At 44.1% G+C, this 534017-nt stretch overlaps 14 protein-coding genes and 2 pseudogenes across 16 annotated transcripts in view; 7 read left to right on the top strand and 9 right to left on the bottom strand.

Annotated features, from left to right (window-relative positions):
• Positions 1 to 8181: 8181 nt before the first annotated feature.
• On the bottom strand, positions 8182 to 31900 carry LOC120033178 (parathyroid hormone 2 receptor-like). The gene is made up of 10 exons (XM_038979460.1): positions 31880 to 31900; positions 31466 to 31565; positions 22459 to 22569; positions 21014 to 21135; positions 20696 to 20793; positions 18058 to 18241; positions 10493 to 10646; positions 10162 to 10222; positions 9686 to 9752; positions 8182 to 8229 (listed from the first exon to the last, which is right to left on the bottom strand). The coding sequence occupies exons 1-10, from the start codon at positions 31898 to 31900 to the stop codon at positions 8182 to 8184; spliced, it is 966 nt and encodes a 321-aa protein (XP_038835388.1).
• A 21887-nt stretch (positions 31901 to 53787) lies between these two features.
• Positions 53788 to 171055, top strand: LOC120033306 (alpha-1,6-mannosylglycoprotein 6-beta-N-acetylglucosaminyltransferase A-like). The gene is made up of 17 exons (XM_038979587.1): positions 53788 to 53933; positions 75577 to 76062; positions 87346 to 87510; positions 114171 to 114247; positions 116159 to 116248; positions 117973 to 118044; positions 119560 to 119721; positions 121241 to 121410; positions 122180 to 122314; positions 128497 to 128630; positions 142080 to 142213; positions 156030 to 156179; positions 164818 to 164964; positions 165488 to 165604; positions 166748 to 166822; positions 168046 to 168203; positions 169038 to 171055. Exons 2-17 carry the CDS (start codon positions 75822 to 75824, stop codon positions 169234 to 169236), a joined length of 2226 nt encoding a protein of 741 aa, XP_038835515.1. The 5' UTR covers positions 53788 to 53933; positions 75577 to 75821; the 3' UTR covers positions 169237 to 171055.
• Positions 171056 to 177275: 6220 nt separating this feature from the next.
• On the bottom strand, positions 177276 to 235634 carry LOC120033587 (transmembrane protein 163). Of its 2 annotated transcripts, none has more exons than XM_038979999.1 (8): positions 235481 to 235634; positions 219364 to 219483; positions 202798 to 202841; positions 202251 to 202342; positions 199957 to 200053; positions 189385 to 189496; positions 183341 to 183482; positions 177276 to 178813 (listed from the first exon to the last, which is right to left on the bottom strand). In XM_038979999.1, the coding sequence occupies exons 2-8, from the start codon at positions 219464 to 219466 to the stop codon at positions 178753 to 178755; spliced, it is 651 nt and encodes a 216-aa protein (XP_038835927.1). In that variant the 5' UTR covers positions 219467 to 219483; positions 235481 to 235634; the 3' UTR covers positions 177276 to 178752. The 2 variants fall into 2 exon arrangements, with proteins under 2 accessions (XP_038835927.1, XP_038835928.1); XM_038980000.1 differs by lacking the exon at positions 235481 to 235634 and adding an exon at positions 220780 to 221049.
• Positions 235635 to 237886: 2252 nt separating this feature from the next.
• Positions 237887 to 240533, top strand: LOC120033177 (annotated as a pseudogene).
• Positions 240534 to 242226: 1693 nt separating this feature from the next.
• LOC120033698 lies at positions 242227 to 250975 on the top strand (annotated as a pseudogene). Its single transcript, XR_005473985.1, has 6 exons — positions 242227 to 242343; positions 242751 to 242878; positions 244904 to 245026; positions 245899 to 246006; positions 250363 to 250414; positions 250596 to 250975. The product of XR_005473985.1 is annotated as a secreted phosphoprotein 24-like (transcript).
• Positions 250976 to 252547: 1572 nt separating this feature from the next.
• On the bottom strand, positions 252548 to 336422 carry LOC120033176 (ras-associated and pleckstrin homology domains-containing protein 1-like). Its single transcript, XM_038979459.1, has 18 exons — positions 336102 to 336422; positions 317039 to 317121; positions 287367 to 287489; positions 286497 to 286602; positions 285625 to 286244; positions 282155 to 282244; positions 281736 to 281810; positions 277713 to 277910; positions 277342 to 277419; positions 274726 to 274885; positions 271161 to 271282; positions 270739 to 270804; positions 270489 to 270632; positions 264297 to 264407; positions 262752 to 262850; positions 262362 to 262488; positions 261578 to 261714; positions 252548 to 258178 (listed from the first exon to the last, which is right to left on the bottom strand). The coding sequence occupies exons 3-18, from the start codon at positions 287487 to 287489 to the stop codon at positions 254564 to 254566; spliced, it is 5871 nt and encodes a 1956-aa protein (XP_038835387.1). The 5' UTR covers positions 317039 to 317121; positions 336102 to 336422; the 3' UTR covers positions 252548 to 254563.
• A 15951-nt stretch (positions 336423 to 352373) lies between these two features.
• Positions 352374 to 364342, top strand: LOC120033756 (T-cell-specific surface glycoprotein CD28-like). The gene is made up of 4 exons (XM_038980212.1): positions 352374 to 352655; positions 357657 to 358013; positions 358837 to 358976; positions 364116 to 364342. The coding sequence occupies exons 1-4, from the start codon at positions 352571 to 352573 to the stop codon at positions 364236 to 364238; spliced, it is 705 nt and encodes a 234-aa protein (XP_038836140.1). The 5' UTR covers positions 352374 to 352570; the 3' UTR covers positions 364239 to 364342.
• Positions 364343 to 366787: 2445 nt separating this feature from the next.
• Positions 366788 to 373736, top strand: LOC120033504 (T-cell-specific surface glycoprotein CD28-like). Its single transcript, XM_038979870.1, has 4 exons — positions 366788 to 367105; positions 370604 to 370960; positions 371721 to 371860; positions 372430 to 373736. The coding sequence occupies exons 1-4, from the start codon at positions 367027 to 367029 to the stop codon at positions 372550 to 372552; spliced, it is 699 nt and encodes a 232-aa protein (XP_038835798.1). The 5' UTR covers positions 366788 to 367026; the 3' UTR covers positions 372553 to 373736.
• Positions 373737 to 381947: 8211 nt separating this feature from the next.
• On the bottom strand, positions 381948 to 394517 carry fastkd2 (FAST kinase domains 2). The gene is made up of 12 exons (XM_038980136.1): positions 394444 to 394517; positions 393207 to 393909; positions 392800 to 392903; positions 392550 to 392658; positions 388794 to 388917; positions 388460 to 388599; positions 387015 to 387187; positions 386321 to 386484; positions 385825 to 386052; positions 383655 to 383748; positions 383350 to 383464; positions 381948 to 382977 (listed from the first exon to the last, which is right to left on the bottom strand). Exons 2-12 carry the CDS (start codon positions 393840 to 393842, stop codon positions 382864 to 382866), a joined length of 2001 nt encoding a protein of 666 aa, XP_038836064.1. The 5' UTR covers positions 393843 to 393909; positions 394444 to 394517; the 3' UTR covers positions 381948 to 382863.
• A 241-nt stretch (positions 394518 to 394758) lies between these two features.
• On the top strand, positions 394759 to 398469 carry mdh1b (malate dehydrogenase 1B, NAD (soluble)). Its single transcript, XM_038979458.1, has 10 exons — positions 394759 to 394780; positions 394907 to 395019; positions 395146 to 395280; positions 395430 to 395572; positions 395859 to 396156; positions 396311 to 396539; positions 396797 to 396938; positions 397260 to 397435; positions 398026 to 398165; positions 398428 to 398469. The coding sequence occupies exons 1-10, from the start codon at positions 394759 to 394761 to the stop codon at positions 398467 to 398469; spliced, it is 1440 nt and encodes a 479-aa protein (XP_038835386.1).
• A 2226-nt stretch (positions 398470 to 400695) lies between these two features.
• On the top strand, positions 400696 to 404093 carry LOC120033136 (tubulin beta-4B chain-like). Its single transcript, XM_038979413.1, has 4 exons — positions 400696 to 400847; positions 401149 to 401257; positions 402709 to 402819; positions 402921 to 404093. Exons 1-4 carry the CDS (start codon positions 400791 to 400793, stop codon positions 403979 to 403981), a joined length of 1338 nt encoding a protein of 445 aa, XP_038835341.1. The 5' UTR covers positions 400696 to 400790; the 3' UTR covers positions 403982 to 404093.
• retreg2 (reticulophagy regulator family member 2) lies at positions 404023 to 417900 on the bottom strand. Its single transcript, XM_038979412.1, has 9 exons — positions 417577 to 417900; positions 416833 to 416936; positions 416537 to 416567; positions 415647 to 415776; positions 415381 to 415465; positions 412659 to 412796; positions 410246 to 410334; positions 409186 to 409321; positions 404023 to 407149 (listed from the first exon to the last, which is right to left on the bottom strand). Exons 1-9 carry the CDS (start codon positions 417822 to 417824, stop codon positions 406380 to 406382), a joined length of 1731 nt encoding a protein of 576 aa, XP_038835340.1. The 5' UTR covers positions 417825 to 417900; the 3' UTR covers positions 404023 to 406379.
• A 1626-nt stretch (positions 417901 to 419526) lies between these two features.
• LOC120033174 (5'-AMP-activated protein kinase subunit gamma-3-like) lies at positions 419527 to 423054 on the bottom strand. The gene is made up of 10 exons (XM_038979456.1): positions 422968 to 423054; positions 422457 to 422538; positions 422225 to 422283; positions 421743 to 421788; positions 421571 to 421625; positions 421130 to 421297; positions 420862 to 421031; positions 420680 to 420717; positions 420395 to 420541; positions 419527 to 419646 (listed from the first exon to the last, which is right to left on the bottom strand). Exons 1-10 carry the CDS (start codon positions 423052 to 423054, stop codon positions 419527 to 419529), a joined length of 972 nt encoding a protein of 323 aa, XP_038835384.1.
• Positions 423055 to 425856: 2802 nt separating this feature from the next.
• Positions 425857 to 436335, bottom strand: cnppd1 (cyclin Pas1/PHO80 domain containing 1). Its single transcript, XM_038979582.1, has 8 exons — positions 436141 to 436335; positions 435510 to 435612; positions 435321 to 435402; positions 435113 to 435233; positions 434291 to 434419; positions 430133 to 430194; positions 429355 to 429472; positions 425857 to 428515 (listed from the first exon to the last, which is right to left on the bottom strand). Exons 1-8 carry the CDS (start codon positions 436201 to 436203, stop codon positions 427868 to 427870), a joined length of 1326 nt encoding a protein of 441 aa, XP_038835510.1. The 5' UTR covers positions 436204 to 436335; the 3' UTR covers positions 425857 to 427867.
• A 146-nt stretch (positions 436336 to 436481) lies between these two features.
• On the bottom strand, positions 436482 to 465485 carry LOC120033690 (ATP-binding cassette sub-family B member 6, mitochondrial-like). The gene is made up of 20 exons (XM_038980126.1): positions 465300 to 465485; positions 463528 to 464055; positions 461474 to 461617; positions 459778 to 459967; positions 459443 to 459535; positions 455253 to 455445; positions 453160 to 453281; positions 452795 to 452904; positions 452474 to 452539; positions 449566 to 449691; positions 448713 to 448789; positions 448385 to 448448; positions 447678 to 447763; positions 444462 to 444519; positions 444195 to 444299; positions 443742 to 443916; positions 443243 to 443355; positions 439386 to 439480; positions 439024 to 439092; positions 436482 to 438742 (listed from the first exon to the last, which is right to left on the bottom strand). Exons 2-20 carry the CDS (start codon positions 464041 to 464043, stop codon positions 438583 to 438585), a joined length of 2562 nt encoding a protein of 853 aa, XP_038836054.1. The 5' UTR covers positions 464044 to 464055; positions 465300 to 465485; the 3' UTR covers positions 436482 to 438582.
• Positions 465486 to 498459: 32974 nt separating this feature from the next.
• Positions 498460 to 534017, bottom strand: part of LOC120033173 (neuropilin-2-like) — a 72123-nt gene continuing 36565 nt past the window's right edge. The window contains exons 7-16 of the mRNA XM_038979455.1: positions 523353 to 523497; positions 521679 to 522028; positions 521396 to 521540; positions 515257 to 515337; positions 513150 to 513311; positions 508279 to 508544; positions 507698 to 507794; positions 506202 to 506234; positions 501056 to 501115; positions 498460 to 500853 (exon numbers count right to left, since the gene is read on the bottom strand). Of these exons, the coding sequence (XP_038835383.1) occupies positions 500537 to 500853; positions 501056 to 501115; positions 506202 to 506234; positions 507698 to 507794; positions 508279 to 508544; positions 513150 to 513311; positions 515257 to 515337; positions 521396 to 521540; positions 521679 to 522028; positions 523353 to 523497 (1656 nt within the window). The 3' untranslated portion in view covers positions 498460 to 500536. The remainder of the gene's footprint in view (positions 500854 to 501055; positions 501116 to 506201; positions 506235 to 507697; positions 507795 to 508278; positions 508545 to 513149; positions 513312 to 515256; positions 515338 to 521395; positions 521541 to 521678; positions 522029 to 523352; positions 523498 to 534017) is intronic.

Here is a 534017-nt window from a genome sequence, read left to right as displayed (position 1 = left end):
GTCATCAAACACACAGAGCTTGACAGAAGCCACAGGAGCCTATAATGGCTGCCATGCTTGCTGACTGAGTCATGATAGGGCGGACCTAAGGAAAGCGTCATCAAACACACAGAGCTTGACAGAAGCCACAGGAGCCTATAAGGCTTCCAGGCTTGCTCACTGTGAGGGCTTGGGCTTGGGTAGCATGTTATAGTTTATAATGCTGTTGAATGCAAGTAAAAAAAAAGTATGCTCAGACAAGCAACTGTCAAGTGTTACCCCATGTACTTTATTGATAAAGAGGTCCACATCACCATAGTACCAAATGAATACAATATAACATTTCAACTGTTAGGATAATTACATCTCCCCCATACTTTCTCGGAGCAGTGTCAGATTCAGTGACACCGATGACAAGTCCATCATCCTCACACCTTCAGTCTTCAGTACACTGAGCCCCGGAATGTAGTCTGGCACCAGTGTTCACGTTGTATCCGGTACAGTCCACAGGACAGGCTGCGTAGTAAGGCCGATCTACCACGGCTGTTCCGGGACCATCCATGTCTCTTCCAGATGCACAGTTCACCAAGATCTGTGCACCTGCCTTGTATTGTGATCCACTGGGTATATAGAGACTGAGTAGACGTGTCTTCCAGTTAAACACCACAGAGAACACTGAGACGTCGGCTTTCCTTTTCGTAGTAGCTCACTAGAGTGATAGGCAGACATTTACCATCAAGTTTATACACTTGGTATGGTTTCATCAATGTCACCCGGTAAGTAACGTTCCAGGTGTCAAATTGCCTACAAATGTTCCTGTAGCAATAACCTTTCTCTACCCCAATGAGGTCAGGCATAGAGTTGTCATCCGAACCACCTTGGATAGAGCGGGCCACTCTAGATTCCCCTTGTAATCGGGTCTGTCAAACTCAGGGACTCCGTTCACAACCCCATTTTCTCCGTCAAACTCAGGTCCCCCATCCATACCACGATATTCTCCGTCAAGGTCAAGTCCCCATCCACACCCAGGTAGTCTTCTTCAAGACACATGTCCATCACTGATTACACTGTGCTTTTCGTACAGATGCATACATAGAGACAAGTGGATTGTTGCAACGAAGATGAACAGGTTACCCATAATAGTCCTACTTGTTATAGCTGATACCTCTTCCCCAGTGTGATAAATGTAAACTCTTGTAACAACCCAAACTGACTTATAAGTACTTCCCTGTATTAGTACGTTGGCTAGAACATAAGTGTTGGATAACTGATACGTGGTTTGCTACACTACTGAAAGCTGGATCTATTGTCACAGCCTCACCATTCCACAGACAGGATACAACATAAAGTTTTTGGATAACTGAGAGGTTGTGGTCCACTAGGGAGCAGGGACAGGTATGCTGTACACCAGGGAGTCACTAGGCCACTAGGGAGCAGGGACATGTATGCTGTACACCAGGGAGTCACTAGGCCACTAGGGAGCAGGGACAAGTATGCTGTACACCAGGGAGTCACTAGGGAGCAGGGACAGGTATGCTGTACACCAGGGAGTCACTAGGCCACTAGGGAGCAGGGACAGGTATACTGTGCACCTGGGAGTCACTAGGGAGCAGAGACAGGTATGCTGTACACCTGGGAGTCACTAGGCCACTAGGGAGCAGGGACAGGTATACTGTACACCAGGGAGTCACTAGGGAGCAGGGACAGGTATACTGTACACCAGGGAGTCACTAGGGAGCAGGGACAGGTATACTATACACCAGGGAGTCAATAGGGAGCAGGGACAGGTATGCTGTACATCAGGGAGTCACTAGGCCACTAGGGAGCAGGGACAGGTATGCTGTACACCAGGGAGTCACTAGGCAACTAGGGAGCAGGGACAGGTATACTGTACACCAGGGAGTCACTAGGCCACTAGGGAGCAGGGACAGGTATGCTGTACACCTGGGAGTCACTAGGCCACTAGGGAGCAGGGACAGGTATGCTGTACACCAGGGAGTCACTAGGCCACTAGGTAGCAGGGACAGGTATGCTCTACACCAGGGAGTCACTAGGCCACTAGGGAGGAGGGACATGTATGCTGTACACCAGGGAGTCACTAGGCCACTAGGTAGCAGGGACAGGTATACTGTGCACCAGGGAGCCACTAGGGAGCAGGGACAGGTATGCTGTACACCTGGGAGTCACTAGGCCACTAGGGAGCAGGGACAGGTATACTGTACACCAGGGAGTCACTAGGGAGTAGGGACAGGTATACTGTACACCAGGGAGTCACTAGGGAGCAGAGACAGGTATACTGTACACCAGGGAGTCACTAGGGAGCAGGGACAGGTATACTGTACACCAGGGAGTCACTAGGGAGCAGGGACAGGTATACTATACACCAGGGAGTCAATAGGCCACTAGGGAGCAGGGACAGGTATACTGTACACCAGGGAGTCACTAGGGAGTAGGGACAGGTATACTGTACACCAGGGAGTCACTAGGGAGCAGAGACAGGTATACTGTACACCAGGGAGTCACTAGGGAGCAGGGACAGGTATACGGTACCCCAGGGAGTCACTAGGGAGCAGGGACAGGTATACGGTACACCAGGGAGTCACTAGGCCACTAGGGAGCAGGGACATGTATGCTGTACACCAGGGAGTCACTAGGCCACTAGGGAGCAGGGACAAGTATGCTGTACACCAGGGAGTCACTAGGGAGCAGGGACAGGTATGCTGTACACCAGGGAGTCACTAGGCCACTAGGGAGCAGGGACAGGTATACTGTACACCTGGGAGTCACTAGGGAGCAGGGACAGGTATGCTGTACACCTGGGAGTCACTAGGCCACTAGGGAGCAGGGACAGGTATACTGTACACCTGGGAGTCACTAGGCCACTAGGGAGCAGGGACAGGTATACTGTACACCAGGGTGTCACTAGGGAGCAGGGACAGGTATACTGTACACCAGGGAGTCACTAGGGAGCAGGGACAGGTATACTATACACCAGGGAGTCAATAGGGAGCAGGGACAGGTATGCTGTACATCAGGGAGTCACTAGGCCACTAGGGAGCAGGGACAGGTATGCTGTACACCAGGGAGTCACTAGGCCACTAGGGAGCAGGGACAGGTATACTGTACACCAGGGAGTCACTAGGCCACTAGGGAGCAGGGACAGGTATGCTGTACACCTGGGAGTCACTAGGCCACTAGGGAGCAGGGACAGGTATGCTGTACACCAGGGAGTCACTAGGCCACTAGGGAGCAGGGACAGGTATACTGTACACCAGGGAGTCACTAGGCCACTAGGGAGCAGGGACAGGTATGCTGTACACCTGGGAGTCACTAGGCCACTAGGGAGCAGGGACAGGTATGCTGTACACCAGGGAGTCACTAGGCCACTAGGGAGCAGGGACAGGTATGCTGTACACCAGGGAGTCACTAGGCCACTAGGGAGCAGGGACAGGTATGCTGTACACCAGGGAGTCACTAGGCCACTAGGGAGCAGGGACAAGTATGCTGTACACCAGGGAGTCACTAGGGAGCAGGGACAGGTATGCTGTGCAACAGGGAGTCACTAGGGAGCAGGGACAGGTATGCTGTACACCAGGGTGTCACTAGGCCACTAGGGAGCAGGGACAGGTATACTGTACACCAGGGAGTCACTAGGCCACTAGGGAGCAGGGACAGGTATGCTGTACACCAGGGAGTCACTAGGCCACTAGGGAGCAGGGACAGGTATGCTGTACACCTGGGAGTCACTAGGCCACTAGGGAGCAGGGACAGGTATGCTGTACACCAGGGAGTCACTAGGCCACTAGGGAGCAGGGACAGGTATACTGTACACCAGGGAGTCACTAGGGAGCAGGGACAGGTATACTGTACACCTGGGAGTAACTAGGCCACTAGGGAGCAGTGACAGGTATGCTGTACACCTGGGAGTCACTAGGCCACTAGGGAGCATGGACAGGTATACTGTACACCAGGGAGTCACTAGGGAGTAGGGACAGGTATACTGTACACCAGGGAGTCACTAGGGAGCAGGGACATGTATACTGTACACCAGGGAGTCACTAGGGAGCAGGGACAGGTATACGGTACACCAGGGAGTCACGAGACCACTAGGGAGCAGGGACATGTATACTGTACACCTGGGAGTCACTAGGCCACTAGGGAGCAGGGACAGGTATGCTGTACACCAGGGAGTCACTAGGCCACTAGGGAGCAGGGACATGTATGCTGTACACCAGGGAGTCACTAGGCCACTAGGGAGCAGGGACAAGTATGCTGTACACCAGGGAGTCACTAGGGAGCAGGGACAGGTATGCTGTGCACCAGGGAGTCACTAGGGAGCAGGGACAGGTATGCTGTACACCAGGGTGTCACTAGGCCACTAGGGAGCAGGGACAGGTATACTGTACACCAGGGAGTCACTAGGCCACTAGGGAGCAGGGACAGGTATGCTGTACACCAGGGAGTCACTAGGGAGCAGGGACAGGTATACTGTACACCTGGGAGTCACTAGGCCACTAGGGAGGAGGGAGAGTTATACTGTACACCAGGGAGTCACTAGGCCACTAAGGAGCAGGGACAGGTATACTGTACACCAGGGAGTCCCTAGGCCAGTAGGGAGCAGGGACAGGTATACTGTACACCTGGGAGTCACTAGGCCACTAGGGAGCAGGGATAGGTATACTGTACACCAGGGAGTCCCTAGGTCACTAGGGAGCAGGGACAGGTATGCTGTACACCAGGGAGTCACTAGGGAGCAGGGACATGTATGCTGTACACCAGGGAGTCACTAGGGAGCAGGGACAGGTATACTGTACACCTGGGAGTCCCTAGGCCACTAGGGAGCAGGGACAGGTATACTGTACACCAGGGAGTCACTAGGCCACTAGGGAGCAGGGACAGGTATGCTGTACACCTGGGAGTCACTAGGCCACTAGGGAGCAGGGACAGGTATGCTGTACACCAGGGAGTCACTAGGCCACTAGGGAGCAGGGACAAGTATGCTGTACACCAGGGAGTCACTAGGCCACTAGGGAGCAGGGACAGGTATGCTGTACACCAGGGAGTCACTAGGCCACTAGGGAGCAGGGACAGGTATGCTGTACACCAGGGAGTCACTAGGCCACTAGGGAACAGGGACAGGTATGCTGTACACCAGGGAGTCACTAGGCCACTAGGGAGCAGGGACAAGTATGCTGTACACCAGGGAGTCACTAGGGAGCAGGGACAGGTATGCTGTGCACCAGGGAGTCACTAGGGAGCAGGGACAGGTATGCTGTACACCAGGGTGTCACTAGGCCACTAGGGAGCAGGGACAGGTATACTGTACACCAGGGAGTCACTAGGCCACTAGGGAGCAGGGACAGGTATGCTGTACACCAGGGAGTCACTAGGCCACTAGGGAGCAGGGACAGGTATGCTGTACACCTGGGAGTCACTAGGCCACTAGGGAGCAGGGACAGGTATGCTGTACACCAGGGAGTCACTAGGCCACTAGGGAGCAGGGACAGGTATACTGTACACCAGGGAGTCACTAGGGAGCAGGGACAGGTATACTGTACACCTGGGAGTAACTAGGCCACTAGGGAGCAGTGACAGGTATGCTGTACACCTGGGAGTCACTAGGCCACTAGGGAGCATGGACAGGTATACTGTACACCAGGGAGTCACTAGGGAGTAGGGACAGGTATACTGTACACCAGGGAGTCACTAGGGAGCAGGGACATGTATACTGTACACCAGGGAGTCACTAGGGAGCAGGGACAGGTATACGGTACACCAGGGAGTCACGAGACCACTAGGGAGCAGGGACATGTATACTGTACACCTGGGAGTCACTAGGCCACTAGGGAGCAGGGACAGGTATGCTGTACACCAGGGAGTCACTAGGCCACTAGGGAGCAGGGACATGTATGCTGTACACCAGGGAGTCACTAGGCCACTAGGGAGCAGGGACAAGTATGCTGTACACCAGGGAGTCACTAGGGAGCAGGGACAGGTATGCTGTGCACCAGGGAGTCACTAGGGAGCAGGGACAGGTATGCTGTACACCAGGGTGTCACTAGGCCACTAGGGAGCAGGGACAGGTATGCTGTACACCAGGGAGTCACTAGGCCACTGGGGAGCAGGGACAGGTATGCTGTACACCAGGGAGTCACTAGGGAGCAGGGACAGGTATACTGTACACCTGGGAGTCACTAGGCCACTAGGGAGGAGGGAGAGTTATACTGTACACCAGGGAGTCACTAGGCCACTAAGGAGCAGGGACAGGTATACTGTACACCAGGGAGTCCCTAGGCCAGTAGGGAGCAGGGACAAGTATACTGTACACCTGGGAGTCACTAGGCCACTAGGGAGCAGGGATAGGTATACTGTACACCTGGGAGTCACTAGGCCACTAGGGAGCAGGGACAGGTATACCGTACACCAGGGAGTCACTAGGGAGCAGGGACATGTATGCTGTACACCAGGGAGTCACTAGGGAGCAGGGACAGGTATACTGTACACCTGGGAGTCCCTAGGCCACTAGGGAGCAGGGACAGGTATACTGTACACCAGGGAGTCACTAGGCCACTAGGGAGCAGGGACAGGTATGCTGTACACCAGTGAGTCACTAGGCCACTAGGGAGCAGGGACAGGTACACTGTACACCAGGGAGTCCCTAGGCCACTAGGGAGCAGGGACAGGTATACTGTACACCTGGGAGTCACTAGGCCACTAGGGAGCAGGGACAGGTATACCGTACACCAGGGAGTCACTAGGGAGCAGGGACATGTATGCTGTACACCAGGGAGTCACTAGGGAGCAGGGACAGGTATACTGTACACCTGGGAGTCCCTAGGCCACTAGGGAGCAGGGACAGGTATGCTCTACACCAGGGAGTCACTAGGCCACTAGGGAGGAGGGACAGGTATGCTCTACACCAGGGAGTCACTAGGCCACTAGGGAGGAGGGACAGGTATGCTGTACACCAGGGAGTCACTAGGCCACTAGGTAGCAGGGACAGGTATGCTCTACACCAGGGAGTCACTAGGCCACTAGGGAGGAGGGACAGGTATGCTGTACACCAGGGAGTCACTAGGCCACTAGGCAGCAGGGACAGGTATACTGTGCACCTGGGAGTCACTAGGGAGCAGGGACAAGTATGCTGTACACCAGGGAGCCACTAGGGAGCATGGACAGGTATGCTGTACACCTGGGAGTCACTAGGCCACTAGGGAGCAGGGACAGGTATACTGTACACCAGGGAGTCACTAGGGAGTAGGGACAGGTATACTGTACACCAGGGAGTCACTAGGGAGCAGGGACAGGTATACGGTACACCAGGGAGTCACTAGGGAGCAGGGACAGGTATACGGTACACCAGGGAGTCACGAGGCCACTAGGGAGCAGGGACATGTATACTGTACACCTGGGAGTCACTAGGGAGCAGGAACAGGTATGCTGTACACCAGGGAGTCACTAGGCCACTAGGGAGCAGGGACAAGTATGCTGTACACCAGGGAGTCACTAGGGAGCAGGGACAGGTATACTATACACCAGGGAGTCACTAGGCCACTAGGGAGAAGGGACAGGTATACTGTACACCTGGGAGTCACTAGGGAGCAGGGACAGGTATGCTGTACACCAGGGAGTCACTAGGCCACTAGGGAGCAGGGACAGGTATACTGTACACCAGGGTGTCACTAGAACACTAGGGAGCAGGGACAGGTATACTGTACACCAGGGTGTCACTAGGACACTAGGGCGCAGGGACAGGTATACTGTACACCAGGAAGTCACTAGGCCACTGGGGAGCAGGGACAGGTATACTGTACACCAGGGAGTCACTAGGGAGCAGGGACAGGTATACTGTACACCAGGGAGTCACTAGGGAGCAGGGACAGGTATGCTGTACACCAGTGAGTCACTAGGCCACTAGGGAGCAGGGACAGGTATACTGTACACCAGGGAGTCACTACGCCACTAGGGAGCAGGGACAGGTATGCTGTACACCTGGGAGTCACTAGGCCACTAGGGAGCAGGGACAGGTATGCTGTACACCAGGGAGTCACTAGGCCACTAGGGAGCAGGGACAGGTATACTGTACACCTGGGAGTCACTAGGCCACTAGGGAGCAGGGACAGGTATACTGTACACCAGGGTGTCACTAGAACACTAGGGAGCAGGGACAGGTATACTGTACACCAGGGTGTCACTAGGACACTAGGGCGCAGGGACAGGTATACTGTACACCAGGAAGTCACTAGGCCACTGGGGAGCAGGGACAGGTATACTGTACACCAGGGAGTCACTAGGGAGCAGGGACAGGTATACTGTACACCAGGGAGTCACTAGGGAGCAGGGACAGGTATGCTGTACACCAGTGAGTCACTAGGCCACTAGGGAGCAGGGACAGGTATACTGTACACCAGGGAGTCACTAGGCCACTAGGGAGCAGGGACAGGTATGCTGTACACCTGGGAGTCACTAGGCCACTAGGGAGCAGGGACAGGTATGCTGTACACCTGGGAGTCACTAGGCCACTAGGGAGCAGGGACAGGTATGCTGTACACCAGGGAGTCACTAGGCCACTAGGGAGCAGAGACAGGTATACTGTACACCAGGGAGTCACTAGGCCACTAGGGAGCAGGGACAGGTATGCTGTACACCTGGGAGTCACTAGGCCACTAGGGAGCAGGGACAGGTATACTGTACACCAGGGAGTCACTAGGGAGCAGGGACAGGTATGCTGTACACCAGGGAGTCACTAGGGAGCAGGGACAGGTATACTGTACACCTGGGAGTAACTAGGCCACTAGGGAGCAGGGACAGGTATGCTGTACACCTGGGAGTCACTAGGCCACTAGGGAGCAGGGACAGGTATACTCTACACCAGGGAGTCACTAGGCCACTAGGGAGGAGGGACAGGTATGCTGTACACCAGGGAGTCACTAGGCCACTAGGGAGCAGGGACAGGTATGCTGTACACCAGGGAGTCACTAGGTCACTAGGTAGCAGGGACAGGTATACTGTGCACCTGGGAGTCACTAGGGAGCAGGGACAAGTATGCTGTACACCAGGGAGTCACTAGGGAGCAGGGACAGGTATACTGTACACCAGGGAGTCAATAGGTCACTAGGGAGCAGGGACAGGTATGCTGTACACCAGTGAGTCACTAGGTCACTAGGGAGCAGGGACAGGTATACACCAGGGAGCAAGGTGTCACTCCACTCTTCCAAGGGGCAGATTGAAAGCTTCTGGCCAAGAGAAAAGCTCTCTTCGGATTTGAGTTCTTCAAGAGTATTATACATAACAAGAGTTACAGTCTGGGAGCTACAGCAAGTAGTTTATGCATGATAAAAAGCCACCAGATCTTTGTGAGGACCAGCACTTATTTTTTGTATGTCAACATTTCTTGGCACCTGGCTTTCAACTTCTCTCTTATTTGTCTTTATTTTATCTTCCGAAATAAGAACTTCACCCAGAGACTCCAGTTGTGGAGATGTGCAGAGCAAGCTAAGCTATAAGCTTGACCACAAGTTGCTAAAACCTGAACATGAATTCAGCTGTACTAAGAATAAAACGCTTTTTTTTAAAACAAGAGAGGAGTCAGCAATGTAACTTTCTAGTAATGGATGCAAATGACCGGATTCTCGCCTCATTGGCAATGACTGATGAATTGGGGAGAGGCATTATCATGTATTATACTGCAATTGAAGTCACTTACACCAATGGCTGTAAGGATGGGAACTTGATAGATCCATTTAATGTTACCCGCACTTAACTCCCAGCATCTGTTGAGAGAGAGAGAGAGAAAGAGAGAGAGAGATTAGAGTACATTTGTACTGCAGGAGCTCCTCACTGCTCTCAAAACAGTGCATGTCGAGGTGCAACAAAAGTGTAGTGACTCGGGGCGCTCCGCACGCACAGCGGCTGTGAGAAGAGGCAAAGGTGTGCAGCTGCAACAATAAGGCAAGTAGGCCGCTGACTGAATGAGAACAAGAGTTCTGCAACACCTCGGGGAGATCCTGTTTCCAAACCAGATGATTGCGGGGAGCCTAGACAGCTGATGCACAGAGTTCATCTCAGCAGGCTCCTGCATGCTGCCATGGGCTCCTCCACTTAAAAAGTGTGTTGCTGGAGGTGCATGTGGAACACGGATATGGTAGGTGAAGGAGGGGGCGGCGTGTCACTCTCACCCACCGTGCGTCTGCCAGCGTTGCCCGGACAACAGCCCAGGCGGCGACGAAGAGAGCAGGGACACCTGTAATTAGAGAGGACAATGATTGCTTATTGCGATCTTAAGATCTTCAATACGCTGAATACATTCAATTGATACTGGCAAGAGCAGTGAGATTTTTGTTTCTTCTTTTAAGATATAAAATGATCCCCACACACCTGCAACAAGCAAACTCATATGTCGGAGTGCTTTTCCTATTTTGAATGACAGCTATAGTAACAGGTGGCTGTCAACAACACGAGCGCTGTTGTGATTGGGTGACTGCATGCGTTTCTAAGAGGCAGAGCAGCTCACCCCATCCAATCAGGGTAAAGCCCCACAGGTATTTGGTGTCCGAGTAGAAGGCCATGAAGATGAGGCTGTGGAGGTACAGCCCCTCTACCAGGATCCAGTAGTAGTTGGTTGCCAGGAAGTAAATGAAGAGCAACACAGTGATCTTGCATCCAACCTGGTAAAATCAACAGCTTGTTAAAAACAACCTGTAGTGCAAAGATCTGTGGTCCAGTGGTAACACTTTCGGCTCCATACACATATGCAGCTCCCTGCCGGCGACCAGGGTTCAATCCCTGCATGCTCCCTTCTCACTATCTCCCACTCTAATTTATTATAAAGCGCAAATGAAAAAAAGTGATTGTTAGTTCCACGAGCTGAACCACACAGAATGCTTTGTGACCACAAAACAGATCCTGACTGATTGAAGTATTAGTCATAGTAGGGATATCAGATGTGTTGTTCCAAACAGATTTATTTTTTTATCTATGCACAAATCGTCCCGTTTGTCATGATTTACCTGCTGAGGGAATAGTCTTTTTTTCCCCAGAAATGCCAACTAGATAGTTAACTAAATAGTATGTTTTTCTTGTAATAAAAATTAAGTTCTGGGAAAATAAAAACCTTTGAATGTTATTCTCTTTCCCTGATGTTTGTCTGTCGTGATGGAAGATATTTGTATAGAGGAAATTGCCACCTGCCTGGGGATATCCTGACAGAGGAAAAACTGGAACAACAAGATGGCGCCGACAGAGATGGTCGCCTCGCTTCAAGTTCTATTTTGTTTTTTTAATGTATTATTTCTTACATTGTTACCCCAGGAAATCTTAAGTCTTATTACATACAGCCGGGAAGAACTATTGGATATAAGAACGACGTCAACTTAACAACATTGCGACCAGGAATACAACTTTCCCAAAGCGGATCCTCTGGACCAACACTCAGGACAATGGATCTAATCTCAGAAGCCGAGCCAAAACAACGGCACCACAGAAGGGGCAGACGGAGCGGCCTGCTTGTCAGGCTCCGTAGACCTGCACATCGCCCACTGCTCCAAAGTATACTACTCACCAATGTCCAGTCTCCAGACAACAAGGTAGATGAAATTCGAGCAAGGGTTGTCTTCCAGAGAGACATCAGAGATTGTAACATCCTCTGTTTCATGGAAACATGGTTCTCTCAGGCTATGTTGTCGGAATCGGTTCAGCCACCGGGCTTCTCCATGCATCGCGCCGATAGAGATAAACTGCTCTCTGGGAAGAGGATGGGCGGAGGTGTATGTTTCATGATTAATGACTTGTGTAATCATAACATACAGGAACTCAAGTCCTTCTGCTCACCCGACCTAGAATTCCTTACAACCAAGTGCCGGCCATATTATCTCCCAAGAGAATTCTGGTCAGTTATCGTCACAGTGGTGTACATTCCCCCTCAAGCAGACACCAAGACTGCCCTCAAGGAACTTCACTGGACTCTATGTAAACTGGAAACTATATATCCTGAGGCTGCATTTACTGTAGCTGGGGATTTTAACAAAGCAAATTTGAGAACAAGGCTACCTAAATTCTATCAGCATATTGACTGCACTACACGCGGGTGTAATACACTCGGTCACTGCTACTCTAACTTCCGAGATGCATACAAAGCCCTCCCCCACCCTTCCTTCGGCAAATCCGACCACGATGCCATCTAGCTCCTAACGTCTTATAGGCAGAAACTCAAACAGGATGTACCAGTGACTAGAACCATTCAACGCTGGTCTGACCAATCGGAATCCACGCTTCAAGATTGTTTTGATCACGCGGACTGGGATATGTTCCGGTCAGTCTCAGATAACATCGATCTATACGCTGACTCGGTGAGTGAGTTTATAAAGAAGTGCATTGGAGAGGTTGTACCCACTGTGACTATTAAAACCTACCCTAACCAGAAACCGTGGATGGGTGGCAGCATTCGCGCAAAACTGAAAGCACGAACCACTGCATTTAACCATGGAAAGAGGTCTGAGAATATGGCTGAATATAAACAGTGTACTTATTCCCTCCGCAAGGCAATCAAAATGCCGGTTCAGGGACAAAGTGGGGCCGCAATTCAACGGCTCAGACACGAGACGTATGTGGCAGGGTCAACAGGGAATAACGGACTACAAAAAGAAAACTAGCCACGTCACGGACGTCACGCTTCCAGACAAACTAAACACCTTCTTTGCCCGCTTTGAGGATAACAGTGCCAGTCGCGGCCCACTAACAAGGACTGCACCCCCCCCCCCCCTCTCCTTCTCCGTGGCCGACATGAGTAAGACATTTAAACATGTTAACCTAACCCTCACAAGGCTGCTGGCCCAGACGGCATCCTAACCGCGTCCTCAGAGCATGCGCAGACCAGCTGGCTGGTGTGTCTACGGACATTATCAAACAATCCCTATCCCAGTCTGCTGTCCCCACATGCTTCAAGATGGCCACCATTGTTCCTGTACTCAAGATGGCAAAGATAACTGAACTAAATTACAACCACCCCGTAGCAGTCACCTCTGTCATCATGAAGTGCTTTGAGAGACTAGTCAAAGATCATATCACCTCCACCTTACCGGCCACCCTAGACCCACTTCAGTTTGCATACCGCCACAACAGGTCCACAGACGATGCAATCGCCATCACACTGCCCTATCCCATCTGGACAAGAAGAATACCTACAGTATGTAAGAATGCTGTTCATTGACTACAGCTCAGCTTTCAACACCACAGTACCCTCCAAGCTCATCATCAAGCTGGGGGCCCTGGGTCTGAACCCCGCCCTGTGTAATTGGGTCCTGGACTTTCTGACGGGCCGTCCCCAGGTGGTGAAGGTAGGAAACAACATCTCCACTTTACTGACCCTCAACACTGGGACCCCACAAGGGTGCAAGCTCAGCCCCCTCCTGTACAGTCGTGTTCACCCACGACTGTGTGGCCATGCATGCTTCCAACTCAATCATCAAGTTTGCAGACAACACAACAGTAGTGGGCTTGATTACCAATAACAACGAGACAGCCTATAGGGAGGAGGTGAAGGCACTCGGAGTGTGGTGCCAGGAAAATAACCTCTCACTCAACGTCAACATAACAAAGGAGATGATCGTGGACTTCAGGAAATAGCAGAGGGAGCACCCCCCATGCACATCGAAGGGACATCAGTGGAGAAGGTGTAAAGTTAAGTTCACACAAAACCTTTACAGATACACAATCGAGAGCATCCTGTCGGGCTGTATCACAGTCTGGTATGGCAACTGCACAGCCCTCAACCGCAAGGCTCTCCAAAGGGTGGTGTACCTGCCCTCAATGACATCTTACATTACTCATATCATATGTATATACTGTATTTTATACCATCTATTGCACCTTGCCTATGCCACTCGGCCATCGCTCATCCATATATTTATATGTACATATTCTCATTCACCCCTTTAGATTTGTATGCATTAGGTAGTTGTTAGATTACTTGTTAGATATTACTGCACTGTCGGAACTAGAAGCACGAGCATTTCGCTACACTGTGTATGTGACCAATCAAATTTGATTCGAGGTCTTCAGGTTACATGACATTCTCAACTGTTGATCCTCTTTTCCCAGTAATTTCCCACTGCGGCTGAGCTTAGACTCACAGTATGACAAACAGTACGAAGAGACTGTTGATAAAGTTCAGTTCAAGTTGAGGATGATGAGGAGGACACAGAAAATGACTGACGCAGTGTTGTTTTCCATTGAAGTCATATGGCGTTGCCACCACAAGGTCATCAACATTATCAAAGACGTTGGTTACGTGTGGCAGCGGTAGTGCTGCAATCGACCATGCACGCACAGGAGTGACATGGGTTTGTATCCCCACCCCAGCCACTTTCTCCCCTCCACAAACTATACATCCACAGTAGATCTACATTCTGAACTGTCTAAATAAAGAGAAAAATACGGGAAAGCTCTCTAGGCCTGTCTGAATACCCCTACCTGCGTTCTAAATAGTACTCTGACTGGGTATGCAAAAAACAGAAAGATTTACAGTATGTGACACTTCTAAAAATGTATGCTGTAAACACCAGGATTTCATACATCCAGTATACATTCGGCTAGGATGAATTCACTGCACACTGAAGAGAATGGTCTTTCCAGACAATGTTTGACTACAGCTGATAATCAGAGTACCAAAATGAACAAATGGTGGGAAATAACACAATTGACTATCGCCCTGTAGCACTCACTCCTGCCATTATGAAGTGCAGTCTAGTTAAGGAACACATATCACCTACACATTTCCTGACACCCTAGACCCACTGCAATTTGTATACTGTGGTAGTTAATGTTACATATAGGGACAGATGTAATACTATAGAGCATACATGTGTTCATCAGACCACAGGAGGAGAAGATGACACTTAAGTGCATTTGCTATTCTGGAAAGGGCAGCATACCAAAGGTTAGATGGAGCGGAACAAACATAAGTATAATGGCCAAGGCCATAAGTGCTTAGGATAAGCTGGACATACCAATGTCAGAGGGACACACAAAGGAGGGTGCCAGCCAACTGACCAACAGATGGAGTATAGGCATAATAAATATATTATTTTAGCACATGAAAGGGTCCCGCACCATTATAACCTAAACGAAAGCAGATGTGGGCGTTAACAAGCAAGCTCTGAGATGAAAAGATAATAATGGAGAAAAGTCAAGGGAAGCTATTTTCATATAGAGGGAGGGGACTCTATACGTTATGCAAAGACAGAATCCTATAAAGGCAGGACTCTGTAATATGAGAATTTAGTATTTTTCCATGGAGGGGCTCGGCCCTGTTACGTTTGTGATAGGGTCCTTCCATGGAAGGGCTCATTTTTGCTACTTTGTATTAAAGTCTATATTGAATTCACAAGTTCTTGTAAGAGTGTTATATTTCTGAGACGATTCTCCACGACAATACCACCCCAATAAATCCATGGATGACGCAATCGCCTGCACACTGCCCTATGCCATCTGGACAAGAGGAATACCTATGTAAGAATACTGTTCATTGACTACAGCTCAGCATTCAACACCATAGTACCCTCCACGCTAATCATTAACACTGGGTCTGAACCCTGTGCAATTGGGTCCTGGACGTCCTGACGTTAGGCAACAACACCTCCACTACGTTGATCCTCAACACAGGGGCTCCACAAGGGTGCGTGCTCAACCCCTTCCTGTACTCCCTGTTCACCCATGACTGCGTGGCGTGTCCAACTTAATCATCAAGTTTGCTGACGACAACAATGGTAGGCCTGATTACCAACAACGACGAGACAGTGTACAGGGAGGTGAGGACCCTGAGTGGTGCCTGGAAAATAACCTCTCCAACGTCAACAAAACGAAGGAGATGATCGTGGACTTCAGGAGACAGCAATGGGAGCACACCGCCATCCACTGGGCCGCAGTGGAGAAGGTGAAAAGCTTCAGGTTCCTCGCCGTACACATCACTAACAATCTGAAATGGTCCACCCACACAGACAGACAGTTCTTCAGGAGGCTAAAGAACCCTTAGAGGTTTATGCCCTATGTACAGTACATAGAAATTGAACACTGGTCACTTGAATAATGTTTACATACTGTTTTACCCACTTCGTATGTCATTTTTTTGTGGGCTCCCGAGTGGCGCAGCAGCCTAAGGCACTGCATCTCAGTGCAAGAGGTGTCACTATAGTACCTGGTTCAAATCCAGGCTGTATCACATTCAGCCCGTGATTGGGAGTCCCATAGGGTGGCGCAAAAATTGGCCCAGCGTCGCCCAGGGTAGGCTGTCATTGTAAGTAAGAATTTGTTCTTAACTGACTTGCCTAGTTAAATAAAGGTTAAGTAAAAACAAATTGATCTGCTCTAAATGTACAGTTTTATAAAGCATGACTCTAGTCTACCCTTTTCCACTGGCGGTACCAACTTTTTCAGTTGATGGCACAAGATTTGGTCGCATCAATTCTTTCACCAGTGAGCGCCGATTAATGACTTGACCAGTGGTTTTGACTATTGCTGTACAATGTATCTATTTCTGTACAAATACTATTCTATCCATAATGTCTATACATGCCATAATATACATATATACACACACACACACACACACACTGAACAAAAATATAAACACAACATGCAATAATTTTACTGAGTTACAGTTCATATAAGGAAATCAGTCAATTTAAATAAATTCATTAGGCCCTAATCTATGGATTTCATGACAAAAAATGTTTAAAAGTAGGGGTTGTGGATCAGAAAACCAGTCAGTATCTGGTGACCACCATTTGCCTCATGCAGTGCGACATCTCCTTCGCATAGTTGATCAGGCTGTTTATTGTGGCCTGTGGAATGTTCTCCCACTCCTCTTCAATGGCTGTGTGAAGTTGCTGGATACTGGCGGGAACTAGAAGACGCTGTCGTACACATCGATAGTGCGCATCCCAAACATGCTCAATAGGTGACATGTCTGGTGAGTATGCAGGCCATGGAAGAACTGGGGCATTTTCAGCTTTCAGGAATTATGTACAGATCCTTGCGACATGGGGCCGTGTATTACAATGCTGAAACATGAGATGGCGGCAGATGAATGGCACGACAATGGGCCTTAGTATCTCGTCACGATATCTCTGTGCATTGAAATTTCTATCTATAAAATACAATCGTGTTCGTTATCTGTAGCTTGTTCGTGCCCATACCATAACCCCACTGCCATCAGGGAGCACTCTGTTCACAACGTTGACATGAGCAAACCGCTCGCCCACACGAAGCCATCTGCTCGGTACAGTTGAAACAGGTGTGCCAGTGTCCATCGAAGGTGAGCATTTGCCCACTGAAGTTGGTTACGACGCCGAACTGCAGTCAGGTCAAGACCTTGGTGAGGACGACGAGCACACAGATGAGCTTCTCTGAGGTGGTTTGTGCAGAAATTCTTTGGTTGTACAAACACACAGTTACATCAGCTGTCTGGGTGGCTGGTCTCAGATGATCCCGCATGATGTGGAGGTCCTGGGCTGGCGTGGTTACACGTGGTCTGCGGTTGAAAAACCATTCCAAGTGAAGCTGGTTGAGAGAGAATGCCAAGAGTGTGCAAAGCTGTCATCGAGGCAAAGGGTGGCTACTTTGAAGAATCTAAAAATGATTTGTTTAACACTTTTTTGGTTACTACATGATTCCATATCTGTGGGACTCCCAAGGTCAAGGGGTCTGAATACTTTCCGAAGGCACTGTATATTTATACTCCGGACTCCAATATTGACCACCCTAATATTTCTATATTCCTTAATTCCGTTCTTTTACTTTTAAATGTGTGTGTATTGTTGCGTATTGTCAGATACTACTACACTGTTGGAGCTAGGAACACAAGCTTTTCGCTACACCCACAATAACATCTGCTAAATACGTGTATGCGACCAATATCATTTTGTTTGATATAGATCCGATTGTATTCAACGTATATTTATCAACCCCCGTATGTTGTGCTGCTATTTATGCCATGACACTTGAGCGCAAGAATTTAAGTGCACTTCATACGACAAAACAAACGGACCTTGAAGTTGAAGGGAAGAACATTACTGTACTCACAAACTGGGAGTTGTCAAGGGGCATAGCAGAGATGGTCTTGTAGTTGTCCATGAGCGCTGTGTCAAACTCCTGCAGACCTCCGTTGGTGTGGACCACCTTGTCCTTGACAAAGATGCTGACGGCACGCAGCATGAAGGACACAAACAGGTGCATGTGGATGTAGTTCCTAGTGCAGTGGAGGCGTCTGCATGGCAGGCAGACAGGTGCAAAACACTCAAGGCTCAACAATCACTATATTCAATCAATGACATGTATTTTATAAAACCCTTTTTACATCAAGCAGTTGTCACAAAGTGCTTTACCCAGCATGAACCCCTAAAGAGCTAGCAACGCAGTAGCAAAAGGACAGTGGCTAAAGAAAACTAGGTAGAAACCTAGAGAGAAATTCTAAACATCTACATGTTCGTTTTGGCATTCAAACCTAGTTTATTGTGTTGAGCAATTTGGAAATGTACAGTTAATACACATACATTATAAAACCGAACTGCATTGAAAACAATAACCTGAATTGAGTAAAATACACTAAATTCCAAGTTCTCAAAATCAAATTGCTTCACCGCAAATCAGCTTCCTCAGATCATTTGAGTTTGTTTTACGGTGTACGGTGATTTTTTTCAACAGCATCTGTGTTGAAATACTGAGGGAAGATGCTTGAGAGTAATACGTCCTTCTCTAACTGCATTCATGATATTGACAACTCATAACGAAAAGCATTGATATGTTAGATTCAAGTCTCCAACTCAACCAACTAAATCTAGTCTAATTAAACTTTAAATGCACATGAAATAAAAGTTGAATTTGATTTAGGCCCTATTCTTTAACTTGTACAAAGGGTGTTTTACTCTGTTATTAGGGAATCATGGCAGTCCTATTCTTTACCTTAGATTCTAGGTTGAGTTGGAGACATGAATCCATGTCATGTCAATGATTCATTTGTAGACAAACTAGAATTAAGGCCAGACTAAGTCAGTGGCACAAAAGATACATCTCATTAAATGTTGATATTTGGTTGTGTTGACAACCAAACACAATTCAGTTTTGCAAGTTTTTCGAAAAGTTAACAAGTCATAAGTTGGATTCAGGACTCCAACTAAACCAAAATTAAAAGTTAAAGAATAGGATTAAGCCAGTGGCTCCGTCACGACTTCTTCCGAAGTCGATGCCTCTCCTTGTTCGGGCGGTGCTCGGCGATCGACGTCACCGGTCTTCTAGCCATCATTGATCTATGTTTCATTTTCCATTGGTTTTGTCTGGTCTTCTTACACACCAGGTTCCAATCCCATTCATTAATTGTTGTGTATTTAACCCTCTGTTTCCCCTCATGTCCTTGTCAGAGATTGTTTATTTTGTTATGTTCATGTTCTATGGATTGGTGTGCGTCGGGCTCTTGTACCCTCATTTATTTTATTATGGACTTTGGTTTTGGAGTTTGTTTTTAAGCTATTAAAATACTCCATTTATACCAAGTTTAATTCTCCTGCGCTTGACTTCCCTGCCACCTACATACACGGCGTGACAGGCTCAGATGAAACTATCCAAACATTAGATATCCTTTTAAAACGTTGATATTTAGCTGTGTTGTCAAACACAATTCAATAATATTTTTTTGTAATATAGTAAATAGCCTAGAGTTAAGGCTATCTTACAAACTAATGTAGCAGTGTTTATTCAAACTTAAAATGAGTAACACATCCATGGCCAAATTTTGAGGTTAGCCTAAGAAAGCGTGCATGTTCAAGATAGCATGCAAAGGCTGAAGGTCTGTGGAGATCTTTACAATCGCTATTAAAATCTGTGCAGAATCTTGAACAGCATTGACCACTTGCTTGCACATGTACTTTTATTATGATCTGAACTGTAATCGAGGTCATTTGGTTGTGCTATTAGATGAAACACAGTGACAACACATTAAGTTGTTGTATAAATACAAAATATCTGACATTGTGTTCCCATTTGAACTTTGTTGTGCTTTAAATGGTTGAAAGTGCAGTGATAACACATTCGGATGACAACTAAACATCTAACGTTGTTTTGCCATTGGAATTTAGTTGTGGTTTTAGATGGTTGAAAGCATAGTGAATTCAACAAATCTCTGGCAGTTTTTTTGAGCTGGGGAATAAAGATTGAAATCTCATTGATCAACGTCTCAACCAAATATTACCCACATTTCCACGTTGAAATGACATGGTGTGCCCAGTGGGTCATCATGCATTTTTTATTTTCATCTTGGGGGGGGGGGGGGGGGGGGGGGCATTTCCCAGAGAATTTGGAGATGAGTCTAGAGGATTGGCCAGGATATGTATTTTTACTTCTCATTTAAATGTGAGACTGTTTTTGGAAAATGGTGATGAACAGATGAGGCCTAGTACTGTATGACCTCAGTGGCATTTACACATGTGGATAGAGCAGCAAAGACTTTTCTTTGAAGTGAACATAGAAGTATATGGATGAGCAAAGACCAAGCGGCATACATCTGCGTCCCAATAATGTCCTTTCTCCCAAAGTCTGCACTTGTTCATTTCCTTTCATAGACCGAAAGGAAATGACTGGTATAAGAATGACTATATTTGTGAGAAGGAGCGCACAACTGCACACTTCTGGAAAAAGGACCAATTGTTGGGACACAAGGCTGTCTTACCTGAAGTAGCCTATGATGACAAAGGCCCCTAGAAGAGAGATGAAGGACAGTGCATATCCAACGGTGTACATGACGTACAGCCGGTCAAAGAAGTCCTGCTAGAGAGAAATGGATATGTTATAGACCTGCTACACTGTTTACGCCGGGAAAAAGTTCGTTTTTTAGCTTCTACGCTAGCTGCCTGTGCTCCCGACGCCCCAGTGTAGCTCCGCTGTTAGCATGAGTCAGAGCAACTCAAGTATTGTCATGAGTCAAGTCTGTAACCACAACAACGTTAACTGGAATCTTAGGTGTGACTGAAGTGGTGATTGGGATTACCTTTTCCTCCTCTTGACCAGGTAAAAGGAATTTTAAGCAGTCGGAATAATTGGACCATGTTCGGTTCAACCCCTCCACAGAAACCCAGGAACCGTTGACATCACACTTCCTGTATGCATGACCTGGACATACACACAGACACAGACACCACACACACACGGTCTGGTCATTAACATTGCAACATACAGTTAACTTCCAAAACAAAGGAAACACCAACATAAAGTATCTTAATAGGGTGTTGGGCCACCACGAGCCAGAACAGCTCCAATGCACCTTGGAATGGATTCTACAAGTGTCTGGAACTATATTGTAGGGATGCGACACCATTCTTCAATGAGAAATTCTATAATTTAGTGTTTTGTTTATGGTGGTGGACAACGCTGTCTCAGGCACCGGTCCAGAATCTCGCATAAGTGTTCAATTGGGTTGAAGTCTGGTGACTGAGACGGCCATGGGATATGGTTTACATCGTTTTCATGCTCATCAAACCATTCAATACGTCAAATCCATTACATGTACATTGCTTTTCTCCATATAATGACCACATGATGCAAACAAATGATTTTAACACAATGGTACTACAGTTAAAAAGGTATTCAATATATTCAATTGATACCATGAGCCAGATTTACTAAGGGTTTGCACCAGCTCAGAAATAAAACATTGAAGCTAGAATCCTGATTTGAAACAAGAACAAAGTGGGTCACCCCGCCTCTCTTTTGGCGAAAAGCTTTTGGATATCAAAATTATAGTTTTTTAAAAACCCCCCCGTTTCCCTCAGAAAAGCCTCAATTCGTTGGAGCATGGACTCTATAAGGGGTCGAAAGCGTTCCACAGGGAAGCTGGTCCATGTTGACTCCAATGCTTCCCAAAGTTGTGTCAAGTTGGCTGGATGTCCTTTGAGTGGTGGACCATTCTTGATACACATGGGAAACTGTTGAGCTTGAAAAACCCAGCAGCATTGCCGTTCTTGACACAAACTGGCACCTACTACCATACCCCGTTCAAAGGCAATTACATTTTTTGTCTTGCCCATTCACCCTCTCAATGGCACACATACACAATCCAGGTCTCAATTGTCCCACGGCTTAAATCTTTATTTAACCTGTCTCCTCCCCTTCATCTCCTCTGATTGAAGTGGATTTAACAAGTTACATAAATAAGGGATCAAAGCTTTCACCTGGATTCACCTGGTAATGTCATGGAAAGAGGGGGTGTTCTTCATGTTCTGTATACTCAGTGTATACTCTTCAAGAATCATTGGGTATATATCATAAATGTATAAGTCCAAAAATGGATATAGCAACTAAATATTATAGTGTAAACAAAGATTTGTTTTGGGGTTTTATACCTTTCCCCAATTTTTTTTTTTTACAAACTTTGCACCCAGTACAAACACTTAATAAATATGGCCTCATGAGTATAGCCTATCTATACCCCAATACCTTGATGGTTGAAGTCGTAGATGTAGCTGGGGCAGGGGACCTTGGTTAGTGCTCCGGTGGATCCCTGAGGCCAACAGATCAGACCATCCCAGCCAGGGGCACAAAGGTCATCTGGATACATAGTGGGAAAGGGGAGTTAGGTAATATTAGTGGTGGGCACCAATACTGATAATTACATATGATATAGATTTCACTTGATACCGATATGAGCAATTCATATCGTGATATTGGTTTATTTGTGTTTGATATCGGTATATGGAAGGCATATTATGATATTGGTTTATCCTTCCTGTTATTTTACACTATTATGTAAAAACCCCATACTGTACATGACTGTTCCTGCATGCACAAACCCCTCTCACAGACCTTCTCACTGGCTCTCAACTTAGTGACTTAATTGCCTGTGGTGAATGGACTTATTTAAATATCGAAAAAATTCAAGTGATATATTAGTATGGATTTTCCATATTAGTGCCCTTCACTAGATAATATACTATGGTAATATGCCAAATATGTAACATTTACTGACATATTGCCATTATACGTCAAATCGTCACAATTACAAACGTCAATATGTCTGATGTAGATATTTTAGGCTTTTACGTTCATAAGTGACATTATTTGGACATTGTGTTGGAGGCTATCGTCATCAAAGGAACGCAGGCTCCCAGGCCAAATACCATGGCCACTCCTTCGGATAAATCTGAACTTAAAAGAAATCATTGCTATTGAACTCAAGGCGTTATCATTGAAAGGTTTCATTGACTTGTTGCTTTTGTGCTGGTAAGTGCTGGTGATCTTGCAGACATTGGACATCGATTCACTCAATTTAAGAAAGGGCAAATATCCAGCAGTGTGCACTCAGTCCACATCATTAATGAAACAAGCTGAAGAAGAATCAATTTACTACATATCGGCTCCATGGACAAAAACTCTTTCTCCCACTATTAAACCTCCGCTCCCTTGATTAAACACATTTTTAATATGAATCTATATTCCATGATGAGAGTGTGAGGTGGAAAGACAAAGCTTATGAGTCACTCATTAGCGACAAGTGCAAAAACATTGCTCATAGTCATTACAGCTATATATACACACACCATCTGTCCACCAGATGAGTAGGCTAGTGGGAGAGCACTAGGAGTAATATGTTGTCGTCTTTTGTCAGCTAGCCCTCCTGATGGTTCAGTGAAACAAGTGACTAGGGTGGGTGTGTGTCACAAATTGCACCCTATTCCCTTTATAGTACACGACCTTTAGTGCCATTTGGGACGCAAGCTGAGACTGAGTAATAAAGACCTAAGACGGAGAAAAAATAAGAAGTAAATAGATTTAAATCAATTAATCTATTAATCTATTTTATGATTGCAATTAGGGTTGCACATTTTGGGGAATATTCAGAGGTGGAAACTTTCCGTGGGAATATATGGGAATTAATATCAATACCATTTAAATGTAGATGTTTTTTGCATTGGATATATTTACCATACGGAGACAGAAACAGAAACCTTTTACCTTATCATAAGTAGACATAATTGCAAATTATTAAATCCTTCCAATAGAAATAAAAACAATTTAGTTACGAATTGAACTTTAATTAAATGAGTTGACTCGTCACATGGGATGATTTCACTGAACAACAAAAGAAAAGGGAATATTGAATGATCCCCAATGATCCATCGCATCTCCCAAAAACATTTTCAACATACATCTGTAAAATGATTGTCTACAAACAAAAGCTTTGGTTGTCTTCCTCTCAGGCTTCCATGTCTTCTCCCTGGACCTCAATGTCCACCTCATCTTCACTGTCACTTTCCAACCTTGTTGAGGATGGCTCGTCGTCAGGCTCAAAAAGCCTCAAATTTGCCAGGATGGACACCAATTTTTCAACCCCTGTATTGGTCAGCTTGTTGCGTGCTTTGGTGGGTGTGTTCCCAAACAAGGACCAGTTGCGCTCTGAGGCGGCTGATGATGGTGGGATTTGGAGGATGATGGAGGCAACAGGGCAAAGAGCCTCAGATCCACAAAGTCCCTTCTACCAGGTGGCTGATGAGATATGTTAGCACAACTGCCATATTGCATCTTCATCCCAAAGCCCTTGCTTGGAAGTGTACTTTGCCAGACTGCCAAGAACCTTGCCCTCATCCAGGCCAAGGTGGCGAGACACAGTAGTGATGACACCATAGGCCTTGTTGATCTCTGCACCAGACAGGATGCTCTTGCCAGCATACTTTGGGTCCAACATGTACGCCCCGGCGTGTATGGGATTCAGGCAGAAGTCTTCATGCTTTTTGATGCATTTCAGAACTGCAGTTTCCTCTGCTTGGAGCAACAGTGAAGTGGGCAGGGCAGTACGAATTTCTCCTCTTACATCTGCAAGCAGAGTCTGAACATCAGACAGGATGGCATTGTCTCCCTCAATCCGTGCAATGGCTACTGCTATAGGTTTCAGGAGTTTCAGGCTGCTTACCACTCTCTCCCGAAATACATAATCTAGGAGGATCCTCTTGATGGGGCTGTCCATATCGGCAGACTGTGCTATGGCCATTTCTTGGAGAGACTCCTTCCCCTCCAGGAGACTGTCAAACATGATGACAACACCACCCCAACGGGTGTTGCTGGGCAGCTTCAATGTGGTGCTCTTATTCTTCTCACTTTGCTTGGTGAGGTAAATTGCTGCTATAACTTGATGACCCTTCACATACCTAACCATTTCCTTGGCTCTCTTGTAGAGTGTATACAATGTTTTCAGTGCCATGATGTCCTTGAGGAGCAGATTCAATGCATGAGCAGCACAGCCAATGGGTGTTATGTGAGGTTAGGACTCCACTTTAGACCAAGCAGCCTTCATGTTCGCAGCATTGTCTGTCACTAGTGCAAATACCTTCTGTGGTCCAAGGTCATTGATGACTGCCTTCAGCTCATCTGCAATGTAGAGATGGGTGTGTCTGTTGTCCCTGTTGTCTGTGCTCTTGTAGAATACTGGTTGAGGGGAGGAGATGATGTAGTTAATTATTCCTTGCCCACGAACATTCGACCACCCATCAGAAAAGTTTGCAATACAGTCTGCTTTCTCTATAATTTGCTTGACCTTCACTTGAACTCTGTATCCAGCAAATGAGTAGATAAAGCATGTCTGGTTGGAGGGGTGTATGCTGGGCGAAGAACATTCAGAAATATCTTCCAATACACATTGCCTGTGAGCATCAGAGGTGAATCACTTCCATACACAGCTCGAGCAAGACATTCATCAGAATTTCTCTGACTACGTTCCTCCATTGAGTCAAAAACCATTCTGATTCCAGGAGGACCATGAGCTGTTGCTATCGATAAGGTGTCTGATTCATCATTTTCAACTCGAATAGAAGTAGAGGGACTTTTGTCAGAGGTTGCTTGTTGTGAGCGCTGAGGGAACTTTATGCACTTGCCCAGATGATTCTGCATCTTTGTTGTATTCTTCACATATGATTTGGCACAGTATTTTCAAATGTACACAGCTTTCCTTCTACATTAGCTGCAGTGAAATGTCTCCACACATCAGATAGTGCCCGTGGCATTTTCCTGTAAAGATTAGGAAAAAAACGAGTAAAAAACCCCAAATACAATTCCATGTACAGATAAATAGTTAAGCAGTTAGATTAAACAACTCCTGTGTAAGATAAATGTTTTAAAATGAAACATGTATGGAAACAGGTGAATTAACACTCCTCAGTTAATAGGCTCAAGCAAGCTAAAACCCATATGGCAGCAAAAACTAACTTGCAGAAATTGTTAACAAGTTAGAAATGATTTTAAAAACACACCTTGCTCTAGGCTACAATTTAATAGTTAACAAAAAAAAATCATGCATGTCATATAAAATATATTCACCCCACCCAGTATTGTAATGAAAACTTACCAGAAAGCATGTAGTCCTTGGCTCAGACAGTGTAGTAGTGTGGGCTCAATAGCATCTCATTAGTGTGCAAGATCTTGAGAATCAGCTGTACATGTGATGGAAGAGTGCACTGTGCATGCAAAGGGTAGTAATTCCAATGAATTGAGAATAGTTTAACCAACATATGCCACACGACCTAGAATTGCCTTATGTTTTTCCCACAAAAAAAGGTTCACTGTTATAAGCTAACTTTTTTGATGAATTTAAGCAAAATTCCCCAAATTCCAGGGCTTAACTTCCCATGGAAAATTTCCTGAAAAATCCTGGAAATTTACCAGAAAGTTGCCAACCCTTTACAACCCTAATTGCAATCCAGGTCTAAAGAGAAGTAGATATTTGTATATTTCAGTGTCTCAGCTGCAGTAGCCGTCCTATGCGTATGATGTCATACTTCATTATGTCAGAGACAAATTGGATCTGATTATAGCTGGGTTGAGTCACATTATCATTTGAAACATCAAAGCATGTTGTATTGATTTAAACTGACAGACAGGAAATGTGCCATATTGGGGTTTGGGACCACTTGCCAGGTGGGTCCCATGTGCAGACAGTGTGAAATACCTTAAAAGTGGAACTGACATTGTTTTAACTACTTTGAAGACATGAAACAGACAATGATAATATCAGTAAAAAATATCAAATTCCCAGTTTATGCTTCAAAACCAATTTGATGAGGTTTTAAAAATAGGTTATTTTTGACTAGAAATTCCATGCCGTTACACTAAGGCATTGTTGGAAGAATAGATGGATGCAGTTCAATGCATGATTAAGATAATTCACCAATACATTTTTTGGTAGTCCAAAAAATATTGTTATCAGGTTGTAAATCACAGCTGGCCTGGTACATTGTTGGCTGCCTCCATTCAGGATGCACTGTTTCAGTTTCAATGACTCAATATTCTGGACAAAAACAGATGACTAACTAAGGCTGGGAATGTCAATACAATCAAACTAGCAAGGGCAATGATCACAAGTCAGTCATAATGTGGCTAATAGGCTAGCACACGTGTCAAACAAGGCCCGCAGACCGAATAGGACACACAAGCGAGTATAAATGAGTCAACAGTTGAGACATCTACTTTATGAAATTATGCCATGATGCGCTCAAATCGGTGAATTCAACTTCAATATCTGATTTTCCTCTTGAAAATGTCCATAGGCCTAATGTATTAAACCAAGTTATAATTAATGGATTACATAAATTAGAAACAAAAAAAATGTTTTTACTCATGTACACCAACATGAGTTTTCAGTCCATAAAATGTGTCGGGAAAATTGCCACTGTATAATACTGTATTTCAGATGTACAGAATGATTCTCAAATACTGTGGATACATCCGTCCTTAGTCTGCTCAATTAGCAGGCTTGAAGTGAACACCGACCTTGTTAACACCGAGCGAGTGTTAATAGGATGGCTAATAATGGTTGCAACTGAGATCAGGTGTGTGAGTGATCTTAGCCCGTATTGATGGTTGAACGAGAGATCACCGGGCAGTAATACGGTGGACAATAATGGTTAGAATTGGGCCGTTGCCTTTAAAGGAACAATCTCGGGAATCAATACAACAAAGCTAAATAATTGCTATACTGTATATCCTACATTTAAAGACTCAAATGGATGAACCAATCCCAGATTGCCCCGTCATTTAAAATTGAAAAGGGAACACAATCTTATAGGGGAACAGGATGATCTGTTATCATTTAGATCTGGTTTAAGTTATCTGGAAAAAACAAATACAACCGACAAACACACCACTGATTGAGGGGAAGTGAGGTTATATAATTTTTGTACTTTTTTATTTATTTTACTTTACTCTTATGAAAGGCAGAATATCATTTAGCCAATAAGTGGTTTCATTGATGTCATTTCGGTAACATTTTAAGGGTCCATAATAAACCATTTATAAAAATTGTGTGTTCACTATTTATTAATAATTACTCACATTTGTAAACTGTAATGGGAATTTTTATGTTTGTGCTTTTTTTTTTATAACAAATGTCTGTCTTTTATTCATGTGCTGTTCTAATAACCTATTTCTGTGTTCATGCAAGTGGCTGACTGTACAAATCCTCACTATCAGTAGCTGCAATTTGGCAGTATGCCCAAACCATGTTTTGAGAACAAACTAAAAAGATAGCTGAGACCTTGAAACTGAGATAAGAGAGAAAGAAGCCTCGTGGGGTGTTGGTCTGTCACACATTTAGAACCGGTATTGGTCGGTCACATGAATGAAACAAAACGGTAATGATTAATTATTTATGCTAAATCATGCAAATATAACTTGTCTGTGTATAGCCGTATATAAGACAACTGCTGGGACTGCCCCAGCAGAGCTCCTGATTGATGTGTACTATGGTGCATTGAGTCGTTCGGAACCTCTCCAGCGCACTGACAATAAACAATGATTCATTTAAGATTGACTTTGAGTGTCCCTTTGTAAGAATTTCCACAACAAAACCATTTACTAATGATTAGTAAAGTCCTTTTGCAGTCCCTAATCTAAAGTGAGCACTATTTATACTTTATAAATGTTGAGAGACCAGTGTAATTTCCCACAAATAGATGCATGCCATTGGTAAACATTCCAGCAGTACCTGGTAAAAGAATAAGCACGCAACACAGGATGTTTAAGGAAATACACATATATTTATATAGTGTATATACACACACAAAAGTATGTGGACACCCCTTCAAATTAGTGGATTCGGCTATTTCAGCAACACCCATTGCTGACAGGTGTATAAAATCGAGCACACTGCCATGCAATCTCCATAGACAAACATTTGCAGTAGAATGGCCTTACTACAGGATGCCACCTTTCCAACAAGTCAGTTAGTCAAATGTCTGCCCTGCTAGAGCTGCCAGGGTCGACTGTGAGTGCTGATATTGTGAAGTGGAAACGTCTAAGAGCAACAACGGCTCAGCAGCAAAGTGGTAGGCCACACAAGCTCACAGAACGGGACCGCCAAGTGCTGAAGCGCGTAAAAATCATCTGTCCTCGGTTGCAACACTCACTACCGAGATCCAAACTGCCTCTGGAAGCAACGTCAGCACAAGAACTGTTCGTGCAGCCGCACACAAGCCTAAGATCCCCATGCGCAATGCCAAGTGTCAGCTGGAGTGGTGTAAAGCTCACCCGCCATTGGACTCTGAAGCAGTTGAAACGCGTTCTCTGGAGTGATGAATCACGCTTCACCATCTAGCAGTCCGGCGGACACGCTACCTGCCCGAATGCATAGTGACAACTGTAAAGTTTGGTGAAGGAGGAATAATGGTCTGGGGCTGTTTTTCATGGTTCGGGCTAGGCCCTTTAGTTCCAGTGAAGGGAAATCTTAACGCTACAACATACAATGACATTCTAACTTTGAGGCGAACAGTTTGGGGAAGGCCTTTTCCTTTTCCAGGATGACAAGTGAGGTCCATACGGAAATGGTTTGTCGAGATCGGTGTGGAAGAACTTGACTGGCCTGCACAGAGCCCTGACCTCAACCCCATCGAACACCTTTGGGATGAATTGGAACTCAGACTGCAAGCCAGGCCTAATCGCCCAACATCAGTGCCCGACATCACTAAAGCTCTTGTGGCTGAATGGAAGCAAGTCCACATACTTTTGGTCATGTTGTGTATATATATATATATATATATACATACATACATACATACATACATACATACATACACACACACACACGCGTGTGAATAACTAGCTAACTAACATTTACAAATGTGGGAATAATGATTACTAAATGGTGGGCAAACTGTTTGTAAATGCCTTATAAATGTTTTATAACGGACCCTTAAAATAACGTGTTACAGTCATTTCTGCATCTCAGAGTATATAGCAAACTGTATTTTCATAACGCCTCCCAGTGAAACCGTAAGACTTCCGTCATGACTAAATTTGGATGGGTATCAGACGCTGGTCTGTTTTTTAAGTAGACAGGATTTACTATAGACGGTCACCAAACAATAAACACATGAATTATCCATTATGCTCCAATATCTGTTTACGTTCTGATATTTCCATTCTCCCACCTGGTTTTAACGACTGGTTAGATTCTGGATCAAAACACACAAAGCGGTTTGTTTTTATCCAGCTCTCACACTGCTACAGAATGTGGGCGGACACACGGAGGATAATAATACGGAGAGTAGCAGCCAGAAAGAGAAACGACCGCAAGGGTTGGGGCTGGTAAATTGGCACAGATTCAAATGAATGGAATAAATTCTCCTTTCAGCACCCACAGATTCCGTGGCTAGGGAGAGACACAGCATAATATCGGTGATCTTAAGTCATCTTTGTCTAATCAAACTGCAGTGGTAGTCCAAGTAAATAAAGGCTTTTCAAGAAGTTCCTCCCTCCGCTCTTCAAGAGTGCCTATATGAGAAAACTAAGGTGGAATTTTTCTAAATGTTTTTAGTGGTTGCCATCAGCCCAGTTATTTTTCCCCCTCCCCAAGACCACTTATGTCAATTGTAGTTTTCATCCATGCTGTATTGAAAGTTGTCTCAAGTTACCGCAATTAAAAAATATAGAATAATAATTATAATAATTCGGGGGTGATAAATCATTTGGATAAATATCAGAATACACATTTTTTGCATGAAGCATTACTCAATTCAGTAAATCTGATGTTGACTGACAATGTGAGAAATGCAACGGAGTTCAGTGTTGTCAGTGTTCATGCAACAGCACCACATCCAGTCTCTTTTACCAACTCCAACCTCTGACTGAGTGAACCCTGGGAGAATGTGGGCAGACGTGGGAGCAGGCTAGTGTTTGCCCGGCCCGCAAAACCCAACCCGTTTTCCAATACGCGGGAGACGAAAACACGCATAAAGTTATGGGATTTAGTCTCTCCAGACAGGATGAAGTATGGTGGGCTGCTACGGTTACCATAAAGGTCTGTCTGGATCCACCCGGAAACACGCTGGCCAATGGGGCTCTGCTAAAGCTAGGTAGACCAATCATCTGCTTAGTGGGTACCGATTACAGAAACACAAACAAAAAAAAGTTTGGAAATGACCTATGCTGCCCAAAGAGTAAAATGATGTACGTGTTTGCCCACCTGCAGGGTTGTGTGTGGAGATGTTCTGATGACACTCAACTTTGACATCATACAGCAGGTACATCTGCTCCTGTGCTGTGAGGCCGACCTCTGGATGAACCTACAGAGTAGATTGCAGCATTGGTTCAAAAAGTTGCCCCTTAGATGCTGATCTTTGGTCAGTTTAGCATTTCCCCCACTAATAGTTAAGGTTAGGATTGGGGAGGGCAAGCTGATCCTAGATCTGCACCTAGGGGAATCTTCCCCCCGGAGATCATTTTGAGCTCAAACATAACGAACAGAAATGGTAAAGTGGCTTTGATAAAATCTAAGGTCATATTTACAATGACATATACTGTAGCATAACACACTTCATAAATAAAACATAGGTCATATACATTTAGCACACGGTAAGCAATCGCCACACACACACACTTGCTGACGCACTGTGCTCATACTTCTGCCTCATTTAAATGCATTCAAGGAGAAAGTGGATGTTGAGTACTAGTCAATAATGAATATGCAAACATTGACTGATGAGTACAGAAATGGGCATGTCAGAATAGCATACATAACAGAATACATTTCCACATGAAATAGCACCAATATAAGAAACATAATATGGGGGCGACAGGGATCCATCCATCTTAGCTTTACCATTATTTACAGAAGAAGTATTTTAAAAGATAGACAGAGAGGAAAGGGTATAGGAGTAGAGGAATAGGGAACTGTAGATGCAAGACAAAAGCAACCAAATTCTGGGTTTCTGTACAACACTTTGAGATATCAGCTGATGTAAGAAGGGCTATATAAATACATTTGATTTGATTTGAATTCATTATGCCAAGAACTTTGTCAACTAGACTTGCAATAGCCTGCCGAAACATAGGCTAATAAATGTTTTACTAGTTGAATGGTACATTTCTAACATCCCTTCTCATTTCACCTTGCCCTCACCCCATACCTACACCCTAATATACACTGAGTGTACAAAACATTAGGAACATTTACTGTAATTCGGCAGACGCTCTTATCCGGAGTGATTTACAGGAGCAATTAGGGTTAACACCTTCCTAATATTGATTTGCACCCCCTTTTTGCCGCCAGAACAGCCTCATATCGTCAGAGGGCATGGACTCTACTAGGTGTCAAAAGCGTTCCACAGGGATGCTGGCCAATGTTGACTCCAATGCTTCCCCCCGTTTTGTCAACTTGGCTGGGTGTCCTTTTGGCGTTGCGCCATTTTTGATACACACGGGAAACTGTTGAGCGTGAAAAATCCAACAGCGTTGCAGTTCTTGACACACACAAACGGGCACCTACTACCATACCCCGTTCAAAGGAACTTAAAAATGTTGTCTTGCCCATTCACCCTCTGAATGTCTCATTTGTTTAACGGCCAGTTAATTCACCTGTCTCCTCCCCTTCATCTACACTGATTGACATCAGTAAGAGATCATAGCTTTCACCTGGATTCACCTGGTCAGTCTGTGGAAAGAGCAGGTGTTCCTAATGTTTTGTACACTCAGTGTATATAATCTAGCATCATGTTGCTGGTAGCCTATGTAAAATGGTCATGCAAATTCCGTATGTGTGTGGTTTATTATATACACAGTGTAGGCTCCTGTAACAAAACAGGGGAAAACCCTATGGATGAATTACTCCACAAAAAAATACAAACAATATTGCTCTATCGTCTAGCCTACTTACCTGTGCGTAAACGTGTAGGTAAATTACATTCCAGCATAAAAAAAACTTCGCAAAGTTACGCAGAAGTATTGTATTCATTCTGCAGATCATTGGTGGACAGCGTTGCATATAGAGGGTTCGATAAACTCCAAAATCAGCTGTGTTTCTGAAGCACGCAGTAGTTCAGGTGTTGTGTCAAACTCGTGTTACAGTCCGACTGTACGTGGTTCTCCTTCCTGTAGCCTACTCTGTGTGTATTTCCATCCGACGCTCTTGAAGTCTGTTGAAAGAGGATGTCAGGAGAAGGGGCGCAGGAATAGTGCAGGCTTGGTCAGAGTTTTGATGTCATCTGTCTGAAATAAGAATGTACCATAAACTTGTTCAAAACGTTTACTGATCACGTGTGGACCTTAAAATAGATAGGCTATATGACTGGACTTTCGGGCTACTTGTGTCCTGTATTTTTTCTCTGAAACACACAATTTTAGTAGGCAAAATTTGCTTTACAGAGACAATTTGGGCATGGTGTCTCTTCTGTGGGCCATGAGCGTTAAATGCAATTAAAATATATATTTTAAAAACACGAATAGTCATTACGGTCAAAAAGCCGCAAGAAAATTTCAACCAGAATTATCCATAGACTAGACGTGTAAAATCGATTTTGCACCTGACAACCAAAATAACTATTAATCTCTACTGTAGCCTAACTAACCTACCTATAACTGCATTTCCCGTCTGCACGTGCGTAATGTTGCTATCTATCCGTAGTCCTGAATTGTTGCCATGTGGGAAGGGTGTCTGCAGCGGTCTGCACGATTCAGTGTGTGTGTTCAGTTCGCTCATGAGTGTCTTAAAAACGAATTTTCTAATTAAAGATGAATGCATTTTGAGAAATTTTGGGTGTCTTAACGAAATTACACAAATAAAAAATGTATGCATTTAGAGAAAAATATTGTTTGCAATATTGTTCATGTTGAATCTTGGTCACACTGAGTTTGTGTGAACAGGTTACAGCGTTCAGAAATCTTAAAGCTACAGTCTGTAATTGGCAGTACATCAATTGTTTTAATTTGAAATGAATGATAAAGCCATTGATTCTTCACGAATATAACTTATAAATGCCTCATGATCTTAGAGCAACTGTTTTACCCCATCAGAACCCAAATAATACTGTAATGACCTGACTAGATCATAAAGGAACAATTGTCCAGACAGAGGATTGAGTTTACGAATGTACAGTTTATTAACCCAACTTCACACAGGCTACTGTTTGGCCGTAGCCCACGCCAAATAAATGAAGGATACCCTATAAAACAACCTCGACCTTCTCTTGTGAAGCCCAGACGTAAGAGAGAGAACAATGGCTAAACCTGGTCTTAACTTCCAATGCTCCATCCCCCTGCCCAACCCCCCTCCACGCCACTCCGCCAACCACCAGGATGCCCGGCGTCAGAACATTCCAGGCATTCCCGTGATTGGCAGATAGCAGGTTGATTGACATGTCGGACCCCGCGAACACTTGGCACTGGTAAGTACAACACAACCAACTAATAGCCTAACACATAACACAGCTGTCTGTGCAGGTCGCTCCAATAAGCTTGTTTTACTTCATTTTTAAAAAATGTATTAAACACTGTATAGCTTCAAAACATGGTTTAATCTATCATTTTGATCTCATGGATGGTCAGTCCTTGCATTCCTATCTCTGTCACAGTCATTTCCATGCAAAATGACCCATGAGCACCCTAGACCCGCTACAATTGAATGATCGCTCCAACAGATCCACGGACGACACAATCGTCATTGCACTAAACACTGCCCTATCCCAGCTGGACAAGAGAAATACCTATGTAAGAATGCTTTTCATTGACTACAACTCAGTCTTAAACACCATAGTGCTCATCACTAAGCTCAGGGCTCTGGGTCTGAACCCCTCCCTGTGCAACTAGGTCCCGGACTTCCTAACGGGCCAATTTATTCTAGATACTCCTCGCTCTTTTGTTTGGGTTTCAACCCTGTGTTTTGTATACGTGTTTGTTTGGTCGTTCATCCCCATGCCTTTACATGGCACGCTGTAATTTTGGTGGTTTCAGTAGCCTGACTGCCATTAGGTACCGAGATGAGATCCTCAGACCCCTTGTGAGACCATATGCTGACACATGCACATTTGTGGCCTGCTGGAGGTCATTTTGCAGGGCTCTGGCAGTGCTCCTCCTTGCACAAAGGCGGAGGTAGCGGTCCTGCTGCTGGGTTGTTGCCCTCCTACGGCCTCCTCCACGTCTCCTGATGTACTGGCCTGTCTCCTGGTAGCGCCTCCATGCTCTGGACACTACGCTGACAGACACAGCAAACCTTCTTGCCACAGCTCGCATTGATGTGCCATCCTGGATGAGCTGCACTACCTGAGCCACTTGTGTGGGTTGTAGACTCCGTCTCATGCTACCACTAGAGTGAAAGCACCGCCAGGATTCAAAAGTGACCAAAACATCAGCCAGGAAGCATAGGAACTGAGAAGTGGTCTGTGGTCACCACCTGCAGAACCACTCCTTTATTGGGGGTGTGTTGCTAATTGCCTATAATTTCCACCTTTTGTCTATTCCATTTGCACAACAGCATGTGAAATTTATTGTCAATCAGTGTTGCTTCCTAAGTGGACAGTTTGATTTCACAGAAGTGTGATTGACTTGGAGTTACATTGTGTTGTTTAAGTGTTCCCTTTATTTTTTTGAGCAGTGTATATAGTACTTACTGTAAGCACTAGCCATCTATCATCTAAGCCTGGGCGCAAACCCTCATACTGGTTCTCCTTGATGGTCTGATTTCCCAAATAATTGCTTGGGACAATTTGTGCAAGTACAGTTGAAGTCGGAAGTTTACATACACCTTAGCCAAATACATTTAAACTCAGTTTTTCACAATTCCTGACATTCAATCCAAGTAAAAATTCCCTGTCTTAGGTCAGTTAGGATCACCACTTTAATTTAAGAATGTGAAATGTCAGAATAATAGTAGAGAGAATGATTTATTTCAGCTTTTATTTCTTTCATCACATTCCCAGTGGGTTAGAAGTTTATATACACTCAATTAATATTTGAATTGCCTTTAAATTGTTTAACTTGTGTCAAACGTTTCGGGTACCCTTCCACAAGCTTCCCACAATAAGTTGGGTGGCCCATTCCTCCTGACAGAGCTGGTGTAACTGAGTCAGGTTTGTAGGCCTCCTTGCTCGCACACAATGTTTCAGTTCTGCCCACAAATTTTTTATAGGATTGAGGTCAGGGCTTTGTGATGGCCACTCCAATACCTTGACTTTGTTGTCCTTAAGCCATTTTGCCACAACTTTGAAAATATGCTTGGGGTCATTGTCCATTTGGAAGACCCATTTGCGACCAAGCTTTAACTTCCTGACTGATGTCTTGAGATGTTGCTTCAATATATCCACATCATTTTCCTTCCTCATGAGCCATCTATTTTGTGAAGTGCACCAGTCCCTCCTGCAGCAAAGCACACCCACAACATGATGCTGCCACCCCCGTGCTTCACGGTTGGGATGGTTGGGATGGTTCCTCTCTAGGTTTCTTCTTCCTAGGTTCTGGCCTTTCCAGGGAGTTTTTCCTAGCCAACGTGCTTCTTCACCTGCATTGCTTGCTGTTTGGGGTTTTAGGCTGGGTTTCTGTACTGCACTTTGTGACATCAGCTGATGTAAGAAGGGCTATATAAATACATTTGATTGATTGTTCTTCGGCTTGCGAGCCTCCCCCTTTTTCCTCCAAACATAACGATGGTCATTATGGCCAAACAGTTCTATTTTGTTTCATCAGACAAGAGGACATTTCCCCAAAAAGTACAATCTTTGTCCCCATGCGCAGTTGCAAACCGTAGTCTGGCTTTTTTATGGCTGTTTTGGAGCAGTGGCTTCTTCCTTGCGGAGCGGCCTTTCAAGTTATGTTGTTATAGGACTTGTTTTACTGTGGATATAGATACTTTTGTACCTGTTTCCTCCAGCATCTTCACAAGGTCCTTTGCTGTTGTTCTGGGATTGATTTGCACTTTTTGCACCAAAGTACGTTCATCTCTAGGAGACAGAATGCGTCTCCTTCCTGAGCGGTATGACGGCAGCGTGGTCCCATCGCATTAATACTTGCATACTATTGTTTGTACAGATGAACATGGTACCTTCAGGCGTTTGGAAATTGCTCCCAAGGATGAACCAGATTTGTGGAGGTCTACAATGTTTTTTCTGAGGTCTTGGCTGATTTCTTTTGACTTTCCCATAATGTCAAGCAAAGAGGCACTGAGTTTGAAGGTAGGTCTTAAAATACATCCACAGGTACACCTCCAATTGACTCAAATTATGTCAATTAGCCTATCAGAAGCTTCTAAAGCCATGACATCATTTTCTGGAATTTTCCAAGCTGTTTAAAGGCACAGTCAACTTAGTGTATGTAAACTTCTGACCCACTGGAATTGTGATACAGTGAATTATATGTGAAATAATCTGTCTGTAAACAATTGTTGGAAAAATGACTTGTGTCATGCACAAAGTAGATGTCCTAACCGACTTGCCAAAACTATAGTTTGTTAATAAGAAATTTGTGGAGTGGTTGCAAAACGAGTTTAATGACTCCAACCTACGTGTATGTAATCTTCCGAATTCAACTGTAGATGCCATGGACTGTCTAGTATCAATGTTTGTTAACACAGTATACAAAAATGTATGCTTAAAATACTAATTTCATGCAAGAGTCATGTAAAATTAAATCAAGAACAAGTTGGAAAGAATGCTCAGGAAAAGTAGAGCAGTAACAGTACATTCTGAGGACACCACAGAAAAGTCTCATGACGGAATGCTCAGTAGAGCAGTAACAGTACATTCTGAGGACACCACAGAAAAGTCTCATGACGGAATGCTCAGTAGAGCAGTAACATTACATTCTGAGGACACCACAGAAAAGTCTCATAACGGAATGCTCAGTAGAGCAGTAACATTACATTCTGAGGACACCACAGAAAAGTTTCATGACGGAATGCTCAGTAGAACAGTAACATTACATTCTGAGGACACCACAGAAAAGGCTCATGACGGAATGCTCAGTAGAACAGTAACATTACATTCTGAGGACACCACAGAAAAGGCTCATGACGGAATGCTCAGTAGAACAGTAACATTACATTCTGAGGACACCACAGAAAAGGCTCATGACGGAATGCTCAGTAGAACAGTAACATTACATTCTGAGGACACCACAGAAAAGTCTCATGACGGAATGCTCAGTAGAGCAGTAACATTACATTCTGAGGACACCACAGAAAAGGCTCATGTGACTCCCAGTGCTGTTGGAGTCAGACAAGCCTCCCACTCCTCCACTTTATGTAACCATCCTCTCATCACTCTGCATCGAACCACGGGCACAACTGCTTGACATTACAGTTGCCCTGTAATGTGCTGTGAGCTTTTAGAGGTGCTCATTTCCCCCAAAATGGATAATGTAGCAATCATCCTGTGTGGCTCATTTGGTTGCGTTTTCAATTCCAATTCCTGCATGGATCACATATACTGTAACTACAAAGTCTCTTTGGATAAAAGCATATGCTAAATGGCATAAATTACTATTACTACTATCAGATTGCCAAATAGTCTGTGTGTTGTTCTAAAAGAGACGTGTCCATCATTGTGATTCAAAGTGAATGTATAAAATCCCCCAGTTGATATATAGAGTTAGTGAACTCATTACGTCATTCTGTGAGAGTAATAACGTGCCTTTGTACGTCGATGCAGCGAGCAAGTCTTTCATCTGACTGATCTTTCATTTCAAAGAGCCCTAATCCCACCTCTGCCATCTGTTAGCCCCTATAGCTGACAAGGAGAGGGCTTCTTGGGTCTCCTTCCTGTTTTGCTCCTCTGATGGGGCGCTTGGTTGCTCTGTTCTCACATCGGAATATGCTAGTGTATGTTTGACAGCTTTTTTTGCCAGGGGAGAAATAAAAGGTGTCAGGTGTGACCTCCAGATGTTAGTTTTACACTTTTATATATATATATATATATATCACATTATGCCTGAAGCTGTGTAAAAAAAAATATTTGACATGGTCATAAGCATGTTATAACAGTTCTCAAATATGATTAAAGTTAACTTCCAACTGTATATTTGACACACTAAAATACTTAAATAAAAATAAATAAAAAACACTATTATTTAGTCATGAGAATGTTATAAAGTTAATTTCCAACTGTTTATTTGACCCACTATGTTCAAAACACTGAAAAAGCCATCTCTTAGTCCTAATAAGCATGTTACAACTGACCGCTTTGCAAAGTATGATCACAGTTTCGGGGCAAAGTAGTTAAGATGTGAGCCAGTTGTGGGATGCCATATGAAAGAAAGCAACCCCGGCTCTCCGTGTTTGTTGATCTGTTACCTGCTAGCACCGTCCCCGGTTAGAAGGGAATAAGGCAACTTTAGAGTTACACAAAAAAAACTTTGACACAGATGAAATGGACATGGAAAGATAGTGGAATGGTGGTTGTTCTGTAGAAGGAAATTACTATACATACAATATCACGAGAGCTGTAATAACGGTAGTAATGGACTGTATAAATGGCATATAATCCCTGAACATGTTTAAAAGTTAAGAAAAAAAAATCCAAGGTGTAAGCGAGTCCGTCGAGCAGTTTGTTACAGATGCTAAAATTGCTAGTTAAAGACTAACTATCCAAACAGTGACGAGATGGTTAGAAATTGGATTGTTAAATGACAAACTCACCTAGCGCGTGAAAAGCTATTGAGTAATGGCTCATCAGATTTGACTTTGGAAGAATCCATAGACATTGGGCGCTCACACGAGCTAGCACAGGAACAGTGGAGGACCATGACTAGCGATAACAGAGCTAGTGCTGCTACAGCTGGTAAGGCAGTGCATGCTATTAGCCAAAGAGAACACGGAGGACACATACAAGACGCAATGCGTCAGAGCTACGGGGACATTGCAAAGAGGACCAAAATATGTGGAACTTGCGGGAGAGAACGCAGTGACAATGAGGAATGTCCAGCAAAAAGGCAGTGCTTCAATTGTAAGAGATTCAATCACTTCTCCAAGTTATGTAGAGCACATACTCAAAACACAGCAGCCACAGCGCAGGATGAGAACTGTGCATGCTGTAGGACATGGCCACAGAGCAGATGGACGAACTGTACATCGACTGTCACAAGAGAACACATTAGAACAAACAGTGCGCAAGCGTTTGCTGAGGTTGAACTTGGACAAGAAAGGCACAAAGTTAGATTTAAACTGGGTACAGGTGCCCAGGTGAACCTAATACCAGCAAACAGGTTCAGGGATATGTTTGGTAGTGCAGTTCTCTAACCAGCAACACGTCAACTCACAGGGTATGGTGGTGAACCACTGGATGTTAAAGGGACATGCAACTTCAAATGTAGACATAAGGACACTGCAGTCATGTTAGGGTTCTACTTTTTCAGCACACAAGCACCACCCATCTTAGGGCTGAAAGCTTGCCTGGACATGGATTTAAGCAAACTGGTGTTGTCTGTCAATACAAATGCAACACGGGATGTAACTAACATTGAGGAGTTGTCTGACGTGTTCCAAGGTATCAGAAAGTTCCCAGGAGATGGCAACAACCACATCGACCAAGGCAACACCAGTTGTGTATCCACCACGGAGGATCCCATTCACGCACCAAGCTCGCCTGAACGTCATGGAGAAGGGCAAAATCATTTTTGACCCATCAGAGACAGGGTCAATGCACTGGTCGAAGTGGAAAAGCCACGGACTGGAGAACTGAGGGTATGCCTAGACCCACAAGACCTGAACAAGGCAATCCAGAGACCACACTACCCGCTCCCGACATTGGATGATGTCACACCAAAGCTGACTGGAGCACAGTACTTCAGCGTCCTCGATGCAAGGTCCGGTTACTGGGCGATTAAGCTAACAGAAGAATCTTCCAAGTTAACCACATTCAACACTGTAGGTAGCCGATACAGGTTCCTGAGGCTCCCCTTTGGCCATATTTCAGTGCAAGATTAGTTTCAGAGAATGAACGATGAGACATACGAAGGCCTCAATGGAGTTTCAGTAATCGTCAACGACATCCTGGTGCATGGCCATACCAAGGCTGAATACGACACCAACCTAAGAGCCATGCTGGAGAAAACCAGAGAGAGCGGGGTGAAGCTCAACCCAGAGAAAAGCATAATCTGTGTACCAGAGGTGAGGTATTTTGGACACAAAATGATCAGGAGAAGGTGAAAGTGATCAAGGAGATGGAGTCAGAGGAACACGGCTGAGCTGGAGACCATTCTGGGGATGATCAACTACCTCGCCAGGTTTGCTCCCAGACTGAGGTAAACGCACCACTACGTCAGCTCCTGAAACAGAGCAGTGAGTTTGTGTGAGACACAACTCATTACGCTGCGTAACAGCAGATGAAAGAGCTCGTCACAAGGCCCTGTACTCACCTACTTTGATCCCCACAAGGAGTTCCAAGAGTGGATTAAGAGCAGTCCTCCTACAAGAAGAAACGCCAATCGCGTATGCTTTATAATTATCAAACCAGACAGAGGAAAACTATGCCCAAATCGAGAAATAACTCTATCCACCCTGTCCAGAAAGTCAATCACATACAACAACACACTGAGTGAGGGCATGGATACACAAGTACACACAGTTATCAACAATGTGCCGGGGAGTGACAGCAAACTAACTGAAATCAGAAAAGCAACTTTCCACACTGAAACACACTATTCAGGCAGGTTGGCTTGAATCAAGAAAAAAAAAGAAGCCCAACCACTGTTGTTGAGTCCTGAAACCACAGAGACGAGATCTGAGCTGGATGGTACTGTGTTCAAAGGTGAGAAAATCATCGTGACGCACACACTCAGATAAGACATGCTCAAACGCATAGACACAGAGCACATGGGCATGGAGAAATGTAACCATCGGGCTAGAGATGTTGTATTTTGGCCAGGCATGGGAAACGAGAGAGTCAATGATAGAGGCTTGTAGTACATGCATAGAGCACTGCAACTCTAACCCAAAAGAGCCAATGAAATCACACACTCCATCCCTGAGAGGCCATTGCCACAGATCTAGTCATGGAATGGAGAGGACTATGTAGTCGCTGTAGATTACTACAGTAGGTACTTTGATCTTGAGAGACTATACAGCACCACTTCATCAGAAACAAACTGAAAACCCCATGTTTTCCAGGCTAGGAATTGCATAGACTCTTAGCGATAATGGGATTTACAGCTCAGCTGAATTAAAAGAAATGTTGCACAGGCATGGGACTTCAAACACATCACAACCAGCACCCATTACCCACTAAGCAATGGGCTTGTGGAAAAAACTGTGAAGTCCAAGAGCAGAGAGGAAGGACCCATACCTCTCCATGCTGGAGTACAGAAACACTCCAGTGGATAATCTGAAGTCACTTGTACAGCTGTTGATGAGCAGAAGGCAATGCTCCATCCTCCCTACCACATGTAAACAGCTGCAGCCACAGGTGGTGTGTCAGACATCCGTGCGTGCCAGGAGAGAACAGTGCTAACGTAGACAAAAACCAGATGAAACGCCAGACTGTCTGTCTGTTTTGCAGTCAGGAGACATTGTTCGCTACCAACACCACGACACAGGAAACCTGCCACTGTCATCCAAATGGCAGGTACTGAAAGGTCATATCACATCCAAACCAATGAGGGACAATCTTACCGCAGAAACCGCCGCCACCTCCTGCAAACAAAAGAAAATGCACCACACATAAACATCCAACATGTGGAGCCAGAAACCGTTCAAACAACCACTGGAACAGACTGAAACACAAGTCACTCAGGTGAGCCAACACAAGGTCTCACTTCCAGGTCAGGCTGCAGGGTCAAACCAAAGACTATGATTAACCTGTAAATTGTAAAGGGTGAAGGGCAGATCGCTGCCCTAACGGACATTGTTCTACACACACACACACAAAAAGAGAGGAAAAGAAAGTGTTATGAAAATGTTTTGTTCAATATGTTAAATGTAGTACATGTTGAGGTGTATATGTTTATCACAGGTTTTACATACCTGAATGTTTGATTCAGCAAATACAAATGTTTACTAGTTATCCGGTATCCGGGAAAGTACTTAGTGGTAAAAGTAGTCATAAGAATATTATCAAGGCACAAGGCGAGACCCAGATGCAGACACAAGAGGCATATGGTTGGAGTCTTACAATGTTTAATATTCCAAAGGGGTAAGCAAGAGAATGGTCGTGGACAGGCAAAAAGGTCAAAACCAGATCAGAGTCCAGGAGGTACAGAGTGGCAGACAGGCTCGTGGTCAAGGCAGGCAGAATGGTCAGGCAGACGGGTACAGAGTCCAGAAACAGGCAAGGGTCAAAACCGGGAGGACTAGAAAAAGGAGAATATCAAAAGGAGTATGGGGAAAAACACACTGGTTGACTTAACTAAACATTCAAGATGAACTGGCACAGAGAGACAGGAAACACAGGGATAAATACACTGGGGAAAATAAGCGACACATGGAGGGGGTGGAGACAATCACAGGAACAGGTGAAACAGATCAGGGCGTGACAAATATGGTTGAAATCAATGCATACTTACTTGTTATCTTCAAAAGAATGGAGATGTAAAATTCCTGCTAGGATATATTATGTTCAGTGTGATTATGTCTAGCATATCACATCATTGGCATAAAGGTCACGTAAGTTTATGTCAAGCGCACGCAGGGTTGGGTATGTTACTTTCTAAATGTAATCCGTTACAGTTACTAGTTACCTGTCCAAAATTGTAATCTGTAACGTAACTTTTGGATTACCCAGACGCAGTAAAGTAATCTGATTACATTCAGATACTTTTATTACTTTCCCTTTAAAAGGCATTAGAAGAAGACAAAAATGTATGTTACCAATTGAACAACATCTATTGCAGGATAAATCAATGTTAAAGTTTACATAGCTGGCCATATGTGGATGTTAAATTGTACTTTATGGGTTGGTTATGTAGGCTTCTTCTAACCCATTGCTTTCTACTACATATAATAATACGATTCAATTATATCTTTACATTAAAAACCAAAGTCTATCAGAATTCCAGTCATTCCAATAAATGTTATACCCCTTGATCTTCAAGAATAGAACTTGAAAATATGGAAGTATAGATTAGCCAAATTGTTTTACCTGAGCATAACTCCAAAACTAAGGACTTATTAGCCAGCCCTACTCTGTTGTTTATGATTTTGTTGTCATGTAGGTCTGATTGGGCTTATTGATTCGAGTTGAAAAATAAATGCTGCGCTCATGGAATGCGCTCATGGAATGCGCTCATGGAATGCGCTCATGGAATGGCATGCTTTGAGCACTACTAAAAAGTGCTATTTACATGTGAAAAATGATTGCCATATGCTGCATTTGCTATAGGCCTATTGTTTACCTTTTTGCTGGTGCCAATTTGATATCTTGATAATTAAAAATTAAAATCCAGCAGGATCTGTGGTGCTGGGTGTGGTGGAAGAGGTTCCTGCTCTGCTATATAGAGCCTGGGAGGCAGCAGAACCTCCCTGCGGGCTGCAAGTGGCGTCCCCAACTTTGGGGCCGCCCTGTATTGTCCTAGGCACTGGGAAGCCAGGTGTAACAGCTCAGGAGAGCACCGCTCCCACATGTCCGCTTGTTGCAGTTCACCACGTGGCAATGGGGAGGAGACGGGGTGATGGTAGGCGATATATCTGACCGGAGACGTCCCGTGCTGGCTATGTTGCGGCGATGCTGCAGGACCACGGTGGGATGGCACTTCCGTAGGTGTGGGCCCAGTTCTCGTTGCAGACATCCCTAGCAAAGTGGCAAAGGAGGGACGTCCATGCTCAGTCCCTCAACCGGATGCACTCAGCAACGTTGCTGGGCCGAGGAGGTGATATATCCCGCAATAGGTCCACTGATCATCAAATCAAATCAAATTTATTTATATAGCCCTTCGTACATCAGCTAATATCTCGAAGTGCTGTACAGAAACCCAGCCTAAAACCCCAAACAGCAAGCAATGCAGGTGTAGAAGCACGGTGGCTAGGAAAAACTCCCTAGAAAGGCCAAAACCTAGGAAGAAACCTAGAGAGGAACCAGGCTATGAGGGGTGGCCAGTCCTCTTCTGGCTGTGCCGGGTGGAGATTATAACAGAACATGGCCAAGATGTTCAAATGTTCATAAATGACCAGCATGGTCAAATAATAATAATCACAGTAGTTATCGAGGGTGTAGCAAGTCAGCACCTAAGGAGTAAATGTCAGTTGGCTTCCATAGCCGATCATTAAGAGTATCTCTACCGCTCCTGCGGTCTCTAGAGAATTGAAAACAGCAGGTCTGGGACAGGTAGCACGTCCGGTGGACAGGTCAGGGTTCCATAGCCGCAGGCAGAACAGTTGAAACTGGAACAGCAGCAAGGCCAGGTGGACTGGGGACAGCAAGGAGTCATCATGCCCGGTAGTCCTGACGCATGGTCCTAGGGCTCAGGTCCTCCGAGAGAGAGGACAAGCTGATCACTTGTCCGGTCCTTTCCTGGACTGCAGGTGGGCTGTACAGTATGTCAGGTACACTGTGTGTCTCCCCAAGAGGCTGCCATAGTGGTGCTATCAAGTCACAAATCCGGTGACAGGAGGACCATGAAAGAGAGCAACCCGGCTCTCCGTGTTTGCTGATCTGTGACCTGCTAGCACCGCCCCCGGTTAGAAGGGAATAAGGCAACTTCAGAGTTACACACAAAGATACTTTACTGACACACACACATGGATGAAATGGACACGGGAAGGTAGTGGAATGGTGGTGGTTCTGTAGAAGGAAAATACTATACATACAATATCACGAGAGCTGTAATAACGGTAGTAACGGATTGTATAAATGAAATATAATCCCTGAACATGTTTACAGGTTACAAGTTGTACAGAAACAGCATACATAATGCAACAATAACAACTAACTATTAAGAACAATTTATACATGTCACAGAAGTCACTTTGTGCATGCAAACCATCCCACAAGTCTAAAGAGATGCTATTGAGTCCAGTTGTTTATGGGCAGCGACAGAGATGCTGCTCTCTGTCACTGCTTGAGGGAGACTAAGAGGAGGAGGCAGGAGTTGGGGATCTGGGACCCAAGCTGACTGCCTGTGATTGGCTGACCCCACGATGTGATAAGGCCTCTGGTAACCATGACCGTTAGCAAACAATCGGTGACCAGGCCTTAGGTGCGAAGGGCCAGTTTACGACCCCCTTGGCCAACTTGGCTCCAGTGGCGGAGGGGAGCCTTCTGCCAAAGTTATTAAGTTACAGAGTTTGTCTCTGAGAGGGCTGTGCGAATGAGATGGTGCGCTTAGAGTCACCAGCAGGGAATTTTTAACATTGTACATTGCCCTTCCCCTGGAAGGCATGTACATTATCCACTGCACTCTTTTCCAAGGCTGCCAATGCCTATTGCCTCTTTATCTCTTCACAGCAGACCTTCTCTCATCCTTTCCTCCTCTCTCCTCTACTCACTTCCATTGATGTTTAAAGGATTTGTGGGATATAGGACGCCTCTTCCGCCTCCTCCTATATTGGTGCCCGTTTACTCACACCACAGACAGTAAATTCCTGAAATATTTTTAAAAACAGACAGAAAGTCCACAGGTGAGTCATGGCGGGTTTACAAGGCTGTTATTTAGCTTTAACTGCTCAACCACTCAGGTGACAGCAATTCCAAGAAAATCGAGCTACCGCTTCGAATGTGGCCGTGACGTTCTATATAGTTTAGCCTCACTTATGCATTGTTTCACAGCATGGATGTAATGCCTGAGGATGAGGGTTCGAAAGCAGTAAACTAAACCCATGCGTGACTGGCTTATACTGGCTTTGTGTGATTCTCTTTCACTGTGACCTGCCATTGTTTAGTCCTGTGTGTGGGTTTGGAATGTTTTGCGTGGGTTTCTAAGTTCTGTTCTTAGGCTGAATTGCTTTTGCTAGACACAGTAACTTATCAGTTGTGTGTACTGTCTGTTTTATTCAAAGAGCACCTTGTTTGAATCCCCTAGCATCCCTCCTAATAAAAAACCCGAAATGTCTTAGTGTTGCACTTGTCATTCTTGCACTAACACTTGCACCTGTCTTTTCTTACTAGCAATAATTTCAATGATAGATGCTTTTTCAAGGAATGGTTTTTACTTGCAATGACTGTGATTATGTGGTTGTCTTACCTACCTTTGTTGAATGCACTGGCTGTAAGTCGCTCTGAATAGGAGCATCTGCTACTGCAAATGACCAAAATGACAAATGTACTGTCTGGTTCAGGAGAATATCACTCATGTGTCAATATCACTCTTATGTCTGACTTTAAAATCATTACTTTGATGTTTTTTTAATAAAATGTCTATTCAAATTATACTGTTGATATATTCACATTGAGTCTCCTCACAGTAGTCAAGATAACCCCCGTCATATTACAGTGAGATATCTCCCATTGTATTAGGCAATACTATCATCTATTTCATGTGCACTTCAAAGGAGCTGGCTTTCCTAACTGCTGATGGATAAGGAAAAGAAGTTCAAAAGAAACAGTCTCTTCTCTATTTTCCTTAGTGTAGGCAGGAAAGCTGTCCGACTGAGAATAAGAACAGCCATACATTTGTCCTCCTCGTTCGCTCTCTATAGGTCCATATAAAGGTCATTCATTTGAGTATGATACATGGAGTGTAGGTTAAGATTTGATGCAGTATTCACCACATTGTGTGCACTACTCACAGACTGGACTGGCCACGACTTATTTTCGACATGTAACTTCATATGTTATTTGATGAAATGTTCTAAATTGGTCTCTGTTGCGCTTTGCCACACCCAAAGCAAGTAATCTGTTTGTGAGCAGTGAAAGATGTGTCAATAATGTATACTGTAATAAGTGGCGATTTTAGCAGGTAAATCTAGGTGGGCCAAAAAAAAAAAAGGGGTTTGATGCATGCCAGCAAAGCCACTACGCAACACAACACACCACACCACTAAACAATACATTAATTGTACTATAACGGTGACAAACAGTGCCCAAAAACTGTTAGGGCCTACGTAAAGCTGTCCCAAAAGCAGAGCTTTCTTTTCAGCACCATGGAGGGAATCCGCTGAGCCTTTTCTGGCAGGGAAACAGTTCATTCAGCCTCATTTACTGCCTTGTAAAAAAACATAGCTGATATGACTGACTTGCTTAAACAACATTTTATGTGGTGTCTACTGACAATTGATATGTACAAACTATGGCATAAGGGGGCGACGAGCGGATAAGAGGCAATCCGTAATTTCGATTAAGACATTAATGAGCGAGCTAGGACAGATGTAGTCAATATAACTATTTGTTCAGCACTTTTAAAATGTACAGCGAAATAATTCAGAACATGGGCTGTTCTTACAGTTTTCTCCCTGTACACCAAGTCAGAGCCGTAGGATAAATAAAGGGGCCATAGAAGCAGACAATGAAAGTGCCTACAATATTTGATGACATTTCTCTAAACAGGCTATAGGCTACAGGTGCATCACCAAGTCAGAACAGTAGGCTAAGTTATAAAGGGGAAAGGGACCAAATTATTAGGGTGAGGCACATGGGCTATTAACAGCTTACTACACAACTTAGTATTACTTTCTTACAGCAGCTACAGTATACATATCTCCCTATCTCCCTGATGTAAAAAGGGCTTTATAAATATATTTGATTGATTGATATTACATAATTTATGCAGCAGCATACAATACATTCTTGGACTCGCCTTTCTGTACTGTGCTCACTTGAACAGGAAGGTGGTGCGGTGATCCTTCGTAGGCACATTTTTTCATCACACTTTGTCATCATAGTCTGGGATTCTCTGGATTTATGGTGCTTAAAGAAAACTGGAAACTCGAGGAGAAAAAAAACAAGGTTGAATCATGACGTCAGTGATCTTCAGGCCGGAGCTCTAGAAAGAAGGCAGAGTTCCCAACTTGGAATTCCGAGTTGGATGACCGTTCAAAACGTATTTTCCCAGTCGGGGCTTGTTTTTCCCCCCAAGTTGTCTTGAACTCAGTGAAGTCTGAGATTTCCCAGTTCTGAGTTTCCAGTTATTTTGAACGCGGCAGAAGTCATGCTGGATTGACAGCATGGCTAATGTTGAATGTTTATAATTTTAAGCTTGGAAAAGAGACCCTTAAACCCAGACTTAGACCACACACCCACTCCACTGAATACCAGGCTAGTGATTGCTTTGCAATGCTTGCAGTTAGCCACTGATTCCTTCCAAACTACTCATTGTTGAATTTGTGATTTCCAACTTGTTGTGTAATGTTTATGTCCAATGGCCGATGAGTACCGATATGTTTTATCTATAATTTATCTTTATAATTTCTCTTCATATGACAAGTATTGAAAAGGATTTGCCTGTAAATTGTCAACTTGATTCATGATGATTACTGCTAGCTTGCTGTCGACGTGATCAGTCTAATCAAAGCTACGGTAGATATAACGGGATTTGACGTGATTTTATCTGTGACCAATGACCTTGAGCCTTCTTGGATGGGCACTTCTAATGTAACTCTATGATATGGTACGGTATGGTATGGCTCTCCCCGTAGATTTTGCAGTGACGTAGTGTCCCCATGAGTGACAGAACACTGAGACAATCACAGCGCAACTAGAGAACATTACCAACCCCTACGCTCCGTATTTTCTGCTGTCTGCCCCACCACCACAGAAAGCACTGAGCTAGGCTGAAACACCTGCATCTTGGAGCTGCCTTACTAAAGAAAGCAAAAAAGAGACCATGTTTGTATGCGCCGTTATTAACTCAATATATATATTTTTTTACATTGTTTGCAAACTGATATGTGGAACGTATTAACGCCAAAATAACATGCAAAACAGGTAACACCTGACCTAAATGACGAGTCGCCACTGACTGTAACCTCTGTCTGATTATGTGTCAGTTACAGTGCCTTGCAAAAGTATTCATCCCCCTTGGCATTTTTCCTATTTTGTTGCATTACAACCTGTAATTTAAATGGATTTTTATTTGGATTTCATATAATGGGCATACACAAAATAGTCCAAATTGGTGAAGTGAAATGAAAAAAATGACTTGTTTCAAAAAATTCTAAAAAATGTAAAACGGAAAAGTGGTGCGTGCATATGTATTCACTCACTTTGCTATGAAACCCCTAAATAAGATCTGGTGCAACCAATTACCTTCAGAAGTCACATAATTAGTTAAATAGATTGCACACAGGTGGACTTTAAGTGTCACATGATCTGTCACATGATCTCAGTATATATACACCTGTTCTGAAAAGCCCTGCAACACCGCTAAGCAAGAGGCACCACCAAGCAAGCGGCACCACGAAGACCAAGGAGCTCTCCAAACAGGTCAGGTACAAAGTTGTGGAGAAGTACAGATCAGGGTTGGGTTATAAAAAAATATCAGAAACTTTGAACATCCCACGGAGCACCATTAAATCTATTATTCAGATTGTGGCACCACAACAAACCTGCCAAGAGAGGGCTGCCCACCAAAACTCACGGACCAGGCAAGGAGGGCATTAATCAGAGAGGCAACAAAGAGACCAAAGATAACCCTGAAGGAGCTGCAAAGCTCCACAGCGGAGATTGGAGTATCTGTCCATAGTACAACTTTAAGCCGTACACTCCAAAGAGCTGGGCTTTATGGAAGAGTGTCCAGTAAAAAAGCCATTGCTTAAAGAAACAAATAAGCAAACACGTTTGGTGTTCGCCAAAAGGCATGTGGGAGACTCCCCAAATATATGGAAGAAGGTACTCTGATCAGATGAGACTAAAATTTAGCTTTTTAGCCATCAAGGAAAACGATATGTCTGGCGCAAACCCAACACCTCTCATCACCCCAAGAACACCATCCCCACAGTGAAGCATGGTGGTGGCAGCATCATGCTGTGGGGATGTTTTTCATCGGCAGGGACTGGGAAACTGGTCAAAATTGAAGGAATGATGGATGGCGCTAAATACAGGGAAATTCTTTGAGGGAAACCTGTTTTAGTCTTCCAGCGATTTGAGACTGGGACGGAGTTTCACCTTCCAGCAAGACAATGACCCTAAGCATACTGCTAAAGCAACCCTCGAGTGGTTTAAGGGGAAACATTTAAATGTCTCTGAATGACCTAGTCAAAGCGCAGACCTCAATCCAATTGAGAATCTGTGGTATGACTTAAAGATTGCTGTACACCAGGAGAACCCATCCAACTTGAAGGAGCTGGAGCAGTTTTGCCTTGAAGAATGGGCAGAAATACCAGTGGCTAGATGTGCCAAGCCAATAGAGACATACTCCAAGAGACTTGCAGCTGTAATTGCTGCAAAAGGTGGCTCTACAAAGTATTGACTTTGGAGGGGTGAATAGTTATGCACGCTCAAGTTTTCTGTTTTTTTGTCTTATTTCTTTGTTTGCTTCACAATAAAAATTATTTTGCATCTTCAAAGTGGTAGGCATGTTGTGTAAATTAAATGATACAAACCCCCCAAAAAATCAATTTTAATTCCAGGTTGTAAGGCAACAAAATAGGAAACATGCCAAGGGGGGTGAATACTGTCGCAAGCCACCCTACAATATGTGTTACAGGATGATTAGGGTTATCCAAAGTTGTAAATGACAATAATTCCCTGGATGTAATACAGTATATTTAGGCAATCTCGTGATGGAAAGTACAATGGTCACAGTCATGGTTGCGTCCCAAATGGCACCCAATTCCCTACATAGTGCACTACTTTTGATCAGGGCTCATAGGGCTCTGGTGAAAAATAATGCACATTATAGGGACCATGTCCACCGCACAAAAGGAAGATGATCATAGTAGGCCTATCATTTGCTTTTCTGAATTGACCCAATTCCGTTAAATTTACAATCACCTCTGATACAGTCAATCAACCTCCCGACTGGCATAGAATGAGTAGATAATAAGAACATGAATAGAAGATTAATAGATGATATTTCTATGCTGAGGAGCATGATTTACTCAGATTTCACAGAGGGCGGGTACAAACCATGTCAAATTATTATGAGCCTTCTGCATGAGTTGTTCACTGAATGTGTCTGAGGCTCTGAGCCATGAATCATGATTGGATTGAGGGGGAATATGCAGCAGAGATGGTCAGTTGCCATAGTAGCATTAACATTCTAATGGGACCCAGTTTACTACAGGTTAACCTGCTGGTAGCTACCAGTGGATAGGTGCTCTCCTATACACTTAGTTTAGATTAGATTGAATTTTGGTAACACTTTACTTAAAGCCTTTAATGCATTGTTATGCAGTTATAATGCAATGTAAGACTTGTCATAAAGAGCATGTATGACTCCCTAATAATGTCTTATCATAATCATCTTATAATGATCCTGACTAAATGCTGTCCATTTTGAGTAAGGTGCATTAGGCCTACACCTGCAGGCTTTATTTGCTGCCTCTTCGGATTTCAATGGCAAGTACAAGACATTCTCCTCTCAGAGTTGAGAGGGGCCTCTTCATAGAAGTATGTCTTTAAATCAAGAGGGGCAAATAAATGAATAAATCTGAGCTTTGGGAGGGGGCTTATCTGTAATTTATACTTCCTTTGAAGATGGAGCGCTTTCATAATGCGGTCCACAGCCTAACAATTACAATATCAATGTGATATGGACGGGTTGAGTTGCTTATGTCTAGGCCTGGGGGACTGGTGTATTAGGGGAACTTTGGGAATGCCCCCCGAAATGTTTTTAACTAACCACCATCAAAATCAAAAATATAAAGCAAATCTAAAATACTTTTGTAATGAAAAGTTTGAATATCAATGTGTCACTTGCTATGGATTAGATAAGCCTGGAATGTTGCTGTATTTTGGCAGGAAAATATCAAAGTAGGATTGGTGTGCCATTTCACATCCTGTAATGTTCTAATTCATGTCCATAATATTGGCATATAAACCTGTGCTGTGGATGCCCTCTAGTGGGCCTCTCAGACCAACAGTTTGGATTTCTTTCAACTCTATCAGCCAAAATAGATGATCATTTCTGAATCAAGCGACGCACCCAATGTAGTACACAATGTGTGTGACACACTGTGTGTGACATAAGTGAATGACGGTGACTGACGCTTACTTTCAGTATACAAAAGGCCAGCAGATGGCAGCAATCACTAAGCTTGTCTTTTTTATTTTGTTCACCTTTTTAAGGGAGAATGGTGATTTTGTTGTCATATGACACTACGCAGCCTTGGGATTGGGCTGCTGTGTAGATTCGGTTACTTATAATGAACATATATATGAAAGTAAGAAAACTGAAAATAATATATATTTTCAGTTAACATGGAATTATTGACCACATAAATAGTTTATGCATATCGTTTTCCCCTATTTATGATCTCTTAAGGCCCACAATTCCTTGTATGACACATGCAATTGGTACATATGCGAAATATAAAATAAACATGCTTCTAAATATGAATAAAACAGCACCAATGCAACATGTAATACAATTTATGCTTATCCTTTTCTCATAAAGGTAAATATTGCTCTCTTTTTTTTCGTTATTTCAAGGGGATACCAACATTCAGAGGATCCCTAAATAGCCTTTGCGTTAGGACAAGGTGCTGGAAGTGACAGAGCGAAAGAAAAGGCTCGAGCGCTAGAGCGGAAAACTGTAGCAAGCTACAGTAACTGGCCATCCATACGGAATCCTGTAGCATCTGTTATCATATCAGCATAAAACAAAACCTGAGCCCTGAAGTCAATTTGGAGCACTCTACCAATCGAAAGGTAAGCTGTAATAGGATTTCACAACATAGCATTTTCATTGCAGACGCAGTATTCTCCCAATCGTACTACGAGAGACTTGTCACTGCGGTTAGAAGTGCTGCTCAATGACGGAAAGGATGACCAGAAAGCCAGACTCATAGCTAGCTAGCTAGCTAGGTATTTCAGTTTGTTCTCGTTTCTTGTCAGATATCTCTCGTTAACAGCTATTACAGTAATGTTATTGTTAGCTCCATGTGTAACAAGCTAGCTAGCTAGCTAACGTTAGTTGGCTTGCTGAGAAACTACTGCATGTGACAGCTAGCGCGAACTAGTAAAGAATCGCATACCGCAGCGCCCAAATGTTGCTAATAATCCATCTGACCTATTCAATATAATGGTTAGCTTGTCTGGTAGTTTAAAACCGTTGAAATGCAAACATACTGGCTTCCTTGTTATCCCTAAAAACATAGTGGCTAGTTATGAACGGGGCTACTTTCTTGCTTGCTAAAATTGTCTGTTGTCGATTATATGAGTGCGCGGTCAGACGAGAGTAACTAGCTAGCCATGTTATAGCCTACCTACATATCATTGACAGTTTTGCAGTGACATTAGCAAACCAGCCAGTGTAGGTTTAGTTGTCAATAGATGTCTATTGTTTCACGATAACACAGAATCATAGCTCTGGTTGCATTGATTTAATACTACTACAAGTAATAACAGCTAACATTCTTTTGAATTCGATCCTTGGCATGATATGATAGAAGTGACACTACTGGCTATGTCGCTTGAATTGCTGTTTGAATGGTATCTAGCTAGCTAGAGGTGTTAACAATCCCCCAATCAAATCGAATGAGTATGGTTAATCTGTACGAATCTAAAATACATGGCACCGTTTGACACTGCATGGTATTGCCTAGTTTCAGGAGTGTAGCTCCCACCTGTCATTAAAAAAACAATCTATATCACAATTTGTTATGTACAATCTTTTGATTGTCTTTTCACTAGATATATTTTGATAATTTGCAGACTTTTTAAAATTTTTACGTAAAGCAATGTTACTACAGTATAACTACACATGTGAAAAAGTATCAATTAAAAGGTTTTGTGACCATGGTAATGTAATATATGTGAAGTGTCCTTTTGTGGATAAGTATGAAAAACACTTTTCCCATACTTTCCACTGTGAGAGCTAGCTCACTATATGTTCCTAACTTCCTATAGCTCAGTGATTGGGTTGCTCAATACTGCCTGCCTAGATCCATGGCCATCTTGTAGGTTGGCCCCTGGGCGCTCCACAGGGCCCGTGGATACTGCCTTGGCTGCAATCCTCTGAGTAGATCTGAAAGAGTGCTTCTCTTACAACCCAGGAGATTTATTCAAACACCCAGAAATCCCCTTGGAAACAGTCCAGTGTACTCTGTAATTACAACTGTAGTCCACATTCTCTACAGTATACTTACTCTAAGGAATTTGGCTCAGGTACAGGTAACGTTATGGTTGGTGCCATGAAAACATAAAACATTCAGCTTTTGATGTTTAGTATCTTCTCTTGGAGGTTGGCTCTTTCTTATCCCCTTGGTAATGAAGAAGTGTGATTAAGATGGAGGACACACTGGCAGTTGTAATTGAGGTGATATTGGGTTTCTGTTCACCTCACTGCTTAGCTTATTATCCTGACTATCAAACGGCCATTGGGACTGCAGTTAGCAGAGGTGAGCTGCTGGGTTCCTTGCCTTTATAAAGAGCTCTTTCAAGCGCCTTTGCTGCAGCTCTTGGGGAGTATAAATCTGCTTGAAAGGAGCTTTGCTCCAGTGGCATGCCTTGCTGCTGGCAAGATAAATTGTTGGGACCGCATCATTGGGCAGGGCTGGAAGTGATGGAGGGATGGGACGGAGGTGGGCTTGTTGATGGTTTCGCCCAGAGCCGCGGAAGAGTCTCTCTCTGATTAAAGGGGTCCTACTCCTCACGACCTGTACACACACTCCACTGCCTCCCTCTCTTTGTGCCACCCACTCACTGTGCTTGGTCACTGTGTTCGGCTCGAACTGACTTAGGCTAAAACCGCAGGATAGCCTAATACAATCACCTTCTGTTTAAATGGTTGGGCAAGTCCAAAGCTTCAGATTTTTTGGGTTTTCCTTAAAATGTCATATCACTCTTGAATTCTGTATTGAGATGTAGGCTAATGTTCGCTTCGAGCATGTTTAAAGTTTTTTTGGAGGGATTGAAGATTGCCTCACCTAGGTGCTTGTTTTTGTATCAAAGAGATGAGCTGTTTATGAATCCTTTTGAAGGGAAAGGTAGAGCTTGTAATTAAGCCTTTCATCACTTGATTAGGCTGTAGATTGAATCATATGATATCATCTCACTTTGTCAAGGCAGATGGAAAGGCTTGGGCTAAATGTACAGCAGTACAGCTGCGCCACCAGAGTCTCTGGGTTCACGCCCAGGCTCTGTCGCAGCCGGCCGCAACCGGGAGGTCCGTGGAGCGACGCACAATTGGCATAGCGTCGTCCGGGTTAGGGAGGGTTTGGCCGGTAGGGATATCCTTGTCTCAGTATGTAAAATGTAATAAAATGTATGCACTCTACTGTAAGTCGCTCTGGATAAGAGCGTCTGCTAAATGACAAAAAAAAAAAAAAAAAAAAAGAAGTATTTTAACACTGGCTTGTATACCACACAAATTTCTATTAAAAGCAAATAGTTGCGTTTTTCAGCTTAGGCATGGAGGAACGCAAATAGGAGCTTTTAGTTCGGAACCGGATTCAATGCCTGTAATAGCACTGTTTATACCATATACATAACCTAGTCATTCTATTTTCAGTCATTCTACCTGGTCTTTGTTTATACAACATTGCAGATATCGCTCTGTCATTTCCTGGTTGCAATTTTTTTTTTATTTCCCCTATTTTCAGTTTCTGTAACAAAACAAGCAACTATAGTGTAGAGCCCTCAAACTGAACTCTGGCCCTCGAAGCCAGTTCCACTGCTTTCTTCCATTGTTCGCCTCTAATCAGGGACTGATTTAGACCTGGCACACCAGGTGGGTGCAATTAATTATCAGTTAGAACAGAACCAGCAGTTCTGTAGATCCAGTAGATCTACCACTTCTTAGACTTGCTTTCAATGACAAGTACAGATCTATAACTCACATTTCTATGTGAATTTGGTCAGGTCGCACAAAAAGTTTTATATATTGCAGTTTTAAGGAAGTCTACCTACTGTGTTACAGGATGTGCTGCAGTACGGTTCAGTACTCAATAGGTTTTCATGACAATCTGCTCCAGTCAAATGATTAATGTCCTAGCACCCATACTGAGATCTAATGACACCTGGGATAAAGTGCTCTTCTGTTTCTGCTCTGGTGGATCTCGAACACAATCAGCAGACCAGGATATTAGCTGCTTTCTGAATCTCTGGGGATGAAGGGGGATGTATTGCTATGATTTAGTTAAATGGTCACTTGTTGCTACGCTCGTCCTGCTTGGGTTATTCCTTACATACAGACAAACAGTCCTGTGGCTATTACAGATAATCTTTATATTGAATTAACCTATCTTTCCAACGGCTGTGTGTTGGTTAAACCGATAGGCCTAACTTTATGTAATCTGTAAACCATAAGTCCACAAACTAAGGTTCCTTTGGGAAACATAAACTCAGTCTCTATTGTAACTATCATCTTATTAATACATAATGAATTCATGTTTCTGAGTTTTGTTTTCTTCATCACTGTTGTTTTTGAGATGAGACACTTGATCGGGAAAGCTTGACTGTGAAAATGAGCACTTTACTGTACCTACTAGTCCTGACAGTTTTACTGCCGCTTGACCTGAACGGGTACTTGCGGGTTTGGGGTTAAGAGGATCACTGTCTAATACAGCATCCCAATCAGTTTAACCGCTCGGCTCTCCATAGGCTTACAGGAGTGAGCAGCAGGGTCGGTCAAGAAACCAGAGCCCAAGCGGGCCTCTGAAATGTGCCTGCCCTAGGAGAGCGGCCGAGAGGAAACCATGTTTGATTTACTGTGCGCTGCAGTGCAGTCAACTGCCTCTTTATTTAGAGGAGGTGGAGAGAACAGAAACGCTCTGTTGGTACGCAACACACAGTAAGGGGTAAACAACCCACACAACTCTTTAACTCTGTGATGGTGTGTAGTGTTGGGGCGTGGTTAACATTTGTCCTATTGTGATTATTTACCAATAAAACATTGTTATATATACGATGCTAAAGCCTGGTAAGTGCAGGCAATGGCAAATCTGTTCTAACCCTTTCTGGTGGAGGTGCAGAACATGTTTTGTGTGTGTTTCTGTCTGTGTGGCGCGCACATGATGGTGCAGTGACTGTCTGATGAGGAATGGGCTGCCTTAACCTAGTGAACTAAGCTATAGGCCTACATCATGGGCTGGATAAGAAGCAGTCTACCTGCTTCAGAACTGGATAATAATTGCTTTATTTGCCTCATAAAATAGTCTAGTCTATATACTTTCATTCTTGTTATTTTTGAAAGCCACAACTTTAGGACAACACCTTCGTAGACTAGAATATTTGGGAAATAAAATGCTGTTCCTAACTTTAAATTCTCTTTAAGCTTTTAGGTCTAGTAGGAGGATAGGTTATTGGCCATTTTAGTTTTCAACAGCCCGCATGGATCATTTTATTTCTTAATAAGCTTAAACTTGTCATTGGATTTTCCTTTAGGCTATTGATATTGTTTGTTCTCTCTCATTATTAGACCTCTGGCTAACTTACGTTTTTAGGCTATTCAAATAACCTTTTGTGATGGAACCCATTGTTTGATTGGAGGGAAAGCCATGCATAAAACAATGAAGCGTAGCCTTCAGTCATATTCAATCATAGCCTATCGACTGAAGAGTTTTTTTTATTTTAAGCTTTTTAATTTTTTATAAATGGCTAGACACAAGATCGTTAAGGAGTGTCTGTTATTTAAAAAAAAAATTGGTATAGGCAAAATGCCCATGCATCCGACAGAGAGAGAGAATCTGTAACGGTTCTCCTCTTCCTCTTCATCCGAAGAGGAGGAGCATGGATTGAACCAAGACGCAGCGTGATACTTAGACATGATGTTTAATATACAAAACAGAAAACACGAACGAACACTTGAAGTTACAAAACAAATAAACGATGTAGACAGACCTGAACGACGAACTCACATGAAACACGAAGAACGCATGAACACGAAAACTGCCTACATAAAACGAACGAACAAACAAAACCGAAACAGTCCCATGTGGCGCAACGACATACACAGACACAGGAGACAACCACCCACAACAAACAGTGTGAAAACACCTACCTTAATATGACTCTCAATTAGAGGAAACGCCAAACACCTGCCTCTAATTGAGAGCCATACCAGGCAACCCTTAAACAAACATAGAAACAGAAAACATAGACTGCCCACCCAAACTCACGTCCTGACCAACTAACACATACAAAACTAACAGAAAACAGGTCAGGAACGTGACAGAATCAATATTTTCCGAATGGACATTCTTGCGCTGCTTTGGTGGAAATATCTGCTCTGTCAAGCCTACATTCCTTTCTTGCGTTGTATAGACTATATAATATATGTATTTAAATAGGCTATACCAAATAGGAATGGTAATATTTCTCAGAATTTAACTTCTGTGCTACACTGCTGAGCGCCCCAGTGACCCCAAACTTTTGATACACATACACGTACATACACTACCGTTCAAAAGTTTGGGGTCACTTAGAAATGTCTAGAAGGTCAGCATCCCGGAGTTGCCTCTTCACTGTTGACGTTGAGACTGGTGTTTTGTGGGTACTATTTAATGAAGCTGCCAGTTGAGGACTTGAGATGTCTGTTTCTCAAAGTAGACACTCTAATGTACTTGTCCTCTTGCTCAGTTGTGCACTGGGGCCTTCCACTCCTCTTTCTATTCTGGTTAGAGACAGTTTGCGCTGTTCTGTGAAGGGAGTAGTACACAGCGTTGTACGAGATCTTCAGTTTCTTGGCAATTTCTCGCATGGAATAGCCTTAATTTCTCAGAACAAGAATAGACTGACGAGTTTCAGAAGAAAGTTATTTGTTTCTGGTTATTTTGAGCCTGTAATCGAACCCACAAATGCTGATGCTCCAGATACTCAACTAGTCTAAAGAAGGACAGATTTATTGCTTCTTTAATTAGAACAACAGTTTTCAGCTGTGCTAACATAATTGCAAAAGGGTTTTCTAATGATCAATTAGCCTTTTAAAATGATAAAGTTGGATTAGCTAACACAACGTGCCATTGGAACACAGGAGTGATGGTTGCTGATAATGAGCCTCTGTACGCCTATGTAGATATTTCATAAAAAAATCTGCCGTTTTCAGCTACAGTAGTCATTTATAACATTTAACAATGTCTACACAGTATTTCTGATCAAGTTGATGTTATTTTAATGGACAAAATGTGCTTTTCTTTCAAAACAAGGACATTTCTAAGTGACTCCAAACTTTTGAAGTGTGCGTGTGTGCGTGCGCGCGTATATCCCGGACTGTGGTGCTGTGTTGAACCAGGCTTGGGCAAGAGGCCAGTGGCAGTATGGTGGTGCCCACCCTGCTGGCAGGCTGTGGCCAGCGGCCCTGCCTGGCTGGTGGGGTGACCGTCACAGATTGGTCACGGTGCTGCGCCCGCCCGCGTCACGTGTGTGTGTGGTGCCAACCGTTTGAGAGCAGAGACTGCAGGGAAATGGTAGCTCAGCCGATGAAGGGGAGGGCAGGTGGGAACTGGAGCTTATTCAGTTTGGTACAATGGTAAGCCTAGCACTTTGCAGGTAGAAATGCAGGCCTAATGACTAGAGCTTGACGAATAGGCCTGTGCCTTATTCTACATGACAGATACATGACAGATGTCTGGTCTACACCGGTGCATTTGTATCTGTTCTACACCAGTGCATTTGTATCTGAATGATCTGTAACTGCACTCTCCTTCTGAGGAAGTGGTGATCTCTGTCTCTCACTTGCTCTCTCACTCAGCACCACCACTGTCATGTTAAGCTCAGTGTGGGTGTTGGGAACAGCCTGTTTTGATCTTCTCACTCATCACGCTTAGTATTAAGTTACCCATCCCGTGCCATAGTGTTGCTGTTTTGTCTACAAAGGACACAATGCAGTTGCCTGGTAAACCAGACGCAGTGGTTTTTGTGGTCGCATAGTCGTTTGCTACAACAGCTTGCTGAAACAAGAAGCAGCAACGTTTCATCACTTTGTCAAAAGTTAATGTTACTACTGAAATGGACTCAACAGCATGTGTCATCTTTTTGAATGCCCGACCGTCCCGTCTTCAGTCAGCTGTTCGTTCCACAACACAAACATCTAAACTGGATAGTTTACCTCCTCTCGTCTCTCCTTATATTGTCAGTTAAATGTAAACCAGGCCTTCTTTTACTTTGCTGCTTTTGGGTAAAGTTTGTCGACTTGAATATGAAGTGTATATATAAAAAATATTTTAAAAAAAATACGGCTTGGACTGTTATTTTCATGAATGTCTTCATCCATAATCGTCAATTACACTGTCACATCCCTAGGCCTACATGATAACATCTTTTGTCCAAAGAATAAACCGATTCATTTGATATAGACTAGAGCCTGACTGATGAATCAGTTCCACAGATAAATTGGCACATAGAATAAACAAATATGTCTGCTCACTTGCAGTCATACATTATTTTATTTTTTATTCAATGAGTTGCCTGAAGAGGACTGCTCATTGAACATCGTTAAGGCCTAGGTCACAACGTGCGAGATAGTAGGCATGGTGGTTTGACAGTGCGTTGCTTGCCACAGCCAACATATTTGAATAAGTAAATAATCAAAAGTACACTTCTCCAAGCAAGCAGCCCTGTCCTCATCACATTCTTAACGTTAGCTTGCCAGCAATAGCTAGCCAGCAAGGTAGCTAGCTAGCTATCTGTGCTACTTATGTGCTAACACTGGACTGGCGACAAAGTGAACACTTGTCCTTGATACAAAGATAACTCTGTTACTGTCTGGGTCTATTATGTTAGCTAGTGGGTTATTTAGTTAGTTTTCCGCAATCTGCAAAAAGCAAGGCAGTTAGATATGTGCCGTCATTAAGGCCATGTGCTTGTATTCATGATGAGATAAGTAGCTAACGTCAGCTAGCTAGCTAAATTGGAACTTGTGACTAAAACCTGTGTGGTTAGCATTTTCCTGCATAAATGTTTTTAGTCATTAGCACATGCCATTTGCAGTTGAAATGTATAGCCAATACATTTTGTATTGAGAAACAGTGTAATGTACATGTGGTTTCTGTAAGCAAATATTGTTGTAAGGAACAGCTAGCTTGTGGTCAGTGGATATCCTGTAAACCAGTGGTTCCCAACCTATTTTGGTTATTGTACCACCAATTGCATTTTACTCTGAAGTACCCCACCGTGCATTTTACCAGTAGGACTATGGTCTCATGAGGCTTCTCAAGTACCCCCTGTGGATAGGCCAAGTACCCCTGGTTGGGAACTACTGCTGTAAACCACAGATAAAATGTAAACTTTTATATTTAGTTGAGAAATCATCATTTAGAATATCTTTTAATCTTTTGGAGCACAATTTGTGTAAAAAAAGGTATGTTTTTCATTCCATTTCTAAAAAACAATATATTGGCAGATATATCGGTAATCGGTGACTTTTGCCACCCTAAAATCGGTATCTGACCCAAAAATTCCATATCGGTAGATCTCTAATAAAGACCAGCAGAATTGCATTCTTGTGTAAAGAAATCTTCATAATGACAACGCAAAATACATTGTGTTAAAAGCCAATCAGAGGTGTTTTTGGGCAGAGTATTGGCCTATTATGCTGTGTGCTGTTCACACCAGTAAGGTATGGCCGTTTGTCTGGACTAGAGCTGGGAATTAATAACTGAATGGAGGCTCTGCCGAGTGTGAAGAAGTAGCCTATTTGGATGCGCAGTCACACTCGTCTCCATGACAGCATGGCCATCGTCAGTTTCACGTCTCCATTACCTTAGACTGCTGCCTGGATGCTTCAAGGGCTGTGTAGAGGGACATACCGGTACCAACTTGAGGCTTTAGTCCTACAGTTTTAAAGTGTTAGGGAATGTCATTCCTATGCCTTAGTTTTGGCTCAATCAACACCTGCACATGTTGGATTGGACATTTTTTTAAGTCACCTGATTCTGACTTATTTTTAGGTGGGAAATGCAGCCTAGGTTATTATTATTATTTTTTCATTCTGGTCCATTGTTGATGTAGCCTATCTATTCACATATCTCAATGCTTTTGTTCAGCTTTTGCAACATGTGAGGTGAAAAGGCTTTTAAAGAACATTATTCCATTTCAGTAGGAGGCTGTCTCTTTCAGACTCGGAGCAATGCAGTGGAATTAATCTAGAGATCCTCGGCCTGGTTTCCCCTATGGATTATTCCCCCCCAGTCTGATGTGGGCTATTTTGAGCTCCCATCACAAATCCTAAGGAAATGGACAAAGCTTTAGCAGCCTGCAATGCATGGCCATCTGTCTCAGTCTTTAGGAGGCACGGTGAGGGGCAAGGGTGTCAATATATTTATCAGTGGAAGGTAGCCTATGATGTTGATGATTATCATGGCTTTTTGGGAGTTATGATGTTAAAAGTATGTTTGATTATTATGTTCTTTCAGACCTTTGTGTTGTATGATGATTGGGAGCACACTGACTATGAGCCTAGCTCCTCCTGATAAAACTAGGGTATTGATGTAGCCCATAGGCTTCAGGCAGCCTATTGTTTATACGCCTAGCTATGTGAGCACACAGTATTTTGTGATCTGACAACTGTATAAGCCTAAAAATAATCACAGCTGTTAGCAGCAGTTGGGATTCTCAGCCCTTCTAGAGATAAATTGAGTGTGTGTGGGTTCCAGCCATTAAAACAACAATTCAGTAATTTGTATGTCACCCACTCCAACGGTGGTGGTTGTATTGTATATTGTGAAACCGAAGCTGGCTGTCAGCACGCAGGGTTTCATAGGCGCTGTTGAGTGCCAGAAGGCACCCTGCCAGCCAAATAAAGGTCCTGAGTTAGAAACCTGAGAAATCAGTCTGTATTCTGTAACGCCTCCCTTCTAAAGAACAAGGAGGGGCGTTGTGACAGTCAACGAGCACATTGGGGGTTTCTGTTAGAGTTTCAGGGTCTTGTGCATTTAGGGCACAAGCACATCATAGAAAAACGTTTTGCAACAGATCACAAAAATGTGCGTTTCTTATTGGACAAGTTCAGAAAGTAGCGACCTCCCCGTTTCACTCCGCTTTGGGTCATCATGCCTATTGAACAAGAACCCGATCTATGTTGACACAGGGTCATGTCTATAGTGACCCCCAACCCTTCTCCTTTTCGGCGGATAATGGCAACTCATAACTCAGTGTCATAGAACCCAGACCTGTGAGAGACAGTTGATGTTATCAATGCAGCAGATTGCAGAGTGCTGAAGTAGGTTTAAGAATTTAAAGCGCAGTGCAGAGATTTTGTTTTTCAAGCCCGAATGCGTCATTTCTTTTGCACTGTATCACGCTCGAGATGATCAGCAGAAGAAAAAGATCGACTTGACTGCATTTTGAATTTAATTGAATCATTTTACTTTTTCCTTATCCCATCCTTCATGACTTGTGAAATGATCTTGATAGTCTCAAAACTGGTGACAATGGCAACACGGACGTAGAAGTTTTCAATAGAAAAAGCCCATATATTTGTTAGGGGTGGTACGCTTAAATATCCAAGGAACATTGGCATGTAACGGTGTTGAGATTCTGTCAGAAGTATTGCGCTGCCTGTATTGCAGCGCTGACCCATTTCCCAGGGATCATTTGGAAGGGGAAGAGGGCCTTTTATTATCCTGCCTTTGAGTTGCATGCAAAGGTGCCGTCAGTCAGTTCTCCACTGCCTCATCCCTGGGCCTGTATTCATAAAGCATCTCAGAAGTGCTGATTTAGTATAGTTTTGCCTTTTTAATCACAATTAGTAAGAGGGGGGACCTGATCCTAGATCAGCGCTCCTACTCTGAGATGCGCTGTGAATACCGGCCCAAAAGTTTTCATTTTCCTTTTATAATATGTCTCGAGGCATTTTATATCTTCAAGTGGGCTTGCTAACGGAGAAAGCCCTTTGGCTATTCAGAAAATGATTTATTTAACTGCTTCTGAAATGCTTGAGGCCTGTAACTATCTAATCCTCATCAAAGTGTTAAAATCTGATGCTTGATAATTGACAAAGCTTTGTGGCAACTGATCTGAATAAAAAAATATAGCAATGCAAGGTTTCCCTCATTCTAGAATATCATGAAGCTGATTGGGTCTCTAAATAACAAGTTGAAGCTGTTTCACACATAATGAAGTCCAGACTTATCGAAGTGAGTGTGTTTGTCCCAACATTGAGGTTCAGAAACACATCATATATGTAGCTAGGTTAATCTGTTGTTTTTGGAACATGGCGTGTCTGTCTCAGCTGGCAGCATCACAGGGTGCAAGTAGTCATTACCATGAGGTAATGTATCTCTGTGGCTACTCTGTGTTCACTTCCTATAGCTAGCAGGGGGGCTTCATAGCGCAGGTCCTTGGGGATCACAGCCCTGCTGGTTGTTGGTTAAACGGTAAAGACTCATTTCAGGAACGACGCGTTCGGTAGGGTATAATGTTCTGATACAGAGTGAGGGATCATGTCAGCTCTTCATGATATTTGTAGATCTGCAATGTTTAGCTTGTTACACCCTGTTTAGCAGAGTGCATGTTTTGTGCTCTCCAGCAAATCAGTAACATCAATAGATCAAGTGCCCCCAAAAAATTATATCAAAATCATTGCCCTTGTTCTGAAATCCACACTAGCATATCACTTAGAATACAATGCTTTATTCTAAGTGGTAGGAAGCCAATGCTGCTAGTATGGACATTGGACAAAATACTTTGTGAGTTGGGCCACCCTACAGCCTGCCCTGGATCTTCCCGGCGTCCTCTCTGTTGCCACTTGTTCTGTCATCCCGAGCCACACTGCACTGGCGCCGTTAGCGTCTGCGCACCCCAGACCATCGGCCAACCTGATGGGATTAGAGCTCTGATGAAAGGAGACAGTAGGGGAGCACTGTGTGCCTCCTATGAATAATTATATTTTATTTCAGCGCCTGGCCTTTCAACAGAGCCAAAGTTACCTGGGAGCTGCTGTCTCCCTCTATCTAGCTGCTTCTGCTGCAGTAAATGGCTAACTAGCCTCGTAAGCCCAGGGTTTGGGAGGATGGCCACACAACACTAATGGCTAGCCATTGTCTCAAATATCTTTTGCTCGGTGAGGCCACAGAGATGTACGCCTATAGTTTCAGGCAGCACTGCCGTTAGAATTTTTGCTCAATTGGCAGCGTTTTACAATCTGGCATGAAAAAAAGTAAACGTGAGAAGCGCGTCGGGCAATCGAATGCATAAACAGGCCTATGTTTTTCTAAAAACAATTTTTTGTAAAGGAACTCAGTCCAGCTTTAAGAATGCACAAGGTGCAATTTGGAATTGGGTAGTGCATCATCAGTTCCTCTTGTCATGTCAGTCATTGTATACCTTAGAGCTATTTATAACTTGTCAGAAATCTCCAGATCAACTAGCCCATGTCAGCTAACGATTTTTTATTTCGTTTTTTTTAGCCCATAGTTATTGTTGTAATTTTCTAGTCACGCATATCACATGAATACACATTAGACATGGCAAAATGTATAGAATTGCAAGAAAATGTGCTTTAAAACTGCAAAAGGTTTTTTGTACCCCATGACAAAATGTGCTTAATTGCAGGACATAAGCTTTAAACCTGCAAAATTCTGTCCACCAACAAGAGTGGTGTGAACAGTTTGTGTCATGAACAGTGCCTGTGCCCACAGAAATAGATGTAGCACGTGCACACGGGGGGCGCGGGATGTTCCCCAATGCTGGAAGGGGGGCCCCGAGTGAAAAGGTTTGGGAACTCCTCATCTAGCTAATGATTACCCTATTGGGGTAACCAATGCAGATGAGCAACATCATACTTCAGCCATGTAGCCACGATACTGCGTCAGGCTACAGGGGATAATGCTTATTGCTAAAATAGCACACCTGCCTGATAATATGGACGATGTACAGGCCCTAAAGCTATTGCTTTTCATCTATGTTATTGGGCTAATTTCTGGAGGGGAATATTACATTTTAAACGGTTTAATATGTTAAGGTTATACACTACCGGTCAATTTTTAGAACACCTACTCATTCAAGGGTTTTTCTTTATTTGTACTATTTTCTACATTGTAGAATAATAGTGAAGACATCACGACTATGAAATAAGACATATGGTAGTAAACAAATCAAATTATATTTTATATTTGAGATTCTTCAAATAGCCACCCTTTGCCTTGATGACAGCTGCACACTCTTGGTATTATCTCAACCACCTTCACCTGGAATGCTTTTCCAACATTCTTGAAGGAGTTCCCACATATGTTGAGCACTTGTTGGCTGCTTTTCCACTTGTTGGCTGGTCCGACTCATCCCAAACCATCTCAATTTGGTTGAGGTCGGGGGGATTGTGGAGGCCAGCTCTCTTTTTAATGGGAGGCATTATAACATTCTCCTTGTATGACTGGTGGAGAAGAGTCAGGTGTGTTTTTTTCTCTACTGATGCTGAAAGACAAATTCCAGATACAAATAGCTAGCTAGCTAAACAATGAACCATAATCCCAATCCATAGAGTACTAGCAATACAAACTTATTGTCATAGCTTGCTAAAGTTAACCAAATAGGTTCAATGTTAGCTAGCTAACATTAGGCTATAACTAGCAAAACAAATGGCTTTCTGAGATAATATGAATACACAGATCATACACGTAATGTTAGCTAGCGAGCCAGCCACCAAATGTCAGCTAGCTAGCTAACAGTAAGCTTTAACTTGCAATGAAAACAACTTTCTGACTAAATTAGAAACGTATAATGTCTGAATCAACTGTAGTTAGACTCTTACCCGTATACATGGATGAACGCTTTAAGGCAGACTGCAACCCCTTTCATTAAATATGACGACCTGTGTCGTTTTGTTTGTACAGCTTGCTTGGCCTATTGTGTCAAGTCACTCTGGTTCACACTGACCGTGTGCAATGCCATAAGAATCATCAGATGTTTCTCCCTCTCTGTCACGGATACCATAGTTGCCCTTAGTTTGAAGATGTGATCCGCAGACAGGTGTTTTATACAACCGCCTTCTGTGTTCTCTTTTCGACTCCCTCTGCATTTGCAATCAAACACCAGAATTGTATTAATCTCCTTATCATACTCTGCTTCTACCAGACATTCCACTGATTTCAATATTTAACAACTTTATTTGTATTTACAGATGGCATACAAGTTTGTTAAGGCAAATGAAAGCTCAAATGTTCGAGAAGGCATTTCTTCCAAAAAACACATTTTGATTAAAAAAATACAAATAAATGTTAAAATGCCTCTCCTGTAAAGTCGTGACCTGCAACATAAACCCAAATTATTTTTTTTTATCAACTTTCTTTCATTGTCCAGTAGCCAAAGGTACAATCTTAGTCATATTAGCAACCCATGCTAGTTATTGCATAGTAGATCTCCCCGCTTTCTAAAGTTCTAATGGATATTTTCATCTGTCACATGAAACCGCACAAATGCGAGCGGCGCCCTTTTGCCAAGTGTTTTCCCGCTAATTGCATAATGGAATGAACATTTGCGCGTAACCTACTGCCTTGTGCACATTGCTGCACTTATAATGTGAAGAAATAATAGTTTATCAACATTTTAAGCTAAACTTTCTGATCTGTTGTATCACTCATTGCTTTTGAATGTTTAAAAAATTAATACAATTATTTAGTCTAGGCTTATTAATATGGATCTATCGTCTCACAACTGTCCCAGAGTCTCTTTGGAATAGGCTATTTCTTTCGCAACCATCTGACCAATAGAATAGGTAACCTTCTACTATGTGGGATAGTAAATTGACATAGGATAGTGATTTTGCTGTTTGTCACTCGTCTTGTTGGCTGAGGGAAAGTGCACATCAGAATTCGGTAAGAAGGACTGCATATCGTTGTATCCTCGACTTGCATGTTCTGTTTATATGAATTACCATAATCTAAATGTGATTTCTATCATTTGACCGCTGTGGGTGGATGCCTTAATCAGGTTACGCACCCAATACATATGGGTCCGGTAAATGTCTCCAATGTCCAGTAAATTAAAATGCTGCCGGTCAAATGTCCGGTGCCACATTTTCCGAACAGAAACCCTGGCGCACAGGCGTGCGTTATGTAGACTAAACACCTATCCTCTAAGGATATTTTAATGGTAGTTCCCAGTGCCTAAAATCTACCCACCATCTGCTAAATGCGGGTAGATTTTGGCATTGGCGGGTAAGAAGTCTATTTCACCAGTCACGTTGGCGGGTGCATTTCACTCGCATTTGTGAGTAGAAATAGTAAAGTATGATCACATTTATAGTAAAATAAATGCTGTATTAGCTGTTTTCAAAGTATTTGGTTCATAGCTGGTAAATTAATCGCTCAGTCAAAGAACTACAAATCCTATATAGCCTATTCCACCTCACACTGCAACAATGCCTGTCTGGGGGCTGTGCGCATGTGAATAGCTGAGTGAAAGATTCATTTTTGGAAGCGCTGTGCACAGTCATAAAAATTGGTCTAAGTTACTTGAAATGAAAGTCTACTGAAGTGAGACTTTGTCCTTGTGTTTCTTGGCTATTTACATTGTTTTATTCACATTAGAGGTCGACCGATTTAATCGGAATGGCCGATTTTAATTAGGGCCAATTTCAAGTTTTCATAACAATCGGTAATAAGAATTTTTGGACACCGATTGTGGCCGATTTTTCATTTTATTTATATATATACACTGCTCAAAAAAATAAAGGGAACACTTAAACAACACAATGTAACTCCAAGTCAATCACACTTCTGTGAAATCAAACTGTCCACTTAGGAAGCAACACTGATTGACAATAAATTTCACATGCTGTTGTGCAAATGGAATAGACAAAAGGTGGAAATTATAGGCAATTAGCAAGACAACCCCAATAAAGGAGTGATTCTGCAGGTGGTGACCACAGACCACTTCTCAGTTCCTATGCTTCCTGGCTGATGTTTTGGTCACTTTTGAATGCTGGCGGTGCTCTCACTCTAGTGGTAACATGAGACGGAGTCTACAACCCACACAAGTGGCTCAGGTAGTGCAGCTCATCCAGGATGGCACATCAATGCGAGCTGTGGCAAGAAGGTTTGCTGTGTCTGTCAGCGTAGTGCCCAGAGCATGGAGGCGCTACCAGGAGACAGGCCAGTACATCAGGAGACGTGGAGGAGGCCGTAGGAGGGCAACAACCCAGCAGCAGGACCGCTACCTCCGCCTTTGAGCAGGAGGAGCACTGCCAGAGCCCTGCAAAATGACCTCCAGCAGGCCACAAATGTGCATGTGTCTGCTCAAACGGTCAGAAACAGACTCCATGAGGGTGGTATGAGGGCCCGACGTCCACAGGTGCGGGTTGTGCTTACAGCCCAACACCGTGCAGGACGTTTGGCATTTGCCAGAGAACACCAAGATTGGCAAATTCGCCACTGGCGCCCTGTGCTCTTCACAGATGAAAGCAGGTTCACACTGAGCACATGAGCACATGTGACAGACGTGACAGAGTCTGGAGACGCCGTGGAGAATGTTCTGCTGCCTGCAACATCCTCCAGCATGACCGGTTTGGCGGTGGGTCAGTCATGGTGTGGGGTGGCATTTCTTTGTGGGGCCGCACAGCCCTCCATGTACTCGCCAGAGGTAGCCTGACTGCCATTAGGTACCGAGATGAGATCCTCAGAGCCCTTGTGAGACCATATGCTGACACATGCACATTTGTGGCCTGCTGGAGGTCATTTTGCAGGGCTCTGGTAGTGCTCCTTCTTGCACAAAGGCGGAGGTAGCGGTCCTGCTGCTGGGTTGTTGCCCTCCTACGGCCTCTTCCACGTCTCCTGATGTACTGGCCTGTCTCCTGGTAGCGCCTCCATTCTCTGGACACTACGCTGACAGACACAGCAAACCTTCTTGCCACAGCTCGCATTGATGTGCCATCCTGGATGAGCTGCACTACCTGAGCCACTTGTGTGGGTTGTAGACTCCGTCTCATGCTACCACTAGAGTGAGAGCACCGCCAGCATTCAAAAGTGACCAAAACATCAGCCAGGAAGCATAGGAACTGAGAAGTGGTCTGTGGTCACCACCTGCAGAATCACTCCTTTATTGGGGGTGTCTTGCTAATGGCCTATAATTTCCACCTTTTGTCTATTCCATTTGCACAACAGCATGTGAAATGTATTGTCAATCAGTGTTGCTTCCTAAGTGGACAGTTTGATTTCACAGAAGTGTGATTGACTTGGAGTTACATTGTGTTGTTTAAGTGTTCCCTTTATTTTTTTGAGCAGTGTATATATATATATATATATAAGGCCTAGGAACAGTGGGTTAACTGCCTTGTTCAGGGGCAGAACGACAGATTTTTACCTTGTCAGCTCGGGGATTCGATCTGGCAACCTTCCGGTTACTAGTCCAACGCTCTAACCACCTGCCTTACATTGCACTCCACGAGGAGCCTCCGTGGCAGGCTGACTACCTGTTACGCGAGTGCAGCAAGAAACCAAGGTAAGGTGCAAGCTAGCATTAAACTTATAAAAAACAATCAATCTTAACAATCAATAGTTAACTACACATGGTTGATGATATTACTAGTTTATCTAGCGTGTCCTGCGTTGCATATAATCGATGCGGTGCCTGTTCATTTCATTTCTCATCGAATCACAGCCTACTTTGTCAAACGGGTGATGATTTAACAAGCGCATTCACGAAAAAAGCACTGTCATTGCACCAATGTGTACCTAACCGTAAACATCAATGCCTTTCTTTAAAATCAATACACAGGTATACATTTTTAAACCTGCATATTTAGTTAATATTGCCTGCTAACATGAATTTCTTTTAACTAGGGAAATTGTCTCACTTCTCTTGCGTTTCGTGCAAGCAGTCAGGGTATATGCAGCTGTTTGGGCTGCCTGGCTCGTTGCGAACTGTGTGAAGACCATTTATTCCTAACAAAGACCGTAATTAATTTGCCAGAATTGTACATAATTATGACATAACATTGAAGGTTGTACAATGTAACAGCAATATTTAGACTTAGGGATGCCACCTGTTAGATAAAATACGGAACGGTTCCGTATTTCACTGAAAGAATAAACGTTTTGTTTTCTAAATTATTGTTTCCAGATTTGACCATTAATGACCTAAGGCTCGTATTTCTGTGTGTTATTATGTTATAATTAAGTCTATGATTTGATATTTGTTAGAGCAGTCTGACAGCGGTGGTAGACAGCAGCAGGCTCGTAAGCATTCATTCAAACAGCACCTTCGTGCGTTTGCCAGCAGCTCTTCGCTGTGCTTCAAGCATTGAGCTGTTTATGACTTCAAGCCAATCAACTTCCGAGATTAGGCTGGTGTAACCGATGTGAAATGGCTAGCTAGTTAGCGGGGTGCGCGCTAATAGCTTTTCAAACGGTGACGTCACTCGCTCTGAGACCTTGAAGTAGTTGTTCCCCGCTTTTGTGGAGCGATGGGTAACGATGCTTCGAGGGTGACTGTTGTCGATGTGTTCCTGGTTCGAGCCCAGGTAGGGGCGGAAGCTATCTGTTACACTGGCAATACTAAAGTGCCTATAAAAACATCCAATAGACAAAGGTATATGAAATACAAATGGTATAGAGAGAAATAGTCCTATAATTCCTATAATAACTACAACCTAAAACTTCTTACCTGGGAATATTGAAGACTCATGTTAAAAGGAACCACCAGCTTTCATATGTTCTCTTGTTCTGAGCAAGGAACTTAAACTTGAGCTTTTTTACATGGCACATATTGCACTTTTACTTTCTTCTCCAACACTTTGTTTTTGCATTATTTAAACCAAATTGAACATGTTTCATTATTTATTTGAGACTAAATGGATTTTATTGATGTATTATATTAAGTTAAAATAAGTGTTCATTCAATTATTGTTGTAATTGTCATTATTACAAATAAATAAATAAAATCGTCCGATTTAATCGGTACCGGCTTTTTTTGGTCCTCCAATAATCGGTATCGGCGTTGAAAAATCATAATCGGTCGACCTCTAATTCACATGCTAGGTTGTTTTTCTATGTTTTGAGTCAACTGCTACGGAAGACAATGCTTCTACGAGTCAATCTCACAGGCACAAACATGACTGGTGTTGCATTACCACGGTAAGGAAAGAAAAGTGACAATGCTTGCTAATAAGACAAGCAAACTAGATGATCACATCGAATAAGCCTGACTGGGTTTGCCTACTTCCGAACTAAACAGAAATAGTATAGTTATAACTAACCATAGTTATACCACAGGTATGCTACTTACTTACTATCCAAAGTTACCAAGCCACAGTTGCCGATCAATGAACGACTTGAAGACATCTTGATGTGGTGTTGAATGTAACCTTCTCCGGAGAGTCAAAGGTGTAGTCTTTTCCATCATGAGAAAGCCACAGGTGGGCTGGGAATTGCAGCCCATCCTTCCCACCTGGATGGTCCCTTAAAATAAGTCCCCCTGAGTTTGTTTCTGACCCAAGATGTTAGGCTTGGCCTAAGAAGTCTTTTAAATAGAAGCTAAATATAATTGTTTTTTCCCCCTCCCCACTCGCTCACAAAGAAGTGCTTTTTTGGATTGGCCTCGGTTTCCTCCCCAACGCAAGTTTCGTTTACCATGGTAATGTGTTATGTTAGCCCCCTGACCTTGGCCTAGCTGTGACTACAGTATGTCAATGCTACCCCCACAATAATGACCAGCAAAATATACATATATACACACTATTTTTTTTGTAATGCATAAACATTACCTTTTGAGCTAGTGTGGTGGGAAAAGAAACAATAGTCAGTGCATACTGCATAATGCCCTTCATATCCAATTACTAGCAACCTTGGTTTGAGGGTATGGTGTGTATCCCCTAGGAGTGCAGAAACCTGAGGAGCCTGACTGAACAGACCATGGATGTAACTAGCTTCCTTAGCTGGCCTGAGGAGGAGGAGGATGAAACAACACGTACATGTATCCCCACAGTGTGAAGGATACCTAGGCTTAGGCTGCCTGTCTATGTCCTAAATTAAGCCCTATTCCCCCCATGTAGTGTACTACTTCTGACTAGCCCTGTGAATACATATGCTGCAATAGAGCGGAGCGATATGGACAAAAATCCATATCACGAACAATTGACTGAATTATCATGATAATGATAAGTTGAACGATAAATCTATAACATTAATGTGGATCAGTTACTTTACATTACCCTTACAAATGCTACTACTACTTTGCATGTTGTAGCCATCAAATGTCCCATTATAAAGTACCCTTATTTCATTTCAAACTTTCCGTTTCTCTAGTGTAGATTACATGTCGTAACTCTCCATATTAGCAGCCTTATTTCAAATTTTCCATTTCTCTAGTGTAGGCTTACTTATCATTGCTCTCTTCTCTCCCCTCCATTTCTCTCTCCCTCAACACATTGCTTTCACTAAGAGGCTTATGAAGGTCTTATGGTTAGCGAGGGTTTTTGGGTACCTTACGAAATAGCCTCACCTGTTGGCTGAAGATGATGGGCAAGAAGGATTGCCATTTCACGCGAGAGCGAAACGTCCTGTTTTTCTCCATCCTTGACAGGATACTGTTTTTTCCCCTAAACTGTATCACTGAAATATTTACAAGTCCAACTCCTCGTACCTCCACTAAAGTTGACTTGCAGTATGTTTTTGTGTCATGGAAAGGTTTTTTGGCCAGGAGTCCTAAGGGTAACCTGCCCACTCATTCAGTGTCTTGTAGCCAAGCTATCGGCATAATATTATTCTTGTGAAAATCATTACACAGTAGACCTTACAGGTTTGAACATAGACAGAGACAACATAAAATACAATTTAGCTTTCTTTAGGATGTTTAACAGAAATTGAAGTAGGCTTAACTCTGAAGAGAGACTGGGTTGGGTTATATTTCCCTGTGGAGACAATGTGATTGTTCACTTCACGCTGACTGCATCTTTTTTTTGCATGAGAATCTTCTTAGCAGCAGGGATTTGTCAGCTTTGATACATTTTGTTTGTCTCTCTCCGCATAGATCTTGGCACACGTTTCAGGGCGCAGTTCTATCTCCTGCTGTTTAATCGAAACAAACTTGAATCAAAGTGGTCACATTATAGCAGGTTATTTGTAACGCACTGCAGCAAGGAAAGAAGGTTGTCTACGGTGTGTGTTTGTGTGGTGTGCACATGTTTTTGGATGCAGATGGCAGAGACATAAGGGTTATCCATGAGTTCATCTGACTTTACGTAAGTAGAAAAAGGGCTTAGTTGACAAGATCTCGGACTATCCCTTTAAAAGCTCATCTTGGCAAAGTGTGGCGCGGTGCAAAATTAATATAGGGGAAACATTGGATGGCTATAGCTACAGTAGCTAACACCCGCCTTGGGAATGCCCATGTAAATACTCCTCCTTTTGCTTCTGGAACTGTGGTGTTTTCTGACTCTTGAGTGCCTCTTAACAGCCTTCTGTCTCCTCCTCTCTTACAGAATGCAGCTTGGCCAGTCAACCCGGTGGGAGTGACTGATAAAGATGGGCCAAAGAAGTAGAGCCCACTGGTGAGGAGTGGTGAAGAGTCCAAACAGAACCATAGCGGCTAAACTACCCCGAGCGCCAGCATGCCCCGCCTCCCCTTCTGAACTCTCCTCCCACTCCGACTCAGTCCCTTCCACCCCCTGTCCCTCACGCACAGACACAGTCACTCTTGCCAGTCGAGCTACGGGCCGCGCTCGCCATGGCCTCGGCCTACCTGTGGAAGCTGTCGTCCCAGAAGCTGGGGTTCTTCCTGGTGAGCTTTGGCTTCATCTGGGGCATGATGCTGCTCCACTTCACCATCCAGCAGCGGGCCACGCACGAGAGCAGCACCATGCTGCGACAGCAGATCCTGGAGCTCAGCAAGCGCTACATCAAGGCCCTGGCCGAGGAGAACCAGAGCGTCATGGACGGGCCCTACGTGGGAACCATGACAGCCTATGGTGAGTACCGAGCACTGCACAAGTAGTGTTCTCCGCTTTGCAAAGCGGTGGTTGTGAGAACTCTGAATTTGCTCAATGGTACACTGGGAATGTTCCATTCATACCCTTGGAATGTTTTATTGAATGGAATTCTGATTTGCCAGTTGTTGGTAGTGCTGCAATATTTGATCAACCTCAGTTAGAGAACACACTGTTAATAAATAAGAACAGGCTGAATTGATTTAATATGTAGGCTAAGTAGAAGTGCCTTCAAAGTCAAAATAGCCAGCCCTATACATCCTCTGACATACAGGTCATACAAAATGCATAATGTCGGCTATTTATAAGCGTTTATATTTTAATTGTATTGCGGTTGTAATGCAACCATAGACAACGGGGAAGACAAGAAAGAGGACAAGAGAGAAAATGTACATTTTGTCTACAGCAGGGTGCTGCCTCATTGGATAGGAAAGTAAATTATTAGGGGGCTAGCCAGCCAGTAACTTGACTTGCGCAAACAAAGGTGAGTGATTACGCTGATGCAGCTGCTTTCCGCCATAACCTATTAACGCCTCGCGAACAGCCATCAATAAGTTATTCATGCCGTTAATAGACCCGTTTGGGTCAATGAGAGGCTTCATTAGAAACATGAGATTGGAATTGATTACGCTGAATACATTCTAATGGGCGGCGAAAAACAAGAAGATGCTGTGAAATGACCAGGCAACCAACCAACCGTCACTGGTCCTGGAAAGTAGCGCTCTGAAAAGGCCATGCCTAATATGATTTGTCTTAAAAACTCTCTTAGCCTGTAAAATTCAATTTATCGGAGTTTGTTAGGCAGGAAGCCTTGTTAGGCAGGTTTGTTAGGCAGGAAGTTTGTTAGGCAGGAAGCCTCCCGCCTATCTCAGACACACCGAGTAGGCCTATCAACCTCAGTTCTTCTGCCACAGTCTGCTAATCGCCAGACCTCAAGAGTACTGACTGGCGAACACGGAGCATTTAGCTGCTCTTGTTCCCCTTAGGGTCTGTGTTAAAACATTGATGCAGAGTGTTGAAGCATCTGCCTTGGTGAAACCCTTGGTCGTACAAATCCGGGGTGCATCCCAAATGGCATCCTATTCCCTATTTACTATGGGTCCTATCAAAAGTAGTGCACTAAATTAGGAATAAGATGCCATTTGTGATGCAACCGAGAAGTCTGTTGTTCTAGCAGCCTAGTGCTCTCCGACCCGTTTTAAATGACCTGGAGGAGGGTGTTGAAAGAAATCCTAAGCTTTATCCCAGACCTGTATAATGATATCAGCTCAATGTAATAGGCTAATTGCTTAATCGTGTCATTAATTATCTCCAGAAAAGCATGAAATGAGTTGCTGCTGCAAACACTATTATTCGGGAGGCAATGAGACAAAAGATCTGTGATATGGTCTCATCAGAACAGATTCATAATATTCTGTCAATTGCCTGAACTTTAATTTAAATGAATAAACTTTATTAATGCATCAAGTGGAGTAAATATTTATATGATGTAATAATGTTAGTATATAACAGATTTTTTTTAAATCCAGCTGTAATGAACTAAAACATTACATTGGACAAGGCAGTCTTTCCCTAGTTAGATTTTCCAGGCGGGCGCAAAAGCTTCCACGCCCCCTGGCATCGAAAATGCAAATGGCAACCTGTAGAAGCCAAACCCTTATTTGGCAACAAAGCTAGCCGTTGAAACCCGTGTCAGATATGCATTGGTAGGGAAAACACTAATATTGAGTCAGAAGATGTTGTTGGGGCATTGTGTCCTGTCTTGACCTAGGTCTAAAGAACCGGTCTGGAACCAGTTTATAATGTACTGGATGAAACCAGTTTCCCTGTTTTTGTTGTCTCTCATTTGAACATGTCTCAATCTTAATGTACTTCTTGAGACTGGAACACTGTTTACTCTCTGCCATAGAAATATAATGATATGGTCAAGGAAGCCTCTTTTTATGCTTTTGATTAAATAAAAGTAGGAAGGGGAAAAATTGCCTCATGCTGCAGTATTTGTACACCCTCTGCAGATCTAGGATTCATCTCGATATGACATTAATGCATTTAAGGGGAATTATGACTTCCTCTCTGCTCTCAGTAAATTACCCATAAAATCTGAGTGCACATTAATTAAATATTGTGTCAAGATTGAATCGGTCTGGTGGTTTATGTGGTGCATTGAACATTGTTTATTCGTTTGAGTAGATGGGAATTTGGACTGAAGAGAGAGAAGCACTGAACTAAACAATTCCAGCCAACCTGTTTCCACGCTTTCCTTTTGTGAGAAGAGAGTTATAAAGTTTATAACTATCTGGATTGACGAAAACCCATCTTTCATAAAGCACGTTGATGAGGAAGTTAAGAAATTAAGAATTAAAAGGAGCTTATTTTATAGGAAAAATTCATTAAATAGCATAAAACAAATGATTTAGTCAACGTTCATACCGGTTATAGACTACGGCGTTATTGTATATCTGAATGCAGCTGCCACTGTATTGAAGCTATTAGACACAGTTTATCATAGCAAACTACACTTTATTACAGGCGATAGGTTCAGTACACATCACTGTATTCTGTATCAGAAAGTACAGTAGGCTGGTCCTCTTTGAAGTCTCGTAGATCGATGGATTTTACTCGTGTTGTTTGTAAAGCCCTCCTGCATAAACTTCCACCATACCTTACTTCATTGTTAACTTAGACGTACAAGATATCAGATCACACCCGGTCTCAGGGATGGCTAACTCTAGAGTTCCCTTCCATCTCCACTGAGTTAGGTCAATCTGCTTCAACTTTTTTTGCACCTTACTTGTGGAATGATTTCCAAGGCTCTCTAAAATTGGATGAATTGGTGCCTCTTGTGCAATTCAAAAGGCTGATTGAGGACCTTTTTACTGAAGAATGTGTTTTCAATGATTATGTTTTGCTTTTTGTGTATATCGATGTGTATACAGGGCTTATCTGTGAAAGAGACCTTGATCTCAGCATGACTTCCTGTTTAAAAATAAAGGTTAAATAAATAATAAAGTGCGAGAGACGCCTTCTGTAATAGACTGGCATGATGGTTGAATTATGAGGAAGCTGCACTAACTGCATAACTGAACATAGCTTTGGGACACAACATCGGGAGTGTGTGTATTGGTTGGACTCCCTGAGTTGTGCATCGTTCTGGTGGGTGGCTACAAAAAATAGGCATTTTATTTATTTTTTATTTCACCTTTTATTTAACCAGGTAGGCCAGTTGAGAACAAGTTCTCATTTACAACTGTGACCTGCCAAGATAAAGCAAAGCAGTGTGACAACAACACAGAGTTACACATAAACAAACGTACAGACAATAGAAAAATCTATAAACAGTGTGTGCAAATGTAGAAGAGTAGGGAGGTAAGGCAATAAATAGGCCATGAAGGCGAAATAATTACAATTTAGCATTAACACTGGAGTAATAGATGTGCAGATGATGATGTGCAGGTAGAGATATTGGGTGCAAAAGAGCAAGAGGGTATGTAATAATATGGGGATGAGGTAGTTGGGTGTGCTATTTACAGATTGGCTGTGTACAGATACAGTGATTGGTAAGCTGCTCTGACAGCTGATGCTTAAAGTTAGAGAGGGATATATATAAGACTCCAGCTTCAGTGATTTTTCCAATTCCAGTCATTGGCAGCAGAGAACTGGAAGGGAAGGCGGCCAAAGGAAGTGTTGGCTTTGGGGATGACCAGTTAAATATACCTGCTGGAGCGCGTGCTACGGGTGGGTGTTGCTATGTTGACTAGTGAGCTGAGATAAGGCGGGGCTTTACCTAGCAAGGACTTATAGATGACCTGGAGCCAGTGGGTTTGGCAATGAATATGTAGCGAGGGCCAGCCAACGAGAGCATACAGGTCGCAGTGGTGGGTAGTATATGGGGCTTTGGTGACAAAACGGATGGCACTGTGATAGACTACATCCAATTTGCTGAGTAGAGTGTTGGAGGCTATTTTGTAAATGACATCGCCGAAGTCAAGGATCGGCAGGATAGTCAGTTTTACGAGGGTATGTTTGGCAGCATGAGTGAAGGAGGCTTTGTTCAGAAATAGGAAGCTGATTCTAGATGTCATTTTGGATTGGAGATGCTTAATGTGAGTCTGGAAGTAGAGTTTACAGTCTAACCAGGCACCTAGAATATGTGGACAAATACAAATACCTTAGTCAGAACCGTCCAGAGTAGTGATGCTAGTCGGACAGGAGTGTGCGGGCAGCGATCGGTTGAAGACCATGCACTTAGTTTTACTAGTGTTTAAAAGCAGTTGGAGGCCACAGAAGAAGTGTTGTATGGCACCAAAGATCGTTTGGAGGTTTGTTAGCACAGTGTCCAAAGAAGGGCCAGATGTGTACAGAATGGTGTCGTCTGCGTAGAGGTGGATTAGAGAATCACCAGCAGCAAGAGCGACATCATTGATATATACAGAGAAAAGAGTCGGCCCGAGAAGTGAACCCTGTGGCACCCCCATAGAGACTGCCAGAGGTCCGGACAACAGGCCCTCCGATTTGACACACTGAACTCTATCTGAGAAGTAGTAGTCGAGAACCATAACACAGTATAGCTGGCTTAAGCCCAAAAAAACATTCCTGTCAACAAAAGAATATTTATAATCTCTAGGAACTCTACTACACCAGACATAAAGTGATAGCGAGGGACACATTTCACTTTGTGTATGGTAAGTATAGTTCCTCGAGATTATAAAAGCATTACATCACATCATGTGGTTACTTGGCAATGGTAATATAGTATATGTAAGGTCACTATAATTACAACATGCATGCATTTCTTACATCTGTCATCAGCTCACATCAGTGTTGTGGGATTTGTGCATGTGGACTGTGATGTGATAATGTGTAATGTCACTAGGCCAAGAGCGAGCACACAGCTGCATAGAAATATGGATTAGTCTGCCCATCTGTCAGTCCGACTCTAAGCAAATGAAAATCTCTGTGGATTTGTACACCACATATCAGAAAATGATGGGAAAGTCATTTTAGTGCGTTGTCTCCAATATAATGTATTTTCTTTGGAAGTATTGCTTTCATTCGACTCTTTTGTAATATCATTTTTTTTGCGTAGTTTCAAAATACTGTACAGTATGTTTAAAACTCTCATGTTGATTTTATGGAGCTCCCATCTATGCATTTTGAGTGGTTACATTTCCCAAGCCCCATCTCAGTTTACCAAACAAAGTGACAGGGTCAGGCTGTTGAAATGACAGATTGTGTCTTTAAAAAAAAAAAATAACTTCAGTTGATGTTGACCCACTTTGCTCACTGAACCATGTTTATTAAACATCTGGGCTGGTTCCTCATTTTACAATCGTGCAAATTTGTCTGAATTTGAATTGTATTTATTAACTGATAATGGCTCTCTTAGTTTGCTTGGTCTGCTGTTGTCTGTTTTGTCTACTCACTCAGTATGTTTAGGCTGCAATTATTGAAACGGGGAAGTTGTTTGTAGGTCGGTCTCTTGAAAGACGAAGCTTGGCTGACGATGAGGGTCACCGAAATAATGAGCACACAGGTTGGCACCTTATATCCTTTTATGGTGCACTTCATTTAACCAGAATCCTATCGGCCCTGGACAAAAGTGGTGCACTATATAGGAAATAGGGGGCCATTTTAGGACACAGTCACAGTTTGTCTCCATGCTCATCATGTACCACGCATCGGCTCATGTAGACATTTGCGGACATGAGTGAGGACATGACTCGGCTAACACAGTTGGTATCTGTAAAGCGCTGTGACTGCTATCTACGCTTTGCTCACTCCCTATGGGTGCCTCTGTGGAAAATGAACGTGTCAGGCTTTCACATGCATATTTCAACTCTCATGTTTCATTTTGAAACGTTTTGCTTAGGGAATGAAGACCGAGTCAAGTTATCTTCTTTTTTTTTAGCAGACAGGTGGTAACGATGACTGGGGAGTTGGGGACTATAAAACAGTAAAATCACAACCGTACGTCAATTCTGTTCTGTAACAGTAGCTTTTAATAAAGGTGGGTGTCTAGAAAAGGATCTGAACCAAAGAACTTGGATAAGTAATAGAGGTCGACCGATTATGATTTTTCACCGCCGATACCGATTATTGGAGGACCAAAAAGGCCGATACCGATTAATCGGCCAATTATTATTATTTTTTTTGTAATAATGACAATTACAACAATACTGAATGAACACTTATTTTTATATTTTTTTTATTTTTTATTTTATAAATTTTACCCCCTTTTCTCCCCAATTTTCGTGGTATCCAATCGCTAGTAATTACTATCTTGTCTCATCGCTACAACTCCCGTACGGGCTCGGGAGAGACGAAGGTCGAAAGTCATGCGTCCTCCGAAGCACAACCCAACCAAGCCGCACTGCTTCTTAACACAGCGCGCCTCCAACCCGGAAGCCAGCCGCACCAATGTGTCGGAGGAAACACCGTGCACCCGCCCCCCTTGGTTAGCGCGCACTGCGCCCGGCCCGCCACAGGAGTCGCTGGAGCGCGATGAGACAAGGATATCCCTACCGGCCAAACCCTCCCTAACCCGGACGACGCTAGGCCAATTGTGCGTCGCCCCACGGACCCCCCGGTCGCGGCCGGCTGCGACAGAGCCTGGGCGCGAACCCAGAGACTCTGGTGGCACAGCTAGCGCTGCGATGCAGTGCCCTAGACCACTGCGCCACCCGAGAGGCCCTTGAACACTTATTTTAACTTAATATAATACATCAATAAAATCAATTTAGCCTCAAATAAATAATGAAACATGTTCAATTTGGTTTAAATAATGCAAAAACAAAGTGTTGGAGAAGAAGGTAAAAGTGCAATATGTGCCATGCAAGAAGGCTAACGTTTAAGTTCCTTGCTCAGAACATGAGAACATATGAAAGCTGGTGGTTCCTTTTTAACATGAGTCTTCAATATTCCCAGGTAAGAAGTTTTAGGTTGTAGTTATTATAGGACTATTTCTCTCTATACGATTTGTATTTCATATACCATATACTTTGACTATTGGATGTTCTTATAGGCACTTTAGTATTGCCAGTGTAACATTATAGCTTCCATCCCTCTTATAGCTTCCATCCCTCTTCGCAATGCTTGAAGCACTGCTGGCAAAACGCACAAAAGTGCTGTTTGAATGAATGCTTACGAGCCTGCTGGTGCCTACCATCGCTCAGTCAGACTGCTCTATCAAATCATAGACTTAATTATAACATAATAACACACAGAAATACGAGCCTTAGGTCATTAATATGGTCGAATCTGGAAACTATCATCTCGAAAACAAAACGTTTATTCTTTCAGTGAAATACGCAACCGTTCCGTATTTTATCTAAATGGTGGCATCCATAAGTCTAAATATTACTGTTACATTGCACAACCTTCAATGTTATGTCATAATTACGTAAAATTCTGGCAAATTAGTTCGCAATGAGCCAGGCGGCCCAAACTGTTGCATATACTCTGACTCTGCGTGCAATGAACGCAAGAAAAGTGACACAATTTCACTTGGTTAATATTGCCTGCTAACCTGGATTTCTTTTAGCTAAATATGCAGGTTTAAAAATATATACTTCTGTCTATTGATTTTAAGAAATGCATTGATGTTTATGGTTAGGTACACGTTGGAGCAACGACAGTCCTTTTTCGCGAATGCGCACCGCATCGATTATATGCAACGCAGGACACGCTAGATAAACTAGTAATATCATCAACCATGTGTAGTTATAACTAGTAATTATTAATGATTGATTGTTTTTTATAAGATAAGTTTAATGCTAGCTAGCAACTTACCTTGGCTTCTTACTGCATTCGCGTAACAGGCGGGCTCCTCGTGAGGCAGGTGGTTAGAGCTAGTTAACTAGTTAACCGTAAGGTTGCAAGATTGAATCCCTGAGCTGACAAGGTAAAAATCTGTCGTTCTGCCCCTGAACAAGGCAGTTAACCCACCGTTCCTAGACCGTCATTGAAAATAAGAATGTGTTCTTAACTGAATTTAAAAAATATATATATCGGCAAATTGGCGTCCAAAGTTACTCATTTCCGATTGTTATGAAAACTTGAAATCGGCCCTAATTAATTGTCCATTCCGATTTAATCGGTCGACCTCTAATAAGTAACTAAGGTATCACCCATACTACCACCACTGTCTTTAAATCAACGTATCTATGTAATAGTAGTATTTTTATCACAGTTTGGCCCAAAACCGAATTCTGATTTGTTCTGATGCTGTGAATTGTACTTTGCTTTTCTGACAGTAAGTTTATCTATCGCATGGATTTAGCCCACCTATGTTTTCACACCTATTACACTACTTGAATGCAGGCTGTCCACACTCTGCCCTGAGCCATGCATTTTAATTTCCCCGTTTTAAGCTGGCTTAATTAATTGCAATGTTCCGTGCCTGTTGGAAAGACAGAATATTTCATTTGTTAACACAAACCTCGTTGTGCTTTGGGCACTCATTGCAAACATGCAGAGGAATGTTTATTGGCTGCGACCTGTAAAACATTAATTAGCTACACACACACACAGATCAGCCATGTGGGGAGATGGCCTACTCTACCGTGGCCAGGTTTGGGAGAGATAGATGGAGTGTGTTTGGTGTTTGGACCGGGGGCAGTGTGTTTGGACCTGGGGCAGTGTGTTTGGACCTGGGGCAGTGTGTTTGGACCTGGGGCAATGTGTTTGGTGTTTGGACCTGGGGCAGTGTGTTTGGACCGGGGGCAGTGTGTTTGGACCGGGGGCAGTGTGTTTGGACCGGGGGCAGTGTGTTTGAACCTGGGGCAGTGTGTTTGGATCGGGGGCAGTGTGTTTGGACCGGGGGCACTGTGTTTGGACCGGGGGCAGTGTGTTTGGTGTTTGGACCCTGGGTAGTGTGTTTGGTGTTTGGACCTGGGGCAGTGTGTTTGGACCTGGGGCAGTGTGTTTGGACCTGGGGCAGTGTGTTTGGATCGGGGGCAGTGTGTTTGGACCGGGGGCACTGTGTTTGGACCTGGGGCAATGTGTTTGGACCTGGGGCAGTGTGTTTGGATCGGGGGCAGTGTGTTTGGACCGGGGGCACTGTGTTTGGACCGGGGGCAGTGTGTTTGGTGTTTGGACCCTGGGTAGTGTGTTTGGTGTTTGGACCTGGGGCAGTGTGTTTGGACCTGGGGCAGTGTGTTTGGACCGGGGGCAGTGTGTTTCTTTCTCTCTGTCTGTGTTGATGGAGGCTAGGCCGGGCGGTTTCTGCTCAGCGCATTGTGTTTTCTGAGGACACAATCTATTGTGTGCAATTATGTTCAGCCTGATGCAGTGGCAGCTCCACTCCAGGGCTCAGTCCCAAATGGTACTCTATTCCCGACATAGTGCACTGCTTTGGACCAGAGTCATATGGGCCCTGGTCAAAAGTACTGCACTATATAGGGTGTCATTTGGGACAAAGTCCAACTTTCCAGTTGATTTCTTCCTTGTCTTACGCAGCGGCGCTCCCTCCCGGCATCTGCTTATCTCCGCCCCACATAGCCGTGTAGAGCAGACAAAACGCTGCAGCTTCCCTTTCTCCCTCACGCCAACTCCTCCCCATCCCTTCCCTCGCTCCCTGACCACGGCGCCGCACACAGGCCTGTTTCCCTCCACGCTGTCTTTCTGGCGCGATAGGGAGTGACATATCAAATGCGACACGCAGCCAGAGAAATTGCACCGCAGTCGCCGCGCTGACGTGTGACAGACGGGGTGCGATCGCTGTCTTCACGGCTCCACCACCTCATGGCGTGTTAATAAGGTTGACGACATTCCGGGATATTCTTGGCGGCGGGAGGAAAGGAAAACATTTCAAGAGCAGAAGGGACATGTCATATTTCATTTTCTTAGTAGCTACTAATGAAGTGACAAAATGTCTCGCAAGTCAAAATTGATCAACTGTTTTGTGACAAGATCTTCGGTCATACCAATAAACAATATGTTAAGCATGTTGGATAAAAAAAAAAAGTCAGAGTTCTATGCAAACTACTGAAATTGAAACCAATGCCAAAATGTGTGTTGCACTTGCAAGTCAACATCGATCAACCGTGAGATCTTACAACACCATAAACAATAATAGGTCAATAATAAAAAACATCTGACAGTTCTAACAAATGGATTTGAAGCCACTCAAGTTTGTGTTGCATGTTATACAGTAGCTTTAGAATCGTTACACTTTATTCAGTTGCTTTGAGCTGCGTAGAGCCATGGAGGCCCTGGTCAAAAGTAGTACTCCATAGGGAATAGGGTTCCATTAGGGATGCAGACTTGATGTCCTCATGGCTGCTGGAGGGTAAATATCAGATAAACACCATTAGGACACTGAAATGCCAAGCCCTGCATACCAAGTCCTGAAATGCTACTGAAACAAACAGAGATGATGTCATTGTGAATGTCAGCTCACTGTGTCCTTTCTATCCCATCTCACCTCACTTATTGGCTAGCTACTGGGCTAAGTCCCAATTATCTCTCCTTCCTCCCAAAATATGCATTTGTTCACTTCACTGATTTGAAAGGAGATGAGTGGTATAAGAAACATGGTGGAAACTCCCGCTAGCCCATGCCTCCACCAATCAATCCAATGCTCTTTAGATTTGTGGGAAGTAGTGAAAGAGTGCACACTTCAGGAAGGAGACATTATTGGGACACACCTATTGTGAATGCCAGTTTACGTTAGTGTCTTTTCAATCCCATCGTCCATCCCACCTTCTTTTGGCTAGCTACCGGAGTCAGGAGATGTCGTTAGAAATGCACAGACCAAAATGAAGCAGCAAGGTCATTCTCAGACACCCGCCAGCTCAGTTATACATTTAAATGAGTCCTTTAACGGACAGCATGAAATCCAATGACTTAATGGGGTCGCTGAAATAAGCTGATCCTCTCCCCTTGTTTTTCATTTTTCAGAGGAAAGCCAATAAGAACGGGCCGTCTCAGTATACAAGGCATACTCAGATTACTCACGCCATAACGATATATTGATTAGCCTAGTTATGAAGACAAAAATAGAAAAGCATTTTCTCTGACCGGGACTGTGGAGAGCGACTCACTGGTATTATATCACTATGTGGTAATTTCCTCCTTGTCCTTCAAAAAGTCAATCTGAGATTTGAAAATGACGATTCATGAGATCAATTAAAATGATAGGAAAATGAAAGGGAAATCTAGATAACACTGTACTGTATATTTTAGCCTCAAGTTAAGTTAGCTGGTTAGCAGTAAGACTGATATGAGGTATCTATGATTCATACTATACTGTGTCCCCTCCTCCAGATCTGAAGAAGACCCTGGCGGTGCTCCTGGACAACATCATGGTACGGCTGGGCAAGCTGGAGTCCAAGGTGGAGAACATCTACAACAGCACGGGGGCTAACCTGACCAACGGCACCAGCACGGCCACCCCCAGCGCCTCCAATGCGGAGAAGGTCAACGTGGCAGGTGAGGCTCACTTTTTTTCTCCCGAAGATAGCTGAATCTTCATTTATTGAAGACATTCAAAAACAAGACATTGCTCCTTGAAAACACCCAGTCCTAGTTCTGGAACATGTCAAAGTAACAAGACATAGACCTATAGCAGGGGTGTCTAGCTCAATTCCTGGAGTTGCTGAGTGTCTGCGGGTTTTCGCTCCTCCCTTGTACTTGATTGACCAATTTTAAGGTCATTTATTAGTTAGGAGCTCACCTGGTTTTCTAGGTCTGGACACAAATTGAAAGAAAATAACAAAAACAAACTAGCAGACACTCAGTTCTCCAGTGAATCTGATGGGAGCTTAGGGGAATAGTGTCATTTATGCTGGTAAGAATAGAGTTGTGCTCTGAGCCTGCATTGAAATGGCTCTATTCACCCTAGTTACCCCTCTGTCCTTGTGTGGCGACAGAATATGGTCGGAATTAGATTATGACGATTGAGTTACAAAGTGAGCGTTCTACTCTTGAGAGAGCTAGGCCCATTCCGCTCAGGCTTCAGAACGTTTCTTAAACAAAATAAAGAATGTTTAACTCGGGCCTCCTTTCTGTGTTAGGATAATTTAATATATTTTTTAGTAAGTATACTGATGCCATCTTGGGCTGTATCAGTGACAGTTCCCTGCTAGCTGTGTCGGGCAGGATATTGTGGTCCTTCTGCACTGCAGCAACCGCCACTTCCTGTGCAACAGCGATAACGACATGGAGGTTATCTCCCATACCACATTAACGGTGCACTGATATCTCAATCCCACCCTTTGTTAACCAATGGAATGCTCTGGCTTCGGACTAGTCAAAGGAAAGAGACCATACTGGTTGTCTTGACTTCTAACCTGTTAATAGACACACGTATCATTTGGCAGTGTGGTTTGCCCTAACAGTCTGAGTTGTCCCTGAAACACCGCTCCTCCTCTCCACGTCTGTCCTGTGTGGCAGGCAGCCCTGCCAACCCATTTGCTGCTTTCCCCTGGACCATGTGGTGCTGGGAAGGCAATTACCCAGATAGGATCTGGACAGTGAGGGGATCACACATGTCTTTCGAGAGGCTGCTAGCTATCAAGGTGGAGAACCCAGGGCCCCAGGAAGAGGTGTAGTGCTCCCCCCTTACCCTGCTGCCACACTGTCTCTGTCAGACAGTTTGTGCCCTGCTCAGCCATGGAGAGATGCCTCTGTTCTGACTATCAGACCTAACTACCGCTAATGTACTACCTAGACAAAATATGCTGCTTTAACTTCTCTAGGATAGGGGGCAGCATTTTCACGTTTGGATGAAAAGCATACCCGAATTCAACTGCCAGCTACTCATCCCCAGAAGATAAGATATGCATATTATTAGTAGATTTGGATAGAAAACACTCTGAAGTTTCTAAAACTGTTTGAATCATGTCTGTGAGTATAACAGAACTTATTTAGCAGGCAAAACCCCGAGGACAAACCATTCAGATTATTTTTTTGAGGTCACTCTCTTTTCAATGGGTTTTCATTGGGAATCCAGATTTCTAATTGACCTTCTTGCAGTTCCTACCGCTTCCACTGGATGTCAACAGTCTTTAGAAATTGGTTGAGGTTTCTTCCTTTGTGTAATGAAGAAGTACGGCCATCTTGAACGAGGGTCACTTGAAGTGTACTGTTAGATAGAGGCGCGTGACCAGAAAGCTAGCTACAGTTTGTTTTAATCCTGTATTGAACACAGATCATCCCGTCTTCAATTTTAGCGATTATTTACGTGAAAAAATACCTAAAGTTGTATTACAAAAGTAGTTTGAAATGTTTTGGCAAAGTTTACAGGTAACTTTTGAGATATTTTGTAGTCACGTTAAACAAGTTGGAACCGGTGTTTTTCTGGATCAAACGCGCCAAATAAATTGACATTTTGGATATATATCGACGGAATTAATCGAACAAAAGGACCATTTGTGATGTTTATGGGACATATTGGAGTGCCAACAACAGAAACTCGTCAAAGGTAAGGCATGAATTATATTTTTTATTTCTGCGTTTTGTGTCGCACCTGCAGGGTTGAAATATGCTTCTCTCTCTTTGTTTACTATGGTGCTATCCTCAGATAATAGCATCGTTTGCTTTCGCCGAAAAGCCTATTTGAAATCTGACATGTTGGCTCACAACAAATGTAGCTTTAATTTGGTGTATTGCATGTGTGATTTCATGAAAGTTAGATTTTTATAGTAATTTATTTGAATTTGGCGCTCTGCATTTTTACTGGCTTTTGGCCAAGTGGGACGTTAGCGTCCCACATATCCCAGAGAAGTTAATCACTGTAAATATGCACATTTTGGTATAATCATGAAGTAAACATCTTTATCTCCCGAATTCAATTGTCGCAACTAGATAGCTTTACAAAGTGTTCATTTTAAAACACGTTTCCATCTGACAAAATGCGCTACCATGACAATCTCTATTGGGGGTAGCACATTTTTAGTGGGTAGGTCAGTTTCTCAGAATACCTCTCTTCACTAAAGCTACAGCCCAGATGAGCAGGGAGCAAACGAACATGTCACGTCTGGCCAGTGCCCGACCCACCTCACAGCTGTGTATGGATGTGGCTGAGTCACCACAACCAGTCAGTCGGAACTCAGAGGGCAACGCCTAGTCCCTTCCTACCTGCTCTCGGAGGTCTTTGACAATGCTACCTCCATGTAGACTAAATAAAAACGAAATCAACACTTGTTAGGCTTATCTGTTTTGCTGGCACTGGCACAGTTTGGATTTGAGACCAATTCTGCAATTGAATGACCTAACTCATGGAGCCATAGGCTTGTCAGACTGTTGGTGGAGGAGGACCCTTAAACGCATCAGAAAGATGTTCCATCGGAGAAACACAAAATGATGTCAGGTCATGTGACCAGGGAGAGTCTGCGGCGGCCACTCTGCTTCCTTTCAGTAATGAGCAATTGTGAGGTCAGATAAGGAAGTTCATGCGAGTATGTTGTAGTGTCCCTCTTTGTTTGCAGGCTAAGTTACACATTGTATTGTGTAGGCCTAAGTCTGTTTTTTTTAATTCCAAGTCAGTTTTATTTTTCTCTATTTTATGTGGGTGTTTAATGAGAACATGGCTTCACTGTCCTTTTGCAGACCTATTTACACACGGTTTGATCTTTGTATGTTTTATAGTGTAGTGGCGATGTTGCATCCTTCATTTGATGGCAACTTTTAACCAACTGTGGTCTCTGTTAGCCTACTTCTGCATATCAGACCTCTTAATATCTATCAAGAGTCTCCCCTTGGCTACTTTTTGTTTTCACATACTATAGCTGACTGTCCTATAGTCCATAGTGCACAAATGTGGTAGGAAGTTGCTTACAAAGAAAAGTAAGACATTTAAATGAAACATTTGCTAGTGTTTCCTTGTTTGGGGGCACAGTACTGCTCAGGGCCATTGGTGGTTTGCAGACTGCTGCGCAAGCCTCCTCCAGACCCTAACATTATTCTGTGACAAATAGCATTACCTGTAGATAAAACCCACACAATACATTGTCAACCTTCTTGTTTGTTTGATTATGAGAACAATTTCCAGTAAGCTAAAGCAGAAAAGCCACATAGCATGAATACCTTTTGAGTTCCTTTACCAGGATTCTATGCTATGACAATGCTATTCAGGCCTAGTTTTCACAAATGCTTGTCTTTAGTGTGGATGTCAGTCCGCCATCATCTTTTTCCGTGTTGGTGTGGAAGCATAGCATAACTACTTCTGTTGTCCTATATTATTACTATGTCTTCCAATCTATACTGAACTGAAATATAAACGCAACATGCAACAATTTCGAAGATTTTACTGAGTTACAGTTCATATAAGGAAATCAGTCAATTGAAATAAATTCATTAGGCCCACTCCGCCTCAGACGATTCCGCAGGTGAAGAAGCTTGATGTGGAGGTCCTGGGATGGCATGGTTACATGTGGTCTGCGGTTGTGAGGCTGGTTGGATGTACTGACAAATTCTCGAAAATGACATTGGAGGCAGCTTATGGTAGAGAAATTAACATTCAGTTCTCTGGCAATAACACTGGTGGACATTCCTGCAGTCATCATACCAATTGCACTCTCCCTCCAAACTTGAGACATCTGTGGCATTGTTTTTTCAGCTCATGAAACAGGACCAACACTTTACATGTTGCGTTTATATTTGTGTTCAGTATATTTGCTTCTATAAGCTCTGAACATCTTCTTACTCCATGTTACATTAGGGGGCTTGCTGGGCTCAAATGTGAGAGCATCAGAGCATTTCACTGTTTTAAATTACATTTATTTGACAGGGACAATTCACATTCCCCAACATTTCAGTAAATATGACAGATTTAGCTAGCAGGCTAGTTTCCATCTGTAGTCACTTGAACTCTAGAAGGTCATCTTTAAGAAGTGAATCTGAGAGGTCCTTATCGGGTGGGCCTAAATAGCTGCCTGGGTCTCCTCTCCGTCCAGAGCCACTTGATGTGAGTTCTGAGGGAAAGGCCATCACTCGCCTGGTCTGAGCTTCTGATACATGGCACATCCACTACACTGTCTGGCTGCCACCATTCAGCTCAGCTGGGCCAGAGACACGGAGGATCACAGAGGCTCTTAACAGCACAAGGATGGCTCAATCTTGATTTTCGATCAGCGGGAGAGGATTGATTCAGCCGTACTCAGAACAACCTTGGTGTGGACATTTGTCTGTCTGCTTCATGTTGATGCAGCCATTCACCAAGCAGTGTTTTCCTCTGAGTGTTAGCGTAGCGCGTTAGCTATCGCTATGCTGAAATGCAATCATGCTGGTAGAGGGAGGAGGGGATGGGGTGATGAAGGGGGGATGTAAGAGGATGAAAAGCCAGGTGCTGGGCTCCTGGGATCTGGCTGGTTCTCTTCTCGTCTCTCCCCCTAGCTGGCTGCCGTTGAAAGGTGTGGATGTTGCTTTTGACACGGCCGCAAGTTGGGCCTTCTGTGTAATTTGTAACGAGTAGGCTGTTGTTTTTGAGACGCTGCTGGCTGTGAATGCGGACAGAACAGGCCTTTTTCGCCTCAGAATGGCACATCTCTTTGTCTTCTTAATCTTTGTCATCGATCGCTTCACCCCCGACCTAGGACAGACGACTGCTGACAATGGACGGAGGGCTAAGGTTTCAGTGATGCCACACGGGACAATGACACCGCTGCCTCCCTGTGTACGGTAACCCTAATGCATCACGGCGCAGCTCAGGCAGGAGTATAATACCGCTTACAATTTAATCTTGCAGACTGTTGCTGTCACAGAGAATGCTTCTCTCTCTGAGGAAGGAATAAGGCACTAAAGTCATACGTCATCAGAGTGCCCAGCTGAACACTATGCTGGAAAATACTCGGTTTGTTAGTTTTGATTAAAACGAAACCGCTATTAATTAAATACGAATACCAAACGTGTTTTTGCGTGGATTCTGCGTGCTGGCTGTACTACAGACACCTGTCATCGGCGTGGGAAAGACTCATTGTTATCTTTTCGTAAAAACAACTGGTTTCAGTAATGAGCCGGGCTGGAAACTAAGGAGATCCTGAGGGAAATCGATGAGTACCAACAGCTTTACGCTATGGAGAAACAACATACTCCATCATGGAAAGATCCGACTACCTCACAAAATAACTACAGACAGACTATTTACTTAGCGTTGAAGTAGAGGCAAGTGCTCTGGTTGGAATCCATGCAACACTGGAAAAGTTGTGTGAGGAGGTAGCAGGGCTGAGGAGTTTGGAGTTTAGCCAGAGTGAAATTCTCACGTTCCAAGGAGAGAACAAGGCACTCACAGCCAAGATAAAAATCCACAATTCCAACATAGATTGTCTACTCAGGGATAACAGGGTGATGAAGGAGTCACTACTAGACATACAAAGTCGTAGCATGCGTGAAAATCCTTTTTTTTCTGGGATTCCTGTGGACGCATCCAATAATCCAGAAGGCGCAATCAGAGAATTCATGCAATCTGCCTTGAAACTTCCTTTAGAGACTGTATACAAGGTGGCTTTCCACCGAGTACACAGACTTGGAGCTCGGAGCTACAAGACCAAGGGTCCCTGACCGATCATTGCAAAATTTGAACATTACCAATAAAAGGAGCTGATCAAAAGCAGGGGAAGGGAGCTTAAAGGGACCAAATTCTGTCTCAATGACCAATTTCCAAGGGAAATGAACGTCGTAGGAGACTGTATCCGGTACAGAGGCAACAGAGGGAGAAGGGTATGCGTGCCTTTCTCATTATGGACAAACTCTTTTATAGATGGACAGCTATTCCGAGACAGCTCCATAACACCATGGCTGTACTAAATTCTACAGGGACTTCAGGTTATGAAAAAAAGAAAGTTTGGAACTGTAAAAATATCAGAACACTATGAAGTGGATATGAACACTCAATTACTACATGCTCGCTTACACTTACGGACTTATACACACACACACACACACACACACACACACACACACACACACACACACACACACACACACACACACACACACACACACACCTGATCTCGCTCTCGTCTCTCACTCTTTCTCTCATTTCTCTTCTCTCACCTCTCTCTCTATTGTCGAACTGTTTTATAATGTAATATGTTTCTTGTTTGTCTATCTTTTTTATGTATTTGTCTACAAGTTTATATGTTTGTTTGTTTACAACAAGCAAGGGGAAGATATCAGAATGGGGCATTGGGGAATAATAACATATTGTACGGAATACATTTGTACTGTAGTGAAGTCGTCTCTAGAGTAATGCAAGGTCTCTCATGATCATGTGAAACGTCAATTGCTATAGAAATGCTGGGATGTGTTTTTCATTGATGTTAAAGGTAATTATGATGCAACTGACAGTGATACGATATGGATTACAATTATCATCATGAATATTAAGGCTATACGCACTACATGTTACACACACAGACACTCAACCATGCAAATTGGCAGAGTTATTATTTATTTGGACAGCACACATGATAGTATTACTCTTATACAGACATCGTACACACTCTCACTAAATCACATCCAATATCATACACATCAACCTACTCAGATTTACTACACACATAATATCTTGTCTCAATATTCTAAAATCTGTGGCATTGGCTCACAGGCAAGGGAATAAAACAAATATTGCTAGAACCTATTTCTTGACTTCTAAATATCAGACATTTGAACGCTCTAATTTTTACCTCTGATGGCAGTAACTTTACAAGCACTAATTATGGTCAATTTGAGAATAGCTGAGAATAGCATCTAGTTACGTGGACGGGGATATTGGAAATGTAATCAAAGTTCACTGGAGGACAACTTATTTTTAACTAAGACAAAATAATGTATAACTGAATTTTTCCAGTATAATATAGGTTCAGCAAATCCTCTTATTGTTTGGGATACCTTTTAAATGTACGTTCATAGGTCATTCAATATTCATCAATAATTAAAAAAAAAAAGCAGTTTCTGGCTAAAGAGACAAGACTAACAAGGGAAATGCATGAACTAATAGTACAGGTAGATAACAATAAAAACGATACTACGGAGATACAAAATAAGTTAAAAGAAAAACAAAAAGAACTTGAGGAACTTATTCAAGAACGATCTAATGTCATCTATTACAAAATTAAAGCCAACTGGGTGGAATATGGAGAAAAATTCACAAAATTCTTCCTGAATCTCCAATACAGGAACGCTAACAAAAATAATTTGTAGAAACTCGTTACTGAAGACGGAGTCATCAATGATTCTCCGAATTATGTTTTAAAAGGGGAAGCTAAATATTTTAGGCAGATGTTCTCATTTCTGTCCCATCCTCTCCCACTGAATGAAGATTACGGTAAGAAATTCTTTCCAAAAATATTAACAAATGTACAGAAAGATCAGTGCAAAGGCCAATTTACAGAGGAATAACTTTTTGAGACTATTAAATCATTTCAATCTGGAAAAACCCCAGGGCTTGATGGCATACCGGTAGAGGTATATCAAGCCTTTTTTGATATACTATACTAAAAGCTCCATTGTTAGATTTGTTTTAACTACTCCTATAGAAATGGTAGTCTGGTAGGCAGGAAGGTCTGATTTCTCTATTATTAAAACAAGACCCAGATGGCAAATATAAAGATCCAGTCTATCTAAAAAACTTGAGGCCCCTTACACTTAAATGTTGTGATACTTAAATACTAGCAAAATGCATAGCACTCAGAATTTAAAAGGGTTTTACCAGTTATTGTTCATCCTGATCAGACAGGTTTTTTACATTGGAGATAATATAAGACAACTACTAGAAAAAATAGAACAACATGAAACATCAAAGAAGCCAGGCCTGGTATTTATAGCGGATTTTGAAAGGGCATTTGATAAAGTAAGACTGGATTTTATGTATAAATATCAGGTTTTTTTTCTCGGTGATTCTCTTTATGAAATGGGTAAAAGTAATGTATAGCAACCCCAGGTGTAAAATTGTAATTAACGGCTGCTTCTCAGTGTTTTGAATTGTCAAGGGGAGTTAAACAAGGGTGTCCGCTGTCACCATATCTATTCGTTATGGTCATCGAAAAGCTAGCTATTAAAATCAGATCTAATAACAACATTAGAGGTTTAGAAATCCAAGGCTTAAAAACAAAGGTGTCCATTTACGCTGATGACTCAAGTTCTATATTACGTCCACAAGCTAGATCCCTGCAATGTCTCATTGAAGATCTAGATAACTTTTCTGTATTCTCTGGACTAAAACCTAATTATGATAAGTGTACAATATTACGTATTGGATCTTTTAATAAAATTAAAATGTTACATTACCCTGCAGTTTACCTATAAAATGGGCTGATGGTGAAGTGGACATACTTGGTATTAATATCACAAAATATAAAAATAAGCTCTCAACAATGAATTTCAATAGAAAAAATATCCTATTTATGGAAATATTTCCCTGATTAACTCCTTAGTCATATCTTAGTTTACTCACTTACTTATTGCGCTGCCTACTCCTGATTTTGTTTTTCAAATCATATGAGCAAAAACTATTTTGCTTTATCTGGAACGCTAAACCAGACAAAATAAAATGTGTCTATCTATATAATGAATATGAATTGGGTGGATTGAGATGAATAAATATAAAAGCACTAAACCTCTCTCTAAAAGCTTCACTTATTCAAAAGTTTTACTTGAACCCTAAATGGTTCTCAAGTAGATTATTAAGAAAAGCTCATCCATTGTTTAAAAATTGCCTTTTTGCCTTTGTGCAGATTGCCATGTCTCATTTTCGATTAATTGAAAATTATACTTTTTTCAAAGTATCTCTCTTTTTCAAACAATCATTGCAAAGCTGGCTACAATTTCAATTTCATCACCCTGAACAAATATTATGGCTGAACTCAAATGTGCTGGATGATAAAATACCTGTATTTTTGGGAAAGATGTTTGAAACTGGTATTTTGTACTTAACTCTACCATTCCAACTTACAATATCATTTATGTCCTTCATGGAGTTATCAGAATTGTGCGGGAAGGTCTGCTCAATCCAAGAGTACAACCAATTGATTACAGCATTAGCCCAAAAATGGAAGAGGCAGGTGGCAGCGGGAGGAGGTAGGGAACTGGTCTGTCCAATATAAAGGAACAAAACTTGCAGAGGAATAAAAATAGCATAAATAGGAAAGTATACCAGTTTAATTTGAGAACCAGGATGTTGACAACTGTGCCATACAGATTGCAAAATAGTTGGGAAGAGATTTTTGATGTACCAATTCCATGGTACAGAGTGTATGGTACAGGGTGGAATGAGTTGATATATAAAACGATGCAAGATTCAAGACTTCGTGCTTTTCAGCCCAAATTATTATGTAGAATTCTTGCCACCAACAAAATGTTGAATATTTGGGGCATAAAATCATCGAAGCTCTGCAGATTTTGTTGTGAGGATACAGAATCAATAGACCATTTATTTTGGTATTGCCCTCAGGTAGCCTCTTTCTGGTCTCCGGTTCAGGAAGGGCTGAAAATGCATAGCATTGATCTAAAATTGACCCTAGATATAGTACTGTTAGGAGATCTGGAGAGACCGGGTCAGACAATTACTAATATACTAATACTCTTAGTAAATGTATTTGTCTTCAACTCATAATCTGTGGATTCTATTCAATTAGATAGATTGAAATTGTATGTTAAACATCACATCCAGCACCTATCTCTGCTGGTTGGCCAGCAGAGATACAGTGGGGAGAACAAGTATTTGATACACTGCCGATTTTGCAGGTTTTCCTACTTACAAAGCATGTAGGGGTCTGTAATTTTTTATCATAGGTACACTTCAACTGTGAGAGACGGAATCTAAAACAAAAATCCAGAAAATCACATTGTATGATTTTTAAGTAATTAATTTGCATTTTATTGCATGACATAAGTATTTGATACATCAGAAAAGCAGAACTTAATATTTGGTACAGAAATATTAAGTTCTGCTTTTCTGATGTGTGTATTTTTTTTAATAAAAAATAAAAAACAGTCTTCCTGGCGGGGACTGTGGGTTAGGTCTCGGATGGTTGAGGGACAGCTTTGGGGAACTGTGGGGGGATCTTGGAGGGTTTGGGTTCATGTTTTTTTGGCCTGGTGGGAGATCTGTCAACATGCCCTTGAGCAGGGCATTGATCCTAGATGCTTGTGTGTGTCGCTCTGAATGGGAGTCTGTTGGATGACTGGTGTGGTGTAGTTGTTGAGCGGCTTCACTGCAAGTATATTATATGTTTTTGATATTCAATAAAAAATAAATAAAAAGGAATACTACGTTCCCTGAACAGCTGACTATCAAAGACACTGGGAATGTTGTCATTCAACATAACGTAGCCTTTGACATAACATGGATGAGTCATTTTGTCATGTCAATGCCATTTCATAGACGTTGGCAAATCTGAGGTTTTGGGGACGAAATGTTGGGCCAACCGTCTAGCCCTCCTTTGAATTAAACCTAATGTGCTGAGATCTGAGGTCTGCTTGTGGTGAGTGCAGAGGCTGTGTGTTTTCCTCTCAGCGAGTGCTCCGCTCTGTGTTCTTAGTCAATACTAATCAGGTGCTGAGAGATTCGGTCCACTCCAGAAACACTCATACATCACCCACTGACGGACACTATCCAATCTGATGTCTCTCTCTTAAACAAATCAGTCCAGGTGTTTACCTCCATGACTACACTCCAGCTTTCTGTGCATATAAAGGCAGTAGGCACACTCCTATAGATGTTGACTAGGTTTATTGTGTACAATGGAAACCCCAGACCTGCCAGTGCTAAGTATGTCTTGGCTCAGTGGTCAGGGGCAGGTAGCACAAGTATGTTGACCACTAAAGACCTCCCGGTTCAATGGCAGTAATAAGATTTGCTTGACAAAGAACGGCTCTACTGGGACGCAGCCTCTGAGGCCTGGCAATTACAGGATCTCCAATGCACTTTCTCGCAGGTTGGTAATACTGTACTGTATTGGCAGTGTCGACTGCGTTACACCCTGACTACAAAATAAATGTAGAAATCTATATTATTCAATTATTGCACCCACACTGCTCGCGCGTGTCAACGAGCATCTGCGTTGCCATGGGCTAAAATAGAAGTCAGTTCTATTTGTGACGCAGATCGCACTGCAAGTCCTGCCTCTCCCATCTTCTCATTGGTTTATAGAAGCAGATACCCACGTGCCATCTCCTCATTGGGTATAACCAGAAATGAATAGAAATGATTCGGTTGACCGTTTTATGTGTGGATTAATTGTCGGATTAGAGGACCTTGTGCATTTCCGGTAAAATAACGCAATGTTTATATCCCAGGACAAATTAGCTAGCAACAGCAAGCTAGCTAAATAGGACAAATTAGCTAGCAAGTGTAAGCTAGCTAGCTAAATTGCCATAAATGTTTAATGCTATTCGACCTCTCCCCAAATTAATGTAATTGGTTCAGTTTGTTTTGATATTTTTACCTGCGTGTCGGGATCGTGTTTGGTGTGGGGGGACAAATTAAATGTATGCACGATGGTGCTCGCGCACAGCCGGTTTGAGTTCTGTGTTATGGCCTACACAGGTCCAAATATGAGTGAGTCCTATCGCATTCAAAAATGTACATGTCCATCGGACGTTGACACAAAACCGCCCAGACACGTTCTTCTAATATGGATTGTTTATTATATGTTTTGAGTTCCGGTTTGAGACTCGTGCACATATGAGTGTGTGTGTGTATCAGAAAACACTTCATAGCTTGGCGTATTGACTACCTGACGTTGTGAGAGGCACTTCTTCACTGTAACACCTGGCCTCTTTTCCATGAATACACAGTGTGACATGCTACACAGGCTGACATTTGGAGGATGTGGCAGGAACATGGCTGGCAAGCGGTGCTGAGAGAGTCAGGCTCAGGAACTGACTGGTGGGTGTGTGTGTAGACAGTGAGTACTGGGATAGGGCTGCCAGCCAATGAAGCCAGTGCTGTGTGTGGGTCTGTATCTGTGTCTGATTGGGTTCAAACCCAGGTCTCCCGCAAACTTGTTATCTCTCTGAGGTAAAGCCTAGGCTTCCGGTCTCATCCAAATTGCAAACAAAGTTACTCATCGACCCAATTCTGTTACATGCACCACCGCCCTCTCACCAGCTTGTGAATAAGGACGGGTGCCGTCACACCTCGTCTGCCACCCTGCTCAGGGCCACTCGCAGAGAACAGCACTGACATTTCCAAGCTTTCACTGCAGAGTTGGGTTTTAGTCAATACGGTTTGGCGTTTGCACAGTGAAATCTAAAGGCATTTGTACTTGGTAAGCGACACCACACAGAGGTAGGCCAGAGAAAAGGCTTTTGAACAAGGAGTAGGCTAGATAGCCTTGCTTTTTGAATATATTGCCCCACTACAAAGCAATCTTGCTATCTTAGGAGCCAGAAAGGACGTTTGTATTCTGAATCGCTTCCATGAGCTTTTGAATGTCCTTATCTCCTCTGGAACTGAGATAACACCTGCTCTGTGTTCCGCGTGCACCTGCATGACAGCCAGATGGAAAACATTAGAGGATGTTTTTGAGTGCCCTGCTGAACGTTTCCAGGCTTTCCCTGGAACAGGCTGCTAACAGATCCAGTTGGAAACAACTCATGGCCTGCGTCCCAAATGGCACCCTTTTCTCTATATAGCGCACTACTGTGGGCCCAGGTCAAAAGTAGTGCACTATATAGGGAATAGGGTGACATTGGGGTTGCAGGCCCAGCAAGGCCTCTGCTTTGCATCAGTGCAGATTTGGCAAACCATTTGCAGTACAACGTGCAATGTTTTTTTCCCCCCTTTTCGAACTCACTTTTTTTTAGAGCAATTATTGGAGGTCTCCCCATAGACACTTTTCATATGGAGTACGGATGAGGATCTAATTGTAAACAGGGTGAGGTTGAGAAATGTGGCCACTTGCGGAGCTCACAAAGGAGGATACTGTATCAAGGCCTGGATGGGATGGAAATATGTATCTATGTCTATGGATGGGATGAGGAGAACATCTGGAGCCAGCAGCCAGGCCTCAGCCCAGGCCATGTGTGCCACTCAGCTTCACTTCTCTCTCTTTCGCTCTCTCTCTCTTTCTCTCTCCTTCGCTGGCTTGTGTTCGACTGTTTGAGCCATATTGAACGAGGCAGCCGTATCCTGGGGGACGGTAAACAGAGCGCTGCACTGTATTAACTCCCCCGTAAAACTGATATTTGGCTTTTGTTATAACTAACAGTGACTCTGTATACGTTCAGAGAGGATCAACATTAGCCTCATTTGGGGCCCTACATTCGTACAGCATGTGTTGTTGTTGAGACGGGCGCATCTGTTTCTACTCTGGTTCGCTGTGGTAGATTTGAATATTTTTCTTAATTCATCAATGCACTCCAACAACCCTCGTTTGGTTGATCCCAGATCTTGTGCTCTCAATTGCTCGTGACAGGAATTGGCAAGACCACACAAACAGATCTGGGACCTGACTAGTCTAACCTCAGTTGTATTGATTGAATCAGGTAGTTGAGAATGTGCTGATGTTAGGGGGCAGAATTTTTATGTTTGGAAAAATAACGTTCCCAATGTAAGCTGCCTATTTCTCAGGTCCAGATACTAGAATATGCATATAATTGACAGAGTAGGATAGAAAACATTCTAAAGTTTCCAAAACTGTCAAAATATTGTCTGTGAGTATAACAGAACTGATTTCCAACCCGGAAGTGACTCTTATTTTGAAAAATCACTGTTCCATTGCCTGCCTTTCGTCCATTTAAAGGGATATCAACCAGATTCCTTTTCCAATGGCTTCCTCAGGGTGTGAACAGTCTTTAGACATAGTTTCAAGCTTTTATTCTGAAAAATTAGCAAGATTTATCAAAACGCGTCAGTGGATAGATGGATGTCCTTACATTAGTTAATGCGCTCGACACTGGTTGCTCGACATTTTCTTTCTCTCCAGTATTGAATAGTTTACAGTCCGGTTGAAATATGATCAATTATTGATGTTAAAAACAACCTGAGGATTGATTATTAAAAACGTTTGACATGTTTCTACGAACTTTACGGATACTTTTTGGAATTTTTGTCAAGCCTTGATGACCTGCCTAAGACTGTGGAATACTGAACATAATGCGCCAAACAAATGGAGGTTTTTTGATATAAAAATAATCTTTATCGAACAAAAGGAACATTTATTGTGTAACTGGGAGTCTCGTGAGTGCAAACATCCAAAGATCATCAAAGGTAAGCGATTCATTTTATTGCTTTTCTGGCTTTCGTGATCAATATACATTGCTGCTAGGTGTTCTTAATGTTTTGTCTAGTGATCGATAAACTCACACAAACGCTTGGATTGCTTTCGCTGTAAAGCATATTTTCAAAATCTGACACGACAGTTGGATTAACAACAAGCTAAGCTGTGTTTTGCTATATTGCACTTGTGATTTCATGAATATAAATATTTTTTGCAATTTTTTTTAAATTTGGCGCTCTGCAATTCAGCGGTTGTTTACGAAAATGATCCCGCTAAAGGGATCCGTGCGTCAAGAAGTTTTAACAGGAATCATAATAGAGGATACACTTAAGCAAGCCTGATCCCTCTACAGTCAGTAACAAGGCATGATTGTTTCATGCTGGCTGTATACACTGTAACATGGCATCATGCAGCCTTGGGAAGGACCAATGTTTTCCTGCATGGATAATTCTATGCAAATATTGTAGCTGCAGTATGAGACATTTGACTACAGGCTAGTTATACTGGTGCTAGCTAGTGTTGCTGGGTGTAGGGTGAAATTGCATCTTGATCAGTTTAACATCTTTTGTCAGTTTAACATTTTTCTACGAAAAGGTTAAGGTTAGGGTTGGGGGAGGAAAGCTGATCCTTGATCTGTACCTAGGAGAAGCTTTACCCCAAAGAAGTACAAGAAGTCATGTGTTCTCCATCACAGTTCTGATATTTTATGGTCTTTCTAAACCAGTTTATGGACTGCCTTTCTGTGAAGGCACAAAGTCACAGCCAGCAAAACACTAGAGCTGTAAATGTAAAACCTCTCTTTTGCCTCTGTCCTCAAATGCAAATCAGGTCCTTTATGGTGATGCAAGGAGAAAATAGTTTATGATGCTGATATTACAGAACAAACTCTGGAAACAGGCCTAGATTTAAATGAATAGGAGTGCAAATGGGCACACCTGATCTTGCACATTGCACTCTGGGGTGAAGTTTCCTCTAGGTACAGATCTAGCATCAGCTTCTCCTCCCCCAATCCTAACATTAACCATCAGGGCATAAAATGTACTTTTTGGTCCAGCAGCCACTGTGGCAAGTAGATTTAATAATCTACAGTTGCAGTCGGACGTTTACATACACTTAGGTTGGAGTCATTAAAACTCCAACCTATAATTCACTCCACAAATTTCTTGTTAACAAGCTATAGTTTTGGCAAGTCGGTTAGGACATCTACTTTGTGCATGACACAAGTCATTTTTCCAACAACTGTTTACAGACAGATTATTTCACTTATAATTCACTGTATTACAATTCCAGTGGATCAGAAGTTTACATATACAAGTTGACTGTGCCTTTAAACAGCTTGGAAAATTCCAGAAAATGATGTCATGGCTTTAGAAGCTTCTGATAGGCTAATTGACATAATTTGAGTCAATTGTAGGTGTACCTGTGCGTGTATTTCAAGGCCTACCATCAAACTCAGTGCCTCTACTTGACATCATGGGAAAATCAAAAGAAATCAGCCAAGACCTCCGGGACAAAAAAAATGAATCCTTGGGAGCAATTTCCAAACGCCTGAAGGTACCACGTTCATCTGTACAAACAATAGTACGCAAGAATAAACACCATGGGATCACGCAGCCGTCATACCACTCAGGAAGGAGTCGCGTTCTGTCTCCTCGAGATGAACGTACTTTGGTGCGAAAAGTGCAAATCAATCCCAGAACAACAGCAAAGGACCTTGTGAAGATGCTGGAGGAAACAAGTACAAAAGTATCCATATCCACAGTAAAACGAGTCCTATATCGACATAACCTGAAAGGCTGCTCAGCAAGAAAGAAGCCACTGCACCAAAACCGCCATAAAAAAGGCAGATTATGGTTTGCAACTGCACATGGGGACAAAGATCGTACTTTTTGGAGAAATGTCCTCTGGTCTGATGAAACAAAAATAGAACTGTTTGGCCATAATGACCATCGTTATGTTTGGAGGAAAAAGGGGGATGCGTGCAAGCTGAAGAACAACATCCCAACCGGGATGCACGGGGGTGGTTTCATCATGTTGTGGGGATGCTTTGCTGCAGGAGGGACTGGTGCACTTCACAAAATAGATGGCATCATGAGAGAGGAAAATTACGTGGATATATTGAAGCCAAATCTCAAGACATCAGCCAGGAAGTGAAAGCTTGGTCGCAAATGGGTCTTCCAAATGGACGATGACCCTAAGCATACTTCCAGAGTTGTGGCAAAATGGCTTAAGGACAACAAAGTCAAGGTATTGGAGTGGCCATCACAAAGCCCTGACCTCAATCCTATAGAAAATTTGTGGGCAGAACTGAAAAGGCGTGTGTGAGCAAGGAGGCCTACAAACTTGACTCAGTTACACCAGCTCTGTCAGGAGTAATGGGACAAAATTCAACCAACTTATTGTGTATGTAAACTTCTGACCCACTGGGAATGTGATGAAAGAAATAAAAGCTGAAATAAATCATTCTCTCCACTATTATTCTGACATTTCACGTTCCTAAAATAAAGTGGTGATCCTAACTGACCTAAGAGGGGGAATTTACTCGGATTAAATGTCAGTAATTGTGAAAAACTGAGTTTAAATGTATTTGGCTAAGGTGTATATAAACTTCCGACTTCAACTGTACCCGCCACACAGATTTCTTTACCAGCCAAAAATATTTTTGTGACTTTAAAAGTACACCAACAAAACATACAAAAACGGATGAGCATGCTTTGTAATATTTATTTTTAATAAATGTATAACTAGTAAGAAGTAACTCATCTAGTATATTGAATATTTATTTATTTATTCCAAAATACACTACATGACCAAAAGTATGTGGACACCTGCTCATCGAACATCTCATTCCAAAGTCATGAGCATTAATATGGAGTTGGTCACCCCTTTTCTGGTATAACAGCCTCCACTCTTCTGGGAAGACATTCCGCTAGATGTTGAAACATTGCTGCAGAGACTTGCTTCCATTTAGCCACAAGCATTAGTGAGGTCGGGCATTGATTTTGGGAGATTAGGCCTGGCTCGCAGTCAGTGTTCCAATTAATCCCAAAGGTGTTCAATGGGGTTGAGGTCTTGGCTCTTTGCAGGCAAGTCAAGTTATTTCACACTGATCTCAACAAACCATTTCTGTGTGTACCTCGCTTTGTGCGCTGGGGCTGTTGTCATGCTGAAACAGGAAAGGGCCTTCCACAAAGTTGGAAGCACTGAATTGTCTAGAATGTCATTGTATGTTGTAGCGTTAAGATTTCCCTTCACTGGAACTAAGGGGCCCGAACCATGAAAAAACAGCCCAGACCATTATTCCTACTCCACCAACCTTTACAGTAGGCACTATGCATTCGACCAGGTAGCATTCTCCTGGCGTCTGCCAAACCCAGATTCATCACTCCAGAGAACGTGTTTCCACTGCTCCAATGGCGGCGAGCTTTACACCACTCCAGCCGACACTTGGCATTGACTTGGCATTGACTTTTGTATATATAGTGTATCACAGAGGAGACAAAAATGTTCACCTGCCCTTTTAAGTTTACCTTGGTAGCTCGACTTAAGTCCTGTGTGCACCTTTGAGATTGATTCTGACTGGTAGAAGCGTTTTCTTTTCTTCCCTAGCAGTTGAAACTCAAACATGGGAAAACAACCTAGCTTGTGAACAAAATAATGTAAATAGCCAAGAAACACCTCAACGTCTCACTTCAGTAGACTTTAGTTTCAAGTAAATTAGACAGACTTTTATGCCTGTGCGCAGCGCTTCTAAAAATGTATATTTCACTCAACACCCCAGCCAGGCGGTGTTGTAGCGCAAAGTAGAATAAGCTATATAGGATTCGTAGTTCTTTGACTTTGTGCGGTTAATTTACCAGCTATGAAACGAAAAGGCAGAAATACTTTGAAAGCAGCTACTGCAGCATTTATGTGACTATAAATTTGATAATTCTTGACTATTTGTATTCACAAATGTGAGTGAAATGCTCGCCCTGACCATCCGTCAACGTGGCTGGTGAACTAGAAATTTCACCCGACAATGCCAAAATTTACACGCTGGTGTTAATTTTAGGCCCTGTTAACCATTAGTGGAGGAAATACAGAGTCTAAGGGCAACTTCAACCCAGATAGCACATTGAAGCCCTTTGAATGAGGAATGGAAATGTAAGATCAAATTTTATTTGTCACATCTGCCGAATACAACAGGTGTAGTAGACCTTACTGTGAAATGTTTATTTACAAGCTCTTAATGCAGTTCAAGAAATAGAGTTAAGAAAATATTTACTAAATAAACAAAGTAAAAGATAAAAAGTATATATCAAGTAACACAATAAAATTACAATAACGAGGCTATATACCGGGGGGCCGGTACAGAGTCAATGTTATTCAAATGCTATTCAAAGCCCTGTCCCTGACTACCTGAATTCTCAGAAATGTTACCCTCACAATGGATTCTTCCCACCATTGCGGCTTTGACTCATTAGTAAATATTACACAGCTCTTCTTAATTAATTTGAAACCGGGGAACGTTAGTCATGCTTGGGAGATGATGAGATGATAAATCAAGGCTTTTGACTGCCACAGGGACTCTGGGAACTTTTGTTATTTACCCTGCCGCGAGACTGAAGTTCTGGGACTGGTTTCCCAAAATTATCTTAAGGCTAAGTTAATCATTAGAACTATTAAGCTCAATGCTAAGTTCATCATTAAAACCATTGAGCTCAAGGCTAAGTTCGTCGTTAGAGCCATTGAGGTCAATGAATTTAGCCTTAAGATGTTTTTGGGAAACCGGGCCCTGGTGAGAGCCTGTAGCCGAGAACGGGCACGCGTGCACTCGCACACAAACACTAGGACGGACATGTTGTTCTGTTCTTACACTGTTGTGAGGTCCTGTAGAGAATAAAGACTGTTCTGGATGACTTCTCCAGACTAGAGTCAATCAACAGCAGCTATGCTGGCAGCCTCGCTCCAGGTGTGGGTGTGTGTGTTTTTCCTCTATGGAAAATCACCGCTGCTTATGGTCATCATCCAGCTTCTCCGCTTCCACAACATCCCCTCAAAGTCCACACTGGAGGTCGACCGATTCATCGGAATGGCCGATTAATTAGGGCCAATTTCAAGTTTACATAAAATCGGTAATCGGCATTTTTGGACACCGATTATGGCCGATTACATTGCACTCCACGAGGAGACTGCGTGGCAGGCTGACTACCTGTTATGCGAGTGCAGCAAGGAGCCAAGGTAAGGTGCAAGCTAGCATTAAACTTATCTTATAAAAAACAATCAATCTTAACATAATCACTAGTTAACTACACATGGTTGATGATATTACTAGTTTATCTAGCTTGTCCTGCGTTGCATATAATCGATGTGGTGCCTGTTAATTTATCATTGAATCACAGCCTACTTCGCCAAACGGGTGATTTAACAAGCGCATTCGCGAAAAAAACACTGTCGTTGAACCAATGTGTACCTAACCATAAACATCAATGCCTTTCTTTAAAATCAATACACAAGTATATATTTTTAAACCTGCATATTTAGTTAATACTGCCTGCTAACATGAATTTCTTTTAACTAGGGAAATTGTGTCACTTCTCTTGCGTTCTGTGCAAGTAGAGTCAGGGTATATGCAGCAGTTTGGGCCGCCTGGCTCGTTGCGAACTGCCAGAATTGTACATAATTATGACATAACATTGAAGGTTATGCAATGTAACAGCAATATTTAGACTTAGGGATGCCACCCGTTAGATAAAAAAGGGAGCGGTTCCATATTTCACTGAAAGAATAAACGTTTTGTTTTCGAAATTATAGTTTCCGGATTTGACCATATGAATGACCTAAGGCTCGTATTTCTGTGTGTTATTATATTATAATTAAGTCTATGATTTGATAGAGAAGTCTGACTGAGCATTGGTAGGCAGCAGCAGGCTCGTAAGCATTTATTCAAACAGCACTTTCCTGCACTTCGCTGTGCTTCAAGCTGTGACTTCAAGCCTATCAACTCCCGAGATTAGCCTGGCAATACTAAAGTACCTATTAGAACATCCAAGGTATATGAAATACAAATGGTATAGAGAGAAATTGTCCTATAATAACTACAACCTAAAACTTCTTACCTGGGAATATTGAAGACTCATGTTAAAAGGAACCACCAGCTTTCATATGTTCTCATGTTCTGAGCAAGGAACTTAAACTTTAGCTTTTTATACATGACACATATTGCATTTTTACTTTCTTCTCCAACACTTTGTTTTTGCATTATTTAAACCAAGTTGAACATGTTTCATTATTTATTTGAGACTAAATAGATTTTATTGATGTATTATATTAAGTTAAAATAAGTGTTCATTCAGTATTGTTGTAATTGTCATTATTACAACTCCATTGTGTCCTCCTCCCAGAGCGCTAAGAACCTTGGCGTGATCCTGGACAACACCCTGTCGTTCTCAAATAACATCAAGGCGGTGGCCCGTTCCTGTAGGTTCATGCTCTACAACATCCGCAGAGTACGACCCTGCCTCACACAGGAAGCGGCGCAGGTCCTAATCCAGGCACTTGTCATCTCCCGTCTGGATTACTGCAACTCGCTGTTGGCTGGGCTCCCTGCCTGTGCCATTAAACCCCTACAACTCATCCAGAACGCCGCAGCCCGTCTGGTGTTCAACCTTCCCAAGTTCTCTCACGTCACCCCGCTCCTCCGCTCTCTCCACTGGCTTCCAATTGAAGCTCGCATCCGCTACAAGACCATGGTGCTTGCCTACGGAGCTGTGAGGGGAACGGCACCTCAGTACCTTCAGGCTCTGATCAGGCCCTACACCCAAACAAGGGCACTGCGTTCATCCACCTCTGGCCTGCTCGCCTCCCTACCACTGAGGAAGTACAGTTCCCGCTCAGCCCAGTCAAAACTGTTCGCCGCTCTGGCACCCCAATGGTGGAACAAACTCCCTCACGACGCCAGGACAGCGGAGTCAATCACCACCTTCCGGAGACACCTGAAACCCCACCTCTTTAAGGAATACCTAGGATAGGATAAAGTAATCCTTCTGACCCCCCCCCCCCCCCTTAAAAGATTTAGATGCACTATTGTAAAGTGGCTGTTCCACTGGATGTCATAAGGTGAATGCACCAATTTGTAAGTCGCTCTGGATAAGAGCGTCTGCTAAATGACTTAAATGTAAAAATGTATTACAAATATATATATAAAAATCGTCCGATTTTAATCGGTATCGGCTTTTTTTGGTCCTCCAATAATCGGTATCGGCGTAGAAAAATCATAATCGGTCGACCTCTAGTCCACACAGCTTTATTTTTGTGGAATTCCAGATCCCCCCCCCAACCCTTACCTCAAAACCTTAAACGTAACCCCAAAAACCTAAACCTTAAGCTTGAAATAGCATTTGACCAACTTCGACAACAAAAAAAGTCCTGGCTTTTTAAAAAAGTTCTTGTTTTCCGACCTTGTCAGGACATTCGGGTGAATTGTTAGGACATTGGGGTCCTGATAATGTAGGAAAACAAGTATATACACACACACACACACACACACACACACACACACACACACACACACACACACACACACACACACACACACACACACACACACACACACACACACAGAGCCCCTCTCCTCCTGTCACCACACTGAGAGCCTACAGCTGTTCTGTGGCTGAGAGGGCACTCTCCATTAGCTGCCTCTTGCTTAATTGATGAGGTGTTCAAAGATGTCTTCACTCGCACGGTAAAGTACACCCAGAGTTGGAGCTGTGGTCTTGATGGAACAGAAGCGGTGAGGGAGATGAAAAGTGGGGGAAATATATTTTTTATATCTTGCCATTTATGGAGCTGGACCATGGTTGAGTCTGAAATTGCACCATATTTCCTATATAGTGCACTACTTTTGACCAGGGCCCTCAGGTCATAAGTAGAGCACGATATAGGGAATAGGGTGCCATTTTGGAGGCACCCCATGTATCTCTCCCACTCTGTAATGGTACCTTTCATTGTTGAGTGGATTCCACGATGCTTCTTCCTTACTTAACGTTTCCAGAAAGCTAAAATGTCAGGGGGTGGATGATGATGAGCGCAGGACTGTGAAGAGAGGAATGAGTTTGAAGGGGGGCTGAAGAAGAGGAGCGGGTGTAACTTAAGGCTGATGTATTTAGTCCAAAGTCCATTTTAAGTTAACCCATGCTAAACCTGGGTTTAGCTTAGTGATCAACTCAGAGAAGCAGAATGACAATGGAGAGAAAATGCTTCCTTCCTCTTCCCACCTTGGATATACAGTACTACTACTGCTAGTAGCTGCTGCCTTTTCTGATTTAGGCTTGTAAAATTCCAGAATCTTATTTTGTGATTGTCTGGATCTTATATGATCTATTAATAGTTCCATCTGGATTTCGAGCAAGGGTATAATGGAGTGAATTTTTGCAACTCTAGTCTGATCGGATGACATTTTGTAAACCATAGAACTCCTCCTCAAAGGTCTCCACTAGTACTGTGTCGTTGAGTAGCACCCTCATGTTTCCTGCATTCTGTGGAAGTGGTCTTACGCAATGCTGCTGATCGTGTCATCTTTCTACCATCATGGCCTTAGTTCTCTCTGTACCTGTCACGTAGAGGTGTGATTAGGCTCGCGGAGGGCTTATCGGGAACGCATTATCAGAAGATTGGCTTTGCTTGACGTCAGCCTTCATTTCCTCTTCGTGCAGGAGAGGGATTTGGCTCTATCTGCTATTTCGATAGACTATTCCTTTGCAGAGTTACGTTTCTAGCACAACGCTCCTGCTATGAGTCACGTGTATGTTGTGGTTGACCTCAAACTGGGGGTTTATACCAACCGACTAGGAGAATGGGTTCAAAGGACATTTCCTCACAGACTACCTACCCCCATGTGTCTTTGTCCATCTGTGTGCATGTGTGTGTGTTTATTTACTCAGAGACGGGTAGCTCTGCTGGTACTTTCAGACACAGCCCCGTAATACCGTGTGCATGTTCCACAGAGTACTATTATGCAAGCGTTTCAGTTGCCGTGACCACATCGCAGCATGTCAATCTAAATCCTAAACATCATTGTGCGGGTTCATCAGACGAAAGATGCTCATCAGGCTTAAAGATGCTCTGTGAAGATGGCACAGGATGTGGAGAGATCTCTTGTTAGGTTTAAATACCACTTCTCTGACATTTGATTATAATGCGGCTATATTTAGCCTGCCACTTGGCGATAGGCAGATCTTTCTGCTTGATTAAAGCAGCAGCGACTTAAGAAGCCATGTTTTGTGACTGACACACTGGCTGGTGAGATCTCAGCCAGTCTCGGCTCATATCAGCTGGTCTCGTCTTGTCAAGAGGAGGAGGGAGGGAGGGGATAGAAAATACTTTAATAATAATCTGTCTGCCTCCCCCTATTGTTCTCCTGCTCCTGTTTCCCCGGGAAACCGTGGCTAAACCATAGGCCTTTTGTCTCAGGCTAGCCGTCTCATGACCACATGACTGTTGTCCATTTCCGCATTTATTTCACCTTTGTTTTAACAGGGAGTCATATTGATACCGTGGTCTCTTTTCCAAATTAGCACGGCAGAATACAGAAATGCACACAATAAATAGAAACATGCAACAACGCATAGCCTGCAGTGTCACACACACTGGCTCAGTGTGTTGCGTTGGGCATGTGTGATTCCATTGCAGTTGGACTGCCCAGAATCACTGCTAGGGGCTACTCATTATGTGATGATTGATTCTGCGCATCGCCTCGTTCAAACTGATCCCCTCAAACACGCTGATTGACCGTCTTCTCTCTCATCTCACTCAAAGGCTTCTTTCAGCAGATAATGGCTGAAACGGGAGAGAGCAGCTTCAAAGGCATCTTTAGGTGTTTTGGACCCACTGGAAGTTGGTGAATAGCAGCGAATGTCCCTCCTCTTATTTGGTTCTCATTGGTGTAGGTTGAAGTGTCCGCTAGATGCTGATCTCGAGTCAGTTTTGCGTTTACCTCACTATGGTTAATGTTAAGTTCGAGGGAGGGAAGCTCATTCTAGATCTGTACCTAGGTGGAACTTCACCCCGGAGCGTTCTCATTTGTCTATCACCATCGTTTACTGTATCCAACCCTATGCTGTCTATAATATAAATGATGTATTGCATAGCCATTGCGAGTATGAAAACAACAAGGATATTAAAATAGACGAGAGGGCCGGGTTGCGGCATGAGCTCTTTACATCGAGGGTTATTAAGCCAAAGCGCTGTGCATTCAACGAATTTCAATCAGTGATTTTTCCTTGAGTAGAGACTACATATTATCAGAATGAGGTCCCCTCCCAGTAACTGACACACACACACACATACTCCTGACGTGGTAGGATAGAATGGCTTTGTGTGCAGAGATCACATGACATTCTGTTCATTAGAATTCTGATACATTTTCTTCTCTCTCACTGAAATCTCTTGTTTCTTAGTGAATGCTAGAGAAGGAAGAATTCTCAGTGGTTTATGCACTGTAGAGTTTTAGTCTTTAGCCCAATCACGGCGGGTCTCGTCAGAACTCAGAGTTTGGGCTGAGCCGACCCTGAAGGGTCAATAATTCATCTAGGACTGATCAATCGCTAGAGAACAAAGTGATGCGTTGTCTAATATTTGGCTCTGTACAAGCCGCAGGACTTTTGGATGCAAGATTTGGTCACTCTGTCTGCCTCTTTGTTATTGGCAAGCTCCCAATGGGTTGCAAATGGTAAAAAGCCTGCCTCTTTTCTATCCATTTTGTGCAGATGCGTTGCTTTTTACTTCAGAACAAATGTTCACAGAACAGGTAGTGACTGTTAAGAGATTTTTAACAGGACAAAACACGCAGTCTGCAAAGGTTCCCTTATTGTTATCGAACTCGTTTAAAGGCCAGTGTTGATACCTGTAATTCACTCATGGCCAAGCCACAGGCCCAATGGCAATATCCTCTTGTCAGTCCAAACTAAGTTTCCCTCGGACTGTGAGAGAGTATCAGCCATGAAGTGATGACAGGGCAATCTTGACGATGGGCATGATGACAGCCTTTCAGACAGCCCCCTGAGAAATTACAGCCCTGACTGAGCCTCATCACCTCTGTCATGAACCAGCCATTTCTTAATGGGACACCTTCTCCCAACCCTGGTGTTTTCATCCTCACAGGAACACGAGTGCGCTAAGGTTTTGCACTATATAGGAAACAGAGGGGCATTTTGGGATGCACCCAATCATTTTTTTTTTTTACAAAAAAATATTGGCGTGTGACTTTTCCCAGCGCCCCGTTCCATTAACGCCTTTTAGTACCGCCGACATATCTAAACTCCACCTATGTCTGTTGTCTCGGTGTGAGGCTGGCAGAGAGCGAGCTTATCTGAACTTGCGTCAGTCTGCTGCGTCCGGTATAGAAATCACCACTGTATGCCTGGCCAGGGGAGCAGCATAGCACAGCATAGCACAGCCTTACTGGCATCATGTATCTGTCGCGGATGGCTAGATGGATGGTACCATGTGGTCACACAAGTTACGCTACCTGTGCTCGTGCTATTGGGAGAGAGCACACATCACATGCATACATATGTTGTTTCAGTTCTGGGCCATGTTCAGTCTCTTCAAAATACCACCACCTCCCTGAGGGTACATGGAATTACAGACCCAGTGAAGTCGGTGGTTGTTCGGAGCTTTTCGATGTGTAAACCCAAAGAGTGTGTGTGAGTGTGTGTGTATTTTTGTTGTGTCATGCGCATTCATGCCTGAGGCAGTGTGTATGTGCACAGGAGTGTGTTCATTCATGCGTGTGTATTGATCTCTCCGTGTCGTCTTTGTTTGTCAATTCCAGACCTGCACGGTTTGCTCCCAACGCTGGTGCCTGACCTTATTGATCCCCTCCTCTCCTCTCTTTTTCTCTCCTCTCTTTCTCTCTCCTATCTCTCTCCTCTCTTTCCTCAGATCTGCTGAATGGCGCTCAGGAGAAATGTGAGCTTCCCCCCATGGACGGCTTCCCTCACTGTGAGAGCAAAGTCAAGGTCAGCGACGCACACAGTCTCACACACACAGTCACACACACACAGTCACACACACACAGTAACCACCAGCAGCAGCAGTAATCACAGCCCTCCAGCCCCAGGCCAGAGTCTGCCCGGAGCAGATACCGTCATATCATAAAGGCCATCTGCTCTGTGCGCTGCTCCCAAGCCTCCACTGGCAACCAAGGAAAGGCAGCCATGGCTAGCCGATCACCATTTTTAAAAGAGACAAAACAGGGCTCAAACATGCTCCATAGCGGAAACAGAGGAGCTGTTTTGTCCTATTTAGCCTCCCTTTGTCTCAAATGTCTATCTCCTTTCTCTTTTTTTAATGGGATTATTTCAAGCACATTTAAATCTCAAGTGTTTTATTGAGGTTAAATCATAATGCAGCTTTTCAATGTATTCTGTTTGCGCGTGGCCTAAATGTTTCTGCTGATAAAACTGTTGGCTAGTAAAATAACTTCAGAATAATCCCAGCTGTCACAGTGCTATATAATACTGTACATGGTACAAACTTCCTACTGGCATCCTTTTCCTTCCTGTTATTGTGCTCTGATGGATGGAATAATTATTATTAGAATAATCTTTCACAAGGTTTTTAGCAGGAACAAAAGACATATTGAAGACTTCTTGCTCCTTCCAATTACAATATACATTGGAATTCATAAACCCCTGTAGAATACCTTTTAAGTCAATTAGCTGCACGTGATGTTTTCAGCTGCCTTGCGTGACTCATTCCAGGGGACTTACTTGGGTGGCTGTCAATCTCAGTGGAATTAGTTAGGGCAGTCTCATATAAACCTACACCGACTCTGCATAGCCTAGTCATTCAAAAACAATGGATGGAAATCGGATAGAAAAATCTGATGGAAATTGCAGTGATGGAAAGAGGTAGGCTACGTCCCAAATGGCAGCCTATTCCCTATGTAGTGCACTACTTTTGACAAGGGCCCATAATGAATAGGGTGTCATTTGAGACTCAACCTTAATGTGTCAGTGTTGGAGTGGAACACCATTATTCCTAACCCAGACTGTAAGTGATTGCCATATTCCCCCGTAGCCTTGGCCAAGTCGTAGCCCCACTCTGCGCCTTCACTCTGCGCCTTCACTCTGCTCCTTCACTCTGCTCCTTCACTCTGCTCCTTCACTCTGCTCCTTCACTCTGCTCCTTCACTCTGCTCCTTCACTCTGCTCCTTCACTCTGCTCCTTCACTCTGCGCCTTCACTCTGCACCTTCACTCTGCTCCTTCACTCTGCTCCTTCACTCTGCTCCTTCACTCTGCGCCTTCACTCTGTGCCTTCACTCTGCTCCTTCACTCTGTGCCTTCACTCTGCTCCTTCACTCTGCGCCTTCACTGGGCTTCAGCAGATTTTTTTTTTTTTTTTTATTTAACCTTTATTTAACTAGGCAAGTCAGTTAAGAACAAATTCTTATTTACAATGACGGTCTAGGAACAGTGGGTTAACTGCCTTGTTCAGGGGCAGAACGACATATTTTTACCTTGTCAGCTCGGGGATTCGATCCAGCAACCTTTCGGTTACTAGTCCAATACTAACCACTAGGCTACCTGCCGTTTTGCACATCTCCATCTGTGAACATCTGAAAACAATGTATTTTTGCAGTTGAATCTCGAAAACGTCAGCCCGTTGAACAAAAACACTTTTTCACTTTCAGTGCCATTGACACTTTGCCCAGAGACACTTTTTTTGTCCCTGTTTCTTTGCTTATATTGCCTGGTTCTTTTTCTTGGATTGAGTCCACACACACACAGACAGACTTGGGTCTGGTCAAATAGCTCAGAGCTCCTACACATGGGATGGGAGGACTGGCCAAGGCATGTGGATTGATACGCTATACTGGTACCTATTGTGTTCAGTCCTGATCAAGTCTCTCCTCCTCTTCCTCAGTGGATGAAGGACATGTGGCGGTCAGACTCATGCTACACTAACTATGGCGTGGACGGCTCCACCTGCTCCTTCTTCATATATCTCAGCGAGGTGAGTGGTGTCTGTGTCTGTATGTGCCCGTGTGTCTGTGCCCGTGTGTCTGTGCCCGTGTGTCTGTGCCCGTGGGTCTGTGCCCGTGTGTATGTGCCCGTGTGTCTGTGCCCGGGTGCACAGTGGCTACAGTGTGGTTTGATCTACTCATTGACATTCAGTGTTAACAGCCTGGGGGACGTGGAACGCCCCAGCTCTTTACGTATTCATCCACTGCAACTCCACGCGCCCTTGACGACTGAACTATTTATCCTACAGCGCAGATTTTCTTTCTAGGAGTTAATATGGAAACATGTACTGTAGCATTCTGATGACCCTAGCGAGTACGGTACGCACATGCAAACACAACACTCGAGATGTAAAGCCCATTTATACCGTAGCATTCACAAATAAGGTTTGTCCTCTGGTGGTCAATGAGAAGCTCATTGCTAAGTAGCAATGACTGAACTGAAGTTTGTTTTAATCAAACTCAAGTCCCTGACTCTTTATGTTGATTATTCTCGGTCAGATATGGGAGCTGGTCAGATATGGGAGCTGGTCAGATATGGGAGCTGGTCAGATATGGGAGCTTATAAAGGTTGTGTCAGTTGAGATCAGTGCTTGGGGGAAGTGTCATTTTACTCTACTGAAAAAACCTGTTGGGAGAGACATGTACCATATCCATTAAAGGAAAACTCCACCCCAAAACTATATTCTAGTATTTGTTTCATTAGTCCATTGTTGAGTATAGTCCCAAAATGTTTTGCTTGGCAGCAATCAAGATATTTCACTTTCAAAATAAAGCCAGTATGATGCATTTTGCGTCATATTATGCAACACTCAGCATCATATGATGCAAAATGCATAACACCGGCTGTATTTCTGTATTTTGAATGTTTATATAGCATGAGAACTTGATTGCTGACATGTAAAGCATTTTGGGACTGTGTGTGTGGGTGGAATTTTCCTTTAAGGGAGAGAGGGTGGCTGGGTACCAAATGCCATCCTATTCCCTATTTAGTACAGTAACTCTTGACTAGGGCCAATAGGGAACTTTTAGGTGTGCAGCCAGTGAGAGGTCTATGCAGCGAGACAGCTCTCTATCTCTCTAAGTCACACTTGCTTTCACAATGGCGATATGCATGTATTTCCATGTAGTATCAGCCTTGTTCTTTCTCTCTCTGCCTCTCTACTTTTGGCCAGAGCCCTACACCCTATCAGCCAGAAACCCCAAAAGTAGTGCACTATATAGGGAATAGGATGTCATTACAGTAGGCTGGGGCCAAATTGCTTCTCTGTCTATCTCTGTATCTGCACTCGACGGTGAGGCTGGGCCCACCATTGCTAGTCGATGCATCAAACACCCACCGCCTCCCCCCCAGAACCTCTGAAGTGAGAACAAAGTGAGCCAGGCCTCTGTCGGCATGACATCTGCTTTCACTGAAACAATTACCTGCCTAATGATTGCCTGATTTGCTTCCTAGGCTGCATCCCAAATGTTACCCTATTTCCTATATAGTGAATTGCTTTTGACCAGGGCCTATATGGCTCTTATCTAACGTAGGGCACCATATAGGGAAGCGGGTGCCATTTTGGGACACAACCCTAGTGTCTCTTCCTCCCTCCCTCGCCCATGCGTCCTCCTCTCTCTCCTCTCGGTTGGCAGAGTTTACAGGCCCATACTCTGTCACATTTTCCATCTCAGTTCCTTCTGATGTTATGTTCTGATGTTAATGTCATTTTAGGTGGAGAACTGGTGCCCGCGCCTGCTGTGGAGGACCAAGACATTGGACGAGGAGGCCGACCGGAGGGGCCAGGTGAGTGTCTGAACTGAAGGGCTTTCCACACTGCCAAGCCGAGACAAACTGAGTATAGTTGCTTGAACCACGCTGGAAAGGACAACGGGAAAATAAGATATTAGAGCCAACACAGTTTGGTTCGGGTCGGCACGATGTGAAAATGACAACGTGATAAGAAAATATCATAAAACACAATAGTGAAAAGGGCGTAAGTGCCAGTCTCTGCACCCTGCTGACAAACCAACAGCCTGGCCAGTCCTTTTCACTCTCACCCCTCTGGGGGACTGGCCAGACAGAATACCCAGCCTGAAGACAAATGCCAAGTCACGAGGGCATTGAATAGCTTTTATAATGTTAGAACATGTGCTCTTTAGAAATGACCTCTTCCACTTGTCTTTTAGCTCAAATGGTATCGGCTAATGCATAAGCAATGTTAGATGCTGCACATAGGCTAACACACACACCGTCTGAAGAGTAGAGTCACTCCAGTGATTCCGTTAGTAACTGACTATAGAGCAGGAGTGGATTTATACCATGACGCCTGTCGCCATGCCAATGGGCACTCGCTCAAATCTCCTTACAGGGCTGTCTGAGGTCAGAACTCCGGGCGTGGCTCGCCGTTATTGGCTTTAAATATACTCCTGGATATGGATAATGCGATAAGTCCAAATGTAATACTCTTTTCCCCCCTTCGGATGTCCTTTTGTCTTTGAGATCACCATTGATGGTGGCTGTGATTTTGTTGTTGTTGTTGTTGTTGTTGACCTGGGCCCATAACGCTATGGTTTAAAGTAGTGCACTATATAGGGAATAGGTTGCCATTTTGGACACGACCCCCCAGACTTTTCTCTCCCAGTGATTTCCTGTCCTGATGAGGGATGGTAATACACTGCCAGAGCTTTGTTAGTGCGTTGTTGCCCCAGCTTTAGCAGCTGTTAATGGCAGGCAGGACTACATCTCAACCAAGCCGCCTGTGGGAAGGCTTTCTTAAATATTGACCCGAGAGAAGCGGAGAAATGTGTAGATTGGTATCATTGCATTCCTGCATTCAATGAGGAGCCATATGTCTTTGTAATGCAAAGAGAGCCTGGCACTTTGTAGCTTAAGTGTTTAAGTTGATGAGAATCCTCTCTATATCCTGTATATCCAATGTGCGTGTTGGAGATTGACAGCGTTACAGAATCACTGATCTACAAATGACCTCAAATCCTACGTAACTACTCATTATGTAATGAAGATCAGCGATTCTCTGCCTCCTTGCTCAAACTGATCACGACAAACACAATTGGGCGTGCTCGTTTGTCATCGTCCTGTGCCCCAGGTGGGTGGAGATTTCACTTTAGTATAAAATGTGCACACTCCGCCCACCTGGGGCTTCTGCCGATCCAAAACAAATGTGCCTACTGACTGTCTACCTACCCCCTTTCAGAGGCTAACGCTCTCATTCTATAGGGTAAACCTTGTAAGAGGTTAATGGGTTAAACTATAACGCCTAAAGAGTAGGGGTGTCTAAATTGTGTCGTGTCTTCCTAGACGGAGATCCGGACGAGCTTCGAGGAGCTATACCGGGTCATGTCTCGGCGAGAGGAGTTCCGCTGGATGATGCTCCGGATCAAGCGCATGGAAGACCCCTGGATCAACGCCATCCACGCCCTGGCTGCCAAGCAGAACCTGGCCAAGCGCAAGAGGAAGAAGGTAGGACACGGACACACTCTCAAAAAACGTACTCATGTGCACGCACACACATACTCATGCAAGCCTGCACTTAAACACTTGCACGCACGTACTCACACACACAAACACACCGCCGAAAATATATTAGCTACTTGGACAAGAGAATAGAGAATAGAGAATAGAGAATAGAATCAGCCCATGCCTTTCTGAACTGAGAATATTGAAACAAGGAAAGTCCATTGTGTTCTGGGTAGCTACCTGGCCCCAACGATTAATAATGGATGTTTCAGTTCCCTAGTGATCTTCAGGACTTCCTCTTTCTGACTTTACGGCTTTTAACAGTGTGGATATGACATATGGTGAGATCCCTACTTCCTCTAGTTAGAGTGGAACAAAGTCTCTTGCACCTGAAACTCCAATTCTTCACTTTTTCCCAAGAAGTGTGCGCTTACATACTCCTTGTAATGGATTTTAAAACATATGATTGGTGTAAGCATTGGCTTGAGTGAGCAAGAGTACACTTTGGGAGAAGTGTGGAGAATCGGGACCCAGCCCAACCTCTATCACGCCAAAGGCTCAGAGCAGGAACAAAGTAGCCTGATCCCAGATCTCTTTGTGCTGTCTTGCCAACTTGGCAAGACCGCACAAACAGATCTGGGATCAGGCTAGGAACAAGGCGCCTGCCCCATTTCCATGACCCTAAAGAGTCAAGATAGGCTTGGTCCCAAATTGCACCCTATTCCCTGTAAATTGCAATACTTTTCACCATAGCCTTATATTCCCTGGCCGACAGTAGTGCACTATATAGGGAATAGGGTGCCATTTGAAACACAGTCATAGTGTGCTGAAGGTTGATTTTTATATTATTACAGTCATAATCCTCTCTATACCCATTAATCCCTGAACAATGTGTACATAGTGTACTACTATGGGACCTGGTCAAAAGTAGTGGACTATAATAGGGAATAGGGTGCAGTTAGAGACGCTGGCTAACACAGCAGCTGAAAGTGTGTTGAGACGTCCATGAAAGCACAGCACATTGTAATGTTGGATTCTCTCCTGTGGCTCAGTGTGTTCCCTGGTGAATAGAAGGAGACGTGTGCGCTCCGATGTTAATAATGATACGTCTTCTGCGGAGTGCATCTTACATTGTGCCATGTTGTACTCAGGGACTTGAAACGAGCCTGCCATTTGAATAGGGAAAATGCCTTATTACATTTTTCCAACCCATTGAATTGCGTTTGGATTACTTCAAGAACTAAAGACGCACAACCAGATGGTTGGCGATGTGCCCGAACATACTTGAATAAAGAAAGTTGCACACTATATTACACCATGATTTATTGGGTTCCAGTAATACTGTACGAATTTCTTAAATGTTGATGATATAACCCATTTCCATACTTTTCTGTATTGATAGCACCATTGGGAATCAAACTCGCAACCCTGGCATTGCTAGCGCCATGCTTTAACCAACTGAGCCACAATGAGAAACGATAGATTTAAACTGACACTATCTATGCCCCTCTCTCTTCGTCAGATCCTGGTGCACCTGGGCCTGTTGACCAAGGAGTCGGGCTTCAAGATTGCAGAGAATGCCTTCAGTGGGGGCCCCCTGGGGGAGCTGGTTCAATGGAGCGACCTCATCACCACCCTCTACCTGCTGGGCCACGACGTACGCATCTCCGCCTCACTGGCCGAGCTCAAAGAGTGAGTCCGTAGTGTGTGTGTGTGTGTGTGTGCGCACCCCTCAGACATATCTGGGTGGTGTTCAGTGCGGAGTACCTGAGCGAAACGGTTAAAACGTTTTCCAACGTAGAATTATGAAGAGCGTTTCTTATTGAACAGTTCTAGGATCATAATGAATAAGGTTATATGGACAGGTTGGGACTTGATCCTAGATCATCAGCACTCCTACTCTGAGACACTTTATGGATACAGGTCCAGGTCTCCCCTGTCCATGTAGTCTTATTCATTGTGCTCTAAAAGGCTAAACTGATCCTAAATCAGCAGCACTCCTACTCTGATATGCTTGATACATACAGCCCCAGGTATTACCTCCCCAAGGTCACCTATGGAATGAGCAGCAGAAGCACAATACAGCTAAAGCTAGTGTAATGTGAGGTGGTTGCAACACACCTGCTTCTGAAAAACACCCACATGTTCTTTGTGTGCTCTAGTCCCGCCTCGTTAGGTCAAACCTGTCTCATATTACTTCCTATTTGCATAATAGGGGTTTACTGTGTGTAAACAATCCATAGCTTTCTTCTCTTTGTTTGCTGTGTGTTTACATCATGTTGTCGTTGCTCTCTTTTTTTATATAATACAATACCACGTTATTGTCCATGTTACAGTGAATTTAAAACTGTTCTCAACCGCAGAGCCCTGGTCAAAAGTAGTGAACTATATAGGGGAATATGGTGCCATTTCAGATACACCCTGTGTGTCCTAACTAAGCCCACTCCCTCTCCTCGTGCAGGATCATGAGGAGAGTGATGGGGAACAAGTCCAGCTGCCCCACCCAGGGGGACAAGGTGGTGGAGCTCATCTACATTGACATTGTGGGCCTGACCCAGTTCAAGAAGACACTGGGGCCCTCCTGGGTCCACTACCAGTAAGTACTCCATATCTTGAAGTCTGTCTGTCTGTCTGATAGTATTTATACACATCCACAAGTTATGGGCTGGGATGTGTGATGTATTTTTATTTTTATTTATTTTTATTTAACCTTTATTTAACTAGGCAAGTCACTTAAGAACACATTTTTATTTACAATGACTGCCTACCCTGGCCAAACCCTAACCTGGATGATGCTGGGCCAATTGTGCGCAGCCCTATGGGACCCTCAAACACGGCCGGTTGTGATACAGCCGGGAATCAAACCAGGGTCTGTAGTGATGCCTCTAGCACTGAGATGCAGTGCCTTAGACCGCTGCGCCACTCGGGAGTGTGTGTGATGTTGTTCATTTAGTTAGATGGAGAGCGCGAGAGAGGTTACTTACACATCTCCTTCCTAGAAGAACACCTATCGACTAACACAACTCATCTCGCATACACATGGTTCTGAAATCTATCTGACTCGTCATACAATGTCTTAGTTAAAATATGAGCATCCTAGTTTTTCATCCACTGAGTTTACTGGTATCCTCGTTTACGTCTGTGTCAGGGGGGACATTTGATTTGATTTGATGAGATCTCTTTGGAATCCGCAGCCTCCTTGCTGCTCTGACTAATTGGGAAGTGGTAACAGTGTCAGGCTCTCTGTCTGTGTCCCTTTGAGTCTCCCGAGGCTGTATCCCTCCCTGTAGGATGCCAAGCATTGCTGGGGCACGATGTCAGAGTGTTCGCCCACCGCTCATTTACTGATTGGAGCGAAGCGGAGAGAGGTTGGCGGGATGAAAAGAGGCCTATTTCCTGCAGCTCATTTGATACCTGGTGGGGTAGCTATTCAGGAGACAAAGATCCAGGCACAGAGGGGGTACCAGATGTGATTTACACACTCATTAGCATCTGAATGAGTAGGCTGAGACCAAGGCCCAGGCTGGATTTCTATTTTAGTCATTTAGCAGACGCTCTTATCCAGAGCAACTTACAGTAGTGAGTGCATACATTTTCATACTTTTTTCTCGTACTGGTCCCCCGTGGGAATCGGACCCACAACCCTGGCATTGCAAGCGCCATGCTCTACCAATTGAGTCACCCGGATCAGATTCGGGGGCCATGCAGACCAGACCGAGCTGGGCCTGCCCCTCCTGCCTATTTTATTCAAGCTAACAAAAGTCTTCAGGTCTCATGCAAGGTTACTCATCAAACAAGCTCACTATCATGTGAACCAGCTCTGTTACAGCGGCTGTCATCAAACTGTTCTTTCACTGGGCTAAAATTGCATTATGTCTGAGCACAATCGTTTGATGTTCCAATGTTGGTAGGCCGTTTCCATGGGAACATTGGGTCAAGGTCTTAACTCTTAGTGGAGCAGTGGTCATGGTTGTGTCTGTTAATGTGTCTGTTTTCTGCCCACTCTCTATTGTGCGCGTGCGTGCATTGTCCGCTCCACTGATAGGACTGTCTGAACCGTCGCCTTACTCTTTGCCACTGATCTGAACAATGTTTCAATTACCACCTTTGTCTCCAGTCTACAACAATCTCATTTGAAAGACTATTTCACCTGCATCTCTCTCTCTCTCTCTCTCTCTCTCTCTCTCTCTCTCTCTCTCTCTCTCTCTCTCTCTTTTTCTCTCTCTCTCTTTTTCTCTCTTCTCTCTCTCTTCTCTCTTCTCTCTCTCTCTCTTTCTCTCTCATAATCTCCTAAGAATGTTGTACTGTGTCTGACAATAGACAAGTGTCTCAAAAAGAAAAGGATTTGCATGCTGTGGCTTTAGTCCCACTGGTCTTAAGTGGGACTAATTGTTCCTCTGATGTATCCCATCGGTGTGGTTGGAGGTTGTTACGAGAACTGCCTTGTGAGAACAAGAAGTCAGGTTCGCTAATAGCCCCAAGGTTTCCTTTCTCGTGTCAACACTTTTTGTTTGTTTCGGGTTTGCATTCTGTTTCATCTTGCTCTGAGGAAATTGACTGGGGTGCATCCCAAACGGCTCCCTATACCCTATAATATGCATTTGTTTTGACCAAGGCCCCTGGTCAAAAGTAGTGCGCTATTTAGGGAATAGGGAGCCGTTTGGGACACAGACTCAACCTTTTTACAGATGGTGTGGTCGTAATGCAGGTTCCAGCAGGCACTTTCATGAGTGTATTGATTAATTCCTCGTTATACATATTGGTGAAGACATTTACATTTGGTTACTTGATTCAGTGTGGATATTGTGTTGTGCATTTCCAGGAAGGTTATAAGATGCCACTGTTTTACTGTAACTTCAGGCAAAACTTCTGTTGAATGTGCATTTTAGATTTTTAAGCTGACGAATCACGTCATGGAACAGTTTGGTCTCATAGTTATCTAATCCTGTCTTGTTTACGTTCTTACATATGTCCTCTCCTTCCTTCTCCTTGTCTATCCAGATCTCTCCCTCTCTACTTAAAGCGATGCTCCAGAACCTTTGTATCATTTCAGCCAGTAGTTTTGAAAATGGTGCTCACGAGCCAAAACGGGTCCCTGTTTTTTTTGTGTGTACTACGTCATCATTTTTGTGTGTACTACGTCATCCAATTGCGATTCATTACGTATAATATGTTATTTTTTGCAATTCCTATAATATGTTACATCCAATTCGTACGATATGTTACAAATTTGTCGTGCTTAAGATCCTGGACTGCATCTTTAAGTGTCTTTTTCATTTTCCAGCCTCTCCAGCTGGAAAAGCTTCTAATATAGAACAATTCTACATTAATGTGAATGCCACCATGAGTACGGGTCGTCCTGAATAATGATTAGTGAGAAAGTTAGACGCACAAATATCATACCCCCAAGACATGCTAACCATTACTATAAGAGGGGAGGTTAGCATTTTATATCATACCCCCAAGACATGCTATCCTTCACCATTACAATGACAGGAGAGGTTAGTATTTTATATCATACCCCCAAGACATGCTAACCTCTCACCATTACAATAACAGGGGAGGATAGTATTTTATATCATACCCCCAAGACATGCTAACATCTCACCATTACAATAACAGGAGGGGTTAGCATTTTATATCATACCTCCAAGACATGCTAACCTCTCACCATTACAATAACAGGAGGGGTTAGCATTTTATATCATACCCCCAAGACATGCTAACCTCTCACCATTACAATAACAGGAGGGGTTAGCATTTTATATCATACCCCCAAGACATGCTAACCTCTCACCATTACAATAACAGGAGGGGTTAGCATGTTATATCATACCCCCAAGACATGCTAACCTCTCACCATTACAATACCAGGGGAGGTTAGCATTTTATATCATACCCCCAAGACATGCTAACCTCTCACCATTACAATAACAGGAGGGGTTAGCATTTTATATCATACCCCCAAGACATGCTAACCTCTCACCATTACAATAACAGGGGAGGTTAGCATTTTATATCATACCCCCAAGACATGCTAATCTCTCACCATTACAATAACAGGGGAGGCTAGTATTTTATATCATACCCCCAAGACATGCTAACCTCTCACCATTACAATAACAGGGGAGGTTAGCATTTTATATCATACCCCCAAGACATGCTAACCTCTCACCATTACAATAACAGGAGGGGTTAGCATTTTATATCATACCCCCAAGACATGCTAACCTCTCACCATTACAATAACAGGGGAGGTTAGCATTTTATATCATACCCCCAAGACATGCTAATCTCTCACCATTACAATAACAGGGGAGGATAGTATTTTATATCATACCCCCAAGACATGCTAACCTCTCATCATTACAATAACAGGGGAGGATAGTATTTTGGGGGGGTATGATATTTTTGCATCTAACTTTTTCACTCATCATTATTCAAGATTCATTCAGGACTATCCGTAATCATGGTAGCATCCACATGAATGTAGAAGTGTTCAGAATCATATTATATTCTTATTTACAATAAAAGTGACTCCAAAATGACACAATACAATATTTACCATTCGTTTCTATTGGGCACAAAATAATCATGGTAGCATCCACATGAATGTAGAAGTGTTAAAACATGTATTATATTCTTATTTACAATAAAACCTCATAGTCAAATCCAAAGTGCTGGAGTACAGGAGCCAAAACAACAACACATGTATCACTGTCCCAATACTTTTTGACCAAAACCCTATGGGACTCTTGTCAAAAGTAGTGCACTGCACTATATAGGGAATAGGGTGCCATTAGGGAGCAGTCTGAGTCTCAAGAGGGAAGAGAATTTGAGAGCGAGGATTGTGTTCTAAGGCCAAAGTGAAAGTGAGTGGAGTTGTTCAGGGCAGTGAAAGGACTGTAGGGAGAATCCCAGTGATCGGCTCAGCAATATTAGTGGTTTTAGAATGAATGAGTGCAGCCGCCTATCCTGTCCTGTCACTCTTCTTCCCTCTCGTGCACACACAAGCAGGCAGGCACGCGCAGGCAGGCACACACACAAGCAGGCACACACGGAAACACACAGATGCAGGTAGGCACACACACACACAGGCACACACACACAAGCAGGCACACACACAAGCAGGCACACACGGAAACACACAGATGCAGGCAGGTACACACACACACACACACACACACACAGGCACACACAGGCACACACACACAAGCAGGCAGACACGGAAACACACAGATGCATGCAGGCACATACACACATTCACTCGGTCTTTCTCTCCATCTTTCTGTATCGATCTATGTATTGGTCTATCTCTCTCAAACACTCTCACTACAGAAAACCAATGCTTGCTTCAGTCATCCTATCAACTGTAATCATTATTTGCTGGCTATAACAGGCTATAATTTCAGTTTGTCTAATTCTCAATACTACATGGAAATCATTATTAACACGTGACTGATTTCTTAAAGGTGACAGATTTGTACTCCTGGCCACTGATCTGAACAATGTTTGAATTACAACCTTTGTCTCCAGTCTACAACAATCTCATTTGAAAGACTATTTCACCTGCATCTCTCTCTCTTTCTCTCTCATAATCTCCTAAGAATGTTGTACTGTGTCTGACAATACACACGTGTCTCAAAAAGAAGAGATTTGCATGCTGTGGCTTTAGTCCCACTGGTCTTAAGTTTCCTCATTTGTGAATCCATTTCCCTTATTTCCTGAGCATCTTGAGAAGACCCACACTGTCTCTCACACACGCACACACACACTCGCACTGTCTCTCTCTTTCTCTCTCTTTCTCACACATGCACACACACCCACCCACCATCTGCGAAACATCTGCCTGGTCAGGAGTGGCCTTGCCTGGGCTGCCAGACTGAGCTTAGCCGGCCCCTCTGATACTCCTGGCTCCTCATCAATTTGATTAATGCTCATTATTACACCTCCACCCCACCAGGGGTCAATCAGATGAGTATGTTGGACTCTGTCCAGAAGGATTAAAGATGGAAAGGAATAGTGGTGAAGCATAGCCAGGTGTTTATTTTTAGGACTTCCCCAAAAAATTGGGGTGGGGGACTTATTATGGGGGCGGCAGGTAGCCTAGTGGTTAGAGCGTTGGGCCAGTAACCGAAAGGTTGCTACAGTAGATCGAATCCCCAAGCTGACAAGGTAAAACATCTGTCGCTCTGCCCCTGAACAAGGCAGTTAACCCACTGTTCCTAGGCCGTCATTGTAAATAAGAATTTGTTCTTAACTGACTTGCCTAGTTAAATAAAATGTAAAAAATAAATAAAATCTGAAAAAGCATCTGCCAGGGAAACTGAAAGATAGGAACTGAGAGAAGGTGACTGAAAGAGAGATAGCTGGAGAGCGAAAGATGGCGAGAGCGAGAGAGAGAGAAAGCTAAAGGCTTGATTAGAGAGGGGGAGCGACTGAGAGAAAGCGAGAGAGAAAAGGTCATGAATGTGTCATTCCATTGCACATGACATCCTTTCTCTGGTCCTCTAATTAGTCATGAAGTGTAACCTTTACTGTTCAAGTTTGATCTATAGGAAGCTCTCTCTGTGCTTTGTTCACTATCTGTGACCATGCTGAAGGTGTGGAAAAGATATGCATCATGTAATTGATTAACCATTTATTAGTGGTTGAGGCATACAGCTGGAAGTGTGTATTAAGGCTGTAATGCAGTGTGTATTACAGATGTATGCTAACACTATAATGTGGTGGGTGACAGGTGTATGATAACTTTGTCATGTTTGGTGTGTGTTACAGGTGTATGCTGCGGGTTTTGGATTCCTTCGGCACAGAGCCCGAGTTCAACCACGCCCACTATGCTCAGTCCAAGGGCCACAAGACCCCCTGGGGCAAGTGGAACCTCAACCCCCAGCAGTTCAACACCATGTTCCGTAAGTACCACCTAATGGCTCTGGGGTGCAGATCTAGGATCAGCTTCTCCTCCCCAATCCTAACCTTAACCATGAGTGGGGAAAATGCAAAACTGACCCAAGATCAGCATCTAGGGACAACTTCACCCTACTCCCACCTAATGAGAGGGTCATGTTCATAAGGCACCAAATGGAAGAAAATGGTCTAAAACAGAGAGGGGCAACCTGTACTCATCCAATAAAAAATAAATAGTTTTACATTTAACCTTTATTTAACGAGGCAAGTCCGTTAAGAACAAATTCTTATTTACAGTGACGGCCTACCCCGGCCAAATCCGGACGAAGCTGGGCCAATTGTGCGCCGCCCTATGGGACTCCCAATCACGACCAGTTGTGATACAACCCGGATTCGAACCAGGGTGTCTGTAGGGACGTCTCAAGCACTGAGATGCAGTGCGTTAGACCGCTGCGCCACTCGGGAGCCCAATAAAGACACACTCATTTTTGTTTTCCTTTGCAAAACACGTTGAAAAGTTTTCTCTTACGTGCCCTAATGAACACAACACCCCAGGGTGTTTTAACCTTTTCCCCATGGCTGATGGAAAGCAAAATCTTACCCAGAATGGATGAATAACCCTCTCCGGTCTCAGTTTCAGTGGTTTGGCCCACGTCAGGCTGGAATAGCAGACCAGGCTCAATAGACCCTTTGTGTTGCGGATAGAGTATGCCATTCTCATACGACGCAGGTCTTTTCATGTCATCCAGTTTACTAGCTGCGAGGTTTAGATGATATCTGTAACTAATCAAACTTACATGGGTTACACCATGGGTCGAAATGAAACACAGATTTGTTTCGGTGCATGTTGGATTTGTGTCCCCTGCCCTTGCCTGTGGAGAAACATTCACCTTATCCTCAGCGTGTTGTTTTATATCCTGTCATTACAGCTCTGTTTCCAGGCTTAAGGGAAGTCACTGGATCTCACACTTGCAGTTGTGTAACAACAACAATGGGGCTTGAATAAACAAAACATATATTTTCAATATGTTAACTCTGAGTGTTGGATTTCCTTCCATCCTAAGACTAAAACGTAACAGAGATCATTTAAGACAAAGAAGGCGCCACAGGGAAATCAATCCTAGCCTTGGGTTCCATTCATTACCATTAAGTAGTCTTGCATAAATCACTGGATAAAGGGTGTAGACGAGGGAAAGTGACAGGAGAAAGGGCTCTGGCCAATGAGACAGGAGAGGGAAAGGGCTCTGGCCAATGAGACAGGAGAGGGAAAGGGCTCTGATCGCCCAGATCTGTTTGTGCTGTCTTGTCTCGTATGGCCGTTGGCAAGACAGCACCAACATATCTTTTAGGAACCAGGCTAGAACTGAAGCCATAGAGGGAACATTTCCAATGTCGTTCTTCTCTCTACTGTTCTCAAATCCAAAACCATAACAACATGTTCACATCTAGAATTGTTTCTCTGCTTCCGGCTAGGTACAGACTCTAGTCCCAGAACAGTTACTGTAGCATACTATATAGCGTGTCCTTCATCCCCTGGCGTTGTTGTTGTATGCAGTAAAATAAAAGGAAAGTCCTTTAGTCTCTGTCTCAGATACAGTTGAAGTCGGAAGTTTACATGCACCTTAGCCAAATACATTTAAACTCAGTTTTTCATAATTCCTGACATTTAATCCTATTAAAAATTCCCTATCTTAGGTCAGTGAGGATCACCACTTTATTTTACAAATGTGAAATGTCAGAATAATAGTAGAGAGAATGATTTATTTCAGCTTTTATTTCTTTCATCACATTCCCAGTGGGTCAGAAGTTTACATACACTCAATTAGTATTTGGTAGCATTGCCTTTAAATTGTTTAACTTGGGTCAAATGTTTTGGGTAGCCTTCCACAAGCTTCCCACAATAAGTTGGGTAACTGAGTCAGGTTTGTAGGCCTCCTTGCTCTCACACACTTTTTCAGTTCTGCCCACAAATTTTCTATGGGATTGAGGTCCGGGCTTTGTGATGGCCACTCCAATACCTTGACTTTGTTGTCCTTAAGCCATTTTGCCACAACTTTGGAAGTATGCTTGGGGTCATTGTCCATTTGGAAGACCCATTTGCGACCAAGCTTTCACTTCCTGGCTCATGTCTTGAGATTTGGCTTCAATATATCCACATACATTTTCCTTCCTCATGAGCCATCTCTTTTGTGAAGTGCACCAGTCCCTCCTGCAGCAAAGCATCCTCACAACATGATGAAACCATCCCTCCCCGTGCTTCACGACTGGGATGGTGTTCTTCGGCTTGCAAGCCTCCCCTTTTTTCCTCCAAACATAACGATGGTTATTATGGCCAAACAGTTCTATTTTTGTTTCATCAGACCAGAGGACATTTCTCCAAAAAGTACGATCTTTGTCCCCATGTGCAGTTGCAAACCGTAATCTGGCTTTTTTATGGCTGTTTTGGAGAAGTGGCTTCTTCCTTGCTGAGCGGACTTTCAGGTTATGTCGATATAGGACTCATTTTACTGTGGATATAGATACTTTTGTACTTGTTTCCTCCAGCATCTTCACAAGGTCCTTTGCTGTTGTTCTGGGATTGATTTGCACCTTTCGCACCAAAGTACGTTCATCTCTAGGAGACAGAATGCGTCTCCTTCCTGAGCGGTATGACGGCTGCGTGGGTCCATGGTGTTTATACTTGCGTACTATTGTTTGTACAGATGAACATGGTACCTTCAGGCGTTTGGAAATTGCTCCCAAGGATTAACTATTTTTTTTCTGAGGTCTTGGCTGATTTATTTTGATTTTCCCATGATTTCAAGCGAAGAGGCACTGAGTTTGATTGTAGGCCTTGAAATACATCCACAAGTACACCCCCAATTGACTCAAATGATGTCAATTAGCCTATCAGAAGCTTCTAAAGCCATCACATAATTTTCGGGAATTTTCCAAGCTGTTTAAAGGCACAGTCAACTTAGTGTATGTAAACTTCTGACCCACGGTGAATTATAAGTGAAATAATCTGTCTGTAAACAATTGTTGGAAAAATGACTTGTGTCAATCACAAGTCATGCAAGTCCTAACCGACTTGCCAAAACTATAGTTTGTTAACAAGAAATTTGTGGAGTGGTTGAAAAACGAGTTTTAATGACTCCAACCTAAGTGAATGTAAACTTCCAACTTCAACTGTAACAATGTTACATTATGTTGCATATTAACTCAACAGAGGATATGTAATCCCCTGTATAGTGTAATGATACCCTGAACAAAAATATAAACACAACATGTAAAGTGTTGGTCCCATGTTTCATAAGCTGAAATAAAGATCCCAGAAATGTTCCATATGCCCAAAAAGCTTATTTCTCTCAAATTTTGTGCACACATTTGTTTATATCCCTTTTACTGAGCATTTCTCCTTTGCCAAGGTAATCCATCCACCTGACAGGTGTGTCATATCAAGAAGCTAATTAAACAGCACAATCATTACACAGGTGCACCTTGTGCTGGGGACAATATACAACAACACAATGCCACAGATGTCTGAAGTTTTGAGGAAGTGTGCAATTGGCATGCTGACGGCAGGAATGTACATCAGAGCTGTTGCCAGAGAATTTAATGTTATTTTCTCTACCGTCATTTGGGTAGAGAAGTTGGCAGTACGTCTCACCGGCCTCACAACCACAGACCACGTGTAACCATGCCAGCCCAGGACCTCCACATCCAGCTTCTTCACCTGCAGGATCGTCTGAGACCAGCCGCCCGGACAGCTGATGAAACTGTGGGTTTGCACAAGCTGATGAATTTCTGCACATACGGTCAGAAACTGTCTCAGGGAACTTATCTGTGTGCTCGTCGTCCTTACCAAGGTCTTGACCTGACTGCAGTTTGGAGTCGTAACCGACTTCAGTGGGCAAATGCTCACCTTCGGTGGTCACTGGCACACTGGAGAGTGTGTTCTTCACGGATGAATCCCGGTTTCAACTGTACCGGCAAGATGGCAGACAGCAAAATATGACGTTGTGTGGGCGAGGAGTTTGCTGATGTCACTTTGTGAACAGAGTGCTCCATGGTGGAGGTGGGGTTATGTTATGGGCAGGCATAAGCTATCGATAGCAAACACAATTGCTTTTTATTGATGGTAATTTGAGTGCACAGAGATACCGTGACGAGATACCAGAGATACCGCCATTCATCCGCCGCCATCACCTCATGTTTCGGCATGATAATGCACGGCCCCATGTCGCAAAGATCTCTACACAATTCCTGAATACTGAAAATGTCCCAGTTCTTTCATGGCCTGCATACTCACCAGACATATGTCACCCATTGAGCATGTTTGGGGTGCTCAGGTTCGACGTGTACGACAGCGTGTTCCAGTTCCCGACAATATCCAGCAACTTTGCACAGCCATTGAAGAGGAGTGATACAACATTCCACATGTCACAATCAACAGCCTGATCAACTCTATGCGAAGGAGATGTGTCGCGTTGCGTGAGGCAAATGGTCACACCAGATACTGACTGGTTTTCTGATCCACACCCCTACTTTTTTTTTTAAAGGTATCTGTGACCAACAGATGCATATCTGTATTCCCAGTCAAGTGAATTCCATAGATTAGGGCCTATTGAATTTATTTCAATTGACTGATTTCCTTATTTGAACTTTAACTTTGTAAAATCGTTGAAATTGTTGCATGCTGCGTTTATATATTTTTGCCAAATGTGATCATTTTCCTATCATGCAAATGAAGCCAGCCGGTACATACAGGCTATTCATTGTCTGTAGTGAGATTTGAGGATTGGTTTGGAACCAGTCACACTCCCTGTGTTCACACGGGAAAGAAATTCTTTCCACACGATGCCCTCCCAGTTTGCCGAATGTGTGACTGACCGACTACACCAAGGGCCTGAGCAGGCACTTCATCAAGGGTCCTGTTTCACTGGCCTGAATAGTGTGTGTTTGTGTATGCTGCACGTGTATGTGTGTGAGCGGTCTGCTGGAACGCTCTCCTACATCCGTCCTCGGCCATCCATCTGTACAGTTAATCACTTTGCCTGTTTATAACACACCCCCTTCAGTGAGCAAATGTTTCCCCTGCTCTCGCTCCAGTTGGTACATGACAGCCTGGCTGTTCTGTTTCTCTGGCTCTTGGCTTCCATCACCTGCCCAGGGCTGGCGGACACAAACACATGCAAGTCCATTTCCAAGTGGACTAAAGTATAGGCCCGTCCCATATGGCACCCTATTCCCTATTTAATGCACAACTTTTGACCCTATTTCCTTTATAGTGCACTGTGTCTGACAAGGCTCTGGTCAAAAGTAGCCCACTGTATAGGCAATAGGGTGCCATTTGGGACAGATATGTGATGTCTGGGAGTGAGCACTTCATATGGTTTAAAGTTCTAAGAACAAACCAAAACTAAGTTTTATTAGTCATATGGATGGTATACATCGTCGAACAAAATGCTTACTTGCAGGTTCCTTCTCGACAATGTAACAGCAATAAGAAATAATAAAACAAGAATAGGAACATAAAGTAAATGGCAGTAGAATAGAATAAACATTTTAGAATAAGTATAATACAGGAAAGCACAATTTATAGTCCAATATTTACATGTGTATTGGGGAAAGGGGGGATGGGGGAAAGTGTATAAATTGAGCAGTATAATACAGTAAGAGTCTGGTAGCAGTGTGTGTGTGTGTGCATGAGTGTGTGTGCATGAGTGCTAAGGTGCGTAGAATCTGAGTAGAGCCCTTTGATGTGGGAAATGCATTGACGTGCATACACCACCCACATTGACGTGCATACACCACCCACACATTGGTTTTATGTTTTCCATACCCAATTCCTGAGATGATGCTGCAGTATTCTAGAGATTTAACTTCAATTCGGGGAAATTCCAAACTCTAATTTGTCTGTCTCTTCTGTCAGAGCTCACAGGTACAGGTATCAGGGGCCCTATGCATCAAGCATTTCAGAGTAGGACTGCTCATCTAGAATCAGTTTTCTCTTTTAGATCATATTAAATAAGATTTTATGGACACAGGGGACCTGATCCTAGATCAGTACTCCTACTCTGAGAGGCGTTGTGAATATGAGTACAGCGCAATGGAGCATTGAGAGGTCTTCAGACAGGGTCCCCAGGACTAGCCCTCCCCCATCTAGTCTTCTCTGTTTGTGTTCGGAAGGCCAGCCCTGGGTCATGTTTACCAAGTGCCAAACGGAAGAAAACTAACTAAAACAAGGACTGCTCTTCCTGAACTCGTCCAGTAAGAAACCTTCATTTTTGTTTTCCGTTGCAAAGCGTACATTTTTTGTTGTTGCGTGCCCTAATGAACACATCAGAGGGAAACTCCCTCCATCGCTGAAGTTGGTTACAGCGATGTTTATCTCCGCTTATCCTCTGCCGAGTCCCCAACAACAGGATGTTCTGTTTTCAGGGGAAATAGATGTTAACAAGGAGGCACTCCATCTTAACTCCTCCTCCACATTTACTGGATTGGTTGAACAGTGCCGAAGAGAACCTCCCTGACAGTTATTTTTGTCAAAACCAGTATTTAGGGGGATGTAGTTTCAGGCGTGTCTTTTACGCCTGCTACATCAGGTTAATCTACTCTAGACAGCACGCCCCTTCAAACCTCCTCTGCTTCTGCATTTCCCCTGCTTGTTTTCATTCATGTCATTTCAGCTCAGTGTTTTTCCTGTGGTGGAAGAGCTGATTTAAAGTTAAAGGGGAAAAGTAGCAAAGGTCCTCATTTGAGTTTGTACAACTATGTATTATAATCATTATCATCATTAGTCTTGCAGTAAATTCAAGGTCTGTTTTTTTTTAATATATAATCTTAATAATGTTCCACAAGTTCTGAATAGGGAAACTAAATGTTGAACTGAAATTGTCTTGGTAGATTGAAAGCTCTCTGTATTTCCAGCCAATTGTCTTTTTTTAATAGAATTTCACTACAAGGCCTATCAAAACCTACGCTGAATAGAATTGCATTTCACGCTAGAATTTCAATGTCTTTCAATTTAACATTCAACAAGCCACGCAGAAAAGCATATGGCCTCAGTGTACTTTTTTAAATTTCTTATCAAGCAGATGCTGATTTCCTTTTTTGCCAATAATTGTTTTTGACCGAAATAAACATCTGATTATGATGAATTATGGCCAGATAACAGCTGTGAAGTATTCATCCTTCCTTGGCCAGGAGCTACAATAAGGACCCAGTGAAATGGAATGCTATAGAATGAGGGAACCGGCTGCCTTCTCTACCCCTCCTTTGATTTGGAACGGTTGCATCAAGTCCATCAAGTAAAGTCCAGAGAGTCATCCCAAATTCCACTCTATTCTACCCTATACCCTATGAGCTGGTCCTATGGGCCCTGGTAAAAACGTAGTGCACTATATAGAGAATAGGTTGCCATTTTGGGATGCAAAGAACTTTTCAAGAGACTCTAGGCTTTACTTGATGGACTTTACCCCTCTGAAGTTTATTCTTATAAAAAAAGAAGGAAGCATCTCTCTGGACCAGTCAAAAAAGATTAAGTGTTGTTTTCTCCCCCCGGCAATGTGCTTAAGCGAGAGATAGAGAGAGAAAGGCGCCCTGAGAGCGAGAGGGCGAGACTGAGAGTGAGAGGGCGAGACTGAGAGTGAGGGCGAGACTGAGAGTGAGGGCGAGACTGAGAGTGAGGGCGAGACTGAGAGTGAGGGCGAGACTGAGAGTGAGGGCGAGACTGAGAGTGAGGGCAGGTCTGAGAGTGAGGGCAGGACTGAGAGTGAGGGCGAGACTGAGAGTGAGGGCGAGTGAGGGCAAGACGGAGAGTGAGGGCGAGACGGAGAGTGAGGGAGAGACGGAGAGTGAGAGAATAAAAGACGGAGTGAAAGATGTAGTGATAGAGATACAGAGAGAGAGACGACACCTGACAAAAAATGTGAGTGCTGCTCTCTAATTAAGAACAACAGGTTCAGCCGGTTCCTTTGTGCCAGTGCTGCTCTGGGCTGGGCCTGCTTGGATGTTTGCATTTCCTCCTCACAGGGATACAAAGTGCTGAGTCAGGGGGTCTCTCTCTGTCTCTCTCTCTCTCTGTCTCCCGCTTTCTTTTTCTTTCTCTCTCGCTCTGTCTCTCTCTCGATACACATAAGCCCTGGTGATGTCTTTACTGAGCCTTGTGCATTCCGTTCCCTCTCCAACCCTCCCTGACAACGCTAATGAATGGACAACAAGCTGGCTTCCTGAGAGCGTGCGTGTGTTGGGGCCGTGTGTGTGTACGATAACCCTATGGTAGTTAGCGAGGGTTGTTCATTAAGCAGGTTTTTTCCCAATTTTATTTCTGTCCCTTGGATGACCCTTATGCAAGGTATGGAGGCAACCAGTGTGGAGTGACAGCTCATAATCAGAAGAATGTGCTTAAGATTCATTTCCAGCCCACAAAGTCTTTCACGTTCCAGTGAAATGCCTTTCTTGCAATAATCAATAACAATGTAATACTAAAAATAACAAGGTAGAAGAAAAATACACAAGATATAGAAATAAGAAGAGCACGGTAAAGGAAGTTAACATACTATATACAGGGTCAGTTCCAGTGTCATATTTACAATGTGCAGGGATACTGGATCGATACACTACATTACCAAAATCATGTAGACATCTGCTCGTCGAACATCTCATTCCAAGATCATGGGCATTAATATGGAGTTGGTTCCCCCTTTGCTGCTATTCATGATTTATGTTCATAGAATTGGCAATCACTTTTCAAACAAAGTTTTAATTGTCCTATGTTCTCCAGTAACAACACTTGGCCGCCCTCTCTCCCTGCTGCCTGCCTTTGTTTTTGTGACCAACTTTTTAAATTTAGTTTTCTCTTTTTTTCAGAGGGGCGGTTACAGGTACAAAAACAATCACAGAAATGCCTACAAAGATAACCCCAACCCATTTTCCCCCTCAATCCCCATCCACCAGCCCGCATCCTCCATCCCCACCCGGAAGCCATGTTTCCCACCTGCCAGAAGGGGAGCCACGGGAAGCATTGAACTACAGAAATTCAGCCGTGGCAATATATTCATTTTGACAATTAGATATTCTTCCAGTTAAAACAACTGGTATATTATTCCATCTACTGAGGTTGGATTGAATTGATTTGAGCGTTCTGTTCAAGTTTCTGGCAATGGTTTTATCGAAGGAAGGAAATACAGTATATTTCCTCCCAAATGTTTAAAATAGGAAATGATAGAGAGTAGAGTTGGAGTCCTCCATCGGAGTCTTGAGGTAGTAGGGCTGATTTGGTTAGGTATAACATGAGATGCTGAATTTATCTATGATCATCTCTTTTAACTATGGCTGAGGGATTGGCATGTAGTATTTTAATCATATTAATGGATTGGAGCCAATTTCCATATGTTCCAAGCACAGGAGGCTGCTGAGGGGAGGACGGCTCATAATAATGGCTGGAACGGAGTACGGCATCAAACACATGGAAACTGTGTTCGATACCATTCCATTAATTCCGTTCCAGCCATTACTGTGAGCCCGTCCTCCCCAATTAAGGTGTCACTGACCGCCTGTGGATAATACAACCCAAGGAGCCATTTCTGGTGAAACGTCTAAGATATGTAATAGTCGATGGAGGTTATCCGATGATGAACACTTTTTAACAAACCCGCTTTGTAGGGCTGCACAATTTGGTCAAGATATCTCATTTCGATTCTTTGTGGCCAGATAATGCAATTGAGATAATGATTTGCGATTTTCACTTGGCTGAAAACTTGGTAATTCCATCAGACATGGTTAAAACAAGCGTCAGGGTAGAGAACATCAATTCTTAAAATGAGGTCATATGAATGAATACATACTGTGCTAACTGAATACAAATACAAAACCAAATGAAACAACATTGTTATAGGCTACATATGTTAATCGATAGGATTATTACACCTAGATGTTAACAAACATACATTTATAGCATGATCATCAAAATATAGTGTGCTATAAGCCAGCACTTATTCATTAATTAATGAATAACCTTAGGATTTCCTATTTTACCATTATGAGTTCTTAAATAACCTAAGTTCATTATTTATTCAGGCAGCCATAGGCTGCAGATGGAATAGGAAGCTTATGATTGTGTAATTATGTATAAGTAGGCTCAATCAAAAAGCCTTTAAAATATGTTTTTAATACATTTACAAACATTTAAAAAAATATATATATTTTTTTGCTTTGTCATTATGGGGTGTGTGTAGAGTGATGAGAGAAAAGAAGCAATTTTAATCCATTTTAGAATAAGGCTGTAACTTTACAAAATGTGGAAAAAGTCAAGGAGTTTGAATACTTTCCCGAATGCACCGTATATAGTTAACTTCCTAGCTACTTCAGTGGATGTTGAACACATTTCTACCAGCAACTGAACACATTTCTACTGGCAAATGTGTTAAATTATAGCCATGGCATAAAAGGGATAATTAACTTGGGGCTCTGTGCGTTCTCTGGAAAATAATGCAACTCTGTGGAAGGTTAGTTCCACTCTGCTAGTGCGTCGTGGAACACACCTAAGTCGTTCATTATTTTCCATAAAATATATATCGCCTCGTTGATTATCCCTTACGTAACACATAGCCTACCGATTGCAAGGTGCAGCCTGTGTCCAAAACATTGGAGTCTGGTCCAGTCATTCAACGTGACATGTTTCATCTTCTCCCTTAATTTTGTTATACAGTGTTGGGATGGCGACTTAGTGGAAATATATGTGCGAGATGGAGTCTTTGTATCTCCTGTCCAGCTTATTTTGTCTTTGCTGTCTTTGTAGACTGTGTAAATAGGAACCATTTATTTGGCTAGGTGATGGCCTCTGTGATTTATACGTGTCTGCCGGATGTTTTTTCGTAGGGCGTTAAACTAGAAAACCCATCAGCAATCAATGCCTGTTTTAACGTAGGTGGCTGAGGGACTTTGCTGATGTCGGGTGCATTATTTACCATATAATCGTCGTAAAGTAGGGGATGGTTATTCTTCAAATGATTTAATACATTTGTCGCGACAACAAGAGGCACTTTTTGCACAACACTTGCATGTGGTTGACATCGGTTTGCTTGTAGCCAAAATACTCCCATACCACTGAAAATGCGCCCTTTGGCACCAAAACGACATTCTCGTTAGCACAAGCAGCACTCGTGTTTCCACTGCACACTGAGGTAAAGCCACAGAGTTTGTAGACCTCATACTGTACTATCTTTGATAAAGCCCTTTCTCTCCTCACCAGCATCTAATTGCGCACTAGAAGCTGGGACACTTGTGATTGGCCAGCATGTGAATGTCATGCAGAGAGTGAGAGAGCCCGCTTGTGATTGGTCAGCATCCTCTGCATGTAGAGATTGAATGAACAGAGTCTGGCGTATCTATTTGGAGTAGGTACTGAAGTATAGTTTTTGTTGTGTTAAAGATATACTTCTCCTTAATGCAACCGCTGTGTCAGATTTCGAAAAAGCACACCATGCAATAATCTGAGTACAGCGCTCAGGCACCAAAACAAGCCATACAGATACCTGCCATGTTGTGGAGTCAACAGAAGTCAGAAATAGCATTACAAATATTCACTTACCTTTGATGATCTTCATCGGAATGCACTCCCAGGAATCCCAGTCCCAAAATAAATGTTTGTTTTGTTCGATAAAGTCCATCATTTATGTCCAAATACCTCCTACTAAGCTATACCTCCAAATAAAATAGCATAATTATCCTTGGTATGACCTTCTTAAAACAATTCCATATAGCTTAGTAGAACCCCCTCCCCTCAGTTTTTTTTTTATAAAACCTTTGGTGGCATCCCATAGAATCCGGGGGTCATCAAATTATTTGAAAATAAGTCTGCTAATTCATAGTTATTTTGCAAAAGAAAGCCACGCATTTCAATGCATGCCAATGGAACCGGAGCAGAGTTTCTGCTGCGTTTCTGACCGTATCCAGTCAGCTTGAATGCGAGATGTTTTCCAATTGATTTTTATGACTTCCACAAAATTACCCAAATTACATTATGTATGGATTGCCTGCTACGAAGTGCCGAGTTGAGCCCGGGTGTGTGTCTTGTTTTGGCCGGCTGATTGATTGAAGTCGACTGGCCTGGCATCTTGGTATAGTCCAGCTGGGCCCACAAACCTTTTCTGCAGACTGTCACGTCCACTTACACTGAGCGATGACAGAGGCCTTCCTTCTCCCCAGAAGCACTATTATTATTAGGAAAAATATTTTTTTTACACAGGCCCTGTCACATGTAACAGTAACGGAATGTTTTGGAATAGGTATCTAACTACAGGGGGGTTTGTACCCTATTCCCTTTAGCTATTCCCTAGTGCACTAGTGCCCCCCTAGACCTCTAATCAAAAGTAGTGCACTATATAGGGAATAGGGTTTAAGACCCTGGTCAAAAGTAGTGCACAACATCTGGAATAGGGGGCCATTTCAGACGCAAGCTACATCTTCCCTGCATGGCAATCGGGGGGAGAGGAGGGGGAGCATGCAGTGCACATCCCATCCCCGCTCCTCTTGAGGAACGCTCTCTGCTGTGTTGAAAGATTTAACTGCCTGTTGTCCTAACACATCCCTTTCCCGCCTGGGCCATAGAGACTGACGGCAGCTCCCTCTCTCTCACCCACTTTTCCTCCTCCTCAGTCGGCTCGGAAGGAGGCCAGCCTCCATTATCACCACGTCGCGTGGCGGGCCATGAATTTATCCCCCAACACGTCGTCTCTCCACACGATTTACTGGCGCTCTGCAATAGCTCTAAAATAGCAGTAAGCTCCCTCGAGCAGTGCATATTAAATCACTTCCACAAACGGCTTCAAGCAACAACTTAACAGGCCCGGTGGATAAGGAACAGGATGCTAGGCTAAAACCCTCCCCTCCACTTTCCAGAAGCCTCAGATTTCAAATCAAATGTATTTATATAGCCCTTCGTACATCAGCTGATATCTCAAAGTGCTGTACAGAAACCCAGCCTAAAACCCCAAACAGCAAGCAATGCAGGTGTAGAAGCACGGTGGCTAGGAAAAACTCCCTAGAAAGGCCAAGATTTACTCTCCACTTCTAGGCATGAGTCAGACAACTACCACAAACAAAACAAATAGCCTAATCATAGGCCTAATCATTAGGCCTATTGTCATGCTATTCACTTGTTTTCTGTACAGCATATGCATGAATCGATCAACTAATGTAGAGATAAATAGTTGTTGTCCTATGCAGATCTCATAGCGATAAAGCGCTGGCAATTGAATTGCTCTTTATAATGAACTAACTTTACCCACCTATAATCATCGTTGTGTTCCCCATTAACTGTACAATGACAGCTTGTGTTTGTAGCTTGTTTTCCTTTTTCTGTATATAAGTGAATGAATGTGAACTAACTAGCTTCAGTACAATAATCATTGTGATCCCAGTTGAGCCGCGTAATGACAGTTGTATCGTGTGGTTTATTTCCCCTGCAGCCCACACCCCAGACAACAGCTTCCTGGGCTTTGTGGTTGAGCAGCATCTGAACGCCAGCGACATCCGCCACATTGACGAAGTCAAGCGGCAGAACCAGTCGCTGGTCTACGGCAAGGTGGACAACTTCTGGAAGGTACGGCGCTTCAGCTCGTGTATCCCGCGTGGCTGGCATAGCCAAGGTTTTGCGTTTAAACTCCGGCAGGGAACAGTGTTCAAATGAAACATTGACTCTTGGGGGTGCCTAAATGTGTCTTGGTGTTGTCTGACGTTGAAATGTGATCACCCTCCTACTTAAAGTGTATGTATGCACTCACTGTACTGTAAGCCGCTTTGGGGGAAAAGTGTTTGCTACATAGCATTTATTATGATGTTATTTACATTGTGTACAAACTCTGCTCAGCTCTTAGTTATTTGGGAGCAGTGGTAACGTTTTGTCGTGGACAAAAACTACTAGCCTACTTCAGCATTGAGGGTGAAGTTGAATGTGGTAGAGTAGTGTTCTTCAGTTGGAATTTTGAATACCATGTCATCAACTGGTGACTCTTCTTGTTTAGAACAAAAAATGATACGTGATCTAGTTCCCAGACATCAACACTACTAGAATAGAGCCCAATGAGAAGGAAGTGCTGCTCAGTTGAGTTCCCATTGGCTTCACAGTCCCGTCCCTTGATCACAGGGAAATGGACAACACTGTAGACACTTTTAAGGAGACTGTAGTGACAGTGTCCACTGAGCCTTGATTTGCACAGAATGCCTTTCAAGATGAAAGCACCAGACATGCTACACCATCAATTCTTGGGAACCGGTGTATGGAATCTATTGTAACCCAGTTCCTTAACTCTTGAAAGAAAGTCACTGGAACACTTTGAGAGTTTTTTGGGAGATTTAATGGAGACTAGTAGTGTTCCTTTATAAACCATATTCCTGAGTTTCTGATTATATGTCGATAAATAGTAGAATTCAGCTCTACTCTCTGATTAGTTATAATATATTCCTACTCCGATTCTGTTGTGCAGAGGCATTGACGCAGGGATTATTTCATCTAAGATAAAACGGGTTTAGAGATTGTAACTACACCAGCCACAAGCGGTTTGCGTGCGATTCGCTCGTTGGCACATTACACATTGTTGGATTACTTCCTAGTCTGTACGTCTTGGTGAGACTTGACAAGGGCTGCGACGATGACAAACATTGTAAAGAAGCCGGTTGTAACATTTTAAGCCAGCCATACACACAGGGAGTGCATCCCAAATGGGCCCTGGCCAAAAGTAGTGCACTATAAAGGGAATAGGGTGCCATTTTGGATGCAACCATTGTAACTCCGGTGGAAGCAGATTCTACAAACAAAAGACCAGAGGTAATCTCAGATCTGTGGCGAACAACGCCCGGCTTTTATCATAGTCAGCTGGCACAAAGTGGGCAGATGAGAGTTGTGAGATGCCAATCATGCCACCCACAACCCAAACTGGTCATCCAGGTTAAGGGATGAAGGACATATCCCTGCGGATATAGACCTGGGTTCAAATAGTATTTATTTTCTCTCAGAGGTGTATTAGATTGAGCCTGGTGTACCAGATGTGCAGGGTTTGCACTTTTGGGACTATTTGATTGGTGCCATTGCGCCAGGCTAGGTCAATCAACAACAAATGTTATTTGAACTCAGGTCTGTGACCACACAAAGAAATGACCATGTCTTGCAGAACCAGCATCCACACACAACACTGATAACACAACAGCCCTATATTAACCATGCAGTGCGGCTTGCCACACGCTCTCGCAAACCCGCATGCGGCACAGCACAGTGGGCCATTTAGTCTATCTTAAAGGGCAGAGTGCCGAACTCCCATCACTTCTCCTTGAAAAACATTAGCAGCTAATCAGACACCCCGTCGTGTTCATTACCTCCGTTTTTAATTAAACAGCCATTTCAGAGTCTGGTAATGAATGAACGTGAGGGGAAAAGGCCTCCCTCGCACTTTCCCTCCCCGAATCTGCGGGGGCTGTCTGCATTGCCTTGTGACGGACTGCTGTGATGATGTCACGAGACCTGGCCGGCTATTTGCTTTTCATCAAGGAAACCAGGAAACAGCCTTTCAACTCCCTCATATCTTGCCATTGTGGTATTTACTGCTCTCTACAAGGCTAGAACATGATGAGGGGTGGGCGTGCAAAAATAAGAGGTCAGAGGTCTCACTACACAGGACATCTAGTACAAAGTGCCTTTGCGACTTTTAACAACATTCAGTGACCAAACAAACGCCATTGCCTCCAATTGCTTTGTCTCTGACGGACATTTGTTTTTCACATGTAATGTTACACAGAACCCAGAAGCTCCTCACTACGGGGAATATTCCCCGTCTCTTAATCAGTATGCAGAAGTGTACCGCTAGCCTCTCTCTTCCCCTCTCTGCAGGTGTGTGAATGGAGCCCCTTGCGTCCCAAATGGCACCCTGGTCCAAAGTAGTGCGCTATGTAGGGAATAGGGTGCTGTTTGTGGTGCAGCAATTGTGTGGGGAGGTCTGATTTATAACGGGCACAGAATGGACGGTAATTGCTGTATCCATATAGGAGAGATTTATCGGCGTTATGAGTGGCATTAAATGTAATTAGACACAGCAGAGAGGAAGCATCTGTCGGCCATCCCTGTGTGGCCTACATACTCAAACACAACTTTCAGATAATTTCACCGGCAAACTCTAATGAGAGTAATCCACTATTGTTGCTGTCTGGAGTGCCCCAGTGCGTATCGCTGCTCTCGTACTAACTAGTAAATGTGTTGCCTAAGAATTAAATCTCCAAATATCATATATTACTTAGGCTACACAATGGTTTTGTTTTTTGAGTTAATTAATACAAAGTCATGATAGGCTGGTAAGATCCTGGATTGGAGTTATCAAGGAGCAATTTCCTTAACATCAACCTTCTACTTTTCCCTGAACATAGGTGTCATTTGAGATGTGGGGTACTACATTATACAGCGGGTGGTTCTAATCGTAGATGCTAATTGGTTTAAACTGCGTTCCAGCAGGTGTTTATTCCACACCAGCTAAGGCCATGATGTTGAAATGCCTATTTTCTGTTCCATCTCACTGCGCAATCCACTGTCTCATCAGCCCAACCAGGGAATTTATAAACTTGGTCTCCACTGTAAAAAAAAAAAAACATCTAGACATCATCTCCCCTTTCTTTTAGACTAGAATTTGTTTTTCAACAGGGGAGATTTGTAAATACCTTGCTGCCCGTCTCTTACCTTTGCAACATGGTTTCAATCTCCACTGTCCCATTGAGAATTAACGTGTAAGGACACGACAAACCGCTTCATGAAACCACAAAGCAGCATCATTTTTATGGTTATATACAAAGAAATGTCAATAGGTCAAAGAAAATGAAATGGTCCTGCTGAAAGGTGAATTCATCTCCCAGTGTCTGCTGGAAAGCAGACTGATCCAGGTTTTCCTCTAGGATTTTGCCTGTGCTTAGGTCCATTACATGCCCCTAACATGATGCAGCCACCACTATGCTTGAAAATATAGAGAGTGGTACTGAGTAATGTGTTGTATTAAATTTGCTCAAAACATAACACTTTGTATTCAGGACAGAAAGGGAATTGCTTTGGCACATTCTTTGCAGTATTACTTTAGTGTCTTGTTGCCAACAGGATCCATGTTTGAAATATTTGTATTCTGTACAGGCTTCCTTTTTTTCACTCAGTTAGGTTAGTATTGTGTAGTAGCTACAATGATGTTGATCCATCCTCAGTTTTCTCCTATCACAGCCATTAAACCATTGGCCTCGTTGTGAAATCCCAGAGCGGTTTCCTTCCTCTCCGGCAACTGAGTTAGGAAGGACACCTGTATCTTTGTAGTGACTGGGTATATTGATACACCATCCAAAGTGTGATTAATAACTTCACCATGCTGAAAGGGATATTCAATGTCATTTTTTTTTTTATCCATCTACCAACAGGTGCCCTTTGTGAGGCATTGGAAAACCTCCCTGGTCTTTGAGGTTGAATCTGTGTTTGAAATTCACTGCTCGACTGAGGGACCTTACAGTTTTCTGTATGTGTGGGGTACAGAGATGAGGTAGTCATTCAAAAATCATGTTAAACGCTATTATTGTACACAGTGAGTCCATGCAACTTATTATGTTAAGCAAATCTTTACTCCTGAACTTATAGGCTTACCATAACAAAGGGGTTGAATACTTGTAGACTCAAGAAAGCTTTTCATTTTTAATTAATTTGTTTAGAATATATTGGCACGGTTTGCCAGCCCTCAACTTTTATCTTGGGCCTAACAACACACGTGCCAATATATCCTCCAAACACCGGATTCTCTGGCATTATCAGTTAAATATCTTACTCCTGAAGTGCACAACGGCAGTAGGTAGCACGTGGGATACCGATGCCTTAGGCTGCTGGCTCACTCCCTTTACATTGTCCCGGTCAGCCATGGAATGCGAACCAGCAACCCTCAGGTTAATAGCCCTAAACAACACCACCAACATCTCCCAAGAGCTGCAGTGAAAACTGGTTGAATCTACCAGGTCGCCTACATCTCGAACAGTCAGACATGTTTGAAGTGGGAGAGGGAAGGTGATAATCGAGCAGCCAAAAAGCAGGCCTCTCAAGGAGCCGCTACCATGGCAACCGGCTCGAGCCGAGCGCACTCACCGAGGCAGAATGAAGGGTAACTGTTGGCTGCAGCTCTGCGCACTCTGAAGCGGCAGTTGTTTGAGTCTAGTTGTCTTGAGCTTAGGTGGTTGAGGTTGAGGCTGTGTGAGTAATTGAATACACAAGAGAGTGCAAACCGTATATACTGAACAAAAATATAAACGCAACATGCAACAATTTCACGATTTTACTGAGTTACAGTTCATATATGTAAGGAAATGTAAATTGAAATAAATTCATTATGCCCTAATCTATGGATTTCACATGACTGGGCATGGGCGCAGCCATGGGTGGGCCTGGGGGGCATAGGCCAACACACTAGGGAGCCAGACCAGTTTTCCCCCACAAAATGGCTTTCTACAGACAGAAATACTCCTCAGTTTCATCAGTTGTCCTGGTGCCTGGTCTCAGATGATCCCGCAGGTGAAGAAGACAGATTTGGCGGTCCTAGGCTGGCATGGTTACACATGGTCGGCGGTTTTTAGTCCGGTTGGGTTTACTGCCAAATTCTCTAAAATTACATTGGAGGTGGCTTATGGTAGAGAAATGAACATTCAATTATCTGGCAATAGCTCTGGTGGACATTCCTGCAGTCATCATGCTAGTTGCACGCTCCCCATGCTACACCTGTCAGGTGGCTGGATTACATTGGCAAATGAGAAATGCTCATTAGCAGTCATCATGCTAGTTGCACGCTCCCCATGCTACACCTGTCAGGTGGCTGGATTACATTGGCAAATGAGAAATGCTCATTAGCAGGGTTGAAACAATGTTGTGCACAAAATTTGAGCGAAATAAGCTTTTTGTGCGTATAGAACATTTCTGGGATCTTTTATTTCAGCTCATGAAACATGGGACCGACACTTAACATGTTGCGTTTTATGTTTTTGTTCGGTATAGAAAGTGAGATGAGAATATAGACAGAGAGAGAGAGGGTGGGTGAGAAAGAGGAAGAGAGAAAGATGGAGAGGAAGAGAAGGAGAGATGGGGGGAGGGTGTGAACATGTTGACGGAGAGAGAAAGTTGGAGAGGGAGGGAGAGGGAGAGACATAAAAAAGAAACACCGGGCCCCCTGGCCTTAGATCAGGGGAGGTGGACACTGCTGTTTGAAATGCTAATGCTGGCTGACAGACAGTGCCCACAGTCCCTCCAGTGCACAAAGATTTATCAATGTAACACTGACACATTTTTCTCGCCGAGCCTCTCACACACACAGACACACTAGGGCGCATACACTAGTGTGAGCACGCGCACACGTGCAAATACACAGGCTTACAAACAAACCCACACATATTGACCCAGCTGTACAGAAAAACCCACTCATATGAATTTATTCTAAACCGACTTGCCTAGTTTAAATAAAGGTTAAATAAAAAAACACATGACTGATGAATCAGGAACAGACTTACAAATGTACCAAGATACGAAATCTGGAGATTCCAAGGGCTGTGATTCTCTACCACTGAATGCTGTTCTATTTTATAGAACAAAAATAAGTTGATGCCGGATAGTGAACAATGCCGATAAAGCCTTTGTGCAAAAAAAAAAAACTCCCAGAAGTAATCAAATATTTTACATTGTTTACTATCCAGCATCAACTTATTTTTGTTCTATAGTATTTCATCTCATTAACTATAAACCAAAGAAGTGCTTCTCTCCTGTGTCTCTGCTGTTCTATTTTAATTGGATTCAGTGAAGCTCGTAACCCATTACAAATGATTTAGCGTGAGGTCGTATTGGCCCTGTGAGAGTACATGGGTTGTATTCACACTTGGTAGGTTCTCTCCACTGGCAGAATAATCTACCCCAGTATCCCAATATGTGCTGGTGAGCCCTGCATAATGCTAGGGCCTCGTAGGTTTAGCTTGACAGTCTTGTCAAACAATCCAAAACACCAAAAAGGGAAAGAGGGATATCTAGTCAGTTGTACAACTGTATGCATTCAACTGAAATGTGTCTTCCGCATTTAACCCAACCCCAGAACACATACACATTCACACACACACACACATACTTTTCCAGGTGATTTACAATGTAATTAAAAAACCTCTCCTCTCTCATTTTGATCATCTGCCCTCAAACCAATTTCCTGGTTTGATTATTTCCCTAATACTACTCCCCATAAAGGCTAAGGAAGGCAATGAATCAGCTTCCTCTTCAAAGTTCGCCTGACATCGTGTTGTCTTCATTATCTTGGTCCTCGGGTCAATGTCCCTCAGTTTACATTTACAGGTGGGAGGCACACAATTGCGCACGCACACACACACACACTCGCGTTTGCAGACTAGCGCCCACACACTTTCACACAAACCGATACATACACTCTCACAAACACACACGCTGACAGGATTTCTCTGAACAACACAGAAGGTATGAGTTATTTATAATAAACCAGAGTGTCCTAATTCCAGGAACACACTGATACTGGAATAATGTTCTTTAAGAACCTTTTATGGAGTGAGATTAGACTCTTAATTTGGTAAATATACAGTACCAGTCAAAGGTTTGGACACACCTAATCATTCAAGGGTTTTTCTTTATTTTTACTATTTTCTACATTGTAGAATAATAGTGAAGACATCAAAACTATGAAATAACATATATGGTATCATGTATTAACCAAAAAAGTGTTAAACAAATCAAAATATATTTTAGATTTTAGATTCTTCAAAGTAGCCACTCTTTGCACACTCTTGACAATTGGAGTGTGTGTCAATGCACCACAAAGTGTGGCAGACCAGGGGGTTTGGTCAAGATGTTTACACAGATCAGACACGGACAGAGTAGGATTAGCTCGGTTTCATGGGTGTTTATTAAATAATAAATCAAAAGAAAAGGATAGGTCTCCCCCATGAGACCCTCTCCGGGATACCGTCTTCTGGGTTCCGGGTCTTGCTGTATCCTGTCGGGCACACCAACGCAACTCCCCCGTCTAAGCTCGGGTACCGTATCCTACGACACGGAAGTCACCTTACTTCCCCCAGTCCTCTCCTGTGTGCTGCCCTTCTGGCAGCTTTATGGGGCTTGTACAGCTGGTGAGCAATCAGCCCTTGATTACTCACCAACTCCCAATCAGCCCCAATTAGTCCTGGGCGGAGAGCCCGTCGAGACCTGGCACGTCCAGCAGATGGAGCCTCGTGATGTATACTCCTTCTGTCACCAGGCCTCGATGGGTCTCCCCCTGGTGGCTGACCTGCTGTACGCCACAAAAGATACAGGCGTCCTTCCTAACTTAGTTGCCGAAGAGGAAGGAAACCGCTCAGGGATTTCACCAGTAGACCAATGGTGACTTTAAAACAGTTACAGAGTTTAATGGCTGTGATAGGAGAAAACTGAGGATGGATCAACAACATTGTAGTTACTCCACAATACTAACCTAATTGACATAGTAAAAGAAGGAAGCCTGTACAGAATACAAATATTCCAAAGCATGCATCCTGTTAGCAACAAGGCACGAAAGTAATACTGCAAAGAAATGTGGCAAAGCAATTCACTTTTTGTCCTGAATACAAAGTGTTATGTTTCGGGCAAATACAACACATTACTGAGTACCACTCTCCATATTTTCAAGCATAGTGGTGGCTGCATCATGTTATGGGTATGCTTGTAATGATTAAGGCCAGGAGTGTTCTTCAGGATAAAAAATAAATGGAATGGAGCTAAGCACAGGCTAAAACTCCTAGAGGAAAACCTGGTTGTCTGCTTTCAGCAGGACAATTTACAACTGTGGAAGGTGCATTTGCACATACACATTTGCTTGTGGATTTTGTATTTGTTGTTTACAGAATTTTCAGACTCTCTTTTCCACTGGTTTTATGTTGTACAATCCACAAATGTGGCTATAGTGTCCATATTAGGACAGCCTCAGTCTAAGCAGATGACTCTCCTCCATTTCTAGCTTAATTTCCTCCTTTCTTAGATCCCTTTCCTAATTTGCTTTCCTAGATCCCTTTCCTCCTATAATATCTCCCTTTCATTTCCTCCCCTCCTTTGCTTTTCTAGCTTTTTCTAGTGAATGATCCTGAGTGGCCGATTTACAGTTTTGACTTAAATCTGCTTGAAAATCTATGTCAAGACAACCAACTTGACAGAGCTTGAAGAATTCTGAAAATAAATTATGGGCAAATATTGTACAATCCACACTCTTAGAGACTTACCCCAAAAGACTCCAAAGGTGTTTCTAACATGTATTGACTCAAGGGAGTAAATACTTATTTTATCAAGACATAGGAGTGTTTTATTTTTCATTTTATTTTAAATTTTTCTTCCACTTTGACAGTATAGAGTATTTTGTGTAGATCATTGACAAAAAATGATAACTGAATCCATCCAAGACCATAGATCAAGACCATAGATCAAGACCAACTAGAAGGCATGCACACACATTTATCACACACATTGTCGGGAGAAAATAGTTAAGCTCATCAAAAATTAAGATTAATTAACCCTAAAGTTTATTAATCAAAAAATGGATCAAAAACTGTAACCATCTTGAGATAATAGGCCTACCTGTATGATATCTTTACGTATACATAGCTTATGCCTTTTTTGTGATGACTATCCTCAACCAACACTTTACATGTTTTAACTGATCGGAGTTCGCAGAAAAACAGCACAGAAGGTATGAGTGACCCCCCCCCCCCCCCCCCCCCACACACACAGACACTCACAGAAGAACTGGGTTCAAAAAGAAAATCGGGTTCAAATCGGATGGTAAGAACCAATTGTGGACCCCCTTGTCCCTAGGGAAAGTTCCGCCCCTGGTTCAAATGTGTATTTGAAATACTTATTTTCTGTGTATTTGAGTATTTTTTAATGATTTCCTATAAATAGCCTACTATTTAAAACTATTTTGAAATACTTGTTCAAATCCATGGAGTATTTAGATATTTGTATTTAATAATGCACAGACAAATACATACCAATCCTTTCAAAGTATATTTCCAAATACATTCCAATATGACTTACTTCAAATACAAAAATATCCAAATACTTACTTCGAAATGTCTTTGAAAATAATTGAAATACCCAAAATAGTATTTGAAACCAGGTCACACACACACACACACACACACACACACACACACACACACACACACACACACACACACTGCATCCCCCGTCAGGTGCCATCAGTGTTACTGTGGGTTTTTGTCACTGTCCCTCCCCGTTGGAGCCAGACTGCGCTGCAGGCCGCAGGGGAACAGCTCTGTGACTGTCTGATGTGACAGTCAGGGCTGCAGACTGGAGCGGTGGCGAATATTACTGTACCCTCTCTCTGTGACAGCTTAGGCTAGACTCAAACATCAGAGCCCTAGCCTGTAGCCATACTACTGGCCTAAACCTCCCTCACCTTACCCTCATAGGCATGGCACTGACAATGAACAATCAGTCTACACTGCAGTAACCTTGTGGCATTCACTGTTGTAATCATATATCATCATCACCATTTCCATACTTTTACCATTCTCAGGGCCACATCCTGGTTTAGTGTGTGTGTGTGTGTGTGTGTGTGTGTGTGTGTGTGTGTGTGTGTGTGTGTGTGTGTGTGTGTGTGTGTGTGTGTGTGTGTGTGTGTGTGTGTGTGTGTGTGTGTGTGTGTGTGTGTGTGTGTGTGTGTGTGTGTGTGTGTGTGTGTGTGTACACAATCCACTCCTTCTCTCCACTCTTCCTCCGTAACCTTCCTCTAACCCTCCACCCACACGCCTATTCAGGCCCCAGCTTTCTGGTATACACATATTAGAGAGTAGACATTTCACCATCTAATTACAAGTGGCCACCTCCACACTACCTCCACCCTGCCTGGATCTCTGCTCTCTCTAAGGCTGAGTCCCAAAGGGCACCCTTTATAGTGCACTACTGTTGACCAGGGCCTATTGGGCTCTGGTCAAAAGTAGTGCACTATTTAGGGAATAGGGTGCCATTTGGGAGGCGGACCTCAAAGGCTCCTGTTACAACAGGCTGCCAGGAGGCATCTGATAGGGCATCCCTAGGGGCCGGGCGACTGGCCTGTGTAAGACACACTCAAAGGAGAGCCTGATGTACTGTAGTCACTCCACTGTTCTCCTTCCTGTTCCTAAAGCTAACAAAGGATACTGTGTGCGCTGGAGACATACTGTGTCAGCCTGCTTTGCTTAGAAAGAATTAGCTTGTAGGCAGGTTAGAATTTTAGTTAGAATTTAGAATTTTTTCGAGAATGTTAGAATTTTTTAGAGAATGTTAGAATTTTTTCGAGAATGTTGTCTAAGATATTGATTTGCATTGTAGTTAGAATGTTGTTTAGAATATTGATTTGTATTGGACTTAGAAGGTCAAATGATGCTGTGTGCCCTGGAGACATAGCTGCTACTTTGTGCTAGAGGCCTTCATGGATCTACCCGAACCCGATTACCCTTGATACGACCCGGGATCCAGAATGTTTTAGATCCCTGTGTAAAAATATGTGAAATACTGACCAGTTCCTAAACAACAAATGCAAATGTCATACATTTACATTTTATTATCTTAAATGATTCTCAGTGGGTTCCCTTTCATCAAACCAAATATGTCAAAATATAATTTTCAAAACAGCATTTTCGCTTCATGACAACGAGCCACTGTGGGTTAAATAGGCTACTTCCTCTACTAGAGGAAGAGGAGGATTCAGCGGAAAAGAGTGATAGCCTATAGGGAAAGGGTTGAATGCCTTCAACTGAAATGTGTCTTCTGCATTTAACCCAACCCCTCTGAATCAGAGCGGTGCGGGGGGGCTGCCTTAATCACACAACCTTTTGGTTACTGGCCCAACGGTCTAACCACTAGGCTACCTGCTGCCCCATAGGCTATATAAAGTGAGTTTCTGAAACATGGAGTTGTTTTTTGCTGATGTGAAGAAGAAACTGAATGAAAGCGAGTACAGGGGGGTAGAACCAACAGGCAAATCGTCTGTATGGCCCTCATTTATGCACACTTGTGGATACGGAGGAGAAAAGGGTTACCCGTATTCTTAAGACCTGAGTGTGACCTGACACATTCTTTCTGATCGTCTTTAACAAAGAAACATTTTGACCAAGTTAACCTGCTCATGTTGTGTACACTGATAACCTATGCCTATCAACAGAAAATATTGTATCCTTATGTTGAAAGGCTGCCAATTTATTGATTGTGTAAGGCATGGTATAAGAAATATCAGGACAACTTCTCTCTTCAACTATGAATGTTTAATTAACTCTCCGGATGGTAGGCCAACATGTTCTCTTAAATCGCAATTGTTGGAAATGAAATGGGAATGCAGGAGACTCCATCCTTGGCCTATTTTAATTTTAGGCTTGCTGGTCAAACAGGCTATAACCTACCTTTTTTTAGTTTAAATCAACTATAGGGATGTCATTATGAAAATACTAAGCTGTACACCACAAATAAATTATTTTAGATAGGCCTACAACCAAAAATGCATGTTCACTGCCAGACAACTCAAAAAAATTGCTGATTTGCAGGGCAATAAAGCGGCATTTTTTTTTAAATGTTTCGGATCCATGTGGGTCAGTTACAGACCAGACCAAATTTGGATCGAATGCTCTCTCAACTCTGATATGTTTTCGTGGATCTGGTCCACTAAGATCCGAAACAGATTTTTTTAAATGGTCGGATCCTGTCGGGTTGGAAATTTGCGTATTCAATTTCGGGATCTGAGAAGGTATTTTCTCTGTACCAGCCTGCTTTGCTTAGAAATAATTAGCTTTGAGGCAGAAATGGCTGCCTTGGTGGCAGGTTGATTTGTATAGGAGTCAGAGCCTCGGAGAGAGGTGTGACTGTTTGAATGTTGTTTGTATCACTATTGTTAGTTTTTAAAGTGAAGAGATGGTTGTTGCTCTAGCCAAGTAATAGAGAATGTGCATTCTTTAACTTCCGTGGCCTGGACGTGTGCGAACCCATTCTCTTAAAAGATGGATACCACCGCACACTGTCGAATGCTCCTGCATTCAATCCTTTCTCCAGACAGCAATGGCTTGATAATGAGTGGTGCCAGCGTAGTTTGCCACTACCTGAGCACACCTGGGGGCATCTTGGAAGGATGTACGTGCGCTGGTGAGAGGAAAGCTGCTGTTCCTGTCTTGTTCCTAGCTTCAGTTTAAACGGCGGCCCTGCCACAGCCTATCATTAGGGGTTCGTCGGGGAGGATGTCGCAATCGATGCTTGATCAAACTGGTTATCCCCTCCCACTGTCTGCTGTCGCCTGAGTCCTATCCTTCGCTACTGCATTTTTCTTTCTATGAGCAGTGAAAAATGTACTAGCCTACTTTATGGACTAGTTTAGGAATGTTCTCCATTCAAACGTTTAGGTGTGACAGCTCAGGAAATTGTTGCAAACATTAGGCCTACATAAAGCGTTATAATCAAGATTTCTCAAACCGAATGAACAAATCTCTTATTTGATATTATGGATTTTCTTTATACTATATATTGCCGCCAACCCAAAGAATATCCGTGATTACAGTTTTGATAATGAGAATGAAATGAAGGCATGAATAATCTTTCATCTCTCAGTGGATACTAGTCTCCATCATTCTCCCTGAAATGTATTTCTGCGTCCCCTTTTTCTCTAATGCATAGTGCGCTACTTTTGACCAGAGCCCTAAGCGCCCTAGTCAAAAGGAGTGCACATTATAGGGAATAGGGTGCCATTTGGGACGTAGAGCTCTCTGCTCATCTTCCTTTGTTTGCGAGAGAGATCATGTTGATCCAACAGTACACTCTCTCCGTTTGTTTTGCTCTAAAGTGTTTTTGAGTCGGTGCACTCCAGCGAGGAGCCATCTCTTATCAGCAATGAGCTCCTTGCCTGACATCATTTCCTGTGATTTCCAGTTTGAGGGAGGACTCTTTAATTGTTATAAGCCTGTACGAACCTTTATGATGTCTTTATAATAGGTTATGGCTGTTATTTAATCCGAATCATTTTAAGGAGACGGTAATAAGACATTATAAGGGACCATGCAAGTCTTACAATGCATTATAACCACATCATAATGCATCACCTGTCAGCATTTACGTGTTACCAGATATTATTTTCATGTTGTCTATGTGTCATCAACGTTTAAAAGAGTACATTGCAGATTAGAGGCAGAGGTCCCAGATACAATAATAATGTAGTACTTTGTTTCCTTGTTTTGAGATTCTCAACATAGAGATCTATAATGAGGCCAGGTTATGTACTGTGTACAATACACAATGTGGACTACAGTATGTACAGTAGTAGGGTCTCACTGACTGGTGGTTTTCTTACTGTGTGTTTCAGGACAAGAAGACCTACCTAGACATCATCCACACCTACACGGAGGTGCACGCCACCGTGCACGGTACCAGCACTGTGCACTTGCCCAGCTACGTGAGAAACTACGGCATCCTGAGCGGCCGTGACCTGCAGTTCCTCCTCAGGGAGACCAAGGTGAGAGCAACACACACACACACACACACACACATACAGTGGGGAGAACAAGTATTTGAAACACTGCCGATTTTGCAGGTTTTCCTACTTACAAAGCATGTAGAGGTCTGTCATTTTTATCATAGGTACACTTCAATTGTGAGAGACGGAATCTAAAACAAAAATCCAGAAAATCACATTGTATGATTTTTAAGTAATTAATTAGCATTTTATTGCATGACATAAGTATTTGATCACCTACCAACCAGTAAGAATTCCGGCTCTCACAGACCTGTTCGTTTTTCTTTAAGAAGCCCTCCTGTTCTCCACTCATTACCTGTATTAACTGCACCTGTTTGAACTTGTTACCTGTATAAAAGACACCTGTCCACACACTCAATCAAACAGACTCCAACCTCTCCACAATGGCCAAGACCAGAGAGCTGTGTAAGGACATCAGGGATAACATTGTAGACCTGCACAAGGCTGGGATGGGCTACAGGACAATAGGCAAGCAGCTTGGTGAGAAGGCAGCAACTGTTGGCGCAATTATTAGAAAATGGAAGAAGTTCAAGATGACGGTCAATCACCCTCGGTCTGGGGCTCCATGCAAGATCTCACCTCGTGGGGCATCAATGATCATGAGGAAGGTGAGGGATCAGCCCAGAACTACACGGCATGACCTAGTCAATGACCTGAAGAGAGCTGGGACCACAGTCTCAAAGAAAACCATTAGTAACACACTACGCCGTCATGGATTAAAATCCTGCAGCGCACGCAAGGTCCCCCTGCTCAAGCCAGCGCATGTCCAGGCCCGTCTGAAGTTTGCCAATGACCATCTGGATGATCCAGAGGAGGAATGGGAGAAGGTCATGTGGTCTGATGAGACAAAAATAGAGCTTTTTGGTCTAAACTCCACTCGCCGTGTTTGGAGGAAGAAGAAGGATGAGTACAACCCCAAGAACACCATCCCAACCGTGAAGCATGGAGGTGGAAACATCATTCTTTGGGGATGCTTTTCTGCAAAGGGGACAGGACGACTGCACCGTATTGAGGGGAGGATGGATGGGGCCATGTATCGCGAGATCTTGGCCAACAACCTCCTTCCCTCAGTAAGAGCATTGAAGATGGGTCGTGGCTGGGTCTTCCAGCATGACAATGACCCGAAACACACAGCCAGGGCAACTAAGGAGTGGCACCGTAAGAAGCATCTCAAGGTCCTGGAGTGGCATTGCCAGTCTCCAGGCCTGAACCCAATAGAAAATCTTTGGAGGGAGCTGAAAGTCCATATTGCCCAGCGACAGCCCCGAAACCTGAAGGATCTGGAGAAGGTCTGTATGGAGGAGTGGGCCAAAATCCCTGCTGCAGTGTGTGCAAACCTGGTCAAGAACTACAGGAAACGTATGATCTCTATAATTGCAAACAAAGGTTTCTGTACCAAATATTAAGTTCTGCTTTTCTGATGTATCAAATACTTATGTCATGCAATAAAATGCAAATTAATTACTTAAAAATCATACAATGTGATTTTCTGGATTTTTGTTTTAGATTCCGTCTCTCACAGTTGAAGTGTACCTATGATAAAAAATTACAGACCTCTACATGCTTTGTAAGTAGGAAAACCTGCAAAATCGGCAGTGTATCAAATACTTCTTCTCCCCACTGTATATATATATATATATATATATATACACACATATACAATACACACGGACACACACACCAGAGTTGAAGTATCCTGCCCTAGAGAGAGGAACCACACTTGCTACGCTGTAAGACTCGGAGGCATAGGTACCAAATCATTACTAAGAGTGACGGGATTGCTCATAAAAAAGCCTTGGTTCCTGATAAGATGAGATAGAAGAAATACTTTATTTATCCCCGATGGGTAGTTGGATATACACAGTCACGAAAGAAAAACACAACAATCAACAATAAGTAAAAACAAAAGTCCTAAAGTTGAAGTGGGGTGATTGTTCAACCGAGAATTTTATGAGCAGTTTGCTCATAATAGCAGTTAGTTAAACGCCACAGAATGTTCTAATACGTGTACACACACACACACTGTGTTTGTTGGGAGTGCGACACCCCCTGGGACTTCACTATGCATTCCAGTGAATGGGTGGTTTATGATTTTACTCAGTGTCAAGGCGAGTGTCAGGATCTCTCAGCACTTCAACATTAGTCATAGTGATTTCTCCCAGAGTGCCTCAGCAGGGCCGTATGCTAGCCAGGGCCTCCGTTCATGTCATGCCCAGACCTGCCACTGCTCATGGCACAATGCTACTGCTCAAGGTTCACTTCTTCTGAAGCACCTCCAACCACACTGCCTGTTTTCTAGCCATGCAACTCGTCCCAGGTCTGTTTGTACTGTACAGCCCAACGACCCTCTGAAGCTCCAACCAAACTGCCTGTTCTCAATCCACACAACTGGTCTGTTTGTACTGTACAGCCCAACGACACTCTGAAGCTCCAACCAAACTGCCTGTTCTCAATCCACACAACTGGTCTGTTTGTACTGTACAGCCCAACGACCCTCTGAAGCTCCAACCAAACTGCCTGTTCTCAATCCACACAACTGGTCTGTTTGTGCTGTATAGCCAACTCATATGGTGGTGCACACAGACAGGTCTGGGGCCAGGCTATACCTGTCCTAAATAGTCTGAAAAGAGGATGTGCACGCCTGTCAGGAGAAACTGTGGAAAATCCGGAAATCAAACCAGCAAGCGTCAAGCTTGAAAAGAGAGAGTTATCAGAGATCTTTGGAAGGAGATGGAAAGAGTGGAGGAGATCTTTGGAAGGAGAGAGAGAGGGTGGAGGAGATCTTTGGAAGGAGATGGAGAGAGTTAAGGAGCTCTTTGGAAGGAGAGAGAGAGAGGGGGAGGAGATCTTTGGAAGGAGAGAGAGAGGGTGGAGGAGATCTTTGGAAGGAGAGAGAGAGGGGGGAGGAGATCTTTGGAAGGAAAGAGAGAGTGGAGGAGATCTTTGGAAGGAGATGGAGAGAGTGGAGGAGATCTTTGGAAGGAGAGAGATAGAGAGAGAGAGATAGGAGATCTTTGGGAGGAGATGGAGAGAGAGGAGATCTTTGGAAGGAGATGGAGAGAGTTAAGGAGCTCTTTGGAAGGAGATGGAGAGAGTTAAGGAGCTCTTTGGAAGGAGAGGGAGAGGGTGGAGGAGATCTTTGGAAGGAGAGAGAGAGGGTGGAGGAGATCTTTGGAAGGAGAGAGAGAGGGGGGAGGAGATCTTTGGAAGGAGAGAGAGAGTGGAGGAGATCTTTGGAAGGAGATGGAGAGAGAGAGAGAGAGATCGAGATCGATCTTTGGGAGGAGATCTTTGGGAGGAGATGGAGAGAGTGGAGGAGATCTTTGGGAGGAGATGGAGAGAGAGGAGATGGAGAGAGTGGAGGAGATCTTTGGAAGGAGATGGAGAGAGTGGAGGAGATCTTTGGAAGGAGATGGAGAGAGTGGAGGAGATCTTTGGAAGGAGATGGAGAGAGTGGAGGAGATCTTTGGAAGGAGATGGAGAGAGTGGAGGAGATCTTCAAGATCCTCTCATTAACCTGGTGTTTGGAAGCCTGGAGGGAGCACTAATGAATTGCCATAAATCCAGAACTATTTAGCAGCAGCATTGTGTTGTTGAGATAACAAGAAGAATGAGGCAAGGTGTTTTCCAGACACGCTTTCCTCCCTGCTCCTCTTTATGAATAAAGCATTTACCTGCATTTACCTGCTTGTGTTAATTGCTCCCCCGAGATTTTTGGCAAAACAACACGGATTACATAGATACAGTATAAAACAGGGCAGGGTTGGAAGGCACTGTATAGAATTTGAACCAGCATTATACTGTCCTAGTATAATATTATATGGCATTGGTGTTGAGACAAGCATTTTGCTACACTCGCAATAACATCCGCTTAACACGTGTATGTGACCAATAAAATGTGGTTTGATTTGTATGCTTTGGCTGTAGCTAATGGGGATCCTAATTAAATACCAAATCTCACAAAACATACACTACCTTGCGTTTACAACCGAATCGAAGACGGGGCTCATGTTGATCTAAGGTCCTAATTAACTCTTTATGACAGAATTCAACTTTGTACCTAGAACAGTACAGTAGGCTGTGATTTATTGTCCTCCCGCTCGACATGCAATTTGCATGTTCCTTGTGTGGAATGTGGTTTAACTAGGGGTTATTTGCATCGCCAGCATATCCTCCAGACCAGTCGAACGTCTTCATCTTCATCTCTGTCATGCTATGGCGAAGTGCCCTTCTATTGAAATAACCGTCCAGGATGAAGCATTAGTCTGGAGTAGGGTGACGTTGCCCCTACACTCTGATCTTGGGTCAGTTTTGCATTTTCCCCCACTAATGGTTATGGTTAAGATGCAGGGAGGGTAAGCTGACCCTGGAACAAAATCAAATCAGAGTTTATTTGTCCAGTGCACGGCTCAGTACAGTAGCATGCTTGCTTGCAAGCATCTATTCTGTTACTAGGGGAAACTTCACTCCAGATTCATGCTATTGCAAAAGGGCCCTTCTGTTGAAATAACAGTCCAAGGTGATACATTAATCTGCAGTATTTAGTGCTAGATCACTGGCTTTTCTCTCCAAGGTCTCGGCCTTCTTTATATTGGCATATGACCACATTCTTCTTCTGAAGTTGTTCAAGTACTTTATTTCATCGAAGGTCACTGCTCTTCCCTTTCACATCGCTAGCTACCTTTTCTAAGTGATATCTGAAGCACTTACAACTAGCCTGGTTGCCTCACCTTCTCACCATTGCCTATATAGATTCCTTCTCACAATAACCATTTAGCATATGCTACGCTATGCTTTTGTATGCTGTGCTGTGCTATGCTACACTGTCTGAGAGGGGTCTATAAATAGCAGCTATTTGTCAGGCCTGTGGGCTCACTGAGCTGCAGTCTTGCCTGGGAGGAAGCGCCACCAGTCAGCCTCTGCTGCCACCTGTTGACCAAACGCTGAAAGCTGCAGTCAATACTGTCTGTCCCACTGCTGTTCAGCGTTTACAATCAAATCAAATTTGATTTGTCACATACACATGGTTAGCAGATGTTAATGCGAGTGTAGCGAAATGCTTGTGCTTCTAGTTCCGACAATGCAGTAATAACCAACGAGTAATCTAACCTAACAATTCCACAACTACTACCTTATACACACAAGTGTAAAGGGATAAAGATATATGAATGAGTGATGGTACAGAGCGGCATAGGCAAGATGCAGTAGATGGTATCGAGTACAGTATATACATATGAGATGAGTAATGTAGGGTATGTAAACATAAAAGTGCATAGTTTAAAGTGGCTAGTGATATATGTATTACATAAAGATGGCAAGATGCAGTAGATGATATAGAGTACAGTATATACATATACATTATATTAAGTGGCATTGTTTAAAGTGGCTAGTGATACATTTTTGATCAATTTCCATTATTAAAGTGAGCTGGAGTTGAGTCAGTATGTTGGCAGCAGCCACTCGATGTTAGTGAATAAACCTTCTCCGCATTTGACAAGCAGAGAAGTAGAGGAAGGTTGACGCACGGATCCCTTTAACGGGATAATTTTCGTAAACAACCGCTGAATTGCAGAGCGCCAAATTAAAACAAAATACTCAAAATATTTATTTTCATGAAATCACAAGTGAAATATACCAAAACACAGCTTAGCTTGTTGTTAATCCACCTATCGTGTCAGATTTTGAAAATATGCTTTACAGCGAAAGCAATCCAAGCGTTTGTGAGTTTATCGATCACTAGACAAAACATTACGAACAGCTAGCCGCAAATTAGCTTGGTCACGAAAGTCAGAAAAGCAATAAAATGAATCGCTTACCTTTGATGATCTTCGGATGTTTGCACTCACGAGACTCCCAGTTACACAATAAATGTTATTTTTGTTCGATAAAGATTATTTTTATAACCAAAAACCTCCATTTGGTTATGTTCAGAAAACCACAGGCTCGTGCCGGTCCTGAAGGGCAGACGAAAATTCCAAAAAGTATCCGGAATGTTTGTAGAAACATGTCAAACGTTTTTTATAATCAATCCTCAGGTTGTTTTTAACATACATAATCGATAATATTTCCACCGAACGGTAAACTATTCAATACTACAGAGAATGAAAATGTCGAGCTACAACTATCACGCGCATGAACTAATCAAAGGACACCTGGCGCGTTTTGATAAATCTCGCTCATTTTTCAAAATAAAAACTTGAAACTATGTCTAAAGCCTGTTCACAACCTGTGGAAGCCATTGGAAAAGGAATCTGGTTAATACCCCTTTAAATGGAGGATAGGCAGGCAATGGAACAGGGATTTTTCCTGTTCCATTGAAGGCACTTCCGGGTTGGATTTCCTCAGGTTTTCGCCTGCAAAATCAGTTTTGTTATACTCACAGACAATATTTTGACAGTTTTGGAAACTTTAGAGTTTTCTATCCTAATCTGTCAATTATATGCATATTCTAGCATCTGGGCCTGAGAAATAGTCCGTTTACCTTGGGAACATTATTTTTCCAAACAAAAATAGTGCCCCCTAGCTTCAAGAGGTTTTAACAGTCTGATGGCCTTGAGATAGAAGCTGTTTTTCAGTCTCTCGGTCCCTGCTTTGATGCACCTGTACTGACCTCGCCTTCTGGATGATAGCGGGGTGAACAGGCAGTGGCTCGGGTGGTTGTTGTCCTTGATGGTCTTTATGGCCTTCCTGTGACATCGGGTGGTGTAGGTGTCCTGGAGGGCAGGTAGTTTGCCCCCAGTGATGCGTTGTGCAGACCTCACTACCCTCTGGAAAGCCTTACGGTTGTGGGCGGAGCAGTTGCCGTACCAGGCGGTGATACAGCCCGACAGGATGCTCTCGATTGTGCATCTGTAGAAGTTTGTGAGTGCTTTTGGTGACAAGCCAAATTTCTTCAGCCTCCTGAGGTTGAAGAGGCGCTGCTGCGCCTTCTTCACAATGCTGTCTGTGTGGGTGGACCAATTCAGTTTGTCCGTGATGTGTACGCCGAGGAACTTAAAACTTGTGTGTTAGTTGGGGTTTTCTGGTTCTGGAGAGCTACTGTCTGGAGAGCTTCTGGTTCTGTTTTGCTCCAGTTTGTCACTAACACACCTTCTTTAAGTAATCCTGATAAGGATTTCACTCTGGACCATGATTAGCTGAGTTAGATGGGTTACTGCAGGGCTGGAACAAGACCCTGCACACACAGTAGCTGTTAAGGAGAGTAGTGAGGTACAGTGGCTGAGGAGAAGGATGATATGGGTATAGACTGAAGAGAAGGGATGGTATGGGAGAGTCCGTGTACAGCAGTGTTGCCAACAGTGGGCTGAACTAAAGAGACCCTCTGTTTCTCCAGGCATGGCCGGCACTGACCCGGTGGGATCTTGCTCTCGCCGACTCACAGACCAGCCATTGTGGCCGTCGCCGGCCCTCCGCTATAACAACCCCAGCTCCAACGGCTCTCTTTTTACTAATGGGGCCTCAGACAAACACATTATTGTGGCACGCTTCACGGGCTAGTCACCTCTGTTTCCAGCATGTTAGAAGAGCCTCTCAGATATTTACTTTGGTCATCCAGCTCAATGGGTTTTCTATTATCCTTTGTGTGTATGGAGTCTTTGTTGTGATGATTGGCATGGACTCTTCTCTCCAATGGCAGGACCGTATTTGTGTGATGAGCGTGTTTCATGACAAGAGCTAGTAGTACAGGTAATACAAGTACTGTAGCTACTGTGTCAGTGCTTGAACGAGGTGGGTTAGTACATAAAACATTACACACTTATTTACAGTCTCTCCATTTTCTGCTGGCTTTGCCAATGTTCTGCTTTTCTTTATTGCTACAATTCTTTTTATTTTTTTAATAATAATTAACTTAATCACCATTCACTAATTCAGTCACTGACATTTTATCCCTGGCATGCATATGCATTTTCCCCAAGTAAAAACAGGTCAAGGGTTTCAAACCCATGAGTCTCATATCCAGAGACCAGTCCTAACAACACCACAGGCCTTACTTCCTCCTCTGGTCATTGTTTGTCTGTGCACGTGCGTGTGCACGTTTTCATTCTACCATGTTTGTGAACTCTGCGTTTAGCCTCTCCTTGGGCCGACACCACACACACACACACACACACACACACACACACACACACACACACACACACACACACACACACACACACACACACACACACACACACACACACACACCACACTGGAGCGACTGAGAACTTGTGGCTGTGCTTACCAGACAGGAGAAGCCCTCTTTTACGAGCCAGTTTTATAGCCGAACACTTAGGAATGGTTAAGAACCAATAAAAGCAGGCTGTGCATGCTGCTGGTGCAGAGCAGAAAAAACAAAGACGAGGCTGTGGGAATTCTAGGAAGTAAGAGGTGTCTCCTTTAATTTCACAGAAGAAGATAATATCGTACTTTCTCTCACTCACACCTGCAATAGATTTTTCTTCCTGGCACTGATTCTGCTGATGGGGTCTATTTCAAATAAGAGTCTACTTGCAATAACTGTGATATGTAGTTGTTGTTTCCTGCTGAACTTAGTTGAATGCATTAATTGTAAGTTGCTCTGGACAATAGCGTCTGCTAAATGTCAATGTAAATGTAATGCTCTTTTTCTCCACAGCTGTTTGTTGGCCTGTCCTTCCCCTACGAAGGCCCCGCCCCCCTAGAGGCCATAGCCAATGGCTGTGCCTTCCTCAACCCCAAGTTCACCCCGCCCAAGAGCAGCAAGAACACGGACTTCTTCAAGGGCAAGCCCACCCTGAGAGAGGTGAGAGGCGCCACTCTGCCCAGAGACCCCAGTCAAAGTGTGTGTGTGTGAGGGAGAGAGACATTACCTAGTCCTCTATTCACTTCTGTGCTGTTACCTCTCTTTTCTTTTATTCATGACAGGTCCTCTGTAATAAGTCAGTCTGGTGTTTGAAGGATAGGGTCTAGTTTTTTGAGCGTGTGTGCACAGTAGTTCTTCATCTGTGATGTGACTCGACTTCAATGCTCTCCTATTGAAGTGAACTACTGTGTCATGTCTGTTTTGATTCTGTCATGCGTTTCTGTTTTTAGCCTGCCAAGGGACTAAAGATTAAAAAAAGAACTGTCTATTTATTAGCTGACTAGCCAATTCAGCCAATATGACTTCAGTATTGTCTAGATAAGAGCATCTGCCAAACCTGCTTAATGACTCAAATATAAACGTGAATAAATAATAAAACGTATATATTGTGTGCTTTCTCCAGCTTGCCAAAAGTATTTTTATGGCAGTCGAAGAAATTCAATAAAAATATGTTCCCATGCAGTTAACCTCCCAGCACCCATATGCTGAGGTGTACATTGGCCAGCCCCACGTGTGGACGGTGAACATCGACAACCCTGCAGAGGTGGACAGAGCCATCCGCTCAATCCTCAGTCAGAAGGTACCCTTAAAACACACACACACACATAATACATGTTTCCCTGCTCACATTCTCTCCTTTCTATTCTTTTAGCACAGTCTGAAATGGAAAACTCTCCCAGTCTCATTTCCTAAAGCCTCGGGTACACAAACGGTTGTACCAGTCAGGGAAGCCGAGAGCATGATCACAAATTCCAAGGGGGCTCGATTAGAATAGAAGAATAAGAGGAATTCACAGAGAGAGGAATTGAGAATAGCAAAGTGAGAGCTTTTCTTTCTCTCTCCCCTCACTGGGCCCGTGCATATTTAAGTCCAGGGGCAAGCAGACCTCGTGGCTGTGTCCCCAATGGCACCCTATTCCCTATATAGTGCACTACTCTATGGGCTCTGGTCAAAAGTAGTGCACTATGTAAGGATTAGGGAATATGGTGCCATTGGGGAAGGAGACCTCGTGTTCTTCTGCAGTGGTGACCGAACAATGGGTTTGTTCATTAGAGAAGTGTCTCGTATGGTTTCTGACCAGTGTCCAGACCAACAGCCCTCAGCTCAATTTTCTCTCTCTGGATGTGCCCCAATGGCACCCTGTTCCCTTTTATAGTGCACTATTTTTTACCAGGGCCCTATGGGCTCAGGCTCTGGCCAAAAGTAGTGCATTATATCGGGGATAGGGTGTGATTTATCATGCAACCGCTGTCTCCGCTCTCTACGGCCGAGAGCGTAGAATGTTATTCCACCAATCACAAATTGATCTCAAAGGTTAGTTGACCAATTACAGAGTTTCACAGCACCATATCTGAAGTTGATTCGATGGAACAAGGATGCAGCTCGGTAGTTTGTCTCATTGAGTTTTGCTCTGTTGACTACAGAACGTAATGACTATATAGTGTGTGTGGAGTTCTCGCTGATATCCCCTGTGTATATATTTCAGGAATGTGTCCGTCTAGAAGACCTCAGTCAGGGTCGGAGAGTTCTGACGCGCACACACCCACATCTCTCTTCTCTCCTTTTCTCTTTTCTCTCTTCTCTTCTCACTGACCCACTACAGTACCTGTCCCACCATAGGCACATCTAAAGCAGACACATACTCTAAGCAAGCTGACTGGCATTCCACAGCCTATGTGCTTTGTGTCCAGCTGTAGCCTGACTGTGTGTTTTCCATCCTCAGATCGAGCCCTACCTGCCCTATGAGTTCACCTGTGAGGGGATGCTGCAAAGAGTCAACGCCTTCATTGAGAATCAGGTACGACCTCGCTATAACTGTCCTCTCCATTCTCCGGTACAGCAGTCAGAGCCCGTACACACTATTGTGCCGACCCCAACTGTCATTTTTTGGCTCGCTTTCCAGTAAGTACAAGTTCGGTACAAGATCAGCATAGTTTTGTTACACACTGCTTATTTCTGGCATGGTTTAGGCAGGGAAAGGCTAGCTAACTATGCCTCTCTGATTGCTTAGGCGGACTGGCGCCAGGGCCCGTATTAACAAAGTATCTCAGAGTAGGAGTGCTAGGATCAGTTTTACGGCATCATAAATAAGAGGGGTGACCTGATCCTAGATCAGTATTCCTACTCTGAGGCGCTTCTTGATTACAGGCCCAGATATGTTAACGGGCCAGCTCGGCTCCCTATTAACGAACTGAGCTTTACTTTCTTTCACTATTGTCCATTTTAGTATCTTAGTGTGGAAAGGGTATCAGAGCCTCTGGAATATTCTACAGTGCATTTTCACTGAACAAAGGAACTACGTCCTGTTTCAGGTTAGAGCCCAAATGGCCTCTCCTTCTCCTACCATCTCTCTATTTGTCATGCCCATGCATACTATATCTCCTGTCTTGTAGGGTATATCATCTTTCTCTAAGGTTCTTATCTTGGTGTTGACTTTGTAGCTACCGATGACAGCATGCAGCTGCTTCTCTCTTCATCGACTGTGAACAGATTGGGTTCTGAATGTATCTTTTTAGCAGAGTCTTAAAGTTGGAGGGGTGACAGACTTGGCTCTGTGTCCGTTGCTCTCTCGGTGTCTCCCTCCCTCTCTCCCCCCGCGTCTCTCCTGCTGCACTTTGTGACAACTGCTGATGTAAAAGAAGGGCTTTCTGAAACACATTTGATTGAGCCTGTCTGCATGAAGAGACGTCCCTATGCACACTTGTCATCTCCCAAAAGGGTCCTATGCCAGCCCTGGGAAATATGTCTCAGGAGAAATGTCACTTTACACACTGTGAACAAACAAGCTGTCAATGGTGTGCCGTCTGTCCTATAGACGGATATTGCTACAACAATGTGGCTACAGTACAGCCACAATATGAGCTGTTGCCATTTGTTAATGCCACTGCTCCACGTTCTATCTTTCATTCACTCCTTCTTGTAGTTTGACTATTCAATACTGATTGTGAAATGACTTTAATAAAACTCTCCAGTGTTCTCTCTCCCATCTCCCCCATTCACCCTCCCTCCCTCTCCCTCTAGGATTTCTGCCATGGCCAGGTGATGTGGCCTCCCCTCAGTGCTCTGCAGGTGAAGCTGGCTGAGCCGGGGAGCTCCTGTAAGCAGGTGTGTCAGGAGGAGCAGCTCATCTGCGAGCCCTCCTTCTTCCAGCACCTCAACAAGGACAAGGACCTGGCCCGGTTAGTGTGTGCACCTACAGTACACCTTAACCCGTACGCACACTTGGGCGCTCGCGCACACACACACAAATGCACGTCTGACACATGCATTTTGCTTTCTACCCAACAGATGGCAGTATAGCATAAAAGTATAGCAACAATACCTGTCTGCTGCTGTGCTGAATTTGGCTCACTAGAGGTCGCACACAAGTTATTCCCTTTATGACGTTTCAGAGACAAAATGATAGACAGATATCAGAGGGAAATGTCATTTATTGCAGTTGTCAAATGTCAACTTAAGCCATTTCAAATTAAACTCACTCATCAGTGTCAGCAGGGAATGGTTATCGAGACGTCAGGACTCAATGTAATTGCTGTATCCAGGCTGTGTCACATCCGGCCGTGATTGGGAGTCCCATAGGGCGGCGCACAATTGGCCCAGCATTGTCCGGGTTTGGCCGGGGTAGGCCGTCATTGTAAATAAGAATTTGTTCTTAACTGACTTGCCTAGTTAAATAAAGGTTCAATTTTTTTTACGTTTTTAAAAAATGGGGATCATGTGAAGGAATTTTCTCTTTGATCTGCAGTGCATCGTAGCAGACACAGTGATGCTCAATCTGTCTGTCTGTCCTGACTGTGTCTGCCTGTCTTTCTACCTGCTTGCCTGTCTGACAGTGTCTGTCCATCTGTCTCTTTCTGTCTGTCTATATGATATCCCAGATGTGTATGTACAGATACATTTTTACTTGTGTGTCTTTCTTCTGTGTATTGTGTCTTATGTACTCCCGGCAGCATCATTCATTTCCCTGTGTGAACAAGAAAGTAGAATTTCATATTTACCATTTTCTGTCTAAGGTTCGGCATGGACTGCCAGACGGTGGAGTCGTCGGGCGACACGGTGGTGCCTGCGTACAGCGACGCACGTCACCACTGCGTCTTCCAGTCAGACCTGCTGCTGTTCAGCTGCGCAGGCGCCCACCCCTCCCTCAAACGCGTCTGCCCCTGCCGGGACTACATGAAGGGCCAGGTGGCGCTGTGCAAAGGCTGCCTATAGCCCCTGTCTGTCTGGGTGTGTGGAGAGCATCGAACTGGAGTGGATTGGACCCCGTCTCCTTCCAGAGCGCTGCAGGGAATGGGGGGTTGGGGACCTCTAGCTCTAACCACTCAGATGGCTTGACTGCTCCCCCTGGCTCCACACCTGCAGTCCTGGAGCCTAACTCCTCCCACAGCCAGGCCTCTGGAGGGGGGAAGAGCAGCCTGGGAACCAGACAACCAGGAGACATCTGTATTATTTATGTCTGTTTTTAATCGCCTGAACTTTGACCTTTAAGGCATTTTGATCAGCTTGTCAGACAGACACAGCATCGGCAGCAAACTGTGGAAATTCAAATGGTGGACAGAAAGAGGCCAGTGAGCTATATACATATTCTGGGAACTAGGAATGTCAATGAAACAGTTTTCAGTAAGGCACGGGGCAGGAGGAAAGGAGTGTACAGAAAAAAGAGACATTGCGCATCGGCCTGAATTACTTGAATCAATGGGAGTCGCTGTATATTTGAGGCAGAGTGCATGGCAACAGAGCTCCCTACTGCCCCTAGGATGTGTGGCAGTGGGTGGTACTGCAGCCGGTGGCCCAGTGAATCCACCCACTGTATCTCTCCAAGCTTGCAGTCGCATCGTGGGACCAACGGGCTGGTGTGTCGCCACACTCGGCATGCTTTCCTTTCTGCCCCCTGTCCCTTTTTATCTTTGAACTCTTTTAGCTATGTAGGTTTGCACTGGAGACCCATAAGGGGCCGTCCCAGGCAATAAGGCTCTGTTTCAATGTCCACAATAGCGTACTACTTAGGATGAAGCAATGCACAGGGCATGTATTCTGAAGGGTATGCTCCAATGGAAAGTTGCCCGTAGACCCTGATCTATGGTCAGTTTTGCATTTCCCTTATTTATGGTTACGATTGGGGGAGTGGAAGCTGATCCTAGATCTGTACCTAGGGGAGTGAAGAAGAAGAAGAGGCAGAGCCAGTTTTACACTGTAACTGTACCGCTCCCCATAGTCGCGTCTGGACAGGGGAGCGGGTCAGATGTAGATATAATGTTGATTTTTAAATGTCCAAATCGCAAATCACTTTTAATCCTGAGGCATTGTCCCTCGTGGTCATTCAACTACACCTTACACACACACCGTCCACCATGGCTACTCTGTAGCCCTGCATGGTAGATTGACCCTCCTCATGTTCCCAATGTACAGATTAGAGGCTGAGTTTTTGACTTGCACACATTCACAGCCACACACACCTGACTGACCGGTTGGGATGTGCTGGGGAAAAGAGGTGTGTGCAAAATAATTGCCAGTAGCTAATGAAAATAATAATTTGTCATTGATCAATTTCAATCAAATGTTTAAACAATGGATTATCAGGTCAGATCAGTCACATGCTGCATGTGACGGGGAGTCTGTGTGACATAGATGACATAGTGTTGTACTGTTCTGTAGACAGTAGAACACCATCACAGCTGTAGTGGGAAAGGGCCCCCTATCAGATCAAACATCACTCCGCTCAATCACCGGTATCACATAGGACCATTGCCTTGACCACAATAGATTTGGGGAAAATATTCTAAATTCTAAAGAGATATATTGATCATGAACATTTGTATTATAGATATTTAAATCTTTATGTATACAGTAGACCGAAAGATGCACACACAAACGTAATTTCTATGGATGTAATGTAAGTTATAGCTCTTGACAGAGCAACACACACACCTGCAACTTTACTTGTTTCCTTCATTTGGAGATCGTTTAGGATCCTAATTTGCCTGCCAATTTTTTATTTTATTTTACGCGTCAATAAAAGCTTGAATTAGTAGTCCTTGTTATGAATGGAAATAATGCACTACTTTAACCTATTTACTGAAGTTTAACAAAATATATGACTAATACTCTATTCTTCATATGGGTTTTAAATTATTTTTTAAATGTATTTTGTATACAGATCTTTCTCTGTGTTTGCTGAACTGTTTATTTTTATTTATAGAAAAGGAGTTTTCTTTTTACAGAGGGTCATTTTATTTATGGGAGAAATAATATAACGTGTGTTACATTCAAGTGGATGGATGAGACGGGAGTCGTTTGTCCAGTCTGACTCCAACCTCCAGCAACAGTGATGAGAGAGAATGAGAAATGACAAAGATCATATCCAAACGCTTTGGCAACATGGCTGCAAAAGGAATACGGTGTCATTCCAGACCGTCCACTTCGACACTGATGAAATGTGTTGGACTGGACAGTAGTGACGTAGACGTCTCTCTCCTCTCATCACTGTGCTTTCGGGGTGATGATGATGACGACATCGGGACAAAAGCAGCGCACACGTTTTTCATTTTTATTGTAAATGCCAGCAAGAACCTCGTGTTGTTTTTATTTTCAGATCTTAATGCAAACCATTTGCACATTTTTGTAAATATAGATACGTTGTCTTTTTAGATGGTCACTTACGTTTTATGACTAGCTTTTCTTTCTCCGTACCGTCCAGATCGGTTTTTATTACGTTTGTGTCTACGATCTGCAGCCAAGCTACCGTTTTAAAAAGTACATGACGTGCCTTTTGATGGTTATTACTAGACTCCGCTTATCGTACCTGCCCAATAGATCTACCAGACCTAGTGCCAGAGAGAATTGTTAGTTGAGATCACATAGCTAGAAGGATGTTTCTTATAACATTTACTGTAAAGGTGAACAGTAATTGTATGTGTTGGACTTGGTGGTGATGGTTAAAACAAATGCCTCTTAATGCTGTTGTGGACATGTTTACCGAAGGCTTTTAGTGGGGTAAAATACAGCATATGAAAGCATCTGCTTCTTTGTGACAGTGGCCTTGTTCTACTCGTATTAGAGTCAGGCTTATTTTGAGTATGTTGTCAACTGTTTCCTTCCTTTCATTGGTTGTTATGTATACATGAGGGATCTTGAGAACCAATACAAATAGCCTCTGTAATTGTCTCCTTTTAAATTGGTTTGTCCTAAAACGGTTAATGGAACTCAAACCGATAGCTGAAAGGAAGATGTGTTATGGGCATGAGAACATTTCCTTAAGTCTCTTTAACCCAACATCGAATGTCTCCGTTGTCAAATCGGCATTTGCATTCATGTGTGTATCCATTCTGACTTTTCTTTTTCAATCTCAACCTTGTTTTAAGCTATCATGGAAAAGCTAAAGCAACGATTGTTCTGGGACTAAATTATGACTGTACAAAAAAATCAACATTTTGTTTTCACAGTTGCTGACAATTAAGGGGGATATAACTTTATTTTTCAATAAACCTTTTTCTGTGACAAATGGGTCTGTCTTGTGTGGTTTATCGAAATGTACATTGTTTATACTACAGGCATAAAATGTACATTCACACATAAAACTACGCACTTCATGACTGTGCTTGTCTGTTTGCAAACGGGAGTAGTCCTCCTTTCTGTTGAAATGTTTTCCTAACAGTTGATTGTGTAAAGCCTATGCAAATCTTAACTGCTGCCATCTCAAAAACTTTGAGACCACTGAACCACATTGTGCATACATTACAAACCAAATCATTTGAGAGTTCGATTCAATCCGTAGCGCTGAAGTTCCACGTTGTAGCCTGATTGACATTTAAAGGCAATGTTCCCAAATTAGTGGAGACTGCATTCACGGTAAACACTGCTGCATACAGTATGTCGGCCCAATGGGAAATTACCTTTACATTTCAAGCAAGCTATATGGCTGAACTTCGGCAATACGGATTGAATCCAGCCCTGAGTTTTGTGTGATTACTGTTCAAAGTAGGAGCTCAAATAAACAGTTTTGCAGTACTTTAAAAATATATATATTCCTGGTTCGTGTTCTTTAAGTCATCCAAATGAAAACATTTTTAAATGTTTTCCAATTGAAAACAAAACGTTGTGTTTCTTATTGGCCAAGTTCTGGTAGTCACTCCCAGTTTCCGTCCGTTTTCTTACATTTGGTCCCTGCTGAACGCAACCCCGTTCTCCCAAAAAGTAAAGTTCTCTCAGATGTGTAGAAACACCCCTAACACATTAGGGGTGTTACAGTGAGTTTAATGTGTAAATAATATAGAGTACATACTGCAGCAAGCATAGACCTCATATGAACCATAAATACTGAATTTCTGTGAACGCATTACCAACTATGCTAGACATTAAGTAGACAATCACAAACAGCATTTGTTTACAAGAGCAATTCCCTGCAAGTAAACTTTCCAAGTTTATATTCTCATTTCCAGAATTCTGGGGTCTGTTCAGATGTTATACAATATTCATATTAATATGTAATTATCATAGAAATGCATTTTGTAGAAGCAGAAATGATTTTCTGTCTTGTAAAATCACACTTCATGTCAGCTCTATTCATTACATTTCTTTCTGCAATGTTCTGAGCAGTTTACTTACAGAATGTGCCCCAGCTCAATGGTTAAGGCTGTTTCTGTGCAGTGCAATTGTGGCTTGGAAAGGATGACATTTCCATCTGCTAATAAATGATATGCCTCCTTTGATACCTCACTGTCTTTGATTGGTGTCCGAGACCAGCGAGTCATGTAGCCCAAAGGCCGGGCAGATGTTGATATTGAGTCATTTCATCTTACCGTCCAAGCACATTGTTTGCAGCCAGTATCCACTGGCCTACCAGACACCCCGCAGCCCCCGCAAGGCATGGGGCCCACAAGCTCTGAGGGACCATGTGCCTGACATTGGTCTACTTTTATTTAACACATACTTTTGACAGTAACCCTCCTAAAAGTCATTCATAAACATTTTTCATTGCCATATGTACTAGGAAGCTAAGTGTTTGTTTCTTTGGGCTTCAGGAATGTGACAAAAAGTGCCTCCCCACTGGGCACACACTGGTTGAATCAACTTTGTTTATTACGTTGAACTAACGTGGGATAAGCGTTGAATTGATGTCTGTGCCCAGTGGGTCAGACCTTGAAACGAAACCTTGCTGGGGTCCAGAGAAACTGCGTATCCCCCGTGGACGGTTTCGTACCTAAAACGTTCTTAATTCAGGCTAATGCTTCTTCATGATGTTGCTTCCTGCGTTCAGCCAGCCAGCCTGCAAACTGATTGGCTGAACACGATACGAAACATCCGGGACTACCATTCCTAGGCATTTTTGTTGCACTCTCACCATTAAATATGGTGAAATTGACACCATTGCAGCCTGAATGGAGAATGTTTTAGGTATGAAGCGGTCCACGAGTTATACGAGTGTATTGCCGGCTGCATGTTGCAGCAGTCTGTTGTTTACCCCTGGCTGAACGCATGGAGAAACATCATGAAGTAGCATTAGCCACTCTAGCATGATGGTAGAAAATGGTATTTCATAAAGTACATTTTCCCCCCACTTTGTCACCATTAAATATAGTGAAGGAGGAAATTGACACCTTTGCAGCCTGAATAGAGGATGTTTTAGGTACGAACCGTCCACGGGGGATACAATGCGTTTGGAAGGTAAGATGGAACAACTCAATATCGCCACCTGCTGGCCTTTGGGCTAAGAGCCATGGTGCTCCAAGGAGCCTGTCACGTACCAGGCCGACTACATTGCAGACATGCATTGGATCAACCAATGGTTGTGTGCCACGTCATCGGCTGCAGAGTCGGGTATCAGATGAATTCATCATGTGATGTGGTAAAGTGATATTAGGGTCAGGCGTTCTTAGATCTGGCATGCTTCTGCAATGTAGTCAGCCTGGAACGCAGCCTTCGTGTTGCGCTTGCCGACAGCCATAAAGTTAGGGGGTAGCGTTAGTATCCATCCTTTTTGACTGAAAACAGTCACAGAAAACAAACGGTTACAGTGGTGCAACTCTTGCTCAATCACATTATCGAAGTACATTGAAACACATCCTAGATCCTGAACTTAGTACGTCAAATGACACTTTCCTTTGAGAAGACAACTATTGACTTTTAGCTTAAGCACTCTTAATACAGAACAACACCGCAACCGATTATCTAGCAAGTCTAGTTTCTGCTTAAAATGGCAATACCAATGTAAACATATCAACTTATATTACAATATGTACAAGAATTCATTGCTATGTACAAAAGGTGTTGGTAAGAATTAGAGTAAAGCCAGGATTCAATCCAGAGCGTGTTATAGTGCAGCAGTTGACATGCAACAATGTCCCTTTTAAAGGCAATTTCCCCGGCGTTCGTGGAGATTGCATTTATGGCAAATGCTGCGAATGTCGGCTCAAGTGTGAGTTAACTTTAAAAAGTGCATTTTTGGCTGTCCAGTGCACTGCTCTACAACGAGCCTCGGATTGAATCCTGGTCTAAAAAGCCATTTGGAGTGAGTGCAATGACCCGTCCCACCTGTAAACAAAAATCCCTTTCTATAAGTACAAAAATGTATTTGTATTATAGTGCACTATAATAACTAATGTCTTATTGACAACTTTCATTGGTACAGTATTCTGAAAGACTGAATCAGTATGCACAGCTTGGAGGCTTGATTTCAATTATCTTCCTTTAGGGCTCTATTCAATCTGTATCCTGAAGCATTACTGATTTCAAGGTCATTTCCTATTGAGTCTACATCTGCAGTGTTTACCGTGAATGCAGTCTCCGCCAACCCGGTTACATTGCCTTCAATCATGCTGTACTGCTGTTTTTCCGCGATTCGGATTGAATAGAGCCCTTAAGCGCACTCCTTGCGCAATGGGTCAACATTGTATTGCTGTATGTCAACACTGGATGCATGTAATTGTATAATGTCAACATTGTATTCATGTAATTCACATAACAATGATTTATGTGGATTATTTTCATTTTGCAAACCACATACACTATATATACAAAAGCATGTGGACACCCCTTCAAATTAGTGGATTCGGCTATTTCAGCCACACCTGTCAGGTGTATAACATAGAGCACACAGCCATGCAATCTCCTTGGCAGTAGAATGGCCTTACTGAAGAGCTCAGTGACTTTCAACGTGGCACCGTCATAGGATGCCACCTTTCCAACAAGTCAGTGCTTCAAACTTCTGCCCTGTTGGAACTACCCCGGTCAGCTGTAAGCTGTTATTGTGAAGTGGAAATGTCTAGGAGAAACAATGGCAATGTGCTGTCCTCAATTGCAACACTCACTACCGAGTTCCAAACTGCCTTTGGAAGCAACGTCAGCACAAGAACTGTTTGTCGGGAGCTTCATGAACTGGGTTTCCATCGCCGAGCAGCCGCACACAAGCCTAAGATCACCATGCACATTGCCAAATGTCGGCTGGAGTGGTGTAAAGCTCGCCGCCATTGGACTCTGGAGCAGTGGAAACACGTTTTCTGGAGTAATGAATCACGCATTACCATCTGGCAGTCCGACAGACAAATCTGGATTCGGCGGATGCCAGGAGAACGCTACCTGCCCGAATGCATAGTGCCAACTGTAAAGTTTGGTGGAGGGGGAATAATGATCTTGGGCTGTTTTTCATGGTTCGGGCTAGGCCTCTTAGTTCCAGTGAAGGGAAATCTTCAGCATACAATGACATTCTAGACGATTCTGTGCTTCCAACTTTGTGGCAACAGTTTGGGGAAGTCCCTTTCCTGTTTCAGCATGACAATGCTCCCGTGCACCATACAGAAATGGTTTGTCGAGATCGGTGTGTAAGAACTTGACTGGCCTGCACAGAGCCCTGACCTCAACCCCATGTAACACCCTTGGGATGAATTGGAATACAAACTGCGACCCAGGCCTAATCGCTCAACATCAGTGCCTGATCTCAGGCACTGGGCCCTGTGTGGCTCAGTTGGTAGAGCATGGCGCTTGCAACGCCAGGGTTGTGGGTTCGATTCCCACGGGGGGGCAGTACAAAAAAAAGTATGAATGTATGTACTTGTAAGTCGCTCTGGATAAGAGCGTCTGCTAAATGACTTAAATGTAAATGTAATCTCACTAATGCTCTTGTGGCTGAATGGAAGCAAGTCCCCTCAGCAATGTTCCAACATCTAGTGGAAAGGCTTCCCAGAAGAGTGATGGCTGTTATAGCAGCAAAGGGGGGACCAACTCCATATTAATGCCCATGATTTTGTAATGAGATGTTCGACGAGCAGGTGTCCACATACTTTTGGTCATGTAGTGTATATCCTACATATACAACTACATCCAGCATGGCAGATTGTGAAAGCTTTAAACAATATAATTATATATGGTATATTTACTCGCCAGGACGACCGTATTTCCCCCATCAGATTTGGTTAAGGAATTAGATAAGGAAGGGGGAATGGCCTAAAAAGGGATGACCTGTTGTGCTCTAGCCAACAGACTTGGCTGTAGTGCACAGAAAAAGACTTGTTTTAATTCCAGCGTAGTAATCTCTGGCTAGAGTCTTTGGCTCCAGTCATGTTGTCTGTTGATGGTCTGCCACAGGCTTTTATTCAACACCCCTTAATGTGACCCTCTTAAGCAATACAGCAAACACAGATTCCATACATGAGTTGGTGACCGGGACATTTGTGCTTTCATATTCACTAATCAAATGATACAGGTTTTGTCCCAAATAGCACCCTATTCCCTATAGTGCACTACTTTTGACCAGGACCCATAGTGACTATGTAGGGATTAGGGTGCCATTTGGGACACAACCCATTGATAAGTCTTCTGTCACGTTGTTATTGCACATACTGTACTGCTATACTATACTCTTGTGTCTACAATTGATAATACAATGGGCATCTCAGAAATCCATTTTCCCTGCTGATTTGTTTTTAGCAAACATAGCAAACATGCCCTAGCAACTACCACCCTAAAATATACTTTACCTGTTACTACATCATGACTACATAAACGCAGCACATCTACTTTGAGCAGTGGCGTCATGAACAGAAATAGGCTGTGTGTGTGTGCCAAATGCCACCCTATTTCCTACATAGTGCACTTTTTATGGGCCCTGGTCAAAAGTAGTGCACTATAAAGGGAACAGGGTGTCATTGGGGACACAGCCAGTGTTACTGAACAAAAGAAAAAGCCTATTAGAAACCATTGAAATCCCATATGGACTGAGATGCATATCTGAATCAGCCATCTTGTCCAAGGGGAGATAGAGATATGAACACCAGACTGTAATCAGTGGACAATGTGCAGTGCCTTTGTAGCGGCAGTGGCATCATTTCCTGACGACTCAGCAGCCCACGTTCTTCGGTCTGTCCCTCCGCCTCCCCCTGCTTCGGCAGAGGAGGAGGAGAAACATCGAGGGAAACCTCCTCCGTCTTCTCTTTGACTTCGTAATGACTCCTATGGATGGATCAGGTTCGGAGTCAGAGAGAGACAGGGGGAACGCTGCAGAATGGACCACTTGGGTCTAACCTAAAATGCCACTGGGCTGGCACCGTGAGGTCTAAATCAATCAATAGGTTTGTCATGGTGACTGGAGAGATCTACCAGGAAGGATGGAGCTGAGCTGGATAGGGACTGGGCGTAGATATACATATCCTAGAACAGACACTGGACGTACACATACTGTATATAACCTAGAACCCATCCCCCACTGAGCCCTCGCTGCCCTTCCGTGGTCTTCTGTCACTCGAAGCGCTCGTAGTTCCTCGTCTGTCGCACTCGAGGGACCATATCAACCAGCAGCCTGTGACAGGAAAGAGACATTCATATTAATGAAATCGCTAACATACACAGGCACACACACACAGGGACAGATGCAACCGCATTTCATTGCCAATATTATATTAGTGAAAACCATCGTTCCTTGTAGTGAAAGTTCAGAATGTGTTGAGTAACTGAATCTATCACGTCGGATGATTTGAGTACATTTATGTAACCACTGCAGCTGCTTCTGTTGATGCATTTGTTGATGCACCCTGTGGTGTCATGTTTGGATTTCTTTCTCCCCCGAGTCTCTTTCATGATTGGAATGCTCCCTGGGACAGAACACTGCCAAGCATCGTGAAAGGCTGCACTGCCAGTGTAGTGCAGTTTTCTTCAGCAGCGATGGAAAAGTTGGCGTAAGGGGGGGTTGTGGTAGTGGGAGTCTCCAATGGCGCCGTATGTGACCACATTTCTTTGAGGCCCTCCTCTTGGCCACAGAGACCAAATTTTGCTAATTTTCTGCAATTCTACACATTTTGCAATGGGGCGGAGAGAACATTTTACAGTTTTAAAGTTAGTTTCCTGCAATTCTACACGTTTTGTCAAAGGTCTGAGAGAAAAAAAATGTAAATTTTAAAGATAATTCCATGCAATTCTACACATTTTGACATGGCTTATGCTATCTGAGTGACTCAAACATAACAAAATCAATGGGTGCCCCATTCCATGACATGTTTGGAATTTTAGATTCTCCCTGACTGTCTGGTTTTTCATTTGGTGGTTGTTACTTCTCAAAGATGATCATATTTAAAAACACACGGACTATACTAAACATTAGGAACACCTTCCTAGTATTGAGTTGCATCCCGCCATTTTGCTCTCAGAACAGCCTCGGCTCGTTGGAGCATGGACTCTACAAGGGGTCGAAAGCGTTCCACAGGGATGCTGGCCCATGTTGACTCCAATGCTTCCCACAGTTGTGTCAAGTTGGCTGGATGTCCTTTGCGTGACGGAGCCTTCTTGAGACACGGGAGACTGTTGAGCCTGAAAAACCCAGCAGTGTTGCAGTTCTTGGGACAAACCTGTGCGCCTGGCACCTACTACCATACTCCGTTCAAAGGCACTTAGCTCTTTTGTCTTGCCCATTCACACTCTGAATGGCACAATCCATCTCTCAATTGTCTAATGGCTTAAAAATCCTTCTTTAACCTATCTTCTTCCCTTCGTCTACGCTGATTGGAGTGGATTTAACACGTGACATCAATAAGGGATCATAGTTTTCACCTGGATTCTATGTCATGGAAAGAGCAGGTGTTCTTAATGTTTTGTACACTCAGTGTATATAGTTCCATTATCTTTTTAAATACTTTATATCTGGTTTAAATCGTTTAAGTTTACACTGAAAACATTTTACCATTACGAAAAATGATTTTTTTAAATAAAATAAGATTCATTTTTCGTAGTGGCTGCCACGATTTAGAAGCGGCGGCCCGCCACTGCTAACTTAATATAGGGGAAACACTGATAGTGGGTATAACATGTTTTCCCCCTATCATTATGCATTGCCTAAAATAGTTTGTCACCTAAAATATTCCTGGACTACGGTGGATGAATCACAGGCTTGACCATAGGCCTGACTAACCTCGTAATCCACGATTAGTTGATGTTCATGAAATCCAATTTAAAATTCTTGTTTTATAAACCTTCATCTGGATTCATTTAATATGGGTCGGATGTCCATAATGAAGGCTATGAGGTGCCTTCTCCTGTAGAAATGAGTCAAACACTAAATGAATGAGTTTTGCTGTGTTTTCCGTCTGTATCTGAGATGCAAACAGGTTGTGGCACATTGACAGGGTTTTCCATACCCCATGCATGTACTCTCCTGTACCTATTTGTTTTTCCAGTTCTTCAGTTGAACAGTTATTAGTTTGCAAAGATAAAGATTATAAGGATATGTTTTTAGGTCACAAACATAATCTGTAATGATTCATCTATACATATAGCTATATATATCTATACATGCCCAGCAAAATTGTCACCTAAAAGTCTGGAGATAAGGCATGGTTTGACAAGAAGTACAGGAGAACGACGAGGAAGAAGCGAGACCTCTTCCGCCAGCTTAAGAAAAACAACACTGCTAACAACCATTTAAAATATGCCCAAGCAAGACACTACTCCTACAACCAGGCTGAGAAGCAGAGGCTAGAAGGAACAGCAACGTCAAACTCAGTAAGGAGCTTACTGATAAGACCATAACCAGTAGGAAATGGTGGAAGCACATCAACTCCCTGTCTAGAGGAGCTGCAAATTCCCTGGACAGACGCCCCCTACAATCTGCTGTTTGAATATGGAACTGCGTCACAGAAGACATTGTTGCTGAAATCACTGACACTGTCCTTCAAACGCCCAGCAGATGCCTATCTCCTAACTTACCCACGCGCCTTGTAGGATGGAGTCCTTGACCTGCAGTAAACCAATGATTATGTCAATTGGATGTTGTCTGGTATTGCTTTTGTTCACAATTGCACCCAATAAAAAAAAAAGCAAAAAAAGATGGGATAGCTCATTTAAGGTGGTTCAATACTGATGACGATTCTTAAGCCAGGATCATCCAAAACCGATATGGAAGCTGATATACCATTTCATCCTGACAGATACCGCCATAAACAGAGTTTTTCAAGAATATTTCATTATTGTTATTATAGATCACCAGTAGTGCTGTCAGGGGACATTTGAATCCCTCTCTTCCTCCAATGATAGCATATTAGCGTGATGCTTATGCAATGTTTGATATTTCCATAGTTTCTCTTTTAGTTTTCTACAGCTCATTAGTTTCTTCTCGGTCAATGTAAATATGCTCAAATGTGTTTTCCTGCATATATACAATAGTTAATACCTGAGCGACACCTGAAATCCCTGGCTCTGGCAGCGTGTCCGGCGTTTGAGCACCTGGACGCTGTCAGAGAAGATATCACTACGAGAGATCCTCTGTCTTGTCAGAAACGCAGTTCCAGTTTTGTCCTGCATGCTCCATCCACCGCGAGGTAGAGAGAGACTGAAACAGCCTGTGAAAATACTAGTGGGATCTATGGTGTGATTCACCACAGTCTACAGTACCTGGTTTCTGGTATTTTAATTGAAGTCTGCAGCTAGAGCTCATCTTTACCTTATATTTGGTAGTGGGGTACACTGTATCCGGCAGCATGTCAAACTCTATTTGGATTCATTACTTCTTCTACACCCAGATCATCACTGCCCAGAGAGCTCTCTTCGCCTGGGGTGAAGAGGAACATCAAAATCATCATCTACTGGGCCATATTTATCCACAGCGTGTTGTTCAGTTGGTTTGACTTCGCTGTTGAACTTTCAACTACAGTTTTTTTTCTCTCAAGATTTATCAGGAAAGACTAACAGCACTTATACTGTACGTCAACAAATGGCCCTGCTTCTGGTCCTCCAAATGTCTTGTTTTGAAAATAATTTAGATTTTTTTTTGAGTCTGTCTGATGGTTTGGTTGAGATGTGCTACGGTGCGCTACCTGGGAAGACACACGAAAAGCATGAAAGAGCGGCAGCACCTTCTCCTCTCCCCGACTGCAGTCAGATGAGGGTCACCATCACTGGGATCATGCAAGGAAAGCTCTATTTCTTTGCCGCGCTGTGGTTCTACATTCATTACTTCTGCGTGAATTTTTCCTCTACATACTTTGACATGACTATTATCTGGACAGTCGGGGGAAAAAAGGAGAATGAATTAGGTCAAAATCTATAAAATACCTATTTTTGGAAGCATGTTATTGACACTACAGGCAAAAAATAGTTTAGGAGCAGTTGCTAACTAACTGTAAATAATTGTAGCTAGCTAACTAACTTGACTTACTGTGGGGGAAACAATGAACTTTTTATATAGTTAGTTAGCACCAAAAGTGGCTCCACTAATGTTTACAAGCGTATTGACTGTTTTGGTGTAGGAATGTTGCTTTTGGCCCCACCTGGAAAACAATCTAAGCGAAACACTGGCCATGTTCGTTTTGCATCATTCCATTGGTCATAAAATGGTGAAATCTCCACCCACTGGTGCTGGAGCACCGGGCGATGTGAAACGTGCGCACCCACTGGTATGTACAATGGAAGTTTCTACTCCAAGGGCCTTCTGAATGGTTACAATTCAAATGACAATATTTCTGATACTTAAATAAGTGTGTTTCTCAGGGAACATAACTATGTACATGTGTGTAACAGTGATTGAATATTATGTTTCTTCTACATACAGATCTAGGTTTAGCTTCCCCTCCCTGAATCCTAACCTTAACCCTTAACGGGCATAACTGACCCAAGATCAGTGTTTAAAGGCAGCTTCCCCCTACACCAGGGGTACTCAACTCTTACCCTACCAGGTCCGGAGCCTGATGGTTTTCTGTTCTACCTGATAATTAATTGTACCCACCTGGTGTCCCTGGTCTAAATCAGTTCCTGATTAGAGGGGAACAATGACAACATGAAGTGGAACTGGCTTCGAGGTCCAGAGTTGAGCTTGAGTGCTCGACACAATGTTCCCACTCACTTGACTCCGTAGGCCAGGATGATGAGGCCTATCAGGACCCCTATGGACCCGTCCAGGTACCACACTTTGGGATCGTGCTTGAACACCTCAGCACTGATTAGGATGGAGAAGCCCATGACCCCGCCCACCAGGGAGTTGAAACCTGTAGATCGGACAAGACAGGTAGACAGACAGGTAGACAAACAGTTTAGTGAAGTGTATTATCCCACATAGGGAAATTCATTTGATTCCAACAAACTATATAGAAATAGCTTGAACATTAACAACAATAATGAACACATGTATGTACATATATTTCATGAAAATACATGTAGTCTGCCACAGTCTTTATCCAAAAGTCCATAAGACAGACAGACACGGACGAACAGAGAGACGACTTTGAATCCTCTTCTATTGTCTACATGGGTGGTCCCGTGTGGCTCAGTTGGTAGAGCATGGCGCTTGCAACGCCAGGGTTGTGGGTTCAATTCCCACGGGGGGACCAGGATGAATATGTATGAACTTTCCAATTTGTAAGTCGCTCTGGATAAGAGCGTCTGCTAAATGACTTAAATGTAAATGTCTCTCTCCTCATTCGATTCCTACTTTATAAGAGCCCACTTACTGGCTCCTCTGCACCTCAAAAACACACCGACTGACAAGGACCTCTGCCAGTCTTTTACATACTGTACGTTTGATATGACCAGACTGGGCACGTCAATTACCTCCGTAAAGAATATCATCTATGGTGCTGTATTCCTAGGGGCAATCTGCAGTTCAAACAACAACAAAGGGACACCCCGCCACTGTTATGGTAAGCAGCTGCGAGGACTGACCATCCATGAGATCAAAATTACACTGAGGCTATACAGTGTTTGTTTACAGTGACATTGTTGAAAAACAAGGGAGCAAAACAAGCTTATATTTTGTGTTCTCGTGCAGTGTGACAGTTGAACTGCTTATGAAGCATTTATAAGTTATATTCTTCAAGAATCAATATATATATCAGTATATATCATTCATTTAGAAGTCCAAATATGTATGTAGCAATCACAAATTGCCCCTTGGAAGGCTTGTTTAATGACACGCAGCGAGAGGAAAATCTGGTGGGTAATTAACTACTATTCTGCTAGCTGTCACATACAATTTAATGAACCTCACACACACACACTTTAATGAGCGAGTGTCTCCATCCAAAGCTGACCTTTCAAACTGGTTTGACGCCAGCCTGTCTGCCACAAATCTCTTATTGAAACGAAAAGGGGACATTTTAAGAGCTCAGGAGCTACGGAGTTGTCCATAAAGACTCCTAAGTAGTGAACAATTTTCTCAAGTGTAGAAGGAAATCGATGTACGGCCCAGTACCTGAGGATACCGGGCGATTCTACTGTCTGTGTGGGTACGAATCCCAGCACTTACCGGCTCTAAAAATATGGGAAGAGAGTGCTTATCCATGTTCTTACAAAATTACAGATACAAGTGAAGTGATACAAGTGAAGCATTCATATGGATCCATCTGAAATGACACACTATTCCCTATATTTTACATTTGAATTATTATTGTTGGACATAAAATACTGTTAAAACACAAAAAAGCAAAACAAAAAAGCAAATCAGCTCCAAGTGATTTTAATTTTGTTCCAAAGTATTCCCACCCATAATATAAATCTATTTATGATTGTATACAAATGTAAGCAATGTTTGAAATTATTATGTTTTAGTTATATCTGTTTGTGCTTCTTGTGGTCAATTTGCAGTCTTCAAATTATTTGTAATTATACTGAACAAAAATATAAACGCAACATGTAAAGTGTTGGTCCCATGTTTCATGAGCTGAAATACAAGATCCCAGAAATGTTCCATACGCACAAAAAGCTTATTTCTCTAAAATGTTGTGCACAAATTTGTTTACATCCCTGTTAGTGAGCATTTCTCCTTTGCCAAGATAATCCATCCACCTGACAGGTGTGGCATATCGAGAAGCTGATTAAACAGCATGATCATCACACAGGTGCACCTTGTGCTGGGGACAATAAAAGGCCACTCTAAAATGTGCAGTTTTGTCACACAACACAATATCCACCAGAGCTGTTGCCAGAGAATTTCATGTTAATTTCTCTAAATAAGCTGCCTCCAACGTCATTTTGGACAATTTGGCAATACGTCCAACCAGCCTCACAACCACAGACCATGTGTAACCACGCCAGCCCAGGACATCCACATCTGGCTTCTTAACCTGCAGGATCGTCTGAGACCAGCCACCTTGACAGCTGATGAAACTGAGGAGTATTTCTGTCTGTAATAAAACCCTCTTGTGGGTGAAAATGCATTCTGATTGGCCAACCCCTGGCTGCGCCCCTGCCCAGTCATAAGAAATCCATAGATTAGGGCCTAATTAATGTATTTCATTTGACTGATTTCCTTATATGAACTGTAATTCAGTAAAATCGTTGAAATTGTTGAAAGTTGCGTTTATCAAATCAAATCAAACTATTGGTCACATACACATATTTAGCAGATGATATTGCGGGTGTAGCGAAATGCTTGTGTTCCTAGCTCCAACACTGCAGTAGTATCTAACAATTCACAACAATAAAAACAAATCTAAAAGAATAGAATACAGTATATACATATGAAACGAGTAAAGCAGGTTGTAAACATTATTAAAGTGACTAGTGTTCCATTATTAAAGCGACCAGTGATTCTATGTTTATGTATATAGGGCAGCAGCCTCTAAGGAGCAGGGTTGAGTAACCGGGTGGTAGCCGGCTAGTGATGGCTATATATGGCCTTGAGATAGAAGCTGTTTTTCCGTCTCTCGGTCCCTGCTCTGATGCACCTGTACTGACCTCGCCTTCTGGATGATAGCGGGGTGAACAGGCAGTGGTTCGGGTGGTTGTTGTTCTTGATTATCTTTTTGGCCTTCCTGTGACATCGGGTGCTGTAGGTGTCCTGGAGGGCAGGCAGTGTGCCCCCGGTTGGGCTGACTGCACCACCCTCTGGAGAGCCCTGCGGTTGCGGGGCGGTGATACAGCCCGACAGGATGCTCTCAATTGTGCATGTGTAAAAGTTTGTGAGGGTCTTAGGGGCCAAGACAAATTTATTCAGCCTTATTCAGCCACAAACAGTGTGGGTGGACCATTTCAGATTGTCAGTGATGTGTACGCCGAGGAACTTGAAGCTTTTCACCTTCTCCACTGCGGTCCTGTTGATGTGGATAAGGGGGTGCTCCCTCTGCTGTTTCCTGAAGTCCATGATCAGCTCCTTCATTTTGTTGACGTTGAGGGAGAGGTTATTTTCCTGGCACCACTCCACCAGGGCACTCACCTTCTCCCTGTAGGCTGTCACGTCATTGTTTGTAATCAGGCCTACTACTGTTGTGTCGTCTCCAAACAAACTTAGGGAGGAGGCTTCTGATGTTAACATTCATGAAACCAAGGCTTTTACGGTTACAGAAGTCAACAAATGATAGCGCCTGGGGAATAGAGAGAGTGGAACTGAGGGCTACAGGGCCTGGGTTAACCTCTACATCACCAGAGGAACAGAGGAGGATAAGGGTACGGCTAAAGGCTATAAGAACTGGTTGTCTAGTGCATTGGGGACAGAGAATAAAATGAGCAGATTTCTGTGCGTGGTAGAATAGATTCAAGGCATAATGTACAGACAAGGGCATGGTACGATGTGAATACAGTGTAGGTAAACCTATGTGTTGCGTGACGATGAGAGAGGTTTCGTCTCTGAAGGCATCAATTAACGTAGATGAGGTCTCCGCATGTGTGTGGGGTAGGAAGAAGGCATTTTGAGCGGGACTGAGGCCTCTACAGTGAAGGCATATTGACATTAAAGAGAGGCATAAAGCAATCACAGGTGTTGATCAGGAGAGCTAAGAGAACAACGTGTAAATGGCGATGAATGGGCAGAGCGGGTCAGTTAGGTACATACAGGACCTGAGTTCGAGGCTGGGGCCGACAGGTAAACAAAATGAGGTACCGTGTTATTGAAACAGTCCAGGGAGAGTAGCAATAGGTGAGTCCGAGTGCTGTTCGGTAGTCACAACTTCGCTGGGCGAGCAGGGGACACAGCGTTCAGAAAAAGCTAGCGGGCCGGGCTAGTAGATGGTTCAGCGGCGATATCGTAACAGAATAGCCTGTTGAGACCACATCGGGCCATCACGTCGGCAGTCCAGTCATGATGGATCGGTGGGGCTCCGTGTCAACAATAAAGGGTCCAGGCCAATTGGCAAAGTAGGTATTGTAGCCCTATAATTAGCTGGTATATGGGTCTAGCTCGGGGCTAGCTCAAGGCTAGCTGGTGCTTGCTTCCGGACAGAGGCGTTAGCTAACAGTAGCCACTCGTTTGCAGCTAGCTAGCTGCGATGATCAGAAGTAATGATCCAGTGTAATGATCCAGAGAGGCAGGAATCCGATGATATGGTAGAGAGAAGCAGTCCGATATGCTCTGGGTTGATATCGCGCTGTGCAAGACTGGCAGGTGTTGTCCGAGCTAAGGCTGGCTGATGCCGGGGGGGAAAAGGCGAGGACCGCTAGCCGTGGCTTAGAAAGACTAGTAGCTAGTTAGCTGGCTAGCTCCTGATGGAAGTTCCAGTTATAAGCAATAGAAATAGCAGATCCGTACCACATTGGGTGAGGCGGGTTACAGGAAAGTATATTTAGTTCGTATATAGAAAGTGAGATTAAGATATATACGAATAAGACCGGCTATTTGCAAGGGATAAGACACGGGATAAGACAAACGACAGATATACACGTCCTACTGAGCTGCCATCTTGGATTTGGATGAAACTTGTTGATAGAACTTCGGTAGCCTTTTCCTCAAATATGCTTTGTTAAAACCCCCAGCTACAATAAATGCGGCCTCAGGATATGTGGCTTCCAGTTTTTTACAAAGTCCAGTGTAGTTCCTTGAGGGTTGTCGTGGTATCGGCTTGAGGGTGAATATACACGGCTGTGACTATAACCGAAGACAATTCTCTGGAGAGGCAATACGGTCTGCATTAGATTGTGAGATTTTCTAGGTCAGGTGAACAAAAGGACTTGAGTTTCTGTACATTATCACAATCACATCATGAGTGGTTAATCATGAAACATACACCGCCGCCTTTCTTCTTCCCGGAGAGTTCTTTATTCCTGTCTGCGTGATGTACTGAGAACAAAGCTGGTTGTATGGACGGGGACAGTGTATCCGGAGAGAGCCATGATTCCGTGAAACAGAGTATGTTACAGTCCCTGTTGTCTCTCTGAAAGGAGATCCTCGCCCTGAGCTCGTCCACCTTATTGTCCAGAGACCGAACATTAGCGAGTAATGGTGTGCACGCCTCCTGAGTAGGACTAGAAGTCCACTCTGAATACCTCTTCTCCGCCGGCGGCGGAGGATACGAACAAAGGATCCAACTCGGGAAAGTCGTATTCATGGTCGTTATGCTGGTGAGTTACTGCCGCTCTGATATCCAAAAGTTATTTCCGGCTGTATGTAATAACACAAAAAATGTTCTGGGCTAATAATGTAAGAAATAACACCAAAAAAAAACGAAATACTGCAAAGTTGCTCAGGAGCTAGAAGCAGAGCTACCATGTCTGTCGGCGCCATCTTCTTCAGTATATGTTTCGGCCCCCTGACCATCTGCTCAAGAAAAGAAATCGGCCCGCGGCTAAATCTAGTTGATGGTCACTGCCCTATATAGTGCACTAAGTAGTTCCCAATATATTCCACAGATTTCATGATGGTGTTTTTAAGCCAATCACCTTCCATCTTCGTGCACTATGGAAATAGGGCGCCATTTCAGACACAGCCATAGCCTCCTATACACCATACCTTTTCCCCTTTCTCAATGATTCCCTATGGAGTTTTTCACCCTCGTGCTCCACCCTTCCCCCAATTCTCTAACTGGCCTGAACTCAAGTGGGAGTGGCCTAGATCAGGCAGAAGTATGCGTTGCTACAGATCAAGGATCACCTTCTCCTCCTCCCAATCCAAGTTGGAAAAATTAAAGAAACTGACCCAAGATCAGTGTCTTGGAGCAACTACACACCGAGTTAGGTACCTACCGTCTGTGATGAGGGCTCTGCTGGTGAGCACCCTGCCCAGCATGAACTTGAACACGGCCAGAATGATACACATCACGCCACTGACGATGGACACACTGAAGAGGAAGTCATCCTGATAGAGAGAGAGCAGTAGAGGAGAGAGGAGGAGAGGGAGGATTGAGAGAGAGAGGTGATGAAGAGGGAAAGAGATAGAAAGAAAAAAGAGAGAGAGAGCGAGAGAGAGATGGAGAGAGAGAGAGTGGGTAAGTGTTGCAGAGTGCCTCCGCTGTAGAATTAATATTGCACTATGGCCTTGAAGGCATGAAAACCTGCATTTCTGCACGGTTAACAACCTCATCAGTCCCATTAAATCCCCCAGTGAAAGAATGCACCACTTTCACCAATCTGCTTGCTCTGCCCTCATATTTAGCCTCACATTGAAGTGTTTTACCATTTTCTTTTCAGTACAACCATAAACAGTTTCATTTAGGAGTTTCATTGAAAAATGTCAACAACTACAAAATTAGGTTGCCAAGCAAAAACCTGATATAAAACTAATTTATAAGAATGCTGTAAGTACAGGAACTGTCTGCTCAGTGGGAAATTAATATCCAACTAGTCAGTGACAACTGTGTGGAGTTTGGAGTTTGTGACAGCAACAATGTAAGCTTATTACAGTATTATCCCACTTTGTCCTGGGATTTCCTATGATCTTCTATGTAGAAGAACCCCTTACCTTCTAACGACTTGTGTGGCCTGTTTCGCCAAAGCAAAACAGATGACATGTGCATGTTCGTGAGAGTCTCAGTTTTTCATATATGGGTCATAATAGTTTGTAGGTCAAACCAGACGTTTTTGTTAGAAGAACCGTTTTCGGGATCCGCCCGTGTCTCACATACAACGCTCTAGCTCAGCCTCCGTTCTAGCTCAGCCCACGTTCTAGCTCAGCCCACGTTCTAGCTCAGCCCACGTTCTAGCTCAGCCTCCGTTCTAGCTCAGCCCCCGTTCTAGCTCAGCCCCCGTACTAGCTCAGCCCCCGTTCTAGCTCAGCCCCCGTTCTAGCTCAGCCTCCGTTCAAGCTCAGCCCCCTGTTCTAGCTCAGCCCCCGTTCTAGCTCAGCCCCCGTTCAACTCAGCCTTCGTTCTAGCTCAGCCTTTGTTCTAGCTCAGCCTCCGTTCAAGCTCAGCCCCCGTTCTAGCTCAGCCCCCGTTCTAGCTCAGCCCCCGTTACGTTCTAGCTCAGGCCCCGTTCTAGCTCAGCCCTCGTTAATCACACACTTATGGTTGGTATCATGATGCAGAAGAAATAGACCAATCAAATGCAACAACCCAGCAGTCTGTAGCTCAAACACACAATGTTTACAAGGGGTTAGAAGCCCTAATACCTGCCAGCAGGATGGTGGGACTCAAAGTGTTTTAAACAGGCAACGAAGAACAGCCAGAGATAGACTACAATTAAGTAGAAGGACAGTGAAACCTGTAAGCCCAGTAAACACATGGTATATTCCTGAGTCACAGTTTGTTATATATTACTGAGATGTTAGTGCAGGGGCGCAACATTCACTATGGACGGGGAAGGTCATGACCCCCTCACGTTCTAAAATTCCTTTCCTAGTTTTATCAATGCACTGTGATAAAAGAAGAAGGACCAGTGTTCTTTAGGACTATGCAGATGACTCGGAGCAGTCGGGCTGTGTGAAAGCAAAATGAAAGACTGGCTTTAGGACCGTGGGAGTTGCTGTCAGTGTATGTGTTGCACTCTTTTGGTGGCAGAGAGCTAGCCAAGGGTTAGCTAGCTAGCACACTAGCTATTATTTTTGTCTCACTCACACTGGACCAGAATCAATCAAGATAAAACCAGTGGCCAAGCAAATAAAGACTGATATTCCGACTTTTTTTTCACCGCAATGTGAGTCTGTATAGCCATGTATTGATCTGTCAGTTTCCCTAGCTAATTCATTTCAACTTTTTGTTCTCACACTGACACTAAAATACTGTAATATGCAGGAAATTAGCTTTAGATTAAAATTATTTGTGTTTGTCCGCCTCCACTTCTAAAACCATTGTTGCAACCCTGAGTGATTATACGTAGTTAGCTATAAGTATAGTATACAAGGTCTATAAAGTTTACATGAGATATACTAAAACATGCCATTGTTTTCTATGGGGATTTTTTAAATCATGAATTGAATCATTTCACTTCCTGAATTTACAGAATTGAGAACTGAATTGACCCCAATCCTAATATGCTGCACAGTGCGCACCATTTCAAATCTCTTTTATGGGAAGTCTTCAAAAATTCCTAGTCTGGTCCCAGATCTATTTGATCTTCTATGGCCGTAGAAGCTAGCTATACAGCACAAAGAGACCTGGAATCAGGCTAGGGAAGACCTGCTCCCCCAATGACTTCTTCTGACACTCCTTTTAATATTGAAAATTCTTAGCACTGAGGTGCTTGGGTTGAACGAAGCACATGGCATTTAAAAGCCCTCTGAGGAGATGAGATGGGAGATGGCTAAGCAGAGATCAGGGCTGTATGGAGGAGGGTGAGTCACTCTCTCTCTCTCTCTCTCGCTCTAATTCACAGGCTGCGTCGCAAATGGCACCCTTTTACACATCTAGTGCACTACTTTTGACCAGGGTCCATATGGCTCTGGTCAAAAGTAGTGCACTATGTAGTAGGGAATAGAGGGTTGTTTGGAATGCAGCCAGAGAGACACACTCAACATTCAAACACAGTGCCTGACATTTACAGTTGACAGTCCAGGTTTTTCTGTGAGGAATCGAATTCACATCTCATAAGCTGCATCTCAATTTTCTACCCTTCTCCTGAAGATTTGTCTTACAATGGTAAATCTATCCAGCTAATACAGAAGGTGTGTCCAATCCCATGTAGACGGTGTCTCCTCTTAAACTGAATTTGAATACACCTGTTTCGGAACAACTCAGGCCCTATTCTCACTGCGAGATATGAAGGAGAGTCTGAGGAGCGGGGTGGCGAACCAGAATTCTACTTTTCATTTCACATTACATACTTGCCTTACCTTCAAATTGACTGTAAATATCACAGTAGCCACTAGCCAGTAACCACAAACTAATCAACAACGACAGACATTTTTTTCCTAAAACATATTAGCTACACTGTTGAATAATGCAACCAAACCATATTACACTCTTCAATTCATAAACATGCGCAGACAATTAAAAGGTTTATTTTCTCGTCTGTAGGCTACTGTACATTACATTTAACTTCAAAAAGCACAGAGTTGCTAATAGCATGTCTTCATCAAGTAGCGATAGCATATCAAAAATGAACGATTAACCCTCTCATACGAATTTAAAAGCACAGTAGGGCCTACCTTTCAACATTACAACAAACCAGGCTTAATATTATGCAAATCATTACACGTGTAAAAGCAACTTGCAACTGAAAACATGGGTTTAAGTGAATTCACTGCAACAAGCCGTTTTATATGGAAGCCCATACCAGCAACCAAAAAAATTGAATGAAATAAAATGCCTCTTGATTTGTCAACATGCACAACGTCAGCGCTTCCGTCTGACTGTAGTCTACTGATAATAACCACAGCTACAGCAAGCCTAGAGGAGCCTATGCGCTCTGATCCCATCTGGGCCGGGCCTTGGGGAAACATAACGTCATGTTTTTATAGCCTTAAATAGGCCCATTTATTTGTGTTCTGGGAAAATGTGAATGTGATCAACTTTGGTTTATATTCGAACTTTGGGTGGCTCGGCTAACTAGGCCTTTTTAATAAAAAATGATTGACTGGAATGAATCAATCAAAACAATAGTGATGACATACTGTGTGAGTATCTTTTTAACTACAAATATAAAGGCCTACACTATGTAACCCTGCCTACAGCGAGCTCGAACCCGTTACCTTTATTGTCCAATCGCAGTTGTTGTCTCTTTGTCTGTGTAAAGGGTTTTAATGTTTTCATCAAAGGATTTAAGAAACAAACTTTCAAACAAAAGGAAACTTCTTGGCAGGGGAAAAAATCATTTGAATAAATGTGGGTTTTGACACTCTTACAGTATGTAGGTGTTATAACCAGCCATAAAATAACACAATATATGCCACAACAGGTATAAATGTGTCATGATAGTGTTTTGACCCTATTATGACAGGTTATGTCAAGTTATGTCAGCTGTTAAGACATATTATGACATGGTTATGACAGTGTCATAACGTGGCACTGGGTGTCAAGTATAGTGTTACCGATTTTTTAACTATTTCATACCCTACAAATATTAGTAAAACACTATACATTTCAGCTGTTTCAAAAACATTGCTCTGCTATTACCATTTATACCGTAGGAGTGTTGGCTCAACAAAACAATTCGGTTTACACTGCCCTGCTTCAAGGGCAGGCGGCAGGTAGCCTAGTGGTTAGAGCGTTGGACTAGTAACCGAAAGGTTGCAAGATCAAATCCCCGAGCTGACAAGGTAAAAATCTGTCATTCTGCCCCTGAACAAGGCAGTTAACCCACTGTTCCTAGGCCGTCATTGAAAATAGGCATTTCTTCTTAACTGACTTGCCTAGTTAAACAAAGGTAAAATATACCTAAACTAATTTCACACATAATAAGTGTTAGCCTATAGACAAGATTACACTGACAATAATATGATGAGTGACAATATTAGGCCTATCTGTAACGCTCGTCTTCCTCCTCGTCTGAGGCTGAGCATGGATCGAACCAATATGCAGCGTGGTTTGAATACATACTTGTTTTAGTAAAGAAAGACGAACACAAAAAAACACTTGATAAACTACAAAACAATAAACGACGTTAACAGACCTGAACTTGTGAACATATAACATGAACGCACGAACAGGAAGGAACACACGAATGAAATGAACGAAACGAACGAAAACAGTCCCGTGTGGCACAAACACTGACACAGGAACAATCACCCACAAACAAACAGTGAGAACAGCCTACCTTAATATGGTTCTCAATCAGAGGAAACGTAAAACACCTGCCCCTGATTGAGAACCATATCAGGCTAATTGAAAATGAACCCAACATAGAAACACATAACATAGAATGCCCACCCAGCTCACGTCCTGACCAACTAAACAAAGACAAAACAAAGGAAATAAGGTCAGGAACGTGACACTATCAGTTGTCAAATTGTACATGAAGAGATGGTGGCATCTTGTAAATGACAGAGTCGCATGCATGTAAAACAGTGTGATTTCTATATCTGAAAGAGCATATTCTGCAGTTTCTATGACATTGCTCTGGCCGCTAAGCAAAAACGAGTAACATAATAAACGTAAATGATTATGTTATTCTGTCGTCAATGGATGAATGGGCGAAAGAAACCAGACAGAAACTGATAAAGGTGCATGTGACTTCAGTTAAGTTTTGTTTAGCTGCCGATGTCGAAACCAAGTACTTGCTCAATGGCTTTCCATATCAGGGGAAAGACGAAACCAGGCCAGCGGGTGAGCGACTGTTTGAGCCTGTGGTTTTGAGACTCGTAGAGCCTTACACGAGCAAAGGCAGAAATGTGACCATGGACAACTTCTTCGCATCAATTTCCCTGGCAGACAAGTTGATTGCAAAGAAGACTAACCGGTGAACCAACAAGGCGGGAGCTTCCCCCCCCCCCCTTCTGCGCAAAACAACATACCAGCGGAGCTGTACTCCACATCAGTGATGGAGAGTGGTAAAGCAACACTGTTTGCATCCTCAGCACAATGCATTCCCACTGGATCTGGCATGTGAGCTTCCTGAGAACCACATCAACGGCAAAAGCAGAAGATACAGCCGCCAAGCAGGCCGCCAAGGGCACAATACAGTGTCTGATACAATCAACTGTTTTTATGTCTTGTCATGAATATATTTCCACTAATATTTCTTTATGTAGTTCATCCTTTACAATTGTTCATGCTTTTGTTCAGGAATGCAGGAAATGGCTGGTTATATTACTATTATTATCATCTTTTTTGTTTCTACTGGACTTTATTAATTTCTATAACTCTATTACTAATCGAATCTACAAATACAGCTGATCAAATGGATTCCACTGTAATGTTTTTATTGGAAGAGAAACGAAAATAGGATATAGGCCTACGTTTTATCTAGGACTTTGCAGAATTATTTTTTTTTTAAACATCCTTGACTCTATCTAAACAAATAACTATTGTTGTTATTTGTTTTATTTGATATATTTCCATTAATATTTCTTCATGCAATTAATCCTTTACAATAGTTTATGCACTATTTATCAAGCATTTATTTATCAAGCAGGTTTGCGCACCTTGCAGGTTAATATGCATACATATGCTGTAAGGCTCGCCAGGCATTGTTCTCAAGCGGGTACGTATACGCTAAAAGGCCAGCGGTTCTAGTGTTAAATGTGTTTCATGATAGGTGTGCCTCCAATAATTGGCCTCATTCCCTCGAGCCAAATCATAGGAAGTGGTTAAGAGATGCGATCAAGAGATGCTAGAACGAGGAGCTCCACCCTCTCTCTTTGCAAATTACGGGCCAAATATCCCCTCCCGAAATTCAAAAGCAGCTAACACCTATAAAATCGTGATTTGTCCAATTAACCAATGATGAAAAACCCAAACACCAGAAGTGCTTATGACATCAATGTCCTTAGGCTACCTTGTTTGCTTTCTATTATTAAAAACGGGCTCTTAGCTTCGACTTATTGCCTGGCAACAGAGTAATGCAGTTAGCTATTCTAGTAGTGTGAAGGCCACGGTTCTCTTTTCACACCTGAGCTCTGCCACATTCCTCCTGTCCACCAGGAAGAGAGAGACCACAACAGCGTGTTTCACTTCACAGATCTCTCTGTTTCTCTCTCTGTTTTCTATCGCTGTTTTCTCTCTCGCTTCCTTTTTTATCTATCTCTCTCATGCACCGACAGCAGCCAGATAAACACTTGTTTCTCTTCACAAATCTCTCTCTCTCTTTGTTTCTCTTTCTGCCTGAATGTCTCCCTCTCTCTCGCTTTGTCTCCCTCCCTCTCACCCTCACTCTCTTTCTGTGTGTGTTTCTATCCCTCTCTGAGCCTCTTCACACGTACTACACTTTTCGTAAAAATACCGTCGGCTACACATATTGCGCAAATGTAAACTTGCGTACTTGCTACGTCTCGACCGTTACCTCCGGAGGTAGCGCAAAACACTAGCCCGACAGTTACCTCCTTGAAGCAGGGCAGTAAACAGAATTGTCTCGTTGAGCCAACAGTCCTACAGTATACATGGTAATAAAACATTTTATCCTATTTGAGCCTTGTTTTACTTAGTTTTGACCTGAAATTGCAGTAACAGCCTGTTACATTTTGAATTTGTCGCAGCAGCTGCCGGCTGCACTGAGCCACGTAAAACTATGGAAGCCCATCCCCACCTCCAAAAACATGTCAAGTGTAGATCATTTGTAACATTGTGTGGTGATTTCAGAGATGGCACCACAGGTCCAAAAGTGGTGGGGAGGAAATTGTTTTTCCTGATCAGGTAGTAAGTACAATAGGCTAATCTAACCAAAGCCGGACCCTAGTTGTAGCGTATGACAAAATAATAAATCGGCTTTGATGGGACCAGATAATTGTTCTAATCAGGGCATTTCGGGTTTTTTAAAACTCCTGGAAAAACTCCTGGCCCTAGGGTGTAAGAAAACATTAAAACCCTTTACACAAAGAGACAACTGCGATTGGACAATAAAGGTAACAGGGTCGAGCTCGCTGTATGCAGGGTTACATAGTGTAGGCCTTTGTATTTGTAATTAAAAAGATACTCATACAGTATGTCACCACTATTGTGTTGATTCATTCCAGTCATATCTACATAGCTTAAGCTATAAAAACATGACGTTACGTTTCCCCTGGCACAGATTGGATCAGAGCGAATAGGCTTCTCTAGGCTAGTTGCATCTGTGGTTGTTATCAGTAGGCTACAGTTGATCCGAGTGAAGCAGACTAATTGTGCACATTGACAAATCATGAGGCTTTTTATTTAATTGTTTGGGTGGCGGGTATGAGCTTCCATATATAACACCTTGTCGCAGTGAATTCAATTATGCCACCGTTTTCAGCCGCAATTACCACATGTAATGATTTGCATGATATTGCTAAAAATTGAGCCTGGTTTGTTGTAATGTTGTAAGGTAGGCCTACTGTACTTTTATATTCGTATGAGGGGGTTAATCGTTCATTTTTGATAGGCTGAAGTTACTTGATGAAGACATGCGGTTATAGCAAGTCTGTGCTTTTGTCTTGACGCTAAAATGTAATGAGTGTAGCCTACAGACGAGAAAATAAACCCTTTGTCTGCACATACAGTGCCGTCAAAAAGTATTTGCCCCCTTTCTGACTTTCTCTATTTTTGCATATTTTTGATACTGAATGTTATCAGATCTTCAACAAAAACCCCAATATGGATGACACAGGTCTCATTATGCCTGGCAAAAACCAAACACTTCATTCCACAGTAAGAACCTTATACCAACGGTCAAACATGGTGGTGGTAGTGTGATGGTTTGGGGATGCTTTGCTGCCTCAGGACCTGGACAATTTGCCTAAGTAGAATGGACCATGAATTCTGCTATGTGTCAGAGAATTCTACAGGAGAATGTCAGGCCATCCATCTGTGAGCTGAAGCTGAAGCGCAGCTGGGTCATGCAGCAAGACGATGATCCAACACACAAGTCTACACGAACATGGATAAAAAGCAACACATTTGAAGTTTTGGAATGGCCTACTAAAAGTCCAGACATTATCCCAAATTAGATGTTGTGGCAGGACTTGAAACGAGCAGTTCATGCTTGAAAACCCACAAATGTGGCTGAGTTAAAGCAGTTCTGCATGGAAGAATGGGCCAAGCATTCCTCCACAGCAACGTGAGAGACTGATCAACAACTACAGGAAGTGTTTGGTTGCAGTCATTGCAGCTAAAGGTGGCACAACCAGTTATTGAGTGTATTTACTTTTTTGGGTGTTGTATAACTTTGCTTATGAAATAAATGAAATAAGTATGTAATTGTTGTGTTATTTGTTCACTCAGGCTCCCTATATATAATATTAGCTTTTGTTTGAAGATATGATAACATTCAGTATCAAAAATAGTCGAGAAAATTCAAAAGGGGGCAGCTCTGTACACGCTGGTTAATTGTTGCATTATTCAAGAGTGTAATATGGTTTGGTTGCATTATTTAATAGCGTAATATGTTTTAGAAGAAAAGTTACTGTTATTGTTGAACAGTTTGTGCTTACTGGCTAGTGGCTACTGTGATATTTACGGTCAATTTGAGGTGCGGACCAAGAATGTTGCGTTGCCAGCCACAACAAAAGGTAAGGCAAGTATGTCATGTGAAATGAAAAGTAGAATTCTCGTTCGCCACCCCGCTCCTCAGACTCTCCTTCATATCTCGTAGTGAGAATAGGGCCTCTCTCTCTGTCCCTCTCTCCATTCTGGAGGTGTTGTCTCTTCACACATTCCCACCTGAGAGTCTTGTAAATGGAATTCACACCCGATGTGACCAGTCTGGCGATGCGAGAATGGAACTATGTATTAGCTCTCGGAGTTTATACTAAGTCGTGTCCCAAATGGCACCATATTCCCTACAAAGTGCACTACTTTTGACCCCGGCCCATAGGGCTCTGGTCAAAAATAGTGCACTACGTTGGGAACATGGTGTCATTTGGCATTGGGGACGCCATAATGACACAATGCTCTAGTTGAAGAGACATCAGATAACCCAAGTACAACCAGTTGACAACTTCGAAGAGTGAAGAGACTACATATTTCTGTTGATTTAGACTGACTTACTATATGTTGCATTACAGTGAATCTTTATTCTATTGTCCATCCAACAACAACAACCATACAATAAGACTTTGTAAAGATTTGTAGATGTATTTGTGATGCCCCAGCAGTGAAATGTACAGTACACTGTCTGTACCCCCCCACTGCCTTGACAAATGACACCCAACACATGTGTCATGACATGAACAAGACACAAGCAAAGCTGTGCGACAAGAAAAACAAGTCACCAAACCGAGTTACACTCCTCTGTTTTTGACAAGCAATTTCAGAGCACCAACCAGATGTTCATTGGAATCCCTTTGCTGCAGTAAAACCTATTTGCCAAGGCTGCTGGCACTGCCAAGGTGGGTATTACAGTACCCAGAGCTGGCCTTAATGAACGCTCACATGCCCAGACATGTGGAGCAGAGCGGAGAGTAGGGCTGTGTCTCAAACGGCGCCCTATTCCCTACATAGTTTGAGTCTTTTCGTTGAGCCGGACCATATGGCTCCGTTCACCAAAAAGAGCTTTTCGTGTGGCTCCCATACAGCTTTTTTCAAAATAAATAAAGATAGATAGATAGATAGATAGATAGATAGATAGATAGATAGATAGATAGATAGATAGATAGATAGATAGATAGATAGATAGATAGATAGATAGATAGATAGATAGATAGATAGATAGATAGATAGATAGATAGATAGATAGATAGGCAGTGTAGCGCCCCTGGATTGAGAGTTATAGGTGCAGTTAAGGGTAAGTGCCTTTCTTAAGGGTACAACGGCAGGAGATGGCATCGTTTACCACTTCAGGCAGTAGCTTGGTAGCCAGGTCATGGATTGCCTTTCCCAGGATACACAGAGAGGACAGGATGAAGACCACCCCCAGGATCACACAGGCTCTGAAGAGAGAGAGAGGGGTGAGAGGGAGGAGGGAGTTAGGGGGGAAGCAAGAGAGAGGAAGGGAGCAGGGAGAGAGAGTGAGGGAGGTAGACAGAGGGGAAATGGAAGGAAAGAGAGTGAGAGAAAACAATGATTAATAATAGTCTGCTTTGAAAATAATTTATGTGAGGGATCATGTATTGTATTTTAAAACATTCCCAAATCATTGGCCACAGGGAGACCTTTCCATGACAAAGTAGACCTGTTGCAACTACCCATCATACAAGCTTAACGGAACTTAACACAATTGCAAACCGTCGCCACTATTTCTACAGCTTGTGGAAAGAGAAAAAGCATCCGTTAAATAAACAACCATTTTGCTTTTCTCCGGGGCTGATTCAGAGAGTTGAACACAGTCTCCGCGGATCAATTTGAGAAGAGATTTTCTTTAAACACTGTTTTATCCAATTAGGTAAGCCTGGCTGGGAGAAGCTCCAGAATCGGTCAACTGTTTCATCTGGGGTGGTCAGGCATGGTCGGGTTAGCTGTCTGTCTGCTCTCTCTCTCCCCTACTTAATCTACCAGTCTAGCGCAGACTTAGTTGCTATACACACCATACACATTATCACAAAGAGCCCATGAAAAGGCCAAAAACAAGAGAAAGTGTCGAAAGTAGACCGTGTATTATAGATATAACATACATGATGTTCAGACGAAAACATCATGGATGGCAACATGTGTGTCTGTGTGCGTGTGCGTGTTGATGCTCACAGCTGGCTCCCGCTCAGCAGCACCCAGTCCCCTGGGTCCGAACCGGAAGGTAGCTAGGCAACACAAAGTAGAGCGAGAGGAGAGGAGCCATGTAGGAATGATTTCAGTGGTGCAGCGGGAGAGACAGAGAGACCCAGAGCTCTGTGTGTGAGAGACCTCCTGGGGCTGTGTAAAGCTCAACAACAGAGACTCTCCCTCACAACACACCTGCCCAACCAACAGCTCAGCTGACTGAAACGTCCGTTTGATCTTCATTGGGCTATAAGCCTGCTGCTTAGAAAAGTCCCTTCTTTTGGACTCGTCGACTCAAGGCAATTGGCATCGAGCACATTTGCAAGTTTGATTTTCTTCAAACATTGCAAGACAGTCAATTTAGTTTCGCAAGATGCAAGGTTTTGACCGGACTTGGCAGAACTGTAGTTGACTAGACTGAGGACGCGCGCGCGTGCGTGCACACACACACACACACACACACACACACACACACACACACACACACACACACACACACACACACACACACACACACACACACACACACACACACACACACACACACACACACACACACACACACACACACACACACAGAGTCATCCAGTCTGTCTACCCTTTCTCTCCTGCTCCATGTGTCATGTCAGCAGGCGAATACAACAATATCCCTCCAATTACAGTGGGAAAAAAACTTGCTGTAAAATTCATGCTGCTCGCTCATTCGTCTACAGACCTGGTAATTTAATTGTCCGGTGGCCTAGTGCCTTACTCCTTCCTACAAGGCCTCTCCCCTGAGGGATCACACATACACGCGCACACACATTCACCCCCCACAACACACACCTAGGAGAGGCCAATTACTAGCTGCTGGGTAACACAAACGTTCCAATTAGGATTCTGGACCAAAGAGATGTTCACTGGTACAACTGAAGGCTCATATTAGCCTGGTTAAACCAGATTGAATGCTGCCCTCACAATGGTGAAAGCAGCATTCAAGCTCGTTTAACCAGCCTATAGGCTTCTACAGTAAACCAGAGGCTGTCCATCTGCTGCTGTAAGCCTGGTTAGCCTGGTTAAACCAGAACGAATGCTAAACTCACCACTGTTTCATCATTAAAGCAGCATTCAATCTGGTTTAACCAGGCTATAGGCTTATACACCAGAGTCTCCATGGCGATCTGCATTCACAAAAGCATCCCCTGAGACTGCAGCGGATGGTGTCTGGCAATTTCACACATGAAAATGCGAGTAAGGGGGATGAGAGACAATGCTGGGGTTCTAATACTGTACACTACAGTCCCAAAGAATGAAATGCATTGTAATAACTGCAGCGATTATGCTGAAGAGACAAAATAGCACTAGAATACAGTATAATTTCTTAGGCTTTATATAGTTTTGCTGGTCATCAAAAACGACAAATATGATAAATATGGCGGCGATATATCTACTCACATGTACTCCCTGTGTGCAGAGTGAACGGCGGCGGCGTTACTATAGCGCCACACCACGATGATGGAGGACAGCACGTCCAGGGCGGCATCAAACTGCAGAGGGTAGACAACAACAACGTCAACAACAACACTGGCCAGCTATTCAACAGAGGAATGGGAGTTCACTTAAATGAGTGTACCCTTCAGTTATCCTCATCCCAATAACTCAAAGTCAATGCCAATCTAGCCTAAATGACAAGCTTAGACTCCTAAGGTTAGCAGGCATCGATATGGCCCTTGTGGAACCAATGTGTGTTTTTGAGATCGACTACATTGCAGTTGGTCTGCGCAGAATCATTTATCTACGAATCACCTTGCATCCCAAATAACTAGCTAGAGCTACTACTCTTTACGTGACCAAGATCAATGATCCTGTGCCTCGCCTTGCTCAAACTGACCCCTCAAACACACTGATTGTAACGTGTTAGTAATGACATCTGCCCTGTTTCGCTCATTGCCCTTTAGCACTCAGTAGTAGATGCATTCAAATACATTTTAAAAGTACCTACAGCGAATCCGAAAGCCGAGGCACTGTGTCTCATGAAGGAAACAGCTGAAAAAAAACAAGAGAAACACAAGTTTTACTATACATGAAGAACATTCATTCATGAAATACATTTATATCAGTGGTACTGTTGAAAATGACTTGAGAATAACCGCTGCATACCAAACACTGGCGGCCGGTTAGATCGAAACCGATTCAGCCTGCCGGTAGTCCCTGGAGTCAAATAGTATTTGTTTACTTTTAACTACTTTAGCTGCGCTTGATTGAACTTGCCTGGGACTGGGACCATGGGGCCAATAGAACAGTCCCAAAAGTGCAAACCCCGTCCATCTGGCAGTCCAAAATAACAGACAGGCTCAATTAAATGCTCAAAGTATTTAAACCCAGGTCTCATATAGCGCAACTACAACCCTGTTCTACTCAGCAGGCGTAGTAGGTAGATATAATGTAGTGTTATCACACCATTGTCAGGTTCACAGCGTTAAAATCCTCAGTTTGCCCTTCGAAAACAATGGGGCTGCTGCTTCTAATTGCCGAGCAGTGAGCAGGACTGAGTACCCCACCAATGTGTACATGCAGCTGTCTGTAACGCAGATTTTTCCTGAGGCTACATTACACCCCCCCCCCCCTTACCCCAGAGTTGAACTCCAGAGTGAATACCATATTCAGGAAATGAGAAATTATGGAATTCAAAACCCATCCAACCACAAACCAGAGGGATTACCCAGCACTGAAGACTACAGAATGTTTATACTAATGCAGCCCAGGCTAATGACTACTGGCTTTGCGTTCCAAAATAATGGCATCCTATTCCCTATTTAATGCATTACTTTTAACCAGGGCTGGTCAAAAGTAGTGCATAATATCGGGAATTGGCTGTCATTTGGGTTGTAGCCTGCCTAGACTTCCTATTCAGGCTGTTTTGAGTAAAAGAGACCAGATCCAACGATCCTAGATAATCAACTCCTAACCTTCCAATCTCGCACGTCAAGCATGTCTCCAAATCAATCATCAAGTTTGCCGACCAAAAAAAAAGTGATTACCAAAAATGACGAGACAGCCTAGAGGGAGGAGGTGACGGACCTGACGGAGTGGTGCCAGGAAAATAATCTGTCCCTCAACGTCAACAAAACCAAGGAGCTGATCGTGGACTACAGGAGATAGAGAGAGCACGCCCCCATCCACATCGACAGGGACGCAGTGGATAGGGTGAAAAGCTTCAAGTTCCTCGGCGTGCACATCACAACCTGAAATGGTCCATCCATACAGATAGTGTGGTGAAGAAGGAGCAACAGCACCTCTTCAACCTCAGGAGGCTGAAAAAAAATGTGATTAGCCCCTAAGGACCTCACATATTTCTACAGATGCACCATTGAGAGCCTCCCTTCACCTTAGAGACCGATCACCAACACTGCACAATCAAGGAGTGGAAAAACATTGCCTTGTCGGACGAATCCCAGTTCCTGTTGCGTCATGCTGATGGCAGAGTCAGGATTTGGCGTAAGCAGCATGAGTCCATGGGCCCATCCTGCCTGGTGTCAACGGTAAAGGCTAATGGTGGTGGTGTACTGGTGTGAGGAATGTTTTCCTGGGAAAACAACAATTGAGCAACAATTGAACGCCACAGCGTATCTGCTGTTCGCAGCATGCATGTACTGTACCGCTGTCCAATCTGCAGCATGCCATCGCGCCAGCACGGACCAACATCCCTGTGGAACCATTCCGACACCTTGTAGAATCCACGCCCCCAGAGAATTCAGACTGTTCTGGAGGCAAAGGGGGGTCCTACCCTGTACTGGATGGATGTACCTAATAAACTTCAGAAATTGAGAAATATTTTTTTTCACTGGCCTACACACAATACCGCATAATGTCAAAGTGGAATTATGTTTTTACAAATGTTTACAAATTAATAAGAAATTAAAAGCTAAAATATCTTGGGTTAATAAGTATTCAAGCCCTTTTTTATGACAAGCCTAGATAAGTTCAGGGGTAAACATTTGCTTAACAAGTCACATAATAAGTTGCATGGACTCATTCTGTGTGCAATAATAGTGTTAAACATGATTTTTAAATGACTACCTCATCTCTATACCACACACATACAATTATCTGTAAGGTCCCTCAGTTGAGCAGTGAATTTCAAACACAGATTGAACCACAAAGACCAGGAAGGTTTTCCAATGAGCGTATTCCAATGCCTCACAAAGTTTTTAAAAAACATTTTTCGATAGGTTTTAGGCAAAATAACCCAATCAAAACAGAAAGCTCCTTGAAAGTCAGAATATGCCATGCCTATTGGTCCTAAATCAATGATGGCCTATTGTTGAGATAATAGAACCAAAAAACCTTTAAGAGATCAGATCTTTTGTTTATACATACTTTGCCTCACTGACACACTTAAGTTAGCTACCCACCTCGTTCCTTTCTGTTGGCATGTGCATGTAGTAAATACACCATCATGCTTTCATGAATATGTGTCTTTTCAGATTCCACAATTATTATTTAGTTGTGGACACTACATCACTTCACTCCCTCTCTTGCTCTTGGTCCTCATCTTTGTAAGTCACCTTGATTTAGCACCTGTGTGTTTTATCAGTTTCTTTATGAAAATATTTAGCTAACTCCGTGACAGTAGCTAAAGCAAGGGGCTAAAGCGTCACACAAGTAGACTACAAATGCATGCTGGGTCAGGCACGCCCTGAGCCGGTGAAGTGAGCGCTACTGGAGCGAAATTGGAGCAGCCGAGAAGGCCGACACCCCAGCCTTTGGGAATCTCTCTCTATATATATATATTATATTCAGGACTCTGACATTGCTTGTTCTGATATTTCTTAATTAAAATATTTGGGATTTGTGTGTATTGTTTTGTATTGTTAGGTGCACTGCACTGTTGGAGCTACTGCACCTGCGATAACATCTGCATATATAAAATGTTATTTTATTTGATCTCAGGATGGACACTCTAACCACAAGGCCACTGAGTGGCCAACTGCGACGCGCAGTGAATATATTCAGTAGCCTATATCTCTTGTAGTCCCGGTCTCCCCTAATCTGCATAGGATGCGCCCTTACAGTAAATGCACTGCTACTCACGAAAATGTTTCAGAGATATCAAGTTATGATAACGCATGCATTTCATCAAATGCTCGCAGTCAAAAAAAAAAACAATACTGCAAGCCTCTTTGTCTTTTCCTGTGTTTGGTCCAAACTGCGTTCTCACCTGCAGCGAAATGCACCAGTGGAAACAGACCGAGACCACACGTTTTGAGCGAAAGATGTGCGTTGGTTGGTGCGCTCCCAAGTATAGATAGTGTTCACACCAGTCCAAACGAACTGAACTAAGGGGGTAAAAGCAACAAAAAGTTCGGAAAAACTGCTCCAAACCAATTTGTTGTGAAAGCCCCCTGGGTGTACTTTGATTTGGCCTTTCCACTACAGTACTATTTTATTTAAGAGACCAATAATAAAAAGGCTTTTATTATTCTAGGTCATGTTCATTTGTCACCAAACATTAGAAAATAGACTGAAACAGGGAAGGACTACCTGGACTTGTCCAATAAGAAACTAGCATTTTCGTTTTTCATTTTAAAATGATTTTGATGGGTGCCCTAATGAACAAGACCCAGGTTTTCTCTTTCTGCAGTCCTCCTGGGGTGTAAAGCCCCCGTCCATGTATCCTTCTAAACACAGTGACACACAGTGGGTGACAGACAGATCTTTCTGGGTCATCCCAGTCCATATGTCACATGTCAAACCTCCCACCCTCCACTCATCGTCACGGTGACAGAGGCTGGCACATCACCCTGACAGAACACCAGACACACCGAGAACAGAAGGACTACACCCGAAATGACACCTTTTCCCCTATATAGTGCACTACTTTTGAACAGGGCCCATAAGGCACTATATAGGTAATAGGGTACCATTTCAGACACAGCCAGGGTCTCCGTGTGATAGGACAGATCTGGTTAGTGACCAGTTGTTTACAATGAAGGCAGGAGCGATCAATTCTCCTCACTTTGTCAAGCCAGATCAAGTGTCTCAGAGAAAGGATTTAAGAGGGCTTAAACCAACACAGCACAGTAAAGGCATCCATCTTAGGGTTGTCACATTACTCGTAGGTATCACGGTGTAACCGGTGTCACACAGCTTGAGTAAAAGTACCGCTTCCTTCCTCAAGAGCCCACACTGATATTCAATGTTTGATCCTCTGGGTGTTTCTCAATATGCATACTACCGTGCTCCACACTCTCATGCGGTCGAGTTCCTTCTCCAAGGGTATTTTCTTGAGTACAATCTTGTGAGGACGAGAGTTTGGAGAATGCATAAAAATGTACATAAAGAAAATGCAACGCTCCTAATTATCAGCTATATGTGAATAGTATTCATCTAGCTAGCCAACTAGTTTCACATGTAAAAAAAGACCTAAAACAAATGTTGCTATGAAAGGTAAATGGCCAGCGTTAGCTACAAATTCTTTGTGGGCCGCTTGCTAGCTACACATTTTTCGTCAGTCTAGGCACAGAGGTTATTCTATGCAGTTCAACAGACCAAAGTTAACACATTATGGTTAGTCAGGCATCATATGAGATGTGAGTGGGCAACTTTTCATTCCAATGTCCGAGCTCTCTCACTTCAACTCAAAACCAGCCGCCATTGACTTCAGGACATTTTGCGTTGTTTTTTTATGTGGTTGCATCATATTACGTCAACAATACTGGGAATATTTCAGTTGAAGCTTGCGTCGATGCATACTTCGAAATATGTACAAACGAAGTACACATCTGAGAATTGTCCTCCATTGTTCCATTTCGAATACTTTCATTATGACTCTTACTCCGACCGTTCCGTGGTCCAGTTTGCTTGCTCGGAGCATATTATAAAAAACACCCCTTGTTTCACAAACACACGTAACTTCCCTATTGACACACCTTAACCAGCTGCACCACCGGAAAGCTAGCAATTCAATGGCTCAGGCAGCGGTATATGAGGTTGAGGAGTTAGTTTACACAATTCATCTTGTTTACGATGAGGGAAAAAAATGTAAAAGCACTCCATTTCACGCCAAACCCACTGGGTTTCACCCCAAACCCACTGGCTCCAGGTCATCTACAAGTCTCTGCTAGGTAAAGCCCCGCCTTATCTCAGCTCGCTAGTCACCATAGCAGCACCCACCCGTAGCACGCGCTCCAGCAGGTAATACTCACTGGTCACCCCCAAAGCCAATTCTGCCTTACCTTCCAGTTCTCTGCTGCCAATGACTGTAACGAACTGCAAAAATCACTGAAGCTGGAGACTCATATCTCCCTCACTAGCTTTAAGCACCAGCTTAAAGCACCTGTACATAGTCCATCTGTAAATAGCCCATCCAACTACCTCATCCCCATACTGTATTTATTTATTTATCTTGCTCCTTTGCACCCCAGTATCTCTACTGCACATTCATCTTCTGCACATCTACCATTCCAGTGTTAAATTGCTATATTGTAATTACTTCGCCACCATGGCCTATTTATTGCCTTACCTCCCTTATCCTACCTCATTTGCACACACTGTATATAGACTTTTCCTACTGTATTATTGACTGTATGTTTGTTTATTCCATGTGTAACTCTGTGTTGTTGTATGTGTCGAACTGCTTTGCTTTATCTTGGCCAGGTCGCAGTTGTAAATGAGAACTTGTTCTCAACTAGCCTACCTGGTTAAATAAAGGTGAAATTAAAAATAAAAATAAATTATTGAGAAAAACAGTCCTATTGTTGAAAACAAACAGCCTTATAATGTCACATTTGTTTACTTTCCAAGCTATAGCGTACAACTTGTGACAACAACACTAATCTCTCTCTGCCTCCCTCTGCCTCTATCTACTCCGTTCACCCAGAGTGACAGAGACAGCAGGGCAGATGGGAGATGTGTCACTCTCTCTGTCTCTCCGGAGAACTAAGTCAGTCCCTTTCCACAACATAGATGACAGATGTCATTGGTTCCTCACAGCCACTCCAGATTACTTAATTGCTGTGTCAATTCTCTCAGTCAGATCCTCTGTCTGCACTGACACTGACAATTACAATGATCAAATCCTTTGTAGCATATTCTTGGGTAGGGATCACAGATCTGACAAAAATAGGATATGCAAGTGTTATGATATACCCATGTGACATGGGTTTATTATATCAAATAATAAAATGTCCAAGAGAACGCCATCTCACAGTTGTTCAAAGATCCTATATGGGACAGTGGGCAGTGTCAGAAGATACTGAACAGAGAAGCTACCCAGACAGACTGTTGTTGCAGTAGCAGTGTGTGGGTAAAATCCCTGGGGAAGCCAAGCATGAAGAAAGCAATATTACAATCTATGTGTTGTGATCAATGCGTTGTTTGCTCTATAACCTGTTAGTTCATATGCCGTGCCACTGTGATATATACTGTAGGCCTAAGGCAGAGACAATAAGAAGACAGACTGGCAGAATAAATTCAACCACAACTTGGTTTCGTCACAAAACCAGAGAGCAACATCTGTCCACAAAGCATATTGCATGTAACAAACAGTTTCATGACCTACAGCAGGGTCAATCAAGTTAATGCTTCCTACGTTCTCAGACTACTAAACAACTATTGATTTAGAACCACGGAGAGTTGCCGCAAGTCGCAAAGAAAACAGAGGCTGCCTCCACTATTCCAGCACCATTTCAACTTCAACATCCTTAAATAACCTCTGCTTAGTCTAATACAGTGACAATTAAAAGGTACCAAAAAAATGTTGTCCAATCAACGTAAGCTAAATATGATGTGGCTGTCCATGGTACTGTGTGTGTGTGTGTGTGTGTGTGTGTGTGTGTGTGTGTGTGTGTGTGTGTGTGTGTGTGTGTGTGTGTGTGTGTGTGTGTGTGTGTGTGTGTGTGTGTGTGTGGAAGTAGAAAAAACATGTTGACTCAGCCTACTTGTAGAGAAACAACAATGCCATCCTCCTCTTTTTCATGTTGCCGAAATGCTACACACTTTTAGTTTTCCTTTCATGGGCAACGATGAGCCAGCTAGTTAACATTACCCTACTACATTTAGCTACAGATTGAACTTCCATCCTCTCAGGCCAGGGGCACAATGTATGAATTCATGGTTGGATCAGAATCGTCATTATAATCATTGGCCAGTATGGAGAATTAAGTAAAACCACAAGTCCAAATCCCTATCTCCATCCATGGCTAATTTAGGAAAGGGACAATTTTAGCTAGCTGGCTAGCTAGCCACCGGAGAACAACACAATGAGATGCAACAATTCCAGTTTTATTTTGATGTGATTGGTGTGAAGCCAAATCCAAACTGGCTTCCCTTGACACGTTTTTTTGTTTGCGCCAGAACCATTCACAGTTGAGCTCACTCACTTTAGCTCAACGCTGACTGGCAATGATTTTATTTTTAAAATTATCAAGCGAGGCCAAATGTTCGCTGGCTTCCCTTGCATTCAACGCTACGGGCGGCAACAATGTCATATTCATTTGTACCAGACAGCATCAGATAGATGGCCTACACATTAGAGAGACAGAGGGGCGCTGTTTTGCTCGCTTGGATGCTTTCTCCGGGGAGATACATTCAGCCTCTCAATTGAAGGAAATATATGAAAAACAGAGACGAAATATTAATTATTTATGTGTTTTTTTTCATTGGTACATTTTTGGGGGAAGCCTGGCTTCGCTTGCCATCAATGAATACACGCCACTGTTGTGTTGGTGCCAATGCCATTGTGTTTACCCCAATAGCATTAGGCTTAACCTATGTACAGCAGTGTCAGTGTGCCAGCTGCATATCTATCAGTGGTGGAGCAATTGAGAGCAGGTTAATCAGTTGAAATGCAGTTTACTACACTCTTTACTATCAGAGGGTAATATAACCGCAGATATGTTTTCCCCGTAATATTCCATAGTATACTATAATATTACGATTTTATTTGTATATTTGTTTACTGGTGTGGTTTAATGCTTGCTTGGTCAGCATGGTTCTAAAATTGCGCTGGTGAACTATGTGAAATTGTATTGTGATTAACAGAAATACAGTACATTATACATTGTTTAATAATTCAGTGTGCGTATGTGTGTGTGTGCATGTGTTTGTGTGTGAGTGTGTGTGTGCGTGCGTGCTGTGCATAGAAATAGATGGGACAGACATTCCACAGGCCCTTACCTAGCCTACACAGAGATGTGTAAAACAATGTTTCCAAAGCCTTGCTTCAAATCTGGAGTGTCTGCATACCACCTCCAACATCCCCCACCTCAGGAATTGACCTGCCCAGGTATGAGGATATACTGCGTTTTCTGTCATGCGACAAAGCACAATGAACCACACAACCTCCACCTCCCAAAAGTAAAAACTCAACCCATCTTGCACTCCAGTCAGGCTTAATCAAAAGGTCAAAATATGTGAAAAGAAGCAAATACTATTTGAACCCCCCACCCATTCCCCCCCAGCCTATCCATCCAAGGGCAGGTAGGTGAGGTGGACATGGCAGAAGACAATCACCACTCAGTCAACTCCATGCCCCCACACCCGCTACTCTGAGCCTCCCTCCCAATCTCCTTTCATCCCTTCCTCCCTCCCTCTGCCTGCTCCTGCTGTTCATGTGAGAACAGAGAAGGGAGAGCGCCCCTCCCTCTTTCTCTCTCTCTGTTTCTCCACATGCACCTCCTGCCGCTCTTATTTTTAGACTGCAGACTCTTTGGGGGCTTGCGCTCCAGCTTAGAGACGCACAATTCTGAATGCATGAATATGTGATGCATCTCTCCCTCTCCCTCTCCCTCTCCCTCTCCCTCTCTCCCTCTCTCTCTCTCCCTCTCTCTCGTTTAGATTGTTCCTTTTTGGTTTGGTTTTTTCCGGGCATGTGGCCTTGAAGTTCTATGTAGCATCTCAATTGCATCTTAATTGTGTGTGTGTGTGTTTGTGTATGTCTGTGTGGTTGTGTTTGTGGGTGTGCGTGCATGCGTGCATAACTGCATGTGAGTGCGTCTGTGCATATCTCTGTTTGTGTCTTTCTCCGTCTCTCTCCAGGGTACACAGAGCGATGTGATCTGTATTCAGGGTCTGCCTCAGGGCTGTGTGCCCTGGCATCCATCGCTCAGCCACCACCTAGACCGGTAGGGCACTCCCACCCAAAACACAGGGAACAGACAGCATGGTGACATGTGGCTGGTATTTCATTAAGCCCTGTGTTGGGTAATGTGATGTGTCGAGTGTGTTGTGAAATTGACATTCCGGTTACCCAAAAAACAGTCAAAGGAAAAAGGTATTTGTGAAGCAAACCAAAGAAAAGCTATTGAAATTCGAAAGGTAATATTTAGTGTAATCCAACAAGGACAACACATTTTCAAAAAAGTGCACACACACAAACATGGCAATTGTGGACCCTGATTATGCTATGACATCCTAAGAATGAGGGGGCAGGAAGGAAGAGAGAAACAGCAGCTCCACCTGGAACAGGGGTGGAGAAATCCACGTTGTCAAAATCAGTCAATCAGTCAGAGTTGAGAGAGTTGACACACACACACACATTAGGGGGGAGGGAGAGAGTGAAAGGGCCTCCATGCATCGACTGGCCTCAAATGGATGCGAATGAATCTGCCATTTAAGAGCCGACGACCTGCCACTGAGCGCTTGTTAATTGTATCCTGAGGAAGATGTGAAGTTGTGAAGTATCTGGGACATTTTTGTCCCTAGTTCCTACATCACAGCCTGGCTGGTGCACGTTTTCACATGCACACGTCTTCCTCCCTCCTCCTCTCCCCCTAAAAACCTGTCCCAGATGACAAACAGCTTCGAAAACGCAATTTCCGTGGTGTGATTTAATTGTGGGTCGAGTATCTTTGAAATCACATAAAGACTCAGCAAGCAGAGGACAATTAAATAACACACACAAGTAAGCTAGCTGTGCTTTCCACGTTGATCACCTTGTACAAGAAACACACAAGCACACACACAACAACCATGCACACACCTATTGGCCTATTGATCTGGGCAGCAAGGAATCTATATGACCCAAATCAAATGTATTTGTGCAACTGCACGCATCACTGAGAATTCTCACCAAAACCAGAGCTGGTTGCAACAGTGTTTCCCTAATGCTAATGTTTTCCTGTTTGCATACCCCAGTAGCCATCGTTCTGGTAGACATCTACCGTATAGAGAAAGACCCCAGGTCCCAGGTCCCAGATACCCATAATAGCCAATCAGTCACTTTTCTTACGCAGAACATACGCACTGAAGAAGATGATACGGTACACACCAAAACGTCTGTGTTTTGGATGGCACAGAACATTCCATAAAGGGTAGCAGAGCCATTTAATCCCATTTAATCTCGATGTCAAATAACGTTAATTGCTTAACATACACCACTGGTGCGATAATGCAATATCGTCAATCAATATTTGCTTTCATTGAATTCAGAACTGTGAAGGGGTGTGTACTGTGTATATGTGGTTAATGTACAGTACCAGTCAAAAGTTTGGAGAGAATGCCAAGAGTGTGCAAAGCTGTCATCAAGGCAAAGGTGGCTCCTTTGAAGAATCTCAAATATAAAATATATTTAGATTTGTTTAACACTTTTTTGGTTAATACATGATTCCATATGTGTTAATTCATAGTTTTGATGTCTTCACTATTATTCTACAATATAGAAAATAGTAAAAAATAATGAAAAACCCTTGAATGAGTAGGTGTGTCCAAACTTTTAACAAGTACTGTATGTCTGCATCCCAAATGTCACCCTGTTCCATATGTGGGCTCTGGTCAAAGGTAGTGCACTAAATAGGGAATAGGGTGCCATTTGGGATTCACCCTATGTACAGTATATTTACAATGCTGGATTGTAAAGCCACTAAATGGATTGAAGTAATTTATTGAAGGTTCTTGGTTCATGCTATGAACTGAACATCATGTACTAATTGTTTATTAAGCAGGGAGAAAGAGCGAGAGTGAGAGAGGGTTTTTTAACCTGCCGAGAGAGAGAGAGAGAGAGAGAGAGAGAAAGAGAGAGAGAAAGATAGAGAGAGAGGTTTTTTTTTAACCTGCCGAGAGAGAGAGAGAGAAAGAGAGAGAGAGAGAAAGAGAGAGAGATAGAAAGATAGAGAGAGAGAGAGAGAGAGAGAGAGAGAGAGAGAGAGAGAGAGAGAGAGAGAGAGAGAGAGAGAGAGAGAGAGAGAGAGAAAGAGAGAGAGAGAGAGAAAGAGAGAGAAAGAGCAAGGGAATGAGAGTGGGGTTAAAAAGTAAAGCAACTTCCACCAAACACACACACACTGACAGAGAAAAAGGAGGAAGGACTGCTGCCCTCATCAGAACAGGAAATGTGCTGCTCATTTAGAAACAGGAAACTCTGCAATCGAAAACACAATTACAGACCAGATTCATCCAATACTATAACAACAATTGTGTGTCCCCATAAACCCATACCACTAGGACTGTGGCTAAACCAAGAGCTTGAATTCCTATTTCTCATTCCACACTGACACTGCATGGAGGAGGTGATTGAACATGGGCTTGTTGCCCTCTCTGTTTCTCTCTTGAGGGGCAGGTTGATTTCAGAGTAATGAGATATCAGTGTGCCAGCAGATCACTTTTTACAATGGCTGTATCTTTCTCCAACTCAGTGGACTTGTGGTTAGATTATCCACCTGAGATTGGAAGGTTGGGGGATTGATACCCGGATGAGCCATACCAAAGAATAAAAATGGGACTTGATGACTCTCTGCTTGGCACAAATATGTCAGTATTAGAATGTACTGTTAGCTGTAGATAACAAGCATAGCTCTAGGCAAGACAGGTACACATCCTTTGATCAAGGCTTCAGTCTTCGCTATATATATTCTTCACAGCCTTGGCTAAGTATCAAACCTTATCTGTGTCCTGAATGGCACCTTATTCCCTCTTCCCTATATAGTGCACTATCTTCGACCAGAGCCCTATATGGGCCCTGGTCAAAAGTAGTGCACTATATAGGGAAGAGGGGGCATTTGGGACATGGGCCTTGCAACCTTGAGTTTGAAACTCCCCTGAATATTGCTGCTGAATATGGCTCTACTTTGATCTGTTCCCAGATCTGTTTCCAGTCAGCAGAACAGCAGCCTACCCTCCTTACTTATTCTCGGCTGCTGAATCTTCACTTTACTCATACAGAGATGAATGGAGCCGCTTGGCCAATAGAAAGTTAGTGTTTTTGTATTCACTTTTCACTGTTTACTATTCACTATTCACTGCTGCATTATCACTTGTCCCTGAAAGTAGTTGTATTAGTTGAATATATTACAAATTAAAAGACAAAATAATTTAAAGACATGGAATAAGGTAAGATCATGGTACCAACTTTATGCGGTAAACCTGAACACCTACAGTGAACCACTGTACCTAGTACCTACTGCATCTGGGAAATCCAACTGCAACTAAAACCTAGGGTGACAATATAGCATGACTCTATAATCAGCCATGGCGGTTTGTCAACGCAAAAAAAAAAGTGCAAACGACAAAAAAATGTTCTCAGTCAAGTTTGAAAAGTCATGACTTGACCGACTTATAAGAGGGGTTGAGATTCATACACTGGCCGAAATGAAACAGCACGGAGAGAAAAAATCTGATTCCATACTCCACCCTGCAACCCCAAAGCACAACATGAGTCATCTTATCCACATGGGTCCCATCCTGAAGAAGTCTTGTGGAGCTATATCACACAGCTATAGAAGTTACTGTTTTCTAATACAACACAGAAAAATATGAGCTTTTCAATAACTATTCCAACATGCTTTGTTTGTTTGCTTTATTGTCAATATGTCCACCTCACAGATGATGTACAGTTGAAGTCGGAAGTTTACATACACCTTAGCCAAATACATTTCAACTCAGTTTTTCACAATTCCTGACATTTAGTCCTAGTAAAAATCCCCTGTCTTAGGTCAGTTAAGATCACCACTTTATTTTAAGAAGGTGAAATGGCAGAATAATAGTAGAGAGAATTATTTATTTCAGCTTTTATTTCTTTCATCACATTCCCAGTGGGTCAGAAGTTAACATACACTCAATTAGTATTTGGTAGCTTTGCCTTTAAATTGTTTCACTTGGGTCAAACGTTTCGGGTAGCCTTCCACAAGCTTCCCACAATAAGTTGGGTGAATTTTGGCCCATACCTCCTGACAGAGCTGGTGTAACTGAGTCAGGTTTGTAGGCCTCTTTGCTCGCACACACTTTTTCACTTCTTCCCACAAATGTTCTATGGGATTGAGGTCAGGGCTTTGTGATGGCCACTCCAATACCTTGACTTTGTTGTCCTTAAGCCATTTTGCCACAACTTTGGAAGTATGCTTGGGTCATTGTCCATTTGGAAGACCCATTTGCGACCAAGCTTTAACTTCCTGACTGATGTCTTGAGATGTTGCTTCAATATATCCACATAATTTCCCTCCTCATGATGCCATCTACTTTGTGAAGTGCACCAGTCCCTCCTGCAGCAAAGCACTGCCACAACATGATGCTGCCACCCCGTGCTTCACGGTTGGGATGGTGTCCTTCAGCTTGCAAGCGTCCCCCTTTTTCCTCCAAACATAATGATGGTCATTATGGCCAAACAGTTCTATTTTTGTTTCATCAGACCAGAGGACATTTCTCCAAAAAGTACGATCTTTGTCCCATGTGCAGTTGCAAACCGTAGTCTGGATTTTTTATGGCGGTTTTGGAGCAGTGGCTTCTTCCTTGCTGAGCAGCCTTTCAGGTTATGTCGATATAGGACTCATTTTACTGTGGATATAGATACTTTTGTACCTGTTTCCTCCAGCATCTTCACAAGGTCCTTTGCTGTTGTTCTGGGATTGATTAGCACTTTTCGCACCAAAGTACGTTCAGCTCTAGAAGACAGAACGCATCTCCTTCCTGAGCGGTATGACGGCTGCGTGGGTCCATGGTGTTTATACTTCCGTACTATTGTTTGTACAAATGAACGTGGTACCTTCAGGCATTTAGATATTGCTCCCAAGGATAAACCAGACTTGTGGAGGTCTACTATTTGTTTTCTGAGGTCTTGGCTGATTTCTTTTGATTTTCCCATGATGTCAAGAAAAGAGGCACTGAGTTTGAAGGTAGGCCTTGAAATACATCCACAGGTACACCTCCAACTGACTCAAATTATGTTAATTAGCCTATCAAAATCTTCTAAAGCCATGACATCATTTTCTGGAATTTTCCAAGCTGTTTAAAGGCACAGTCAACTTAGTAAACTTCTGACCCACTGGAATTGTGATACAGTGAATTATAAGTGAAATAATCTGTCTGTAAACAATTGTTGGAAAAATGACTTGTGTCATGCACAAAGTAGATGTCCTAACCGACTTGCCAAAACTATAGTTGTTAGTAGGAAATTTGTGGAGTGGTTGAAAAACAAGTTTTAATGACTCCAACCTAAGTGTATGTAAACTTCTGACTTCAACTGTATGTAGTGTTACATAGAGGAGGAAAGTTCAATAGAAACACAAACTAGTAACAGTCTAGAAATAACACTCCATGACCACCAGCAGAATGAAAGCCATCCGGGGGTGGCAGATGGCCTAGAGGATAGAGAGGCAGACCAGTAGCTGTATGGTTGTTGGTTCAAATCCCAAGGCCAGACATGAAAAAAAGTATTCTGTCTGAGCCTAACTGAACTGGCGACTGGGGGTGCTGCTGGTTAGATCGCAGGTATCTACACGGCAGGAGATGATACCTGCAAGGTACTTAACCCCAGAACTGACTTTAGGCACTTGACTTTAGGCACTTAACTCCAGACTGAACTGTCTGTGGACAATAAAGTATATATTTTATTCCTGTCAATTTACTGTAGCTTGGCAGTCAGATCTGTTTCAACTTTAGCCAACCCATCATTGCTAAGCAAAATGCCTACCAAGCATTGTTTACTACTATAAGCCCATCGTAAACCTTTTGAATTTTGCACATTTCAGGAGTCAAACATTGTAAGACACACTACACTGCCAAAAGAATGCGGACACCTGCTCATCGAACATCTCATTCCAAAATCATGGCCATCAATATGGAGTTGGTCCCCCCTTTGCTGCTATAACAGACTCCACTCTTCTGGGAAGGCTTTCCACTAGCTGTTGGAACATTACTGCGGGGACTTGCTTCCATTCAGCCACAAGAGCATTAGTGAGGTCGTGCACTGACGTTGGGCGATTAGGCCTGGCTCGCAGTCAAGTTCTTCCACACCGATCTTGACAAACCATTGGCATCCGCCAAATCCAGATTCGTCTGGGATGGTGAAGCATAATTTATTACTCCTTATTACTCCATTAATTTATTACTCCAGAGAACGCGTTTCCACTGCTCCAGAGTCCAATGGCAGCGAGCTTTACACCACTCCAGCCGACGCTTGTGTCACGACTTCAACCGAGGCAGGCTCTCCTTCCCGTTCGGGTGGCGCTCGGCGGTCGTCGTCACCGGCCTACTAGCTGCCACTGACTCTTTTTCCTCCCCCTCCTTATGTGTTTATTTGTATCACCTGGGTTTAGGTAATTGGCAATTAGTGTGGCTTTATTAGTCAGCCAGCCCGTACGCTTCTTTGTGCGGGATTGTTCATTTGTACTTTTGGATTCGGGAGTGGATGTATGTATTGTGGACTGGGTTTTGTCTTTCGTGTTTGGACGTTTGTTTTATGACACCCAGTAAGTCCGTATTGGACATTGGTATGCCGGTTGTGCATTAAAAAGAAAGCACCGTATTGAAGCTCTGTTGTTCCTGCGTCTGACTTCACACCCCCCGACACCCAGAGCGTTACAGCTTGGCATTGCGCATGGTGATCTTAAACAAACAGCTCTTAGACGAACAGTTCTTGTGCTGCCGATGCTTCCAGAGGCAGTTTGGAACTCAGTACTGAGTGTTGCAACCAAGGACAGACACACGCTACTCGCTTCAGCGCTTGGAGGTTCCGTTCTGTGAGCTTGTGTGGCCTACCACTTCACGGCTGAGCCGTTGTTGCTCCTAGACGTTTTCACTTCACAATAACGGCACTTACAGTTGACCGGGGCAGATATAGCAGGGCACAAATTTGACCAACTGACTTGTTGGAAAGGTTGCATCATATGACGGTGCCACGTTGTAAGTCACTGAGCTCTTCATAAGCCCATTCTACTGCCAATGTTTGTCTCTGGAGATTTAATGGCTGTGTGCTCGATTTTATACACCTGTCAGCAACTAGTGTGGCTGAAATAGTCAAATACACTAATTTGAAGGGGTGCCCACATACTTTTGGCCATGTTGTATGTTTAGTAAACATGTGCAGTATGGTATGTGTTATAGTAGATACACCCATACAATATGTGGCGTGCTATCTATAGTCATAAGATTTGCAAAATTGACAAGTTCAGAGTCTATTGGGAACTGTCGCATATAAAAATCATCACCAGGAAGACATTGCCTCAAAGCCTGGTCACAGATCTGTTTGTGCTGTCTTATCAACTCACCAGAGTTGGCAAGGCAGCAGAAACAGATCTGGGACCAGGCTTATTCCCTCATCCCTCAGAGAGAACAAGAGAACGAAGAAACGTATACTCACTGAAAGCTGCTACTGCCAGGATCAGCGTCACAAAGATGGAAACCCAGGAGACCCACAATGCTTTCTTGCGGTAGCTTTGAGCTTCGTGGGGCTTTAGCCTCATGCTGCTCTCCAGTAAGCCTGTCAAAAGCAACACGGTATTAAGCAAGGGTGAGATTCCAGGATGCTTTTAGCACTCATATCATAATCTTTTGTCCATTGCCTACAATAGGTTTAAGATGATCTACATGCTACGAAGCTTCCAGGTTTCTGTAACAAAGAAAAATGAAGCAACACACGAATTTGGGGGATCCTTGTATTGTAGACTACTGAAAACCCAGAGGTGTGAGGACTGGCACAGGTGTGATAATAGTGTAGGGTTACACAGTAAACTACTGTCTCACAGTAGTGATAATGATGAGGGACTGTGGGCCATCAATAAATTATCTTCTAGACATGAAATCATGTTGGTCACTAGCTGAGTCCTACCGACTGCGACCTCAAAAGCCTTTGATGTATTCACTACGTCTTCCAACAAGAAACCATTTTACAGTTTAAGAACCAATTGGAAGCAAACAGAATAAACGAAATAAACAGGGAGGGACCTACCTGAATTTGTCCAATAGAAACCCTCTTTTTCGTTGCAAAACTTTTTCAGTTTGGAGTAAACGGTTTCTGTTGCGAAATGTTTTGAAACAAACTAACCATTTTGCAACAGAATCAGCGTAATAAATACATACATAGTCCTCTAAAATGTGTTTTGAATAAGGTGAATTGCATATAGGAGCTAGAGGGTGTGGACTTTCTTCTATTTTAGAGTCGGCTGGTCAGAGTGCCAGCATGTAGGCTATACTATAATGGTCATTGATACAATTATCTCAGAGATGTATTCCTTAGATGTGTAGGATCGGTGATAGAGTTAGTGCCCTGATATTATCACGCAGTTTGTCTGTCAGTGTAAAACGTAATAAATGTGTTATGGCTGCTTTACTATACCCCCTTCAAGTAAAGTCTAATCCATAATTGTTTCAGGTCTCCAGTCTGCTTAAAGAGACTACTTATAATGTATAATCAAAATTCTAGACACGTGCTGGGAGTAGCCCATAAGCGTTCAGAGTAACTCAAATGCATTACTATAAGTTTAGTTTGTTAAGATATTTCTGCTAAAAGAAAAAATACGAAACGTACATAGAATGTTGGTTTACTTTGTACTATCGACAGACTATTATATTGTGTTAGTGGACTGCAGTAATTTCTGGTGCACAAAGCATTCATCAAAAAACCTTCCTTGAAAATTATTAATAATATTGCGATATTATCCAATGAAGGCGCACATATATCACAATTCAGACGCACTCTAGGCTAAAGTAGCCTAGTTTACGTTTAAATAGCAGGCGTATTCTATTTTTGTTTGATTTCTCATAGTTATCGGCCTACCTTGCCCCTCCACGCTATCGCTAATCTTCATCTCCTGGTCCATCTTGAATTTAGGTTCCCCCTGACTTGCTCTTTTGGGTGGCTGTTGATCTGTCGGGTCGCACTGGCCGTTCACAGTCGACGGATCAACAATAGTTGGATCCGGGATGGTGCTCACCGGGTCTGAGGCTGTAGAGTCCGTCATTGCTCTAAATTGCGGTTCCAATTAGGCAACTCCAAAAGTCTCACACCAAAGCGTGAAGTTCCGTCCTCAAGCGTTGAGTTGCGGCCGACGGAGTGGGCTTCTGTAGATCTGAGCGCAATACCGAGCGCATCAATACCGTGCCCCCATGCCAGTCGTGAATTCGAAGTCGAGTGCGAAGACAGCAGCAAGAGGACTCTAATTACGAATCTAGTTTATTTAACGAGACCTCTGGGTTGTGTGGAATCCGTACCCATGTCCATGTCAAGTCTGCTTATCAGTGAACACTGGAGACTGTAGACATGTTTGCCACGCTACAACAGTTCCCGGTTCGACTCTGCCGCGCGTTATGAACAACATCTGTCCCAGGTTGTTCTCGAGACAGCATCGGATTTTACTGGCGCACAGTAGGCGATTCGAAATAGTCTCAGAAGAATATTAAAGGAAAACAAACACATAAAATGAGAAATATATGTGCTTTGTGGCCTGTAACTATTTTACCAATGCCATGGACAAACATATTTTTCTATTTCTAAATATGTATTTATTTAGTGGCCTACATCAGTCCATGGAGTGTTCCTGCACATTAACTAATGAAAGTGCACTATTATTGAATGGCATTCCTCTAGTCACTTGGAATGTGAAAAATCACTTTACAAGTAGGATATTTATGTTAGCAAGAAGCTGTTTACCTGAGAGTGATTTACAGTCCAATGCCCCATACTGTCCAGGCATAATAATATACATAATATGTTTGTCTATTAGGCCAACATGATCATAGGTCCAGAGTAGAGTGCATTTTTGAATATTACAGAATTGTTTCAATACCATAACAAGTTTACATCAAGTTCATTTTAGCCATCTTTGAGGGCCCTGCAAAGTCTGTTAAGGTGCTCCACGGGCCCTGTGGAGCGCCCAGGGGCCAACCTACAAGATGGCCATGGATCTATTCATTAAAGTGGCAATGGATAAAGTAGCCCATAGAATAGCTCAGACCACTGTCCTTAAACTGTTGGCCTATATCTAGCGATCTACTTTTCCCAATATAATAGACTATAACGCTATGGCTTGAATGCTGGACTGTTATGTCATTTTGCTCAAAGATCAAGACTAAAAACTGCAAGCTTGAATCTCTTTGATTGCCGACCTATATACGGTGCATTCGGAAAGTATTTAGACCCCTTCACTTTTTCTGCATTTTGTTACATTGCAGCCTTATTCTAAAATTGATTAAATTGGTTTTTTCCAACCTCATCAATCTACACACAATACCCCATAATGATAAAGCAAAAACTGAAATATCACATTTACATAAGTATTCAGACCCTTTACTCAGTACTTTGTTGAAGCAACTTAGGCAGCGATTACAGCCCTTGAGTCTTCTTGGATATGACGCTACAAGCTTGGCACACCTGTATTTGGGGAGTTTCTCCCATTCTTCTCTGCAGATCCTCTCAAGCTCTGTTATGTTGCATGGGGAGCATCACTGCACAGCTATTTTCAGGTCTCTCCAGAGATGTTTGATCAGGTTTAAGTCCAGGCTCTGGCTGGGCTGCTCAAGAACATTCAGAGACTTGTCCCGAAGCCACTCCTGCGTTGTCTTGGCTGTGTGCTTAGGGTCGTTATCGTGTTGGAGGGTGAACCTTCACCCTAGTCTGAGGTCCTGGGCGCTCTGGAGCAGGTTTTCATCAAGGATCTCTCTGTACTTTGCTCTGTTCATCTTTCCCTCGATCCTGACCAGGTTCCCAGTCCCTGCTGCTGAAAAACATCCACACAATAGGATGCTAACAAAACCATGCTTCACCTTAGGGATGGTGCCAGGTTTCCTCCAGACGTGACGCTTGGCATTCAGGCCAAGCAGGTGGACCACAGGTGGACTCCAATCAAGTTGTAGAAACATCTCAAGGATGATAAATGGAAACAGCATAGCAAAGGGTCTGAATTCATATGTAAATAAGGTATTTCTGTTTTTTATTTGTAATAATTTTGCTAAACATTTTAAAAACCTGTTTTTGCTTTGCCATTATGGGGTATTGTATGTTGATTGATGAGGAGATTATTTGATTTTATCCATTTTAGAATAAGGCTGTAACGTAACAAAATGTGGAAAAAGTCAAGGGGCCTGAAAACTTTCCCGAATGCACCGTAAGTCAGTAGCGCAGACCATGCAGACAGAAAGGTTACTTACTGTAAGGTACAGCCTGCCCCTATGTGGAATATTGCAATTATTACAGCACAAGGTGAAACATTTTTTGAGAAATAACTGCTTTCATTTGTACTGTATTATTATCCATAAATTGCCCTATTCTTTCAATTTTGCTACGATTATAAACATACCGTAGACAATATAACTGAGAGAAAAGAAAACACCCTCTAGTGTTCAAGCAGGCCAGATAGCATTGAAGTGACACAGTTTCTCAACACGACCTATGACCCTGCATCATCATTCCCCTTGCTCTGTGGATGCTGTATCACCGCTTTAGAGGATGTGTAAAAGCGTCATTATTAAACATAGTTTTTTTCAAAGCAAATTGATGTTGTGATCATGGTCATAGCACACAGTGTTCTATACTGAAAGGTTTTACTATATGTGTGTATATGTATTGTCAGTGTCTAGGAACAGAAGAAATAACTGTTATAACTTCTGTAGTTCGTCTCTCTTTGCAGGTTTGTCCACAATTAACAAAATATTCACAACTGCTTCTAAGTCATGTTGGCTTACAGTTGAATCAAAACAAACGCACACAAAATAAAATGACTGACATTCAATTTACGCGGAAATTGGGGAATAAAGGCTCACAATGAAATGACAAGTTATAGCTTTATAAATGAATGACTTATTTATTGATAAGTGAACATGAATAGGCAAAGCAGTATGAAGATATAAAGATTAAAAACATATAAAGATTAAAGCTGTAAATAAAAAAAGGTTGTATTGAATCAAAATTGCATTTGTGAGACATACATATTATGTGTAGTACGTATCATGTGTTGCGGTATCCATGAGTTCATCTGACTCTGGGAAAGTAGAAAAAAGGGCCTGATTGCCAAAATATTGCACTATCCCGTTAATGTGAGATAGTGTACGTACTGTATGCTGCAAGGCTAGACTTGGCAGTCACACTTTGCATAGATTTGCATAGATTTTTGCATAGATTGAAAATCATTTGAAATGTTTGAAAAGCCTGCAGCAAGCAATACCATTCACCTGAATCACACTTTGTTATTATACATATGAAAAATACTGCAAAGGTCCAAGATAAAACATACAGTACACTCCTTCCCACAGACGTTCTTTTTTACCCCGCACTAACCTCTGGAAGAGCAATGCTTCTTTGTTGGTTATCAGATCTTTCTTGTAGCCTGCCCTGAAGTGGTTGATCCGCGTGTCACAGCTCAGCAGCTGCTTGGGCTTGTAGCTAGGGCTGGGCGGTATACCGTATTTTATGATATACCTGTATTTATGCAGGGACTGGTTTGAGTTTTTACTTTACCTTCTATACCGGTATTTGAATATTTGGTTTGTTAAATGTGATACGCCATGTGTAATGTCAATTTGTATAGTTTACTTTGTTATTTGAGTCATCTCTCTCCATGCCACTTTCCACACAGACCTAGCCCTGCCCCCTGTTCATTTATTTTTATTTCACCTTTATTTAACCAGGTAGGCCAGTTGAGAACAAGTTCTCATTTACAACTGCGACCTGGCCAAGATAAAGCAAAGCAGTGCGACAAAAACAACACAGTTACACATAAACAAACGTACAGTCAATAACACAAAAGAAAAGAAAAATAGAAACATCTATGTACAATGTGTGCACATGTAGAAGAATATGGAGGTAGGCAATAAATAGGCCCTAGAGGCGAAAATAATTACAATTTAGCATTAATACTGGAGAGATAGATGTGCAAATGATGATGTGCAAGTAGAGATACTGGGGTGCAAAAGAGCAAGAGGGTAAGTAATAAAATGGGGATGAGGTAGTTGGGTGTGCTACTGTATTTACAGATTGGCTGTGTACAGGTGCAGTGATCGGTAGGCTGCTTTGACAGCTGATGCTTAAAGTTTTAGGGAGATAAACGTCTCCAGCTTCAGAGATTTTTACAATTCATTCCAGTCATTGGTAGCAGAGAACTGGAAGGAAAGGCAGCTAAAGGAAGTGTTGACTTTGGGAATGACCAGTGAAATATACCTGCTGGAGCACGTGCTACGGGTGGGTGTTGCTATGGTGACCAGTGAGCTGAGATAAGGCGGAGCTTTACCTAGCAAAGACTTATAGATGACCCTGAGCCAGTGGGTTTTGGGATGGATATGTAGTGAGGGCCAGCCAACGAGAGCATACAGGTCGCAGTGGTGGGTAGTATATGAGGCTTTGGTGACAAAACGGATGGCACTGTGATATACTGCATCCAATTTGTTGAGTAGAGTGTTGGAGGCTATTTTGTAAATGACATCGCCGAAGTCAAGGATCGGTAGGATGGTCAGTTTTACGAGGGTATGTTTGGCAGCATGAGTGAAGGAGGCTTTGTTGCGAAATAGGAAGCGGATTTCAGATTCAATTTTGGATTGGAGATGCTTAATGTGAGTCTGGAAGGAGAGTTTACAGTCTACCCAGACACCTAGGTATTTGTAGTTGTCCACATATTCTAGGTCAGAACCGTCCAGAGTAGTGATGCTAGTCGGGCGGGAGAGTGCGGGCAGCAATCAGTTGAAGAGCATGCACTTAGTTTTACTAGCATTTAAAAGCAATTGGAGGCCACGGAAAGAGTGTTGTATGGCGTTGAAGCTCGTTTGGAGGTTTGTTAGCACAGTGTCCAAAGAAGGGCCAGATGTATACAGAATGATGTCGCCTGCATAGAGGTGGATCAGAGAATCACCAGCAGCAAGAGCGACATCATTGATATATACAGAGAAAAGAGTCAGCCCGAGAATTGAACCCTGTGACACCCCCATAGAGACAGCCAGAGGTCCGGACAATAGGCCCTCCGATTTAACACACTGAACTCTATCTGAGAAGTAGTTGGTGAACCAGGCGAGGCAGTTATTTGAGAAGCCAAGGCTATTGAGTCTGCCGATAAGAATACGGTGATTGACAGAGTCGAAAGCCTTGGCCAGGTCAACAATGTTGATGACAACAATGCTGTTTTCACATTGCTTCTTAATATAAATCTACTAGCCTTCTATAAAGACACTAAAGGTTTGTTTTTCTTACATCAGCAAACAGCTAGTTTCTTTTCTTAGCAAATTGCCCTAAATCTTTTGAGACGCTAATTGTTAGCCGCTAATGCTAATAGCTAGCTAGCTAATAAATGTACTGAGTAAGAGCAAACGTAGCTAGCTAATACAGCCTGATAATAGCAGTGATGGTGTAGACCTAAATCAGCATGTTGTTTGTGCAACATTGTCTTCTAAATCAAAGAGGAATATGCAAAGCAAGAATATGTTGGCTACAGGATGTAGCTAAGAGAAAACATGCACTGTAGCCAAAGCTTATAGGGTCCCCTAGCAAACACTTATCAACACTTTTTAATTTTTAATTTCACCTTTATTTAACCAGGTAGGCCAGTTGAGAACAAGTTCTCATTTACAACTGCGACCTGGCCAAGATAAAGCAAAGCAGTGTGACAAAAACAACACAGAGTTACACATAAACAAACGTACAGTCAATAACACAATAGAAAAATCTATGTACAGTGTGTGCAAATGTAGAAGAGTAGGTAGGTAAGGCAATAAATAGGCCATGGAGGCGAAATAATTACAATTTAGCATTAACACTGGAGTGATAGATGTGCAGATGACGATGTGCATGTAGAGATAATGGGGTGCAAAAGAGCAAGAGGATAAGTAACAATATGGGGATGAGGTAGTTGGGTGTGCTATTTACAGATTGGCTGTGTACAGGTACACTGATTGGTAAGCTGCTCTGACAGCTGATGCTTAAAGTTAGAGAGGGAGATATAAGACTCAAACAATTGTTGTGGAAATACTACACAGGGACACTCGAAGATACATCTAAAATCAATAATTCTTTATTATCAGCGCGCTGGAGAGGTTCCAACCAACTCAGTGCACCAAGTACACATGTCGATCAGGAGCTCTACCTGGGGCAGTCCTGTTAGTTCTCTTATATACAGACAAATTATATTTGCATGATTTAGCTTATTCATCGTTCATAATTAATTAATCATTAATGTTTACTTCTTTCATGTGATCGACCAATACTGGGTCGTGCATGTGACAGACTAATGACTCACAAGGCTTCTTCTCTCAAAGCTGAGACCTTGAAACTGAGAACCCTTTCTCAAAACAAGTTTCTGGGCATACTGCTAAATTGCAGATACTGATAGTGAGGATTCGTTCAATGAGTCACTCATGAACACAGAAATTGGTTATTAGAAAAGCACATCAATAGAACAGAGAAATTGGTTATTAGAAAAGCACAAACATAAAAATGTCAATTAAACATTATTTTCATAAACACTGTTACAACATATTTGTCATGTTTAATATAATAAAATAATGACTAAGGTGTCTTAATTGTATTTTCATACTTTATAAATGATTTATTATTTCAATTAATGTAATTACAAACCAGCTGTAAAGGAGTTATTGGTTCATGAGATCATTTAGAAAACATACACATAATGAATTGGATATTTACTAATAGTTATTAAGTGTGATTAGAACTATTATCATCAACACTTACTAATACTGCAATTGATGATGAATAGATATAGAAAATCAAGAAGATTGAATTACTGCTATTTTTTTATTTAACTGCCTTTTTCGTCAGCATGCTAGGCTAGCTAATGCTAGAACGAGCAGTATTTCAATCTTCTTGATTTTCCATATCGGATAATGAGATCATTAGGAGTACAGGCACATCTTCCATTCCTGGATTGGGGTACGTTTTCTAGCCATATCCGCATTCATCACTGCGGTGCAAACATTATGGCTGAGGATCGTTCAGACTTGAAGGGGAAGATGCATTTACTGCTCAACCTCAAAGTCGAAACATATCGGCTAATAGAAACCCTATTACCAAGGTCTCAGTCTTTCTGTCTCTCTCTGAAGCTGGTATGCTCTCTTTAAGTCAGGTTGTTGTGGCTGGTCTCTAGTTGGTCTCTCTTCAGTCAGGTTGTTGTACCTATCACAGTAGACACACAGGCCTATGATCCCAGCCAGTAGAACACACTGCAGCAGCTCCAGAGGGTCTCTCTTCCATCAAATGAAAATATCCTGAGGCACACATTGCTATTATAACATCAATCTGACAGACGTTTTCTTCTCTTGCAACCTCATCTTTATTTTTGTCTCAGCTTTGGTTACATGTTCAGTTGCTATTTCAAGCTCTAAGAGATTTGATGTGTGTGTTTGTGTTGTTCCCCTGGATGATGAGCACCAGCTCCAGCCATCTTGCTGAGCTTCAAGGTTCTCTCTGACATACGCTACATGACCAAAAGTATGTGGACACCTGCTCGTCGAACATCTCATTCCAAAATCATGGCCATCAATATGGAGTTGGTTCCCCCTTTGCTGCTATAAGAGCCTCCACTCTTCTGGGAAGGCTTTCCACTAGATGTTGGAACATTGCTGCGGGGACTTGCTTTCATTCAGCCACAAGAGCATTAGTGAGGTCGGGCACTGATGTTGGGCGATTAGCCTGGCTCGCAGTTGTGTTCCAATTCATCCCAAAGGTGTATGATGGGTTTGAGGTCAGGGCTCTGTGCAGGCCAGCCAAGTCCTTCCACACCTATCTCAACAAACCACTTCTGTATGGACCTCGCTTTGTACACGGGGGCATTATCATGCTGAAACAAGAAAGGGCCTTCCCCAAACTGTTTCCACAAAGTTGTAAGCACAGAATTGTCTAGAATGTCATTGTATGCTGTAGCTTTAAGATTTCCCTTCACTGGAACTAAGAGGCCTAGCTTGAACCATGAAAAACAGACCCAGACCATTATTCCTCCTCCACCAAAATTTCCAGTTGGCACTATGCATTCGGGCAGGCAGCGTTCTCCTGCCATCAGCCAAACACTGATTTGTCCATTTCCACTGCTCCAGAGTCCAATGGCAGCGAGCTTTACACCACTCCAGCCAACACTTGGCATTGTGCATGGTGATCTTAGGCTTGTGTAAATCGATGTCATTAATATGCTGACATTGCCTCTGAGAATAGACGAATTTTACACCCTACACGCTTCAGCACTCGGCGGTACCGTTCTGTGAGCTTGTGTGGCTTACCACCTTGCGGCTGAGCCGTTGTTGCTCCGAGACGTTTCCACTTCACAATAACAGCCCTTACAGTTGACCGGGGCAGCTCAAGCAGAAATTTCAACTGACTTGTTGGAAAGGTGGCATCCTATGACGTGCCATGTTGAAATTCACTGAGCTCTTCAGTAAGGCCATTCTACTGCCAATGTTTGTCTATGGAGATTGCACGGCGGTTTTATACACCTGTCAATGGGTGTGGCTGAAATAGCCGAATCCACTAATTTGAAGGGGTGTCCATTCTTTTGTATATATAGTATATCGCCCACATACTTTTGGTCATGCAGTGTATGTTCCCTGCACTGCTCTAGTCTGTGTGTGATTTATTGTGAACTATTTTACATTTTCAACTACAATGAAGAGGAAACCAACACACTCTGATCACCTTGTGACTCTTGCCAACCTTAGTTTCCCACGGTGCATTGTCATTTTAAACATGCGACTGAAGAATTGAAGTCAATATGTATTAAGAGGACCCACTGAAGTGACACATACAGCATGACTGAGGTTTTGACAGTTCGGCTTGCACGTGACTGGCCAACAATGGCCCTAAAGGGGTCCCTTTTCTATCTATGTGTCCTGTATATGACAATGACATCTGTGTGAATAGTATTCAGAGCAGTAGTTTTCTAGCCATGCTTCAAACTAAAGGGAAGCCAGTGAAAAAAATTGGCATTCTCAGAAAGGCCAAAACATCAACATTTAAATATCTAATGTCATTATTGTTTTCTGTTGGAATATTCATCTTTGTTACACCATTTGAAGACTACACACAGAGAACTGTCAACACGACTACAGTTTCCTTTTCGAAGAGGCTCAGCCCGGCGGAGCGAAACTATGATGTGGGGGACCGGGAGCTGTTGGCTGTTGTCAGGGCTCTGAAGGCGTGGAGACATTGGCTTGAGGGGGCTAAACACCCTTTCGTCATTTGGACTGACCACCGCAATCTGGAGTACATTCGGGCAGCTAGGAGACTGAACCCTCGCCAGGCGAGGTGGGCCATGTTTTTCACCCGCTTTGTGTTCACTCTATCCTACAGACCAGGTTCCCAGAACGTTAAGGCAGACGCACTGTCCCGGATATATGACACGGAGGAGCGGTCTGCGGATCCCACTCCCATAATTCCAGCTTCTTGCCTGGTGGCACCGGTGGTATGGGAGGTGGACGCGGACATTGAGCGGGCGTCACGTGCAGAGCCCACTCCCCCACAGTGTCCAGTTTGGCGTCTGTACGTTCCGTTTGATGTCCGCGATCGTTTGATCTGTTGGGCCAGGATGACCCTCCTCTGGTCATCCTGGCATCGGTCGGACAGTGCGCTGTCTTGCTGGGAAGTACTGGTGGCCCACTTTAGCTAAGGACGTGAGGGTTTATGTTTCCTCCTGTTCGGTGTGCGCACAGTGCAAGGCACCTAGACACCTGCCCAGAGGGAAATTACAGCCTCTTCCCGTTCCACTACAACCGTGGTCACACCTATCGGTGGATTTCGTGACGGATCTTCCCCCGTCATGGGGTAATACCACAATCCTGGTCGTTGTGGATCGGTTTTCTAAGTCCTGCCGTCTCCTTCCTTTGCCCGGTCTCCCTACGGCTCTACAGACTGCGGAGGCCCTGTTCACACACGTATTCCGGCACTACGGGGTGCCTGAGGATATAGTTTCTGATCGGGGTCCCCAATTCACGTCTAAAGTCTGGAGGGCGTTTATGGAACGCCTGGGGGTCTCGGTCAGCCTCACCTCAGGTTTTCACCCCGAGAGTAACGGGCAGGTGGAGAGAGTCAACCAGGAAGTGGGTAGGTTTCCGGGGGAGTGGTCGGTTTTCATCCCCTGGGAGGAGATGGCCCAAAACTCCCTTCGCCACTCTTCCACTAACCTATCCCCTTTCCAGTGTGTACTAGGTTATCAGCCGGTCCTGGCACCTTGGCATCAGAGCCAGATCGAGGCTCCTGCGGTGGATGAATGGTTTCGGCACTCGGAGGCGACATGGGACGCTGCTCATGTGCGTATACAACGGGCCATCAGGCGGCAGAAGGCGAGTGCCGACCGCCACCGCAGTGAGGCGGACCGGGTCTGGCTCTCGACCCGAAACCTGCCCCTTCGCCTGCCCTGCCGGAAGCTGGGTCCGCGGTTTGTGGGGCCATTTAAAGTCCTGAGAAGATTGAACGAGGTTTGTTATAGGTTACAACTCCCCCCTGATTACCGTATTAACCCCTCGTTCCATGTGTCTCTCCTCAGGCCGGTGGTGGCTGGTCCGCTCCAGCAGTCTGAGGTGCGGGAGGTTCCTCCACCCCCTCTGGACATCGAGGGGGCCCCGGCGTATACTGTGCGAGCCATCATGGACTCAAGACGTCGGGCGAGAGGCCTTCAGTACCTCGTGGAGTGGGATGGGTACGGTCCGGAGGAGAGATGCTGGGTACCGGTGGAGGACATCCTGGATCCATCATTACTGCAGGAATTTCACCGCCTCCATCCGGATCGCCCTGCGATCATCCCCGAGGCCGGTGTCGGCGCGCTGCTGGAGCCGCGCGTCAAGGGGGGGGGGGGGGGGGGTACTGTCACGACTTCTGCCGAAGTTGGTCCCTCTCCTTGTTCGGGCGGCTTTCGGCGGTCGACGTCACCGGCTTTCTAGTCACCACTGATCCATGTTTCATTTTCGTTTTGTCTTTATCATACACACCTGGTTCCCATTCCATTAATTATGTTCCTTATTTAACCCTCTGACTTCCCTCTCTGTTTTGTGCGTTATTGATTGTCATGTGGGTTTGTGTTGTTAGTCCTCTGGATTATTGTGTTTTTCCTTGTTGGAACTTTACTTATATTTTGAGTACATTTTGGACTATTACTCATATCTGTGTCCTGCGCCTGACTCTGCATTTTTTCCATTCACCAACACCCTCACATCTGGGTTCAGCTCAGCTACTTGATCTTGTATCCTTTTCACAAGGACAATGTTTTTTCCAGTCAAGTTTGGGCACCCATCAGTGGTCACACTGGATAACTTTTAAAAAGTCAGTCCCAGCTTTGCCACACACTTATTAACCTCCTCCAATAAATATTTCCCTGTGGTTGTGCTCTTCATTGACTGCACTGAAGCAAGCTCCTCTGTAATTTCAACGTCTGGGGTTATGCCTCGTTAGAATACCAACAACTGTGCTGTGTCACGTGCATCACTGCTCTCATCCAGGGCCAATAATTACTTTACCTTGTCTTTCAACTGTTGTTCCATATTCTCTGCGATGTCCTCAACATGCCGTATCACTGTTCGTCTTGACAGGGAAATATTTTCAAACAGTTCTTTCTTGGCGGGGCAAAGTATTGCTGCAGAGTCAATTAAACATTATTTAATGAATTCGCCCTCAGCGAATGGCTTGCTATGTTTAGCAATTTCGTGGGACAGTACATAGCTAGCTCCCGCAATTCCGTCGTTTGCTGAATGCAGTTTTGTGAAAAGTCCTTGCTGCTTTTGCAACTGAGAAAGCAACTACTTCAATGCACTTGCCCTCTGCTCAGAAGACATATTCCTATATTTCTCTGCATGCTTCGTCTGGAAGTGTCGGGACAAGTTGTAGTCTGTCAAGACAGCGATGCTCTCTTTGCACACCAAGCACACAGCTTTCTCTGATACCTCAATAAAGAAATTGTTCGATTTCCACTCTTGCTAGTACACCCTACATTCATTGTCTTCTTCCCTTTTCTTTGAAAAACACATTTTTGCGCAATTACTTTTTTAATTGTTTTATTTTTTAAATGTTTATTCATAATACAAAAATCAACAACTTACATTGCTACATCAAACATGTCTAACAAAACACAGGTATTAACAATAAAATACTAAAACATGCAAAAAATATCAATAAAAAAAATTAACAATTCTAGTGTTGAACTAGAATTGTATTCACTCTGAGAAAATCTCATTATAATGATTCAGGAAGATGTTATTCCTGTTATTCACAAGGGATAATTTCTTAACAAGATAATAATATTAATTCAAAAATAGATGTAATTATGGTATAGAATTCTGGAATTTTTGTTTGTGTATAAAGTATTTGGCAACAAGAATAAAAAAATTCACAATCATTTCAATGGTCTTGTTATCATTGCAATAGTAACATATTATATCCTTCATGTCAAATCATAATGGTAAATAAGTATTCTGCAAGGTTTTCCCAAAATTCTGACACAAATTTACATTCAAAGAGTCAGATTCTCACCTTCTTTTTCACCAAAAACGCAGACATCATCAATAGCCACAAATTTGGACAACATAGAATTACATGGATATATCTTATGTAGAATGTTAAAGTGCACTTCCTTAAACTTGTTTGGTATACAATATTTGTAAGGCCTTAACCAAGCTTTTTCCAGACAATGTCAGGAATAAGCATGTTCCAGGAAAATGTTCCTCTAGGCGTAAGTTGGTTCTGTGAATGGAGAATTTGTCTTATATATTTATCACAACAAGATTTTTCAAGTACCTCACACCTTCCAAACTGAGTTCTGGATAGGCTTTGTGATCCTTACCAAAGCTAAGATGAGTTTTCATTAGTGTAGTTAGAGCACTGGGAATGGCTTTGATCACAGAAATAAACTCTCTGAAAGGTATTGGAAGCTCATTCAATGTTATAAATAGTTCATATGTAAGAATATTACCTTTGTTGTCAAAAACATCAAGAACAAAGTCAATATTCCTCTCATGCGAGCTGGGGTAGAACAATGACTTATTCCTTACAGTTATGTCTGAATTATTCCACAAAAGAGCTTTATGTGGGGAAAAGTTGTGCAGGAAACATATTTTCCATGCCATTAAAGCTTGTTGGTGAAGCCAATTTAGCACGTATTCTTTAATTACATTTCAGTAAAAATTGAAGTCCTCCAAACTTATTAAACACGTTATTTGGAATTAAATACCATATTGAATCAGTATTGATCAAACATATTTTCAACAAGTTGATCTTGAAAGTGTTATTTATGTCGACAAAATCCAACACTTCCAGACCACCTTCAGCTCTTTTATTAGAGAGGACTGACTCTTTTAGTTTGTGAGACTTATTTTTCCAGATGAAGTCAAGAAAGGTCTTGATCTCTTTACAAGTAGAGGGATTTACAAATAAAGATAATGTGGGGTACACAAAGCGAGACAGTCCCTCTGCCTTGGACAGAAGTACTCTCCCAAGTATAGAAAGATCCCTTTGTACCAATTATTAAATCTATTTTTTGTTTTCTTAATTTTAGGAGAGAAATGTATATGTTATCTGACTAAGTAGTTTTTTGACAGATGTATTCCTAAATATTTAACACAGTCCTTTACAGGAATATTTTATATTTCTTTATCATCAGAGTCATATAAACATAAGATTTCACATTTAGAAACATTCCGTTTTAATCCTGATGCAATAGAGAATGCAGTGATAGCATTAAGGGCATGGGCGACCTGATCTTTGTCTCTTTAAGGTTCAGTAACATTTTTGCGCAATTTCTACCTAGCTACTATTTGCAATTGTGACGTCTGTCAGCCTGTCAGTCACTGTCTGTCCTCGTGCAGTTGTTATTTATACGTGCCTTCAGAATAAATGTCCCACAAGCGGTGGGAGTTAAATCATTACACAAAGGCGAGTATTCATTGGGCTTTTAATTTGAATAACAAATACGTTTTTCAAAACTACTATCGCAAATTGATCAGTGATCTGAGCATGATTCCGCGGACCGTCTACTGCCCCGGGCCGGCCTTTGCCCATGCCTGGGTTATAGGTTTCATGATGCTTGTATCTAAACCAATGTAGATCGTTTTAATATTGTCCTATACACCAGTTGGGGTCTATAAGCTTAAATATGAGATCTTAAACCTAGCATGAAAGTGCATCCTTGTAGCTGTGTGGGCTAATATAGTCAAAATGTTTGCCTTGGGGCAAATTGAGCAAATTGAAGTGTTATCCTTCCCAGATTAGTTTGTTATTAATTACAGTTCCGTATTATAGCAAATACATGGGTTTAAATGTATCCTGTCATCTCATGATTTCGTAGTAATTCCTTAAATCATGTCAACGACGTCAACTTCATGTCAATGATCACTTCAATTCGACTTTTTTTTAAATACAGAAAACGTGTAGGAGGATATACGGTGGAAAGAGTAAACATTATCATGTGATCATGTGGTGGCCCTTCTGGATCTATCAATCAAACGCATCTATTTTTCATTTAGGTTAAGCAAAGTCTCCTAAACAATTATGATCATGTTTATTGTGGGAAACTTACTGTGTTGAAGTGCAGTCACTTGTCTTAAGGAGTTTGTAAAAGTTCAGCAAAACAACCCATATTAGAAGAGCCTTCATGTTTAATGTGTCCAAAACTTGTGCAAGATGTTTGGTTAACATGGTAGAGAGAGAGAGAGAGAGAAATATGTGTTGATTTAGCCGAGTAAAGTCTAAGTTAAACTTTACTTTTTGAGGAGGGCTTCGGGCTGCTTTGCAATAACAGTGAGCTGTCTAATACACCATGATGCCCCCCCCAAAAAGATTCAATAATATAGGTCTTTCTTTTAAAACATTTCCACATCTTGATTAACACAATTATTTATTGTCATTTATTTGGGTTTAAACTTTATCCTGGAACTGCCTTTAGACAGAAAATAATTTGCTTAAGTTAGGCCTACTATTTGCTTTAGTAGGTCTACAGAATAATGTATATTATGCAAAATCGGCCAGCTCACAGACAAATTCACTTTGCTACACCCAATGACGTATATAAACCCTAGATTGTATTTTGCTATTTATTGGCCATTGAGAGGCTTTGAAGCCACTGGTCGGCCATATTGGCACTCCCTAGTAGGAGTAGTCCTCCATAGGAATGAATGGAATTCTACAGTATTTCAATTAAATGTTTCATGGACATATTACATGGTTTTACGTTGTTTTTTTTAGTGGGGACAGTAACATTAGGACTCTAAAAAAAACATTTTATGTTTAGCACACATAATATAATTTAAAAGTATGCATTAAGGTGTCTGTAATAGAATAAACGTTTCAAAATGTAGACATTAATAAATGACTTTCTATAGCTTCCAAAATATTTGGTACAATTGAGGAGTGCCAAGATAATTTTATAAACATCACTGACTACACCAGGTAGCGTTATGCGCTCGCTGAGGTATAATAAGAACGTACGCGTTAACCTAAAATAAAAAACAATAGTGAATTTGCAGGACAAACACTTCCGGTTTAGAGTTTGTGTAAAGATGTCTGTCCATGATCAACTTGCTCAAAGTTAGTGTTTTATGTACATCTTTGTCAAAAGATGTTAGATATTAGCGCAACTAACTAGACAAAACGTGCGACTGATTGCTTTAGTCAGCTAACGTTACCTAGGCACTATAGCTAACTTAGCTGTCAACAGCAGCACAACACCTACGTTACAGCTAACTAACGTTAAGCCAGCTATTATTTTTATCACAAGTAATTCACAGCCTATGTTTATCAATGTCGACTCGTGTCATTTTTCTTAAGTCATGTCTTGTTACTCATGGAATGTAGGAAGCTCTCAAAGGCTTATTATTATCTGTGGCGCAGGGTTTTCCGCGCTTAGCTTCGTCCACGCACGGTTGTTGGCTGTGTGAACTACAATTCCGACGCTGTCTTTTAACGTTTATAAACGTCAATCATTTGAAACAGGCTGATATGCCACCCCTTATCTTTCATGTCAGCTAAAAAGATGCATCTAAAAATACAGTTACTGTAACAGTTTTACACATCCATAAACTGTGTGTGCCCCCAGTTGATGAATAACTACACTTACTCCCCCCATTACCCAGATGGATAACTACACTTACGCCCCCATTACCCAGTTACGATAACACACAGGTGTTCGGAGCATTCTAAAGATAGCTACCTAATTAGCACAGGTAGCCAGTTCATCACTAGTTAAGTCATAAACCCTGCCTATTTCTACAATTTATCTTCTAAACCTACACTAACCTTATGCCTAACACTAAATTAAGAACAAAAAGCAAATTTTTCTTTTCATGAATTTTTACAATAGCCAATTTTGACTTTGTTTGTGGTAACATTGACAACCAGATGGCCGCCTATTTCTTCAGCCTGTCTTCTGTAAACAAGCAACGTAACATGGAGATATGGCCGTGTGGGAACCCTAACACTATCAAGATGTGTAATAATTTAACCATTTCGTTTTTTGAAAATTATTTCTCTGATATGAAAGATACGTTCATTACGATCGTCGGGGAGAAATATACCTATCCTCAATTGGGTATGTCCGCATATGTTTCGAAAGACATGATTATTTACGTTTTTAACGTTAAAACCCAGCGTTGGTATTGTAGTTCACATGGAGCCAATAGTGGGCGAATATAACCGCTGAAAACCCCTACGTACAGAGAAGGTTTATCGAAAGCTAGCTTGTAGTATAGATAATCAGTTTGACAGGGTTCCTGGGCCCTGTTCAGTAGTAACGTTGCAGGTAGAAATGTCATGAATAGAGCTGCAATAGCTCATATATGGCTCTGAGGTAAACAAACGCAGATGGTTGCAGATATAAATGGCATAAATAGAGCTGATGTGATTCCATATTCTACAAGTCAGCGATGCATGTTTGTACTAGCTACATTATATATTTCTAATTGAACGTTACACAACGTTGTCTTACTGAATGGGCCCTAACTTTTATGTAGAGAGGCTGCAGGTAGCCTAGTGGTGAGAGCGTTGGGCCAGTAACCGAAAGGTTGCTAGATCGAATCCCCGAGCTGACGAGGTAAAAAATCTGTCATTCTGCCCTTGAACAAGGCAGTGTTCCCAGGCTGTCATTGTAAATAAGAATTTGTTCTTAACTGACTTGCCTAGTTAAATATATATATTTAAAGAGCAGGTCTGTCACCTTATTTCTTTTAGTTCTCTCATTACCCCAGGTTGTTGTGGACATTGCTTCTGCCATGTGTGTTTCTGTCCATGCTCCTGACTGCCACCCTGGTCGTGCTCATCATGGGTGTGCGCGTGTGGCTGCAGGCGAACAGGAACGCACGGCGAGCACAATGGGCGTCCCACGGTGGCCTTCTTTCACCTGTACTGCAACGCAGGAGGTGGAGTGCTGTGGTGTGCCCTCAGAGCTTTGTAGAATAGGTAAAGGAAAATCATTGCACCTTGACTAAGCTAAGCCACACCAGCTAATAATCACCGGTGACAAAGGATATTATTATAAACTGGGTGGTTCGAGTCCTGAATGCTGATTGGCTGACAGCCGTGGTATATCAGATCGTATACCACAGGTATGACAAAACATTTATTCTTACTGCTCAAATTACGTTGGTAACCAGTTTATAATAGCAATAAGGCACCTCGGAAAATGGATTGGAACGCCCATTTTCGTTTTCCCTTGCGTAACATTTTCTGTTATGTGCCCTAATGAACATCTCCCAGTCTTCCACATTAATTCACCCACCTGGGTCATATTCACTAGGAACCAAATGGATGCAAACAGACCCACAGGGGAGGGAAGTACTACCAACTGGGAGGGACTAGCTGAACTTGTCCAATAAACTATTGTTTTTGTTGCAAAACGTTATCCATTGCAAAAGGGTTTGCTACTGTATGCAATAACAAATATGGTCTTCTCCATGTCCCAGGTACCAAGATGTCAACTTCATGGTGTACACGGGCGACCAGAGTGTGAGGGATCAGCAGATTCTTCATCCTTTTACCTCGACCCGTCTAGTTTGTCTTCCTCAAACACTGCCTATCGGTCGAGGCCAGCCTCTTCCCCCACTTCACTCTGATTGGTCAGAGTGTAGGCTCAATCTTCCTTGGTTGGGAAGCCCTTACGGAGTTTGTCCCAGATGTCTACATCGACTCCACACCTTCACTCTGCCTGTGTTTAAATACCTAGGGGGTTGTCACGTGGCTAGCTACGTGCACTACCCCACCATCAGCACAGACATGCTGTCGGCGGTGCGCAAGAGGAACCCCAGGTAGGTAATCGTCAGAACCCTGTTTCCCACTACAGACCCCCGGCCCCCGAGACACAGTCTAACTAGGGGGATATAGCCAGGTCCATATCTGAATGTGCTTTAGCCAATGCCTCTCTGACTATTATTGTCAATGTCACACTCTGACTACCATGACATGACCATGTTAGTCAGAGAAGTTGGCTGAAAAGTCACCTACAGATCTGGACTAGGCTAAGATCAGGATCAAATCAGGCTAAGGGGAATATGGGATTTGGGAATTCTCTGGAGACTTACAAGCACTAACTAACACGTTGCACTGCTGTCGTTGTTATGACTGTCATCAGACTGTCATCAAGCCTGCATCAATCAGTGTTCATGTTGTAACTTAGGTCCACTTTCCACTTTATCATTGACATCAATGCATGACTTCCTCTTGTTGTGCATGCTTCCTTTCACCTCACCTGATCCTATCATGTTATCTTTGACCATTCCCCAACCAACCGCCCCCTATGTTTCTAGGTTCAACAACGCAGACTACATCTCCAACAACCTGTTCCTTAGCGCGGTCAAGGTTGTCTACTACTGCCTGTTGGCGCCGCTCTATGGTCTGGCTGGCTCCTGCAGCGACGTGGTCATTGTCAACTCGAGCGACCAACCGCACCTTATTAGTCTACCCGCCCTGCGACACCCACGCCTTCCTCCAGCTCCCATTGGACGAGGACTCGGACCGGAAGTGCCATTCCATCGTTTCCATTGGTCAGTTTTGACCGGAGAAGGACCATCGGCGTCAGATTCGCGCCTTCCGGAAGGTGCTGCAGAAGAAAGAGACGGGGCTAGTTGCGGGGCCGGGAGGAAGGGAGTCGCAGAGGTTGGTGCTTCATCTTTCAGTGTTCAATATAAATGCAGTCTTAGGTAATGTAATTATACGTCCAGTAATGTGTCTACCTAACTTTACAGCCAGCACGTACCCTGCACCCTCTGCTCTCCTCTGTTCTCAGGGGTGGTGGAGTGCATGGCGGCTGGGACCGTCATCCTGGCCCACAAGTCTGGAGGCCCCAGGCTGGACATTGTGGTGCCCTACGAGGGCCGCCAGACGGGCTTCCTGGCCGAGGATGAGGATGGCTACGCAGACGCCATTGAGCAGATCCTGGCCCTGTCACCCTCGGCCCGCCTGGAGATCTGACGCAATGCCCGCCTCTCGGTCATCTGCTTCTCCGACCAGGAGTTTGAGGCCTGCTTCCTGGCCACCATGGAGCCTCTCATGTGGACACTGGCGCGATGAGGGGTATGGGTGGGGGAGTGTCTGTGGGTGGAAGTGTGTGTGTGTCACAGGCTCATGGGGGTGTGTGTGGTGTGAGTGTGCGCGTGCATGCATGCACATGGATACATACCTCTGTGTGTGTGTGTGTGTGTGTGTGTGTGTGTGTGTGTGTGTGTGTGTGTGTGTGTGTGTGTGTGTGTGTGTGTGTGTGTGTGTGTGTGTGTGTGTGTGTGTGTGACTAAAACTCATGCTTCTACTGCCTTGGCACATTTTGGCATACTAGCCATTCCTTTAGTTGACATAGAATACCGTTTGTGTTAAAGTGCACAAGAAATACGTTGACTTAAATGAAAGAGCTGTATTTATTGACACGTCAATCCAGGTGTACACTCCTTCTAGAGGGTCTTATTATATGTTTAGTATTTATGTTTTCAAGACCCATTCAATTTTTTCCAATCTATTTGTACTTGAGGCATAACATTTTTAGCGTTTGTCTAACCTTCAAGTTCCCAGTCTGAATTGTTAACGCATACAGAGAGCCGGCTGGTAGACTAGATTAGTGCTTGTCTAGCAAGGACTGGACACAACTGTGATTTTGATGGCATTCCAGATTGTCTTTTTGCAGTCAAACTACAAACCTCAGAAGATTGTTATAATAAGACGGGTGCTTGCATTTGTCCTATTTCACACATGTGATCAGCCATTATTGACGGCGACCCAGCACATCGACATATTTTTTCACCTAGTTGGCTCGGGATTTGAACCAGCGACCTCTCAGTTACTGGCCCAACGCTCCTAACCGCTAGGCTACATACAGTATTAATGTGGTTCTTGGGATGTGAAACACTTCTCTAGGCATTGAGAGATCTGATCTCTTGTGTAGTGTGACTACAAAAAAGACTACCTGGAATGCCAGCAGTGTCTGACTGACTTTTTGATGATGACCAAACTCTGAACTCTGACATCATTGAGAGAGAGGATAGGGGCGAGCCTGTAGAGACTAACTTCACGATCCTGATGATGACCAAACTCTGATCTCTGACATCATTGAGAGAGAGGATAGGGACGAGCCTGTAGAGACTAACTTCACGATCCTGATGATGACCAAACTCTGATCTCTGACATCATTGAGAGAGAGGATAGGGGCGAGCCTGTAGAGATTAACTTCACGATCCTGATGATGACTGCTGTAATAATTATATTGTTACTTAACACTTAAAATAACTAGAAATACCGTTTTGTATCCTAAGAAGATTTATTTTTTTATATTAAAACATTTGTAAAAAAAAATGTTTTTTGATCTTTAGTGCAATGATAAATGATCAACAAGCATTTGAGCACAATAAACATGTGGATGACAGTCAGTGTTTCAGCTTGAACGATTCCCTGGAAAATGACATTTTGCCCTATTTTCACCATGTAAAAACATGAATAGGACAATCAGAAAACAACTGTTGTACCGGTCTTTCTTCTTGCGAGCAAACTTGTCTGTTTTTGCTAGCACTGCCTTCGCTTATGGCGGCTTTTTTGAAGGTTTTACTTGCAACTATTGTGATATGTAGTTGTTTGCATTGATTTGTAAGATTGTAAGTGCGTCTGCTAAATGGCTGAAAGGTGAATGAATATGTGGCAAGTTTAGTTCCAGGAAGAAGACCACTTCAAAGTAATGAGATTTCAGCCTGTAGGTCAATACTGTTGGCAATGAAATAAAACCAAAGAACTAAGGTCAGTCAGTGCTGTGGCAAGGAGGAGGGGACAGGAGGGAGAGGGCAGGGTAGAGTCTGATCGTCCTGTATTTAAGGAATGGGGGAGTTGATGATCGAGGTGCTTTGTTTTATGCTAGACAGAAGATGAAGTGGTGTGGTGTTCTCATGCTGGCCTTGCTGCAGTCTTTGTGCTGCTCAGGTAAGTGATATACAATCCTTTCAGGTGTAGAATTCAATTTTGCAGCTGGTTCTGATAGTGCTTCTACACATGTCTCAGTCCATTTGATTTGTCATTTGCGTCCAGTCAGGAAGCTAAGCCAGAGTCGTGTTTATTGGCGACCAACCTGAAGAAAACGAGTAAAATGGGGAGGAATAAGACATATTTATTTTTCATTTTCTGTTGCAAAACGTTTTGCTACAGTGAGCCCTAATGAACATGACCCAGTTCAAGGTATTATGTTACTCATTAATAATACATAATAAAAATAAAAACATTAATTCACAATGCTGATGAGGGACCCAGGACAATATTACCTCCCAAATACCACTGATGTGAAATGTACTGTATGAGTGCTCAGTCTCCTCTTTTACCTTTGACCTCTGCAGGCTTGCCCCTGTACCAGTCAGAGTTGGCGTCCACGGCAGACAAGGCTCTCGTCGTGACCATGACCCAAGTCAACAATCTGTACGCTGGCCTTCGTCTATACCGAGTCACCCGTGGCTCTATCAAAAGGGTAAGTGTCTTCCCACCCCTGACCTCATAGTGGAATGGCTACATTTACAGTGCCTTCATAAAGTATTTATACCCCTCGATTTATTCCACATTAAATGTGATAAAATCTATTTAATCCATTTTGAATTCAAGCTGTAACAATTTTTTTGTTGTGTTACAGCTTGAATTCAAAATGGATGAAATATTCTTATTTTCTCAACCATCTACACAACACCACATGATGACAAAGTGAAAACAGGTTTTTAGAAATGTTTGCAAAAGTATTGAATATTAAATACAGCAATTGAGTTAAGAAGGACGCCTGTATCTTTAGTGACTGGGTGTATTGATACACCATCCACAGTGTGATGAATAACTTCACCATGCTCAAAGGGATATTCAATGTCCGTTTCTTATTTTCTTTTACCCATCTACCAATCGGTTGCTCTTCTTTGCGAGGCATTGGAAAATCTCCCTGGTCTTTGTGGTTGAATCTGTGTTTGAAATTCACTGCTCGACTGAGGGACCTTACAGATAATGTGTGGGGTACAGAGATGATAGTCATTCAAAAAACATTTGATTTTCATTTGCAAAAAAAATTTAAACATTATTCCACTTTGACATTATGGGGTGTGTAGGCCAGTGACACAAAATCTCAATTGAATCCATTTTAAATTCAGGCTGTAACTCAACAAAGATTAAGGGGTGTGAAGACACTGTATGCTCTTAGGGCTCTATTCAATCCACATTGCGGAAGTTCAGCTTTACAGCGTGATTGAAATTTAAAGGCGATGTTCCTGCTTTAGTGGTAAAGGCTGCATATGTCGGCTCAATCGTAAATTGATTAATTCTATCGCAGAATCTGCAATGTTTCAGCTTTACAGTTGGAATATAGCCCCTACTATAGGAAAGTACTACACGGAACAAAAATATATAAACGCAACATCTGTTTTTCAATTTTCCATACGCACAAAAAGCTTATTTCTCAAAAAACAACAAATATTTTACCTTTATTTAACTAGGCAAGTCAGTTAAGAACAAATTCTTATTTTCAATGACGGCCTAGAAACAGTGGGTTAACTGCCTGTTCAGGGACAGAACGACAGATTTGTAGGCCCATTATTGTGCCATTCATCTGCCGTCATCACCTCATGTTTCATCATGATAATGCACAGCCCCATGTCGCAAGGTTCTGTACACAATTCCTGGAAGCTGAAAATGTCCCAGTTCTTCTGTGGCCTGCATACTCAGCAGACATGTAACCCATTGAGCATGTTTGGGATGCTCTGGATCGAAGTGTACGACAGCCTGTTCCTGCCAATATCCAGCAACTACGCACAGCCATTGAAGAGGAGTGGGACAACGTTCCATAGGCCACAATCAACAGCCTGATCAACTCTATGCGAAGGAGATGTGTCACGCTGCATGAGGCAAAATGTGGTCACACCAGATACTGACTGTTTTTCGGATCCACACCCCTACTTAAAAAAAAAAAAATGTATTCGAGACCAACATATATCTGTATTCCCAGTCATTTGAAATCCATAGATTAGGGCCTAATGTATTTAAATTGCCTTTTATTTTTTATTTAACTAGGCAAATTCATATTTACAATGACGGCCTAGGAACAGTGGGTTAACTGCCTTGTTCAGGGGCAGAATGAGCGATTTTTACCTTGTCAACACGGGGATTTGATCTAGCAACCTTTCGGTTACTGGCCCAACGCTCTAACCACTAGGCTACATGCTGCCCCTACTGTAACTCAGTAAAATCTTAGAAAATGTTGCATTTTGCGTTTATATTTTTGTTCCGTATACATTAACAAGTCTATCTAGCCTACCAGTTCCCTCACGTGTAGACTTCTCCCTGAATGGCCTCACAGGCACCATCCCACTTCTGACAACAATGTAGCAAGTCAAACTTGCTAACCTCTGCTCACTTGGGGAAGATAGGAGCAAGCATACCTAGGTAGGGGTCGTTACATAACTTTTGTTTTGTTTTGTTCATACACGTCATCACATAGATCTTAATGTATCTTCTCTTCCAGGTTGTTCCTTTGGGATTGAACACTTATGACCTGATGATGAACTTTGGGATCAAGGAGACAGACTGTCTGAAGAGCTCTGGAGAAGACCCACAGAGATGTGCTTTCAGAGTGGGCTTCTTTGTGGTGAGACCCGATCCTCGATTATTGGCCAAAGAAAAGATCTGATTTGTAAAAAAAGACCAATTAGTGAAATAAATATCAGAATTGCGCTGCCTGTGCCATCGCAGCCTATGAAATCAGTGCAAGAAATAGATCAGGGGCTGTATGTATCAAGCATCTCAGAATAAGGGTGATGATCTAGGATCAGTTTTCCCTTTTTAGATCATAATTAATAAAAATACACTATGGACAGGGAGGACCTGATCCTAGATCAGCACTCTACTCTATACACTACTTTGAGACTGAAATACACTGACGCAGTACAATAAATAATTCCTCCCCAATACGCAGCTGACGAAGGATTGGGACTGATAAATACATGACCACATCTCTTTAACAAATTATTTTCTTGACCCACAAATGTAATATCTTTTCTAAATCTAGGACCAGATGAACAGGAAACATACCTACATAAACTGCAGTAGCTGTATTTTACATCAATACCAGATGACAATATGAGCAAATTGTTTGTGTTTGGTCCTGGACATAGATTACTGTGATAGTCCACTAAAGGGTTTGTGGGGTTCATCTAGAAACTGACGGTTTTTAGGACATTCTCTGTTGACAGACTCCACACACTGTTGATTTTGGCATGGGATGCTGTGTTTGCTGTGACAGACAGGGGAGAACAGAATGTCACCAAATGAGTTTCTCTCAGCCCTGAACATTCCAACAGGACTGGTGCCTGTTATAAAACGCTAAAGATATAGATGTTTAGATAGAGAAGCGTTCATTGTGCATTCATACTGTACTAGCATACTGACCAAAGTGCTTTATTGTATGCCCATTTTAACTGCCACTAATTCTTCTTTCCTCCCTCGTTCCCTCTCTCCCAGCCGGCCGCCTCCTGCACCGCACGTGTTCGCGTCACTGCAGAGGTCACTCAGGTTGTGTCCCTGAAATGTGGCCAGGACAGCTCCAGCTCCGAGTCCAGCAGTGAAGAGGTGAGAGAGGGAGGGACAGAGAGAGGGGGATGCCCAATAGATGAAGAGAATATAAGGGCGTTTTCACATGATTTCCTCTTTAAAAGAACTCATCTCACTCTTCTTTAAAGTGAACTCTGGGGTGAAAAAAAGAAAAATTAACTCAGTTCTTTGTATCCACACTGTCCTTTGATTTGAATGAGGTCTCAGCTCTCTTACCAGTTCACTTCAACTTTTTTGTGGTCGGAGTCTTCTTTGCATTCAAATTCCTATGCTTAGAAAATAACCAAGATTCCCCCCCCAACATTTACTCAATGCACTGTGGGTAAATACACAAGCCATACCATCCGAACCTGTTATCGGACAACCAGGGGTGTCCCTACATACATTTTGGAAGCTAATAATGTAGTTTGCATTTAGTTACAAAATAAGACATACTAATTATAATCAAAATTTACAAATGACTGGTAACAGGATAAAAGGCAGAACAATAACTGCAGATAAAAACAAAAATATTTTATTTTATTTTATTTAACTAGGCAAGTCAGTTAAGAACAAAATCTTAATGCTTTAATTGAAAATGTTATACTCAATTGTATCACCAAACCTGCACATAATATTTTTGTTTGTTTGTGGCACTAATGTGAGGGGCTATGGCAGTGGAAACTGTTTTGCAGAAGCTTATAGTGCTTGGTGTGGAAACAATGATACGTGAACCTGGAGAGCTTTCGGTTCACAAAAAAAAGTGAACCACCTCTCGAGATGGTCTCAGTTCGGTTTGTTTCGTGGGGTCTGAGTTCCTTTGAAGCATTCACACTGCACAAAAATGTAAGCGAACCGGACTCCGTTCCCAAAGATTTGCTGAACGGGACCAAGTGTTAAAACGCCCTAAGAGATGCCCAATCCCAAAATCAACCCCTTTTAGGGCCTAAAGACACTCGTGTAGATCTTTAAGGATTTGATAGGTACAAGTAATATGACAACAATTCCATCTATCCAATCCTTTCAGATGGACATTGACTGCCTAGAGGTAGAGGCTAAGGTTCCGTTTGGGATTGATCATCAACCGTTTATACCTGGTTCTAACTTGAGTTATTTGCCCTGATCTTGTCCACATTCTGATTGTGCCCACATTTTTTGACAGGTGTAGACAATCAAGACACATTGTGATCAGATCATCCTGCCCACCTCCAGAGGTAGTCAGACACGCATTGTGTCTGGATATCTTACAAGTGTAGACAGAACTTGACAGAGAAACCATTTGTCATTCCACCCTCTAAAGTCATTGACAGGTGCCACCATTGACTAATTGCATGTCTTACAATTATATGATTTTTTAAGAATAGCTGTGAAATAGTTTGCATAAAGGAAGGGACCAGGAAATATGGTCACAATGCAGACACAGTGGACGGATAACAGACATTTTAATAGCATATTTGTATTTATGGATCCCCATTACCTGCTGCCAAGGCATCAGCTACTCTTCCTGGGGTCTGGCAAAATTAAGGCAGTTATACAATAAAACATTACAATACATTCAACAGATTTCACAACACACTAAGCGTGTGCCCTCAGGCCCTTACTCCACTACCATATATCTACAGACACAAAATCCATGTGTACGTGTGTGTATAGTGCGTATGTTATGTGTGCGTATGCATGTGTCAATGTTTGTGTTGCTTCACAATCCCCGCTATTCCATAAGGTGTATCTTTGTTTTTTAAATCTGATTCTACTGCTTCCATCGGTTACCTGATGTGGAATCAAGCTCCATGTAGTACTGTGCACCTCCCATAGTCTGTTCTGAAGAGACCTCTGGTGGCATGTCTTGTGGGGTATGCATGGGTGTCCGAGCTGTGTGCTAGTCGTTTAAAACAGACAGCTCGGTGCTTTCAACATGTCAATACCTCTCACAAATAGAAGTAGTGATGAAGTCAATCTCTCCTCCACTTTGAGCCATGAGAGATTGACATGCACATTATTCATGTTTGCTCTCTGTGTTCATCCAAGGGCCAGCTATGCTGCCCTGTTCTTAGCCAATTGCAATTTTCCTAAGTCCCTCTTTGTGGCACCTAATCACACGACTGAACAGTAGTCCAGGTGCGACAAAACTAGGGCCTGTAGGACCTGCCTTGGAGACAGTGCTGTTAAGAAGGTAGAGTAGCGCTTTATTATGGACAGACTTCTCCCCATCTTAGCTACTGTTGTATCAATATGTTTTGACCATGACAGTTTACAATTCAGGGTACTCCAAGAGGTTTAGTCACCTGAACTTGCTCAATTTCCACATTTATTACAAGATTTAGTTGAGGTTTAGTGAATGATTTGCCCCAAATACAATGCTTTCAGTTTTGAAATATTTAGGACAAATGTATTCCTTGACACCCATTCTGAATCTAACTGCAGCTTTTTGTAAAGTGTTGCAATCATTTCAGTAGCTGATGTGTATAGTGTTGAGTCATCCACATACACACTGGCTTTTGGCATGTGGTTAGTAAAGATTAAAAAAAAGGGGCCTAGACAGCTTCCCTGGGGAATTCCTGAATCTACCTGGATTATGTTGGAGAGGCGTCCATTAAAGAACACCCTCTCTGTTCTGTTAGACAGGTAACTCTTTATCCACAATATAGCAGGGGGTGTAAAGCCATAACATATGTTTTTCCAGTAGACTATGATCGATAATGTCAAAAGCCACACTGAAGTCTAACAAAACAGCCCCCACAATATTTTTATCATACACAAATGACTGATGTTTGGCTGAAAAATGTAAGTGCTGTGCTTGTTTAATGTCCTTCCCTAATAGCGTGCTGTCATTTTGTTTACTGTAAAATAGCATTGTATCTGGTCAAATACAATATTTTCCAAAACTTTACTAAGGGTTGGTAACAGGCTGATTGGTCGGCTATTTGAGCCAGGAAAAGGGGCCTTTACTATTCTTAGGTAGCGGAATGACTTGCTTCCCTCCAGGCCTGAGGGCACACACTTTCTAGTCGGATTAAATTGAAGATGTGGAAAATAGGAGTGGCAATATTGTCTGCTATTATCCTCAGCAATTTTCCATCCAGATTGTCAGACCCTGGTTTCTTGTCATTGTTGATAGACAACAATTTTTTTCACCTCTTCCACACTGACTTTACGGAATTCAAAAGTACAAATCTTGTCTTTCATAATTTGGTCAAATAGACTTGGATGTGTATGTAGTGTCATCTTGCCAATGAAAAAAATTGTTGTTACAATATCAGTCGGTTTTGTGATGAATGAGCCACCTGATTCAATGAATGGAGCTGAGTTGGCCTTTTTACTATCATTCTTTGTCGTTTCATAGTGTAGTTTATTTTTTTTCCAGCTTAGTCACATGAGTTCTCAATTTGCACTATGTCTGCCAATCGGTTGTGCAGCCCTTCCTTTTGCCTCATCCCTCTCAACCATACCATTTTTCAATTCCTCATCAATCCCCAGGGATTTAAGTTTTTACAGTCATTTTCTTAATGGGTGCATGCTTATTAGTAACTGGGATAAGCAATTTCATAAATGTGTCAAGTGCAACATCGGTTTGCTCCTCATTACACACCACAGACCAATAAATATTCTTTACCTTAACAGGAATCACTACAAAACTTATTCTATGACCTCTTATACACTATATTAGGCCTAACCTTTGGAACTTTGGTTTTCCTAGATATGGCTACTATATTGGGATCACTACATCCAAATGATCTGGATACTGCTTTCAAGCCCATTTCTGCAGCATTAGTAAATATGTGATCAATACATGTTGATCATTTCATTCCTCTGCTGTTTGTAACTACGCTTGTAGGTTGACTGATAACCGGGTTGCAGCTTGATTAAAGCCAGTCAATATTCACCCAGAAAATATACCTCTTTATCACATACTTTATCAAGCATTTCACACGTTATCCAGATACTGACTGTTAGCACTGGGTGGTCTATAGCAGCTTCCCACCAGAATGGGCTTTAGGTGAGGCAGGTTAACCTGTAGCCATATTACTTCAACAGTATTTAACATGAGATCCTCTCAAATCTGTACAGGAATGTGGTTCTGAATATTAACAGCAACACCACCACTGACATGTCGTTTTTTGTTATAACCTTGTATTGCTACCCCTGTATCAAATGTATTGTCTAAGTGAGTTTCAGAGAGAGTCAGAATATGAATCATCTGTTACTAGCAAGTTATTAATTTCATGACCCTTGTTTCTTAAGCTACATATGTTAACGTGGGCTGTGTGTAGACATTTCTTGAAATGTGGGCAAAATCAGGAGAAAGGATCCATGTTAGCACCAGGTATAAACAGAGCTAAAGTATTCAGCTGAGCAATACAGAAAAATAACTAAATCCAGATTCTCTATCAACAGAACTTCACGAGGAAGAGGCAGCAGTTGAACGTGCAACCATTAGGGAACAGGGGTAAGCAAACCTAGCCTATTCCCAGATCTGTTATTGCGATCTTTTTATCTCCTTTGGTCAGTTGGCAAGATGGCACAAACAGATCTAGGGACCAGGCTAAAGCAAATCTGCTTCGGTTGACACCAATGTATAGAACACACAAAATAATCACTGTGCTAACCAAAATAATGTATTGCTGCAGGCCCCGTCCTGCCTGCGCCTGGCTTCTCCGAGACCACTCGCTTTCCCAGCCACTCTTTCTCCAGACAAGAAGTGGAGCCTCAACTGATCCCAAGGGGCGACAGCGTCGGCAACCACCTGGAGTGACTCGGCACGACACACCCGGAGTGTATTCAATGATGTGAAACGTTACGAGTGTTGCAGATAGAATAGGGAATTGTCAGCTCTATACAGTACAATTCTGAATGACAACCATATATGTTCTACACCATACATTTCTATCTGAACGTGACATTCTCCTGATCAGGCCCTGACAGTACTCGTTGGAAAGCAGGGAGGTTCTGATGGTGGCACTGGAACATAAGAGATCATTCCCAATTAAATTGATTACTCTTGTCTGAATGCAAGTCATCATTCATTTTCATGTTTTGTAAGAGGGACATACAAGCGATAATTTCTATGAATGATCTACTATCCATCATGATTGAAAGACGCATGCAGGGTGATCCTGTGATCCTGTGTATGCAAGACATGTGGAGACCACAAGAGGGCATTCAAAGTCCATCTTATTATCAAAGGCTGTTTGGCTGTGTTTATACAGGCAGCCCAATTATTGGCCATAGAGCTGATTTGATAGTCAAAATAACAATTGGGTGGCCTGTGTATAAACAGACTTTGTACAAAACATTAGGAACACCTTCCTAATAATGAGTTGCACCCAGAACAGCCTCAATTCTTCAAGGCATGGACTCTATAAGGCGTGGAAAGCGTTCCACAGGGATGCCGGTCCATGTCGACTCCAATGCTTCCCACCTTTGTGTCAAGTTGGCTGGATATCCTTTGGGTAGCGGACCATTCTTGATACAAACAGGAATCTTAAGCGTGAAAAACCCAGCAGCGTTGCAGTTCTTGACACTCAAACCGGTGTGCCTAGCACCTACCACCATACCCTGTTCAAAAGGCACAAATCTTTTGTCTTGTCCAGTCACCCTCAGAATGGCACACAATCCATGTCTCAATTGTCTCGAGGCTTAAAATCCTTCTTTGACCCGTCTCCCCTTCATCTACATTGAAGTGGATTTAACAAGTGACGTCAATAAAGGATTATAGCTTTCACCTGGTCAGTCCTCATAGAAAGAGCAAGTGTTCCTAAATGTTTTGTACACAATGTATATCATACCAGTGACGGGTATACAAATGAGCTATTCTAGAATACAACAGGACACGACGGCTAAAAAAATTGAACCTTGACCCTTCCTTCTTTGAAGTAACCGCTGATCCGACATCACTGGATTGGTATCAGCAACCTTTCAAGTGCATTGATTTCACTAACTATATGTTACACAAACATATATATACGTATGTGGACACCCCTTCAAATGAGTGGATTTGGCAATTTCAGCCACACCCGTTGCTGACAGGTGTATAAAATCGAGCACACAGCCACAAACATTGGCAGTAGAATGGCCTTATGAAGAGCTTAGTGACTTAACGTAGTACCGTCATAGGATTCAACCTTTCCAACCAATCAATTCAGAAAATCTCTGCCCTGGAAGCAAGCCTAAGATCACCAATTTCTAAAGGAGCAATCTGGGATTGGTACATCCAATTTTACTTTTAAATGAATGATAGCAAATTGATTCTTGAACTTAATTACACTTACCCCAATCAAAACTAAAAATATAAGCTGGTTTTACTCCATTGCATTCATGATAAACGATGTCGGCTCTATTTTAAATTACCTTTAGATGGTGCAAGCGAATTGAATCCCATCCCTGGTTAAATTGTTTGTGGTTAGATTGCACCAACCCCATTCCTTAGCTATTTAGCAAAAAAGTTTGAGTCCCAGATTTCCTCTTTAAGTTAACCAATAAATGAACCATAGAGTTGGTGATAAACAAGAGAGCAGTACAGGGTTGAGGTATGATTACAAACATTTATATTGTGATCTTCGGCAAGTAGAGACATTTAGTCTGCAATCTCCCCCCGTTTTATTCATTTAGTTTCATATGGCCCCCAAAATCAGATACACAACACGTCAATAGTTTAATGCCTACTTCAGTTTGACATACTGCAAACCAACAACCTGAAAAGGATGATATTCAATCATGAAAATGCACAGGCTCTGGGGTGAAGTTTCCCCTAGGTACAGATCTAGGATCAGCTTCCCTGCCCCCAACCAGCAAAAATGCGCAACTGACCCAAGATCAGCGTCTAGAGCCAATTTCACCAATACAGAGCAGAAGCAATATAGATAAGCAAGATTAACATGACAGCATGTTTTATGCGTCTAGTAGTGGTCCCTCAACATTCATGGTCCACTTGAGTTCAGTCATTCAGCTTTATTTGGTTATGGTCGCTATACTGTAGCTATTGCTGAAAATAGTGGAAACCGAAGCTAATGCTTCTATCAATCCAATCCAAGATGGTCACACTTCGGGAGAATAGTGGAGAATTGGGACACACCCTACATTGAACTTTTAAGATGTCAGCACCTTGATATCCAGGCTTATTAGGACAATAAGTACTAGCACCCTTGAAATGAAGGCATTGGTACGAGAACCCCGCCCGCCCCCTCTCTGCACTGCCCTTTGGCAGGAGAAGCAGGAAACTGCACCACACTGGGATGTTTAGGCCATAAAAACAGGATATAGAAAGCAACATTCAATTTTAATGCGAGCCAGACGGGAATTTGTGAATTAATTTAGCCAGTCAGGTCTAGTCTAATGCTACTGGCAACATAATTCAATGATCAGTACCTTAAAGCAACAACGTGTCGCTTCAATTTTAGCCACCATGTTGAGAATAACTGAGTATATGGTAAACGGCACCTGGAGCATAGCTGCCCCCACTCTGTACATTCTATTTCTATGATTTTTAGGCCATGTCATGTGACAATCTAAATGGGAGGGGAGCAGAAGCTGTTACTGTACAGATAAACAGAAGCAGATGTTCATTAGGCACCAAACATTTTAAAGCATGTCCCAACGAAAATCGAAAATGTGTTTCTCTTATTGGACAAATCCAGTGAGTCCCTCCCTGTTACACAGTCCGTTTCTTCTGCTTGGTGCCTAATGAACCCGACTCAGATGCCGGTCAGGTCAAAGGTCAAACAAACACAGCACACAACCCACAGGGCATTCGAAAGACATACACACGACGTGCCGTTCCATTCTTCAGTTAAGCAAAACAATTGTATGCATTAAATAAAAAATTAACAAACAAAAAATTATTCCCAGTCACAAATGTTACCAGGTGCACAGTCATGGTTTCGTGCCTTTGGGAGGAGAGAATCTCATTTTTTTCCATTTGGAGATTCTTTCGAGAGTGCAATCGTCTGTGAAAAAAGGCGTCCTTCCGATTTGCGTGTCACCGAGCGAGACACTTGTAAAACATTCAGGGAATACTTAGGAAATGTCAAAACTCTCTGAGAATTCTTATCTCATTGATTAAAGTTTTTCGATCTTATGCGCATCTCTCCAACATACTTGCAGCTTTTAAAAACGTAACTATAAAGAAAATCCTTTCATGTATTAAATAACTTCATATAAAAACAGAGGCAAAATAGCAATCCCTATTACAGAGGCCTTCCTTTATGAGCTGTCCCCCATTTATCTCTCGCTCTCACACATATGGATGCATATGCACACATACACGGGTACGCACACAAAACGGGTACACACACACACACACACAGAGCTTCATGTTTTACAGCATGTCCATGCAGTACCAATGCAGAATGAATGAGTCGTTATTATGGTTCTGACTACGTGGCACAAACATACGGCGAAGAAGAAGCTGATACATGGTTTGGCGTTTCCTTATTTACATGGTTAAGTATTCACCATCATAATCATGGAACACGAGGAGTTCAGTTTGTCAATGTCCACTGACGGTCCTGTGTGATAGATATATGATAGATATAAGCTCCTCTCCAAGAGAGGTAAAGTAGGCATCATCCAACAGTCTCCCTTTCTACCACTCCCCTGGTCAGTGTGTCAGTTTGGTGTTGCCCCCCCTCTTGGGTGGGGCCGGTGGGGGCCCCCGCCGTAGCGTTGCATAGCCTGAGACGTTCCCCCCTGACAGCAACTCGGGCGGTGGAGGGGGCAGTGCCAACTCCATGTCGTCCATGGTGCCTGAGGCGGGCTCCAACTTGGGGCCGGACAGGCGGGACGAGGAGAGCGAGCCCTGCCGGCTCACCGACTTGCGCTTCAGAGTCCGGTTCAGGTCGTCCATGAAGTTGCCCGGCTGGGGGGCGCCGTTGTTGCCGTTCCCCTTGGGGGGCGAGGTAGGCAGGGGCAGCTTGGGAGGCGGGGACAGGGCCGGGGGAGACGGCTGGTTCCGCTGCAGCGTGGGGGGAGGGGCCTTCTTCAGGGAGCCCTTGCCCCAGGAGGAGTTGATGGTGGCGGGGGGAGGGGGACCGGGAGGGGCAGGCGGTACTTTTGGCTGGGGGTTGACCACTGCTACCTTAGGTGCCCCGACGTGGCCGTCACTGGGCAGTGGAGGGGGGAAGAGATCAAAAGCCGGCGGGGGAGTGGGGAAGTAGGCCACGGCGCGAGGGAAGTCGGCGGTGGACTGGTGCTGCTGGCCCACTTGACCCACTTTGGCCTGCAGGGCCAGGGGCAGGTTGGCCAGGTTCAACTTGCCTGGCTTGGGGGGCGCCGGGGGGGCGGCCGGGGAGGAGGAGGGGTCCTTAGAGGGAGAACTACCCAAGGACACGGCAGGGAAGGATGGGATGGTGGAGGGGGAAGAGGAGGACTGGGGGGCGAACTTGCTGAGAAGGTTCCTGCGGGACTCCTGGTATTCAGCCGAAGAGTTAGACTTGATGCTGGAGGCCTTCTGGGGGGTGGCGGGCGGGGGCTTCCTGCCCCCCCAGCCAGAGAAGCCTGAGGAGGGTGTGGAGGAGCCCGATGGAGATCTCTTCAGGGGCGAGCATAGGTTGCCGGGGGGGAGAGGGGGAGGCGGAGGGGTGGGGCCAGTGATGGGAGGGGGAGGTGGAGCAAGAGGGGCAAGGCTGGTGACTGGAGCAGGTGGGGGCGGAGGAGGAGGGGGAGGAGGAGTGAACGGCAGGCTGCTCTCAGAAGCGGGTGGAGGGAACTCAGAGGCCTGTTGCTGGGCCTGTCCACAGCCTGGCTGCCATCTTGGTTTGGCCTTCACCGCAGGAGGGGATAGGGGGGCTTTGGCGCTCTCAAGTTGATTGGTTGACAGTGTGGACCCTGGGAACTGGCTTGCCATCTGTTTGACCAGGGAGGTAGTGGTGGGCGGAGCCGTGAATGACATGGGTGGCGGCTTGGAGATGCTGTGCTGCTTGGGAAATGTGGGAGGGGGCTGGTTGGGGGTGTGGACTATCTGGAGGCTGTGCTGCTTCTTCATTGACACCGGAGGAGGAGGGGGCGGGGGTGGGGGAGGAGTAGGGGCAGCAGGTGGGGCGGGGGGGAGAGGGGAAACAGGGTAGAGAGTCTTCCGGGCACTGTGGTGGAGCAGAAAGCCCGGGGAGAAGGTTTTGGGTAGGGCAGGGGGGGGAGCAGCTGCGGGCGAGTACTGCTGCTGAGGAGTTGGGGGAGGAGGAGGTGGGGGAGGAGGAGGTGGGGGAGGCACCGAGAGCTTCTGGGGAGGCGGTGGGGTAGGAGGGGGAGGTGGAGGGGGAGGAGGCGGTGGCGGGGGAGGAGGCGGTGGCGGCGGCGACTCTACCAGTCTGGCAGCGGGGGGACAGAGGCCCTGGAGGGGACCGCTGGGGAACTTCTGGGCCAGTGCCTGCCGGAGGGCGTTGGCGCCGTAGGGCAATGGGCACAGACCTGGCATGGGGTCGGGGGGCGGTGGAGGAGGAGGTGGAGGGGGGATGCCGTTGCTCTCCGGCAGTGGTGGGATGAACTGGGGCAGGCTGGCCGGGCTGGGGGAACCGAGCCGGAGTGCGGCCATGGCCGACCCCAGAGCAGGCATGGAGGGCGGGGGAGGGGGCGGCGGGGGAGGCGGGACGTTGATGTTGTTGACCAGCGGTTTGACAGCCGTCTGATGTGGAGAAGGCGGGGCTTGAGCTGACGCCCTGGGTGGGCTTTGGTGGTTGTTTTGCGCCCTGTGGTGATTGGCGGCCTGGTGGGCGGCGTTCTGGTTCTGCAGCCGGGTGATGGTGCTGTACTTGGCGAACACTGTGGGGCCCGAGTAGTGAGGGGTGCTGCTGGCAGGCAGGGGTGGCGGGGGAGGGGGTGGCGGGGGCACAGCTTGGTTGTAGCTGCTGTAGGGCTGTGGGGACAGCTGTTGGGGTGGTGGAGGAGAGAGCTGGGGGGGCAGGGAGGGCAAGACCTGGGTGTAACTGCTGCGGATCTGGGGGGGTAGCTCTTGGGGTGGTGGAGAATGCTGGGGGGGTGGTGAAAGGGAGGGCAAGACCTGGGTGTAACTACTGCGGATCTGGGGAGGCAGCTGTTGGGGCGGTGGAGGGGAGGGCTGTTGGGGCGGTGGAGGGAAGGGCTGTTGGGGCGGTGGAGGGAAGGGCTGTTGGGGCGGTGGAGGGAAGGGCTGTTGGGGCGGTGGAGGGAAGGGCTGTTGGGGCGGTGGAGGGAAGGGCTGTTGGGGCGGTGGAGGGAAGGGCTGTTGGGGCGGTGGAGGGAAGGGCTGTTGGGGCGGTGGAGGGAAGGGCTGTTGGGGCGGTGGAGGGAAGGGCTGTTGGGGCGGTGGAGGGAAGGGCTGTTGGGGCGGTGGGGGGAAGGGCTGTTGGGGCGGTGAAGGGGAGGGCTGTTGGGGCGGTGGAGGGGAGGGCTGTTGTGGAGGGGAGGGCTGTTGGGGCGGTGGAGGGGAGGGCTGTTGGGGCGGTGGAGGGGAGGGCTGTTGGGGCGGTGGAGGGAAGGGCTGTTGGGGCGGCTGCTGTTGGGGCGGTGGAGGGGAGGGCTGTTGGGGCGGTGGAGGGAAGGGCTGTTGGGGCGGCTGCTGTTGGGGCGGTGGAGGGAAGGGCTGTTGGGGCGGTGGAGGGAAGGGCAGGGAAGGCAAGACCTGGGTGTAACTGCTGCGGATCTGGGGGGGCAGCTGTTGGGGCGGTGGAGGGAAGGGCTGTTGGGGCGGTGGAGGGAAGGGCTGTTGGGGCGGTGGAGGGAAGGGCTGTTGGGGCGGTGGAGGGAAGGGCTGTTGGGGCGGTGGAGGGAAGGGCTGTTGGGGCGGTGGAGGGAAGGGCTGTTGGGGCGGTGGAGGGAAGGGCTGTTGTGGCAGGGTAGGCAAGACCTGGGTGTAACTGCTGCGGATCTGGGGGGGCAGCTGTTGGGGCGGTGGAGGGGAGGGCTGTTGGGGCGGTGGAGGGGAGGGCTGTTGGGGCGGTGGAGGGGAGGGCTGTTGGGGCGGTGGAGGGGAGGGCTGTTGGGGCGGTGGAGGGGAGGCCTGTTGGGGTAGGGTAGGCAAGACCTGGGTGTAACTGCTGCGGATCTGGGGGGGCAGTTGCTGTTGAAGTGGGGGGGAGGTACCCCCCTGTGGCTTGGGGGGTAGAGCGTGGATGTAGCTGCTGCGAGTCTGGGGAGGCGGCTGCTGTTGTGGCGCAGCCAACGCAGGGGGTTCCAGTTGTGGCGTCTGGCGGTGCGTTTGGGCAGGGTGGGGGAGGGTGGCGCCTCGGGTGGACTCCCTCATCTGTGCGGGGATAGAGAAGTACACACAATGAGTACAGGATCACCATGGACTATTTGTTGATAAGCGACGGCTTGAGTATAAGAATATTTTGAAGATAAGTACACAACGCAGAGGACGAGAGGACAAGAGTACTAGAATTAATGGTCAATGGGGAATTGTCAATATAAATAGGAGTTGGGTTTCAGTTCAACAGAATCTGTGGAATGTCACTCCTGAACTCAGTGTGCTACATTCTGTACATTGAGTCTGGAGCAGGATACTTGTTATTTGGCCATTGGCCCAGTTGTACTGCACGGACTTCTGATTGGTCAACCCCAGGCTAGGGTGGGGGGTTATAAATGGCATCCTCTTCCTTTGTTCTGTGGAGAAAAGCTGAGGACAGGGGAGAATGAACATCTACCTCCCAGCATAACATTATGATTTGTCCTCTTTGAATAAACCTATTTTCTCCCCCTGATTTGCTTTGGAGTATGTGTTATTGAAGAATAACATAAATTGCTAACAATAAGGGTACGGTTAGAATAAGGATTCGGGTAAGGGTTAGCATAAGGTTAAGGCTAGGGTTACGTTTAGGATAAGGGTTAGTAGATAGTGAAATCAGCCCCAGTGTTATGAGTGGGCATTAGGTGGCCTGGACCGCCCTACCGTACATCCTCCCGTCCAAATAAAGTATTTAAATATTGATAATTTATTTGACCGAGATGAGCGGAGACAGGAAGACTCATCAGAGCGAGTGAAACAGCGCCCCCCTGTCTGAGAATGTGTAGCCCATGTATGTGATGCTGTCTGGACAAAAATAGTATGGCATGTCATACTCTTTTTGGCCAGACAGCATCACATACTGTACATGGGCAAAATATATCAAATCGTATTGGTCGCATACACATATTTAGCCAGATGTTATTGTGGGTGTAGCAAAATGCTTGTGTTCTTAGCTCCAACAGTGCAGTAATATCTAACAATTCACAACAATACACACAAATCTAAAAGTAAAAAAATGGAATTAAGAAATATAGAAATATTAGGACGAGCAATGTCAGAGTCCGGAGTATAAATATATATGTGATGGGATGTATAGACATTATGGACAGTACGTGTATATAACATTTACTATATTTGTAGAGTACGTAGTATAGAATATTGTATATATACAGCAATAGTTGAATAGGATGGCACTGACTAGAATACAGTATGTAAACATTATTAAAGTGACCAGTGTTCCATTAAAAGTGACTAGTGATTCCATGTCTATGTGCATAGGGCAGCAGCCTCGAAGGTGCAGGGTTGAGTAACCAGGTGGTAGCCGGCTAGAGATGGCTATATAAACAATCTGATGGCCTTGAGATAGAAGCTGTTTTTCAGTCTCTCGGTCCCGGCTTTGATGCACCTGTACTGACCTCGCCTTCTGGATGATAGCGGGGTGAACAGGCCATGGCTCGTGTGGTTGATATTCTTGATGATCCTTTTGGCCTTCCTGTGACATCAGGTGTTGTAGGTGCCAGGCGGTGATACAGCCCGACAGGATGCTCTCAATGGTGCATTTGTGAGGGTCTTAGGGGCCGAGCCGAATTTCTTCAGCCTCCTGAGGTCGAAGAGGTGCTGTTGCGTCGTCTACACCACAATGTCTGTGTGGGTGTACCGTTTCAGATTGTCAGTGATGTGTATGCCGAGGAACTTGAAGCTCTTCACCTTCTCCACTGCGGCCCCGTCGATGTGGATGGGGGCGTACTCCCTCTGCTGTCTCCTGAAGTCCACGACCAGCTCCTTCCTTTTGTTGACGTTGTAAGACAGGGAACAAGCCGGGGCTGAAAGCATCGCTCTGATGCTTTCTCTGGTGAGATGGTTGTTTCAGCCACTTGCACATTGAAGGAAAGTTGGCGGGTGCACAGTGCACTGTTTGGATGCTGGAATTATTTTTGACGAACGTGAAAAATGTAACCTACTTTTTGAAGTGATTTGTTTGACAAAATCGGTTGAACACATCACGACTGGTTGTGTTCATGCCACATTTAAAAAGGTCATTTAAAAAATAAAAAATAAATACTCTGACGTTTTAAGTCATGCCGCCCTCGACTTTACCTAAAAAAAAGTCTATAAAACACACTGCCATTGTTAGAATTTTAATATCAGAAACAGAACTGGTGTTATAACCACTGTTAGGAGGGCATGTCATTTTCTTTATGGTTTTCCCACCTTGCCCCCCACTACTCCCGACAGTAGGGCCTGCTTCCCTCCTCCCGATAATTAAAAAGGTGCCGTGCCCAGTTGATAATTACCCCGATAGTTGCCTCGAAACTGAACATACACCAAAACTAATTTCACACTAACCGTTTGGATAGAAAAAGTTAGAGACAATGCAACTGTCTGATTATCAGCACAAAATGTCATCACAGAGAGCAGGCCTTACATCTCAAGCAAAAACCAACATCAGCAACACACTCACTAGCTTTCGTTGTTTATGTGACATGCTCCAACTTATGCCATAGTGTGAAGACACACCATGTAAGCACAAGCGGATAGTAATTGACCATTTTTGACTGCGGTCATATATTCATTAGAATGACATTTATGCTTTTGTGGTGATTTTCACTATTTACACTTGGAGCTTATAATTAATGTTAAGGCAACGAATGTTTCATCATTTGACCGTGCATCTTGCTGACTGTGCATCTTGGTGGTTGGGATATCATATTTTTTTGCCGATGTAAAAAGCGGTTAGTTCCAACATATGCTTTCTGTTTCATAGTTGTAACAAAGGCACTCCACAAATAAAATGAGTTTTTACATAAACAGTAACATAAACTAATGAAAAGTAACACTTTAAAAAATATATTTTTCATATTCTAATGTTACCTTCAGAAACACAACCAAATTATACGTTTTTTTTGCGGTAGCATGTATGAAATGTATTAATTAAACTGTTAGAATGTTGCAGTCCGAATGACTGCTCATTAGCTTGAATGGCGGTTCTAGTTTTTCCATGGAAGGAGGTCCTACAAAAAAAAATAAAAAAAAAAACTTGCCCCATATGGAAATCAAAAGGCCCGCATATGGAAATCAAAAGTAGTCCAACTGATTTGTTCTGGCACCGGCCCTGGTTGAAATGTTACTGATAGTCTTATCTGTAGATGCTCTACAGACAGACTATCAAAATAAAGTGTTACCCGAAAGTAGAACCTTAGTAGTACCAGCAATGAGTGAAAGAAAAATTCAAACAAAGACAGAAAGGAAAAAAGTGCGACTGAGACAAAATCAATCATTTACAGTAAAAAATCTGATGGAGACAAAGAGAAGAGGAGAAAGGAGAGATAACGGAGAGACATATAGAGAGATGAGAGGAAATACAAAGGAGGGATATATTGGCGTGAAGAGGACAGGTCAAAGGGGAGAAGCACTAACCCTGGTGTTCTCCTCCATCTGCGTTCCTCTCTTCCAGGCCTCAGAGAAAATGGAGCTGACCACGCTCTGGGAGCGCCCGTGGCTGGAGGCCGTGTCCACTCCACTGTCTGACTGGCCCGAGTGGTTCGACTGGGACTCTGGGGGGCACACACACACAGCCATGGAAGAAAGCCGCTAGATGCTGATCTTGGGTTAGTGTTGCCTTCCCCCACTAATGGTTAAGGTTAGGATTGGGCAAGGGGAAACTGATCCTAGATTTGTACCTAGGGGGAAACTTCACCCCGGGAGCATATAAAAACACTAGATTTCTGACCTATGCATTGGCTAACAAGAGTCTCTGAAGCCACCGAACTGCCACATTAGTACTCCCTCTTCTGCAGATTTGATTAATGGGAGTGAATGTGTAAAAAAGGGTGAATCCACATGTCTGTAGATAGACTAGAGCTTTATCGTGTACCCTCAAAGCCACAACAACTGATTCAAGATCAGAACTAGAACTACTACTGCTAGACAGGGGTTGTGGTCAACTCCATCTGAACTCCAACTCATAAATTGAATCGAAAAGTCGTCATTGAAAATAATGGCCAATCAATTAATTAATAGCATATCAATCTCTACTGAATCAACATCACCTCAAATTGAGGTCAATTCGATTACCAAGCTGATCCCGGATCTGTGCTCGTCTATCACAGTCCCCCAGCCATTACCATTAAGCCTCAGTGGACCACCGTGGACTTGAGCAGCTAATCCCAGACCAGTTGTAAGCCCTGGAAGGCTGACTCACCGGGCAGACTGGCTGAGCCGGAGCTGGAGCCAGAGCGGATGCTGGAGGTGGAGAGGGAGGACCAGTCGTAGGCCGCCTCCGTGCGCTTCATGGCCTCCTGGTAGTTCACATACAGCAGTTTCCCGTACTACACCACCGCCACCGTGGGGGAAAGATAGAGGTCACTGTTGTTTATTAAAGAGAAGCGCAGTTGCTAATTGTTCACATTGAATGTTGTATTTTGGTTGCATGGTTCATATATCATTTAATATTGTAAAACAATCTTAAGGGAAACAAACTTTTTTTTTTTAAAGTAAGCTTTTAGTTTAGGGGACCCCTTTTGGCTTGAGAGAAATTTCTATACAGCCTCTAGTAGTCATGTTTAAGAGTGACGTGGAGGTTAAGGTTCACCTTGGCGATGCGAATGCCGTTGAACCATTGGTGGAGGGTCCTGACGTCGTCACAGCACAGATACTTGATGTACTGGGACTTCTTCTGGATCTGGGGGTGCTGAACACACAGAGACATGCACACACGCGTTACCATGACAATGCAACAAATGTCGTATCACTTTGTTCCTAGGAGGAGGAATGGTCAATATGGAATGGCCAATCAGGCTACTCACAACTGCTGTCCAGAAGATTGATCCCATGGGCTAAATTGCCATGACCAGTGGTTTCAAGTTTGTAGCCGTACCTTTTATACGGGCTGATCATAGTGAAAAAGGAAATAATTCTGCATTTCCCGCTGTGTAAACACATTGCAAATAGGTTCAGGATGACTCCTTCGGATAAAGCTGGGTAGCTGATATTCAGAGTTTAAACCGCCAAATTGATTACTCACAGGAATCAGGACTAATAAAGCCAATGTAACGGGCATTTTATTATTATTATTATTTATTTATTTTTACAAACGGTGGGCCTTCCACATGAACGGGCATTCCTAAAATTCCATTGCGGGCCACATAGTAGGCTGCACCCCAGTAAGCGTGGACCGACACCAATGTCTTTTTAGACTCGTCCGGACCGGCCGTCTTATTTACAAACGGTAGGACCACCACAGATGGGCATTCCTAAAATTCATTTTCAGGCGACACTGTGGGCGATACCTCAATAAGCACGGACCAACACCGACACCTTTTGGATTTGTTTTTTGGCCCTGTCCAGACGCCTTTTTTTTGTGCAGTCTGGACCGGCCTGGATTTCCACATACATAGGTTTTTGGTTCGGTCCGGACCGAATCAAACCAATCATAGATGTCTATGTTCAGATGTTGTCCGGCCTAGACCAGCCTTGATTTGGCCCAAACATAGACAGCTATAAATTCTGTCTTTTCAAATGTCATTTCGAACTGATTTCAACATCCAGAAAATACGTATTTGCAACGTCCGAAAAATAAATATTTTCAACGTTCATCCTAAATTGAACCTAACTTCAACATCTGGAAAACACGTATTTTGAACGTCTTCTCAAAGTCAATTTCCTTACTAGTACTATTTGAGTTTTACTGAGGGCGGCAAATTTTCTGTCTCGCCTTGGGCGGCAGAGCGGCCAGGACCGGCCCTGATCGTTCCGTTCCAGTAAAGACATTGATTCCAAAACCACCCTTGATAATTGCCTTTGTGCCTGTTGGTTTGACTACAGCTAAAGATAGTTGGGTCAACATTAATAATATAGGAGAGTGGCGCCTTAACACTTATCATTGGTGTTTTTCAGGGTCTGTGCTTTTAGAAAGAAGTGGCCACAAAGGATATCATTACCCAGACCCCCCCGGGACCACATCCACTCACACAACAGATCCATCTTAATGGGCTTGTCCAGGCTCACCGCAACATCTCTACTCTAAAAATGTTCCACCCCTTGTCTAAAAATGAGTTGGCCCATGTCCATAATCAATTCTCCACAAGGAGCAGAAGTGGAGTGTACCATTAGGTGAAAGGGGGGGGGGTTAGCTTACCTTAAGGGCCAGGCAGTAGTCTGTGGGGGCCTTGTACTTGCTGCGGTAGTCCTGGCCGTAGTACACATTAACGTGGTCCAGCTGTAGAAAGCATACCAGGTCCCTGGAGGCCTATATGGAGGGAGAGACAGGATTCAGATATGATTGATTATATCATATATTGCACGGGTAATCAAATAATATTTGAGAAGGTCCGGTCACACAATTTCCTAGGTGACAAAAGGTCCGGATGGATATTGTTGTTCATCTTCATAGTAACAAACCCCAACCTTACAACCCCAAGCTGTCACACCACTCTTTTGCGGTTTTAAAGGTAATTTCCTGCAATTCTACACATTTTGCCATGTCTTGTGTGTTGATATGATACCAAAGTGCCTGAACAAAATCAATGGGGGCCCCCTTGGGGTCGAGGCCCCTGGGCATGTAATCTGGCCATGAAAACTACAAGATTTAGATAGCTGGTTAGCCTAACTTACCTACCTAGCAAACACGGGACAGTTGATTAACGGGACAGTTGAATAACTGGACATTTCTTGACAGGTTAAACAGCTCTGTAGGTCTGTCAGTGAATGACAGGAGGAAAACTGCTCATGCACTACCAAATTTCTAAATTCTCCTTGTGCCTTCTACTATTGCAATTAAACAGCAGTAAGATAAAAGCTCGACCGATTTTTGCTAAATTTTAAATAAATTGTCTGAGGCTTTAGACTAGAGAAGTTTATAGGGAGAGAGAGGAGAGTGAGTGGAGATATAACTATTAAGCAGTGAGTCGGAGTCAGAGGCCGAGCCTTCTCTGGTCTCTACTCCTCCCGTTACGGGGTCTGAGACGCCGAAGCTCCCACCATTAGCTCTGACAAATTGAAAACCCTAGTCATTGGCGACTCCATTACCCGCAGTATTAGACTTAAAACGAATCATCCAGCGATCATACACTGTTTACCAGGGGGCAGGGCTACCGACGTTAAGGCTACCATCTGAAGATGGTGCTGGCTAAAGCTAAAACTGGCGAGTGTAGAGGGGAGAGATATTGTTATCCACATCGGCACCAACGATGTCAGGATGAAACAGTCAGAGGTCACCAAACGCAACATAGCTTCAGCCTGTAAATCAGCTAGAAAGAGGTGTCGGCATCGAGTAATTGTCTCTGGCCCCCTCCCAGTTAGGGGGAGTGATGAGCTCTACAGCAGAGTCTCACAACTCAATCGCTGGTTGAAAACTGTAATCTGGCCCTCCCAAAAGATAGAATTTGTAGATAATTGGCCCTCTTTCTGGGACTCACCCACAAACAGGACCAAACCTGGCCTGTTGAGGAGTGACGGACTCCATCCTAGCTGGAGGGGTGCTCTCATCTTATCTACGAACATAGACAGGGCTCTAACTCCTCTAGCTCCACAATGAAATAGGGTGCAGGCCAGGCAGCAGGTTGTTAGCCAGCCTGCCAGCTTAGTGGAGTCTGCCACTAGCACAGTCAGTGTAGTCAGCTCAGCTTTCCCCATTGAGACCGTGTCTGTGCCTCGACCTAGGTTGAGCAAAACTAAACATGGCGGTGTTCGCCTTAGCAATCTCACTGGAATAAAGACGACCTCCATTCCTGCCATTATTGAAAGAGATAGTGATATTTCACATCTCAAAATAGGGCTACTTAATGTTAGATCTCTCACTTCCAAGGCAGTTACAGTCAATGAACTAATCACTGATCATAATCTTGATGTGATTGGCCTGACTGAAACATGGCTTAAGCCTGATGAATTTACTGTGTTAAATGGGGCCTCACCTCCTGGTTACACTAGTGACCATAGCCCCTGTGCATCCCGCAAAGGCGGAGGTGTTGCTAACATTTACGATAGCAATTTTCAATTTACAAAATAAAAGACGTTTTTGTCTTTTGAGCTTCTAGTCATGAAATCTATGCAGCCTACTCAATCACTTTTTATAGCTACTGTTTACAGGCCTCCTGGGCCATATACAGCGTTCTTCACTGAGTTCCCTGAATTCCTATCAGACCTTGTAGTCATAGCAGATAATATTCTAATTTTTTTTATTTTAATATTCACATGGAAAAGTCCACAGACCCACTCCAAAAGGCTTTCGGAGCCATCATCGACTCAGTGGGTTTTGTCCAACATGTCTCTGGACCTACTCACTGTCACAGTCATACTCTGGACCTAGTTTTGTCCCATGGAATAAATGTTGTGGATCTTAATGTTTTTCCTCATAATCCTGGACTATCGGACCACCACCACCATGCAATCGCAACAAATAATCTGCTAAAACCCCAACCAAGGAGCACCAAAAGTCGTGCTATAAATTCTCAGACAACCCAAAGATTCCTTGATGCCCTTCCAGACTCCCTCTGCCTACCCAAGGACGTCAGAGGACAAAAATCAGTTAACCACCTAACTGAGGAACTCAATTTAACCTTGCGCAATACCCTAGATGCAGTTGCACCCCTAAAAGCATTTGTCATAAGAAACTAGCTCCCTGGTATACAGAAAATACCCGAGCTCTGAGGCAAGCTTCCAGAAAATTGGACTTCCGACTAGCTTGGAAAGACAGTACCGTGCAGTATCAAAGAGCCCTCACTGCTGCTCGATTATCCTATTTTTCCAACTTAATTGAGGAAAATAAGAACAATCCCAAATTTATTTTTGATACTGTCGCAAAGCTAACTAAAAAGCAGCATTCCCCAAGAGAGGATGGCTTTCACTTCAGCAGTAATAAATTAATGAACTTCTTTGAGGAAAAGATCATGAATAGAAAGCAAATTACAGACTCCTCTTTAAATCTGCGTATTCCTCCAAAGCTCAGCTGTCCTGAGTCTGCACAACTCTGCCAGGACCTACGATCAAGAGAGACACTTACGTGTTTTAGTACTATATCTCTTGACACAATGATGAAAATAATCATGGCCTCTAAACCTTCAAGCTGCATACTGGATCCTATTCCAACTAAACTACTGAAAGAGCTGCTTCATGTGCTTGGCCCTCCTATGTTGAACATAATAAACGGCTCTCTATCCACCGGATGTGTACCAAACTCACTAAAAGTGGCAGTAATAAAGCCTCTCTTGAAAAAGCCAAACCTTGACCCAGAAAATATAAAAAACTATCAGCCTATATCGAATCTTTCATTCCTCTCAATTTTCTTTGAAAAAGCTCTTGCGCAGCAACTCACTGGCTTCCTGAAGACAAACAATGTATACGAAATGCTTCAGTCTGGTTTTAGACCCCATCATAGAACTGAGACTGCACTTGTGAAGGTGGTAAATGACCTTTTAAGGGCGTCAGACCGAGGCTCTGCATCTGTCCTCGTGCTCCTAGACCTTAGTGCTGCTTTTGATACCATCGATCACCACATTCTTTTGGAGAGATTGGAAACCCAAATTGGTCTACACGGACAAGTTCTGGCCTGGTTTAGATCTTATCTGTCGGAAAGATATCAGTTTGTCTCCGTGAATGGTTTGTCCTCTGACAAATCAACTGTAAATTTCGGTGTTCCTCAAGGTTCCGTTTTAGGACCACTATTGTTTTCACTATATATTTTAACTCTTGGGGATGTCATTCGAAAACATAATGTTAACTTTCACTGCTATGCGGATGACACACAGCGGTACATTTCAATGAAACATGGTGAAGCCCCAAAATTGCCCTTGCTAGAAGCCTGTGTTTCAGACATAAGGAAGTGGATGGCTGCAAACTTTCTACTTTTAAACTCGGCAAAACAGAGATGCTTGTTCTAGGTCCCAAGAAACAAAGAGATCTTCTGTTGAATCTGACAATTAATCTTGATGGTTGTACAGTCGTCTCAAATAAAACTGAAGGACCTCGGCATTACTCTGGACCCTGATCTCTCTTTTGACGAACATATCAAGACTGTTTCAAGGACAGCTTTTTTCCATTTACGTAACATTGCAAAAATCTGAAACTTTCTGTCCAAAAATGATGCAGAAAAATGTATCCATGCTTTTGTTACTTCTAGGTTAGACTACTGCAATGCTCAACTTTCCGGCTACCCGGATAAAGCACTAAAACTTCAGTTAGTGCTAAATACGGCTGCTAGAATCCTGACTAGAACCCAAAAATTTGATCATATTACTCCAGTGCTAGCCTCCCTACACTGGCTTCCTGTTAAGGCAAGGGCTGATTTCAAGGTTTTACTGCTAACCTACAAAGCATTACGTGGGCTTGCTCCTACCTATCTTTCCGATTTGGTCCTGCCGTACATACCTACACGTACGCTCCGGTCACAAGACGCAGACCTCTTAATTGTCCCTAGAATTTCTAAGCAAACAGCTGGAGGCAGGGCTTTCTCCTATAGAGCTCCATTTTTATGGAATGGTCTGCCTACCCATGTGAGAGACGCAGACTCGGTCTCAACCTTTAAGTCTTTATTGAAGACTCATCTCTTCAGTGGGTCCTATGATTGAGTGTAGTCTGGCCCAGGAGTGTGAAGGTGAACGGAAAGGCTCTGGAGCAACGAACCGCCCTTGCTGTCTCTGCCTGGCCGGTTCCCCTCTCTCCACTGGGATTCTCTGCCTCTAACCCTATTACAGGGGCTGAGTCACTGGCTTACTGGTGCTCTTCCATGCCGTCCCTAGGAGGGGTGCATCACTTGAGTGGGTTGAGTCACTGATGTGATCTTCCTGTCTGGGTTGGCGCCCCCCCCCCCCCTTGGGTTGTGCCGTGGCGGAGATCTTTGTGGGCTATACTCGGCCTTGTCTCAGGATGTTAAGTTGGTGGTTGAAGATATCCCTCTAGTGGTGTGGGGGCTGTGCTTTGGCAAAGTGGGTGGGGTTATATCCTGCCTGTTTGGCCCTGTCCGGGGGTATCATCGGATGGGGCCACAGTGTCTCCTGACCCCTCCAGTATTTATGCTGCAGTAGTTTATGTGTCGGGGGGCTAGGGTCAGTCTGTTATATTTTATCCAGTGTCCTGTGTGAATTTAAGTATGCTCTCTCTAATTCTCTTTCTCTCTCTCTCGGAGGACCTGAGCCCTAGGACCATGCCTCAGGACTACCCGGCATGATGACTCCTTGCTGTCCCCAGTCCACCTGGCCGTGCTGCTGCTCCAGTTTCAACTGTTCTGCCTGCGGCTATGGAACAATGACCTGTTCACTGGACGTGCTACCTGTCCCAGACCTGCTCAATGATCGGCTATGAAAAGCCAACTGACATTTACTCCTGAGGTGCTGACTTGCTGCACCCTCAACAACTACTGTGATTATTATTATTTGACCATCTTGGTCATTTATAAACATTTAACATGTTGGCCATGTTCTGTTATAATCTCCACCCGGCACAGCCAGAAGAGGACTGGCCACCCCTCATAGCCTGGTTCCTCTCTAGGTTTCTTCTTAGGTTTTGGCCTTTCTAGGGAGTTTTCCTAGCCACCGTGCTTCTACACCTGCATTGCTTGCTGTTTGGGGTTTTAGGCTAGGTTTCTGTACAGCACTTTGAGATATCAGCTGATGTAAGAAGGGCTATATAAATAAATTTGATTATATGATACTAGTTACAGACTGGCCAAGGTACATGCCTAGAGGCCAAACTGGTTTGATACGGTATTCATTCAAGTAGAGGTTGAAATACGCACTGTTTGGCCAACAACGTGACAAATCTTATCAGATTACTGGTTTACTCATTGCAGAATTAACACCACAGGGTGGCATTGTATATACATTTTAAAAAAGGAGACAACCTATGGGATAATCAGAGGACCAGAAAACGGAAACGGTGTGGGAGTGGGGCAAAAATTAAGGTTCTAATCTCAACAACCCCCCCCAATTGGCCAGGGGAATTTTCAATAGGCACGGAATGGGAAAACATTTTGGGGAAAAACTACTCCAAGGTTTACTTCCGTTTCATGCCTTCTGAACACGACCCTGGGCTAAAAGCTAAAGCATGTATACACACACACAACATGGGGCTGCGGTTGAGAAATATTGGTCTCCGGGGGTAACCAATGACCCATGATGCAATAGGAGAAGAGGCACATGCTCGGTCGATCCCCAGTGGAGTCCTGTGTCATCATATCCAGAAACAGGAAATACCAGAGAGATGGGGTGGATCTGTTTCTCATTAACATGTGAACCCAATACACACAATCAGGGACACACACACACACAATCAAATGTATTTTATAAAGCCATTTTTAACAGCAGCAGTCGATTGGCGTATTCAGTGGGTGGCTAACCTTAGCTTTGCCTTTCGGCACGTAGTAGATTCCCGATGCGCGCAGCAGGAAGTATCGCTTCTTCCACGACTTCTTCCCATCATCCTTCAGCCAGAGGATTCCCTCTATTTCTGGTACTGACACTGAGCTGCCACAGAAACACTCCTGCACGAACACATCATCGTTATTAGTGTAATCTTAAAGAGCGCGAGAGAGAGATGTGTGTGGTAGTGTGGGAGAGACCGTGTGTGTGTGTGTCTGTCTTTCTCACCTCTAGTAGGGCCTCTTTATTCCTATCGGCCATTTCAGAGGTCTCCTTCCTGCCCAACAAGTAGTTCTGTAAGTAAGCGGGGGAAAATAGAGAGAAGGAGAAAGAGAAACAGAGGAGGAGAGGAAAGCAAAGGAGAAATAGACACGAGTTGAAAACAGCAGATCACACACTCCTCCAGGCGAGTTGGCTCACCTAGCCTTCTCACCTAGCCTTCTCACCTAGCCTTCTCATGTCCAATGCATTATTCAGTCACGTATTGCCAGAGCCATGACCTACTTCTTAAACACACGCACTCTCAAGGGCTCTTAGCATGCATAAGAAATGTGTGTGTGTGTGTGTGTGTGTGTGTACTCTACACTAAAGCGGTGTGAGTAGTGCACACACAGCACATTGGAAGGGGTTTCCTAGTTCCAAGGTCTTACCTGGGGGTTCTTGAAGAGGGCATACTTCTCGATGCGCTCGATGAACATCAGTTTGTTATGGCTGTCTCTGGTCCAATTCAGTAGGTTCTCCACCAAGTTCTCATGGTCCTCAAAGATCCGCTCTGAGGACAGAGAGAGAGAGAGAGAGAGAGAGAGAGAGAGAGAGAGAGAGAGAGAGAGAGAGAGGGAGTGTGTGTGAAACATGGTTCAATCCGGACTAAGCATACCCTGGTCAAAGGTAGTGCACTATAGAAGGAAAAGGCTGCCATGTGTGACGCAGCCTAAATAACCATGCTGCCTGCACCTACCCCGAGTGCTTCCTCTAGCATTAGAAAGGCTGGGCGCCCGTCCCTGACTCACGCCATCACAGACAGATTAACAGTTTCAGAGACATTCACGGACAGTCTTGAAAACACAAACGGGTACAATACTAGCTACTACCTAGACAACACTACAAGTTGACACTGTCCGAGTGTCCACATTTGTCTCAGTGTCACAGTACGCCTCACTCTCTCCCAATATCTCCCCCAGTATATTCCCAGCATCATCCCCAATATCTCACTCTCCCCCAGTATATTCCCAGCATCATCCCCAATATCTCACTCTCCCCCAGTATATTCCCAGCATCATCCCCAATATCTCACTCTCCCCCAGTATATTCCCAGCATCATCCCCAATATCTCACTCTCCCCCAGTATATTCCCAGCATCATCCCCAATATCTCACTCACCCCCAGTATATTCCCAGCATCATCCCCAATATCTCACTCTCCCCCAGTATATTCCCAATATCATCCCCAATATCATACTCTCCCCCAGTATATTCCCAGCATCATCCACAATATATCACTCTCCCCCAGTATATTCCCAGTATCATCCCCAATATCTCACTCTCCCCCAGTATATTCCCAGCATCATCCTCAATATCTCACTCTCCCCCAGTATATTCCCAGCATCATCCTCAATATCATACTCTCCCCCAGTATATTCCCAGTATCATCCCCAATATCTCACTCTCCCCCAGTATATTCCCAGTATCATCCCCAATATCTCACTCTCCCCCAGTATATTCCCAGCATCATCCTCAATATCTCACTCTCCCCCTGTATCTCCCCAATATCTCACTCTCCCCCAGTATATTCCCAGCATCATCCCCAATATCTCACTCTCCCCCAGTATATTCCCAGCATCATCCTCAATATCATACTCTCCCCCAGTATATTCCCAGTATCATCCTCAATATCTCACTCTCCCCCTGTATCTCCCAGCATCATCCCCAATATCTCACTCTCCCCCAGTATATTCCCAGCATCATCCCCAATATCTCACTCTCCCCCAGTATATTCCCAATATCATCCCCAATATCATACTCTCCCCCAGTATATTCCCAGCATCATCCACAATATCTCACTCTCCCCCAGTATATTCCCAGTATCATCCCCAATATCTCACTCTCCCCCAGTATATTCCCAGCATCATCCTCAATATCTCACTCTCCCCCAGTATATTCCCAGCATCATCCTCAATATCATACTCTCCCCCAGTATATTCCCAGTATCATCCCCAATATCTCACTCTCCCCCAGTATATTCCCAGCATCATCCCCAATATCTCACTCTCCCCCAGTATATTCCCAGTATCATCCCCAATATCTCACTCTCCCCCAGTATATTCCCAGCATCATCCTCAATATCTCACTCTCCCCCTGTATCTCCCCAATATCTCACTCTCCCCCAGTATATTCCCAGCATCATCCCCAATATCTCACTCTCCCCCAGTATATTCCCAGCATCATCCTCAATATCATACTCTCCCCCAGTATATTCCCAGTATCATCCTCAATATCTCACTCTCCCCCTGTATCTCCCCAATATCGCACTCTCCCCCAGTATATTCCCAGCATCATCCTCAATATCATACTCTCCCCCAGTATATTCCCAGTATCATCCTCAATATCATCCTCTCCCCCAGTATATTCCCAGTATCATCCTCAATATCTCACTCTCCCCCTGTATCTCCCCAATATCTCACTCTCCCCCAGTATATTCCCAGCATCATCCTCAATATCTCACTCTCCCCCAGTATATTCCCAGCATCATCCTCAATATCTCACTCTCCCCCAGTATATTCCCAGTATCATCCTCAATATCTCACTCTCCCCCAGTATATTCCCAGCATCATCCTCAATATCTCACTCTCCCCCAGTATATTCCCAGCATCATCCTCAATATCATACTCTCCCCCAGTATATTCCCAGTATCATCCTCAATATCTCACTCTCCCCCTGTATCTCCCCAATATCTCACTCTCCCCCAGTATATTCCCAGCATCATCCTCAATATCTCACTCTCCCCCAGTATATTCCCAGCATCATCCTCAATATCATACTCTCCCCCAGTATATTCCCAGTATCATCCTCAATATCTCACTCTCCCCCTGTATCTCCCCAATATCTCACTCTCCCCCAGTATATTCCCAGCATCATCCTCAATATCTCACTCTCCCCCAGTATATTCCCAGCATCATCCTCAATATCATACTCTCCCCCAGTATCATCCTCAATATCTCACTCTCCCCCTGTATCTCCCCAATATCTCACTCTCCCCCAGTATATTCCCAGCATCATCCTCAATATCTCACTCTCCCCCAGTATATTCCCAGCATCATCCTCAATATCATACTCTCCCCCAGTATATTCCCAGTATCATCCTCAATATCTCACTCTCCCCCTGTATCTCCCCAATATCTCACTCTCCCCCAGTATATTCCCAGCATCATCCTCAATATCTCACTCTCCCCCAGTATATTCCCAGCATCATCCTCAATATCTCACTCTCCCCCAGTATATTCCCAGCATCATCCTCAATATCATACTCTCCCCCAGTATATTCCCAGTATCATCCTCAATATCTCACTCTCCCCCTGTATCTCCCCAATATCTCACTCTCCCCCAGTATATTCCCAGCATCATCCCCAATATCTCACTCTCCCCCAGTATATTCCCAGCATCATCCCCAATATCTCACTCTCCCCCAGTATATTCCCAGCATCATCCCCAATATCTCACTCTCCCCCAGTATATTCCCAGTATCATCCCCAATATCTCACTCTCCCCCAGTATATTCCCAGTATCATCCCCAATATCTCACTCTCCCCCAGTATATTCCCAGCATCATCCCCAATATCTCACTCCCCCCCAGTATATTCCCAATATCATCCTCAATATCTCACTCTCCCCCAGTATATTCCCAATATCATCCCCAATATCTCACTCTCCCCCAGTATATTCCCAGCATCATCCCCAATATCTCACTCTCCCCCAGTATATTCCCAGCATCATCCTCAATATCTCACTCTCCCCCAGTATATTCCCAATATCATCCCCAATATCTCACTCTCCCCCAGTATATTCCCAGCATCATCCAGAATATCTCACTCTCCCCCAGTATATTCCCAGCATCGTTGCCAGTATATCTCACTCTCCCCCAGTATATTCCCAGCATCGTTGCCAGTATATCTCACTCTCCCCCAGTATATTCCCAGCATCGTTGCCAGTATATACATACCCATTTGCAGCTCGTTGATGGTCTCCACCAGTGACCAGTCGGGGCTGTAGCCACAGTGGGACTTGTCCAGCAGGCTGTCCAGCACCTGTCTGACAGTCTGTCTCTCATCCACCATCATGGTCTTGGAGCTCTCGTCCGACATGTGCACCCGGATCACCAGCTGGAGGACGACGACGAGGAGGGATGAGGAGAGAGGTGCAGAACGGTCAGGCTCTTCATATAGAACAGTTCTCTCACTAGCCTGAGTGCCAGTCTGTTTGTGCCATCATGCCAAATCTTTGTCATAACGAATGTTTGGCTTGAGTGACGGCAATGGAGTTAGCAAGAGCTAAACCTAGTCCGCCAGCTGACTCCCTCTCGGCTGGCTCCCTCTCGGTTGAACTGTCAGGTTTTTACAGCGCCTCAAAACGGGACTTGACTGGAAGTCTATGGCAGGAACGGACTAACGGTTTTAATTGGCTGATCTATTCGTCCATCACCATCTAGCATAACCCTTCAAATCTCCCCCCTACATTGTGGACGTCAAAGCGCACGGATCAGAAGTGATAGAAACAAGGACGTGAGTTTGGAAAATCTGAAAGTACATATCTTAGAAATAGTTCACCGGATAACTTTATATGCACCAACTCAGAATCAAATTGGGCTTCCCCGGAATAATATGGTCAATGTGTTTTAATTGATGAATTTAATTGCCGATTTGCCATTAATCAAAGTTCCATCTAATACAGCTGTAGCAGGCCCTTTCAAGTCCCATCTAATACAGCTGTAGCAGGCCCTTTCAAGTCCCGTCTAATACAGCTGTAACAGGCCCTTTCAAGTCCCGTCTAATACAGCTGTAGCAGGCCCTTTCAAGTCCCGTCTAATACAGCTGTAACAGGCCCTTTCAAGTCCCGTCTAATACAGCTGTAGCAGGCCCTTTCAAGTCCCGTCTAATACAGCTGTAACAGGCCCTTTCAAGTCCCGTCTAATACAGCTGTAGCAGGCCCTTTCAAGTCCCGTCTAATACAGCTGTAACAGGCCCTTTCAAGTCCCGTCTAATACAGCTGTAACAGGCCCTTTCAAGTCCCGTCTAATACAGCTGTAACAGGCCCTTTCAAGTCCCGTCTAATACAGCTGTAACAGGCCCTTTCAAGTCCCGTCTAATACAGCTGTAACAGGCTCGCTCCCTCTCCTGCCTCGACATTAAATCACATGCCTTTCAAGTCCCACTTTGTGGCACAGTGTTACCAGGCTCTATGCACCAGATACTTGAGCCTGGGGACGAGGTCAGCAAGAGCATAAACAGATCTGGGACCAGGCTACTTCATAACATAATTGTTGATATGAAACCAATTTCAGAGAGATGTTTCAGTGCCCCAAGGACAACTATTGAGGATGTGATTGAACCTGTGATATGCACCTTATGCCACAGTGTGTAGTATGGTGTCACAACATGCTGGGTAAATACAGGCTGCATCTGAAATAGCACCCTATTCCCTATACAGTGTGTACTACTTTTGGTCAAAAGTTTTGGTCAAAAGTAGTACACTATATAGTCAATAGGGTTCCAATAGGGCCGCTTTCAATAGACCCCCCCAAAAAAACTCCCATTCTAAATCATAGGAGTCCAAAACCTGCCCTCCTAAAAACAAATCTAAAATCCTAGCCTCTAGCAAAGTGGAGGTGGAATCGGTTTCAATGCGAGAGTCAATCTTTTCCACGTTTTATATTGTAACACGGTAATATAGAGCAAATTCAACAACACACACAGTTTCAAAGCAACATTCACAAAATGTCATATTTTTCTGTGTTCTACACATTTAACATGCAGTGAGAGAGAGAGCGAGAGGACGATAAAGGGGAGAAAAGGATGAAAGAGCGGCCATCTTTGATTGAGCGTTTTTCTACAGTGGCGTTTTACGCCAACATATTTGAAGAGGGCACAATCTTTGCATGCTAATATCTTGGGTATTTTTCTCCTGAAATGGATCAATTTAATCTAGAAACTGGCTTAAAATCAGTCAGCTTGGACCGAAATGGATCAATTTGATCTAGCAGCTGGCTCAGTCAGTCAGTGTGGACCGAAATGGCGGGTCTACTCTCTACATAATGTACTGGGAGAATAAGAGCACATCGCTGTGTTCAATGGAGTCGTTTCATTCAGAGCAGTTGCACTTCATTCAAGCTCACCCACACTGGTGAAATGGCCCGATGGCTTGAAACTGGTGCCTGGTGTGGCTCACAGAACCAATTCACTGACTGGAACACAGTGCAAAAGGACTCCAGTTGTTCACGAAAACAAGACTTGTTTATATCAACCCAAAGGATAAGCAGTCTTACAGATGCCAGTGCAAAATGTCTGGATTGTCTCTCGTTCTCCCTCTCAGACACAGGCATGCATGCACGCCCCACACACACACACACACACACAAACAGGCACATGCACTCAAACACTGCAATGACCTATTTTCTTAGCGTTTCACTGCATGTCTCTGAATGAAGTTAGTTCACACAGGGAATCTGAAGCAGATATGGAGAGGATCTTATGGAACTATGTATCACAATGGGAACAGACAGCACAAACAAGTGTAGAAAAACACTGTATACGGTTGTACATGGGTTAGGTCAGAACTTTACCTTTTTGACTTGCGCCTCCTTGATTTTCTCCAGGGCCACTCGGATCTTCTCGGCCTTCACTTTGGCCCCCTGCTCCTCCTAGACACAGAGCAACAGTTAACACACACACACAGGCAATGGCCAAACACATACACGCACAAAAACCAACAGGAGCCTTTAATATTGAGCCAACCTCCTCCCCAATCACCTTCTCCTACTCTTTCCATACCTCTCCTCGTCGTAGGGCAGACAGTTGACGCCCTCTGAACTCCATTTGCCAGAGTGAGACCAACACCTCTCACACCTCATCAGTCAGTACCACTCAGTCATTGACAGAGATGCATAAGCGTATACGTACTGTGCATTCCATCAATGGCCCTGGAATCGTTTACCTGGCCCCTCCAGCAAGACGCCATCACCTCCATCTCTGGTAGCCACCACAACACAGAACGCGCGTGTCCTCGCACACAGATCAGCCCAACGCGTCCGACTCCAAACCAACAGTAGATAGCCCTAAATCCAACGCTCCATTGGTAAAAATGGAAAGAAAAGCGCTCAAAGATGGCCGCCCTTTCATCCTTCTCTCCCCATTATCGCCCTCTCGCTCACTCTCTTTCTCTCGACTAGAGCAGAAGCCGAGATGCGGAAATCCCTTTGGTCTCGCTACACGGCGGGTGGGACACAATAGTGGACGATCCCCCAAATGGCAAGAATCTGCGGAAGATATGAAGTCCGGACCCAAAAGTGTCAGTATCCTCCACTACAAAATAAAAAAAACAAAGACACTTACATAGTACATAGAGAAAGCCTAGATACTACACACAAAAAAATTACGTTTTCCCGATGTTGGAACGTCACCATTCCAAAATCCCGATCTTCTCCTTCCAAGACCCTATTGAGTCCAGATGAATGGCAGAAAGCAATGTATTTAAGAAAAGGAAATCGATAGACCGTTATAGAGAGCGAGAGATCTTCGTCTCAGTCCTTCAGGAGTAACTGAGACCAATGCAAAGAGACTTCAACCTGCTTCCTCTCACCTCTCCTCTGACACGCTACAGCCAGGAAAGCAAGACCGGAGTGGAGTGTGTGAGAGAGTACAGGCTCCTTGACACACGCACACACACACACAAGATGAGCACTACTAACCCCTCTAACTCAGAGACGAGGCGTCCCTCCCCCTTCCATCCTCTCACGAACAGCTGCGGAGTCCTGGGAGCGCGCCCAATCGCCGAGCCATAATCCCCACACAAACAGGAGAACCCCTTCACCGGCTGGCGACAGAGAGGACCCCTCTGTCCCGTCACCCAATCACAATGTGTACCCGCTCTCCTCTCACCAACCAGGGGGACCCGTTCGCCAGACCCTCTTCCCCCTTATCCAATCAGTGCAGGGGTAGCTGTGACCAGCTTTGCCCCCCCCCGACAACAGTAAACAGGGAGTGGTAATAGGGTAGTGAATATTTGGGCACCCCCTCCAAGATCCAAGCCTCTTATCTGGGCACCCCCTCCATGAACCAGACTACCTTTCTGCATGAGTGGCAGTGTAATGCAAGAAAGGCACTGTTTGGCCAACACGCAGTGACAGGCTTTCAGTGTGGAGTGTGTGTGTATGTATCTGTGTGTGTAAAAGGGTTCAAAAGGACCAATGGAGGATTAAAATATGGAGTCAGTCCCAGTCACACTGTTAATTTAGCTTTTGGACTGCGAAACCCCTTCTCCATGTCCCCCTCCACAGCACTTTGCTTCCTGCATGCTCCTCAGTAAACACTGGAAACTAGATATCTCTCCTTCTCTACTGCAGGTACTTTCCTACTGCATTTTCACAGGATTCCATGGAGGCTGAATTTAAAAAAGGAATTTCTGCTGCGTCTATAAAAAAGCCAGTCTCGCTCTTTCCCTTTGAAGTTTTACCCTCTCTCCCCGTCTCTTGTTCCCCTCCCTCTCCCCATCTACAGCTCTCTGTACTTGGTAGTTCTATTCTGACTCATGAAGCAGGGGAGAAGGGATAGTGTGTTGAAGCATCTCTCTGTCTCTGTGTGTGTGTGTGTGTGTGTGTGTGTGTGTGTGTGTGTGTGTGTGTGTGTAAAAGTGCAGTGTAACACTGACATACAAACCCTCCCATTGCCACAAACACCTCAGGCACTCTCTCGCTCTCCCTCTAAACCCATTTGGATGGCATTCTGAACACAGACATAGACGGTTGGCTTAAAAACAGCTCATAAACAAATAGCCTTGTGCTACATTGGACTAGTACAACGCTATAATTAGTCAATTAAATCATACGGCCCCAAGGTCCTGGCCATGAAATTCAGGGGCAGACGAATTTTGCTTTGTATGTGTGTTTAAGAATTTGAGATACTATGTCAGAAGACATACAGACGTGCGCCTCCTCCTACCCACAATCCTCCAGTGTTGGCATCCATAATATTCGAACGAGCAGCGATACAGGAAGCTCCCCCTGAGAATGACTGCATAATTCCGTTCCCATACACATTCTAATTTAGGCCTTCCGCATAAATTAAAAAAGTGCTTGACAAATTTGTTTTGGGTCTTTTTTTGTGTAGAGCTAACTGTTTATTAACAGATGTATTAATACGTCGGATGGCCTTGGCAAGCGTTTGTGCTTAATCAAAGAACGCCGAAAACAAAACCCTCTTGTGTCTGTGCATCTAAAACAATGTCCAAGCATCACAACGGAGACAGATTTGGGTCAAACTGTGGTAATTTACAGCATTGACAGAAATACAGTACATCTCCATACTCCACCCTAGAATACAGTATCTAATCGCTAACTGCTCTCCGTGTAACCCAGGACGAGCACTTGGCTCAGCTGCTTTCGTTTTGAAGGCAAAAATCAAATCATGATAGAAAGTGACCAACTTTACAATCCACCAAAGTCAACATCTGACACACAACCATCAAACAAATGGCCAAGAATGTACTTTACTGTGAAAAGCTGTGAGAGGGAGGGGAGAAAGGGTTCTAGACTAAAGATGGATAAATAAAAAACACGCATGATAGAGACCGAGAGAAAAAGAGAGCGAAGGAATGGTGGTGCACAGAGAGGGGGATTAGAGGATTCAAATAAAACAGGCCAGCAATTTTTTCCCGACAAATATCTTCACCAACATACTCTACACGGCTCTTTATTTTCTTCATGGACATTTCCCTCAGTGTCACTTCACTGCACCAGACCAGTCAGTAACCTATAAATGACTCGGCTTGTTATTTCTCTTCAGCTTTGGAGAGGAGGGTCAGGTCAAATCCATTGACGTTTTCAGCTAAGTAGCCTTTTATCAACCGTGAGGAGGAAAACATGTATAAGCCTTGTCTCCTGTTGGTTTCAGAACCATGCTTACCATACCAGACAGGGTTGGTGTCAATTCCACTAACACTATTGCAATTCTGTAAGAAACAATGAAGAACATGGGAATCTCTTAACTTCCTGTTATGATCTAATTGAAATGGAATCGACACCAACCTTGACACCAGTGTTTCTCAACCTTTTGAGGACCAGGGGGCTACAAGCTACTGTTTACGTAAAATGACCATTCCTCCCTGGTTGACCACTTCCATTAAAACGAGCACTGGAAAGTTGACCGAATCAGGGTCAGACAACTAACCGCCTGAGGGACTGGTAAGCAACAACCCAAGGACCAGACCCGGCCCGTGGGCGGCAGGTTGAGGAACACTGGTTTATACCATAGCATTAGCGGCGCACACACCGACTTCATAATAGAAAAGGGAGCGTTCAGAGTCACACACACATCCAGCTCCATTTCTCTAAGCTCAGGCCCATGTCAACCAGAGTCGACGCACACAGGCATGCAGTCATGCTCCAGACCTAGTGCAACTGAACGCAGCCCATATGTAAGGGTTCATTAGAAACAAACACTCCAGATTTGGGTCAAACACACGCCAAGTACTTTCAAATTCTACTCAAGAAAAGCTGGGCTTGATTTAGCACTTTTGGGATTATGGTGGTTCTATTGTCCCAGGCAAATCAAGTCAAGAACATTTGAAAGTATTTTACATAAGCGTATAGGACCCACGTCTGTCCGCAAGACTGTCATGGCAGTGAAGTTAGATGGAGTGGAAAACTGTACTGAGCCACAGTGCCAGTTACCTACCCTGCATTTCTTTCCCCCTACTAGACAAAAGGAGTGCAGGGAATCAAATGGACACATCAGCACAGGGAGGAACAAGAAGAAAAACATGGATAACGGAGAGATATAAGCAGGGGCTGCATGCAGGAGAAAAGGCGAGAGAAGAAAGCCACGGGAGGATGAGATAGAAGTTAAACAAGCCAAATCAGGCCAATCGAGCACAGTGGGTGGGCGTTGGCGCAGTGGGAGGAGCTTAGGGAGATGGCAAAGAGGGGTAAGTTCAAGCACAAGCAAGCGAATGAGGCGTCACCTTGGTCAGCAGGTGAGAAGGTTTTCCTGCAATGCTTTTCAGAATGAGGGACGTTTCTCTGTCCAGATAGGAGTGCTTGGTGGCGCAGAGGTGAGGAGAGAAACAGATTAAGACAGTCAGTGCAATGATTCTCAATGGCTCATTAAAGAAATGCTTTTGAAGGGTGGGGGGGAGGTTTACAGTGTGGAAGCAAAGAGAGGTCCAATAGTTGGAGCGTCGATTGTGGTGGTCATACTAGATAGCTGTGGATGGGGAAGAGAGAGGATTTATCAAAAGCACACTCTCTAAAAATGATACTGCTGTGATTACTGAAGGTGATCGCCAACACTCACCTGTACACAATCACACACATACATGTCTTGCTTTTTCTCCAACACACGCACACACACATGCCCCCACACACACACACACACACTTACAGTGTCCAGATCCACTTCACCCTCCCGTGAGGTAAAGTCAAGCTGCCGTCTGGCCGGCTTACCATTGGCCCGTCGCAGTAGTGAGGCATGCTGGGAAACGGGGAGGTGCATTATGGGTGCAGAGAGGATGCAAACACACACAGTTAACATGCATGGGGACGGGGAGGTTTCCTTTCCACTTCTTCAGTCTCCCCATCGCATACTGATGCTATATGTGGTCATGTGTGGCGCTACGTTAGTGATAACGTACTACATACTGGATGTATGCACGCACTGTACAGTTAGTCACTTTGGATAACAGCCTCTGCTAAGTGGCATATATATAATACACTGCTCAAAAAAAAATAAAGGGAACACTAAAATAACACATCCTAGATCTGAATGAATGAAATATTCTTGTTAAATACTTTTTTCGTTACATAGTTGAATGTGCTGACAACAAAAATCACACAAAAATTATTGTAAATCAAATTTATCAACCCATGGAGGTCTGGATTTGGAGTCACACTCACAATTAAAGTGGAAAACCACACTACAGGCTGATCCAACTTTGATGTAATGTCCTTAAAACAAGTCAAAATGAGGCTCAGTAGTGTGTGTGGCCTCCACGTGCCTGTATGACCTCCCTACAACGCCTGGGCATGCTCCTGATGAGGTGGCGGATGGTCTCCTGAGGGATCTCCTCCCAGACCTGGACTAAAGCATCCGCCAACTCCTGGACAGTCTGTGGTGCAACGTGGCGTTGGTGGATGGAGCGAGACATGATGTCCCAGATGTGCTCAATTGGATTCATGTATGGGGAACGGGCGGGCCAGTCCATAGCATCAATGCCTTCCTCTTGCAGGAACTGCTGACACACTCCAGCCACATGAGGTCTACCATTGTCTTGCATTAGGAGGAACCCAGGGCCAACCGCACCAGCATATGGTCTCACAAGGGGTCTGAGGATCTCATCTCGGTACCTAATGGCAGTCAGGCTACCTCTGGCGAGCACACGGAGGGCTGTGCGGCCCCCCAAAGAAATGCCACCCCACACCATGACTGACCCACCGCCAAACCGGTCATGCTGGAGGATGTTGCAGGCAGCAGAACGTTCTCCACGGCGTCTCCAGACTCTGTCACGTCTGTCACATGTGCTCAGTGTGAACCTGCTATCATCTGTGAAGAGCACAGGGCGCCAGTGGCGAATTTGCCAATCTTGGTGTTCTCTGGCAAATGCCAAACATCCTGCACGGTGTTGGGCTGTAAGCACAACCCCCACCTGTGGACGTCGGGCCCTCATACCACCCTCATGGAGTCTGTTTCTGACCGTTTGAGCAGACACATGCACATTTGTGGCCTGCTGGAGGTCATTTTGCAGGGCTCTGGCAGTGCTCCTCCTGCTCCTCCTTGCACAAAGGCGGAGGTAGCGGTCCTGCTGCTGGGTTGTTGCCCTCCTACGGCCTCCTCCACGTCTCCTGATGTACTGGCCTGTCTCCTGGTAGCGCCTCCATGCTCTGGACACTACGCTGACAGACACAGCAAACATTCTTGCCACAGCTCGCATTGATGTGCCATCCTGGATGAGCTGCACCACCTGAGCCACTTGTGTGGGTTATAGACTCCGTCTCATGCTACCACTAGAGTGAAAGCACCACCAGCATTCAAAAGTGACCAAAACATCAGCCAGGAAGCATAGGAACTGAGAAGTGGTCTGTGGTCACCACCTGCAGAACCACTCCTTTATTGGGGGTGTCTTGCTAATTGCCTATAATTTCCACCTGTTGTCTATTCCATATGCACAACAGCATGTGAAATTTATTGACAATCAGTGTTGCTTCCTAAGTGGACAGTTTGATTTCACAGAAGTGTGATTGACTTGGAGTTACATTGTGTTGTTTAAGTGTTCCCTTTATTTTTTTGAGCAGTGTATATATATTTTCTCCTATCCATCTTGTAAAGCTAAATTAAGTCAAGCAGGGTGAGTTGACAGCCAAACAGGTACAGTAGATACATTGTAATCCATATCACACATGCAGACTTCAGGGATTACAATGCATTCCCTCACTGTACTGGAAATGCCACACTTTCCAATGGGTAGTATACACACACACACAACATTGTGTGTTATACAGATAGCAAACATATGTAATACAATGAGTTGTACGGTGCTCATTTGGCATGCAGCTGGACTTGAAAACATCATGCAGTGGAAGTGCACCATGCAGGGAACTAGAGAGTGTGGTTTCCGGAGGGCGCGCGTACACACACACATTCATCATGATACCATTCACCACCATCATACCATTCATCATAATCATACCATTCACCACCATACATCATCATACCATTCACCACCATACATCATCATACCATTCACCACCATACCATTCATCATCACCATACACCACCATACATCATACCATTCACCACCATACCATTCATCATCACCATACACCACCATACATCATACCATTCACCACCATACCATTCATCATCATCATACCATTCATCATCATCATACCATTCACCACCATACCATTCACCATCATACCATTCATCATCATCATATCATTCACCATCATACCATTCATCATCATACATCATCATACCATTCATCACCATACATCATCATTCATCATCATACCATTCACCACCATACCATTCATCATCATTCACCACCATACCATTCACCACCATACCATTCATCATCATTCACCACCATATCATTCACCACCATTCCATTCACCACCATTCACCACCATTCCATTCACCACCATTGATCACCATACATCACCATTCACCACCATACCATTCACCACCATACCATTCACCACCATACCATTCACCACCATACCATTCATCACCATACCATTCATCATCATTCACCACCATACCATTCACCACCATACCATTCACCAGCATACCATTCACCAGCATACCATTCACCAGCATACCATTCACCAGCATACCATTCACCATCATTCACCACCATACCATTCACCACCATACCATTCACCACCATACCATTCACCACCATACCATTCACCATCATACCATTCATCCCCATACATCGTCATACCATTCCATTCATCACCATACCATTCATCATGTTCGAACAAACAAAGCACTGCAGCAGTTTATTTTCCCCCGTAACCAAACAGCCTTTCACTGTCATAACTCAGATAGTCAACCCACCCTTTTAGTCTGCATAAAGGAGGTCCCACAATGCCCCATTAACGGCATTCATTACCCTGCACAAACTAAAAGCCTGTACATGAAAAAGGGCTTCTGATAGGCTGAGATAACTGGGCCTTGTTTGCAGGCTGACTCTCATACAGACGACAACAGAGGATAGAAATGAACAACCTGTCAGTGGTAATGTTTCACTAAGAGATATGTTCATGGTACATCTTAGTTACTTTTTAGGAAATAATTGGGACAACAGGAGTGTGAAGATTGGAGTGTAGGTATGAGTGTGTGTGACTTACCTCAGTACTGGCCGGGCCCTGTGGTGGCTGGGGGCCTTGGGACTCCTCTTCCTGCTCGGCCCCTCCTGCTGTCCTAGACAGCACCTTGTCGATATCCAGAGATTCCATGCTGGACGCAGACGCAGAATTAACGCTGGACCTCGAGGAGTGGCCCCCCGCCTCGTGTTCACTAACCGCGCCAACTGAGCCCGTCCTCCGGTGCTGCGAGGACGAGGAACCCGCCAAGGGGCGCCGGAGGGTGGCAGAGGAGTAGGAGGAAGAAGTCTGGTGCGCCGCCTCGTCCATGCTGAGTGACGCCCGCTCTAACTGGGCCGTGATGTCGTCCAGCGAGAAGTTCGATGCAGACGGGCGCCCGTGGGTGTTGGAGCTGCCCCCTCGGACGGTGGAGGCTGGTGACGCCCGGGTACTACTGCTGGTGCTGCCCCCGCTGCTACCCCCTCCACCGCTGCCAGTCTGCTTGGCACTGGCGCTGCGACCCCCCGGGCCTCGCTGTTGACATTTAGCCTGGCGGGCGGTGCCAGTGTTGGGCTTGCCGATGGTGCTGAGCTCCTGTTCTATGGAACACAGGTCAGCCATCAGGGCATCCAGGTCTACGGTCTCTGTCGTCTGGTTCAGAGCCTCTGTAAGGAGGGGGAAAAGGGGAGTGTGAATCCACCTTCTTTTGTATTCACACATGATAGTACACACATGCTAGTACCGACATGCTAGTACACACACACGCTAAAATATTGATTTCATGAAAGCGTGACAGTTGAAAAGGTACTTTTGCACAGCAGTAAAGCAAGGTTGTTGTGGGTCACACATGCATTTCACAGACACCATGCTCTGCAGGAAGTAGGTAGGGCATATAGGTCTGAGTGTGTGTGTCTTACCGTTGATGTTGTACATGGAGAAGCGGTACGAAAAGTTAGCCATGTTGGTTTCCTGTCTGAGAGGGGCCTTCTGGACTGGCTTCTGTGGCTTCCCGTCATCCAGGCTCTGTAGAGGACAAATCACACTATCAAAATCACCATCGTAAATATATTCTCTGATACTTCTGTATACTTTTTAGGCCACTAGTTCTGAATGTAGCGCACACTAGCCAAAAGTGGTCCAGAAATTGCGTAATACGTCACAAAATCATTGCTCTCTCGCTCTACTGTCTGTGTGTCTTGCTAGCTGTCACTCAAATGGCGAGGGGCTGAAGCTCATTGGCTGACACTCAAATTGCTAGGGGACTGGCCCACGTGGGGGTAAATGTTGGGAAAATGGCACCACACAGATTCCAGAAAACAGTAGTTTTCAAACTAAGGAATTAATGGCTAATTGAGGTAAGACAGTAATTCTGCTCATAGATTGTGCATGTATGAACTACACATGAAACAATCCAGCCCAAAGCGGGAGGTAAAAAAAATGCTTACTAGTTGCCAAAGTACCGGCGCATGTCTTTAATCCATAACAATACAAGACCAGACTTTAACAGGCTTGAAGGAAGTGGAAGTGGAACATGACTTAGCGAAAGGGTGGGAAACTAGGATTATATGGTTGCCGGGATACGGTTACCAGGATACGGTTGCTAGGGTACAGTTACTAGGTTACATGGTTGCATGCTGTTACTATGATATTGTTGCTAGAATAGGATTACTTGGATATGGTTCGCTAGGATACCGTTGCCAAGACATGGTATCCATGACATGGCTGCCAGGATATGGTTTGCCAGGCTACCGTTGCCAGGATACGCCCATCCTCCCCTACTGCAATACCTGTGTGAGTTTGTCCAGCTCTCCCAACCAGGCTCCAAACATTTTGTCCAGGTCCTGGTCTTCCTTATCACTGTCCTCCTCCACTCCCCCGTGGTCCAGCTCATCATCAGACATATCAGCCATCTGGAGAGACACACACAATACTTCATTAGACTATAGAAATCAAATTACAATCAAAACGATTAAAATATTTCAATTCACGAGCACGCATGCATACGTGCACACGTTTACTAAAGAGAGAATTCTATCGCACAGTGGCAGCGATGAAACCACACCTTCACCAGCGCAACCTTCTTATACACGTTACCATGGCAACCGCCAAAAGAGCTCTATAACGCGGAGGGATACGGCTGCGCAACGGCAGGAGGCTATTCCCTGTTGTGTCTGCCAGAGATACAGTATTCCACATGCTGGATGCCGTTGGAAGGCCTACTGAGTTGAGCCAAGGCCTATTCCCCACGAGTGGCTGCCCATACTGCTTTGGCTGTTGTGTACAGTAGTGAGCACTGACAGGACCGCATGGCACGTTCCACATAGGCGCCACATCAATTCATAAAAGAACATTATGGCTTCAATAAACCCATCATGTCTATGGTCAGACATTGGTGATAAGAGTCGAAGTCGACTGTCAGCCACAGCCAGTCATGAACTCTGTCCCAAATCGCGCCCTATTCCCTTTATAGTGTATTTGGGCTTTGGTCAAAAGTCTTGCACTATGAAGGGAATGGTGTGCCACTTGGGACATAACCATGGTATTCTCAATCACAGAGCCTCATCGTGCAGTCTAATGATAATGACAGAGCGCCCTCTTGTGGACAGATCAGAAAATAGGTGATGTTTGTATAAATTTCCCACCTTTTACACTGCTGGGATAATGACTCAGTGTTTAAATCATGTGCAGTGTCATGACTCAAAGCCACACCGGTAGAACTTGAGCCAGTGACTCTACAAGCCTTTAAAACCCCTAGGTGTGTGTGTGTGTGTGTGTGTGTGTGTGTGCGTGCGCGCACGTACATGCGTCACGGAAGGCCCCACTTGAAGCCCCTTCCCTAACCACCACCCACATCTGTGGCTAAACCAATCTCGAACCCCACTCCTTTCTGATCCACTCCAACCTCGGACAGACAGAAGCATATTTGACTAATAGCTGACCCCTTCACATCCTCTTCTGATACCATTAAGAGTATGACCAGTGACCCCTTCACATCCTGTTCCTATTGCATCACTTCCTGGTTGGATAGGGAGACAGTTTAGTGGGGGAGTATTAGGAATGGAAAGAGCATAGGATCTAGTCAGAGGAATCTTATCTTAATCTACTGACAGGCTACATGAGGCAGGGCCACGCACAGTGGGACACAAGAAAACAATCCCTCGCACATGGCCACACACACGCGCACGGACGCACACCCTCTACACCAGAACCGTAACCACAGATTTCAATGACTACGCCCGCCTCCGTCCTCTTTCTACGCACGCACACACAATTCTCTGAGCGCACAACTAGTGAGGGGTGAGACAGAAACAAGCACACACACGGCGACACAGGATCACAGGCTCAATGGCACGGCAGGAGCGTGTGACAAAGTCACCTAAAGACACAAAAGGCCCAGTCTTATCCCCACAATATTACCCTGTGTTCCTACAGTACATGAACCCCTACAACAGCCAGACCTGGGTTCAAATAATATTTGAAATCTTTCAAAATACTTTGAGTGTTTGCTCTAGCCTGCCGAGAGTGCCAGGGTTGGCAGTTTGGGGCCTATTCTATGGGTTCCATTGCACCAGGAGAGCTCAAATCAAGCACAGATAAAGTATTTGAAAAGATTTTCAAATAGTATTTGAAGCCAGGTCTGATAGCAGCCCATTCAGATGGAAGAGTTAGAAGCTCAGGCCTAAGGTCATCTCATTGGTGTTCCAGGGGGTATAGTGTTTCCCCCTAACCGTGCTGTGAGCCTCTTGATGGGGGACTGTACCAGACAACAGGACCCTCCATAGGTACATAGTTGACCCCTGCTTTTGATACGGTGTGCTTACTTGTTTTACTACCTGAAAACAATAACTTTTCTTTTTGAAAAGGCAGGACAAGTTTCATGTCCTGAATTTGTTCAAATGCTATTTTAAGCTTAAGGGTTAGGTTTATGGTTCTGGGGTTAGTGTTGAAGAAAATATGATTTTTAATAGTCAAACATTTTTATTTCACGTCACAAAAATAAAGCTGTGTGTGTGTGTGTGACCCGCAAACTGATCCAATATCAACATTTCGAGCTCAATTGAGATTGTATCTGTACAGTATCATTTTCTGCAGCATCATGTCGGAGTGTGTGTGTGTGTGGTAGTGTAATGGAATATGTCTCAAAGAGAGGACCACTGTGTTTAAGTGTGGAGAGAGCAGTGGAGAGGAAGGGCAAGAAGGGCTTGCTTTGAAAATCCACTCTTATTCCCCTGAGAGAGAGAGAGAGAGAGAGAGCAGAGAGGAAAGAGAGAAGACATGCTTCCCTGCATATCTACCTCCAAATAGTTATTTTCTTCTGTGTTAACAGCTCAAAGAAAAAGTGATAGGAAGAAGCAGAAGAGAGAGAGAGAGGAAGGGAGAAAGAAAAAGCAGAGGGAGCAGGGAGGAAGGAATGAGGGAGCGAGCAGCGAGGGAGGAGAGTGAGGGAAAGACGAGAGAACAGGGAGGGAGAAAAGGAATAAGGAGAAAGAAAAAGGGCTGAGGCGCAGTTACCATCCTGTGGTTAACCAGCCTGTGACTTGGGCCTAGTTCGGCTAAGTGTGTGAGTGGGCCTGGTGGGCACTGGCACAGGCCATAAACACACAAAAGTTCATGCGTGCAAAATACGCACGCACACACCAGCTGGAAAGGAGTCTGTTTCGTATCATGCGCGGACACGTTCAAGACAGCTAGCTCACACAGAACCCGCGTTGTGTGTGTGTGTGTGTGACTGTGCAGATTTACAGGCATGCACAGTTACACGCACAGTCTTTCCACACTGTCTCTACAGCTGCCCAACCATCGCCCCCCTAAGACCCCTTGGCAATCCCAGTCAACCCTTTAGTTGGCATGGCTGCCATATATGTGATACACAATGTACAGTGAACAGGGCGCACACACACGTGTGTATGTAGTAGCTGTGCGTGCGGAGTGGGGGGTGGGTGGTCAGAACAGGAAATGGCCTAATTTCCCCCCACGGACTGTTCCATAACACCCAAGCACAGCTGTCAATCAAAAACCAGCATCGCCATGGTTACAGCGCCAGGGACAGGGCTTCTTTACAGCATGACATCATGGCGAACCGGGGAGGACAGTAAGAGGAAAATAACAGAATGAAATAAGCCTCCTTTCTGTTTGCAAATACGCTGGCGGTGCCATCATATAGAGTGCTGTGTCTGAAATGGCACCCTATGGGCCCTGGTCAAAAGTAGCACACTATATAGGGAATAGGGCGATATTTGGGATGCCACCATGGGATGGATTTCAGTCTTTCCTTGTAAATATGTAAGTCATTGGGTGTACTATCCCTTTCCGATAGGACCATAAATACTACCTAGAGGCAGCTCTCCAAGAGGGCTTGTTGATCTGCGTTTCCCAACGACTTGGGGTTTGAATATGTTCATGTGATTTGATGTCTACAAATTACCCCACATTCAATAAAAACCAAAGTAATATCAATCTTCAGGTGACTGAGGATGATTTGCAAAACCTCGCCACCATCTGACTCTACATAGCTTGTGCACAATACTAAAATTACATTACCAGATATTTGAGGCAAGGGGCATTTCAATATAGCCTATTCTCATGACTTCGCCTACACCACCCGGCCAGTTTATTAGGTACACCACCCCGTTCACAAAAATGGATCGCTCCTACAGACAGTGAGTCACGTGGCCGTGGCTTGCTATATACAGCAGACAGGCATCGAGCCATTCAGTTACTGTTCGATTGAACAGAATGGGCAAAACGAGTGACCTAAGCGACTAATGAGCGCGGAATGATCGTCGGTGCCAGGCGCACCGGATCCAGTATCTCAGAAACCGCCGCCCTCCTGGGCTTTTCACGCACGACAGTGTCTAGGGTTTCCCGAGAATGGTGAGACAAACAAAAAAACATCCAGTCAGCGCCAGTCCTGCGGGTGAAAACGGCTCGTTGATGAGAGGTCAAAGGAGAATGGTGCAAGCTAACAGGCGGGCCGCAAACAGACGAATAACGGCACAGTACAACAGTGGTGTGCAGAACGGCATCTCGGAATGCACAACTCTTCCATCCTTGTCACGGGTTTGCTATTGCAGCAGACGACCACGCCTAGTTCCCCTGCTATGAGCTAAAAACGAGAAGAAGCGGCTGCAGTGGGCACGCAAATCACCAACACTGGACAACTGAGGAAAACGTCACCTGGTTCAGAGAATCCCGCTTCCTGGTGTGTCATGCTAATGGCAGAGTTGGGATTTGGCGTAGGCGGTATTAGTCCATGAACCCATCCCGCCTGGTGTCAACGGTACAGGCTGGTGGTGCATCGCCGTCCAATCTGCAGCAAGAAATCCGGCTGTTCAGGAGGCAAAAAGGGTCCGACCCGGTACTAGATGGGTGTACCTAATAAACTGGCCTTTGAATCCAGGTGAAAGCTATGATCCATGTTAAAGCTATGTTTTGTACTGAGTGTACAAAACATTATGGACACCTCTTTCCATGACAGACTGGCCAGGTGAACGCTATGATCCCTTACTGACGTCACTTGTTAAATCAGTATAGATGAAGGGGAGGAGGTTTGTGTCAAGAACTGCAACGCTGCTGGGTTTTAAGAATGGTCCACCCCTCCCAAAGGACATCCAGCCAACTTAACTGTGGAACGCATTGGAATAAACATGGGCCAGCATTCCCTGTGGAACGCTTTCGACAACTTGTAGAGTCCATGCCCCGACGAATTGAGGCTGTTCTGAGGGCAAAAGACTCAAGCTGGCATATTAGATTTCAAATAGCCTAACAACACCAGCAAAATTGGCAAAAAGAAGTATGTGGAATAACAGTAGTGTTCCTGCTGAGATAAGGACACTGTTTAGTCTATATTTTAGCCCATTGTAGGGGATGGGAATTGTTGTAACGACAACACCAGCTTTTGGGAAAGACCAAATATATTAAAACAGGTAATAAAATATCCGGAAGACATAGCCTAAAATTTCATCAACTGTACCTGAAAATCATTTTTGAAATCAGATCGTATGTGTTTGGCTTTCTACATCACGAGCATCGGAACCGTGGCTAACGCAAGTGGTGGATTAAATAACACTTTCAACAGCTAACTAGGCTACATTATCACGTGCTGTAATAAGGAGGCAGTCTACGACAGGGAAAGTAATGACAGCAAATTAGTTTGTTGAAAATTGTGTACAAAACAGTGGTACAAGTTGCCGTGCTTCTCTTTTGGCAATTGAGTTCATAAACTGCCCGTCACAGCAAACTGCCAGCCACAGCATAGAGGATCGTTTCTTTATAAAATGTGCATCCAATCGCCTTGGCCACAGACCCTTACTAAACCAATTACAAGCTTCAATCTGTCACAGTGCAGTGGCAGGAAAACGATGGATCTCCCAGGTGAAGCTGCCACGGTTACAAATCAAACTTGTAAAAAGTCCGGTGGCCATTTGATTAACTGTTCAGCAGTCTTATGACTTGGGTGACTGGAGTCTGACACTTTTTGGGGCTTTCCTGACACCGCCTAGTATAGAGGTCCTGTATGGCAGGAAGCTTAGCCCCAGTGATGTACTGGGCCGTACGCACTATCCTCTGTAGGGCCTTTTACTGTCAGATGCCGAGCAGTTGCCATACCAGGCGGTGATGTAACCGGTCAGGATGCTCTCGATGGTGCAGCTGTAGAACTGTTTGAGGATCTGGGGACCCATGCCAAATCTTTTCAGTCTCCTGAGGGGGAAAAGGTGTTGTTGTGCCCTCTTCACCACTGTCTTGGTGTGTTTGGACCATGATAGTGCGTTAACGCACTGAATTGGATTAATTCGAAAATAAAAGCAGTACTTTTTTCAATAAGTGAGAAATAAAAGGTGTGGTGTGTGAAGATGGTCAAACGCATGTCTCACGCTTTTAAATCAGGATCCCAGGTGCTAATCAATTCACTTAAATCTGTTAGAACACCTGCTACTAAGGGCATGACTGATTTACAACCGGGGGCATCACCACTACCTGAAACAGAGAAACAGTTTCTGTTCTATGTGAGTCATCACAAAACAAACACCCATGGCCTTTTGTTTTTTAATGGTATCAGAAGAAGACTCTTTTCTCCTTCCCTCGCTCTCGCCTTCCCTCAATCTCCAACACTTTTTCCTCCCACTCTCCACCTGTCTCTCTTTCTCTCCCCGTGTCTCCCCCCCGTGCATCTCTCTTTCTCCCCCCGTGCCTCCCTCTTTCTCCCTCTTTCTCCCCCCGTGTCTCCCTCTTTCTCCCCCCAACACTCTCTCTCTTTCTCCCTCCAACACTCTCTCTCTTTCTCCCTCCAACACTCTCTCTCTTTCTCCCCCGTGCCTCCCTCTTTCTCCCCCCGTGCCTCCCTCTTTCTCCCTCTTTCTCCCCCCGTGTCTCCCTCTTTCTCCCCCCAACACTCTCTCTCTTTCTCCCTACAACACTCTCTCTCTTTCTCCCCCCGTGTCTCCCCCCGTGCCACCCTCTCTCTCCCCCCGTGCCTCCCTCTTTCTCCCTCCAACACTCTCTTTCTCCCTCCAACACTCTCTCTCTCTTCCTCCCTCCAACACTCTCTCTCTCTTTCTCCCTCCAACACTCTCTCTTTCTCCCTCCAACACTCTCTCTCTCTTTCTCCCTCCAACACTCTCTCTCTCTTTATCCCCCCGTGCCTCCCTCTTTCTCCCTCCAACACTCTCTCTCTCCCTCCAACACTCTCTCTCTCTTTCTCCCCCCGTGCCACCCCCTCTCTCCCCCCGTGCCTCCCTCTTTCTCCCCCCGTGCCTCCCTCTTTCTCCCTCCAACACTCTCTCTCTCTTTCTCCCTCCAACACTCTCTCTTTCTCCCTCCAACACTCTCTCTCTCTTTCTCCCCCCGTGTCTCTCTTTCTCCCTCCAACACTCTCTCTCTTTCTCCCTCCAACACTCTCTCTCTCTCTCTCTTTCTCCCTCCAACACTCTCTCTCTCTTTCTCCCTCCAACACTCTCTCTCTCTTTCTCCCTCCAACACTCTCTCTCTCTCTCTCCCTCCAACACTCTCTCTCTCTCTCTCTCTCTCTCTCTCTCTCTCTCTCTCTCTCTCTCTCTCTCTCTCTCTCCCTCCAACACTCTCTCTCTCTCTTTCTCCCTCCAACACTCTCTCTCTCTTTCTCCCTCCAACACTCTCTCTCTCTTTCTCCCTCCAACACTCTCTCTCTCTTTCTCCCTCCAACACTCTCTCTCTCTTTCTCCCTCCAACACTCTCTCTTTCTCCCTCCAACACTCTCTCTCTCTTTCTCCCCCCGTGTCTCTCTTTCTCCCTCCAACACTCTCTCTCTTTCTCCCTCCAACACTCTCTCTCTCTCTCTCTCTCCCTCCAACACTCTCTCTCTTTCTCCCCCCGTGCCTCCCTCTTTCTCCCCCCGTGCCTCCCTCTTTCTCCCTCCAACACTCTCTCTCTCTTTCTCCCTCCAACACTCTCTCTCTCTTTCTCCCTCCAACACTCTCTCTCTCTTTCTCCCTCCAACACTCTCTCTCTCTTTCTCCCTCCAACACTCTCTCTCTCTCTCCCTCCAACACACTCTCTCTCTCTCTCTCTCTCTCTCTCTCCCTCCAACACTCTCTCTCTCTCTTTCTCCCTCCAACACTCTCTCTCTCTTTCTCCCTCCAACACTCTCTCTCTCTTTCTCCCTCCAACACTCTCTCTCTCTTTCTCCCTCCAACACTCTCTCTCTTTCTCCCTCCAACACTCACTCTCTTTCTCCCTCCAACACTCACTCTCTTTCTCCCTCCAACACTCACTCTCTTTCTCCCTCCAACACTCACTCTCTTTCTCCCTCCAACACTCTCTCTCTCTTTCTCCCCCCGTGTCTCTCTTTCTCCCTCCAACACTCTCTCTCTCTCTCTTTCTCCCTCCAACACTCTCTCTCTCTTTCTCCCCCCGTGCCTCCCTCTTTCTCCCCCCGTGCCTCCCTCTTTCTCCCTCCAACACTCTCTCTCTCTTTCTCCCTCCAACACTCTCTCTCTCTTTCTCCCTCCAACACTCTCTCTCTCTTTCTCCCTCCAACACTCTCTCTCTCTTTCTCCCTCCAACACTCTCTCTCTCTTTCTCCCTCCAACACTCTCTCTCTCTCTTTCTCCCTCCAACACTCTCTCTCTCTCTTTCTCCCTCCAACACTCTCTCTCTCCCTCCAACACACTCTCTCTCTCTCTCTCTCTCTCTCTCCCTCCAACACTCTCTCTCTCTCTTTCTCCCTCCAACACTCTCTCTCTCTTTCTCCCTCCAACACACTCTCTCTCTTTCTCCCTCCAACACTCTCTCTCTCTTTCTCCCTCCAACACTCACTCTCTTTCTCCCTCCAACACTCACTCTCTTTCTCCCTCCAACACTCTCTCTTTCTCCCTCCAACACTCTCTCTCTCTCCCTCCAACACTCTCTCTCTCTCCCTCCAACACTCTCTCACTCTCTTTCTCCCTCCAACACTCTCTCTCTCCCTCCAACACTCTCTCTCTCTCTCCCTCCAACACTCTCTCTCTCTCTTTCTCCCTCCAACACTCTCTCTCTCTTTCTCCCTCCAACACTCTCTCTCTCTTTCTCCCCCCGTGTCTCTCTTTCTCCCTCCAACACTCTCTCTCTTTCTCCCTCCAACACTCTCTCTCTCTCTTTCTCCCTCCAACACTCTCTCTCTCTTTCTCCCCCCGTGCCTCCCTCTTTCTCCCCCCGTGCCTCCCTCTTTCTCCCTCCAACACTCTCTCTCTCTCTTTCTCCCTCCAACACTCTCTCTCTCTCTTTCTCCCTCCAACACTCTCTCTCTCTCTTTCTCCCTCCAACACTCTCTCTCTCTTTCTCCCTCCAACACTCACTCTCTTTCTCCCTCCAACACTCACTCTCTTTCTCCCTCCAACACTCACTCTCTTTCTCCCTCCAACACTCACTCTCTTTCTCCCTCCAACACTCACTCTCTTTCTCCCTCCAACACTCACTCTCTCTCTCTCTCCCTCCAACACTCACTCTCTCTCTCTCTCCCTCCAACACTCACTCTCTCTCTCTCTCCCTCCAACACTCACTCTCTCTCTCTCTCCCTCCAACACTCACTCTCTTTCTCCCTCCCTCCAACACTCACTCTCTTTCTCCCTCCCTCCAACACTCTCTCTCTTTCTCCCTCCAACACTCTCTCTCTCTTTCTCCCTCCAACACTCTCTCTCTTTCTCTCCCCGTGCCTCCCTTTTTCTCCCTCCAACACTCTCTCTTTCTCCCTCCAACACTCTCTCTCTCTTTCTCCCTCCAACACTCACTCTCTCTCTCTCCCTCCAACACTCTCTCTCTCTCTTTCTCCCTCCAACACTCTCTCTCTCTCTTTCTCCCTCCAACACTCTCTCTCTCTCTCTTTCTCCCCCCGTGCCTCCCTCTTTCTCCCTCCAACACTCTCTCTCTCTTTCTCCCTCCAACACTCTCTCTCTCTTTCTCCCTCCAACACTCTCTCTCTCTTTCTCCCTCCAACACTCTCTCTCTCTTTCTCCCTCCAACACTCTCTCTCTCTTTCTCCCTCCAACACTCTCTCTCTCCCTCCAACACTCTCTCTCTCCCTCCAACACTCTCTCTCTCCCTCCAACACTCTCTCTCTCTCTCTCCCTCCAACACTCTCTCTCTCTCTCTCCCTCCAACACTCTCTCTCTCTCTCTCCCTCCAACACTCTCTCTCTCTCTCCCTCCAACACTCTCTCTCTCTTTCTCCCTCCAACACTCTCTCTCTCTTTCTCCCTCCAACACTCTCTCTCTCTTTCTCCCTCCAACACTCTCTCTCTCTTTCTCTCCAACACTCACTCTCTTTCTCCCTCCCTCCAACACTCACTCTCTTTCTCCCTCCCTCCAACACTCTCTCTCTTTCTCCCTCCAACACTCTCTCTCTCTTTCTCCCTCCAACACTCTCTCTCTTTCTCTCCCCGTGCCTCCCTTTTTCTCCCTCCAACACTCTCTCTTTCTCCCTCCAACACTCTCTCTCTCTTTCTCCCTCCAACACTCACTCTCTCTCTCTCCCTCCAACACTCTCTCTCTCTCTTTCTCCCTCCAACACTCTCTCTCTCTCTTTCTCCCTCCAACACTCTCTCTCTCTCTCTTTCTCCCCCCGTGCCTCCCTCTTTCTCCCTCCAACACTCTCTCTCTCTTTCTCCCTCCAACACTCTCTCTCTCTTTCTCCCTCCAACACTCTCTCTCTCTTTCTCCCTCCAACACTCTCTCTCTCTTTCTCCCTCCAACACTCTCTCTCTCTTTCTCCCTCCAACACTCTCTCTCTCCCTCCAACACTCTCTCTCTCCCTCCAACACTCTCTCTCTCCCTCCAACACTCTCTCTCTCTCTCTCCCTCCAACACTCTCTCTCTCTCTCTCCCTCCAACACTCTCTCTCTCTCTCTCCCTCCAACACTCTCTCTCTCTCTCTCCCTCCAACACTCTCTCTCTCTCCCTCCAACACTCTCTCTCTCTTCTCCCTCCAACACTCTCTCTCTCTTTCTCCCTCCAACACTCTCTCTCTCTTTCTCCCTCCAACACTCTCTCTCTTTCTCCCTCCAACACTCTCTCTCTCCCTCCAACACTCTCTCTCTCCCTCCAACACTCTCTCTCTCCCTCCAACACTCTCTCTCTCCCTCCAACACTCTCTCTCTCCCTCCAACACTCTCTCTCTCTCTCTCCCTCCAACACTCTCTCTCTCTTTCTCCCTCCAACACTCTCTCTCTCTTTCTCCCTCCAACACTCTCTCTCTCTTTCTCCCTCCAACACTCTCTCTCTCTTTCTCCCTCCAACACTCTCTCTCTTTCTCCCTCCAACACTCTCTCTCTCTCTCTCCCTCCAACACTCTCTCTCCCTCCAACACTCTCTCTCCCTCCAACACTCTCTCTCTCCCTCCAACACTCTCTCTCTCCCTCCAACACTCTCTCTCTCCCTCCAACACTCTCTCTCTCTCTCTCCCTCCAACACTCTCTCTCTCTTTCTCCCTCCAACACTCTCTCTCTCTTTCTCCCTCCAACACTCTCTCTCTCTTTCTCCCTCCAACACTCTCTCTCTCTTTCTCCCTCCAACACTCTCTCTCTCTCTCTCTCTCCCTCCAACACTCTCTCTCTCTCTCTCCCTCCAACACTCTCTCTCTCTCTCTCTCCCTCCAACACTCTCTCTCTCTCCCTCCCTCCAACACTCTCTCTCTCTCCCTCCCTCCAACACTCTCTCTCTCTCCCTCCCTCCCTCCAACACTCTCTCTCTCTCCCTCCCTCCCTCCAACACTCTCTCTCTCTCTCCCTCCAACACTCTCTCACTCTCTCCCTCCAACACTCTCTCACTCTCTCCCTCCAACACTCTCTCACTCTCTTTCTCCCTCCAACACTCTCTCTCTCCCTCCAACACTCTCTCTCTCCCTCCAACACTCTCTCTCTCTCTCTCTCTCTCTCCAACACTCTCTCTCTCTTTCTCCCTCCAACACTCTCTCTTTCTCCCTCCAACACTCTCTCTCTCTCCCTCCAACACTCTCTCTCTCTCTCTCTCCAACACTCTCCCTCCCTCCCTCCAACACTCTCTCTCTCTCCCTCCCTCCCTCCAACACTCTCTCACTCTCTTTCTCCCTCCAACACTCTCTCTCTCTCTCTCTCTCTCTCTCTCTCTCTCTCTCTCCAACACTCTCTCTCTCTCTTTCTCCCTCTCTCCCTCCAACACTCACTCTCTTTCTCCCCCCGTGTCTCTCTCTCTTTCTCCCTCCAACTCTCTTTCTCCCCCCGTGCCTCCCTCTTTCTCCCTCCAACTCTCTTTCTCCCCCCGTGCCTCCCTCTTTCTCCCTCCAACTCTCTTTCTCCCCCCGTGCCTCCCTCTTTCTCCCTCCAACGCTCTCTCTCTCTCTCTCTCTCTCTCTCTCTCTCTCTCTCTCTCTCTCTCTCTCTCTCTCTCTCTCTCTCTCTCTCTCTCTCTCTCTCTCTCTCTCTCTCTCTCTCTCTCTCTCTCTCTCTCTCTCTCTCTCTCTCTCTCTCTCTCTCTCTCTCTCTCACACTCACTCTCTTTCTCCCTCCAACACTCACTCACTCTCTTTCTCCCTCCAACACTCTCTCTCTCTCTTTCTCCCTCCAACACTCTCTCTCTCTCTCTCTCTCTCTCTCTCTCTCTCTCTCTCTCTCTCTCTCTCTCTCTCTCTCTCTCTCTCTCTCTCTCTCTCTCTCTCTCTCTCTCTCTCTCTCACTCTCTCTCTCTCTCTCTCTCTCTCTCACTCTCTCACTCTCTCTCTCACTCTCTCTCTCTCTCTCACTCTCTCTCACTCTCTTTCTCCCTCCAACACTCTCTCTCTCTCTTTCTCCCTCCAACACTCTCTCTCTCTCTCTCTCTCTCTCTCTCTCTCTCTCTCTCTCTCTCTCTCTCTCTCTCTCTCTCTCTCTCTCTCTCTCTCTCTCTCTCTCTCTCTCTCTCTCTCTCTCTCTCTCTCCCTCCAACACTCTCTCTCTCTCTCTCTCTCTCTCTCTCTCTCTCTCTCTCTCTCTCTCTCTCTCTCTCTCTCTCTCTCTCTCTCTTTCTCCCTCCAACTCTCTCTCTCTCTCTTTCTCCCTCCAACACTCTCTCTCTCTCTCTCTCTCTCTCTCTCTCTCTCTCTCTCTCTCTCTCTCTCTCTCTCTCTCTCTCTCTCTCTCTCTCTCTCTCTCTCTCTCTCTCTCTCTCTCTCTCTCTCTCTCTCTCTCTCCCTCTCCCTCTCCCTCCATCCCTCTCTCTCTCTCTCTCTCTCTCTCTCTCTCTCTCTCTCTCTCTCTCTCTCTCTCTCTCTCTCTCTCTCTCTCTCTCTCTCTCTCTCTCTCTCTCTCTCTCTTTCTCCCTCCAACTCTCTCTCTCTCTCTTTCTCCCTCCAACACTCTCTCTCTCTCTTTCTCCCTCCAACACTCTCTCTCTCTCTCTCTCTCTCTCTCTCTCTCTCTCCAACACTCTCTCTCTCTCTTTCTCCCTCCAACACTCTCTCTCTCTCTCTCTCTCTCTCTCTCTCTCTCTCTCTCTCTCTCTCTCTCTCTCTCTCTCTCTCTCTCTCTCTCTCTCTCTCTCTCTCTCTCTCTCTCTCTCTCTCTCTCTCTCTCTCTCTCTCTCTCTCTCTCTCTCTCTCTCTCTCTCTCTCTTTCTCCCTCCAACACTCACTCTCTCTCTTTCTCCCTCTCTCCCTCCCTCTCCCTCTCCCTCTCCCTCTCTCTCTCTCTCTCTCTCTCTCCCTCCAACACTCTCTCTCTCTCTTTCTCCCTCCAACACTCTCTCTCTCTCTTTCTCCCTCCAACACTCTCTCTCTCTCTTTCTCCCTCCAACACTCACTCTCTCTCTTTCTCCCTCCAACACTCACTCTCTCTCTTTCTCCCTCCAACACTCACTCTCTTTCTCCCTCCAACACTCACTCTCTTTCTCCCTCCAACACTCACTCTCTTTCTCCCTCCAACACTCACTCTCTTTCTCCCTCCAACACTCACTCTCTTTCTCCCTCCAACACTCACTCTCTTTCTCCCTCCAACACTCACTCTCTTTCTCCCTCCAACACTCTCACTCTCTTTCTCCCTCCAACACTCACTCTCTCTCTCTCTCCCTCCAACACTCACTCTCTTTCTCCCTCCCTCCAACACTCTCTCTCTCTCTCTCCCTCCAACACTCACTCTCTTTCTCCCTCCCTCCAACACTCTCTCTCTCTTTCTCCCTCCAACACTCTCTCTCTCTTTCTCTCCCCGTGCCTCCCTTTTTCTCCCTCCAACACTCTCTCTTTCTCCCTCCAACACTCTCTCTCTCTTTCTCCCTCCAACACTCTCTCTCTCTTTCTCTCCCCGTGCCTCCCTTTTTCTCCCTCCAACACTCTCTCTTTCTCCCCCCGTGCCTCCCTCTTTCTCCCTCCAACACTCTCTCTCTTTCTCCCTCCAACACTCTCTCTCTCTTTCTCCCTCCAACACTCTCTCTCTTTCTCCCTCCAACACTCTCTCTCTCTCTCTCCCTCCAACACTCTCTCTCTCTCCCTCCAACACTCTCTCTCTCTCCCTCCAACACTCTCTCTCTCTCCAGGCCAGTGTGTCTATGAGAAGCCGCAGCATGACAGTTCCTCATCTGTCTCCCATCACCACCGGGGTCAGAGCTGGGGCCACCTCAGGGTTCAGAGGTCCCCCACTGGGGCTGTTGTGGTGTTAAGCCTCTGCCACAGTGGGAGGGGTACACAGGAAACACACACACACACACACACGTACGTCTGCCCCACACTAGGCCACCAGTTTGGGTGGGCCTGTGCCTCCAAAGGGGAGAGAGAAAAGAGAGCAAGGGGGAGAGAGAAAAGAGAGCAAGGGGGAGAGAGAAAATAGAAAGCGGGAGAGAGGTAAGAGAAAGGGGGACTGTTCTGGAAAAGCACTACTCTAAATTAAAGAAGGTAATGGCTGGCTTCCAATGCTTAACCATGAGACTGGGAATAGAGAAGAGTACATTGACAGTTTGTTCTGTTGAGTGCTCAAGCTGGGCAAGGGCGAAGAGTGTTTCATATAGAGAAGGGACAGGATGTGATGTTCGCCTATGGAGGGTCAAAAGTCAGCGTCATCGAAGGTCATACATGGGAGGCTCACTGACAGTCAAGTCAGGAGGTGTATAACCCTAACCTGTAGCCAATGCATCTGTATATAACCACACACACACAAGCCGTATAAATGTGAATTTGAAACACTACATATTTCTCAATGACAGATAAATACAGGCCAAAGTTATGTGGCATGTAGCCTAGTAGGACAAGTAGAACAGTGTTTAACCAGGCTGTTTGGTTGACTTCCGTGTAATCTGAATAGAAATCAGCTAGCCACTCATGCTTCACATGCAAACCAATTGACCCTATATAAGTATACTTGAAAGGGGGAGGCAAGGAGAGAGATAAGTGGCAGGTAGCCGAGCGGTTAAGAGCGTTGGGCCAGTAACCCGAAAGTCGCTGGTTTGAATGTCTGAGCCGGCAAGGTGGTCAAATCTGTCGCTCTGCCCTTGAGAAAAGCAGTTAATTACCCGGGGAGCAGTTGTTGTGGGGGGTTAAGGCAGCCACTTGCAACACTGATACAGAGGGCTCAATGCATTAGACATTTCGGTTGAATGCGTTCAGTTGTGCAACTGACGAGGTATCCCCCGTTCCAAAAGAATGGTGAAAGACAGGGTGCACGGAGAGATGAGGATTGATAGAGCAGAACGTAGGGAAGAGAGAATGAGGGAGAAAGAATGGAAGGAGAGTTAGGCAGAGAGAGCAGGGAAGGAGTGAGCATGAGGGAGAGAAATAGGGAGGGAGCAAGAGCGAGAAAGCATTATGACAATTCCACACTAACAGAATGATAATGAAACTCTGATTTTTCCACTTTAAAAATGTATGCACTGAACGTGAATTTAAATGAAGAGAGGGCAGAGTTCCAATTTCCACAGAGAATTTCACAAAAACACATTTACTTGAAGAACAGTACAGACGCAAAGTTTGGTAACAGAATGAGGTTTTGTGCAGTTTGCGTCATCCTTTTGTTACTGTGGAATTGCCCATTACATCATAGATGAGATTACGTGGTACTCTGCAGTCTCCTCGTTAATTCACTTTGCATCCGAGTAGGAACAGAACATTGTTTATTTGGTTTGTTCTCAGCCTTGTCCTGGGTCCTGTTCATTAGAGCTTACCGGAGCAGAACGTTTTGCAACGGAAAATGAGCGCTCGTTTCTTACTGAACAAGTTCAGATATTGCATCCCTTCGTTTTGGAACGTTCTCTGACGTTTCGTGCCCACTATACAAGACCATGGTAAGCGTGAACGCAAGTGTGCGCGCGCACACACATACACTGCTCACCTTTCTATACTAGCTTCACCGTCTCCAACACAGAGAATTGATAACCCTTTTATGATTCAAAAAGAGGAAGCTGTAGAGTCGGTGACTATGACGTAAGCTGTATGAAAACACTATTGTGCCATCATGAGAAATGGCGGAATAGATGTTTCTATAAACCAAACTTCTAAAATGGGTGTGGATGTAGTCTAATTTTGGCGTTGTACCCCACCCACCCACACAATGCTCTCACACACACAACCAACTCCCTTGTGTGTGTTTTTGTCTGACGCAAGGAGGACCGAGGGGCTAATAAAACAGCGGCAGCAGTGACACATCGTCTCAACAGCTTCCTCCGTAGAAAAACATGACAGCCAGACACACAACAACCCATAATATTGTTTCAGTCTGCAACTCATTTTCTCTGTCTCTCAAACTTAAAACTCCACCCTGACCCCAATGTAGACGAGAGCCTTTTCAAGTCCAAAAATACATCAACATCACATCGTATCACGATGAATTCTCAAAAAGGAGAAAAATACTCATAACAGGGGAAGTTAATAACAATAAATGCCAATTAGAAGACACTTTTATCCAAAAAGACTTAGTCATGAGTGTATGCATTCCCCCGGAATCGAACCCACAATCCTGGCGTTGAAAGTGCCATGCTCCACCAACTAAGCCACACAGGATGAGTAACCGTCTCGAATTAAGTTGTCTTGCATTAAGAGGTAAAATGCTGAATTTCCCCTTTAAGCCCACTGCGCCATTCTGTAGCAGTAGATAAAAAGGACGTTCCTGTGCTTTTGGTAGGGCTCAACTGTAGTCTCTTGAGGGGTTGGACCAAAAATGAACACCAAGAACAAATAAAACATTTAGGGAGGCCTGCTGGGTTAAGAATAGCACTCCAGTGTGTGTGTGTGTGTGTGTGTGTGTGTGTGGTAATGGCACATTAGAGTGGGTCCCATATTCCCAGCACCGCTAATTGTCCCCTGGGAAGTGTGTATCTCAAACTAAGGCTGCTATAGATGACAGTGGTTTGTTTTTCCTTACCATGAATACATGGATCTAGTCTAGAACATTTAACACTGACTAAAAGTAGAAAGTCTGCTTCAACAGCTATCGTCACTAGAGGTCGACCGATTCATCGGAATGGCCGATAAATTAGGGCCAATTTAAATTTTTCATAACAATCGGAAATCGGTATTTTTGGACACCGATTTGGCCGATTTTTAATACCTTCATTTAACTAGGCAAGTCAGTTAAGAACACACTCTTATTTTCAATGACAGCCTAGGAACGGTGGGTTAACTGCCTCATTCAGGGGCAGAACGACAGATTTTTACCTTGTCAGCTCGGGGATTCAATCTTGCAACCTTACGGTTAACTAGTCCAACGCTCTAACCACCTGCCTCTCATTGCACTCCACGAGGAGCCTGCCTGTTACGCGAATGCAGTAAGAAGCCAAGGTAAGTTGCTAGCTAGCATTAAACGTATCTTATAAAAAACAATCAATCATAATCACTAGTTAACTACGCATGGTTGATGATATTACTAGTTTATCTAGCGTGTCCTGCGTTGCATATAATCGATGCGGTGCGCATTTGCGAAAAAGGACTGTCGTTGCTCCAATGTGTACCTAACCATAAACATCAATGACTTTCTTAAAATCAATACACAAGTATATATTTTTAAACCTGCATATTTGGTTAATATTGCCTGCTAACATGAATTTCTTTGTGTCACTTCTCTTGCAACAGAGTCAGGGTATATGCAGCAGTTTGGGCCGCCTGGCTCGTTGCGAACTGCGTGAAGACTGTTTCTTCCTAACAAAGACAGCCAACTTCGCCAAACGGGGGATGATTTAACAAAAGCGCATTTGCGAAAAAAGCACAATCGTTGCACGACTGTACCTAACCATAAACATCAATGCCTTTCTTAAAATCAACACACAGAAGTATATATTTTTAAACCTGCATATTTATCTAAAAGAAATCCAGGTTAGCAGGCAATATTAACCAGGTGAAATTGTGTCACTTCTCTTGCGTTCATTGCACGCAGAGTCAGTGTATATGCAACAGTTTGGGCCGCCTAATTTGCCAGAATTTTACGTAATTATGACATAACATTGAAGGTTGTGCAATGTAACAGGAATATTTAGACTTATGGATGCCACCCGTTAGATAAAGTACAGAACGGTTGCGTATTTCACTGAAAGAATAAACGTTTTGTTTTCGAGACGATAGGTCATTAATATGGTCGAATCCGGAAACTAAGGCTCGTATTTCTGTGTGTTATGTTATAATTAAGTCTCTGATTTGATAGAGCAGTCTGACTGAGCGATGGTAGGCACCAGCAGGCTCGTAAGCATTCATTCAAACAGCACTTTTGTGCGTTTTGCCAGCAGCTCTTCGCAATGCTTCAAGCATTGCGCTGTTTATGACTTCAAGCCTATCAACTCCCGAGATTAGGCTGGTGTAACCGATGTGAAATGGCTAGCTAGTTAGCGGGGTGCGCGCTAATAGCGTTTCAAACGTCACTCACTCTGAGACTTGGAGTAGTTGTTCCCCTTGCTCTGCATGGGTAACGCTGCTTCGAGGGTGGCTGTTGTCGATGTGTTCCTGGTTCGAGCCCAGGTAGCGGCGAGGAGAGGGATGGAAGCTATACTGTTACACTGGCATTACTAAAGTGCCTATAAGAACATCCAATAGTCAAAGGTATATGAAATACAAATCGTATAGAGAGAAATAGTCCTATAATTCCTATAATAACTACAACCTAAAACTTCTTACCTGGGAATATTGAAGACTCATGTTAAAAGGAACCACCAGCTTTCATATGTTCTCTTGTTCTGAGCAAGGAACTTAAACGTTAGCTTTTTTACATTTTGCACTTTTACTTTCTTCTCCAACACTTGGTTTTTGCATTATTTAAACCAAATTGAACATGTTTCAATATTTAGTTGAGGCTAAATTGATTTTATTGATGTGTTAAAATAAGTGTTCATTCAGTATTGTTGTAATTTCATTATTACAAATAAAAAAAATGTTTAAATGTTTAAAAAAAAATAATAATAATAATCGACCGATTAATCGGTATCGGCTTTTTTTGGTCCTCCAATAAATCGGTATCGGCGTTGAAAAATCATAAAATCGGTCGACCTCTAATCGACACCCCCCCCCATGTCACAATACCCCCCACTGTTCCTGTGGGTGAGTCACCCCTGGCTTTGGGTCCTGTTCTGGAACATGGATAGGGGTGTGGCTGGACTCTCCCAAATGGTAGGACGGGGGTGGGGGGGGGGGTGTATGAGTAGGCAAAACATAGTTGGTATTACTGCTCTCAAGTGCTTCGACTGCCTGTGCGACAAAGCAGGCAGGTGAGTGTGGATGAATGAATGGTGGCTATTTCAGGGAACATGGCAGCGCTCATTTCAATTCACCCCTCTCTATCCCCTCTAGGCAAACAGGCCTCATCCACCACGCTCAGTCAGTCAATGAAAGGGGCCATTTGCACAGTGAGGGTGGGGCAAAGAGATCATTAAAACATAGGCTGAGAACGTCATCAGTTCATAACTGTTAGACTACTGTATATGGCTAGCAGGCTACAACCTCGTACAGTGTGCAAAAAGGACAATATCGTCTCCACACTGGCTATGAAAGAGATCCACTGACAAGGCAACTGCACAAGTACATTCAGGTGAGGAGGCCCCGTATTCAAAAAGCGTCTTGGAGTAGGAGTGCTGATCTAGGATCAGTTTTTCCCTTTTAGATGATAACGAATAAGATTACATGGATAGGGAGGACCTAATCCTAGATCAGGACTCCTAGTCCGAGACGCTTTATGACTACAGGCCCTGGACCCTTTGTGCTCGGGAGACTAAATTGAGAGGAACTTACTCCAGGCCAAGGGTGTGTTCATTAGGGCATACCGTAGACATGTTCTGATGCTACCCAACAGTTTAGTGCCTAATGAACATGACCTTGCTTTGATTCAACACCATACAGTATATCAACAATGGGGAAAAACGCACAAATGACATACGGCCTAGATGTAAATCAACAAAATGCTTACAACGTAGCAGAGTTCCAATCCAGATACATTTCTTTGTACCATTAAAGAAAGCTAGAACAAAACACTTCCTGCAATAGGCGGATAATGGGAAGGATGGGGGAGTGGGAGAGAGGACGACAGATGATGGGGGAGGGAATAGACAATTAGAATATGAGTAGGGGGAAGGTCAGACTGACAAAACAGCATCAGTCAAGCGCGACTGACAGCCGGCGAGGAAAAGAGGAGAACAGAGAGAGTAGATGACACAGAGTGACCCTGGCATACACAGTTATATGAGTGAGAGAGAGAGTGAGAGTGAGAGTGAGAGAGAGAGAGAGAGAGAGAGAGTGAGAGAGAGAGAGATATGAAGGGAGGAAGAAAGCAAGACAGGGGGCGATGGAGAAAAAAAAAGAAAGAACGAAAGAGAAAAGGAGAGAGAGAGAGGAGCTGACCAGATGATATGTTCCCACACAGAGGCAGCAGCTAGAAGTCAGCTGGTGTTTGCAGCAGTCAGCAGGTGTTTGCAGCAGTCAGCAGGTTTCTCCATAGTAACAGCAACAGCCCCATACCTAGCAACAGCCCTACCCCCATAGCAGCCACCTAAGTATGCAAATACGGTGCCTTCAGAAAGTATTCACACCACTGGACCTTTCCCACATTTTGCCGTGTTACAGCCTGAATTAAAAATGTATTAAATTAGATTGTGTCACTAATCTATACAAAATACCCAATAATATTCAACATGTAATTATGTTTTTAGATATGTTTACACATTCATTTAAAAAAAATCTATAGAGAGTCAATTTATTTTTGTATTTTATATTTATTTCACCTTTATTTAACCAGGTAGGCCAGTTGAGAACAAGTTCTCATTTACAACTGCGACCTGGCCAAGATAAAGCAAAGCAGTTCGACACATACAACAACACAGAGTTACACGTGGAATAAACAAACATACAGTCAATAATACAGTAGGAAAAGTCAATATACAGTGTGTGCAAATGAGGTAGGATAAGGGAGGTAAGGCAATAAATAGGCCATGGTGGTGAAGTAATTACAATATAGCAATTAAACACTGGAATGGTAGAATGTGCAGAAGATGAATGTGCAAGTAGAGATACTGGGGTGTAAAGGAGCAAGATAAATAAATAAATACAGTATGGGGATGAGGTAGTTGGATGGGCTATTTACAGATGGACTATGTACAGGTGCTTTAAGCTGGTGCTTAAAGCTAGTGAGGGAGATATAAGTCTCCAGCTTCATTGATTTTTGCAGTTCGTTCCAGTCATTGGCAGAGAACTGGAAGGAAAGGCGGCCAAAGGAAGAATTGGCTTTGGGGGTGACCAGTGAGATATACCTGCTGGAGCGCGTGCTGTAATGGTACTCAATCAATAAGTACTCAATCATTTTGTTATGGCAAGCCTAAAAAAGTTCAGGGGTAAACATTTTCTTAACAAGTCACATAATAAGTTGCATGGACTCATTCTGTGTGCAATAGTGTTTAAAGTTATTTTTAAATTACTACTCCATCTCTGTACCCCACACATACAATTATCGGTAAGGTCCCTAAGTGAAGCAGTGAATTTCAAGCACAGATTCAACCACAAAGACAGGAGGAGAGGATTTCATATGGATCGCAAAAAATGGCACCTATTGGTAGATGGGTATTATTAGTTAATAGCCATTATTAATTTTACAATTTGGATGGTGTATCAATACACCCAGTCACTACAAAGCTACAGGCGTCCTTCCTAACTCAGTTGCTTGAGATGAAGGAAACCGCTCAGGGATTTCACCATGGAGGCCAATGATGATTTTAAAGAGTTTAAAGGCCTGTGATAACTGAGGATGGATCAACAACATTGTAGTTACTCCACAATACGAACCTAATTGACAGAGTGTGACGTAGAAGTCGGTCACTGGCCGCGGGCAGCATTTGGTACTTTAACGCACGCACACATTCATCACTCCTCCCCGCTCCGTTATCAGATAAGTTAACAATGTGGGTCGACACACAAGTTAGTTAACTTCTCCATCTAAGTACATACATTTCACACTTACGTCAATAACCGGTTATGGGATAAAGAAATACACAGACAAGTGTTTATATTTAATATAAGTTATATTTATTATACTTATCGATGTTGTGGATGAGCGCGTTGTTTGTTTGTTTGTTTGTTCTGTTCCTCTCTCTCTCCATCTCTGTAGCTTCCAGGTATGCTGGATAAGGACCCGAGCTAAAGGAATTGGGCTGACTTTGTAGTGCCTGTCCCGAATGGCTCATTAATGTAAATGGGCATATTGAAAGACTCCATGTCAGTAGTGATGTAATTTTGTAAATGTTATATTGGGATATTGTTTCATAAAAAACGTGTTGCAATGTATATACTTTAGTATGTTTAGTTAAATGGAAAATGTATGTTAGAATAGGCAATTGCTTAATTAATTCGTGTTAATTGTTCTGAGGGGAGGGACTAGCCATACAAAAGGAGCCTCTCTTTCAGTTCATGGGAGAGGCATTTTGGATTGAGCTGTGAATGGGGCAGCATTGTTTTTAAGCTGTCCCATAAGGTATACGTTTGACGGCAGAACTGTTGTTTTTGTTCCGGAATCACTATGTAAATAAACACCTTTGCACAGAAGAACTTTTGCGGCTCCGCCATCTTTTTATTTTGATAGAGGTTTTCCAGTTTAGCCTTCTGGCCTACTCTACGTGACATATGGTGGCAGTGGCGGGATGGCGCACCGCAAATCAGTGAATTCCAACAAGAGAGGTAAAGGAATGCGCACAGGATTGCATTCTCAGCAGCAGCATCAACTGGCAGAAAAGGTACCTGAAGTTGAACCGGGGTGGAATACCATGGAATCGTCTGGTGAAGAAGAGGTCAAGTATGAGAAACCAGGAGCCCGACCAAGGGGCCAAACACAACCAGAACCGTTTGAGCTACCGGTTGAACCAGCAGATACAGCCATAAAAGACCAGCTGACTGAAGGAGCAGTTGGTGGACCAGAACCACACCCAACCATGGTAGCCCTTTTCCAGCAACTTTTCACCTGCCTTGAGAGCAGGGACGAAGACCTCAAGCAGGAGTTGCGGGGCCTACGCCAATCTATCCTCACAGCTCCTCACCAGGCGGAACTCATCAGTGAGAGCCCAAGATTGGGTCTGCCAACACCAGTACGACAAAGGCTCGACGCAGCAGGGACTTCAACTCCACAGCAGGCTCCCCAAGCAGTAATGAGGCCAGCCCCAGGAGACCAGTCCAGCAGTGTTAACGTCCATCTTCCAGCATTCCTGAGGAAGGAGCCAAAGATGCCCTCATACCAGCAGGGGGAGGACATTAAAAACGACCTGCTGAGGAAAGAAAGAAGCCTGTACGGAATGCATCCCTATTTGCGTCATTGCACTAAAGTAATACTGCAAATATGTGGCGAAGAAATGAATAAAAGCGCTATGTTTGAGGCAAATCTCTTCATATTATCAAGATTGGTGCTGGCTGCATCATGTTTTAGGTATGCTAGGGAGTTTTTGGGGATAAAATAAATGAAATAGAGCTAAACACAGGCAAAATCCTAGAGGAAAACCAGGTTCAGTCTGCTTTCCAACAGACACTGGGAGACGAATTCACAATTTCAGTAGGACAATAACCTAAAACACAATGCCAAATATACACTGGAGTTGCTTACCAAGATGACATTGAATGTTTTGACTTAAATCTACTTGAAAATGGCTGTCTAGAAAGCAACCAACTTGACAACTTTAAGAATAATGGTCAAATATTGTACAACCCAGGTATTCAAGCTCTTAGCAGCTTACCCAGAAAGACTCATAGCTGTAAATCACTGTCAAAGGTGATTCTAACGTGTTGAATACCTATCAAGATAGTGTTTTATTTTCCATTAATTAAAAATATGTGTAGATCATTGACAAAAAAAAGGAATTAAATCCAACTTTGTAACAACTACATTTGGAGAAGGGGTGTGAATACTTTCTGAAGGCACTGTATTTGATCATCAAATACAAGAGAAGGTGGAAAGTTCCTCGGCGGTACATATCACGGACAAACTGAAATGGTCGACCCACACAGACGGCGTGGTGAAGAAGGTGCAACAGCGCCTCTTCAACCTCAGGAGGCTGAAGAAATTTGGCTTGTCATCAAAAACACTCAAACTTTTACAGATGCACAAATCGAGAGCATCCTGTCGGGCTGTGTCACCGCCTGGTATGGCAACTGCTCCGCCCACAACCGTAAGGCTCTCCAAAGGGTAGTGAGGTCTGCACGGCGCATCACCGGGGGCAAACTACCTGCCCTCCAGGACACCTACATCACCCAATGTCACAGGAAGTCCAAAAAGATCATCAAGGACAACAACCACCCGAGCCAACTGCCTGTTCACCCCACTATCATCCAGAAGGCGAGGTCATTACAGGTGCATCAAAGCTGGGACCGAGAGACTGAAAAACAGCTTCTATCTCAAGGCCATCAGACTGTTAACCAGCCATCACTAACACTGAGTGGCTTCTGCCAACATACAGACTCAATCTCTAGCCACTTTAACAATTAAAAATTGGATGTAATAAATGTATCACTAGTCACTTTAAACAATGCCACTTTATATAATGTTTACATACCCTACATTACTCATCTCATATTTATATACTGTACTCTATACCATCTACTGCATCCTGCCTACGGCCATCGCTCACCTATATATTTATATGTACATATTCTTATTAATTCCTTTACACTTGTGTGTGTATAAGGTAGTTGTTGTGAAATTGTTAAATATTACTGCATGGTCGGAACTAGAAGCACAAGCATTTTGCTACATTCGCATTAAAATGTGACCAATAAAATTTGATTTGATCCATCTTGTGATCTTGCTCGATTTGATTGTTGACAGTAAACGCTGTGCCACTGAGCCATTACATAGGTCTGCTAAATGGCATATATTATACACTGCTCAAAAAAATAAAGGGAACACTTAAACAACACAATGTAACTCCAAGTCAATCACACTTCTGTGAAATCAAACTGTCCACTTAGGAAGCAACACTGATTGACAATACATTTCACATGCTGTTGTGCATATGGAATAGACAAAAGGTGGAAATTATAGGCAATTAGCAAGACACCCCCAATAAAGGAGTGATTCTGCAGGTGGTGACCACAGACCACTTCTCAGTTCCTATGCTTCCTGGCTGATGTTTTGGTCACTTTTGAATGCTGGCGGTGCTCTCACTCTAGTGGTAGCATGAGACGGAGTCTACAACCCACACAAGTGGCTCAGGTAGTGCAGCTCATCCAGGATGGCACATCAATGCGAGCTGTGGCAAGAAGGTTTGCTGTGTCTGTCAGCGTAGTGTCCAGAGCATGGAGGCGCTACCAGGAGACAGGCCAGTACATCAGGAGACGTGGAGGAGGCCGTAGGAGGGCAACAACCCAGCAGCAGGACCGCTACCTCCGCCTTTGTGCAAGGAGGAGCACTGCCAGAGCCCTGCAAAATGACCTCCAGCAGGCCACAAATGTGCATGTGTCAGCATATGGTCTCACAAGGGCTCTGAGGATCTCATCTCGGTACCTAATGACAGTCAGGCTACCTCTGGCGAGCACATGGAGGGCTGTGCGGCCCCACAAAGAAATGCCACCCCACACCATGACTGACCCACCGCCAAACCGGTCATGCTGGAGGATGTTGCAGGCAGCAGAACGTTCTCCACGGCGTCTCCAGACTCTGTCACGTCTGTCACGTGCTCAGTGTGAACCTGCTTTCATCTGTGAAGAGCACAGGACGCCAGTGGCGAATTTGCCAATCTTGGTGTTCTCTGGCAAATGCCAAACGTCCTGCACGGTGTTGGGCTGTAAGCACAACCCCCACCTGTGGACGTCGGGCCCTCATACCACCCTCATGGAGTCTGTTTCTGACCGTTTGAGCAGACACATGCACATTTGTGGCCTGCTGGAGGTCATTTTGCAGGGCTCTGGCAGTGCTCCACCTGCTCCTCCTTACACAAAGGCGGAGGTAGCGGTCCTGCTGCTGGGTTGTTGCCCTCCTACGGCCTCCTCCACGTCTCCTGATGTACTGGCCTGTCTCCTGGTAGCGCCTCCATGCTCTGGACACTACGCTGACAGACACAGCAAACCTTCTTGCCACAGCTCGCATTGATGTGCCATCCTGGATGAGCTGCACTACCTGAGCCACTTGTGTGGGTTGTAGACTCCGTCTCAAGCTACCACTAGAGTGAGAGCACCGCCAGCATTCAAAAGTGACCAAAACATCAGCCAGGAAGCATAGGAACTGAGAAGTGGTCTGTGGTCACCACCTGCAGAATCACTCCTTTATTGGGGGTGTCTTGCTAATTGCCTATAATTTCCACCTTTTGTCTATTCCATTTGCACAACAGCATGTGAAATGTATTGTCAATCAGTGTTGCTTCCTAAGTGGACAGTTTGATTTCACAGAAGTGTGATTGACTTGGAGTTACATTGTGTTGTTTAAGTGTTCCCTTTATTTTTTTGAGCAGTGTATAATTCATTTCCGTTGTGCATGGTCCTTGGAAATGCTAATTACTACGGAAATGTATGATGCAGGAATAAATAGGCATTTATGTATGATGATAACCACTAGCTCTGCAACCCTAAACGCTCTGATATCAGAAGGTTTATCACTAATATCATTGAGTAATGAGTAACATATCGTTTCCAGGCTCACAACAACAATCAGTTTGTTCATCGCGGGCAAATATCATTGCTGGGTTTGATTTTCATATTGGGCAATCATCGTCAAGCCAATTAGACAGAGAAAGAGACTATTCACGAGGGTAAAAAAACAGTCACACACGCAGTCACCCAGCACAGAAATAACCCATTCATGTGTTAAAAGTCCTCAATCTCCTTGCAGAGTAACACTAGCTTGGCAGCTAGCAAATCAGCTCAATATCAACGCTGCTGTGTGTTTACATTCGTACTAGTCGGTCTCTCTTTTACTAGCTATCCTAGTATTTCAGGATCACTGTCTAACCGTGGTGTCCGTAGTAGACATCTTGTGCGTAACACAGACACACACCTATTAGGGAACATAGAGCACAGTGGGTATACTGCTGTCCAATCCACACCTGACCCGTGCACACAGGCTCAGCGTCTCCCTAAAGGCCGACAGACAGCACAGACTGGCACCACAGCACAGACCCCAGAACAGCTGGGAATGTCATCATTCATCCCAGCTGCTCCAGCCGGCCTCTGACCTCTCGACCTCTGACAGCTGGCTGGGAATTGGTTACTGGTAACTGGCACATTGCAAACACGTACACGGGCACGTGCACATGCCAAACGCACAGTCTTGTTTTGTTAGGCCACCTGACTCTAGCAACTGTCGGTAGTCTGTCTGTCCGTCAGCAGTGCCACCTCACGTCCGCCGTGTCACCTCCGGCCTTCCGACAATTCTCTGGCATTCCTGTAATATTCAGGAATGCCAGCCTGTCCCTGAAGGGAGCGCAACACCCCCCCCCCCCCCCCCCCCCCCCACAACATTCACATGGAATTTGGGACGTACCCATATATACACGCAAACAACTACACTAGATCATTTTCAGCTCCCGAGGGCTTACTCTCCATCTTCAAGAGTCAGATTCCCTCACCACCAACGGGGATGGTTAGCTTTTAAAGGACAGACGCAGACACACACCACACAGTCAAAGTCACACACACACAGTACACGCGCAAACACACCCTTTGATAGCGCACAATACGTGTTTTTTAATCATCTCCATGGAGACTGTAGCAACAATAGCATCCTGCCAGTCAGTAGTATATGATCTATAGTGACACACTTCACCCCAAACCTCCCCGAGTTAAGAGTTTTTTTTTTACGTAAGTACAGATCTAGGATCACCTTCCCCTCCCCAATCCTAACCTTATCCATTAGTGGGGGAAATGCTAAACTGACCCAAGATCAGCATCTAGATGCAACTTCACCCAGCATCCTATATACCCTTAGAGGAAGCTGCAGTATGGGTTGGTTGGTGTAAATTACAGGCCACCGTCCCACTTATAAACACCAAAACACACTCCAACTAATTAGCTGGCCTAGACAAAACACACAACGAGTGCTTCTTACCAAACAAAATAGCTGCTGTGTAGATTCAGTGTGTGCAGTCACATGCACTGGAGCACACCCCACACACACACTGAGTGACAGGGCAGAGTGGGGCTGGTAGCGTAGGTTTGGTTAACTATAAAAAGGTCCACTTCAGATGGCTGCTTGCGTGTGTGTGTGTGTGTGTGTGTGTGTGTGTGTGTGTGTGTGTGTGTGTGTGTGTGTGTGTGTGTGTGTGTGTGTGACGCTCTGCGAGTCTACCCTCATTCCCACAGTGAAAGCGTCTCATCCTCAAGGAATGAGTATAGGTCTCGAAATACACTGACATGGCACATGACTAGCCTGCCCCCTCACCCCGATTTGTCACAGTTTCCTACCTACTATTTTCCCCCATCCGACTGCTGTGTTTGTCTCTCTATTTAGTTAGGAATGTAGATGTAGGCTATAGGTTGTAGAAGGAAGAAAGTGAGAAAGTGTTTTGGGGTAGGATTCCATGTTGCTCCTGGACAAAATGTGCTTGGTAGACCGCAGCACTGCCGCTGAGCCACACTGCTTTCCTACCTACTCTGATATCTCTCGGCTCTTGGGGACCCAGAGGGGCGCACGGTTTTGTTCTAGTCCAGCACTAAGACACCTGATTCGACTTATCAAAGGCTCAATGATTAGTTGGGTTGGTTGTGTTCGTGCGGGGCGAGAACAAAAAACGTGCACCCCTCTGGGTCCCCCTCGGTGACCATTATTGGGAGACAGACACACACACCGCTATGAGGGAAGACAGTGTGACAGCCAGGAGACACGAGAGAGCAAGTTCTCCACAGTGGTGGTGACAAGGACAAGACAGCGCAGGACACAAACTCTGAGCATGCGTGACAAATCACTTCCAACACCACTTCTCCACTTCCCGGAACAGGCCCGTGCAGGGGAGAAAACTCGTTCCCTACACCCCTCAGGCAGCCACACAGAGACTACGTCCCAAATAGCACCCTATTCCCTACACAGTAGCACTACTTTTGACCAGGGCTATGTAGGGAATGGGGTGACATAAGGGACAAGCAGCCCCCCCAACTCCCTCCCGTCTGTCCTCGGTCTTTCCTGCGTCTCCTCTTCAACTTACAGAAGAAAAAAACAGGCACGGAGCAAGAGCATTGAAATAGAACATTGACTTGAATGGGAACGGCCATTCTAGTAATTATATTTCTATGAGCAAGAGCCTCTCTTTCACTGTGGAGATTCTGTCAGAAGAGCCATGGTACATCAAGTGTCCATGACTGGTTCCAATGGCTCACTGAGTTAAAGCATGGTACTGGCAACACCAGGGTAGTGGGTTCCATCTTCTAAAATGTCCATATAATTACACAACTACAGGGGTCAGAAAGACTCTACCGAAATAATTGGAATGGGAGCCAATGTACTGGCTAGCCTGGTAGTTCCAGATTGGTTTGTGCCGTCTTGCCAAGTCCTATTGTCATCAACTAACATCTACGACCACCTAGCTATGTAGTGGTGGCTGGTAACTGACTAAACAGCAGGCTAAAGGAAGGGGTTAAAAGTGTCTCTTACCTCTGGTGTGTCTCTCCCTTCCTCCCACTCAGGTCAGAGGTCAAATGAAGCCAACGCAACAGTCAGGACCAAGCTTTTATGTCCTGGAGAGGAAAGAATAGGAGAAGAAAAAAAAAGATCAGATTTGATTCGCCATCTATTTTTGTTTTAAAGTGGAGACAAAAAAAGACGGCTGAAATTCAGCTCAGCAAGGGCCATTACCGAGTGACAGATGGGACCTATGGATTGATGACACTTGTTCTCATAGTGCTGTACACAGACAGAGAGAGATCAATCTCACCGTCACAGGGAGTAGCTTCAGATCCTGGGTGTGGAGAACTCTTAGACACACTGGGCCGAGCAAATTGAATCAAGTTAAGAAGCTAACACAAGTACTGTGGCCGGGTAGCTTGTGACAAACATACACACATGAAATGAGGAGCAACGCACTTCCACAGGTAGATATTCACAGTCACAGACCGTAGCTAATCAAAATCCCGACTCGCGTTACGATTCACCAGGCTAGTCACGTATGCCGATTCAGACAAATCACAAGCAAGTATGTCTCATGTCCAGAAGGAATGCCGACTCTTACATTAAACATGATTCACATGATTCAAATTAATCATGTAGATGGAAGATTAGGCTCATGTAAAAAAAAAAAAAAAAAAAAAGCTCACTCGTGGCCCGGCTGGTCAACCTCTGGCACACGTCTACAGCGTTGGGATATGTTTGAATTTGGCCTACTGCCCTTTGACACAATCTTTCCCCACGGTCTTCCTCTATCTGTTCAGTAAAGTGCCCCAAAAAATATCAACCGTACCAGTGAAAAGTTGGGACACACCTACTCATTCAACATTTATTTTTACATTCCAGTATAATAGTGAAGACATCAAAACTATGAATAACACATATGGAATCATGTAGTAACCAAAAGAAGTGTTAAACAAATCAAAATATATTTGTAGCCACTCTTTGCCTTCATGACAATTTTGCACACACTTGGCATTCTCTCAACCAGCTTCACATGAGGTAGTCACCTGGAATGCATTTCAATTAACAGTGGTGCCTTGTTAATTTGTGGAATTTCTTTCCTCTTTAATGCGTTTGAGGCAATCAGTTGTGTTGTGACAAGGTAGGGGTGGTATACAGAAGATAGCCCTATTTGGTAGAAGACCAAGTCCATATTACGGCAAGAACAGCTCAAATAAGCAAAGAGAAATGACAGTCCTTCATTACTTTAAGACATGAAGGTCAGTCAATCCAGAAAATGTCAAGAACTTTGAAAGTTTCTTCAAGTGCAGTCGCAATACCCATCAAGCGCTGATGAAAGTGGCTCTCATGAGGACTGCCACAGGAAAGGAAGACCCAGAGTTACCTCTGCTGCAGAAGATAAGTTCATTAGAGTAACTGCACCTCAGATTGCAGCCCAAATAAATGCTGATGAGTCCAAATTTTAGATTTTTGGTTCCATCCACCATGTCTTTGTGAGACGCAGAGTAGGTGAACGGATGATCTCTGCATGTGTGGTTCCCACCGTGAAGCATGGAGGTGGAGGTGATGGTGCTTTGCTGGTGACACTGTCTGATATATTTAGAATTCAAGGCACACTTAACCAGCATGGCTACCACAGCATTCTGCAGTGATACGCCATCCCATCTGGTTCGCGCTTATTGGGACTACCATTTGTATTTCAACAGGACAATGACCCAACACACCTCCAGGCTATGAAAGGGCTATTTGACCAAGAAGGAGAGTGATGGAGTGCTGCATCAGATGGCCTGGCTTCCACAATCACCTGACCTCAACCCAATTGAAATGGTTTGGGATGAGTTGGACCACAGAGTGAAGGAAAAGCAGCCAACAAGTGCTCAGCATATGTGGGAACTCCTTCAAGACTGTTGGAAAAACATTCCAGGTGAAGCTGGTTGAGAGAATGCCAAGAGTGTGCAAAGCTGTCAAGGCAAAGGGTGGCTACTTTGAAGAATCTCAAATAAACAAATCAATCTAACACTTTTTTGGTTACTACATGATTCCATATGTGTTATTTCCTAGTTTTGATGTCTTCACTATTATTCTACAATGTAGAAAATAATAATAAAGAAACACCCTTGAATTCGTAGGTTTGTCCAAACTTTTCACTGGTACTATACATCTCTATATCTCTATATCTCTGGTGTGAAAAATGCTGACTCGTTGTGTGGTGAACATGGCTACACAGTACGTGTTTGTTTGCCTCGGAGTACACACACTCCAGCCTTCGTTATCCCAGTCGGCCTCAGCTGTCCCTTTGTAGAACTGTGCAGACGGACTGTCCACACAAAGTATGTGGCTGCACTCAAAACACAGGGGGGGGGGGGGGGGGGGGGGTTCTTTCATTTCACACACACACACACACACACACACACACAGTTAGCATCTGTTTCTAATATTACCACTCAGCTTGACTTACAGTGAGTGATCAAGCCTTCCCTATGTGATATCTGCCCAGCAATTATGCCTGTCAGTCAACACTGACATTGTAATGGAGGTGACATGTGGGTTTGAACAGCTGTATGTGCTGCAGTAGCAGCAGTGATGCCCAAAGTGGATGCCACTTCTCTCTCAGCACACTGGAAGTAAACAAGTGTGACATCATTATCCCAGGTGCGAGAGAGGGAGGATGTGTGCATAGGAGGTGGACATTTCTCCCAGGATCCAAAACAACAGGATCTTTACTTTCAATCTCTTACACTGGGTGGATTCTAAGTGCAGGAGTTGCATTTCAAGGGCCAAAGCCAAGGTTGGAGAATCAAGTCCTCTAATTTGGGAGAGGGTTTACAAAATCCTGAAAAACACAAACTACCAGTATTTATCCCCTACAGCCATTAAGGCTGCACCTTTTGTCTCTGTTGATTTCTATTGAGACAAGTGTTGATGTTGGTGTAGGCTTCTGCCGAAAAAACTAAATGTAGGGTAAACACTGCTTCCTGTACTGTATATTCAAATCTCCCTAGGATACAGGTGTCCTTCTCCCACACATACTTCCTGCTCTGGCCTAATCCCGCATTTCCTGTCTGAGCAGGAAGTGGGAAAGAGGGCACTTTGCAGAGGTGATGTCAGAGGATAATAAAAACAAGTATTGTTACAGAGAGGAAACAGAGATCAACAGACTGTGTACAGTAATGGACATTATCCTTCTTTTACGCTGCTGCTACTCTCTGTTTATCATATATGCATAGTCATTTAACTATACATTCATGTAAAAACTACCTCAATTGGGCCGACCAACCAGTGCTCCCACACATTGACTAACCCGGCTATCTGCATTGTGTCCAGCCACCCACCACCCCCTCTTTTACGCTACTCTCTGTTCATCATATATGCATAGTCACTTCAACCATATCTACATGTACATACTACCTCAATCAGCCTGACTAACCGGTGTCTGTATGTAGCCTCGCTACTTTTATAGCCTCGCTACTGTATATAGCTTGTGTTTTTACTGTTGTTTTATTTCTTTACTTGCCTATTGTTCATCTAACACCTTTTTTGAACTATTGGTTAGAGCCTGTAAGTAAGCATTTCACTGTAAGGTCTACCTACACCTGTTATATTCAGCGCAAGTGACAAATAAACTTTGATTTGAGGCAAAAACATTTGGGAGTATATGTGCATGTGCACATGAGTGCGATCCAAACGGTGACCTCCGCCACACAGATCACATTGCATTCACAGTAGTTAGGGCATCCGTCACACTGCCTCATGCGTACTCTAACTAATGCTCCGTTTACATCGTGACGTATTTCATTACAGAGTCTTGCCCCGCTTGTGAACGGACAACTGTACTGTTTAACGCAAGATGGAGGAGAGCCTGTCTCTCGTCAGAGATCACATTTATTTTGGAAGATTGCAAAATATGACCTTTTCAATCAGGACAGGATAAATACGCGGAACAATAATAAAACGCAACAATTGCAAAGTTTTTACCGAGTTACAGTTAAGGCTGTGGCAGTCATGACATTTCGTCAGCCGGTGATTGTCAAGCAAATAACTGTCGGTCTTATGGTAATTGACCATAATTAACAAACACAGTTAGCATCTTCTGGCTTCCACACATAGCCCACTGATGCAGACCTTTGGAACATCTACATTTTAAGTCTAATTAATCCATGTAATATAGGCTAAACCATCACAGTAAATCCATTATTTATTTTAGACAGGTCTAAAGAAACATGATATGACGAAAATGTTTTCTATTTCAGAAGAACAGAATAGCATACTCTGAGTTGTCCTTATGTCAGGTCCTGATCTGGCTATGCCAAATGGCTGTGGGCTACACTAGTTCATTTAGCAGACAAGATTTGCTCAGAATTCCGTGGCATTATTTTATACTATGAAGAATACAATTGAACATAGCTGAATAAAATATTAATATTTTCTCCAAACGATTTAAGGGAGTGCGCACATGCGGCTATTCTGTGTTGAGCAGTTAACAAAGAAACAGGTACTTCTATATGCTTAATTTAGAGTTATTTATGTAACTTTAGTTGCGATACAAATGTTGGGCTATATGTTTTGCATGAGGCGACTAAGGATGATTTTAAAAAGGTGCTCTGCTTAGTTTTTTTTGCGCAGGCTGTACACACTTCTAGTCTCTCATTCACTATTTGACAAGCACTTGATAATGCCTCGAATTTCCCGGCGGCATCCCCTTTGTAGCCGTAATCCACCCTAACAAAATCCATGCCTTTGTTGTGCCCTTCTCCCCGAGTGCTTTGCGCTCTCCATCACGTGTTGAAGTCTTTCTTACAGACTACAAGTTTTAGACAGACACATTGGGGACACACACGCGGCATTGGGGACACACACGCGCGTGTCCGTTTTCAAAATTGACTGCAAATGTGATTATGCATCTAATGCTTCTAAAGGTGCATTTTTATGATGAAAATTATCTTCCCCACGCCTGAAACTCACGCGCTGCTTATATATGCCAGTTAGGCTCCATACCCCTTGTAAAGCGGATTAATGTGCTTCATTTTAAAATAAGTTTTTTGGCCACTTTAGTTGTGATACAAACCTTATTAAAATATATAGGCCTATGGGCTGGTTACATGAGGTGTGCGACTATGATTAGAAAAAGTCACTAAAAAAATGTATGTTTCTTATGCTGGGCATCATTCACAAGTGATAGGCAAATATTTTCACCCATCAGACTATTTTTGATATAATCTTGTCTTTAAATAATATGTGTGCGAAATGTGTTTTGATTTAGAACGAACCATTATCATGCAATGTCTCGAAAATGGGGCAGCGGAAAAAGATACATCTGTGCACTTAAATAGCGGATGGAGGACGCTTTCCCGTGGTTCATTTTCATGCCAGTCAGGTAGGCTATACCCCTGTTGTAAAGATAAGCAATGTGCTTAATATTAGGAAAGTTGAGAAATAAATAGTAGGCCTAGCCTATAGAAAGCTGATGGGATCCTCTATTTAAGAGGCCATCACTGTTTTCTCCCTCAATTGCCTAATCTATAGAAATGTTGCGCAACATGAGCTCTCATGAAGTGTTTGATTAGATTTTCGATTACATTTGCATTGATGTCAGAGTGATTAGAGGGTCAAGAGTGCTGAGTACCAGGCAGTTAGCAACTTTGGTAGGCTACTAATGACCATGAGCAGCATCAGAGCTTGGAGAAGCCCAATTACCGTGACTAAACAGTCACGTGGATTTGACTGCCTTCATGACTCGTGACCGCCGGTGTGGCGGTAATATGGTCAGCGCAACAGCCCTCTTTACAGTTCATATAAGGAAATCAGACCATTTAAATAAATAAATTAGGCCCTAATATATGGATTTCACATGACTGGGAATACAGATATGCATCTGTTGGTCAGATACCTTTTCTTTTTTTTTTTTAAGTAGGGGCGTGGATCCGAAAACCAGTCAGTATCTGGTGTGACCACCATTTGCCTCATGCAGCGCAACATCTCATTCACATAGAGCCGAGTCAACATCAGGCTGTTGACTGCGGCCAGTGGAATGTTGTCCCACTCCTCTTCAATGGCTGTGCGAAGCTGCTAGATATGACACATGATCTGTAAACAGTAACAGGTCATGTGAACGAGGCTTAAGAGGATGAGTCTTTCAGAAGAGCAAATCACAAGTGACCATAGAGCACAAGTCCTCATAACCAGGTCCATCATGCGCAACCAGAGAAATGCATGGCCATCATCAGAGTAGGGTGACTTTACGCTGATCTTAGGTCAGTTTTAAGACCACCCTTTTTGATCAAACCACGCGAGTTGTTTAGTTCACTCCCGAGTGCGGATAGAGTGTTCACACTGAGGGGGTAAACGCACCAGAGTTCAGAAAACCTGCACCAAAAGAATTTGGTGTGAAAGACCCCCAGACTAGGAGTGCAAGCATCAAGCCCTCCCTGGCCATTATTCATTATGACAGAAAAGGCTAAACTGATCCAAGGTCAGCACTCCTACTTAGAAGATTCATGAATATGGGCCTTGACCCTCTCCCTCCCTGTAAACGTCACTTTTGTAGCAACAGGTTCATGTTGGCTGACCCTGGACGTGTGAGTAGCCCTCTGATGGCTCATATAACCAATAGGGATGCCAAGCTCGGCAGCTGATCTGGAACCAGGCCGCCGTACTACATTTGGCACGACAGTGTGTAATCGGGTTCACTACACAACAAACCGGGCCCCAGCCAAGAGATTAGCCCAGTGGGTCAGTCAGGGAGTTTGGACTCGGAGAGACACTCACATACACTTAACATGAGCAGGTGTTCATACGCAAACGTGGTCGCAGAAACGGAAACAAAACGAACGCGCGATCACTGCGTGAGAGTGGTAAAACACTCATGTGCCTCCAGTACGAGTGACTAAAGCTGCAGGTGTTGGTTTGATACCAGTCACCATCTATTTGGAGAGGTGGGAGAGGTGCATAAGTTGAAGTGAGATATCTACAGTAGGCTAGCCAAAGCAGTTGCAAACTTTTCCAATTACATTATTGGCCTGGTCCACCTATATTCAAAGCCCTGGGACATGTTTTCTGCAAAGGAACAGCACACGGTTGCATAACATTTAACATAACAGACATTGACCAGTAGAACTCCGTCTAAAAGTTAGGACTACAGTAGCATACCACGGTCATATTCATTAGGCACTAAATGTAAGAAAACAGACTTGTTCAATAAGAAACCCTCGTTTTTCTGATGAAAAGCCATTTGCACAGAGTTCCCTAATGAACACGGGTATTAAAGCAGCAAAGCATTACAAAGTGAAACTGCTACACAGCCAAGTGTTCCAGATGTTGACTGTGTGAAACTGGTCAAATGACTTGAGGGAAAATGATGAGAATGAGCTCAGTGTTTCCAAGCACGCTTTTCCGGATGACATCATTTACACTAAGAGCAGCACAGTTGTCTCTTTCATTCATTTCTTTCTCTCTGCTCTCCATCCGATCCAGAGGGTCATTTTCATGAGGCACCAAACTGAAGGACAAAAGATTGAAACAGGGAGGGAGGGACCACTTGGACACGTCCAATAGGAAACGCTCATTTTCCTTCTCCTTTTCAAAATGCTTTAAAACGTTTTGCGACGGTGTGTCCTACTGGAAATGACCCAGTTTCCCAACCCCTGCCTTCAGTCTTGTAACGATTGTGTTGGCAGCTTGGTAGCTGAAGGTTGAGGAAAGGTTAGCCAATAACCTCACTAGGGGCTCGATGTGTGCGTCGACCCGCCGCCCTTGGCTCGCTGTAAAATGGGCAGTGTGACAGGGAGATGCTGTCTACATCCCGATTCGACAACCCTTCTCCTGAACTGTACACTTCCCTTCATGGATTTAATAAATGGTGGAATCTCCCTCCAGCCAATGCTTACACCAATCCAATGATGGGGAGTGTGCAAGTGCACACTATGGCTGAAGGGGTGGGTGGAATTTTGGGACAAAGCCGCATTTTTCCCCCTTCTTACTCGTCTCACAGGTCCAGAACAAATTCAAGGAAATGTACAGTATTATACAGAGCCATGATTCCACGGAACTCCCATCCATCTCATATAGCGCAGGTGAACAGCAAACGATTTATTTTATTTTTTACAAATAAAGCAACACCTGACGGCACAAGGCCTCTACCCCACGTGATCTACTTGTCGTGTGTATTTACTGACATGTATGTGTAACTGATCGATGCAAACACACACGCGCACAATACAGGTTCATGTTTTTAAATGCATGTCAATTGTAAAGTCTTCTGTCTGTTATGTCGTTTTCGTTACGTGTCGAACCCCAGTAGGACCAGCTGTCGCCATTGGCGTCGGCGAACGGGGATCCTCATAAAATAAAAATCAATCCCATCTGTATGCGCCTTTGCCCATATCTGGAAAATGAAAGCTTTTTTCTACAACAGATGTGAAGAGAGTAATGTGTGTAATGCATCTTGCATGTTTTAAATAGGTCATATTTGCCTGGAAAGCCAAGAACGTGAAGGCAAGTTGTGTATCTTTAATGGATAATGCAGGTTTTCTATTCTATACTGCCTGAGCCCAGTCTCAGCTCATAATATAGAGGCTACTATAAGAGAAACAGTGGACAAAACTACATCTTTGAACAGACAAGAGGATTTTGTCACCCACCATCTAAGATTCTGAAATCGTTTCTGTAGTTAGAAACTGATGAGATCATTCCTGAAACATTATTTTGTTGAAATATAATTTGATTGGAGAAATTAAGCTGATTGATTGCACCCAAAAATTGGCCATTTTAAAAATGAATAGGATTCATTTAAATCAAAAATAAATATGAGTACCTAACATCCGATTTGGACCATAATTCTTCCCAACAATGAGTAAGACATGAGGAATCCAATAAAATGATCACTAGCCACCCACAGACCCTCCACACCCTTACAACCAGTATCAGTTCTGGTTCTAAGGCAAGTAGTATGGAGCTGCTGCTTGGAGTCCTGCTTCTTCAACCTTTGTAATGTGCTCCCTGTGAATCTGGTGAAACATTTTTGAAAATGGGAAAGGGTACTACCTGAACTTGTCAATTTCCGTTGCGAAACGTTTTGCTAAAGTGTACCTTCACTTGATATCACCCATGTAGCTAATGTCTAGGTGCTATGGTAAGAGAGAGTCGCCCATACATACTCAACATAACCACACACAAAACACCAATAGACTAGAGCAGAGAGTGTCCCAAAGAAAGACAATTGCGCAATCGTTTCCCTTTGAATCACAAACACACGTCTACAAAAATGCATGTGTTCACAGTACAAAAACAGTTCCCTGAGGATTTAAAAGGAATGTGACCAAGAGAACACTCAGGGGAAACAGAGCAAACACAGCTATGGGTAGGATAAATAGCGGAGGACTTCCGCAGAGGGGTGAGTGGAAGAGCTAGCTTAATCTGCACCGCGAATGACCTGATACTAGAGTTCGCCGAGTCCGCGCACAGTCAAACGCAAATCCTGGCTTCTCTCTACCATTCCATATCAACAGTCACACACACCCTGTGCTGTTCTTTCTCCTCGTCTCCCTCTCCTCACGTCAATCTTGGCTTCTCCCTACCACCCCATACATAAACACGCACGTCAGTGCTGCTGTCAGTGTTCCATGAGAACCAGCTGAACTTTGGGAGGGGAGAGCAGCGAGCACACAGGATGGGAAGGATAGTGATGTCAATCCCACCTGGTTGATGGGAGACAGCCCGTTTCCATGGCAATGAAGAAAACATCACAGAGGTCATGTGAGGTCACTCAGAACAGAACTTTTCACTGGAGGGAAAGAGGACAGTCTGCACCCCAAATGGCACCCTATTCCCTACATAGGTCAATACTTCTCCCCCGGCCCCATAGAGCTCATTTGGGACACAACCAGATCGGAGAACCCAGCACAGGCTGGGCTCGAACACTTTCAACTAGACCCAATGGACCAAATCAGTGGTTCCAGGCAGAGCACAATCTAAGGCCAAAAAAATCTACATCCACGCCATTTCACATAAAAACTGCCAATAGAAACCAATAGTATACACTGGCTCGGCTACAAATATAACTTTGTATTTTGTTTCCCGTACTGGTTAGGTGAAAGCAATACGGAAGAGCACAACCTTTAGGTTATTAGACCTATGCTATGATGGGAAAGCAGCCATAATGCTTACTTGGACTTGGCCATGGGTCAAGGCTTCATTGCCTCTTGAGCTACCGTGCCTTGAAGAATCAGTGAGGTAAAAGAGATGGGCCATAGGAGAGACCTTTTCAGTTTTGGAGTGCAGCCATTCTGTACTTCAGACCTGGATCGTACTCATTAGTGCAAACCGTAGAAAAACGTTTTGCAAAGAAACCATTTTATTATTGGACGAGTTCAGGTTTCCCCAACATCCTGTCACATGACACTAATGTCAACACTGACTGGATCACTTGAGGAGCGAGCATAGGCCATCTGCCTGTAGCTAACAGAGGGGGGCCTTTCAGGACACAGGCTAAAGCCGTCTGCATGCTTCCTATCCGAAGCGGTTTGTTCATATATGATGACAACATTTTGGTCTTCGGTAAGGGTTTTTTCAGGTGGTTGTGCACACATTTTTTACTTGAGGCAAGCTGAAGTTCAGAGCCGTCTACGCCCCTTCGTTGGTCATTGGTCAACAGTAGGGATTCTTCAATTAAGTGTTTTGTTGTCATTCAACGATAGACGACTCGTTTTCAAGCACATTTTTTCACTTGAGAAATACTGCACCAAACATCTTAGTTAGACGTAAAATTGAGCGACTAAGATCTCTGCAAAAACGTCTAAATTAATGACCGGTTCTTATTATCTTACACTGAACAAAAATATAAATGCAATAATTTCAAAGATTTTACAGAGTTACAGTTCATAAGGAAATCAGTTATTTGAAATAAATTAGCCCCTAATCTATGGATTTCACATGACTGGGAATACAGATATGCATCTGTTGGTCACAGATAACTTAAAAATAAAATACAAAAAGTAGGGGTGTGGATCAGAAAACCAGTCAGTATCTGGTGTGACCACCATTTGCCTCATGCAGCGCAAAATCTCATTCAGAGTTGATCAGGCTGATTGTGGCCTGTGGAACATTGTCCCACTCCTCTTCAACGGCTGTGCAAAGTTGCTGGATATTGGCGGGAAATGGAACCCGCTGTCGTACACGTTGATCCAGAGCACTCCAAACATGCTCAATGGGTTACATGTCTGCTGAGTATGCAGGCCATGGAAGAACAGGTACATTTTCAGCTTCCCGGAATTGTGTACAGATCCTTGCGACGTGAGGCAGTGCATTATCATGCTGAAACATGAGGCAATGCCGGCGAATGAATGGCACGGGCCTCAGGATCTCTTCACAGTATCGCTGTGCATTAAAATTTCCATCGATAAAATGCAATAGTGTTCGTTGTCCGTAGCTTATACCTGCCCATACCATAACCCCACCATGGAGCACTCAGTTCACAACGTTAACATCAGCGAACTGCTCACCCACACACCGTCTGCCATCTGCACAGTACAGTTGAAACCAGGATTCATCTGTGAAAAGCACACTTCTCCAGCGTGCCAGTGGACATTGAAGGTGAGCCTTTGGCCACTGAAGTCGGTTACGACGCCAAACTGCAGTCAGGTCAAGACCTTGGTGAGGACGACGAGCACACAGATGAGCTTCCCTGAGACGGTTTCTGACAGTTTGTGCAGAAATTCATAGTTTGTGCAAACCCCCAGTTCCATCAGAAGACGGATGTTGAGGTCCTGGGCTGATTACACGTGGTCTGCGTTTGTGAGGCCGGATGGACAAATTCTCTAAAACGACGTTGGAGGGGGCTTATGGTAGAGAAATTAACATTTAATTCTCTGGCAACAGCTCTGGTGGACATTCCTGCAGTCAGAATGCCAATTGCACGCTCCCTCAAAACATGAGAGATCTGTGACATTGTGTTGTGTGAAAACATTTTAGTGGACTTTTGTCCCCAGCACAAGGTTCACCTGTGTAATTATCATGCTTTTTAATCAGCTTCGTGATATGCCACACCTGTCAGGTGGATGGATTATCTTGGCAAAAGGGAAATTCTCACTAACAGGGATGTAAACAAATTTGTGCACAAAATTTGAGAAATAAGCTTTTTGTGCGTATGGAAAACATCTGGGATCTTTTATTTCAGCTCATTCGGACCAGCTGAACCTAAGCGGAAGCCTTAACCAGCCACCATTGTACTCATGCTACTGACTGATTAATAACTACCTAAGCTGCTTATAATGACACTACATAGAGAGAGAGAGGGAGGGACAGATGGTAGAGAGTGGGGGGGGGTGGAGAGAGAAAGGACTTATGGGGTAGAGAGAGCATTTCCTTTCATTGTGGGACAACACTTTGCATCACTTTGTTCATCTCTCCTGTGCGGCCTGCATAGCATCACCTGAGCTCTCCTGTTAAATGAGGACCCAGATGAATTCCCCTCAACACAGGCAAGGGTGCCCTCTTTCTGCCCGTTCCAATCAGACTGAACAGAGTCTGAACACCAGCCCTCTAACAGTCTGAAAACATGATCTAGATATGGACCCACAGATGTGTGCTCCTGATCCATTTAAAACATTCAGATAAGAACCCCTGTTCATTTCTTATTGCAAAGAAATCAAACGACGCACATGTGAATTACTGTATCAATCAAACAACATTATGCAAATGAAAAACACTGATTTTCTTGTTCATTTCATGGAGTCATCTAGACTTGGATTTTGTACATTTCCGTGAACAATTGGTCAGTGAAAATCTCCTTCTCGGTCCATAGGAGGAGACCCGGGGCAGGCAGGCAGGTGGCTGGCTGCCTTTGTTCCAAAATGGCCGTTGCAGCTGTCATCAAAGGTCAAGAAAATGCTCTATAAACACTACGGGACCTATGGAGACAGAGGCCATGTACCAGGACAGACTATAATAGGGGAAACTCACGCCTAGAAATGGTATCGCACATCCAAGCAGGGTGGGCCCTGGTTGGTATATGAGGGTGGCACTCGGTCGGGCACCACGGCGCCAGCTGCCCTTCTCAGGCTCCTACCACGCCCTCTCCCAAACCCACAACCCTGCCCAAGGCACTTGCAGCAGGGATACCTCCTTTATCAGCAGGCACCATCAGAGCCCCCCCCGCCACCCCTCTAGCTCTTTATCACAGTAAGTTATGAGTATCTTTGAAGTGCCCCCGCCACCCCACACCCCCTCTGGGTGTAACAGATCCTGGTTAAACCTACACCCGTCATCTCAGTGCCATTGTTGCTCTTTGTGTTTTAGCTAGTCGGCTGCCTTTTGCGCCCAGGGACATGTGGCAGGTTAGAGGGCCTTCTACACGTGCAACACCCCACTCCACCCCTAAGGGAACAGCCTTTACCCCCTCCTCACTCCCTGTCCCTAGGGATCATTAACCAAGCTGGGACTGCTTTTGTCATCTGATCAGCAGCTTCACTACTTTCACTGGAACACAGACACAAAAAGGCAAGAGGGAGTTAGTTATATGTGGCTTCCTTGTCCCTACTGTATAGCACCTTGTACACAGAGGCCTTTCCGTTATTTTCGTATATTTGAAAGAGGTAGGTGGGATTCTTTTTTTTTCAAAAAACAGGTGGTACCTTTTTACCACTAAAAACTACTTTCACCGGGACATGAAAGGGAAGAGGGTGATATAAATATGGGAGCAGACAAGGTAGAGAACATGTTTTTTTTAAACAAAAGTAGTGAATTGGAAAACCATGCAGTGGCTGTAAGCTGTGTGGATTTTGTTGTGCTCCGCAGTTTCCTCTCAGACATGCAGTCTCTCATTTTCCTCCCACTTCTCCCTCCCTGGCCTCGGGAAACAGTGGAACACTGAACTCCCTTACATCTGCCCTTAAAAAAAAGAAGGGGGAAAAAAAGAAGAGAAAACTAAAATGACACCAGGCTTGCATCCCAAATGGTACCCTATCCCCCATATATTGCACTACTTTTGATCAAAGCACTATCGGCCCAGGTCAAAAGTAGTGCACTACATGGGGAATGGGGTGCCATTTGGGACACTAACCAGCTCCTCCTGGCAGATGGTCCCCCCCCCCAATCAATGGAAAACAAACCATGATGGTGCTGTTTACGTGCACAAAGCCTGGGTTGTGTTCAGTAGGCACTAAATGGAATGGGAATGGACTACCTGGATTTTTCAAATAAGAAGCGCGTTTACATTTGTTGCACAACGTTTTGAACTAATGAACACCACCCGGGCTACATCAGCCCCAAAGAACACAAAGTGCTTTGGCCATTCAAAATAATGTGGCCATACCGCTGCAAGTTGCAATGCGATCCTTCATTCAATTCTTCAGAAACAAAACCACACAACATCTATTGGCGAGACTGACTGAAGATCCTGACAATCAAGCCGCCATCTCAAGTCAACCAGCCACTACCCCTAGACCAGCGGTACCCTTCATTTGCAGCTCACAGTGATTATCCTATTTTCCATTCATAATACATAACAATGATACAATTTCAATTCAACGTGTTTAGTGCAGGCCTGAATCATTTCATTGAATGTATACATTGTTCCCTGGACGGCAGATAGATGTCAGTATAGCGCAGCTGTTGAACAGAAAGGCCGAAATAGAACTCAACTGCACAGCTACAGCGACTGACCCATATCAGTTTGCTACTAGTTCATTTTGTCTGGTAGACATGGATCGATTTATTGTAAAAAAAATAAAAAAACATAAATCTATTGACAATGAAAATGAGGGGGGAAGAGCTGGAGAACAACGTGACAGCTGTGAACGAGGCAGTTAACCCACTGTTCCTAGGCCGTCATTGTAAATAAGAATTTGTTCTAAACTGACTTGCCTAGTTAAATAAAGGTTAAATAAAATAAAAAAAATAATAATATGGGTCTTATTCATGTGGTGTGTGTATATATTTATGATGTGCTGTACATAAAAACAATTGCTTGATAATATTAGAAGAAAAAGTACAACAAATTAAAGATGTGTGGTTTTCTGACAAAGTGGCTCCCTTACAAAAAATAGTGATTAACACTGCCCTAGACACGTGGAGATCTGTGAGGACTGTATAGGCATATAAGCAATAATTACAAAAATTCAATCTAGCCTATTGAAAGGCAAGTTCTTTCAGAACCCCAAAAGTGAACAGGAGGTAGGGGTCAACTTAAGAATGGATACATCTTTGTTGTGATATGCACAACACCTCACTTATGCAATGCCTTCCATTATTTTCCATCTGTTCTTTTGGCATGACAGTGAAATCGCGGTCATGCCAAAAGTGAAACCACAACTCCTGCTACTTGCTGTCCTTGTAAATGTAAACAGTGTTCACTAGAAAACTATGAAACCACCTACAGCTAGTTGGTTGTCATCATCTGGCCCACAACTGGGGTGTATTCACCAAGAACCAAACTAAAGCAAACAGGCCCAAAATGGGGAGGGACCTACCTGAATGTGTCCAATAACAAATTCTTAATTTCGTTTTTCCTTGCAAAACATGTTGCACTAATGAATACACCCACGTTCTGTTGGTCAATTTACTTTGGTGATAGGACTTTATTTTATTTATTTTACCAGGTAAGTTGACTGAGAACACATTCTCATTTACAGCAACGACCTGGGGAATAGTTACAGGGGAGAGGGGGACGAATGAGCCAATTGTAAGCTGGGAATCATTAGGTGACCGTGATGGTATGAGGAACAGATTGGGAATTTAGCCAGGACACCAGGGTTAACACCCCTCCTCTTACGATAAGTGCCATGAGACCTTTGGTGACCACAGAGAGTCAGGACACCCGTTTAACGTCCCATCCGAAAGACGGCATCCTACACAGTGGAGCGTCCCCAATCACTACCCAGGGGCATTGGGATATATATATATAATTTTTTTTTTAGACCTGAGGAAAGAGGGCCTCCTACTGGTCCTCCAACACCACTTCCAGCAGCATCCGGTCTCCCATCTAGGGACCGACCAGGACAAACCCTGCTTAGCTTCAGAAGAAAGCCAGCAGTGGGATGCAGGGTGGTATGCTGCTGGCACTGCCTATAGAAAGGTTACTGCTCTGTCCCCACAGAGATTAGGGCAGTTTCAGTGTTTCCGGGGCCTTGTGGAGGTACAGTAAGCTACATGAAATGCTTGCCTGAAAAATACCATATGGTCATAAAATGTTGGACAAATAGGTGTTATAAGTTCTCATCAGGGTCACCCAGTAGGCTTCATTTCACTAGCAATCTTACCACGTGCCAGCAGAGCCTGTGCCTCCTCGCAAGAAAGAGCTCATCAATAAGAAACCTCTAGTAGGGCTGGGAAAACAGAGTAAAAAACGCCCACCCAACAAATGTTTGTTCTGATATTTTAGCAGGCATTGGCACCCTGGGTACATAATGGCATCCAGTGAGAGGCCTTGCACTCTGCTCCTCTTTGCAAAGAGGAGCAATGAACTCTACGTTCAATGAAGGGTCATTACCTTAACCGTGTGAATGTCTGTCTGAAGCTACGAGCGGGGAAACTCAGTCATACTCTCAATTCTGTGTTTGTCTTTGAACCACAGGCTCTATTTAGCCAAGAAACACGCATATACATACATTACCAGTCAAAAGTTGACACACCTACTCATTGTAAGGTTATTTATTTTTTACTATTTTCTACTTTGTAGAATAATGATTCCCTATGTGTTATTTCATAGTGTTGATGCCTTCACAAATATTCTAAAATGTAGAGTAGTAAAATAAAGAAAAACCCTTGAATGAGTAGGTATGTCCTAACTTTTGACTGGTACTGTACACACACAGCTTTGGTAAAGTATTCAGACCCCTTGACTTTTTGCCACATTTTGTTATCTTACAGCCTTATTCTAAAATTGATTAAATAGCTTTTTTCCCCTCAATCAGTTTGGGCTACACACTTATGACCCCTCTTTTGGAAACGGTGAGACACAAACACGTCGGTTCTGATGGCCACAATCCTCACAAGACTCGCCTGAAGGTAGCTCGGTACCAGTTAAAAAATAAATAAATGTTAGTACTGTAATATAGTGCATTTGTAAAGTATTCAGACCCCTTGACTTTTTCCACACTTTGTTGCAGCCTTAGGCTAAAATGTATGTTTTCCCTCAATCTACACACAACACCCCATAATGACAAAGCAAAAACAGGTTTAAAAACTGAAATATCAAATCTACATAAGTATTCAGACCCTTTACTCAGTACTTTCTTGAATCACCTTTGGCAGCGATTACAGCCTTGAGTGTTCTGGGGTATGACGCTACAAGCTTGGCACACCTGTATTTGGAGAGTTTCTCCCATTCTTCTCTGCAGATCCTCTCAAGCTCTGTCAGGTTGGATGGGGAGCGTCGCTGCACAGCTATTTACAAGTCTCTCCAGAGCTGTTTGATCAGGTTCAAGTCTGATCGAAGGACATTCAGAGACTTATCCCGAAGCCACTCCTGTGTTGTCTTGGCTGTGTGCTTAGGGTCTTTGTCCTGTTGGAAGGTGAATCTTCACCCCAGTCTGAGGTCCTGAGTGCTGACACCACCATGCTTCACTGTAGGGATGGTGCCAGGTTTCCTCCAGACCTGACGTGTGGCATTCAGGCCTTTGGAAAGTATTCAGAACCCTTGACTTTTTCTACATTTTGTTATGTTACAGCCGTATGCTAAAATTGATTAAATAGATTTTTGCTAGGTAGCTGGCTAATGTTAGCTCTAGGGGTTAGGTTTAGGAGTTAGCTAAAAGGTTTAGTATTAGCTAAAAGGTTTAGTGTTAGCTAACATGCAAAGTAGCGAAAAGGTTCGTAGATGCTAATTGTCCATGATGAGATTTGTACAGACAACATTTGGGTTGCTAGACGTTTGCGTTATATGTCCAGGAATGGGAGACAATATATTCACAGGGAACATATAATTACATCAACTTTTCAAAGTGATGGTAGTGCTTTCAGATTTCTATCAGCTGAAGCATGTGCAGAACCATGTAAACACGTCCACGAACTCAGCAAGTGTGCATTCATTTGTATCTACTGAGCATGCTTCAGGTGATATAAATATGAATGCACTACCAATGCTTTTAACAGTTCATGTAATTATACTTTCCTGTGGATGTATCATCTCACATTCCTACCACCGAAAGGACCAGCCACAATAACCGGTAAAAGTATGTTAATATATAATTGTATTAAACATTATGGCTTGTAGAAATCGTGAGAGTAAACTTTCCTGATTCAAACGCTAATTTCTGCCAGACACAGAATTCAATGCAATTCAACCTCGAGTATCCATGCTATACATATACATACACATTTGGTGTCCCAGATTTACGTTTACTATTATGTCTAGTCCGAGACCAGTCTAAACAGGGTGGGGACACTGGCAGTAATATCGTTGTTCAACGAGGCAGTAGGCCTATCATGTCGCTGAAAATGACATTGCGCAGTAGGCTATTCTCCGTTACACAAATCGACATTGATGAGAGACGATGAAGTCATAAAATTTGCATATAAACATTTTACCCATCCTTGACCATCATCAACTGACATTCATAGAATCAATTCACAGACAGTGTCAGACAGTGCTACTTTGTATCCCGGCCTGTTTATAATTTTAAAAAACATTCACTAGTATGACGACCTAACAGCAGTTGTCCAGTTATGTTTTTCAATAGGTTATGGTCAGTCTGTGGTGTTCCCTAGTCTGGCCAGCCACACACACCCTTTATCCAAGGAGTGTTCAATGGCCGCATAAGAACACCGCAAAAGCATAGAACTCTTTCAAACAGACCAATAGCTTTGACATCATAGGGTTTATAAAAAGGTAAATGTTTATCTAAAAACACAACCATATTTAAATGTTAGGTCCTATACAATCAACTACCCTTCCTCAACAAACAATTCACACCCAGCAGGCTATCAATTCCCCGTCTCCCGGCCCTTTCTTCGTGTGGACGCTACAATAAGGATCACCTAGGCTGGTACACCGTAACTCGTGTATTTTTTGTTAAGTAGACTGTTAGGTTTTATCAATAAATAAATAAATCCTAAACACATCTGGCGGTGAGAAAAGCTAATTTCAAAATCCACTTACAGTCAAATTGGGATTTAACAGCGGCTCCTCTTCTGTGTTCAGCCCAATGGATGATGAAAACCAAAGGCAGTAATCACGAGATTTGTTCCAAATACCGTGAATTAATGGTCGAAATAACACGCTTCTGTGAATCAGTTGAAATAATTGTAGTGCCCGTTGTCCTCATATTTTTTAAACTAACAGCTCGACATGCAAACACATACATACTCCCATCCTCATTCTCTTTCCCAGGATTGTTGCGTGAGGCACGCTATGCGTCTCCTGTTTCCTGTCCAGCCCAGAATTGGGCTCGACTCATCTATCCTGGGAGTGAGCAAGCGCCTCTCCAACCTAGTGTACTAGTATGCAACTGCAGCACGAAATTCGGGGCGTTCCTGCATGTGGGCATTTCTGCGTCTGCAGGAACACACCTCTCGAGCATCCCATTGGTTTCTTCACGAACACTCCCCCCTCTCGAGCATCCCATTGGTTCCTTCACGAACACCCCCCCTCGAGCATCCCATTGGTTTCTGCATTAACGCCCTCCCCACCCCCCTCGAGTACCCATTGGTTCCTGTATGAAGGCCCCCCTCCAAGCGCGACATCTTCATGCTTGGGTATGTATGTCTTGTGGCACTTTCGAATGTGGGTCAAAAGGGAAATATTTTCGGTGTTTTTTTCAACCACGCCTCCTGTGTACCCGAGTCGTCTTTGCCAGCTGGACAGTGTCCTTCCCTCCCAGTCGTTAACAGAACTGCAGGAAACCGTACAGCGAACTAGCTAGTTAGCAAACACACGGTGTCGCACCCTCCTCCCGCCTGCTGTGAACCCAAGAAAACCATGTCTGACAGAGACACTGTCTACACGTCATCCCTGCCTCCCGCTAGCACTGCAGGCGTGAGCGACTCCGTGGCTTGTAAGGGGGGTGATTGTGCCTAACGCCTGCTGTGTACCGGAGAAAACTGACAGGCGGGGGCCAAGGACACTGTCACTAACACCACAGGAGGAGGCTGGGGCGACACCGTGTGTTAACTAAGTTGCTTGCTTACTAGTTAGCTAACACACGGCGTCACACCCACCTGCGGTGTACCGGAGAAAACCGAGGGCGAAGGATACGTCTACCGGTGTCGCCACCGCATACCGCTAGCTACTCCGGGAGGTGGAGGCAACACCGTGTGCTCCCGTGTACCGGAATCCTTATTAGGGCTACGCAAGCACACACTGTCCCTCGCTCCCTCCTGCCGAACACCTGTCCTCTCCGTCATTAACAGAACTTCTGGAAAACAGTGCCCGACAGGTGAGGGCGAAGAACCCTTTTGAAGGCACTCTGAAAAAAAATTTTGGAACTCAGTCGGGGTCTCAACTTTTCCGAGTTAGAATAGTAGAATACAAGGTACAATTTCGAAATTTTGTTGTGTATCAGCAGTTATCTTATGTCAGCTAACATTATTTTTAAAATGATTGCTGAGTTAGTTTTGTAGCCAGCTATCGAAACTTGTTATCATGGTCGAAATACCCCCATTGATTTTGTTAGTCAGACTCACTCGGGTATCATTAAACTGCATTTGTCTCTGCTTTATGGCAAACATTTATGTGCCCTCATCAAAGTTGCGATCCCTGAGCTACAGCTAGCTACGGTTGTCTGCCTCTTCTTCTGTTGGGTGTATCAGCGGTTGGCATTCGACATTTTGGTGCATTACCGCCATCTACTGTATTGGAGCGCCCCATCGCCTCCTGCCTATGTACTGGACTCATAGCTTAAAAATGTACCAATACAAGTACTGTATAAAGAGGGGCAGGGATGCCCACATGCAGGAACGCCCTGAATTGCGGGGTGCAAATCTCAATCCTTCTCAAACAGACTGCTGAAGAAGCCAAATCCATGTACAAATTCATGGGATTGTTATGCAAATTCATATGGACTGGTTCATTTTTGTCAAACCTCATACATCATCCTGTCAAGTTAGAATTAAAATAAAACTTTTTTGCAAATTCTAATCTCTTACATGAATTCCACACACACAAAAAAATATGTACCATTTGTTGGTGTTCCTATTCTACCAACCCCAGACTGTTGCACAGTTCAAATCACATTTTATTGGTCACAAAAAGATATTTCCAGCTGTATGTAATAACTCAAATGTCTGGGCTAATAATGTAAGAAATAACACAAAAAATAAAAAATACTGCAAAGAGCTAGAAGCAGAGCTGTCAAATCTGTCGGTGCCATCCCCTGTTGTAGAATAATGCAAGTTATTATAACCGTCACCTCATTAGGCTATATCTGAAAGTGGAAGCCTAATAAAGTGAGGAACCAATAGGAATGGTGTACAAAGGACTTATAATGTGATAATAAATATAATATATAAGTGCTTGATAAATAGTTTGTGAAAGTGTGTTTAAATGTGTATTACAAATATAATTATCAACAGTCAGAGATGCATCTAAACGAATTATGTCACCTAGTGGACAAAATTGCCATGACATCATTACATTTTTTTATTCCTTCTCCCTGGCTCTAAGCCAGAGAGAAACATTTGATTAGCTGAGTACTTGAATCTGGGTGTCAGGCAGCATTGAGATTGGCAGCCCAATTCAGATTTTTTTACTAATTGGTCTTTTGCCAAATCAGATCTGAAAAATATCTGATGTGAAAACACAATTGGTCAAAAGATCAATTATTGGAAAAAATATCAGAATTGGGCTGCCTGTCTAAACACAGCCTGACAGTGATGGACAAGCACCAGTTGGCTCTGGTTTTGACTCGATCAGCATTTTCAATCTGTGCTGTTTTGACCCATCAGTGACCTTTACCACTGCTCTCTCCTCTGACATGTCAGGCCCCCAGTGTTTCAGAGAAAATGATGAGTGAATATTAGACTCAACATCATGGCGTCCCCCAACATTGAGGCATAAGGTTAACTGGGCAAAATCAGATCTAAGGCTAGTGGCTGTCAAAGGCTATGGAAAGCAGAAGTTAAGACGTACTTTATAATATTGCTCAACATTTTCTTAACATTTGTCATAATTAGTTAAAACAATGAATTTGTATCCGCTCTCAACGGACTTCGGCTGCATATTTTCTGCCATTTTCTTCAAATCTGAAAATGATGTGAAGCCACACCCATTTCTGAAGAATCGCATAATGGACCCCAAAAGAACAGAAATAGTGTCCACTGATTGTGTACTTTGTATTTTGGCAAATGTAGTGCAACATCCGGGAACTTTTGGCATATTAACTATCCATACTATGACCAATAAGCATACTACATACTAAATTTACATCACAAATAGTGCAGTTAGTATGAGTATTCAAACACAGCTATGGTCAAGACCAGGGGTATTCAACTCTTACCCTACAAGGTCCGGAGCCTGCTGGTTATCAGTTTGCCCTGATAATTAATTGCACCCACCTGGTGTCCCTGGTCTAAATCAGCCCCTGATTAGAGGGGAGTAATGAAAACTGGCTTCATGGTCCAGAGTTGAGTTGAGTTTGAGGGGCCTAGCGCAGGGCTCTCCAAGTCTGTTCCTTGAGAGCTACCCCGCTGTAGGTTTTTTTGTCCTGATTCAGCTTAATAACCGGCTAATTATTAGAATCAGGTGTGCTAGATTAGGGTTGGAGTGAAAACCTACAGAACTGTAGCTCACCAGGAACTGGTCTAGAGCGTCGCTCTCTAGCCCTGGCCGAGAGAGAAGACCATGATTAGTTGAATATTTGAATCAGGTGTGTTAGAGATGGGCAAAAATGACTCCTCTCTTCTAACTCTATGCCTGCAGCACTTCTGCCTTGATATGACTGACAGTCATGTGTGTGTGTGTGTATAGGGACGGATTGGCCATCTGGCATTTGGTTGAATGTACACAGTGTACAAAACATTAGGAACACCTGCTCTTTCCATGACATAGACTGCAGGTGAATCCAGGTGAAAACTATGATCCCTTATTGATGTTGTTGTGGAAATTCTTACACAGGGACACTCAAAGTCAATCTTAAATGAATCATTGTTTATTGTCAGCGTGCTGGAGAGGTTCCATCAAACTTAATGCACCATAGTGAACATCTGTCAGAAGCTCTGCTGGGGCAGTCCCAGCAGTTGTGTTATATATGGCTATACACAGACAAGTTATATTTGCATGATTTAGCATAATTAATTCATCATTACCATTTTGTTTTGTTCATGTGACCAACCAATACTGGTTCATAACATGTGACAGACCAATACCTCATGAGGCTTCTTCTCTCTAAGCTGAGACTTTGAAACTAAGATATCTTTCGTTCTCAAAACAAGGTCTGGGTGTACTGCCAAATTGCAGATACTGATAGTGAGGATTTGTTCAGTCAGTCACTTGCATGAACACAGAAATTGGTTTATAGAAAAGCACAATCATAGAACATAGAAATTGGTAAATAGATAAGCACAGGTATACAATTTCCATCACACTCGATACTCTCATCACTTGTGTGATAATAATCATTGCATTTTAATGTAACCATTTAGATTTTAGCTTCTATATCATAATATTCTATACTCCTATTAACCTTTTCATACTGTGAGTTCCAAATATCTCTAACAGTCACCTCAGCATGAGTTGTTTTATGCACCTGATGTCAGAATGCACTCACTGTTCCAAAATGTGATTATTACGCAACAGGACAGTTAACATCCGCTGACTGCTAATTATCTATAGGCTATGTTTGAACTTGTCAATTTGTAATTATTTTCTAACAAGTTGTATTTTCTAAAAACAGTTTCAATTTAGGTGTATTCAGCCTCCTCATTAATTCACATGGAAGTAGCCCATTTCAGCATTGTGGACAATTTCTGAGGCTTTACTGAGCCGGACAAACTTCTCTCTTTGAGAGCCCACACACTTCACCAATGTTTGCGCAGATCAAGTATGCACATTTTTGAAAAATTTCTGGCTGGCGCTCGCATTACCTTGTTGTTTTCCTTACAAATAATAACTTTGGACATGTGTGCGTTCCTATCAAAGTAAGTTCCTTACTTTCTGTATACAGTTGAAGTCCGAAGTTTACATACAACTTCCGACTTTAACTGGATCTTGTTGTCGTTTCTACTGTAGGTGTATACAGTATGTTTGTATGTATGTCTGTATGGAGCATAATGTATTTACAGTTTTATTCACATTTTCAAGTACTGGTGACAAATAATGCATTCTTATTATTGCATAGATTGTAATGGACACCTATGATGTGTGTAAAATACTTTTTTGAAGGTTGTACTGATTATAATGAGCTAATGCTAAGCTATTTGTCAGCTATGTTTGGCGCCATGTTTGTTGACATTATACAATGCATTCTGGGTGTCACATAAACGTCTGTCAGACCAAAGATGTTATGAGGTAAAGGAATGGTTCACTCATCTTTCGGGTAAACTTCCAAAAGGGAATGAAGGGAAGTGAATGATCGTAGATGACACACCCCCTTCAACATGCATACTATAAACAGACCAAACTCATTGTCTCCTCTTATCTTTGGTTGATGCGAAAAAACAAACATGGCGGTGGCACAAACTACCCGTCGTTGGATTACTTTCGATTTCTAGAAAGTGTTTTACTCAATTATTTAGATCAATGGTGAGCTCACCCATTTTCCGGTTTCCGGGTTGGATGATTGTGTTATGCTGTAGCTACTTCTGTGAATGTCTGAACATTGCATCCAAAAATAAACAGGTCACATTCTGGACATAACTTTGTAAGGACTGTGTTTGTGCAAAATGTTTCTGTGAAAATACAGTGTGGCCAGCTCAAATGCTGATTGCATTCTAATCACACCGGTTTGAGCGTACGCTGCAGGGACCACTGAAGAACGATCACACCCGTTTGTTGGTACGTGTAAAAAAGGTTAAAGTAAGGGAAATCAACACAGAAAAAAAACAGACACTTCATAATTTCAAACCCTTCATTCTGGGTTGTACAATCCAATTAGTATGGTAATACTATAATCACAATAAAGGTTATACTTCTATGAATGGGAGTGAGTATCAAAAATACACACACATACACAAGGGACCTGTAGATTGAGAGGTGAATAAATCTCTCAATGTTAACCATTGTTTCCATATCTTACCACAATTGGGTTGGATTTACCTGTTTTTCACTAACTGTCCCTGGGACATCAACTTATTCAAAATATAAAACCCTGTCGTTTAACAATTCTTGTTAAACGAAAACAACCTTCAATCATTATTCATCATCCGTATCCACAGGGGGAAATGGGGGGCTCATCCAGAGTTAGCAGCTCATTAGTTTCACCATCCTCTGGAGGAGCAGAAAACATGATAGCTGCTGAAATATTATCAGCCAGAGAGGCACAGATCGCCATACAGCATGTTAATAACATTTCACAGTGAAGAGAGAGAACACAGGTTATAACAGTTTCACACCAACCTTGATAAGAATGAGATTGGGGCAAGGTTAGCCCAAGCTACAATCTAGTGGCTCGCCTCACATTTTAGGGCACAGCTCTGTCCCTAGAAGCCTCGCCTTTCCAAATCATAATTATAATTATTGATATATTACCCAACCCAAATTTAGAATGACAGTCCTTAGTGCTTCACGTTGGTTCTATCACTTTAATTTACGACCCTCAACTTAGCACACACCGACACTGGCAGAATGTACATTGAACTTATTTTTCCAGCATTAACTTCTCTCATCATGGCCCCAATTTGTGGTAATGACAGATTGGTATTTCAATGCATTCTTAGTCTAAATTACATTTCACAGTGTGCAGACCTCCACAATCAACCTGATACCCCAAATAAACCATTTTGGATAAGCCTACATTGTGGACTGGGACCGTACCCCTCCCAGTCCACGAGGTACTGCAGGCCCCTCACCCGGCGTCTCGAGTCCAGAATGGCCCGTATCGTATACGCCGGGGACCCCTCGATGTCCAGAGGGGGAGGAGGGACCTCCGGCACCTCACCGTCCTGCAGGGGACCAGCTACCACCGGCCTGAGGAGAGACAAATGAAACAAGGGGTTAATACGATAATAGGAAGGGAGATGTAATCGATAACACACCTCGTTTATTCTCCTCAGGACTTTGAAGGGCCCTACACACTGCGGACCCAGCTTCCAGCAGGGCAAGCGGAGGGGCAGGTTTCAGGTCGAGAGCCAGACCCTGTCCCCCGGTACAAACACGGGGGCTTCACTGCGGTGGCGGTCAGCGCTCCTCTTCTGCCTTCTCCCAGCTTGTTGGAGGGACTCCTGGGCGGCCCTCCAGGTCTTCTTAGAGCGCTGTACCCATTCCTCCACCGCAGGAGCCTCGGTCTGGCTCGAATGCCATGGTGCCAGGACCGGCTGGTACCCCAACACGCACTGAAAGGGGGATACGTTAGTAGAGGAGTGGCGTAGTGAGTTCTGGGCCATCTCGGCCCAGGGAATGTATCTCGCCCACTCCCCTGGCCGGTCCTGGCAATACGACCGCAGAAACCTACCCACCTCCTGGTTCACTCTCTCCACCTGCCCATTACTCTCGGGGTGATACCCGGAAGTCAGGCTGACCGAGACCCCCAGACGCTCCATGAACGCCCTCCATACTCGGGACGTGAACTGGGGGCCCCGATCAGAAACGATGTCCTCCGGCACCCCGTAGTGCCGGAAGACGTGGGTGAATAAGGCCTCCGCAGTCTGTAGGGCTGTAGGGATACCGGGCAACGGGAGGAGACGGCAGGACTTAGAAAACCGATCCACAATCACCAGAACCGTAGTGTTTCCCTGAGACGAGGGAAGATCGGTCAGGAAATCTACGGACAGATGAGACCATGGCCGTTGTGGAACGGGGAGGGGTTGCAACTTCCCTCTAGGAAGGTGCCTAGGAGCCTTACTCTGGGCGAATACCGAACAGGAGGAGACATAAACCCTAACGTCCCGAGCTAAGGTAGGCCACCAATACCTCCCCCGAAGGCTCCCCACTGTCCTCGCCACCCCAGGGTGTCCCGAGGAGGGTAGGACGTGAGCCCACCGAATCAGTTGGTCCCGAACACCAAGCGGCACGTACTTCCGCCCCGCCGGACACTGAGGAGGCGCGGGTTCCGCCCGTAGCGCCCGCTCGATGTCCGAGTCCACCTCCCATACCACTGGCGCTATCAGCCTCGAGGCGGGAAGGATAGGAGTGGGTTCGGTGGACCTATCCTCCGTGTCGTAAAGGCGGGACAGTGCGTCAGCCTTTACGTTTTGGGAGCCTGGTCTATAGGATAAGGTAAACCGGAACCGGGTGAAGAACATGGCCCACCTTGCCTGACGTGGGTTCAGTCTCCTAGCTGCCCGAATATACTCCAGATTCTGGTGGTCGGTCCAGATGAGAAAGGGGTGCTTAGCCCCCTCAAGCCAGTGTCTCCACACCTTCAGAGCCCTGACCACCGCTAACAACTCCCGGTCCCCCACATCATAGTTACGCTCCGCTGGGCTGAGCTTCCTAGAGAAGAAAGCGCAGGGGCGGAGTTTTGGTGGCGTACCCGAGCGCTGTGATAGCACGGCACCCACCCCAGCCTCGGACGCGTCCACCTCCACTATGAATGCTAAAGAGGGGTCCGGATGCGCCAACATGGGCGCATCCGTGAACAGAACCTTCAACCTGTTGAAAGCTCCGTCCGCCGCTGCTGACCACCGCAACCGCACCGGGCCCCCCTTTAGCAGTGAGGTAATGGGAGCCGCTACCTGGCCAAAACCCCGGATAAATCTCCGGTAGTAGTTGGCAAAACCCAAAAACCGCTGCACCTCCTTTACCGTGGTCTGAGTCGGCCAATTACGCACGGCCTTAATGCGGTCACTCTCCACCACCACCCCCGAGGTGGAAATGCGATAACCCAGGAAGGAGACGGCTCGTTTGGAGAACACACACTTCTCAGCCTTGACGTATAGGTCATGCTCCAGCAGTCTGCCAAGCACCTTGCGTACCAGAGATACATGCGCGGCGTGAGTAGCTGAGTAGATCAGAATGTCATCGATATACACAACCACCCCCTGCACGTGCAGGTCCCTGAGAATCTCGTCTACAAAGGATTGAAAAACGGCTGGAGCATTCTTTAACCCATACGGCATGACGCAGTACTCATAGTGGCCCGATGTGGTACTAAATGCGGTTTTCCACTCGTCTCCTTTCCGAATACGCACCAGACTGTACGCGCTCCTGAGGTCCAGTTTTGTAAAGAACTGCGCTCCGTGAAATGATTCCACCGCCGAAGCGATGAGAGGTAGTGGGTAACTAAACCCCACTGTGATGGCATTTAGACCTCTATAATCAATACACGGACGCAAACCTCCCCCCTTTTTCTTCACAAAAAAGAAACGAGGAGACGGGTGAGATGGAGGGCCGAATGTACCCCTGTCCCAGAGACTCCGTGACATATGTCTCCATAGCCAACGTCTCCTCTTGGGACAAGGGGTACACGTGACTCTTGGGAAGCGCAGCGTTTACCTGGAGATCTATCGCACAATCCCTTCCCGGTCGATGGGGTGGTAATTTCGGCGCTTTCTTTTTACAGAAAGCGATTGCCAAATCGGCATACTCGGGGGGAATGCACACCGGGGAAACCTGGTCTGGACTCTCCACCGACGTAGCACCGATGGAAACTCCCAGACACCTTCTAGAACACTCCTCTGACCACCCCTGGAGAACCCCCTGTCTCCACGAAATACTGGGATTGTGCCGGGCCAGCCAGGGAATTCCCAGCACCACTGGAAACGCAGGCGAATCAATAATATAGAGACTGATCCGTTCCCTATGATTCCCCTGCGTCACCATGTCCAGTGGAACTGTGGCCTCCCTGACCACCCCTGACCCTAATGGCCGGCTATCTAGGGAGTGCACGGGAAAGGGAGAATCTATCGGCACAAGCGGAATGCCCAACTTACAGGCGAGTCCGCGATCCATAAAGTTCCCAGCTGCACCTGAATCGACTAGCGCCCTATGCTGGGAAGAGGGAAAACATTTAAGAAAAAAAATCAAGACAAACATGTGACCAACAGGGGGTTCTGGGTGAGTCTGGTGCTGACTCACCTGGGGTGATCGAGAAGTGTTCCGCCTGCCATCTCGACTCCCAGACGGGACCCCCCAGCACCGATCGGCCGTGTGTCCTCTCCGACCACAGCTGGTGCAGGGGGAGCCTCCTCCTCCGATACCCCTAGGCGCGGTCCCTCCCAACTCCATCGGGATGGGAGCCGGGGTGCTGGGTGGTGGAACGCACAGGACCCTCTCCGAACGCCCGCGGGTAGCCAGCAGATTGTCCAGTCGGATGGACATGTCAATTAGCTCATCAAGGGAAAGAGCGGTGTCCCGACACGCTAGCTCCCTGCGGACGTCCTCCCGGAGACTACACCGATAGTGGTCAATAAGGGCCCTGTCGTTCCACCCTGATCCCGCGGCCAAGGTCCGGAACTCCAGCGCGTAATCCTGTGCGCTCCTCTTCTCCTGCCTGAGATGGAATAGTCTTTCACCCGCCGCTCGGCCCTCTGGGGGGTGGTCAAACACGGCACAAAAACGGCGGGTAAACTCTGGGTAGTGCTCCTTCGCTGAGTCTGGGCCATTCCAGACTGCGTTTGCCCACTCCAGAGCACGACCCGTTAGGCAGGAGACGAGGACACTCACCCTCTCCGCTCCCGAGGGAGTGGGGCTAACGGTGGCCAGGTATAGTTCCAGTTTGAGTAAGAACCCCTGACACCCCGCCGCCGCTCCATCATAATCCCTCGGGAGCGTAAGACGGAGCGCGCTGGAGCCGGGAGATGGAGAGTCCTGAGGAGGGGAAACCGAAGGTGGAGAGAGGAACCCACTCCTCTCCCATCGGTCCATTCTCTCCATCATTTGGTCCATGGCTGATCCGATCCGATGGAGGACGGTGGTGTGGTGGAGAACCCGTTCCTCCATCGAGGGGAGAGGGTTGGCTGCTGCTCCTGCTGACTCCATTTCTGCTGGGTGCGGGATTCTGTAACGCTCTGGGTGTCGGGGGGTGTGAAGTCAAGCGCAGGAACAACAGACAGTTCAAATATGGTGCTTTTAATGCACAACTGGCAAACAATGTCCACACGAATTAACACTGGGTGCAACAAACAAATGTCCCCTACACGGAGGACAAAAAACCCAGTCCAAAATACAATTGATGAAACGAAACAAACAAACGTTCATCTACTCCCGAATCTAACATACAGCTGAACAATCCCGCACAAAGAACCGTACGGGCTGGCTGACTAATAAAGCCCCACTAATTATAAATCACCTCAACACAGGTGTACCAAATAAACACATAAGGAGGGGGAGGAAAAAGAGTCAGTGGCAGCTAGTAGGCCGGTGACGACGACCGCCGAGCCCCGCCCGAACGGGAAGGGGAGTCCCCCTCGGTCGGAGTCGTGACAAGTTTAAGTATAACTCTGACTGGTGTGTGAAGTTTGTTTCTCCTCATTTGGTAATATAGAAATTAACCACCACAATATTCACTTTCTGCTTCAATATTTATTAAATGTCTGTTATTTTAAGATTCAAATGTAATGCTTTGGAGGGATCAATATGTATTAACTGGGTTGGCACTGTCTCAGTCCCCAGTAGATGTCGCACTCCGTCCATAATAAGTCTGGCACCTGAGACAGCAGAGAAACAGATGCCGTCTCCGTTTTGCCTACTCACGAATTGGTTGAGAACTTCATCATTTGGGATATCAACAAAAACTCCATCGGGAGTACAATAAATGGTAGCTTTTTAAGCTTAGTTAAAAGAAAATAATGTTTAACATTCATTAGTTGTATTCAACAGGGTATGGCGTTTATTTCAAAATGCATTACCAGGGTGGAGGAAATCTAAGCATTTATAGTTTTATTGGTTAGAGGTAAGTCAAGTCTCATACAATGCTTTAACCTTATCATACCTCAAATAATCCATAAAGGAACCACTCTGAACATTTCTCAGAATTACTTTTTACACCACTTATGTACGTCTACGTTTGGGTGTGCAAGTTGTATATTATTATTCTTTTTCCATTTTTACTTCATAAGATCATCATAACAACCCATTATCCTCAATATTATGTTACTTTAACTCTAGTAACGCATTATACATGTGTTACATCACAAATTCCTCCTTTAGACTAGTGTTCTATTCATACAGGGGTTTAGACATTTACACTAGTTGTTCTATTTAACAGCATGTTCTGAAATAGTTCTCTGTTCTTTCATATCTCCATGCATAATAATATGTACAGTTGAAGTCGGAAGTTAACATACACCTTAGCCAAGTACATTTCAACTCAGTTTTTCACAGTTCCTGACATTTAATCCGAGTAAAAATTCCCTGTCTTAGGTCAGTTAGGATCACCACTTTATTTTAAGAATTTGAAATGTCAGAATAATTGTAGAGAGAATGATTTATTTCAGCTTTTATTTCTTTCATCACATTCCCAGTGGGTCAGAAGTTTACATACACTCAATTAGTATTTGGTAGCATTGCCTTTAAATTGTTTAACTTGGGTCAAATGTTTCGGGTAGCCTTCCACAAGCTTCCCACAATAAGTTGGGTGAATTTTGGTCCATACCTCCTGACAGAGCTGGTGTAACTGAGTCAGGTTTGTAGGCCTCCTTGCTCGCACACACTTTTTCAGTTCTGCCCACAAATTTTCTATAGGATTGAGGTCAGGGCTTTGTGATGGCCACTCCAATACCTTGACTTTGCTGTCCTTAAGCCCTTTTGCCACAACTTTGGAAGTATGCTTGGGGTCATTGTCCATTTGGAAGACCCATTTGTGACCAAGCTTTAATTTCCTGACTGATGTCTTGAGATGTTGCTTCAATATATCCACATCATTTTCCTGCCTCATGATGCCATCTATTTTGTGAAGTGCACCAGTCCCTCCTGCAGCAAAGCACCCCCACAACATGATGCTGCAACCGCCGTGCTTCACGGTTGGGATGGTGTTCTTCGGCTTGCAAGCCTCACCCTTTTTCCTCCAAACATAACAATGGTCATTATGGCCAAACAGTTCTATTTTTGTTTCATCAGAACAGAGGACATTTCTCCAAAAAGTACGTCTGGCTTTATGGCGGTTTTGGAGCAGTGGCTTCTTGCTGAGCGGCCTTTTAGGTTATGTCGATATAGGACTCGTTTTACTGTGGATATGGATACTTGTGTACCTGTTTCCTCCAGCATCTTCACAAGGTCCTTTGCTGTTGTTCTAGGATTGATTTTCACTTTTCGCACCAAAGTACGTTCATCTCTCGGAGACAGAACGCGTCTCCTTCCTAAGTGGTATGGCTGCATGGTCCCATGGTGTTCTGCTCTACCCCCGCAAGCGTCACAGCACTCGTCTGAAGTTGGTACTGCCGACCTGCCAACTTCTGTATGTAGCCTCCGAACATTTTGGGCCACACACGTATGACCTCTCTTTGGAAGGGTGAGACTCTCATGAACATGTCGGTAGAGATGCCCACAATCCTCACAAGACTCGTCTGAAGGTAGCCCGGGTACCAGTAAAAACATTTTGGGGAAGTACTGTACTTTCGGAAAGTATTCAGACCCTTTTACTTTTTCAACATTTGGTTACGTTACAGCCTTATGCAACAAAAAAAAAATCTTCATCAATTGACACACAATACCCCATAATGACAAAACACCGTTTATTAGACATTTTTGCAAATGTATAAAAAAATAAAAAATAACTCCCATTCTTCTCTGCAGATCCTCTCAAGCTCTGCCAAGTCGGAAGGGGAGCGTCGCTGCACAGCTATTTCCAGGTCTCTCCAGAGATGGGTTCAAGTCTGGGCTCTGGCTGGGCCACTCAAGGACATTCACAGACAAAGCCAGTTCTGCGCTGTCTTGGCTGTGCTTACGGTCGTTGTCCTGTTGAAAGGGTAACATTCGCTCCAGTCTGAGGTCTTGATCGCTCTGGAGCAGGTTTTCATCAAGGATCTCTCTGTACTTTGCTCTGTTCATCTTTCCCTCAATCCTGACAAGTCTCCAGCCGCTGGAAAATCCCCACAGCATGATGCTACCACCACCTCCCCACTGAAGGGATGGTGCCTGGTTTCCTACAGACTTGACACTTGGCATTCAGGCCAAAGAGTTCAATTTTGGTTTCATCAGATGAAAGAATCTTGTTTCTCATGGTTTGAGAGTCCTTTAGGTGCCTTTTGGCAAACTCCAAGCGGGCTGTCATGTGCCTTTTACTGAGGAGTGGCTTCCGACTGGTCACTCTACCATAAAGACCTGATTGGTGGAGTGCTGCAGAGATGATTGTCCTGGAAGGTTCTCCCATCTCCACAGAGGAACTCTGGAGCTCTGTCAGAGTGACCATCAGGATCTTGGTCACCTCCCTGACCAAGGCCCTTCTCCCCCGATTTCTCAGTTTGGCCGGGCGGCCGGCTCTAAGAAGAGTCTTGGTGGTTCCAAACTTCTTCCATTTAAGAATGATGGAGGCCACTGTTTCATTGCAACAGAAATGTTTTGGTACCCTTCCCCAGATCTGTGCCTCGACACAATCCTGTCTTGGAGCTCTACGGACAATTCCTTCAACCTCGTTGCTTGAGTTTTGCTCTGACATGCACTGTCAACTGTGGGACCTTATATAGACAAGTGTGTGCCTTGTCAAATCATGTCCAATCAATTGAATTTACCACAGGTGGACCCCCTTTTGCCCTCAGAACAGCCTCAATTCGTCAGGGCATGGACTTTACAAGGTGTTGAATGCGTTCCACAGAAATGCTGGTGCATGTTGACTCTAATGATTACCACATTTGTGGATGTCCTTTGGGTGGTGGACCATTTTTGATACACATGGGAAACTGTTGAGCGTTAAAAAAAACAGCAGCGTTGCAGTTCTTGACACAAACTGGGGCGCCTGGCACCTACTACCATACCATGTTCAAAGGCACATACATCTTTTGTCTTGCGCATTCAGCCTCTGAATGGCACACATCCACAATCCATGTCTCAATTGTCTAAAGGTTTAAAAGTCCTTATTTAACCTGTCTCCTCCCCTTCATATACACTGATTTGAAGTGGATTTAACAAGTGACATCAGTAAGGGATCAAAACTTTCTCCTTGTCAGTCTATGTCATGGAAAGAACAGATGTTTGTGATCTTTTGTATACTCAGTATATGACAGGCACTAATTTGCAATATAGCCTGTGTCGTTAGCTTCGCTTTTATAACATATAAGGCTTAAGCAGACAGACAAGAAGAAGCACAGTGTGACCGCAGAGAAGATGCTGAGACAGACAGCACAAGAGGGAGGCAAATGAAATGACTAGAGCAGAGACACAGTTATAGTGATGAGTTAGTTGTATCTCCAGTGGTGTTCTTACATATTGTATTTGTTTTAAACATGAGCTGGTTAAAATAGGAGGGACATGTCGTGCCAGTCACTGGAATAGAAATGGTTGATAAATGCTGAACTGTACTGCCAATGTTATTTGTCAACACCTCTGCCTGTGACTATGTAAGGTGTGTGGGTATGGGGTGTGTGTATGGCTTGTGGCCCACCTGGGGATGGAGATTGTGAGTTGGCTGGTGTGGATAAAATGCCAGGGCAGAATTCTTGTCCCAGTCCGCTCCTGTGTGTGTGTGTGTTCGTGCTGGGAGAAGCTCTGCGTTTGGTGTTCATGTAGGCACTCTGGGAAGACTCCACTCTCTTTAGTCTCAGTTGGTAGAGCATGATGCTTGCAACCCCAGGACTGTGGGTTCTATTCCCGCTGGGGCCACCCACACCAAAAATGTATGTGTGTGTGTGTGTGTGTGTGTGTGTATAGCTGTAGTGTGCAGGAGATCAGTAAATCTCTCCGCTCCCCCCAAAACAAACTATAGCACACTACATTTCCAATGAAGATACTTGTATGATATGAAGTGTCTCTGGAAAATTCTTGCACAGAAAAATCATGACAAACAGGAAATGTTGGCCTACACAGTGACCACAACGAGATGTATGGTGATACGATTCGATGTAATACTCCCCTGTCTCTGTGATCATACCAGAGTTTTCCTGACTGTCTGTCACAGGAGACAGTCACATAGCAACAGAGAAACCTGGGTGGGTCTCTGCGAGTTCTACCAGAAGCAGTGAAATATGATATGGAGAAAATCAAACATGAGTAATGCGATACGAGGTTCCAACCCCAAAAAAGGTCACACACCGGTAGAGCGCGGAAACTTCTGATGAAGTTCACAGTGCACTGCCACAGAGTGCGGATATTTTTTACTCAAGAGTCTGTGCAGTCAGTCACCCAGCTAGATGTGCAGCAGAGAGAGTTGCTTACAGTCGACAAGGGCCAGATTGTTGTTCACAGTGAAGTGACAGGGAAGGATGTTATGAGACGCACGCTGTCATCGTGTGACAAGCATGTGTTGTATGTTTAGGTAGAGCAGAGCAGTCACTGTCTCGTTCGGTTTGGCATACAGTGTATCATTACATTTACCCTGATTGTTGTGCACTGCAAAGGGATATCAGGGGAGCTTCAGTTTCACGACAAAACTGAGAACTTTCAAGATGAACGTTTACTGTATACCCACGATCCTCCTCTCCCTCTGCCTCTCCAGTGCTGCAAACATGATAAGCTCCCACAACTGTAACGGTAAGATCTGAGCCTGTTTAGTAGGGTGCAATGTTATAGAATGTTCATAGAGTATTGTGTAGAACAGATGTAAATGTCAGTCAGGTAGAATAAGAAATCGTTTCAGCTCTAATTATTACATTTCTGTCTGAATGTTTTACCATTGGACTTTGTCATTAACGTTCATCTATATTCTCAGTATCAACAAATGTCACATCAGGCATGATCCATAGCACTACCAGAACATTCTGATAACAAGAACAAAAGCCAAAGGTTGCCCAATCAAAGGGTTGCAGATTATTCAAGATTGCAATGTTCACCAAGCTGCATGGTTTTATCAGGTGTGGATGCTAGTTTCAGTGGTTTGGATCTCTCCAACACATTACTCAAACTACTGTAGTTAAACCCCAATTACAGATGTGGATATGCTTTAACATCTAGACTACAGCTATATTATGAATAGAATAAGCAGGTCTATGTACAGTTGAAGTCGGAAGTTAGGTGCTTAGGAAAGTTAAGTGCTGAGGAAAGAGACGCGTTCTGTCTCCTAGAGGTAAACGTACCGTGGTGCGAAAAGTGCAAATCAATCCCAAAACAGCACAGGACCTTGTGAAGATGCTGGAGGAAACCAGTACAAAAGAATCTATATCCACAGTAAAACGAGTCTTGGTCGACATAACTTGAAAGGACGCTCAGCAAGGAAGAAGCCACTGCTCCAAAACCGCCATAAAAAAGCCAGACTACGGTTTGCAACTGCACATAGGGACAAAGATTGTACTTTTTGGAGAAATGTCCTCTGGTCTGATGAAACAAAAATAGAACTGTTTGGCCATAATGACCATCGTTATCTTTGGAGGAAAAAGGGGGAGGATTGCTAATATTATTCTGACATTTCACATTCTTAAAATAAAGAGGTGATCCTAACTGACCTAAGACAGGGAATTTTTACTAAGATTAAATGTCAGGAAATGTGAAAAACTGAGTTTAAATGTATTTGGCTAAGGTGTATGTAAACTTCTGAATCAACTGTAAGTAATGCATTGAATTGGCTGTTTCCTAATTTTGATAGGACTTTGCAGAAATGAATAGGCAGGGGTGACAGGGATGAAACTAAGTGACTCACGTTTTCTATTCCACACAGTTCTGTGACTGCCTCTCTCCACCACTTTATGAAAGCTCTCTCGCGGAACATGTTCAATGTGTGGGTTAAAATACAAGGAAATTACAAATAATGAAATATGAATAATCCAGATTTGGGGCTAGGTACAATATGAGTAAGTGAAAGCAATCTGAATTGTTTGAATCCCCTTGAGATTGCTGCTTGTCGCTTCATTGTTTGCTAGAGATGTCAGGTTTTCAGTTGTGATATTAACTTGTAGTTGGGATTTACATTTGGTTGTGAATTCAACATGAAATCGCCCCCCCCAAAAAAGATAGGTTGAAAAAAAATACTCTTATGCTCAGCAACACATTCAACGTCAACACATAGATTATATATAATCGAATCATTTTTTTTTTACCTTTTATTAAGCTAGGCAAGTCAGTTAAGAACAAATTCCTATTTACAGTGACGGCCTACCAGAAGGCAAAAGGCCTCCTGGGGGATGGGGGCTGGGATTAAAAATATATATTTTTATTTAAGTATAGGACGAAACACACATCACGACAAGAGAGACACCACAACGCTACATAACGAGAGACCTAAGAAAACAACACAGCATGGCAGCAACACATGAAACACATCATGGTAGCAACACAACAACATGGGAACAATACAACATAGCAGCAGAACAACATGGTAGCAGCACAACAACATGGTACAGTACAAAAATTATTGGTCACAGACAACAGCACAAAGGGCAAGAAGGTAGAGACAACAATACATCACCCGAAGCAGACACAACTGTCAGTAAGAGTGTCCATGATTGAGTCTTTGAATGAAGAGATGGAGATAAAATGGTCCAGTTTGAGTGTTTGTTGCAGCTCGATCCAGTTGATAGCTGCAGCGAACTGAAAAGACGAGCGACCCAGGGATGTGTGTGCTTTGGGGACCTTTAACAGAATGTGACTGGCAGAACGGGTGTTGTATGTGGAGGATGAGGGCTGCAGTAGATATCCCAGGTAGGGGGGAGTGAGGCCTAAGAGGGTTTTATAAATAAGCATCAACCAGTGGGTCTTGCGACAGGTATACAGAGATAACCAGTTTACAGAGGAGTATAGAGTGCAGTGATGTGTCCTATAAGAAGCATTGGTGGCAAATCTGATGGCCGAATGGTAAAGAACATCTAGCTGCTCGAGAGCACCCTCAACTGCCGATCGATCTATAAATTACGTCTCCGTAATCTAGCATGGGTAGGATAGTCATCTGAATCAGGGTTAGCTTGACAGCTGTGGTGAAAGAGGAGTGATTACGATAGAGGAAACCAAGTCTAGATTTAACCTTAGCCTGCAGCCTTGATATCTGCTGAGAGAAGGACAGTGTACCATCTAGCCATACTCCCAAGTACTTGTATGAGTTGACTACCTCAAGCTCTTAACCCTCAGAGATAGTAATCACACCGGTGGGGAGAGGGGCATTCTTCTTACCAAACCACATGACCTTTGTTTTGTTCAGAACAAGGTTAAGGGCAGAGAAAGCTTGTTGGACACTAAGAAAGCTTTGTTGAAGAGCGTTTAACACAAAATCCAAGGAGGGGCCAGCTGAGTATAAGACTGTATCATCTGCATATAAATGGATGAGAGAGCCTCCTACTACTTGAGCTATGTTGTTGATGTAAATTGAGAAGAGCGTGGGGCCTAGGATCGAGCCTCGGGGTGCTCCCTTGGTGACAGGCAGTGGCTAAGACACTTTATACACTGCACTCTTTGAGAGAGGTAGTTAGCAAACCAGGCCAAAGACCAATACTCCTTAGCCGGCCCACAAGAATGGAATGGTCTTTGGCCAAGTCAATAAAAATAGCAGCACAATATTGCTTAAAATCAAGGGCAATTGTGACATAATTTAGGACCTTTAAGGTTGCAGTGACACATCCATAACCTGTGCGGAAACCAGATTGCATACCCGCGAGAATACTATAGACATCAAGAAAGCCAGTCAATTGATTATTGACAAGTTTCCAACACTTTTGATAAACAGGGCAAAATAGAAATTGGCCTATAACAGTTAGGATCAGCTTGATCTCACCCTTTAAATAAAGGACGCACCGTGGCTGCCTTCCAAGCAATGGGAACCTCCCCAGAGAGGAGAGAGAGGTTAAAAGGTCGGAGATAGGCTTGGCGATGATGGGGGCAGCAACCTTAAAGAATAAAGGATCTAAACCATCTGAACCAGATGTTTTTTTAGGGTCAAGTTTAAGGATCTCCTTTAGCACCTCAGACTCAGTGACCGCCTGCAGGGAGAAACTTTGTAGCGGGGCAGGGGAAAAAGATGGAGGAGCTTCGGGGATAGTCACATTAGAAGGGGTGGGAGATGAGGAAGTGTTGGATGAGCAAGGGGGCATGGCAGAGTCAAATAGGAATCCTGACTTAATGAAGTGGTGATTAAAGAGCTCATCCATGTGCTCCTTTTCAGTAACAACCACACCATCAACATTATGGAACATTATTTAACCGTTTTCCCAAACTTCTTGGGGTTAGACCCACAGAGAGAGAACTGCTCCTTAAAGTAACTAACGTTGGCCTTCCGGATAGCCTGAGCGCGCTTATTTCTCATTTGTCTGAACGAGAGCCAGTCAGCCTGAGTATGCGTGCGCCGAACGATTTGCCAAAGAGAATTCTTGAGGTGGAGTACCTCAGATCACAGTCGAACCTGGGGCGGAACCTGTTTTTAATTCTCATTTTCTTTATGGGTGCGTATTTGTTAACGATACCACTGAAAATATCAAAAAAGAAGGTCCAATTGTCTTCGAGCTGATTCTATACCATTTTACAGAGGCAAGATCATGAAGGAAGGCTTGCTCATTAAAGTTTTTTAGCAAGCGTCTATGACAAGTCAGGACAGGTCGTTTCACTGAACAGCCATTACGAACACAGGCTGTAAAACAGTGATCTCTAAGGTCATTACAGAAAACACCAGACTGATACCTATCAGGATTATTTGTGAGGATAACATCAAGGGGAGTAGCCTTTTCTGGATGTTTGGAGTCATACCTTGTGGGATTGGTAATAATCTGAGAGATTTAGGGAGTACCATTGCTTTAGGACTTGGTCAGGTGGTTTAAGCATGTCCCAGTTTAGATCACCTAGCAGGACAAATTCAGACTTGGTGTAAGGGGCCAGGAGAGAGCTTAGGGCAGGTAGGGTACAGGCCGGTGCTGATGGAGGACGATAGCATCCAGCAACAAGTCAACAAAGAGTTATTTTAAAGTTTAATACTTAAAACCAGCAAATCAAATTGTTTGGGGACAGACTTGGTGGAGACAATCAAGCACCGTAGTTGTTCCTTGGTAAAGATTGCCACTCCACCACCTTTGGAAGATCTGTCTTATAGAAGATTTGTCTTCTAGAAAGGTTAACATCAGTGTTCCAAACACTCTTAACGACGTCTCAGTAATGACCAACACATCTGGATTGGAGCTGTGAACCCACACTTTCAATTGATACATTTTAGGTAATAAGCTTCTAGTGTTAACGTGCAGAAAACCCAGGCTTTTACGAGAGCAGAAATCAGTGAAGCAGATAGAGCACAAATCAGAATTGAGGCTAGCAACAGTAGATGGGCCAGGATGTGCATGCACATCTACAGATATAATCAGCAGTAATACAATCAGGTCACGGCAGAGGACAGGGAGAGCTCTGCAGTGTTGATTTATAACAGTTGAATGTGCATTAGATGGCAACAAGATCATATTGTACAGCAATTTCCTTAGGTAACATGAATACAAAGCCGGCGAGAGGTGATTAGAATAGGATGGGAGGCCAAGAGTCCGTGTAACCAATAGAGAGTCAGAGTCCCGAGTGTGGGAACAAACAGGACACGCACAACTGACTGCCTCTGTTTGACTTTTGACCTTCCCTCACCAGACAAGCTCAGAACGTTCAATGTGGTCCGTGTGTCTGTCAACGGCACTGCATCCGTCAGATGCCCCAACCTGACAGGCAAGGACCAGGAGGAGATGAAATTCCACCTTTACCTGGGCTTGGTCGAGGTTGGCAACCACACTCACGACAATGCTCACAACCACAATTCCACAGAGACCGTGAGTCCTGTTGGGAAGGGTCTGGGGCTGAGGGTGAACAATCAGGACCATACGGTCAGTTTTGTCCTCTCTGGAATGACCACAGAGCACGCTGGAGTCTATACCTGTGAGGGGCACCCCATGTACCCACCTCCCATTGAGAAAGTACCAGACGAGCCTCAGACCTTGGTCCTGGTTGAAGGTATGTTTACTTCAAAAGGAACTGATCTATACAAGCACACACAAATACACACGGGTGCGCACAGGCATGCACAAAATGCTATATATTGATTTACAGAAATAGATACACTTGAGTGTACAAAACATTAGGAACACCTGCTCTTCCATGACATAGACTGACCAGGTGAATGGTATGATCCTTTATTGATGTCACTTGTTAAATCCACTTCAATCAGTGTAGACGAAGGGGAGGAGACAGGTTAAAGAAGGATATTTGTGCTTTGAGACATTTAAAACATGGATTGTGTATGTGTGCCATTCAGAGGGTAAATGGGCAAGGCAAAATATTTAAGTGCCTTTGAACGGAGTATGGTAGTAGGTTCCAGGTGCACCGGTTTGAGTGTGTCAAGAACTTCAACGCTGCTGGGTTTTTCACGCTCAACAGTTTTCTATGTGTATCAAGAATGGTCCACCACCCAAAGGACATCCAGCCAACTTGATACAACTGTGGGAAACATTGGAATCATCATGGACCAGCATCCCTGTAGCACGTTTGACACCTTGTAGAGTACATACGGTGACGAATTGAGGCTGTTCTGTGGGGAAAAGCGCGTGTAACTAATGTTCCTAATGTTTTGTACACACACAGTATATTCTAATGATCTATTTACACTTAAAAAGCCAAACTGGCCAGTTTCCTGAACCTATACAAGCCTACTTCTGGACTGAAATGTATTTTCAATGTAAAAACGAAGTTACTCCAGGAGTAGGCTTAATCTGGATCCGGAAAACTGCCCCATAAAGCTTAAAACTATATCTATCTCTCTCTTTCATTGGTTGGTCAGCTCTCCAGTGCCAGGCAATGAAGACTGGGGGATGTGTCGGCTCTGGAGATGATGGTGTCCCTGCTTGGGCATGGGTGCTGGGGTTCTGGGTCACCACCATCTATGGCCTGGTTGTCACGGTCATCGCCTTTGCCATCCGGGTGAGTGACATCTTGCTTCCTTTCCTCAGAGAGGGTAACTTGTCTTACATCCATGAGATGCTGCCTCCTGTGATGAAAACATTTAAGCAAGCCTTGGCATAATTTCAATGCACAATTAACTATTTAGTCCATTGAGAGGTATATACCTGTCTATTTAAGGAAAAATTACCTTGATTAACTCCTTAGTCATAGCTGCCTACTCCTGATGGCTTGTTTTTCAAATCATACTGTATGAGCAAAAAATATGTAGCTTCATCTGGAATGCTAAACCGGACAAGATAAAACGTGCTTATCTATATAATGAATATGAACTGGGTGGGCTGAGATGATTAAATATAAAAGCACTTAATTAACCTCTTAAAGCTTTACCTATACAAAAGTTTTACTTAGACCCGAAATGGTTCTCAAGTAGAATAAAGTAAAGCACATCCATGGTTTAAAAATGGCCTTAATTAATGAATTGAAACCTTGTTCAAAGTATCTCTTTTTCAAATAAGCAATGCAGAGCTGTTTACAATTTCGATTTCATCCCCCAGAAAAGATAGAACAAATATTACAACACATTGTTGAACTCGAATGTGCTGGTTGATAAAAATACCTGTATTTTGAGGACCAGGATGTTGACAACTGTGCCATACACATTGCAAAATAGCTGGGAAGAGAATTTTGATGTACCAATTCCATGGCACAGGGTATATATATATATATATATATTAGTACCAGTCAAAAGTTTGGACCTACCTACTCATTCCAGGGTTTTTTTTCTTAGTAAAAAGTATGGTCTACATTGTAGAATAATAGTGAAGACATCAAAACTATGAAATAACACATGGAATCATGTAGTAACCCAAAAAAAGTGTTAAATATATTTTATATTTGCCTTGATGACAGCTTTACACACACTTTGCATTCTCTGAACCAGCTTCACATGAGGTAGTCACCTGGAATGCATTTCAATTAACAGTGGTGCCTTGTTAATTTGTGGAATTTCTTTCCTCTTTAATGCGTTTGAGGCAATCAGTTGTGTTGTGACAAGGTAGGGGTGGTATACAGAAGATAGCCCTATTTGGTAGAAGACCAAGTCCATATCATGGCAAGAACAGCTCAAATAAGCAAAGAGAAACGACAGTCCTTCATTACTTTAAGACATGAAGGTCAGTCAATCCAGAAAATGTCAAGAACTTTGAAAGTTTCTTCAAGTGCGTGCAGTCGCAAAAACCATCAAGCGCTTATGATGAAACTGTCTCTCATGAGGACCACCACAGAAAAGGAAGACCCAGGAAGACCCAAGACCCCAAGTAACAGACACATCTCAACATTAACTGTTCAGAGGAGACTGCGTGAATCAGGCCTTCATTGTCGAATTGCTGCAAAGAAAAAACTACTAAAGGGCACCAATAAGAAGAAGAGACTTGCTTGGGCCAAGAAACACAATCAATGGACATTAGACTGGTGGAAATCTGTCCTTTGGTCTGATGAGTCCAAATTTTAAATTTTTGGTTTCAACCGCCGTGTCTTTGTGAGACGCAGAGTAGGTGAACGGATGATCTCCGCATGTACAGTGGGGCAAAAAAGTATTTAGTCAGCCACCAATTGTGCAAGTTCTCCCACTTAAAAAGATGAGAGAGGCCTGTAATTTTCATCATAGGTACACTTCAACTATGACTGACAAAATGAGAAAAAAAATCCAGAAAATCACATTGTAGGATTTTTAATGAATTTATTTGCAAATTATGGTGGAAAATAAGTATTTGGTCACCTACAAACAAGCAAGATTTCTGGCTCTCACAGACCTGTAACTTCTTCTTTAAGAGGCTCCTCTGTCCTCCACTCGTTACCTGTATTAATGGCACCTGTTTGAACTTGTTATCAGTATAAAAGACACCTGTCCACAACCTCAAACAATCACACTCCAAACTCCACTATGGCCAAGACCAAAGAGGACACCAGAAACAAAATTGTAGACCTGCACCAGGCTGGGAAGACTGAATCTGCAATAGGTAAGCAGCTTGGTTTGAAGAAATCAACTGTGGGAGCAATTATTAGGAAATGGAAGACATACAAGACCACTGATAATCTCCCTCGATCTGGGGCTCCACGCAAGATCTCACCCCGTGGGGTCAAAATGATCACAAGAACGGTGAGCAAAAATCCCAGAACCACACGGGGGGTGAAGTGAATGACCTGCAGAGAGCTGGTACCAAAGTAACAAAGCCTACCATCAGTAACACACTACGCCGCCAGGGACTCAAATCCTGCAGTGCCAGACGTGTCCCCCTGCTTAAGCCAGTACATGTCCAGGCCCGTCTGAAGTTTCCTAGAGAGCATTTGGATGATCCAGAAGAAGATTGGGAGAATGTCATATGGTCAGATGAAACCAAAATAGAACTTTTTGGTAAAAACTCAACTCGTCGTGTTTGGAGGACAAAGAATGCTGAGTTGCACCCAAAGAACACCATACCTACTGTGAAGCATGGGGGTGGAAACATCATGCTTTGGGGCTGTTTTTCTGCAAAGGGACCAGGACGACTGATCCGTGTAAAGGAAGGAATGAATGGGGCCATGTATCGTGAGATTTTGAGTGAAAACCTCCTTCCATCAGCAAGGGCATTGAAGATGAAACGTGGCTGGGTCTTTCAGCATGACAATGATCCCAAACACACCGCCCGGGCAACGAAGGAGTGGCTTCGTAAGAAGCATTTCAAGGTCCTGGAGTGGCCTAGCCAGTCTCCAGATCTCAACCCCATAGAAAATCTTTGGAGGGAGTTGAAAGTCCGTGTTGCCCAGCAACAGCCCCAAAACATCACTGCTCTAGAGGAGATCTGCATGGAGGAATGGGCCAAAATACCAGCAAGTGTGTGAAAACCTTGTGAAGACTTACAGAAAACGTTTGACCTCTGTCATTGCCAACAAAGGGTATATAACAAAGTATTGAGATAAACTTTTGTTATTGACCAAATACTTATTTTCCACCATAATTTGCAAATAAATTCATTAAAAATCCTACAATGTGATTTTCTGGATTTTTTCTCTCATTTTGTCTGTCATAGTTGAAGTGTACCTATGATGAAAATTACAGGCCTCTCTCATCTTTTTAAGTGGGAGAACTTGTACAATTGGTGGCTGACTAAATACTTTTTTGCCCCACTGTATGGTTCCCACCATGAAGCATGGAGGAGGTGTGAGGGTGCTTTGTTGGTGACACTGTCTGATTTATTTACAATTCAAGGCACACTTAACCTGCATGTCTACCACAGCATTCTGCAGCGATACACCATCCCAGCTGGTTTGTGCTTAGTGGGAATATCATTGATTTTTCAACAGGACAATGACACCTCCAGGCTGTGTAAGGGCTATTTGACCAAGAAGGAGAGTGATGGAGTGCTGCATCAGTTGACCTGGCTTCCACAAATCACCCGACCTCAAACCAATTGAGATGGTTTGGGATGAGTTGGACCGCAGAGTTAAGGAAAAGCAGCAAACAAGTACTCAGCATATGTGGGAACTCCTTCAAGACTGTTGGAAAAGCATTACTCATGAAGCTGTTTGAGAGAATGTCAAGAGAATGCAAAGCTGTCATAAAGTCGAAGGGTAGCTACTTTGAAGAATATAAAATATATTATGATTTGTTGAATTTTTTGAGGTTATGTGTTATTTCATAGTTTTGATGTCTTCACTATTATTGTACAATGTAGAAAATGGTATAAATGAAGAAAAACCCTTGAATGAATAGGTGTCCAAACTTTTGACTGGTACTGTATATAAAACGACGAGTTGATAAATAAAATGATGCAAGATTCAACATTTCGTGCGCTTCAGACCTCTTAAGGATCGGACCCTTTTTTTCAATTTTCGCCCAAAATGACATAGCCAAATCTAACCACCTGTATGTAGCTCAGGAACTGAAGCAAGGATATGCATATTCTTGTTACCATTTGAAAGGAAACACTTTGAAGTTTGTGGAAATGTGAAGTTTGTGGAAATGTGAAACTAATGTAAGAGAATATAACACATTAGATCTGGTCAAAGATAATACATCATCTTTGAAATGCAAGAGAAAGGCCATTATCTGACTTGGGACTCTTAGCACAATTTAACTTTTGGCCACTAGATGGCAGCATTGTATGAGCAAAGTTTCAGACTGATTCAATGAACCATTGCATTTCTGTTCAAAATGTTGTATCAAGTCTGCCCAAGTGTGCCTAATCGGTCAATATATACACATTTTCAAGTACATAACTGTGCACTCTCCTCCAACAATAGCATGGTATGTTTTCATTGTAATAGCTTCTGTAAATTGGACAGTGCAGTTAGCTGAACAATAATCTAAGATTTCGGCCCATATAAGATATGTCTATGTCCTGGGAAATGTTCTTGTTACTTACAACATCATGCTAATCACATTAGCGCAAGTTAGCTCAACCGTCCCGAGGGTGGGACACCGATCCTGTAGATCGTTAAGAGGTTTTAAAATGATTGTACAGAATTCTTGCCAACAACAAAATGTTGAATATTTGGGGCATACAACCATCGCAGCTCTGCAGATTTTGATGTGAGGATACAGAATCAATAGATCATTTGTGCTGGTATTTCCCTCAAGTAGACGGTTTCTGGTCTCAGTTTCAGGAATGGCTGAAAAGCATAACAATCTAAAATTGACCCTGGAAATAGCATTGTCGGGAGATTGAGAGACCTGGTCAGTCATTTACTAATACTCTTAGTAAAAGTATTTATCTTCAACTCGCAATCTAAGGATTCTATTCGATAGATTCAAAATTGCATGTTAAACATCATAGCATAGTTGAAAGATATCTTGCGAAGAAATACGACGAGGGTGGCAAGCTGAGATAGGTGGGATGAGCTGAGGGAAATTGAGGGTTGGGATGTGGAACTGGAGACAAGTGGGAGTGAAGTTGCTGGGATGACGGTCAAAGATAAAAGTCAAAAATAAAGTCAAAATAAGCAAAAAATACAAGTTTAAATGACACAAAAAGTCAAATAAAGTCAAATAATGCAATATAGTATATGTATTTAAAACATAAATGATGCATGGAGACAGTTGTATACAACTACAACTGCATGCATATACACAGCTCACCCTACTCACTCTCCACCTCTTTCTGTGAATTTGATCCTCAGCTCAGACTGAGGAGAGTGGAGTGTTCCCAGAGCGACTACATGAGTACCAAACCCAGAGCTCCACTCGGGTGGCCCAGGAAGAAGCAGGGGGTCCAGCATCCAATCCGAATGGGACGATACTGATCACGGTCAACCTCAGATCAGTCATTCTCATACAAAAGCTACACGAGAGTTGAGCCTTTATTGGCCCTTGAGAGCTGACTTCGGAAACCCACCAAGTTCTTTATGTAAACCAGTTCTTCAAGTCACATGGTGTACATCTAAATTGTACAACTGATTGTGTGTAAATAAAGATTGAGTTATCTTATAAGTGTTGATCAAATAATTATAGTCTGATGTAATATGATCTTCCGGGAAACTATTGAGAATGGACTCTTGAAGTTGTGGGCAGCATACCCCCAACAACAACAAATAATACGAAATGAATGTTCATCTCTCATATCCCCATGCATACTGTAGTTAACGCGCACACACAAACAGGTTAAGCTTACAGACACAGGGACACCCTCAGTGATATGTAGTGCGCGCGTGGCGTAGCTAGAGGAAGACCCTAGTGAATGGGTCTCACGTGAAACAGTGGTTTCCAAATACGAGGGGACTAAAACCACATACTCTTTCTCTGAGAGCCACTGCGATTGTCATGTATGGGTCAAAATAAGGGACTGTCCTACATTGAAACTGACACACTGAATTACAAATCCCTGCTTGTGTTTTCGGACATGACCTTGATGTAAGGTACATCTCTCTATTTTCACTAAGGAGCACACTTAACTTGTGAAACTCGGCGGATAAGGAAACGATAGGAAAGAAACTGCTGCAATGACTAAAAAAACAAAAACACCTAGCATCATTTCCTGTTTAAGGTTCCCTTGGAGGTTGTTTTTTTGTGCCATTGTGCACTTTAGTATGCACAAGAGGCACCGCTCCTTGATGTTGCACACCTTGCAGTTTCTATGTAGTTAGGGTAAACACACTGCAGTAGACTACGAGGGCTGTACAGGTTTCATGTCACAATGTAATAGTGACTATGTTCCAAATGGAAACCTTTTCTCTTTATAGTGCACTACTTTTGCCCAGGGTGTGCACTATAGGGAATAGGGTGCCATTTGGAACGTATGCCGCATAAAGGTCTGAGGTTAACACAAGCGTAGGAGATTTGTATATGTTTTGTTCTATGAGATCATATTAGTCAGTTATCATGAACTTCATGAATTATAAAGCCTTGTGTGCTGTATGTGTTTTTTTAAATAACATAAATGCTTCAAAATGACCAAGATTATCATAGAACAAAACGTATAAGATCTCCTAAGCCTGTGTTTACCACAGACCTTATTTTTCGGCATTTACCCAAAAACTCAGTACATTTCCCCATAGGCTTTGTCCAACGAACCATTAATGAGTTTGTGCCTACAAAAAAAAATACAAAAAAAAACCTGACAATAATATTGCTTTCAATGCCGGACGCCCAATTGCTAAAGTGTTGCAGGGCCGTTACGATGATCATGAAAGGATCATCCGCAGGGCTTCAGCCATGATATGACTGACAGTCACGTGTGAGTGTGTGTTTGTTCTGGGGGAAATTATGGGTTTGGTGTTCATGTAGTCACTCTGGGAAGACTCCTCTCTTTAGTCTGAGTTGACTATCATTTACAGACAAATGTAATAATGAATCATGTCCTGTGGGGCCCAGTCGGTAGAGCATGATGCTTTGTATGTATGCATGACTGTAAGTCTCTTTGAATAAAAGTGTCTGCTAAATGGCACATATTTGATTATTATTTTATAAAGATGTAAATGTAGAGAGTGGCTAGGGTGAGCTACAGGAGGTGTGTGTGTGGGGGTAAAGTCTACACCTGTTGTATTCGGCGCATGTGACAAATCAAATTTGATTTGACTTGTGTATGTTTGCCTATAGCTGCAGTGAGATTTAAAGTAGACCAGTAAATCTCTCTCTTCCCCCCAAACAAACTATAGGCCTCTCAATTTCTAATTAAGCTATCTGTATGATGTGAAGTGACTCTGGATAATGATGCTCACTGGAAAGTTTACTCAAAAATATCATGAAAAACAGGAAATGTTGGCCTACACATTCGCCACAACGTGGTGAATGGTTATACGATTTGGCGCATTACACGTCTGTGATAATATAAGTGCAACATTATGTTAGTTTACCTGACTGACTGTTGCAGGAGACAGTCACATAACCACAGACCAAGTGCGATGGTCGTCACTGACAGGTGCTAGGTAGACCTATGTAGCAACCGCGTGATGAGTAACTCTGCCTGAGACTCAAACACTTGCATTATGCTCTAGCTTAGCAGGCTAACACAGTCTTGTGGGCAAGACGCAGGTTCGAACCCCGGTCACTCACATTGGTGCCGTGGCCCAGGTGGGTCTCTGCGAGTTCTACCAGAAGCAGTGAAATATGATATGGAGCGAGTCCATATAACAGTCCCGAGATAAGAGGGGGAAATCAAACATATGACTAATGCGATACGAGGTTCCAAGCCCTAACACACAGAGAAATATCACATTTGAAGGGCATCTAAAGTCACACACCGGTTGAGGGCAGAAACTTTGTGAAGTTCAGAGTGCACTGCCAACAGAGTGAGGATGTTTTTTACTCAAGAGTCTGTGCAGTCAGTCACCCTGCTAGATGTGCAGCAGAGAGAGTTGCTTACAGTCGACGAGGGCCAGATTGTTGTTCACAGTGAAGTGACAGGGAAGGATGTTATGAGACGCACGCTACCATCGTGTGACGAGCATGTGTTGTTTATTTAGGTAGAGCAGAGCAGTCACTGTCTCGTTCGGTTTGGCATACAGTGTATCATTACATTTACCCTGATTGTTGTGCACTGCAAAGGGATAGCAGGGGAGCTTCAGTTTCACGACAAAACTGAGAACTTTCAAGATGAACGTTTACTGGATACCCACGATCCTCCTCTCCCTCTCCAGTGCTGCCAACGTGATAAGCTCCCACTACTGTAACGGTAAGATCTGAGCCTGTTTAAAAGCTCACGCTCTATAATAGTTATGACTGAAAACACGATGCATAATGTACTATCTATCCAGGTGTAATGTATAACAAATTACTTTATTATTGCTGTGTAACTACTGTGAAAAAAGTGGCATGTATGTAAAATGTACATGTAACAACAAAATAAAAAGCTGGGGGGGATATGGGCCAAAAATGTAAACATATAACAGATCTGGGTCAGTCCAGGATGGCGCAACGTTTGTAGAAAAGGGAATCGTTTCAGCTCTAAACTATTACATTTCTGTCTGAATGTTTCACCATTGGACTTTGTCATTAACGTTCATCTATATTCTCAGTATCAACAAATGTCACCTCAGGCATGATCCATAGCACTACCAGAACATTCTGATAACAAGAACAAAAGCCAAAGGTTGCCCAATCAAAGGGTTGCAGATCATTCAAGATTTCAATGCTCACCAAGCTGCATGGTTTTATCAGGTGGGGATGCTAGTTGCAGTGGTTTGGATCTCTCCAACACATTACTCAAACTACTGCAGTTAAACCCCAATTACAGATGTGTATATGCTTTAACATCTAGACTGCAGCTATATTATGAATAGAATAAGCAGGTTTATATAATGCATTGAAGTTGTTGTTTCCTCATTCTGATAGGACTTGCAGAAAGGAAACGGCAGGGGTGGGGGTGATAACGATTCAACTAAGTGACTCACATGTTCTAGTCCACACAGTTACGGGACTGCGTCTCTTTTTGAAATCTCAGGCCACAACAGTTGTTTTGGAGCATGTTCAATGTGTGGGTTAAAATACTGTGAAACGATGCATACGAATAGTCAAAATTTGAGAGGGTAAAAAGGCTAGGTAAGCCTCAGAAGCCATTTCCTGTGTGTGTGCGTGTGTGTGTGTGTGTGTGTGTGTGTGTGTGTGTGTGTGTGTGTGTGTGTGTGTGTGTGTGTGTGTGTGTGTGTGTGTGTGTGAGAAAGAGTGCACTGCGCATGTGATGGAAGAATACGCAGTGTATGCAGAGGGTTGCAATTCCACTGAATTGGGGATAGTTTAACCAAAATATGCCACAAGACCTAGAATTGCCTTATGTGTATCCCACACAAAAAGTTTCACTGTTATAAGCTAACTTTTTGGAAGAATTTAAGCAAAATGCCAGGGCTTAACTTCCCATGGACAATTTCCGGAAAAATACCAGAAATTTACCGGAAAGTTTCCGACCCTCTGCAACCCTAGTGTGTGCACACACATTTTACTATACTTGTGAGTACCAAAAGTCCTCAAAAATTCAGATAATTCCTCACTTGTATAAAAGCTATTTTAGGCTTAGGGGTTAGGTTCAGGGTTTGGGTTAGAATTAAGATTAGGTTTAGAATTGGGGTTAGGGTTTGGAGTCAGGGGTTAAGGTTATGGAAAATAGGATTTTGAATGGGAATCAATTGTTAGTCCCCCAAAAGTCCTCACAAGTATAGAAATACAGTGTCTTGCATAAGTATTCACCCCCTTGGCATTTTTCCTATTTTGTTGCCTTACAACCTGGAATTATTATATTTTTTTTTGGGGGGGGGGTTGTATCATTCGATTTACACAACATGCCTACCACTTTGAAGATGCAAAATATGTTTTATTGTGAAGCAAACAAGAAATAAGACAAAAGAACTGAAAACTTGAGCGTGCACTACTCACCCCTCCAAAGTCAATACTTTGTAAAGCCACTCTTTGCAGCAATTACAGCTGCAAGTCTCGTGGGGTATGTCTTTATAGGCTTTGCACATCTAGCCACTGGGATTTTTGCCCATTCTTCAAGGCAAAACTGCTCCAGCTCCTTGAAGTTGGATGGCTTCCACTGGTGTACAGCGATCTTTAAGTCATACCACAGATTCTCAATTGGATTGAGGTCTGGGCTTTGACTAGGCCATTCCAAGACATTTAAATGCTTCCCCTTAAACCACTTGAGTGTTGCTTTAGCAGTATGCTCAGGGTCATTGTCCTGCTGGAAGGTGAACCTCAGTCCCAGTCTCAAATCTCTGGATGACTGAAACAGGTTTCCCTCAAGAATTTCCCTGTATTTTGCACCATCAATCATTCCTTCAATTCTGATCAGTTTCCCAGTCCCTGCCGATGAAAAACATCCCCACAGCATGATGCTGCCACCACCATGCTTCACTGTGGGGATGGTGTTCTTGGGGTGATGAGAGGTGTTGGGTTGGCGGCAGACATAGCGTTTTCCTTGATGGCCAAAAAGATAGTGTCATCAGTCTCATCTGACCAGAGTACCTTATACCATATGTTTGGAGAGTCTCCCACATGCCTTTTGGCAAACACCATACGTGTTTGCTTATTTTGTCTATAAGCAATGGCTTTTTTTCTGGCCACTCTACTATAAAGCCCAGCTCTGTGGAGTGTACGGCTTAAAGTGATCCTATGGACAGATACTCCAGTCTCCGCTGTGGAGCTTTGTAGCTCCTTCAGGGTTATCTTTGGTCTCTTTGTTACCTCTGATTAATGCCCTCCTTGCCTGGTCCGTGAGTTTTGGTGGGCGGCCCTCTCTTGGCAGGTTTGTTGTGGTGCCATATTCTTTCAATTTTTAATAATTTATTTAATGTTGCTCCGTGGGATGTTCAAAGTTTCAGATTTTTTTTATAACCCAACCCTGATCTGTACTTCCCCGAGCTCCTTGGTCTTCATGGTGCCGCTTGCTTAGTGGTGTTGCAGACACTGGGTCCTTTCAGAGCAGGTGTATATATACTCAGATCATGTGACACAGATCATGTGACAGATTGCAAACAGGTGGACTTTATTTAACGAATTATGTGACTTCTGAAGGTAATTGGTTGCAGCAGATCTTATTTAGGAGCTTCATAGCAAAGGGGGTGAATACATATGCACGCACCACTTTTCTGTTTTGAATTTTTTGAATTTGTTGAAACAAGTTATTTTTTTCATTTCACTTCACCAATTTGGACTATTTTGTGTATGTCCATTACATGAAATCCAAATAAAAATCCATTTAAATTACAAATTGTAATGCAACAAAATAGGAAAAACGCCAAGGGGGATGAATACTTTTGCAAGGTACTGTACATAGCTGTTTATGTGTGTGTGTTCAAGATCAAAGAGACAAGAAATTTGGCAAAGGACAGGAGTGGAACGTTAGCTAAAAAGACTTGTAACCAGAGTAGGTTTCTACTAGCCTGGTCCCAGATCTGTTGACAATGACTCAAATGCTGTCATTGTCAAGCTGAATAGTCTGGTGTCTCAGTAATCTGTTTGGCATGACAATTCCATAAGGACTTGGCAAGAGAGCTGAAACAGACTGGCACCAAGGCTAGGTTTACACATTGCACTCACCAAATCTTGCTGTGTCAGATCATTGATTTCTTCAAGGAAAGAAGGAGGGAAGTATTAAAACAGGGCCCTTGTCTACTTCCCTTTGATATAATGGGTACAACTGACTGCCTCTATTTGACTTTTGACGTTCCCTCACCAGACAAGCTCAGAACGTTCTATGTGGTCCGTGTGTCTGTCAACGGCATTGCATCGGTCAGATGCCCCAACCTGACAGGCAAGGACCAGGAGGAGATGAGATTCCACCTTTACCTGGGCTTGGTCGAGGTTGGCAACCACACTCACGACAGTGCTCACAACCACAACTCCACAGAGACCGTGAGTCCTGTTGGGAAGGGTCTGGGGCTGAGGGTGAACAATCAGGACCATACGGTCAGTTTTGTCCTCTCTGGAATGACCACGGAGCGCGCTGGAGTCTATACCTGTGAGGGGCACCCCATGTACCCACCTCCCATTGAGAAAGTACCAGACGAGCCTCAGACCTTGGTCCTGGTTGAAGGTATGTTTACTTCAAAAGGAACTGATCTATACAAGCACACACAAATACACACGGGTGCGCACATGCACGCACAGTAGTTCAAAATGCTATATCTTGATTTACAGGAATATACACTGAGTGTACAAAACATTAGGAACACCTGCTCTTTCCATGACAAAGACTGATCAGATAAATCCAGGTGAAAGCTATGATCCCTTATTGATGTCACCTGTGAAATCCACATCAATCAGTGTAGATAAAGGGGAGGAGACAGGTTAAAGAAGGACTTGAGATATTGATTGTGTATGTGTGCCATTCAGAGGGTAAATGGGCAAGACAAAGATGTAAGTGCCTTTGAATGGAGTATGGTAGCAGGTGCAAGGCACACCGGTTTGAGTGTGTCAAGAACTGCAACGCTGCTGCGTTTTTCATACTCAACAGTTTCCTGCGTGTATGAAGAATGGTCCACCATCCAAATGTCATTCAATTAACTTGACACAACTGTGAGAAGGCTGTTCTGAGGGCAAAAGGGTTTGCAACTCACTATTAGGAAGTAGGAAGGTGTTCCTAATGTTTTGTGCACTCAGTGTATATTCCGATGTACTTGTGCTTAAAGGCCAAACGGGCCAGTTTACTGGACCTAGATAAGCCTATTTCTTTTACTTAAATGCACTTTCAGTGGTAAAACTAAAGTACCCCAGGAGTAGGCTTAATCTGGATCTGTAAAACTACTCCTTGAAGTTTAAAACTCACATCTCTCTCTCTCTGATTGGCTGGTCAGCATACCAGTGCCAGGCAGGAAAGACTGTGGGATGTGTAGAACCTAGAGTGCATGGTGTCCCTGTTTGGGCATGGGTGCTGGGGTTCTGGGTCACCACCATCTATGGCCTGGTTGTCACGGTCATCGCCTTTGTCATCTGGGTGAGCGACATCTTGCTTCCTTTCATCAAAGAGAGGGTAACTTGTCTTACATCCATGAGTTGCTGTGATGAAAACATATAAGTAATCTCTCAAGCCTTGGCATAAATTCAATGCACAATTAACTATTTAGTCCAACAATGCAATATAGTATTCAGTACCAGTCAAAAGTTGAGACACATCTACTAATCAAAGTTTTTAAAAACTATTTTCAACATTGTAGAATAATAGTGAAAACATTAAAACTATGAAATAACACATATGGAATCATGTAGTAACCAAAATAAGTGTTAAACAAATCAAAATATATGTTATATTTGAGATTCTTCAAAGTAGAAGTTTAGACATGATTCCATATGTGTTATTTCATAGTTTATACAATAATAGTGAAGACATAAATGTAGAAAATAAAGAAAAACAATTGAATGAGGTGTGTCCAAACTTTTGACTGGTACTTTATGTATTTAAAACATAAATGATGCATGGAGACAGTTGTATACAACTACAACTGCATACATATACACAGCTCACCCTACTCACGCTCCACCTCTTTCTGTGAATTTGATCCTCAGCTCAGACTGAGGAGAGTGGAGTGTTCCCAGAGCGACTACATGAACATCAAACCCAAAGCTCCACTCAGGGGGCCCAGGAAGAAGCACGGGGTCCAGCATCCAATCCGAATGGGACGATACTGATCAGTCATCCTCAGATCAGTCATTCTCAGACAAAAGCAACACGAGAGTTGAGCCTTTATTGGCCCTTGAGAGCTGACTGGAGAAACAGACCAAGTTCTTGATGTAAATACGAAAGCTAGCTCTTCAAATGACGAGGTGTACATCTAAATTGTACATCTGATTGCGTGTAAATAAAGATTTGAGTTATCTTATAAATGTTGATCAAATAATTATAGTCTGATGTAATATGATCTTCTGGGAAACTATTGAGAATGGAGTCTTAAAGTTGTGGGCAGTATACTATATAAAACAATATCGCCTTGCATACTGAGCGAACGCACACGCCCACACACACGAATGGGTTAAGCGTACAGACACAGGGATATCATATCTGATTTGTAGTGGGTAAGTAGTGAAGAGGAAGACCCTAGCTCTGTGGTGAATGGGTCTCACAGGAAACAGTGGTTTCCGAATATGAGGGGACTGAACCACATTTTCACTCTCTGAGAGGCACTGATTGTCATGTACAGTATATGTATCAAAATAAGGGACTGCCTTACATTGAAACTGGCACACTGAATTACAAATCCCTGCTTGTCCTTCTAATGGACTAATTCTTTGTTACTGTACTTAAGTATTTTTCTTTTTATCTAATCAAGCTGGTGCTTCAAATCGAGCATTCCCAAGCTACAGGCCTCTCTCAACTGTTTCAGTGTATTGCAATATTTTAGTTTTAACCATTGTTTACAGATTTTTATAGAACAACTTACAACTCGTCATTTAACTCAGCCACAAGGAAATGTTGAAATACAAAAAAACTGCTGTAATGACTAAAACAAAAAAAAACACACCTAGCATAATTTCCTGTCTGCTGTTTCCTTGGAGGCTTGTGTTTTGTGCCATTGTGCACTAGAGTATGCATAAGAGGGACTGCACCTTGATGTTGTACACCTTGCAGTTTCTATGTAGTTAGGGCAAACGCATTAAACCAGCAGACTATGAGGGCTGTACAGGTTTCATGTCACAATGAAACAGTAGCTACATCCCAAATGGAAACCTTTTCTCTTTATAGTGCACTACTTTCACATTATACATTACCTATACTGTATGTATTCCTGCATTCGTGAAGGATTCAGACCCCTTGACTTTTTCCAAATGTTGGTACGTTACAGCCTTATTCTAAAATTGATTAAATTGTTTTTTTCTCCTCATCAATCTACACCACAATACCTTGTACCTGAGTTTAGACATTTTTGCAAATGTATAAAAAAATAAACTGAAAATCAAATCAAATCCAATTGTATTTGACACATACACGTGTTTTGCAGATGTTATTGCGAGTGTAGCGAAATGCTTGTGTTTCTAGCTAACAGTGCAGTAATATCTATCAATTTCACAACAATACACACAAATCTAAAGTAAAGGAATGGAATTAAGAATATATAAATATTTGGGTGAGCAATGTCAGAGCAGAATAGACTAAGATACAGTATAATAGGATAGAATACAGTATATACATATGAGATGAGTAATGCAAAATATGTAAACATTATTAAAGAGACTAGTGTTCTATTATTAAAGTGGCCAGTGATTCCATGTCTATGATGGCTAACAGTATTCTAACAATATTTAACTCTCTGATGGCCTTGAGATAGAAGCTGTTTTTCAGTCTCTCGGTCCCACCTTGCACTGACATCCCATGCTGGATGATAGCGGTGTGCCCGGTGATGCGTTGGGCAGACCCTACCACCCTCTCGAGAGCCCTGCGGTTGCGGGTGGTGCAGTTGCCGTACCAGGGGGTGATACAGCTCGACAAGATGCTCTCAATTGTGCATCTGTAAAAGTTTGTGAGGGTTTTAGGTGCCAAGTCAAATTTCTTCAGCCTTCTGAGGTTGAAGAGGGGCTGTTGCGCCTTCTTCACCACACTGTCTGTGTGGGTGGACCATTTCAGTTTGTCAGTGATGTGTACGACGAGAACTTGAAGCTTTCCACCTTCTCCACTGCAGTCCTGTTGATGTGGATAGGGGGGTGCTCCCTCTGCTGTTTCCTGAAGTCCACAATCAGCTCCTTTCTTTTGTTGACGTTGGGTGTGAGATCATTTTCCTGGCACCACACTCCCAAGGCCTCACCTCCTCCCTGTTAAGCTGTCTCGTCATTGTTGGATATCAGGCCTACTACCGTTTGTGTCGTTTGCAAACTTGATGATTGAGTAGGAGATGTGCGTGGCCACGCAGTCATGGGTGAACAGGGAGTACAGGAGGGGGCTGAGCACACATCCTTGTGAGACCCCAGTGTTGAGAATCAGCAAAGTGGTGTTTTTTCCTGCCTTTGCCACCTGGGGGGGGGGGGGGGGGGGGGCTCATCATGCAGTCCAGGACCCAGTTGCACAGGGCAGGGTTCAGACCCAGGGCCTCAAGCTTAATGATGATCTTGGAGGGTACTATGGTGTTGAATGCTGAGCTTCAGTCAATGAACAGCATTCTTACATAGGTATTCTTGTTGTCCAGATGGGATAGGGCAGTGTGCAGTGCGATGGGATCGTCTGTGGATCTATTGGGGCGGTAAGCAAATTGAAGTGGGTCTAGTGTGTCAGGTAAGGTAGAGGTGATATGATCCTTGACTAGTCTCTCAAATCACTTCATGATGGCAGAAGTGAGTGCTACGGGGTGATCGTCATTTAGTTCAGTTACCTTTGTTTTCTTGGGTACAGGAACAATGGTGAACATCTTAAAGCATGTGGGGACAGTAGACTGGGATAGGGAGAGATTGAATATGTCCGTAAACACTCTAGCCAGCTTGTCTGCACATGCTCTGAGGAAGCGGCTAGGGATGCCATCAGTTTGGGCCGGCAGCCTTGCGAGGGTTAACACACTGTTAATTCTTACACAGGGACACTAAGTCAATCTTAAATGAATCATTGTTTATTGTCAGTGCGCTGAAGAGGTTCCAACCAGCTCACTGCACCATACTACACATGTTAACCAGGAGCTCTTCCTGGGCATACCCAGCAGTTGTCTTATATACGGCTATACACAGACAAGTTATATTTGCATGATTTAGCAGAATTAATTAATCATTACCGTTTTGTTTCATAACATGTGACAGACCAACACCTCATGAGGCTTCTCCTCTCTAAGCTGAGACCTTGAAACAAAATGGAGTCATGATCAGATTTTCAGAAAGGAGGGGAGGGTGGGTCTTGAAGGCATCCCAGAAGTTGGAGTAGCAGTGGTTGAGTGTTTTAGCAGCGCGAGTACTAAAGTCAATGTGCTGATAGAACTTCTGTAGCATTTTTTCTCAAATTTGCTTTATTAAAATCCCCAGCTACAATAAATGCCGCCTCAGGATATGTGGTTTCTAGTTTGCATAAAGTCCAGTGACGTTCTTTGACGGACGTTGCGGTATCGGCTTGAGGGGGGATATATACACAGCTGTGACTTTAACCAAAGAGAATTCTCTTGGGAGATAATACGGTCAGCATTTGATTGTGAGGTATTTTAGGTTGGATGAACAAAAGGACTTTAGTTCCTGTATGTTATCACAATCACACCATGAGTCGTTAATCATGAAATATACACCCCCGCCCTTCTTCCCGGAGAGATATTTATTCCTTTCTGCACGATGAACTGAGAACCCAACTGGCTGGACGGACTCAGACAGTATATCCCGAGAGAGCCATGTTTCTGTGAAACAGAGTATGTTACAATCCTTGATGTCTCTCTGGAAAGAAATCCTCACCCTGAGCTCATCAACTTTATTATCCAGAGACTGAATTTCAGCAAGTAATATACTTGGAAGTTGGTCTAGAAGACCACGCGAGTACCTCTCCTCCGCCGGCTGTGTTTTGGATCAGCGTCTGGAATCAGTTCAATTGCCCTGGGGGATACGAACAAAGGATCCAATTCGGGAAAGTTGTAATGCTGATGGTTCTGGTGAGTTACCGCCACTCTGATATCCAATAGTTCTTCCCGGCTGTATGTAATAACACAACAAAAATTCTGGGCTAATAATGTAAGAAATAACACAAAAAATGAAATACTGAAAAGTCTCCTAAGAGCTAAAAGCACAGCAGCCCTCTGTCAGTGCCATTTTCATCAGTATTTTTACATAAGTATTCAGACCCTTTACTCAGTACTTTGTTAAAGCACCGTAGGCAGCGATTACAGCCTCGTGTCTTCTTGGGTATGATGCTTCAAGGTTGGCACACCTGCATTTGGACAGTTTCTCCCATTCTTCTCTGCAGATCCTCTCAAGATCTGTCAGATTTGATGGGGAGCATTGCTGCACAGCTATTTTCAGGTCTCTCCAGAGATGTTCGATCAGGTTCAAGTCCAGGATCTTGCTGGGCCACTCAAGGAGTCAGAGACTTGTCCCAAAGCCACTCCTGCATTGTCTTGGCTGTGTGCTTAGGGTCATTGTCCTGTTGGAAGGTGAAGCTTCACCCCAGTCTGAGGTCCTGAGCGCTCTGGAGTAGGTTTTCATCAAGGATCTCTCTGTACTTTGCTTCGTTCATTTTCCTCTCTACTCTCCCAGTCCCTGCCGCTGAAAAACATCCCCACAGCATGATGCTGCCACCATGCTTCACCGTAGGGATGGTGCCAGGTTTCCTCCAGACGTGACACCTGGCATTCAGGTCAAAGAGTTAAAACTTGGTTTCATCAGACAAGAAACACTTGTTTCTCATGGTCAGAGTTCTTTAGGTGCCTACAGGCAAACTCAGAGTGGGCTGTCATGTGCCTTTTACTGAGGTGTGGCTTCCATCTGGCCACTCTACCATAAAGGTCTGACTGGTGAAGCGCTGCAGAGATGGTTGTAATTCTGGAAGGTTCTCCCATCTCCACAGAGTAACCATTGGATTATTGGTCACCTCCCTGACCAAGGCCCTTCTCCCCGATTGCTCAGTTTGGCCGGGCGGCCAGCTCTAGGAAGTCTTGGTGGTTCCAAACTTCTTCCATTTAAGAATGATGGAGGCCACTGTGTTCTTGGCGACCTTTAATGCTGCAGACATTTTTTGGTACCCTTCTCCAGATCTGTGCCTTGACACAATCCGGTCTCTGAGCTCTAATTTCGAAAAACCCGTTTTCTCTTTGTCATTATGGGGTATTGTGTGTAGATTGATGAGGAAAATGTTTTATTTAATCCATTTTAGAGTAAGGCTGTAACGTAATTTTGGGGGAAAAAGTCAAGGGGTCTGAATACTTTCCCAATGCACTGTAGGGAATAGGGTATGATTTGGGACGCATTCTATACATCTCATCCATTTTTGTCAGCAAGTCTACATATGCACAATAGCAAATTAATAAAGGAAAATAGTAACCAGTTATGTGACCAACATTGTGAAAACCTTTGACAGTTTCTCCAATAAATTAAACACATTTTTAAAAACAGACATTTTAGTAGATTCCTGTTTTTATTACATTTTATTTTAGTTACAGGCATGAATATAGACCACTTAGTTATCACATCATTTCCCAACTCTACTAAATGACATGCCAATAAGTTGAACAGTTTCACTCTTGGTAAGGCCACCAACTCATCACATCAGTATTGTTCTCAAGTGCAAACATATTCTATATGACTAGTGCCCTGGTTTGTTTATCATGTCACATGACCTGGATTTTGACCGTTATTTTAAGCCTTTTTCAAAAATGAGAATTAGACCAAAAATGTATTTTAGAATAACGTAAAAAAACGTGGAAAAGGTTAAGGGGTCTGAATACACTGTACGTATATATGCACAGCACCAGTCAAAAGTTTGGGCACACCTACTCATTCATAAAAAATAAAAAATAAAAAAAGATTTTCTACATTGTACAATAATAGTGAATACATCAAAACTATGAAATAACACATATGGAATCATGTACTAACCCAAAAAAATGTTAAACAAATAATTTTAGTTTCGTCAAAGTAACCACCCTTCGCCTTGATGACAGCTGTGCACACTCTTGGCATTCTTTCAACAATCTTTATGACATAGTCACCTGGAATGCATTTCAATTAACAGGTGTGCCTTGTTAAAAGTTAATTTGTGGAATTTCTTTCCTTCTTAATGCGTTTGAGCCAATCAGTTGTGTTGTGACAAGGTAGGGGTGGTATACAGAAGATAGCCCTATTTGGTAGAAGACCAAGTCCATATTACGGCAAGAACAGCTCAAATAAGCAAAGAGAAATGACAGTCCTTCATTACTTTAAGACATGAAGGTCAGTCAATCCAGAAAATGTCAAGAACTTTGAAAGTTTCTTCAAGTGTAGTCGCAAAAACCATCAAGCGCTATGATGAAACTGGCTCTCATGAGGACCGCCACAGGAAAGGAAGACCCAGAGTTATCTCTGCTGCAGCGGGTAAGTTCATTAGAGTTAACTGCACTTCACATTGCAGCCCAAATAAATGCTTCACAGAGTTCAAGTAACAGACACATCTCAACATTAACTATTCCAAGGAGACTGAGTGAATCAGGCCTTCATGGTTGAATTGTTGCAAAGAAACCACTACTAAAAGACACCAATAAGAAGAGACTTGGTTGGGCCAAGAAACACAAGCAATGAACATTAGACTGGTGGAAATCTGTCCTTTGGTCTGATGAGTCCAAATTTGAGATTTTTGGTTGCAACCGCCGTGTCTTTGTGAGACGCAGAGTAGGTGAACGGATGATCTCTGCATGTATGGTTCCCACCATGAAGATTGGAGATGGTGTGATGGTGCTTTGCTGGTGACTAGGTCTGTGATTTATTTAGAATTCAAGGCATACTTAATTCTACTTGGTACTCATCCCGGATCCGGGAGCACCCTCATCAGTAAAAAAGCTGACTAGCATCACAAGTAAATACTAGCATCTAAATATCATGAAATCACAAGTCCAAGACACCAGATGAAAGATACACATCTTGTGAATCCAGCCATCATTTCCAATTTTTTAAATGTTTTACAGCGAAAACACAATATGTATTTCTATTAGCTAACCACGATAGCAAAAGACCCAACCGCATATTTTCACAATTTTTTTACTGCATAGGTAGCTATCACAAATTCGACCAAATAAAGATAGTCACTAACCAAGAAACAACTTCATCAGATGACAGTCTTATAACAGCTTTATTGTATAGCATATGTTTTGTTCGAAAAATGTGCATATTTCAGGTATAAATCATAGTTTTACATTGCAGCCACCATCACAAGTCTCACCAAAGCAGCTAGAATAACTACAGAAACCAACGTGAAATACCTAAATACTCATCATAAAACATTTATGAAAAATACACGGTGTACAGCAAATGAAAGACAAACATCTTGTGGATCCAGCCAATATTTCAGATTTTTTAAGTGTTTTACAGCGAAAACACAATATAGCATTATATTAGCTTACTACAATAGCCTACCACACAACCGCATTCATTCAAGGCACGTTAGCGATAGCGAATAAACCAGGAAAAGATATACATTTTTTCACTAACCTTCTCAAACTTCATCAGATGACAGTCCTATAACATCATATTACACAATACATATATGGTTTGTTCGAAAATGTGCATATTTAGCGGCACAATTCGTAGTTTTACAATGTGAATACGTAGTGAAAATGCAGAAATATTGTCCGGAGAAATCTTGGAGGCACCTAATCTAATCAAATAACTAATAATAACTTTACTAAAAAATACAGGTTGGACAGCAAATGAAAGATACACTAGTTCTTAATGCAACCGCTGTGTTAGATTTTTAAAAATAACCTTAGTACGACATACAGCTTACGTTATAGCGAGACAGCGTCCAAAATCAGCGCCCAAAATACGACGACACATTTGACAGAAATACGAAATAACATCATAAATGGTTCCTACTTTTGATGATCTTCCATCAGAATCTTGTACAAGGGGTCCTTTGTCCAGAATAATCGTTGTTTGGTTGTAGAATGCCCTCTTCATCTGTAGAACGCTAGCCAACGCTAGCCATGCGGCACAGAAGTGTCCAACTCACCATAACGCATAACAAAGAAAATACCGAAAATCGGAATAAACTGATATAAGTCGGTTTAATATAACTAGTTGATGATGTTTTTAACACATATATCAAATAAAATCAGAGCCGGATATATCTAACGCCTATAACGAAAGCTTTTCAGAACGCAATCCTGAGGTCCCTCTCGCGCCAAGTTGAACGGTGAAAAGACTAGACCCACCGTTCCAAGAGGTCTTGTTCGGCCTCAGATAGAGCTATACACCCCATTCCAACTCTCACTACCTACTGACATCTAGTGGAAGGCGTATGCAGTGCATGTAGATTGTAGACCCATAGATTCCATGCAAATTAATAGGCTGACCCTGGAACAGAGCCCCCGATTTCAGATTTCTCACTTCCTGACAGGAAGTTTGCTGCAAAATTAGTTCTGTTTTACTCACAGATATAATTCAAACGGTTTTAGAAACTAGAGTGTTTTCTATCCAATAGTAATAATAATATGCATATTGTACGAGCAAGAATTGAGTACGAGGCAGTATAATTTGGGAACGATTTTTTACAAAGTGAAAATAGCGCCCCCCTATTGACAAAAGGTTTTAACCTGCATGGCTACCACAGCATTCTGCAGCGATACACCATCCCATCTGGTTTGTCCTTAGTGAGAGTATCATTTGTTTTTCCAACAGGACAATGACCCAAAACACACCTCCAGGCTGTGTAAGGGCTATTTGACCAAGAAGGAAAGTGACCGAGTGCTGCATCAGATGACCTGGCCTCCACAATCCAATTGAGATTGCTTGGGATGCGTTCGGCCGCAGAGTGAAGGAAAAGCAGCCAACAATTACTTAGCATATGTGGGAACTCCTTCAAGACTGTTGGAAAAGCATTCCTCATGAAGCTGGTTGAGAGAATGCCAAGAGTGTGCAAAGCTGTCATCAAGCCTAAGGGTGACTACTTTGAAGAATCTAAAATATATTTTGATTTGTTTAACACTTTTTTGGTTACTACATGATTCCATGTGTTATTTCATAGTTTTGATGACTTCACTATTATTCTACAATGTAGAAAACAGTAAAAATAAAGAAAAACCCTTGAATTAGTAGGCGTGTCCCACTCAAAACACAGGGGGATGTGTGTGTGTCTGATATACACACAGACATGAAAACAACTTATACACACACACACACACTCTCTGTGTTAGCATCGGTTTTTGATACTATCACTCAGCGTGATATCTGCCCAGCAATTATGCGTGTCAGTTAACACTGTGACGCTGTAATGGAGGTGACATGTAGGTTTGAACAGCTGTATGCGGTGCAGTAGCATTTTTTTGGGTTACTACATGATTCCATATGTGTTATTTCATAGTTTTGATGTCTTCGCTAATATTCCACAATGTAGAAAAAATTAAATAAAATGAAGGCTGAAATGAGTAGGTGTCCAAACTTTTGACTGGTACTGTGTATAGTGGATGACTGTTTCTATCATTTTATTTTAAGCATAAGTGACAGTCATGATTATAAACCCTTTCTTTGTTATAACATCAGTTCCTATAACCACCTCTCCTCAACACATTTCAATGACATGGCATCAATCTGAACAATTTCAGGCCCAATCCCAAATCAACCACTAGACACTCACCCTATGCACGTGAGATGTAAGAGGATTTAACGGGTATAAGCAATTCATTCCAACTGGCCCTCTGGTAGGCTAGGTTGAAGTTTCACCATATTGCTTAAACCCATCAAATCATATCCGATCTCCACAAGTGCACAGGGTGTAGGGTCCATTTAGGATTGGGCCTCACTTTGGGCAAGGCCACAGAGTCATCTCAAGTGACGTATTCTAAATGAGACACACAAACCCAGAAGAAACATGGCTCTGTCTCAATAGTCGACAGTAGCTTCTTCTCCTCGTCTCCTTTCCTTCCTCTGGTCAGGCTGGTCAGTTCCCCCAGTGCAGATGAAGGAGAGGAGGTGAGGATATGAATTTAGACTATTTAGGAATAACCCATGAGAGGTAATAAGATGCTTAAAGTTATGTTACTTAACTTTAAGTTACTTCAACAGGATTGAACTTACTTAAACATAAACTGGAACATTGACGCTCCGACACAGATTCCTTCAAAAATATGAGGAGCAATGACACAGATGGGAGTTTGTTCCCATTTACTTTCTAGTTAAATAGTGAGACATCACGCAGTGAACTGTATAGTCCAGACACTCAGAGATATTTTCAACAACAGTCTTCATGTAGTCAATTCAGTATACCAGCAGTTCCTGTGCAACGAATGACAGGACCAGACCGTGACCAGACTGACCACAGAACCAGGTCGGGGTTCTCTTGACTGAATGTCCCCGCTCTCTCCATGTCCGTCAGTCTGTCATCTGTTCGACGTTAGCAGGTCTCTCCTGTTCTGGAAAGATCCGTGTTTTGAGGAGCTCTGTTCTCTCCTCTTCGGACAGATTGTCCAGCTCGTGCTCCAACACCTAGGAATGGAGAGGAGGGACGGGAAATAACGTACTTAGAAATGAGGGATGGGTAAAAGTGGGGATACCTAGTAGGGGGCCTTGAAGTCGAGTCAAGTTCAAGATGGGCTCTGCAACATTTGTCTTATTTTAGTGTATTACAATGTCTCTCAAATACACAAAGTTAAGACTCATAAATAACAATGCTAAACATGGCTCACATTTCACCTTATCAAAATAGGATGGTACAGAGTTCTAATCAGAAGACCATATCAAGTTCATCATCTCAGAAGGAAATGTGTTTGTTAACAAAGAGAGACAATTAAGACACAATCACATTAGCGAGAGCTTAAAACAAGAGCCTAGGCTACGACATTGGGGTGCAAGACTCACCACGACTGGGGTGTATCCTAGGACCGTCAGATGACGCATCTTGATAGCCAGGTTGCCACGGGGATGGGAGGTACCATAACAGAAAGAGGACGGGGGTGCGCAGAACACTGCAATTCTACATCAGGAGGAGAGAATACAAGAATAGTTTGATCCTAATTTGGATAACATTGATGTGACTGAAACAGTAATTGAATGAGTCTGAATGGGAGAGACCACACCCTAAGCTCTAATTCAGATGAACTGAATCATATAATGCTGTAAATTTAACAGATAGTAATTGTTTTTCCACCACATTAGTTAGTAACCTTTGACTGTGCTCAGGTGGAGGAAACTCGCCCTCAGATGGTGCCCTCCATCCTGTGGCTTCTTGTAGAGGTTTGGGTTGGGTTATCACACCATCTGTAATACAACCCAGACACAACTCGTAATATGACATCCTTTTATCAACAGAGACAAGAACTTGCTAAAATAAAGCACAAGCACTATTGAGCATTGGTGAAGAAATAATTGGGACACACATCTTATGCTGACAAGTTCAAATACATTACCTAACTCAACACATACGTAAAAGCTGTCCGACTGTCTTGTCCCACATAATACACACACACAACATAATGACCCCAAGCAGTGAGGTAGCCAGGTCCCAGATCTGTTTGTGCTGTACAGCCAACTCCTATAGTCATTGTAATGCCAAACAACCATACGAGTTAGCTATCCAGCATTTCCCAAACCCGGTCCTGGCCCCAACCCCCAGGTGCACGTTTTAGTTTTTGCCTTAGCACTACACAGCTGATTCCAATAATCAAAGTGTGATGAGTTTATTTGAATCAGCTGTGTAGTGCTAGGGCAAAAACCAAAGCATGCACCCGGGGGGGGGGGGGGGGGGGTCCCAGGACCAAGTTTGGGAAACCATGAGCTATACAACACAAACAGATCTGGGACCAGGCAATGTTCCCTCTAAGCTCGGGCTGCCGCACAGAAGAAATAGCAGCCCACGCAGAAAAGCACGAGATTTACATTTCTAGAGTTTTCCCCTTAATGAACACTATCAACGTTTCGCTCTACTGTGGGAATTGTGCTCGAATCAACACAATATTTTCTAATCAAATCTAATTTTATTTGTCACATGCGCCAAATACAACAGATGTAGACCTTACTGTGAAATGCTTACTTACAAGCCCTTAACCAACAATGCAGTTCAAGAAATAGAGTTAAGAAAATATTTACAAAAAAAATAAAGAAAAAAAATAAATAAAAACACAAAATAACAATAACGAGGCTATATACGGAGGGTACCGAGTCAATGTGCAGGGGTACAGTTTAGTTGAGGTAATTTGTACATGTAGGTTGGGTAAAATGACTATTCGTAGATAATAAACGGGGGGCAATGTAAATAGTCCAGGTGGCCATTTGATTAATTGTTCAGCAGTCTTATGGCTTGGGGGGGTAGAAGCAATATTAGCCACTTTCAATGTAACATACCGAAACAAAATGAACTATGCAAGACTTAGTTTGCAAAACGAACTGTGCAAGAGATTTTCTTGTAGGCAAAGCACATTGGAGTAGGATTCTATTTCATTGACAGCCACGACTCAGGCCCGTACTCTACACAGATTGGTGCGCCATAACCAATCAGAGCTGCAGTCGGCCTATATGCAAATAGCCATTGTCATATATGGATCTGTGCCATTCACTTTGAACTGGACTGTGTTTACAGCATGAGCGTTAGCGAGTAGATGCGCTTGTTTTGAGATCAAAGCGAGAGTTGCATGTAGCCACCTGTGCACATTTGTTCATATTCTTTGCTAGTTAGTGAGTTATTAGCCCAGTTATAGCTAATTTCTCGCCAACAAATGGGGAAGTAGTTGCTTCCTACAAGAGCACAAAATGTGTGCATTTCTAGCCATCTTTGAAAAGCGAGTTAGGTAAAGAGTTTTTTTTGTCTTAAAGGGACAGTGTTGTAGCCAATAGGCAAAGGGTAGCATCATTGTCTGTAATAATGGTATAGGAATAATAATGCATTTTATTTTGAAAAGTGGTTTCTTGCACCAAACAACAACATTCAGTCACCTTGTCTGAAGGACAAGTGGATAAACAGGTTAATGTCAAGCCCTGCATGTTTTTCCCCCAAAAGGCCCATGGAATGTAGGCCTACATTGAACACCACACATTGGCTGCTACTGTAGGCTGAATGATAGAACAGCTATTTCCATATTAAAACGTTTTGGGATGCATTTTTCTCCATTGTTTTTGGCCACTCTGATAGGCCTACATTACGATCAAATAGCCATAGTAGTCTACTTGGCCACTTAAAAAACTAACTTAAAGCAGGTACAGCCTCAGTAAAGGCGTGCCGAAGGTTACACAGAATTTTCACAACGTTCAAGTTTGCACTCAGCAGAACTGAAATTTGCTCACTGCCTAAAAAAATTTGAGGGAACATTGGGACCAAGCTAACAGTGAGGTCCTATTTACCTATGAAGTATAGGTCTTCAACCATCACACCCTCCTGTAGCAGCCCTTCCTGGGCGATGCTCTGCAGGGTCATAGACAGCCCTGGGTTAATGGACAGGTCGTTAGGGGCTGGAGAGCCCAGAGCCTCGGGAGGGACGGTCAGGGGCTTAGGGAGAGAAGGTCGGTCCAGCCTGAGACACAGGTCCACCATCTGCAGCTTTTTTTCCATCACCTTCTGCAGCCGACCACCTGTATGGACATGGAGGACAAGGGGTCAGCTGGTTGGATAGGTTTAAGTAAGATGGTAATCGCATCCTCTTGCCTTCTTATTGGCTGGGTAGAAATATTGCTTACACCCATTTCACTTCCTACAGGAGCATCTAAGGGGTAGGGGCTAGCAGTTCGATTTGGAATTCAGCATATCTGTATTATAATAATGATGTATAAGTGTTTTATTCCAAAATCGAATGATTTGAAAATCGAATCAGTATCTTTATTTAGGCTGACAGTGTCTGACCTCTGGCACTGATCTCCTTCAGTGTCTCCTGCTGCAGCAGCTGTTCCAGTGGGGCGGCGGGAAAGTGGCCCAGCAGACACAGGCAGTAGACCACCTTCAGCAGCTCGGAGGCAGCCATCTTGGGAAGGTAGGACACCACCACGTGGGTCATGCCCTCCAGGAACCTATGGCCAGGGAGAAACCAGTTAGGTAAAGAGAAACATATAGAGTTAGGTTGCATTCAGCGGGATATGGTGGTAATCTGTATTATGTGACTCTTCTGTGGCTGCTTTGAATATTGATTGACAACCCATCTCCATTTACAAATACAGCTGTAGCTGTGCACACTGCAAAAGTGCTATATAGCAGGGAGCAGAGATTACTGTAGGTTCCTTCAAAATGTAATGCGGTAACTACTGATCTGTAAGTAATTGAATAAGTGAGAGACCCTACTGCTTCAACTTTCACCAACCTCGACGAATCAGTAAATAATGTAACTTAAGGTTTGGGAGAATGGAAGCCTGCATTTAAGGTATTCAAACAGGGTCTAGGCCTCTAAGTTCAGTTAGCCATTCTTTAACTTCGCATATTAAGGTAATGCAATGCAGAGAAGGGGGGGGAGGGAGAGGGTATGGCAAGTTAGAGACCATAGAAATAAAAATGTCAATGTCATTCTATTTCTATGGTACATTATATTTCTATGGTGGAGACTCACGGCTCTCTGTAGCCCTGTAGGTTGTGGTTTAGGGACGAGTAGGTCTTCAGAACACTGAGGACGTCATTGAGCCCCAGGGCGTCCGGGTTCTTAGTCACTCTCTCTGCGAAGGCGTCCAACATGGCCGTGGGGCAGAACGCTAGATCCGCAAACGCAGACAGGAAGAGAATCAACTGGAACCGACAGAACACGTTAGAGGAGAGGAGTAAAGTTCCGATTTCAAACACAGGCTCTTATGGATCAATATCACCACTGAACAGTATGTTAGGTGCTAGAAGCTATGGGAACCTTATCAAAGGCCGGTTTATCAGAAACAGTGCACCCATGCTGCATAAATCTATGTGACTGTATTAGGGTTGGGCGATGTCAATCTATTCCCCATCGTGATTATGCACTCCTAAAACATTGTGCTATACGATGGTATCACCCCCTACTGGCCAACCGCCTGCATAATTATAAACTGATTCGCATTTTTCCTATTCCATATTAGACCTAGGCTACTATGCGTTTAAGGTAGGTTGCACATAGCTAGAATAATATGAAAATAGGCCTATGCCACTTAGGCTACACATTGTTCTCTTTCACAAGCTTTCCTCAGCTTTCTTTAGATTTCTAACTACATTTTTCAATCTTGGTATTGTTGGCACAATTTCACTTCTTGTGGCCCGAAATATAATTTGGCATTCAAAATAAAGTTGTGATTGAGAATAGCACAGACTACGACTTAAATAATTGTTCACATTTAAAAAGAAGAAACTTTAGGACAAACACGTTATTAGAATATTTGGGAAAAACTTTTCATAACTTTAATTGGTCTTAGTGCTTTTATGATATTTAATTTAGTAGGATTAGACTTGACAGTTTGGTTCACAATGGGAAGGGATTTTTTCTCTCCTAACGTTGCATGTATGCATTATTTCTGTTATATAATGCTTTGATCAACTAAGTTTTGTTCAAATTTCTCATTAAATGTTTACATCTTGCTATTGTTTGTTCTCTCTCATTATTACCGTAGGCCTACCATATTTGTAGGTTATTCAAAAACAACTAACAACTTTCTGAGATGATCTAACAGAGTTGAAGGCTAATTTTTTGATCATGAAATAGAGCGGCTGGAGAATTCATTGGCGAGAGAAAAAAATTAGAACATATTTTCTGAAAGAACATTTAGCGCCGCTTTGGTGAAACTTAGCAATGTCCATCGTCCTCGTGCATTCGGTAAATCTAACATGAATTGAAATAGGCTACAGCAAATAAGAATATAGGCAATATTACTCTAAATAATGTGGCTAAGGGGGTAAGCAGTATAGTATTAGTATATATAGTGTAGTATAGAATACTGTAGTATGGTAAATTATAGTATACATTAGTATGGTAAATTATAGCATAGTATACAGTAGTATGGTATATTATAGTGTACAGTAGTATGGTATAGTATAGGTCACCTGTTTGTTGTTCCACATGGCGATGCTGGAAGCCACGTAGTCAGAGATGGCGGTGAACAGGGCCACGTCTCTGGAGTGCAGCTCCTTATAGGCCCTCAGCACATTCACCAGGCGGTGGAAGGGGACTCCATGGACGTGCTCTGTGATGCAGGAGGGAGGAAGGAAAGAGTACAGTAATCTATCACATATAAAACAGTTGCACCATTAGTTGAGAATGATGAGCCGACACTGATAAAATAACTGATCCTGTGAAACAAACACATGAAGCAGAGTACAGTGGCTTACGTCCACTGGTTTCCGGTCAGTCAAGTCTGGCATATAGGATGTGTCTCACCTGCAATCTTTCTGCTGCAGACAGCCAACAGTGGCTTGGAACAGAAGCCCATAGAGGCCAGAGTAGTGATCATATACTGGGAGTTCGGAAGAGTGAACTGGTTTGCCAATGACAGGGCCTTTCTCTGGATGGAGGGACGGCAAGAGAAACATTGTTATTACTGGTCAGGGACCATATTCACAATCTCAGAGTAAGGCTGCTGATCTAGGAGTTTTAGGGCTGAACCCATTTCGTCGACCTACTATTTTTTTTTAGTCGGGCAGTTGCACAATTTATAAAATAAATGCTGCAGTAGCTGTTTTCAAAGTATTTCCGCCATTTTGTTTAATAGCTGGTAAATGAATCGCACCAAGTCTAAGAACTACGAATCCTATATAGCCTATTTCACCTCTCGCTGCAACACTGCCTGGCTGGGCTGTGCGCACTTGAAGAGCTGAGCGAAAGATTCATTTTTAGAAGAGCTGCGCACAGGCATAAAAGTCTACTGAAGTGAGACTTTGTCCTTGTGTTTCTTGGCTAGTTACATTGTTTTTCCATGTTTGAGTTTCAACTGCTAAGGAAGAGAAGACAATGCTTCTACTATTCATACACAATCTCACAGCAGGCACAAACATGTCTGGAGTCGCACCACCGACGTAACATCGTGAAAATGTTTGTCTCAGCTGTGATATCTTGGTTAAAAGAATCAGATCACAAAATGTTTAATTAAATAATATACAACATTACTTCTTACTAGTAATACGTGTATTGTTTTAGAAACATTACAAAGCACGCTCTTCCATTTTTTGTGTTTTGTTGGTGTAATTTTAGCAGAAAAAATATATTTTGGCTGGTAAAAAAATCAGTGGTTGGTATTTTTTTAAACATCTACCCGCCACAGTGGCTGGTGGACCAAAATGTTAATTTTATGCTCTGAGGCCTAGGCTACCGGCCTCAATGTAGCCTATTTGAAAAATCTTTCTATTTCTCTCCCTTTCTTTAACCATTTGAGTGAAAGGGAGAAAAAAAAGTCATGCTCCAATTCGGTGGAAACATAAAATAGGCCTACTTGATTACTTCTTATCCCAAATAGCCTACAGCTGTATCTGGACAGAGTGTTAACTCGAAATGACACAACGACAAGGTTCCAGTTTAACAAAGTTTACTATACTATATGAACACACTACAAGGTAGCCATTACACTCAAGGCTAGGTCCAACAACGACAAGACTTCCTGCGCATGCGCACTCTTGACTGAGTGATAGCCCCGTAATAACATAAATATAGGGATACTTAAAACATGAACTTAACACAGAGTTCACTGGCGCAGGAAACTGAGGGTCCAGAATATTTTATACAATGTTGCAAGAGCTTCCACTGGACCAAGTTGATACAATGTTTCAAGTTCCTTGCAGACAGGCCATGTGTAGCCAATGTGATTCAGGATATTTTCTACCTGCAGGCTGCAATGTTTTTATTTGTTGGCTTTATGTAGGATATTTTTACATAGTTGGCAATGGCAATAGAAGTTACTTTTAGATTTGTATACTTTTAATTTAGTTATAATTTTTATTAATCACATGACAATGATTTTGAGATAAATTAAACTGTTCCACGAAAATGAAAATCATAACTGGCATGCATATTGGTAAGATAAATTGGTACTCCAAATGGAAAAGGTTGTCAACCCCTGGTGTAGCCTATTACAGGCAACTTCGGGAGCGTAATGGCAAAATCTGCAAAGGCCAGCAGCAGCGGGAGGAACAGTTTTTTTTATTCTGGTTAGGCTACCATGATCTCTGGCTCCCTCATGAGTAATTTGTGTGTCTTAATTATTTAATCACAGCATGCTTAAAGCATCAGATAAGTTCAGTAGCCTGTGCAACAGGGAAGTAATGTGCAAGCCTGGTTGATTTTATTAAAACACACAGGGTGTGTGTCTATACATGGAAAAATAGACATTTAAAAATTTTGACCAGTCGATTGGTCAAATGAACATACGACTCTTGGTCGACAAAGTTTTTTTTTGTCAGGGACAGCTGTAAGGACTTTTCCTTTTAGATCACAATGAAAAAGGTACAGAGAAAGACCTAATCCTAGATCAGCACTCCTATTCTGAGACGCTTTATGAATACTGCCCCAGATGTACACTGCTCAAAAAAATAAAGGGAACACTTAAACAACACAATGTAACTCCAAGTCAATCACACTTCTGTGAAATCAAACTGTCCACTTAGGAAGCAACACTGATTGACAATACATTTCACATGCTGTTGTGCAAATGGAATAGACAAAAGGTGGAAATTATAGGCAATTAGCAAGACACCCCCAATAAAGGAGTGGTTCTGCAGGTGGTGACCACAGACCACTTCTCAGTTCCTATGCTTCCTGGCTGATGTTTTGGTCACTTTTGAATGCTGGCGGTGCTTTCACTCTAGTGGTAGCATGAGACGGAGTCTACAACCCACACAAGTGGCTCAGGTAGTGCAGCTCATCCAGGATGGCACATCAATGCGAGCTGTGGCAAGAAGGTTTGCTGTGTCTGTCAGCGTAGTGTCCAGAGCATGGAGGCGCTACCAGGAGACAGGCCAGTACATCAGGAGACGTGGAGGAGGCCGTAGGAGGGCAACAACCCAGCAGCAGGACCGCTACCTCCGCCTTTGTGCAAGGAGGAGCACTGCCAGAGCCCTGCAAAATGACCTCCAGCAGGCCACAAATGTGCATGTGTCAGCATATGGTCTCACAAGGGGTCTGAGGATCTCATCTCGGTACCTAATGGCAGTCAGGCTACCTCTGGCGAGCACATGGAGGGCTGTGCGGCCCCACAAAGAAATGCCACCCCACACCATGACTGACCCAACGCCAAACCGGTCATGCTGGAGGATGTTGCAGGCAGCAGAACGTTCTCCACGGCGTCTCCAGACTGTCACATGTGCTCAGTGTGAACCTGCTTTCATCTGTGAAGAGCACAGGGCGCCAGTGGCGAATTTGCCAATCTTGGTGTTCTCTGGCAAATGCCAAACGTCCTGCACGGTATTGGGCTGTAAGCACAACCACCAACTGTGGACGTCGGGCCCTCATACCACCCTCATGGAGTCTGTTTCTGACCGTTTGAGCAGACACATGCACATTTGTGGCCTGCTGGAGGTCATTTTGCAGGGCTCTGGCAGTGCTCCTCCTTGCACAAAGGCGGAGGTAGCGGTCCTGCTGCTGGGTTGTTGCCCTCCTCCACGTCTCCTGATGTACTGGCCTGTCTCCTGGTAGCGCCTCCATGCTCTGGACACTACGCTGACAGACACAGCAAACCTTCTTGCCACAGCTCGCATTGATGTGCCATCCTGGATGAGCTGCACTACCTGAGCCACTTGTGTGGGTTGTAGACTCCGTCTCATGCTACCACTAGAGTGAAAGCACCGCCAGCATTCAAAAGTGACCAAAACATCAGCCAGGAAGCATAGGAACTGAGAAGTGGTCTGTGGTCACCACCTGCAGAACCACTCCTTTATTGGGGGTGTCTTGCTAATTGCCTATAATTTCCACCTTTTGTCTATTCCATTTGCACAACAGCATGTGAAATGTATTGTCAATCAGTGTTGCTTCCTAAGTGGACAGTTTGATTTCACAGAAGTGTGATTGACTTGGAGTTACATTCTGTTGTTTAAGTGTTCCCTTTATTTTTTTGAGCAGTGTATATAGTTTGCCACAAGGTACCACAGGGTACAAGGCTCGCTAAACTGTGATTTAACTCAATGGCTCAACGGATGAGCCCTAACACACCTCCAGTTTTTTCTTGATGTCCACCGGGGTATCCCGGCCCATGTGGCGCATCAAGGTCTGCAGGGACATGACGTTCTGGATGCTCGGCAGTAGAGCCTCGATCATTAGCCTAGAAAACAATACACACACGGTCATACACTGTACTGTACTGGAGAAATACACTGACCTGGGGGAGTTAAATAGGAAAAGGCACTCTAGTCATTTTTGAAGAATCACTGCCGCTGTTAAAACAGATGTCACTGGAACCCACCTGACTCCCTCCTTCAGTGCGTCCCCATTGGGGCTGCTCTCCAGGTGCTCCAGACAGGAAGCCAGCACTGACAGGGACTTCTCATCAAACTCATTGAGGTTCTCCTGTGGGGACAAAACATGGCATTACACCATCATATAGGAAAGCTGCCCAGTGTGCATTTTTAAATATTGAGAGAGAGTTACAGCGCTACTCTTGGTGGGTGCCAGTCTGTGAGGTTACTGTTCACTGACAGGCTGGCAACCGGGCTAAGTCAGGACTCCAAAATAAATATAAAATGTAAAAAATGAATTCCGCCAGACACAGATGAGATAAACACTTGCATGCTGAACAGCGCTAACATGACTCAAGTATCTGATTGGTGGCCTGGCCTGTAACACACTAACAACCTGTCTCCGATTGGTTACCTGGCAGACTCGGAGGAGGGTCTGGACCACGCGGCTGCGCTGCGACACGCCCAGCTTGACTGTGGCCAGCAGGCTGTAGGCTAGGTCCTCGCTGCGCATGTGCCGCGCGTCCTGCATGGTCCTCTGGAGGAGCTCCTCGAAGCCAGCGTGCTCGAACATAATGCGCAGTTCGTAGCGTCGCTGCTCCTCCGACATCTTCTTGGTGGACTCCCAGCAGCGCGTCAGGCAGTTGCTCACCCGCCGGTGTGTGGCTGTGTACTGGCCGGCCAAGTCGAGCACATCCGAGGGGGAACCGCACTCCCTCAGCTGGTCATAAAACGGCACCCTTTTGGCTGGCTGGTCAGGGGATGTCCGACTTTGTGAAGGCCAGGTTTCAGAGCTCTGAGTCTGTATGGAGTTGCCTTGCTTTCTTTCCACCACGTCCTGCCCATATGTTTTACCCTGAGAGTAATACCTCACGTTGTATATAGTTAGTCCAGCCAACGGTCTATGACTTGGTCCTGTGCTCCAGATATGAGACAGTCCTCTGTCAAAGCTCTCTATCATCATCTGAGGGCCACGGTGTTGCCATGGACGTCGGTGGTTGCATATCCGCAGGGCCCACCTGAGCAGCACCTCTGCTGTAAGGGCTGTCATTGTGTTCTTTTGTTGCACAGATACCAGTCCACTGGGTAGTGGTTTAAAAATGCAATATGGAAGATATCTGAAATTATATAACACGATACATACAGTCAATGAGTGTTTCGTACAGCAACACCTTTGAGTCATCAAAGTATCCTCTTGAACAGCTAACGTTAACGTTACTAGAACAAAAGGGAAAGCCAAATAACACAGCGTGGAATTGCACATGTGACATTACAAAGTCATTAACCTTAGATAAGTTTACCACTGTGCTTAGTCTTTCCTTAGCTAAATAGACTGATACTCGAGTCAATTCTGCATCTAAACGCGTGTCTCCACTATCTGAAAACAATAAAATGTTGTTTGTAAGACAATCATTACTTCCCACTGTGAAAATTGCAATGTGATGTAAATTGGTCACAAGGCCAACAAGCGCATGATGCTAGGGAACACTAGCTAGCTAACGTCGCGTCAAACATTAGCCAGCTAACTATAGTATCATCAGCCAACTCGCTAAATGACAAGTTGCGCTAACTCACTCACGTTAGAATTTCCATACATTAAACATACATAACGACATGTCATCATATTTGAATATAAACGAATTTACCCTGACCTTATCTATGTTGTCCAATCCATTTCCCATGCCAGTTGTCTGTGTGTGCAGCCATAATGGGTCCTTCGTCATCCATTACAAAACGACGTTACATCATGTTAAGTTTTAGTTCTTTGATATTTTAAATATTTATATCCATAATTTGTTTGGAATATTATAGTGAATATGTATTGAATTTTCATATCATATTTAATTACACAATTCAAAAAATATTCAGCTAAACGTAGCGACTTTCGTATAAATCTGTTTCCTATCGGACACAGTTATAATAACAACCCTGGTTTCCTAGCAACAACTGACATCCGGCAAACAAACATGGCAAAATTTGTACTTGCTGGTAAGACTTGTTTAAGTTTAGGTTGTATTAGCTATGTAGACATAAATGTCTGACTTACCTAAATGGGAAGAGCTTATGACCTGCTGGTAATGACATGCCATACATGACAACTTGTTTTTCTCTCAGGCAAGGCAAATTGCCCGTACTTTGCCAAAGCTGAACTTCTTGCAGATTTACTGCAAAGATCTCTGCCAAAGTTCAGCATCCACACGCTCTGCATGCACCCCGATGAGTGGCAGGTAGATGCATTTATTACATTCAGTCAATTCTATTTTCATATGGTCTCTTTACTTTGTCAGTGTGTAGCCTAAACTAGAGATATTCTGTCCAGACAATCTGTGTCACCCTCTCTTTCCACCTCCCAGCAATGGCTGGAAACCACTTGCAAGGAAAATGGCTGGCAGCATGAGCATTCCCCCATGATATGGAGGGAACTGATCAACCGTGGGGGTAAAGGAATGCTTCTAGGGGGCTTCAGCGACTTCCTAGAACATGTACAGGTAATGTTACTACATCACCCTTATTCAAAGATAACAATCAGTCTGGCATTATTTAAAGTATTACTTTGTTGATAATTCCACAATCAGTTGATTCAGCAAGAATAGAAACATCCTGATCAAATCATGTCATAGTGCTGCTTGTTTTCCAGGCTTACTATGGCATCACCTCAGATATGACGACGGAACTGATGATGAAGATTGCAACAGAGAACCTGCTGACACGGGAGCTGTGCATGAAGGAGGAGGTGTACCATCAGAGCCTCATCAAGCCACTGCACATATGGATCAGCAGGTACGTAGGGTAGCTAGCTGCGTCTCAATGTGAGGCAGGGCTGGGATCAATTCCCTTTCAATTGAGTCAATTCAGGAAGGAAAATGACATTTCTATTGCCATTGAAAATATGAAGTAAAAATATTGAAAATGTTTACGCTCAAATATGTTTCTTGTACAGAAGTTATAGGCAGCGAAGCATCCTAATCTACCAGACCAGTTTGTGCTGTCTTGCCAACTCCTATGGCTTTAGGCCTACATCAGAAACAGATTTAACCCACTGTTCCCCTCCTTTGCTACCCTGCAGTGCTCTTAACCCGACCTGCTACATCCTGATCCCCCAGCTGTTTGCCCCTGGGGTATTCCGGGACGCCCCAACCATCAGCCTCCACCTGTTGGATGTGGGGGCCATCGAGGAGGACCTGCAGGGGGTCAGGATGGAGACAGAGGACCTGGCTCTCCCACAGCTCCATAAAGTCACTGTCTACACAGAGCTGGATCAGGCCTTCCAACAAGCACACTTCATCATCCTCCTGGATGACAGTTGGCCTGAGTGTGGAGGGGAGGACGAGGAAGAAATCAAGGTGTGTAGTTCGAATGGCTCGGTGGGTTAGTTAGAGCACGGTGCAAGCAACACCAGGGTTGTGGGTTGGATTATTGTATCATCCACTCCACATACGCTGAACATGTGTCAGTGTTGACAGTTCTGTAAGTTGCTCTGGATAAAAACATCTAAATTACCATATTATTATTTTTAAGGTGAGGAAGGTGTCGGAGCGTTACCAACAGTATGGGCGCCTTATTGACGAAAGGGCGCACAAGAACGTGGCGGTGATTGTGGCTGGGAACTCCTTGGTTAACCTGAAGTGCTCCCTTCTGCTAGAGAACGCTCCCTCGGTTGACAGCGGACGCTTTGTCGGCGTGGCAACTCAACTGGAGTACGAAGCCAGAGCCCACATTGCACAGAAGCTATCTGTGAAGACTGCAGGTAACAAATCAAAATTGTATATTTACATTAATTTTGCTCTTATACAGAACGACTGAGTCAGTGCATTCAACTAAAGTAGACAACAACATATCCCAGTCATTCCAAGTGAAACTTTCCTCAAATCAACTTTTAGCACAATCATTTTTTACCATTTATATACCATTATATATGTATCTATAAAATGGATAAACATTTTCACCTTAAATTGGAAAAAACCCTCAAACCTTCAAGTGATTCTTCTTTATCGTCTCCGTCAGATGTGACAGATGTCATCGTTTGGGGCAACATCAGCGGCAGTTCCCATGTTGACCTGCAGAGGGCGAAGGTTTTCCAATACGAAGGGGCCATCTGGGGACCATCAGATTTTTCTCAGCCAGTCCTAAAGATGATATATGACAGGTAACTTAACTGTTTGCTAAGACATTATTGCCAAATTATTTTTATCAATGAATCTGTACCGTTCCTGCAGTCCAGATCTGTTTGTGCTGTGTAGCCGACTCCTATGGTCATTGTCATGCCAAAATGTCCTTCGGATTTGGCAAGACAGCACAGTCAGATCTGGGACGAAGCTACTGTTCCTGTGCTATTTCATACCTAAATTCAACTACCATAAAATACCAAAATACCACTGTTTTGATAATATACCTCCCTGTCATCAGTGCTCTAGTTCTAACACACACATAGTACACCCAAACTTTGAACACTTTTTTTTTCTCAAAGGAAATGGCTACAGACTGACTTCCTGAATTTGGTCAGTTCCCAACGTGCCACTGTAGCCTCCAAGTCCCAGAGGACCACAGCCATATCAGCCACTAATGGGATCATTGCAGTTCTAAAGGCCTGGAACTGCAACTCTTCTGCTGAGGAGGTCCTCTCCTTAGGCATACTCAGCACAGGTTGGGTCAAAAGTCAATATAGTGACAGTTGCAGATAGGAGGGAATAATACTAGTCTGGTCCCAGATCTGTTTGTGCAGACTTGCCAACTCCTAGAGTCATTGACATGACTTGGCTATAGAAAGACTGTATCATTAAGCCTGATCCCAGATCTGTTTGTGCTGTAACATTAGCATTGACAACAGCCATAGGATTTGGCTATTAAAGCATCTAAAGATCTGGGACCAGGCTATGTAGTCATTTTTATATATTGTATCAGCATTTTATATAATGTGTTCCAGGATAAGTTTCAATGTCACATGCACAAGTAGAGTGAAATGCCTTTCTTGCAAGCTCTAACCCCAACAATGCAGTAATCAATAACAATGTAATACTAAAAATAGCATAAGGTATAACAAAAACAAACAATAAATAAAAATAACACAAAGAAGTAAGCATACTAAATAAGTGCTGCCTATGAAGCCTATATTCATAAAGTGTCTCAGAGTATGAGTGTCTAAAAGGTCAAACTGATCCTAGATCGGCACTCCTTCTCTAAGACACTTTATGAATAAAGGCCCTGATATCTGCCTTCTCTTGGCCTCTCTGCAGGACAGTACAACCTCCCAGCTGGTGTAGTCTTCTCAATGCCAGTGAGCTTCCAGGATGGTAGATGGTCCGTGTTGTCTGATGTTATCATTGGTGATGAGATGAGGGCCAAACTGCAGATTGCTGCAGACCAACTCAGGGAGGTGAGTATAGTAACTAGGACACGGGTACAGCAATCACGTCTCATAGCTTAGTATGCTTCTGTGCCAGTGTTTTTAGATTATTTTCCAGGACCTCTAAGATTTCAATTGAAAACAATTGTGGGGGGACCGGATCTGTACTAATGGTAGGGGAAACATTTGTACTGCATTGCCCTCATTCCTTTCGATTCATTGATTTTTCATGAACCTTTTATTGCAAAGTAATGTTCCATTTGTGTTTCTATTTTGTTTACACTATCCATAGGAGAAAGAGCTTGCATCAAGGACAAGAAAAGACACTGCATGAATTTACACTACTTTCTGAAGCGCTTTCTGTCAGAGTTGTTATATGTTTGTTCAAAATAAACAAAAATGGTCTTTATACTTTTTGATAAAGACATCTGACATTCAGTTGCATATTAAAGGTTGAATGTATTTGGTGACTAAATAAATAGTGATGACCTCAATGAATATCATCATCACTGGACTTCTGGTTGCCCCTCTCCCCACTGCATCCTTCCCCTTCAACTTATTGTTTGAGCTATGAAGTTATTTTTACATAGTTCATGCCATTATCAGATTCCATGTCTGTAAGCCTTATGTAACTGGTGGGGTGTGAATCCAAAAATCAAAGGCTGGAACTCCAAGGTTTTAGTGATGTCACGATCTTTCAAGATCGAACCCAGAAGCAGACCAGGACAAGGAGCGTAGGAAGAAGGTGAGTATTTATTTACAGTGAAATGTGAAAAGGTAGATATGTCCAGATGGCGTAGCGGGCAGCGGTGGTGAGTAGATGAGAGGAAATAGGTGAATCCAATGTAGTAGCAGAATCCTCTGTCAACCAGGCGGGAATGGAGTGAATGATCCAGGTGAGTAACTGAAGACAAAACAAACGGAGGTAAGTTCAAGGCAAGCAATACGTAAATGAAAACAACAAAACAAATTCTATCCAACTGGAGTCTGGTACTCAGGCACAACATACTGTTCATGGCTAACGATCCGGCAGGGAATGGAAGTCAGGTCAGAGCTTTTGAAGGGTAGAGATGATGATCAGGACAGGTGTGCAGATTACTGACGGGAAACAGGTGCGGGTGAAATCAATCTCCCAATGAGCTAATTCGCCCGGCAACCAGACAGGGTGCGTTCCAGGACACCTGAAACACACTCCAGGACAGACACACAGGCAAACCCAGACTCAGGAAGCGGGATTCGTGACAAGTGAGGAATGTTTGCAGAGTTGCATGTCTCGTTTTCAAGAGGCTCTTGTCTTCATTCATACCAGCCAAGTGTTCATGTCAGTACTGTAACAGCACTGGGCTGGCTAGCTCACCATTTGTTCACACTGACACCCTCCTAGTGATTTTGACTTTTGACTCAAATATGCAAATGCCTGTGGTGAGTTGCAGGTCTAACATATGGCGTGCATTTCCTCTGCGGCAGTCTGTCTGTCTGACAAGTGTCCAAGTGTCCATGGGTTAGAGCAACGGTGTGTATAAAACCTGGATCACTGACGGTGTGCTATATTGAAGCCACCGCGCAGCCATCTAGCTACTCCTCCCATATAAAAAAATATTTGGAAGCTATATAAATGCATTTATAAATGACTGCATTTGTTTTTTTTTACAATTATTATATTAGGCATCTTAATGCATACTTTTAAATGATATATGTGCTAAACATAACTAAAAATGACAGCTTTTGGGGGGGGGGGGGGGGGGGTTCTAATGTTACTGTCCCCACTACAACAAAAAATAATAGGTGGTAAATAAAAGTAATTTTGTCCTTGACATTTAATTGAAATACTGTATAATTCCATTCATTTCTATGGAAGACTGCCTACTGGGGAGTGCCTATTTGGCTGACCGGTGGCTTCAAAGCCTCTCAGTTGCCAATATATAGCATCAGCAATAAAGGATATGTACTCTGACAGATGCTCAGTGGGCTATTCTTTAATTCCCAAACATCAAAACACATAAGAGGCTATAGGCAGCAAAGTATCATCCACAGAGCAGTACCCCTTAAGCAGTGGGATAGTGCCTTGCACAAGGGCCCAACAACAGGTTTGGGCTGTTTTCTGGTGAAGCAGCAGTTTCACATTGGGGTCAAAAAGGAATGGCTTCACACATATGTTGTGTGTAGGCTACATTATGCAATTCTATTTATATCATGGTCCATAGGTAAACACTGCATGTAATAACATATGTTTAAATACAACATATTGTATATATCTATCCATCCACCGCTATCAACTGGCTGCATGTAAAAAAAAAAAAAAAAAAAACTTTCGTTGACTGGCTGGCTGGCGGCCGTCTGTCTTTGCCTGTGCTAGGGTTATAAGGACCATGAAAAAAACAAAAAAATGATATATATATATATATATATATATATACATACACACACACACACCCAAGCATTTATTGCTTTGTATGATAATGATGCAATTTTGATTTAGCCAATGGAATGCATGCAAAGACAAATTCCTCACGTGAGCTGAAGCTATCTTTTCCCTCTCTTTCAACGGCTCGCTCGACTATAGACGCTTAGAAAAAGGCGCGTAGTAAAGATTACAGTTATTGTCAGATGTTTACAAGTGATCTTTATTAATTTTCACGTCAACTCGATTTTAACATGAGGGAGATTGTTCATCTGCAGGCCGGTCAATGTGGAAATCAGATCGGTGCCAAGGTAAGGCCACTTTTTTATTCAAATGTATTGCAAACGCAGTTGCATTTTTTCAAAGTAACTAACGGTAACGTTCGTGTCGCTAGCCTGCTCATAAGTTAAGTCCAAACTAAAGTATTTGCAATTTGTTAGTTATCTAGCTAACGCTAGCTTTGGTTATCTGAAATGTGTGGTTGATATGAAGAGTAAAATTTGGTCAATTGTCGATGGCTGCTCGGCGCCTAACTTTAGCTTGCTAGCTATAATGCTATGAGTAACTTTTACCCGCCGACGTGCCACTAACCACTCTATCATACTTTTTCAGTTTTGGGAGGTTATCAGTGACGAGCATGGAATAGACCCAACTGGCACTTACCATGGAGATAGCGATCTGCAGCTTGAGAGAATCAATGTGTACTACAATGAGGCAACAGGTAACTAAATGGAAAGGATCCTCTATATACATAGGTAGCTAACTAAATTGTGACATTTTGAATAAATATAAAACATTAAAGTTGCGAGTTGAAGTGATTTTAAAGTGTATTTGCGCTGGTAGTAGTGTCAAGTATTCAAAACATTATGCTGTGTTCTCTTTAACTAACACATTGTCACACTGTGTGATGTTTACAAATTAAAATATTGATATCAACCTGTCCAGATTGTAGGATATGCTTCTGTAGTCACATTCTGCAATTGGCTTGCAATCAACTGCAGCAGTTTATTTTATATTTTGATCTGGGCATGTTCCAGCAGCTCAAGCCTCTGTTTATGCGCCAGTGAAGTGAGTTCAGAAAAACTAAGTTTGCATCTTAGAAATAGTTTTCACATAAACCTTATGTCCAAACTCATATTAAGCTGAATTCAGAATAAAATGGGCCTGATTTCAGACCTTTCATGTAAAAAAGATTAGGGAAATCGTTCTTGCACAGCATGTAGGCTGAATGTTTAAATTGAACTATTATATTAATCTAACTATTCACAATAATTGTATTATTGTGTGCATACTCAGTGCCAACCGTGTTCCTGTTGGTCAGTCACCAGGATCGGCTCATAACACCAGCCACACACACACCAGCCACACACACACTACATGATAAAGACCCCAAAATTCAGACACTGCTAGAACTTTGTCAGACCGCGTGAAGCGGTACTTAAAATCGGCAGACCTAGACCCTGTCACACTGAACGAGCCAAGACATCCGACAATCGTTTATGACCTAAGAATTTGCCCACGATGTGGACGTTTTCTCTAGGATGGAAAAATAGTGGCATAAGACTGCTAAAATCGTTGTCTGCAAAGTTCTTAACCAGATTCCCAGATTTAACATAACCATAATATCGAAGTAAACTTGGGAGTCACGCAACATGGTGTGTGGTCTCCCACTCCGACTCAGAGAAACAATGCCGTTTTAGGCTACAGATGAGATCTTGATGCTCCTTTCCAATAAAGAGGGTCTAATTCTGGTGACCTGATGACTGCTGTTTGACAAATACAAATATTCTCACTCTTATCCATAAATCTCATCATGTAGACTAGCCTACCCGCACTGTATCTGCAAGCTGTTGGCTAGAGTGCATGTACCAAGACCAGAGTAGGAACATTTGCTATTTAATGCAACAGTTTGACAAAACTATCGGTAGAGTTGAAAATGTGATGGAAACACATTGAACTTTAAAAAAAATAGGTATATGAAAACTTAAGTGAAAAAGTAAATGTTTTAAGCACTGTTATCACACTGATTTTTATCCTCAACAAGTCAGTTGTGGAAACTTACCACTGGTGGGAAAATGCGCATATTTTCTTAATGCAGATTTGACAATATTCGCATGAAAATCTGTCACAAATTAGCTGCTGACCCATAATGTGTATGTTAATTTATTTCAGGTGGCAAGTATGTTCCTCGTGCCATTCTAGTTGATCTGGAGCCTGGCACGATGGACTCTGTCCGCTCTGGACCATTTGGCCAAATATTCAGACCGGACAACTTTGTCTTTGGTGAGCAAATGCTTTGAAATTGCAAATTCATTTCACCTTACCATAGTAATATGTCTAGCCTATGTCTAGACATCTCATTGCTTACTTTTTGTTGTTTAAAGGACAGAGTGGTGCAGGTAACAACTGGGCAAAGGGCCATTACACTGAGGGAGCAGAGCTGGTCGACTCTGTCCTGGATGTGGTGAGAAAGGAAGCCGAGAGCTGCGACTGTCTTCAGGGTTTCCAGCTCACCCACTCCCTTGGAGGCGGCACGGGCTCTGGCATGGGTACCCTGTTGATTAGCAAGATCCGTGAGGAGTACCCTGACCGCATCATGAACACCTTCAGTGTGGTGCCCTCCCCCAAAGTGTCAGACACCGTGGTGGAGCCCTACAACGCCACCCTGTCTGTGCATCAGCTAGTAGAGAACACTGACGAGACTTACTGCATCGACAACGAGGCCTTGTATGACATCTGCTTTCGCACCCTGAAGCTGACGACTCCCACTTACGGGGACCTCAACCACCTGGTGTCAGCCACCATGAGTGGTGTCACCACCTGCCTGCGCTTCCCCGGCCAGCTCAACGCCGACCTACGTAAGCTAGCTGTCAACATGGTCCCATTCCCCCGCCTGCATTTCTTCATGCCAGGCTTTGCCCCCCTCACCAGCAGAGGTAGCCAGCAGTACAGAGCGCTGACGGTGCCCGAACTCACCCAGCAGATGTTCGATGCCAAGAACATGATGGCCGCCTGCGACCCCCGCCACGGCCGTTACCTCACCGTGGCCGCCATCTTCCGTGGCCGCATGTCCATGAAGGAGGTGGACGAGCAGATGCTGAACGTGCAGAACAAGAACAGCAGCTACTTCGTCGAATGGATCCCCAACAATGTCAAGACCGCAGTCTGCGACATCCCACCCCGCGGCCTCAAGATGGCCGCTACCTTCATCGGGAACAGCACGGCCATCCAGGAGCTGTTTAAGCGCATCTCTGAGCAGTTCACAGCCATGTTCCGCCGCAAGGCCTTCCTGCACTGGTACACCGGAGAGGGCATGGACGAGATGGAGTTCACCGAGGCCGAGAGTAACATGAACGACCTGGTGTCTGAGTACCAGCAGTACCAGGATGCCACCGCCGAGGAGGAGGGCGAGTTTGAAGAGGAGGGAGAGGAGGATATGGGTTAGATGGATAAAAGCGATTCAAATCAATTTCAACTGCATTCCATCCCTTGTTTCAGTTCGTTCTTTTATTCTCTTTCACTGCACAAAGAGCTGCTGTCAGTGTTTAACCTCTTGAAATTGCAATAAATCTTATCAGAATTTTCAAAACTGGTTTGTGTTCCTTTGTAGATGTAAAAGATCAAATTGATGAGTAGTTTCTGAAAAACAAGAGACGATACATTTCTTTACAATAGTACAATTCTTGTTAAGTGCCTTTATAGATCAAGAAGCAGTAAAAGCATAAGCAAACATTTCTATAACACATTTGTTAATATCTTTTTATAGTTAGTTACAGTGGGATTATAGTAAAACAAATGACCTTTTAAACAAAATCACACTAAATTGCCAATGAGTGTTATAGAAATTCTATTTAAGCTGCAACATACCAATTGCATGCTTGCTACAAGTCCAAGGTCTTGCTCCCTCCAAGTTGCATTGTTAATGCTTGGTTTTCACATGCAATGTTAAATTGCTCTCATTTTGAGGGAAACTTTTTACAGAAGTGCTTGGAAGGCATTGGCCAGGAAAAAGGTTGGTCTATATTACAATACAGTGCACAGGGACAACTTGGGTTGAGGAACTTTAGGCTAGACATTGGTGGACACCATTTTCTACCTCACATTAATTTGCATCTACGTGCAACAGTATCTTCCATTGCACAAACTAAAGTACATCCCACTCCTGAGATTCAGATCAGATAGGGACAGCTTTATTGCGAGTGTCCCTAGTTAAGTTGGGGGTCGAGCTGAATTCCCACTAGTAACCAATTTATGAAATGAAGAATTCCCATCATTGTTACATAGGACCTAGGTAACATACCTTTTTGACAGAGATAATGCAATGCATGTATTCATATTACTTTCAATCATTTGTCATAGCGAATGGCAGTTGTATGTGGGATTGCCATGACAAAACCTGCATTATGAACCTTCTTTAGATGTTAGGTACCTAGTCTCTAGACAGACTGGTTGCCTCCCACAGTGTTACAAATGTTTTGCCCTAGGTCTGGGATTTTCAAGAGTATTAAGTACCCAGAACATTTTCAAGTTGTACACATATTAAGCAATTGGTGGTGGTGAAGTAGCACTTGCATTCATTTACAAACATTACAGAATACAACTAACAAAATATAGACCGTTGAGATGTTGACGATGCGCAATTGAAAAGGTTGTCAGCATACCACAGTAAGTATGTTTTGTATGGGTAAAGAAATATTTACCATCACCTGGTTTGAGGATTTAAAAAAATACACACTAAAATTCAAAGATCTATTGTAAATTATTGTTTGTGAGATTTCACAATTTCGCTGAGTGTGGAACTTACTTGAGGGGCTTGCTGGTCATTAAATTGCCTTCAATAAAACTCCCAAGCATACGTATTTGTGCCTACAATGTCCAATACACCCTACATTTCAAAGACCTATTATTGTGAATCTGAAATGTCATTTTAATAGATGGTTAAAATAGATGGCATAAATCCTTTGTGTATGGCTAATAACTACAGTACTAAGTTTTGTTTGGGAGACTTCACAATTGAGTGCTGAACTTACTTGAGGGGTTGCTGGTTAATAAACTGCCTTCAATAAAACTCCCAAATGTACGTATTTGTGCCTACATGATGAAAACGTGTGATTTGCTAAAGATCTAAATCCATTGCAGATTGTAGAATCGACTTGGGTTACTGACCATAGAGAATCTTTATTACTTTCAAATTCCCATATGACGACAATAGATTTCCATTAAACTGACCATTAAATAAAATAATTTATCATATATATTAATATAATCAAAAACAAAAACCTTATCTTTCTCTCAAAGAATCCATCTACATATAATCTGTTAATCATTTCCTTCAAGGGTGGGTGTAGAACCCTATAGGCTGGTCCCATTGCAGATTGTGCTGTAATATACCCAACTCCATTTGGCATTACAACATACAGCACAAACATATCTGGGACGAAGCTCCACCAAACCTTTCTCCTGCCACCCAAACATATTACTAGTAGCTCCCAAAACTCAGATGGCTTGTTCCCTTGGTTAAACGCAATAAAAGCCTGTCAAACACAGGTGCCATCAAGCCCAAGCAACAAGTTCGATCCCAAATGGCACCCTATTCCAGCTATAGTGCACTACTTTTGACCAGAGCCCTATGGGCCCTGGTAAAAAGTAGGGCACTATAAAGGGAATAGGGTGCTATTTGGACTAATCCACAGTGATCGTGTGAAGGCAGAATCAACCACAGTGATCTCAATCACTAACCAACTGCCACTAACCACAGACACTTTGATAAGTGTACATATATATCTGTATAATGTATATCTACATAAAACAAAAACAGTAGGGTATGAGCGGTGATGAGGACGCTAGAAGGATTCCGGTTGGTGCGTCGGAGATGGGGGTGTGTCTGCGGGAGTGGCCACTCCCACTACCCCCTGTCCATCAGGACTGAGAAGACCCTCGTCCATCTGCTCCAGTTCACTTTGGTCCAGAAGCTCAAAGTCCTCGTCCTCGGTCGGTACAAACATGTCGTCCGGCATCTCCTCGGCACTCCTCTCAGACTCCGCAGCGACCACATCCTGGTCCTTTTCTGCCTCCTCTGTCTCGGCGACAGGGGCGGGGGGGCTTTCCAGGGCGCTGGGTGGCATGTCAGTGGGCAGGAAATCTGCGATGGATGGGCCCTTGCTTGCCTCGGTGCGTTGCAGGGCCGACAGAGTGTTCTGCACCACGGTGGAGATTGCCGTGTTCACGATCTCCTCACTCAGGGCCTCCAGTGACTGCCTCGGGGCCTGAGATTCCCCTTCCCCCCCATGCACCACCACCTCCGCTCTCCCAGCACCCAGCAGTGGTCCCTGGTCCCCACCTGGTGGCCGTCCATGTCCGTTGAAGTGTGTGTTGACAAAGTGGAGCGGGGAGGCCAGGTGCTGGATGAGGAGGCTGGCGGGGCTCATGGGCTCCCCCTCTGAGGGCTCTCTTCCCCCAGCCGCGGCCCCGTCCCCTTGGCCCTGACCGGGGCCACGCAATGGGAAGTGGAGGAGGCTGTGCTCGATGGGGAACTCGTCAATAGAGGGGAATTCAGGTAGGTCCCTTAGGAAGGCCTCCTCTGGGTCACTGTGCACACTCTGCTGGTCCAGGTCTAAACAGTCACAGGAGAGAGAGAGGATGGGGTTAAAGGTAGTCAGCAATGCGTGAAGTAAATCGCAATATTGGGTTGACTTCGAAGAATGTGAATCGCAAGGCTGAACTTCTCTGCCGTTTTGGTCCAGCAGCTGTCACATTGCAGCAGCTTAAAGCTCACCTGCACATGGCAAGATATTTTTTGCGAGTGAATATCTACAATATCCTGAGTAGCCGTTTAATATGCAGTGAAAATGTAATTCTGATATATAGTGAATGAGGAAGGAGTCAACAGCATACAGTTGAAGTCGGAAGTTAAAATGCACTTTAGCCAAGTACATTTAAACTCAGTTTCACAATTCCTGACATTTAATCCTAGTAAAAAATCCCTGTCTTAGGTCAGTTAGAATCACCACTTCATTTTAAGAATGGGAAACGTCAGAATAATAGTAGAGAAAATTATTTACATTCAATTAGTATTTGGTAGCATTGCCTTTAAATTGTTTAACTTGGGTCAAACGTTTTGGGTAGCCTTCCACAAGCTTCCCACAATAAGTTGGGTGAATTTTGGCCCATTCCTCCTGACAGAGCTGGTGTAACTGAGTCAGGTTTCTAGGCCTCCTTGCTCGCACACACTTTTTTAGTAATGCCCACAAATTCCCTATGGGATTGAGGTCAGGGCTTTGTGATGGCCACTCCAATACATTGACTTTGTTGTCCTTAAGACATTTTTACACAATTTTGGAAGTATGCTTGGGGTCATTGTCCATTTGGAAGACCCATTTGCAACCAAGCTTTAACTTCCTGACTGATTTCTTGAGATGTTGCTTCAATATATCCACATAATTTTCCTACCTCATGATGCCATCTATTTTGTGAAGTGCACCAGTCCCTCCTGCAGCAAAGCACCCCCACAACATGATGCTGCCACCCCAGTGCTTAGAGGCACTGAGTTTGAAGGTAGGCCATGAAATTAATCCACAGGTACACCTCCAATTGACTCAAATTATGTCAATTAGCCTATCAGAAGCTTCTAAAGCCATGACATAATCCAAGCTGTTTAAAGGCACAGTCAATTTAGCACATGTAAACTTCTGACCCACTGGAATTGTGATATATAATATATCATATATAATATATATAATAATTATTAGTGAAATAATCTGTCTATAAACAATTTTTGGAAAAATGACTTGTGTCATGCACAAAGTAGATGTCCTAACCGACTTGCCAAAACTATAGTTTGTTAACAAGAAATGTGTGGAGTGGTTAAAAAACGAGTTTTAATGACTCCAACCTAAGTGTATGTAAACTTCCGACTTCAACTGTATGTCTAACATCGGGTTATATGCTAGGGACGGGCATTTGAAATGATTTCACGATTAGAATAATATTTTTTTTTCTTCTTCAGATAGTCTAAATACATGTTTTAAAGAGCATTATTTTTAAAACTTCAATGGAGACCTGCTTGCGTAACTTGAGAGCCGGTGCACTGCGCTCTGCTTGGAAGGGTGGGGGAGGGGCGATAGGGGAGCAGGGTGTGTGTGACAGTCTGTGTGGGGCACGGAGGAGGGAGAGAAAGTTGGCAAACCGACACACGCTTAGTTAGTCAAACTTGTTGCTGCCATAGGTTATCTATCATACCATCTGCTAGTGTCCGTCTTGACTGCATCTAATCTTTGTAAAGAAACTAGCTACAGTAGCCAGCTAAATTAGCCAGCTAACTAGCTAAAATAGCAAGGCTAATTGAGGCATCCTTGTGTACAACAACTCCATTCATATGAAACAACAGCCTACCAGTTGGTTGATCATTGTAACCCAATTCAATTTTGCATTGAATAGAAATCTCCCACTTCATTTGCTACACATGGGGCCTCTGACTGTGGTGCCGCTTTGATTGACCGACAATAACACGCTAGGCGAGTATTTTTTAATGAGGCAAAACATTTTTGCTTCGGTTTGCACTAATGAATACACACCATTCCTTTTCTTTTGAATCCAAGTTGCACAGGACAGATACTTTGGAGGAAGGGCCTGCTGTGCTTGGGTACCTACCTTCACAGACGTCTGTGAGCTGTGGGGTGGTAGCTCTGGATACGGAAAAACCCCCACTCTCCAAAATGGATGCTTCCTCGTCAGACAGCTCCGAGTCGGTGATGGCCATTGCCAGGGCTGTGGTCTTTGCATCCACCTGACCAATGACATGGTACAATTGAATGACAACACCATTGTTCTTTAGTGAAAGGCTCTCGACAGAACCCATTCTAGAGCCCAATTAGGTCATTACAAAGTCAAGCCATAATATTTTCTTATCCTCTCAATTGTGAGGAAATGTCAACAATCAAACATGAATTAAACCACATTCTGTAAAAAACTAAAACAAATATTTAGCCTTTCATTGAGGGGAATATCTTGGTTGAGTACAAATAATCTCTCATTCCTCCTGAAGTGTGCGCTTGTTCTATTCCAGACATATGTAAAAGCATTGGATTTAAAAGGTATGGGCTAGAGGGAGTTTCCATTAACGTTCATTTTCTTTCAAATCCATAAGGGGAAGTGAACATTTGCATATTGCTGGGGAGAAAGGAAAGATTATCGGCATGCAACACTTGTCTAATTTTGAATCAGCCAAACCATTGAATCAGCAAAATGATTTGACAAGTCTCATGGAATCTAGGCTGAATGATAGAACAGCTATTTCCATGTTAAAATGTCATTTTCTCCATTGTTTTTGATGGTAGGCCACTCTGGTAAGACTATATTATGATAAAATAGCCATAGTAGTGTACTTGGCCAACTGTTAAAAAACTAATTTAAAGCGGGTACAGCCTCAGTGTTCACAGTAAATGCGCACTGGAAGTTGCACAGAATTTTCACAACATTCAAGTTTGCGCTCAGTAGACGTGAAATTTGCTCAGTGACAACATTTGAGGGAACATTGCCCCCAACCCTAATTCTAACCTTAATAGCCTTTTTCCCCTTGTGGGGGCCGACAAAATGTCCCCAGTTGGTCCAATTTTTGTTCTGGTCCCCACAAGTATAGGTAAATATGTCCACACAAACAACACACGGTTCTAGTGCCCTGGTGCAAGATGGCAGACAATGTGGTGCTTACCAGGGGGGCAAAGCAGGACAGCTCCTCCTCGCTCTCGCTCTCTGTCTCAGCCCTGGGCTCATCCCCTTCCTCCACCTCCTTCTTCACCTCTGCAACACACGCACACGCACTTGAATTTAAGACATTTAAAAATGTCACTTGGCGTACAATTTAATACAAATCGAGGTCTGCGCGCGCCACACCAGCTAATATACTTCTCCAGAAATAAGCCCATGTTAGCAACAGTCGTATTTTTAGGGCTGTCTCTTTCAAAGGTGGCTCATTATCAGGCAGGTGTGCCATTTCAGCAACGAGCCTGACGAATGTAGTAGTTTAGTGGCTACTGGCTAGACTAGGTGACTGAAGCATGGGGTTGCCCATCTGCATTTGTTAGGCTACCCCAATGGACTAATCATCAACTAAGTTTCCAGAATTTTGGCTTCGATTTCAATACCAGCTTAGTACATTGATACTCAAACCCATAACGATTAAAAAAAATGCCTTAAAAAAGGTCAAATTTACAGCACTGCTACTATATAAAACACATGGTAAACCAGAGCTAGGCCACGGGGCGTGCAGGCTTTTGATCCAGCACTGCTCAAACACACCCGAGTCAGCTTAACAAGGTCGATTTGTAGAATCTGGTTTGTTAGAGTGGGGCTGGAACAAATGTCTACACACACAGTAGCTCTTCTGGGGGTATTATGCTATAACAGACTACAACCAAAAAGGTGAAGAAAATAACTCCCTCATTAAATGAATCAGGTATCCAATGGTTATACTTGGTTATGTGCAATTTTTCAAAATAGGATCCAGAATAATTTGATATTTTTGTCTCTTTAGAGGTGAATTTTCCTGTATATTTGTTGTGCATATTGGCCTAGGTGATAGACTATGCTACATCATTTACCAACTGAGGAAGTGGGAACTCAAAACACATTAGCGAGATTGCTAAATCTAAATATGATATTGTTTCTTTAGCCACGCAATTGATCTAACAGTAAATGTAATGTCCTACAAAAACGTTTCATTGGTAGCCTACTTGATGCAGTCATCGCAAATGGTGCGCTCCGCTCCGTTGGTGAATCATCTCAATTACAACCTGCGTTTGTAAAGTGTTTTTTTCCCCCTTTATATTGACAGTTCCAAAATAAGTGTTACTCAAATAAAGCTGAGACTCTTTTAACAACAGTAACAGTAGTTGTTTGAAAAACTGTCTTTCACGCAATTATATTTCTAAATGTTGCTCAACTTTCAGTATGCTTGCGCTTATCTGAATACATCTCTCCCTTCCCCTTGTGTGCAAAGAGGGGAGTGAGAGCCAGCAGCGAAACAGGGACAGAACAGATACTTTCATTGCAGGAAGCAGGTTAATCAAATAATGGTTTTAGACCCCCCCCAAATAAAATAAAATAAAATAAATATATATTTTTTTAAATCAGCAGGCCATTTGTGTAGCCTAATCACCGAAACATAAGCAAAAGCTTCGGTAGGAGGAGGGCGTCTAATTTTCGGTTTATCGTCCCAGCTCTAGTTAGTGTCGTCTATCAAATGGCATAGGCTACCTTGCTCTCTCTGGCAACGACGCGACTCAGAGGATCACGTATGAATAGGTCTTGAAAGAGTATTACTTGACGCTCAATTGTGTTTGTTTTTCCGCGGTGGCAACAATTAAGCAGCTGCACAATATAACGGAAACACTGTAGTCATCTCTGTTGCATTTAAGACCGTTGAAAGCACAATTTAAGACCTTTAAGGATCCGTGGAAACCCCAATCCTTACATGTCTGAAAATAAATTTGCTCCAGCTGCCACACTAGTGGCACAAACCGGGAGGAGAACGATTTCCCAGTGTTGGGTTCTGAGAATAGGAAATATACTTATTCATTCCACTGATGGAGTGCTGAGGTTTAGAGTGTCTACACCAGAAGTTAATGGTTATAGGAGGAAGGTATATAGTGTGTGCAATTAAGCTTGGAATGTGTTGAGTGCAGGGATCAATTACATGTGGCAAGCATTGATAAGGGGAGAGAGGCATGGATTAGTGAATGGTGTGGGGGGGGGGGTTAGAGGTCGGGTCACCTTAAAGGGAGAAATAAAAGTTCATGGCCTGTATCACTAGTGTCATGCCTAGCAGTAAAGAATTGTTTGTACAGATGTGTAGGAGGAGACTCCGCCTATGGGGAACGGTTAAATATCAGTGCTTGTGTGAAAATGTTTTTGTCTGAATGCAGCTATATTGACCCCCTGGGCAGAATAAACTAGGTTAAGCTTTCATCATGTCTGTTGAGTGTTTTAATCTGAGAATTAGAACCTAACACCAGACAACCCTGACGTTCAGTGTTCACCGCCAAAGAGGGGACCTGGTGACGTGAATGGCGGCAGGGCAAACACACATGCACCATCAAACACACACACAAACAGTGTAAACTCACTCCTCTTATCGTGCTTGCGGTGCTGCGTGTCTCCCTTCATGCTGTAGTCCAGTTTCATCAGGATGGGCTCCAGGCCCGTGTACATCCGCTGGATCAGCTCGTGGTACACCACCAGAGGCCACACCAACACACTCAGCGCTGGGCACAGGACAAAAACACAACATGGCACTTAAGTGGCTTTTGACTCACCATGGCAAGTGCAGCATCCGAAATGGCACCATTTTGCCTACATAGTGAACTACGTTTGATCAGAGCCCATAGAGTTCTGGTCAAAAGTAGTGCACTATATAGGGAATAGGGTGCCATTTGGAATGCAGTCAATCTTTAGTTTAACCAGAGAAAGGGATATACTTCAGGGTCGTATTCATTAGTGAACACCGTAGCAAAACATTTCGCAACGGAAACCATTTACTCCAAACGCTACAACGTTGCAAATATCTGGCTACTGTGTGCGCACTATTGACTACGACCCTGGAAAGCTTTCACTCCCTCCTCTCTACATTTTCCTCTTCTGTCTCTGCTGCTAAAGCCACTTTCTACCACTCTAAATTCCAAGCATCTGCCTCTAACCCTAGGAAGCTCTTTGCCACCTTCTCCTCCCTCCTGAACCCTCCTCCCCCTCCCCCCCCACCCCCCTCCTCCCTCTCTGCGGATGACTTCGTCAACCATTTTGAAAAGAAGGTCGACGACATCCGATCCTCATTTGCTAAGTCAAACGACACCGCTGGTTCTGCTCACACTGCCCTACCCTGTGCTTTGACCTCTTTCTCCCCTCTCTCTCCAGATGAAATCTCGCGTCTTGTGACGGCCGGCCGCCCAACAACCTGCCCGCTTGACCCTATCCCCTCCTCTCTTCTCCAGACCATTTCCGGAGACCTCCTCCCTTACCTCACCTCGCTCATCAACTCATCCTTGACCGCTGGCTACGTCCCTTCCGTCTTCAAGAGAGCGAGAGTTGCACCCCTTCTGAAAAAACCTACACTCGATCCCTACACTCGATGTCAACAACTACAGACCAGTATCCCTTCTTTCTTTTCTCTCCAAAACTCTTGAACGTGCCGTCCTTGGCCAGCTCTCCTGCTATCTCTCTCAGAATGACCTTCTTGATCCAAATCAGTCAGGTTTCAAGACTAGTCATTCAACTGAGACTGCTCTTCTCTGTGTCACGGAGGCGCTCCGCACTGCTAAAGCTAACTCTCTCTCCTCTGCTCTCATCCTTCTAGACCTATCGGCTGCCTTTGATACTGTGAACCATCAGATCCTCCTCTCCACCCTCTCCGAGTTGGGCATCTCCGGCGCGGCCCACGCTTGGATTGCGTCCTACCTGACAGGTCGCTCCTACCAGGTGGCGTGGCGAGAATCTGTCTCCGCACCACGTGCTCTCACCACTGGTGTCCCCCAGGGCTCTGTTCTAGGCCCTCTCCTATTCTCGCTATACACCAAGTCACTTGGCTCTGTCATATCCTCACATGGTCTCTCCTATCATTGCTATGCAGACGACACACAATTAATCTTCTCCTTTCCCCCTTCTGATAACCAGGTGGCGAATCGCATCTCTGCATGTCTGGCAGACATATCAGTGTGGATGACGGATCACCACCTCAAGCTGAACCTCGGCAAGACGGAGCTGCTCTTCCTCCCGGGGAAGGACTGCCCGTTCCATGATCTCGCCATCACGGTTGACAACTCCATTGTGTCCTCCTCCCAGAGTGCTAAGAACCTTGGCGTGATCCTGGACAACACCCTGTCGTTCTCAACTAACATCAAGGCGGTGACCCGTTCCTGTAGGTTCATGCTCTACAACATTCGCAGAGTACGACCCTGCCTCACACAGGAAGCGGCGCAGGTCCTAATCCAGGCACTTGTCATCTCCCGTCTGGATTACTGCAACTCGCTGTTGGCTGGGCTCCCTGCCTGTGCCATTAAACCCCTACAACTCATCCAGAACGCCGCAGCCCGTCTGGTGTTCAACCTTCCCAAGTTCTCTCACGTCACCCCGCTCCTCCGCTCTCTCCACTGGCTTCCAGTTGAAGCTCGCATCCGCTACAAGACCATGGTGCTTGCCTACGGAGCTGTGAGGGGAACGGCACCTCCGTACCTTCAGGCTCTGATCAGGCCCTACACCCAAACAAGGGCACTGCGTTCATCCACCTCTGGCCTGCTCGCCTCCCTACCTCTGAGGAAGTACAGTTCCCGCTCAGCCCAGTCAAAACTGTTCGCTGCTCTGGCACCCCAATGGTGGAACAAACTCCCTCACGACGCCAGGTCAGCGGAGTCAATCACCACCTTCCGGAGACACCTGAAACCCCACCTCTTTAAGGAATACCTAGGATAGGATAAAGTAATCCTTCTAACCCCCCCCCCCCCCTTAAAAGCGTTAGATGCACTATTGTAAAGTGGTTGTTCCACTGGATATCATAAGGTGAATGCACCAATTTGTAAGTCGCTCTGGATAAGAGCGTCTGCTAAATGACTTAAATGTAAATGAATAGTGAGCGTCACAAATGGCCAAATCACAATACATTGCTATGTTGGGGAATGGCAACACTATAAATTATGGTATGAAGGTTGCATTTAGAAGTTATTGGCAATAACTTTGGTTGGCAGTTGTTGTGCAGTAGCACTGCTTTTCTTACAGACAACCACACCCATTGGCATACTAGTTGGTTGGTTGCCTTTGTGAAAAACAAGAAAAAAGGATTGAAAACGCAAGGCAGCTCACCGATGATATAGGATATCATGATTCCTGGTACGTAGTGTCCCACCACGGCGAGCACAGAACAACCAGAGCACATCATGGCACAGAACTGGAGGGAGAAAAGAGGCACTTAACAGTATGGTAATTTAGCAGCTGCTTTAATACACTTCAACCTACAGATACCAGCTGACATAATCAGCATATGTGGCCAACGTGGAAATCGAACCCACAACCCTGATGTTGGAGGCAATGAGCTCTAACCCACTGAGCCGCCATCAAACCCAACATACCTTTCCGTGGTTCTGCCTTTTGTACTGCAGCATCTCCTGGACGTAGAGGCAGCAGTAGAGGTAGCTCTCCACCAGGTGGAAACTGAGCTCGGGAATGCTGAGGAGCCGGGGTTGCATATTCATGGTCTCTCTGCAGTCAGAGAAAGAGTCCGTGGGATGAACAAATGAACACAAGCAGTACTAAGCCAGACCTAAAAAGCTTCAAGCGTCTCAGAGTAGGAGTGCTTATAATAGATAGGGTGCGCCTGATCCTAGATCAGCTCTTCTACTACTCTTTATAAATATGTGCCCTGGTGCTATTGACAGGTACAGAGCACCAAACAAGTAGGGAAAACGCCTGAATAATCACATGAGTCACTAGAACAGTAAAGTGCTTGAAGGTGTTATAGGAGCAGGGTGGAGTAGGATGTGTTTAAAGGCCCGGTACAGTCAAAAATTGTGATTTTCCTCTGTTTTATATACACATTTCCGCACTATGAGGTTGGAATAATATTGTGAAATTGTGCAAATGATGATAATGCCCTTTTAGTGTAAGAGCCATTTGAAAAGACTGCCTGAAATTTCAGCCTGTTTTGGTGGGATGGAGTTTCAGCCTTCAATGGTGACATCTCCATGCAGTAACTGAATGAATAAACCAATAAGAAAAAGTTCCAAACCTCTCTGCCAACAACAACTAATGTTACATTTCCCCTCCCCACTCAGACCACTCCCAGACAGTCCTAGCTAAATTCTTGTTGATTAATTGCTCTTTGCTAAGAAGCTATTTGTTTATTTTTGTACTATTTCAATTGAAAAACAATCACATTAAGGTACTTAATTGTTACCCAGAAATGATTTGACACAAATTAAAAACAGCTGCATTGGACCTTTAATTGAGTCAAGATGTGTACCTTTCCATTGGGTTAGCCTCAGGATACTGAACTGTAGTGGAGAGAGTAGACAGGAGAGATTTTTTTTCATCTAAGTCCAACATCATCAACAATACATTTTAGACCTCATAGAATAGGCTTGGTAATCAAAGTCATCAGAACAATGACATGTAAAAATCAAATCCAAATCCACAACATTCAACAATCTTATCAAAGCGTGACCTATACTAGCATTTCAGACTTCACACTGACCCCCGGGGTCAGGGGTGGGTGTGGCATGAGTAATGCATGCATGCACCTACTATGAACGTACTTACCGGTTGTAAGAGGTATTTTATGCTTCCATCTCTCCAGCTGCATGAGCCCTAGAATGGAAAGGCTCAGGAGGAAGAGAGGACGCAGGGACGTCGAAGACAGAAGCCTGTAAAACACACATGAAAACAACCCATGCCATTTTAAAATGGTCCTAGCTATTTACTAACGTTAAGTAGCTAGCCACTAGAGTGAATAGGCTGTCAGCTACCCCTCTGTCCTGGTTCAGGACAATACATGAAACAGAACGGTCAACTTGGCCACGTTCAGTTGTCAAAACGTTGCAGATATACATGCCATGAATACAGCCATCATGATTCCTTGGTCTACATGTCGGAGAGGCATGTTTGTTCTACATTTTCACAATTCTATCTGAACGCTCCAAAAAGTATTGTTAGCAAGGTAGGTAGATTTGACAGCTGTCAACTAGGTACTGTTATTTCAAAGACAGCTAACTTGTAGCTAATGTATGGTATTTGGCTAAACGTTATTAATTTAATTGATACTAGTAGGGTACATTTTGGCATACCAAACTACCAATTGACAGCGTTAAATAGCCACCTAGGTAGCGTCACTATCGTCCAAGGGATTATCGATGTCTCGCTGTCATTCAATCTAGCTGCACTACAGCAAGTATCTAGCTAGCGTTACTACTACCAAGCTAAAACAACAGTAGCTACAGTGCATCTTCCTATTCAGTGCAACATAACTGATTACATGAGTGATTCTTACTAATGATTTAGCATTACCAGAACAAGGTGTTCAGCGTGAGCGCAACAAAGATGCTGTAGAGCGGCCTTTCCCAAACAAGCAGCCTCTGCACCCATAACAGCAAAGGCTCATATTGCGATAGCCAGCCTTGGAGACGCTCTCGCAGTTGCACAAGCTCAGGGTTCCCATCCCCGCATACTGGCTCTGATCCTCCGGCAGGGAACAGGTCCTCGAGGACGGAAGAGGAAGAAACAGAGGGGCGTCTAGCCTCCTCTCCGCTCGCCATTTTTCCCCCCACTTTGTTATGTTGTTTTGGTGATCACGGGGATAGGCGCATAGATGCACGCAGGCCCGTCATAGATAACAAAAAAAAAGTAGGAACCGATGTTACTGGTCGTCACTAGTTACCACAGCCACAAAGTCATAAACCCCGCCCATTTCTACAATTGCTCTTCTTAAAATTTGATTTTAACCCCAACTCCAACCACACTGATAATCTTATGCCTAACCTTAAATTAAGACCAACATGAAAAATGTGGTTTTCATAAATTCTTACTATACAGACATTTTTGACTTTGTAGCTGTGCTGTCTAGTGGAAACACAGTTTACTGGCTCAGCATGTCACGTGCTTCCTTGTTTACTGCCCTCTTGGTCTTGCGAAAACAATAGCTATTTACTGACATCTGCTGGATAAATTGGATACTACTATCCATTGTTACGTAAAATACAATTTATATTTCTATCTCCACTTGTTACCCTGAAAAGCTTACATAAAACAGTGAAATCCATTGTGCAAGTCCATTATAAAAAAACAAGTAAAATTGATTTGAACATGTTTAATAAAGCACAAATTCAGCGCAACACAAAGTAACACAAACTTACATCATCAATTTGATAAAATGCAACTAAGGACAATTGTGTTTTATTGAACTCAACTGATACAGTTGATTGTTGCGGATCTCTCTACAGCAGTACGATGACATTTTGAAAACGGTCTCCCTTTTCATCCACTTCACATTGTTCTCTAGTGATCTCAGTTTGATTTGCTTGAAATCTCTGGAAAAGAAAAAACAACAGTGGAGATGCAATATGATCATGATTATAATGATTATAACCAAAGCATATGATTTAAAAAAGGTTGTGTGCATTATATCAGCATAAATGTAGATAATAAGCTCCGTACAGATCCTTGCCATTGACACGAACCAATCTGAGAGATGCAAATGTACAACAACATGGTTGCATCCCAAATGGCACCCTATTACCTATATATAGTGCACTACTGACCTGAGATAGACTAGTGTCCTGTCCAGGGGCTGTACTTGTCCATCAAGCTGCCTCATGCTACGCTACAGAAACAGGAGATAGGCTCGTGCTCCTATGAGCCGTTCCGGCTTGCACAAGCCAAGATATTTTTTTACTTTTTACCTGAGCCCTATGGACAATGGTCAAAAGTAGTACACTACACTATACGGAATAGGGTGCCATGTGGCACGCGGATCAAATTGGATATCATCAAATCTTTATGCAGATACATCACCACATTCCTCGAGTGCCATACTGTAACTTAGCCTTTTAGCTGCAGCTAGTCCATAGAATGTCAACCACAAAGGCTTGGAATCTTCAAGATTCCAGTCCTTCTGAAAATCATTGGATTTATCCGGCGCCCCATGCATCAGGGAACGATAGGTCAAAGGTCGTCATCATCACCCTTTGTGTGTGAGTGAGTGCATGTGCGTGAGTGCCCACTTGCATGTTGGTGCTTCGGGGTTGATATGTGGCTGAAGCTCAGAGAAACAGGGGGCAACGTACGTATAGCAGCAGCAGCTGTTGTGGGGGGGTCAAAGAAGCGTGTCTGACAGCCAGTCAGTGAGCTGGGGGGATCGGGGAGAGGAGAGAAAAAGAGTGTATCTACCTAGGCCAGGGAGGTGGGGCAAGAGGCGGTGGAAGATGTAGGTAGGGCAAGGGGGCCTGACTCCCACAGGTGCTAAGAGGCTAAAAGGGCGTCATTACCTGCCGGGGTTAACACCATGGCCTGGAGCAGGTCGGAGAGAGAGATGATCCCCCTGCACACATCCTCTTTGTCCACCAGGACCAGCCGATGGACCTGAGGGGAAAGGATGGGGACAGGATGAGGACAGGATGAGGAGTGGAAGGGGAGAGGAAAGGATGGAGAGAGCAATGGGGTAGGATGGGGACAGGATGGAGAGAGGATGGAGGGCACGATTGGGAGAGGATGGGAACAGGATGTGGAGTGGAAGGGGAGAGGAGAGGATGGAGAGAGCAATGGGGCAGGATGGGGACAGGATGGAGAGAGGATGGAGGGCACGATTGGGAGAGGATGGGAACAGGATGAGGACAGTATGGGGAGAGGATGAAGAGTGGATGGGGGCAGGATGGGAGTGTGTGGTGGGAAATGGTTGCCCGTGGTTACACAACAAGGGCGTACCGGTAATTAAGTAGAGTAGAGCAGAGCAGTAAGCAACAGAGGGCTAATACCTATACAGTCTACAGCTAATACATTGAAATACATAAAAATACTAGTGGCCTAATGTCACAAACCTTCATAACTCTATTTATATTTAATTGTGTGGGCTAATAGAGCGAAATGTTACAGCATGTCATAGCCCATTACTTTTATGTATTTTTAAAACAAACTCATAGGTGGAGTGGAGAGGCAGGGCCACTGTGACAGAGGACATGACCTGGGTCATATTTAGTAGAGCACACCGTAGCAAAAATAACAAGTGTTTCTAATTGGACACGTTCAGGTAGTCCCTCCCTGTTGCAGCCTGTTTTCTTCCATTTGGTGCCTTATGAACACAACCCTGGGGGGAGCAGAGTGGGACACTAACCTCAGCCTTAATGATGCGATCGATGATGGCCTCCAGGGTCTCGTCAGGGAGGCACTTGATGACGCCCTCGACGAAACAGCAGCGCCGTCGGATGGCCTCCTCCATGGACATGTTCAGGTTGTTGTATGTCTTCTGGGCGGCCAGATTCTGTCTCCGAGAAGAAGAGACGAGGAGAGGCGAGGACAATTAAAAATGTACACAATGCACCAACAAAGACACAAAGGACTTTATTTTGTATAGTTTTCAGGTGAATTAAACTGTAAAGGGCAGTTTTGGGGTACTTACAATCACATCAAATCTGGAGTAGAGAGCCACCACCTTGCCTTGGTGTAGAAAGGACAGTGAGATACATAGCCTACCTACATCTTACAAGTCAAACTTTATTTTGAAGGGCACCTACATAAGGACATACACATATACTGTACGAGTCAGTGTTCGACTTTGAACTAGAGATGAGGTTAACCCACCTTGCTCGTTTACTACGGGCAGTGCGGAGACCCTCCTCTCTACAAACACAGACAGGGCATCGTAGACTGAGGCCGTCTGCTGGACCGTGGCAATGTTCCGGAGTGTCCCGATCCCAACGTCCTGGATCGTCTTCTGCATGAAGCAGGGTTTTGGGACTGTCTCTTTCTGTGTGGAGTACTTAAAAAAAAAAAGAAGGAACACAAGGAATGTAAAAGCAACACATACAGTTCACAACACCACTGTTTGAAGTGGATGCCCAAATGATATGAGCAAAAACACACAGACATCTTCAAGCCATGTTGTCTTACAAATATATGGAGAAACTTGAGGATTCGCTTGTGTGTGAGAATGTGTAAGACATTTCCGGACACGGGATCGATAACCGGCAATCTGTGGATCTTATACCTCAGTAGGGAATAGATGGCGTCGAAGAGGCTGCAAAGGAGAGGAGGGGAGACTGAGTAGGCCAATAGTCACTGTGTCTAACCCTGGAGAGCACAACCAACATCCACACCTGGGTCATGTTGCAAAAACGTTTTGCTACAGTGTGCCCTAATGAACACAACCTAGAACACTGCCTGTAATTGACTGAATCCCAGCCTCAATTTCCTTAGTCTGTCACTCATTAAAAAAGTTATCAGCAAAAGTAACAACTCAGACAAAGCCAGGTGACAGGAGTTGGTTTGACTGAGAGCTGCGTAGCTTCACCTGGCGTCTGGAGTGATGCTGTGAAGACAGTGGTTGGAGTATTGCAGGTACACATCTGCAGACAGAGAGAAATAAACGGAAGGGAAAGTTACAGGAAGACATGTACGTATATACCATAGACAAAGAACACTGTATCATTTGCCTTCTCTAGTTTTTTACTTGAATGAATCACCTCGCCATGTTCCAATTTGATGCCTCTCCAGCTCATTCATTTGAACCTGTGGGAGGGGGGAAACACATTGGACAACTTATATTATGAATGATGTCTGTGTCATTCACACAACCATGATCTTGTCTCCGTTGAACATGCTTTTTAGTCCAGGACAAGGCTTAAAGGGATAGTCCACCCATATTACAAAAAGGGTTTCCTTACCCTGTAAGCAATTTATGGACAATGTAAGACAGCAATCCATGCTTTGGTTTTGTTTACCTGGCCACTGTCACCAAAGGCTAACATTTAAGAATTTTTGTCAAAAAATCAATGCCGGTCAATATCCCCGTTATTAGCATTTTGCATGTTTCATGTCCAAATCATCTTAAAGTACGTTTATTGATCTACACAATCCATTTCAGACACGTTGGGATGATTTGGACATGAAATGTGAAACATGCTTATGTCTGGGATATTGACTTGCATTTGGTTAAAATACACACCAATGGGGACCTGTAGTAATGATGGAGAATGTTGATGAAATCTGTTATAGTCAGCATACCTGTGAGGACAATAGAGAGAGAGAGAGCTCTTATCACTGTTGGCATGGATACGCGCTAGTGTTTAGTCTTCATATCACACTATCCCCAAAAGCAGTCCAAGCTTGCAATCATTCAGGGAACTGCGTTGCCATAAGCAAGTAGCAAGAGAGCACCCCCTAATCTCTTCTCTTACCCACAAATCTCTGTGTCTTGCTATCCCAGAGAGGTGCAGCTCCCAAGCCGCTTGCTACAAGAGCGAAAAAGGCTTTCTTCACCTGCAAACATATGATTTTTTTTAACACAACCGGTTAACACCGGCCTTAGTAGTGAGTATGTTTTATGAAAGCAGGAATGAGGGATCCGCACATGAAATATTGCTGCAGGGAAAAGGGAAAACTGCTATAATTGTAGCTGTAATTACAGGAAAGAGGATTTGAAATGTCATACCAAAAGGGACCATGACCTTTCCCTTGGGAAGTGGAGGGAGATTAAATATCTGGGTTGAGTTCAGCAGGAAGAATATGTTCTAAAACAGGGAGGCACTACGTGAATTTGTCAAATAAGCTCCTGTAACCTGTTGTAAAACGTTTTGCTACGATGTGCCCTACTGAACACGACCCTGGACTCTTTTTTTTTCTTCTCCCCCTTATTTTGTATTGTTTAGTTTCAACATACAAGTGAGTTACAGGACATTGGACTCTTACTTGTAGTGTTGTGTCAAATATGACCAGTTTACAGCTGGTTGGAATGGCCTCATAGCAGCAATGCTTTTTCATGAACTTCATGTACATCTCAGCATCGGCCTCTGAAGTTATGGGGAGGTGAAGTGGGGACAAAGTTACACACACACACAGACAGTTATAGATCCCCTATACACCTCATTCCACAAAACAGACACACAAGTGTACATGCACACACAAACACTGAAGGTTACCTGAATTACCTGCATTCGTCAATTGTTCACGCTTCTCTTGAAACGAGATCTAGACCAACAGAAAGAGAACACCAACAACCTGAATCACTCCATAACACTTTGATAATAGTGCTCTAAAATCTGCTGGAATGAACCTCGAAGGAAAAACACTCAGGATCAAGGTGAACTAAGCTCTAAACCAAAAACACTGTTTACAATCCGTTAGACTTTTTACCCCAGCTTTATTCATTGTAGTCCAACATGTTTCAGTCCTACACACACTTCTCAAACACAAATCCGGCCAACTGTTCCATGACCTACCTGCCTTATAAGTATTTTCTCCATGAAAGAGTTGGCCACTACGCACCCAACAACAAACGCTAGGTTCTGCTACATGCAGGCTCCTCTCCCCCTGCCTATCCCACAAACCAGTTTGGTCTATATTAGGAGCAGGAGTCTCAAGTGGTATGCAGAGGGCCAAGGCGATGGGGGCGGGGGTGAGGGTAGAGGCGCAGGCAGAAGAGGGGTGGGTTCATTCCTCTCTGACATATTCTGCATAGTTTCTGTGTGGATTTTAGGACCATTACAGCGTGTCGTTGATGTGGTTCCTGAGTTGTGAAAACATTTTGCTAGGCATTGTAACTGATCTGATATTTTTTGCACAGAAGCACAGTGTCAGAAATGCTCACGCAGACTTGGCATACTAGGACTACATGAGGAACAGCAGTCAAAATGACATGTTGTGTTGTGATATGGATATGTGCTGAAGTAGAATGCAATAGAGAGGTGCTGCAGTGTTTGGAAAGGCGTGCTATGACTCTGGTGATGGGTGTAACTATGTTGACTGTTTTGCTTCAGCTGTAATGGCTTCCTGTTCCCATTGGCATTATCTTGTTCATTGTTATTTGCACAAGCTTGAGGACAGCAGTAATAAAAGGAAATGAGGTGAAGTACACTTATGTTGTGCAAAGTTGTTGCTGGGAAAATTGCATTTTAATTGTGTTTCCTTGATTCCTCGCATCCTCTCTCCTTCTCAAAAACACATTGGAGAAGATTGGGGCTCACATTCACAAAGAGTCTCAGAGTAGGAGTGCTGATCTAGGATAAAGTTATTAGCCTTATAAAATCAAACCAAATCGTATGTCACATGCACCGAATACAAATGGTGTAGACCTTACAGTGAATTGGTTACTTACAAGCCCTTAACCAACAATGCTATAAGAAGTTTAAGAAAAATAAGTGTTAGGTAAAAAATAGATAAGTAAAAAAATTGAAAATAAAAGTAACAAATAATTAAACAGCAGCAGTAAAATAACAATATCGAGGCTATATACAGGGGGTACCGGAACAGAGTCAATGTGCGGGGTCACCGGTTAGTTGAGGTAATATGTATGAGTTAAAGTGACTATGCATAGATAATAAACAGAGAGTAGCAGCAGCTTAAGAGGTGTCTGGGTAGCCATTTGATTAGCTGTTCAGGAGTCTTATGGCTTGGGGGTAGAAGCTGTTAAGAAGCCTTTTGGACGTAGACTTGGCGCTCCGGTACCGCTTGCCGTGTGGTAGCAGAGAGAACAGTCTATGACTAGGGTGGCTGGAGACTTTGACCATTTTTAGGGCCTTCCTCCAACACCGCCTGGTATACAGGTCCTGGATGGCAGGAATCTTGGCCCCAGTAGTGTACTAGGCTGTACGCACTACCCTCTGTAGTGCCTTGCGGTCAGCGGCAGAGCAGTTACTATATCTGGCAGTGATGCAACCAGTCAGGATGCTCTCGATGGTGCCGCTGTAGAACCGTTTGAGGATCTGAGGACCCATGCCAAATCTTTTCAGTCTCCTGAGGGGGCTTTATCGTGCCCTCCTCACAACTGTCTTGGTGTGTTTGGACCATGACAGTTTGTTGGTGATGTGGACGCCAAGGAACTTGAAGCTCTCAATTTGCTCCACTACAGCCCCGTCGATGAGAATGGGGGCGTGTTCGGTCCATGCAGTCGTGAGTGAACAGGGAGTACAGGAGGGGATTGAGCACGCACCCAAGGGGCCCCCGGGTTGAGGATCAGCGTGACGGATGTGTTGTTACCTACCCTTACCACCTGGGGGCGGCCCGTCAGGAAGTCCAGGATCCAGTTGCAGAGGAAGGTGTTTAGTCCCAGGGTCCTTAGCTTTTAGATGACAATAAGAGGTGAAACCTGATCCTTGATTAGCAGTCCTTCTCTGAAACGCTTTGTGAATACAGCCCACAGGGCAGGAACCCCATATATTCTGCTCCAATGCATTTTGAGGAGAAGAAGATGTGAGGAATGAAAGAAATACAATTGAGATTCCAAAGATGATGGCTTAGGTGACAGTGCCTTAGCCTGGTCCCAGATCTGTTTGTGCAGTTTTGACAAAGACCATGTGAATTGGTAAGACTGCCCAAACACATCTGTGACCAGGTTAATGTCGCCTTGCTTGACACCACACATGTAGATCAGCGCCTTTGCAGTTCCTAGATGTGAGCTCAAATGGCATATTGTTTTCTAGGGTGTGTGTGTGTGTGTGCGTGCCAAGATTGAGCTATTCATCTCACAATGTTGACAACTCACATTACATACTGTCTGTCAAAGTGGACCACGTGGACAGCGATACAGATATAGATGACAAATGAAAACCAAACCTTTTAAGGGTCAAACATTTTATTACATTTTTTTTTTTACAGATTTCTACACATTGAATGTTTTGTACATTGTTTACAAAATTTAAGGATTTCGTGCTTCAAAATCTCAGTCTGATTTGAAAAGGTTTCATTTAGATGCGTCCAGAAATTCAACAAAAGCCAAAGTTCATGTCCGAGGGACCACAGTGCCTCGTAAGAAACGTGTCAACGTAAAACCAAGTCAAATGTACAAATAATCACAAATTCCCTAGCAAGAAACTATCTTGAGTAGAAAAATATGAGAAGAGCTAAATGTTTTTCCGGGGTGAGAGACATAGAAACAGTATTACTTAGAATTTACATCCCCATTCAAGAATGGATATCCCCATTCGAGGAATTCTATTTCTATGGAGAAAGAAGACATTTTCCATTTTTGAGCAGGTAGAGAAGACAAATGGTGTTTGAGTGATTGAGTGGCTGTTACTGTTGGTCAGGTCTCCCCAACCAAATGGGTATGTTAAAGAGGGATACTAATTAATTGCACAAATTGAGAAACAGATCTTAAAAAAAAAGAAGAAAAATGTGTTTTGCACAATACAACTCACCCATATGAGGATGTTAGGTTTCCATGAAAAGGTTATTGGATGAAAATCGCAATCATTAGATACATTTCCAAAACAATCATGTTTGATGTTAGGCACCATCATATTCAAAACGATAAAAAAAACAGCAAACAGTAGACTGGTTATGACCTATTTCAGTTGTGTGGCGTTCTGTTGGACAAACATGAAATCAGAGATAGCCACTGCATTCTGTCATGGTAAAATAAATAGTTACTTGAAAAAAAACCCCTAAAAGGCCGCACTCAGAGCTGCATCTCACCCAGTACTATCCAAGTTCAGGGTCACGTTCAGAAACAAATGTACTTGCTGAACTATCTTCGTTTACTGTTGCAAAGCGGTTTAAATCATTTCACTACGATGTGCCCTAATGAACACGACTTGAGAGGGGCAGCCATACTGAGATATGAATTTAATGTTTTTTCCCCACTGGAATAAAAAATCATTTAATCTCTACTGTTGTTCAGTGCAGGGACCAGTAGCAGGGACCGGTCTAGTTGTTATTAACAAACCAAAAAAAAGCATAAATATGTTAACATTTTAAAAATAACAACTGCAATAAATGAGAAAATAATGACCCAAAGACTCCATGGCAAATCAAATGTAGGCTAGATAGTTGTCTCTAGCTTGAGTGCAAGTCTGTTTGTGCCATCATTCCAACCCCTTGTCACTCACTCATTGTCATGCAATGTTTGGCTTGACAAGGACAGCAATAGAGTTGGCAAGAGCACAAAAAGACCTGGGACCAGGCTAAATTGACTCCCTTCTTAAAGCACTACAGTACTGACTTAGAAAGCAGCCTTGCTTTTGCGGAGACAACTTACTTTCTCAACACATTCTCAAATAGCTATGATGTCGCATCAAAACTTAACTCTTCCATCTAAAAACCATGACTTAGCCCAACTCCCACAATCCCCCATTTTCAAACATAGGTAAAGAGTAGGTAGCCTGGGCACCAGTCTGTTTGTTCCATCATGCCATCATTCCACAAACAAATCTGGTACTCAGGTAGTAACAAACGCTGTGTGAGTATGGTAGCCATGCTTAAACATATGTGTATTTTTAAACCAAATGTGAAATATTAGTTTGCCATGTACACACCTTCTAGAAACACCCATTGAAAAGCTGTGCGATCCAACCTTTGAAAAATAAAAGTTATAAAAGATAAGTGCCTGAACACAGAACTCAGATCTCACGCTGTTATGAGTTCAACTTACTTATTTACACCAATTCAGCTGGCAAACCACTGTACAAAATGTGCTACTCGCCTTATCTCAAATTTAGACAGTATATGCACACAAAAAAAAGCACATACAAAACAAAATTTCACTTTCCTTTCACTGTAACAATGCATTCTGAAAAACCAGCTGGTTTCATTTGGAGTCCGGCGTCATCGTCATTGAAGGGTAACGATAGTGGCTTGTTTTGTCCGTCTGTGTCTAGCTGGGCATGAGGAGAGATGGGGCTTTCTCGATGGGCAGCATGAACTGTGGGCAGCAGGGTCCGACACGGAGGGGTGCCATGCCAGTCAGACGGGAGTCCAGGAGCATCGGGGCGGAGGGGAGGGAGGCAGGGGCCAGCCACAGTGTTGCGCGGTGACCAGGGGGTCCAGGCTCAAGTAGTGGAGCAGAGGTGTTCCTTGGTCTGCACTGGATGGAGCCAGGAGGGAGGCTCCCCACTGTAACTGGGCAGCCGGGGCAGTGCAGAGAGGAGGCGGACAAGGCTGGTTCAGTGTCGGGCTGGGGGTGTGGGTCAGCGTGGCTTAGCGAAGTGAGGATAGAGCCCCATAGACACAGTATAGAGGTCTGGGAGGAGGTTGGCGAGCCGTGGTTGTGGTCGTCGTGGGTGTGGAGAGTGCCAGGCCGGCGGTTGTGACTGTCGTTGCCCAAGACACAGCAGCGAGGGAGGTCGGATGCTGGACTGGGGTTCTCTGGGACTGGGAGCAGGCCTAGTGGTGGTGGAGAGAGGCTGGAGCTCGGCAGGTGGACTTGGCGGACTGGGGCCAGGGGCTGGCTGCTCCTGGGGAGGCTGGTGGCGATAAGGCCTGCAACACTGGTCAGATATACCAGCCCCAGCATGCAGGTCACCTGGAGAGAGGTGAGGATGTGGATTTAGTGGATTTCTTTAATTATGTTTTTCCTTTACCCCCCAAAATGACTACTTTCAAAAGTGTTGCTTCTTTCAATCAACACATAGTTTACGTGGGTTTCTGCAGTTTTCGGAAATTGATGCGATGGAAATGTTATACTTGTGCTTTTCTGATAACTAATTTCTGTGTTCTATTCATGTGCTGTTCTAATAAACAATTTCTGAGTTCATGTAAGTGACTGATTTAACGAATCCTCACTTATCAGTATCTACAATTTGGCAGTACGCCCAGACCTTGTTTTGAGAACGAAAGTTATTTCAGTTTCAAGGTCCCAGCTTCGAGAGAAGAAGCCTTGTGAGGTACTGGTCTGTCACATGCATGACCCAGTATTGGTCGGTCACATGAATGAAACAAAACGGTAACGATGAATTACTGAATGCTAAATTATGCAAATATAACTTGTCTGTGTATAGCCGTATACAAGACAACTGCTGGGACTGCCCCAGCAGAGCTTCTGACAGATATTCACTATGGTGCATTAACTTTGATGGAAGCTCTCCAGCGTGCTGACAATAAACAATGATTCATTTAAGATTGACTTTGAGTGTCCCTGTGAAAGAATTTCCATGACATTGACATGTTACTTTCAGGTGTGTTTTTGAGACTAGCGTTGTGTCCATTCGGCACAAAACATACTACCTGAACGTGTCAAATAAGATATGCTATTTTCTATTCCAAAATGTTCTGCTACAGTGTGCCCATACTGAGCATGACCCACAACTCAGTCCTTCAGTGCACTGTGGACCCCACTGCCCCTGCCCTCTGCCCCTTCCTCACCTTGGCAAAGTGCAGGTAGATGGCCGTCAGTGCCTGTCGCCATGCCGCCTGCTCCAGCAGCACACAGAGGTCAGTGTAGGTGAACCAGCCTCGCTTCATCCCCTGCTTCTCTGCAATACTGGAGTCACAACAGGCCTGAGTTAATATACACACACTCTATGCAAACACAGAGAGAGAGAGATGGACGTAGAACAGAGTCTGGCAAACAAATGACTACGCTCATGTGACACACACACAACCAACCCTTTGTTTGAACTAGCAGCTCTGTATCAGATCTACAGTCCCTATGCCAGGCAAATTACCACAAGAACTTGACACTACTAATTTAGTTCTTCCCTGAAAAATCATGGGGCCTACAAAAATACAAGTCTCTATGACATTCCCAACCCTTCATAGCCTCTTGTGTTTCTAATGGTTCTAATGCATTAGGAGTCACACACACCCACCCACCCAGACACACAGGCAAATTGTTTTTTTTAACAAGAAGCCCAAACAGATATAATATTTGACTAAAACAATCACTTCAAATCTGGCATACATTTGTATACGATCACATATACTGTATCTCTATTATGCATAGGAATACTTTGGAACAGAGTTACAGAATTAAAAACACATGGAAATAATTTGCTGGTGTTTTTACATTATTTTATGTCCAACAACAAACTTAGGTGGCCAAATAAAATCACCCATGGGCTAAATTCGGCCCGCAGGGCGACAGTTGGGGAAACATGCACTAGCATGAAAAACTATCCATGTGAAAACAAGAACCACAAACCTGGTTTCTAGTTGATTCAGTATGCCAAAGTAGTCCACGGGCTCAGTGAAGAGGCTCCACTCCTGAAACATATAAGTGAGATTGCAAATTCTGGCCATACAAATACAGTACAATGGGATTTAAATATTAGTGATGCGCGGGTTGACACAAACTACAGTCCATGTGGTTATAACTGCGGGCGGGTGGGTCATGAAATATTGTGTGGATGACGGGGAGGGGGGGGGGGGGGGGGTAAGAGAAGCACAAGAGCAAACTTCACTCAACTTTCCAGAGTTTTACCTGTTAGTTAACACTATTATTGTTTCCATTTACTGTGGGAATTGTGATCGAATCAACGCAATATTAGCCACTTTCAATGCAACAAACCGAAACAGAACTAACTATGCAAGAGATTTTGTTGTAGACAGAAAGCATCAGAGTAGGATACTATTGCATTGACAGGCACGACTCAGGCCCGAACACTACACAGACCGGTGCGCCATAACCAAATCAGAGCTTCAGCAGGCCTCGCCATAACCAAACAGAGCTGCAGTAGCCCTATATGCAAATAGACCATTGCCATGGATTGGTGCCATTTACTTTGAACTAGACTGTGTTCACAGCATGAGCGGTCGTGAGTATATGACGTGTGCACATTTGTTCAGATCCTTTGCTAGTTAGTGAGTTATTATCCCAGTTATAATTTCAAAATCACCAATGATTGCTTCCTACAAGAACACAAAACGTACAGAGCATTTTTTTTGTCTTAAAAAGGGACAGTGTTGTATTTTGAGACCAGCTTGAATAAGCTAAGTAGCCAATAGGCAGAGGGTAGTATAATTTGTCTGATTCTCTGTAATAATGGTATGGGAATAAGGACGTATTTTATTTTGTAAAGTGGTTTCTCGCGTCAAACAACATTTTCAGTCACATCCTTGTCTGAAGGACAAGTGGAAAAACAGGTTCATGTCAAGCCCTGTGTGTTTTCTTCTAAAGTATCATGGAATATACAGTACGATTGAAAAGTTTGGACACGCCTACTCATTCAAAGTTTTTGTTTTGTTTATTTGTACTATTTTCGACATTGTAGAATAATAGCAAAGACATCAAAACAACTAACGTGGAATCATGTAGAAACCAAAAAGTGTTAAACAAATCAAAATATAGTTTATATTTGAGATTCTTCAAAGTAGCCACCCTTTGCCTTCATGACAGCTTTGCACATTCTTGGCATTCTCTCAACCAGCTTCATGAGGAATGCTTTTCCAACAGTCTTGAAGGAGTTCCCACATACTGTATGCTGAATACTTGTTGGCTGCTTTTCCTTCACTCTGCGGTCCAACTCATCCGAAACCATCTCAACTGGGTTGAGGTCAGGGGATTGTGGAGGCCAGGTCATCTGATGCAGCACTCCATCACTCTCCTTCTTGGTCAAATAGCCCTTACACAGCCTGAAGGTGTGTTGGGTCATTGTCCTGTTGAAAAACGAATGATAGTCCCACTAAGCCCAAACCAGATGGGATGGCGTATCGATGCAGAATGCTGTAGCCGCCATGCTGGTTAAGTGTGCCTTGAATTCTAAATAAATCACTGACAGTCACCAGCAAAGCATCCCCACACAATCACACCTCCTAAATGCTTCACGATGGGAATCACACATGCAGAGATCATCCGTTCACCTACTCTGCTTCTCACAAAGACACGGTTTGAACTCATCAGACCAAAGGACAGATTTCCACTAGTCTAATGTCAATTGCTAGTGTTTCTTGTCCCAAGCAAGTCTCTTCTTATTATTGGTGTCCTTTAGTAGTGGTTTCTTTGTAGCAATTCGACCATGAAGGCCTGATTCACACCGTCTCCTCTGAACAGTTGATGTTGAGATGTGTCTGTTACTTGAACTCTGAAGCATTTATTTGGGCTGCAATTTCTGAGGCTGGTAACTAATGAATTTATCCTCTGCAGCAGAGGTGACTCTGGGTCTTCCTTTCCTGTGGCGGTCCTCATGAGAGCCAGTTTCATCATAGTGCTTGATGGGTTTTGCAACTGCACTTGAAGAAACTTTCAAAGTTACCCCCCGGATACACCCCAATCATAAAATGCTTTTGGGAAGGGGCCAGGCAGAAAAAGTGACAATGTCGAGTTCAATATGAGAAAAGCTACAAAATGGAGAGTTGAAAATAAAGAAGGGGGGTGGGGGGGGGGGCAAGAAAAGTCATGTTTGGGAAAGATTTGGTGAAGCGGTAAAATAGGATGATAGCAATGTTATGTGTGATGATTGTGAGGCGCTATACTTTAAATAGGCATATGACACTTCAGGGAACTGTAGCCTACTATTCAGATGGGTTAAATGGAAACTGAAATCTGGACACTGACTTAAGGTCTATAACCTCTCACATAGCATTAATATTAACTCCTGCAAAATGGAGCATTTCTTGCAATAAAAAGATACACCAAATGTAGGAAACATTTTGACATGAGAAATATGATTTCATTCTTTCAGCATCTTGAGAGAAAGTTAATGCGCAGTTAGATAGTCTGTAGAGGTGCTACCTTTATCAGCATCATAAAAGTTGATAGTATTTCAACCACATAAAACATGCATCCAAGCCGAACCCTAATTTTTTTCAGAAACCCGTTGGGTCGTTTTCACAGCTTTCTATTTCCTTACAACCAGTCAAACTGATGCTATTTGGAAATTTACACAGAAAATATTTCCTTTGTTTTTGTTATTGCATTTTCTCCCGGTTCCTGAACGTCTTTGCTCCGTTAAAGAAGCAGACGACAGAAAATTGGACCAATGTCAACTAGATTGAAACGTTCATTCTATCGATTTATGACATTAATCTGGCGAGCAAGGGTTTATTTAGTCTTCTAGGGCAACAATGACAGAAGAGAAGCTGCATGTATCGGCGTACACATCACGGACAAACTGAATTTGTCCACCCACACAGACAGCGTGGTGAAGAAGGCGCAGCAGCGCCTCTTCAACCTCAGGAGGCTGAAGAAATTCGGCTTGTCACCAAAAGCACTCACAAACTTTTACAGATGCACAATCGAGAGCATCCTGTCGGGCTGTATCACCGCTTGGTACGGCAACTGCTTCGCCCACGACCGTAAGGCTCTCCAGAGGGTAGTGAGGTCTGCACAACGCATCACCGGGGGCAAACTACCTGACCTCCAGGACACCTACACCACCCGATGTCATAGGAAGGCCATAAAGATCATTAAGGACAACAACCACCCGAGCCACTGCCTGTTTACCCCGCTATCATCCAGAAGGTGAGGTCAGTACAGGTGCATCAAAGCAGGGACCGAGAGACTGAAAAACAGCTTCTATCTCAAGGCCATCAGACTGTTAACCAGCCACCACTAACATTGAGTGGCTGCTGCCAACATACTGACTCAACTCCAGCCACTTTAATAATGGAAAAATTGATGTAAAAAATGTATCACTAGCCACTTTAAACAATGCCACTTAATATAATGTTTACATACCCTTCTTTACTCATCTCATATGTATATACTGTACTCTATACCATCTACTGCATCTTGCCATCTTGATGTAATACATGTATCACTAGCCACTTTAAACAATGCCACTTTTATATGTTTACATACCCTACATTACTCATCTCATATGTATATACTGTACTCGATACCATCTACTGCATCTTGCCTATGCCATTCTGTACCATCACTCATTCATATATTTTTATGTACATATTCTTCATCCCTTTACACTTGTGTGTATAAGGTAGTTGTTGTGAAATCGTTAGGTTAGATTACTCGTTGGTTATTACCGCATTGTCGGAACTAAAAGCACAAGCATTTCGCTACACTCGCATTAACATCTGCTAACCATGTGTATGTGACAAATAAAATTTGATTTGATCTAATTATAGACAAGATGACTAAAAAAGCCTACCAAAATGTCAGAAATTATAAGCAGAAACATATCTAAATCAGGCAACAACAAAATAATCCTGCCCCTTCTGTCAAAAAATTGTTTACAGCGCATTTTCTATATTAGTGGGTTAGGGTCGGGCCTCAGATTTTCATTGCGGGCGGATGGGGGTGAACTAAAGGTTGACCCACGCACCACTATTAAATATATGGCTCTGAGTAGGACCACACATTTCTGGGCCTGTGGTATAGTATGTAATACTACGTATAACTTACAATGGCATCGAGGAAATTCATTTCCAGGGTGTTGACAGTCTGCACGTCCAGTTTCCCAGCAGCCCCCCACTCGTCGTTGAACACCTCCTCGTCCTCCCCTTCGTCGTACAAATACTTGCTGGCAACCATCTGGAGGAAAGGCGACACAGGATTAGGAGGTTAAGATCAGTCCATATGTCATAGAAAGCAAGTTGTGTTTTGCATCCATCTCCTCACACATACTACACAGGAGATTCCATCTTATTAATTCTACTACTTGTTATTTTTGACTTGACTACTGTATTATTGTTATTGACTGATGTACCTCATTGTTGAAGAAGCTATTACATACGCATTTTGCTGCATCTTTTATACCTGCTGTAAACTGCGCGTGACAAATAAAATGTGATTTGATAACATGACAGAATGCTTTCCCAGACACACTCGTATTCCTACCACTGGTCTAAAATGCACAATGCGGCGGCTGCGGGAAATTCTAAATTGAACAAGAATTGGGTGTAGTATATGGTTCTGGGCCCTACATGCCCAGCAATTAGAGAGAACCATGATCATAACAAGCAGTACTGTGCCCATCACATACATAGCCATGGCCTAATTCTGGTGAGAGGACCTAATACTTATCACATGCCTAATTCTGGCGGGACAACCAGTGAGTCCCAAATGGCACCCTATTCCAACCAATCAAAAAAAAATGGACACATGCTTCGTAAACAACAGGTGTAGACTAACAGTGAAATGCAGATCTTGGGTCTGGTCATAAGCAGTACACTACAAAGGGAATAGGGTGCCATTTCAGACGCATGCAACCTTTAGCCCACATACCATGGAGATAAGGAAGAGGTCCGAGGAGGAGATCTTTTGCAGGTATTCGGGGTTCCTGTGTCGTAGCCTTTCGATGTAGACCAGGGCCAACATCATGGCACATGGAGAGATGCACGCCTCCCTGAAAAACAGACCAACTACATTAAGTTTTGGAGACCATTACATGCCCAGAAAGGATAACAAGTGTCAACATTCCCTGACAACATACCTCGCGACATGAGCAGCATATTTCTTGTGCAGTTTTCGAATTGGGCTAGGGGCAGATTTCTGAAAGAGTTCCACAGCGATATCTAGAAATCATATTCAGAACATAAGAACGAATCATTCAAATTCACAACATAATAATCAACACAGTCACACATGGACAGGACATAACCTAACAGACAGAATAGCTAACCTGTAACAGGACAAGAAAGCGAATCTAGAGAGCCGTCTTGGTCCAGGCCATAGTACAATCGCTTCCGCACTCTCTCTGACAGTTTCTGATGTCCAGGAAGAAACTGTGAAGGCAGATCAGAGAGCAAAGTGAATCATTGAGCGAAGGGCCTACATGACAAAAACGAACCTGAAATAACGTTAGCTAGCCAACTTTACACAAGCAAGTCATGTCAACACGGTTGGAATAAGTTAGCTGGCTAACCGTTAGTAATCCCACAAATGGCCTCTTATAGTCGGTTATCCTACTGTGTTTGCTGGCTAACGTTCTACGAGGTTAACGTTAGCTTCAACTCCACGACTTGCCACCTAAATACAGAACAGCCACAATCACATGTAGCTAACGTTAGCAGGCTGGTTAGCTTCGTTAACGCGTGAGCTAGTACAATACTGTACAGTAAAGCGTTAACCTTGCCGTGTTTTGAGGTTCAATTATAAGGCATACAACACGTTTTGTTTAACCTGGTATGCATATTTAAAATGCGATTATTACCAAATAGGTCCAAAACTCACATCAACCCGTTTGCGGTCATATTTAACTACCTAAACTAGCAAACTCAGCTAGCGTCACTCGCCTTGATAGGCTAACTTACCGTAAACTCCTGAAAATCAGAAAATTGAAATGTCCGTTCACTAAACAATTCGTTGAAATCCATGCTGTCTATCCAACATTAGCCAAATAGTAGAAATAGAAAACCCTAGCTGAAAAAATATATATAAAACGGCGCCTGGTCTTACTCAGGCTAGCTATCTAGCACAGCAGTAACCCCCGTTGTGATGGCTGACAAGCCCGCTTATAAAACCAATCAGCAACTGAGATGGAGGGAGGGAACAGTTTTCAGAACAGTTATGCAATGTACTGTATGGATACAAAATGTCTAATAATATAAAGCTAGCAATATGATAAATTAGCAAAAACAGAGCCCACTTTGTCATTATACCATTTATTAACATGTATACAAAGAAAATAAAAAAAACATTTATGTATTTGACTTCCAGGCATGGACTGATACACATTGGAAGAGTGACAAAGGCAAAGATCACACTACAAACTATGCCCCCAAATCACATACAAAAAAGTTTGACATTGTGTCAAAGCAGTTAATATCTTTACAAAAACTTTGCATTTCTGGAAGGCGCAAATGGAATGGCATCAAACACATGGAAACCAATAGTTTGATGTATTTGATACCATTTCCACCTATCCGCTCCAGCCATTGCCACAAGCCCGTTCTCCCCAATGAAGGTGCCACCAACCTCCTGTGGTGTCAATGTCACTCATGTCACAGATAACATTTCAAACTCATGGTGCATTAGTATAAATAATTTGACTGCACCAGTTTGCGCACATTGTACACCTACAAATGATTGACTGCTGTAGTGGTGGAGCAATTATTTGGTAGCATAACAACTTTAGCTCTTTGGTATTGCTTCTGCAGTCACACATGCTCAAACGCATTTGGGATTCATCTATTTATTTCACAGTCTGCAATAACGTTTCATGATGTAAAGTCTGCTGTGCACTCTATGGATGGTAAGTATGTCCGTTTTCACTTCCCCTTGATTAATGCAGACAGTTTCCAATTCCTGATTCAACCCCAAACCCGTAACCCTAGGGACTTCACGTAGATTTAAAGTCCCCATTCTCTCTCAAATAAACTAAAGTTTAGCTAAATGGCTAGATCTTCCCGTATGGCCCTTTTAAAAATAAATTAAACAGAATTCGACAATAAATAAATGGAGTGTGATTATTATCAACAGATATTGACAAACTCCACACTGCCTTGGGAATGCAAGGCATAGATATTTACAAATTCAAACACAGACTAATTTCTTACATTAAAATAAAGATACACTTGACAGTAGTTCTGTACTCAAAACGGGTAGCAGCAAAGACAGGCTTGAGGATTGAGTTCATTCATAGATAAAGGTTTGCTTTTCCGCTACTAATTTTGTAAATTCTATCGATTCTGTTCTCTTTAATATACTGCCAGTAGTTCTTATTGATCACCATTGATGACAAATAAAAGTTTTGCATGTCTCAGTCAACACCTAGACTGTACATGACAATGCCCAAGTCTGATTGAGGTAAAATTGATGTAGCTCTAAAAATCTAATTTACAATGAACCTGTTCAATAAGATCTCTAGATGCTGTAAATAAAACAAATACATTTCTCAACCCCTAAACATTAGTCAACAATTTAAAGTGTTGTGAGACACTGTGCCAAACTGCCTATACCTGCGCTTAAGGGTAGGTATTCGTCTACTTTGGACTTGCTGCCGCTTCTCTGGACGGCTGCAATCAAACGACTATAAAACAGCAAGAAGACGGATTATACTGACTCCTGGGTCGTGTTCATTAGGCACCAATCTCTCATGGACAGACGCACGTAACATAACTGGTATAGTAGTGTTTTTCAACAGACTGGGATGCGACAACAGCCACTGATCATTTGGAAAAATCATGATTTCGCAGGTGTTTGCATCATTCAAATTTTGGAAGGGGAAGGAACATTTGGCTTCTAAACTTGCCCATAACATGCAGAAAGTGTGGGTGTGTGTGGGGGGGCTACAGCCCTGCTTCCGCTACTCATTGTAGTGTCTTTTCCGACACGTCTCTCCCCAGAACTTTATCGAGCATCTGACTCAATTTAAATGTAGATGTTTTTTGCATTGGATATTAATTACGCACGAAACAGATCAAAACAGACTGCAATAAGGAGGGACTACCTGGACTTGTCCAATTAGAAACGAAACGTTTTAAAACATTTTCTGTTAATTAACCTAATGAACACGATCCTGAATACACTTAAAAACAACTGGCCTGAGGCATTCACGGCACAAACATTTTGATTGAATGATCAAACTTAAAATACCCAATAAATATGTGCTTAAAACTTCACTCATAACAGAATTAACCTCAATGGACGGATACCCTAAAAAAGACAAAACAGCCTTTTGAGGTATCTAATCCTCTCCCTGTGTCCCTCTTTGTCCTCCTCTGTCTCCATATTCTTGACCTCTCACTCTAGCCTCAGTGGCTCTTGTGGCCTGCAGTGACTGATGGGGGCTGTAGTTTCTCAGACTTCCTGTCTTTGGCTTCTGTGTCAGAGGCTGAGTCTGAGTCCTGTGCCTGTTGCTGCTTCATCCACATGTCACAGTACAACCCTTCCTTAGCCAGCAGCTCATCATGCCTGGGAGGGAGAAAGTGGAGAATATGTAGTTACAATGGCGACACACAATCACCATTACCATCATCAAGTACAATGTCAAGATGTTCCCACATGGGCACTATATGGTGTTGAGAATAGGACTATAGTGTGAGAAGCATCCAACATTGGCCTGTTCCATTCTTGGCATGTACATACATTCTTTAGATGTTTGTTTCTTGAAAAGCATAAAACAATATTTTGATTGGAATAGGCTTGTGGAGTGTGCAGCAATAGAACAAACACTCTTTCAACCATTCACTCACCGTCCTCGCTCTGCTATCTGACCGTCACTTAGAACAAGAATCTGGTCGGCACCGATGATGGTCGACAACCTGAAGACAGACAATTCACAATCCGACCGGACAAATCCAAACCATACAAACTCAGCATTAGAGGGGAGAAATGTGTGTGTCCTAACCACAGGATGTTGTTGGCACCTTAATTGAGGAGGACAGGCTCGTGGTAATGGCTGGAGTGGAACGGTATCCAATACATCATGATGCCACTCCATTCGCTCCGTTCTAGCCATTATTGTGAGCCGCCCTCCCCCAGCAGCCTCCACTGATCACACTGTATGGGTTCCCTCTATACATGCATTTTGTTCCAACGGAGACCCGTCCCTTACCTGTGAGCCACGACGATGGTGGTCCGATTGGAGCACACTTTGGTGAGCGACGCCTGAATGTTGCGCTCCGTCTGTGTGTCTAGAGCAGATGTGGCCTGTGCAGGGGGAAAACTTTATGAGATAAGTAGCATATTCAAGTTCAGTGAACTTGTATTAATCCATTGTAACACAATACGAAAGGGTGTGGGGGCAAACATTGTCCCTCTTCAAATATGTTCAGAATGCATGTTTGCTTCTTCTCGTTCTTGAAGAAATATCTGATCTGACATGACTGGACTGGTGAAAGCTAAGTGATAGAGCCAATGCGTTCACCTAGGGTTGCACATTTTGGGGAATATTCAGAGGTGGAAACTTTCCGTGGGAAAATATGGGAATTAACACAAATATATGCAAAGTAATATTAATACTATTTAAATGTAGATGTTTTTTGAATTGGATATATTTACCATAACATATGGAGACAGAAACATAAACCTTTTACCTTGTCATAAGTAGACATAATTGCAAATGATTAAATCACTCCAATAGAAATAAAAAATACAATTTAGTTAAGAATTGAACTTTAATTAAATGGGTTCTCTTCACATGGGATGATTTCACTGAATAATAAAAGAAAGGGAATACTGAATGATCCCCAATTATCCATTGCATCTCCCAAAAACGTTTTCAACATACTGTTGAAGTCGGAAGTTTACATACACCTTAGCCAAGTACATTTAAACTCAGTTTTTCACAATTCCTGACATTTAATCCAAGTAAAAATTCCCTGTCTTAGGTCAGCTAGGATCACCACTTTATTTTAAGAATTTGAAATGTCAGAATAATTGTAGAGAGAATGATTTTTCAGCTTTTATTTATTTCATCACATTCCCAGTGGGTCAGAAGTTTACATACACTCAATTAGTATTTGGTAGCATTGCCTTTAAATTGTTTAACTTGGGTCAAATGTTTGGGGTAGCCTTCCACAAGCTGGGTGAATTTTGGCCCATTCCTCCTGACAGAGCTGGTGTAACTGAGTCAGGTTTTTTAGACCTCTTTGTAGACCTCTTTGCTCGCACACACTTTTTCAGTTCTGCCCACAAATGTTCTATAGGATTGAGGTCAGGGCTTTGTGATGGCCACTCCAATACCTTGACATTGTTGTCCTTAAGCCACCTTGCCACAACTTTGGAAGTATACTTGGGGTCACTGTCCATTTGGAAGACCCATTTGCGACCAAGCTTTAACTTCCTGACTGATGTCTTGAGATGTTGCTTCAATATATCCACATAAGTTTCCTGCCTCATGATGCCATCTATTTTGTGAAGTGCACCAGTCCCTCCGGCAGCAAAGCACTGTCACAACAATATGATGCCACCCCCGTGCTTCATGGTTGTGATGGTGTTCTTTGGCTTGCAAGCATCCCCCATTTTCCTCCAAACATAACGATGGTCATTATGGCCAAACAGTTCTATTTTTGTTTCATCAGACCAGAGGACATTTCTCCAAAAAGTACAATCTTTGTCCCCATGTAAAGTTGCAAACCATAGTCTGGCTTCTTTATGGCGGTTTTGGAGCAGTGGCTTCTTCCTTGCTGAGCAGCCTTTCAGGTTATGTCGATATAGGACTCGTTTTACTGTGGATATAGGTACTTTTGTACCTGTTTCCTCCAGCATCTTCACAAGGTCCTGCTGTTGTTCTGGGATTGATTTGCACTTTTCGCACCAAAGTACATTAATCTCTAGGAGACTGAACGCGTCTCCTTCCTCAGCGGTATGATGGCTGCGTGGTCCTATGATGTTTATACTTGTGTACTATTGTTTGTACAGATGAACGTGGTACCTTCAGGCGTGTGGAAATTTCTCCCAAGGATGAACCAGACTTGTGGAGGTCCACATTTTTTTTTCTGAGGTCTTGGCTGATTTCTTTTTATTTTCCCATGATGTCAAGCAAAAAGGCACTGAGTTTGAAGGTAGGCATTGAAATACATCCACAGGTACACCTCAAATTGACTCAAATTATGTCAATAAGCCTATCAGAAGCTTGATGACCCTTTACATACCTAACCATTTCCTTGGCTCTCTTGTAGAGTGTATCCATTGTTTTCAGTGCCATGATGTCCTTGAGGAGCAAATCCAATACATGACCAGCACAGCCAATGGGTGTGATGTGAGGGTAGGACTCCTCCACTTTAGACCAAGCAGCCTTCATGTTTCGCAGCATTGTCTGTCACCAGTGCAAATACCTTCTGTGGTCCAAGGTCATTGATGACTGCCTTCAGCTCATCTGCAATGTAGAGACCGGTGTGTCTGTTGTCCCTTGTGTCTGTGCTCTTGTAGACTACTGGTTAAGGGGTGGAGATGATGTAGTTAATTATTCCTTGCCCATGAACATTCGACCACCCATCAGAGATGATTGCAATACAGTCTGCTTTCTCTATGATTTGCTTGACCTTCACTTGAACTCTGTTGAACTCTGCATCCAGAAAATGAGTAGATAAAGCATGTCTGGTTGGAGGGGTGTACGCTGGGCGAAGGATATTCAGAAATCTCTTCCAATGCACATTGCCTGTAAGCATCAGAGGTGAACCAGTTGCATACACAGCTCGAGCAAGACATTCATCAGCATTTCTCTGACTACGTAAACCTCTGATTCCAGGAGGACCACGAGTTGTTGCTATCGATAAGGTGTCTGATTCATCATTTTCAACTCGAATATAAGTCGAGGAACTTTTGTCAGAGGTTGTTTGTTGTGAGAGCTGAGGGAACTTTATGCACTTGGCCAGATGATTCTGCATCTTTGTTGCATTCTTCACATATGATTTGGCACAGTATTTGCAAATGTACACAGCTTTTCCTTCTACATTAGCTTCAGTGAAATGTCTCCACACATCAGATAGTGCCCATGGCATTTTCCTGTAAAGACTAGAAAAAATATGACTAAAAAAAATAAAAAATAAAATTCCATGTACAGATAAATAGTTAAGCAGTTAGATTAAACAACTCCTGTGTAAGATAAATGTTTTAAAATAAAACATGTTTGGGAACAGGTGAATTAACACTCCTCAGATAGCAGGCTCAAGCAAGCTAAAATCCACATGGTAGCAAAAACTAACTAGCAGAAATTGTTAAGTTAGAAATTATTTAAACACACTTTGCTGTAGGCTACTATTTACTAGTTCACAAAAAATCATGTATGTCATATAAAATATATTCACCCCACCCAGTATTGTAATCAAAACATACCAGAAAGCATGTAGTCCTTGATTTGGACAGTGTAGTAGTGTGGACTGAATAGCATCTCATTAGTGTGCAAGATCTTGAGAATCATCTGTACATGTGATGGAAGAGTGCACTGTACATGTGATGGAAGAGTGCACTGTACATGTGATGGAAGAATGCACTGTGCATGCAAAGGGTTGCAATTCCATTGAATTGGGGATAATTTAACCAAAATATGCCACAATACCTAGAATTGCCTTATGTGTATCCCACAAAAAAGGTTCACTGTTATAAGCTACCTTTTTTTAAATGAATTTAAGCAAAATTCCCATGGAAAATATGGGAAAATGCCAGAAATTTACCAGAAAGTTTATTACCCTTTGCAACCCTATGTTCACCTATCAATTTGTGTAAACTCAGCGATAACTTCAAGGAGAGGAGGGAGGAAGTGTTTGTTTTTTAAGTATTTGAACGCTCCCGGGTGAAGTTTCACCTAGGTAAAGATCTAGGACCAGCTTCCCCTCCCCAATCCTAAACTTAATCAAAAAAAGAAGAATAAAATGCAACTGACCCAAGATCATTGTCTCGGGCATCTTCACCCTATACCTATTTGAACAAGGTCATTGAGCCTCCTGTTGGACCTTCCTGAAAGTTTACCTCATCCAGCAGGATGATCTGAGGGGCCTTGAGGATGGTGCGGGCGATAGCCACCCTCTGCTTCTCCCCCCCGCTCAGCTTCAGACCCCTCTCGCCCACCTGGGTGTCGTATCCTGGGTAGGGGGACAGACAGAGACAACACAGACACAAACGTCACTCACCTCATACAGTAACAATGCACCTGGCAGCTACTGTGTGAACTCCGCAAATCTCCCCACTTGTTTGAGGAGATTTAGATGTCAAAATGCTTCGGCAAATGTGGTTGGTAAATACAAAACACCTATACAAACCCTTAAAACAATATTGAAACCCATAAGCCACTTTCAGGTTAACTACAAACATAAATATAATGACAACATACAGCTCTGGTTTCCAGGCACAGATTAAGCCTAGTCCTGGACTCAATAGAGAATCTCCATTGAAATCGTTTTTTTAGTCTTGGACAAGGCTTAAATCGGTGTCCGGAAAACCATCAAAAGAGACCGTGGTATTTCCGTACCTTCTGGGAACGTCTGGATCTTCTCGTGAATGTCCGCGGCAATAGCCGCCTCCTCCACTTCGTTGTCGCTGGCAGAGATGCGTCCGTAGCGGATATTGTTGCGGATGTTGTCGTTGAAGAGGACCGTGTCCTGTGGCACCACGCCGATGTGGGCACGCAGAGACACCTGCTTCACCTGCACCCAGATACCAAGAGGCTCAGAATACACTATATTAATACAAGGTCAAGTTCATTAGGTCACGCAATGAAAAAACATTTTCAAACATCCAGATAACAATATTTTTTTCTTAATTTGGTGCCTAATGAACACGACCCAGGTGTATCATATTAACAATACTGTATAACTGAAATAGTAGACCACCAATTTGTAACAAACCTAATGTTATATACAGCATGTGCTAACAAGGCAGTTTGTCTGGGAACTATTTTCTTGCAACTGGGCAAATTACTCACCTTAGAGATGTCCTGGCCATCGATGCGGATGCATCCTCCCTGGACGTCATAGAAACGGAAGAGCAGGCGAAGGATGGTGCTCTTACCACACCCTGACTGGCCAACCTAGGGATGTCAACAAACACACAAACTGTTGAGAAGCAAGAAACATCTGTACTACACATGGTCCAGACACAAACCATCACATGACTGATAGAGAGAAATCAAACAGTGCTCAAGTGTGCGTAATATCTGGGTAATGCTCGGAAGCTTGGAATCTAATCTTACCAATGCAACAGTCTGACCTGGCTGCACAGTAAATGATACATCCTTAAGGATCTCCTTCCTTTAAAAAAACACACAGAAGCACAAAATATATATTTAATCAAATCAAATGTTATTTGTCACATGCTTACTTACAAGCCCTTAACACGTATTTTTCTTAAAACTGCACTGTTGGTTAAGTAAAAAAATAGATAAGTAAAAAATAAAAGTAAAAAATAATTAAACAGCAGCAGTAAAATAACAATAGCGAGGCTATATAAAAGGGGTACCGGTACAGAGTCAATGTGCGGGGACACCGGTTATTTGAGGTAATATGTACATGTAGGTAGAATTAAATAGATGGCTGGAGTTTGACAATTCTTAGGACCTTCCTCTGACACCGCTTGGTATAGAGGTCCGATATGTACTGGGTCGTACGCACTACCTTCTGTAGCGCCTTGCGGTTGGAGGCCGAGCAGTTGCCATACCAGGCGGTGATGCAACCAGTCAGGATGCTCTCCATGGTGCAGCTGTAGAACTTTGAGGATCTGAGGACCCATGCCAAATCTTTTCAGTCTCCTGAGGGGGAATAGGCTTTGTCGTGCCCTCTTCACAACTGTCTTGGTGTGTTTGGACCATGATAGTTTGTTGGTGATGTGAACATCAAGGAACTTGAAGCTCTCAACCTGCTCCACTACAGCCCCGTCGATGAGAATGGGGGCGTGCTCGGTCCTCCTTTTCCTGTAGTCCACAATCATCTCCTTTTGTCTTGAACACGTTGAGGGAGAGGTTGTTGTCCTGACACCACACAGCCAGGTCTCTGACCTCCTCCCTATAGGCTGTCTCATCGTTGTCGGTGATCAAGTCTACCACTGTTGTGTTATTGGCAAACTTAATGACGGTGTTGAAGTCGTGCCTGGCCATGCAGTCATGAGTGAACTGGGAGTACAGGAGGAGACTAAGCACGCACCCTTAAGGGGACCCCGTATTGAGGATCCGTGTGGCGGATGTGTTGTTACCTACCCTTACCACCTGGGGCAGCCCGCCAGGAAGTCCAGGATCCAGTTGCAGAGGAAGGTGTTTAGTCCCAGGGTCCTTAGCTTAGTGATGAGCTTTGAGGGCACTATGGTGTTGAACGCTGAGCTGTAGTCAATGAATAGCATTCTCACATAGGTGTTCCTTTCGTCCAGGTGGGAAGTGTGGAGTGCAATAGAGATTGCATCATCTGTGGATCTGTTTGGGCGGTATGCAAATTGAGTGGGTCTAGAGTTTCTGGGATAATGGTGTTGATGTGAGCCATTACCAACCTTTCAAAGCACTTCATGGCTACGGACGTGAGTGCTACGGGTTGGTAGTCATTTAGGCAGGTTACCTTAGTGTTCTTGGGCACAGGCACTATGGTGGTCTGCTTGAAACATGTTGGTATTACAGACTCAGTCAGGGACAGGTTGAAAATGTCAGTGAAGACACTAGCCAGTTGGTCAGCGCATGCTTGGAGTACACGTCCTGCGGCCAAAACAGATTAAGACCTCTTTAAAGGTCTTACTCACATTGGCTATGGAGAGCGTGATCACAGTCGTCCGGAACAGCTGATACGCTCATGCTTGTTTCAGTGTTACTTGCCTCGAAACGAGCATATAAGTTATTTAGCTCGTCTGGTAGGCTTGTGTCACTGGGCAGCTCGTGGCTGTGCTCCCCTTTGTAGTCTGTAATAGTTTGCAAGCCCTGCCACATCCAACGAGCGTCGTAACCAGCGTACGATTCAATCTTAGTCCTGTATTGACGCTTTGCCTGTTTGATGGTTCGGATTTCTTATAAGGCAACAATAGCTTCCGGGTTAGAGTCCCGCTCCTTGAAAGCGGCAGCTCTACCCTTTAGATGTAATCCATGGCTTCTGGTTGAGGTATGTACGTACAGTCACTGTGGGGACGACATCATCATTGCACTTATTGATGAAGCCAGTGACTGATGTGGTGTATTCCTCAATGCCATCGGAAGAATCCCGAAACATATTCCAGTCTGTGCTAGCAAAACAGTCCTGTAGCGCAGCATCTGCTTCATCTGACCACTTTTTTATTGACCGAGTCACTGGTGCTTTAGTTTTTGCTTGTCAGCAGGAATCAGGAGGATATAATTATAGTCAGATTTGCCAAATGGAGGGCGAGGGAGAGCTTTGTACGTGTCTCTGTGTGTGGAGTAAAGGTGGCCAGAGGGAAAAACCCTCTGGTTGCACATTTAACATGCTGGTAGAAATGAGGTAAAACGGATTTAAGTAAGTCCCCGGCCACTAGGAGCGCCACCTCTGGATGAGTATTTTCCTGTTTGCTTATGGCCAGCTCATTGAGTGCGGTCTTGGTGCCAGCATCGGTTTGTGGTGGTAAATAGACATTAAGAAAAATATAGATAAACTCTCTTGGTAAATAATGTGGTCAACAGCTTATCATGATATACTCTACCTCAGGAGAGCCAAACCTTGAGACTTCCTTAGATTTCATGCACCAGCTGTTGTTTAAAAATATACATAGACCGCCACCCCTTGTCTTACCAGAGGCGGCTGATCTATTCTGCCGAAAAAGTGTAAAACCCACCAGCTGTATGTTATTCATGTCATCGTTCAGCCACGACTTGGTGAAACATAAGATATTACAGTAAAAAAAAAAATGTAATCCCCTTTTTCGTGGTATCCAATTGTTACTGTCTTGTCTCATCGCTACAACTCCAGTACGGACTCGGGAGAGACGAAGGTCGAGAGCCATGCGTCCTCCTAAACACAACCCAACCAGGCCAAACCCTCCCTAACCCGGGCGACGCTAGGCCAATTGGGGGTCGCCCAATGGACCTCCCGGTCGCGGCCGGCTGCGACAGAGCCTGGGCTCGAACCCAGAGTCTCTGGTGGCACAGCTAGCACTGCGATGCAGTGCCTTAGACCACTGCGCCACCCGGGAGGCCGATATTACAGTTTTTAATGTCCCATTGGTACGATATACGTGCTCATAGTTTGTCTATTTTATTATCCAATGATTGATTGTTGGCTAATAGGACCGATTGTAAAGGTAGATTACCCACTCGCCGTCGGATCCTTACAAGGCACCCAGACCTACGTCCCCGTTCAAAGGAGAACGCTGGTACTACCACAACTATGATTATTCATCAAACTGTTTCTGAATCAGTCTCTGTGTATAGACTACACATCAGTCCAAACGAGACCTGAATATACATTTTTTAAATCTTAGGACTTACCCGTCAGTGTAGTTAAAGTACACATTCTCAAACTCCACTTTTCCCAGTTTATAGAGAAGGTTCCCTGCGTTCACCGCATCCTTCACCTGAAGAGAAATCAAGATAAAGCACATAAAAACGACAAAAAGTACATTTCCCAAAAATAAATGCAAAGATCAGATTCTGACATAGGGAGAATCTCGATTGGTTTTGCTTGCCTCCTGCCTCCTCTCTTCTATCCTCGCCTCATTTGAAAAACGTTGAAAGAGGTGGCGAGGAGAAGGAACATGGAAACAAATAAGCTTTCATGAAATGAGACTCTCTTTCTCCACTCACGCATCATCAGGAAAATGATGCGTACAGAAAAATAAATGTGTAAAGTGATAAAAAACTAAATATTATAGTGGTGCAAGACATTTTATAGATAAAAGGATAAGTAGTGTATTGTTTTTAAATGTGTACATGCTTTTCTCCTCCGAGAAAACAAAATCTGATTCAAAGGGATTTTAAAACACTTCCTTGCTACCTGCCACGAGGACACTATTGTACATTCTCTGTCGAAGTTGGTAATCGAGGATGCGAGAAGACTACCTACTTACGAATTGGCACTTCTCGATCACTTATCGGTTTCCGGTCACAGAGGAGTGGAGGAGAGGACAGGCTTTTCCAATTGAGAATCTCCCATATACACCAAAAAGCTGGTCATTGATAACCAATTTCAAAATTACCTCCTCTTCCTCTGTAAAGAGCTTAAACATGCTCTCCATGTCGATAAAGGAGCTCTGGATCATTCTGTGGAGGATGAGGACGTATGTATTATAAAGATCACCTGTTGTGCATTATGGGTACTGTAGTACATGCTGCTATAAACAATGCCTTTCATAGATCTGTGTCAATAGTATAGCTTCATTTGTTTCTTTCTTGATCTAGTAAGACATGTGGAAGCAATATGGTGGAAACCTATCCAGTCCTTTTAGCTGTAGGTGATAGACATAAAAGAAACTAGGGAAGGATGACACGAAGTAGAATTGAAACCCAGCCCATAACACCTCTCACCTGTAGTAGGTTCCAAACCAGTTGAGAGGGGTGTAGAGCTGGATGATGTAGGTGCCGAAGAGGACAAAGTCTCCAACCTGGAGATAGAGTGCATTAGCCTGGTTAAACCAGACTGAACACTTGGCTCACTATTGTTTCACTTCGTTCAGTTTGGTTTAACCAGGCTAAAGTTCACAGCAGCTGACTTGAATGTATACTTCATACACCACATGTATTACTGAGAAAAACATGTAATACCACAACACTGTGTCAAAGGGAAGTTTTTTAGCACATGTTCAAACATGCATGAAAACATACATACAGTAGTCTGTTGTGCATTTGTATTGATAGCTTTTGTCGGCTAGGCAAGTTACAAATAATTTCCCAATTAGAGTACAATAACATTTTCTAATCTAATGTAGGACAGAGTCGAAAACAACATAGCCCTAGCATAGAGGAGAGAAAAGTGGATGAGTGGAGAGAGTTTGAGGTGGGTCAAGAGGGCTTTTCACACTTCTGAGCCAAACCAAGCTGCACTGGTCAGGTTACACATCCAGACATTTACCATAGTTGCTGGAACCGTGCCGATAAGGACAATGTGAAAAGAGCCAGGGCAGTTTGTTTTCGGTCGGCTCGATAGTGTGAAAAGGGTAGTAGAATGAGTATCTAGGCCTTTAACGGGGAACTCCAGTATTTCACAATTTCATGTTCAATTGTTTCTCACCCTGAAAGTGGTTATTTAACAAAAACCAAACATGGATTATAGATTACAGTCCTGGCTCATAGATTATTGTCAAGCTGAGGAACCATCTAACATTAATTTATAAAATACTCAACTTTCCCTTTAAGCTAGTAAGGGCTCCGAGCTCAGTACCTTAAACTTGCCCTCCTGGACAAAGTAGGCACAGAGCAGTGACCCGGCCAGTAGGCCTGAACCGATGATCAGGTTCTGTGTCTGGTTCAGGAAGGCCAGAGAGGCTTGTGTCTTCCATTCTGAGATCTAGGACGGGAGGGAACAGACAGACAAAGGCCATAAATGCAACATTGCAATCAAAAGAGTTATAGTCTGGTCCCAGATCTGTTTGTGCTGTCTGTTTGCACTGCTGAACAGACCTAGAACCAGGAAAATAGAGATACAAAAGCTAAAGAAATGTCTGCTGGTTGCAGTTCTAAAATCCTAAAACATCATTAATGATGGAAAGCTCTATTTAACTATGCTTCTGAGGTGGTCAAACACATTTCATATTTATCTATTTATCCTGCTACTGGTCACTGTTATGGCTGTTTACATGTATATATTATCATTAGTATTTGTCCATAACTATTTAAATATTTCTGCTACCAGTCACTTTTTAGCCCTGTTTACACGTAATATAGCTTTTTTGTTGTGTTACAGCCTGAATTTAAAATGGATTCAATTTCGATTATAATTTTACAAATGATTTAAAAATGAAAAGTTGAAATTTCTTGCGTCAATAAGTATTTAACCCCTTTGTAATGGCAAGTCTAAATAAGTTAAGGAGTAAAAATGTGCTTCAAAAGTCACATTAGTTGCACGGACCCTCTATGTATGCAATAAGTGTTTAACGTGATTTTTGAACGACTACCTCATCTCTGTACCCCACACATACAGATAATTTTAAGGTCCCTCAGTCAAGCAGTGAACTTCAAACACAGATTCAACCACAATGACCAGGGAGATTGATAGATTAAAAAAAAAACGCAAACATTGAATATCCCTTTGAGCATGGTGAGCTACACTTTGGATGGTGTATCAATACACCAAGTCACTAAAAAAATACAGGCATCCTTCCTAACTCAGTTGCCGGAGAGGAAGGAAACCACTCAGGGATTTCACCATGAGGCCAATGGTGACTTTAAAACAGTTACATGGCTATGATAGAAGAAAGCTGAGGATGGACAACATTGTAGTTACTCCACAATACTAACCTACTTGACAGAGTGAAAAGAAGGAAGCCTGTACAGAATACAAATATTCCAAAACATGCATCCTGTTTCCAACAAGGCACTAAAGTAATAATGCAAGAAATGTTATCAAAGCAATTAACTGAGTACTGTAACTCTCCATATTTTCAAGCATAGTGGTGGCTGCATCATGTTATGGGTATGCTTGTAATCATTAAGGACTGGGGATTTTTTCAGAATATTTTTTTTTACAGAATGGAACTAAGCACAGGCAAAATCATTGAGGAAAACCTGGTTAAGTCTGCTTTCCACCAGACACTGGGGAGATGAATTCATCTTTCAGCAGGACAATAACCTAAAACACAAAGTCAAATCTACACTGAAGTTGCTGACCAAGAAGACAGTACATGTTCCTGAGTGGCTGAGTTACAGTTTTGACTTAAATCTACTTTAAAATCTAAGGCAAGACCTGAAAATGGTTGTCTAGCAATGATCAACAACCAATTTGACTGAGCTAAAATCATTTTTATAAGAATAAAAATGGGCAAATGTTGCACAATCCAGGTGTGGAAAGTTCTTAGAGACCTACCCAGAAAGACTCTCAGCTGTAATCACTGCCAAAAGTGCTCCTACAAAGTATTGACTCCTGAGTGTAAATATTTACATAAGTGTTATATTTCTGTATTTCATTTTAAATACATTTGCAAAAATGTCTCAAGACACATTTTCACTCATTATGGGGTATTGTGTGTAGATGGGTGAGAAAAAAATATATTTAATCCATTTTGAATTCAGACTGTTAAAACAAGATGTGGAATAAGTCAAGGGGTATGAATACTTTCTGAAGGCACCCCCCTGTCACACCTACTGACACTCTTGCACACACACCACGCACACCCACATGCTTCTGCCATCCTGTTTACTATTATTATTATTTATCCTGCTACCAGTCACTTTCTCCTAATCCCTGCCTACATGTGAATATCTACCTCATATACTCCAGTATCCCTGAATACTGTAAATGTACTCTGTATACAGATTCCGCTCTTATTTCTTGTGTAATTATAAAACATTTTCTTATTAGTTATACTTTTTTGATATTGAATACTACACTGCTGGGTTAACACAATGAGCCCCACCGTAATGAAGGTGTGATTTCGGACTTTAATTTCTAATTCATTTTATAGATTGTGTGTTTGCGCTACAGACTTCTGGGTTGTAACATTGGATTTGTCTATTTCTTCTGCATCCATAGTCTGTGATTAACGGGGGTTGAGGTAGAGCGGTATTTGTGAGACGAGGGTGGATCTCGAAGGGGACAGGGCAGGGTTTTTTAAACATCTGTAGAGTCCGAATGGTTTGAGCTACAAACTATTAAAAGCTATACAGTATAGGAAAAGCTGAGACTCCCACGAACACTCACAGGCCACACAAGTCGTTAGAAGGTAAGGGGTTCTTCTACATAGAAGATCATAGGAAATCCCAGGACAAAGTGTCTACAATACTGTAATAAGCGTACATAGTTGCTGTCACAAACTCCACAGTTGTCACTGACTAGTTGGATATTCATTTCCCAATTAACAACTTCTGTAACTTACAGCATTCATATAAATTCATTTTTATCAGGTTTTTGCTTTGGCTGACCTTATTTTTTATTATTGACATTTGTCAATAAAACTCATATAAAGTCATATAAATGAAAAGCCGATTTTCACTGGGGACTTGGGACTGTGCATGTGACAAATAAAACGTGGAACTGGAATTCACCTGAATAACCAAAGCAAACACTCTGGTGTAACTTTACACATATCTATATTTTCAACTCTTCAGAGTTTTACATCTATAGCCTGGATTACCTGATACTTCACAATAGCGTCCTCAAAACGGTTCACCTCGTAATTCTCTGCGTTGTAGTACTTCACCTGTTAGAAAAGCATTACAAATCGCAGCCATGAAGCAAATCTGAAGCTGCAAAAATGCAATATGTTTGAGGGAATCTTCATGTGCCACCATGGCAGGTGGGGGTTCTGGATTGTGTCCATTTGGCATCAAACAGACAAACTGGGTGGGACTACCTGGACTTTTTCCGTTTTCCGTTCAATAATGTTTTTAAAAATGTTCTGTTACGTGCCCTAATGAACACAATCCAACTATTGAGGTCAAAGGCATCTCGGTACCGTCTCAAAGTTGAGCAGGGAGTCCACCGCCCTGGTCTTTGCGTTGTTGTCCTGGGTGTTCATGTCTCGCCTGTACTTGGTCCTCCATTCCGTGATGATGATGGTAAGGGCTGAAGAGATATATTGATGGACCATTACGAAATATTACATTGGCATTACCAGACCTCAGTCGAATGCATATGTAAAATAATTTAAAGTAGGCATGATTGATTTAGCTTGGAGTTGATTTAATTTACACTTTTGGGACTATTCCATTGGTGCAGGTCAAGTCATTTGAAAGTATTTCACATATTTGACTCAGATCGGATGATTGTTACTTTATCAAAATAACTAAATTAGCACTGGAAAGGAGGCCTTGTACTCACTGAGGTAGAGGAACATACAGACGAATACGATGAGTCCGAACCAGGCGTTGAAGTAGGTGATGAAGTAGATGATGGAGATAACAATATCTGCGATGGTGGGGAAGATGCTGAATACAATATAGCTGTGGAGAGAGAGAGGGAGGCCAGGTTTACCTCTGAATTAACACACAGACCGTCCAGAGGTTAGGATGACACTAAAAAACTGAGACATACTACAGGGGGATCAAAGTTGGGTCACATCACATTGGTTGGTAGTGATGGAAGAAATGGAATGTTGACTCAATTTTAAGGTGGATAGGAGAACAGATTAATCGTTCTTTTTGACAATTGAGTAAACCCCTGAGGAAGCAGTCTCTCTAAGCTTTGAGGATAAAGTAATCACACCAAGATCAAACCAAGATCATGTATGTCCAGTGTTTCCCCTATATTCATGTAGCAGCAGTGAGCCGCCACTGCTAAATTGTTGCCGCGGCTCCAAAAAATATGTAAATTTTTTAATTAAAAATTATAGATATAAATAACAGTGCATTCAGAAAGTATTCATACCCCTTGACTTATTCCACATTTTGATGCGTTACAGCTTGAATTCAAAATGGGTTAAATATGTTTTTTTGTTCTCACCCATCTAAAAATGCACACAAAATACCCCATAATGACAAAGTGCCAACGTTTTTTTGCAAATTTACAGAAAATGAAATACAGAAATCTTATTTACATAAGTATTCACACCCTGAGTCAATACATGTACATGTTAGAATCCCCTGTGGCAGCAATTACATCTGTGAGTCTTTCTGGGTAAGTCTCTAAGAGCTTTGTTCACCTGGATTGTACAATAATTTGCGCATTATTCTTCAACCCCGAATGATGACAAAACCTATAAATAGGCCACTCAGAAACATTCAATGTCGTCTTGGTAAGCAACTCCAGTTTAGATTTTGGCTTTGTGTTTTAGGTTATTGTCCTGCTGAAAGGGGAATTCATCTCCCAGTGTCTGGTGGAAAGCAGAAAGAACCATGTTTTCCTCTGGGATTTTGCCTGTGCTTAGCGCCATTCCATAAAAAAAAAAATTGTACTCCCTAGTCTTTGCCGATTACAAGCATACCCATAACATGATGCAGTGGCACTAGGTGATGTGTTGTCTTGGATTTTCCTCAAACATAACGCTTTGTATTCAGGACATAAAGTACATTTCTTGCCAATTTTGTTGTTGTTGCAGTTTTACATTTACATTTAAGTCATTTAGCAGACGCTCTTATCCAGAGCGACTTACAAATGGGAAAGTTCATACATATTCATCCTGGTCCCCCCGTGGGTAATGAACCCACATCCCTGGCGTTGCAAGCGCCATGCTCTACCAACTGAGCCACACGGGACCACTTTTACTTTAGTGCTTTACTGCAAACATGCATGTTTTAGAATATTTTTACAATGTACAGGCTTCCTTCATTTCACTCTGTCAATTAGGTTAGTATAGTGGAGTAACTACAATGTTGATCCATCCTCAGTTTTCTCCTGTCATAGCCATTAAACTCTGTAACTGTTTTAAAGTCACCATTGGCTTCATGGTGAAATCCCTGAGCGGTTTCCTTCCTCTCCGGCAACTGGGTTAGGACACCTGTATCTTTGTATTGACTTGGAGTATTAATACAACATCCAAAGTATAATTACTAACTTCACCATGCTCAAAGGGATATTCAATGTCAGCTTTTTAAAATGTTTTTGTTAAGAGAATTTTTTCTCGTGAACTTATTTAGGTTTGCCATAACAAAGTCGTTGAATACTTATTGACTCAAGACATTTCAGCTTTTCATTTTTAATTAATTTGTTTAAAAAAAAGTCAACGAGTGTCAATACTTTCTGAAGGCACTGTACAGTATATACACTGAACAAAAATATAAAAACGCAACATGCAACAATTTAAAAGATTTTACTGAGTTACAGTTCATTAAGCTAATCAGTCACTTGAAATAAATTCAATAGGCCAAGACTGGGAATAGAGATATGCATCTGTTGGTGACAGGTACCTTTAAAGAAATGTAGACGCGTGGATCAGAAAGCCACGCACGTACACAATTTATTATTAGGAAACCCACCTGAGCAGGCTGTTGATGGAGGAAGTGCCGCGGTCAATGCTACGCAGGACGTCCCCGGTGCGTCGGCCCAGGTGCCAGCGCAGAGACAGTGAGTGTAAGTGGCCGAACAGACGCACCTGCACCACCCGGTTGGTGTACTGCTGCACGCAGATCCACAGGAAGGAGCGCAGGTTACTGATGAAGCCGGACGCACCTAGGGAGAGAGTGAGGTACAGGAAAGAAGAGAGAAAGAGAGAGGGCGGGGGGGGGGGGGGGGGGTAAGAGTGGGGTTGGGGAGAAGGAGAGAGGAGATATAGAGAGCGAGGGAACAAAAGACAGAATTAAAATAACAGTACTCAAGGAGTCCAAGGAATGAATGGGTGTAGCAGAGAAAGACAATATGGAGGTGAAATTCACACTCACCCAGGGCTCTAAATTAATATATATATATATATATATATATATATATATATATATATATACATACACACACACACACACACACACATATATAGACATATACAGTGGGGCAAAAAAGTATTTAGTCAGCCACCAATTGTGCAAGTTCTCCCACTTAAAAAGATGAGAGAGGCCTGTAATTTTCATCATAGGTACACTTCAACTATGACAGACAAAATGAGAAAAATAAATCCAGAAAATCACATTGTAGGATTTTTTATGAATTTATTTGCAAATTATGGTGGAAAATAAGTATTTGGTCAATAACAAAAGTTTATCTCAATACTTTGTTATATACCCTTTGTTGGCAATGACAGAGGTCAAACGTTTTCTGTAAGTCTTCATACACATATATATACACTGCTCAAAAAAATAAAGGGAACACTTAAACAACACAATGTAACTCCAAGTGAATCACACTTCTGTGAAATCAAACTGTCCACTTAGGAAGCAACACTGATTGACAATAAATTTCACATGCTGTTGTGCAAATGGAATAGACAAAAGGTGGAAATTATAGGCAATTAGCAAGACACCCCCAATAAAGGAATGGTTCTGCAGGTGGTGACCACAGACCACTTCTCAGTTCCTATGCTTCCTGGCTGATGTTTTGGTCACTTTTGAATGCTGGCGGTGCTTTCACTCTAGTGGTAGCATGAGACGGAGTCTACAACCCACACAAGTGGCTCAGGTAGTGCAGTTCATCCAGGATGGCACATCAATGCGAGCTGTGGCAAAAAGGTTTGCTGTGTCTGTCAGCGTAGTGTCCAGAGCATGGAGGCGCTACCAGGAGACAGGCCAGTACATCAGGAGACGTGGAGGAGGCCGTAGGAGGGCAACAACCCAGCAGCAGGACCGCTACCTCCGCCTTTGTGCAAGGAGGTGCACTGCCAGAGCCCTGCAAAATGACCTCCAGCAGGCCACAAATGTGCATGTGTCAGCATATGGTCTCACAAGGGGTCTGAGGATCTCATCTCGGTACCTAATGGCAGTCAGGCTACCTCTGGCGAGCACATGGAGGGCTGTGCGGCCCCACAAAGAAATGCCACCCCACACCATGACTGACCCACCGCCAAACCGGTCATGCTGGAGGATGTTGCAGGCAGCAGAACGTTCTCCACGGCATCTCCAGACTCTGTCACGTCTGTCACATGTGCTCAGTGTGAACCTGCTTTCATCTGTGAAGAGCACAGGGCGCCAGTGGCGAATTTGCCAATCTTGGTGTTCTCTGGCAAATGCCAAACGTCCTGCACGGTGTTGGGCTGTAAGCACAACCCCCACTTGTGGACGTCGGGCCCTCATACCACCCTCATGGAGTCTGTTTCTGACCGTTTGAGCAGACACATGCACATTTGTGGCCTGCTGGAGGTCATTTTGCAGGGCTCTGGCAGTGCATCTCCTTGCACAAAGGCGGAGGTAGCGGTCCTGCTGCTGGGTTGTTGCCCTCCTACGGCCTCCTCCACGTCTCCTGATGTACTGGCCTGTCTCCTGGTAGCGCCTCCATGCTCTGGACACTACGCTGACAGACACAGCAAACCTTTTTGCCACAGCTCGCATTGATGTGCCATCCTGGATGAACTGCACTACCTGAGCCACTTGTGTGGGTTGTAGACTCCGTCTCATGCTACCACTAGAGTGAAAGCACCGCCAGCATTCAAAAGTGACCAAAACATCAGCCAGGAAGCATAGGAACTGAAAAGTGGTCTGTGGTCACCACCTGCAGAACCATTCCTTTATTGGGGGTGTCTTGCTAATTGCCTATAATTTCCACCTTTTGTCTATTCCATTTGCACAACAGCATGTGAAATTTATTGTCAATCAGTGTTGCTTCCTAAGTGGACAGTTTGATTTCACAGAAGTGTGATTGACTTGGAGTTACATTGTGTTGTTTAAGTGTTCCCTTTATTTTTTTGAGCAGTGTATATACACACATACATACATATATATATATATATTGTAGCTCATGTTGTGCCTTAGAAACTAATATGTAACACTGCAAATACATTAGTTTATTATAAAAGCTAAAACGTTGATACGTTGAAACGTCATTGAAATTACAGTAATTTGTGGAATATTAGGCTTCTACATTGTGTAAAAGCACAATTTTCCTACTGAGAGACAAGGGTGTAATTGCAGACAGCAATTATGGGTGTTTTTTTAATATAGGCGTTTCTCGATATCAAGTTACACCCACTGATGCTTGCCATTGGTCCGTGGCCTTTTCTTTCACGTCGGGGACAACAGTTGTTGACAACTGTAGCATTGTAGCCTAACCCTTTTCCTAACTTTAACCTTCTCCCAACCTGCCACGCTATTTCACCTAACCTGCCACGCTAATTCACCTAACCTGCCACGCTAATTCACCTAACCTGCCACGCTAATTCACCTAACCTGCCACGCTAATTCACCTAACCTGCCACGCTAATTCACCTAACCTGCCACGCTAATTATCCTAACCTGCCACGCTAATTATCCTAACCTGCCACGCTAATTATCCTAACCTGCCACGCTAATTATCCTAACCTGCCACGCTAATTCACCTAACCTGCCACGCTAATTATCCTAACCTGCCATGCTAATTCACCTAACCTGCCACGCTAATTCACCTAACCTGCCACGCTAATTCACCTAACCTGCCACGCTAATTATCCTAATCTGCCACGCTAATTCACCTAACCTGCCATGCTAATTCACCTAACCTGCCACACTAATTCACCTAACCTGCCACGCTAATTCACCTAACCTGCCACGCTAATTCACCTAACCTGCCACGCTAATTATCCTAACATGCCACGCTAATTCACCTAACCTGCCATGCTAATTCACCTAACCTGCCACGCTAATTCACCTAACCTGCCATGCTAATTCACCTAACCTGCCACACTAATTCACCTAACCTGCCACGCTAATTCACCTAACCTGCCACGCTAATTCACCTAACCTGCCACGCTAATTATCCTAACCTGCCACGCTAATTCACCTAACCTGCCATGCTAATTCACCTAACCTGCCACGCTAATTCACCTAACCTGCCACGCTAATTCACCTAACCTGCCACGCTAATTCACCTAACCTGCCACGCTAATTATCCTAACCTGCTATGTAAACAAATCACGTGTTGAGAAACCATCCATCGCATGACATCAGAATTGACCAATGACAGGCACCAATGGATGCTTCCTGATATCAAGGAATGACCACATCAGGAAACGCCCCGAATTAAGGTCTGCAATTACACTATATTGTTTGAGATGCATAAGATAAAACATTTTACACTGTCTCTTTAAAAAGTCAGGTTTGTGATAATGACATGCAAGATCTCTCATTCATTGCTATATTCATTGATCTCCTGAAGAAGAGATCCCTTTTCCTTTCTTTCTGTGCCCCCAAATGTTTGGATATACTGGTCAAGTTACCAGGTTGTTAGCTAGCTAGCCAATGCAGTAACATGACTGAACAAAGTGTCAACAAATGGTTTGCGAGTAGTTTTAGAATGGCCCACAACATGGTTTATGAATGTAAAATGTGGTCCCAACTATCCGCTATAGGAAGGTAAAATATTGCAGCGGTAATATGGGCCAGATCTTTTGACCTGGTTGGGCTAGAAGCAAGCCGATTTTGCTGTAGTAATTCATTACAACAATTATCTGGGAGATTTTTTTCATGCTCGTACAGAGCTCCCAAAACAAAACCTAGTCACAAAGCAAAATATTATTGACCAAATTGGTCGCACTTTAAAGCCCCGCACTCACCTGCCCCTCCACCTTGCAGGAACTTGAGCAAGACGTAGATACACACAGTGGTGGCCAAGGTCTTCCAGCTGCTTCCATCAGTCAGCTCATTCACTGTGACAGAAAGAGGGTTGACAATCCCAGGTCATCTTTTCTGCAGTTTTTCTGGGTAGATTATCATGTCAGCCTCAATGATATCACAAAATACTTCTGAGAATGTGCAGCGCAGCACCAATAAAGACAACCTGCAACGCAACCAATAAGGCCGTGACAGCAACAAGTAGGAATTTAAAAATGGCATCCAGATAAAAGCTGGATATAGGGGAGATGTTACGAAACGAGGGATGCTCTCTCACCAATGTTCTTGTAGTAGATGGGCACAAAGACATTGATGACCCTCTCCAGACCCAGCAGGCACAGGCAGAGGAGCACCAGGCCCTGTAACAGCATGCTGCCTCTGGGCCACATGTAGGGCACCAGCAGACGCACCTTCTGCCCAAAGTCCTGCCAGGTAGACTGGGATTCCTCTGCCCCATCCAACAGGAGCTGGGGTACAGATAGAGATATTAGGGGGTTATTATGAACTTAATAAATACAGACAGAGACAATAAACAACAACAAAAAGGGTTGTGGCCGGGGACTATAATGCAGGCAAACTTAAATCGGTTTGACCTAATTTTTACCAGCATGTCACCTGTGCAACCAGCAGACTCCTGCTTACAAGCAAAAACTAAAGCAGGAAGTACCAGTGACTCGCTCAATACTGAAGTGGTTAGACGAAGCGGATGCTAAGCTACAGGACTGTTTTGCTAGCACAGACTGGAATATGTTCCGGGATTCATCCAATGGCATTGAGGAATATACCACCTCAGTCATCGGCTTCATCAATAAGTACAAAGATGACATCCCCACAGTGACCGTACGTACATATCCCAACCAGAAGCCATGGAGCTGCTATTTTCAAGGAGCGGGACACTAATTCAGACGCTTATATAAGAAATCCTGATATGCACTCAGACAAACTATCAAAAAGGCAAAGCGTCAATACAGGATTAAGATAGAATCCTACTACACCGGCTTCTTACGCTCATCGGATGTGGCAGGGCTTGCAACCTACTATGGATTACAAAAGGGAAACCCAGCCGTGAGCTGCCCAATGACGCAAGCCTACCATACAGGCTAAATGCCGTTTATGCTCGGTTCGAGGCAAGCAACACTAAAGCATGCATGAGAGCACCAGCTGTTCCGGATGACTGCGTGATCACGCTCTCCGTAGCCGATGTGAGCAAGACCTTTAAACAGGTCAACATTCTCAAGGCCGCGGCCCCAGAAAGATTACCAGGAAGTATACTCAGAGCATGTGTGAACTAACTGGCAAGTGTCTTTGTGGCCAAGCATGACTCCAACACCATCATTAAGTTTGATGTCGACACAACGGTGGTAGGCCTGATTACTGACGAGACAGCCTATAGGGAGGAGGTCAGAGACCTGGCAGTGTGGTGCCAGGACAAGGTCAGGGATTTGTGATGGCCACCTTGACTTTGTTGTCCTTAAGCCACAACTTTGGAAGTATGCTTGGGGTCATTGTCCATTTGGAAGACCCATTTGTGACCAAGCTTTAATTTCCTGACTGATGCCTTGAGATGTTGCTTCAATATATCCACATAATTTTCCTGCCTCATGATGCCATCTATTTTGTGAAGTGCACCAGTCCCTCCTGCAGCAAAGTACTTTTGTACCTGTTTCCTCCAGCATCTTCACAAGGTCTTTTGCTGTTGTTCTGGGATTGATTTGCACTTTTCGCACCAAAGTACGTTCATCTCTAGGAGACAGAACGCGTCTCCTTCCTGAGTGGTATGATGGCTGCGTGGTCCCATGGTGTTTATACTTGTGTACTATTGTTTATACAGATGAACGTGGTACCTTCAGTCGTTTGTAAAAACTGCATTGTTGGTTAAGGGCTTGTAAGTAAGCATTTCACGGTAAGGTCTATCTATACCTGTTGTATTCGGCGCATGTGACAAATAACATTTGATTTGATTACTAGATTACCTGGCCAGTGCCGCCCTCCACGTCACGTTCGTCCTCGTTGATCAGGAGCATGTACGGTCTCCGTGGTAATCCCGGGGCCTTCAGGCCCAGGAAGAAGAGTGTGCCCGTGCCGACGTAGCGCATCAACCACAGAGAAAATTCCACCTGAGGTAATGAATGAAAAATGCTAAGTCATGACTGAACCTTTAAAGGGGCAATCTGCAGCTTTGACCTGGAGAAATGGAACCACTCAAATACATAGACAGAGCTACGGATGCAAGGACTGACCATCCATGGTATCAAAATGACAGTTTTAACCATCTTTTAAGGTTATACACTGTTTGTTTACATTTACAATTTTCGAAACATTAAAAGTAAAACAAGCTCATATGTTATGTTCTCATGGGGTGTGGCGGTTGAACTAAGCTCATGAGGCATATATAACTTATAATCTTCAAGACTCAATGGGTATATATCATTAGTCCAAAAATGGATGTAGCAATTGTAGATTGACTCTTTAAAGGAATCTTGCACTCATAAACTATATTTTAGTATGTTGTCCATTGATAATTCAATCCCAATGGGACTGTTAATACAATCCCAAATGGTGCATGTCAGCCATCAAAATTTAAAAAAAAATGGGAGTGTAGTATTTCTTTAAGTGCTGACTGACAAGCTGCATAAAACACAGAAAAAAACATATTTCAATACTCCATTCAACACATACCATTTACATTTTAGTCATTTAGCAGACACTCTTATCCAGAGCGATTTACAGGAACAATTATGGTTAAGTGCCTTGCTCAAAGGCACATCGGCAGATTTGTCACCTAGTCTGCTCTGGGATTCAAACCAGCGACCTTTCGGTTACTGGCCCAACGCTGTTAAACGTTAGGCTACCTGCTGCCCCAACTTCAATGTGAGGCCGAGGTTATCATTCAAAAGTAATTTACTCAGGAGTTGTTGGATTACATTCAGGATTAGAGAAGAGGTGAGTCAGTGGTTACAGTCAGACTGACTATACAAAGTAAACTACTGTACACATTATGACACAAAGTAAACAGTGGACTGTGTCATATACTTTGTGGTATAACAACCCATTGGAAGAACTAAGATGGTGAAAGCTTGGTAAAAAGCTAAGGAAGATGTGTTCAACTAATGCATTCTGAATGCAACTGGGAGACATATCAGTAGCTGAGTGGGACAACCAATGACAGACACAGGGAGGGACTAAGAAAAGGCGTGATCTGATAGGTTACAAAATGTATATTTGGGGGCGTGGCCAGAGGGAGAGGGACCTAGAATGGAAAGATGGGGCAATGACTCAGCACTTCTAGAGTTCCTCATAGCTGACTAATCATAATGGTTCCACCCCCTTCCACTGCTGTGTCATAGTTAGAATGCCAGTTTCTATTTTAGCAGTCTTCTTGTGAGAAAATGCTTTGTAATATATATATATATATTTGTTTTTTTACAATCACAACAGTCATTACGAAATGGGATTCACGAAACATAAGAAACATTAAACCTAGCCTATGTGTCTCATTTACGCAGATACAGTATCACACCCTATGGGTAGACTAACTTACTTTTTAGAAAGCCCACTATTACACTTGTGTAATGGAGTGTTAAAACTCAATGTTAAGTTTAATACTAATAGCCAGTAACATTATATGCCAACGTTTTAACAACCTCTATGAAACTAGGGAGTGAGATGGCAGTTTATCCTCACTGAGGGTTGAGCTGTGGGGTTCATTCAAAGAGGTGAAACGATTGAACGATGCAGACAGAAATGCAAGGAACAGATCTAACACCATTTCCAACTTAACCTGACAGTTAAACATGTTCATTCTACACAAATACATTTCTATTGGAAGGTCCTCTAACGCTACACCCTCCTGAACAGACCCCAGTGCTACGTTCAGTAGGCAAGGTTTTGAAACATTCAGATAGAAATACATTATGTAGAACAGACGTGTCTCTTTGAGTGATATGTAGAGGGAGGAGTCACGTCAGCTCTATTGGGGACATTCTATAATGTTAAACCCTCAACAATACCACTGGTCCTCTCTCACCTGCTGCTGTGTGTTCTCCAGGCCCCACCACCAGTAGGGGCTGGCCCAGGAGACGAAGGCCAGGTTCTCCGCTGAAAATGCCATAGCCCAGAAGAGCAGTAGCACCGTGCTGTGGCCACGAGTCCGGTCCCTCACCAGCACCCTCTTCCTCTCCAGCCTTAGCAGGGCCACGGCCCAGGCCCAGCCCAGCATGGACAGGAGGCCGTACAGCACCACGTAGCCAGGGAGCTCCCCTCCTCCGGCCGCCCTCCAAACCAGCCCCCCCAGGAACTGCAGCAGGAGGAGCAGGGAGACTGCCAGTTGGAGGTCATAGAGGCGCGAGCGCGGAACGAACTTGGGCTCCATCTCGGTGCCGTAGCGGCGGTAGCAGACGCAGTGGAAGGTGCCGAAGAAGGAGGAGAGGGTAAGCAGGACGGTGGGCACCAGGGTGAAGTAGAAGCAGGGCGAGATGCCGCCCTCCAGCCAGGCTTCAGAGATGGAAGCGCTGGCTTCACAGTAGCTTTGCACTACTACCATGGTGGCTGGGAGCTGGGGAGACAGGGAAGGGTAAGAGAGTATTCACTATAACAGACATATTACCACCACATTAAGCCTACACATAGGGCTCAAGATCATCAACCTGGTCCGCATGGATGTTAAGAGACTTTAAAAAGGCAGGACAGGCAAAGGAAATCATACAGTTGACTGCATGAAATTAGTTTTCAAAAAGACATTCTCTGCAGTATTTTCACCGGATCCTATTTGTATCCTACTCTAAACTGCTATTCATGATGAAATTGAACTAGTCTAACTTCTTCCATTCATGACTTCAGATCGCTGCTGGTGGAGTTAAGTTAGTCAACACAATGAACACCTGTTCATTATTTTGCAGAACAAACATGCTATACCCTACTTAATGTATCAGGGTTAAGAGCAGATTGAATCTCCTTGAAGCGTGTGTGTTGTACTTTGAAGTAAAACACAGCAAGCATCTCTTCCTAGTGTATAATCATTCCACAGACCTAATAGGCCTAAGAGATCCAGGCCAACCCTGCTATATCGGGCTGTGAACTTTACAATATGGTTAGTGCTTCAGTCATGGCTCCTAAAAGCGGTGAACTAATTCTGATTCAGTCAAGGCACTTAACACATCACATTTCATCAACTGATATTCATTCAAAATATCATAATAGAATTAGGTTACAGTGGTATGCCGACAGATGGCTAATGTACAATGGAGTAGTTTGGTATGTCGGAAAGAAGCCCTCACAAGCTCCAGTTCAGAAAGGTCAGAGTGCACATTGTAATTTCAGCTAATGAAATGATTCATTTGGATGTATATAACGTATCTTAATGAAAGAACTGTACCTTATCATAACCTGCCCAAAACTATTAACCCCTATTACTCCATTGTTTATGTTTTTGTTGTCATATGATATTGAACTTTCTAAACAAATGCTTCAGGTGTTGTTGATCTCCTGGAATCATTTCTTGAGCACTACGGATATTATCATGGACATCAAGATGCATTTGCTCCAGTGGCATTGTTTAGCGTGTTTTTCTTGGTGGCCCGCTCTTTGACAGACAGAGCATATTTAAACAATGTGACAACAAAAACAGAGCGTCAGAATAACCTTAGTAGTAGAGTTTTTCTCTAACTACCATGTGAGACTTGCCTAGTTAAATAAAAAAAATACATTTTTTTTTTTGTGGCGTTATCTGTCTGACCTATCAAGATAGCTAGCTATCTACATTAGCAAGCGTAGATCTGTTGCTTTTAATACAACACTCACATTCTCAAGACAAGCTGGTGCTGGAAAGCAATTTAGTGAATTGAAGCTCCCAACAAATAACCCGTTTAACGCAAAGAGATTTTACAAGTCAAAAATAACAATAATGCTCATCTTGTTGTATCCACTTGTAAATTGTCCTTATTCTTCTTGCGGCATGCGTGGAGCGACGTATTCCATGACTCGGCAATCGACATTTTCTTACAAAACACTACTGCCTGAACCGGGTCCTGGCGCCCCCTGGCTCACACGCATGTTCAAATATAATGTTACGCAATCTCATATATGGCCAGTAGATGACAGTATATGCAAAGACATCATACCTCACACAAACATGCCATCAACGCTGGGTCTCGTCATAGCCTACAGACAGGAATAGGCCAACAGTATGCAGTCAGTCAATATACGACTATCTTAGCTACAGAAAAATAAGATGGATAAGAAAATACATTTGATAATTCATATCAAAAGGAGTAGAATTTTCAATGCATTACAAATCATATTGTATTTGTCACATGCATTGTAAACAACAGGTGCAGAAAAACAGTTAAATGTTTACTTATGCCCCCCCCAACAATTAATTGAGAAAGAAATAGAGAAATAATAGAAAAGTAATAGCATGTAATAATAAAAGTAATAATAAATAGATAATTAGTAGCGATAACTTCGCTATATACGGTCGTGGGCAAAAGTTTTGAGAATGACACAAATATACATTTTCTGCTGCTGCTAAATCTGCTGCCTCAGTTTGTATGATGGCAATTTGCATATACTCCAGAATGTTATAAAGAGTGATCAGATGAATTGCAATTAATTGCAAAGTCCCTCTTTGCCTTGCCAATGAACTGAATTCCCCCAAAAACATTTCCACTGCATTTCAGCCCTGTCACAAAAGGACCAGCTGACATCATGTCAGTGATTCTCTCGTTAACACAGGTGTGAGTGTTGACGAGGACAAGGCTGGAGATCACTCTGTCATGCTGATTGAGTTCGAATAACAGACTGGAAGCTTCAAAAGGAAGGTGGTGCTTGGAATCATTGTTCTTCCTCTGTCAAACATGGTTACTTGCTTTGCACAAAAAAGTGCTTCACAGGCAAGTATATTGCTGCCAGTAAGATTGCACCTAAATCAACCATTTATCGGATCATCAAGAACTTCAAGGAGAGTGGTTCAATTGTTGTGAAGAAGGCTTCAGGGCGACCAAGAAAGTCCAGCAAGCGCCAGGATGGTCTCCTAAAGTTGATTCAGCTGCGGGATCGGGGCACCACCAGTACAGAGCTTGCTCAGGAATGGCAGCAGGCAGGTGTGAGTGCATCTGCACGCACAGTGAGGCGAAGACTTTTGCAGGATGGCCTGGTGTCAAGAAGGGCAGCAATGAATCCACTTCTCTCCAGGAAAAACATCAGGGACAGACTGATACTCTGCAAAAGGTACAGGGATTGGACTGCTGAGGACTGGGGTAAAGTCATTTTCTCTGATGAATCCCTTTTCCGATTGTTTGGGGCATCCGGAAAAAAGCTTGTCCGGAGAAGACAAGGTGAGCGCTACCATCAGTCTTGTGTCATGCCAACAGTAAAGCATCCTGAGACCATTCATGTGTGGGGTTGCTTCTCAGTCAAGGGAGTGGGCTCACTCACAATTTTGCTTAAGAACACAGCCATGACTAAAGAATGGTATCAACACATCCTTTGAGAGCAACTTCTCCATACCATCCAGGAACAGTATGGTGACGAACAATGCCTTTTCCAGCACCTTACAAATAAGGCAAAAGTGATAACTAAGTGGCTCGGGGAACAAAACATCAATATTTTGGGTCCATGGCCAGGAAACTCCCCAGACCTTAATCCCATTGAGAACTTGTGGTCAATCCTCAAGAGGCGAGTTTACAAACAAAACCCCACAAATTCTGACAAACTCCAAGCATTGATGATGCAAGAATGGGCTGCCATCAGTCAGGATTTGGCCCAGAAGTTAATTGACAGCATGCCAGGGCGGATTGCAGAGGTCTTGAAAAAGAAGGGTCAACACTGCAAATATTGACTCTTTGCATCAACTTCATTTAATTGTCAATAAAAGCCTTTGACACTTATGAAATGCTTGTAATTATACTTCAGTATTCCATAGTGACATCTGACAAAAATATCTAAAGACACTGAAGCAGCAAACTTTGTGGAAATTAATATTTGTGTCATTCTCAAAACTTTTGGCCACGACTGTACACAGTGTACTAAACTCAGCAAAAAGAGAAACGTCCCTTTTTCAGGAACCTGTCTTTCTAAAGATAATTTGTAAAAATCCAGATAACTTCACAGATCTTCATTGTAAAGGGTTTAAACACGGTTTCCCATGCTTGTTCAATGAACCATAAACAATTAATGAACATGCACCTGTGGAACGGTTGTTAAGACACTAACAGCTTGACCAGGTTGCAGTTGTAAATGAGAACTTGTTCTCAACTGGCCTACCTGGTTAAATAAAGGTGAAATTAAAAATGTAATAAAAAAGGAGATGCACTGCATAAAACAAATTTATTTCACCTTTATTTAACCAGGTAGGCCAGTTGAGAACAAGTTCTCATTTACAACTGCGACCTGGCCAAGACAAAGCAAAGCAGTACGACAAAAACAACACAGAGTTACACATGGGATAAACAAACGTACAGTCAATAACACAATAGAAAAATCTGTAATTGTTTATGGTTCATTGAACAAGCATGGGAAACAGTGTTTAAATCCTTTACAATGAATGTCTGTGAAGTTATTTGGATTTTTACGAAATATCTATGAAAGACAGGGTCCTGAAAAAGGGACATTTCTTTTTTTGCTGAGATTAGTTGTGGCCATATTTGCCAAATGGAGGGCGGGGGAGAGATTTGTATGTGTTTTTGTGTGTGATGTAAAGGTTATCTAGAGTTTTTTCACCTTTTTTCCCCCCCATGGTCATGTATATAGATGACATCCTGATCTACTCAGCTACCCTGAAGGATCACATCACTCATGTTCAAGCAGTACTGGAACGCCTCCTGGCTAACCCCCTTTTTCTTTTTTTCTTTTTTCCCCCATGGCTAACCACCTGTTTGTCAAGCCAGAGAAGTGCCAATTTCATCAGAAGGCTGTCTCTTTCTTAGGCTACCAAGTCAGCCCGCAGGGAGTGAGGATGGATGACAAGAATCTAGATGCTGTCAGGTCATGGACTTTTCTTCACAAGGTTCGACTTCTCGCTGAACTATCGCCAGGTTAAAAAACCACCAACGCCAATGCTCTCTCCCGTCTACGATTTGGGAGACAGTCCTGTCCAGAATGCACCTATTATCCCATCCTCCCGAGATGTGGCGCCTGTGGTCTGGGACATAGATGTGAACATTCGCCAGGCTCAGGAGAGGGAGTCCACACCCACTAACTGTCCTCCTGAGCGCCTCCAAGTTCCCACAGGGATAAGGGACCGGCTGCTGACCTGGGCACACACAGCTGTCGTAACTGGACATCCAGGTATTTCTCGCACTACCCAATCCATCTCTGAGAAGTACTGCTGGCCCACCTTGGCGCAGGACGTCACTCATTACGTCAACTCCTGTTCCGTATGTGCCCAAACCAAATCCCCCCGGAAGGCTCCAGCATGGAAACTCCTTCCCCTTCCCGTGCCTCAGCATCCCTGGTCCCATCTATCCATTGACTTTGTTACTGATCTCCCCTCTGACGGTTTCACCACCATTTTGGTGGTTGTGGATAGATTTTCTAAATCCTGTCGTTTAATCCCTCTTTCTGGTCTCCCTACTGCACTCCAGGTTGCTGAGGCACTATTCCAGCAGGTCTTCAGGCATTATGGCCTTCCGTAGGACATCGTCTCCGACCGTGGCCCCAATTCACATCACGTGTATGGAGAGCCTTCATGGAGAAGCTCGGGTTCACGGCCAGCATCACTTCCAGGTATAGACCTCAGTCCAATGGGCAGGTGGAGAAGATGTACCAAGAGCTGGGGAGGTTCCTGATGAGTCACTGTTAGGACCGGCAGGGAGAGTGGGCTCGATTCCTTTCGGCGGAGTACGCCCAGAACTCGCTATGTCAGTCCTCCACTGGGTTGACCCCCTTCCAGTGTGTTCTGGGTTTTCAGCCGTCCCTGGCTCCGTGGACCCCGGGCCAGACCGAAGCTCCTGGGGTTGATGAGTGGTTCAGGTGCGCAAAAGAAGTGTGGAGCGATGCTCACGTGAGACTCCAGCGCGCTGTCCACCATCAAAAGGAGCTGGCAGACCGGCACTGCAGTGAGACCCCTGTGTACCACCCTGTGGATCATGTCTGGCTTTCTACCAAGAACCTCCCACTCTGCCTGCCCTGTAAGAAGCTGATCCCCCGGTTTGTGGGTCCGTTCAAGGTTCTCCAGAGGGTCAATGAGGTGACGTATAGGTTACAGCTTCCCAGTGACTACCATATTTCACCTTCTTTTCATATCTCCCTTCTCAGGTCGGTGGTTCCTGGTTCCCTAGCTGCTGCTGTCCTCCACGACACCCCTCCACCCGCCTGGACATTGAAGGAGGTCCGGCCTATGCCGTCAGATCTCTACTGGACTCCCAACGTCGTGGGGGTCGGCTCCAGTATCTGGTGGACTGGGAGAGGTATGGCCCAGAGGAGCGGTGTTCCCAACATCATCTCTGATTTCCACCTTCGCCGTCCGGACCGGCCCGCTCCTCGTCCTCGGCGCCATCCCTCTGGCTAGCTCTGTCCTGCGGCTGGTGCCTCGCGTTGGGGGGGGGGGGGGGGGGGGTACTGTCCTGTGTACTCCCGCTCCTCCCCGCCGGCGTTCGACTCGCCGGTATACTAACCATTGGTCCTGGGTAAAACGGCAGTTATCCATTGCAGCGCCATTCTTTCAATCACATGTCCATAATACAGCTGTGGTATATATGTAAAAGAAATCTACATCTGTAACAGCGGTTTCAATTAAATACATAGGTTAATATGTTGGAGAGGTCGGAATATCTTTCAAACCAATTCAACTAGCATCCACACGATACCTGAAGCACGCAACCTTGCAAGCAATAAAATCTGTACAGATTTAGCTAATAATCTGAATGAAACTCTGATTGGGAAACATAGGCCAACATTTCATATCTTTCATGTCTCTGCTGTTGTATTGCGATGCTGCTGGCGGCAGAGAAGTCAGGCGCAGGAGAGCAGAAACTGATTTACAACGGTGGTGTTTAATATCCATAAACCACCGTCAACAGAATAATACAATAAATGGATCAAACAAAACCCGGTAAATACCAGCATATCGTGCACAAGCACTACAACAAACAATTACGGACAAGGACATGGGGGAAACAGAGGGTTAAATACACAACATGTAATTGATGGAATTGGAACCAGGTGTGATGGAAGACAAGACAAAACCAATGGACAATGAACAGTGGATCGGCGATTGCTTGAAGGTCGGTGACGTCGACCGCCGAACGCCGGCCGAACGAGAGGGACCAACTTCGGCGGAAGTCGTGACAGCTGTGCAAAAATGAACATTGTTGTTGTTCAGAGACACCTCACTCTAAACATTAGAAATGAATTATTTACATACATTATTGACTGTCACATTAGTTGGCTCTGAGAGCAAGGCATGAAGTGGCACAAACTGTGCGGTGTTCTGCGCCAGCTAATATCATGCAGCGGAGAAGCTGGATGTTCCATTGGGACCAGAATATAAACAAATGCATAGAGGGGGCCCGGAGCTCCGTCAATCAGCTGGTGTACGCATTTCTCGGTGACAGGGTACACAATCCGCCACCCTGCCATTAAGCAGTGTGTTCCTGGGTGTAACGTAGAAAGAAAAAAAGGATGGTATTACAAAAAGAAGAATCTCAATGACATGTATTGCTAAAATAAAGGTTTAAGGAAATACAGGCAAGCACCACATTACTACAAGACAAAACAGCTCACTTAAACAGACCTGATGGTCTACTTTCATGTAATAATTTTTTGGGGGAAAATGTAGTGGAATTGGATAATTTCTTAGTGTGGTGTGTGAAGAATCCATTTGTATGAGGTACAAGTCACATTATTGTGAATTAGGCAGTTTTTTGTATTTAATAACCTTATAGTTTGGGTTATGATGATAGGGTAAGAAAGTTGTACTAAGCTCATGAGGCATTATATTCAATTAGCTGGGTATATATCATTAATTGAAATGACAAATCAAATGAAGTGCAGGACATCTTCTAGATTGTGGCTTTAGCAAAATTCCTTAAAATAAACTTAACATATAGGTATAAACAAAATCCTTGAAAGCATTTTGACATATAAGTAACAAACTATTAACGAGAATCATTAAAAGCAATTTTATATGGAAGTAACACGTTATTAAAGTAAAGTAACATTTTCTAAGAAATATTAAAATCCTTTTTCTCAAGTGGAGCTATTTTTAACGAGTGGACCTATCAAAACTTACTCAATATCAATGCTTTATGTCTAAAAAACAAACAGTGTACATTCATATGGGCAAACTCCTAAGACAAAGTCCCTGTTCAGGTTGTTTTTGGAAATACTTAAAAGGATTAGTATATGTATTTTTTGCCCTAAGGTATAGCTGCTCTACACAATTACATTAGCTTTGTTACATGCAGAAAAATACTAGCCAGAAGCTACTGAAAGTTTAAAAAACAACCCAAATGTGGACCGTAAACCTATTTGGATCATTTGAGGAAGTGAAAAAACGGATTAAAATGTTAGTCTTCTTTATTCTTCACTATCCTCTCTCTCTTCCCTTTATTCACTCTCCTCTTCCACTCTGCTGTTCTGCTGGCAAGCGTCTTGGCTGCAGACCTCATGTTCTGCAGGGAAGCCTGGTAACCTCTCCTGCTCTTCAGGGAAGCCTGGTCTCTTCTCCTGGTCTTAAGGTTCACAGTGATCACAGCAAAGTCCATCCCCAGCAGAGCACAGGCCAGCAGTGAAGAGTACACAGCATAGATCGTGGAGTCGATACCAAACGGGGTATCTCTACCCTTCAATCAAGAGGGTTGTAGTTATTGATAAACAGACCATGTTCTTCTGGTCAGAGATGAGAGCACACCATTATCCTCACTGTCCTCCGGTGAGGATTAAGTATATGGATTAAGTATATTCTTAAGTATATTCTTAATCCATATCTTACTTAGATGTACGTGTATTTTGGGTATGAAATACATTCATTCTGCCCTCCAAATCTTCAGGGAATTGTTTATACTTATCCATACATCTTGTTTCCAGAATAACATTGCCCACCTTTGTAGTCTTTCTCTACCACTCCACCCTGTTCTATTCTGGGACATCAGCTGCATGTAAGGGCAACCTCGCCTCAAAACTCTTTGAGGGGCTCAGACTTAGGGCACACCATTAGACCATATGGTATGATGACTCTTGATGGCGGCTTCTTCTGGCAATCATAAAACCCTGAGTGGTTGAGCGTCAGTGATGGGATGACCAGGGAGTCATTTCCTGACAATTGTCCATCAGTATGATGTCTGCTTCCCTTGATGACTGAGGATTCTCCCCCCACCATGTCTTTGTCCCATTGGGGTCAGGGTTGAAACAGGGAAGCACAGCCTTCTCTCCCATATTATGCTGACTTAACACTGACTCATACAGTAGATCGCTAAGATGGTCTGACTGTAAACACAACGCTGTCCCTCCACTACCAGGCATTAAATGTGAAGTTGGTCATATGGAGAGAGGATCCGTTGTCAGCCAGCAGCACCCGGCCCCTTACTTCCTCCATGAAGGGCTTTGCGGATTCGTTCACGTCCCAAAAGTGCTTGCGGACCCATCTGACTGTAAAGTTACCATCTCCCCCAAGAGTCCCCACACTGCAGGTCTACTTTCCCTCTCAAATGAGCATACATATAAACTGATGACACAGCTACAGTACTGCAGACACTGAGGTTGATGCTTTGCTGGAGTTTCACCTTGCCAGCTGTCCAGCACTATGCACTGTATAGTCCAGTGTCTGACGAGAGGTTCTGAATCAAGACAGTTGAAATGTTATGAATCAATTTCAGTTTCAGTCGATCCCTTAATTCGGCATTCAGTGTGGAATTTTCAGGTGAAGTTTCAGAAGAGTTTCATAAAAGCAGGCTCTCTTCAGATTCGGATTTAAAGATCAAACAGTAGTCCATTCCCACATTGAGATGATGGCGCCGACGGAGATGGCAGCATCGCAACTAGCTCTTAAGCAATTCTGCAGTATGTTGTTTGTTTATGTACTATTTTTCTTACGTTATTATCTCAGGAATTGTTTTGTGTCATTACATACAGTCAGGAAGAACTATTGGATATTAGAGCAACGGAAACTCACCAGAACTTCCAGCATTACGACCAGGATTACGACTTCCCTGGACCGGATCCTTTGTTTGCTCTCCGCAGAGCAATTTAACTTATTCCATAGGCTGATCCAAAATGACGAAGACGGAGAAGAGGTACTCGAGGCGGTCTTCTAGTCCTACTTAGGAAGCGTGCACACCACCCACCGCTCCCAAGTACTTTACTCGCTAATGTCCAATCTCTGGATAATAAAATTGATGAGCTCAAGTCAAGAGTTGCTTTCCAGGGATTGTAACATACTCTGCTGCACGGAAACATGGCTCTCTCTCGAGATATACTGTCTGAATCTGTAAAGTTAGTTGGGTTTTCAGTACATCGCGCCGACAGGAACAAACATCTCTCCGGGAAGCAGAAGGGTGGAGGGATATGTTTTATGATCAACGACTTATGGTGTAACTGTGATAACATACAGGAATTCAAGTCCTTCTGTTCACCCGACCTAGAATATCTCACAATCAAATGCCAACCGTACTATCTCCCAGATATCATTTTTGTCAATAATAGCCACAGCGTTCTACAGTATATTCTTAATCAATGTAATACATCAGATTCCTTATGTTAACAAAGACTTGCTAAAGTACCAAAAATCATGTACCTCGTGTTTTTCTGATTTCTAGGAAGATTTTAACCCAAAAATGTATCCAAGTTTTCACCGTCATTGTAAAGCCCTGCTAGTTACTCTGTTGCTTTGACAAAGTCATTTCTGAAGATTATTATTTATTTTAGGTGATTAGTGATTAAATTAAAGATCAACCCTGTTACGTGAATTGAACTCTTCTTTTAATATAGCAAAAACATTGATATTCTTTTTAAAAAATATATATCTTATGCCTTGACGTTGCAATACTTGTGACCCTGTGATGTTGAGCCCAAAATCTACTAATTTCTTCCTGTGAAATGCTGAGTGCCTGATCCAGACCGATTTACAATACGTGTTTTCGTGCATTCCCATTACCTAAGAGCATAATTTAGCAGATGCTCTCATCCAGACCGATTTACAATACGTGGGTGTGCAGGCTTATGTTCATGCACATCACTAACACACCTGATTCAGGAATTGAACAGGAAGTGAACTAAGCAAAGTCTTCTCTCTGGACCATAAAACAAAAGCAGGTGTGTTACTGCAGGTCTGGACCTAAAGCCTGCACACCCAGTAGCCCAGGAGTGAAATCCTAAAATTGTATAGAATAATTGTAATAATTTACAATAGAAAAGAGTAACCTTATATTTTGGGTTATGATAGGATGAGACAGATGTAATAGATTCATGAGGCATTTAGTAGTAGTTATATTCTCCAAGAATCAATGGGTACTGTTGCAGAGCACTAGGTTAGGTCCATAAGGTGTCAACAATTTACTGTTAGTGGTGTTGGATATTGGGGGGAAAAAGTAAATGCAATGTGGTATAGAACAACACATGATATTACATTTATTGGCAGTTTTACGCTTTTTAAGAAGATACCTGCAATTAGATATTTCTGTTGTGTAAGTATGCTTTATATTCTACAGAATGCAGCAGGCCTAATCCTGGATATCGCAGTATATCGACTTTTTCATGATGAGAGCCACTCTTTAAGCCCTATAGCCTATCACCAGTATCCTGCTTTCAATTCAGCCCGAGGGACAAAGGAGACCAGAGATGGAATGAAAAGGCAGCTGTCACATCTGAGCTGCTTAAAAAGAAGGGGAATAAAAGAACCTTTAAAAAAACTGAGACTATAGTCCTATGTCCATCGCCGTGCAGCATGCGCACATAAGTAGGAATCGAAAAGGGAAATCTTATCATTTGGCCCCGCTCACATAAGGTCTAGAGAGTGGCTTATCTGCTTCATCTCTCCGGTCTTTTGTGTGAGTGGAAATGGGCCCTCTGTCAGTCAGCTACCGCTCACACGTCTCCTTTGTCCCCAGTGAATTCGATGGCTGCCATGGCCTGTCTGTCACAATGTGCGTCCAAAATGTCAACTTATGGGCTCTGGTCAAAAGAAGTGCACTACATAGGCAATAAGGTGCCATTTGGGACACAGCCTCACGGGCGCTCATATCTCCCGTTCATTGTGGGGCTTGGCTCAACCTCCACTATGCAGCACAGCAGGACCGTAAGGCCCCTTTTAGGTACATATTTTATTTATTTCATTCTTCTCCCTTTTCTTTTTCCTTCTCCATGTCTTTGTTTTCCATCTGAACTGAAGTGGGTTAACTGACTGACACAGTTTGATGGGTAGAGTGAGAGAAGGATAGGGGGCGTATCAATCTAAAGCTTTGGCACAGAGATAAAATGGTAGGCCTATATTCTTGCACTTTGGAGCATGGAAAAATGTTCCATTCAGATCTTAACAGAGACCAAGGGGATACCGGTTCATAAACCCATTCAGCTTCGTGGTATATCTTTCTTAGGAGGGGAGGGTTGTTTTGTTTTCAGCTCATATCCTCAGTTGAATCACACAATGAGATTGTGATATTAACACCTTTTGGTTGTCCTAATTGTACACAGTTTGTGTCGATGTTCCATCCTCATGACATAAAAAAATGCGGATGTCAAATTTCAGAATCCCAGAACGAGCAGGACATCATGTTTAGCACCACAAAGGCCGCAGGCTTTTATAAATCTACCCAGAAAATATGGGGAAATCATTTTCTACTTCTACTGTATCTTTGAATAAGTAGGAGAGCACGCCAAAGGTTGTCATTCTTCATATTTTCTGGAACTCCCCCGAAGAGACAAGCCAGCCTGCCAATATCAACTCTCTGTAAGATCATAATAAACAACACTGCCTTGACAAACCAACTTTGATAATGTCGGTTTCCACCGTGAGGGTAATCTTTTATCTCGTTTTAAACACAATATCCTGCCTAAAATTCTTAAAGTATTAGTTAATATTTCTTTTGGACAGGAGAGAAAGGGAATAATAGGAATAGTGTTTCACAGGAAGTGGGTGGGAACGTGAATCGTAGACACGGGTACATGAGGGCTGTAGGTATGGCACTAACCACTATACCACAGCCTTTAGGTAGTCAATACACTTTACACACATGTGAAGTGGTTTAGAAGGACATGTTGTTGGTCCCTGTAAGCACGGTCCTCTTAATGAGGAGTGGGAGAGGAAGGGAAAGGAGGAGAGAGGAGAGGAAGAAAGAGGAGGGGTGAAAATAGGAGACGGAAGAGGAGGAGAAGAGGAAAGGATGGGGTGAAGAGGGGAGAAGATCTCTCTCGCTCAGTCAGGCTGTCACTGGACCTTTAACACACTCCTCAAGAGAGAGTGGGAGACAGCGAGAGAGAGAAAGAGGAAGAGAGAGATAGAAGGGGGAGTTGGAGAGAGAGATTTGAATACACAAAGAGCCAGAAAGGGAGATATGAAGAGAGAGTGGAAGGGGAGAGAGAGATAGTGCCAAAGTTAAGATAAGCTTAATGAACACGTCAGTGAGCGTGGCTGTGAGAGAGACAAAAAAAAGAGAGGTAGCTTGAACGAGTGATCCATTAACTCCACTGTAAATGAGATGGTGGGTAGCACAGTAAGGTAGTATGCCATGGACTTCTTCTTGACAAGCAGCAGCTTTCGTACATCTTTACTCATTTGATTACCATGACTACCATGCTATAGTGCGTTTTGGTCACTAGGGGCAGTCTCGTATCATAGCTAGAGTGACTCCGAGGCTTTCAGTAACCAAGGGTCTGAAAGCATTGGCAACTGGCAAAGGAAAGAACGTGTTATTTTACTGTAGAAAACAGAAGCCAGTTCCGACTCCTCTGTCAGAATAACAGCCTGTCTGTCTGCCTGCCAATGACCTGCTATGCGCCTATAGTTTTTAATACTTTCTGAAGGCACTGTATTCTGTTGGTAGTAATTCTGGTGGGATGTCCCTTTTAATAATAATACAGTGATACTCCTACACTGGAACTAATTGAACATAAACGTTTTGAATACAATGTTATATGACAAGCAGCAGTGGTCACTATACTGTATTGTTGACAGTCATCTTGGGTGTTCCTGTTAGTCAGCATTTCTCCTTTGCCAAGATAATCCATCCACCTGACAGGTGTGGCATATCAAGAAGCTGTTTAAACAGCATGATCATTACACAGTTGCACCTTGTGCTGAGGACAATAAAATGCCAAATGTGCAGTTTTTTCACACAACACAATGCCACAGATGCCTCACATTTTGAGGGAGCGTGCAATTGGCATGCTAACTGCAGGAATTCCCACCAGAGCTGTTGCCAGAAAACTGAATGTTAGTTTTTCTACCATAACCCAACTCTGGTTTTAGAGAATTTGGCAGTACATCCAACCGGCCTCACAACTGCAGACCACGTGTAACCACGCCAGCCCAGGACCTCCACATCCGGCTTCTTCACCTACGGGATGGTTTGAGACCAGCCACCCCAACAGCTGATGAAACTGTGGGTTTGCACCACCAAAGAATTCCTGCACAAACTGTCAGAAACCATCTCAGAGAAGCTCATCTACGTTCTTGTCGTCCTCACCAGGGTCTTGACCTTACTGCAGTTCGGCGTCGTAACCGACTTCAGTTGGCAAATGCTCACCTTCGATGGACACTGGCACGCTGGAGAAGTGCTCTTCACGGATGAATCAAGGATTAAACTGTACTAGGCAGATGGCAGACAGCATGTATGGTGTTGTGTGCACGAGCGGTTTGCTGATGTCAACGTTGTGAACAGAGTGCCCCATGGTGGCGTTATGGTATGGGCAGGCATAAGCTAGGGACAACGAACACAGTTGCATTTTATCGATGGCAATTTGAATGCACAGAGATACCGTGACAAAATCCTGAGGCCCATTGTCGTGTCATTCATCTGCCATCACCTCATGTTTCAGCAGGCCCCATGTCGAAAGGATCTGTACATAATTCCTGGAAGCTGAAAAGGTCCCAGTTATTCCATGACCTGCATACTCACCAGACATGTCACCCATTAAGCATTTTTAGGATGCTCTGGATCGACGTGTACGACAGCATGTTCCAGTTCCCCGCCAATATCCAGCAACTTCGCATTGCCCTTGAAGAGGAATCGGACAACATTCCACAGGCCACAATCAACAGCCTGATCAACTTTATTCGAAGGAGATGTGCATGAGACAAAGGTCGGTCAGACCAGATACTGACCGGGTTTTTGATCCTCATCCCTACATTTTTTAAGGTATCTGTGACCAACAGATGCATATCTGTATTCCCAGTCACGTGAAATCCATCGATTAGGGACTAATAAATGTATTTCAATTGACTGATTGACTTATAAGAGCTGTAATTGTAAAATCTTTGAAATGGTTGCTTGTTGAGTTTATATTTTTGTTCAGTGTATATGTATAGGCTGCAGCGTCTTGATGATCACATTAGTGGCCTCTCCCATCCCTCTGTCAAGAAGGCTAACATGTGAGCTAGCATAGCACATTGCTACAGAGTCTGACTTCGCCTTGACGTACTGGGTCACCTTTGGACATTACTTTCATTTCTATCATCATGCACTTTTACAGATACAGCCTACATCTGGTAACAGTTCAGAATATAATAATATATGCCATTTAGTGGATGCTTTTATCCAAAGAAATTTACAGAGGCGCCTGCGTACATTTTCACGTGAGGGAATTTAACGCACAATGCTGACATTGAAGAGTCATGCTCTACCAACTGAGACACACAGTTCAGTGTCCCCAAAGTGACCAGCGGGTCTCCTACGGGTTCTATGCATTTATAGTCCCAATCATAGCAACTACAGTATGAATAATGATCTATAAGAAGTATAGGATTTGTTAAAATAAGTGTAAGAGTTGTGATCTGGCACTTGGAAGAGGGGTATCTTCGTTCCGCAAGAGTGGGTCCTACTCCCGGTCTGACAGGTGGCTGGAGAAACTGCCTGAGAGTACAGTTGACGTCGGAAGTTTACATACACTTAGGTTGGAGTCATTCAAACTCGTTTTTCAACCACTCCACAAATTTCTTGTTAACAAACTATAGTTTTGGCAAGTCGGTTAGGACATCTACTTTGTGCATGACACAAGTAATCTTTCCAACAATTGTTTACAGACAGATTATTTCACTTATAATTCACTGTATCACAATTCCAGTGGGTCAGAAGTTTACATACGCTAAGTTGACTGTGCCTTTAAACAGCTTGGAAAATTCCAGAAAATTATGTCATGGCTTTAGAAGCTTCTGATAGGCTAATTGACATCATTTGAGTCAATTGGAGGTGTACCTTTGGATGTATTTCAAGGCCTACCTTCAAACTCAGTGCCTCGTTGCTTGACATCATGGGAAAATCAAAAGAAATCACCCAAGACCTCAGAAAAAAAATGGTAGTCTGGTTCATCCTTGGGAGAAATGTCCAAACACCTGAAGGTACCATGATCATCTGTACAAACAATAGTACACAAGTATAAACACCATGGGACCATGCAGCCTTCATACCACTCAGGAAGGGACGCATTCTGTCTTCTAGAGATGAATGTACTTTGGTGCGAAAAGTGCAAATCCATCCCAGAACAACAGCAAAGGACCTTGTGACAATGCTGGAGGAAACAGGTACAAAAGTATCTACGTATATCCACAGTAAAACGAGTCCTATTTCGAAATAACCTGAAAGGCCGCTCAGCAAGGAAGAAGCCACTGCTCCAAAACTGCCATAAAAAAGCCAGACCACGGTTTGCAACTGCACATGGGGACAAAGATTGTGCTTTTTGGAGAAATGTCCTCTGGTCTGATGAAACAAAAATAGAACTGTTTGGCCATACTGACCATCGTTATGTTAGGAGGAAAAAGGGGGAAGCTTGCAAGCCGAGGAACACCATCCCAACCGTGAAGCACGGGGGTGGCAGCATCATGTTGTGGGGGTACTTTGCTGCAGGAGGGACTGGTGCACTTCACAAAATAGATGGCATCATGAGGCAGGAAAATTATGTGGATATATTGAAGCAACATCTCAAGACATCAATCAGGAAGTTAAAGCTTGGTCGCAAATGGGTCTTCCAAATGGACAATGACCCCAAGCATACTTCCAAAGTTGTGGCTTAAGGACAACAAAGTCAAGGTGGCCATCACAAATCCCTGACCTCAATCCCATAGAACATTTGTGGGCAGAACTGAAAAAGTGTGTGCGAGCAAGGACGCCTACAAACCTGACTCAGTTACACCAGCTCTGTCAGGAGGAATGGGCCAAAATTCACCCAACTTATTGTGGGATGCTTGTGGAAGGCTACCCAAAACGTTTGACCCAAGTTTAAATTATTTAAGGCAATGCTACCAAATACTAATTGAGTGTATGTAAACTTCTGACCCACTGGGAATGTGATGAAAGAAATAAAAGCTGAAATAAATGATTCTCTCTACTATTATTCTGACATTTCACATTCTTAAAATGAAGTGGTGATCCTAACTGACATAAGAGTGAATTTGTACTGGGATTAAGTGTCAGGAATTGTGAAAAACTGAGTTTAAATGTATTTGGCTAAGGTGTATGCAAACTTCCGACTTCAACTGTAAGTGTAAAACATTTAGTTACATATATTGTTTGTTTTTGTATGTTTTTTGGGATAAAGACAGAGGCGAAAGAAAGATAGAGAGATTGCTGAAAGAGCAGTGGGCTGGATTTAAACCCATGCTGGCAGACCGCTAGGCCACCTCAGGCCACCTAAGCGTCAAAAAAGAGCTACTCCCTCTGCCTCGGGGCAGGCCGTGACAGATAATGCATTTATGCATTACCGAGAGGGGATAGCCATCCATCATGTTGGTGTGTGATCGTTTGCAGGCAATGCGATCCTCCTCTGGGTGTCTGTCTGTGGGGTTGGTGGGGATGGGGAGGCCTTGGGTAGTGCAGATGGATATTAGACAGACAGGCAGGTGTATGTGTGTCAGTGTGTGTAGGCAGACACGCCAGGTCAGAGCATCTGGAGACAAGGGGTTCTCACTCTGTCAAACAGGGCCGGTTATTTATTTGGTTTGGGGTATGGGAATTCAGGAAACATCTACTTTTTTATGAATAACGGTGTGTCCGGCCAGCATGTTCCCCTGCCAATATGTTTCATGTTATGGTACCACACAAACATACATTGAACCACGCAAGTACATGTACACATACACACAATCACGCAGTACATACATGATGTCACACGCACAGGCATGCACACACACTCTTATCTGCCCATACTCTTTCTTACAAACATTGAATGCAGCAGATTTCATGAGTCATATTCGTAGGGCAAATTTTTTTATGGTACATCTTTTATGGAGTTTTCGACAACGTCGCCCAGACTCAGCCCAGCAGGGAGCCAGTGTCTTGAGTAGAGTGAAGCTGAGTTTCTTTCCTAGTCTGGCGTACAGTGGGGAATGATCTGTTGTTTCCACTACTATGTGAAAATCACCTTGAATAGCTCAAAGAGCCATTGATGTTTTACACAAATATGCACGTATTTAACTCAGCCGTTACAATTTGTGTATTCAAAGAGTAGGAACATCTGGAAAAAATATCACTCCGTAGCTGAATTTTTTGTGTGCTAATGTTGAATGCCAGATGGGCCATTTCTGCGCACACATTTCTTCTTTAAACGTGATACTGAATGTTACGTTTGACTCACCACTGACCTCTGTTCTTATGTTCTTTTGTTCATAGTAAATCACGTTGTGTCCCTTTTTGCCTGCTGTACAACTGCATTCATTTTAACAGCCATTGTTGTTTCTACAAGTACAGGTTGGACGGCTCCCATTCAAAATACAGAGCTCAGGATAGCACTAAATGTGCACGAATGCATACACGTGTGTGCGCAAATACACATGCACACACATACAGCCCCCCCCCCCCCCCCCCCCCCACATACAACTCCCACTCAAACACACACGTGTGAAGTCTGTGTTGCCTCCCCAAGTTTGTTTGCAGGACAGGCCAGGCAGGTGTTGGCGAGCTCCAAGGGTCCCTCCACTGGGCATTCACACAAATAAGCCTAGGGGGACGCCTTTTTATACAATTTAAAAAATAAAGACTGGATATTGATGCATTACGTGGTATTTGGGGAGATATATTTTGCCCGGCGACTCTGGGGTGTTTGTTGTTTCGTGTAGTGTATTTATGGAAAGTGCAGTGCTGCCTCTTAGTGTGCGGTCTATTCATGAGAGGAAGGCCTTTTGTGAGGCTTGCTTATCCTACAGAGAACTGTTTACAGCTCGTGTCCCACTGTCCCAGTGCTGTTTTGTCTTTGTCCCAAATGGCACCCTATTCCCTACACTCTTAGAAAAAAAAGAGTGTAGGGTTCTTCGGCTGTACCCATGGAAAAACCCTTTTTGGTTCCATGTAGAACCCTCTGTGGAAATGGTTCTACATTGAACCTAAAAGGGTTCTACCTGAAACAGAAAAGGGTTCTTCAAAGGGTTCTCCTATGGGGACAGCCAAAGTACACTTTTAGGTTCTAGATATCACTTATTTTTTGTATTTTTTTGTATATAGCGCACTTTTATACTAGGGCCAATATTGAATAGGGTGCCATTTGGTATTTAGACTGCCTCTGAGGCACTGCAAAAGAAAATATTGAGAGACACTGATAACAGCATTGGGCCCTATTTCCTATCAATTCTATTTTACTGTAGGTATGACAAAAATTAAACAAGACCTTATCACAAACAGACCTTTCCTTTGTCTTCTCTCTCCGTTACCTTCATCCCCAGCTAATCTTTTCATCCTTGCAACATCTTCTAGCTATGTTAAACCCCCTCCTCTCTCAGTGTGTGCGTGCGCTTGTACGTACTTGTGTGTGTGTGTACGGAGTCTCACCACACTGTGCCTAGAGATTCCTATCTCCTTACTGGGCATTACATCTTCTCGCTAAAACAATACCATGCAGGAACATTCCCGGGATTTGCAAAGATAACTTCTACATTCCATATGTCTTCCACAAATTCCTCATGAACACTTCCATATCATCATTCATAAGTGATTGAAAGAGGTTCTGATTTGGGTGCACGTGTGTGTATGCTTACCTGTGCGAGTGCACGTGTGTGTGCATGCTTCCATGTGTGTGTGTGTGTGTGTGTGTACCTGAGTGTGTTTAAGTTCAGGTGTGCGCATGTAGGAGGCAGTGGTTTGAATGATGCTAAACTGAATCTGAGCAGCTAACTGGGGTTGTACATCTCCCCTGGGTGCTGTTACTTAGAGCAGCACAGAATCAGTCAGAGAGAGAGGGGGGGGGGGGGGGAAGAGCTGAGAGGGGTATCATCACAGTCATTACATAAAGTCCACATGCCGGGTATATGCCCATGTGGACAAATGTGTGTGTGTTTATGTGTGCGCACGCATGCAGGCTCGCAGACACACACTGTCAAGGTCTGGGAACATGCCTCCTACAAGGCATGGGAACATACCTCCTACAAGGCATGGGAACATGCCTCCTACAAGGCATGGGAACGTACTGTCAACAAAACCTCTGCTCACTCAGTGAAAATGAACAGAATAAACCATCAGTCAACATTAAAAGAGTACATAAATTAAACGTACCCATACCAGCCCCTATATACTGCAAACAAATACTACACATACAGTACATTAGTCACCCAAGCTTCGCACTCTAAAAATTATTAAACAGTTGGAATATGAATAGATTGGCTAAATAATGTAGTTTGGGTAAATCATTTATTGAAGAAGAGTGAATTCAGATGCAGATTATTTATGGGCAAACTTTGTAGGCTCAAAGGCTTTTTTTTCAGAAACAAAATTGTCAATTTTTCCCGAAACAGATTGAAGTGCCTTTGAATGGAGTCTGAAATGAAAGAGAAGTCATTTGAGAAAAAGTATGAGAATGCCATTTGAATTATTATCCGCAAAACAAAAGGCAAACATCTGCCTGACACATAATAAAAACAAAAGAAAGCTCTTGAGAACAATCGGCTGAATGATGGGCCTCAAGTTGCGTTCAGTGCATTCCGTTGTTTAGGGCTGACTCATTTCTATTGAAAGTAAAGGATTTTCATTTTGACATACTGTATTTCATATTGAAAATCAGCAATGAAGTATGTCAGTTTGTTTTTCACCCAGATTCATATTGACTCACTCCCTATTGACTCAGGCCCACAGAATTATACCTACGGAGGAGCGGGTTCTATGAAAGAACTTTGAATGTCTTTGAACTTCAGAGAGTTGGCTTAACATTGGACTACCTAGCTAGCTAGCAAGCTTGTGTGAGCATAACGGTACCAGAATTAAAATAAAAACACAACATTTCGTTATTTTCCAGTTTTCGGTTCTGTTCGCTGAATCGGTTCCAACCCCTGATTTGAATACGGATCTTAGAAAGTTCTTTTTGTATTGCCTGCAGTCAAATAATGACAGGGCTGTATCTAGAACTACATGATGAAGATAGAAGTATAATGAATAGAGTACACACAATCTCCTATATTATTCCAATCTATCTGACAGTCATATTTGATGTCACGACTTCCGCCGAAGTCGGTCCCTCTCCTTGTTCGGGCGGCGTACGGCGGTCGACGTCACCGGCCTTCTAGCCATTGCCGATCCACTTTTCATTTTCCATTTGTTTTGTCTTTGTCATACACACCTGGTTTCAATCCCCCAAACATGTCCGACTGCTAAAACAAAAAGAAGAAAAAAAAGGCTTTTATTGAAACTTTATTTAACTAGGCAAGTCAGTTAAGAACAAATTCTTATTTACAATGACGGCCTACCCAAGCCAAACCCTTCCCTAACCCGGACGACGCTGGGCCAATTGTGCGCCGCCCTATGGGACTCCCGATCAAGACCGGTTGTTATACAGCCCGGTATCGAACCAGGGTCTGTAGTGATGCCTCTAGCACTGAGATGCAGTGCCTTAGACCGCTGTGCCACTCGGGAGCTAAAAACAGTGGGGTGGACACGGGGATTGAACCGCTGTCTCTAGTGGGCCGATTTGCTATTCGTTAACATACTGCTTGTTGTGTCTCCTGTTTAATGCCCATTCAATTGACAGCAACTGGGCTCTATTGTCCTCGGTCCAAGTGTTCTCCTCTCTCATTCTCTCGCCAGACAAATGACCGAGGGTGTTTGAGACTGTTGTAGACAGGCAGCGTTCAGGAGAGCTTAAGCGTTGCAGTGTTGAAGTATTGTGGAGTTGACTTTCTCTGCCCTGTGTAATTAGGTAGCAGTTATTGACTCTGAAAGGCTCATCAAATAGATGCAGTCAGAGAGAGAGACAGTGACAGAGAGAGTGAGATCTTGTGAAATAAGCCCTACTGTGGAAGAGGAGGGTTCCACTGTCCTCCTCTCATCATGGTCATAAAATCAAACAAACCACAGCACTTTGGGTGAAACAGGACTTGGAACATTGACTTTTAAGTTTCCTTACCAACTCCTTTGGGACATAATGGAAGTTTCAAGGGAGGGTATCAGGGGAGGTTCTTTCTTGTCAGTGTGTTTCAATGGTTATCCAAGTGCTGATGTAGGATCAGTTTTGTATTTTCGATCATGATGAATTAGATTACATGGACATGGGGGGACCTGATTCTAGATTAGCACTCCTACTCTGAAACGCTTTATGAAAAAAAGTTGGTTAATCTCCAGTATTGTGGAGAAAATTTGCCATGGAACATGCACTTGAAATCACTCATGACTCCATTCTGTGGGCACCAAACTTGTTATCTCTGAAGTGCCTTGTGAAAGGCTATCACTATAAGATCGTATTTTATAGCTAGTCATGTCAATAATAGAATAAGCTTTCAAATGTTGCCCACCTGACCCAGATTGCTGTTTTTGGATTGCATAAACAACAGTAATTGTGCCACCATGCTTCACCGTAGGGATGGTGCTAGGTTTCCTCCAGACATGATGCTTGGCATTCAGGCCGAAGAGTTCAATCATGATTTAATCAAACCAGAGAATCTTGTTTCTCATGATGAGAGTCTTTTGGTGCCTTTTGGCAAACTCCAAGGGGGCTGTCATGTGCCTTTTACTGAGGAGTGGCTTCCGTCTGGCCACTCTACCATAAAGGCCTGATTGGTGGAGTGCTGCAGAGATGGTTGTCCTTCTGGAAGGTTCTACCATCTCCACAGAGGAACTTTAGAGCACTGTCATTGTGTGACCATTGGGTGACCATTGGGTTCTTAGTCACCTCCCTGACCAAGACCCTTCTCCCCCGATTGCTCAGTTTGGCCGGGCGAACGGCTGTATGAAGAGTCTTTGTGGTTCCAAACTTCTTCCATTTAAGAATAATGGAGGCCAATGTGTTCTTGGGGACTTTAAATGCTGCAGACATTTTTCAGTACCCTTCCCCAGATCTGTGCCTCGACACAATCCTGACGTTACACTCTTGTCATTTTCTCAACCAATTTCATGAGGTAGTCAACTGGAATGCATTTCAATTAACAGGTGTGCCTTTTAAAAGTTAATTTGTGGAATTTGGAATTGTGGAAACTTTTGAGCCAATCAGTTGTGTTGTGTTGTGACATGGTAGGGGTGGTATACAGAATATAGCCCTATTTGGAAAAAGACCAAGTCCATATTATGGCAAGAAATGCTCAAATAAGCAAAGAGAAACGATAGTCCATCATTACTTTAAGACATGAAGGTCAGTCAATGCGGAAAATTTCAATAACTTTGAACGTTTCTTCAAGTGGGGCGGCAGGAAGCCTAGTGGTTAGAACGTTGGACTAGTAACTGAAAGGTTGCCAAATCAAATCCCCGAGCTGACAAGGTCAAAATCTGTCATTCTGCCCCTGAACAAGGCAGTTAACCCACTGTTCCTAGGCCGTCATTGAAAATAAGAATTTGTTTTTAACTGACTTGCCTAGTGAAATAAATGTTTAAAAAAATAAAATAAAAGTGTAGTCGCGAAACCAAAAGTGTAGTCGCGAAACCACCCAGAGTTACCTCTGCTGCAGAGGATAAGTTCATTAGAGTTAAATGCACCTTAAATTGCAGGCCAAATAAATGCTTCAGAGTTCAAGTAACAGACACATCTCAACATCAACTGTTCAGAGGGGACTGTGTGAATCAGTTCTTCATGGTTGAATTGCTGCAAAGAAACCACTACTATAGGACACCAATAATAAGAAAATACTTGATTGGGCCAAGAAACACGAGCAATGGACATTAGACCGGTGGAAATCTGTCCTTTGGTCTGATGAGTCCAAATTTGAGATTTTTGGTTCCAACCACTGTGTCTTTGTGAGACGCAGAGTAGATGAACGGATGATCTCCACATGTGTGGTTCCCACCATGAAGCATGGAGGTGGAGGTGTGATGGTGTGTGGGGTTCTTTGCTGGTGACACTGTCTGTTATTTATTTAGAATTCAAGGCACACTTAACCAGCATGGCTACCACAGCATTCTGCAGCGATATGCCATCCCATCTGGTTTGCGCTTAGTGGGACTATCATTCGTTTTTCAACAGGACAATGACCCAACACACCTCCAGGCTGTGTAAGGGCTATTTGACCAAGAAGGAGAGTGATGGAGTGCTGCATCAAATGACCTGGCCTCCACAATCACATGACCTCAAACCAATTGAGATGGTTTGGGATGAGTTGGATCGGAGAGTGAAGGAAAAGCAGCCAACAAGTGCTCAGTACATGTGGGAACTCCTTCAAGACTGTTGGAAAAGCATTCCTGGTGAAGCTGGTTGAGAGAATGCCAAGAATGTGCAAAGCTGTCATGAAGGCAAAGGGTGGCTACTTTGAAGAATCTCAAAGATAAAATATATTTTGATTTGTTTAACACTTTTTTGGTTCCTACATGATTCCATATGTGTTATTTCATAGTTTTGATGTCTTCACTATTATTCTACAATGTAAAAAATAGTAAAAATATAGAAAAACCCTTGAATGAGTAGGTGTGTCTAAGGTTTTGACTGGTGCTGTATATTTGACTACATTGTGTTTTTGAAAAGTTGGTATTTAAAAAAAAAACTACAAAACACAACTATTTTCTGTCCAGGTCTGGTTGCCATATTATTACCCAATGATTTAAGATACTCCATGTCATAACAACAAGACGCCCAGCGCTTCAAGCCTCCTCCTCCAAACTCCTCTCTCCCCACCCGCAAAATGTGCATCGCGCTACACTCGTCTGTCCAATGCATGTAAATAGCTTGCCTGCTCCATAGCAAGCTGCTCTATCCTCACTGATTGGTGAAGTAATTTAATGTCAAACTAAATGTAAAAAATAACTGATTTCAGAGGTTTAAAAAGGAACATAAAGGAACGATATAAACCGTTACTTTCTTCTGGATCTAACCAGTTCAGAACTTTATTTTGTTGGTCGGAACAGTGGAACGGAATGAAACAAATAATGGTTCTGTTCACAACTAAACGATAATAAGATCATTTCGGTTCCAATCCCTGATTCAAGTAGTTTTGAAAACATAGTTACTCTATGAGATCTGTTTTCAAATAGTAAAAAAAATAAATATATTTTTAAAATCTATATTCAAAGCGTTGTAGTCACCTCGAATGTAACTATTTGTTCTCCTGAAACAATAGTTACTTCCCACAAAGCATAGTTAGAACTACAGTTATCCCAGGTCTGATGGCCCCATTGATGTGGTCTGATGTGCTTGTCTCATGTATTGTCTGTGGTGGCACTGTACACACTCAGTTTGTACAACCGATGAACAACACATTTGACACTGTTTTGATTGAGACACCGCACAATGGGTGTGTGTGCCAACAGTTTTGTGCAGACAAACTCTCAGTTGAATCACAAAAATATCTATTGTATCACAACTAGGGCATAGCCTAAAAACCTACAAACCTACAAGCCACTGATGTAGACCTTTGGAACATATACATTTTAAAAAAGTCTAATAAATCCATTTAATATAGCCTACACAATCACAATTTAAATATTTAATTTAGACAGTTCTAAAGAAACATGATATGAAGAAAATGTTTTCTATTTCAGAAGAACAGAATAGCATACTCTGAGTTGTCCTTATGTTAGGCCCTGATCTGGCTATGTCATATGGCTGTGGGCTACACTAGTTCATTAAGACAAGATTTTCTTAGAATTCCGTGGCATTATTTTATATTATTTTATAGTATAAAGAATATAGCTGAATAAAATAGAAAGTATATTTCCTCAAAACGATTTGAGGGAGTGCGCACAGGGGGCTATTCTGTTGATTCTAAAATGGCGCTGGAAGAAATGGCAGCAGTTTTACGGGCGCCCAACCAATTGTGCTACTATGTGTTTTTTTTCGCGTTATTTGTAACTTATTTTGTACATAATGTTTCTGCAACCGTACGGCAAAAAAGAGCTTCTGGATATCAGGACAGCGATCACTCACCTCGGAATAGACGAAGATTTTTTCCACAACAAAGACGACGCACAGGACATTCTCCAAACACCCCACAGGACCGACATCCCCGTTATTTGCAAGTGGAAGCGACGCAGGTACAGAGGACAAAGAGCCGGATGCCTGGTCAGGACCCGGCGAAGGCGACTGGGAAAGCTGCCGTTACCGTCAATACTACTCGCCAACGTGCAATAAATTAGACGAGGTACGATCACGAATATCCTACCAACGGGACATCAAAAACTGTAATATCCTATGTTCCACGGAATCGTGGCTGAATGACGACATAGATATTCAGCTAGCGGGACATATGCTGCACCGGCAAGATAGAACAGCACACTCCAGTAAGACGAGGGGGGGGGCGGTCTGTGCATATTTGTAAACAACAGCTGGTGCACGAAATCTAAGGAAGTCTCTAGATTTTGCTCGTCTGAAGTAGAGTATATTGTGATAAATTGCAGGCCACACTACTTGCCTAGAGAGTTTTCAGCTATACTTTTCGTGGCTGTTTATTTACGACCACAGACAGATGCTGGCACTAAGACCGCACTCAGTCAGCTGTATAAGGAAATAAGCAAACAGGAAACCACTCACCCAGAGGCGGCGCTCCTACTGGCCGGAGACTTTAATGCAGGGAAACTTAAATCAGATCTACCACATTTCTATCAACATGTTAAATGTGCAACCAGGGAAAAAAATTCTAGATCACCAGTACTCCACACACAGAGACGCATACAAAGCTCTCCCTCGCCCTCCATTTGGTAAATCCGACCACAACTCTATCCTCCTGATTCCTGCTTACAAGCAAAAATTAAAGCACCAGTGACTCGGTCTATAAAAAAGTGGTCAGATGAAGCAGATGCTAAACTACAGGACTGTTTTGCTATCACAGACTGGAACATGTTTCGGGATTCTTCGAATGACATTGAGGAATACACCACATCAGTCACTGGCTTTATCAATAAGTGCATTGAGGGCGTCATCCCCACAGTGACTGTATGTACATACCCCAACCAGAAGCCATGGATTACAGGCAACATTCGCACTGAGCTAAAGGGCAGAGCTGCCTCTTTCAAGGTGCGGGACTCTAACCCGGAAGCTTACAAAAAATCCTGCTATGCCCTGCTACGAACCATCAAACAGGCAAAGCATCAATACAGGGCTAAGATTTAATCATACTACACCGGCTCTGACGCTCGTCTTATGTGGCAGGGCTTGCAAACTATTACAGACTACAAAGGGAATCACAGCTGCGAGCTGCCCAGTGACACGAGCATACCAGACGAGCTAAATCACTTCTATGCTCGCTTCGAGGCAAGCAACACTGAGGCATACATGAGAGCATCAGCTGTTCCAGACGACTGTGTGATCACGCTCTCCGTAGCCGACGTGAGTAAGACCTTTAAACAGGTCAACATACACAAGGCTGCGGGGCCAGACGGATTACCAGGACGTGTGCTCCGGGCATGTGCTGACCAACTGGCAGGTGTCTTCACTGACATTTTCAACATGTCCCTGATTGAGACTGTAATACCAACATGTTTCAAGCAGACCACCATAGTCCCTGTGCCCAAGAACACAAAGGCAACCTGCCAAAATGACTACAGACCCGTAGCACTCATGTCCGTAGCCATGAAGTGCTTTGAAAGGTTGGTAATAGCTCACATCAACACCATTATCCCAGAAACCCTAGACCCACTCCACTTTGCATACCGCCCCAACAGATCCACAGATGATGCAATCTCTATTGCACTCCACACTACCCTTTCCACCTGGACAAAAGGAACACTTATGTGAGAATGCTATTCATTGACTACAGCTCAGTGTTCAACACCATAGTGCCCTCAAAGCTCATCACTAAGCTAAGGATCCTGGGACTAAACACCTCCCTCTGCAACTGGATCCTGGACTTCCTGACGGGCCGCCCCCAGGTGGTGAGGGTAGGTAGCAACACATCTGCCACGCTGATCCTCAACACTGGAGCTCCACAGGGGTGCGTGCTCAGTCCCCTCCTGTACTCCCTGTTCACCCACGACTGCATGGCCAGGCACGACTCCAACACCATCATTAAGTTTTCCGACGAAACAACAGTGGTAGGCCTGATCACAGACAACGATGATACAGCCTATAGGGAGGAGGTCAGAGACCTGGCCGGGTGGTGCCAGAATAACAACCTATCCCTCAACCTAGCCAACACTAAGGAGATGATTGTGGACTACAGGAAAAGGAGGACCGAGTACGCCCCCATTCTCATCGACGGGGCTGTAGTGGAGCAGGTTGAGAGCTTCAAGTTCCTCGGTGTCCACATCAACAACAAACTAGAATGGTCCAAACACACCAAGACAGTCGTGAAGAGGGCACGACAAAGCCTATTCCCCTCCAGGAAACTAAAAAGATTTGGCATGGGTCCTGAGATCCTCAAAAGGTTCTACAGCTGCAACATCGAGAGCATCCTGACTGGTTGCATCACTGCCTGGTACGGCAATTGCTCGGCCTCTGACCGCAAGGCACTACAGAGGGTAGTGCGTACGGCCCAGTACATTACTGGGGCAAAGCTGCCTGCCATCCAGGACCTCTACACCGGGCGGTGTCAGAGGAAGGCCCTAAAAATGTGCAAAGACCCCAGCCACCCCAGTCATAGACTGTTCTCTCTGCTACCGCATAGCAAGCGGTACCAGAGTGCCAAGTCTAGGACAAAAAGGCTTCTCAACAGTTTTTACCCCCAAGTCATAAGACTCCTGAACAGCTAATCAAATGGCTACCCGGACTATTTGCATTGTGTGCTCCCCCCAACCCTCTTTTTCCACTGCTGCTGCTCTCTGTTTATCATATATGCATAGTCACTTTAACTATACATTCATGTACATACTACCTCAATTGGGCCGACCAACCAGTGCTCCCGCACATTGGCTAACCGGGCTATCTGCATTGTGTCCCGCCACCCGCCACCCACCAACCCTTCTTTTACGCTACTGCTACTCTCTGTTCATCATATATGCATAGTCACTTTAACCATATCTACATGTACATACTACCTCAAATCAGCCTGACTAACCGGTGTATGGATGTAGCCTCGCTACTTTTATAGCCTCGCTACTGTATATAGGTTGTCTTTTTACTGTTGTTTTATTTCTTTACTTACCTATTGTTCACCTAACACCTTTTTTGCACTCTTGGTTAGAGTCTGTAAGTAAGCATTTCACTGTCAGGTCTACACCTGTTGTATTCGGCGCACGTGACAAATTAACTTTGATTTGTTGAGAGGTTCACAAAAGTTCGAGTTATTAATATAACTTTAGTTGTTCAACAAGCGGCCAGTGGTCATTGTGCCCTTGGGCTAAATATAATAAATATAATTCCCTTCTCCTGGCTGCATGCCGAAGCACCTCTCACTTACATGGCTCTCATCACATGATCGGGTCTTTCTCACAGGCTACAAGTGAAGACAGACACATTGGAGATGCAACTGCGCGTGTTCTTATCCAATTCCGAGCCGCATATTGAAGATATTGGAAGAACTGTCCACATTTACTTTTCGTCAGCCAACAAGATGAGTAGGCCTAACGAGCAGCAAAAGCACTAGCCTACGTCAATCTATTATCCCCCATAGTACAAAAGTTGTGGGATGCAATAGATCCCAAATTAATACAACCATTAGCATCAACAAACCTGTGTTACGCAATGAGCCTGACTCAACAGATGAGAACATTTAGATTAAAATGTTGATAAACTATTAGGCTATTTCTTTACATTGTAAGCGCACCAATGGGCACACAGTAATAGGCTATCAGCGTGAATGTTCCATTAGTAGGAAACCACCATTCTCAAAAGTGACCACAAATGCAATTATGCATGTAATGCTTTTATTATAGAGGTGCATTTATATGGTGAAAATGATCTTCCCAAACTTACACGCTGCGTATGTATGCCAGTTAGGCTCTACGCCCGTTGTAAAGCGGATTAATGTGCTTCATTTTAACAAGTTATTTGGCCACTTTAGTTGTGATACAAACCTTATCAAAACATATAGGCCTTTGGGCTGGCTACATGAGGTGTTTGACTATGATTTGAAAAAGCATGCGCTGTGTCTTGCCTTACTACACACAAGCTGGGCATCATTCACAAGTGACAATACAGTATATCATTCACAAGTGATAGGCTAATATTGTCACCCATCAGACTATTCCTGATTTAATCTCATCTTTACATATACTAAATAATATATGTGTGAAATTTGTTTTGATTTAGAACGGACCACTGTCATGCACCTGTCTCGAAACAGGGGCAGTGGGGAAAAAAATACACGTGGTTCATTTTTATGCCAGCCAGGTAGGCTATACTCCTGTTGTAAAGATAAGCAATGTGCTTAATATTAGGAAAGTTGACAAGTAAATATAGTAGGCCTAGCCTATAGAAAGCTGGTGGGATCCTCCTCTTATTCTCCCGCAATTGCATAGCCAATATAAATGTTGCGCAACATGAGCTCATGGAGTATTTGATTTGATTTTCAAGGACTGATGTCAGAGTGACTAGAGGGACAATAGAGCACTCAGTAACAGGCAGTTAGCAAGTTTGGTAGGCTACTAATGACCAGCAGCATCAGAGCTTGGAGAAGTCTAATTACCGTGACTAAGTGGTCAAGTGGAATTTGACTGCTGTCCTGACTCGTGACCGCCGGTGTGGTGATAATATGGTCACCGTAACAGCCCTAATCATGAGTGTGTATGGGGCCAGAGTGAAGTCTTGTCTGTGGTGGCAGTTGACATGTTGCATTGAGGAGAAGAGGAGCATATTAAGCTGGTGACTTTGTCCAGACAACTGAGGACTGATTTTCTGTCACAGACAGTGAAAGTAGTAACAAAAGGCTATGTCAAATCTATGTCATTCCAAAAAGTAATTATTTATCATGAGAGGGACATAAACAATTTCTAGTAACGCTGCATACTTCAAGAAAGGTTCAAATCTGACCTTTCTGGTAAAAATAGTCACACATTGCTGAGGTGTAGTCACCTTTGAGGACACAAGCTCAAGTACACAGTACAAATATGATACATCATATTAAATATATCATATTTTAATATTTTTTTATTTCTTATTCAACAAAACTGTATGGATAAATGTGCATATTTTCTAAAGGTCTCTCTCAAACAAAATGTCTTCCCCCACTGCTGTGAACGTCACATAGAGCTCTAGCTTGGCTTCCTGAACTCGTTAGGAACTCGCCTGTCATCTCATATTAATCATGTCCATCTATGACAAACAGAATGTTTTTTGTTTAAACTCCATTCATTATTTTTGATTCATAGTCAACCAATGTAATATATCTCTGAATGCGCAAGCGTGACGAAACCACTCTCTCCTGCTGCACTATGATGTAATGGTGCTTTCAAGACAACTGGAAACTCGGAATCATTTTTTGATGTTGTCAAATCATGACGTCTGATCTCCAGGTCAGAAATTCGGCGCTCTAGAAAGATGCCAGTGTTTCTGACTTGGAATTCCGAGTTGGATGACCCTTCAAAACGATTTATCCCAGTCGGAGCTAGAGTTCCCAGTTGTCTTGAACGCACTGAAGTCGGAAGTTGGAGATTTCCGACTTCCCGGTTGCTTTGAACGTGGCATAAGGATGGCAGGCATGTGCTTTATCAGTGTCTGTAACATAGGGTTTAGCCAGGAGTTGATGGACAGTCGTAAGAGCGAATGAAATGGTAGGAGGGAAATCCCAGCTTCAAGTGGTGTCAGATTTCACATCCTACGTCACACAGGCGGAAGAGATATACTTCTGTGTCCGTGAGAACCAGGGCTACCGATTCGATCTACGGTGTCCACAGATCTATGTACAAGCAAAAATGTTGGTCGGAACCAGTACCAGAATCACGCATGTCCCCTAAACAGGGGACTTTATATCTATGATGTTGTGGGACCTTAGATCTTTATGAAATACATTTGACTTCAAATGTCGACTAATAACTTGAGAAATTACCATCTGAATGGTATTCACAAGCAGAGGAATACATTGATAATTGACAGTTTCCTCTAGGAGTGCTGTCTTCAGCTTTAAGAGCGTATCATTCAATCAGCTCACAGGGAATATGTATACTGAGTGAATTTCCTCCATGACGACCTTCCATGACAGGGGAGCGAGAACCAGGTTGCGTCCCAAATGGCACCCTATTCCCTATATAGTGGTGTACTTACACTACTACAAAGTTGTGCACTATGCAGGGAATAGGGTTACACTTGGGACACAGACCCACATTGAGTCTGGCCTAGTTTGAGCTCACAAACAGAGATATTGTATGTTCTTCTTCTAATATGTCCTCCATTTATTTCCTTTCAGAAGGCATATCCTGTAGTGGCGGAGATGAGAATGAATCGCCAGGAAAGAGTGACAGCCTGTCTTTCTGTAAATGTTTAGATAGGTGGCTGTGGATGTGTTTGGATGGTAGCGGTCATAGAAATAGAATTACTAGAGGGGAAGTAATTAGGTTTGTCCATGGAAATACTCCTATGGGTACACTCAATGTGGCCGCCGGTCCACCTATCACAAAACATTGACTTAAATGGGATAGTCTATTCTAGAATCTAATTCCATTTCTATGGCAGCAGCAGCCCAGATCCTCTGTACACCCCTCCTCTGACCCAGATATAAGCTTTGAACCATTGGCACACAGGACAGGACAGGCAGGGATGTGACTGGGCCGACTTCCCAGCGTGCCTTGTGGGACAGGGGGGCGGCTCAGTGGAAGGGAGAAGGAGTGTGTGTGGGGGAGGGAGGGAGTGATGTGAGGGGTCTGGATGCTGCTGAAAGGGATACTGGGTCAGTCTCTTGGTGTTTCTCTGGGGGTCCGCACCTATTCATCACTGATGGGGAGAATAGACTGTCACTCCGTCTCGTTCTGATCCAACTCGCTGAGAGTGTCAATAGGTCTCTCTCTCATCTGTCGGTTCAGTCACAGGAGAAAATCCACTCAAACCAACCAACCTACATTCAACAAACACACCAACAACCAACAAAATATACAGCAACACCCAATCTCACCACACAACACTCTCCTCTCTACATATAATCAAGATACAAATAACTGATTGGAGCTAGCCCTCACACAGACACAGTGATTACAGAATGAGTAATGAGCTGTGCATCCACTACCGGCCCTGCCTTCATCTCCATTGCATAACAGTATAGATGCATTAACAGTGTGTTGGATGCATTTCCTGCTGCGACCCTCAAACGGGGCCTCTCTTAAATCTGGCCCTATCAGTTTACAGATGCTTTGAAGGCTGGTCTGGCCGGGTGCAACGTTAGAAGCGAGTGCGTGCAACGTCTCTCTGATGTTAGGAAAGGACAAAGCTCCTGTGGAGTATTCCATTTCCAACTGATAGAGGAAAGGGAAAAAACATAATTTGGCAAAACATTTTTTACATTTTTATAATTTAAGTTGTAAGAACAGAGAGATCCCCCCTGGACAGAACAACGACATTCAGGCTTCTTTGGTCATTTCCTGTTGACGGTTCGGTCATGGTGTGCTAGCTCGTTTCTGCTGGGATCAATCACGCTTACTAACAGATGGTAGTGCGCTCCTCGGTCGGTTCGGGTGTTGTGTTTAGGGACCATAATTGGGCTGTTATGTTGCACCGCAGAGCGTGCTAACAGCCGCACCCACTTTGACTGGGTAACAACGTGTCAAGGCTCTGAATCACTGGTTGTAGAGCAGTACAATACTACCTCAGTAAAGAGCCCACTCAAAGCTGAGCCACGGTTCCCAGGAAGTATCGAACAGCGAATGTTGTCAATCCATTGTGAGGGATATGAAAAGTTGAGACAGTTACCTTTTTGGTTTGTTGGGAGCCAAATGTCCCACTTCAAGTGATAATTCGCTAAACTACGTAATTTCATTCAACTTTCCCTTCAAATTCAATTCACAGTCTATTCATATTATGACTTTATCCATTTTCTCCCTCTTACCAATACCAGCCAAAGAAATCCTTGCAGTCACGGATATGTTACACGCCATACTTTCCGGTTGTGTTAGTGTTTAGGTTTGAGGGCTGACATGGCCAAACAAAACCACGTGTAGGAGATGGGGAGCCATGTAAATGGAGGAAGCAGAGTAATCATATATGTGTGTGTGTGTGTGTGTGTGTGAGAGAGACGCTGGGCACTTCAAAGCTGTAATGTTGGAGCTCCTAAACAAGGGCGACTAGAGGTCTGGGCTAATGGGAGGCCATGGAGAGATGAGAGGAGAACTATGGCTGGCTGACACTGTGTGTATGCATGTCGGTGTTCATGTTTGTGTTTGAAAGCCTGTGTGTGTGACCTATACAGAGAGTTTGTGAATACAAACAGTGTACAGTGTGTGAATAGAAATGTGCCTGTGAGGCTGTTTGTTACAGGTGTTTAAGTGTGTACATGGCTATAGACAATACAATGTACTGTGTGTGCGTGTATAAGCCGAGGTTACCTCAGTATCCTCATACTAACAACCCATCTGAAACTCACACAAAGCAAGACAAATGAGCACATCCAGCGATGACCACCAAAACCCACTGTATGGTATAAATCCTTTATTAAATAATCAGAATAACAATATTAATAACAATCATAAAAAGAACATTTCTGTACAAAGCCCCCAAGCAACAATTAGGTCTGACCAGAGTCAGGGTGGTCCTTGTGAGGTTTAGCCCCTCACTTGCCCAGGGAGGTGTGTTTTAGCCCCTCCTGCCCAGACAGATTGGGCTACTGTTCTGTATCTGTAATCTGATACGGGCTACAAAGGCAAGCTGAACCACAGAAGCTCCAAGGCACCTGGAAGAGAGTCAGTGGGGCCCAGTGATGAGAGCCTCTGGGATAGGAGAGGGAATGTGGGTTGTTGGGGTGGAGGGCGGAAGGGAGAAGGGGATAGGCTCCACCTCATGGCTCAGCAACCCCTCCCCAACAACCTGGCCTCTTGATCAGCACTAGCCTGGTTCCACACCAGTGCCTCCAGACGCACACAGACCTATACATGCCCAGCATCGCATCAGAATGACCAGGATACTATTTCTTCGGTGTGTGTGTGTGTGCTAGCATGTGCACGCTGTGTATGCATGTGTGTGTGTGTGATCAGCGTGTGTGAAAGTGAGAAGTCCGAGGTACAGTGGAAATATCTACTGTTCTCTTTCCCTCTCCTCCTTCACAAGGCTAGATAGTCCAGAGGGAGCAGATGTGTGTTTAAATCCCCCTCATTTATCTCTCCCCATGAACCTGTTTCCTGTTAAAACGCCAGCCTCGCCGTGACAACGCAAAATGGAGTCAAAGTGTGGGAAAATAAGAGCAACAAACGTCAAACGAGGAGAGCACGAAACATGACACCAAGACCACATCGGTCCACTCTGAGGAAATGGTGTCCTTCCATTGGTGTTTCCTCTACCAATCGCTGACTTCAAGCTCAGATGTGTGTCCACTGTCAAGCAATGGTCTAGAATATATATATATATTTATTTTTTATTGTGTCCCACTTTGGGTTTTATTGTTGATTCGTTCAGAGTACATTGTCCCCGGAGAGGTTGATTTAGGATTTAGTGATCCATTGATTCATTTTTTTCTTCTCTCTTTATCAGTTCTCAATTGCAGACGGCTATTCAGTCTCTGCCTGGATTTCCCAGCAATCCACGCGCGGCGCTGACCAAAACCATCGTTCACCTTGGACGTTTTTACTTCACCCAGCCACAGTTTACTGTAAACACGGCCGTCAACCTTCTTTTCGATACAACCCACCGGCAACAGCAGCCTGAGACGAAATCTAACAATAAACTCCCTTGCTTTCGATCTTCAACAGAACACGTTTAGAAGAGAACATGATTAGAACCCCTCCTCCCTCCTCCTTTCTTTATCAGCATTTACAGGCTGGCAACGGGCCAAAACAAGAAATAAAACAGAGAAGGCTTGAACAAATAACAAAAAGACACACACCAAAGACGGTGATTCGTCTAAAAATACCACAGACCTGTCAGAAAAGGGGGTGGAGAACTGAGGCTGATGTGTTACAGAGACGCAAGAGTCTAACTCAACAAAAACACCGCTTCATAAAGAATTCACTTCACTAGGTTCTAGGCCACTGTGTCCACGTGTCTAAGCCACTGTGTCCAGGTGATAGAGAAACACTATCTAAGCACCTGTCTAAGGCGTTTTTCAGTGTCAAGGAGTTTAGCCTCACATCTTTCCAGTTTAAAAACTAGACCTAGAAAACTATGATGTATTTATATGGAGTTCTGAATTTTGGGGGGGGGATAGTAGGTATTTGCCCATTGATATGTGTTGATATTTGAACTCCCCTGTCAATGGAACAGTACGCAATAGGGACCACTCTGGGAAATACCCAATCCTTCCCTCATTGGCTCTGGTCCAGAAAACCCCACCCTGGACTGCACCACTTTGATTGAAGCAGGGGGAGGGGTCTCAAGATCAGTCTAAAAAGTGGCTTTTCCCCAAAATGTCCTTCCATCTGGCAGGTGTAGTCCTTCAGCTCAGAAAGGAAATTCACAGTCCAAGCTAAGCAGAGAAAACAAAAGAGGAGATAATCTCCTCAAAATGGCCGCCTCTCTCCTTTCCTCTACCCCTCTCCTCTCTCTACTCTTTCTCCTCATGCCTCGGTGCAGCAGCGCTGCTGGTTGAGCTTCACCTTGTGCTTGAGGCCGTCGTACAGCTCAAAGTTGTAGTTCTCCAGCGTGGTAGAACTACGCGATGACAGGCCACTGTAGGAGCACGTGCAGTAGAGCAGCAGGCCGGCGCACACAGCGCCCAGCAGCACGCCCAGGGAGCTCATAACGATGATGGTGACCAGGATGGGGTCCAGCGTGTACAGCCACGAGTTGTCCTTCTCTGCCGAGGAGGAGACGAGCGTCTCCGGTTGCTCGGAGGACGGGGCCGCCGTACTCAACTCCTTGGGGAACGCCCAGCCTGGACGAGAGGAGAAAGAGAGAGCGAGATGGAGGAGAGAGAAGAGAGATGAGAGAGAGGAGGGGAGAGGGAGCGAGAGAGAGAGGAGGAGAGGGGAGAAAAAGAGAGATGCTTATTAGAAGCTAGGCATTTTTTCACATTTGGAAAAACATTTTGCCGTAATGGACACATAAAATACATTGTAGTTGATGGAAACACTTACCTCCATCAAACTGGTTCCTGCCATTAAAAAGTCTGCTGTCTCCAAACTCTGGTCTCTTATCTATGAGAGAAGAAGATACAACAGAACGATTGTACAGCGTATGCACAATGCCAAGTATCCATACAGTACATTTTGGTTTCGTGCAATAATGTAAGCTGTCTATGTCAATCTTCCTTCACTGTAATTACTAATTAATGACTATAATATGTGTTGCGACTGCTATAGCCCAATGACGTACAGACACATACCACAATGTAGAAAAATATCACTTTATTACCACAGACCATATTCACATTCATTTAACTATTTCAAAACACACGTTTCACATTGCTCACAAAGAGGTGCAAAGCCCAAGTAAAGTATCAGCAAACAATTTTACAACCATCATCATCATCCTCATCCTACAAATAGATTATGCACTGAGCTCTAAACAGATGAAGATATAATCAAACACAGTGCCCTCCTGGCTTCCACCCACTGCGTTACGATGTGGTGTGATCATCATGAGATACCAATGGGTATCAACACTGAGAGTGGTGCTTAGAAGTGCTCAAGCCTCGCCCTCCGCTCAACCCCCCCCCCCCCCCCCCCCCAAAATTCACCCCGGCGCTGTTTTTTGAAAACGGCACTTTCACTTCAGGTTTATTGTCATCTTGAGAAGTGTGTGTGCAACACTTGGCATATGGACAGAGGTGGGAGTAATTGCTTGGCAAGAACACCTTAACTGGAGCCCTCAACGAGAATCATTAATATGGTCTCCAATGGCTGTTGGCTGCTGGTGTGTGTGTGCCGGGGGAGGGGTGTATGTGCGCCTGTGTGAGAGAGAGTGTATGTGGGTGTGTATGCGTGAGAGATTGTGTCTGTGTGTGCAGGAGACGGGGAAAAGAGAAAAGTGCTTACTACAGCCTAAATAAATGTTATCGCTCCATTACCTGATTAGAGATATTAAGAGCTTGGAGAGGACCTACGGTGAGATGGACAGAGTGGGGGTGCCCAACCCCCAGTTGATTTAAAAGCACATTGTGAGAGGGTGCCAAAAAACTTCTCTTTGCTCTGAGAAAACTAAAAAGCCTGATCACCACACACATTCACCCCACTCAATGTGGCCCGTATAGCCCTTATCAAACCCCCCAGATAACATAGTGGCTTCCATAGAAATGTTTTATTTAATACTATGGAGGCATCACTCTAACCCAAATACATTTGGTTGTCCTACTTAAAGGGACAGTTCATTACAAACTCAAAGTTTGTCAGATGCTTTCAGACCTGGGAATTGGTCTTATGTTGAGATAAGTTCACATCCCAGGCCACCGGTTGTAAATGGAAGCACCATCATTTACTGATTTAGTTGTTTATCTTTTCCACTCTTTCGGGGTTGAGGCATATAGGTGGATCTACACAACTATGGGACGTGGACTCATCTCATAGACTGCTTTTGAGATCAGAAAGCACCTCTGACATATTTGGTGGTTAAATGGGCAGAAACTAAACTACCTCTGGATGTACAATAATGGTGAGATAGATAACTGTTTATCATTAAAGGGATAGTTCACGCAAAATTAAATATTGTTTTTCTTCCCCTGAAAGCAGTCTATAGAATCCATGCTTAGGCTTTATTTACATGGCCACCGTTTTGTAATTTGGGTGAACTTCCCCTTTAAGGGCCATCTGATTCTCAGAGCTCTACATAACCACTAACAAACCAACTTAAATATGCGCTAGCTATTATCATAATTGGGCCTGGTCCCATTTGAAACATATTTCCAATTATCTTGGCCACCAGTTGTTATACCATTACATTCCTTGCCATTTTGTTTATACCCTCAACTTTCTAATGAGGGATGACCTGCCAGCATCCATCTTAAGTGATAGGGAAGCATTGTTTGTAGTTTGTCTTTGATTTCTATGTTTTGGAGCATTCTCAACTAAGAGCACACGCAACAGAAGACAGAAAAATGGCTTCCGGCTGTTTGAGAGTATTGCATAGAGTTGGATGTGGGGCTTACCAGCCACATGTTGTCACATGGGTGACGCCATTGAGGACTTTCCAAGATAGAACACAAACAATGTGGGAATGAACATTAATCACTGATGATGGCGATGATGATGATATTATAAAGAGAGGGACTGACTGAGGGGTCATATTCAATCAAAAGCTTGATGCAGGGTTTCCGGTGTGGGACGACTAAAATGTTATTCTTGAGCTGCGCGAATGAGATCGATTCCTCAGGTCAATAAGAGTGACACATAAAAACGTCATATTCAAACATGCTTTTTTTTGTCTTACACTGGTAATACCCAATAACCCGGCCCACTCATAATAAAACAAAACATAGTTACAGTGTATCTATTTAACATCTCCTTCAGTAATAGTAACACTGACATCTCAGCAGCCTGTCCTGAAACACTGTCTTCACAACGAAGTAGGTCCTGTAGAGCATCCGCTGTCTCTGACTGTAACATTCCCCCTCCGCTCTCCCTCTTCTCTTTCTCTCTGAGTGTTGCCAGCAGAGCTGTCAGTAAGACAGTATCTTTCGCTTGTCTGTTTGTGGTCTGACAGCGCTGGATGTTTTACATGGCTGGACCACTACACCCACACCGGGCCGGGAGGTTAGACCACACTGAGTGTCTCCGTGCTGGCGTGATTCCAGGAAGCCCATGGGATAGGAACCAGAACCAGAACCAATAGACCTGTAAGGCTGGAGGTTGGGTTTGAAACAAGCCAATCACATAGATCGCTTCATCTCCACGTAGTCCGTAGACACATTCAAGTTATAGAAATAGTGTTCGAAGAGCTAGTCTGTGAACAGTAACATCCACCGCTGATGAAAGCAGGACCCAGAAAATGTCACTGTCAATACCACTCCAATCCTTGTCCCCCGTGGCATCATCCATGAGCCATCAAAAGGGGAGGGGTTTAGCTGTAAGGCCCACCTCTTCCTTTCAGCAGAGGGCATATGTTTGGTGGCCGTGGTTGTCTAGCCTCACGGTGAGCACGGGCTCCGTCCCTGGAGCGGCCGTTACCGGGTTACTGGCTGAGCACTGGGAGTACTGAAAGACCTGGGACTGGCTGTGGTAGGCCACAGAGAGCTGGCTCTTCTTCGCTGCCAGCCTTCGTCGATGGCAACAGAGCGCTCGTACCAAGATGGCCACTGCCAGGAGTATCAGGGCACCCCCGGCGGCCACGAGGTAGTACCAGAGGGTGGGTACCAGTGGCAGCGCCAACGTGTCTACTGTGGGGTCACTCCCGACAGGAACACCTCCCCCTGGTGGAGAGATAAGGAATATGTTGGCTCGGGGTGTGGGGGGTGCAAGCAAAGCACATCCAATGGACTGCTTTGTTTTGGTGTTTATTTTTCTCCCCTGTGGCTTTCCATCACATGAACAGCAGGCGTACGAGCACATGGGCATGCACAAGCATGCCGGCTCAAACGGGGAAAAAAGTTATTCATCACAGACAATGGCTGAAATAAATCAAACGCGTCAGGGTTTTTTTAAATCTGAGGATTGAAGCTTGGGTTGCAGTCGATGGCGAGAGAGGTGATTCTCACACTAAGAGCAGTGGAGCATAGCTACGGATTGTCAATGAGTCTGTGGGATTGAATTGATCCAATGAATAAAGCTCTCATGTAATAACTTGGTGTGAAACAAAGGGCGTGGTAATTAGCTGTAACAGAACGCACGCACGCACACACACACACACAGGACAGACTAATTAACTTGTCAACAAACAAATTCAGTTTGAAAGAAATCAAACCAAAGAGGTTTCAAGCATTGGGGTTGATTTATGATTGAAACCTGGGTTGGATCAAGACACAAACTATAAGTTGCTGACTGTTTGTAAATTCAATTGAAAAATCACTGATGCAATGTTATGTGACTACGCTGACGAAGTAAAATGCTTTTTTCCCCAATGATGAGCCACTATTTCCTGTTGGTACAGGAAGTTCCAATGCTCCACTGACCAATCATAAGACCCCATGGAGCCTACATAGGAATGTTCTGGATTGTTCTCCCTTTAATTTGGCGACAGTGATGGAATTTGTTTGGCAGGTTCAAAATGGATTTCCTTGGAAAACACATTGCTCTGATCTGTTCATGTCTTTGTTTTCGTTGCTCTCTTGGCCAGTTCTTTCCTCTTCAACCCAAGACACAGCTCCTCTACTTCAATCCTATGAACCCCTCTTACATTCTTTGCGAAATCGCCCTAACAACGTCTTCCAAGACGCAAGCTCTCCTATTCATACAGGTCTGTGAAATCACACGCTGATAACAGTTTCCAAGCACTCTTAGGTCTAAGCTAAGAAAAAGGAACAAACGTTTAAGGGGCCGAGAGGTTAGAGAGAAAGCGAGAGATAGCTGAGAGACTCCATGTACGGTGTAGAGTTGAAGCCACCCTGAGTATTCGACCATGTCACATAATTACAGAGGGAAATGGTGCGTGTACCTGCCACTGCACTGTGCACACACGCTCATTAGACAGAGCTGAGAGGATGAGAGAGACACCGGCGTCGCAGCTGAGTCACTCTATTTAATTACGTTTCACTACGAAGTGTGTGTGTTTGTGTGTGTGCGTGGGGGTGTGGCGGTGTGCATGAGTCTGTGCGTGTGTGTGAGTGTGCGTGGGGGTGTGCATGAGTCTGTGTGTGTGTGTGTATCTATGTGCGTGCGTCACGGTGGAGGAAGAAATTGCACACATCACACACCCAAATTCCCAAGCTCTTATCTTATTGGAACCAGCAGCCAAAAACACTATATCAAGTAATAACATCAATCCCCTATAGCTCTCCCAATATTTCTATTGAGGCAGACAGTTCATTTAAAACCATGGATGTCAACGCAATAGTATGAATTTCTCTGCAATAAACCGGATTCTGCTGGATTCAGTGGGCTCTGATGTCGTTTGATGATGTCTGGATGCTGATGACGATTCTGGGAATCGTTTGTCACCAAGGCAGCATTAATCAAGCGGCGAACACAGCTCTTGCACACCCATTTCTATTGATTGGACTGGGCTTGTCACGTGGGTGCCATCAAGCAAAGCTCCCATTAGCCAAAGCTAATACAGTGCAGCGCAGCGAGCAGGAAGCGGACACATTTGCACAGGAAGTGACATCATTACCCGGCTAAAGAGGCGCAAACTCACCTGTCATGTCGGGAAGGAAGGCAACGAAGGGTTCTGAAAGAGAGAAACAAACAAGACTGTTTATAACCTGTACAATAGCTAGGAAAGTCAGCCAAAAACATTAAAACAAATAGAATTTGGATTCAATTTTTGTGGGCAGTGATATCACTCTATTGCCTATTGACAGCTTTCTTAATACTTCAACTCAAAAGAAATACAATGAAAGAGCATGTGGGTATGTCTCTTCTTGGGCAGAATGCAATGTCAAAGTGTGTGTTATTGTGAGTTGGGAGACTTGGAGGGCGACTGTGGGAAGTTTGAGTCATTCAAAGTTGTGGAGTCCAGTTGAGCTGGGAAGGTTGCTGCCTGGCTGGCTGACTGCACACACAACGTTCAGTCTGATTGACTTGGAATGGCAACAAAAAGCTTGGGGGCCTGTGAGAGGGGCGACTTGGGAAGTGGGGCCTTTTTTGGCTGTAACACCAATGTGCTGTGAACAAACTCGACTGCGCTGGTTGATAAGAACACTCCCAGCATGCCTTGGGAATGAGGAAGAAGGAGAAAATGTGTAGAGGGGGAGAGGAGTGGAGGCACTTCCACACCGGTTGACAGAGGGGGGACGGGTTTTCATCTTTCGTCTAACAACCACACTACCGTACACATGCACACTCACTACCCCCCCCCCCCCTCCCCACACACACACACACACACACACACACACACACACACACACACACACACACACACACACACACACACACACACACACACACACACACACACACACACACACACACACACACCAACTCCATGAAGTCAAACTCGATGATGGCAGGTTTCTGGCTCAGAACCCACAGTCTGTCTGTGATCTGTTTAAGACCTACTCCTAAACCTCCCTGCTCTGGCTAGATTAAAAGCCCAGCGCACACACAGGCACGCACACACACACACACACACACACGCGCACACACCAGTGCCGGATCTATTGCTTTGACGGCTCTGGAAAGCTCTGTTTACAGATACGAGAGAAGAAGAAATCTAATGAAACATAGATTAGCATCGCGGGGGCCCAAGGGGCGTTTATGGCCTACTTTCCATTCTTCCTTTCTTTTTCTGGCAGAGGAATAACACTCCACTCTTTCGTTCATTCTCTCTCCTTTCATCTCCTCGCTACGGCTTTCAGAAGTACCAGTCAGTCTGTCCCCAAGATTCTGATGAGGGAACGTGGGGTGTGTGTTTGGGTGTGTGTGTGTGTAGTGGGGTGTTTAGAGCACAACTGGAGTGACAAGTCGGGGACCCCAGGGTAGAAGAGGAGGAGGAGGAGGAGGAGGTAGAGAAGGAATGAAGGGCTGATGGAGAGAGAGAGAGATAGAGGGGGGAACAGAAGTTGAGTGGTGTGGTGGTGGGATGACAGAGGAAAATAACTGGGGTGCTGGAGGGTCAGGTGTGTGTATGCACATGTCTGTATGCGTGTCAGTGAGTGTGTGTACACGTGTTTGTATGATCTGCAGACTTACGTGTGCACTCCTCCAAAGGTGTACCAGAATTCATGTGGATGTTGTCGATCATGATATGGCCCTTGGTTCCGTGGTCAACGAAGCCTTCCATAACCACCTGAGAGGAGGAGGAAGAGTAGGGGGAGGAGGATGAGGAGGGGAAGGAGGAGGAGGAGGAAGCGTAGGGGAAGGAAGCGTAGGGGAAGGAAGAGGAAGCGTAGGGGAAGGAAGAGGAAGCGTAGGGGAAGGAAGAGGAAGCGTAGGGGAAGGAAGAGGAAGTGTAGGGGAAGGAAGCGTAGGGGAAGGAAGAGGAAGCGTAGGGGAAGGAAGAGGAAGCGTAGGGGAAGGAGGAGGAAGAGTAAGGGAATGAAGAGGAAGAGTAAAGGAAGGAAGAGGAGGAGGAGGAAGAGTAAGGGAAGGAGGAGGAGGAAGATTAGGGGAAGAAGAAACAAATGACCTACATGTAGATGCAGGGATATATCTTAAACATAAAATCGCTGCAACACATAACCACTAGTAATATACTTCTACTTGTTTCTCCAGCTAACTCCAACAGACTATTTTCATGGAAGGGAGAGGGGAGCATGCTGACGCCCGAATACCTGGAACTCTTTGGGGGATCGGGGCAGGATGGTGCGACCCTCCTTCCAAACGGGTCCCTGGTTGCCGCGGAGTGCCCATAGAAGGGTCTCCTCGTGGTGGGCATCGCGGAGAAGGATGCGCAGGGTGCCCTGGGCCTCTCCCCACAGCTGGTAGGAGAAGAGCAGGCAGAGAGGCCCCGTGTCGAGTCCCACCATGGGGCTTAGGATCCTGGCTCGCTGCTGCTCCGTCTTGGAGTTGGCTTCGATGTACAGGTAGCTATTCAGGTCTGTGTGGGGAAGGGAGACAACGCAGTGGTGGGTTTAGAGACTTGAGATGTTGCAGTGAGGGGAACACATGGGAAATACATGCACACACACACACACACACGAGGGAGTGTACACACACACGTGCGCACATCAACACACACAAGAATAAAACCACACAATAGCACAACTACAAGGTCAGACTTACAATAGCACAGGGATATGATACATACCAAAACACGCCTAACAGAAGAATAGGGTCAGTGAGAGAGTCAAGCACAAAGGGAAGGGGATGAATTCACAGCCAACCCAAGGGAGCCATTCCCATTGCTATCCAGGTCGACCCAGTAGTCAATAGCATTGTGTTAAACACAGTCAGTTGTTTATGGAAGAAGATGTTTAGTTAGTATATTGGATGTGGACTTGGAACCTTGACGCGGGGGGGGGGGGGGGGGGGGGGTGTAGAGTTAAGTGGGCGATGGACCAGTATCAACACAATCCTGACAAAATCCCTTGTGCTTTATCGCAGTGTTAGAGCAGTTAGGTGAGGGAACCACAGATAAAAATCATCGCGCAAGTGAATATTGTCCAAGAGGCACAACGAAGTGACGGATATTGGCGTCGCCATATTCCAACTGAATGTTCATGTATAAACCGTTGTATATTAAACTGACATGAATGATGTAATATATACATAAATAGTATATGTTATGTCCCCTGTACCCAGGCAACAGGTGTCTATCTTCAAAATCTGATTAAAACGATAATTTTGACCCCATGGACTTTTAGTCCTCGCATCTATAGCTCCATCTACAAAAATGTTTGGCGATTACATTTCTCCAGTTCGATCCCTCAGCTTCATAGAAAACATTTATTAGATTTTTTTCATAGAAAACACTTTTTTATTAAGGAATGGCCCTTTATTGCTGTTTAGTTGAAGCTAGACCTTAGAAACAGAACTCGATGAGCACAGTGCACAATGTCATAGTCATTGACCTCGATTGTGATGCAGCTGTGATGTCATCCGGACACCTGTGAAGCAACGTTCTAGAAGTCGGCCACATCATTTAGGCACTTGAAAGCATTGCCTGTCACATCGCTATCTGCTCTGAACAATTAAAAAAAAACATATAATTACACTAACTTCTTTCAATAATGGACTATCTCCAATATCTGAGCCAGTTTGGGTCCCTCCATCCTTTCCCTTTGGACCAGTTCACCTGGTTAGTGTTGAGGATGGTTCCTAAGGACGTTCTCGCCGCATGGCTGAAAACACAGATGACAGGAGGATCTCCCGTGTCTGGAGTGGCTGCCTACCAGAACCTAAACCAGGTTTGTTTGGCCTAGATTATAGTGAGTAGTCTGAAATGGCAACTTATTCCCTATATAGCTAGGGAAATACTTTTGACCAGAGCCCTGGGTCTAGACTAGTTGAGTCTAGATTCTCAAAAACACTTTGAGACATATAAAGCCCTTTTTTACATCAGTATAAGTACGATCTGATTTGATGATTGATTCATTGCAGGGACAATGGCAAAGTCGATTTTTGAATACACCACCTGGAGGCCAGTTCCAGCCCAACTCAGCCCCTGCCACCTTCCAGCCAATCTCCAGCTATGGACAAGACCAGGATCATTTTATGGACTGGAAAGAGGGGCCCCAGATCAACAACAACAAACAAGTGCATTGTCATCAGGATGTGGAGCCAATGGATGTCAATGTTGTTGTGGAGGTGAAAGACAACAGCCAAGCACTAGCCACTTGGCAGGCAACAGTCTGGCCCAGTCAATCAGCACCTAAAGGCCAGGCAACAGTCTGGCCCAGCCAGTCAGCAGCCACTACCAAGAACACAGTCTGGCCCAACCAATCAGCAGTCACTACCAAGACAACAGTCTGGCCCAGCCAATCAGCAGCTGCTACATTTTGGTCATCCAGCCAGCAGAATGGCGCTATGTTTTGTCCAACGAGCCAGACAGCCACGAGCCAGACAGCAGTCTCCAACAACCAATCGGCAGCCTTCGCTAAGAGAGATGGGGGCGATATGACGAGCAGCAGCGGTCATCAGGACTACGACCCCAAGAGGAGGAGGATGTAAATGTGAGGGACTCTGAGGGTCATCTGTCACTCAAACGGAGGGTCTTTCTCACGGCCTAAAGACTCAGTCCAACACAGGGACTTCAACGTGCGGATCACAGCATAAGACGCTGCGGAACCGCACACGGGACTATTTTCGATAGAAAAATAAAAGTTGGATTTATTGCAAACTAAATTCAGCGTTGTTCTTCTGTGTCCAGAAAAATCGTTGATTGATTATATTAAAAGTTTAGACCACCTGTTTAAGGACAGCAATCAGCATCCGCAATGTCAATTCAGATAAATCCATAACAATTGACTTAACACTTTGTCAAGGACATGTACACCCTGCAATGTGTGCCTAACTTGAATCTGGGAGACGACTGAAATCTGAGTTGTATGTGAGAGGGAGAGAAAGCTTACTACATTCAAGTGCGTATTATACCGTGCAGTACAGTAAGTGCATGTGTGTGTAGCCACCCTAATAGTCCGTCTAGCAGATCACACAGTAGTATCTGTGGAGGGGAAGAAGACTTCATCCACGATGACAGCCCCCCTCTGCTCTCCAGTGTGTGTGTCACACCAGACAGCGTGTGTGACAGGGTCTCCCTTGGCCCTTCCAAACACCACAGTGTGTGGAAGGAGCCCTCCCATTCAGCACCATACGGCACTGTCTATCACTGTGTGTCTATCTGTGTGTGTGAGTGTGTGTGTGTGACTGTGTGTATGAGTGTGTGTGTGTGCGCGCGAGTGTGTGTATGTGTGTGTGCACGTGTGGTGTCTTCACCACACAGGAAACGTCCCCACTTTATCAAACTGATCTTAATGTGTTCGCAGATAACCCCCATCTCCCTACACCTCGGGTGAACCCGGCGTCTCTGAACGCTCCCCCCATTGTTCCGCAGCTTGTTCGGCAGACAGCTCATAATCGAGAGGGGCGCGTTCACGGGATGTGATGCAACAGCATTATTAATCCATTTTCTCGGCAGTCTCCTGCGGCGAGCGAAGACGAGGAGAACTCAGTCTACAAACGCAGGCCTCGTTGTGGACGCCGCCAGCACCACACGTTGATACGCTACGGCGCGAGTTCTCCAGCTGTTAGTTTTTCACATTTTAAAAGAGAGAGATCGAGAGGTTACTGGGTCTGGGTTGTCTGGGTCACGAGAGAGATAAAGGGAGGGAGGGAGAGAGGGGAGGGAGAGAGAGAGAAAGAGGCAGAGAGCACAGGAGAGTGAGACAGAGAGAGAAAGGGTGAATGGGAGAGAGAGAAAGGGAGAATGGGTGAGAGAGAGAGAGAGAGAGAAAGGGAGAATGAGAGAGAGAGAAAGGGAGAATGAGTGAGAGAGAGAGAGAGAGAGAGAGAGAGAGAGAGAGAGAGAGAAAGGGAGAATGAGTGAGAGAGCGAGAGAGAGAGAGAAAGGGAGAATGAGTGAGAGAGAGAAAGGGAGAATGAGTGAGAGAGAGAGAGAAAGGGAGAATGAGTGAGAGAGCGAGAGAGAGAGAGAAAGGGAGAATGAGTGAGAGAGCGAGAGAGAGAGAGAAAGGGAGAATGGGAGAGAGAGAAAGGGAGAATGAGTGAGGCTAATGATGATTTGGCTACAATCTTCGACCTACATACCCAGGGATTCCCCAATCTAAAGCCCAGGTGACATCAGAGATTCCCAACCACTTTGAGCACGAGCAGGTCCTGAAACTCCCCCTTCAATTCTTCACAGCTGCAGCTCGTTAAATATTTCATGGGCCCCATTCGAAATATATCAAAACCAATGAATTTTAAAACAAGGTCAGGATAACAATCCCTTTAACCCCCAGTGGCTGAGTCCCGAATGGCCCCCTATTCCCTATTATAGTGCACTACTTTTGACCAGGACCCATAGGACCGTCTCATAGGGACCTGGTCAAAAGTAGTGCACCACATAGCAAATAGGATGCCATTTATAGCACAGTCAGTGTAAGAAAACCTCAAAGAAAAACTCCAAACTGCTCATATCTTTAATTAATGCCAAAAGCTTCACTCTTTTTTTGATCTGGGGGTATGTATAAAGGGAACTTAATAATTGTTCTAAGTACATGGAAGTCTACTTAGAGAGCCAGAGATTTGCCTGCAAGGTAATCGAGGGGCAGGAAAGCGCGGCTGGGAATAATGGTTTTCCTGGTTTTTCCTCTGGAATCTCTTGCCTCTGTCGTTAATAAGTGCTACTGGTTCTTAACTATTTCCTGTCCAGAACGCTCCCGGAACAATCCGTTAGCATCACAAAGTTGTAGCGCAGTCACATAGAGCAGACTGGAGGAGTTACACATTATACGTGTGTGCGTGCGTGTACGTCTGTGTGGTTGTGTGTCACAAAATCAGCCTCGGCTGGGGCTCAAATAGAGTTTTTGTACATCCACATGTTCACAAACACTAAACAAGGACTTTACTGTATATCAAGCTAAATTAGCCCAAGTGGCTATCTAACCTCTTTCTTGCCTTCTGAACATGGTTGTGGTGAACCACCATTGCCAACTCTGACTTAGGTGGGGAAGCTTGCTGTGCTATGCTCAGGGAGACTTACCGATGGGGGGCAGAGTGTGGTCCAGGCTGGGCCCCTGGGCTGGGGCTTTGGAGCTGTTGTGGAGGGACCAATGGAGCGAGGCGCTGGGGTCGTGAGTCCAGCCACACAGACCCTGCTCAAAGTCACACACACCACCCATGGATGGAGGGGAGGAGCTAGCTCCTGGAGAGAAAGGGTGGGAGAGGGATGGAGAAAGACAGAGAGAGATAGAGCGAGAGACATCAACCATCAAACATTCTACAATAACATCCACTACCGTTCAAAAGTTTGGGGTCACTTAGAAATGTCCTTGTTTTTGAAAGAAAAGCAACATGTTTTGCCCATTAAAATAACATCAAATTGATCAGAAATACAGTGTAGACATTGTTAATGTTGTAAATGACTATTATAGCTGGAAGCGACTGATTTTTTATGGAATATCTACATAGGCGTACAGAGGCCCATTATCAGCGAACATTACATTTACATTACATTTTTTTTTAAATACATTTTATCCCATTTTTTCCCCAATTTTCGTGGTATCCAATCGCTAGTAATTACTATCTTGTCTCATCGCTACAACTCCCGTACGGGCTCGGGAGAGACGAAGGTCGAAAGCCATGCGTCCTCCGAAGCACAACCCAACCAAGCCGCACTGCTTCTTAACACAGCGCGCCTCCAACCCGGAAGCCAGCCGCACCAATGTGTCGGAGGAAACACCGTGTACCTGGCCCCCTTGGTTAGCGCGCACTGCGCCCGGCCCGCCACAGGAGTCGCTGGAGCGCGATGAGACAAGGATATCCCTACCGGCCAAACCCTCCCTAACCCGGACGACGCTATGCCAATTGTGCGTCGCCCCACGGACCTCCCGGTCGCGGCCGGCTGCGACAGAGCCTGGGCGCGAACCCAGAGACTCTGGTGGCGCAGTTAGCACTGCGATGCAGTGCCCTAGACCACTGCGCCACCCGGGAGGCCCTTCATTTACATTACATTTAAGTCATTTAGCAGACGCTCTTATCCAGAGCGACTTACAAATTGGTGCATTCACCTTATGATATCCAGTGGAACAACCACTTTACAATAGTGCATCTAACGCTTTTAAGGGGGGGGGGGGGGGGGGGGGGGGGGGGGGGGGTGTTAGAAGGATTACTTTATCCTATCCTAGGTATTCCTTAAAGAGGTGGGGTTTCAGGTGTCTCCGGAAGGTGGTGATTGACTCCGCTGACCTGGCGTCGTGAGGGAGTTTGTTCCACCATTGGGGTGCCAGAGCAGCGAACAGTTTTGACTGGGCTGAGCGGGAACTGTACTTCCTCAGAGGTAGGGAGGCGAGCAGGCCAGAGGTGGATGAACGCAGTGCCCTTGTTTGGGTGTAGGGCCTGATCAGAGCCTGAAGGTACGGAGGTGCCGTTCCCCTCACAGCTCCGTAGGCAAGCACCATGGTCTTGTAGCGGATGCGAGCTTCAACTGGAAGCCAGTGGAGAGAGCGGAGGAGCGGGGTGACGTGAGAGAACTTGGGAAGGTTGAACACCAGATGGGCTGCGGCGTTCTGGATGAGTTGTAGGGGTTTAATGGCACAGGCAGGGAGCCCAGCCAACAGCGAGTTGCAGTAATCCATTACTCCTGTGTTCCAATGGCACGTTGTGTTAGCTAATCCAGGTTTATCATTTTAAAAGTGTAATTGATGCTCCAGATACTCAACTAGTCTAAAGAAGGCCAGTTTTATTGCTTCTTAAATCAGGACAACAGTTTTCGGCTGTGCTAACATAATTGCAAAAGGGTTTTCTAATGATCAATTAGCCTTTTAAAATGATAAACTTGGATTAGCTAACACAATGTGCCATTGGAACACAGGAGTGATGGTTGCTGATAATGGGCCTCTGTACGCCTATGTAGATATTCCATTAAAAATCAGCCGTTTCCTGCTACAATATTCATTTACAACATTAACAATGTCTACACTGTATTTCTGATCAATTTGATGTTATTTTAATGGACTTTTTTTTTTGTTGCTTTTCTTTCAAAAACAAGGACATTTCTAAGTGACCCCACACTTTTGAACGGCAGTGTACATACAAACATAAATTATCTATATGCAACATTTGCACATAGCATGCTTACAGACACTCACCTCTGCTCGCCCGCTGGGCAGTGCTGCTCTCCATTGGACCAGACAAAGTGGGAGTGGCTGTGTTGGCCAGAGTGCTGGTTTCTATGGAGACACAACACATAAGTGTTGTCAGTTACATCCAAGATGCTCAAAATGAAACATACTCAATGTAACATACTCAAACAAACAACACCGCTCTGTGAATGTGAAGACACCATGTCTAAACGAGAGTCTGAGGTCATCTCCCTCGCTCCCTCCCTCCTGTCCTCCCTCCCTTCCCCTCCCAGTTGAGGTGACAGGCTGAGCCAGGTGGTGATAACCCAGTCATGTTGTGTCTCTTAGCCTAGACATCTCCCTCCCTCCATGGGTCTCGACCGTCTCCACTGTCTCCACCTCCATCCATAAGCCCAGTCAGACCAGCTGCTGGGGCCCTGGCAGGACAGGCCAGACACCACTGGCTCCATGGGTGATGGATGAGTCTAGCTAGTTCACCTTGGAATGGATGATCACACACACACACACACTCCTTCCAGCGGCACATGGCCTACAGACTGCATTAGGAATGTTATCGCGCAATAAGTAGCCATGTTATTGGGACCAGATGGGACAACCCTGGTTTCGTTATGCAAAGACACAGGGAAAGGTTTGGGTCATCCCTGCTTTCCAACCACAGTCTAACCAAGGTCCTAATCATATTATCATACACCCATGGCCCCCATATATCGCATCATGGGAATTTGTGGAAACTCTTTTCCAAACTCTGTTCCAAACTCTTTTCCTAACTCTGTTCCAAAAGTTTGGGAACCACTGCCTTAAGAGTATACCGTACATTCAACTTGTGCTTTCGGATCACTTCTTTGTAAAAATGTGTATCCAAGATGGCAACAACAACAACAACAAAAAAATCCAAGCATTCATACATTCGACGACAAACATGGAGGGAAGTTGATTACGTTGTCCATATTACAGACAGGCTGAAAGCGAGTCCTGCTGAGAGCGAAACTAGTCCCGCTGGGAATGAGGCTGTCCTAATATGGACACCATGGATGGTTGATCCTTTGACATTTTACCGTGACACAACTGCCCGCGAGGAAAGAAATTTGACGGATGAAATGAATGAAACGAACACAGCCGGACGTCTGGCGCTGTGGAAAAAACACAGCTAAAATAGCGCTACATGAAAGAACAGCGCCCAGCTGTTGAGGTCTCTGACTGCGTGACATTAGCCTAACGGTAATGTCACACGCAAAGAGGCAATTAGTTGGCCTAACAGATTTTAATCACCGAGGAGCTATGGGGAACCCACCGGCAATACATGACCCGCCTACTCCTCCCTAACCTTTTTCACATCCGAGGACCGTGTATCCTGTTATTTTATCCCCCTTAGCGCAAGCCATTCCTCCAAGCCATTGCATCTCTGTGCTTTCAAAGGTCAGGCCTTGTCACAGTGTAAACGGCTTGACCTTTAAGGGGTGTGACACGAGTGTGTGTGTGTGTGTGTCTGTCTGTCTGTGTGTGCGTGTATGACAGAGGTGTCAGGGGTAACGGGAGAGAGACGAGGAGCTATGACCTGCCTGCCTCTCCCCGAGGGCTCTCCACTCCTTGACATGTGTGAGGAGGCAGCTACAGAGCTGCGCCGAGAGGCCGGCCCTTATACAGTATCACTGTGCCTTTCTCCTAGTGCAGGAGGGCCTCCTCGTGCAGCAGAAGCAGGACTAACCGTGCAGGGAGAGGATCCCCTCACGCATCAGAAGGCCTCCTCATGCAGGGAGAGGGACCCTCATGCAGGAATAGCCCCTTCAAATCAATTCAAATTTGATTTGTCACGTGCTGAATACAACAGACCTTACAGTGAAATGCATACTTACAAGCCATTAACCAACAACGCTTTAAGAAATTTAAGGGGAAAAAAGTGTTAAGTAAAAAAAAGATAAGTAAAAAATAGAAAATAAAAGTAACAAATAATTAAACAGCAGCAGTAAAATAACAATAGCGAGGCTATGTACAGGGGGTACTGGTACAGAGTCAATGTGCGGGGACACCGGTTAGTCGAGGAGGCTGAGGATGCACTGCACTTCAGACCGGAAAGGAGTACAGGGCCTATATGTATCAAGTGTCTTATATTAGGAAGGCTGTTTCAGGATCTACTCAGCGCTCGATGTTATGTCATTTATTGTGATCTAAAAGGCAAAACCGATCCTAAATCAGGAGTCCTACTCTGAGACGCTTGATACAAACTGCACCCGGGTAAGTGTCATGTTACAGAGAATACACTGAACAGCGCTCCACCTCTTCCCCTTCCTCACTGTTCTCAATTCCCCCAGCCACACACACACACACACACGCCTTCTCTTCTGGAAAACAGCCATAGCTCTCTCCAAAGAATATGACTCGGCAAAATATGAGCAACAAAAAAAAGGCAATTATGTAAAGAGCCTCTGTAAGACACACACACACACACACACACACACACACACACACACACACACACACACACACACACACACACACACACACACACACACACACACACACACAACCGACATTGTGCATGCTGGAAAAACATGTTGTTTTTCCTTCCCTGCCGGACATGTAGGGTTAAGTGTTATAAGAGTGGGTCACCACCCCCTGTGACACCCACGTCACATGGTAAGCGAGAAAACGCTGGCACAAACAAGAGTGCAGAGACACAAACACAGCAAAGCCTTAGCATCCTCCCCACACTCTGGATTATCATTATCAAAAGGAATAAGACACTGGGCTCCATTTTCGGCAGGCATTAAACCAGCGCAATTGTCAAATGCACGCTCCTTTACAAGTTCGACCTGTTAAAGCCGGCGCTCTTCTATTTTCAAACCCTAGCGCCAGGATTGGTAATTTAGCTGTTTTATATGGGCTCGCTTGTGCTGAGGTGGGAGGGTGGCATTGTTTTAGCTGTGTCCTTAAAAACCTCCGCCAATTTCAGGCAGCGCTCGTGGAGATATTTAAGACAGACCAAATCTGGTTTTAGCAATAACGCGGTTGTTTATGGCACGGATTTTGACAGCAGAAGTGCAGCCGATCCAGCCATGACGTACAGTGCCCATGTGCACATGGAACAAGAGAGATGTACTTGTACCGTAACGTAATATGCACGTATGTAGTATACATTTAAAAATAAAAAAAATCCCATTTCGTTTAATTTTATTAAAAAACAAGTATAGCCTTTCCTCCTCAATATAGGCTGTTTTTTTTGTCTTGCCCAATGCATTTTTTTTCTGCCCAATGCATTCACTCACTTTGGAATACATCTTAAATCACCAAAGCTTTATTAAAAGATCAAGTTTGGGAGCCTTTTTTATCGATGTACGTTATTTTAGCCAGCTCCTGTTATTATTTTGCATGTGCGTAAAAACCCCTCAACGCAGGCTATATGCCCATCATTGAAAGAGGTTTGCTTGTTTTCTGTTTCGTTTGATTGAAACACATGACCTCTTTGGCTACCCTTACCCTACTATAACAAAAGCTGGTTGAACAGCAATGTGTCTGGTGTCTTTCTTATCCTGGCCATGCATTAGCCAAAAAAGGTTTCTAAATGTTTCACTCTTAGTCAGCATGCTTTTGCATTATTCACATAGGCTGGTATACATCCCCATTCCAAAAGAGGACATCTTGTCCTGTTACCAAAGACGTACTCCGCCAAACAGTTTCAAATGATTCAGTCCTATAACGCCATATCAACGGTAGGCCCAGGCTATACATTGCTTATTGAGAACGTGCCTCGCACATACAATACAATTCACAGGAGCGTAGTATTTTTTTCATTGAAGCCAATTACAACAATGTTGTCTGTCAACACTCCAAACATATTGAGTAAACACTGTTTTTTTTTACTGTTGGTATTACTCATTAGTATAGCCTATGCTATTCAATCCAGAATGGACTAGGAAGAGGCTAGTTCGTGCCCCCAGCCTAATTGGAGTTGACGACAATGCAAAGACGTCAATAACCTGAGACAACAGCATGCAGTATTGAGCTATGACATGTGTCGATAGGCCAATGAGTGTCACACCTATAATTTATTCATAATGAATCAACATTATTAAAAAAAGATGCCAAAAATACTGTGTTTCAATGTCAAACTTGCATTTATTTTTTTGTCTTCTGTGATGTCTATAAAGTGTGAATTGAATACATTTCAACTCTATACCTGACATGGTGTCTTCTTTTACAGGGGGCTTTTGTTTAAGCCCATAACCATGTGTGTGAGGTGTAAACTTTTGTGTCAAAGTAGATTTGTTTAAGACTACCAAGAATCACTCTGTGTGACCCTGATTTAGCCCACTGCAGTAAAAGGTTAAAACAGAGCCCAATATGTCCTTGAAGACTGTGAAACAAAGCCTAAGAGAAACCTCCAAAGTTGATCTTGAAAGAAGACAAGAGATATCCAGGCAGAGTTTTGTGTTCGATGCGTATGTGTGTGCATAAGTGTGTGTGTGTATGTAAGAAATGAGACCAAAGAGCCTGGAATGGACAGCAGAGAACAGAGAGAGGGGGAGGGGGGGGGGGGGGGGGGGTTGATGAGAAACAGAAGAGGAGAGGAGGAAGGAAAATGAACAAAAACATTTACAGACCCACGCACTATGCCTAAGGGTGGGAACAGAGAGAGGAGAGAACAGAGCCATGTGTGGGATTTAACAGTGAGAGAGGGAGAGAGAAAGATAGTGAGATAGTTGGGGGCAAGAGGAAGACGGAGGATAGAGGGAGAGCGAGTGAGAGACCGAGTTAAAGAGAAACAGAGAGGAGCGAAAGAGAGGTGATGAGAGCAAAAAGGAGGGGTGACAAAAGATGTGCAATCCTCCCTCCTGTGTTGCGAGGCACAGCACTCCAACCCTCCCGCTCACGCACTGGGAACACTTGTGGACCGAATGCTCTGTTGAACACCAGTGTGGTGTTAAACTACTCTATCTCTCTGGGATCTCCTCCGTGTCCAATAAAGAGAAGCCTGTGACCGATTGCATTAGCACAGGGCTTTCACCTGGTCTCAATGCCTTTTACATGTGGCAGGGTTAACATCGGGACGGCTGTGGCTGTAGCCTCAAGGTGAAGGGTTGCCGGTTTGAACCCCAGTGCCTGTGTGTAGACCCCACTGGGGGCGGCAGCAGGAAGGGATGGGGTGAGGAGGGAGTGACAGAGGACAGCAAGGAGAGCGAGAGATGTAGGGAGGGGAGGAATGCAGCTCATTTGTCAGTCTTTCATGTAGGCCAATCGTGGGTGTGGTACTGAGGGTCCCAAACAAAGGGCGCTAATCTGTTATTCTGACAGAGAGAGAGCGTGTTTGTGTCCACTTCCGTGTTAATGGAGGGTTAATGGAGGGTTCTGGCCTGGTTTCCCCTCTCTAATGGCGTAGTGAGTGAGTCAGAGAAGAGTGGGATTAAAAAATGAAGAGGTCCACATCATCCTAACACCACCGAACAGGGCTGTGTACCTTACACACACACTGACTACAGTGTGTAGGTGTTGAGCCCTCAGTACAGACGTTCTGTGTAGGCCCATTAGGAGCCATTGTCTGTCTGTGTGTGTTTATGTGTACGTGTTGAACATTCTATTCAGGGTGGGAACAGAGAGAGGAGCCTAGAACCAGCTCAGGGGAGATGAGGTGTGTGTGTGTACTGTATGCTTGCAGTGACGGTGTGTGTGTGTGTGTGTGTGTGTGTGTAGGTGTTGAGCCCACTGTCTGGTGCTGTAACTCACGCATCCTGCGTAGGCCCAGTGAGAGTAGTGAGCAGTGAGGGGCCAGATGTGTCTACTGCCTCATCTGGGTAGCAGACCATACCAGCAGTGTGTGTGTGTGTGTGTGTGTGGTACCCTTGGGACCGATTCCTCAGAACCCGCCCAACCCTTTCTCCACTCCTTGTAACTTCAACCTTCACTCTTTCCAAGTCTCCCCTCACTTTTCCACTTCCACTTGCTTTTCCAACTCCCAAATCGTGTATCCAGTAGACTCACAGGTGATATATAGTACGCGCACGCCAACACACTTTAAAAAAATATATATATTTGTAGAGTATTTAGACAGTTATGAAATGACAGAGAGGAGAAACAGATTGAGGGTTTGGAGCGGGGATTGAACCCCGGTCTCCGGTGGGGAGAGGAGTGTACAATGTGACATGTGTCTTACCTGGCACGTCACAGCCCAGAATTTCCACTCTCATCCCGATCCCGGCAGGAGACCACCTCTCTGGATAGATCCTGATGAACTGGGCCAGGGTCTCCTCAAAACGCCGTAGCTCAGGGGTGTCGTAGTGGGTATTCCCCTCAAATATCTGCAACACACACAGAAATAAAGCAGAAATATTGAAATCTTTACATAGATGATTGAAATGAGTATAAATCACACTTTAGACTGACACACACACCCACATCACCCCACCCTTACACATGTCCCCCTCCCCCACACCCACCTTGGGCAGGCTGGTCTTGCTGTCCATGACGTACCCCCAATCCTTCCCGTTTAGACCGTGCGCCACGCGGTACTTCCTCACAAAGGCCCTGTTGTCCGTGCTGCTTGTCCCCTCTCCGCCCCTCGCCCCCTGGGTAATGATCCCCCGGACCATCTTGGGGACACCCAAGTCCACTTGGAGCCACTCCTCCCCAGCCAGGGGCTGAGCGGGGCCGGGGAACCAGCCTGAGTGGCTGGCCACCAGGCGGGCGTTCCCCGGGGACCACAGCATGTCTCGAGCCGACGAGGCTGAGATCTGGGCATCGGGGAGCAGGCCAGAGAGGAGGCCCTGCATCTCTGAACACGGAGCATCTGAAGTTGGGGAAGAAGAGGAGGAGGGAGAGGGCCGAAAATTAGTTATGAAAAAATCATTTTTATTTGGGTCAATGTCATACATTACACAAAACTATCACATTTCAACCCTCACATAAAGAAGCAATGAGAGAGAAGGAGGGAGAGAAGGGGAGGTGTTATGATAGAGGAGGAGGAGAGAGAGAGGGCTGAAAGAGCGAGGGAAAGAGGGGGAGAATGGTAGGGGAAGAGAGAGAAAGCGGTAGGCAGAGGAGATTAGCGAGGAAGAGACTCGAGGGAGAAACAGAGGAGAGAAGACCAGAGACAAGACGAGACAGTGAGACCGAGAGAGGAGAAAGAGGAGAAGAGAGGAGAGCATTAGTAGGGTTGACGGTTAAGAGCACACAGATCAAAGTTCCATGCTGTTATGTCACAGCACTAGCAACGCATGTAAACGATGGATAAATGGCCACATAAATGTATGTGTGTGTGTGTGTATGTATCAACGTGAGGTCATCGTGCGTGTCTTCAAGTGAGTATGTGTGTACCTGAACGGTGAGCACCACTTGCAATACGAGCTAATGAGTGCTACTCTTTCTCCCTCTCTGTGAATCACAGTTTTCAAGATTTTCAAGTGAACAAGAGTGACATGAATGATTGATTGTGACCCTTTCTTGTGACATACTGCATCTGCGATATTGTAGGGGTTGAGAGAAAGTAGGTTGGCATCCTGACATCAAAAACAGTGTAAAGGGCAGGAGAGGAAGAGGGGGAAAAGGGGAGAGACAGAGAATTATTCAGAGGTAGAGAAAAGGAGGTTGATCTAGAGAATTGGAGTAGGTGGAGAGAGAGAAAGGGGGAAAAGCAAGAACAGAGTATGGAATGAGAGAGAAAATGAAAGTGAGAAAATAATGATCACGAGGGAGAAAGGAGGAGAAAGAGGAAGGAGAGCAGAAAGATAGAGAGAATGAGAGTGAGAGAAAGGACGAATACAGAGGAGGGAGGGATTGGAGACGCGCTGGCTGGCTGAGAATGGAGTAAAACTTTGATTAGACTAATGCTCTGGTTAACGTCAGGAGTTCTTATGTGTGTGTGAGTGTGTGTGTGTGCTCATGTTACTGCATAGTTAATGCATAAACTGGCTGGCGTTTCTTCTAAGGGGATTTTTAAAAGTTTCTTCACTGACAGAGCAGGAGATGCCAGACACACATTTTGTCTCTCAAAAAAAGAGAGACTGTTTTGATGTGCAGTGGGACAGAGGATATAACGTAAGGATGTCTCAGATACCTAAGGCAAAATAACTTAAACATCTCTGTTCCCGTGGCTCTCACACACACACACACACCTATGATCTGACAGCCGTAGAGTTCGAAGCGCAGAGCAATGCCGTTCTTCCAGCTCTGAGGCCGGATGCGTACGAAGCGGGCTAGGACCGGCTGGGGTACGCGGTTCAACACCACCTCAGACGGGTCTGTGTTCGCATGGAACATCTGGAGAACACACAGAGAAAGGGTTTATGGTTCGACTTTTATACCAATCAAAAGATACCACACACATTTTACACCACACACACAAAGGCCAAAGACTGACAGAAGTGGGGAGCCTTTGTTGCTGCCCTATGCATCAGCCGGCGTGATGGGGATGAGTGAATGAGTGAGTGACACGGGGGAAAGGAGATGATTGCTGCGCTCCATTTCTTGACCGTAAATCGCTCTGGATAAGCGCACCTGCTAAACGACCAACATGTAAATGGAAATTAAATCAGTGTGCTGCAGGTGTGTGGAGCTAGGAGATGTGCATATGTCAAAAAGAGGGGATGCTGTCCTCACATTGCAAACAATAATCTTGGGAAAAGTGAAGAAGTGTGTGAGCAAGTCAGAGTAAATGCTTCCGCTACATACTATCTTCAGTTCTCTCTCTCTTTCTCTTTCTCTCACTCGCTCGCTCTCTGCCACACACACACACACACACACACACACACACACACACACACACACACACACACACACACACACACACACACACACACACACACACACACACACACACACACACACACACACACACACACACATCCATAGCCCGCAGTGTGAGTCTCGCTTCGCTGCACACACACAGAGCCCCAGCTAAGCACAGACAACCTAAAGACAGATCCAATGACATCCACCCAGCTGTCTGTCTGTGTTTGTGGGGGAAAAGGTGAGGGCTGGTAGGGGTTCGGAAGGGCAGACACACACATGCACGAACACACACACACACACACATTCCCCCTCCCACACCACCCACGCACACTACCACCGTGGGGGGACTGAACAGTGGACAGAAATGCTCGAGGGACATGACAGGGCAAGGTCGGACAGGATTGGGTGTTCTGTAAAAGTAACAGGATGTCTCTGCAGGAGGGGCAGGACATGACCAAGGACAACTTCCTGTGGCATCCGCCCCAAACGTCCGCCCACAAACGTCCACCACCCTCCTTTACACCCCCCTTCCTCTCTTGACCCCTCAGGGAGAGAGGTTAGAGGTCAGAGGATACATGTGACTATAGGAGAGGAGCCTCTTCCTGTTCACGGGAAGGACACAGACAGACAACAGACAGATCATGCTTGTGGGAGGAGAGGAACAAATGGTGAGAGACGTCTGACCCACCTCATGTCCGGTCCCTCTATCTGGTCTGGAGGTCGTCCACCAACCCCACCCCATCAAAACACCTCCATTCCTCTCTCTCTCTCTTATTTCTCTCTCACTCTCTCTCTTTCCATCGCTCTCCCCCATCCCTCTCTCCACTATCTGTCCATCTCCCCCTCAAGTGAGGCTCATGGCCTGAAACCACAAGACCGTCCTCTGGCATGCGATAACACACACACACACACACACACACACACACACACACACACACACACACACACACACACACACACACACACACACACACACACACACACACACACACACACACGAGAAAGACAAAAAAACTTCGATAAGAGGAAGTATGAGCCCTAAACTCACTCCAAGTGACAGTTATAACAGTTCATTTACAGTTAGAACAAGTTTGGACTGTCCACCTCCAGATATAAGATGAACTCAGAGGAAAAAAGGACCACAGGTAAAAGCTTAATATCAGTTAAAACAGACACTGACTGTGTTCCAAATGGGACTCTATTTCCTATGTAGTGCACTACATTTGACCAGGGCCCTACAAAGGCAATAGGGTTCCATTTGGGACAAAGACACTATAGAAACATGTATTGTGGCCGAAGATGCACCAGATAGACAGCCAGGCGTTACACCAACTGACCACAGAGGGTGCCAGAGCTAAGGCTTATTTAAAGCAATGTTTTTGCATGAAATGCAGGCCTATTGTCAAATAATTGAATGTGCTTTCAATCTGTCTATTTCGCTCTTCTCCTTTGAGTCTGGGTCTATGGCCATTCTCTTGCTTTCCCTCTCTCTCTTTCACTCTCTACATCCTTCCTTGTCTTTCCTTCTCTCAGACTATTTGTATTATATTTTCCCGTCTCATCTCTCCTCTCTCCTCTCCTCTCTGTGTATCTGAGGCTGTAATCATTCTACCAACCTTTCCTTCACTCTCTCTTCCTCACTACAGTGTTGTCAATCTCTCTATCTCTTCCGGTCTTCCTCTCCCTGTGTCGGAGGCCACTCTGTCCCCTGGTATTTTGTTTGGCCCTGTGCACTGTGTGCGCGTGTGTGTGTGTGTGTGTGTGTGTGTGTGTGCGTATGTTCACACAGATGTGTGTGTCTGTGTGTTAACCTAACCCCCATGAGTCCAAACCACAAACTGTCCCCCAGAAGTAAACATAGCCAGTTCTCACCTACTGCCAGATGGTGTAGAGATAATGTCAGGTATCTTTTAACAGCCCAAACCACCAGTCACCACACAGACTAGTCCTTAGACTTAAAACGCCATTTTAGAACTTCCTTTTTTTCACGAGGAAACTTCATTTTGTGATGTCAGGCATATTCAACAGACCTATTTTTGGGTGGGGGGGATGAGGGTTTTTAGAAAATAAAGAAGGATATGAGAGAGAGGGAGAAATAGAGAGAGAGAGAGAGAGAGAGAGTGAGCAATGGGGGTGGGGGATAGGAGAAGGAGAGTCGTGCTGCAGACATCCCCAGTCCCCTCCGTTTCCTCTTCCTCTCTCTAGTCACATACTGACCCCTAACCCCTGACCTCAATATCCCTATCAGCAGGGTCAAAGGTCATTCAGCTCATTAGACACCTGGACATTTGCTGGAAACAGGTGAAGGGTCATAAAACTGTGTGTGTGTGTGTGGGTAAGAGTTGATGCTTGGATATATGTGTGTCTATGAGTGTCTATGAGTTCTTGTAAGAGCACGTGTACGCTCTATGTACATCATATATGTCTCTATGTACATCACATGAGTGTGTTATTGTATGTGATGGTATGGGATGTGCCATTGTTGCTATAGCAGACTGGGTGCCATTCAGCCAGTTGTCTGGGCGAACTTCGTAATCTGCCTGACGACGGGAGGGAATGGGGGGGGGGGGGGGGGGGGGGGGGGGGGTAACCAGTCTAGCTCCGCCCTTACTCAACACACAGGGCAAAGAGGGCTAAATAATTAACATTGTCATGTTGTCTCCTCATGTGGCAGGTCATGAAATTATAATGAACCCCCCCCCCAACGAAAATCTTAACCCACGCTACCCTAGCCCTCCTGCACCGGTTCACACACACATACACTCCATGGAACCCCTTCCACATTTATGTGACGGTCAAATGCCTGGAGCGGATGGACACCGGTGGGACAGAGGCACCGTGGATATTTAACTATTGATGACCCTCCGGAGAGGAATGGGGTCACGGCGAAAGAGAGGGAGTGTGTCTGAGTGTGTGGATGTGTGCAGAGTAGTGGAAGGAGATCGTGTCCGACTAGGCTGAGTCTCCCTGATGAAAACACTTCTCTAAAAACAAGATGGAGAGAAAACAGAGAATAACAAATGGAGACCTACCGTAGAGAGAGAGCGATACAGTAGACAGAGAAGCTCTACTCATCCTGAGATGATCTATTTGCCTTCTCTCTCTCTCTCTCTCTCTCTCTCTCCCTGTCCCGGTGCTTTCGGCACACCGCTGCCATCTCTGCTGTGTTTCCCTTGAAGCTGATGGCACCACAGGGAGATGTGGCCAAGCTCTGCACAAGACATTATTCTCTCTGTCTCTCTTTCGATCCATCCCCCTCCCTCCCTCCTGCCCTCCTTTTCTCACTCCGTATGAAGATGTTGACAGTAGGAATTGGTTCCAACTGGCTGCTCTCCACTAGTGGCTTGAAGAGGAGGCCAGCAGGGCTGAGGAGTGTGTGGAGTGTGTGTGGATGCTGTGGTACAGCACTCCTTTGAAATGGTCTCCCACCCCCTCAAACAGTTGTTTTTGTCAATGTCTCCCACTCTGCCCCACTTCCCCCATTTCTCTCTCATCACACTGTGTGCGTGGGTTAGTGTGTGTGTGTGTTAGGTGTATGTGTGTCTACATGCGTATGTGTGTGTGTGTCTGTGCTTGAGTGTGTAAATATGCCTGCGTATATGTTTGTGTGTGTGTGTCTATGTGTATGTGCGTGTGTGTCTATGTGTGAGTGCGTGTGTGTGTCTATGTGTGAGTGCGTGTGTGTGTCTATGTGTGAGTGCGCGTGTGTGTGTGTGTCTATGTGTGACTGCGTGTGTGTGTGTGTCAATGTGTGAGTGTGTGTGTGTGTGTGTGTCTATGTGTGAGTGCGTGTGCGTGTGTGTGTGTGTCTATGTGTGAGTGCGTGTGTGTGTGTGTGTCTATGTGTGAGTGCGTGTGTGTGTCTATGTGTGAGTGCGCGTGTGTGTCTATGTGTGCGTGCGTGTGTGTGTCTATGTGTGAGTGCGCGTGTGTGTGTGTGTCTATGTGTGAGTGCGTGTGTGTGTGTGTGTCAATGTGTGAGTGTGTGTGTGTGTGTGTGTGTGTGTCTATGTGTGAGTACGTGTGCGTGTATCTATGTGTGAGTGCGTGTGTGTGTGTGTCTATGTGTGAGTGCGTGTGTGTGTGTGTGTGTCTATGTGTGAGTCCGTGTGTGTGTCTATGTGTGAGTGCGTGTGTGTGTGTGTCTATGTGTGTGTATGTGTGTGTGTGTGTGTCTATGTGTGAGTGCATGTGTGTGTGTGTGTGTCTATGTGTGAGTGCGTGTGTCTATGTGTGAGTGCGTGTGTGTGTGTGTGTGTCTATGTGTGAGTGCGTGTGTCTATGTGTGAGTGCGTGTGTATGTCTATGTGTGAGTGCGTGTGTGTGCGTGTGTGTCTATGTGTGAGTGCGTGTGTGTGTGTGTGTCTATGTGTGCGTGTGTGTGTGTATATGTGTGAGTGCATGTGTGTGTGTGTGTGTCTATGTGTGAGTGCGTGTGTGTCTATGTGTGAGTGCGTGTGTCTATGTGTGAGTGCGTGTGTCTATGTGTGAGTGCGTGTGTCTATGTGTGAGTGCGTGTGTGTGTCTATGTGTGTGTGTGTGTGTGTCTATGTGTGAGTGCGTGTGTGTGTGTCTATGTGTGTGTGTGTCTATGTGTGTGTGTGTGTGTGTGTGTGTGTGTGTGTATGTGTGAGTGCGTGTGTGTGTGTCTATGTGTGAGTGCGTGTGTGTGTGTGTGTCTATGTGTGCGTGTGTGTGTGTCTATGTGTGAGTGTGTGTGTGTGTGTGTCTATGTGTGAGTGCGTGTGTGTCTATGTGTGTGTGTGTGTGTGTGTGTGTGTGTGTGTCTATGTGTGTGTGCGTGTGTGTGTGTCTATGTGTGAGTGCGTGTGTGTGCCTTATGTGTGTGTGTCTATGTGTGTGTGTGTGTGTGTGTGTGTGTGTGTGTGTGTCTATGTGTGAGTGCGTGTGTGTGTGTCTATGTGTGAGTGCGTGTGTGTGTGTGTGTCTATGTGTGAGTGCGTGTGTGTGCCTTATGTGTGTGTGTCTATGTGTGTGTGTGTGTGTGTGTGTGTGTGTGTGTCTATGTGTGAGTGCGTGTGTGTGTGTGTCTATGTGTGAGTGCGTGTGCGTGCGTGCGTGTGTGTCTATGTGTGAGTGCGTGTGTGTGTGCGTCTATGTGTGAGTGCGTGTGTGTCTATGTGTGTGTGTGTGTGTGTCTATGTGTGTGTGTGTCTATGTGTGTGTGTGTGTGTGTGTGTGTGTATGTGTGAGTGCGTGTGTGTGTGTCTATGTGTGAGTGCGTGTGTGTGTGTGTGTCTATGTGTGCGTGTGTGTGTGTCTATGTGTGAGTGTGTGTGTGTGTGTGTCTATGTGTGAGTGCGTGTGTGTCTATGTGTGTGTGTGTGTGTGTGTGTGTGTGTGTGTGTGTGTGTGTGTGTGTGTGTGTGTGTGTGTGTCTATGTGTGTGTGCGTGTGTGTGTGTGTCTATGTGTGAGTGCGTGTGTGTGCCTTATGTGTGTGTGTCTATGTGTGTGTGTGTGTGTGTGTGTGTCTATGTGTGAGTGCGTGTGTGTGTGTCTATGTGTGAGTGCGTGTGTGTGTGTGTGTCTATGTGTGAGTGCGTGTGTGTGCCTTATGTGTGTGTGTCTATGTGTGTGTGTGTGTGTGTGTGTGTGTGTGTGTGTGTGTGTGTCTATGTGTGAGTGCGTGTGTGTGTGTCTATGTGTGAGTGCGTGTGTGTGTGTCTATGTGTGAGTGCGTGTGTGTGTGTGTGTCTATGTGTGAGTGCGTGTGTGTGTCTATGTGTGAGTGCGTGTGTGTGTGTCTATGTGTGAGTGCGTGTGTGTGTGTGTGTGTCTATGTGTGAGTGCGTGTGTGTGTGTCTATGTGTGAGTGCGTGTGTGTGTGTGTGTCTATGTGTGAGTGCGTGTGTGTGTGTGTGTCTATGTGTGAGTGCGTGTGTGTGTCTATGTGTGAGTGCGTGTGTGTGTGTGTCTATGTGTGTCTATGTGTGAGTGCGTGTGTGTGTGTGTCTATGTGTGTGTATGTGTGTGTGTGTGTGTCTATGTGTGAGTGCATGTGTGTGTGTGTGTGTCTATGTGTGAGTGCGTGTGTCTATGTGTGAGTGCGTGTGTGTGTGTGTGTGTCTATGTGTGAGTGCGTGTGTCTATGTGTGAGTGCGTGTGTATGTCTATGTGTGAGTGCGTGTGTGTGCGTGTGTGTCTATGTGTGAGTGCGTGTGTGTGTGTGTGTCTATGTGTGCGTGTGTGTGTGTATATGTGTGAGTGCATGTGTGTGTGTGTGTGTCTATGTGTGAGTGCGTGTGTGTCTATGTGTGAGTGCGTGTGTCTATGTGTGAGTGCGTGTGTCTATGTGTGAGTGCGTGTGTCTATGTGTGAGTGCGTGTGTGTGTCTATGTGTGTGTGTGTGTGTGTCTATGTGTGAGTGCGTGTGTGTGTGTCTATGTGTGTGTGTGTCTATGTGTGTGTGTGTGTGTGTGTGTGTGTGTGTGTGTATGTGTGAGTGCGTGTGTGTGTGTGTGTCTATGTGTGAGTGCGTGTGTGTGTGTGTGTCTATGTGTGCGTGTGTGTGTGTCTATGTGTGAGTGTGTGTGTGTGTGTGTCTATGTGTGAGTGCGTGTGTGTCTATGTGTGTGTGTGTGTGTGTGTGTGTGTGTGTGTGTGTGTGTCTATGTGTGTGTGCGTGTGTGTGTGTCTATGTGTGAGTGCGTGTGTGTGCCTTATGTGTGTGTGTCTATGTGTGTGTGTGTGTGTGTGTGTGTGTGTGTGTGTGTGTGTGTGTCTATGTGTGAGTGCGTGTGTGTGTGTCTATGTGTGAGTGCGTGTGTGTGTGTGTGTCTATGTGTGAGTGCGTGTGTGTGCCTTATGTGTGTGTGTCTATGTGTGTGTGTGTGTGTGTGTGTGTGTGTGTCTATGTGTGAGTGCGTGTGTGTGTGTGTCTATGTGTGAGTGCGTGTGCGTGCGTGCGTGTGTGTCTATGTGTGAGTGCGTGTGTGTGTGCGTCTATGTGTGAGTGCGTGTGTGTCTATGTGTGTGTGTGTGTGTGTCTATGTGTGTGTGTGTCTATGTGTGTGTGTGTGTGTGTGTGTGTGTATGTGTGAGTGCGTGTGTGTGTGTCTATGTGTGAGTGCGTGTGTGTGTGTGTGTCTATGTGTGCGTGTGTGTGTGTCTATGTGTGAGTGTGTGTGTGTGTGTGTCTATGTGTGAGTGCGTGTGTGTCTATGTGTGTGTGTGTGTGTGTGTGTGTGTGTGTGTGTGTGTGTGTGTGTGTGTGTCTATGTGTGTGTGCGTGTGTGTGTGTGTCTATGTGTGAGTGCGTGTGTGTGCCTTATGTGTGTGTGTCTATGTGTGTGTGTGTGTGTGTGTGTGTCTATGTGTGAGTGCGTGTGTGTGTGTCTATGTGTGAGTGCGTGTGTGTGTGTGTGTCTATGTGTGAGTGCGTGTGTTTGCCTTATGTGTGTGTGTCTATGTGTGTGTGTGTGTGTGTGTGTGTGTGTGTGTGTGTCTATGTGTGAGTGCGTGTGTGTGTGTCTATGTGTGAGTGCGTGTGTGTGTGTCTATGTGTGAGTGCGTGTGTGTGTGTGTGTCTATGTGTGAGTGCGTGTGTGTGTCTATGTGTGAGTGCGTGTGTGTGTGTCTATGTGTGAGTGCGTGTGTGTGTGTGTGTGTCTATGTGTGAGTGCGTGTGTGTGTGTCTATGTGTGAGTGCGTGTGTGTGTGTGTGTCTATGTGTGAGTGCGTGTGTGTGTGTGTGTCTATGTGTGAGTGCGTGTGTGTGTCTATGTGTGAGTGCGTGTGTGTGTGTGTCTATGTGTGTGTGCGTGTGTGTGTGTATGTGTGTGTATGTGTGTGTGTGTGTGTGTGTGTCTATGTGTGAGTGCATGTGTATGTGTGTGTCTATGTGTGTGTGTGTGTGTCAATGTGTGTGTGCGTCTATGTGTGAGTGCGTGTGTGTGTCTATGTGTGAGTGCGTGTGTGTGTCTATGTGTGTGTCTATGTGTGAGTGCGTGTGTGTCAATGTGTGAGTGCGTGTGTCTATGTGTGAGTGCGTGTGTCTCTGTGTGAGTGCGTGTGTCTATGTGTGAGTGCGTGTGTCTATGTGTGAGTGCGTGTGTCTATGTGTGAGTGCGTGTGTGTGTCTATGTGTGAGTGCGTGTGTGTGTGTGTGTGTGTCTATGTGTGAGTGCGTGTGTCTATGTGTGAGTGCGTGTGTCTATATGTGAGTGCGTGTGTCTATGTGTGAGTGCGTGTGTGTGTGTGTGTGTGTCTATGTGTGCGTGTGTGTGTGTCTATGTGTGAGTGCGTGTGTGTGTGTGTGTGTGTCTATGTGTGAGTGCGTGTGTGTCTATGTGTGAGTGCGTGTGTCTATGTGTGAGTGTGTGTGTCTATGTGTGAGTGCGTGTGTCTATGTGTGAGTGCGTGTGTGTGTCTATGTGTGTGTGTCTATGTGTGAGTGCGTGTGTCTATGTGTGAGTGCGTGTGTCTATGTGTGAGTGCGTGTGTGTGTCTATGTGTGAGTGCGTGTGTGTGCGTGTGTATCTATGTGTGAGTGCGTGTGTATCTATGTGTGAGTGCGTGTGTGTGAGTGTGTCTATGTGTGCGTGTGTGTGTGTCTATGTGTGAGTGCGTGTGTGTCTATGTGTGAGTGCGTGTGTGTCTATGTGTGTGTGTGTGTGTGTGTGTGTGTGTGTGTGTGTCTATGTGTGAGTGCGTGTGTGTGTGTCTATGTGTGAGTGCGTGTGTGTGTGTGTGTCTATGTGTGCGTGTGTGTGTGTCTATGTGTGAGTGCGTGTGTGTGTGTGTCTATGTGTGAGTGCGTGTGTGTCTATGTGTGTGTGTGTGTGTGTGTGTGTGTGTGTGTGTGTGTGTGTGTGTGTGTGTGTGTGTGTGTGTGTGTGCTATGTGTGTGTGCGTGTGTGTGTGTCTATGTGTGAGTGCGTGTGTGTGTCTTATGTGTGTGTGTCTATGTGTGTGTGTGTGTGTGTGTGTGTCTATGTGTGAGTGCGTGTGTGTGTGTCTATGTGTGAGTGCGTGTGTGTGTGTGTGTGTGTGTGTGTGTCTATGTGTGAGTGCGTGTGTGTGTGTCTATGTGTGAGTGCGTGTGTGTGTGTGTGTGTCTATGTGTGAGTGCGTGTGTGTGCCTTATGTGTGTGTGTCTATGTGTTTGTGTGTGTGCGTGTGTGTGTCTATGTGTGAGTGCGTGTGTGTGTGTGTCTATGTGTGTGTGCGTGTGTGTGTATGTGTGTGTCTATGTGTGTGTGTGTGTCAATGTGTGTGTGCGTCTATGTGTGAGTGCGTGTGTGTGTCTATGTGTGAGTGCGTGTGTGTGTGTCTATGTGTGTGTCTATGTGTGAGTGCGTGTGTGTCAATGTGTGAGTGCGTGTGTCTATGTGTGAGTGCGTGTGTCTATGTGTGAGTGCGTGTGTGTTGTGTGAGTGTGTGGTGGTGCTGTGTGTGTCAGTGGATGCGTGTGTGTGTGTGAAAGCCAGTCCCAAACCATGATGCTCCCTCCACCATACTTTACAGTTGGGATGGTTTTGATGTTGGGGTGCTGTGTCTTTTTTCCCCCCCACACATAGTGTTGTGTGTTCTTTCCAAACAACTCAACTGTAGTTTCATCTGTCCACAGAATATTTTGCCAGAAGCGCTGTGGAACATCCAGGTGCTCTTTTGCAAACTTCAGACTTGCAGCAATGTTTTTTTTGGAGAGCAGTGGCTTCTTCCGTGGTGTCCTCCCATGAACACCATTCTTGTTTAGTTTTTTACGTATTGTAGACTCATCAACAGAGATGTTAGCATGTTCCAGAGATTTCTGTAAATCTTTAGCTGACACTCTAGGATTCTTCTTAACCTCACTGAGAATTCTGCGCTGTGCTCTTGCAGTCATCTTTGCAGGACGGCCACTCCTAGGGAGAGTAGCAACAGGGCTGAACTTTCTCCATTTATAGACTATTTGTCTTACCGTGGACTGATGAACATCAAGGCTTTTAGAGATACTTTTGTAACCCTTTCCAGCTTTATGCAAGTCAACAATTCTTAATCTTTGGTCTTCTGAGATCTCTTTTGTTCGAGGCATGTTCACATCAG

Source organism: Salvelinus namaycush, chromosome 40, assembly GCF_016432855.1.
Source record: "Salvelinus namaycush isolate Seneca chromosome 40, SaNama_1.0, whole genome shotgun sequence".
Lineage (NCBI taxonomy): Eukaryota > Metazoa > Chordata > Actinopteri > Salmoniformes > Salmonidae > Salvelinus > Salvelinus namaycush.
The sequence above is the reverse complement of the archived record's forward strand: the minus strand, read 5'-3'. Positions and strand labels throughout refer to the sequence as shown.

Excerpts from the sequence above, each read along its gene's own strand:
- retreg2 (XM_038979412.1), bottom strand. The coding sequence starts at position 417,824 with ATGGCGAGCGGAGAGGAGGCTAGACGCCCCTCTGTTTCTTCCTCTTCC. Across the intron at positions 416,937-417,576 it reads ACGCTGAACACCTTGTTCTG|GCTTCTGTCTTCGACGTCCC; the intron begins GTAATGCTAAAT and ends TGTGTTTTACAG. Across the intron at positions 410,335-412,658 it reads CCGCAAGCACGATAAGAGGA|AGGTGAAGAAGGAGGTGGAG; the intron begins GTGAGTTTACAC and ends CGTGTGTTGCAG.
- fastkd2 (XM_038980136.1), bottom strand. The coding sequence starts at position 393,842 with ATGACAGCCCTTACAGCAGAGGTGCTGCTCAGGTGGGCCCTGCGGATA. Across the intron at positions 392,904-393,206 it reads CCCTCCTCCGAGTCTGCCAG|GAGAACCTCAATGAGTTTGA; the intron begins GTAACCAATCGG and ends TTGTCCCCACAG. Across the intron at positions 386,053-386,320 it reads GAAGGAGATCAGTGCCAGAG|GTGGTCGGCTGCAGAAGGTG; the intron begins GTCAGACACTGT and ends ATGTCCATACAG.
- LOC120033587 (XM_038980000.1), bottom strand. The coding sequence starts at position 220,963 with ATGACGGACTCTACAGCCTCAGACCCGGTGAGCACCATCCCGGATCCA. Across the intron at positions 219,484-220,779 it reads CGATAGCGTGGAGGGGCAAG|GCTTACTGGAGAGCAGCATG; the intron begins GTAGGCCGATAA and ends TGCTTTTGACAG. Across the intron at positions 178,814-183,340 it reads ATCCTGGCCTACGGAGTCAA|GCTGCTGGTTGATATGGTCC; the intron begins GTGAGTGGGAAC and ends TTCCTGTCACAG.
- mdh1b (XM_038979458.1), top strand. The coding sequence starts at position 394,759 with ATGGCAAAATTTGTACTTGCTG. Across the intron at positions 396,157-396,310 it reads TGTGTAGTTCGAATGGCTCG|GTGAGGAAGGTGTCGGAGCG; the intron begins GTGGGTTAGTTA and ends ATTATTTTTAAG. Across the intron at positions 397,436-398,025 it reads CTTAGGCATACTCAGCACAG|GACAGTACAACCTCCCAGCT; the intron begins GTTGGGTCAAAA and ends GCCTCTCTGCAG.
- LOC120033136 (XM_038979413.1), top strand. The coding sequence starts at position 400,791 with ATGAGGGAGATTGTTCATCTGCAGGCCGGTCAATGTGGAAATCAGATC. Across the intron at positions 400,848-401,148 it reads GAAATCAGATCGGTGCCAAG|TTTTGGGAGGTTATCAGTGA; the intron begins GTAAGGCCACTT and ends ATACTTTTTCAG. Across the intron at positions 402,820-402,920 it reads ACCGGACAACTTTGTCTTTG|GACAGAGTGGTGCAGGTAAC; the intron begins GTGAGCAAATGC and ends TGTTGTTTAAAG.
- LOC120033174 (XM_038979456.1), bottom strand. The coding sequence starts at position 423,054 with ATGTACATGAAGTTCATGAAAAAGCATTGCTGCTATGAGGCCATTCCA. Across the intron at positions 421,032-421,129 it reads ATGTCTGTGTGTTTTTGCTC|ACAGAAAGAGACAGTCCCAA; the intron begins ATATCATTTGGG and ends TAAGTACTCCAC. Across the intron at positions 420,718-420,861 it reads GCCCGTAGTAAACGAGCAAG|GCAAGGTGGTGGCTCTCTAC; the intron begins GTGGGTTAACCT and ends TTCTACACCAAG.
- LOC120033504 (XM_038979870.1), top strand. The coding sequence starts at position 367,027 with ATGAACGTTTACTGGATACCCACGATCCTCCTCTCCCTCTCCAGTGCT. Across the intron at positions 367,106-370,603 it reads AAGCTCCCACTACTGTAACG|ACAAGCTCAGAACGTTCTAT; the intron begins GTAAGATCTGAG and ends TTCCCTCACCAG. Across the intron at positions 371,861-372,429 it reads TCATCGCCTTTGTCATCTGG|CTCAGACTGAGGAGAGTGGA; the intron begins GTGAGCGACATC and ends TTTGATCCTCAG.
- cnppd1 (XM_038979582.1), bottom strand. The coding sequence starts at position 436,203 with ATGGATTTCAACGAATTGTTTAGTGAACGGACATTTCAATTTTCTGAT. Across the intron at positions 429,473-430,132 it reads CTGAATCAACTAGAAACCAG|TATTGCAGAGAAGCAGGGGA; the intron begins GTTTGTGGTTCT and ends TTGTGACTCCAG. Across the intron at positions 428,516-429,354 it reads TCTACCTGCACTTTGCCAAG|GTGACCTGCATGCTGGGGCT; the intron begins GTGAGGAAGGGG and ends ACCTCTCTCCAG.
- LOC120033178 (XM_038979460.1), bottom strand. The coding sequence starts at position 31,900 with ATGAGCACAGTGCGTCAGCAA. Across the intron at positions 9,753-10,161 it reads GCAACGCTGGCAGACGCACG|ATGCTGGGAGTTAAGTGCGG; the intron begins GTGGGTGAGAGT and ends CTCTCTCAACAG. Across the intron at positions 8,230-9,685 it reads CCATCCTTACAGCCATTGGT|TGGCCTAGTGACTTCCTGGT; the intron begins GTAAGTGACTTC and ends CCTGCTCCCCAG.
- LOC120033176 (XM_038979459.1), bottom strand. The coding sequence starts at position 287,489 with ATGGCTGATATGTCTGATGATGAGCTGGACCACGGGGGAGTGGAGGAG. Across the intron at positions 270,633-270,738 it reads ATAAAGAGGCCCTACTAGAG|GAGTGTTTCTGTGGCAGCTC; the intron begins GTGAGAAAGACA and ends GTGTTCGTGCAG. Across the intron at positions 261,715-262,361 it reads CGGCTCAGCCAGTCTGCCCG|AGTCCCAGTCGAACCACTCG; the intron begins GTGAGTCAGCCT and ends TGTGCCCCCCAG.
- LOC120033306 (XM_038979587.1), top strand. The coding sequence starts at position 75,822 with ATGGCCTCGGCCTACCTGTGGAAGCTGTCGTCCCAGAAGCTGGGGTTC. Across the intron at positions 164,965-165,487 it reads GCAAGCCCACCCTGAGAGAG|TTAACCTCCCAGCACCCATA; the intron begins GTGAGAGGCGCC and ends GTTCCCATGCAG. Across the intron at positions 165,605-166,747 it reads GCTCAATCCTCAGTCAGAAG|ATCGAGCCCTACCTGCCCTA; the intron begins GTACCCTTAAAA and ends TTCCATCCTCAG.
- LOC120033690 (XM_038980126.1), bottom strand. The coding sequence starts at position 464,043 with ATGGTAGTAGTGCAAAGCTACTGTGAAGCCAGCGCTTCCATCTCTGAA. Across the intron at positions 444,300-444,461 it reads CAGGTCAGACTGTTGCATTG|GTTGGCCAGTCAGGGTGTGG; the intron begins GTAAGATTAGAT and ends TGACATCCCTAG. Across the intron at positions 438,743-439,023 it reads CAGATAGCAGAGCGAGGACG|GCATGATGAGCTGCTGGCTA; the intron begins GTGAGTGAATGG and ends TCTCCCTCCCAG.
- LOC120033756 (XM_038980212.1), top strand. The coding sequence starts at position 352,571 with ATGAACGTTTACTGTATACCCACGATCCTCCTCTCCCTCTGCCTCTCC. Across the intron at positions 352,656-357,656 it reads AAGCTCCCACAACTGTAACG|ACAAGCTCAGAACGTTCAAT; the intron begins GTAAGATCTGAG and ends TTCCCTCACCAG. Across the intron at positions 358,014-358,836 it reads GACCTTGGTCCTGGTTGAAG|CTCTCCAGTGCCAGGCAATG; the intron begins GTATGTTTACTT and ends TTGGTTGGTCAG.